Source organism: Anastrepha obliqua, chromosome 1, assembly GCF_027943255.1.
Source record: "Anastrepha obliqua isolate idAnaObli1 chromosome 1, idAnaObli1_1.0, whole genome shotgun sequence".
Lineage (NCBI taxonomy): Eukaryota > Metazoa > Arthropoda > Insecta > Diptera > Tephritidae > Anastrepha > Anastrepha obliqua.
The window spans coordinates 149,363,211-149,939,926 of record NC_072892.1 but is presented as its reverse complement, the minus strand read 5'-3'; the positions used below and the strand labels follow the sequence as shown (position 1 = coordinate 149,939,926).

Genomic DNA, 576,716 nt, shown 5'->3' with positions numbered 1-576,716 from the left:
ACTGAGGAATTTCACACAACTTTGTTGCATCATTTTTTTGCGTGATTTAAAGACTTTAAATTGTCTCGCCACGCAATGTTTACCATCTAAAGAATATAAAGAAAAAATAATGAAAGGATTGAGTCTTCCAAAATTTTATTCGAAATCCGGTTTTATTGAAAATAAAAAAAAGGCTCCGTTTAGGAAATAGTGTACAGAATTCTAAGGAGTAATGTCCGGGAGGATGGTTCCATGTGTAGAAGTCCACGCAAGTGGGGAAAGTTACTGATCGCCATTCACTTGGGAGTGGCCAGGACGATTCTTCTACATATGGTTCAAGCAGCTCACAACGTCCGGGATTAGCTCACGTATCCTCTGGTTAGCTTTCGAACACCCGTTCGGGAGTGAGCTAAAGTGAGAAGGCGAAGCATCCCAGCATAGCTAGTTGTGCGCTGGGTTTGGGACCCGCCACTTAAAAATCCCCCCCCCAATGAAAACAGCAACAAAGCCTCGGATGAGAACTTCCAACACTGATGACGACCCCTGCAAACGAAATAAGGAATACGATTTGAGGGCATGCACCTGGAATGTCCGGTCCCTTAATGGGGAAGGTGCCCCTGCCCGGCTGGTTGATGTCCTCGTAAGAGCAAAGGCTGACATCACTGCCATCCAAGAGATGCGATGGACGGGGCAAGGCAAGAAAACCATAGGACCTTGCGACGTCTACTACAGCTGCCATGTAAAGGAGCGCAAATTCGGTGTCGGATTTGTTGTGGGAGAGAGACTTCGTCGCCAAGTACTGTCGTTCACTCCGGTGGACGAGCGTCTCGCAATAATCCGCATCAAAGCACGTTTTTTTAACATATCGCTAATTTGCGCCCACGCCCCGACGGAAGAGAAGGACGATGCGACCAAAGATTCCTTCTATGAGCGCTTGGAGCGTTCGTATGAGCACTGCCCCCGCCACGACATAAAAATCGTGATTGGCGACTTCAACGCCAGGGTGGGCAAGGAAGGAATTTTTGGTCCCACAGTCGGAAAATTCAGCCTGCACAACGAAACATCCGGTAACGGACAGAGGCTGATCGACTTCGCCGGGGCCCGAAACATGGTAGTCTGCAGCACCAGATTCCAGCATAAAAAAATCCACCAAGCTACCTGGCTGTCCCCTGATCGAAAAACGCGAAACCAGATCGATCATGTTGTGATAGATGGAAGACACGCTTCTAGTGTATTAGATGTACGTACGATCCGAGGACCCAACATTGACTCGGATCATTACCTTGTTGCAGCCAAACTGCGCACACGCCTCTGTGCAGCAAAAAACGTACATCTACCTACGCAAAGAATGTTCGACATCGAAAAGCTGCAATCACAACAGACAGCCAGAAGATTCGCCACTCGACTCTCACTCCTGCTCTCAGAGAGCACTTCCCAACAAACCGGTATGCACGAGCAATGGAGCAACATTTCTCGTTCCCTACGTACCGCCGCCGAAGAAGAAATCGGATTCCGGCGAGCCCGAAAAAACAATTGGTACGACGAGGAATGTCATGCTGCCGCAGAAAGAAAGGATGCCGCCTATAGAGCTACGTTGCGATCGGGCGCAACGCGAGCCATGTGGGATCGCTACAGAGAGCTGAAAAAGGAAGAGAGACGTATTATCCGAAAGAAGAAACGAGAGGCCGAAATACGTGAGTGCGAAGAGCTTGAGATGCTGGCCAACAGGAACAACGCCCGAAAATTCTACCAGAAAGTTCGGCGGCTTACAGAAGGTTTCAAGACCGGGGCGTTTTCCTGTAAGAACAAAGACGGCGATCTGGTGACTGACGTACAGAGCAATCTTAAATTATGGAGGGAACACTTCTCGAACCTGTTACACAGTGACAGCTGCGCATGTCCTAGAGAATGTGAAGATCCCGATACCCCAATCGATGACGACGGAATTGTAGTTCCGTTACCCGACCATGACGAGGTGAGAATAGCAATATCACGGCTACAGAACAACAAAGCCGCGGGCGCCGACGGACTGCCGGCTGAGCTATTCAAACATGGCGGCGAGGAGCTGGTAAGGTGCATGCATCAGCTCCTATGCAAAATATGGTCGGATGAAAGCATGCCTGCCGATTGGAATTTAAGTGTGCTCTGCCCAATCCATAAGAAGGGCGATCCTGCAATTTGTGCCAATTACCGCGGGATTAGTCTTCTAAATATCGCCTATAAGGTTCTAGCGAGCGTATTGTGTGAAAGGCTGAAGCCCACCGTCAACCAACTGATTGGACCTTATCAGTGTGGCTTTAGACCTCGAAGGTCTACCATCGACCAAATATTCTCAATACGCCAAATCTTGGAAAAGACCCATGAAAGGAGAATCGACACACACCACCTTTTCGTCGACTTCAAAGCTGCATTCGACAGTACGGAAAGGAGTTACCTGTATGCCGCGATGTCTGAATTTGGTATCCCCGCAAAACTAATACGGCTATGTAAGATGACGTTGCTCAACACCAGCAGCGCCGTCAGAATTGGGAAGGACCTCTCCGAGCCGTTTGATACCAAACGAGGTTTCAGACAGGGTGACTCGCTGTCGTGTGACTTCTTTAACCTGATGTTGGAGAGCATCGTACGAGCTGCAGAACTTAATCGCTCAGGTACAATATTTTATAAGAGCGTACAATTGTTGGCGTATGCCGATGATATCGATATCATCGGCCTTAACAACCGCGCTGTTAGTTCTGCCTTCTCCAAACTGGATAAAGAGGCAAAGCGAATGGGTTTGGTGGTGAACGAGGACAAAACGAAGTACCTCCTGTCTTCAAACAAACAGTCGGCGCACTCGCGTATCGGCACCCACGTCACTGTAGACAGTTATAAGTTCGAGGTTGTAAAGGACTTCGTTTATTTAGGAACCAGCATTAACACCGATAACAATGTCAGCCTTGAAATCCAACGTAGAATCTCTCTTGCCAACAGGTGCTACTTTGGACTAAGTAGGCAATTGAGCAGTAAAGTCCTCTCTCGACGAACAAAACTAACACTCTACAAGACTCTCATCATGCCCGTCCTGACGTATGGCGCAGAAGCTTGGACGATGTCAACATCCGATGAAGCGACGCTTGGAGTGTTCGAGAGAAAGATTCTGCGTAAGATTTTTGGACCTTTGCACGTTGGCAACGGCGAATATCGTAGACGATGGAACGATGAGCTGTATGAGCTTTACGACGACATAGACATAGCGCAGCGAATAAAGATCCAGCGGCTACGTTGGCTGGGTCATGTCGTCCGAATGGATACAAACGCTCCGGCTTTGAAAGTATTCGATGCGGTACCAGCTGGTGGTAGTAGAGGAAGAGGAAGGCCTCCTCTGCGTTGGAAAGATCAGGTGGAGAAGGACTTGGCTTCACTTGGTGTGTCCAATTGGCGCCGGTTAGCACGAGAAAGAAACGACTGGCGCGCTTTGTTAAACTCGGCCAAAATCGCGTAAGCGGTTATCGCGCCAATTAAGAAGAAGAAGAATGTCCGCTGGAAGGTGCACTGGCTACACTCAGTAGTTGGGCTGCCAGTTGCGGTCTCAGAGTCAACTCTGACAAAACCGAGTTGAAGCTATTCACCAGGAAATACAAACGTCCGCCTTTTAAGCTTCCAAGACTAAATAATCAGTGTCTTACACTCGCATCGGAAGTCAGGTATCTTTGTGTAATACTTGACCCCAAGCACCACTGGAAGCTGTACATAGACTGTCGAGTTAAGAAGGTCAGTATAGCCTTCTACGCCTGTAAGTCTATGTTCGGCAAAAAATGGCGTCTCAAGCCACGTGTCGTACTTTGCATGTACAACTTAGTGGTTCTGCCTAGTTTGGTGGGTAGTTCTTCATAAGGGATACAACACCTCTAAACTAGAGAGAGTGCAGAGAACTGCATGTGTGGGCATCACTGGTGCTTGTAGAACATGTCCCACTGCTGCGCTCAACGTTATTCTGCACTTACTTCCTGTGGATCCGCAGGTTAAATCCATTGCTGCTAAGAGCGCTATTAGGTTGAAGGAGCTTGACCTCTGGAGACAACTTCCTGTAGGACATAATAGCATCTTGAAGCAGATCTCCCCTTCCTGCTCTGCCCTTGGCACTGATCTCTCCATCCGCAAACTGGGATTTGAGGGTTGTGCTAGGGCTATCTTTCCGAGCAGACAAGACTGGAAGGAGGGGAGAGTTGGTGCAGATATAGGTACCTCCATCTTCACTGACAGATCCAAGATGGAACCTGGAGGGGGAGCGGGGGTTTTCTCTAAATCAGGAAGCATTTCGGTCTCCTTTGAACTGCCGGAAACGAGCAGCGTTTTTCAAGCCAAGTTCTTCGCGATCCTCCAAGCATGCAAAATGCTTCGGGATCGCTGTTGGGAGGGAGACACAATTTTTCCGATAGCCATGCTGCGATCAAGGCCCTGACGTCGCCGTATTGCAGCTCTCTTCTGGTGAACTCCTGTAAGGAGGAACTCAAAGATCTCGATCGAGCAGGAAACAGCTCCCTTATCTGGGTTCCTGAGCACAGGAATATAAAGGGAAATGAAATTGCCGACGAGCTTGCCAGAAAGGGGTCCACAGAACCGGTTTCAGTTGGCCTCCTCTCAGACATCGGTGTCCGTTTGTCCGTTATTAAAGCAAAACTGCACAATTTCTTTCTAAAAAAACGCAAGACAGATTGAGGTCTGTCTCATCGTGTGCTATTTCGAAAACGACAGAAACATAACGCTTAAGGTGATGGGAATTCCCCGCCATTCAATTTCCAAACTCATTGCGGTGTTCAGTTGGTCACTGGGTGATCGGTACTCATGCGGAGAGGCTTGGAATTCCGTACAACCCCTATTGCAGAAGCTGTGAGGATCCTGCAGAGAAAGAGACTGTTGAACACTTTCTCTGCAAATGTCCGGCTTTGGCGGCTAGGCGCTTAAGATCCCTTAGCATGTCCTCTGGGGATGACTTGAAGAAATTCTCCAGCCTAGATCCCTTTTTTCTACTTCACTACATCAACAGCACTGTATGACTGTAGAAGGTTTTCTCATCCCAAAAGTTGTTCTTTGCACAGGTAATGGTCCAAATTATGGTATCAAAACGGCACGTGCTATAAGTGCTACTTGAAGTGTGCCTATGGCACTCTTGCCGATTTACCTACCTACCTACCTAATGTCCGCTGAACAACAGTTTTAAATTTTGCGCCTAAATTATTTGAAAGAGGTCAAATTTTAAACTTATTATGAAAATGGCCAATCTTTAAGAACAACATATTTTGAAATTCGTGATTATTTGGTGCGAATAAACTCCCTGGTTCTGTTGAGGATAGAGGAAAGACGCAGCTACACTAACGGACCAAAACATTCTGTTGAGAAAATTGTTGCTGTAATGCAAAGTGTTGCTGAACAACCTTTAACGTTGATATCCAATATTTCGACCTTCTCAACAAATAGGCATTCATGAATTGGCTATTTGACGGATTTTATCTGTAAGTACTGAAATAATCTAAATTATTTTAAAATAACATCTAGACGCATTTTGCGAAAGGCCCTTTATATTAACCCTCTAACTCGGAAATAAAATACCTTTAAGGTTGAAGTGCCGACCATTTGCCTTTCTTATCTACGGTTTTATTAGGATGAAAGGCGTGAACTTTTTTTTTGCAATTTCGTGCACATTCAGGAAAAGTTAAAGACGGTTTCGTCGAAAAGTGAGAGAGGGCCATTCTCAAGTTCTTGGCCAGGAGAACCGTTTGCTCACAGTCGTGAAATTTCGTTGGCAATTCCAATTTATTTCACGTGAACATTCGACAGCAAAAGTACAAAAGTAAATAAATCGAAATAGGAAAATTTAAAATAAAGAAATTTTCATTATTGGAAGAAACTTCTTGTGTAGCGGGTGCCGAATTGAGGCAATAAAAATAACTTTTTTCTCTAATTAGATTCTTGGATATTTTCATTATTTATACATTCCTGCATTAAACCCAAAAATTAAGGTTATAAAGCAAAAGGCTTATCACGTTTAAAGCAAGCTTGTTTTTTAGGAAGATTTTTAAAATTTTTGTTGAATTTCAATTTGAACACAATTTTTAAACTCAATGAACTGCCACTTTTCACGAATAGCAAATACAATTTAAACATTTAAATTTAAGGAGTTAGGGTTAGTCACAGGCCCACAAAAATGATGACTTTCAATAACTTCTTTTTGCTGGTCAATTGCTTTCTTTTACAAAAATATAAACATAGATTTAATGTATATTATCATATTTCGACTTGACTTAAGCAAATTTTCAAAAAAAAAATTTATAATTGTAAAAGTTATCGCTGTTTGTGTGAAGCCCGTTGCTCCAGAAGTCCCTTGCGGTGATCATCACAAGTCCTTGGAGATTCATCTAAAATCAATCGGACAAGATAAATTAGTTGTATTAATTGATAATCTTATGCCTGATCGAAGCTGTTGACAATACGGCGACCTCAGGAAATATTTTTCAGATTTTCGAGAAAAAACTGTTTGAAAAATTCGAAATTTTGAAAAAAAAAAAATCTTTCGATCAGGCACGAGTTTTTTATGTTTTTCAAAAGCAGAATAAATTTTATTGAAATCTATCAAGCGGTGTTTAAGTTACAGTGATCACCAGTTCGAAAGACATAGTTCTGAGAAAAACGCATTTAAACGCTTTGCGAACGATCCGGAGACCCGAGCGCCCTTTGCTAATTGTCGAATAACTCCAAAAGTATTTGTCGAATTTACTTCAAATTTTCACACAGTAATTTTAAGATATTATACTTTAAGAAAATGCAAAAACAATGGCAGCTTCTTGAAAATTCTGAATACCTCGAATCTTTAAAAATATGTTGCTAGCATTGGTTGGCAACATGTTGTGAGCTTTTCCACAGACTGAGCAGCGTACAACCTTGTCGTGAAATACTTATGAAATTTCACCCATAGTTCACGGCCAAGAACTTTATATGGACTTTGACGGCTATTTCATGCGCAATGGGAACAGAGTACTATGCTTTGCTCTTACAGTGATATTTGCCCGAACGAACTGCTTTGACTTTAATATATAAGAATATGCGAACATTCTTTAAAGTAACCGGAAGGGAACTTAAACCTAGAATTGTAACTAAGGTAGGACCTTATTTTCTTACTGACTGCAATAGCAGAAAGGGGTTGATTGGGTAACTGCAACTGTAGCCGCTATGTCATAGTTGAGCTCTCGACTTCCATTACTTTCGCGCAGGAACACTTCTTCGTCGTACACTTCTTCCAAAATATGGTTTTGTTTAAAGTTTTATGCTAGGAAACAGATATACTTCAGGCTACTAAATTTAACTGTCAATTGAAATGGTTCTCTAACAGAGTGATATTCATCAAAATTCTCTGGAATATATTTGTCAAAGTAGGTACTTACTATCGTCAAGTAAATTAATTTCTTTTGAAGCTCTAGAATTCTAGCAGGCAGTAGAGATTTATGATGACTATTTTTTTTCTTTTAGTATTGTTAGCAGCTGTGATGAACATTGTGAGAAACATCTTTGATCTAGAAATTCGCGTATGCTCACTTATAACGTTGCGTCCTCTCAGTAAAGTACATTTCGGGAACATCTGTGTTCGAATATGACAATGCCGAAAAACTGAACGCCCAACTAGTAATCAAGTGACCCTTTGACACTATAGACCTTTTGTTGCTGTGGCAGTTTTAAGCTAAGAACTATTTGAATCGGCGAGGGCGCTAAGTGCTGCTATCGAGGCTAGCTGGAAAAGGGAAAGAGGTGTAAGTTCGGTGTGTTTAAGAGTGAGTTTTGGTTTCACTTCTGCATAATTAAATATTTTAACATCCATAATAACTACGAAGGGTGCTTTTTATTTGGCAGGATTTGGCAACCCTGGTGTTGCAATCTGGCAACTGACAGCTGCATCGCAATGTTTGACATCTTTCAGCTTTTACGTACTCAGAACGTTTTGAAATACCAGCGCTATTTGTGTTGTTTACAGTAACGTAAAGGATTCATCTCGTTCCAAAAATGGAATTAAGTCGTGAACATTTTCGTGCGATTATTTTTTACAAATTTCGACGTGGATTAACTCAGCAACATTGCATGGATGAACTTAATTCATTTTTTGGCGATGTAGCTCCATCAAGGACCAGTGTTTATCGATGGTAAGGTGAATTCAATCGTGGTCGTAGTTCACTCCAAGACGAATTTCGTGAAGTTCGTCCAAAATCAGTTGTTGTTCCAAAAACCATTGATGCTGTGCGCGAACTGATATTGCAAGATCGTCATGTGACCTATCGTGAGATTGAGACAATCTTAGCCATTAGTGGGACCAGCATACAAATGCTCAAAAAATACGATCGCGGGGCTTCGAAACACGTCTATGACATCGTGAAAGGTGATGAATCATGGATTTACGCGTATGAGTCCGAAAGTAAACGGCAGTCGACTGTATGGTTGTTTCAAGATGAGCCAAATCCAACAAAAGTTGTTCGCGCACGAAGCACTTCCAAGCAAAGGGTCGCCTGTTTTTTCGGAAAAACTGGACTTGTCGCAACCGTACCACTAGAACAACGCAGAACAGTAAATTCTGAGTGGTACACAACCATTTGTTTGCCAGTTGTCTTCCAAGAAATTAGGAAAACCAATCGCCAAAGACGGATCACTCTTCACCAGGACAATGCGAGCTCTCACACATCGGCTCAAACAACTGCATTTTTGAGCACCCAAAACATCGAATTAATGGGTCATCCACCGTATAGTCCTGACTTGGCACCGAATGACTACTTTTTATTCCCGTACGTAAAAACCAAACTGAGAGGTGAACGTTTTTCGACACCTGAAGAAGCGGTTGCGGCATTCAGAAAGCATGTTTTGGAGGTACCTCATTCAGAGTGGCAAAAGTGCTTCGACAATTGGTTCAAACGCATGCAAAAGTGTATAGATCTTCATGGAGAATATTTTGAAAAACAATAAAGTGATTTTCGATGATTAAAATTTGTTTTTGTTTTCTAATCCCGACATATAAAAGGCACCCCTCGCAAAACGTAATCTTTCTAGTACAAGCTTTTTCATTGGTTTTCTAACTTTAGGCTTCCGTCTTCGAAGCAGAGGCAGCTGCCATCAAGGAAACAGTCGATGGACCATTTACAAGTCGAATACCCTTTGAGGGAGATAAATATTTATTCTCATAGCTCACTGAAGGTGCGATTCCATAGGTTCAAGGCGTGCCTGATATCATTTTTGGTCTCATCCGTATACTTCGCAATAATATGGCCACCAAACCACAGTACCTATGCTAGAAACTGAATAGCCGATAAACCGGCAAGGTAGGTCACACTTGAGATTGTCTCTCTGTGCACAATGAGAATGAGAGTTCTTGCGGTTTCTTGGCCAGTTGGATCTCGTATCAACTCTTGAAGTGCTGGGCGAAAACCTTGACCATCAGCGTTGCTAGTGCCGCCTGGTTTCATGCTGATCAGGTGCATTCAAGAAATTTGCTGGCGATAACGAAGCTGCGTTTCTCGTTTTACTTAAGCGGACCATATCCGAAGGGAGTACTTGCAATAAGACTCTTCATAAGGTGAAATTATCTCACAGATTCTTCAGAAGATGTTCTGATTTCGGAAGACATAAACTTAGACATTTTGTTTCTCACTTACTGACTCAACCTGAGGAGCTCTCAGCGACTTTCTGATTAGCGTGTGGCGTTTTCTTTTCCACAATTTCAAATTATTCATTTTATGTGTTTTATCTCTATACTTTATTTTTCCTTTCTCTTGTTGCTTCATAATGATGTCACCATGAACGGTCTTTCTCAACTGCGGAAGTTTGTCTCTCCTTGCTTTGTCATCTGACCTAACTTAAAGATTATCTCACGCGACAACCCGATTTGTGCTATATAAAATCGAATATTTTCTGTACCATGTGGTAGATCACATCTGTAAGTATTTACTCGCCTTTTTCGATTTGCCTACAGGGTTGGAAATTCATGGCTGTACGGTGAAGACAATGTGGCGGAATTCGCCCTCTCAGTCTAGTGCTTGGCCGCAGGGTAATTTGGTGGCATGGTGGATGGGTTGACCGCTGCGTTGGCTACTCTGCGGTTGTCCGCTATTTACTGGTTGCCGATTTCCATTTCAACCTCACACAATACAGGTGCTTCTGAGATTTCTCTCTGCTATTTTTGGGTGTTGATGTGCGGCTTGTAGCAAATGCCTACCAAACAAATCTAAACGCTGCATTGCCTACATACCCTTACTCACATTACTGCTTCTTCTTCTCCTCTATTTCCGTGTGTGTATGTGTGTGTATACGAGTAATGTAGCGGTGTCCACTCAATTTTTGCTATTTCTATCAATTTTTAAAATTGCTGCGTTTTAAAAGCACTTTGTTGTTGTGAATTCAGCAAAGTTCTGCTAGAACTTGTAAATTTTTTTCTCTACCTTTTCGCATTTCAGCCTTTTTGCCATTCTCCAGAGCTTTGCCAAGCCTGCCGATAGAAGCCGTGGTGCTGTATGTGAGTGGCAAAATTTGTAGGTGCTTTCGTTAAATGAAAATTTTCGCAGACATTCTGCCGCAGCTTGCCGCTTTTGGTTCGTACCAAGGTGTAGTACCGTCAATACAAATTGAATTTTAAGTTTTTTTCCGGTTTTCAATTTGCGGCGTCAATGTGTGATGCGCACATTCACTTTGGTCAGATTCGCTGAGGTGTAACGGTAGAATTTAAAGGGCTCCCGCGGGAGTGCTGAATTGGGCAGGGAAATTGCTATTTTTCCATACCTGAATTGCCCGGTAGCCCACGTGCAATTTATGACTTGAATTAGGCTAATGTATTGGCAATGCTGCTTTGCTTCGGTTGATTGCTGGAATTTGAGCGTGAATTTTCCGCGCCACGCTTATTATTATTCGCTGCAACAGTGAATTGATTTCGATGTTAAAATTAAATCGATGAGACGATGCTTTGGTGCTCGTACTGAGTGTTAATTTAGAGAATTTGTGGAGTAAAAAATGTGATGGGTGGCAGAGATTTGTAATCTGATGTGGGTGTTCATAATTTATTTGAGAATGGTCGTTAAAGTGTGGAGGTCGTGAAGGTAGTGAAGGCGACGTGATTTAAAATTAAGGCAAACTAAAGAATGAAAGAAAGTATGAAACTTATAATTTTTAAATAAATTTTTATCAAATATTCCAAATTTTTTGCTTCTCTGCATTATCTATAGGTACTAAAACACAGACTGTAGGTTCGAGTGAAAGAAGAAAGTGATAGAGAGTTTTTTCTAATACCGGTCGCCCCTCGCCAGACAATGGCAAACGTCCGAGTGTATTTCTACCATGAAAAGGCTCCTCATAAAAAAAAATTTGCTGTTCGGAGTCGGCTTAAAACTGTAGGTAGAACAACATCAAGACGCACATACCTTACAGAAGTGTACGCATAGGGAAGAAAACGATACACCGATGTTTTTGAAAACATTTTGTTAAAAAACATCGATATTTACCATCGATGTTTAGAATGTCAAAACATCGATACATCGATGTTAGTTTGAGCGATGTTTTTACGTCGATGTTTTTTACTTTTGCTTATTTTTATACTGGTTTTTAGGAAACTTATTTTTTAAAGAGATATTAACTTTTTTCATCAAGTGCTTTTCGCTTTTGTAGGTGAGTTTTTGTGTGAAGAAAACGGTGAGCTGACTAAACTAAACTGATATCGATTTTCAAGAAAGCATGTTTTGAAATTGTAGATGCAGGGTTATATAAAGTTTACTTCAAACTTTTACAACCCTATTTTTATGCAAAGGTTTATCACACTTTACTTCTTATTTGATCACTTTTTTTTTATTCTGTTACTGACAATTTGCTGGTGGAATCTGCGATTGGAAATACATATAATTGAAGTTAGTAAGTACAAACAAAATGGTTTTCATAGTATACAGTGGGATTTTTAGAACTTATGAAAGAACTGGTTCCACTCTATAGAGTTCCCAGCAGGGAGACAGTTAAATTGCGCGTGGATGAAAAATATGAAGCGTTGTCATGTGCTTTTAAAGAATATATTCGTAAAAGTGACTTTTATTGTCTAACTTATGATATATGGACAGAGCAAATGAAAAACGAGTCGTTCATGGGAGTAACAATTCATTTTTTAGACAATTTGCATCTGTTAAGTGGAACTTTAGGCCTTATTGAGCTTCGCGAAAGTCACACAGCTGCTTATTTAGGAGAAAAGTTGTCGCGACTTTTTATAGAGTGGAACGTGGTCACAGATACAGTTTCTGCTTGCATAACAGATAACGACAGTACAATGATGAAAATGAATCGGAATTTATTCGGCGACAATAAAATAATACCTTGTTTCGCACATACTATAAATTTGGTTGTCACTCAAGCCATTGACAAGTCTACGGAAGTGTCATCATTGATTAGTAAGGTGCGCGACATTGCTACACTTTAAGGATGCTTTGGCAAAAAGCAAAACAGTTTTTTATTTGAACAACTTCATAAGAGATGGAAAGAATAACTCGATTACGTCAGATTCTTCAGATGATTGCGAAAAAGAAGAAAAGAATTTTGATATTTGGAAACACCATAAAAATTTGGCGCACCAAAATATAAAATCCAAACATTCCAATGTCTCTGCAATTGCTAGAACGGAGGTTGAAGTGCAAATGTATCTAGGATCAGCTGTTGCACCTATTAACCAAAATCCAATTGCAATGTGGGACGACTAGAAAAGTGTATTTCCTTGTCTATATAAACAAGCTTCAAAATATTTACCCATTTTGGCCACTTCAGTTCCCAGTGAGCGACTTTTTTCTAAGGCAGGAGCGACAATCACGCAGCAACGAAACCGTTTGATAGGAAAACGACTATCACAATTATTGTTTTTAAACTCAGTTCTGAATAAATAACTTGTACTTACAGTATGTAAAAAACCGCATTTAATTAGGTGGGTAAGATGAATCTACAAAAAAAAAAAAGAAAAGATTCCGTAGGTTTCTTTTAGGGAGTATAAAAAACATCGATGTTTCGATACATCGATGTTTTAGTGCCCGATGTTTATCACATCGATGTTTTTTACAGAAACATCGATACATCGAACCATCGATGTTTTATATAACGATGTTTGCATCCCTATGTACGCGACAATTATTTACTTTCTTGTTTCTAAGTTAACATACAAATTTTCTGCATTGACTTATTTCTAGCGTTTGAATTGAATTTAGTATTGGAGTAAAGAGTATATGTGAGTTTAGAGTATATTTTTGTGCTCCAATTTAACCAGTTATGTTTTTGCCCTTTTCCACTGAATCTACCAAAAATACCCATCTACTTGGTAGTTATTATTATTATTACTGGCGTGTCCTAGTCGCTTGGTGGGTTTTAATGGTGATTCTTCCAGAATCCAACTAGCGCTTCCGCACCATTTTGTTGCCACATCCTCGTTACCAACTTGTTTACCAGTTATTTACGGCAAGACTTTATCCAGTCTGTGCGGTTTAAGAACCTCATTAGGTTGTTGATATCTAAGCCAGACAGTTGTTCGAGACTCTCGAACAGCGGTCTGGCCAGGGTGAACATTCTGTCCTTCTATAGGGTAGGGCATTCACAGAGGAAGTGGAAGATTGTTTCCTTTATCTCCGGTTGTTTACAACTATGACAGTATGTGTTGTGAGAGATGCCCATTTTGTCTGCTTGTTCTCCGACAGACCAAAAGCCAGTTATGACTGCCGTTAGTCTCCAGGCGTCCCGTCGTTTCATGTTTATCAATGTCGACGATTGTTGGAGGTTGTAGGTGGCCCATAATGTCCTGCTGATTTTGCATTTCCTCTGCTCTCTCCATCTACAATCCGCGATTCGAAGGTATTTTAGGGATATTGCATATTTGACCGCAACTAATGGTGTGAATACCGATTCTGCAAGAGCGTTATTCATGGCAAATCCTCTTCTTGCCAGTTCATTTGCTTTTTCGTTACCTTCTATGTTCCGATGTCCCGGCACCCAGATTAAGGTAACTTTATGGTTTACACTCAAGGTGGTGAAGCTATTCCTACTTTGTTCCACCACCATAGAGTTTGTAGTAGCTGATTCCAGTGCCTGGATTGCAGCTTGGCTATCTGAAAGAATAGCGATGTTGCCTTTAAAAGAGAAATCAGCGATTACTAGCCTACAAGCTTCCCCAATTGCCAGTACTTCCGCCTGGAAGATACTGCTGGTATTAGGGAGACGCACAGATTTTTCAATTCCAAGTCTATGTGAATATATACCAGGTCCAACGCCACAATCCGTTTCAGAACCATCTGTATAGACTGTAGTGTCGAAGTTGTTTTATTGAGAATCCCTTATTCCATTCCTGCTTAGCTGGAAAGAGAGTGCCAAAATTCCTATTGAATGTTACCGTCGGGACGATGTAGTTAGCCCTCACCGAGGTTAACTGAGTTTGTCGCAATAGGACACTGGCATGACCATATGTTGTTTCTTTCCAGCGACCCGCTTCATTTAACCTAAATGCACTCATGGTTGCCGTCTTCTTAATATGTAGGTCTATTGGAATAACGTGTGTCAGTGCATTGAGAGCCTCTCTAGGACTTGATCTGATTGCACCGACCGTTATTGCACAGGCTGATCTTTGTATTCTACCTAGTAATTTGGTATTGTATACCTCACTAGAGCTTTCCACCAAACTACCGAACCATACGATAAAATTGGTCGTATAACCGCCTTGTAAAGGGTGGTTAAGTTTCAAGGGCCGGTTTTGATTTTGAACAAAATACAATTTTTTTACGAAATTATTGTCATTTATATTTATTGTGATAATATTGGTATGATTCAATGAGGTATAAAATAAAATATTGGCCACATGGCGGCCGCGGCCTCGGCGGCCCACCTCCATCCGATGGTCCAAATTTTGAATGACGCTGAGGCATAATTGAGGTTCTATGCCGTTAATGTGCCGAATTATCTCATCCTTTAGCTCTTGAATTGTTGCTGGCTTTTCGACGTACCCCTTTTCTTTAAAATAACCCCAAAGAAAGAAGTGCAACGGTGTCGTTGACGTTTATGTGTGGTTCACATTCAACATCGGCCCTTGAAATTTAACCACCCTTTACAACTATTATGTATGCTTAGGTTGAAGACCCCATCTTCTTCCAAGCATACGTTTACAAGCATATAAAGCAATTTCTGCCTTCCTTACCCGTTCTTCAACATTTAATTTCCAGCTTAGTTTGGAGTCCAGAATTACTCCTAAGTACTTTGCGCTGGGTGATAGTGAGAGAGTTTGTCCGTTAAAATTTGGTAGGGTAGAGATTGGTACCTTATATCTGGTGATAAAGAGCATGAGTTCTGCTCCACGCGGGTTTAAACTTAGGCCACAGCCTGTGGCCCAAGAGTTAAGCTCGCTTAATACCCTTTGAATGATCCCATTGATCGTATTAGGACACAGTCTTAACGCCATTAGCACCACACTATCAGCGCACGCCATCGCTTTTACCCCACCTCTATTAAGTTTTATTAAGATTTTGCTAATCACACATAACCAAAGAAGTGGAGATAATACTCCCCGCTGTGGAGTACCCCTATGGACTCTCTTAGTTATGTTGATATAACCCATGTTAGCTTTGATGATCCTGGTTTCTAGCATAGAGATGATCCAATTGCTGATACAATTTTCCACCCCTAAGTGTATTAACGTGTCCTACTTAAATATAATTTAGCGTTAAAAAAGTTTTATTTTGTCGTTCGATTAATTCCGGCGGATTTTCATACTTTCGAAAAATAAGCATAAGTCCGCTTAGCCTTGCCTAGGCGATAATTTACATCAGCCGAGGTATCACCCCCTTCAGGCGTAAGAACGCTGCCTAGGTACTCAAATACCTCCACTTCATCAAGAGTGTCGTTATCGATGTAGAAAGGCTGCATATTTTGATGTTTGCCATGCCTTGCATTTCGTTGTGGCTAGCGGACAACAAACCTGTGACATCCGCATAAGCTAAGATCCCAAGCTTTTCATTTGTATACCACGTTTGGCGAAATTACAACATTAGGAGATCATGTGTGTGTAGTTTGACTACAAGGAAAAGTCCAAAATAAAAAAAACTGAGCTAGACTAGACTGAGCTAGAAACGACAGGAGCTTTCTCAGATAACTTCGAGTTCATTTATTCAAACTAGTCCCATCTGGCCTCGATACACTGTTTCGCGCGATCTAAAAGCTTTTCGAAAGATTGTTCCAGGTCATTAGCCGGAATCCGAAATATCCTTCAGGATGTCGGTACAAGCCTTTTAGATGGCCTCTACGGACGTAAAACGTTTTCTTTTCACAACCAAATGCAATTTTCGCAATAGGTAGAAGTCGCAAGTAGCCATATCAGCGATTTCTAGTCAAAGCATCAGTCACAAGAGTGGATCGATGAGATAGTGCATTATCATGCAATAAACGCCAGCTTCCTCTTTCGCGGTATTCAGGGCGAATTCGGCGAACGCGTTGTAACAAACGCTTCAAAATGCCAAGATGGAAAATAGCATTGCCGGTTTTGCTCCTTGGCATCGTAAAAACAAATTAGCATCGACTTGATCTTTGACTCCTCCAATCGGGATTTTTTGGGTGGTGGCTAATCTGGGGCCTTCCATTTGCCACTTTGACGCTTAGTTTCAGGTTAAAGTTGGAAACTCCACGTTTCGTTACCAGTTACAATGTTGTAAAGGAAGTTCTCGTCTTTCCCGCCTCTTTCGAATGTTGAATTCTGAGCAATTTTTGGTTCTCAGTTAACTTGTGCGGAATGGAGCGTACACAGACCTTTCGTAAGCCCAACTGATCAGTTAAAATGCGATAAATGTTGTTGTGATGTTTTGGGGATATTCAACTCCGATTCCATGAATTTCAATGATGATTTCGGTTTATTTTTGACACAATTTACGAACAATTTCGATGGAGTTTTCGGTGATTACTGATTTTGGGCCGCCCGTATATCCATTGTTATTTATGTCCTCACAACCATCTCTGAAACGTGTAAACCACTCATGAGCTCTGGCACGATATAGACAATCATCGCCATAAACATTTTTCATCAATTCAAATGTTTCGGTGATGAAAGGTCGCATGAAATTTACTTTATTTTCTCGAAAGCGCTGTAAATGTTGTTGAGAAAGTCGTATTCGAATGTGTTTCCGTTCCGAATACGGTACCCATTGCAAGCACAGCTTTCTGAAACCCAATACTTCCATTAAAATATCGCTGACCTGCCCAGTGAGATGCCTAGGGCTTACACTAAATCTCTTTAAGTCACTCGATGATTTTCCAATACGATTTCATGTATTTTTTCAATGATTTCTGGTGTCGCTCGCTAAATGTAAGCTCGCTAAATGTAAGCTTTGAATAAGCAGAAGCGAGAACTCAGCGGCACGTACGAGTTTGTTACAAAAATATAAATATAAATTGTGCACAAAATTGCCTAAGACCCGATCTGAGTGCCACCTATCGAGTCCAATTATGAAGCTTAATCATCTAGTGATCCACTCAAATCCACTTAAAAAATTTCTTTCAAATCGGTCCAGCCATTAAGGGGAGCTCAATTTCATACGCATTATTTATTTTGTACGCAATAAGTGGCACTGTTTTTGGGTGATGAAGACTCGTTCATCCATAGAGTGGACTACTTTACATCTAATGATGACAGGCCCCTCCATTTGTGGAACAACATCAAGACGCACACCACAAAAAAGGGAGGAGGAGCACGGCCAAACACCTAACAGAAGTGTACGCGCCAATTATTTATTTATTTTTTAATGATAACAGAAAGCACGTGTGTAGAAGGCTTGTGGCTTTATAAAAAAATATTTGTTACAAAATAAATGCTCATTAGTTGTTTGTAACTATTTCCACAAATTTCGCCTTTATTTTAGATTTCAGGGTGTATATTTCGACCTGCTGCAAAGATCACGCTAATTTCTCTTTCAAAGTTTATGCATATAGTTCATGCAGATAAATGGCATCGAAGCAGATAGATAACGGTGCAAAACAAATAAGTTTGCAAGCCACAAAGTATTATGAAGAACATATCGTCCTCTTAGTATTAAAATAGCCTATAAATTTTTTGATGTTTTGAGAAAATGAATTTCAAACTTTTTGTCGAAAGTAGCTCTCACTCAAATCTCGTTATGTCTGTAAATATTTATTATTTTTTGACTGACGTTTTGACCCACTTTGTGGAAATAGAATTTGACAAAATTTTGACCACATATAAAATTGACGATGGAGAATCCAAAAATTCAATAAAAAAATAATAGCCTATGAGCACAGCGTAATATAATCACCGGTCGTCTTCGTCTAGCTCGTCTAACGGTAGGCCCACGAAACTAGCTGTTTCGACGGGTTGGGTCCAGAGTTTAACCTGCTACGGTATCCAGAACGTAATTGTGCCAAGGTTACGTAATTGTGACAAGGGACTCTCGGGGAAGTTAAAACTCTTCGTCTACGATTGGTGTGGTGGTTGGACTCCGATAACGGCATTCGTGGGTCGGGAGCTTAAGAAGGTGGTGAGAGTCTCCTGATGAATGTCGTTTATGGCCTGTCTGTACACTGTCCGCTCCAGTAGCTGTCTGTCTGTTTTGTCTAGGATCTTGTCCGCGTAGTTGATGAAATGCCTCCTGATGTGCCTGGGAGGTGGTTCGGGCTCAAGTAGGTGTCTGCATGGGTGAGGCTTGCGGTAACACTCTAGCAGAAACTGCTTACTGAGTAATTTGTTATGCTCCTTAACAGGCAGCATAAGGGCCTCATCTTGTAGGTGTTGTATCAGTGACATCATAAGACATCCTGTCGCGGTGCTTAATGCAGTGTTTTGGCAGGTCTGAAGCTTCGTCCACTGCGAATCACTGGTTCCAGTTACTGCTATAACAACAACCACAAAAACAACAATGAAGAACATACAAATAGTTTAAAAAAAAGAAACGATCTGCTTTTTGTATGTAAGAAAATTACTAATTTTTACATCCAATACTTAAACCGAAAAGTGAATCTCCATATGCAGCTCAAATGTATTCCTCAAAAATTTAAGATATTGAGCCTCTATCCAATTCGTAACTTTACCAAGAAGTGGTTAAAGTGAATTTTTTTTTGTCCATCAAAAATTCTGTATTTCCCACCATCGGCATCCCTTTGTGTCGTTGCCAAGCCAAGGCTTTGACCAGCCAACAGTGTTGATTTTTGCACCTCTCTTTTCCGTTACTGCACTTACCACAATATGATGAGGAAGCACCATACGGTCAAACATATTGCCAGCCACTGCTAGGGGTGGCAAAAAATCGTTCTGTTCGCACAGGTTGCACGTAGCGGCCATGCGGTCGACCAGCGTGGAAACTTTTTTTTTGGACTCGTACGTGAATAAGTTAGCTTGCACTTTGGTAAATTTTTGTATTACTTTTAGAAATGGAATTTATGTTATTGCCAGCGGACGGCTATTATACGTGAATATGTACGGGCGCATATATGGAGCGACGGCCTCTGTTGCTGCTGAGCCTACCCTCTGCCGTGCACTGACCACTCAGAGCAGCGAATAGTTTTGAAAGTCGAATGTAAAGCGTTTTGCTGAGTACATTTTATGCCAAATTGCGAGTATCTCGTTGCTGTTTTTATTTTTATGAGCAATTTTATTTTATTTTTATTATTTTACGGTGAAATAATTTAAAAACCAAGTTGCATATGTGTTGGAGTGTTTGGTTTGGTCTGACCATTAGTGCTGGTTGCTAAAGAAGAATAAATAAATAAAGAAACCTGATGGGCACTTTTACTTTAATTTGATTGTGGCTCGTGGTTTTTGATCTTAACGATGCGCTTTCAAGAGATTTTTTTTGCCAATGTGAATTCAAATGTAAATTTACTCCCACACATGCAACTAAATGTGTATGAATATCCAGTAGGTAGCCTTTATAGCTGACAAGCCTAGAGCCAAAAAGTTATTGTCTCATTGTTATAAAAAATTCAATGAGCTAAATACAAACAATAAAAATACAAATTGTACAAATTCATTTCGAAAAAACCGACAAGCGAGGAGTTTTCGCACAAACCTGGATTGGGCCACAAGGCAAAATAATATTAGATAGCGAGAAAATGGAAATAACCGACAATTTTAGTGTTTTCCAAGTGCTCGAGAACTTAAAATGATAATACAAATTGAGGAGTTTGGGCTAGAAATACTCTGAATTTGTAAAAAAGTCATCCCAGTACCCTTCTATGCTTGAAATTTATTATGTATCGGGTGATTTTTAAGAACTTGGGCTCGGAGAAATACTCTGAATCCGTGAAGGAGTCTTCGGAGTGCGTGTTTTTTTAAAAGCTTGTTTACACATTTATTTAAAATGCCTACACAAAACAGAAAATTTTTTGGATTGAATTTTTTGTATTATAATCTGGTGGATATATATAATTGGCGCGTACACCCCTCTGGGTGTTTGACCGAGCTCCTCTTTCTATTTGTGGTATGCGTTTTGATTTTGTTGAACAAATGGAGGGACCTACAGTTTCAAGCCGACTTCGAACGGCAGATATTTTATATAAGGAGCTTTTTCATGATGTTGGCCAATAGGAACAAAATACTACCGAAAATACTACCAGAAAGTTCGGCGGCTTACAGAAGGTTTTAAGACCGGGGCGTTTTCCTTTAAGAACAAAGACGGCGATCTGGTGACTGACATCCAGCGCATTCATAAATTATGAAGGGAGCCATCTCGAACCGGTTAAATAGTGATAGCTGTGCATGTCACAGAGAATGTGAAGATCCCGATACCCCAATTATTGACGACGGAATTGTCGTTCCGCTACCCGACCATGACTAGGTGAGAATAGCGATAACGCGGCTAAAGAAGAATAAAGTCGCGGGCGCCGACGGACTACCGGCTGAGCTATTCAAACATGGCGGCGAGGAGCTCGTAAGGTGCATGCAACAGCTTCTATGCAAAATATGGTCGGATGAAAGCATGCCTACCGATTGGAATTTAAGTGTGCTCTGCCCATTCCATAAGAAGGGCGATCCTGCAATCTGTGCCAATTACCGTGGGATTAGTCTTCTAAATAACGCCTATAAGGTTCTAGCGAATGTATTGTGTGAAAGGCTGAAGCCCATCATCAGCCAGCTGATTGGACCTTATCAGTGGGGCTTTAGACCTGGAAAGTCTACCGTCGACCAAATATTCACAATACGCCAAATCTTGGAAAAGACCCATGAAAGGAGAATCGACACACGCCATATTTGCGTCGGTTTGAAAAGAAGTTGCCTACATGCCGCGATGTCTGAATTTGGTATCCGCACAAAACTAATACGGCTATGAAAGCTTACGTTGCTCAACACCAGCAGCGCCGACGGAATTGGAAAGGACCTCTCCGAGCCGTTTGATGCCAAATGGGGTTTTAGGCAGGGTGACTCGCTGTCGAATGACTTCTTTAACTGATGTTGTAGAGGATCGTACGAGCAGCAGAACTTAATCGATCAGGCACAATTTTTTCTAGGAGCATACAACTGTCTCCGTGTGCCGATGATATTGACATAATTGGCCTTAACAACCGCGCTGTTAGTTCTGCCTTCTCCAAACTGGATAAAGAGGCAAAGCGAATGGATCTGGTGGTGAACGAGGACAAAACAAAGTACCTCCTGTCATCAAACAAACAGTCGGCGCACTCGCATATCGGCACCCACGTCACTGTTGACAGTTATGATTTCAAGGTTGTAAAAGACATCGTTTATTTAGGAACCAGCATTAATACCGATAACAATGTCAGTCTAGAAATCAAACGTAGGATCTCGTTTGCCAACAAGTAGCACTTTGGACTAAGTAGGTCATTGAGTAGAAAAGTCCTCTCTCGACGAAAACAACTACTACTCTATAAGACTCTCATCATGCCTGTATTGTCATCGTATGGAGCAGAAGCGTGGACGATGATTACATCCGATGAAGCAACGCTTGGATCGTTTGAGAGAAAGATTCTGCGCAAGACTTTTGGACCTTTGCACGTTGGCAAAGGCGAATATCGCAGACGATGGAACGATGAGCTGTATGAGTTTTACGACGACATAGACATAGCGCAGCGCATAAAGATCCAGTGGATGTGGTGGCTGGGTCATGTCGTCCGGATGGATACAAACGCTCCGGCTCTGAAAGTTCTCGATGCGGTACCAGCTGGTGGTAGCAGAGGAAGAGGAAGGCCTCCTCTGCGTTGGAAAGATAAGGTGGAGAAGGAATTGGCTTCACTTGGTGTGTTCAACTGGCGCCGGTTAGCACGAGAAAGGAACGACTGGTGCGCTTTGTTGAATTCAAATTTTAGAAGCAAAATAAGCTTTTTCGTGGCACTCCACATTACACTCGTATGTTTGCCATTGACTGACCCAGGGCATTAGTCATGAAATAATAGAAAATTTGTTTTTTGTTTTTTGTGTGATAGAGCCGCTTCTTGACACGCATTGGCAGACTGCCATGGGAAACTCCCGTGAGAGGGTTCAATAAAAACTCGTGTTAGAAATGAAGACTCCAGTTTTTGAATTTTATTTTTTCAACACAGTCCCCTTTTAGTAGCGCCCAACGCTCCGACCATTGTTTAACTCCTCCAAAAAATAGAATTTGTCGAACTGTCCAAAATTTCTGTCTTGGTGATGACTTCCTCGTTTGAACTAAATGTTTGTCCCGCGAGCCATTTCTTCATGTTAGGGAACAAGAAAAAGTTGCAGGAAGCTAGATAGGGTGAATATGGGGGCTGCTGCTGCAATTCATAACGCGATTAGTGCCATTTGGCGGCGACAACTCCGCATGAATAGTACGTTATCGTGCTGAAACAGCACCTTCTTTTTGACCAAATACGGCCATGTCTCCTTCATATGTTTGTGGGAGCGGTCCAATAACTCACTGTAGTATTGCGCAGTGATCGTTCTTCCTTTTAGTAAAAAGATCCAGGAGGATGAGGCCGTTCGCATCTCAGAAAATCATCGCCATGATCTTTCCGGCCGATGGGACTTTCTTCGCCCTCTTTGGAGCAGTTTCACCGGAAGAAATCCATTGTTCTGATTGTTTTGATTTTTGTTTAGTTTCTGGTGAGTAATGATGAATCCAAGTTTCATCAACGGTGATAGCTCGACGCAAACCTTCCTTCAGACCTCGCCGCACGCGGCTGTTATTGCATGGGAGCAATCGCGACTCCCATCTGGCCGGCAAGTCTTTAATTGCCAACTTATTATGTAAAATTTTAATTGCCGTTCTGGTCGACACAACTATGGCCTCTGTTACTTCGCGAATTTTTGTTTATCGAGCAGCGAGAATATTGTAGTGGACTTTTCGAATAATTTTCTCGGTAACCACGTCTGTCGGGCGGCCTGGTCGCTCTTCATCAAATACGGATGTTTGTTTAAATTCTTTGAACCAATATCTAACTTTGGTCATAGATGACGAAGCATCCCCATAGACAGCATTCAACTTTGCATTTATCTCCTCGCATTTTTTCCCTTCCAAAAACAAAAAGCGAATTACCGAACGATACGGCTCTTTTTCCATCTTAGCGAAAATCACGAACTCCGTCTTACTTGAATAGCTGCCAAACCCAAGCAAATTTATCAATCAGTCTGAAATTTGTTTGGCTGTCGCTTGATAGATGGCAGCACACGATGCTAACACCAACTTCCCTCAGGAACGCCTTCTTTCATTAAATGCGGGTACTTTTTGAACCGCCCTTATATTTCTGCCATGAAAGAGCTGCTCTCAGGAAGAGGAAGAACTCGGCCAAACACCCAAGAAAGTGTGTAAGTGCCATTTATATATAAAAGTATGTGAATATTTTATAATAAAAGCTCGGAAAATGTTTTGTACAAGGTGAAGTCCAAAATAATCAAGGCTGGCGTCATGAAAATGTTTTTGATGTTTTGGCGCCATCTTTTTAATGAGTTAGTGCGTTGGAAATTACATCCCTAACTAACTTCCAGGTAAACCTTGGTGACATTTGGTTCACTGAAAGCAAAGTTATTGCATCTAAAGTGTCAGTATGTGTGTGTCAACGGTACAAAAATGAGTTTTGAACAAAGAGCTAATATCAAATTTTGTTTTAAAATCGGTGAAACATTTACCGAAACATTTGAATTGATGAATAAAGTTTGTGGGGATTATCGTCTATCTCGTGCCAGAGTTCATGAGTGGTTTACACGTTTCAGAGATGGTTCTGAGGACATAAATGACAATGAACATACGGGCAGCCCAAAATCAGTAATCATTGAAAACTACAGGGTTGGCCATATTAAACTGACCCATTGAGTAACCCTATAACTTTTTACTGTAATTTGAAATCTAAGGTTTACGTCAACAAGCCAAAGACACTAGGCGCACTTAAGGCCAATATCCGACGGGAAATAGCCGCCATATCGGCCGAGACGCTGGCCAAAACTATGGAAAACGCCGAAAAACGGGCACATTACGCTATACGAGCTAAGGGCGACCAGTTGCGCGATATCATATTCAAAAAGTGATGTGAACGAATCTCCTTGAACTAAATTAAATGTTTTTCACAATGAAACACAAAAAAATGTTTCTTTTTCCATATTTTTTTAATAATCACATGGGTCAGTTTAAGATGGCCAACCCTGTACATATCCAAATACGTGCTAAGGGCGACCACTTGCGCGATATCATATTCAAAAAGTGATGTAAACGAATCTCCTTGAACTAAATTAAATGTTTTTCACAATGAAACACAAAAAAATGTTTCTTTTTCCATATTTTTTTAATAATCACATGGGTCAGTTTAATATGGCCAACCCTGTACATCAAAATTGTTCGTAAATTTATCAAAAATTACCCGAAATCATAATTCAAATTCATGGAATCGTCTCCAAAACATCGATTTATCGCGTTTTTATAATTTGGGCTTACGAAATGTCTGTGCACGTTTCATTCCGCACAAGTTAACCGAGGACCAAAAATTGCTCAGAATTCAACATTCGAAAGGCGAAATTAAAGAGTCGGAAAAGACGAGAATATCCTTTACAACATTGAAACTGGTGATGAAACGTAGTGTTTCCAACATGAACGTCAAACTAAGCGTCAAAGTGCCGAATGGAAGGCCTCAGACGAGCCACCCCCCAAAAAATCGCGTTTAGAGAAGTCAAAAATCACGCCGATGCTCATTTGTTTTTACGATTCCAAGGGAATTGTCCACGAGAAATTCGTGCCAAGGGGCCAAACCGTCAATGCAATTTTCTATCTTGGCGCTGTGAAGCGTTTGTTACATCGCATTCGTCGAATTCGCCCTGAATACCGCGAAGGAGGAAGCTGGCGTTTATTGCATGATAATGCACCATCTCATTGATTCACTCACGTGACTGATTTTTGACTAGAAATCGCTCCTTGTGACTTCAAACTATTCGGAAAATTATATTTGGCCGTGAAAGGAATACGTTTGGCGTCCGCGAATGCCATCCAAAAAACTTGTACCGACATCCTGAAGGACATTTCGGATTCCGGTCAATGACTTAGAACACTTTTTCGAAAAGCTTTTAGATCGCGCAAAACAGTGTATCGATGGCAGAGGGGATTATTTTAAATAAATAAACTCGAAGTTATTAGAAAAAGGGTCGTGTCGTTTCTATTTTAGCTCAGTCTTGTTTATTTTGGACTTCACCTTGTTATCTGTGGCCCTTTACGTTTTACTTTTCAGGCTAAGTTAGAGAGTGTCATTGATGTCCTATGTCCCAGGATATAGGTGACATAAAAACTTTTGAACTTTTTGGCTATATTGCTGCTCTTCTTATGCTTATGTTGACCAATCCCAATGTTGCGCCAAAGAATAATTAATTCGTTTTCACGCATTATATCTCCATCGATTGGTATTTGCCATTTATTTCAGTGTTCCACATTAATGCGTAGAAAAACGCTTTTTCTCAACCAATGGTACAATGTGTAGCGAATCAATAGACAATTTTGTTGGCTACCATTGTTGTATTTATATTAAACTAAAGCTTACTGGTTCTATCCTTACTTTTCTTACTTGTAAATGGTGCAGTTTCGTTTATATTTTTTTAAAGATGCAATTCATATTTTGTAGGTCGATGGTACTCCTAATGCCTTCTAGTTGCTTTTTCTCTTTCGCCGAATTTTTTAAATGTATGCATTTAATTACTCTAGATATGTATTTAATGAGTTCCCATTTCTCTGAATATTTCACTTTGGTAATTGACACTGAGGTGTTAGGTGATTTTAACGCACGAATCGGCAAGGAGGAAAACTTCAGACGTGTTGGGGGCCCACACTCCCGTCATAATGTGGTGTCATGCAATGGAGAAAGGCTCTGTCAGTTCGCAACTAGCACGAATATGTATCTAAGTAGTACTCATTTCCCGCACAAGAACATTCACAAAGGAACTTGGACAATCCCTGGAACCTCCTTATCCAATCAAATTGACCTTGTTTTAATATCGAGACGGTGGAAATCCTCAATAACAGACATTCACTCATGCCGCAGTGCAAATATTGATAGCGATCATTTTCTAGTAAAAATAAAATTTAATTATCGCATAACCATGCACAAGCAAGAAAAAGGTTTAACGAGACCAAAATGGAACACAGGGCAACTTGCACACCCTACAGACGCCAAAATATTTTAAAACTTATTTCTGCACCACTATGAGCCGCACGCCCAACATGAAAATATCGATGCAGAGTGGGAGAATATAAAACTATCTCTTACTAACGCCGCCACTGAAAGCATAGGAAAGCTGACTAAAACAGAAAACAATAAATGGTTCGACGCTGAATGCGCCCAGGCAATAGTTAAGAAAAATGAAGCTCGGCAAAGAATGCGAAGAAGGCCCACCAGAGCAAGTAAAGAGGCATACAAAGCCGAGAGAATTGTCGCCACTAAATTATGCCGCGCCAAGAGAAAGCAGTCGCAAAAGAGGGAACTTGGAGAACTCGTGACGGATTATCACACCAAAGACATTAGAAAATTTTACAAGCGTGTCAAACAACAAACAAAAGACTTTCTGCCTCGTCTTAACATCTGTAAGGATAAAAACGGAGTTATATTATCTGAAGAAAGTAGCGTTATCGAGCGGTGGAAAGAGTTCTTTTCAGATCTATATAACCCCGTCACTGCAAGCGCATCATCTCTCATAAACTTTACGACCGATAATAATGCGGCGGAGCCGGAACCAACTTTGATGGAACTTGATAAAGCTATTACTAAGAGACTAAGAGCCCGCGACGCCCAGACCTTCGTTAAATTATAAAAGTTGGAAATTTTTCTATATACGTCTCCTATACAGGTATAAGCAAACCCAGATTATTAAACCTGGGTCGCGGTGGCTTTGGCAGGTAACAGGCAGTAAAGGTGAGTAAAATTGAGTCTCAAATTTGTAATAGTATAAAGCTTAGTTTTTATACATTTCAACTTACAATCATATCAGAAACTGCCTCGTCCATTGGCGGACACTTAGGGCGGTAACAACCCCTCCCCAGACACCCTAACATTCTAGTTATTTATAAATCTACTTTCGTCATAGTATAAAATCTAATTTTTATATATGTTATTCAGAGATCTATAAAAATAATGTTTTCACAATCCCCAGACAGTTTCGATGGTTCCCCTATCTTCCCAGACATAATGAAGTCCACTCCAGGCGTGAGCGCGATGAATATATATGTACGTTGGCGCGAGTGAAATAGTGCGATCTGTTCTCTAAATTTATCAAGAAAATTCATTATATACATTTATAACAGATAAAAAAAGTAAATTTTTAAAGGAGAACGCAGAAAAATTTTCATATTAACAAATTATTAAATCAACAATACAATAATGCGATTTTTATTGAGTCAAGTGGAGATCTACGAAAGTTGTAAATATCAATCGAAAATTTTTTCTAGTATTGTGCAGAAAAAAATACGAAAAATCGACAGCTGATGGTAAAATTCTAGAAGTTTAAAGTTAAGAAGATAAATTTGTATGCATGTTAGTTTTACTGTAAGGAGAGAGAATAATTTAGATCGTAATTGAACCAATCGAAAAAGATTTCAATTATATTTATAATTATAGCCATTACAATACAAAGTAAAAATATAATGTGTCAAACATTATTATTAAATCAAAAAAAATATTTAATCAACTTCATCGTCCTCGTCGGTATCTCGATTATCTTCATCACCGCTACTCCATTCTGCGGATTTGTCCTCATGAATGTCATCGTCTTCATCAGCTTCTGTAATAATTAAAGCAAGTTAGAATAATTATGAATCGTTGATAATTTCTTCATAAACAGTGAACATTATAACATACCTGACAAAGTTTGTAGAGAATCACTGACATAAGTAGGTAGCTGATCTCCTTCAAACCATTTAAAATGGTATTGATCATTTTCCAGTACCCAGCCATTATTTTCAGGTTTATGTGAAGTAGGTTTTCTTAAGTGAGCATTGTTCCAAATCGTACAAATATAATTAGCTCGTAAAAAATGCTGTAGTAGCTCATTTTCACAAGGTGGTAAACTGCTAGCATCAAAGTTTCTCAATTTTTTTCGATTGAAAGCCTCATTAATGTCGGAAACTTTGTATGAGTCTATAAACATCTGAACTCTTATGACGAGAACACTTTATGCTTTTTTTCCGCTTCTGATTACACCCACCGAGAAGAGTTGAATAAAAGTCCATTAAGGGTGGTATAGAGACTTCTCCTGTTATCAAAAGTTGCGCTGTTATATTTTTAGAAGTTAATTTATTTTTTTCAATTTTCAGAATTAGTTTCCTTAAAAGTAATGTGGACTTCTGTAAAATATTTTCTGTGTGTAATCTGTCAATCATCTATTGATTGTAAATATTTAGGTGCGACAATTTTTTTATTTCGAATAGTAAAAAATTTTATATCTTCAGAATATAATATACTTTCATAATTTTTTCTTCGAGATGGTGTGCTGTGAAAACGAAGTTCATTTCAACGGAATTATCTTGATAAATTTTTTCCAATGACTCTTTATACAGTTCATGTACATAAATATATTAAAAAATAACATCGTCCCTTTTTAATAATATCTTCTTCGATAATGCTGCCAATTTCGTCAAAAACTTGTCTGTGATACTCTCGATTGTAATGCCAATGACTTTTACTAGATGATTTTTTTTTAGACGACACATCATTGTTAAAATGAACTCGACAATCAGTATGATAATATATTTTTGGAGCAGAGTAATTATTCAATGTAGTTGAAAACTCGTTATATTCTTCTAAACCTTCAATGTTAGAAAAAATACTACCTTTAAATTGGTTTGTTTCAGCAGCATGAAGTGGAAGCATTTTTGAGCGCACTTTCTTCTTCTGTTTATTACAAAATAGACAAACAATCGGAGAGTCATTACTACTGACAACATTTTCGGGTTGAGTATTTACGTCCTCAATTACATTGTTTACTTCAGTAACATCTGGTGTACTAATGTCACCATTTTTTTGATAACTTGTCGATTGTAAGACCTCTGATTCACTAGCTAAAGTCGATTGTGAAATTGTTTAAGGTTCTGTATGTTGAGGCGGTAAATGAGATTGTTCTGTGGAGGTTGAAGGCTGGAGCTTTATCAATTCAGAATATAAATTTTGTTCTGATGATGTTGGAGATTTTGTTGCGAGTTCGGTAGTGAACTCAGGTACTATCGGTGTATCTGGAGATAAATTGTCTGCACTAATCGACTCTTTGTTTACTCTTTTTTTCTTTTTTAAATCTGCAGGCTCCGAATTGTAGTACTGTTTATTAACGCCTGTGAATGTTTTATGGCATTCCCGGTGATAACCTCCATCTGTATATTCATCAGGCAAAATAACATTCGCATATTTAAGGTTGTGTGTTTTTCTGACTTTCAAAACAGTTCGGCACTTCTTTAATGTCTCTTCAGAAAGCAATATTAATTTCCCCTCACTTTTCTTACAAATAAAACAACTTAATTTGTTTTTTTCCGGTTCCTCCGTTTCCATGACAACACTTTATCACAACTAGACCACTTATTTTATAATAAATTTTGCAAATAAATTATTAAACGCTTGCTGTACGTAGAACAGTTCACACTACATAATATACAATACGGAGTATTATACAGAATATAAGACAGCTGATGCGCAGAAAAAGATCGCCGTAGACCAATCGCGCTATTTCACTCGCGCCAACGTACATATATATTCATCGCGCTCACGCCTGGAGTGGACTTCATTATGTCTGGGAAGATAGGGGAACCATCGAAACTGTCTGGGGATTGTGAAAACATTATTTTTATAGATCTCTGAATAACATATATAAAAATTAGATTTTATACTATGACGAAAGTAGATTTATAAATAACTAGAATGTTAGGGTGTCTGGGGAGGGGTTGTTACCGCCCTAAGTGTCCGCCAATGGACGAGGCAGTTTCTGATATGATTGTAAGTTGAAATGTATAAAAACTAAGCTTTATACTATTACAAATTTGAGACTCAATTTTACTCACCTTTACTGCCTGTTACCTGCCAAAGCCACCGCGACCCAGGTTTAATAATCTGGGTTTGCTTATACCTGTATAGGAGACGTATATAGAAAAATTTCCAACTTTTATAATTTAACGAAGGTCTGGGCGTCGCGGGCTCTCACTCTATAATATGAGTAACAATACGGCTCCTGGGGAAGATGGCATTCCCATAGAGCTGCTGAAGTACCTCGACAACAACGGACGTCAAGTTCTGCTACACCTCTTTTTAAGAATATGGCACCGAGGCAGCATTCCGGAAGCATGGCGTGTAGGGTTGGTAACTCCTATTCACAAAAAGAGAGACAAATTAAGCTGTGAAAACTACACTCTCCTAGATTCCACATATAAAATCTTTTCTCGAATCCGCGCATCCCGGCTAACCGCGGAAGCAGAAAAAATCTTGGGCGAATACCAAGGCGGATTTCGCCCAGGTCGATCAACAACATATAATATCAAATCTTTATGTTAAAGCAAAATCTTGAAAATCTTTAAATGCTATGAATGCAACTAAGACGTACACATCCTGTTTGTCGATTTCTAACAAGCCTTAGATAGTATCCTCTGAGACAAAATCCCAGAAACGCTCTCCAACTTGGGTATCAGCGACAAACTTATTCAGCTGGTCATGGCAACATTAACTAACACCACTGGAAAAGTAGTTGTACAACCAGCAGTCTCAAAGCCTTTCGAAATCTCCTGTGGCGTAAAACAAGGCAACGCGCTTTCCACATCTTTATTTAATCTCCTTCTTCACTATGCGATAAAAAACGAAGTGAAGTTTGGAAACCTTTTTAGTCGCTCAGGAATAACAATCACGTATGCGGATGATATCGCAATAGTGGTAAGGAACAAAAGATATCTCATTGAAACCTTCTGTAATATTGAATTTCGTGCAAAATCAGTAGGCCTCAGAATAAATGAAGGCAAAACTAAATATCTGAAGGCCTCCCGCGGCGAAGAAAGACGAAGTCCAGAAAATATCCAAATCGGGCCATTAACCTTTGAAGGTGTTCAACACTTCAAATATTTGGGAGTGTTAATAAAAAATGACAACAGTAGTTACGGCACAATAAAAATAAATAAATAATTGGCGCGTACACTTCTGTTAGGTGTTTGGCCGAGCTCCTCCTCCTATTTGTGGTGTGCGTCTTGGTGTTGTTCCACAAATGGAGGGACCTACAGTTACAAGCCGACTCCGAACGGCAGATATTTTTATGAGGAGCTTTTTCATGGCAGAAATACACTCGGAGATTTGCCATTGCCTGCCGAGGGGCGACCGCTATTAGAAAAATGTTTTTATTAATTTTGCTTTCACCGAGATTCGAACCAACGACCTCTCAGTGAACTCCGAATGGTGATCACGCACCAACCCATTCGGCTACGGCGGCCGACACAATACAAGACACAATACAAGACAGAATAATGGCAGCAAACAAAGCATATTACGCCCACACAAAATTGTTGAAGGCCAAACTGCTCACACGTGAATGTAAACTCCGCCTCTACCAGTCAATAATACTACCGGTGCTGTCCTACGGCTGCGAGTGCTGGACATTGACAAGCAAAGACGAAAGTAGCTTAAGAGTTTTCGAACGAAAAGTATTCCGAAGGGTGTTTGGCCCCATACGCTGCAACGATGGAACGTACCGAATGCGCTACAACGATGAGTTGCTAAACTTATGCCAGGGAGAAGACGTCGTGAAATAAATCCCAAAGGATTAGGGCGCATTAGGGCGGGTCGATTTAAAAATCGCTCATTGCTCTGTAAAAATCGTATTGTAGGGATCAAAATAAGAAACTTTGCCGAAGGAACCATACCTCTAAAACGAACTCTGATGTCCCCCAATTTGGGTCGAACGAAAAATCCCACTTTGACCCATTTAGAGTGCTCCAATCGAGTCCAAATGTATGACCGACCCCCCCTAACTTTGGACGGTCGATCCACCCATGCCAGTGGCACACGCCCTGGAACTCCCTTGGGGGTTCCCCATACAATCATTTCAAAATATCACCATTTTCGGCCTTTACATGAGAAAAGAAACTAAAAAGTTCGACCCAAATTGGGGGACATTAGAATTCGTTTTAGAGGTATGGTTCCTTCGGCAAAGTTTCTTATTTTGATCCCTAGAATATGATTTTCACAGAGCAAGGGGCGATTTTTTTGCCTCTCCACAAAAGGCACTAAAAGTTCGACCCAAATTGGGGGACATCAGAATTCGTTTTAGAGGTATGGTTCCTTCGGCAAAGTTTCTTATTTTGATCCCTAGAATATGATTTTCACAGAGCAACGGGCAATTTTTTTTCCTCCCCACAAATCGACCCGGCCTAGTGCGCATGGAAGACAGCCGCCCTCGAAAATCTTTTTTATCAACGAATTGTCTAATGACCCGAGCCCGAGGACGTCCAAGGTTAACCTGGCTTGACCAAGCCATAGTCGACCTGAAAAAGCTACGAGTTAGGAGCTGGAGATCTGTTGCTTTGAACAGTGCAGATTGGAAGAGGATTGTGGATGAAGCTAAAGCTCACCCTGAGCCGTAATCGCTATTTGATGATGATGATGAATTGACAGTGAGATCGTTGATTTTTATTTTAAATTCATTCGGCATATTCGGACTTCTCTCGAAGATAAATACTTACTTATTTTAAACACAGACACACCAATGAATTGAAATATGAACGTAGGAGTGTGCAGTGCAATGCAAAGAAAATTAAAAATACAAGCAAATAATTCCTTTAGTATTCACATCAGGCAGCCATGCTCAAGAATTTTCATTAAATCGTCGCAGTATTTGTTTCAGGGTTCTTTGTATGCGTGCAATGCAATGTACAGTCAGCCCACTACTAACCAACTACAAGTGGTAATCTGTGAAGGAGAGAAGCTAAGAATTATAGAGTTAGATGAGAGCAATTATAAGTATTCAAATGTTTATATGTGCGTGTGAAAATTTAATCTTCTAGTTAATTTGGCTAACTTTAATTTTAATTTAAAGGCAATTTTAATCAACTACTTTTAATTGATGCCTATTTGAATTGCTTTTGAATGGCCATGGTACCGAAAAAGTTACATTTTTTTAGCTATCTTTTATTGTTATTATTATTAAAGCTTTTTTTAATTTTAGCAGATTCTGAGGCTTACCGCCCCATAATTTATGTGGATGCACGGCAATACCAAAGCGATGTAGCATTTTTCTGCCTAGTGCTGGATATTCAGAAAAATGTGTTGTGAATTTTCAGGGGAAGGCCTCAGTGAGACCAATTTTGTGCAAATGACATTCTCAGGCTGCAATGGCCTGCATAATAATTAGTTAAAAGGCTTAAGACAACTCTAATGAGCGAAAGTAGCCTATCAGAAACTCCTCTGCTCAGGAATTGTTTCATTAGTTGCTGTGCGATAGAATTTCGCTAGTGTTCAACAAATTTTTTTTTCTGCCATTTTCTGCGAAATTCGCTAATGTGGCCTGTGCCTCTCTTTTTAGCTAGATAATCAGCCATTTCCATTTCCTCATATCTCTCATGTCCAGGAACCCAATCTAAAAATAGTGTGTTGAAGTTCTCTCGCATGTTCAGAAGGTCCTTGCAGTCATTTATCATTTTTGCGGTTGATAGAAGGGCTTTCAAAACCACCGGACTATCTGAAAATGAATAAATGTGGGTTCCTCACATTTTCCTATGCAGACTTGGCGTATATTAGACGTATAAGAAAGAGTCTTTCACAAGTGACGCCTCGATGTGAGTAGTGAATAATTCCTAGAAGGTACCTTTTTATTTCATCTTTGATATTTGTCAAAATTATTGAAACTTATTATGAAAATGGCCGATCCTTAAAAACTACATATCGCAAAATTCGTAATTGCTTTTGTGAAAATAATCACCGGAATGAGTCGACAATTTCAAGGAACTGATTGTGTAGATTTTGTGAGATTGCATTATATTTGGCGGGGAAATCACAACCAGCGATTGTTCGTGATTTCGAGCACCTTAAAATAAATAAAGTTTTTGCTTATCGCACCATTTCTCGTTACAATGATACTGATAACATATCGAAACGTCATGGAGGTGGTTATCAAAAGACTACAACGTCACGACAAATGGTTCAAATAGTGAAGAAGCGACTGGAGCGAAGTCCCCGACGAAGTGCCAATCAAATGGCGAAAGTACAGAAAATATCTCACCGTAGCATCCGCCGCATACTGAAAAATGATCTCAAAGTCAAGCCTTACAAGATCCAAAAGGCCCATGATCTCACATCAAAGCCGCAACAAGTCAGACAGTCAGACTTGAAAAAGCGAAGGAGTTGCTTCGCTTGGCCGAAAGCGGTCAATTTCCGAACTTTGTGTTTTCTGACCAGAAAATTTTTCAAATTGAGCAACTTGTAAATTGTCAAAACGACAAGATTTATTTGGTCGACCGTTTATACGAGAATTTGAGTCATCGATTGGCCACCAGGAGGCAACACCCGCCACAGGTAATAGTTTGGGCCGCTTTAACCGCAGATGGGCGCTCTGTAATCTTTTCATCGGGTCTGGCGTCAAGGTAAATACGAAATATTACCGAGAAAGTATTCTGGAGGTCGCCCTGAAGTCGTGGGCAGACAATCATTTCGGTGGCAGACCATGGACGTGGCAATAGAACTCTGCACCGTCTCACAAAGCTCGAGTGAACCAAGCCAAGAATGGCTAAAAAACAACGTTCCGAACTTCATAACGCCCACACAATGGAGTGATAATCTTATTATATAAAATTGTAGCTAAAAACTTGTAATAATATAATAGTTTTGTGTCTGCAGTTTGCTCGATGGCCGACACTTCGACCTAATCGATATTCTGTGTCCCACTACATGGTTTAGAAGTATTTAGTTAATACAAGTCCTATTAACTGGCACTACAACTACATGAAATATACTATAATAGGTTCTATTTAAACTAGGTGCTGCTTGCCGAAGGTCGGCAATTGGTTGAAAGCAATTTTTTTTCAGTAAATTTTCACCTTTGCGGAAAAGTTTCAGAGTATCTGCAACAGGAGCATTCTTCATTTCATTTGGATGCATTTGATCTCGATGGTAGTGGTGTAGTCTTGTCTTTGCCCAGGCAATATAGTTGCGCAAGATATGCTCTGTGATTTCATCGTTCTCCATTCAAAGTCCACACTCTGTCCCAATCCCAATGTGAGAGATGGTATTTTAAGTCTAATTAACACATGTTATGAGTTGCCAATGTAGGTGAGACGTCTTACAAATCTTTAGGTTTGGCGGAGATCTCGCGCCGACATCGCCCGTAGCGAGTTCATCAGCAATTTCATTACCTTTTACTCCACAGTGATCCGGAACCCAGCGAAGTACAGTTCTGTTTGTTGCACTAAGTCAGATTAGGTTGTTAATGCATTCGTACATCAGTTTCGACTCCATAGTCAAGCTAGCGCTTTTAATGCAGCTTGACCATGCTATGTATGCACACTTGTTGCCTCTCATATGATTTCTTCTCGCACATATTGAATTCGCTTCAATTTCAACGTGAAAGACGCTAGATTCCCCCATTGGCTCGAAGATTTTCGTGTTTTGGTCTCGCACCGACTCCTGTATTTGCTTTCGAGTTGTTTGTAAACTATTTCCAACTTCAGGGATCGACCCAAAGAGCTTTGAATTCCCATTCATCGCGGTCTGTGATTAGAATTTCAAATTTACAGTAGAGAAACGCATTTTGGAATTATATAGTCTGTTAATGATATTCTGATGTGGTGATCGAACTCAAAGAATTATTGTGACACAATTTATTTAAATCAAACCGTAACAATTTTTTTTATGGTGATGACTTAAAAATAGACTGGTTGAAGTAGAATTAATTTTTTGGTAAAAAAGAAATAACACAATAATTGCAAATGATGTCGGAGTAAAGGCCAAAAACGAATTTCGAACGAATTTGTTACTGTGGCGAATAGTCACAGTGACGAATCTAAAATTAAAAAAAAAATTAACAATAATCTACTTTTATGTTACATTATTGCATTTTTCGAAAGATCAAATATGGCAATACATGGAATATGACCCCTTTCATATAGCTGCGTTGGCTGTCTTCGCAGTAGATTACCCTCTTAACCCAGTTTTCCAAGACCTTGGTGTTGGTTTCTGGCTTTATCTCATAAGTGGCATTCTCAATATACGCCTTAAGAGCCTAAATCGTTAATGCATAATTCGCATTACATCGGTTCTTAAGAATCCTAGAAGATCCTAACGGACTCAAGTCACAGCTTGGAGGCGGACAATTGACATTGCCGAGGCGGGTGGCAAAACGATTATCAAACTTGGTGTGCGAAAGATCGATTGTGGCATTGTGGTGTTCATGAGGAGCCATTCTACATTTTGCTGATCTCTCTTGAAGCCTTTTCTTATTACCTCTCGGGTCACCTCCTAACAACACATTCGATTACACAAGATGTTCCTTTATCGCCTCACCCATACTAATGTTAAGCTCGAACTCAGCTAAGAATATCTCTTTTCTAAAATCAGTTTTGGTCAAAGTTTGGTATTGTTTGGTCCAATTGTAGTCAAGTCAAAAGTATTTGGTATTTTTGTCAAAAATGACAAAAGCATTCCAAATAACAAATGAAGAGTTTCCGCGTACCATGACCCTTCTAAGTATGATTTCTCTCCTGGTATGACTCCGATATAACTGTCTTTTTTTTCCTTTGTCGGGACAGACAAGTCCAGCACTCAGACACAATTAAATCCACTGTACTGCACTCGGGTTCTCTTTTTAATTTTCTTTAAATCTACTTGACCTCCGAAGAAATGAGGGTCCAATGAGGGTCACTTCTTAACTGCCTTCTCGATCCATTTATTTATTTTTTTACTATTTTCTGGTCATACTCTTCTTGCCACTTGCCTTCATGCGCTAAATGTAATCAAAGAAGTTATATTGAGAAAAACGTGCTCGTAAAAACCGTCTGTCGTTCGGAGTTGTCTGCAAACTGTAGGTGCCTCCATTTGTGAAACAACATCAAGATGCACTCTACAAATAGGAGGAAAAGCTCGGTCAAATCCCCAAAAAGGGTGTACAAATGATCTAAGCTCCAAGCCGACTGCGAACGGCAGATAAAGATATGAGGAGCTTTTTCATGGCAGAATTAGACTCGGAGGTTTGCCTTTGCCTGCCGAAGGCGATCGCTATTAGAAAAAACTTTTTCTTCATTTTGGTCTTTCACCGAGATTCGAACCTACGTTCTCTCTGAATTCCGAATAGTAGTCACACACCAACCTATTCGGCTACGGCGGTTGCCATATTCACGTAATTCGTCCTGCCATAAGTTCTGTTACAATTGAAGTCCATTTTTTGCGTATTTAGAAGTTTTAGCATAGATTTTGGCGTTCTGCTTATTGAAGACTCCTTCAACAGTGAAAATGTTCTCATATATGAAAATAATATTTTCATGGCCGTTAACCGCGTACCACCGAAGAAGCTGCTTGCATCTGTCGAGTCTAATTTTCTTCAAGCGCGTTGTGAAAATTTTACCAGTCGAGCGACGGAAGGCTTTAATGTCGATATCATCTCTAATTTATCTTAACATGGATCTAGTCGATACATTCATTTCCCTGGACATGATGAGAAATCCTCTTACTGCGAATTCTTTCACAAACGGGTTTTATGGCTGAACTGCTTTGAACGACGCGAGGACAACCACTTCTTTTTCTGTCTGTCTCTTCAGTCGTGTGGGAAAAACGATTGACCGTGCGGTAAACAAAAATTCTCGAAATATTAAGTTTTTTCCCTGCAATGGGATTCTCTTTAGCTGCCCACTCCATTGTTAACAAGCGAAATTTGCCATGCAACTGCGTATAATTTATGAGTAGACAATACATGCGAACAGAAGCAAAAATAACGGAATGCATTATAAAATTTGTCACAGAATTTATGGCAAGATCAAGTATATAAATATATTTAAACTTACTGCCTTAATGTGGTGTACCCGACCCCTGGTTTCAAGTTTACATTCCGTTGTACTAGAACTAAATGCATAAATTTTTAACTTCCTTTCGTTCCGGAAAAAAGAATAAAACCTCGAGACTGGTGAGTCTTTTAGTTTGAACCTTGCTCTCCCAAATGGCCCAAAGTGAATAATCCATGGGATTCGTGTCTGGTGAATTTTAAAGCCATTGTGTGCACGTTATGAAGTTCGGAAAGTTGTTTGTTAGCCGTTCTTGGTTCACTCGAGCTTTGTGAGACGGTGTCGAGTCCTGTTGAAACGTCCATGGACTCCCACCGAAATGTTTGTCTGCCCACGACTTCAGGGCGACCTCCAGAATACTTTCCCGGTAATATTTCGCATTTACCTTGTCGCCAGACTCGATGAAAATATTAGAGAGCGCCCATCTGCGATTAAAGCGGCCCAAACTATTACCTGTGGCGGGTTGACGCAAATTCTCGTATAAACGGTCGATCAAATAAATCTTGTCGTTTTGAGAATTTACGAGTTGCTCAGTTTGAAAAATTTTCTGGTCAGAAAACACAAAGTTCGGATATTGACCGCTTTCGGCCAAGCGAAGCAACTCCTTCGCTCTCTCAAGTCTGACTTGTTGCTACTTTGGTGTGAGATCATGGGCCTTTTGGATCTTGTAAGGCTTGACTTTGAGATCATTTTTCAGTATGCGGCGGATGCTACGGTCAGATATTTTCAGTTATTTCGCCATTTGATTGGTACTTGGTCGGGGACAGTCGCTTCTTCACTTTTTGAACCATTTGTCGTAACGTTGCAGTCTTTTGATGACCACCTCCATGACGTTTCACGAAGGTACCAGAATAATTGTAACGAGTAATGGTGCATCGCATCAGCTGCGCGAGCGGTCTGAAGTTGGTTACACTAAGAGTGCCGGACCCCGTAGTGATTCGTCGAGAAATATCGAAAGAAGAACTTGCAAAATACTAAGTTTTTTAGCTATTTCCTAGTTACATTGTATAAGTTTATCCTTAAACGAAACATTTTTATTTAGCACTTTGAGCAATTTTCTTAAGACTAAACATACTTCAGTTTCGGCTGTATTTGCGCAATCACTTTTCTGAACACTCTAACACTGTCTGCCAAGCCTACTTCCTCAAACTAATACGCCCTAAAGACAACTTTACCTGTCCGAATTTGTATGCCCTCGCCACTAAAATTCAATGTAAGCTGTATGAAGTATGCCTCGCATTCTAGATATGTTAAATTTGGTTGAAGTGGAAGCACTGAGTTCTCTTCCCCAACAATTATAGAAAAACAATTTCTGCCAGTTTTACTGGAAGGCAAGAAAAATGTGCAGAGTAAGAAATGAAGAAAAGTGCAATGCGAAATAAATTAAATTAAGAAATTTCTATCATAGCTTCGTACATGCTTTAGAGCACAAACGTACACACACACATACCTTATCCTTTGTCCTCAAGGTCTACGCATAGCGGTTGATTGTTCATTGCCATTGCATTGCACAGCTCCTTTCTACGCTTCCTTCAAACTTTTTTCCATTCGCTGATTTTGAAGCTAATAAGAATTACGTTTCGTAAACCCGCAACTCCGAAATATCTGGCAATTTTCACAGCTCAATGCGCTTTATAAAAGACACACCCTTGCCTTTGTCGCCTGAAGATATGCAATGCGTTTGTGCATTTTGGATTATTATTTGCAGGATATTTTCTTGCAGCAAACTGACGCATACTCACACATACATAGTTATGTACGGGTCTATGTACATATGGATGTATAAATGCGTGCGTGCAGTGACTCCAGTGGGTGCTGGAATTGTGAAAATGAAATCACAATAACATTTTTTACAGTTAGTTAAGTTTGCTTTGCTGCTTTTGTCGTTACTTTGCGAAAAGTAATGCATGTTTGCGCACACACACACATGTGCTATATACGCTCATACATTCATAAGAAAGGAGTAAAATATCCTCTTCCTTCTTTAAGATTTTGCCCATCTAAGAAAAATGCGTGCCCGCGAGTATTGTCGCTGACGTTTGGTGCTGTTGATTGGCGGCGAAATCGAAACATTTGCCGACCTGATGCCTTACCGAATTCCGTCACCTGATGTAATTGCAATGGTATATTAGTCAATAGTTCCAAGCTCAATAGTCATGCAACAGCGACCCATAGCTTTGCCAATAGCTGAGTGCACTTCTACCGAGGAAAAGCTTCTCATAGATATGGCGTATAGTGACTGTACGTCTTTTGATTAATAGGAGAACGTGTTGGCATATATTTTAAGTAGCTTACATCAGAATCCATTGCTAGATCAAAGTTTTTCTTTCAATTTGTGGTTTGTTTCCTGATGTTGCCCTCAAAATGGAGGCACCCACGGACGGCTGATAATTTTTATGAGCCGATTTTTCATGGTAGAAATGCACTTGGAGGGCTGTCATTGCTAAGATGCAAATGCAAATCCTTATGTAGAATCTACCAAGCACTCGATTCATGAATGCCTAATTATTGAGAGCGTCGAGAGAGCGTTGTTGTTGGATGTAAATTGTTCGCGAATTGGTTCTTTGGACATGAATGGTTTTCCACGCGCAATCATCTTTATTGATGAAGCTCATTTCGAACTGGATAGATTTGCCAACAAACTAAATTGACGCCTCTAGGAAAAAATGCAGTACTTGGTGTGGTTTTTGGGCTGGTGAAATAATTGGCCTGTTTTTCTTCGTATATGAAAAGGAAAGAGGTGTTACTGTCAGTAGCCCTCATTATGTTGGTCTTATTGCCGCGGGGTTTAACGGGTGGTTTGACCCCCATATCATGTGGAAGCTCCATATGGAGATTGGCTAGCCATCCATCAACTATACGACGAAATTGGTGGCCATCCAATCACCATGCGGAGATCACCGAACCGACGAAGATCCCTTGTTATTCCTAAATCCCCGTTATGCCATTACTTTCTCTCCTTAGCGGAAGACTAGCCGCAGACAGTGTGTGTAGCAACACATCTATTGAGTACCCGCAGACATCCATCACGAAATTGTAGATGAGCACTGTTCACATTCAATTCGAATAAGAAAACGACATATTGAATCCTTTAAATACGGTATAAAATGACATCGCTGCGGACATGAAAACACGGATAGGCAGGAGATGGAATAATCGAGATAAATACATGCGATTCGTTCTAGCCCTGTCCGGAAAAGGAAGCAGAACTATCGTAGGTATGCGACAGGCCACAATTTGCTAGCGGCATAGGCATACAAGATAGGAATTACAAACAATGATATATATATATATATAATTGGCGCGTACACCCTTTTTGGGTGTTTGGCTGAGCTCCTCCTTCTACTTGTGGTGTGCGCCTCGATATTGTTCCACAAATGGAGGGACCTACAGTTTCAAGCCGACTCCGAACGGCAAATATTATTATGAGGAGCTTTTCTATGGCAGAAATACACTCGGAGGTTTGCCATTTCCTGCCGAGGGGCGACCGCTATTAGAAAAAACTTTTTTTTAATTTTGATCTTTCACCGAGATTCGAACCGCCGTTTTCTCTGTGAATTTCGAATGGTAGTCACGCACCAACCCATTCGGCTACGGCGGCCGCCCTTACGAACAATGATAGCTGCAGATTTTTCATTGAACTGGAAGAGAGGGAAACTCTTGAACACCTTCTATGTGCTTACCCTGCATTAGTTAGAACCCGAATGAAATGTTTAGGAGCTGTACAATGTGAGAGGTTAGAATGTCTCTTGGGGCTAGAGCTTCAGAGCTTACTTAGATTCGCAAAAGATTTTAAAGTCAAGTCTCTTTGAAAAGCAATCAGTTCCATTTCTGTCACAGCAATGTCTTCGCCACAGTTGTTCATAACACAAGTTGCAAACTGTTGTAGGTATATCAATGTCCATGAAGGGTGAAACAACAAATTGCGTCACTAAAGCAATTTTATGAAATCCTTGAAACGATTTTTGAAGTTTTCCTTCAAGTTAGAAACTATTTCCATATGATATTTACTTTCATAGGGATCTAATAGATTTTTGGATATCTTTTCGGAAAGAATAGGAAAATGCTTAGTATCGCGGTTTTTTAGGTTTTGTTCCCAAAATTCAAGTTTTGTAATAAATGCATTTATATCACAAATCATTTGCGCTAATTCTTTATCCCTGCCTTGAAGCTGCAAGTTAAGCTCATTTAATTTCTCTGTAATGTCAACAAGAAAACCAAAATCTCTGAGCCAAGTCGAATTTTTCAGTTCAGGAATCGGTTCATCGCGTTCTTTGAAAAAGTGGAGTATAGCAGGCAGGACATCATTGAAACGTTTGAGCACTCGTCCTCTGCTTAACCATCGCACTTCAGAGTGAAGAAGTAGCCCTCCGTATTGACAGTCAATTTCATCAGCCAAGGTTTTAAATAATCTTCTTTGTAAAGCTTGAGCTCTAATCTTGTTCACAATTTTCACCACTAGTTTCATAACGTTGTTCAAGTTTAGAAAATTTCCACATAATGCTTGCTGATGTATAATACAGTGGTAACTAAGAAATTGTGGAAAACTTTCATCCTTATGACATAGCGCCACGAGCCCCTTATCACAACCCACCATAGGTGGAGCACCGTCAGTTGTCAGGCCTACCATTTTTTATATAGAGGGTTTCTCAGAAGAGATGAGATTTTTTAAATGAGAAAACAGCTCTAGCCCAGTAGTATGTCCTTTGAGTGGAATAAACTTCAAAAGATCTTCTTTAATTGTAAAATCACTAAAGGCCATCCTGACAAATATGGCCATCTGTGAGGTGTCAACTACATCTGTTGATTCATCCAGTTGCAGTGAAAAATAAATACAGTTATCTAAGTCACTTCTTAACTGTAAAAAAATATCATTGCTCATTACTTCTACTCGCCTCATCACTGTATTAGCAGAAAGTTGCATAGATTTTATAGCAGACACTATTTCGTCTTTATTTCTAAAGTTGGCGAATAAAGAATCTGCAGCTTCCAAAAATGCTTGTTTTATGATTTCCCCGTCTTCATAAGGTTTTTTCTTTTGTGCAATTATCTGGGAAACACGATAAGATGCTTCAGTTGCAGCCTTATTTTTGTCGATTGTTTTCAAAAATATTGACTGTTGTCCAATTAACTGGATTTTTAAATGTTTCAGTTTTTCTTTTCTGGTGGCAGAATTTAACGGGAATGCCTTCTCAACATTCGAATGTACAGTTTTATGATGCCTCTCAATATTTCCTTTTTTAGGAACTGACACAGATGTATTACATAACAAACAAACACTTTTGCCTTTAACTTCTGTGAAGAAGTATTGTTCTTCCCATTCCGAATGGAAATGGTATGTCTTCGCCTTCTTACTCCTGCTTGCCATAATGTTTCGAACTCTAACCCAACCGCTGCATGCAGAACGTTGATAATGCCGTTCAGTGTTAAACTGAGCGCAATGTCGACGTGCATTGCATATATATAAAGCCAAAAAATTCTCGAAGACGCTAATCGGTTCCAGCCGATCCTAGAACGGAGACGCGACTTCGCGTCGTGTTTGTCGGCGCGAAATCGCTTACCGCAGTGTTGCCGCTGTTTATCTATTTATTATGAAAATTTCTGAAATTTGCTAATACTGGTATGATTTTCAGACTTTTGGATTTTTTGCAACGTGAGCAGCGCGAGCTACCAGAATTGCCTTTGCGAGCTACCGGTAGCTCGCGATCGACGGGTTGGCGACCACTGCTCTATCTGGTACCACTAAGGACCTGTAGGTCTATGTGTGGGCTTTCAGCCAGCCTGGTCAACGTAACCTAACCTAACCTACTGTCAATAGTCTTCGCTATAGATAACTGATTGAGGATGTTTTGTGGACCGATTGAGGGGATAGGCACATTCGATATTTTTTTCCATCAAGATGTAGCCACAAGTCACACAACATGGAAAACCATAGAATTATTGCGATATATAAGCATTCCGGTCAACTTCTTCTTCTCTTATTAATTGGTGCGATAACCGCTTACGCGATTTTGGCTGAGTTCAGCAAAGCGCGCCAGTCGTTTCTTTCTCGCCAGTTAGACACACCAAGTGAAGCCAAGTCCTTCTCTACCTGATCTTTCCAACGCAGAGAAGGCCTTCTTCTTCCTCTGCTACAACCAGCTGGTACCGCATCGAATACTTTCAGAGCCGGATCGTTTGTATCCATTCGGACGACATGACCCAGCCATTGTAGCCGCTGGATCTTTATTCGCTGCGCTATGTCTATGTAAAGCTTATATAGCTCATCGTTCCATCGCCTGAAAGAAAAATCTTAGTTTTCTGTAAAAGGAACTGTCGTTTGCTTAAAAACTAAAATGGACACATTTTTATTACTTCTCTTCCTTGTTTAAACATTAAAATAAAGATACATACATTTTTTTTTAAGTTTGCAATACCAAGTACAAATTGTACATGAATCATTTTTGTGTCTCCGTATATGGGTTTGTTGCATTTAGCGCATACCATTTCTGACAGTCGTCTTATATTAGAGGGACAATAAGAACAATATCTTTTTTTTTTATTATTTTCATAATACTCTCTTCGAATTAGCGGCTTCTGATTTCTGGACTGTTAAGTTTATGGCAATATATTACATAAGAATTTATGAGGGCTATGTTGAGCATTCCGTAAAATACTGCCATAGGTTAGTTTTTCTAGAGCACGGCATTGTTGAACACATATGATCGAGCGTGTCGACTCCTCCTTCGTAATATAAAATCATGTCGGGCTATCCAATACTTTCAATCTTTTTCATTACAGGATGAGAGCATGAACTCCATTTTAGACGGCTTTGGTTTATATGACAAAAGCGTCATAGTCCCCACAAAAGTCAATTTGTATGGTTCTTTAAGTAAGCTCTTTGCCAAAGGAACTGTCGTAAACCAATTGTCACGAGTAATATTGCGAGAAGTACCATTTATTGGTTTTGATAATTATTTGACATAATATTGTGCCAAAGGGACACTATCGGTTTTATAAGTTGATTTGCCTAAATATGGAATGGCATTGAACATATATTTTATAGCACTGTCGCAAATCATTACGATTTTTATTCTATATTTGCTCGGCTTATTGAGAATGCACATCTTAAATGGACATCGCCCACGAAAACCCAGCAACTGCTCATCAATTGTAGTGTGCGATCCCGGTGGTACCACTTTTGCATTGTTGAATGAATATATCCCAAGCTTTCCTGACAGGCACATATCTATCATTTGGTCGAAGAGAAGGTCGCAACGCTTTGTCATCCATTCACAGGCATTGAACCCAAAAATTAACCCTATCACGACTCATTGCCGTAGTGTACCGTGTTCCAGTAAAGGTATTGTTAAATACTTCTTCGATTGATAGACGGTTATCTTTTAACGCCGTTGTTAAAGCAAGTATCCCAATCAGAGCGCGAACTTCATGTACATTTGTGTCTCTAAAAGTTGCTTTTGTCATGTTGTCTTTACGATTCAGGGATATTTCCGCATTCGTCCATTTCATAATTTCAATAATAATATCGTCAATAAAAGAGGCATTGAAACAGGAAAGGGGCTCAATCAGTGATTTAGTAGGACCTCTCGGCGTTCGAACAATATATTATATGTCGAAGAAACTCTGCCAGCGTCTTTACCTTTCGATGTAGTCCAGCAGTATTTATATTTGCTTCTAATATTAGGCTGAGAGAACGTTAGTATGCGTGAAGATGGAACACAATTTGTATATGCTGAAGGTTGATCCTCAAATAAAGCTGTGTTTATATCAGGTTGTTGAATATCGATATCCTCATCTTCTATATCGCTATGAACACCATCCTCAAACACTATATTTTCAGTTTCACTATTATTATGAGGTGAATCTGAATCTTCCACCATGACGTTCCAATGAACTTGTTGAAGCAGTGAAGGAGAGCGTTGCCCAGGAGCCAACAGCGTCGTATCGCCGTCGCGCTCAGCATTTTGGCGTCAGTGAAACCATAATACGGCGCATTTTAAAGGGTGATTTAAATTTCTTTCCGTATAAAGTGCAATTGACAGACCATTCACGTCGCTTGGAATATGACCAAACAGTCACTCAAAAGGTTAGCACTGAGCCCAATTTTTGGAACCAAATTCTAATGACTGACGAAGCACATTTTAACCACTCTGGCAGCGTGAATAAACAAAGTTGCCGCATTTGGAGAACTGAGAATCCACACGAGATCCAAGAAACGACATTGCATGACCGGAAAGTAACTGTTTGGGCCGGTATTTGCGATAAAACAGTCATTGGGACATATTTTCCCCGAGAAAACAAAACGGTCGATGAAAACTGATATCGATGGATGTTGGTTCAAGACGGTGCGCCATGCCTGCGAATGCCACAATTGAATATATGCAACGAAAATTCCCGGGGCGTCTAGTGTGAAAAAGAGGTGACATCGACTGACCCCCCAGATCACCTGACTCAACCCCCGGACTTCTTTTTGTGGGATTATCTGAAAAGTAAGGTACACGCCACGGCCGCCGTAGGCGAATGGGTTGGTGCGTGATTACCATTCGGAATTCACAGAGAGGTCGTTGGATCGAATCTCGGTGAAAGCAAAATTAATAAAAACATTTTTCTAATAGCGGTCGCCCCTCGGCAGGCAATGGCAAACCTCCGAGTGTATTTCTGCTATGAAAAAGGTCCCCATAAAAATATCTGCCGTTCGGAGTCGGCTTGAAACTGTAGGTCCCTCAATTTGTGGAACAACATCAAGACGCACACCACAAATAGGAGGAGGAGCTCGGCCAAACACCTAACAGAAGTGTACGCGCCAATTATTTATTTTTTTTTTAAGGTACACGCCAACAAGCCGCAGACTATTGACCAGCTTAAGGCAAACACTCGTGCCTAAATCGACGCTATAAAACCAGAAATGCTTGACAAGGTGATGACAAACGCAGAAAAAAGATCGCAGTTTGTGATTGCTAATAAAGGTGGCCACTTGGTAGATATTGCATTCCAATAATAGTTTTAATAAGTTGTAATATAACCAAACCAAATTAAAATACCTCATTTACATAAATCAGTTTTTTTTTGCAAAGTTATTCAATGTTTTCATACCAACATAAAAGATGGTCCACCCTGAATTTCTTATGTTTTGACTATAGTGGAAATCACATTCTAAAATATAGAGCAGATGGAAAGTCTTACACAGATATACAAAATATTCCCTAATGTTCAGCAAAAATTATTTCAAATGCAATGAAATTTGTGGAAAAGCCGAAAAATGTGCAGGAAAACGCAAAATTCGCTGCAAGATGCTCGCAGAATTGTAAGGTTGTCGAGAGAAAATCACACGAAGTCAGCCATACAAATTGAAAAAGAGGCGAACTTAAATGTTTCTGACAGGAAGACTCCGGCAAGCTGGATAAGCAGCTCGCAGTCCATGAAAAAAAGCCACTCCTGATACCAAAACATAAGGCAAAACGTTTGGAATTCACAAGAAAACATTCAAGTTAGACAGCTGCCTCGTGGCGCAATATTTTATGGACTGACGAATCTGAAATAGTTTTGTGTTTGGACACGGATGCACGACAATATGTAAGACGTCCACCTGGTACCGAAAATCAGCCACACTACACTCTAAAAACAATTAAACATGGATGTTTCTCATATTATGGCGCAGGCCTCATAGTCAAAAGTAATGGCATAATGAACACCAGTATTTATGTGGAAATATTGCAGAATTCGGCCACATAGTATTGCCGAGAGGAAATGCCAATAAGAAGGGTCTACGAACAGGATAATGATTCTAAACACACGAGTCGGAGGGACAAGAATTAGTTCCGCGCAAACAAAATTGAGGTTATGAAATGCACAGCTCAGTTCTTGAACCTCAATCCCATAGAAAATCTGTAGGAGGCTTAAAAAGAGCTGTACACTATGCCAAATCGAGTAACAATGAAGACTTTGCGATGTGAGCAATTGGTTGACCCAATGCTACTGTAATAAAAAATTTGGGAAATAAAACTAAATACTAGTTTTAACTTTGTATCTGCAGAATTTTTCGAAGCAGTTTTTCTTTAATTTTTTATAAACTTGATCAGAATGCTTTACTTGTGTGATAAATGCTTTTATACTCGTAATGTTGGCCCTGAATTTTAATCTTTTGTTATGGGGGTGCTGATGGTGGTGGTGGAGGTGCTGTCTGAGTGACACAGGCCAAACCACAAAAGATGTCATTTTGATACACCACGTGTAGAACCACTGCTATTTATTAGTCGAAACATCTTGATTTGAATATGAATTTATCTATGTCGCCGATTTTCTTGCCTGCAATTTCTTTCAAATTAACCAGCGAGAATTCCCCCAGCACTCTATGTCGCAGAGCACTCAGACTTGGGCACTTAGACAGATAGTTAAAGACTGTTTCCTTAGATTCTGCTTGACTGCAGCTTACGCATCTATCTATCGGACACCCCATCTTCCAGGTATGGTCTCCCAAAGGCCATTGGCTACTTATTGTTGATGCAATTATGAATATGTCTGCTCGTGGATTTCTTGACAACTCGCCAGTTCTGGACTTGTTGAAATTGGGGCACGTTAGTCCATTAGTCAATGGCCTGCTTCTGGAATAGCGAGAAGATTTTCATCTCTCTACCACTTCGAATTCGTTATTGTATGCGCTTTGTCTTACCAGTTCATGAGCTTTCTCAATTCCTTCTATGTTCCTATGGCCAGATAGGTGCCCACATGAGAATGATGTCTGTCGTGCGCGCTAAACCTTTAAGTTGTTCTGTGCATTGCCTGACGGTTTTTTAATTGGTTATAGGTGATTTAAAAGCTAAAATGGATGCTTCTTTTTTTATTTCCGATAGTCGTTGTGGTTGGTTTCTAATTGTCCTGCCAGATTCCCTTATCCCGAGAGCTTCGGCTTAAGAAATACTATTCTAAGGCGAAAAGACTTGGAAGTTTCGAAGTCTTTCGAATATACGCCAGTTCCGCTGCCCATTCCATCTTAGATCTGTCAGTGTAAATTCAAATCCAGTGTAATTCAAATCCCATTCCTTTCGCGTGGGGTTCTTTACCTTAAACTATAATCTAAAGTCTAGGGTAGCGGTGGTAAAATCTGATGAGTTGCCAGTAAGCCTTTGGCTGTCTAAGATGAATGCATTCGAAAAACAACCTTCTTTCATTCTTAAGGCGATATTCGTTGCTGTTAGTCATATTATAGTTGGAAGTCTATTGGTAGCAGGTAGAGGATGATGTGTGCAGTTAAAAATGTTAATGTAAACCACACCTAAACGTCAAGTTCTTTTTTGCATTTCATTTGACATTTTTCAATTTCAAAATAACCCAATTTGAACGATGGAAAGATACACAATCGAGTAACGCGTTAAAGTTATACAGGCTTATTTTGAAAACGGGCGTTCAAATCAAAATGCATATCGCGCACTTCGTGAATTTTTCGGTCAATTTAAACGTCCAAATGTGCGTACAATCGGAAAACTTGTGCAAAAGTTTGAGCAAACTGGGTCTGTAGGAGATGTGAAAACACCAGTGCATGCTCGTACAGCTCGTACTGCAGAAAATATTGCTGCTGTTCACGATAGTGTGGTTGAAGAGCCGTCCACCTCAACTCGTCGTCGTGCCCAACAATTGCACCTCTCACGCTCGTATTTTTTCCAAAATGAAATCGTGAGATGATAACAAACTTTTTATGGCCCGATGTGGACGATATATGGATGTGGACGATATATGGTTTCAACCGGACGGTGCCACTTGTCACACAGCTAACGAAACTATGGCTCTTTTGCGCGAAAAATGTGATGGCCGAATAATCTCACGTCGCGGCGATGTCAATCATGGTATTTGACACCGTTGGACTTCTTTCTATGAGGTTATTTGAAAGAAAGGGTGTACGTCGATAAGCCAGCAACAATTCAAGAGCTAAATGATGAGATAATTCGGCACATTAATGGCATAGAACCTCAATTATGCCTCAGCGTCAGCGAAAAGGTGGACCATCGGATGGAGGTGTGGTGCCGAGATCGCGGCGGCCATTTGGCCAATATTTTGATTTGTGCGTAATTGAGCTGTACCAGTATTATTATAATGAAGAGAAATAACTGTAATTTTCTAAAAAATTGTATTATATTCAAAATCAATACCGGGCTTTGAAACTTAACCACCCTTTATATCATAGATTAAGATTTTTGAAAAAATCCGAAATTTAGTTAGTACGCTATTGTTGTGGTCGCAACTGTATATATAATACATATTAGGCCGGGTCGATTTGTGGGGAGGCAAAAACATCGCCCATTGCTCTGTGAAAATCATATTTTAGGGATCAAAATAAGAAACTTTGCCGAAGGAACCATACCTCTAAAACGAATTCTGATGTCCCCCAATTTGGGTCGAACTTTTAGTGTCTTTTCTCATGTAAAGGCCAAAAATGGTGATATTTTGAAGTGATTGTATGGGGAATCCCCCAGGGGAGTTCCAGGGCGTGTGCCACTGGCATGGGTGGATCGGTCGTCCAAAGTTAGTGGGGATCGGTCACATAATTGGACTCGATTGGAGCACTCTAAATGGGTCAGAGTGGGATTTTTCGTTCGAGAAATGTCTTTCGAGATTTGTAAGTTGAGTAGTCTACTTATACATGCATTAATATATGTATATATGTGTGCATGTATGTATGTATGAAAGTACAATTGCAAGCAATTTGTCTGATGCAAATGAAACTGTTTTCCAAGAGAGCGAAATGGAAGTGTTATAATAGAATTGGTTATATGTACCGAATCTTTTGTGCGAGAAAAAAAATTCGAACAAAAATATTTAAACAAAAGTCTACGAAAATTCTAATAAAAATATTTAAACAAAAGTCATCCCATGTGAACATAAATTTGTTATGGAGAACATGCAATTAAATTTAAAGATATTTCCAGATAAATTCTCACATTTCTATTAAGCAGATGGGCCAGCATCGATTCAAAAACAATAAAGTATTTTCCGACAATTTCACTGGCAAATCTGAAAAGTTGTGTTGGCTAAATAGAATGACAAAGTAAAAAATAAAAAAAGGTGTAGGAAGAAAGTCCGTATTATAACTTTGCTTGAAATGCAAACAAAACGCAGGAACCTTTACTGCACACACTGAGGCAACAGTTGGGCCAATAACCCTCATCATGCTTTATTAAATTGAATGAAAATTTTGAGAATGAAAAAATGACAAAAACAAAGAGGAAGAAGATGAAGAGGGCAAGATGACAGTTGCAAAATATGGCAGCAGAAAAAGATGGTGAATCTTGCACACTTACAAACATACACACAGTTGTGAGTTTGTTGAATGGGGAATATGAAATGAGCAGCTAGCCGCGGATAGAGGAGGGTTAAATTTCATGTACATAGTTGGTTAAGCAAGCGTGGGGGGCGACTGGAAGCTTTTGTGTTGTGCGCAAAACTTAACAAATCAATTCATTGAAGCAGTGCAGGGGAAGGGGGTACAAACAAGATAATGCAATTCTTTCACATTCTTGGTTCATTCTTGTTTCAATGCTTGCATCCCCAGAGTATTTGCACGGTCGAGTGTTCGTTTCAGTTTTATGACCGAGTAATGATGCGAGCCATTATAACTGTTACTTTTTCTAATATTTTATAAAATAATAAAAAAAATAGCCACGCCGATGTGAAAGTTTTTTTTTTGTTTTTTGCTTTCATTCTCGTTATACCCTGGTACACTACAGCACAGAGTATTGTAGCTTTGGTCAAATGGCTGAAATTCTACTCTGGCACTCCACAAGTAGTACTTAAACATTGTTTTGAATCCTCCAATAGGCAGATATCTACAGTCTGCCAGAGCTGTTGATGTAATGGAAAAGATTGATGGGACTTAGGTTGACGCTCTGCGCCAGGGCTGTCAAAGAAAGGAGCACCCCAATGAAAATTTTGAGAATGAAAAAATGACAAAAACAAAGAGGAAGAAGATGAAGAGGGCAAGATGACAGTTGCAAAATATGGCAGCAGAAAAAGATGGTGAATCTTGCACACTTACAAACATACACACAGTTGTGAGTTTGTTGAATGGGGAATATGAAATGAGCAGCTAGCCGCGGATAGAGGAGGGTTAAATTTCATGTACATAGTTGGTTAAGCAAGCGTGGGGGGCGACTGGAAGCTTTTGTGTTGTGCGCAAAACTTAACAAATCAATTCATTGAAGCAGTGCAGGGGAAGGGGGTACAAACAAGATAATGCAATTCTTTCACATTCTTGGTTCATTCTTGTTTCAATGCTTGCATCCCCAGAGTATTTGCACGGTCGAGTGTTCGTTTCAGTTTTATGACCGAGTAATGATGCGAGCCATTATAACTGTTACTTTTTCTAATATTTTATAAAATAATAAAAAAAATAGCCACGCCGATGTGAAAGTTTTTTTTTTGTTTTTTGCTTTCATTCTCGTTATACCCTGGTACACTACAGCACAGAGTATTGTAGCTTTGGTCAAATGGCTGAAATTCTACTCTGGCACTCCACAAGTAGTACTTAAACATTGTTTTGAATCCTCCAATAGGCAGATATCTACAGTCTGCCAGAGCTGTTGATGTAATGGAAAAGATTGATGGGACTTAGGTTGACGCTCTGCGCCAGGGCTGTCAAAGAAAGGAGCACCCCAAGCCCTTAACTGGACATTCGCAGAGAAAGTGCTTAACAGTTTTCTTCTCTGAGAGGTCCCCACAGCTTCTGCAATGGTAACTAAATGGTAAACCTTGCTTTTCCGCGTTTGTACCGACCGTCCAATGACTGATGAATACAGCTTCGAATTTGGAAATTGATTGGCGGCAAATCCTGAGAACTTTCTAAGTCCTCTATCTACATATTATATTAGGCGTTTTTGAAATAGCATGTGAAGAAATGGAGCTCCGTCTCTTTGCTTAGAAATAGGTTGTACAATTCATCTTTAACAACAGTCACGGCGATGCCGATGACCGAGTTAGTGGTAAAAAAATCAATAGGCCGACCGGTTCAAAGCAATAGGCCGACCGGTTCTAAACTATGCTGCGCCTGTCTGGTCGCCTGGAACTAGTGATACGCAGTGGACGAAGCTCCAGACCTGTCAAAATACTGCTATTAGGACCGCGACAGGATGTCTCCTGATGTCCCCAATCCAACACCTGCACGACGAGGCTCACATGCTCCTTGTAAAGGAGCACAACAAAATGCTCGGCAAGCAGTTTCTGCTAGGGTGTTACCGCAGGCCTCACCCATGCAGACACCTGCTTGTGCCTGAGCCACCTCCCAGGCACATCAGGAGACATCTCCTTAATTACATGGACGAGATCCAGGAAAAAACTGACAGACCACTCCAGGATCAGACAGTGTACAGACAGGTCATAAACGAAATTCATCGGGAGACCCTTACCACCTTCTTAAGCTCCCGACCCCCGAATGCCGTTATCGGAGTCCAACCACCACCTATCGCAGACGAAGAGCTCCAGCTTCCCCGAGAGTCCCGCGTAACTTTGGCACAATTACGTTCTGGATACTGTAGCAAGTTAAACTCCTACCTATCCAGAATCGACCCCGACATACCAAACATATGTCCGGCATGTGAAGGCACCCCGCACGACACTAACCACCTTTTCACATGCCCTATAAAACCCACTGATCTAACACCTCTCTCCCTCTGGACCCAACCCGTCGAAACAGCTAGTTTCCTGGGCCTACCGTTAGATGAGCTAGACGAAGACGACCGGTAACTACACTACACTGACAGGGCGAAGATACTGCTACAACAACAACAACAACCGAGTTAGTGGTCTCGGAGACCAATTCTGTCCACTCCCTTCTAGCAAGCTCATCAGCAATTTCATTTACCTCTAAGTTCCCATATCCTGGAACCCAGATCAGAGAAATGTTACCTGCACTCCTAATACATAGATTTGATCTTCTCTTTACAGGAGTTGACTAGCTTAGATGTGCACCCTGGCGCCGTCAGAACCTTGATCGCGGTTTGCGTATCGGAAAAAATGTTAATATTTCCCTCGCTCCCACGTTTCTAAGCATTTTGCATGCCTGTAGAATCGCAAAGAATTCTGCCTGAAATCACTAGCAGTATTCGGCAATTTGAAGGAAAAAGTAACAGCTTAATGGAGTCGAGATGTGGGCATACATGCGAATGGCGATCTTCTTGATAAAGTTACTGTTGTCAAATTTGGTGCCAGCACTTATTTTGTTTTGAAATTTAATCAATGAATTCGTTCAAATTTTAGATTCATGATTCTTTGTTCGCCAAACGTTCCAATTTATGGTCTTCATGTTGATTCTGCAGTGTCCACAATTCAGCGGTAAATTTGGAGCAAAGAGTAACACTCACTGCCAACGGCGATTGATATGCAATGATGATAATACACTTTCCGTGATCTAGGATGGCTGGTAGAAAGATTTGGTTTGAATAGGATGGCGTTTCTTGCCATACTGCGAGGGAAGCTTTGAATTTATTGGCCACGAAAGATTGTGTGACCTGAATTTAGATCTCTAGTCCATAGAGAGCAACCGCAGATGTTTGAAACCTAATTGAAATTGAGCTCTATTTGCGAAGATGTCACCCAGAACTGGTTGAGAAGGAAAAGTTCTAAATCTGTTCTCAAGTCTGTGTGTTTGTTTTTTAGAAAAATCTCGGTAAGTATATCACTCTGGATATATGCATAGTTGGTATTAAAATTCAAACAATAATAACGATTTCATAAGATTTATTTTCAACAAATTTATTAAAATTTATTAAAATTTTGTATGGAAGAAACACGATTATTTAACAATTTTGGTAAGACACAACTAGGATAAAGTTCAACGTATGGTACTTATATTGGGTAGTCGAAAAAGTCTTTTCGTATTTTGTCAATAGATGTCGTTGGAGTCATCCCTTTCCAGTGCTACCAGTCACATTGTGTCATATCATATGGTGTTAGAAAGGTGACATTTTAAGCTTCATTTAACCAAAAAAAAAAAAAAATTAGATTCGGAGAAGTTGAAAAAAAGTTATAGTTGCTCAAAAATGAGTGAAAATAATGAAGAAATTCGCTATATTTTGAAATTTTTGTATGAAAACAGGAAGAATGCCACGCAAGCCACCAATGAAATTTGTGAAGTTTACGGAGTCGATGCTGCATCAGTTCGTGTAGCACAACAATGGTTCGCTCGCTTCCGTTCTGGAAATTTCGATGTGAAAGATGCACCTCGCTCCGGTCGACCTATCGTTGAAAAAGTCGATAAAATTATGGAAAATATTGACCAGGACCGTCACGTAAGTTGACATGATATCGCCAAGGCACTAAACATTCATCAGCAAATGGTTTTGAACCATTTAAAAAAGGCTGGTTACAAAAAGAAGCTCGATGTTTGTGTACCACATGAATTGTCTGTGAAAAATTTAATGGACCGAATAAACATCTGCAATTCTTTGCTGAAACGAAATGAAGTCGAACCGTTTCTGAAGCGAATGGTAACAGGAGACGAAAAGTGGATCAAATACGACAATAATGTGCGAAAAAGATCGTGGTGCAAGGGTGGTGAAGCCCAACAAATGGTCGCAAAGCCAGAATTGACGCCTCGAAAGGTTATGCTGTGTGTTTGGTGGGATTGGAAAGGAATCATCCACTATGAGCTGCTCCAGCCTGCTCGAACGATTGATTCTACACTTTACTGTCAACAACTGATGAGATTAAAGCAAGAACGGCCAGAACTGATGAGCAGAAAGGGCGTCGTCTTCCATCAGGACAACGCTAGGCCACTCACATCTCTGATGACTCGGCAAAAACTGGGAGAGCTTGGCTGGGAAGTTTTGATGCATCCACCATATAGCCCTGACCTTGCACCATCCGACTACCATTTGTTTCGGTCAATGCAGAACTCCCTTAATCCAGTAAAGTTGGCTTCAAGAGAAGTCTGTGAAAATTACTTGTCGCAGTTTTTCGCCGAGAAACTACAAAAGTTTTACACTGATGGAATAATGTCTCAAGAAGAAAAATGGCAAAAGGTGGTCGACCAAAATGGTACATATTTGGTTTAATAAAGTTCATTATAAATATAAAAAAATGAGTTGAAGTTGGATTAGAAATACGAAAAGACTTTTTCGACTACCAATATGTATTAGCGACGCTCCGAGAACTATACCTGCTAATGCTCTGAACACTCTTTTTTCCTCACTTCGCCTAGACTTCAGATTGATTGGAAAATAAAATGCAGATAAACCTGCTGCTCGGCTCGCCGCAACTAATGGTGATTTAGGCGTGATTTAGGTTTTGGACACTCGGCCATAGCTCTCGGTCTGGGTCGAACAAATACTGTCGACTCCTGTCTGGATAAACCATATTTTAATAGGTTATTTAGTACAGGAATTCCAGCTAGACGTGAGTGTGCTAACAATAAACCGGGTCGGGAAAGCTCTTTACGGGTTTTTACTGATGGCTCAAAGCGTTACGATAAAGTTGGCTTGGGCGTCTACTGTAAGCAGCCAAAAGTAAATAAGTCGACTCGTGCTGCTAATCGCTGTAGCGTAATTCCGGCTGAAATCCTCGCCATTAAAGACTTAGCTGTCTGGTTAGGCAAAAATGTGACCACCTATAGATAAACCTATATTTCTTCTGATAGCCACACGGTGACTAAATCTCTTGGTGGAGTTGTCATTAATTTCATAATTGATTTCCGAGCAAGCTCTTAACGATCTTCCGCATGCACTTGTTATGGGTGCAAGGAATTGTAAGGAAGACGAATTATCGAGGCGGGGCACAGCCGCTCGCCTCCCCTCCCTGAAGGTATACCCCTCTCAAGCTACAAATTGCGTAATGCAAGTAATGTTGGCACTTCAGCCAACACAAAATGGATTGCTAGTCTGACATATAAAGCTACAAAAATAATTTGGCCAAAATAATACGTCCTGCGCTCAAAGGCCCATCTCAATCTGTCAAGGAAAAATGTCTGTTAGTTGCTTTAATCACAGGCCGCTCCTTCCTAGGTCGGGATGCTGAAACATTGAATGTACCTCATTTTAACTATTGCAGAAGCTGGCAGAATCAGGAGGAGGTAGGGGCTGCCAGAGATCTTCTGTGCCATTGTCCTCCGTGACATGCAAGTAGGCTCGTCGTTCTTGAATGATACTGATGACCTAAGGGAAGTAAGTGTCAGCAAGATCCATCGTGGGTTTGCACTTAAAACGAAAGCGATTTAACGAGGAGTAGCAGGTAAACTGCTACTATGGTATCACACTGAGTAGGTAATGACCTAAGTAAGTTGGTTTAAATACCGAATGCCACTTCTACCTAAGAAGTTGTGACGTCACGTGCTATTAAGTAAAAGTGTGCATATCAAAAACCACTCCCACTGTTCAACCATTTGTTTGCGATACCTTAACGAAACTTGGTGTAAATGACACTCCTAGTCCAGATATAGTTGATAATCAGCATGGAAAAAAATCAATAATTGCTATTGACATTTTCCATAAAACGAAAATTTTAAAAAATTTAGAAATATGTGGGAGGAGCGTGGCATCACCCAGTTTAGTGGCAAAAAAAAATGTGTATATAAAGCTATCTCTTTTTAATTTAATATTTTTTGTTTAAAAAAAATCTTCACGCTGTAAATATTAACCCCACTTACGATATGTTTATGCCTAAAAACATGCGCCGGGTATATAAAGTACAGTTTCACCCGAATTGCAAACTTTTTTATTACCAACACTAAACTTATATAAGTGAGTTGAGTGCGTGCCAAAGATGAAAACTGTTAAGCCTAATGGGGTCAGTTGTGCCCTTTTAATGGAACAGGTTAATAAAATTTGCGACCTTCTTAGTTGGCAGATGCAAATTTGAATTTATGCTTTTATGAGCTTTGACAAGTGAAATTAATGTGATGCAAAGTAAATGCCCGAACACTGAGACAGTGAAACATAAATACCTACACCTAAACACACAAACACTTATACATATACATATGCTTACACACTTACAAAGCTACCTCGGGTTTCTTTTCTTGTTGAAGGAATCGAACGGTTTCGAGATAGGGCTGTGGTTTATTTATGCAAACTTTCGTTGGTGATCGCTGGAGCGGGTTGGCCGGAAGATTTGTGTGCCATGAGAAAATCAAGAAACTTGCAAGATAAAGTTAAATAAAAACTTTATCATGCAAATTGGCAAAACGACGGAATGTTTGTATGGTCAAAAGTACCCAGCTGGAAATTTCTTTCTGTATTCTATCATACTTATGCTTTTCTCGATGTAGGTGCTGAAATTTCGGTAGGCGACTACTTTAAAGTTGTCCTTTTTTTAGCTTGTTACCAGTATTTTGAGCGAGAAAGGATTTTTGGGCTTTATTCTTATTATTATTTTTTCCATTATTATTCTACTTGATTAGTGTGATTTTGACCGCGTTTTAAAAAGCGCTCTAGCCATTTCTTTCTTGTGCGAACCAGCGCTATTTGGAAACACCAAGTGAAGTCAAGTCCTTCTCCAGCTGATCTTTCCAACGCCGATTAGGCTGTCCTTTTCCTCTGCTACCACCAGCTGGTACCGCATCGAATACTTTCAGAGCCGTTTGTATCCATTCCGCAGACATGGCCTAGCCAACGAAGCCGCTGGATTTTTATTCGCTGCGCTATGTCTATGTCGTCGTAAAGCTCATACAGCTCATCGTTCCATCGCCTACGATACTTGCCGTCACCAACATGCAAAGGTCCAAAAATCTCCCACAGAATCTTTCTTTCAAACACTCTGTGAACAAAATATACCTCTTTAGCCGCAATATTTACGCCGCACAAACCCACCACAGGGTATGCCTTTCTTCTTCTGCTTAATTGGCGCGATAACCGCTTACCGAATTTAACAAAGCGTGCCAGTCGTTTCTTTCTCATGCTAACCGGCGTCAGTTGGACACACCAAGTGAAACCAAGTCCTTCTTCGCCTGATCTTCCCGACGCAGAAAATACCTTCCTTTTTCTTTGCTACCAGCTGGTACCACATCGAATACTTTCACAGCCGCAGCGTTTGTATCCATTCGGACGATATAACCCAACCAACGTAGCTGCTGTATCTTTCGCCATTGCCAACGTGCAAAGGTCCAAAAATCCTACACAGAATCTTTCTCTCAAACACTCCAAGCGTCGCTTCATCGAATGTTGTCATCGTCAAAGCTTCTGTGTCATACGTTAGGACGGGCGTGATGAGAGCCTTGTAGAGTGTTAGTTTTGTTCGACAAGAGAGGACTTTACTACTCAGTTGCCTACTTAGTCCAAAGTAATATAGCACTTGCTGGCAAGAGAGATTCTACTTTGGATTTCAAGGCTGTTATCGGTGTTAATGCTGGTTCCTAAATAAACGAGGTCTTTTACAACCTCGAAATTATAATATAACTGTCAACAGTGACGTGGGTGCCGATACGCGAGTGCGCCAACTGTTTATTTGATGACAGGAGGTACTTCGGTTTGTCCTCGTTCACCACCAGACCCATGCCTTTGAAATGACAAAATTATTATGTTTGATGAATGAAAAATATTTATCAAAAATAATGCGGAGTTCTTAAATTCCTAAAGGGATTGGAAGTCACCTCCAGAGAAGCTGTACTGAGATTTTAATAAATGGCGTGATTTTTAAAAAGAAAAAATGGACGCATTTTTTAAATATTTTGTGAAAAATGTGTTCTCAAGCACCAATAATATAATTCAAATGGTTCGGATTGGAGTTTCATCATATCTGCAGTATTCTTAACAACTGAATAAATTTTCAGATCGTTGGCGTATAATAGAAAGTTGAGCCGAAGGTGTTTACACTAGTGCTCCATTTAAATGTAAAGTATTGGATCTCCTCTACTTTTCTTATATATAATAATAATAATAATAATAATAATAATAATAATAATAATAATAATAATAAAAAAAAAAAAAAAAAATAATAATAAAATATATGTCTGAAGGAAACAGTGAACCCAGATGAAAACTGTAAACAAAAATGTGCAGAGGAATCCAATATGATTCGGGTGTGACAACCCCGCACTCCTCAGTTTACCATTGGTATGGGCTAACCACCCACCAATGTGAAAAATTGTTCCTGGTAATAAAAATGTAGCCTCGGACGAGCGTCGTCAGGGTCGAGGACGACGCGGGAACACATTGCTCGACCAAGATGCCGAAACGAACCCGAACTCCACGGATAACCGCGAACAACAACAAGCTGGAAGTGTTTTGCATTCTGAAGAAGCAACCACCAAAGCTGGAAAACCACGACAACGTATGACTTGGACACGAGAAATGAATATAAATGTCATGCGATGTTATTACAAAAGCACCAACATAGAAACAAATAAAACTGGATACCGTGAAGATTTGCATAGATTATTCGTTGAAATATACCCTAAATATGCAAACATAACCCAACAGAGAGTAGTAGACCAGAAACGCACTATTGTAACAAACAATCGTCTAACAGCTGTAGAACTGCAAAATATAAAAGAGGAAATTGCAAAAGAATTACAAAGTGGCAATCAGGATAACAACAACAACTCAGCAATAGAATCACAACTGGAAACCAATAACCCAAATAATACTGCACAACACAGTGAACATATAGAAATTCAAAACAATAACCCAAATGATAATAATACCCCAACTCTACAAACTACTTTAATAAACAATAACAACTGTAACAATAATAAAAATAACAACGAAGAAAATATAGCAATAAATAAATATGAGAAAGAATTACAAGAACAATTAATAAAGTGGCAAGACATTGAACCCGAAAATAGATACCAACTACCAAAACTCAAATTTAATAGAAATACCAAGCACCTTATTTCCAATATAAACTCTGTGCTGGAACATCATGCATTAAACCTACAAACCATATCAGAAACACATCTACTGATATATGCTGCAGCCACAGTAATCATATTAAATAACAATCAAAAAATTTATACCGATAAGAATATCAAGAACAAAAAACTCAACAATAAACCGAAATGGGAAATTAGACTGGAAAACAAAATCAACGCGCTCAGAAAAAACATAGGTAGACTAACGCAATATATATCAGGTTCACGATCAAAAAAACTTATCACCAACATTAAGCACATTATAGCAAATCGCAACGAAAATACATGCGAAGCAATGGACAAAATGAAACAACAACTCTCAGTGTATGCAAAGAGACTGAAACGATATAAAAAATCAAATGATAGACACACACATAATAATCAATTCAACAATAATCAAAGACAATTTTTCAAGAATTTGACACGAGACAATAGCATTGACATGATACCTCCCTGCAAGGACCAGATAGAAGACTTTTGGAAATCCATCTGGTCGCACTCAAAGACAATAGAAGAAGATGCTTTCTGGATTAAAACAGAAAAGCAAAACCATTTACATATACCACAACAAATAGACCACTCAATAACCACAACTCAGCTTACAAATATTATCAAACAAACTCATAACTGGAAAGCACCCGGAACCGACCATATTCACAATTTCTGGTACAAACAGTTTACAGCACTTCATAGCACATTGACAATACAAATAAACTATATTTTAAGTAAACCAGAGGAGTTACCGAAATTTCTCACACATGGAAAAACATTTATAATACCTAAAAACTCAGATACCCAAAATCCAAAAAACTACAGACCTATAACTTGTTTACCGACTCTATATAAAATTATAACATCAGTAATAGCCACAAAAATAGAGAAACATATCAAGCAACACAACATACTTACAGAAGAACAAAAAGGATGCAGGAAGCATAGTCAAGGGTGTAAAGAGCAACTTATTATTGATAGTGTAATAATGAAACAAACCGAAAAGTCTCAAAGAAATCTTGTAACATGTTATATCGATTATAAAAAAGCATTTGACTCAATACCCCACGTATGGTTACAAAAAGTCCTTGAAATATATAAAATTGACCTACAAATACAAAACTTCCTTAAAAGGGCAATGCAATCTTGGAGAACTACGATTTATCTCAATAACGGAATGAATAAAATTAAAACAAACGAAATAAAAATAAACACAGGTATCTTTCAAGGCGATTCTTTAAGTGCGCTTTGGTTTTGTCTGGGATTAAACCCCATCTCAAATGCATTAAATAACACGCAGTATGGTTTGCAAATAAAACACAGTAAGCAAACACTACACAAAATAAATCATTTACTATACATGGACGACATAAAAATGTATACACCTAATTTAACACAAATGCAAAGTATTCTGAGAATAGTTGAAAAAACCACGGCAAACATTGGAATGGAATTCGGAATTGAAAAATGCAAACTTGTACACATAGAACGAGGAAAATTAACGCTTCAACAACAAAACGAGACACTGGATGGTGAAATCCTCAGTAATATGAAAGCTGACGAAACATACAAATACCTCGGTTTTGAACAAAATACGAAAATTAACCACGGGGTGATTAAAAATCAATTAAAAAATGCATATAGGCACAGGCTCAAACTTATACTTAAAACCCAGCTAAACGCACTTAATACATTTAAAGCCGTAAACACATTCGCGATACCCATATTATCATATTCATTCGGAATTATTAAATGGACAGATACGGATCTCGAAAGTCTCAATAGATTAACAAGAACAACTCTAACAAAACATCGCTACCTGCACCCGAATTCGTGTACAGAGCGGATCACAATCAAACGGAAGGAAGGTGGAAGAGGACTTATTGATATACATGCATTACACAATACACAAATAAAAAATCTAAGAGAATACTTTCACAACCAACAAACACAACTACACAAAGCAATAGCCAAGGCAGATGATGATTTCACCCCACTAAACTTAAAACAGGAAAACATCACCACACAAATAATAACAACTGAGTCAAAGAAACAAACGTGGAAACAAAAACCAATACATGGAAAACATATCAACATAATGCTTAATAGTAGAATAAACACAGAACTCTCCTACAAATGGTTAACACAAGGTCGTCTGTTTCCGGAAACTGAAGGGTTTCTGCTAGCAATTCAAGACGGAGTAATCGCAACGAAGAACTACAGGAAATACATCCTCAAAGAGCGCTTAGATTCCGATATTTGCAGAAAATGCTATCAGCAAAAAGAGACTATAGAACACATCGTAAGTGGATGCTCAATACTTGCAGGAACCGATTACACTGAGAGACACAATATAGCAGCCAAAATAATCCATCAACAACTGGCCATCAAATATAAGTTAACAAACAACACCGATGAACCTTACTACAAATATGTACCTCAAAACGTAATGGAAAACGAAGAAATAAAGCTTTACTGGGACAGAGCGATCCTTACGGATTTAACAGTTACAAGCAATAGACCAGACATCACACTTATAAACAAAAAACAAAAAGAAACATATCTGATTGATATTGCAGTCCCTAATGACAATAATTTAATCCAAAAAGAACAAGAAAAAATTTCTAAATATACTCCAATCGCAATTGAAATAAAACAACTATGGAAGCAACGAAAAGTTAATATAGTACCAATAATAATATCTGCAACTGGCTTAACCGCAAATACTTTTACAAACCACATAAAAACAATAGAACTAGAACAAAACATCCACCATACAATTCAAAGAGCGATAATCATGCAAACGACACGGATAACTCGAAAATTTTTAAACCAAAACTAACAAAATATATAAAAGTGCCGACACGACTTGCGGTCCGAAACTGCCGTTGTGCTCGGTGAAAATGGACCCCGCCTCGCGCGGTATGCGGGGGGGAGAGTGGCGTGGATAATAATAATAATAATAATAATAATAACTTTGTAAATTTCTGGTACAAAAAGTTCACCTCAACACACCATCACCTAGCACTAGCAATTAATAAAATAATAGACCAACCACAAACCCTACCAGAATTTCTTACAATAGGCAAAACATACATCAAACCAAAAAATAATGAAACCACCAACCCGTCCAACTATAGACCAATAACATGCCTACCTACACTATATAAAATAATCACCTCCACAATTTCCTCGAAAATAGAAACTCATCTAACACAACAAAACGTCATAACTGATGAACAAAAAGGATGCAAAAAAAACAGTCAGGGCTGCAAGGAGCAACTTATAATTGATACAACAATTATGAAACAAGCCACATCAAAACAACGGAACCTACATTCATGCTACATAGACTACCAGAAAGCTTTCGACTCCGTGCCACATAGCTGGTTAATCAAAGTGCTTCAAATATACAAAATACACCCAAAACTAATAAACTTTCTACAAAACACAATGAATAAATGGAAAACACAAATAAATCTAATAACATCTTCAGAAACAATAACAACAGAACAAATAGACATAAAAAAAGGAATCTTCCAAGGTGACTCTCTAAGTGCTCTTTGGTTTTGCCTCTGTCTGAATCCTCTTTCCAACACCCTCAACAACACAAGATATGGATACAATATAATACACGAAAAGACTACAAAACACACGATAAACCATCTTCTATACATGGACGACATCAAACTATACGCCTCCACACAAACACACTTAAAGGCACTTTTAAAAATAACAGAACAAATAACAAACGATATAAAAATGAGCTTTGGCATCAGTAAATGTAAAGCACAACACATAGAGAAAGGAAAATGGACTGACGCACTGACTGAAACGTTAAACGATCAACTCCTTGAAAACATGGAAGAACATGAAACGTACAAGTATCTTGGATTCCAACAAAGTACAAAAATAGACCACACCTCTATTAAAAACCACCTTTCACTGCAATACAAAAAACGCCTTAACCAGATACTTAAAACACAACTAAATTCCAAAAACCTCTGTAAAGCAATCAACACCTATGCCATACCAATACTCACTTACTCCTTTGGAATAATAAACTGGACCAAAACTGACATTGACAACCTGGAAAGAACAACGAGAAGACAACTTACCAAACATAGAAAACTTCACCCCAACTCATGCACACAAAGACTTACAATACCAAGACTACAAGGAGGAAGGGGATTGATTGATATCCAAAACCTTCACAATAGCCAAATCTCAACATTAAGACAATTTTTCCACACCCACACATCTGATCTACACAAAGCAATAGTCCTTGCAGATAAGCACTACACCCCACTAAACCTACAAAACACTGAAATAACAATCACCCAAACAACTGTTGACGAAAAGAAAACTATGTGGGCACAGAAACAGTTACACGGAAAACACTTACATCTTATGGAAGACCCAAATATTGACAAAATAAATAGCTACACTTGGCTTCAGAGAGGAGAGCTTCATCCTGAAACGGAAGGGTTTATAATTGCCGTTCAAGACCAAGTAATTCTCACCAAAAACTATCAAAAATACATAATCAAAGACCCAAGTATAACTAACGACAAATGTCGAAGATGCCAAATACACCCAGAAACAATAGACCACATAACCGCAGGATGTCAAATTTTAGCAGGCACAGAATATACACTTAGACACAACATAGTTGCAAAAATAATACATCAAGAAATAGCCAATAAACAACATTTACAAGAAAACAAAGATCCATATTACAAATATATCCCTTCAAACATCTTAGACAATGAAGAACATACCCTTTACTGGGACACTACAATACACACCGATAAAACTATAACAAGCAATAGACCGGATATTACTTTAATAAATAAAATAAACAAAATAACATACTTCATAGAAATCAGCACCCCAAATGATACCAACATACACAGAAAATATGTAGAAAAAATTGAAAAATATAGTGAACTAACGCAAGAAATAAAACGAATATGGAAACAAAAAACTGTAAAAACAATTCCATTTGTGATTTCAGCAACTGGAATACTCCACAAAACATTTATTAAAAACTTAAAAGAACTCAACATCAACCCAATTATACATCATAAGATACAAAAAGCAGTCATTTTAAAAACATGCAACATTATTAGAAAAACATTGACATGAATAAATAAACACTGACATAAATATTAATAAAATAATACAAAACATAACACGAAAAAAAAAAAAAGTGCCGACACGACTTGCAGCACGAAACTGCCGTCATGCTCGGTGAAAATGGACCCCGCCTCGCGCGGTATGCGGGGGGGAGAGTGGCGTGGGAAGAAATAATAATAATAATAATAGAAAGTTGGCGAATGAAAAGCAAGAACCAGTGCCACTCATGAGCAGAATAAACAGCAATGGTCCCTGAATGCCACTTTTCGGTACGCCAGAAGTTGTGAAAAAAGATACAGATTGAACATCATCGAGTATGACAACGCACCGCCTTCGACGCAAATAGAATTTAAGCCATTGCAGAAAAGTAGAGTGAAGACCCAGCCAAGCGAACATGTTGAGCGAAATCAAAATCATAACTTTGTCGACTGTGACTTTAGAAAAGTCGGTGCAAATGTAATCACCCAGAAGAGAATGCTGAGGTGCAATACTCACTAATGGCAGCCAGAGTTGTGAGTTTAGAACGACCCAAATTGAACGAAAACAAATGAAACTGCGAAACATATTTTAACTTTGATGACGCATTCAAGGAGTTTAGATACATTAGTGCGCCGCGAGAGAGGTCTATAACTACATATATCGCATTGATTCCTTTGAATATAGGAGTTATGGAAGGAGGAGATACGAGTTTCAAAGCATCAGCGAATTATCCAGAAGAAAATGTCTTCTTGAAGTTTATTTTCAACGGAGCAGCGGGGTGGGGCAATTTAAAAAAAATACCCGAAAGGCCAGCAAAGTCAGTTTGGGAGGATTTTTGAGATTCCAGTTATTATATCATTAATTGAGAGGAAAAGTGATCCAAAACGTAAATTTGTTGTGGCAAACATTGTCATCGTAAACATAGTTCGATTTAAAAAAATCAGCAAGTAAGTTAGCAGCGTCATATTTCGCTAATGATGCTCTAAAGAAAACAGCGATTAACGAGTGGTAGGAACGCTTCAGAAGAGATCGTGAGTTAATCGAGGATGAGGAACGTAGTGGCCCGTTGTTGACATCGAAAACTGATGGAAACATCAATAAAGTGAAAGAGAAGTTGAACAATAGCCGCAAATAAAGTGCTGACAGAACACTTGAATATGTTTATGGATCCGATAAGGATTGCTGCAAAGTTGGCTCCAAAGGACTTGAATTGTATGCAAAAAGGATAAAGGATCCAAGCAAATTTGCGGCACTCGCTGTTGGCCCTGATCTCATGCTGTTGCTGAAAAGAAAGAAGCAGCCAAAAAGAAGGAATCAGATTTTAAAGAAGCCGATGACATGGGTCTCGGCCGCTTCGAAACTAAAGGGTCAACAGTAACAAGGCCAAGGCTGAAGCCCATCCAACATTAATCTATTGCGCCGTTACTGGAGAGGAGACAAGGGCTTATGAGTACGACATGCAGTCCAGACATTAGGATCGGGAGTGTGGAGAGCTACGAATGAACCAATACCAAAGAAACCAAGTAATTTTCAGCCAAAAAACAAAGCAATGCTCGCTGGTTTTATGGAGTACAGCTGAACTGTGCACCACGAATTTTTGCAGTAGGTCAAGCAGTTAATAAGGACTATTGTTTAGGCGTTGTGAGACATTTAGGTAAAGCGATTCGCCAGAAAAAAAGGATTTGTAGGAAAAAAAATCATGGATTTAGCACCATGAAAACGCACAGGAACGAAATGAATCCAAACATCTCCTCATATGGCTCACTGTGATTTTTTTCTATTTCAAGTCAATAAATCAAACCGACAAACGCATTTTAACAACTGAAAGGAAATATTGGAAAAATTCAAGATGTCTGTAATGACTTTACGGAAAAAATGGAGTTCCACAAATGTACCGAGAGCTCAATCAAACGCTTGTATAAGTGCTTTGCAGTTGATGGGTATTAAATTGAAGGCGATAATGCGAGAATATCACTTTTGAGGAATAAATTTGTATTTGGTAATTTCGTAATATATTCCGGGAACTTTTTGATGAGAGTGACATGTTTTAAAAACTAAAGACTGAGCCATCATGGTACGGACCACTTCAATTTCACTTTTAAAAGTGCTACGGATGAATCAATAAGGTTTGAGAAATTATAACTTTATTGGCGCCAAAACTGTTGAGAAAACGGTCGTTAATGTCACGCTCTTTACAATTACAATTTCGACAATTTCATGCTGTTTTTATAAGTTTACCTGCATTCTTAAATGGCAAATGGAAGTTTTTTTTTTCGAACTCCATTTATTCCGTACAATCTGTCATAACAATAACAATAAGTACTATTTTTAGCTACAATTTAAATAAGAATAGCTTAGAGTAAGAATTCCCAGTGGTATTCGTTACTTAATAATGAACAACATATAACATTTATAGTATACAGTTTTACAACTTTTGCATTTACGTACATTACGTTTTAAATCTTTGCTGAGTAGCTTATCTTGGAAAGGTTATTTGCTCGGTTATTCGGATGAGTGGCAAGTCGGTTGTTGTATCTCTGGCTGAGGTTGTTTATTTCTTCGAAAACTGTCGTAACTTTTAGGTCACGGTGCAATATCTCGTTTCGTACAAACCATGGCGCATTGGCTCACATGCGGAGCACCTTTGACTGAAATCTTTTCATGATTTCTAGATTTGATTTTGCTGCTGAGCCCCATAATTGAACGCCATACGTCCATATCGGTTTCAGAATGGATTTGTAGATAAGCATCTTATTGTCTAGTGTAGCCGATTAACCAGTGTAGTGATCGCAATTTCAGTCCAAGTTGCTTTCGCTTTAAAAATATATGCGATCGCCAAGTAAGACGCCGGACTAATAGAATACCTAAATATTTAGCATTATCTGTTTGAGATATTGGAACGCTGTTAAGAGATACGGCAGGACATGAGCCATTTCGAAGAGTGAATGTTATCTGCGCCGATTTGCTTTCGTTAGCTTTTATGCGCCATTTTTTCATCGAGTCGCTAACACTGTTAAGGTTTTCTTGTAGGTAATCAGAAGCAATATAGGGAAGGTTACTCCGGGCCATGACGACAGTATCATCTGCATACGTGGCTGTATATGTGTTCTTTGATAGTGGAAGATCTGCCGTGAGGAAAGTATACAAGACGGTTCCTAGAACACTTCCTTGTGGTACACCTGCTCTAATTGCGTGAATGTTAGTGGTTTCGTTGCTTACTTTAACAAGAAAATGCCTATTTCGCAAGTATGATTTTATAAGCATATAACAGTTGTGCGGTAAACCCTGCTTAAGCTTGTATAGCAGGCCTTCATGCCAGACTTTATCGAAGGCTTGCGTTATATCTAAAAATGCCGCTGTACAGTATTGCTTCCTCTCAAGTGCTTGTCTAGCGAAATCATACACCCAATTAACTTGCTCTATGGTGGTGTGATGCTTACGAAAACTAAATTGGTGGGCTGGAATGAGATTTCTTTGCGCAATTATTGGATTTATCCTTTTTAAAAGCAGCTTTTCGAAGAGCTTGGAGGCAACAGGCAATAGACTTATTGGCCTGTAATTGGATACCACGCTCGGGGTCTTCCCTGGCTTTTGTATAAGGATGATTTCAGCAACTTTCCACTGAGTTGGGAAATACTCTTGTTGGATCATCGCGTTAAATATAATGGTGAGGAATTTGTATCCACATTTGGGCAGTTCTTTTAAAACCTTACTAGTTATTAAATCGTAACCTGGCGCCTTTTTGGTTTTAAGAGTTTTGGTTGCTGCGTATTTAACTTCTTTCCAGGTAAATCGTACAGTCAGAATATCCATTTGAACCGGAGCTGAGAGAAATTCGTTAACTTCTGAGTCTACCTCCGCACTTTGACTCGGAAATGGTTGGAAAACATTTGATAGATGTTTGGCAAACTCTATTGCTTTTTGTTTATCAGTTTTTGCCCAATCTCCATTACACGTTTTTATCGCTGCGTTGTGAGGCGTTGGTTGTGAGATCTTTATCGTTGCCTTACAGAGTGAGTAGCCAGTAGCTTCCGTAGGTGACAAGTTGGATAAGTGTTCATGCAGTTCTGAGTTTTTTGCGTCTCCTATAGTGTTTTTTAATTGTTTTCTGAGTTTATTTAGTTTTTTTTATCGTTCCTGTTTCTGGTGCTTTGCGATATGCGCCGAAGCTTGCGTTTTTCTGATATTAAAATTTTTACGTGATCGTTAATGTGCGCTTCAGCGTGAGTGTGCTTAATTTGCGGCGTAGCGGTCCACGCAGCTCTTTGAATGCAGTTGTTGAAAATCTCAACGGCCGTGTCCAGATCAGAGTTGGATTTTAGTGGAATATTTAGGCACAGTGTATCTTCGACTAGTTCTTTAAAGTATTCCCAGTTGGTCATTTTATTGTGTAGCTTTGGTGTCATTTCCTTTTTTTGAAAACAAGAGTTTATTGTTAACAGCAAAGGTGAGTGGTCTGATGAGAGATCTAGACATGTGCCTATGGAGACCTGATTTTTAGATACACCTTTGCATATGCAAAAATCTATAAGATCCAGTGTTTTATTTGGGTCATGGAAATGGAAGTTGTATCGAAGATTTTCACTGGCATTCCTTGATTCGCGCTTCTCATCACAAGAGCAGACTCTTTCTGAGAGTCCTCCGTGACAGAAATCTCACATGACAAAATGGGCGTTCGCCATAAGTAAATAAGAAACATTTTAACAATTGAACTTACCAATGAAACACGCAGGTTTTTAGACTACATTTTGGGGCAGCCCATCAAGTTACAGATCTTTGCCCACCAACCGAGAAGACGAAAAATAGCACCTAATAGGCGATTATACTGAAAAAAAGCGTTTGGCTTTCATTTTTAATATTTCATGTCTGCCAAGTGTGTCAACCGCATCCACAACTATTAATAGCCGATATGCCAGACACAAGCACACTTGGCACCCGCGACCGATTGAAGTAAATAAAAAAAAATTAAACAATTTAATTTAAGATTTTGTATCCAAGTACTGTGTAAATAATTCAAATGGATGTGCCGCTAGCAAATCATTTTGTCCGGGCAGCATCACTGACAACAGCAGCAGAAGGAGCAACGATAGCTGAAGTAACGCTAGCTTAAAGCGCTTCCTTGTTGCATTTGCAGTTGCAGCTACATTCGCGCTGAGAAATTGGAAGGTGGACTACGCTCCAGTTGGATGAGACCTCGTTATCCAATGCTTGCTGCTATGGCCTGCCAACTGTAGTTGTCAGCGGTTGTGCTGTTGCGCTGCTACCAACTGACGCTGCTGCCAACTGCCGCGCGCTCTGTTTGACTTTTATAAACTTTTAACGACTTTTGCTTGTGGATCAGTGCTCACAAAGCCATTGCCAATGTGCCAGAGAGGAGTGTTGGAAACTTTATTTGTTTCACCGTCCGCTTGCTATTTATTTTTCTTGTCAACCTGTTTTTTCCTAATATTTTTCCTTTTTCATAGTTTATGAATTTTCTTTCTTCACATTTTTTTTTCGTCTTTTTCTGCACAATTTCATCTTGCGGCGGCATCATCATCGTCATCCTGTGCTTTGGTGGGCATCTATTTTCTTAGTTGGTTCCCATTCTCTCCGAACTGCGCACTGCCTCCACTAGGCATAGCTATTGGTCATTCAATTCTTGCTTACCCTTCGCCTGTTGCGACAACTGTGCGCCGCTAAGGAGTTTGCAACTTCTCAACAACGCCGGCCTCGGTATTATCGATGACATCGCGGCAAAGTTGTTTGGCTGTGAATGCTGTTAGGATTGGCCATGAGAAATGGTGGCGTTGTAGGAGCTTGAGTGCTTTTGGTTGCTCACATTTCACCGAAGCGTTGCGGCACTGTGATGTGTATGGGTATCGGTGGAGAGGTTACAACGTCAGAGACTTGGATAAAGTTTTAATGTTCTTGTGTTTGATCAAGTTAATTTAGCAGGAAATTATAATTGTTTTAAGTTTTCATGTGATTTTTCCCCGGACATTTGAAGTTTTTCTGATGACGGGCAATAAGTCGAATCATCGTCGAAGTAATTTCTTTGCTTGTCGCTCGTAATAGTTATAATGGGCTCAATTGGGTAGATGTACCGTCACCCGCAAATACATTTCCCCACAAGCATTGCTAACTTATACATATACATTTATTTCTATTTTTGTTTGGTACTACTGCAAGGAGTTGATCATAGAATGAACTCCGAAGCTTTGTGTAAAGTATAGTTTATGTAAAAATTGCCTGAAAGCTCTAGTTAAGATGAAATTCGCCGTACAAGGGTGACTTTTTATATTTTGCGCCCAATAATGAAATCACAGTAAAAAAATAATAAATATGGCTATTCAGTTTTCAAAATATTCCCTTTCTGCGTTAGCTTGAATTAATTTTCAAATGACTTTTGGCACGCAGAAGTAGATATCTCAGAAATGAGCTGTTTATGGGCTTCAGCAGTTCCTTCACGCGTTGAAAAACGTTGAACACACGTCTTATTTTTGATGTTCGGGGCTGTAAGGTAGATGACCCATTAATTGGATCTTTTGAGTGCTCAAAAACTGTCTTGTGTGAGCCGATACGTTGGAGCTCGCATTGCCTTGGTGAAAGTTGATTTGTCTTCGGCGTTTGGTTTTTCTTAGTTCTCCGAAAAGTTCTGCTAAGCCAGTGGTTTCGTACCACTTATAATTGACTATTTTAAATTTCTTTAGTGGTAAACTAGCGAATGGACCAAATTTCGCGAAAAAACAGCTTGCAATTTGAGGTCTTTCTTCCGCGAACAACTTTTGTTGGATTAAGCTCGTCTTAGAAGACCCGTACTGTGAATTGCTGTTTTGCCTCCGTCTCATGTGCATAGATCTAAGACTCGTTGATGTCATAGGCGTGATTACAGCGGATTTACACCAATAGACCTTCTTTTGGGAAATTGTCAAATTATGCGGTATTCAACGAGAACAAATCTTTTTGTCGACCAAAGGTTTATACAATATAGAATGTATGCTGATCCCACATATTCCCTAGGACGTCCCTATCTCGTGATATGCCTCATGACCATCTTATGTTATCAATTGACGTACAGCATCACTTGTTTCTGGCACAAATACCGGTTTTTGACGGACTTCACAAAATCCATTCTGCAAGGATCAATGGCTACTTTGGAGCTCATTGTACTAGCGTTTCACAGTTCTAAATATGGTGCTTCAACACCAAAAGTCAAGAAAAGTTGATCAACGCACTCCTCTCTCGATAGTCCACATCGTAATAAATCATCGCACGAAAATTTTCACGAGTTAATTTCATATTTTGGGCGAGATGAATTTTTCAACCCACAGAAAAAAAAATAACTAAAACTCGTTAATGAAAGTGTCATCTGTAAATTTGTGCTAAAAAATATCAAACTTTCCGATAAAAGTATCGAGCTACAGCTCCTGGCACGTAGTGTTCCAAAGGCGAAAAATATAAAAGGCAATCCTCATAATCATATTTAGTAAGACCAAATTCAGCAATTGAAGAGAAACCAGAGTAGTGGTTGCCGTACTGGAATTGGTTGGTTAATTTCTGTCATGAAAAAGCACCTCATAAAAATTTTTTGTCGATCAGAAGGAGCACAAAACCGTACACCCCTCCATTTTTGGAATGAATGTGAATGAAGGAATGTAAAATGTTGGTTGGAGTACTGACAGGACATGGTTTAACTCCATATCACGAACCCTAAATGGGATTAAAACACCTCTTTTGCCCCTGCCCTACCCTAAGCAGAACTCGTTACAACTGCCAAGGATCGGTATACTTTTCATTTATGAAAGGTATTGCTGACTACATGGCGGCCGCCGTAGCCGAATGGGTTGGTGCGTGACTACCATTCAGAATTCAGTGAGGAACGTAGTTTAGAATCTCGGTGAAAGACCAAAATGAAGAAAAAGTTTTTTTCTAATAGCGGTCGCACCTCGGCAGGCAATGGCACATCTCCGAGTGTATTTCTGCCATGAAAAACTTCCTCATAAAAATATCTGCTGTTCGGAGTCGGCTTGAAACTGTAGGTCCTTCCACTTTTGGAATAACATTAAGACGCACGCCCCAAATAGGAGGAGGAGCTCGGCCAAACACCCACAAAGGGAGTACGTGCCAATTATATATATATATATATATATATATTGCTGACTGTTTATTAAAACCTGCCAACAAGATACGCATCACGAACTTATGGTCTATGTGAGATCTCTTCAGTTCAAACAGATATATCTAATCGAACATATGGTATGTTTTCCAATAAATATGCCACAGCGATGCGTGCTCCATTTGGAATAAGGAAATAATGAACTCCGCGATTTGGCAAGTACATGCGAAAACAATGTTGGACGTCAGCGTAAAGAGGAATATCACGAGATAGCAGAAACCTGCAAGACCAAGATGATGATCAGGCACGCGGGTTGTAGTGGAGGAGCAAATCAGGATTCCACCACTCCACTTGGTAAGGCTCATAGTTATTTAATGCCAGCCAGCACGAGTTGGACAAAACGCTTAAGTGGAAATACATAGTGCTGATGAGGCAGAAGAATAATAACATGGACGCAGGTAAGTAGGTATGTTAGATTATAAAAGAAAAACTACAAATCTTAAAAGAAGAAAACCATATATAGCCATCCAGTGCTTTTGCTGTAGTGGAGGAGAGAAATGAGATCTAGGTTAGAGAGCTGACTTAGGCTATCTCCGGAAGGCACACTAAGAAAACTCAAGCGCTTAGCCGTCAGACCCGGACATTTGCGAACACTCTCTCTCTCTGCCGGATCTAAGCTCCAAGTATGAGTTACGATCAGTTAGTAACCGGTGACCACTGCTAGGAGTGTGCGAATTGAATGGCGTGGGTTCCCCGGCAGCACAAGCGTCCTGCCACTGTAGTACTGAGGTCAAAGTGTTTTTAAGATAGCACACGATAAGAAAGAACTTCATCTGTCTTACGCTCTTTTAAGAGAAAAATTGTGCAGTTTCCCTTTAACAATGGAGAACGTAGGTTCGAATCTCGGAGATTGACCAAAATGAAGAAGACCTCGGCGGACGGTTCCATATGTAGAAGTCCACTCAAGTGGGGAAAGTTACTGATCGCCATTCACTTGGGAGCGGCCAGGACGATTCTTCTGCATATCGTTCAAACAACTCACAACGTTCGGGATTAGCCCAAGTATCCTCTGGGTAGCTTCCGAACATCGGAACACGAAAATATTTATGTCTCCCTCCTAACAGCGAGATCTAAGATCTGTGCGTAAAAAACCCTACTAGCTTACGGCAGTTTAAAGGATACTGAAATATTGGCTGATTTAGAGAAAAACCCTGCTTGGTGCAGACGGGAGTCTAGCTTGCTTGGAAATTTGCGGATGGTGAGATCTGTCTCATAATGCTACCATGTCCTGCAAGAGATTGCCTTCAGCGGCCAACCTCTTTCAACCTAATAGCGCTCTGAGCAGGAATGGATTGAACTTGAAGATCAACGGGAAATAAGTAGAGAATGAAGTTAAGGGCAGCAGTGGGGCATGTTCAACACGCCCAGTGATGCCAATATACGCAGTCCTTAAAAGATCTCCATATTGAACTGATCAGTTTCTTGCGTAATGCCATTAATATGCACAGAATGAATTCAAAGACTAAACATTGACCCAACAATGCAAAGTTCATCGGCTTTCTACACCTGCACTCCTGTGTACATATTTGCGTGAATTTGAGAAATGAAAACCAAGGTCACTAAAATGAAATGAACGTGCAACGAAACCATTGCTTCTATTTTTACTTAACCAATTTCCGGCCACGCTAAAAAGCAGACTCACTGCTGAACCACGACAGGGTAGCCAGCACCGATTACATACAAATACACAGACATGCGTAACGTTGCAGTGATACAAATGACTCGGTGTGCCAAATATCACTATTTTGTAAGCTCTAACTGGAGTGGCCATGCGGCGCGTCGTTGGCAACCAACATAAATGGCAACAGTGTTGATGTTTTAAATATTTGCTTTACGCACTCTGCAATAAATGTCTGCTTCGCCGATTTCTAACGAGAGTTCTGCAACTGAGTTAAATGAAGCGGCTGTGCTTTGATCTGCATGACAGCGACCACAAAGCGAGGAGTTGGTCACTGCTCCAAATGACCGGTCGGTCCAAACTGTCAATATTGGCAAATGGTGTACTCGGCGTTGTGGTGTTGCCGTGGTGACACCAAATGCTTTTGACTACTAAATATGTGTCGAAATCAACGAACTACAATTACTTAGTATGTCAGCTGAATGTCAATATGAAGGTGTTGATGGTGTTTGTTGACTGGCGCACGATAATGTGTACAATGGCCACTTATGTATGTGTGTGTATGTGTGTGCGCAGGTTCCTGTTTGTTTGCCGCAGGACGTGAATGGGTCTTTAGTAAATCTAGAACCGTGACTAGTTCGTGCTACTCCTCTTTCCATAAATACTCTATGCCTTATGAAGCGTGAATTGTGTTGTCTGGGTTTCTTTTTCGTCCCTTTTTCGACGGTTCTGAACTAGTGAAGTTTTCAGTATATTACACCTATGTATTAGAAATTAAAGCGTAGCTTAGGTTTTTTTTTGTTTTTGTTTTTGAAACATTATAAATAAATATATACATATTATTAAACCTAGTTATACAGGGTGGGCCATATAGCGTTTGCTTTTTGAACCACCTATTTTTTTGAGAATGGTTACACAAATGACATGTCAAATGTGTTCATAATTTACTTAAAGGTTTGACATTTACGAAATGGGACGCTATACGCTTGAACAAAATTGGAAAATATTGAAACCCTATTTCCAAAGTGGTGAGTCTTCTTCTTCTTTTCTGATGAAGCTCATCTTCACATCGGTGGCTACGTCAATAAGCAAAATTGTCGGATTTAGGGCTCAGAAAATCACACGTTACTTTAGAGAAGGAAATGCATCCACAACGAGTCACTGTTTGGTGCGGTTTTTGGTCTGGCGGCATCATCGCGCCATCTTTTTCGAAAATGAGCGAGGAGCCGCGGTTACAGTAAATGGCGAGCGTTACCGTGACATGCTCAACGAATTTTTGTTTCCAAAAATTAAAGAGGATGACATGGACGACATTTGGTTTCAACAGGACGGTGCAACTTGTCACACTGCCAAAGTTACACTCGAACTTTTGGCTACCGTTTTTGAAAACCGAATAATCAGCCGAAATTCCGATATCAATAGGCCGCCTTGGAGCTGTGATTTAAGCCCGTTGGACTATTTTTGTGGGGAGTCGTTAAGGACAAATGCTATGCGAACCATCCAAAGGCGATTGATGCTTTAAAACACGAAATCGAAGTTGTCATTCATGAAATTGGAGCCCAAACAATCGAAAATGTGCTTAAAAATTGGGTTGATCGAATGGCCTACTGTAAAGCCAGTCGTGGCAGTCATTTGAACGAGATTATTTTTCATTCATAAATGACAATGTTCAATCTTTAAAATAAAAAAAAAAGTTTGAAAAAATATTGATACGTTTTTTTTTTTTATAACCGATTCAAAAAGCAAATTTTACATGGCCCACCCTATATAACTAAAAAGCCATTTTAGTTTGTGAATTTATGAATCTACGTATTAATAACCACTAGGTCCAGTGGTTTGGTCCTCTTCAGCCTCCTAGTATATATTGCTTCATCGCAAAGAGATGAGGCTTCAGCATTGATGTGTTGCTCAATCCTATTGGAATGCTTGACAGCGTAGAGGTTTATCATTTCATTGACTGTATGTAATTCTAGGTCTCTATGTAGGTCGTCCTTCCGTATATACAAGGGGGCTTTTACGATGTCCCGGATTACGTAGTTTTGAAAACGTTGAATGATTTCTACATTACTTTTTGCGGTGCATCCCCACAGTTGAACCCCATAAGTCCACACTGGCCTAAGGATTTGCGTATAAATTAACAATGTATGCGTAATTTAGACGTTCTGCCGATAAGCCAGTACAAGTTTTTATATTTTAAATTGAGTTCAGCGGCTTTGGATTTGACATGTTCCTTCCACCTGAGCTTAGTGTCTAATGTCATGCCCAAGTACTTTGCTGTACAAGCATACGGAACGTTTGCGGAAAATATGTATTTGAATGGGTTTGTAGATAACCTTTTTGTTTGCAAAGTTTATGTTTACCGATTTAGTGTCGTTAAGTTTAATATTCCACAAACTAGTCCAGTTTGTTATTACAGTAATCGATTCCTGTAGCTTAGCAGTAGATTCATCCACGTTTTCGCCAACAACGAGGACGCACGTACGAGCGGTGCCTTTTATATTTCGGGATTAGAGAACAAACACAAATTTTAATCATCGAAAATCACTTTATTGTTTTTCAAAATATTCTCCATGACGATCTATACACTTTTGCATGCGTTTAAACCAATTGTCGAAGCACTTTTGCCACTCTGAATGAGGTACCTCCAAAACATGCATTCTGAATGCCGCAACCGCTTCTTCTGGTGTAGAAAAACGTTGATCTCTCAGTTTGTTTTTTACGTACGGGACTAAAAAGAAGTCATTCGGTGCCAAGTCAGGACTATACGGCGAATGACCCATTAATTCGATGTTTTAGGTGCTCAAAAATGCAGTTGTTTGAGCCGATGTGTGAGAGCTCGCATTGTCCTGGTGAAGAGTGATCCGTCTTTGGCGATTGGTTTTCCTAATTTCTTGGAAGACAACTGGCAAACAAATGGTTGTGTACCACTCAGAATTCACTGTTCTGCGTTGTTCTAGTGGTACGGTTGCGACATGTCCAGTTTTTCTGAAAAAACAGGCGACCATTTGCTTGGAAGTGCTTCGTGCGCGAACAACTTTTGTTGGATTTGGCTCATCTTGAAACACCCATACAGTCGACTACTGTTTACTTTCGGGCTCATACGCGTAAATCCATGATTCATCACCTGTCACGATGTCATAGACGTGTTTCGAAGCCCCGCGCTCGTATTTTTTGAGCATTTCCTTCGACCAATCGACACGAGCCTTTCTTTGACCGATTGACAAATTGTGTGGGATCCAACGCGAACAAATGTTTTTGACAGTTAAATGTTTATGCAATATTGAATGTATGCTGGTCACACTAATGCCTAAGATTGTCTCAATCTCACGATAGGTCCCATGACGATCTTGCAATATCAGTTCGCGCACAGCATCAATGGTTTTCGGAACAACAACTGATTTTGGACGACCTCCACGAAATTCGTCTTGGAGTGAACTACGACCACGATTGAATTCACCATACCATCGATAAACACTGGTCCTTGATGGAGCTTCATCGCCAAAAAATGAATTAAGTTCATCCATGCAATGTTGCTGAGTTAATCCACGTCGAAAGTTGTAAAAAATAATCGCACGAAAATGTTCACGATTTGATTCCATTTTTGGACCGAGATGAATCTTTTAAGTTACTGTAAACAACACAAATAGCGCTGGTATTTCAAAACGTTCTGAGTACGTAAAAGTCAAAAAATGTCAAACTTTGCGATACAGCTGTCACTTGCCAGATTGCAACACCAGGGTTGCCAAATCCTGCCAAATAAAAGGTGCCCCTCGTATCGTCCGCAAACGTCGCTATTTTGAAGGATTTAGGAACAGGCAAATCGGAAGTATGCAACAAGTACAATACAGGTCCAAGTATGCTGCCTTGCAGAACTTGAGTTTTCTAAGACTGGTATATGCCTGTCCATGTTTTACGCGAAAATGTCGATCTTCAATATAAGAAGTCAATAATTCGGTAAATTGCATCGGAAGTAACGTCTTAAGTTTATAGATCAGCCCCTCATGCCAGACTTTATCAAAAGCCTGAGCTACATCTAGGAAAATCGCAGAGTTAATGTTATTTTTTTCCAGAGACTCTTCTATTGTGTGAACTATTCGATGAACTTGGTCTATCGTCGAGTGTTTTTCTCTGAAGCCAAATTGATGTGTTGGAATTAGTTGCTTGAGTGAAATTATTTCTTTTAGGCGCAAGACAAATAGTTTCTCGAAAAGTTTTCCCAGGTAGCTTAGGTGTCGCTACCGCAATAGTCGGTAGTCATTGGCTCATATTCATACTATTCCGGATATGCTTTCTTCGATTTCCCAGATATTTTGAGTTGGATATTTTGATAATTGACTTTTAAAGAGAGGCTAGAGAAATCTCCAAACTTTCAGTTTACGTCATTAGCCTACATTTTGTGGAAACTGTGAGAAGAGAGAGTATAAGAATACTAACAGATGCAGAATCTGACACTTAATTTTGCCTGCTTATTTTTGTCCGATCTGCTCACAGATTTGGAAATTTGTATTAAAAAAGAACAACTCAGGCGTGTGGTCCCTTAACTTGCTTGGATAAGGGCTTCCACGTGTTTTTTTTGGCAGCATGAGAACTATCGATATTGACAACTATGGTTTGACAATCGGAAATGGCAAACTGAGTTGACATTTCTATTCAGTAAGGTTTGAAAAGTATTTATGAATCATTTGATGCCAGAAGAACGCTTCCAAATTGTACTAAAAACCTACTTTGAAATAAAATAAATCTTTTGGTGAAGTGCAAAGAGCTTTGACGACATCATCGGTCCTCATTACATTCGAAATGAGAAAGAAGCTGAAAGAAGAATTTACGGGGAATCGACAGCACTATTGAGGCATGTTAATTGAATTTTTGTTTCCGAAAATTAATCAGCTAAACATCAACGCCATTTTGTTCTAACAAGACGGTGTAGCATCCCTTACAGCGCGCTTAACAATCGATTTATTGTAATATTCAAGCCACCATTGATGAAATACGGCCAGATTTATCGGAAAAGTAGGCGAAAATTTAACTGATTGAATGGACCCTGTAGCACGTAGCCATATGCTGTATATCACATTCGAAAAAAAAATGTCATGAAATTATTTACCAGATTACCTATAATAAAAAAAACAATCATTCCACCAATATTTCTATTTTGTATTAATATTTTCGGTTTTCAAGCTTTTAATAAAACACCCGTTATATATGGGTATATTGTGTGAATTTTCTGAATTGTGAACCGTTAACATTTAAATACATACATATACACAATCGAATTATTATTTTCATATAAAGGGTGATTTTTTAAGAGCTATAGGAAAGTTTAACAAAAAAGCACACATCAAATTCAGAAAAATGCATGAAATTTTTATTTAAATCGATAGTACAGTCCATATAATTTCATGTTTGAAGATTATTTCATGCAAATGTTGACCGCAACTACGCTTCCAATGGTCTATCCGCTTAGTCCAATCTTAGCATACTCTTTCCAATGTTTCGGCCGGTATCTCACATATAAATGTTTTAATGTTGTCTTCCAATGCGTTAGTTGAAGCAGGCTTATCTGATTAGACAAGAGCTTTAACAAAGCCCCACAAAAAATAATCTAAAGGCGTTATATCGTACGATCTGGGTGTCCAATTGACAGATCCCGAACGTGAAATAAATGTTCACCGAACTCGCCTCTCAACAAGTTATTTACCATTGTTACGCGTGCTGTGTTGCATGTGGCATGTGGCACCGTCTTGCTGAAACCACTTGTCATGCAAGTCAAGCTCTTGCATTTTGGGCAAAAAAAAAGTTGGATATCATTTCACGGTAGCGCTCACCATTCACAGTTACGTTACGATTCGCAGCATCTTTGAAGAATTCCGGCCAATGATACCTCCAGCCCATAAATCGTACCTAGCTGTGACCTTTTCTGGATACATTGGTAGCTCTAGCTCTTGTAATTCTTCTGGCTGATCTTCACTCCAAAATCGACAATTCTGCTTATTTACGTACCCATTGATCCAAAAATGAGCTTCGTCGCAGAACATAATTTTTTGATAAAAAAGTTGATCTTCGGCCAACTTTCCAAGAGCCCATATTTCAAAAATTCTGCGTTGCGGTAGGTCATTCGGCTTCAATTCTTGCACCAGCTGTATTTTGAAAGGCTTCACACCTAAATCCTTTCGCAAAATTTTACACCTTGTTGAGTAACAGAGGCCCAATTGCTGCGAACGGCGACGAATCGATAAATGATGGTCATCATTAGCACTGGCCGATGAAGATGCGAAATTTTCTTCAGTTCGCACTCTGCGTAAGCGTGTTGGTGGTTTGATGTCGAATAATGTAAATTTGGTTCTAAATTTAGTCACAATAGCTCGATTAGCCGCTTCAGTGGATCGATTAAACTGACCATAAAATGGAGGAAACGCGAGTTAAGTATCCTTAAGGCTCTTTTCAATAAAAAAATAATACTTTATTTACGGAGCTTAAGCTCTTTATTCTTTCAGTTTATTATTATTACTAACTGCAATTTTTTTAAATGCAATTTATTATATATTTGTTGACTAATTAAAGTGCTTATTCTACTTTACATATTAAGTTGGTTCCTAAAAATGCTTATTGCTTACCTAAGGTCTCTAGTTACAATTTGTCAACGACAAATAGTTCATTGGCCTTTGTTAGTTTTAAGAGTGTGTCGATTGCACAACTTTAGTTGGGTAATCGACCTTTTATTATTTTTGCCAATTAATATTTAGTTTTGGTGAAGTCGGAGCTGCCTCTGACGTAACTCGCGCGATAAACTTTCTTAACCGAACACGCATTTTTATAATAAAAAACAATGATTTGCAAGCGTTGTTCGTTTGTAAGACGATTCATGCTTAAATTATAGACCAAACTGAAGATGTTTGACAGTGAAACAAAATACAAAACGTGCGTCAGCTGTTTAAACCAACTGTTTAAAAAGATAATAGCTAAAAAATCACCCTTTATAATTGGCGCGTATTTTCATACTTTCCGTAAATATTTTATTTTGCTTATTTCGCACTACCCCTTCCGAAATTCTGCAGAATTATTTCGTTGACAGTTCAGTTCCGTTGTAATGCATGACCCAGAGCTACTTTATATGAACTGGTCGGGGGCCGTCTGTTTATCTTATCTGATATGACGTGCCATAATCTATCTAAACTCGATGCACTATTTTACTTTCCAATGCAGTAACTCAGCCCACTAAAGATTCTTTCATCTGACTTCAATGCTGCCAGACAAATTTGCCATGCACTAACGCCCGTATTTATATACTTTGTCTCAACTCCTAGCGCGCTTCATATAGGACAAACAACTTGCTATTTATTCGCAAGTCGCTCAGTTGTTCCCAATTTAAAAGAGTTGTTCAAAGACTTGTAAATTCATACCTCGTACAACGCTGACACATTTATTTTCGGTTCAACTGCTAAGCTGCTCTTAGATATCTGTACCACATAGATATAAGTGTACAAGTGTATGTGTGTATGCGAATTATCAACAAAATCCCCGGTTGTTGCAATTACAAATAATTTATGCTGGTACTTATTTTCAATGCGTACACGCCAAGGCCGAGGGCTTTAAATTGTTGTCTGTGCTGGTGTAAGTTTCACTTTTGGCAGGTTAAACGTTGATGGCGAATTACAAAATGTGCGCGCAATTCGTTTTCGTAAATCATTTGCGTATGTCAATGACAACACCGCAACATTTAATTTCTTTTTTCTCATTTCTGAATAATAAAAGGATTAAAATGAACCCCAAATTGTTGTCCCTCGCCGGCTGCTGCGTTAGTAAATACTAATATTAATTGTGTGTATGTATGTGTAGGCGTGTTTGTGTTTGTCGCAATGCGGAAGCGATCGCGCGTTTTGCCAGCTAAAGGGTAGCTGGTGCAGGCGTTGACGCCACAGGGAGGAGCAGCATCTGCGACAGTTGTGGCGACCGTTCCCCTGTGAGCAATGAATGTGTAATCAGGACAGTGAAATGCGTGCATTGCCTCTGTGACCAAATCGTCAACAATGCTTGTGGCATTATTTGTGTGTGTGTCTATGTATTTGTGTGGCCATGTATGGCTATGTTCGGTGTTCGGTGGGGGCATGGGAAAGTTGGCACGCGAAAATTATGTGAAATTGTCAAGCATGATTATTTCCGTTTAAATTACGATTTACCAACGTTTATCAGAACACACAGCACATACCAATACACACGCAATAGGATAATTGTGTCACAAAAATTGTATGTATAGCATATTTGTATGTATGTGTGTGTGTAGTACTCACACGTATCATAGCTGTGATTCAACCAACCACTTGACTGTATCTAAACTAGTCCAAAATGGATGCGAGTGCCATATGGGCTTTTGCTTCTAACGCAATCAATTTTTGCTTCATCTCCAGTAATGTTGTGTAATAAACACTTATCGCTGAATATTAGTATCACAGACTATTCGAAAAACAATTAAAACAATAGTGAGACCTATTTCTGCATATGGCTCGGAGTGTAGTCCGTGGCAGCGCTCGAGCCTTTCAGAACCTCTCAGAGTCTTTGAGCGAAAGATTCTCAGGACGATATAAGGTCCCAAGATAAGCGAAAGAGGTGATTATATAATACGAATCAACGAAGATTTACTCCAATTTATGCATGGCGAGGACATTGTCAAATTCATCAAAGCGCAAAGGCTAAGTTTGACTGGACATGTTCTAAGAATGGAAGACGCGCGTGACCAAAAACTAGTAATGCAGCACACACCTATGATAACGAGAAGTAAAGGTCGCCCGTGTAGGCGAGTATTGAACTGCATAGAAGAAGCCCTGCGAACGCTGGAAATATCTAGTAAGAGATGGACATACCTGGAGGACTATCGTAGAGAAGGCTAAAATCTACCCCCGATTGTAACGCTAAATGAGGATGGTGATGAGTATTCGAAAGCCTTTGTTAAAGTTAGTCATAAAATACCTCTTAAATAATGGAAATCATTTGGATTGGATGCTAGCACGCTTAAATGGCTTGTATCCTATTGGGCTGATTGGGGTCTGAAAGCATATATCAAACACTGGGCGCACAATATTATCAACATACCCACTTTGACTTATGGAGTATGCAGTGCAGACAGAAGCAAATATTTATTCTAGGCTGAAATACTGTCGTTTGGTTTTTAATTTTCTGATACAACTGAGCCGCGTTACACTTTGTATTTAATTCTATTTCCTTAATTTTATTTTTGATGGATCCTTTTTTCTTTTTATTTATAACTTTTCTAGCTACCGATCTTTTTGAAACATATTCCGCTCGCGCTCTGCGGGTGCTGCTCGTTATTAAGTGCGCCAGCTTTCATTTTTGGCGCTAATAAGCTCTTTACATTCATCATCAAACCATTCTTTTTTGGATTGTTTCGGTAAGTAGCCAAGCACCTCCTTGGCGGAGCTAGATATGCTCTTTGCTACCGCTTTCCATTCCTCTACAGCATGATTTGGACTAAGTTCATCCAATTGCGCACTCAACGTAGATTGGAAGCTGATTTTAGTTTCTTTATCTGAATAAAGCTTTTCTAAATTATATTTTTCTCTCTTGAAGTTATTTTTAGACGCAACAACTGCCAAACGCTAAATTTTTATTAAATAATGGTCAAATATTTGCATGGACAATCTTTTACTACCACATCTGAGTTAACGTAAGTAATTCATAGAAAAAAAATTGCTACACCTCTACGTTAGCGTTATATTTTAATTAAAAAAATGTTTACCTCTAGTCTTTTTATAAATTAGCTGTTCACATTTTAGTATTTTCTTAGGTAAACTTCCAATTATAAGTAAATAATGGCAAGTTCAAAAAATATGACCACAGAAGATATTACCAAACTATTAATGGAAGATGATGAGGCTTACGATGATGAAATTTATGATGATGAAAGCGAATTTGATGACGAGGTCGTCAATACAAGTTTTTGCCCTGAAATATGCAGTGATGGTGACTCAAATTCAGAAACGGATAACGATGAAGAAATGGGAACATCTTTTACAGAAGAAGTCGACAATTTGGCATCTGAAGGTGCTTTTTACGGAAAAAATCGTTTTAAATGGTCGGCACAAGAACCCCAGCGTTTTAGTAGGACTCCCTTGCATAATATCATAAGATTACCAACTTCAGTGGGTGCTTCACATAGCCAAGATGAGCCGAAAATGTTTTCCAATATTGGTCTCGGATTTTTGATGAAGATATCGAGAATATAATCATTAAACACATCAACCGTAAATTAGCAGCAAAATTTGAGTCTACGAATGCAATTGAATTGAGGGCATTTTTAGGTCTATTACTTTATTCTGCTTTTTTTAAATCTAATAGAGAATCCACAGAACTTATTTTTGCAACTGATGGAACAGGCAGAGACATATTCAGGGCTTCTATGTCTAAGCTTCGATTTCTCACCATACTTTCGTGCTTACTCTTTAATAATTCTTCTAATCGAAAAGAAAGGCTTTTCAATAAATTTATTGAGAATTGTAAAAAGAATTACTCCATTGGTGCTCACGCTCGTATCGACGATATGTTAGTGCCATTTCGAGGCAGATGTAAGTTTAAAGTTTATATGCCACAGAAACCCGCAAAATATGGTATAAGAATAATGGCTTTAACAGATGCTCGCACACACTATCTTTCAAATGTCTACATTTATTATGGAAAAAACTCAGATGGTATAAACCTTACAAATTCCGAAAAAAACTTGCAGTGCCTACTCAATCGGTATTAAGATTACGAGTATGCAATTCTATAGAAGGAAGTAACAGAAATATAACTGCAGACAATTGGTTCTCATCAATTCAATTAGTAAACATATTAAAAGAACGAAAATTTACTTATTTGGGTACTCTAAGAAAAAATAAAAAAGAAATTCCTGCAGAATTTTTACCATACAAAAGTAGACCAGTCGAAAGTTCTATGTATGGGTTTACAAAAGATATTACACTTTTATCTTATGTTCCAAGAAAAAATCGTTCAGTGATTTTAGTTTCTTCGATGCATCATCACAAAGCAATTGATCCAAAACAAATAAGCCAGAAATGTTTGCCGATTACAACAACACGAAAGGTGGAGTCGATGAGCTCGATAAGAAGTGTTCTATTTACTCGAGTAGTCGTCGTACACGACGTTGGCCTTTAGCTGTATTTTACAGGCTGGTAGATATAAGTGCAGTTAATGCATATATTTTGAATCAATCTTCTCGTAATTTCCGTGAAATTTCTAGAGATAATTTTTTAAAAGATCTTGCTAGAAACTTGATTGTTCCACATTTACAAAGACGAGAACACAACAAAAGGTTAACTCGCTCTTTACGGGATATTATTCATGCAATATTGGGTTCTGATTCTCTTCCAGAGCCTGTAATTACATTAAAGGAAAGACCTAAGTCGAGCAAACTATGTTACATTTGTCCTAATAAATTAAAAAGAAAAACAATACACACGTGCCTAGAAAGTAAAAAACCAATGTATATGGGTTGTAGCAAAAGCTTGTGTATTAACTGTACTAATACTGAATATGACGAGTGACATAAAAATGTAACCAATACAGTCATTGTTATTTTTGTTATTGTATTGAAGACTCGAAGCGTGTATTATTTTATAAAAATGTTTATATATTGGGCTGTGAAAAAAATGCCATTTAATTTATCCTTACCTTTTTTTTTTACTTTTTTATAAACTTTTTAAGAGTGCCTCTATATTTTCGTTGTGTAAAAACGGCTGTTGAAATCAAATAAATATTTTTTACTGAACAACAAAAACTTTTGTATTTTTCTTTTAAATTACAGTAGCTGAAATTAATTTAGATCGGCATATATAGTTATTTACCGATTTTAATATAAAAATTTATATTTTATTAAAATAAATAAAATGGTGTAAAATTTACTACCACCTCTGCATATACTTTGAAAAATTTCACCTCATCAGTTCAAGGTTAACATACTGGAGCCAGCGATTTTATTGCACTCTTTAGAAAGCAAATCGTAAAAGGCACCTTTTTTTCATTTTTTTTTGCAGCTTCACTTGGAGCGTATATTGAATATATTGTCACCGCTTGGAATTTGCCTTTCAATTTAAGGAAACATAGTCTATCAGTAACGGGCTGAAAGAAAATTAGACTCTTTCTTATTTTCTTGCTGACATAAAAACCAACTCCGTTTGCTCCGTTTTTTCGCTTCCGCTAAAAAACAACGAATAGTCTCGCTTTTGTATTTCTCCGAAATTTTTCCATCGAATTTTTTCCGAAGCTACCACATCAAAACTGTATCGCATTATTTCGTCAGCCATTTTTCCAGGTTGCAACATAGTGCGTACATTCCATGAACTGAATTTTACATCGTTGTCCCTTAAATGTTGCGTGGGTCGTCTACAGATGGGGTTGTACTTTATCCGAGGCTTTTGTGAAGGTTTCATGACTTATTGTTTTTTACGTGAAATGGGGGTGTCAGCCCTAAGTCATATATTAAAGGGATAGTGGCCATATATGCTTCCAGGATCAAAGAAGCACGTATGCTAAAAGAAAACACGCACGGTAATGCATCAGTTCTATAATCTGTGGAAAAATTGCAAGACGCATCGAAAACAGATTAACTGGTTTCCAAAATAGATCTTAACAAAGACTATAAAATACGACAAAAATGATTGGCAAGCCACAGTTTCCATATTTATAAGTATACTGACGGCTCTAAGATGAACAATGGCACTTGATCGGGAATGTACTCCGAAAAAGTATCACTAGACTACCAAACCGGTGTAGCGTCTTCCAAGCTGAGATCTACGCTATAGGCAAAGAAACAAAAACGATAAGACTAATTGACTTACCTTCAGCAAGCCTTACCATTTTTATTGATAGTCAAGCCCCGATCAAGACACCGGCCTCAATGCTCACCATTTCAAGATGTGCTAAAGAATGCAGGAGGTCACGCTCGCATATCCAGCAACAGAACACCACACTTTGTTGAGTTCCCGCCCATTCTGTTGGAGAGGGAAATGAAAGAACAGATGAGTGTGTAAAGAAAGGCTCTGAGAGTGACCCTCAGTGAGTGGTAGAAGATATTACCATTTCTCTAAACGAACTATAGACTGCGATTGACTTGAGCGTAATCGCGGAAATGAATAAAAGGTGGTATCTGACTACTAATTGCAGGGTCTCCACAGCGTTCCAAAACTGAAACTTGGGCAAAATGTCTGCTTGCACTCAACAAATGAACTGCCAGCGTCCTCACAGCTGTTATAACGGATCACTGCACTATTGGTACTTTAGCAAGTAAAATGGGTGTACCTAACATTAACTTCTGCAGGAATTGTGGAGATGAAGAAGAAATTGAGTCGGTATAAAACCTTCTCCGTGAATGCCCTGCACTTCCAAAAAGCCGTGCCAAATATTTAGGCGATTGCTTCTTTGAAGACCTGGAAAATCAACAAAACATATCACTGGAGAGATCAGTTCTTAGTCTGCTTGATTGACACGATAACCGCTTAAGCGATTTTGCTCGAGTTTAATACAGCACGCCAGTCGTTTTTTTCGCGTACTAGCCGCCGCCAGTTGGAAACACCAAGTGAAAACAAATCATTCTCCACCTGCTCTTCTCAACGCAGAATATACCTTATTTTTCCTTTGTTGCCACCAGCTGGTACCGCATCGAATACTTTCAGAACCGGAGCTTTTGAATTCATTCCGAAGACATGACCCATCCAACGAAGCCGTTGGATCTTAATTCGTCGCGCTATTTCTATGTCGTCATAAAGCTCATACAGTTGATTTTTCCATCACCTACGCTACTCGCGATAATCAACGCGCAAAGGTCCACAAATCTTACGCATAATCTTTCCCTCAAACACTTCAAGGGATGCCTCATCGCCCCATACGTAAAGACGGGCACGATGAGAGCCTCGTGGAGTGTTGTTTTTGTTCGTCGAGAGAGGACTTTACTACTCATTTGCCTACTTAGTCCACAGTAGCACCTGTTGCAAGAGAGCTTTTCCGTTTGATTTCTAGGCTGACATTATTATCGTTATTAATGCTGGTTCCTAAATATACATCCTCGAAATCGTCACTGTCAACAGTGACGTGGGTGCCGATATGCGAGTGGGCCGACTGTTTGTTTAGTGACAGGCGCTACTTTGTGTTGTCCTCTTTCACCACCAGACCCATTCACTTTGCTTCTTTATCCAGTTTGGTAAAGGCAGAACTAACAAGGCGGTTATTAAGGGCGATGATGTCAATATTTCCTTGAAACCTTCTTAAAAAGATCTGAATGGTTCAAGCCACTTAGTTAGGTGATGTAAATCAAATGCAGGTATCAGAGTATGCCTTAGGATACCGAATATCTTGCCTTATACAGGCAACCTGGGTAACCTAACCTACTGGGCTAATAGCACGCAATTCGTCCGCATAAATAAAATTATATCTGAGGTGTTTAAAGCCACTTTTGGTCTATCTTAAGGCAGGCACCTGGGGCCGTTACGCAGTTCTGAAAAGTTGCGGCTCAACTGCATTAAAAAAGAGTAGATAACAGGTGTGTTTTTTCTGGATTCTAAGTTATAATTGTGTGCAGATTTTCAAGCTTTGGTTCTACAGATACTGGTTCAGAACTAGTCTCAAATGAATGCACGAAATGTGGTAGTCTCAATAAAATGACCACTTTCGTATTAAACAGGTGCTAACATTTCGTGGTGATTGAGCACATGGCGGTGGCGGCCACTAGATTAGATCGTTTCGCTTTAGCAGGAGATTGTCCAATTCACTGCAGGGACTATATATGCACACATACACGCAAATATATTATGCCATATGTAAATGCATGCATGTATGTCTAATTATTTGCCAACGAGTGTATAATTTCCCAAGGTATACTCGTATTTGCCTGTGTGTGTGCGTGTGCGTGTACAGTGCGTTGGTATAAATTATTCTTTTGCCATTATAAATTTTGTATGAAACCGCAAAATGGCGTTGTTAATATTATCTATGCGGTCGCGTTGGTGGCATCACTCGCGCTGGTGCTGACTGTCAAGTGCTAATGTCGGTTTCGTTGTTGATGTATGCATGCACTCCAGCACTTATGTAGGCTCATACATACACATTTGCATGCCCTGCCGCTGGCACCGACAATGCGCTTCATTGGCTTATCAAAGATTTCGCTTAACACCAATACTGCTTTCGGCGAATTAGTTGTCGGGTTCACATCCTAAAAAGCAATTTGTGTCAATTATGGGCGTTTTGGATTGAGTTTCCATCTCGCGATTTAACTGCGCAGACGACATATTTGGGCGAATAAATTTAAGGCCGAAATTGAAATAAATTTTGGTGTTAATTCGAAATTAGTTGAAGTAGAAAAGGACAAAGTGAACAAAATAATTTTGTTAAAATTAAAGTGAACTGTTCTCTGACACAGTGTGCAATAATAATTAAAAATTGATACTCATTACAATGTTTCGCATATTTTAGTGAAGTGTAATGTGACACCTACCAACTGGTGCTGTTTTGTTTCAGCTTTGGCACTAATATTTGCCGAGAATACCCAATTAAATAATCGTTTAATCGAAATATAAAACTTAAATTTAATATAATACCAAAACATTAAGGTTAGGTTAGGTAAGTCTGGTTGGCAACAAGCCCCGCATAGACCTTTTGGTCCCTAGCGATACCAGATGGAGACCGACCTCTACGAATACCGAAAGTAGACTTCATGTAGGATGTCAGCACTTTTGACGAATCTAAACAGAGCTGGGAGATCCGCTATTGAGACGTCCTCCAGATCCTCAAACAATGGGGCTCCCAGGCATTTTAGACGCATTTTTAATAATACCGGACAAACGCACATAAATTATGACCTTTTAGCATACCTATGATAGTTCTGCAGTCCTTTCAGTCAGATTAGTCCACCTAGCTTCCACTCGCCTTTTCATGTAGTCGTCTATTTCATTGTACAAGGTGGCGCAAAAGTAACCTTGCGATGTTTTTTGGCTATAATTAAAAAAAAAAATAAAAAACCTTAATTCTTCTTGTGGATTATTGTTAGCCATGATTTTCCATCACTTTAGCCAAAACTTCCGGCGATAGGTCCTCACATTCTTGACGGATATTGTCTTTAAGAGCTGCAAGAGTCTGAGGCTTGTTGACATAAGCCCACGACTTCAAAAAGCCCCACAAAAAGAAGTCTGGAGCGGTCAAATCAGGCGATTTTGCTGGCCAGTGCAAATCGCCAAAACGGGAGATTAGGCGCCCGGGAAATGCATTATTCAGTATATCGTTTGTGGCACGTGCCGTGTGTGCCGTTGGACCGTCCTGTTGGAACCACATGTTTTCCAATCCCAATTCATCAAGTTGCGGCAAAAAGAACTCGTTGATCATTGCTCTGTAGCGCTCACCATTCACAGTAATCGTTTGGCCCGCGACGTCTTCGAAGAAAAAAGGTCCGATGACTCCTCCAGCGAAAACAACACACCATACAGTGACTTTGAGCGGGTGTAATGACTCTTAGTGGGTTACACGCGGATTTTCAGTGCCCCAGAAGCGTAAATTTTGCTTATTACGTCCCCGATGATGGAAATGGGCCTCATCACTCATGATTATTTTTGATTTTTTGATCTTCCTCTTGGTGGTGATTAAGGATGGCTTGAGCGTATGTTAGACGCGATTGGCGGTCAGCAGCTAATAGCTGATGCATCGTCTGGACTTTATACGGAAACATCTTCAAATCTTGTACCAAAATTCGCTGTAAAGACCGTCGACTGATACCCATTTGCGTGGCACGTCGTCTGGTCGATGTCGACGGCGCTTCCATGACATCCTCGGCTACAGCAGCAATATTCTCTGCAGAACGGCTACTCCGGGGTCTGCCACGCCTGGCAGCATCTCGTGTTGTGCCAGTCTCTTCGAGGCGAGCGGCTAAACGTCGCAGTGTTTCACCAGTAGGCGTTGGACGGCGAGGAAATCTGGGACGAAATTCAGGTTGTGCCAAAGTCACCGACCGATTATGGGTCAAATAAATAGTTAGCAATATTCCGCGTTCTGGAGCAGTGTAGCGTAACATTGTTTATTAACGTGTATTTCGCATGTGTTTACTACACAAATGTCAAAACAGAACTGACATTAAGGGCCAATCGCAAAATTTACAGCATTTTCTGATAGGAAGATTACTTTAGCGCCACCTATTATATAGTATTTAGCGGTTTTCGTGTGTCGTTCTCTTTTTCAAAAGGTAGTCTAACAGAACTTTTTGCTATCTCACCTACAATTTCGTTCCCCATAATGCCTTTGTGACCAGGTACCCAGTAGATATGTAGCCTACTGTTCGCGGCTAGCCTTTCTATGGCCTCCCTGCTCCGTTGAACATTTTTGGACTTAATTCAATATAAGCTTTTATTGCTGTTTGACTGTCCACGTAATAATTGTTGAGTTCTTCTTGTTCTAGTGTTCTCTTTTAAATTTTTTTTCTCTTGATCGAATGACCGTCCCATAACATATTATTAACTGTTTTTACCTTTTTCTTATAAAAGGACCACTCCCATAAGCGGACATATTTTTCAGTTTCCTAGGTGCCCGCTTAAGGAAAAGTACACTGTATATACCACCTTGATCAAAAAGTTCCCGGGGTACATTCAGGAATTTCAAAAGACAAGTTTAGTCCTCAAAAGTGATATTATCACCTTCAAAGTACTCTCCATCAACTGCAATGCGAATGCGAACGAGATGGTTCCACGTAGTGATTTTTTGACTCGTTTAAACTGAAAAAAATGGGCAGGATCCATTTCAGATGAATCCGATGGCTATAGGTTGATATTCTTTTCGTTCTTGGTCAAAAATTCACGAGTTGGTTGCCCACAAAACCTTTCTTTTTTAGCAATGTGCCTCACGTAAAGGTGCCAGTATGTAACAGGGGTAATACCCCGACTTTCACCTTTCCAAGCACGGAAAGCTTTAGAGGATGGGCGGAAGTAATAGATGTGACATTACTGTCTGAAAATACTTCAGTGAGGGTAGAAAATTGGAGAGTCTCAAGCAAAAAGTCCTTTTCGGACCACAGCTGGATCCTCTACCACCTGGATCTTGAGGTAGATCCACCCTTACCATATCGAAACCCACTTAGAACAAATTGGAAACGGTTCAAAAATGTAGTAGGGAATAGGATAGGAAGGATTCCGATCCATCAAATCACTCTCGCAGAAAACATTGAGAGTAGGGTCACAACATTGGAAAAGACATTCAGTAGAGCCTACAAAACGTCATGTCCAATTAAATATAGCAAAAAATCCTATCCTCCTTGGTGGAGCAATGAGCTCTCAAAATTAAGGGAAGAAGCCAGATCAAATTTCAATCTCAGCTACTCAACAGGTAATTGGCAGTTGTATAGAGAAAGTCGGAGACAATACAAGAAGGCAATCAGGGCCGCCAAGAAAGAGAGCTGGAGAGATTTCTGTTCTTCTATCGAATCTACCAGAGATTCTGCGAGACTTAGCCGTATTCTGTCCAAGGATCATTCAATGGCTTCTTGGGTCAAGAGGCCGGATGGCACTTGGACTTCTACGGCGGAAGAGTCTCTAGAACTTCTTTTAGATACACATTTTCCGGGATGTAGCACCCATGACAGTGATGCTGGGAGAATCCGGCGGAGCCGATATGACCCACAGCATCTTGTCGATGTAATAGTTACGAAAGAGAAGGTTGCATGGGCAATCAAATCATTCTCACCTTTCAAATCTCCAGGCCCTGATGGGATCTTTCCTAAGATGTTACAGGAAACTCTTGATAGTATTCTACCATGGCTAATGGAAATTTTCAAAGCATGGCTAAATCTAGGTTATATTCCAAACAGCTGGAAACTTGTTAGGGTCGTCTTCATACCAAAGGCAGGCAGAAGAGGACATGAATCAGCGAAGGACTTTAGGCCGATCAGTTTGTCGTCCTTCCTTGTTAAAACTTTGGAACGGCTTTTAGATATGCACATTAGAAGTTCGCTGGAGAGCTTTAGTATATCAACTGCACAACATGCTTACCTCAAAGGCAAATCGACGGAGACAGCGCTTCACGAGGTAATCCGAACAATAGAGGGGTCTCTAGTAAACAAACAGTATACGATGGCAGCTTTTCTTGACATAGAGGGCGCATTTAATAACGTTACCACGAATGCTATCCAACGGGCGTTAATAGACTTAGGGGTGGAAAATTGTATCACCAATTGGATCATCTCTATGCTAGAAACCAGGATCATTAGAGCTAATATGGGTAACATCAACATAACTAAGAGAGTCCACAGGGGTACTCCACAAGGGGGAGTACTATCTCCACTTCTTTGGTTATGTGTGATTAGCAAAATCCTAATAAAACTTAATAGAGGAGGGGTAAAAGCGGTGGCGTACGCTGATGATGTGGTGCTAATGGCGTCAGGACTGTGTCCTAATACGATCAGTGGGATCATTCAAAGGGCGTTGGGCGAGCTTAATTCTTGGGCAACAGGCTGTGGCTTAAGTTTAAACCCGCGTAAAACAGAACTCATGCTCTTTACCACCAGATACAAGGTACCAAGCTTTACCCTACCAAATATTAATGGACAAACCCTCTCACTTTCACGCAGTGCAAAGTACTTAGGGGTAATTTTGGACTCCAAACTTAGCTGGAAATTAAACGTCGAAGAACGGGTAAGGAAAGCTGAAATTGCTCTATATGCCTGTAGACGTATGCTTGGAAGAAGATGGGGTCTTCAACCTAAGCATGCATTATGGTTGTACAAGGCGGTTATACGACCAATTTTATCGTATGGTTCGGTAGTTTGGTGGAAAGCTCTAGGGAGAGATTACAACATCAAATTACTCGGCAGAATACAAAGATCAGCCTGTGCAATAACGGTCGGCGCAATCAGATCATGTCCTAGGGAGGCTCTGAACGCACTGACACACGTTATTCCAATAGACCTACATATTAAGAAGACGGCAACCATGAGTGCATTTAGGTTAAACGAAGCGGGCCGCTGGAAAGAAAACACTTATGGTCATGCCAGTCTACTATTGCGGCAAACTCAGTTAACCTCGGTGAGAACTGACTACATCGTCCCGACGGTAACATTCAATAGGAATTTTGCCACTCTCTTTCCATCTAAGGAAGAGTGGAATAAGGGATTCTCATTAAACAACTTCGACACTACAGTCTATACAGATGGTTCTAAAATGGATTGTGGTGTTGGAGCTGGTATATATTCTCATAGACTTAAAATTGAAAAATCTGTGCGCCTCCCCAATACCTGCAGTGTCTTCCAGGCGGAAGTACTGGCAATTGGGGAAGCTTGTAGGCTACTAATCACAGACTTCTCTTTTAAGAGCAATATCGCTATTCTCTCGGATAGCCAAGCTGCAATCCAGGCACTGGATTCAGCGACTACAACCTCAATGGTGGTGGAACAAAGTAGGAATAGCCTTTCCACCTTGAGCGAAAAACATAATGTTACCTTAATCTGGGTCTCAGGACATCGGAATATTGAAGGTAACGAAAAAGCAGATGAACTGGCAAGAGGGGGATCTGCCATGAATAACGCTCTTGCAGAACCGGTATTCACACCATTAGGTGCAGTCAAGAGTACAATTTCCCTAAAATACCTCCGAATGGCGGAGTGTAGATGGAGGGGCCAGACGAAATGCAAAATCAGCAGAACGTTATGGCCCACCTACAACCTTAAACAATCATCAATATTGTTAAACATGAAACGACGGGATGCCTGGAGACTAACGGCAGTCATAACTGGCTTTTGGTCTGTCGGAGAACAGGCAGCCAAAATGGGCATCCCTCACAACACATACTGTCACAGTTGCAAACAACCGGAGAAAAAGGAAACAATCTTCCATTTCCTCTGTGAATGCCCTGCCCTATGGAAGGACAGAATGTTAACCCTGGGCAAACCACTGTTCGAGGAGCTCGAACAACTGTCTGGCTTAGATGTCAACAACCTAATAAGGTTCCTAAACCGCACAGACTGGGTATAGTCATGCCGTAAATAACAAGTTGGTAACGAGGATGTGGCAACAAAATGGTGCAGAAGCGCTAGTTGGATTCAGGATGAATCACCACTCTAACCAACCAACCAACCAAAGGTGCCGTGCACTCATCGTGCCCATCCTAATGCATGACGCAGAAGCTTGGACAATAATAATATTCGATGAGGCATCCTTTGGAGTGTTTAAGAGAAAGATTCTGTGGTGGAATTTTGGACTTTTGCACGTTAGTGACGGCGAGTATCGTAGACGATGGAACAATGAGCAGCTTATAAAGATCCAGCGGCTTCGTTGGCTGGGTCATGTCGTCCGAATGAATTCCAACGCTCCGGTTCTGAAAGTATTCGATGTGGTATCAGCTGGTTGTAGCAGAGGAAGAGGATGGCCTCCTCTGTGTTGGTAAGATCAGCTGGAGAAGAGCTTGGTTTCACTTGGTGTTTCCAATTAGCGCTGGTTCATACAAGAAAGAAATGACTAGCGCGCTTGTTAAACTCGGCCAAAATCGTTTAAGTGGTTACCGCGCCAACTAAAAAGAAGAGAAACATATCATAACGCCCAAATAATAGTTCCTCTGTCTTTTATCTGTCCCTCCGGCGAAAATGTGTGGTGTACAATAAAGTTGCAGTACTTAATCCCGTAAGCATCGCCTTCTTTTTTGACCGAACAGCGTACTTGTTTTGGTATTGGTTAATTCGGAGCTCTCAACGCACCTGCCTGAGGTCCGAATTACGAGACGAACTCACAAATCTACCTCTCGTCTGCGGAAATGATGAGTTAGATGGATGTTGGTTCGGATTCCTCCTTGGAAATCATGTCATTGGCGACATCAACGCGGTACTGTTGTTGCAATTCAGGTCCATTGGGGCCAACCACGCAATAACACGGCACAAACTCAAATCATTAACTACAATCCACTTCCACTTTATTGATGTTTTCATCAGTTTACGGTGTCGACGGCCTACTACTTACTACGTTTACCATCCTTGATGGCATCACGATCACTTCCATTAATCTCACTCGTAAGGCTGATTTCTTTATAATATCATTACCGAGACAGTTTCCCAACATTTCTAAGATTTTCGCACCATTGGATCCATTTTTAACGCTAAGTTTAATACAAACTCGTTGTTACAAATTCGGATCTACTTTAAAAATCGAAAACACGCGCAGATGTGGATTTATTCACGACGGCGTAACTTAAACAAATGTTAAGCAAGGGCGATAAAATCTTGGTAGGAAAGTTAGCCTCCTATGTGGCAACCTGACAAAAAGAAAAAAAAAAAAACAGAACTCAAATCAGTTGACTCAGAGCGTCAATTCGGGAAATTTTTTATCAAGGTGATATATTTATTTTTATTTATTTATTTTTTTGACGTTTAAAAAACTGCGATAAATTCTGCCACTTCAGACCTGAGCTGCGGTATCAGTTTGAAAGCTCTCTCAACGGTTGCGTAAGTTGTTTTTCGTTCAACCTGATGGCGTGCGTTTTTTATGAGGTAATTGCTGAAGGTAATAGAGGAAAATATTTTGAAGCTGGGTTATAATTATTGCATGAGCTAAGTGAGAAACTCACTGTTATTACGTATCGGCAGTCTCTTTTTTAGATATGCCTCGGTGGCCTAGGATGGCTGTTTGCGGATGCTGTTGTTGATGTTGCTGTAGTGATCTTTAAGGGGGGTTTATAAGGTCAAAAAAATCAATTTTTTTTTTTCGTTTTAAGCGATTCCTAATATATTTCAGAATATTCACTCAAAGTTACAGAGCCTAATTCTCAATATTTTCGTAGATACAAAGCCAAAGGTAGGCGAGCGTTAGGTAGTTACGCTGTGACCGGACAGCTATAGTACAAACTTTATCTTCTTTTCTTGACTTTTCATTTTTATGATTTCTTTGAATTGGCGTACATGAATGAAAAAAAACTAATGAACCTTTTGAAATGAATCGTAGCTTGTTCCCTTCAGTATTGAATTCTCTTCTATTTGAACTAACAAAATAGATAAAAAAAATTTGTTCAAGATTTTTACTACTGTGGGCAAAAAGTAAGGGGAATTTGGTTGTAAAATGAAAAATCTTTATTTATTCTTGTAAATCAATTTCATCCCCTTCAAAATAATCCCCTCTCGATGAAATTCACTTATACCAACGATTTTTCCAATCCCCGAAACATGCCAAATAGTTCATTACCGGTTTAGCCATCAGCACCTTCTTCGATTCAGCTTTTATCTCCTCAATCGACTCGAAATGCGTTCCCCGGAGTGGTCTCTTGAGTTTTCGGAATAGCCAGAAATCACACGGAGCCAAATCAGGCGAACACGGTGGGTGCGGAACGATATGCGTGGAATTTTTGGCGAAATGGTCACGAAGAACGAGTGCAGTGTGAGACGGTGCATTATCGTGATGCAAAAACCAAGAGTTGTTGGCCCATAATTCTGGTCTTTTTAGACGAATTGCTTCACGTAACCGACGCATAACGCTCAAATAATATTCCTTATTAACAGTTTGCCCAGGTGGAAGGAATTCATAGTGCACTACACCACGAAACTCGAAAAAAACTGTCATCATTACTTTTATTTTTGAACGACTTTGACGTGCTCTTTTAGCACGATATTCGCTTGATTGGTCGGTTGTTTCAGAGTCGTAAGCATAAATCCAAGTCTCTTCTCCCGTAATGATGCATTTGAGCTTGTCCTGATAGTCTGAAAGCATTGTTTCACACACATCAACGCGACGACTTTTTTCCAAGAAATTCAGAGTTTTCGGTACCAAACGAGATTTGACTTTTCGTAGGCCCAAATGGTCTTTAAAAATGGTTTTCACAGATCCTTCTGATATTCCGATCATATCAGTAAGGTCATTAACAGTCAACCGACGATTTTTGAGCACTAACTCCTTCACTTTATTGACGTGTTGGTCATCTGTTGACATCGATGGTCGTCCGGAGCGCTCCAAGTCATCAATATGTTCTCGACCCTCTTTAAAGTCTTTGTACCACTTATAAACATTTTTCTGCGACATGGTCGAATCACCAAATGCCTTCTGCAACATGCTAAACGTTTCCGCAGCCGAAATTTCATTCCGCAAACAAAATTTGATGGCACTTCTCTGCTCAATCAAATCAGACATTGTAAAAATCGAAAAATGCACTCTTGGTCGTTTGGTAAACACAAGCGTAAATATATTACTGATAATGACATTCACATGAAAGTTGGCCCAGATATTATTAATAGTGCTGCCAACTCATGAAAAGAATAACTAGAGCGAAATTTTAATCCCGCAAAGTTTGACAAATAAATTCATCTTACTTTTGGCCCACAGTAGAATACCAAGTTGAAGTGAATTTTTTTTTTAGAAAGGCATTTTTTTCTTTAAAACCTCCAAAAAGTTGAAATTTTGGAATTTCTCTCAGTTTTCTTAGTTTATCTAGAATAAATAATCATGATAATTAGAAATCCATTTGAATTTTTTGCTTTAGATATTAATTACGAGCTGTATCTTGTACACCAGTTGGAAACTCCAGCGTTGAAGTGCTCTACTAATTTCTATGTTAAACAGTTTTTTCAACTTATTTTAACCAGTACAAAATTTTTTTATATTTTTTAAATGTTCATTAAAAGATAGAAAAAACTTTGCAGTGCTAAATTAATTTTTTCCTTAAAAAAAAAAATAGCAAAGAGATGCAATTTTTAGACCTCATAAACCAGGCTCCCCCCTTAAGTGGTCAATGGCGCCAGTGCCAAAATAAGAGTCTGACTAAAAAATTGCGACGTGTTCGGATTAAACGAAGCATGAGCAACTAAACTTGAAAAGGCATTGACAAGTAACTATATTCCTTATGGAAGTAGAAGTATTCACTTCCTAGCTATCGTTTCCACGACAGTCGGTTCTACGTTACCGAAGCGACCCAGATTTATATCCGGCCAAGGACTATTACTCCAGCAGCATTCCCCGTATGTAAGCATGGGGAATGTTTATGCAGCTACAACAACTTTCTAGCTATTGAGATGTGTAATCGAAAAACTTGTTTTTTACTAGCTATTTGTGAACCTTAGCAGAATCAATTAAAAAACCAGTTCATGGGACTATTCCAGCTAAGTTTTCACATTTTTTATATACTCTTATTCTTATTATAAGCTTGAATATATAAAAATATGTACTCAAATTTTCTCAAAAAATACTAAACTTTTTATGTGATTAAATACAGAACGAACTAAGATAGCAAAAGCTATCACCAAATATTCTAAAATCAAACAAATTGATGTTTATAAATAATCATTCTAAATCAAATAATCAAATAATCTAAAAATTAGAAATTTGAAATGTTCTTAACTACTACTCTTTAATTGGAATAATGATATCGACTGAAAAAAAGTTAAAAATTCAAGCACTTTCTACGCATGGTAAAACTTTCTCACCACCATATGACAGTGCGACGATGGCTGCCTACCATTTTACAATTCTCAGTACAAGAATTATTCAAATTGGATAAAATAAATAAATTAAATAAACACGAAGACCTCAACTGACAGGTCGAACAGATCCAACTGACCAGAACATGAAAATCTACTAGACTGTTGGCAATTTAGCAAAAGAAACTTATTTCACCTGTCTGCCGATCAACGATTTAATGCCAAGAGCAGCAGTCACTGCATTTTAGCATAGCCAGCGGGAGCAAAGACATGAAGCCTTTGAGCGCTGAGCTGTACACGATGTGCATGTAGAGAGGCGAAGTGAAAGCTAAGAGCATGAAGGGAAAAGCACCCGACGATAAGCCAAGAACTTAACACGAAAATTCTAGTTGATAATTTGTTTGATTATTTCCGCAAACCAACAAATTTGCAGGCAGTCATATGCCAATGTTCGGTGGCAACAAACCGTCAAGTAATTTAATAAATAAATAAAGCAATGCGCTGCAGAAGAACGAAAGGAATCGAAGGCGTGAAATAGCTGAAATATTTATTTTTGGCTTGTACTGAATAGGCTTACATACATACATACATATATAAGTATATGGTCATACATACTAGCCGCCTTGGTTGGCGTTTCTTTCTTTGCCAAAAAAGTCAATCCATTTGAGCTGCCTCTTGGCAGTCTATATCTTGAAGCCACAAGTCTCTTTGGGTTCATTCATTCAAGGCACTTATATACAAATACTTATATGAGTATATAGTTGACGCATATACTGTATACGAGGTGTGTTTCAAAAATATGGCGATCGGGAAACAGCCGTCACTATAAAAAATAATATATGATTACAAAGCCGTTATATTGACCAATTCGTATGCTTACAGTTTCCACTATGTGACATATTTGGTTTACTTTTGACATAAGCAAACTTTTGACAAAAAATGAAAAAAAATATGGAGTCACGGTAAATGCGTCACTTCCAAAATTTCTGCGCTGGCTTTCTTATGACTTGGGGACTTTCTTATGACTTGACGACTTTTAGCTACCAAGGCAGATGAACGAAGAAAGCTACCTAGAGGTCTTGGATAATGCTTTAATAAATTTTTCCAAATAATTTCACGGTGAGCCTTGGACGTATCAACAGGATAATGCACCAATCCACAGTGCTAAGCGTACATAGGTATTTTTGCGCCGAGAAACAAATATTCTTGTGTTGAGTGACTCGCAGTTAGTCCAGACCGAAATCCATTAGAGAACCTCTGTAGTATTCTTTCCGAGCAAGTTTATAAAAGCGGGCGCCATTTTAATTGCCTGTTGCACCTTGATAAAGTTATTCAGAGGGAGTGTGCAAAATTCGCCCTCAGTGTCCTTCAGTAACTCGTAAATTCGATGTCAGGATGACAAGTATCAGTTACAATTAAATACTTTTGTCCATGTATCCATTTCCATTTACATCCTCGACTCTGTAGTCTAACGGGTAGACGGGTACTCTAAAAGTTGTAAATACTTGGGCTAAAACATGTGATTAAAGCCTTAATGCGTCCAAAAGGGAACTAGTATTGTTCACAAGAAACTATGCATAATACGATACGGTTCTTTCAATCGGCGATAGTGCTAGATACCTTGGCTTCATCCTAGATAAGAAGCGTAACGTTAAAGATAGAGTTAAGAAGGCTCATCTTTTCCATGTGCTGTGCCCATAGAAAGTGGCCCGTCATCAGTCCAACCAGCCTACTACAATCCCTTTTGCTTAGTGACAGGATGAACTGCGCCAGACGGTCGGACATGACGGGTAACATCAGTCGGTCGGACATGACATGACCATCTGCAGCCTCTCTCAGTCTGCCAAGCTCGCTTGTGGGCTAGTGTAACCCGTTTGCTAACTGCGGTTTTGATGGCCGCAGAAGGGAGTGGCAGAACGGGCTCTGGGCCAAAAAAGTTCGCCTTAGAGCCCAGTCTGGCTAAAGAGTCAGAGATCTCGTTTCCCGCGATACCCCCGTGTCCCAGGACCCATGTTAGCATCAGGCTATTAGGTCCACCGACATAGTTCAGCCTGGATTTATAGGACTCGACTACCCTTGAAGTGGGTGGGGGGCTGTCTAAGTCCATGAGCGCAGTTTGCCTGTCGCTGCAGACACATAGTGGATCTACCTCTCCATCGGTTTCCCGCAACAAAGTTCATAGCTTCTTGAACAACATACATCTCCGCTTGAAACACAGATGCGTAAATTCCAAGAGCAAAGTACAGTTTTGTCCCGCTGGATTCCAAGTAGACCCCAGAGCCGGAGCCGTGCTCGGTCCTGGAGCCATCCGTGAAAATGCGAAAACGGTATTTACCGGGCTCATTTTCTGAGTTTGACGAGAATTGAGCCTCTGGCAGCGCCACACTGTATCTCTTGTCAAGCACGACTCTGGATGGCATGGAGTCAAGGGGCATGGCAAGGACCGTTGGATCGAAGTCCATGCCTGCTCTGTTGTCCAGGTGCCGCACCAATTCCCATTGTGTTCCAGCCTGCAAATGGCCTTCAAGGCCTCTCCTTGGGTGAAAACATCAAGTGGTGGTAGACTAATCAGAGCATCTAATGGCGGGCCTGAAGTAATCGGAAAATCTCCAACGCAACAGATGGTCACAGTGCGTTGTAGTCTCGATAAGAACCTCCTGACTCCCACGAGAGAGAGTCTACTCATCGAGACCACTGATGCATAGGTGATAATAGGTCTTATCATATCCGTATAGATCCGTAGGACTTTGCTAGGAGAAAGACCTCACGTTTTTTTCAAAAACTCCCTTGCACTGCCAGAAAGCTGTCAGTGCTTTGGATGTGTTTGTTTCAAAGTGTGATTTCCATAGGAGCTTACTATCGAGGATTACTCTAAGATATTTAATTTCCTTGGATAGCTGGATTGCGACTCCACCATCAAGCTTCCTCCTTCTAGTGAAGAGAACAATACCAGTCTTGGTGGGATTTGCTGATAGCCCATTCGCAGAGTGCCAAGTGTCAATTATATCTAGTGTTTTATGCACTTTTCTACAGATGTTCATAAGCGAAGAGCCTCTAACCAATTAGGCAACATCGTCCGCATAGGCTTGTACGTAGACTCCCGAGTCGTTTAAGGAGGTGAGCAGAGGATCTATCAGCATACACCAGAGCAATGGAGACAGCACACCACCTTGGGGGTAACCTCTATTAACCGCGGATGACACCAGCAGATCTTCCTCTGCTCGTACCGAGAGGATTCTTTGAGCTAGGATCGAACCAATTCAAGTCTAGCACCCGGTCTACGCCGTGCCTACTGGCAGTCGTGCGAGACTTTTCAGCATGAAAGAAGTCATGGGTCTAAAGTTTTTGGAGCTGGTGTAGTCGTCTCTTCCAACCTTCAGAATGAAGGTGACCCTCACCATTCTCCAAGAGCGTCGTATGTGGGCCAGTGCCAGGCATGCAGAGAAGATTTTCTTCAAAGCTGCTGTCACTTACTCTGCGCCTTCCTTCAGCATGGCAGGATATATGCCATCTGGTCCGCGCGACTTGTAGCCGCCAAAAGATTTGATGGCAAATCGTTTCGCGGCCTCATTCATCACAGATCTGGCAACGTACCAGTCATACGAAGAAGCTGTAGCAGCTCCGACAACCGCTTCTATCAATAAGGGCTGTTGCCGGCTGACGCTTATCTGATTACCAGGAAAGTGAGATTCCATCAGCAAGCTGAATGTCTCACTTTTCCGCTCCATGAAGGAGCCATCAGATTTCCTAAGTGACCCCAGCTTTGCAATTGCATCCCTTTTCAGGATCCTTTGACCCTTACGTTTCCTTGTAGTAGGCTTCTTGTAAGAAACATGTGTATTTGGGAATCTAAGTAAGCTCTGAAGCTCTAGCCCCGAGAAACGTTCTAACCTCTCATATTGTAGAGCTCCTATGCATTTCATTCGAGTTCTAGCTAATGCAGGGCAAGAACATAGAAGGTGTTCAAGAGTTTCCCTCTTTTCCAGTTCATTGCACAACCTGCAGCTATCATTTCTTGTAATTCCCATCTTGTATTCATGTGCCGCTAACAAATTGTGGCCTGTTAGTATACCGTCGATAGTTCTGCTTTCTTTTTTGCCGAAAAAAGTCGATCCGAGATGAATGAGTTCAAAGTTTCAGGTACAGGAGTGCACGGCCGATCTCTACCTAGTTCATGGGCTGTAGAACCTATAATATTGAGAGTGACTGCATGAAAATTTCACAGTATATTCTTAAGATACTATAGCTTTGAAATAACGAAACAGCGGAAAAACAAAACCTCGATTTTTTGAAATTTCTAGACCACCGGGTCCACTTAAAGTGGAGTCTATGCCACAAGATTGTTCACTGTCTTTATATAGTTATTCAAAATCCAATCATGACCTACAGAGTTCTAGTCTGGTGGTGAACTCTTGAAAAGATAGCTTCGATCAAGCAGCTAGACAATAATCAATGAGCAGCGAGCATTAGCGGGATTCGGAGAACAATACTTGACGTTAAATGCCATGTTGCATTTACTAACGATTGACTTGTTTTGTAAACAATCAACCATTAAAGCGGCACGAAGATTGGGTAAATCAGCTATGCTTAAAACAATTAGAAAAGGGGCATTCGCGTATTCGCAGGCTGTTTCTTTACATTCCGGGTACCACCGACTTTTAGAACTCGATGGATTTACACCCTGATATGCCATTATCAAATTTTCTTCTAGAGAGAACTGGGAAAATGGTTTAATATATTATGAAAATGGAGTCAATCAACGATGAAGTGGGAAACGATATCTATAGGCATCAGCTTACTTCTCCGCTTACGTGATCATTGCAGCGTCTTCCAAGCTGAAGTGTTGATAATTAAATGAAGCCTTTAAGCGCTAAATAAAGACGCAATTACAGTCAGAAAGATCTATGTAAGCTCTAAAATCGTTTCAATCATGGAAACACACTTCCGAAACAGTGGTAGAGTGTTATGAATAATTAACAATGCTCGCAAGTCTCTTTTATAGCTCTACTTTAGGTGCCGAGCCAGAGTAACAGTCAGGGTAACTGTAAGGTGGATGAGTTAGCTGGACTGGGCGCTACACCCCAAATTACTCAAACCAAAGTTGATACACCTCTGCTCTTGGCAAAATGTTAGCTGCTAATAGATATATACGCCTTAAATATTGCCAACAACCGCTGGAGACGGCTACATATCTGTAGCATTAGTAGACAGACATGGCCAGAATGGAATATGTGTCGCACTGAGAGTCTACTTAAATTCAATAGGAAAGACTTAGGAGTATTAGTAAGAGTCCTATCTGGGCTCTATATTATAGAAAGGCATGCAGTAGAGTTAGGGCACCTTACTTTGAATTTTGCGGGTGCATGGCCTGGTGTAGAAAAAAGTTGAATTTGCTCAGAATCGCTGTTCTGGACAGCATCGCGGCTGCTGTATATATAATTAGCTATGTAATTAGCTGTAAAATTAGCTAAAGTAACTAGATTTATGAAGTTCAAAATTCACCAAGGGGAGTAAGGATGGGATAGTTTCGGTGGTATCACAAAAGTCCTCTAATTGGCCTAGGTGAGTCGTAAGACAGCGACTTCACCTAACCTACCTAACCTACGCCTTTGAAAATTTTTACATTTCTCCAACAAAAGGCTGAAATAAGTCCTTTAATATGCTTTATTCTTACGTCTTGTTTTTTCCTCTTTTCCTCCAAAAGCTAAACAGATTTAACCTCTGATTATTTTATTACAAAAAAATTTATTTTAAAATAGAAAAGGTTACAAATGGCGATATCGTTGGCTTTTTAAATATACAAATTTTTGTTCAGCGTCTCATAAAGTTTTCGCTTCACATAGCACCGATATCGCCACTTGTAACCTTTTCTTATTCTCCTAGTTGAGGTTTCACGTGACGCTTGAGGCCCAAGTGAATATGTCCTGGGCGGTCGGAAGGCCAAGGTAGGTGTTCTCGCAAAACTGACGGTGATTCACTAAGTGTACTCTTGATCGTTGGACTCATTTATGTAGTGTTAGAGGAAGATTATTGTGAAGTTCATTAAAAAAAATATGTTCATCACTTAGTCTGCCTTTGCTTTAACTTTGACGGAACTTAATTGCCATACCTCGTGTACACAATTCAAAAAGGAAAACAATCATGACAACAACAAGAACTGGCAATTGGGCAATTTAAGCAGAGACAAAATGAAAATTTTAAGGCTAAAAATATAGAGCAAGTGCCACGGCACAAAGTCCGCAGGGGGAGAATACATACATATGTTTATGTTAAATTCACTGAAAAAACAAAAACAAAACAAAAAGTACTTTTTACCTTTTCACTGCATTATAGCACAACAAATATATAATTCGTGCATCACCCAGCTAAGATCTGAGAGGAGGCGAACTCAAAGCAAAGCGAATGAGAAATCGAGGACGAACAGATTTACAAGGATACAAAACAAAATTGTATTGCTCAGCAAATAAAATAAATTTAAACGGAAACACCACCGAGAAAAACCCTAAATAAACAGCAGAAGCAACAACAACAATGCAAACAGCAAAGCAACCAAACAATTTACTAACATAGAGATGGACAGAGTACAACTGCAAGTATGTATGTGTGTGTGTAGTAGGGGTGAAGCTGAGTTTCAAAGAATGAAGCGCTGTGCAGTTGAGAAGCAACAAACCACGACTGCACTCTACACCTCCAGTTAGTGCGTGTGTAGGTGTGTGAGCGAGCATATGGGGTATGTGTGAGCGGACAAGTCGAAGCAGGAGCACCGTGGCCGTTGAGTGGGTTGCCATTGCACATGCATCTACCCCGCCTTCACAACGCGCCCCTCGTGGTGCACAATTCGCATACGTTGCAGTCGGCACTCAGTGATGTGTGTATTTTTCGGTGAACTGCAATTCGTACGAGTACGTCATGGCTGAGCTGGACACCGTTACCTTTCTCTTTTGCTGAATGAGGCAGAGAGGAAAAAAGATGAAGCAAAAATAATGCTGCAATACAGGCGGGTGAAAAAAAAATATTGTAAAAAAATAAAGAAAAAAATTGTGAAAAAAAAAGAAAAAACTTGTGAAAATATAAAAAAGGGAAATATGCAAACGGTAGTTAATTCAAAAGTTCCGATGCTACGAATTTCATCGTGAAGTGTTGCAATGTTACACGCCATGCACGCACACATAGACACATATGGTATATAACACACATATTTTAATACAGAAAAGTTCGGACAGAGGCGGTTGAGCAATAAAAACGACTAGAAGTGGCAGCTACAGTTTCTGTGCACTTAATTATGAGCGCTTGGAGAAATGAATAGGAAGAGCAGAAAATGAAATAAATAATAGAAAATGTGCTTAAATATCTCGAAGATACTTACATTTGACTACGCTAAGTGGCGCAGCATCATGCGTCTTACAAAAGGTCGGAAAAATTATTTAAAGGGCTGTATTTTTGTTCCCAGGCTGTTGTTAAAGGAGAATTGCACACTTTGACCCGAGTACAATAAACACAGGACGCGCAAAGTTCTGGGGACTCCACGTCATTCAAATTCTAAGCTCTTAGCTGTGTTTACCGTTCACTGGATAATCGCCATACGCGCAGAAAAGCTACCATCGTTGCAGAAGCTGTGGCAAATTTAGACTGTAGAGCACTCTCTCTGCAAATGCCCCTGTTTTGGAACCAGATGATTAATGTCCTGGATGATCCTTTCTTCGACAGCCTGTGGCAGTACTCCAACTTAAATCCGATCAACTTTCTCAGTTGCATCAACAAATCTGGTTGGGATCTGCCCATTGGATGTTTGATAATGGTATCAAAACGGCGCTTTAATCCTACTAGGAGAGTGCCCGACTGGTACTTCAAAAATTTCCAAATGCTGTTTCCGTAGCTGTTCTGGGTTCTGGGATTTAAGCAACAACATTAATTCAATGTTCAGCCTTTTAATGTTCTACCAGGGCGACATTTCTTGGCTATCAAGCCGCCTTAATGCTGAAGTGTAATTTTCTTCTAGTAGATAACGGGATCGATTACCTGAGCCTGGAATTTGCTGGTCCACAATTGAATAGCGCCTGTGAAATCTTTTAATAAGGTATATTTATAAAAACACCCAACGATTGTGACTTCTTGAACAGATACTGTACTTTGTATTTCAGGGGAAAGGAGGTGACGAGGGCTAGTCGTTTTAAATTCGAAAGAACCTGAGTATAAAATAAACGAAAAATGCAACACACACACACACACATATATTACGTGTGTATATAAAACGGAAACAAGTGTAGCGTTTGCCGCGCATTCAGCAAGCACCAGGTAATTTCAAATGGAATGTTACGTATACGCCATGTGGCCGGGCGCGCGCATGGCAGAGTCACACACCGTCACGGATGTGGATAAGGATACGAGTTGTTAATGCCCGCGGGTACGCTTAGTTACTTGCTATTTGCTTTTATCTATTCCATGGTGTTTTCGTGTATGTGTGTGTGTACGTTTTTTTTCTGCTGCCACGCTCAGCACTCTTTCGGCCATTGAATGCAGCAATAGAACACTCAGCTGGCAGTTGTTTTTTGTTGAACAATTTTTCTTCATTGGATAGCTCAAGTAGCATTGGATAGCAGTAGCAGCGGCCACAAGCGTTTTTGTAATGCAGCAGCGGAAGACGACTTGCTGGTGAGATTGGGGCTCGTCGCTAGCGACTGGGTCAACAGTCAGCACTTGCAAAATAGTGAATGCATGTTTGTGTGTATGTGAGCTTCTGCTCGTGCAGCTAGTGAAACATAAATATTAACAACATGCAACAAATAACAACTTGCGACAACGCGAAAAAGCAAACAAAAAAATCATATCGCAGCAACAACAACGGCAACAATAAAATGCCGCTGAAGTAAAAGAAAAGAAAACAAAACGCTTACCATAAATTTGGCCACAATCCAATGCATGCACGACTTCTTACACATCTTTGGCAAGTTTGAAGTTTTCCACATCAAGCAGCAAGTTGCATGTTGAGTGCGACTCAGGCGTCGCATGCGACCGCGCGCCTCCCTCAAGTCATTGGCCAACTTCAACTGTTTGCCGACCACTGTTACACATGTTGCACAATTGTAATCGGGATGTTTTTTGTTGAAGCGCTAAGCAAATATGATAAAATGCGCTCGCCTTCAACTGTTGATGGTACCCTACACCCTCTAACCATTCCGCTGTGCACCGGCAATGCAGCACTTCACGTTGAGTGAGTGATTACTTTGTACATTTGAAATTTACGAGTATCGCAGCGACTGAAGCAATGCAGCGAGTACTCGACTTGCGAGCAGAGCTTGCAGTTGTTGTGGCAATAGTACTGATTGCGTTTTGCGCTCTACCACCCATCCTCGCCTTCTGGTCTACGTCAGCTGCTCGAAAACTTTGTTGCAAACAAGATGGTTGTATTGCCTTTGTAGTTTCTAGGAAGTGTTGTTTTTGTTGATTTTGGTTTTTTGTGAGCTTCTTTGCTCCAACTATAAAGCACTGTTGCACAGCATTGGCAAGCAGTTTTTCACCCACATAAATATATTTATGGACAAGTGAGTGTGCACATACATTTATAATATATGGTGTAAGCACAAGTGGATGGTGGGGTTTCGAATTCTTTATTTAACACAAATTTTGCGCTGCATTTATGAGCGTAGATAATCGTTGCTCCTTGAAAGCATGTGCATGTGCATATGTATGTATGTTGAAACGCTAGTGGTTTTGCACTGACACAGTTGTTGCACTAAGTGGTCATTTGGGGTTCAATTTACGTCAGCATAAGTTTGTGTCAGCAGTCAAGCCAGCAAGAGAATGTTGAAAATTTTCCAAATTAGTTATGCAAGCAAACTAAATTAATCTGATGGTAAACGAGCACGAACGCTTGTTTATTTAACCTTGAACCCCAACCACATTAATTTAAACTTTTCCGAGCTTGAGTGCTCGGCAGCTTGTAATACAAGGATATAAAGCTTACATATTTACGTCAAAAATAAGCAGTTATTAGAAATCCGTCATGCAAGTAACAGCAGCTGATTATGAAATTCTACAGGAGAACTAGAATTAGAATTTTATTTTATTTCACCCATTTAAATATATGAAAAACAACAAGATAACAGCACTAGCTCAAGGTCATCGGCTGGTTGTTACACGTAATTGATAATCGGAAAGTACAAGAATTGCTTTTAGCTAACATTTCGGCTGGAATACCGGCTATTTCCTCACGGATGTTGTTCTTGAGCTCTTCTATGGTCTTTGGCTTATTAATATAAACCTTTGATTTTAAATATCCCCACAAGAAGAAGTCAAGTGGCGTTAAATCGGGCAAACACGGTGGCCAGTCAAAATCGCCATTTTTCGACATCAAACGACGAGGAAACAATTTCTTCAAAGAATCGATTGTGCTGCGAGTTGTGTGTGGTGGAGCGCCGTCTTGTTGAAACCAGAACTGCCTCATACGCTTTCGACGAATAATTGGCATCACAAAAGTGGTTGATGCTTTCCATTTCAATTCAACCGGGCTATTCGGGTCATGTTCTTCGATTTCGATGTAACTCAAATATGTTGCTCTCTGGTCAAAATAATGAGACACGTATTTTTTTGTTCGCCCGAAAAAATTGTTTCTCAAGAGTTATCGGCAATTTTGTTTTTCGGCTCAAACTCGATTTTTTTTAATTATGTAAGAAAATTTTTTTTTTAAATGCCCATAACTTAGTTAAAAATGAACCGATTTTAATAATTCTGGGTTCAAAATGATCGTAATTATTTACACGAGCGACTTCATGTGAAAACAATTGCAAAAAAGTAGTTGAAAATTTTTTATTTAGCAAAAAAGAAAAAAAATTTAAATTTTTTCGAAATTCAATATTTCAAAAAGTGTATTTTGTTTTTTTTTATAACTTTTTCCAAATCAAAAGAACATCTCAAACTTTAATTGAGCTGAATGCCTAGTAGCTAAAATGCGTTGTTTTTGAGTAATGAATTTTTGAGTAAAAAACCTGTTTCGCACTTTTTGTTTTTTGCAAAATAAAACATTTTCAACTTCTTTTTTGCAATTGTTTCTGCATGAAGTCGCTTGTGTAAGTAATTACGATTATTTTGAACCCAGAATCTTTGAAATCGGCTTATTTTTGACTAAGTTATGAGTAATTAAAAAAAAATTTCTTATATAGATTCTTTCCATTTCAATTCAAAAGGGCTATTCAGGACATGTTCTTCGATTTCGATGTAACTCAAATATGTTGCTCCCTGGTCAAAATAATGAGAGACGTATTTTTTTGTTCGTCCGAAAATTTTTTTTTTCAAGCTTTATCGGCAATTTTGTTTTTCGGCTCAAAATCGATTTTTTTTTTAATAATATAAGAAACATTTTTTTTAAATGCTCATAACTTAGTCAAAAATGAACCGATTTTAATAATTTTGGGTTCAAAATCATCGTCATTACTTATACGAGCGATTTCATGTAGAAACAGTTGCATAAAGGTAGTTGAAAATTTTTTATTTTGCAAAAAACAAAAAGTGCGAAACAGGTTTTTTACTCAAAAATTCATTACTCAAAAACAACGCATTTTAGCTACTAGGCATTCAGCTCAATTAAAGTTTGAGATGTTCTTTTGATTTGGAAAAAGTTATAAAAAAAAAACAAAATACACTTTTTGAAATATTGAATTTCGAAAAAATTTAAATTTTTTTTCTTTTTTGCTAAATAAAAAATTTTCAACTACTTTTTTGCAATTGTTTCCACATGAAGTCGCTCGTGTAAGTAATTACGATCATTTTGAACCCAGAATTATTAAGATCGGTTCATTTTTGACAAAGTTATGGGCATTCAAAAAAAATTTTTTTTTATATAATTAAAAAAAAATCGAGTTTGAGCCGAAAAACAAAATTGCCGATAACTCTTGAAAAAAATTTTTTTCGGGCGAACAAAAAAATACGTGTCTCATTATTTTGACCAGAGAGCAACATATTTGAGTTACAGCGAAATCGAAGAACATGACGCGAATAGCCCGGTTGAATTGAAATGGAAAGCATCGGTTATCATATCGCGATAACGCTCCTGATTGACGGTAACAGCTTGACCATCTTCATTTTCGAAGAAAAACGGCCCAATAATCGGTTTCGCACTAACGTCGCACCAAACAGTGACTTTTTCGTCGTAAAGAGGCACCCCTTGAATTTTTTGAGGATTTTCAGTGGCGTAAATATGGCAATTTTGCTTGTTTACCGTCCCATTCAATAAGAAATCGGCCTCATCGGACATGATGATTTTGTTCCAAAAAATTCTAATCGACGAGGCTTGTCCGCAAGCAACAATCTTTGCGTCAATTGAATCTTATACGGGAATAAATGCAAATCAATGCAGATAATTCCTTGTAAAGTGGTCGGACCAATGCCCAACTGCTGAGAACGGTGATTTTGGGATGTCCTTGGCGACGTCTCAACAGTGGCCCGTACAAGAGCAATATTCTCATCCGATCGCCTTGGTCGGTTTTGATTTGGCCTCTTTGGATTAGAAAGAGCATCACCAGTCGAAAACCTTTTGAAAGAACGTTTAATGGTGTTTTTAGAAGGCGCACTTTTCACATTATTTATTGTAATTTTTTATACGCACGTTGAGTTTTCAGAATTGACTTCTTTTGTTGAATGTAAACTTCAACAATTTGGGAGCGCTTGCGTGGCATGTACTGTTCCATGGTAAAAATCTGCTTGGTCTTGGCTTCCAACGCGGTATGTCCATAAGCGATCTGACGTTTTTGTCAAAAGATGAAGGGTTGACAGATGGATCCGTCGAATATGGGCAACCCTATAAATATGTGGATGCTTTGTAAAATGAAAACATATGTGTTCGCTGGTTCGGCTCTATCCAAAAAAACGAGAACGAAAATTATTTTATTGTATGAGCTCAAAAGTCACTGCTTATCTAGATGATCTAGCAATTGCCGTTAAATCACCCTATGGATATTCTGCGCTCTAACATGACCACACTTAAAAGCTAGACTGAGAGCAGGGGACTCGGCATAAGCCCCAAGAAACTCAAATAATTCTCTTCCCAAGGAAACATAGGCTCGCTATAATCTCCCCGCTCATTTTGAAGGGTGTGGAGTAGGCCGGGTCGATTTGTGGGGAGGCAAAAAAATCGCCCATTGATCTGTGAAAATTATATTCTAGGGATCAAAATAAGAAACTTTGCCGAAGGAACCATACCTCTAAAACGAATTCTTATGTCCCGCAATTTGCATGAATAGTCACAAAACAAGAAGTAGACTATCATACTCCTAGATTCCCCTTCGACAAGCTCTTCAAGACGAGTATACCGTCAAGAAAGGAGTGGCCGACACCAAGGCCATAGAGAAGGGGAGAACTAAATTTTTATACAGATGGTTCCAAGCTAGACGATAAGGTTGGCTATGGAGTTTTCTCGAAGGAGTTAGAACTGGAGCTATTCGTTCGACTACCAGACTACTACAGTGTCTATCAGAGAGAGGTTTTAGCTGTAAAAGAAGTGACTACATATCTAAATTTGCATGCCGTAACAAAAACGACTACAAATATATTCTCGGATAGCCAGGCGACCATTGAATCAATGAATGCGGCTATACTAAGATCAAAGGTTGCACAGGAATGCCGAGCAGCCTTAAATAATATTAGCGTTGTATTCAGGGTCAGCCTTATTTGAGTTCCCGGGCACAGAGATATTGAGGGAAACTGTAGAGCTGATGAGCTAGCCAGAAAACGTACTGCTCTTCAACTGTTCAATGATAAAAGTACCATTGAATACCCATGGCCAGGAGTAAATTAATAATAAAAAACCAGATTATACAAGAGGCCAATAAGTCATCGAGAAATGAAGATACAAGTCTAACAGCTAGGCTACTATGGCCGCAAATAAACAAGAAAAGAACAAAGGAGTTGCTTACCTCTCAAGAGATGATATCTCGAAGGTCGTGGCTTGTGTGTCCAGTCATTGGCTATTTGGCAGGCTTTCCTCGAGACTAGGAGTTTTCTCCCATACATATTGCAAAAGTTGTAGAGATGAGGAAGGAGAAGAAACAGTTAAGCACTTCCTTTGCAATTATTCAGCCCTAGCTAAAGTCAGATCAAGTTGTCTAGGTAAATACGTTTTCAATTCTCTTACTGAGCTGTCTGGCGTGAAGATGGGATCAATTTAACGTTTCATAAGAGCCACAAAATGGTACCACGAAGGAAAGTAAATAGGGTTACCGTGCAGCACATTGGTATCACAAAGGACCTGAAAGGTCTAAGTGAGTTGCTCGTACAGACCGACTCCACCATAATCTAACCTAAGCTAAAAGAACGAAGTAAAAGAATGAGGGGTTGAACGCGAATAGAAAAGTCACACAGGGTTCCATTTTAGCGTTCAGTGTTTTTTACGTGAGTTCCTACTGGCGACAGCTTAAACCCACGGTACCCAAAGGCACACGGATCAAAATCAATAATCAATGATCAGGACCCAAACAATATTTGATAACAATTGGCAGTGTGGCATGGACACACTAACCGCCTTGGTAGGGCTCGAGGCCTACCCATGCCTCTGCCGTTCTGTAGGTCCCGGCACTTGGTTACAATGCAACTCTACATCGAGCCAAAAGGCTCTACCCGCGCTTTAGGTCTCAACCACAGCCACCACGAACAGGTCAGAGCGAACTCTGAGGGCTCCTGTTCCCCGTGGTACCGAGTTATGATCTCCGGTAAGACATCTGGCCCGAAGACACTGCCAGTTGAGCACCCATACTACTCAGGCACTGGTAAACCTAGATTTTAGTCGCCTTTTACGACAGGCATATCTAACCTCGGGCATATTCTAACCCCTGCACCGCTGGGGGAGGGGGGTTCCATTTTAGAATACGATATTAAGATTGTAATAAGTTAGTCTGGATGTGGTGTCTGCACAGTATTCCTCTCCTCGATACAGGATGCCGCGATGAACGCTGATTTTAACCAGTCAATAGAGATGTTCACCTTGCTGTCGTTGATGCTGACAGTGAAGTATGTATTTGGGATGACGTTCTAACCCCTTTTACGGTTATTTGTAAGGTGGCAGTAATGGTGGTTGAACAGAAAGATCTCGAATAAAAACTTGGTCGTAAGTCATAAGATCAGTGTACTTTTTGTTTTGTTTTGTGTGCCAAGTAGACTGGGCGAATACTTCTCATAACATGTCGAAGATGTGTTACCATTTGCGTTTAGCTGGTCGGTCGACTGCCATCTACTTATATAAAGAATTCCATTGGTAAGCTTTAGGTTGTTCTAAAAACTAATTCAGCCGGGGATGCGCCAATGTCCATCTTGAATGAACACCGAAATCTTAATAAAATAAGCAGTAAAAAGATTCGGCATTATATTGCCGAATTTAGTGTCTGATGCCTTCGCTCGAACATGCTAAAGGCTTTTGCTATTATCGGAGCCGTGCTGTCTGGTACTGCTATTACATCTGGTCATCGAGTGAACCGACCAATTACGGGGAGACAGTAGCGCTTACCGTTAGATATATGTAAGTACGAAAAACGACATTTTAAGGGTGACACGCTATGTCGTACGATTTTGTTACGTTGGCACTGGATGGACTGCTTTGAAAACAGGCGGCTATCCCGTTGTATACCAGACCAAACGAAATGCTCGGCCATGAACTTTGACGTAATTCGCATACCTGGGTGCCAAATGTTGTGTGTTCCTCGCATTACTGCCTGTCTTAACTATTTTGTTATAAAAGGTCGTATGCTGCCAGTTGAGCTCTCACATTAAATTCTCTTCGAGTCCGAAGGTAGAACATAGCATGTTAGTTTAAGTGAATGATTTACTTTACCATTTAAGTAGGATTTAAGCTCATCATCGTTGGTTTGGTCCTCGGCTAAATCATAGTAATTAATCGGCTCCACTGTTGTGGATTCCATACGGGATAGAAGGTCTGCTGAAATGTTTTGTTGACCAGGAACATGCCGAATGCCCGTCGCAATTTGCACGATGAAGTCTAATTGACGAGCTTAAGAGGCTTTTTCCAGGCGTTGCTGAAGAGCAGAAATGAATGACTTATGGTCGGTCTATATGTGACAATTTCGACCTTCTACTATAAAACGAAAATGCCACATTGCACCGAACATAAGCAATAAGTTTTCTATGTGCAAAAAGTTCTCTATGTGCTGTATCGTTGTTCAGCTTTTGAAAATGATCCTTGCAAGAAACTTAAAGGTTGGAGCGTGTTGTTTACAACCTGGTGTAGAACAGCCCCGCTAGCATTGTCCGAAGCGTCAAGCCATAAAGTAGGTGTCGCATTAGGTAAAGGAAGAGCAATCAAGCTGCACTTCGCCAGGTTTCCCTTGCATGCTTCGAAATGACAAATGTTTTCATCAGATCAAGCTCTCGGCGAATATCTTTAACAGCGGTGCTTGATGGAACAGCGCAGACAGTAACAAGAGCGGTTGTAAAATTTAACCATAGCGAGAAAATGTTTCAGTTCTTTTGCTATAGTAGGCAGACTTAATTGTGTAATTGCCGCTGTACGACTTAGAATCGGTGTTATACCATTTCTTTTGATAAGATTCCCAAAGAATTCAAGTTTTAGTACGCCAAGAACTGACTTTGCGACGTTTATGGTGAGTTTGTGCTAAACGCAGGTTTTTATGATGCTCCTCTTTAGAACCTGAAGCTACACAGATTTCATCCAAATAAAGGAAAATGTTATCAATACCATGCAAAACCTCGTTTAAGACTCTTTGAAACGTTTGCGCGAGCCAAAGGTCATGTGTGTAAATTCGTATAAGCGGAATGATGTTGTAATGGCTGTCGTACAAACGTTCTCTGGGTGAATCCGGATCTGGTGGAGGGCTTTCAGCAAATCGATTTTCGAAGAGATGACTTTATTTTCCTAGTTAGAAGTATTTGGGTAACGTCGTGCAGGAATGACCTCATGACCTCCAAAACCCGTCAGCTCTTCGGACCATATGCAGCGGGTTTGTCTAATTACTGCTGGACGGTCTACATATTCCCAGTTTCATCAAGAGCTTCAGCTCGCGCGGCGGCCAGTTTTTCTGAAGAAAGACGGTCGAGAAAAAACTGGTTGATTCGTAGTGATGAAGCGGTGAGCAACTGTAGGTTTGCAATGGTTTAGACAGTCTGTTTTGACATAATTATCCTTTTCAAACAGAAATGTTTTGATAGCTGCGATTTTCTTTACAACATCGTCTTCGTGGTTACTTTTCACCTCCGTCTATTTTTTCCTCTTTTATATCTATTACTGTCTGTTCCTTAAAGATATTGTGAATTAAGTTATAGATATTTGTATGCGAATGACCTAAGATATTTTTTTTTCATAAAATTTCAAAATAAAAACTTTTTCTCAAATAATTTTTTTTCAAAAGTATTTTCTCTTTAAGAAATTCAAATAAACGAAGATATTTCGCTTCGAAGACTTGTTCCCCAAATTGTGAATATTGTCAAAATGTACATTTTTTCAGTTTACTTTTATATGGCTTAACTTTATTATATTCAAGCCAACCAATAAACTAGTCTTTAGAAGAACTGACGATAATATCCACAATACTTGAATCACTTGACATCGAATTGCTAATAATTTAAATGGCCTCCGGCTTCGCTCCGGCTTAAATGGACAATCGGTACCTGCGGCATTATTCCGGCAATAGCGTCTCGATATCAAGCATGTTCAAAGTAGTTGGCTTCTTAGCGTAGACTAGGTACTCAGCCACAGAGGAAAAAATCGAGTGGTTTCAATTCGCATGAACGCGACAACCATTTGTTGAGCGTTTGCCGTGATTTGACCCTGCCCTTGAGTTTCTCCTTCACAATTTTGAGCATTGCACCACTTCTACAGCATGTAGCGTCATCTTGTGGAAACCTTAGCTAGGATACAGCTAAGTTTTCAAGATTTGATAACAAAAAGTCGGCTAACATCACTCTATATCGAGAAGTATTAACGGTAACGGGCTTTTCTTTCTCACCTCGAAAGACATAAGAGATGCCACTATTGCCATAAACCGCACCAAACATTGAATCTTATCCAGTAATCTTAATCCAGTAATCGAAATTTTGCTTGTTAACATAGCTACTGAGCCAAAAATAAGCATCACTCGAGAGCAACCGCCCACACGTCGAAAATTCACGCCGCGTATTTACAACTAAGCCGGGATTTCGAAAATATTTCTAAATAATTTCCGTATTTTCGGGAAGTGCTTGCAAAAAGCGATGCATTATGAAATTTAAGGCCTTACCGCACATTTTGACAGCTCGATGTCCATGGTAACTTTGACGCCTGCATGGTAAACGCATATACTATAATTTCTATCTGATCATACTTTTAACTTTTTTTTGAAGTGAAAACTTCTTTAGAATCGTTGGGAGTGATTTGAGACTCGATGAAACGAAAAAGCGACACTACCAAGCGTTATATGTTGATATACGTATATGTGTGTGGCTGCGTACTGCTGAGCCACGCTAGTATAGTGAGTATTGTAGTATGTATACTACACTGCCTATTACTTGCTTTGGTGTTTAGTTCAAGCGTCATACGTATGTATGTATGCTAGTACGTATGTGTGCGCGCCTGCGTATTACGGAGCCACGGTAGGCGAGAAAGCATTATGTATACCTATACTACACTACCTAATACTTGCTTAGACCAAGCGTCCTACGAATGTTTGTGTGTATGTTAGTACGTCTGTGTAATATACGCGTTACGATGCGTGTGCTCTATTGCGTCCGTATTTTTATATTCGTAAATATTTTCATTTTTAAATATTTACCGCAATTGCAGGCGGTGTTGCAATATACCACAATCAAAATGACGGTGCTCGTATTGTAACTCCACAGATAGATCTGAATGCACAGCAACTAGAATCACTGTCTGTTCAGCTCTCTAAAGTGGGAGAAATATGTGCATGCGAAACCAGATTGAGCAATGGAAAAACAGTTTTAATTGTGGCAATTTATATTTCACCGAATCAATCAATAAATAGCATCACGGAATTCATTCACGAAAATTTAATAAAGTATACACCAGAAGTATCGCAGATACTTAGAAAAGATTACAATAAAGTTCCAATGATTTTAAGTGGCGATTTTAACGTAAATTTTGCATTGGACACAGCGGTTCCTTTAATTGACTTTCTCAATCCAACATTCAATTTAAAAATGTGTAACAATCGCACTGAATCGACAACACGATCAAAAACAACCATTGACGCGGTATTTCAAAGATATGTTGACAACATCGAAACCAAAGCATTTGTATCATATTTTAGCTATCATAAGCCACTCGTATCATTTGTTGAAATTGAAAACATTGAGGATGAATAATAATAAAATGAAGAAAATAAAATATGAACTCTATAGCAATATTATAATGAACCTATAATTATCCCGCTCCTAATGCTGCTTTCGTCTCATTCTCTCTCAGTTTGTTTTACGGAAGGTTTCACTTCTATTGCGTCTAACCGTTAGACTAATATTTTTTTTCTAACTAAATGCGATAATACGACAGTTTTGAGTAAATTCGAAAATCTGGCTAATACTAAGACTTAACGATGCATTTCAAAGAGCCGTTTTTGCATAAACTAATCTCGCTCTTCTGGGGCAGAACTGTGTAATGGCTGTGTGAATATGTACATAGCCACATTAGGTTAGGTTAGGGTTTTGTGGCAGTCGGTTTAGAGTAGCCACTCACTTAGGTCATGTAGGTCCGTTGTGATACCACTGTGTAACATGGAACCTCAGTATTTATTTATCATGGCACCAGTTCTGAAGCGCAGGATAGGTTTTATCGCAATACCGAATAGTTTCGTGAGAGAGTCAAGATGGTACTTTCCTAACAACCATGCTTTATTACTAACCAAGGCTAGACAATTACAGAGGAAGTGTTCTACTGCTTCTTCCTCTTTCTCGTCTCTACAACTTCTGCAGTATTCACGCGAAAATATTTCTAGCCGGCCATCAGGATGTTTTCTCTTGAAAGGTTAAGCAATTCTCCTCATCTTTTCTTATCTATTTGCGGAAAACTAGCTGGTTCTGACATAACAATTTGCTTATCTGCATAACCTATTGGCTTCCTTGAGAATATGATTTTTTATCCTTAATTTGAAAATTGCCTTAGGAATTCTAATATTGCCTCTGTTTTCAAGCAGTAGAAGATTTGTACTCTTTCTGGCTAGCTCATCGGCCTTGCGATTTCTGTCAATATCTCTGGGTCCCATAGCCCATATAAGACTGAACTTGAAGACGGTGCTATCTGCCGGGCATTCCTGAGTAACCGTTGATCTTAGTATAATTGCCTCCATTGATTTGATGTTCCCCTGATCAGCCCACTATTCTCTGTTCAGTTACTTACAGAGTTGCCATGTGAAAGGTCAGAATATCCATAAGCGTGTTGGGATACCAGTCGTTAACAGCGATTGCCAAATCGTCGGCATAAGCAGTGACTCATTTCCAGGAACCGGAGAAGGGAGTGTAAAGCCGTTCCTGTAGATCTGCCTTTTATATAGACGTATTGTGCCGGGTGAATCTGCTGATTGGTTTAACGCACCGTAAATATTCATCGACAGTCCTTTGCAGAATTTTCAGGGGGAAGGACGTAAGACTGATAGGCCTGAAGTCTTTACGATTAGTGTGTAAGGTCCTGTCTGCCTCAAGTTTCCCTCCAATTTAGCGTATAGCGCACATAGCTACATTATTATAATTATTATTGTGAAGGGATTTAGCACTGCGACCTGAAAGGTATTATATATCGCTCCTCGTTCATAAATTAAGAGTATCACTCTAAACCTAACTTCCTCAATAAATTTAATTACTTCTCCTATATTTGTTTGCGTTTTATTTCTTGCTCTGGTAAAATATATTTTCCCTTATGTTTGTCCTGCTTATGCATCAGTGGTGAACATGAGGGCAGCACATGTTGGCAGTATCATCTTCCTCGCTACAGAGCCATGCAGAATCCATTACATGTACATGTACAAAGTGACAAAACTCAAAATTTTTCACAATTAATATTTTATGGCTTTAGAATTTCTACTAGTCGGAAAAAGATCAACTCGGTTTTTGTTGTGAACTTCTGACAAACTAATGTTGCTTGTCTTCATGCCATTCTATATGACACCATGTTGAAATTTTTATTTCATATTTTCTGCCAAAGAAATATGTCTCTTTTGAATTACAAGTGTGATATGCTCGTATTTGTGTATGCAAAAAATAAATAAAAATAAACGTAATTTAATGCATGCCGGATTGATTGTTTGTGTTTAGGTATTCCATAAATAATGGATTTCCATTTCCTGTGCGACCGCACTGATTTACCTCGTCAAGTGTGACGGTTATCATATTATGCAATGCACTCATTCCTACAGTGTGTTAGGGAGGAGGGTTGAGGAACTCTGATACAAATTTAATTTCAGTAAGCGAGTTTCCACATTTATCATAAATAAAATAGTACGAGTTTTTCCTGCGTAATTACTCCCTTGATGTTTTGTTTTTCTTTATATGTACAGCTCGCGCCAAATGATTGGGCATCAAGAATTCTAAAAATCGATTTTTTTTTATATTTCGATAGTATAGGCTTTTAAGAATATACTGTAACCTTTTTGGAAGAATATTCCCAGTACTTTCGATTCTACTGAGTCAGTTTCGTCAAGCATCAATGGAAAATATCCCCTCTCAAAACTTAAAACTGAATTATCTCAAAACTATTTTTTTCTCCTGGGGTTGTTCAAAAAAAAAAATGTTCAGCCGAATCGTCTGAAACTTTAATACAGGGTGGCGCACGAATCGTGCTACAAAAACAAAACGTAATAACTTTTTTTCTGTGTGAGTAATCGGCTTTTTTTTTTTATTTTGCAGATTAGTATTTAGATTTACAAAAAATGGAGGCTTGGGATACCGAAAAGAGGATTTGGATAGTGCAGCGGTACCATGCTTTGCAGTCCATCATTTCCGTCCAAAGGGAATTTAGGCGGGAGTTTGGCGGCACTCCCCCGAGCAGATGGACCATTATGAGGCTGGTGAACATGTTTGCTGAATCTGGAAGCATCGCACGCAGACCGTACCTAGAGTTTCGACTCGTAACTTGTCGGCGCAAATTGGAGTTAGCAGACGGTCATTGCAGCGGATAGTTCATGATGACTTAAACTTGTTTCCGTACAAAGTTCAAATCACAAGCAAATTAAACCCTCTGGATTTGCCTATTCGCCTGGAATTTTGCCAAAAAATTATTGAAATGGCCGAAGAAGACAACAACTTCAGAAATTGTTTGTTTATGTCTGATGAGGCCCATTTTGATCTAAACGGCAATGTAAACAAGCAAAATTGCCGTATATGGAGTCAATCAAATCCGCAAATACTCCATGAGATGGAACTGCACCCAGAACGAGTCACAGTGTGGTGCGCAGTTTCATCAAGGTGCATTGTCGGGCCATACTTCTTCGAAGAAAACGGTGTAACAGCGACTGTAAATGGGGACCGTTATTTAAACATGTTGAAGGAGTTTTTTTATCCAGAACTGCGGCGAAGACGTATCCCTTTTAACAGCATTTGGTTCCAGCAAGATGGAGCAACTGCACATATAGCCAGACCGGTTATGGAGGAGTTCCAACGAAAATTTAGAAATAAATTGATATCCAGAAATTCCACTTTCCGCTGGCCCCCAAGGTCACCTGACCTCACTGCACCAGATTTTTTTTTATGGGGTTATCTCAAACAAGGGGTGTATAAAGCAAAACCAAGTAATTTGACTGAATTGAAGCAGTCCATCACAACAATAATTGAGGCGATCCCGACTTCAACCCTTCAGTGCGCAATGAACAATTTTCTCATCAGGTGTCGCATATGCGTGAATGAGCATGGAGGTCATTTACGTTCTATTATTTTCAAAACTAATTAGTTACATAAAATAAAATTGAATTATCTATACAATAAAAAAACAAAAAGTTAAATACATTGATTAGAAAAAAAGTTATTACGTTTTGTTTTTGTAGCACGATTCGTGCGCCATCCTGTATGTTGTCACAACATTCACATCATCAATGGCTATCGCCCGTACTAGAATCATATTATTATAATATTTCAGTTATTTTTTTTTTTTTTTAACTTAAAAAACTCGATTTTTAGAGGGTCAAATTCAATTCCATTTTGTCAAATTTTATTTTTTTTATTCTAGTACGGGATATATTGTATTTACAGTCAAACTGGTTAATAATTTTTTTGGTTTTTATGCCTAAGATGAAAAGGAGAGCCAAAATGGGCAGCACCGTTCAGGTCTAATTTTTCGAGAGGGCCAATTCCCGCGCCATTTGTTAAATTATAACAAACACATTTTTTTTTCATAAATTAAACCCGTTAAAAATTTAAATATCGTTATATAATACATTTTTTTTAGTGTAAAAAAATTGCTGAAAATACCACTCTTAAATTAAGGCTTATCAGATTGGAGGTACTTTTTCCATTGACAGATCATGCACGACTACTGGAAAACTATTGTAAATAATAATTTTTTCGTATTTATTGACATTTCATCATGGAAAGACTGAGTAACGTTCACAAATCATACAATTTTATTACGAAAATCGATACTCTGTGAGAAGAGTTCATCGCGCGCTCAGGCCAACTTGTGGTGTTTAGCGATGAGGCCCATTTTTTGCTTAGTGGCTACATATTTAAGCAAACTTGTCGTATTTGGGTTAAAAAACAGCCCGCAGTCATTCAAAACTAGCTCTTATTTGTGGAGATGTGTAAAGCAAAGGCGGCCTCGGTAGTCTAGCGTAAGTGCACTAGCCTGGCATCCCAGACGTTGTGGGTTCGAATCCCACGGAAAGCACGGTCCTTGCACTTTTCCGAACTTACCTACTTTCCTAGTTTCTATAAAAAAAAACAAATAATAATAATAATAATTTTCCTCATTCCTCAACCCCAAAACAAAGAAAAACACACAGTTAAACATTGCAATAGTGACGCCAGCAAGAGGAAGCGGGCAATCGCGGCAATAGCTCAGACACACCAAATTTAGCGAAGTCCTCAACCATCTGTGTGATCCTTCTGCCAGAAAAAATGTGACACAGAGATGGCGCTTCAAGCAGCAAGAAGGCGTTGTTCCTAAGCAACGTCAGGTGGGCATTCGCACTACTTAGGACTGGTAGCGGCAGGCTAATCACCTACCCTGTCAGAAATCAAATAGATTAAAGAAACCAACGCAAGACTGAGTCTTGTCGAGGCCCTATGCTCCCGAGTGGAGTGCACAAGGAAAAAAGAATGTGTAAAGTCTAAATGCTTTGCGGACAAACCAGTTTTGATTGAGGAATTGGAAGCCAATAGTGCTAAAGTTATTTATGAGATACCGACCGCAGTCCTCCTGCGAGTTCGAGCAATTCAAAATTGGTGTTTACTGAAGGCAAATGTTATGAATAGTTTTACACAAAAATAATAAAGATTTCCCAGTTAATTTGAATTTTCGTTGTTTTATAGGGTGGGTCATGTAAAATTTGCTTTTTGAATTGGCTATAAAAAAAAATAATCAATATTTTTTCAAACTTGTTTTTTATTTTGAAGATTGAACATTGTCATTTATGAATGAAAAATAATATCGTTCAAATGACTGCCATGACTGTCTTTAAAAAAGGCCATTCGATCAACCCACTTTTTAAGCACATTTTCGATTATTTGGGCTCCAATTTCATGAGTAGCAACTTCGATTTCGTGTTTTAAAGGATCAATCGCATCAAAAAAAATGGCCCGATGATGCCGCCAGACCAAAAACTGCAACATCAACAGTGACTCGTTGGGGATGCCTTTGCTTCTCTACAGTAACGTGTGGATTTGCTGAGCCTCAAATCCGACAATTTTGCTTATTGACGTAGCCACCGATGTGAAAATGAGCTTCATCAGAAAAGAAGAAGAAGACTTACCACTTTGGAAATAGGTTTTCAATTTTTCCCAATTTTGTTCAAGCGTATAGCGTCCCATTTCGTAAATGTCAAACCTTTAAGTAAATTATGAACACATTTGAAATGTCATTTGTGTTACCATTCTCAAAAAAATAGGTGGTTCAAAAAGCAAACGCAATTTTGCGTGGTGGTCTATTAGACGGCAAGCCTAGGCAGCGTAAAATAAATAGCATGTGGGCTTAAATGGAGTGGATAAATATTACCATTTTTGTTTCTATATGAGTTATATAATTAGGGGTGTTGAATGAAAAAAAAAAAATCATTTTTATAAAACAGTACAGAAGGTGTGACCATACACCAGTTTTGACAATTTTTTATTTTTACTTTTTTTTGCTTGCTTTGTTTTTTGTTTCAGTGATTGGTATTTATTTTTATTCTAACAAAAATCTTCTTTTTAGACCCATCGCTACACTACCTGTTTTGTTCAAGGTACTTGAGGGCTTATGTATACTCAGATAAATTATTTTCTGAGTCGAAATTTGCTGGTCAATCGGTACCAAACTGGTTTCGATTCCGAAAGATTTGGTGGCTCCTAAAACACTCAGGCTAAAAAAGCCCATTGTATTTATTTACAGCTCTGGAAAAGGGTAGATAGTCAAGGAGGGAAAGAGAAAAGTATCAGAGAAAGAGATAGGAAAGAATAGAGACAGAGATATAGGTAGACATTAGACTCAACATTGATATCCACCGCGATTATGCAATTTTTTCAGGTTTTCCTTTACTTTTTTACGCTACTACCAAATAAAATTTATTTTTCATTGATTTTTATTTGTGAAGAAATAATTCGTAAATTAATCATCCGTTACATAGTGGTATGATATGTATTTTAAGGTGACAAACAAGGGCTCTTTGTTAGTTTTATGTTTGAAGAGGCCCGTTGTGTGCTACATCGTGCAAAAATTAAGACAAACTCCGAAACATCCTTCAGTTTTTCTACGAGCAAAGTGCAAAAGCGATGCAGTGAGCCAAAGACATGTGCGCTGTTTAAAGGCCAAAAACAGTATCGAGTGTGAAAGCAAAGCGGTGGCTCTAATGAAAATAAGATACGCTCTGGTAGGACAATCTTCAAAAATATTGCTATACTGATGAAAATCGCGTAATCAAACCGACATCTGAGCATTTGTTGCAGATTATCCCGAAAACCCTTTGGAACTATTTGCTTAATTACAACTGCTCTTTAGTTGATTTCATCACTGAAACAAAGCGAAATATTGTTGAGAACTTTTTACTTCACCTAATTGTTTTGTTGACTGTTTATCTTTAAGTTCTTCTATCATTCGCACGTCCTTCGGTCTCGAATTGCATTAATTTCGCTACTGGCGTCTGTTGTATAACGCACTCCCTCAACAACTCCGCTCCATTTCGTTCTCTCCTCAAAAACATAGACTCCTAACAATGGCTCTCTATCATGTGATGCACCCTTTTATTGACTCAAACAAATCGAGCAGCTAATGCTTCGGAGTGCACTAACCGCAGCAGCCACAATCCGAGTAAATGGATGTGGCAGGAACAAAGTCGCTATTGGCGGTGTTTTTGGCGCCAGGAATAGCACGGGCAAAAAAATAAGATGCACCGGAAACAGGGTGCGCTCAATGCTCATCAGAGCCAGACGTTTTTATGGTGCATGAATTCAGAAATGTGTTAGTCATTACTCAAAATGCTATGCCATCCTATGTGTGGATGAAACGTTCGGGTGCAAAGAGGAGCAGGAGCGTCTTTGAAGATAGCGCTAACAGCTCCCAACGACGCAGTGATTGCACGCTGTTCTAATGCAATATGAAATTTACCTAAGAATGGTGGGATTCGTGGAGCGCATGTGTGAGTGTATGTAGCTAACTGTATGATACATTACCGTTGCGTTCTGTTCTCCTCTGGCGTGGGAAATTTATGTTTGCGCAGGCAGTGGAGCGTCTTGCAATGCATCGATGCCAGGAATCGGCGAGGTCAGCGGATGCTGAGCAAATGGCGGACAATAATGTGGTTCGGTGCCATTATTAGGGTTCGCTATAGCTGCACTTGCACTTGCATCAGCAGGGGCCATAGCTATGATGGACGGAATGAGCATAAAATGGTGGCGTCAATGTGGCGAGAAAATCATTGTTTGCTTCCTTGTGGCGAGTGAAATACATCAAAAGTGCATGAGTTTGCAGAAAAGATGGTGATAGAAGATAGCAGATAGGAGGACAATGGGGTAAATGATAATTACCCTTTACAGTTTCAAAATATGATGACGAACTTTTTTGATTTTGAGGTGTTTTGTAGAGTAATTGGGAAATACTGTAGGGTAAGACTCCGTCAGAAAATATGAGATTTGCAAGTGGTCTTTCGATTTCTTTGAAACTTTGGGAAATATTAGTTCTAGGTAAGATACATTCGAGCCTAAAAGGATTTTGAAAAATTTTCAAAATTGAGTCATCTACGCCATGTTGAAAATCGGGACCGTGTTTTTTTCAAAAATCAATATTTCTTGAACCGTTGGATGGATTTCAATGCAATTTACAGACAATATAGAAACAAATAAGTAGTTTAAATTAGTATTATGTTAAAAAAAAAATTTCGAAATTTTGACCAAAAAAAAGTCAAAAACATTTTTTGAATCAATTTTTAGTTGATTTGGCCAGTTTTTTAGGTTTTCTGTTATACACGTAACGATTCCTTATGATTTAACCTTTATTTTGAAAAAACAAATTTTATGGTGTCTATAATAGTTCTCGAGATATTGCAATTTTAGTGGAAGCGCGCACCGTGAAGTTCGCGGTTACGCAGCGCGGGAGTAGAAAAACGCGCACAGACCTGCAGCAGTCTGCTCCAGTCACTTCATACAGGAACACATAACGCAGCGCGAACCGTGCGTGCGCGCTTCCACTAAAATCGCAATATCTCGAGAACTATTATAGACACCATAAATTTTTTTTTTTTTAAATACAGGTTAAATCATAAGGAATCGTTACGTGTATAACAGAAAATCTAAAAAACTGGCCAAATCAACTAAAAATTGATTCAAAAAATGTTTTTGACTTTTTTTTGGTCAAAATTTCGAAATTTTTTTTTTAACATAATACTAATTTAAACTACTTATTTGTTTCTATATTGTCTGTAAATTGCATTGAAATCCATCCAACGGTTCAAGAAATATTGATTTTTGAAAAAAACACGGTCCCGATTTTCAACATGGCGTAGATGACTCAATTTTGAAAATTTTTCAAAATCCTTTTAGGCTCGAATGTATCTTACCTAGAACTAATATTTCCCAAAGTTTCAAAGAAATCGAAAGACCACTTGCAAATCTCATATTTTCTGACGGAGTCTTACCCTGTACTTAAAAATTATTGAACACTTTGCTTATATTACGGTACGAATAAACATTATGCTTCATCTTGATTGCCGTGATAACCGCTCACGCGATTTTGGCCGGTTTAATAAAGCGCGCCAGTCCTTTCTCGGGCTAACCGTTGCCAGTTGGACACACCAAGTGAAGCCAAATTCTTCTCCACCTGATCTTTCCAACGTAGTGGAGGCCTTCCTCTTCTTCTGCTACCACCAGCTGGTACCGCATCGAATACTTTCAGAACCGCAGCATGTGTATCCATTCAGAGCGTGGTTCCATATATAAAAGTTCACACAAATGGGCAAAGTAACTGATTGCCATTCACTTGCGAGTGGCCAGGATGATTGTTCTGCATATGATCCAAGCAGCTCACAACTTCCGAACTTAGCCCAAGCATCCTTTATGTAGCTTCCGAAACACCCGTTCGAGAGTGAGTTAATGTGAGAAGGCGAAACAGCCCAGGATAGCTGGTTGTGCACCGGACTTGGGATTCGCCCACATAACTCACATTTTACGTACCGAAAAAGCTCGCGTTGTAGAAGAACTTGCCGATTGTACGCCATTCTTTGGGATCGTCATCTTTGAAGAAACTTTAAACACAACGCTTTAACCTTCAGCCAAGTAAGGGCTAATTAGTGGAGGAATCTTTTGGGTGATAATCTCTATGAATGAGCCGTAAAGCAGTTAAAGTCGTAACGGATATTCATATAAAAATCTCCTTTTGCGCAAATATTTGTTCATAACTTCAAGAGTTTTGTGATATTTTTGCTGAGAGAATTCCTCAAATGAGCTAATGCCATCATCACGAAAAAGCACAGTTTCAAATCTACTACAGCAAGCCAGCCAGCGGTAAAGCCAACTGATTGCATATTTATGTACATTTTATTTTCATTTTATTTCAATACCTTTTCGCTTAAGTGCTTCACAGCACATGGATCGATCTCCTTTTTGAACTGAACTTTTATTGATTGAAACATCAGCAGAAATGGAACAATCAATTGACCGTCTAGGTCACTTCTATATTACTCCTTTGGATTAACTTTTATATGGCTCAAGACATTGGCGAATGAAAATAAACCAGGCATGATGGAGTACTTGAGAACCATTCTTAAGCGGGGGTTTTACCGAGTTTAGAGCGATTATGCTGTACCAAGCATGCAAGGTTATAACGATCTGTTACTTATGAGCCCGAAATTACTTTCTTAACACTTAATGGCATAACAATTTGTACCTTTCAGTGCAGGTTTTGTGTTTTCTGTGTGGACAGTGCAAAAGCATTTGGTACAGTTTTGCATAAAAGATTTTTGTATAATCTTCAAAAAATTTTTCCACACAACTATTATGAAATTTTGAAGAGCTTCATTAGTGGTCGAAAATTTGATATACGATTTGAAGACGAATATTCCTATATCTTACCAATGACAGCTGGAGTTTCGTAAGGCAGTGCACTAACACCTCTTTTATATCTAATGTACACCGCAGATGAGTTGACAATAAATAAAAATTTGCTATCAAGATGATACGCAGATGCTACTGGCATCAAAAGTGACGAAAAACTGTAAACTTGCACACTTCAAAAACTAATGAACAATGGAATTAAATGGTTTGACAAATGAGGTATAGAAATTAATAAAGACAAAACTATATAAATAAATAAATATATACAAATGAGAAGTGATCAAAGTAACAGGTGGCGCTAAAGTAATCCTCCTATCAGAAAATGTTATACATTTTGCGATTGTCCCCTAATGTCAGTTCTTTTTTGACATTTGCGTAGTAAACACATGCGAAATACACATTAATAAACAATCTTACGCTACACTGCTCCAGAACGCGGAATATTGCTGACTATTTATTTGACCAATAATCGGTCGGTGACTTTGGCACAACGTGAATTTCGTCGCAGATTTCCTCGCCGTCCAACGCCTACTGGTGAAACACTGCGACGTTTAGCCGCTCGCCTCGAAGAGACTGGCACAACACGAGATGCTGCCAGGCGTGACAGACCCCGGAGTAGCCGTTCTGCAGAGAATATTGCTGCTGTAGCCGAGGATGTCATGGAAGCGCCGTCGACATCGACCAGACGACGTGCCACGCAAATGGGTATCAGTCGACGGTCTTTACAGCGAATTTTGGTACAAGATTTGAAGATATTTCCGTACAAAGTCCAGACGGTGCATCCGCTGTTAGCTGCTGACCGCCAATCGCGTCTAACATACACTCAAGCCATCCTTTTTCATCAAAAATAATCATGAGTGATGAGGCCCATTTCCATCTTAGCGAGTACGTAAATAATCAAAATTTACGCTTCTGGGGCACTGAAAATCCGCGTGTAACCCACGAAGAGCTCAAAGTCACTGTATGGTGTGCTGTTTTCGCTGGAGGAGTCATCGGACCTTTTTTCTTCGAAGACGTCTCGGGCCAAACGGTTACTGTGAATGCTGAGCGCTACAGAGCAATGATCAACGAGTTCTTTTTGTCGCAACTTGATGAATTGGGATTGGAAAACATGTGGTTCCAACAAGACGGTGCAACGGCACATACTGCACGTGCCACAACCGATATGCAGAAGGATGCATTTCCCGGGCGCCTAATCTCCCGTTTTGGCGATTTGCACTGGCCAGCAAGATCGCCTGATTTGACCGCTCCAGACTTCTTTTTGTGGGGCTTTTTGAAGTCACGGGTTTAAGTCAACAAGCCTTAGACTCTTGCAGCTCTTAAAAATAATATCCGTCAAGAATGTGAGGACCTATCGCCGGAAGTTTTGAAAAGGGCTCAAATGGCAATCAATTGTGGCGGCGGCCATTTATATGACATCATATTCTCGACTTGATGTAAAAAAAATTAAAAGACCAAATAAAAATAATCCACAAGAAGAATCAAAGTTGTTCATTTTTTTTTTAAATTACAGCCAAAAAACATCGCAAGGTTACTTTTGCGCCACCTTGTACATATAGGCCAACGTTTAGTCCAGTCCTCAAAGCACCTTTTCAGCGCATTCGAAGAGATATTCTTCAGCTCCTTCAGCGAATTCTCCCTAGTGGCCTCTATCGACTCAAAGTCGCGTTCGCGGCGTGGAAATTTAAGTTTTGGGGAAAAAGTCACAGGGCGCTAAATCCGGTGGTTGTTTGATGATGTTTGTCGAGTTTTTGGTCACAAAAGTGATCGCAATATGAGACTTGTGAGATGGTGCGTTATCATTGTGCAAGAGTTTTCTTTCCACAAATTGGGCCGTTTCCTACGCACATTCTTTCTCAAACGTCGCATAACTTCCAAATAATTTTATCTATTTACCGTAAAACCATTTGGAATGAATGCCGAGTGCACAACACTATGATAAACAAAGAAAACGAGTAGCATGACTTTCACTTTTGACCGACTTTGATGTGGCTTTTTTGGGTTTCGACTCATGTGGATAGCCTCACTCCGCCGCCTGTTGACCGGTTTGAATGTCAAACTCATATACCCACGTCTCATCCCATGTTATGATAGGCCAGATAAATGTTGGGTCCGAATTCACTTGCTCAAGCATGTCTTCAGCCATCTTCTTCCGATGAATTTTTTGAAAGAAATTCAACTCTCTTGGAACGACTCGCGCAGCCATGCGTCTCATGCCCAATTGATGGTGTAAGATGTTGCGAATTGATTTGTGAGACTCGCGAAGATCACGAGCTACCTCCCTGATGGTTTTTCAACTTTGTCATTGTCATTTTCTTGACTTTTTTGACGTTTTCATTCGTTGAAAACGTTGATGGGCGACAAGATCGGGGCAAATCTTCCACGACTTCTCGGCCCTCTGCAAATATACTACTCATAGACCCGTGTTTTTGAAAAAGCACACTCGCCATATGCTTTTTGCCACATTTTCAATGACTCGGCACACGAAATTCCGTTCAAAACCCAAAATTTAAGACAAATACTTTATTCGGTATTTTTCTCCATAGTGAAAATCGCAGAGCGCTCCTGCGGTTGACCATTAAATGCCAAAAAAAAGCGAATTGACAGATCACGCTCAAACTCTGCGACACTATAGAGGACAGTTGTACCCATGATTCAATTATTAAAGGTTTGCTCACTAGTGACATTCGACTTTTGACATTCCTTTGCGAAAGGTTGTTTTAAAAAGGTGAATAAAGTGGAAAATATTAAATCCTTTTTGGTAAAAATGTTAGCAAAAAAATATTTTCTTACTTAGAAGCTAAGTAACTGCGAACGGGTTAAAAAATAAATTTTAATTAATATTTGAAAGTATAGAATGGTACAAATAGAAGTTATTAGCGGAAATTGTCAAGTCTAATATTAAAACAAGAAATTATTAGTGATAGCTGCGCATGTCACAGAGAATGTGAAGATCCCGATACCCCAATCGTGGGCGACGGAATTGACGTTCCGCTATCCGACCATGACGAGGTGAGAATAGCGATAACGCGGCTAAAGAACAATAAAGCCGCGGGCGCCGACGGATTGCCGGCTGAGCTATTCAAACATGGCGGCGAGGAGCTGGTAAGGTGCATGCATCAGCTAATATGCAAAATATGGTCGGATGAAAGCATGCCTGCCGATTGGAATTTAAGTGTGCTCTGCCCAATCCATAAGAAGGGCGATCCTGCAATTTGTGTCAATTACCACGGGATTAGTCTACTAAATATCGCCTTTAAGGTTCTAGCGCTGTCGTGTGACTTCTTTAACCTGATGTTGGAGAGCATCGTACGAGTCGCAGAACTTAATCGCTCAGGCGCAATATTTTATAAGAGCGTACAATTGCTGGCGTATGCCGATGACATCGATATCATCGGCCTTAACAACCGCGCTGTTAGTTCTGCCTTCTCCAAGCTGGATAAAGAGGCAAAGCGAATGTATCCGGTGGTAAACGAGGACAAAACGAAGTACCTCCTGTCATCAAACAAACAGTCGGCGCACTCGCGTATCGGCACCCACGTCACTGTAGACAGTTATAATTTTGAGGTTGTAAAAGACTTCGTCTATTTAGGAACCAGCATTAACACCGATAACAATGTCAGCCTTGAAATCCAACGTAGAATTTCTCTTGCCAACAAGTGCTACTTTGGACTAAGTAGGCAATAATTCGTCCCTCGACGAACAAAACTAACACTCTACAAGACTCTCATCATGCCTGTCCTAACGTATGGGGCAGAAGCGTGGACGATGATAACATCCGATGAAGCGACGCTTGGAGTGTTTGAGAGAAAGATTCTGCGCAAGATTTTTGGACCTTTGCACGTTGTCAACGGCGAATATCGCAGACGATGGAACGATGAGCTGTATGAGCTTACCGACGACATAGACATAGCGCAGCGAATAAAGATCCAGCGGCTACGTTGGCTGGGTCATGTCGTCCGAATGGACACAAACCCTCCGGCACTGGAAGTATTCGATGCGGTACCAGCTGGTGGTAGTAGAGGAAGAGGAAGGCCTCCTCTGCGTTGGAGAGATCAGGTGGAGAAGGACTTGGCTTCACTTGGTGTGTCCAATTGGCGCCGGTTAGCACGAGAAAGAAACGACTTCTTTTTTTTTTTTTTTTTTTTTTTTTTTTTTTTTTTTTTTTTTTTTTTTTTTTTTTTATATCTCCCTTTATTTATTACAGTCTGTTATGTATTAACAATATGTAATTTTTGTACAATTAGGGTGTATTAAGTGCTTTTACCAATGTAAGAAGAATCTGTTATTATTATTATTGTTTTTTGTGATTACACTGTAAATCTTACAGTTAGATCAGTCGGTGTGAGTCGCTTTAATCTTCGTTTGGTATTTTCTGCCGGTGCTATTTTACGCATTTCTTCGTTTTGGTGGACTGACAGTCGCTGTATATGCTTAGTGCTACATTTTGTGATTGTTTCTTGGATAGTATCTACATTTAATTCACGATGTATGGCTTCATTGGGAAGTAACCAACCAGCATTTGTTATATTTCGTAATATTTTGGATTGTGTTCGCTGTATGAGCTGAATATTTGTGTTTTTAGCCGTTCCCCATATTTCTATTCCGTATTTCCAGATAGGAGTAATAATTGTTTTGTATATAGTCACCTTATTATACAGTGATAGTTTTGATGCTCGTCCTATTAGCCAACTTAATTGCCGGTACTTATTCTTGATTTGATTTCTTTTGTTAATGATATGCTGCTTCCATGTTAGTTTTTCGTCAATAGTTATTCCAAGATATTTTGCTGCTGGGCAGATTTTTATTTTGTTGTTTTTTAGGGTTAGATTATATTTTGATGTCTTTTTGTTTGTGTATATAACTTGGATAGTTTTGTCTTTATTAACTTCTATACCCCATTCGTCAAACCAATTTACTGTATTGTTTATTAATTTTTGAAGTGTAAAGGTCGCCAGTTTTTCGTCATTGTTTGATGCCATTAATACAGTATCATCCGCGAACGTTGCTATCATTGTATTATCTGTTGTCGGAGTTGGCACATCTGCGGTGTATATTAGATATAAGAGAGGACCTAATACACTGCCTTGTGGTACTCCAGCTGTCATTGGTAGAATATCGGAATACTTGTCTTCATATCTTATATAAAATTTTCGATCAGTTATGTAGCTCTTCAAAAGTTCAAAGTAGTTTTGTGGAAAGATTCGTTTGAGCTTATGCAAAAGTCCTTTATGCCAAACTTTATCAAAGGCTTTTGCAATGTCTAGGTATACAGCTACACAATATTTTTTGTCATTCATATCGTTAAGTATTTTGTTAGTAACCCTGTGGATTTGTTGGACTGTTGAGTGTTGCCGTCTAAATCCGAATTGATGGCTTGGTATCACTTTTTTTGCTGTCAAAATTGGTTCTAGTCGGTCGAACAATATTTTTTCAAACACTTTTGAAAGGATTGGCAATAGGCTGATGGGTCGATATGAGGCAGTTTTGGTGGCATCTTTTCCTGGTTTGGGTATGGCGGTAATTTGAGCAATTTTCCATAGTCGTGAGAAGTATTTAGTCTCTAACATGCAATTGAATATATTTCTTATGAATTGCAATGCTGTTTCAGGTAACTTTTTTAAAATTTTTCCATTTATTAAATCATATCCTGGAGCTTTTTTATCGCTTAGCTGTTTTATTTGATTTTTAATTTCGCTTATGGTGGTCTTTTTTGTTTTGATTTGCGGAACGTTTGTTATGTTGTCAGATTTAATGTTAATGTTTTGATTATCCATTTCGCTTGTAAATGTGTCTAAGAAGTGTCTGGCTAGGGTGTCGGCTTTTTCTTTGCTTGTTTTTGCCCATGAAACGACTGGCGCGCTTTGTTAAACTCGGCCAAAATCGCGTAAGCGGTTATCGCGCCAATTAAGAAGAAGAAGAATTTTTAAATTTAAAACCGATCGCGGAGTTGTGAAATTTCGCCAATATGAAACTGTTTTGTTTAAAATAGATAAATGATTGGCACGTATAGGTGTTTGGCCGAGATTCTCCTCCTATTTGTAACGCGCGTCTTTATGTTATTCCATAAATGAAAGGACCTATAGTTTTATGTGGAGCTTTTTCATGCTAGTACTGTGCTTTGCTAAGCCTCCTCTGGACACTTCATCCATCCATGGGAAGGTGGGCTCATTGGAAAGAAGTTCCGTCAATCCCAACTTTTTTATAATGAGGTCTGAAATGTTATCGATCGCGTCGGGACTATCCAATCATTCTCCCTGCCGTAACTCTTTGGGAAATGCTAGCTCTTTGCAAAACATGAATTCCGTCTAAATCGCCACATCAAAATAAATAAAGCTTTGTAAATTCTCCACTCATCGATCTCGGATTGCGTCAATTACTCTTTTATGTTCTGACTTAAGCGGTATGTATTCCATGTCATACTACCATAGTCCTGAACATACCGATGAAAACTCTTTAGCGAGTTGTTGCTCGTAAGCAGACCATATTGAAAATGAAATGTTTTTTCTATAAATTTTACACTTCCTCTAGCAACCCAGTCCTTGCTAAGGAAGCCGATTTGTCAAGAAAGAACGAGAAAGCAGCTTACTGAGCAAACTTTTTTCCTTGAATCAAGAGTTGTACCAACGTTCCAGAAAAAAAAAATTTTTAATGAATAATTCCCGATATTGTTTTGACAGAATATATAAAACAAAAAAGCTAAAATTTAAATATAAATATTATATTATATATTTGTAGAAGTCTTGTTAATAATTGGCACTCAAGTTTATTTTTAATTTTTTAATTTTTTATTCTTTTAATTTTTTTTATTTATTGAATCTTTCTTGTATAAGAAACTAAAAGGACGAGTTTCCTCCGATTTCTCATAGTTGGGAGCCAGACTTTTAGAAGTCTGGTTAATGACTGCCAAAGTAAGTAGTAAATGACTGAACAAGTTTTTTCTAGAAGCGCTCACTATTTGGCGGGCCATGACAAACTTCCCACTTGCTATTCTATACTAACTATCTTCCATTCAAAGGTTTCGTAAAACTGCAAATCCTTTTACTTATTTATAGGGTAAGAGCAAGATGCACAACATAAATTGGAAGCGGAGCTCGGACATGGAGCTAGCAAAGGATTTATGTGGCAATTATATTTACATTTAAAATATTTGAAATTGCCTTGTTTTCTATGAGAGTTTCGTATTGTACTTTTTAACTGTAAATTTAGAGGCGTTAAATATGCTTTTGGCTTCTCTATTTGAAGTGCCGTGTGATCTATGCGTTACACCATCCACCGCAAGACGAGTAAGGAGGAAGAATAAGCGTATCGTGTCAAGTTAGACCGATAGCTGTGCATACTCAGTCCAATGATTTATAGAGGCGCTGTACTTTGCATTGTAATTAATAGTAAAAACGCTTAAATGTCTGCTAAACTTAATTTACAGCACCACATTAACAAGACAGTCGCGCCAAGTAATGTAAGCTAAGCACAAATACATTCATACCTACACAGATACGCGTAATGAGCAAGGATACGCCCGGCAAACGGTGACCGACGGAGGACTCATGATTAGTATAATAAACATGCAGAACAGTAAATTGGAATATTCCATTGCGATCAACAATGCAAGGAGTTCAGAATGCTGCCATTGAAAGCAAAGAGCCATAAAAGAACAGGAAATGGAACAGCAAAAAGTTGGCACCTTGAGTAAGCGTCAGCGTGATGTTTTAGGGAGTTGGCGCACAATTATTTGTGGCATTCACTTTAGCAGGGCTGTACTTGTGGAAAAGAAGTGAAGAGTGACGCATGCAACAGTAACTAAAACCGATTTATGGCGGCATGGTTAGTCATCATGTGGCGGTAGGAACGCATTAAGAGCCACGGCAACACCAACAAATGGCAGCTGGAGCAGTTGCGGTGGCCGAACGAAGAGGATGAGTGGCAAAGGAATGGCAGTAGTGGCAGTCATGGCACGAGTTATTCAAATAAACTGACGGCGCCACCACCGCGCTAGCTGTATGTGGCAGCAACGCCACACACTTAACTGCCGCGCCAAACAAAGCCAATGAGCAGATTTTTCTGCTACATATCATTGACGAAGAAAAACTCTAAGCTGCATGTAAACCGAATGCTAAAGCGAAGAACGGAAAAGTGCAAACAGTAAACGGAAAAATGCAAACTGTAAACTGTAAGCTGCAAACTGCAAATGTGAACCGTTTTGCATATTGTTGTTGAATATTTTTTATGCTAACATGCAGCATTGCGCTAAAACGGTGCCACTTGCTGCCACATGGTGGCGAGGTCATGGAGCATCCATTAATCAGAACAATTAACGATGATGCCATACCATTGCTGCCGCTGCCACTGGCGTTGGAGTTGCAGGTGTGTGGGGCGTGCAAGAGCTTTGCAGTTCAGCAGTTCGGCAGTTTGGGCGCGTGCAGCGTGGCATGGCACGTCTCGAGTGCATATTTCACAGTCAGTTCGTGTGGCAAGAGTTCGTGCCAACTTGTTAATTAAATTATGCGTTTGTAGTGTGGCCAATGTGATAAGTGTGTAGGGGGGCTGTGTTGTTGCATGTGTAAACATGAAATGCAGCGAAAACGCCATAAAAAGCGAATGGCATACAAAAAACCGAAACGCAAATAAATTTCTAAGTTGCACTCCAAAAGTCAAGCGTTCGCATTTGCAACTGCAGTTAACCTCAAAATGCTGTTAAAAGTGCTTTAAACATAAACACAACAATAACAATAAAAGAATGCAAACACAACAAACAAATGAGGAATACAGACCACGAAATTGGTAAGCGAAAAGGGCAAAAAGTGCATAGCTTGCAGTTATTTATTTAACATAGTTTTTCTTTCTGGTTACGCTTTTTTCTGAAAATGTCGATTATTTTCCAAGGATAAGTGTACAGTATGACTTGCAGTGGCAGGAATAATTGAATGCAAATTGCAGATGGGTAGCGGGAGTGGGTATTGTTAAATGTGTGAATGCCGTCGGAATATAAATATATGCATAGTGAATTCGTGCTAACATCAACTACTTTTGCGAGTTTGTTCAAATCTACAAAAGATGGGAAAAATTAAACAAATAAAAATATTTCTAGATGAATGGTCGTATATAATTTTTATTTAATTTTTTACAATATTAATGTTAAATTAATTAATTAAATTGAAATATGAAACAGAAATTTGAAAAAGGCGAGCCAAGAAACATCGAGAAATTGGTAACTCCTCAGTAACACTCAGGCTAAAAAGCCCATTGTACTGAAAGTTCTGAAAAGTAAAAAGGTAGATTAGATTAGATTTGTTGGGGGCTGGACAAGTCTAAGCACTCAGTCAGTAGACAATTGTACTACACACGGATAGATATCAGTAGAAAGAATTGAGATAGGAAAGATAAAAAAGGTGGATGGTAAAAACGGACTAATTAGTTGAGGTCACTCTTTCACAAATCTCTTGGATTCAGAGGAAGAGTATGAACTTCGTCCAAACTCAGTGTATCGCAACCCAATATCCTAAGTCTGATTCTGGAAAACACAGGAGAGCTACAGAGAAAATGGTCTGCAGTGTCGTCATTCTCAAGACAGGATAGGCATATCGGGCTGTCTACGACCTCCATGGTAGCCATATGTTGACCACAGACGTTGTGCCCTGTGACTACACCCAGCAGTACTTTCAGGTCCTTTCTGCTGAGTTTTAGGAGAAAGGTCGCTGTTTTCCTGTCTGGTTCTTTCACAAAGCACTTGGCTACTCTGCACGAGTTCAACTTAGACCAACGACCTCTGTGGGTAGACCTCATGAAGTCGTCAATCCATAGTTGAATCGATGCGGAATTGACATATAGAACGGGTTCAGGGCCTAGTGGCATACTTGCATAGCCTTCATTTCCCAATTTATCAGCTAACTCGTTCCTTGCAATGCCACATTGTCCAGGCAACTAAATAAGACTAACATTGTTGAGTTTTGTAACACTGTCCAGTTTTGTCTTACATTCACCGTGGTTATCTGTCCTGTGAAATAGGAGTACTTAGTGTCTTCGTCTAAGTACCATCCAGATCCGCTTCCAACACTAGTTTTGGATCCGTCGGTGTAGAAAGTGGCCTGATATCCTGTTAATAGGTTCTCTGGACTTAACCATTGATCTCTATCTGGGATCAAAACTTCATACTTCCTACCGAATCTAACGAAAGACACCCGACTGTTCACCGGCATCGAGAACAGTGTGCACCGCTCCGACATGTGGTGGTATATCTGACAGTGGCCAGTGCTTACTTCATTTCCCCAGACTCCGTTTAACTTGAGCCTGTACGCTGCCTTCATTGCTTCCTTTCGAATTTGAATTTGCATGTTCAGAATGGCATTAAGGGCATCACAAGATGTCATACTCATGGCACCGGTGATACACAAGCATACACTTCTTTGAAGCCTGTTTAGGGGTTTTACTCTGGAATTAACCCTTGTGGTTTTCTACCATACTTCAGAGGCGTATGCAATAATGGTTCTAATCAGGGTGATGTACAGCCAGTGTACTATCGCCGGTCTTAGGCCCCATGTCTTGCGAAAGGTTATCTTACACTACCAGAAGACGTTTAGTGTTCGAGAGACCTTCTGCTCGACGTGCTTCTTCCAGGTAAGTTTACTATCTAGTATTGCTCCTAGTGAAAAGGTAGAGAGTCAAGGAGGAAAGGAGAGAAGTGACAGAGGGAAATTGATAGGATTGAAAAGAGACAGAGACACAAATAGCTCGTCCTGTGAGAATTTTCCGGATTCTTTGGCAAATTAGAAAATATCCTCTAGTCTGAGAGAACGAATTTTACTCATTCTCAATACATCGGAACCAAAAATACGTGGCCTTGATGTAGCAAAGGCAGGATACTCACAGAGAAAATGCTCAATGCTATCCGCCTCCTCTAAACAAGACAGGCAAGCTGGTCATATCATATGCTCACCCCAATGCTTGGGTTCTGCAATAATACTGATCATCAACCAAACGTCTTTCCTCCCAAGTTTTAATAGAAAATTTGACGGTTTTCCCTACAGGATTGTCACAAAACCCTTTCCAGCACGGCAGCGTCCTAGACTGGACCATCGCTCTTTATGTAAATTGCACACATAATCGCTGATCCAATTCACGATTCCTGTAGAACTGATTTTGATTATTGGCTCTGATCTGCGTAGGATAACCGTTGATCCGCCATTAACCAATTCATCCGCATTCATCCTCGAACACCGCGGTATCTTGGAACCCATATAAGTAGAAGCTTATTTCGTCCTGCAACAGAATTAAACTTCTTCTTACATTCTTGAACAATCTTCGAGGCTTGATTTGCATTCTCCATACACTTCTAGTTTAAAGTTATATTGGAATTATTTCATTTTGATGTAGAAAATGTAACATTTCTCACAGTTTGCAACAAAGGAATATTAGAAACTCTTTTAGTAACATTTTGATGCAGCACTCTGTGGAAGGAAAATCTACGCCAATATGCTCAGAAAACGAATACTTTCTCTCAGAGTTCGGGAAATCAGAGCATTTGAAGAAAAATTAATTCTAACTATCACTAACCAGAAAATATTATGGCTTCCTAAGCTTCACTTTGAAATTTATCATCAAATTCAAAGCGAAAGTGAGCGAGGGAATATTCCTTCTACATACTATCCAGTGGCTTCCGGTTAATGATAAGGCATCGACTCTTCGTGAATGGAATTGGATCAATGAAACGCAAATAATGCAAAACATAACGGCCAAAGGCTTTCTGGGCATGTTCAAGTCTTATATACTAAAATGACGAGCATAATAAATACGGCCAAATAAAGACGGCGTATGCCAGCTTTGAACGCACAAGAGAAGTAGATAATAGCTGTAGAGTAACGGATCAACAAACGGATCCGAACTAAAATTTGAAATCAAAGAATGTACAGAATATAACTTTGCGATGATGTAATTTAAATGTCAACAGCAAATGTAGAAACAATTTTTTCTAATAGCGGTTACGCCCTGGTGGGCATGGAAAACCTTCGAGTGTATTTCTGCCATGAAGAGGCTCCTCATGAAAAACCATCTACCATTCGGAGGCGACATAAAACTTTAGGTCGCTCCATTTAAGGAATAATATCAGGATACACACCAGATAGTAGAAGGAGCTCGGCCAAGCCCAAAGCAACTGGTACAAGCGACAATTATATAAATTAAATAATTAAATATCTCGATGAATATTCGCATGGTACACCGAGAAAGGTGAAGGAGCAGGTGTCTGGCAGCAATCAATGCTCTCAAATCTTTTCATATCTTAGAGCAGAACAAAGGTATGTATCCTATGGGTTTCAGGGCACATAGCAATTTCTGGGAATGAAATGTCAGATAAATAAGTTGAGGAAGGGCGACCTGACTGTTTATAAGCCCAAAGATATTTTGTAGCCTAGAAAAGGGTAACTTGTCCTCTCTTATTTAGAAAGTATAGAAAAGACAAAAAAGGAAGAATCGACCGAGTTTATCGCAATAAAAGTCAATGATAATTAGCTTCAACCTAAACCGATTTAAAGATTATATGGAATTAAATAAGAATAATTGTAGAATCGTAGATTGAATCATCATCTAACTAACCTGGGAATATACTCCAATGGAACTGAAAGGCTCTGTACAGAGGAAAATGAAACTACCAAACGTGTGCGAACAACAACAAAAAGCGAAATAAGAACTGAGTTAACAACTACTATATTTGGCAGGTAATTGGGTAAGTAGTTACACTAACACATAAGCAAATGACAAAGTGATAAGGTACACATGAAGCGTTTTCTTCCTCTGTTCCGGTCTAGTAAATGCACGCATCTGTATTAATGCAATGCTTCAATTGATAGGCAGGCACCGAATGATTTGATTGAACAACAGGTGCGGCAAGGCAGATGCAACAACAAAAACAAAAATAAGCATCAATGAAGAATATACACATATGCTCTTAGTGGTAGTGCTTGATGGGAGTACTATTAGCGCCATATTGAAATTCCATTAAACCACAGTTTCAGCGTATGGGAGAACCGTAGGTAGATGGGCTTCAATCTAAAAACAAAAGAGAAACAAAAATCAGAGTAGAAAAGTGTCCCAATATTAATTCTCTGTCTGCACAAAAGTCAGCAGCTAACAATACAATGGACACCAACAATAGCAACACATTGCCAATCTGTCTGAAAGTACAGAGAGAAGTAAGAGGGCTTTTCAAAAGTGGCGCCTAGATGTCAGTAATGAATAATTCCTAGACGGTACATTTTTTTTATGACATCTTTGAATGTTTTCAAGTATTATTATTATGCGACAACATTTCGCCAAATATCATAATCTTCCGAATGAGTCGACAATTCAAAGGTAGGTGAAAAAATTACCAGTTATAGAAACAGTATTGTTTTGTATTGAAGAGACGAAGGCTACAGTGCAAGCTTTAATGATCGCAAATGTCTGGTTTGGCTCCTCTCGTGCGACTCCACCTTTCCTCGTAACACTTGCCACTTGTGCGTTTAGATTATTCGTTGGCATTTTAAAATAATGTCAAGGCAAAGTATTTCGCTGACAGCTATTAATATGAGGCTATTGCTATAGTTATAGCCGCGAACTCCTTCTTATTATTTATTTTCTCGCTGCAGTTATTTTGGGCTCACTTACTATCAAAACCTTTGACCGCTCTCCGAGGTTCTCTAAATATATTTTGGAGTATTCCAAGAATCATTTTTTTACTGAGTTTTTGTCCGATTTTTGTCACGGATATAAATATTACACAACAGGTGTGACTATTATACGAGGTGTGTTCAAAAAGTATCGCGAATTTTGAATTTTCGCAGGTTATGTATATTCGAATTTTGATTTTTTTCTGGTGATACGAGGGGTGCCTTTTATATTTCGGGATTAGAGAACAAAAACAAATTCTAATCATCGAAAATCACTTTATTGTTTTTCAAAATATTCACCGTGAAGCTCTATACAATTTTGCATGCGTTTGAACCAATTGTCGAAGCACTTTTGCCACTCTGAATGAGATACCTCCAAAACATGCATTCTGAATGCCGCAACCGCTTCTTCAGTTGTCGAAAAACGTTGACCTCTCAGTTTGTTTTTTACGTACGGGAATAAAAAGAAGTCATTCGGTGCTAAGTCAGGACTATACGGCGGATGACCCATTAATTCTATGTTTTGGGGGGTCAAAAATGCAGTTGTTTGAGCCGATGTGTGAGAGCTCGCATTGTCCTAGTGAAGAGTGATCCGTCTTTGGCGATTGGTTTTCCTAATTTCTTGGAAGACAACTGACAAACAAATGGTTGTGTACGAGTACCACTCAGAATTTACTGTTCTGCGTTGTTCTAGTGGTATGGTTGCGACATGTCCAGTTTTTCCGAAAAAACAGGCGACCATTTGCTTGGAAGTGCTTCGTGCGCGAACAACTTTTGTTGGATTTGGCTCATCTTGAAACACCCATACAGTCGACTGCTATTTACTTTCGGACTCATACGCGTAAATCCATGATTCATCACCTGTCACGATGTCATAGACGTGTTTCGAAGCCCCGCGATCGTATTTTTTGAGCATTTCCTTCGACCAATCGACACGAGCCTTTTTTTGAGCGATTGACAAATTGTGTGGAATCCAAGGCGAAAATATTTTTTTGACAGTCAAATGTTTATGCAATATTGAATGTATGCTGGCCCCACTAATGCCTAAGATTGTCTAAATCTCACGATAGGTCACATGACGATCTTGCAATATCAGTTCGCGCACAGCATCAATGGTTTTCGGAACAACAACTGATTTTGGACGACCTTCACGAAATTCGTCTTGGAGTGAACTACGACCACGATTGAATTCACCATACTATCGATAAACACTGGTCCTTGATGGAGCTTGATCGCCAAAAAATGAATTTAGTTCATCCATGCAATGTTGTTGAGTTAATCCATGTCGAAAGTTGTAAAAAATAATCGCTCGAAAAGCTACTTTGGACCAAAGGAAGGTTTATCGGTGAGAAAATGTGAACGACGAAGAGCGTGCCGGACGGCCGAGCACTTCAACAACAGAAAAAACGACCAACAGACCCATCGCCATATCACCATTAGAGCGGTTGCTGAGGACCTAAACATATCGATTGGCTCGTGCCAATCGATTTTTTTCAATGATTTGGGCATGAGACCGGTCGCCGCAAAACTCGTACCAAAACTGCTCAATTTCGACCAAAAGCAGCATCGCATGAACATTGCTTATGAGATGTTGGACTCTGCCGCAACGACCCAAATTTGCTCCAGAGGGTCATAACTGGTTACGAATAGTGGGTTTATGGTTATGACGTAGAAACCAAAGCTCAATCATCTCAATGGAAGCTACCGCACGAACCAAGACCGAAAAAATCGCCTCAAGTTCGGTCAAATATAAAAGTTTTGCTTACCGTTTTGTTCGTTGCAGGAGCCTTGTGCATCATGAGTTCTTGCCGCAGAGTAAAACGGTAAATAAAGAATATTATCTGCAAGTTATGCGAAATTTACGCGAAGTAATCCACCAGAAGCGGCCGCCGTAGCCGAATGGGTTGGTACGTGATTACCATTCGGAATTCACAGAGAGGTCGTTGGTTCGAATCTCGGTGAAAGCAAAATTAGTAGAAACATTTTTCTAATAGCGGTCACCCCTCGGTAGGCAATGGCAAACCTCCGAGTGTATTTCTGCTATGAAAAAGCTCCTCATAAAAATATCTGCCGTTCGGAGACGGCTTGAAACTGTAGGTCCCTCCATTTGTGGAACAACATCAAAACGCACACCACAAATAGGAGGAGGAGCTCGGCCAAACACCAAACAGAAGTGTACGCGCCAATTATTTATTTATTTTTTTTTTAATCTACCAGAAACGCCCGGATTTGTGCAAGAACAAAAATTGGCTCTTGCATCACGATAGCGCCCCTGCCCTCACATCGTTGCTTGTGTGGCCGACTTTTTGGCCAAAAACAACACGCTAATGAAGCCACAGCCACCGTATTCCCCAGATCTGGCCCTCTGTGACTTTTTCTTATTCCTGAAACTGAAGAGGCCCATGAAAGGTCGACGCTACTCTACGACTGACGAGATAAAGACGTCATCGAAGGAGAAGCTGAACCAGATAAAAAAAAAATGATTTTTTGAAGTGCTTCAAAGACTGGAAAAAACGTGGGCATAATATCTGATGGGGATTACTTTGAAGGGGACAAAATAGATATTAATGAATAAATAAATAATTTTTGAAAAAACACAAAATTCGCGATACATTTGAACACACCTCGTATATTCAAACTGATATTGTTAAACATTTTTATGTTGATTATATCACTATTTACTTATTATAACCATCAATGTGCACCCACACTTCCTCCTAAATCAGTGCTGAAGTCTTAATCTGTATGGGTACGGCTTTTTCTTTCACAGCATAAAAGCACTTAAATCAAAAATAAAAAATTGACGGCGACTGGAGACTATAGCTACACGAATTCTTCTATAAAAGCGAAAGCTACTGCATTTGAAGGAGCAGGTTCCATGTTGAACAATTGCTTGAAGCTCGCTTTTGCCACTTTAGTAACTCTTCCAGAGCAGAGTCAGTTTCACTATATGAAAGATATTCATCGTTGCTTAAATTTTTAACATTATTATATATTAGCGATTATACAAATTATTTTCGAACTAAAATTTGTCTAACCCTGTATGTGCATTTTAGTAATTCAAATTATGAACTGAAAAAAAAAAAACTATAAGAGGCATGATTGTGAGCGAGCAATGCAGAAATACGTGTTGCTATTCGTAATTGAAATTCTGTAATCCTTTTGCCTCTTTTCTGCATAACTCGAAGGTGTAAATAAGAATGCTTTTGAAATTGTCATTTTTTCTTACTCTTGTGGAGTTAAATTTTTTGCTTATGCGGATTACTAAATCTTCTGCGAAATTCGCAATAGTTTGCTGCTTATTGTATACTCTGTTTATTCGCTAGCAATGTTGCCATATTGGAGTTTGCTACTGAATTGGTTGAATTTTTCCCTAGTAGCTTAGAATTTCGGTAGATTTTACCAAATATCAAGAAGTCCAAGTGTAGTTGGCATTTTGGCAATTAACTGGAGACTGGTGCTGGTATAATCGAACTGTGTATGCATTAAACTACAGCAGCTATCATAAGTTCAGCATGAAATCTTTTCATTCGGATACGGTACCTACCCTTTCATTCTGCAAAACTGTACATTGGAGCTCTTTTTCTAAAGGCTGATTAGATTGGAGGTACTTTTTCCAATAGGGTTTGTTTAACAGATCATGAAAGATTACTGGAAAACTAACATAGCATAATTTTTTCAGTACTCATTGACATTTTATCATGGAAAGAGTTACGTCTCAACAACATTTACAAATCGTATTACGAAGATCGATGCTCTGTGAAAAGTGTTCATCGCGCGTTCAGGCCAACTTATGGTTTTCAGCGATGAGGCCCATTTTTGCCTTAATCGCTACGTCAATAATAGCCGTATTTGAGCGGAAGAGCACCGAGGTCATTCAATAACAGCCGCTTGGAGCGGTCTATGGGCTGGAGGAATCATCGGCTTATATTTTTTCAAAGACGTGGCTGGCGCCAATGTAACAGTGAATGGCTAACGCTATCGCGTGATAATAAAGCACTTGCTGATGCCAGATGTTCACAACAGTTGGTTCCAACAAGACCTGGCTATTTGCCATATAGCCCGTGAAGTGGATTTACTGCGTCGTTCGCTGTCATTTCGTTCAGAAATTTATCACTCGTATCGGAACAGTGGACTGACCACCAAGATCGTTTGGACTTTTATTTGTGGGTGCATCTAAAGTCTAAATGCTTTGTGGATAACTCAGCTCCTATTGGGGCACTGGAAGTCAACATTACTAAAGTTATTCTCGAAATACTGACCGAAGTCCTCCTGCGAGTCATTCAAAATTTGTGTTTACGGATGGCGTAATTGCGGCGCAGTTCCGGCAAATATTTGAAATAAATTATCTTTAAGGAATTAATGTCATAAATGGTTCTACACAGAAATAATAGAGATTGGCCAATCCATTTGAATTTTCGTTGTTTTATTTCAATTTAAAATCGGATACCTCTAAATTGATCACCCCTTAGTTTCCAGGGGAAAAATTTTATATGAAACAATAACGAAACAAAATTTCGTGAACATTTTCATCAAATTAGGAACAAACACAACCCCAAATTATAATTTACTGCAAGAACTACCCAAGAATGTATATTTAATGTTTTGACTAGTCTGAGCTTTGATTGATTTGGATTATTGAGGGTAAATCTTAGTAATAGTCAACACCACTACTTTCATGTCGATGCTGGACTCAATGAAATAAGAAGAAAAACTAGTCGAATTGTGAACTAGCAATATATTGGAAACAACCATCGAACTTAACAGGGTTCCACCTCAATCTCAATCTCAATCTCAATCTCAATCTCAATCTCAATCTCAATCTCAATCTCAATCTCTATCTCTATCTCTATCTCTATCTCTATCTATATCTCTATTTCTTACTCTATTTTCCTTTTTCCTTTTACTTTGGCATTATAATTAATATTTGGTGCAAACTTGGTATGAACTTGTGGATTTTGATTTTACTCCCAATACGCCATCCTTCGTGAGAATTAAATACTTTTAGCTTTTTAAAGCAAACATTTTACACTGGATTTCTGCAGTAAAACCTATGCTCCCGTGTAGGTATGTGTATATATGTATGAGTAATTAAGTTGATAGTTGCTTATTCCCTATTACCACTATTCCTCTCTTTTCCAAGCTCTGGTCGCTCATCTGCAATTCTCTTAAATAAGGACAAGCAAGTGTTTGTCTGCATCGGAGTTATGATTCATTTATGTGGCCAACCAGCTATTGCAGAGGACTTTCTTTCACATGCGCCAGTATTTGCTTCTGCAAATGTGTATGTGTATGTGTGTATGTGTACGTGCGCATACAACCGGGAGTAAATGCTAATCTCTGTCGCAGTCGTATCCGTTTCCGTTTCATTTTTCCACTAAATCGTAAGGAAAACACATTTAGTATGAATGAATTGACAGAATAAAATTAAATAAAGTCAAACAGTTGGAAGGATAAAACAAAGGCAAATAAAAAATATGAATAGACACACAAGTAAATGGTCAGTGATAGAATAAAATGCAAATATGCGGCATAAGCAAGGAGTAGCTGGAATGTGTAGCAAGGAGGTCACGGCTGGATAATAAGTTAGCTATTGAGAGTGGTCATCCGTCAGTCTAGCTGACACTCCCCTTTCTCCCTACGTCCCAGCTGTCTGCCCAAAGGCTAAGCACTGCAAAGTGGAGTAGTTGGCTTGCAGTGGAGTGCATTGACAGCAATGACTTTACTGCCACTTCAACAGACAGCATCCTGACAACGTCTGCATAGACAACAGTTCGGTTGGCAGGCAGGCAGCGTTTGACTATCATAATACTCATCTCATTCAGCAGCTGAGCGCTGTCGTATATTTTTCTTGTAATATGCGGATCTGCATTAATTGTGGCCAGCACAAAAATATAATCGTAAAATGGATTTCCAGAGAACAATTGGTCGTTGCATATTTATGAAACTTTGGCAGCACGTTGTGCGCTAGTGTGTGTGAGTGCGTAGCTGTGCAAACGGGATAACGGGATATGTAGGATAAGTACCTGAAGTGTGCTAGGAATTGCAGCTGCTTTTTGCTCCTCTATTTTTTTTTCAGAGTTCTTGTGTATTTCACAATATGAAATACCAACCGACAGCTGATGGCTTATGATAAGTGCATTTGCCAGTTGTTGTGTAGTTGTTTGAAGTGGTTGGCCGACTACAAAGTTTGGTTATCGAGTGAGGTTCAGCTTTTTGCTTTTGATTTTGCTTTATTTTCCTTTTTTGTTGTTAGCATTGCACTGCTAAGCCAACTGAGCCCCAATCTGTGTTTGTTATGGCCGTCAGTTGCGTTGGACGGCGCAAATTGTGTGGATTATTATTAAATCTCAAACGAAGCTTTGGTTCACGGTTTTTAATGTGGCTGTGACTGTTAATATCGAAGCGAAGTAGGTTGATTGCGCATACGAAAGTTTTTAATCCCATATTTATATTGGTGAACATTTCAACGGATATATCAAAAAAAAAAAAACAAGAAACAAATATTGTACGCGTTTTAAGAGTAAATGACCTCCGGCAGGTACTGAAAGAATAATCATTGCGTTAAAGAAGCAGAACTTAAAGAGAAGCCAAGCAGCATGTCGAAACTGGGGATATATCAAATTGTTACTGAAATTATTCAAGCTTAGTTGTACATCCCAAACTATCTTCTAAAACTCTTTGTTTCTCATGAAAAATTATTATGCAGACCGACATAGTACGCCGGCTCGAGAAGCACTTGAAGGTTTCTAATGAAACTCAGTGGAATTTTGTGTAGGTCATAATAAGCGTAGGTTCGAGTCTCGGTGAAACACCAAAATTAAGAATAAGTGTGTGTGTGTCTGAGTGAGTGCAGCTCCGTCTTCTGGATCACTTTTTTTAGATTTAGATTAAGTTTTATTGGAGGTTTACAATTCGACCTCATGGTTTTTTGTGCCCTCTACTGATCTCAGTACTTCACCCATGCCCAGTTCCCTTATTAACCTTTAACTACTGAGGTGAAATATTTGGACGTAGTTACTGAGGTGGGGGTAAATTTTACCCCTTTATAATCTATAAATAATTTTTGTGAACGAAACATTTTTTTAAACTATTTGTTTTTAATTGGAATACTAAAACATATTTGTAAATGAATAGAGTAATAAATTTAAAGAAAACGAACTTTTAGTTTAACAAAACAAGGACTTTATTTCATAGTCACTTTTCTTAAAACTAAAAAAAAACAGTTAGTTAAAAAAAAATTGTAAGAAAAAATTCAAAACTAGATAAAGGCACTTTTCACAGCCAAATTTATGACATTAGAATCACAAAAAAGAAAACAAACAAAAATTATGTTAAAAAAAAAAAACTGCAGATCAATCTTTTTGGAGGATTTTTACTCATCAAATTCCTTATTTGCACACTTCACGCATACGCGTTTACTGCATCCCATACACATAGGCTTAGTACAAAACAAACAAACATGTGGAGTCTTCCGCTTCAACCTACTAGGGCAAATGTAGCATAACTTTTTCGCAGTTGTGGCCGGCTCTACTAGAGGGGAAGCTACGGAGTTTCGTCCTAAGATCCTACTTATATTGTCTCGAATTAACCTGGGTAGTCGAGGATTATGCTGTCGCCTTTGCAAATGTGGTAAAATCAATTGCCGGCCTAGATTTTTCAAAAAGTCTGCCCTCGATTTATCATCAAACTCAGCGCAAGATTGATATATAACGTAAGCATTTGCTGCACTTATATCCAGTAGTCTATAAAAAATTGCGAGTGGCCAGCGTCGCGTACGTCGAGTGGTTGAATATATGGAGCATTTCTTATCAAGTTCATCAACTCCCCCTTTTGTGTTATTATAGTCTGCTATTATTGCCGGCTTTCCACTTTGGATATCGCTTTCTTCCCTGTGATGCATAGAAGATAACAAAAGAAGAGCTTTGTTTTTGTGAGGCACATATGATAAAATGGTAACTTCTTTAGTAAAACCGTACAAACAAGATCCAATCGGTCTGTTTTTATTTGGCTGAAATTCGGGAGGTATTTCCCTTTTATTTTTCTTTAATGTACCCAAGTACGTAAGCTGTTTTTTTTAATTCTTTTATAACCTGCATTGAGGAAAACCAATTATCAGCAGTAATATTTCTGTTACTTCCTTCTTTAATTTTAGTTAGCCTTAATACGGCTTGTGTTGGTACTGATAGCCTTTTTTCTTCAGTTGTGAGACCATTTCCGTCAGAATTTTTGCCATGGTATATATAAGCATTTGCAAGGTACTGTGTGCGAGCATCTGTTAACGCCATTATTTTGATGCCATATTTTGCAGGCTTTTTTGGCATATACATTTTAAATCTGCACCTACCGCGAAACGGCACTAACATTTCATCGATGCATCCATGGGTACCAATTGTATAATTTTTTCGGCAGTTTTCTATAAACTTATTGAACAGTTCTGAAATGGCAGCCAATGGATCCGTTAATAATCGTTCCTTTCTGTCTGTGGAGTCATCAAATCGTAAGCAGCTAAAGATGCATAGGAATCGTTCCTCCGACATTGTGGACCTGAAAATTTGTCTGCCTGTTCCATCTGTTGCAAATTGAAAACGGACGAATATATCAAAACACCGAAAAATGCTCGCAACTCAATAATATCCAAACATTTCGCTTCACTTCTTTGAGACTTATCGAACTTAGCCTTTAGTTTGGTATTTGTGTGTTGAAGAATTAGGTTCTCTATATTTCTATCGAAAAATCTTGACCAAAACCCAATTATTCCATCTTCAAGGTTTTGCTGCAATGCTTTTTGCAAGCGCACGATGTTATGTAGTGGAGTTTTACTGCACCGTGCTGGCTCTTTTGCTAACCACTTTTACCCATTTTTTCCATAAAAATATTTGGTTACTCCTATTGACTCAATTGCGTCTTCTCCATCTCCATGTTCATTAGCATTGTCAATTTCTTTAGCAACATCTTCTTCGGAAACATCACATTCACTTCCTTCTTCATCTTCAATGCTCATTATATCATCTGTAGCAATCTGTAGCAGCAATCTGGCTATCGCTAAGTCATTTAATTTGCTTGAATTTGACATAACCTAATAAAATAAGTTGCAATAAATCGTAGGAGTAGTCACAATGATTGCACGAAAAACTAACGCGAAGCCTGAGAAGTGGTATTTTATTTTCTATTAAATACTTACGCTTAGTCTGATGTGGTGGTAAAATAATTTCTATTAAAAAAATACGTAACCCCGGACGAGTGGTAATTTTGACACCAGCACTGGTATATCTCCGCTTATACAATAGCCCCGACTGTAGAAACACAACTGAATAATAATCATAGGATGACGAGAAGATACCAAGAGAATGAAATTGATAGCGCTCAACTGCAGAGAGTGAGAGAGAAAACAAACTACGAGGTGTAAAATTTACCACCAACTCAGTAGTTAAAGGTTAAACTCAACATAGAGCCGGGTTGGGCTGAGCGTATGTGCCTTTTTTCTGGTTTCAAATGGCCGAGATGTCTTAACCTTCTTTGCACTATAGTGCTGCATTCAATGAGAAGGTGAATTGGAGTCTCTTAGAATTGGTTGTAGTAACGAAAAGATTCAGTGGACCATATCCCGATCCTGTGCAGATGACTACGCGGTCTGCAGTGGCCTGTGAGAATGCTCGTTAGCACACTCAGTTTATCCTTGGGGAGGGTCATTAGTCTTTAAAACCTCTTTTGGTTGTAAGGATTTCGTGTCATAGCCTCATAGTTTAGTGTCAGCTAATATCCTTAGCCTTAGCTTTTCCCTCCTAAGTTTCGTGCTGATGGTGTGACGTCCCATAACAAAGAAGAAGCTCGAGTCTGATTAATGACTAGGCCGCAATGCGTCGTCTACTTCGTTCCCAGTTATATAGCTGTATTCTGCGACCCAAATTAGCTGGATGCGATTGTGCGTTCCAAACAGATTCAGTTTCTCGACACACTCAAGGACCAGTGAGGACTTAATCTCACCGGATGGCAATGCCTTAAATGCCTCCTGACGACCGCTCAGAATGTTAATTCGCTCATTCCAGAAGCTTCTGTCTAAGTTAATCTCTGCACATATCGCGCGCATCTCCCCTTGAAAGATGCTTGGAAAACTACACATCGGCACGCAACACTTGGCTCTGGTGCCATATATTATAGCGCCTATGCCTTCTGGTGTCTTCGAGCCATCTGTGTCCCAGTGCACAGTTTTTTGTAGTTGTCTACATTCTGTGATAAATTGTGCTGCTCCCATGCTGATAATGATATTACTCTACCTCATAGAAGAGGATATAATCACTTATATTTTCTAAGTGACTTCAACTTAGCTAAGGTACGTTGGTCAGAAGTCCGCTCAACTTTTGGTTTTACTCCAATGAAGAGCCTTTCTAATTGATAGCTTTTTAAGCCTTAATATAATACAAGGTAATAAGTACGCTAATAAATTGGATAGAACTCTTGATCTTATATTTGCGAAATTGTCATTGGTTTGAAAATTTATAATCTAAATCTAGAGGTACTGTTATAAGTCCTTAGTTTTATTGCGTACTACTATATATACTATTAATTTAAACAAATAAATAAATGAATGAAACTTTAAAGTGCTAAAGAAAACACAAATCACATTGCTTTTGCTCGCTGCAATCACTTCCATTAGAAGAAATATGCGCATCTACTTGCTTGATAGAAAAATAAATTTTATGCTATTTGAGAACTCACTGTCTTCAAAAAACTACCAAATCTCTTCTGGTGAACTCCTGTAAGGAGGAACCCAAACGTCTCGAACGTGCAGGAAACATATCCCTTATCTGGGTTCCTGGGCACAGGAATATAGAGGTAAATGAAATTGCCGATGAGTTTGCCAGGAAGGGGTCGACAGAACCGGTTTCAGCTGTCCCCTTCTGAGACATCGGTGTCCCCTTGTCCGTTGTTAAAAGGAACCTACACAATTTCTTTCTAAAAAAAGCGCAAGACAAATGGAGGTCTGTCTCATCGTGTGCTATTTCGAAAACGACAGAAACAGAACGCTTAAGGTGATGGGAGTCCCCCACCATTCAATTTACAAACTCATTGCGGTGTTCACAGGTCACTGGGTGATCGGTGCTTATGCGGAGAGGCTTGGAATTCCGTGCAACCCCTATTGCAGAAGCTGTGAGGGACTTGCAGAGAAAGAGACTGTTGAACACTTTCTCTGCAAATATCCGGCTCTGGTGGCTAGGCGCTTCAGATTCCTTAGCATGCCCTTTGGGGAGGACTTGAAGAAATTCTCCAGCCTAGAGCCCTTTTCATCATCATCAACAGCACTGGATGACTGTAGAAGGTTTTCTCTCTTCCCTAAATCTTTTCACAGGTAATGGTCCACATTATGGTATCAAAACGGCACGTAAGTGCTACTTGAAGTGGACCTGGGCTACTCTTACCATTTTACCTACCTACCTATTTCCAATATTTGCTTTTCAATTTGCTATAGGCGCCTTATACTGCTGGTTTACAATGCGCCTTTATGAGAAATGGTTTTCACGTACGCAAGGTGGTGCAAAATTAATCATGATATTTGTTTTTGAATAGCGTTTTTATTATTTAAAAAAGAAAAAACTATTGGCCATAAGCTTTAGGTGTATCTCTAGTCTGTGGGATATATATGTAAGTAGTAACATGAAAATACAAAGTAAAATACGACAAAATGAAATGAAGAGTTACTTTCAACTGTTATCTTTAAGCCACTCTGTCTTCCTCTTCTCTATAAGGTTTTGCAGCCAACGATTGAATAAGTGAGTTAAATGAAATTAAATGAACATTTAAACACAACTGCACATTATTTTTATAAAAGCTTTTTCACGGCAACACACAAATTGCCGGCTGCCGTGCCTTTGCTTTTGCATTTGTATTTTTATATTTTTAATATTTTGTGGTGGTAGTGAGTTGTAGTCTCTCTAACTGAAGGCATCAACGCGGTCGACTATCTCTGTCTTAAATTATTTTAAATTGTTGATTCGCCAAATAAAATGTTTTAGTTGCGCGCGCTTTAACTTTGTACCCTTCTAAAGGAGTGTTTTCGTCCACAGACTACAAGAGTAATTTCTTTTAAATTAAAAAAAAAATCCTAATAATATTAGTTTTTAAAGGTCATAGAAAAGATGATATTTATGCTTTAAAATTATACATTTTTTTTAAGATTATGAATTTTATTAAAGTTATACATTTTTCTTTAATTACGTATTTTATTAAATTATGATGTTTTCCTTAATTATAAATTTTATTAAAACTATGAATTTTTTGTCAATTAGGCAATTTATTAAAATTATGAACCAGATCGCTGTCTAATATTTATCTCGCTGTACCGGCAATCGCTTGAATAGTTTCAAAAATTACTCATACGCCATGCCCTCCACTACTAGAAATGAACGTCTTGCCTCGTCTATAAAAACATAATTGATGTAATACTCCATTTTTTCTGCTCGTTAACATAAGCAGGGTTTCGACTATCTATTTGAAAATATTACATTTTCATTGAAATGCTACCTTTTGTGTAAGTAGGGCAGAGACAATGCCAAATACGTGCATACAAATTACTCAGACGCTCTGTTATCGGTCGTAGATGAAAATAAAAGCAAAATTGCATACGAAAAAAAGGCCTGATCAGCCTTGTCATCATCATTTGCATTTTGCTCCGTCTAATCGCATCAGAGCATTGCGCCAGCACCCCGGGTTTGGCTTGTCCCTCCTTGACTGCTTACTCTGGGGTCCCTAATCAATTGATTTCCTAAGCACAATTGCTTCAAACCAACAAATCATTTGCAAAATAAATACCCACTCCGCGTGCCAAATTGCATCCACTGTGCGACAAGTGCATCACTGTGTTGTGTTGTCCAATTGAAGTTAACGAGCGACAACAACGAAATCTCCAACCAACAACGACCGGCACACAAAGGCTTAGCTGTGCATGCGCATATAAGAATAAATAAAAATACGTAAAATATTAAAGCACAAATAGAATTGACAGCAGTGAAGTGAGGAGGTAAAGTGCAGGCGAAAATCATAAAATCCGATTTACTTGGATTTGTGTTTGGTCTTTTAGTCTCATTTGCCTGCATTTGCCTCAACAGTCGCCGCCAACTACTGCGCTGTTGCCCTGTCTGTAGTGCACGTGCGGGCGTTTGTGCCTGCACTTGTGCCTGCTGCTGGCCGTTCGACGCTTGACAACTTTTCATTGTTGTGTGTTTTTTTCTTGTCTTTTATTTCGTTTTTTTTTTTTCATTTTGTATTACATGCATATATCCAATTTGATTTTTTGTCCATTCAGTCAACTGAATTTCCTCACAAATACACTTATTCGTTTCTTTTATTTTCCTGTGGTATTTTACAGTGATTTTTCATGTAAGCATTCATGTTTGCCTCCGTTCCGATCGTCAACTTGGCCCGTCAGTCAGCATGCATAAGACCCGGCGCACTCGTACTCGCCTGTCAATCTAACTGTTTGACTGTCCGTATGCCCGTTTGCTCGGCTTGCACTACTTGCAACATTGATTCTAGTTATGTTTTTCTGCTTGATTCTTTGCAAACTCTTTGTTGATTCATTCGTATTTTCTTTGCTACTTTTTCAATTGTGCCTCACATCCCCAGACCCATGTCTCATGGGGCATTTCGCTTTTCAACTACTCCGTTGCGCTGCTGATCTGTCGTTGTGTAGCATTCTAATTTTTTTGTTGCTCATTTCAATTTGACGATATCCACTTGTGTAGCGTCTGCTTGTTGCTCTTCGACCGTTCGTCTAACCAATTTCTTCTTCGGTCCGCTCCCACCTACTTAGATACTTGAGTGGCACGTAGTCAACATGTTTATGTTGTTGTTGTGAATCCAATGCTGATGTGTTGTTATGTAGTTTTGATTATAAAATTTTTCTATATATTTGTTGTAATTTGTCCATGCACTTTATAGCATTCGTTCGACATTTGGAATTTCCTGCTTAGTCAGTTGTGCTGCGCTAGCGGTCGTCTGTCCATAAGTCTGAAGCATCACTGTCTTTTTTGTTTTTTTTTTTAATGTGTGTGTATTTTTGTTGTTACGGTTGATTTATGTCATTGTTTGTCCCTCAATGCTTAGTTTGTTTAGCGCTCTTCCTTCCATGCAAAGGTCATTCTTTACATCGTCTACACTTCCTTTGGCATATCTCGCGGGATGTGCTCCTGCGCGGCCACTTTCCTCTTTGAAGTATTTAGTTAGAATTATTCCCACGCTCAGTGCTCGTCAACTGGCCAATGGACACCAGCAGACCTTCGATGTTTATATATTTATATACTGGAATGTACATTAGTTCGGTTACGCTGGCCTCTCGTAAGAGTTTTGAAGTAAAAAGATTGCCGGTTGAAGTCAGTTGCCAGGTTGTGTCAAAAGTATTCGACTTTATTTAAGTAGTGCAAGTATTAGCACAAAACGTTAGAGTTAAAAGTGAAAAGTAAAAGGAGGGCTCTGATTTGCCTTCATATGCTGCAGGATACGAGCACCAGAACTAAACTTCGGAAGAGAAGCAATTGTTTTAAATATGAATATTTTAATCAAGCCATTTAATGCACCCGGTGCCTATAGACTGCCATTTTTTCACATTAATCATACATCTGTCTTACTGACAATAAGTGTATTTTTTAATAATTAGATAGGAAGATTGTAACGGGTGATGTTTTAGCTACTATCTTTTTAAAAAGTTGGTTCAAACAGCTGACGCACGTTTCGTGTTTTGTTTGACTGTCAAACATCTTCAGTTTGGTCTATAATTTAACCATGAATCGTCTTACAAACGAACAACGCTTGCAAATTATTGAATTTTATTATAAAAATGCGTGTTCTATTCAGAGAGTTTATCCCGCGCTTCTTCCATTTTATGGTCAGTTTAATCGACCCACTGAAACGGCTCTTCGAGCTATTGTGACTAAATTTAGTACCAAATTTACATTATTGGACATCAAACCACGAAATCACCAACACGCTTACGTAGAGTGCGAACTGAAGAAAATATCGCAGCTGTATCGGCCAGTGTTAATGATGACCATCAATTCATCAATTATCGATTCGTCGCCGTTCACAGCAATTGGGCCTCTATTACTCAACAACGTGGAAAATTTTGCGAAAGGATTTAGGTGTGAAGCTTTTCAAAATACAGCTGGTGCAAGAATTGAAGCGGAACCACCTACCGCAACGCAGAATTTTTGGTGAATGGGCTCCTGGAAAGTAGGCCGAAGATTCACTTTTTTATCGAAAAATTGTGTTCAGCGACGAAGCTCATTTTTGGATCAATGGGTACGTAAATAAGCACAATTGTCGATTTTAGAGTGAAGTTCAGCCAGAAGTATTGTAAGAGCTACCAATGTATCCAGAAAAGATCACAGTTTGGTGCGGTTTATGGGCTGGAGGTATCATTGGCCGGAATTCTTCAAAGATGCTGCGAATCGTAACGTAACTGTGAATGGTGAGCGCTACCGTGAAATGATATCCAACTTTTTTTGCCCAAAATACAAGAGCTTGATTTGCATGACATGTGGTTTCAGCAGGACGGTGCCATATGCCACACAGCACGCGTAACAATGGACTTTTTGAGAGACGAGTTCGATGAACATTTTATTTCACGTTCGGGACCTGTCAATTAGCCACCCAGATCGTGCGATATAACGCCTTTAGATTATTTTTTGTGGGGCTTTGTTAAAGCTCTTGTCTAGTCAGACAAGCCTCCTTCAATTAACGCATTGGAAGACAACATTAAAACATTTATATGTGAGATACCGGCCGAAACATTGGAAAGAGTATGCCAAAATTGGACTAAGCGGATGGACCATTTGAAGCGCAGTCGCGGTCAACATTTGCATGAAATAATCTTCAAATATTAAATTATATGGACTGTACTATCGATTTAAATAAAAATTTCATGCATTTTTCTAAATTTTACGTGTGTTTTTTTGACAAACTTTCCTATAGCTCTTAAAAAATCACCGTTTAAATATATTTCATCATGGACAGTGAAAAGCCGAACGCAGTTTGAGATAGACAACAATTTCATTTTACACAGAACCATACAAGAATATTTAATTTCATTTAATAGGTCAATTGGTCGGGTCCCCTTCAGACGTCGTACAGTTTTTCTTCAATTTGCGAGAGCGTATTGACTTTTTTGCTTTTCTGCTGGTTTATTTCGTTAAAATGATAATGAAAATGAAATGCTGATATCGTTTTTATTTCCGATTCGATTGATGATGTTTTAAACGTTTTATGTATGTGATCACTTTTATACTTGTTGGACCCTATTACGTAAGATTTTTGATAGTTGTCGTTGAATTTTGTTTATGTGAGCTCCTTTTGCCGTGCCACACATTTGAAATCCGAAGGTCCAATTTTGTTGAATGACCGCCTTGTATACATAGTAATAGTTTGTTGGGAATGCTGAGCTTCGAATTATTACCTACCTACTAGCCAATGTAATTGTCGAAATTTTTCGTTTATTTCTTATATTTTCTGTTTGATGTGATATTTCGAGGTTAATTTTAAGTTCCGATAGATTCCAGATATTTTGCAGATGCTCCAATTATTATATTTTCATTGTTGAGCTTAACCGACGCAGCAGATAGCTTTGATCTTGTCGAAAATATTACTTGCACAGATTTGTCTTTCTTTATTTTTAAACTAAATTTATCAAACTACTTCTTCACATTGAAGGTGTAGATCTGTAGTTTTGTTGTTGCGATTGAGAAACTATTCTCAGATGACTATAAAATTGTGTCGTCTGCAAATGTTGCTATAGTTGACTTAGTCTCGTCTGAAAGTGGCAAGCCAGAGGTAAAGAAGCCATACTCGTATAGCAGTGGCCCCAGAGCGCTGCCTTGAGTAGCTCCGGCTGCTATTGGATGTATATATTTATAAATATTTGTCATTATATTTACTGTAGAAGGAACGCTCAGTAAGGTAGCTTTTGATAACATTGACATCGAAAAAAAATATTCATGCTTCAAAGGTTGTGTTCTTCATCTGGTGGGATCAGAAGGGTGTCATCTCTTATGAACTCCTTAAACCAACTGAAACCATCACTAGCGATCGTTACCGACTGTCGCTAATGCGTTTGAATCGAGTTCTCAAAGAAAAGCGGCCGGAATGGTACGGTAGACATGACAAACTGATGTTGCTGCATGACAACGCCAGGCAATACGTTGCTCAATCGGTCCAAAAATATTTAGATGGACTGAATTGGGAAATAATGCTCCACCCGCCGTATTCCACAGACATTGCACCTTCGAATTACCATCTGTTCGGATCAATGCAGTCAGCCTTTATTGGAGAGTGGTTTACTTCTTACAAGAGCATCGTAAACTGGCTCAATGAATGGATGAAGCCAATAGAGCTCGAACTTTTCGTCATGCTGCCTGAAAGATGGAGTAAAGTTATAGCTTCCAATGGCACTTACTTCATGTAATATAATGTAGTATTTAATTGCTTCAATAATTCGTAACTTTGGCTAAGGAAATACCGAAACTTATTTCCATGTCATTAAGAGACTTTCGTGGCAAACTTTGTCAAAATCTTTTGCGTCGTCCAAAAACACAGCATCGTTTACTTTCCATATCAGAAGTTTTTTCTATGTAACTCGATATATTTCTTGGATAGTTGAATGTTTTTCCGAAAACTGAATTAGTGATCCAAATGGAAGCGTATAAATAGTCATCTACAGCAGAGCAAATTATTCCCAGTGTCAAACGGCTGTCCTGATGGTGCGGTTCGAATACTCGTAGATAGACAAAACAATTTTCTTTAAATCATGCAGTGGGTATGTATTTGGTAAAATTGTTGTGTTGTATTTGTTGGAACCAAAGTTACGATGTTAACCACGCCATTCCAGATCGCACCCTAAAGATGCTAACATGAAAGGGTTAGAAACCTGAATGCTTTTCATCATTCATAGGTATTTCATTCGCCTAAGTGAAATAATTTCCATAGCAAATGTCGTCTAAGAATTTAGAAAATGCGAATATTTCAAAAGAAGAGCCTCGTAATGTAGATACAAATATCCGTAGGCGCCATGCATTAGAAACCCTTGGCAGCTGCTGTGCGTGTAATTTGATGCTGTGCGCATCATCTCGCTACAAATTTTTGTGTTTGTAGGTGTCTGCAATTAGGTAATTGTGTAAGTACCCAGAGTTTGTCCAAAGCACTACCACATTATTGTGAAACTATTTGTTTATACTCATATTTTTGAGTAAATAAATTACTTGTTTAGCCTATCTGTTATTGGCCACTGTGGGTCATTTCTTCAGTCCGTTTAACTTTCTGCCAATTGTTGCACATCGGTTAGTAAGAGTTTATCTGTTTCATCTTTTTTTTATAGGAATCGTTGAGATTTTGCTGCACCATTTCGGCTGGCTACGTCAACAACTATGAAGAGCTCCAAAGTACAGCTGTGCATCGAGTGTGCAATAATTTAATAAGCTTAGATAGCATTCATAATATGAACTGTGGAATACAGATTTCGGGTTTGAATTTCCAAAAAAATGTCTATAATTTTTCCATGACGGTATTGCGGAATTTCTACAAAAAAATCGGGGGTTAACCTCAAATCCCCCCTCGGATGCGCATCTGGTACCTAGTGTTAATGATTATATGATATTTAATTTCTGGGGCAAAAGCATACCCATTTGCAGGACCTTTGTATTATGCGGCGTGTTAGTGGAATGAATTTTAAGCTTCTGAGCATTGATTCTGAGTCTTATTCTAGAACATTCACTCCTGTCGGTGCTAGCAGGACAATTGTGAAGGTATCAAATCATGGATAGCTCTTTTATAAATTTCATATTTTTTGTAATATATAATTTGTAAAATTTGAATAATTTGTAATTTTTTTGAATATACTAATTATTTTTTAAGAGCTATAGGAAGGTTTTTCAAAAAAACACACGTAAAATTTAGAAAATTTAATAAAATTTTTATTTAAATCCATAGTACAGTCCATATAATTTAATGTTTCAAGATTATTTCATGCAAATATTGATCGCGGCTGCGCTTCAAATGGTCATCGGCTTAGTCCAATTTTGGCATACTCTTTCCAATGTTTCGGCCGGTATCTCACATATAAATGCTTTAATGGTGTTTTAATTGAAGCAGACTTGTTTGAATAGACATGAGCTCTAACATAGCCCCACCAAAAATAATGTAAAGGCGTTATATCGCACGATCTGGGTGGCCAATTGACAGGTCCCGAACGAGAAATAAAATGTTCACCGAACTCGCCTCTCAACAAGTCCATTGTTACGCGTCCTGTGTGCATGTGGCACCGTCTTGCTGAAACCACATGTCATGCAAGTCAAGCTCTTGCATTTTGGGCAAAAAAAGTTGGATATCATTTCACGGTAACGCTCACCATTCACAGTTACGTTACGATTCGCAGCATCTTTGAAGAAGTGCGGTCCAATGATACCTCCAGGCCATAAACCGCACCAAACTGTGACCTTTTCTGGATATGTTGGTAGCTCTTGCAATTCTTCTGGCTGATCTTCATTCCGAAATCGACAATTCTGCTTATTCACGTACCCATTGATCCAAAAATGAGCTTCGTCGCTGAACACAATTTTTCGATAAAAAAAGTGTATCTTCGGCCAACTTTCCAAGAGCCCATTCACCAAAAATTCTGCGTTGCAGTAGGTTGTTCGGCTTGAATTCTTACACCAGCTGTATTTTGAAAGGCTTCACACCTAAATTCTTTCGCAAAACTTTCCACGTTGTTGAGTAACAGAGGCCCAATTGTTCACCGCTTTGTTCTGTGATTGCACGCATAACTCTGTCAAAGGCAATGCGCTGTTCTAGAATCAACTGTGGAAGATTTGTTCTAACGAATGCCCCCAGTTCGTCAGAATCATAGTGTGTTTCTCGTTGCAAATCACGATCGAAAAGGTTGTTTGCAGGTCGGTTTGAAGCAAGCATGTCCAGGTGCACCAGTGTCTTGTTAGCGATTGTCAAAAATATGTCATATTCCTTTCCTCTGTGTAAAAATACATGGTCATACTAATTTTTATGACAATCGGTTGAACGGGGCAGAAGTTGCTACTCTGCAGCGCCGCCTGATGGTGAGTGGCATCAATGAACATATTCTACACACCTTCTCCGTGGAAAAGTAGATACATGTACCAATTTGTATAATAATCGGTCCAATAGTTTTTGAGTTCATCGATGACATACAGACAAACATTCATTTTTCTATACAGGGGGGCCATATATCGTTTGCTTTTTGAACCACCTATTTTTTTGAGAATGGTAACACAAATGACATATCAAATGTGTTCATAATTTATTTAAAGGTTTGACATTTACGAAATGGGACGCTATACCTTTGAACAAAATTGGGATATATTGAAAACCTATTTCCAAAGTGGTGAGTCTTCTTCTTCATCTTTTGTGATGAAGCTCATTTTCACATCGGTGGCTACGTCAATAAGCAAAATTGTCGGATTTGGGGCTCGGAAAATCCACACGTTACTGTAGAGAAGCAAATGCATCCACAAAGAGTCACTGCTTGGTGCGGTTTTTGGTCTGGCGGCATCATCGGGCCATTTTTTTTTCGAAAATGAACGAGGAGCCGCGGTTATAGTAAATGGCGAGCGTTATCGTGCCATGCTCAACGAGTTGTTTCCAAAAATTTAAGAGGATGACATGGGCGACATTTGGTTTCAACAGGACGGTGCAACTTGTCACACTGCCAAAGTTACACTCGAACTTTTGGCTACCGTTTTTGAAAACCGAATAATCAGCCGAAATTCCGATATCAATTAGCCGCCTCGGAGCTGTGATTTAAGCCCGTTTGACTATTTTTTGTGGGGAGCCGTTAAGGACAAATGCTATGCGAACCATCCAGAGACGATTGATGTTTAAAACACGAAATCGAAGTTGCCATTCATGAAATTGGAGCCCAAACAATCGAAAATATGCTTAAAAATTGAGTTGATCGAATGACCAACTGTAAAGCTAGTCGTGGCAGTCATTTGAGCGATATTATTTTTCATTCATAAATGACAATGTTCAATCTTCAAAATAAAAAAAAAGTCTGAAAAAATATTGCTTAATTTTTTTTTTTAAAGCCGATTCAAAAAGCAAATTTTACATGGCCCACCCTATATAAAGAAGAAGGTTTGTTTTATTTAAGAGGTTTTCAAACAAAAAAATATTTTTTCGATTGCCCAATTTTCATTTATTTATAAAGTGAAAGATATTTTCACGTACCACCTTCATTGATGTGTTCATATAGGTATTAAATTTGATCAAGCAAAAATTAAATAAATTATGATTTGTCATATATGGTTAATATTGACTTCATCTTTGACAAAAAAAGGACTGAGCCTGCTCCCCCTGCTCCTCGCTATATACTTGATTTGCCGACAAAATCCTTAAATTAGAGGAGCATGCAAAATTACATGCATACAAATGTTTACATCAACTGGTTTACATTGTCATTAAGAACAGAAACGTGGCAGAAATATTGCTCCGAGCATTGTTGGTTATTTGCATCAGTGACAGTGACTGCCATATGATCAGCCAAACGGTTGTCACTGTTCATTTTATCCTCTATTGTCTGCTGCTATTTTAGTTGTAAATTTTCCTACTATGTATATAGCCTAGATTTCATTACTGACATTCTTACAGTCAGATTGGATGACATTTAGACAAGTAAATGACGAGGCATGATATCCTTGGCTGCCGCACTACATTTGCTGTTGCTGCTTGCTGCTGTTATCAAATACGCTTTGTTTTCACTACAGATTGCATGAGTACTTGATGCAACTCCCATAATGCTTCATTGTTTTTGCAAGCTGTGTCAATTCGCCTTCTTTAATCGGACGCATTACCATAGACGCATTTTAATTAGGCAGTTGCAAAGGAAAATAGTTTCAAGTAGCTTATAAAGACTAGGCAGGGCGTTACTACATGAGTCAATCTGTGCTGTATGAATTAATCGAATGAAAAAGAAGTAAAAGTGCCACCTATAATACGATTCGATTTCATGGTGTTTAAATTGTCTAACCTCTGATTAATTCATAGCTAAGCTATGCATTGCTAGTGGTACTTCACTATTGTCTAAACACTTTCGCGGTAAAAATTGTTTACTTAACCTTGCAACTCTGAAAAGTACACAAAATACAAAAAATACACTTTCATGGTGGATCGTGGCATCAGTGACTCAACAGTGGAATTCCACTTTTTATATCTACATAGTTTGTGAAAGATTTGTAATTTATTCAAAATACTCGATAAAAAAGCTAGGCCGTTCGGAGTCAGCATAAAGCTATAGGTTCCACCATATATCGGAAAACGTCAAGATGCATCTCACAAATAGGAGGAGGAGTTCGGCCAAACACCTAATAAAGAGCGTAAGCCCCAATTAGTAATAGAGTAGTCATAGAAGATTAGTTGGCGACAGCAGTGCATCGCAGGCGATGGGACGATGAGCTGTATGAGCTTTACGACGACATAGACATAGGGCAGCGAATAAAGATCCAGCGGCTACATTGGCTTAGTCATGTCGACCGAAGGGATACAAACGCTCCGGTTCTGAAAGTATTCGATGCGGTACCAGCTGGTGGTATCAAAGGAAGAGGAATGCGTAGGAAAGATCAGATGGAGAAGGACTTGGCTTCACTTGGTGTGTCGAACTGGTGACGGTTAGCACGACAAAGGAACGACTGGTGCGCTTTGTAAAACTCGTCCCAAATCGCGTAAACGGTTATCGCGCCAATTAGGAAGAAGAAGAAGATGTTATAAACTTGTTAACGAAAAGGTTTTAACGATTGAAATCGCGTTTTCTAATCCACTCTGTCCAAGTCAAATTAAAATGTATTTTAACACAAGTAGAGATCTTTATTTTATTTATTTAAGATAAGATAAGAGTTTATTAAGTAGAAAAACGTTACAATACTTATGTTATCGCACAATTTACAGAATATGATTTAAATCTTAGTTCTACATCATTATATTTGTATATTTATCACAGGTTTGGTTTTTTAAATGATTTTTTCTTTTTTTCGAAGGAAAAAACTACTATGAAAAACCTCCGCTATACATCTTACAAGCTAGAGTTAATCTATATGCATTTAAGTCTATGAACAACATTGGTAATGGTCTCTGCGTGGCCTCGGCTAGCCAGTATAACCTAACCTAACCTATGAACAACAGATTATTACAGATTACTCACACAAATTAAATTAGATGATATACAAGATTTCAAAAGGTTAAGGAAACCATCATTCGACAAAGAAAAATCAAGCTCGATAAGAAGTGAAATCTGGTTGAACTCATTAACTCTTTCCGTCTCGGTGGTTAGCGTTGCAAACCACTTATTTTTTATTTTTTTTACGACGGTTGGCGACATCTATGTTTTTAATTTTGCACGAATATTGATTATTGCTTCCTTTTAAGTGAAGAGGGCGCTAATAGCTAGAAATACACCCACCACGTGTTGAGAAAATTTAAAGTAAAAATCCGTGGCCGCGCGTTTTTGTGAAAGCGAGAAGTAAAAATTCATAATAAATTCAATAACGCAATTTATGGTTTGATTTTCGTGCAAATTCAGTTCTTGTGGTGTGTTTGATACACAGTGGTTGCTTTCTCGCTTAAATTTCGATTATTTTACGAATATTTTTTATAATCAGTGGTGGTTAGCAACAATAACCACCGTGACGTAAGTATTCCTAGAATTTGCTTTTTATACGGTCACTATGAGTGGGACTTTCTTTGGTATTTACAATATTTTAGGCAATTATTTCAATAATGAAACGATCATTGACGCAAAGGGAAATTGAAGAATGTTTGTATGAGAATTTACCTTCAGGACTTGAAAGTGAAGCCAGTTCCGATGAGGATGAAAATCTAGACACGCCTGAGTGGCCAGTGTCAAAATCGATATTGGATGTGTGTGGGACAGATGTACAGAATATCCATGAAGAGCTATTCGACGACGAGGAGTCAGAATAATATTGATAGCTCTACGACCTTGCAGCCTCCTAAATGGAAAAGGACCTTCTCTATGGATATACCTGGCGATATACCTCAAGATGTGGAACAAGTCACTCGCAGGGAACGTGATGAAAGTGCAGTTAGGATCGATTGCCCTCTGGCTGTAAAGAAATACAACAGCAATATGAACTTCGTTGAAAAATTCGATCAATTAAAAGCGTGTTACTCCATCGACCGAAAATCCCAAAAGTAGTGGCACCGAATTTTTTTTCATTTCTTGGATTGCTGCGTTATCAATAGCTATATAGCTTACAAAGAGCTTCTGATTAACAGACCTCATTTGGATGAGTTGACATTGAAGGACTTTCGCCGCTCAATTTATCAGGGGCTGTTAGCACCTTGCTACGTAAACAAGCGAGCTCCAGGAAGTTCCGCGTTCAGCAATGAATCAAGCCCAAGATCTCCTGTACCAGTTGCTATAAAACGGTATTAGCCTAGCGTGCCTGCTGAAATCCACCATGAGAGTAATCGACACCAACCGCTTAGAGGCACACCTAGAAGATGCACCTTTTGCAGTACCAAAAGCGTCCCTGTCCGCACAGTATGGCAATGCAGAACATGCCACGTCCCACTTTGCCTCCGAAAAGGAGACATGTTTTTCAGATTTTCACAAGAAATAATTATTTGTAAATTTATTACCAAATTTTGTATTATCTTTTTTCTAAAAATAAATAAAAAAGTGAAGTAATTGAGTGAATTAGTTTTAATAAATTTTTGTACCCTTCAGTCATGGTGGTTACTGGTGGTGACCACATTGTTTCTCAAAAACCTAACTGTAAATATTTTTTTTTTTTTTTGCATTCGTTACTTGTATTCCGTATTCACCAATTAACAACAAAAAATAAATTTTTTATGTCTCAGTAAAGAGCGTGACGGAAAGAGTTAAGAGTGAGAACAATTGTTGCGTTTCGGGTATAATTTGTTTTGTTGTTATTTCCGTAAAAAGGTTAGGAATTTCGAAGTTCTCTAATGTTCCAATAAAGTTTATACTTTCCAGATGGGCAGCACAGTTAAAATCTCCGTTTATAATGTCATATAAAAAAAGTTGAGGAGATAACGGATTTTCTACTTTCTAGAAGTTTGAAATTTAACCCTCGAGAACACGCGCTATGAGCATTTTGCTCAAGCAATTTTTCATTTCACGAAATTTTTATGTTCTATGAAATTCTGGCACTAATTGTGGTGAGTACCTTCGCTAGTAGTTGTGCTTCGTACTTTGACGAGCATTTCTTTCGATTAGTGCACGATCGGACGTGTAGGCAGACGGTTGATTTTTGAGAGCGGCATTTTGCTCATTGCGCGAGAAACAATGTAAGTATTTTTTGATTTATCTTTTTTGTTGAAAACCTCGGGTTGTGAAAAGGGTTGCTGCCCCAATTTTGAATAGTGGCAGAAACATTACCACGGATAATTATTTTACTTCAATACCTTTAGCAGATGAACTATACAAACAATATAGAAACGACCATTGTGGGTACAATAAGAAAAAATAAAAAGGAAATTCCACCTCAATTTATTTCAGCAAAAGGAAGGCCGCAACCACATACAATGACTGCATTTGCCGAAAATAAGGTTCTTGTCTCTTACGTTCCAGTGAAAAAAACGAAAAAAGTTGTACTTATGCTATCATCACTTCATGCCGATGGTCAAGCTAATGATGAAACATCTGAGAACAAACCCGAAGTAATATCCTTTTACAACCAGACGAAAGGGGGTGTAGACACTGTTGATCAAATGAAAGGCACATATTCAGTTTCCAGGTTAACCTGCAGGTGGCCAATGCGCCTCTTTTTCACGCTTATTGACATTACTGGCATAAACGCACAAATTATTTACAAATCAAATACAGGCAATTTAACCCAGAGGAGGACGTTTCTAAAGGAAATTGCCCTGGAGCTAATAAAGCCACATATTTCTAATCGGCAGGCCATAAAAACTTTACCTCGTGATTTAAGAAATACTATGGATAGCATTGTACCAGCAAAAGAACCTGAAAGCCAACACCTACAACCTGGCTTTTGCGAGCTTTGCCCCAGGAGTAAAAACAGACGTTTGAAAAAAGACTGCACTTTATGTGGAAAATTACTTTGCACGGAACACGTTAAGTATATGTGCCCATCTTGCTTCGAAAGCAACGTAAATGTCAATCTTACCGAAGACTGATTTTTGTCTTTTATTTATTTATTTTGTTACAAGGAGTTTCTTTTGTTAATATACTAAAGTATGAATGTAAAATTTTTGGTTATGTCTTGATTGAATGAATTTATATAATTTTACAGTGTGAATTTCTTAAATAAACACATAATTGCAAAAAAATGACTTGGTATTATAACTGTATTAAAAATGAAATGTTTAAAAATCGTAATCCATTAAAAAGTTACATTCTTACATGAAGTGAGCAAAATGCTCATGCGCGAGAATCCGTGCTATCTTACGAGGCGCGTGTTCTCGAGGGTTAAAAGAAGTAAATGGACATTATCGGAGGGTAGAGGTACAGGAAATCGTAAAGACCGCAAAACAAGCTCAAGGAAAACCGTTTGAGTTTTCTCAGTCCTACTGATTGACTGCATATAGTGATATACTCAAGTTGCGAACGCACAAAATAGGTGTGAATCAATTTCAATGTGTATGGGTACGAGAATTCCGAGCTATTCCGCCGATTTAAACCAGACATCGCATACGATTTCGAAATGATAAAGTGATTGGTGATAACTGAATGTAAATTTCGTAACAAAAATAACACCGAGGTTTGATCAACAGTGTGCAGGACATGGCTGGCAATACTATGTTATAGGAGCTTTCAAAAATGAAACGCGATTTTGAGTAAGTGACATGAAAGCATTTTTTAATATTTAAGCAGAAGTGAGGTCTAGAGCAGACCACGAATAAATATTTTCAATATCGGCTTGGAGACCCAACATATCATCTGCAAAATTTACTAACGAGTAAGTTTTCAGGTTTCATCATTGTTGAACAGAAACTTTGCATATGAAAAACAAGCAAAATAGTGCTCTGAGCGACGCCGCACATTACACGGGAGGTTTCAGATGGTACACTGTCAATAGAGACAGATTAGATTAGATTTGTGAAGGGCTGGACAAGTCCAAACACTCAGTCAGTAGACCATTGTACTACACTCGGATAGATATCAGTGGAAAGACTAGAGATAGGAAAGATAAAAAAAGGTGGATTGTAAAAACGGATAAATTAGTTGAGGTCAAATCTCTTGGATTCAGAGGATGAGTATGAACTTTGTCCATACTCAGTATATCGCAACCCAATATGCCAAGTCTGATTCTGAAAAATGCAGGATAGCTCCAGAGAAAATGCTCTGCAGTGTCGTCATTCTCAAGACAGAATAGGCATATCGGGCTGTCTACAACCTCCATGGTAGGCATATGCTGACCACAGACGTTGTGCCCTGTGACTACACCCCCCAGTACTTTCAGGTCCTTTCTGCTGAGTTTTAGGAGAAAGGTCGCTGTTTTCCTGTTTGGTTCTTTCACAAAGCACTTGGCTACTCTGCACGAGTTCAACTCAGACCAACGATCTCTGTGGGTAGACCTCATGAAGTCCTCAATCCATAGTTGAATCGATGCGGAATTGACACCTAGAAAGGGTTCAGGGCCTAGTGGCATACTTGCAGAGTCTCCATTTGCCAATTTATCAGCTAACTCGTTCACTGCAATACCACAATGTCCAGGTATCCAAATAAGACTAAATTTTTTGTGTTTTGCAGCACTGTTCAGTTTTGTCTTAGATTCACCGACTAACTTCGAATAGAGACAACACGTCATCGATTGCGCCAAAAATGCGCTAAAAGAAAAACTGTTTTTAGAGAGGATAACAATAGAAATAAATATAAAAAAAAATTGGAAATTATTTATCTGTACTTAAACTTTAGAAAAAAAAATTATTTTAATTTTTCTTTACAAAATTTAGGATATAAAAATGCACATGACCCAAAGTATATGTATATAATTGGTGCATACACCCTTTTTGGATGATGGGCCGAGCTCCTCTTCCTAATTTGTAGTGTGCGACTTGATGTTGTTCCACAGTTTCAAGATGACTCCGAACGGCAGATATTTTTTTATGAGGAGCTTCTTCATAGCAGAAATACAATCGGAGGTTTTCCATTGCCTGCCGAGTGGCGACCGGTATTAGAGAAAACTTTTCATTAATTTTGATCTTTCACCGAGATTCGAACCTCTAAATTTCGAATGGTAGTCACGCACCAACCCATTCGGCTACGGCGGCCGCAAACCCAAAGTACAATGAGAAAACCGTTGCTCTACGGGCTGCATCATTTCTCTTTGAAATGTTGATGGATTTGTAAAAAGTAAAAAAATTCTTGTGAAATAAAGTTGTAGTTATAGTCTGTCCAGCCAGATTTTTGAATTGCGAAAAATTTTGTAATTTACGGCATTAAAAAAAAAGTATGTGTTTTACGTCATAAATGTCACACTTTAATTATGTTTTTAAAATGTTTTAATAAAAATTGCCAAAATCAAATTGGAAAATAAATTTTTTAATGCAGCCTACTGTTTGCGGCTAGCCTTTCTATAGCCTTCCTGCTCCGTTGAAGATTTTCGGAATTAATAAGGTATGAGCTTATTGCTTTTATTGCTGCTTGGCTTTGCATGTATATATTAATTGTTGAGTTCTTTCTTGTTCTAGTGTAGGCTAGCTCCGCGGCTTTCCCCACAGCAAAAACTTCCGCTTGGAAAATACTGCTGTGGTCTGGCAGCTTGACAGGCTGCTTTATACCTAGTTTTGAGATCAATAGGTGGCATGCTGAGTATCATTTCCAGCGCCGCCGTTGGAGTGATTTTCATTGCTCCTGTTATGCACAGAGCAGCGAATCGATGAATCCTTTTCAGTGGCGTTAAGTATGTTAGTTTTCTTGTCGCAGTCCACCATGCCAAGACCCCATCCAGAAATATCGGTCTGCCGTGTAGCACCAGTGCATCAGAGAGGGTTATAGACCCCAAGTAACACCCAGCATTCTTTTACATGCGTACAACGCATTACTGTCCTTTTTCACCCTTTCCTCAACATTGAGCTTCCACAGCAATTTGCTGTTCATGATCTATGAGAAGTAGTTCGTTGTTGCCTAGCTTCGGAAGGTTCCACGCTGGCACTTCGTACCTCCTGGTAACCTTGTAGACCAACTTTGGCTCGAAATTGAATCTGGAACTGCCTCATATGATTTTATGTGTGTGTGAGCACACCAGCATATTTTTAATAGTAGTAGTTCTCATTTCAGACTCTGTAGTTCTCAATTGGGACATAATTGACTCTTCTCAGGACGCGTGTTGCTGATTGCTTTCACTATTAACCATCCACTGCAATGCTTTTTTTGTGGTTATTGTTTTTGAATTTCGTTTTCCAATTAAATTAATATTTAATTTATTTGAAGCAGTTACGCCTTCGTCGTTTATTTGGAAGTACGTTACGTCTTAAGGGGACAGATACCTGTAAACGGCCATATTTTCCCTGATTTTCATTAATATTATTTAAAACGAAGAAGCCAATCAAAAATTGGCACACAGTTTATTTATGCGTTAAAATAATATAAATTTTTTTTTTATATTAATCATTTGAAATGGCGAATGTACACTCAATTCTTCCAGGAAGGTCGGAACGGGGCTTCTCAACCGGCGGGCGTTGTAGTATCGGCGTCAGTAACCTGAATACAAAAAACCATCATTTTTTTTATTAATGTCATAACTTCTATATGAATTAAAGAAAAATGGGGAAAAAAAATTCGCGGAATAAAATACTTCAAAAAAAAAAAAAATTAATTTTGGGGCGAATTTTCGCGAGTTTTTTCGAAGCAAAAAGGGTTTTTTCGAAAAATTTTCGAATTGTAAATTCACTTAGAAAGTAATATCATAAACAAGATGTGTGCATCAGGGAGATCAGTCAATAAATTTTCGAGTTATCGTGTACGCCAATTCGAAAAATATAGTTTTGAGAAAAACCCGTCTAAAGTTTGAATACAACGTAAATATACCTCTCCCAACGCTTGAACGCAAAGAAAAGAGTCGTCACGGTTGACGATCTATAAAATAAGAAATACTTAAATTTACGTTCTACAATTTTTTAACATATTCTTAAAGGATTATATTAACACGTTGGCTGCCAAGTCGCACGTTTTCATGCGACACCTAAATGTTACCCTGAGGCCACGTCACACATTTTTGCACATTTTAATATGGAATTTTACATAGAATTTGGATTCTCTGGCCTGTGGTGAACACTTTGGTGTATTTCCCATGGCCGTTGTGTATTTTTAATGGTATTTTTTTTTGGATAATAAAAAAGTTGTAAATTAAGATTTGTCTTTTTATTAATTCTTTTAAAAATTAATTCATTTATGAACAATACAAATAAAAAAAAAATATATATGTATGTAAATTCAAATGGAAATCAGTAGAAAAACAATAAATTTAAAATTAAAAATTCAATTTTTTAATGGAGATGAGTGCAAAAATTAATTTTCTGGTGGGAATATTTAGGAAAACATTCTACACATAGTTGCGGTTTATTGGACAATAGGTGATGGTCCTTTTCAAGCTCTTTCTGGCTGTTACTCTATCAGCAGATTTTTTTGACATGGCATAGCATAATACACAAGCACGCCTTATTGATTTTCCGTTGTCGTCCTTTCTTTTTTCTATAAAATGTTTTCCTTTTGTTATGGGTTCTGGAGACATGAAGTCCAACAAAGCATTTGCCGGAACTTGGTTATTGAAATTTGTTTGTTATATATTATAAAGGCATTTACGACAGACATTCCTAGTAATAGTTTAAAAGCCACTTTGCGGTACCACTTAACACCTCTTCTGAGAGTGGTGGCGTAGGCGGTCATTTGATCGGTTATATCAACACCTAATTTGGCTTTGTTGTAATCAATAACAGCAAGAGGTTTTTCAAAAGCTCGTTGCCTTCGCTTCCTGGTGGAAAACTAAGTAAAATAAACCAAAAATATCAAATACAACTCAAAAACTACAAAAAGTTACTGTCGCACATTTTCGTGGGACGTGGCCCACAACATGTTTTATGATCTCCCAGGCCATGTCGCATGAAAATGTGCGACACAAAAAAACCATTATAACTGCAAAATTAGCGACCAAAATAAAGCCGCGAGTAGACAAAATTTATTTTTAGGCACTAAGAAACAAAAAAGAACATAAATAAGTTGTTGGCCTCAGGTGACCAAAATTGTTAAATGACACTGCTACTGAACGATCGAAATTCTAAAAAGGCTTTGGCAGCCAACATTTTATGAAAAAAAAAAAAAGTTTTTTTGTTTTCGAAATTTTATAGGTATCTGTCCCCTTAAGAGCTACACATATTTACTGTGTGTATGTGTGTGAGAAGCAGAATATATGTATGAGTATGTGTGAGCATTTATAATTGAGGCTTAAGTGAAAAATTATCTCGGTTAATTCTTATGTTGTTCACCCTTCAATTCCAACACAAACGAAATGTTGCATCATTTGTATTGCATAAAATTATTTCATTTCAAACGACAGAACTCACTCTTCAGATACAAATTCCTGATTTGCGCAACCCTGCTTATTACTCTTGTCCATCACACCCCTATCATACCCCCATCAACCCCAGCTGTATTTGTTAAAGTTGCTGTCATATCTGTTGGTCTTAGCTGTCACTCACCTGTAGCTTTATGGCTCACGGCACTGGAGTTGGTTTGGACCACTAATGTTGAGGCGCTCAATTTCGTGTCCGTTTCGTTTAGTCTCCACTTTTTGTTGTTGCTTTTATTGCTGTTGTTACCGTTGTAGTGGCAGAGGATGAGGTGCAGGCACTTATAAAAAAGTTATTATTTTTTTTCCTGATGCTTTCATTTTGCGGGGCTGTTTACACTGTTTTCAGATTTACACTCCCCGTGGGAAATATGTCAAGTTAACAAGCACCAACACAGTGCCGACAGCGGGCAAAGCAACAGTAACAAGCAAAAAGGAAAGAGGAAAACAAATAGTAAAAATAAGCAAAAGCAAAGAAAATCTTAAGCAAATATGAAAGGTCACTTTGTGTACAACAATAACTACAGCAAAACGAGGCCAATATGACAGCCTATTAAGAGTGCTGCTATTGTGAATGTGTGAATGTGTAGGTGTGTGTCGCATAATTACATAAATACACGATTGATGTTTTTTGTTCGATATTTCTTATCTTTTGCCTGACACTTTGAGGTTTGTGTGCGGGTGATGCGAAACATGACTGACCACGACGGCCGGCAGCCTATTATTTTGCCGTAAGTGGGCATATACCAGCTGTGAGTCGAAGTGCCTTTCTACGCCAGCTAATTTGTGCAATGCGTTTGTTGCGTGCTGCACGCAACATTTGCAAATTAACTACCAGATGAGGTAGCAATTTCGTGATACTCATAAGTTACAAATGAACCGATTCATTTCCCAAAAAGTGGCAGACAAAGGCATACATAAATGAGGCATAATTGATTTTAGTTAGCCCATAGTTGGGGATATTCTAGCCACGTGCGCCAGTTTGCTTTCATTTAAATGCTATTTCTTATGTAAAATTTGCCGCTGAATCCATGAGTCTGATACTAAGGGGGTATTCTGGTCTAGACGCCTTAATTTTAGGTATTTTTAAAACTAAGATAAAAAAATGAAACACATTTTTACTATTCATTTTTGTATGGTTTTTATTACTATTGGAGAAGTATAAAAAAAAAATTAATAAAAAAAATAAAAATAAAAAAATCGTGCAATTACAGGCCGGCGGAGTGGGAGCTACATAAAAAACGGTGCTCATTTGTTGATTAATGATTCCAACCCTTGTAGTGGTCTAAAACAAACACATTTAAAAAAATCTTCATTAGTTAGGATGTCGCTATCGAATTACGCCAAATCAAAGAAAAAAAATTCACAACTTGGCGCCAACTTCAAAAAAAAAAAAAATTTTTTACCCTTTTTTTTCCATTTCATATTTTTTAAAAATACTTCAAACTTAAATTTTTCAAAATCCGAGGCAGGCGCGATAGACAGTGGTGGTTAAATATCCAGGGCCAATGTTGAATGTGAACCACTCCTAAACGTCAAGCTTTTTTTACATTTCGTTTGACATTTTTTTAATTTCGGACTTATTCAATTTGAACCATTGAAAGACACACAATCGAGCAACGCGTCAAAGTTATACAGGGTTATTATGAAAACGGGCGTTCAAATCAAAATGCTTATCGCGCACTTCATCTTCAGTGATGAGGCACATTTTCACCTCAGTGGATTCGTCAGTAAGCAGAATTGCCGCATTTGGGCGAATGATAATGCAAGAGTGATTGCCGAAAAACCAATGCACCTACAAAGAGTGACTGTTTGATGCGGTTTATGGGCCGGCGGCATGATTAGGCCGTATTTTTTCCAAAATGATAACGAACTTTTTATGGCCCGAATTGGAAGATATGGATGTGGACGATATGTGGTTTCAACAAGACGGTGCCACTTGTCACACAGCTAACGGAACAATGGCTCCTTTGCGCGAAATATTTGATGGTCGAATAATCTCACGTCGCGGTGATGTCAATTGGCCGCCAAGATCATGTGATTTGTCAACGTTGGACTTCTTTCTTTGGGGTTACTTGAAAGAAAAGGTGTATATCGATAAGCCAGCTACAATTCAAGAGCTAAAGGATGATATAATTCGGCACATTAATGGCATAGAACCTCAATTATGCCTCAGCGTCATCGAAAATTTGGACCATCGGATGGAGGTGTGCCGCCGAGGCCGATATTTTGTAACATACGTAATTGAGCTGTACCAATATTATCATAATAAAGAAACAAAAATCTATTTTATTTAAAATCAATAAAGGCTCTTGAAACTTAACCACCCTTTATAAAAAAAAAATTCTTAAAAACTCCAAGCCGATTGGTCGAGTAGAACTTGAAATATGATGACGACCATCTCAAAAAAAGTAGTTTTGAGAAAATCGCATTTGAATTTTGAGCAACAATTCCAATAGAATAACTTAGATCATAATATTTACTACTCTCTCTGAATTAATCGCCGATATATTTCCAGGAATATATTATGGAAGTATAAAGTATATATATACATATATATATATGTATAGAATAAATAAAGGTTGTGTGGGATACAAAAGATTTTCTGGAAAGAACGAGTCCTCAGGTCGGTCGGTAACATCTGCCGTTCATTGTGCGATTCGCTCCACTCGCCCAGCTTAGACGACACGTCACAAAATCCGCTGTATCTCCGAAAATAATTCGAATTTTGAAAAATCGTTTGAAGGTCTAAACTTTGAAAAGATGCAAAATAAATCGATTTTTTCAGATTTCTAGGCCAGAGTACCTCCTTAATAAAGTAGCACCATTTTCCAGATATGGCAAGATTTGCGTATAAATATTTATCATCTTTCATTGTAATTATACTACTGTGGGCAAAAAGTAAGGTTAATTTGGTTGTAAAATGTAAATTGTAGTCTTTATTTATTCTTGTAAATCAATTTCATCCCTTTCAAAACAATCCCCTCTCGATGAAATACACTTATGCCAACGATATTTCCAATCCCCTAAACATGCCAAATAGTCCATTTCCAGTATAGCCATCAGCACCTTCTTCGATTCAGCTTTTATCTCCACAATCGACTCGAAACGCGTTCCCCGGAGTGGCCTCTTGAGTTTTGGGAATAGCCAGAAGTCACACGGAGCCAAATCAGGCGAATACGGTGGTTGCGGAACGATATGCGTGGAATTTTTGGCGAAATGGTCACGAAGAACGAGTGCAGTGTGAGACGGTGCATTATCGTGATGCAAAAACCAAGAGTGGTTGGCCCATAATTCTGGTCTTTTTAGACGAGTTGCTTCACGTAAACAACGCATAAATAATAATAACGCTCAAATAATATTCCTTATTAACAGTTTGGCCAGGAGGAAGGAATTCATAGTGCACCACATCACGAAAATCGAAAAAAACTGTCATCATGAGCTTTATTTTTGTACGACTTTGACGTGCTCTTTTCGGTCTGGCCTCGCCTTTAGCACGATATTCGCTTGATTGGTGGGTTGTTTCAGGGTCGTAAGCATAAATCCAAGTCTCATCTCCCGTAATGATGCATTTGAGCTTGTCCTGATAGTCTGAAAGCATTGTTTCACACACATCAACGCGACGACTTTTTTCCAAGAAATTGAGAGTTTTCGGTACCAAACGAGATTTGACTTTTCGTAGGCCCAAATGTTCTTTCAAAATGGTTTTCACAGATCCTTCTGATATTCCGATCATATCAGTAAGGTCTTTAACAGTCAACCGACGATTTTTGAGCACTAACTCCTTCACTTTATTGACGTGTTGGTCATCTGTTGACGTCGATGGTCGTCCGGAGCGCTCCAAGTCATCAACACGTTCTCGACCCTCTTTGAAGTCTTTGTACCACTTATAAACATTTTTCTGCGGCATGGTCGAATCACCAAATTCCTTCTGCAACATGCTAAACGTTTCCGCAGCCGAAATTTCATTTCGCAAACAAAATTTGATGGCACTTCTCTGCTCAATCAAAACAGACATTGTAAAAATCGAAAAATGCACTCTTGGTCGTTTGGTAAACACAAGCGTAAATATATTACTGATAATGACATTCACATGAAAGTTGGCCCAGATGTTATTAACAGTGCTGCCAACTCATGAAAAAAATAACTAGAGCCAAATTTTAATCCCGCGAAGTTTGACAAATAAATTCACCTTACTTTTTGCCCACAGTAGTAGTTGTAAGAGGCTCAGCAGGACACAAGCAGTTCTTCAGCAAGATGGCCGAGAGGCCATACGAGTCAGTTTTCGATGTAGGCTTGAGCTTCATAATTCCCTTGACGACATCCGTGACAGATAGGCACAATGTCCCAAAATTAAGGGGTGAAAAACTCTATATTAGAGGGCAAACTAGTTAGAATCAAAGTCTAAGTCCGGTTCAAAATTAAAGCAAAAAAAGTCAGCAAATAAATTGGCAGATTCTATGGCAGAATTTGCATATTTACATTATAAAAAATATTGTTCAAACCACCAACGCGCTTACGTAGAGTGCGAACTGAAGAAAATATTGAAGCTGTATCGGCCAGTGTTAATGATGACCATCAATTCATCAATTATCGATTCGTCGCCGCTCGCAGAAACGTGTAAAATTTTGCGAAAGGATTAAGGTGTGAAGCCTTTCAAAATACAGCTGGGGCAAGAATTGAAGCCGAACGACCTACCGCAACGCAGAATTTTTGGTGAATGGGCTCTTGGAAAGTTGGCCGAAGATCCACTTTTTTATCGAAAAATTTGTGTTCAGCCACGAAGCTCATTTTTGGATCATTGGGTACGTAAATTTTGGAGTGAAGATCAGCCAGAAGAATTGTAAGAGCTACCAATGTATCCAAAAAAGGTCATAGTTTGGTGCGGTTTATAGGCTGGAGGTATCATTGGACCGTACAGGGTTGCCCGTATTCGATGGACCCATCTGGCAATCCTGTATCTTTTGACAGAGACGTCAGATCGCTTAATGACATACCGCGTTGGAGGCGTCAGTCCAAGCAGATTTTTACCATGGAACAGTACACGCCACGCAAGCGCTCCCAAATTGTTGAAATTTACATTCAACAAAAGAAGTCAAAAGAAGAAGAACAAAATCATCATGTCCGATTAGGCTCATTTCTTATTAAATGGGACGGTAAACAAGCAAAATTGCCATGTTTACGCCACTGAAAATCCTCAAAAAATTCAAGGGATGCCTCTTTACGACGAAAGAGTCACTGTTTGGTGCGCCGTTAGTGCGAAAACTATTTTAGGGCCGTTTTTCTTCGAAAATGAAGATGGTCAAGCTGTTACCGTCAATCGGGAGCGTTATCGCGATATGATAACCGCTTTTGTGATGCCAATTATTCGTCGAAAGCGTATGAGGCAGTTCTGGTTTCAACAAGACGGTGCTCCACCACACACAGCTCGCACCACAATTGATTTTTTGAAGAAATTGTTTCCTCGTCGTTTGATGTCGAAAAATGGCGATTTTGACTGGCCACCGCGTTTGCCCGATTTAACGCCACCTGACTTCTTCTTGTGGGGATATTTAAAATCAAAGGTTTATATTAAGAAGCCAAAGACCATAGAAGAGCTCAAGAACAGCATCCGTGAGGAAATAGCCGCTATTCCAGCCGAAATGTTAGCTAAAACTATGGCAAATGCTGCAAAACGGGGCCAATACGCCGTACAGGCTCAAGGCGGCCACTTGAGAGATATCATATTCAAAAACTGATGTGAACAAATCTACTTGAACCAAATAAAATGATTATTATCGTCAACATCAAAAAAATTGTGTTTTTCATTGATTTAATAAAAACACATGGGTCCGTCGAATATGGGCAACTCGATACTTCTTCAAAGATGTGAATGGTGAGCGCTACCGTGAAATGATATCTTACTTTTTTTTTTGCCCAAAATGCAAGAGCTTGACTTGCATGACATGTGGTTTCAGCAAGACGGTGCCACATGCCGACCAGCGCGCGTAACAAAGGACTTTTTGAGAGACGAGTTCGGTGAACATTTTATTTCACGTTCGGGACCTGTCAATTGGCCACCCAGATCGTGCGATATAACGCCTTTAGATTATTTTTTGTGGGGCTATGTTAAAGCTCATGTCTAATCAGACAAGCCTGCTTCAATTAACGCATTGGAAGACAACATTAAAGCATTTATATGTGAGATACCGGCCGAAACATTGGAAAGAGTATGCCAAAATTGGACTAAGCGGATGGACCATTTGAAGCGCAGTCGCGGTCAACATTTGCATGAAATAATCTTCAAACATTAAATTATATGATATCATTTCATTTCATTTCATTTATTGCCCAAAATCATTTTAACATAGGAGTTTACAAAGTTATGATAAAATTAGATTATTTACCATTATCCTAACATACATTTGTATTTATCTAGGAGTTTAAAACTTATTTTTCTTTTGATTATACAATAGGTTATCATTATTATTTGGAATGCCTTTTTTTTATATGGACTCTACTATCGATTTAAATAAAAATTTCATGCATTTTTCTGAATTTTACGTGTTTTTTTTTTGAAAAACTTTCCACTAGCTCTTAAAAATCACCCTTATGATAAAGAGTCTTATGATAAATAGAAATGTGCTTCAAACACAGCTCAGAAACCTTAGTCTTAAAAAAATGAAAGCCAGAGGCAACATAATTGTCATGGAAGGCATTGTCCCAGTCAATACTTAATAAAATTTCGTTAAAAATTGAGAAGTCGCATGAGTTGTAGTTGAGTTTGATGGTAGGCTCATCGGATACTTCAGAAGATTCATAAAATTCCAACTCAAGAGAGAGAGGAACATGATGATTATTGGTTAAAGATATGGCAGCAATGCCTTCCGACAAAGTGTAGTGGATGTTATTTGAAATAAACACTAGATCTAGGATTCTATTAAGGCTATTATAAAATCCATTAATTTGTGATAAATCAATGCTTTTGGTCATCAAAATTCTTGAATAGATTTACGCCAATAAAAAGTAATACGAACAAATTCCTATTATTAAATGAAATTTTTAAAATGCGGCACGAAAAATATTCATTAGTCAAGGCAACACACCTATGTAATATCACGTTAAATAAATTGGGGCAGGCGCATTGTAATTTTTTACAGCATACTCTCAGGCGGCGGAAATCGTTGAAAAGAAGAGAAGCAGGACGGCTGTCTCTTTTATATGTAGATATACCCCGAGCCAGATGCTGTGTCATGTGTAGCTGTATTGGCAGAGAAGCCGTGGTGGGCATAGACTAAGGAAGATCATGAAATACAAAGCACAAAAAAAATATATTAATTTTGAAAAATTTTGTTGTGTTTTATTTATTAAAGCAAAAGGTCATCTTATTGGTCCCCCTGTAGCATACAAAAGTGATACTTTTTCAATTTACTTACTAAAACAATTTAATTTCCTCACTATATGAAATAATTTGCATTTTCCACCAAGATTCTTAGACACGCCAATGCGCCTAAAAATATACCGCATAATTTATGAACTCTGGCAAACTCACGTACACCTGCACACCACTACACACACACACTCACACACATACCACCGAGCAAATATCTTTGAAAATTTCACATCGACAGCGTGCTTTGAGGAGTGTGCTTATGGTAACGGTGGTTTGTAAGAATTTTAGTTGCAACACCACAATATTAAGCATGTTTCCGTGAGTGCGTGAGTGTGTGTGTATGTGGGCAGCTGTTGTAGGTGCCACTAAAAATACATGCCTTAATGGGTGAACTTGTGGTTGCAGCAACAAGCGCAGCAATGGGCAAACAAACGCAAAATGAGGCGATGTCTGTGTAACAATGGCAAAAACTAAATAGAAAGTGGTGCATCGAACAACGGAAGTGAGAACTTGAAGAGTCAAGCAAGTGGCCTGAGTTCTGCTCCACGTTGCACACAAGCGCTTGTGGAAAGCGCATGCAGCTGAGTACAGAGGGCTGCAACAGCAATGTAAACAATAATAATATCGTTGTTACGCTCTCCACACTACAGCTGGGCATTACGACGCTGCGGTTTGGCGTCTAATACTTTCGTCTACGGAAAAAACCAGCCATTCTGTTGGCCATTTAGCCGCTTCAGTGACGGGGCACGTATCCTACGCCCAGATGTGCGCCGCTGCGTATGTGAGGATATCTCTATTTTAAATATATGCGCATGTATGTGTTTATGTATGTATGTGTGTGTGTGCTGTTCCACATTGCAAATATTCTATATGGATAATATACTTGTGTGCGCGTGTGTACGTGTGTGTGCGTATGAGGTTTGTTCAAAGCGCCGCTGTTCAACCGAGTCTGCTTTACCCCGGCCTGCGTGTGTGTTGCGTCTTTAATCTTGGCTTATTTTTTGAATAATAAATTGCATATGTAAATATGATGTTATGTGTCCTCGCTTCTGACATTTCGCGCTCCCCCATGAGTGCCAGCATTTTCGCTCTTTCCAGCTAAAAGTGTGCATGTTACGGTCGTTGCGGCATGGTTTTGCGAGCCGTAGTTAGGACCCGCATTGTGGTACATGCAACCAAGGACCTTAAATAAACAATGCAAGTATTGTTGTGCAACATGCACTCAAGCATCAGCAAACAACACACACACAAATATGCGCACGCCCACATACACATACATGCATATATGTGTGTGAGATCTGCAAACTTGGCGCATAAATGTTACGAAGCGGCCGAGGCGATGCTACATGGCGGCGGGCACAAGGCACATTCGCCACTTTGCAGCGCCACCACTGTCTCCTGCCCCCGCTGTCACCTCAATGTGGTCCAGGCTTTCAAATATATTTTAAACAAAATTTCAAGTATTTAGCAGCAAAATAGTAAGGCAGTGGTGGGGCTGCAACAAGCCATATCGATGCCACACTTCATACACAAATAAAATGCAACCCAATGGGGCAGCTGAGTTGTACTACATAACTGCACAGAGCTGTGAAACAACACATACTGCGCCTGTGTGTACTATATATGATAAGTATTTGATTTAGAAATATCAAATATATGCACGTGTTTGTGTATTTAGGTATTTACAGTCGTGGAAGGGTTTCCACGAGGCTTGAACGAGCAGTTTACACAGTTTAAAAGTTAAATTTATGTTTCCACTCAGAAAGCCGCCAGAAGTTGAAGTAAATAACGGTGTAGAATTGAGTATTCTCTGGGTTTGCCAAAGTGCTGACAAGTAGACCGCGTACAGCTGTGGCAAAATGAAAGTACGAGTAAAAGTAACAACATTTGCCCGCTATCCGGGCCAGCGTAGATGTCGTTCATGTGCAATTTCAAGGCACACTGTGTATTTTAATGAACCGCGATGTTTAGTTTTTAAACAATTACGTTCGTGGAATGGAATCAGGATATGTTTAAGTGATATCGTCGTCAGCCCCGTTTGTGAACTCCACTTTGACACTTCAATTGGTTCAACACATTTTCCACGAAGTGGAATGCGAAAAAGCCACACCGCTTTGCGGAACGATATAGCCTTGTATTTGTCAAAATAAAACGTGGGCTGATAGGTTCCGAGCCTAACAAAGATAATACTTTTTTTTTTGGTCAAAATTAACTTTATTCATCAATGTAATTTTCATCAACAACAACACAATCGTTCCAGCGCCGCTCTAACATTCCAAAACCACTTTTGTAAAGGGTGGTTACATGTTAAGGGCCGATGTTGAATATAAACCAAACCTAAACGTCAAACTCTTTTTTGCATTTTATTTGATATTTTTCAATTCCAGATCAACTCAATTTGAATCATGGAAAGATAAATAATCGAGTAACGCGTTAAAGTTATTCAGGCTTATTATGAAAACGGGCGTTCAAATCAAAATGCATATCGCGCACTTCATGATTTTTTCGGTCAATTTAATCATCCAAATGTGCGTACAATCGGAAAACTTGTGCAAAAGTTTTAGCAAACCGGGTCTGTAGGAGATTCGAAAACACCAGTGGCTGTTCGTACAGCTCGTACTGCAGAAACTATTGCTGCTGTTCGTGATAGTAGGGTTGAAGAGCCGTCCACCTCAACTCGTCGTCGGGCCCAACAATTGCACCTCTCACGCTCGTCGTTGAGGAACATTATCCATAAAGACTTGCATTTACACGCTTACGAGGAGCAACTGACTCAAGAACTAAAGCCTCCTGACCATTTCAAGCGTCGCCAATGGTCAGAATGGTGGCAGGATGTGGCAACAGTGAATGACAAATTTCCGAAGAAAATCATTTTCAGTGATGAGGCACATTTTCACCTCAGTGGATTCGTCAATAAGCAGAATTGCCACATTTGGGCGAATGATAATCCAAAAGTGATTGCCGAAGCACCAATGCCCCCACAAAGAGTGACTGTTTGGTGCGGTTTATGGGCCGGCGGCATCATTGGGCCATATTTTTTGCACAATGAGGGGGTCAGGCAGTTACTGTGAATAGTGTTTGCTATCGTGAGATGATAACGAACTTTTTATGGCCCGAATTGGAAGATATGGAAATGGAGGATATGTGGTTTCAACAAGACGGTGCCGCTTGTCACACAGCTAACGAAACAATGGCTCTTTTGCGCGAAAAATTTGATGGCCGAATAATCTCACGTCGCGGCGATGTCGATTGGCCGCCAAGATCATGTGATTTGACACCGTTGGACTTCTTTCTTTGAGATAAATTTGATAAAAGGTGTACGTCAATAAGCCAGCAACAATTCAAGAGCTTAAGGATGAGATAATTCGGCACATTAATGGCATAGAACCTCAATTATGCCTCAGCGTCATCGAAAATTTGCACCATCGGATGGAGGTGTGCCGCCGAGGCCGATATTTTGTTTCGTACGTAATTGAGCTATACCAATATTATCATAATAAAGAGAAATGACAATAGTTTCCTAAAAAAATTGTATATTATTCAAAATCAACACTGGCCCTTGAAGCTTAAGCACCCTTTAGAATGATTTATCTTTTGCCTCAAAACAGACATTACTTTCAGAGACAAAATCTTCATTCGAGCGAAATTTCTTACCGGCGAGCATTTTTTTTTTTAGATTTGCGAACAGACAGAAGACGCTGGGAGCCAAATCTGGTCAATGGGAGCAATTCGAAGTTGAATTCATATAGATTTGCCGTTGTTTAGATTGACTTGTGATTCACTTATTTTGTTCAGTGAGCAAACGAGGCACCCACTTTGAGTAAAGCTTTCTAATAGTGAAATGTTCATGAAGCATACGGCCAACTCATTCTTTAGATATCTTTGCTGATATGATTCTTTGTCAGCTGACTCACGCAACTGCGCTTTTCGATCATTCAGCTCGATTTTGTGGATTTGTGTGATATTTTCTGGTGTTACCGCTGCATTTGGAAAGGGTGTCCACTGCGTTGTGTATCATAGGAGTCTCATTGTCTCTACGATTATGTTTGTAGCCAGCGAATTGTTTTATTGTTTTTGATGGAGCGGAGTGCTACTTTTCAAGCCATTGCTTCCCTTCAGAACGGTACTTTTCCCCATCAAAATGCAGTGTAAAATTAAAACACGAAATTCCTTTTAAACCTTTGCTTTGAAAATAACAAAAGTAGCTCCACTCTCGGCAAAATAACTCCCAAACTAATGAATGGAATATCACGAAATTTTAATAGCTGTCTATTCTTAAGGTTAGCACGAACTGGAAAAGAGGTGAACCCGACTAAAATTACAGTGAGGCATGCCGAAGAATCAGTTAGGCCCGAATTAGGCAGGCCTTACTGAGGCACGCCTCACTATTACCTTACCAGGCCCACGTTAGGCAAGGCAAAGATTGACATGCCAGAACAATACCAAATTTGGTTGTAGTCACGAAAATCTGTGGCAGTGTCTCACTTAGGCATAAATTGGAATCTCTAACTGATTTGTAGAAGGGCATCCGGAGTATTACTGAAGATCGGTTTTCCAAATCTGCGCCTAATAAGGGAGATATGTGCGATTTCGATAACTTTAATGAACAGTTGAAGACGAATGAAAATTATTAAAACAAAATTGTAAAAACTGTTTATTTCTTGATTATTTATCATTGCGAATTCAACTTATAATCACGTTTTTGCAGGTGCGCAAACTTACGTCAGTAGTTTATCCTAATCAAGCCATGATTAAAAGTACTGTATCAATGATGCGTTTGGCAATGTCACGTGACGTGGCTCATCTGTACAATTTAAAAAAACCTAATGAAAAAAAAAAAATTTATCGATACTCAGTTTTATAAAGTCATAAAGGGTATGTTTAATATTGCCGAAACGAAATTAATGGACGATTTAAATTAAATAAATTAGTAATTATTTTTGTATTACAGGAGTATTTGTTAAAAAAATTTCAAAATGTAATGTCGCGCCGCTGCCTAACAAATTAATTGATGAAAGTATTTCATCAGTACTAAACCACTGCGGTGATTGGGATGGTGGGCGGCTGGAAAGAAACAAGAAGATGAACCTAAAAAAAATCTTCAAGAAGTTCCCGTTGATAGCAACGCAAATAAAACTGACCAATAACTAAACAATAATTGCAAGTTATCATTAACTGATCATTATCATTAACCCTAGAAGGACATTCATATTTTTAGTACACTAAAGACATTCTTCGTCGAAACGACGACCACTCTTTTTAAGCTTTCTTCAGATTGCACCTACACCCAAAAAGAATAAAATATAAATGCAGTATTTTACTCTAAATATTTATTTAATAGTTTTAATGCTTGTTTATTTAGTTTAATATAATATAAAACTTAAAATTAAAAATATTCATATTCAATAAAAAAATTTTTTTTTTCTCATAGCCAAACATGTTGACAAACTTCAACAAAAAAGTAATATTAATCAAATTAAAATCCATTAATACTTTAAAAAGGTACATTTTATGCTTAAAACTAAAAATAGAACTCTGTTTTATAGGTCTTTAACTTTATTTTGCACATGAGGCACAGAGATCAATTTTATGCTCCCCACACAAGCTTTTTTGACACTTGGCGCATGAAGATTTGGCCATTCGACGTTTGGATGATGGACAAATCGTGCAAATCTTTCTTTTTTTGCTTGCTGATACCTCTCCACTGTTTTTTGCCTTCTCATGATGTTGAACTAGTCCGCTTTGTATATTTTGTCGAGCTGCCGTTTTAAAAGTTACCACATTAGGTCTTTTATATAAGTGTTTTTGAATGAGAGCAGAGTGTAAACCTTTCATAAATTTTCTGCGACTAAGTGGTTTCTGTCCCAATTGGAACATATTATGGGTGTATACAACATAACTATTTATATAAGCCATATTGAGTATGACAAAAAATACTGCCATTGGTCAGTGGTTGGTGTTTCGAGCGCAACTCATTACGTTGCACATTTGGTCGAAGGTGTCTACACCACCTTTTGTTGAGTTATAGAACTCGATCATATGTGGCATCTTTGTCATGCTATTTACAGTTCCAAATTTCATTGCATGAGGACAACAAGTAAAATATTTGTAATATGTTTGTAATATATTTGTAATATGTAATATGTAATATGTTTTTTGAGAAAGTAATTATATCAGACTCTTCAAGCAACACATTCAACGGCACATCATCTTCATTCGAAACTATTAAGTCATCGTCTTCACCAAGAAACTATTCAATTTCCTTGTCACTTAAAAAGGCTTGTTTTGTCATGTCGAATTGAATTATATAAAAGTTTTTAAGACAAAAAAAAATCCTGAAAGCGATATATTATTTTGTTGCAAAACTCACACAAAAGACATTCTTCGTCGTTTCGACGACGCAAATTTTTTAAAACGGTACTTACAAGCAACTAGCACAGATGAACGGACGCTCACAACTAAAGCTCAGCAACGACTAAAGCTGTACGAAAAATAAAAGAAAAACAATGAACGGAAATTGTGATAAGCAGTTAAATGCAATCGAGCGTCGTCGAAACGACGAAGAATGTCCGTCTAGGGTTAATTATTTATCATTAACTTTTTGTTTTTTTCTGAATTTCATATACTAAAGTTGGTATGTCTAAACCTAAATTTAAAAAGTATGATATAAATTTTATTTCAATTTTATTTTAAGAAAAAATTATAAGATTTGAAAATTTTGAAAATTGTTCATATTTTCAATTGGCTATGTTTCCTATGACTAAGTTGTTCTTGTTTGAACTAGTAATAGCCTTAGCTCTTAAATAAATTAACTTTCATTATTTAAATGTAATCTTCTGGTGTACGTATAAAATTATCATCCGATTAGTTTTTGAAATCGGTGTATCTTGAGTCTAAACCTTATTCTACAACGTCTTGGAGTCCAGGTATGGTTCCATGCCACAACATAAATAAGAAGTTGGATTTGAGGCATATTATCTTTAACCTAATTAGAGAGCCGAATTTGGACCACATTAGGTTTTGGTTATCACCGCTAAGTGTGGCTTCCGAACTACTGCCTAATCAGGAAGCCAAATTAGACACGAATACTCAACTGCGTTACTTTCGGGACTTGGGCCTAGTTTGGCTGCCTTATGGGGCGCAAATTTGAAATGCGGTCTGCCTTATTTGCGCCTAATCACCGCCTTACCAAAATTTCTAGTCGGGAATGTAATAAAACTAGTGCCATCTACGCTTTAGGCTCTGGACTGTTTAGCCCATGTATTAGTAAGGGGCATATTTTGGGGACCAAACAAGGCATAGTCAAGACTAGATTTTATTAGATTGATTTAATTGCTTTAATTGTTATTGCTCTGCTTTCAGTACAGTTTTAACCATGCAGCGGTACACAGACGCATAATGCGCAAAAATCGTATAATTTAACTTTGAAAATAACCCTTCGATTATTTTAACTCAGTGTCGTTAGTAATGAGGCAAATTTCACTTCCAACGGAGGGTTAAATAAACAAAATTGTGAATATTGGGGCACTGACATAAATTTTGAATCGCTTATTGCTGAAGTCATTGTTTAGAGTAGTGTGTGTGCTACAAAGTTTATTGAGGATTGTCAATGGTTACCGGTTCTTGATGCAATCAGCCATTCATCGATAAAAGCAGCCGGAAAGTAGTTCCAGTAGGATGGCGCAACGTGCCAGGCGGCGTAACAGGCACGGAATTTACGCAGGAAACGAGCGCTGCCTTTTAACAGGGTCGTCATTGTAACATTACGTGTGATGATTCGATGTTTTTATATATATTAAAATTTCATACTTTTCACTTACGAGCTTTGTTTCGATTCTCAGGGAGTTGAAAAATTCACTTAGACCAAAAGATCGCATCAACTCGTGAAAATGTTTATCGTTGTTGATCATAGAGCATTTATCAACTTGACCTTAGTCACTGTGAAACGCTAGTACAACGAGCTTCAACGTGGTCATCGATCCTTGTAGGATGAATTTTCCGAAGTCTATTCAAAAACAGTTGTTGTACTACAAACCAATGCTGCTGTGCATCAATTGATAACGCAAGATCGCCATGTGCTATATCGCGAGATAGTGACATCATTGAGAATTAGTGGAACCAGCATACATTCAATGATGCATGCACATTCTTCGAAGATTTGTTTTCGTTGGATACCGCATAATTTGACTATTGCCCAAAGAGGGCCTCTTTTCGATTGGTATAAAGAAATGTCGAAGAAATTCGGCCGTGGTAGTTTAAAGCACTTTTATGATATTGCAACAAGTCACGACTCTTAGATCTGAGCTGGACGCAAAACAGCAATCGACAGTATAGGTGTTCCAAGACGTGCTTCATTCCATAAAAGTTGTTCACGAAAGCAGCACGTCTCAGTAAGTGGACATCTGTTTTTTCGGATAATTTAGTCAAATCGCTACTTCAGCACTAAAGAAACTTAAGACGGTCAATTTTGAGTGATTCAAAACCATTTTTTTTTGCCCAATGGTTTTTGGAGAATTAAGGTAAACCAAGCACCGAAGACGATCCATCCTTCACCAAGCCAATGCGAGCTCTCACGTATCAATTCTCACAAGAGAATTTTTGGGCACTCAACAGATCGAATTAATCGGTCATCCGAGTTACAGTCCTGAATTGGGCACGAAATGATTCCTTTTGGTTCCCGAGAATCGAAAAAAAAATAGGAGGTCATCGTTTTTCTAAGCCTAAATAAGCCTAAATAAGCTGTCGTTTTTCTAAGCCAATTAAGCAGAAGAGAAAGAAGCTGTTGAAGTTTTAAAACAACTCCTTGTGGAAGGTCTTTTTTTTTGTTTTTTGGAGATATCCACTTCTGGGTGGGAAAAGTGCTTTGACAATTGGTTCAAGCGAATGCAGAAGTGTATTCAGCATTGCATTTCAGGGAGAATACTTTGAAAAACAATGAAGGTATTTCATTACTATTTTACTATGTCTTCATTATTGGGCGCCTATACTAAGGGCAAGCCTCGCAATGCTTTTTCGGCAGCTGATCTCCGGAAATGGCGATTTAAACTGTATCGCCCGATTTAACAGTGCAGCAGTGCAGCATTTTTGCTTGCAAGGGTGCTAAAGCCAAGAGAGAACACTAAACCACAAACACTTGACTCAAACACTTAAAGACTTATATGTGCGAAAAAAATCTACGCTATAACCCCAGATATGCTCCAAAATGTTATGAAAAATGTGGCAAAGAGAGCCAAAATGTGCGTCATTGGCTGGCTGGTTGGTAGCTTCTCGCTACCAACTTTTTTAATGATTATTAAAGCATGACTATATCCAGTCTCAGGCATTTTTTTAAGCAGTAAAAGATCATGGCGAGTAGTGCATAAAGTGGAACGATGAGTCTGACCAGCTTTTAAATGGCGAAAATGTTATACGTTTCATCAAAGCGATGAAGATGGTTGCGTCATATAACGAGAATGGACGGTACAAAAGCGCAGAAGAAAATTGTACGAACCAGAGCGTTCAACACTAGAGTAAGAGGAAGACCGAGAAGAAAATGGACAGAATGGAACTAGAGGCGAACATCAATAAACTTGGGATAATGAGAATTGGAAAAAAAAGCAAGGTTTCGAGATGTATGGAGGTTCCACGTACAGCAGACCAAAGCTCACAAAGAGCTGTAGTGCCAAAAGATGACGATGAAGATGTCGAGTTTGAGCGGTTTATTTATTCTGTTATTTATTAAGCCAATGAATATAATAGATTCTTATGGACTAAGTGGACATATTTTAAGGTTAATAGGCAATAAAAAAAAGAGGTTGTCTGTAAAGTCGGTTTACTGACGATAGTTTAACGTGACAACGTCATAAGAAAATACTGATGTAAGGGTTGCAATTTTCAAAACAAAATTTTAATTTTATTTGTTTGATAGATATTTTGTATGGATATAGAGGAGGAGATAAATGGTAAATGATAATAACATTTATCAAATTCATGAGAAATAACATTTATCAAATTCATGAAAGATATCTTCAATTTCGATTGTGCATCAGACGTTAATAAGTCAACAACACTAAGAGGCACCATCATCGATTTGACTTTTTCAAGACACATTACATTCGAAACTCCCCCTTTCATTTCCTACTTTTCCTATCATCGTCCTATTCTCAACAGAGAAATGGTTCACTACCATGCACACAGGAAGAAGGCATATGCAAATACAAGTATGTGAATTTATATACATATGCGCATATACATACATATATATGCTCACTCAAGTAGGACAGAGCCAGATGTCGAACATTGCCGAACGCGGGGGCGAATTGTGCTCTTTGTTGTTCATTCCGCGCTCTCGCTTGCAGTTCAAGCACATTAGCTTACATTTGCTTGCGTACGGAATAGATTCATATATTTGATATGTCCATATGACTTGTATGCATCTTTACATATAGATTTGTTCTTTTTGAAAATTGCGCGAAATTGTATATGTATATGCATGTTTATATACATATATTAGTATACAACATATCTTATAAGGTATATGGTAAATATTACCATACATTTTTCCTTCATATATAATAAAAAAATTAATAATAATAACATTAAAACAACAGGTATTATTAACAAACTTGGTTTTATTTAAAATTCTTCAAGTAAATCAAATTAATAATAATCAATAAGAAGGCATATGCAAATACAAATACGTGAATTTATATATGTACATATGCGCATATACATACATATATACGCTCACTTAAGTAGGAGAGAGCAAGATGTCGAACGTTGCCGTTCGTTTGCTTTGTTTGCTTTGTCGTTCGTTCCGCGCTTTCGCTTGCAGTTCATTCAAGGTAACGACAATGAGCAAGGTAACGGCAAATAAGCAAGATAACTACAAATGAGCAAGGTAACGACAAATGAGCAAGGTAACGACACATTTTTTCGTGCGTGCAGCCGGCTAAATCGAATTATAAGACGTTATCACGTCAAAAAATAAAGTGCAATTAAACTATTTATAATAAATTTCAAAGATTTTAATAGGTGATCTTTTGAAGATGAAAAATCTATCTCAACAAATTTAGGGAATTTATTAAACACAATTAAGGTTCTAGAAATAGGAGCATTCTGAGCATAGAGGGATTTTGAAAGAACATCAACAGCATAGAAGAACTCCGACCTACGCAGAGCTCTGGCCGGAATATTAAAGAAAATCCTCTCAAGAAGCACCGGACAGTCAACAGGACGATTAAGTCGAAAATTATAGCTAAAGATAGGATTATTCTCCAGCTATGCAATGATTTTAAGTTAATCAATAAGCATCGCGCTTCATATGTAGGGATAGGATCTGAAAAGCGTAAATGACGCAACGCGAAATGTAAGAAAACTTTCTGGAGTCGCTCAATTCTTGCAGCCCCACACATGTAATACGGAAACCAAATGAAAGATGCATACTAAAGTTTGAAACACACGCACGTCGTATACAAAAGCTTTAGCGTATAAGGGTCCGAGAAATCGGAGCTAGGACGCCTAATGAAAGCAAACATGGCGTAAGATTTGGCAATAATTAAATTTATATGACCCAGCCTCAAGTAAATCTTGTTCAAAATTTACTCAAATGAAGAAAATCATTACCATTCAAACAGAAAACAAATGTTCACTTCGCTAGGCATTGAATATACACTAAATGCAAATTCCTTCCCCTTTCGACCCTTTATCAACCACATTCGTAACAAGCAACCAGACAATTCAAGATACCAACAATAAAAATATCAATATAAATATCCAGAGAAACAATAGTAACGAAAACAATACCACACAAATAACAACTCCCAAAACTCTCCCAACTCTCAACACAACATTAAACGATACGAACAAAGAAACAAAAGAAAATGAAACAAACCCACTGAACATACATAACTCAAAAAACCATCAAATTATTTCGCATCTCAACAACTCATCCGCATTCTTCCCCACCTTACCATTAGATCAAAGCATAACTGAATAGAATATGAAAATTCTTCAATGGAATTTAAAATACTTATTTAATAATTACCCAGATCTCAATTTACTAATAAATGAATTTTCACCACACATTATTGCACCAGAAGAAACTCAACAAACAAAAAAGCCTATACTCACCACAAATATCTAGGATATTTCCACAACTTACGCCAAAATAGCACCAGCAAAAAAGGAATTGCTATTTTTATAAAGAAAACGGTAAACCACAGACTTATTTCGGTAGATTCAAACATCGCTGTGTTAGCTGTTGAACTGCACATAGGTTTCAAAATTTCTGTAGCTAACGGGTGATCAATCATGAGGTGCTTTTTTCAATAGTTAAAAAAAAAACAAAAATGTAAATTATGTTCAAAACCTTTATTTATCATTTGAAAGGACATTCTTTGACATTTACTTTTTGAATATGACTTCATTCAAATGTTGGCCGCAACTACGCTTGAGGTGGTCCATTCTGAAGGTCCAATTTTCAATCACTCGTTCGAGCATTTCGACTGGTATGTCGTGAATAACACGCGTAATGTTGGCTTCCACAGCTTCAATCGTAGCTGGTTTATCAGTATAGACCTTGGACTTCACGAATCCCCAAAGAAAAAAGTCCAAAGGTGTGATATCACACGATCTTGGTGGCCAACTCACAGGTCCTAAACGTGAAATCAGCTGCTCTCCGAAATGACTTCTCAATAAAGTCATTGTTTCACGAGCTGTATGGCAAGTGGCTCCGTCTTGTTGAAACCAAATGTCGTAGAGATCATTAGATTCAATTTCAGGTAGCAAAAAGTCCGATATCATGGTACGGTAGCGAGCACCATTCACAGTTACGTTGCGGCCATCATCATTTTTGAAAAAATTTGGACCGATGATTCCACCAGCCCATAAACCACACCAGACCGTTGTTTTCTCTGGGTGTAAAGGTAGCTCTTGAACCTGTTCTGGTTGCTCTTCATACCAAATACGGCAATTTTGCTTATTGACGTAACCATTGAGCCAGAAATGCGCCTCATCGCTGAACAAAATTTTGCTCGAAAACAGCGGATCTTCTTCAATCTTTTCAAGAGCCCAATCAGCAAAACGGTGACGTGCAGGAAGGTCATTTGGCTTTAGTTCTTGTACGAGTTGTATTTTGTATGCTTTTAAATGAAGATCCTTCCGTAAAATTGACCAAGTTGTTCCATACGACAGTCCAAGTTGCTGAGAACGGTGCCGAATCGATTCATCGTGGTTTTCACGTACACTCTCTGCTACTGCCGCTATATTCTCAATGCTTCTTGCTGGACGTGGTCTATTCGGTCGAGAATTATCCACCAATGAATACTCGGATTCAAATTTGTTGATGGTATGTCGAATAGTGTTTAAGGCAGGCCGATTATGTTGACCATAATGCGGTCTAAGCGCACGAAAAACATTTGTCACAGAACGCTGATTTTCATTATACAGTTGAACAATTTGTAGACGTTGTTGCGGTGTGAGTCTTTCCATGATGAAATGCCAAACGCTGTTCAACAAATTCATGATGACAGTTTGCCACAACTCGCGCGCGATCTGTAAAAAATACGCAAATGAAAAAAACTCCTCTTAATTGATCACCCGTTATTTGCTATATTCCTCCAAATCAAACTTTTACTAGCAAAGAAATTATGGATATTATCAACTCTCTACCCACCCCAACAATTATCTTAGGCAATTTTTATGCGTGGAGTCCACTTTGGGTATCTCCTTGCACTAATTGCAGAGGCCAAGAAATCGAAGTTGTAATACTCGCCAAAAACTTAGTTGTCCTTAACGACAAATCTCCAACTAATTTTTCGACGCATGGTAAATTTACGCACGTAGATATTGCCATCTCTTCTGCACCCATAGCTCCGAAACTCTCCTCTCTCACATTAGACGACCACTTTCCAATAGTAATCACATTGTCTACGCCTACCTTTTACGCTGTAAAACCAAAATCGAAATTTATTACTGATAAGGCAGACTGGCCAAAGTATTGTTCATTAGCTAGTTACCTATCTAAATCAAAACCAAGAATCAGCAATATAAATTCAAAAGCAGCCGCATTAAAGAAAGTTATACGATCCGCAGCTCATATAGTTATACCTCAAACATACACAAGAAAATTTGTTACTAAACTTCTTTACTGGCCTAACTTGTTATCAGTATTAAGAAATGCGAAACATACTCTCTGGGCCCTATGCAAACGCAATAGAAGCAAAGAAAATTTAATAGACTAAATATAAAAAAGCCAATACCAAGTTTAGAAAAGAGCTAAAGTCGGCAAAAGCATAGTCGTTTCATAAACTCACTGCAGAAATAAAACCCACTTCAAGTCCAAAAAAAATTTGGGCCGACATCAAAGCCCTTTCTGGGGGTCACAATCATAATAATATTACATTTCTTCATTCACCAAAAGGTCCTATATAGAACTCCGTCGACATTGCGGAACAATTTGCATTCGAGTGGGCAAAAAGTTAGGTGAATTTGGTTGTAAAATGAAAACTCTTTTTTTATTCTTGTAAATCAATTTCATTCCCTTCAAAATAATCCCCTCTCGATGAAGTACACTTATGCCAACGATTTTCCCAATTTCCGAAACATGCCAAATAGTCCATTTCCGGTATAGCCATCAGCACCTTCTTCGATTCAGCTTTTATCTCCGCAATCGACTCGAAACGCGTTCCCCGGAGTGGTCTCTTGAGTTTTGGGAATAGCCAGAAGTCACACGGAGCCAAATCAGGTAAATACGCTAGTTGCGGAACGATATGCGTGGAATTTTTGGCGAAATGGTCAGAAAAAGGAGTGCAGTGTGAGACGGTGCATTATCGTGATGCAAAAACCAGGAGTTGTTGGCCCATAATTCTGGTCTTTTTAGACGAATTGCTTCACGTAAACGACGCATAATGCTCAAATAATATTCCTTATTAACAGTTTGGTGGAAGGAATTCATAGTGCATCACACCACGAAAATCGAAAAAAACTGTCATCATGACCTTTATTTTTGAACGACTTTGACGTGCTCTTTTCGGTCTGGCCTCGCCTTTAGCACGATATTCGCTTGATTGGTCGGTTGTTTCAGGGTCGTAAGCATAAATCCAAGTCTCATCTCCCGTAATGATGCATTTGAGCTTGTCCTGATAGTCTGAAAGCATTGTTTCACACACATCAACGCGACGACTTTTTTCCAAGAAATTGAGAGTTTTCGGTACCAAACGAGATTTGACTTTACGTAGGCCCAAATGGTCTTTCAAAATGGTTTTCACAGATCCTTCTGATATTCCGATCATATCAGTAAGGCCATTAGCAGTCAACCGCGATTTTTGAGCACTAACTCCTTCACTTTATTGACGTGTTGGTCATCTGTTGACGTCGATGGTCGTCCGGAGCGCTCCAAGTCATCAACACGTTCTCGACCCTCGTTGAAGTCTTTGTACCACTTATGAAAATTTTTCTGCGACATGATCGAATCACCAAATGCCTTCTGCATGCTAAACGTTTCCGCAGCCGAAATTTCATTATGCAAACAAAATTTGATGGCACTTCTCTGCTCAATCAAATCAGACATTGTAAAAATCGAAAAATGCACTCTTGGTCGTTTGGTAAACACAAGCGTAAATATATTACTGATAATGACATTCACATGAAAGTTGGCCCAGATGTTATTAACAGTGCTGCTAACTCATGAAAAATATAACTAGAGCCAAATTTTAATCCCGCGAAGTTTGACAAATAAATTCACCTTACTTTTTGCCCACAGTAGTAGATCTCAAAACTCACAGTTTCACCCCAAATTCATTGAGTTATCAAATAAAACCATTGTCGAAGAATACCATAATCCTACTCCATGCCCTAATGCACGCCTTCTTTAGTCTCTGATTACAATGGAAGAATTTGATTCCACAATCATCACAATGATGGGGAAAACCCCTGGTTCCGATAAAATTGCTTACCCTCTACTAAAAAACCTTCCATTTTCCATAAAAGAAAGGCTTGTAAGTTTATTCAACAACATATATAACCAAGGTATCTTCCCCCAAGACAGGAAAAAAGCGATAATTATTCCTATGCCTAAACATAATAAATCCAATACTTGTATTTCAAATTTTAGACCCATATCACTGGTACCTTGCGCATCGAAAGTGCTAGAAAAAATCATCTCCAACAGAATCATATGGTGTGCAAAGCAAAGAGAACTGATAAGTCCCCACCAGTTTTCATTTCAAAAGGGTCTCGTGGTTATTGACCCATTTCTTTATTTCGAGCATTGTGCAACACAAACACTGTCCGAAAAAAACCACTTGTCTGTATTAAGCTTGGATTTCGAGAAAGCCTTCAACAGAATTGGTAACAGCATCGTTTTACGGGAACTAAAAAGATGACAAGTTGGAAACAAAGCCTATAATATTGTGAAAGCCTTTCTTTTGAATCGCAAATTTGAAATTTCGATAAACAATTACACTCCCAATACCCATCCAATGTACATTGGCATGCCACAAGGTTCACCACTTTCTACAACACTGTTTATTATAGCATTCAATGAACTTAGCTCTTTAACCCATTTTCTACCGCCGTTGCGTTTTCGCAACAGCAACTTTGAACCTTTGTGGCTACAGTAAAAAAAATATATCTCTAAAATGTTATATTTTATATTGTAATTTGGACTTTTGACTTTATAATTATGCTCTAAGATTTTTTGTGTGCCGATTTGTTCCAAATCATAACAAGTGTAGAAAAAAGTGTGTAAAATAATAACTTTTTCATAAAACTGTTTGAGAACTAAAAATAGTTTTTTTTTACGTTTTCTACTAGTTTCTTAAAAATAAGATATGAAATAATAACATTATCATACCAGCTGCTAATGCAGCTGAAGTTTTCTTGCAAAAAAAAACTCTTAAAAACAGGTGTTGCGAAAACGCAACGCTGATTGAAACGACTCATATGACTTGAACGTTTTGATGACATTATTTTTGGCGGGAAAATTGATGTTTATGTCATTTTCATATGGCAATTTGTACCATAAGTGCTATTAATTTTATTTGTGCAAGTAAAAATACATTTAGAAGTATTTCGTTGAAAGCTTTTATCGTTTTGGTAAGACTAATGTGCTTTTGATATTTTTTGTCAAAATTTTGTACGCTTACTTAATTCTTTATTGAAGAGTAATGGATCGTCGACGTTTTTTAACCATTGGGGAAATAGAATCCTACATAAATACTTCGAGCAGTGAGGATGAAGGCGAAGTAGTTTCAGCTAAACGAATGAAAATTGTTAAGCCTATTTCGAAAAAAATGACTTCTGTCGTATATATTATATTCCACCAGCTGATGTTGATGCTGTAAGTGACGAAGAACTTATTGACGATAATAAGATGATAACAGAGGTACCAGCTATGACGGATGTTTGTGGAGAGTTGGAGGTCGAACATGAATCAGATGTGGAAGATTTTGCGTCGCCGCCGTCGTACTTAGTTGGAAAACCTGATGATGGGCCATCCTGTTCTGCAAAAACAGTATCTAGTTGTCAGCAGAAAAAGATTTCGGTACACCAAACTGGAAAAAAACCAAACGAATTGATTTTAAATTTTGACCCCCTGACGAATCAGGTGTGGAATCTTTAAAAAGCAATATTGTTGATTCTATGAGTGAGTCTGCATATTTTATTCCTATGATAATTTTTGGCTCATAAAATTTTTCTTTCAGGTGGCAAAACACCATTTGAATTGTTTCTGCAGTTCTTCGACGAAGAAATAATGGAAATGCTGGTCGTGAATACAAATATGTATGCTCACCAAAATAATATCGTAGTGGATATTAGCAAACAACAGATATATTGTTTCATCGGAATTTTGATACTAAGTGGTTATCATAAAGTTGAACATTATTGGAGTACACAGCAAACACTTGTTATACCTATAGTAAAGCAAGCTTTATCATGTAATAACTTCCAGTTGATCAAAAGAATATTTCATCTAATGGACAATTATGGCATTGATGCCACAGATAGATCTGCCAAAGTTCGTCCACTTATTGATGCACTGAATCGTAAGTACATGTAGTTTGGAGTTTTTGAAACGTTTCTGTCAATTGATGAACAAATGATACCATATTTTGGTCGACATTCGTGCAAAATGATTATTCGTAACAAACCAATTCGATTTGGTTTCAAGTATTGGGCTCTTTGTTCAGACAGCGGTTATTTATACTCGTATGCAGTAGCACCATATGGAGGATCGAGTGTACCTTATGACAAGAATGTAGGGTTAGGCGCTTCTGTTGTTCTATCATTGTTAGAAAACGTTCGAAATGCAGATAACCATGCCATATATTTTGATAATTTTTTTTCGTCATACTATTTGTTTTGTTTGTTGAGTGAAAAACGTTTCAGAGCAACAGGAACAGTAAGATCAAATTGTCTTAGAGGTGCAGAGAAATTGCTAAGCACTGGAAAAAAACTGAATAAACACCAATACGACTACTGCTCCGAGATAAAAAATAAATTATTTGTTGCTCATTGGCAAGATTATGCAGAAGTAACAGTCATTTCTAATTTCAAGTCTGTCGACCCACTAGCTGTCTCACAACGTTGGTGCAAAGCCGAGAAGAAAAAAGTATTTGTTGAACAACCTGGACTTATTCATGACTACAATCAACACATGGGAGAGGTAGACCTACATGATAATGCCGTAACTAACTATCGCATTGGTATTCGTGGAAAAAAATGGTAGTGGCCGTTATGGTCTAATTCAGTCAACAGGTAGTACCACTGTTAACGCATGGAAAGTTCATTGCCTGATTTGTAAGGCAGAAGGAACTCGCCATATGTCTCAAATTTTTTTTAAAACTGAAATTGCAGAATCTTTACTTCTATATTGTGAAGAAGTTTCTGACGAAATAAGTGATTCATCAGACATCGAAGAAGAAGAGAGACCAGTCCATTTACCTCGCATAAATGTTCGTGATCATGCCGTATGGAAACCTCCAGGCAACAAACGTAAAAGATGTACTATGTGTCACTCGCAAACTGTTTATGAATGTAAAAAATGTAATTTGAGATTACATCCAAATTGTTTTGATGAATACCATACAGATTTACCAAATAAGAAAAAATAATGTTTTTTTTTTAAATATTGCAAAACTATTACATTATAATCTTGACAAAACACAACTATATTAATAAAGAGAATTCAGAAAAATACCCAACTACAACTCTGCGTAAGTTATATTATTTCTATGAATAAGATCACAGCGTTTCAACCGGCGTTGCGTTTTCGCAAAAGTCTGTCCTGGTGCATCCGGAAGACCTATCGGTCCGAAAATTGCACCAAATGTAGATCATCTGATTTATGCTGACGATGTCGTCTTATTTCCTGCAGTTAAAGATCTTTGCCAAGTTAAACCCACCTTCATAAATATCTTAAACGACATCTATGTATGGTCAAAAACGTCAGGAACTTATATCTCCGCAGAAAAAAGTTCAACTTTTCACGCTTGTAGAAAACACAAATGTTCCTTCCCAACCCTATCAATATCTAACACACAAATGCCTCATACTAACACGCTTAGAATACTTGGTCTAATTTTTGATAAAAAACTAACTTATAAGAACCACTGTAAATACATTAGAATAAGTTTAATATCCAGACTTAACATTGTAAAGTAGATTACATCTAAACACAGTTATACTCATATGTCGACTCTTGTAAATATAACAAAGGCACTGATGTTATCAAATATTGACTTTGGACAGGTGATCTACGAACACTGCGCTAAGAAACATCTTGCACTGATCCAAACTCTTTATCACACAGCAGTTGGAAGAAGCATTCGAGCCTTTCCCACTTCACCTCTCAAAGTGGTGTTATCCGAAGCAGGCCCGCCCAGCATTCAAGACAGAATATTACACAATACTATGTTGCTTATACTCAGCAAGACAAAAGCAAAATTTGGCAAAAAACCCGTCAGTGATCATGCAATGCTTAATGCTCACCAAGCATCTCAACATAATATCGGTACCAAACCTCATCAACCATCACTCTCATCCTCAGTGGCTGAGCCTTAAGGCTTCATTTATATGCAATATGTTCAAATACCAAAAAAATAACACTAACAACAACTAATACATACAAATATTTAACGAACACGCTGAGCCTTACAAGTCAGAGGGGGAATTTATATATACCGACGGCTCCAAATCAGATACCCACACCACGTTTGCAGCGACCAGAATACCACCATAAAAGTTGGTGCTTTGCCACAGTACTGCTCTATTTACACAACAGAGGCAGCGGCACTGCATGAAGCGGTTTCCTTCGTCTCGCGATCAGATAAAAAATGTATAATTTGCACAGACAGTAAATCTGTAATAGAGGCTCTCCTAAGCCCGAGGAATAATTCAATCCTCATAGACAATATTCGCGATATCCTATGTCACTGCAAAAGCACAAAAAAACTTATGGGGGGCCGGGTCACGTTGGTATCCGAGGCAATCACCTAGCAGACGAGCGGGCTGAAGAAGCAGGCAGAGAACCACTGGAACTGTTTACGTATATTACAACGAAAGATATTCGTAAGCACGTGGCAAAATACTTCGCTGCTAAACATAATACAGAGTGGAGAAACTACCAACACCATTACAAAGAACTTAACGCTATTGGTTTGAAGCCTAACTATGCAGAGATTTAAGAACGTTTACTCGCCTTAGAATAGGCCACACTTTAAAAACACATTGCCACCTTTTAAATGGTTCCGACAGTCCGAACTGCTCACAGTTAGATGATGTCCTGGCTTGGACTAATTCAGAAAAATTTTATTCGGGAATCTTCAACCATCCAACCTTCTCAAAGCTACTACCTCTAAAAACATCAGTGCCCTTAAAAAATTTCTTAAACTATACAGGGCCGTCGAGGTAAATCCGGAAAACATTTCGAAAGCTCTGGAGCAGTAGCGTTAAGTCTAAAACCGCTGATAAAGGGACATATTTTTTAGTGTATTGTTTCCTGATTGACATTGGAGTGCCGGAGTAAGTGCTAGTGAAACGATGAGTCGAGAGCAGGACAGAAGAGCTGCGATACTAGAGTCACTTTGCGCCGGAAAAAGCCCTAAAGAGATAATTGAGTGATTTGGCTACAAAAAAACGCAACCCTGGATGGACCGCGTGAATATGTGTTTCAGCAGGACTCCGCACCTGCTCACAAGGCAAAGAAGACTCAGGCTTGGCTCCAGAGCAACCTACCCTACCACGGGTCACCAGATTTTTGTCCACCTTCAAGCCCAGACTGCAATCCTCTTTATTATTACGTTTGGGGCACAGTTGAAACAAAAGTTAACGCGAAGCCTCATAACACTAAGGACGCTCTGAAGACAACCATCGAGGAAGTGATGACCACAATGGACAAAGAGGAGGTAGCTCGCGCATGTGGGCGCTTCAGGTAACGGCTGGAGCAGGTAATTGCACGAGATGGAGGTTACATTGAATAATTTTCAACTATGATATGTGTACTCACATTATACAAAGTTAAGTGCAAATAAAATTATTTTTGAGTAAATATCCAATAGTTTTGTTTTTAAGTTCAACATTCCGGATTTACCTCGACGGCCCTGTATATTACAGACATTTAGATATATTTGCATAGACATAAGGTATTTATTATAATATCAGTTTGTAAACCAATTTTGTATATAACATAAGCCGAAGGCCTTAGCAGCCAGTGCTTATTATCTCAGTGTGGCTGATGAATTTTGCTACATTAAGAAACTCAAATAACTTTTTTTTTAGTGTATGGAATTCATTTATTTTTTTTTTTCAAGTTGAAGGTCATTAAATTTTATTAAATGTAGCTTAACTAGTTTTAAAAATAATTGAATTTAAATGCCCCCCATGCTCGTTGACACAAGTGCGGCATCTTAGTAAAAAGTTGTTCATTGCTGCTTTGAGAGTTGCGACAGGAATAGCCGCAATTGTTGCCCGAATGGATTGTTTTAGTTCGTCCAAATTTGTTGGCTTTGTTTTATAAACTTCTTGTTTACATAAACCCCACAAGAAAAAGTCAGGTGCAGTAAGGTCAGGCGACCTGGGGGGCCAACGAAATTCGGAGTTTCTTGAAATCAGTTTATTGGGAAATTTTCGTCGCAACTCTGTCATAACAGTCTGGGCTATGTGAGACGTTGCCCCATCTTGTTGAAACCACACAGAGTTGAAAGGAATTCTCTTTCGGCGTAGTTCTGGATAGAAAAATTCTTTCAGCATTTTCAAATAACGGTCTCCAGTAACCGTAACGGTGTGACCATTTTCTTCAAAAAAATAAGGCCCGACAATACAGCGTGAAGAAACCGCACACCACACTGTCACGCGAAGAGGATGCAATTCCGTCTCGTGGAGTATCTCATCAGACATGAAAAGGCAGTTTAACATGTTTTGGTCTTCTTCCACCATTTGCAGGATCTTCTGGCAAAATTCCAAGCGAATCGGCAAGTCTGCTGCATTCAGTTTGTTAACCATTTGAATTTTGTAGGGAAATAAGTCTAAATCTTTGTGCAATATTGTTTGCAAAGACTGTCGGCTGACACCAAGTTGAGCAGATAAGCTTCTTGTTGAAATCCTTGGATTGCTTTGTATAGCTGCAGCTACAGCAGCGATCGTTTCCTCCGTCCGAACTGGTGGGTTTCGATGATAAGGCCTTCTTGCGACTGTTCCTTGCTCAGCAAAATTATTCACCAGTCTCATTATGGTCCATCTGCTCGGGGGATCGCCGCCAAGCATCCGCCTGTACTCTCTCGGTACCAAAACTACGAACTCCAGTGCGTGATAGCGGCGGACTATCCAAATTCTTGTTTGCGTGTCCCAGTTATCCATTTTAATAAATTTTAAAGATCAATCTGCAAATTAAAACAAAAATGGAAAAGATAACTTAAAAAGAAAAAAAGTTATTCAATTTTTTTTTGGTAGCGGCTTTCATCAGCCACCCTGTATTTATAGTTGGTTCTCTTGTAAATAAAATAAAATAAAAAATAAATTTATATGACTATTAAAAGTAAGCTTCGAATCAAATATTACACCCAAGTCTTTAATTTTACTTAAGAATCCTATTAAATAATTTGTTGACGTCTAAGCCAGACAGTTGTTGAAGATTCCCAAACAGTGATTTGCCATGGGTTGACATTCTCTCCTTCCATAAAGGAGGGCATTCAAAGAGGAAATGGAAATTTTTCTTTTTTTTGCTAGTTAATTACAAATGTGTCAGTGTGTGTTGTGAGGGATGCCCATTTTGGCTGCCTATTGCCCGATAGACACTGGAAATCATGACAATCTTCTCTGTATTTTTGATGGTCACTGAGGAATGTGGAAAGCTTTCAGTTTAAAAAGCAAATGTTTTACTTGAAAGAAGTCTGGTTTGTTTCAAAATTCGCAAAATTTAAGTTTTTAAGTGCAGCTTCCAATGCGTGGTCACGATGATAATTTGTTATGATTTCGTCCCCTGCACTCGGCAAAATATCTACGACGCGGTACCGAATTGTTTTTCACTGTTTTTCTTTTCTCGTTTTAATTATTAATTGTATTTCTCTTCCTCTTTTTTTGCTGTGGATGGCTGTGATGCTGCTGCTGTTTTCGGTGTTGCTACTGTTGCAAAAAGTTTTCACAGTCGAGTTGTTGCATAAACAGTGAGACAACTGTTATGGTTGGAGTGGCAATAACAGCGCGAAGAGTAGCAAAACCATTCACAGCATTTTCACATAATAAAAACAGCCGCAATACGAAGGAATTTATTGTACTGTTATAGCAGTAAGTTAGACATGTCAACAACACACGACACACATGAGCGGCGAACAACATGCAACAGCATGCATAATAGGCAGCACTAACACCAACACCCATATTTACCACATACACGCACAAGCTGAATAAACAAAGCAACTGCAAAAATATGCATTTTTTAAATAAAAACTTTATCCGGTTGGAGATCTGCACAATTTGATGCTGCAAGCAACCCGCACGCCCCCTCTACCGTTGCGTTACATCTTTATAGGTTTACAAGTTTGCATGTTGTTGTTTTAGTTGCAAATTAACATTTTGTGCTGTTAAAGCTTATTGTTGTTAGTGTTTGGAGGAGTACACAAAAATTTGGGAATTTGCTTGTAAAAATTTTTAGACAACTGAACAACTCAAAAATTGAGTAAATAACCAGTTAAATATGAAGGCAGGAAAAAATTTCGAAATTTTTCTTCAACAAAACAATGTAACAGGCAAGCTTAGTCAGCTCAAATGTTAGACGGTAGAGGCAGGAATACAAAAATGTAAATATAAGCACAAAAAGAACAATGAATTTCGCTAACATGCAGCCATCGTTAAACGCTGGTGAGCATGAAAAGTACATTCTGTCAAAGAAATTTCGGGAATGGTTCACTTAAAAGGTGTGGAATGTTGATACAAATCTTTTCTATAGTGTAACATAATTCAACGGATGAAAACGTCGACAAAGTCAAGCAAATAGTGCTGGAAAAACATCATCATTTAAGTTTGAGGGAAGTAGTTCGTGGCCTTAGCGTGTCTCACGAAACAATTCGCAACATTTTACACCATCAATTGGGCATGAGACGCGTGGCTGCGCGACTTGTTCGAAGAGAGTTGAATTTCTTTCAAAAAATGCATCGAAGGAAGATGGCTGAAGACATGCCTGAGCAAGTGAATTAGGACCCAACGTTTATCCAGTGCATCATTAGAGGTGATGAGACGTTGCAATATGAGTTTGACATGCAAACCAGTCAACAGGCGGCTGAGTGCGGCTATCCACATGAGCCGAAACCCAAAAATCACGTCAAAGTCGGTCAAAAGTGAAAGTCATGCTACTCGTTTTCCTTGGTTTTGTGCACTCGGCATTTATTCCAAATGGTTCTATGGTAAATAGAGAATATTATTTGGAAGTTATGTGACGTTTGAGAGAGAATGTGCGTAGGAAACGGCCCAATTTGTGGAAAGAAAACTCATGATAACGCACCGTCTCACAAATCTCATATTATGAACACTTTTTTGACGAATTGAGCCCCCTCTGACTTTTTTCCTCTCCCACAACTTAAATTGCGGAGAAGGAGGAATTAAGGAGAATTCGCTGAAGGAGCTGAAGAAGATATTTTCAAGCGCGTTTAAAAAGTGCTTTCATGACTGGACTAAACGTTGGCCTATGTGTATTGCTTCGAATGGAGCCTATTTTGAAGGCTTCAAAATAAATTTTGATTTAACAATTATTTTGCGTTTCATTGAACAATTTCGGGTACTTTTTTGACAGAATGTACGCCAAAGAGCTTCTACTTTTGGCATTTAGCCAAACCCAATAATACGAACAGAAATTCGTTAAGCAAAAAATTAAAACCAATTTGGCAAATACAAATCGTATCCATCAAATTGGCATCAAAATCATATTTTTCACAAATCGAGTAATGCTTTGTTTCGGCGCCAAATCGTAACACGCCATGTGGCAACGCCGCTGACAAGTAGCCCCATTCGCCGGTGGTTGAGCGCTGCATTTTTTATTGTTTCAATCCTCTTATTTATTTGTGTGTGTGTGCGTGTAATCCATGCCATGCAACGCTAAATCACATTTCGATTTTTATTTCGCCATAAATGTCCGACCATGCAACAAGCCCAACAACAACAATCGTATATATATAGCGGGTTTTACTATGTGTTTTGCTGCTTATGCTGCCGATGCTGGCGGCTTCATCGTCATGGTAATTGTATTCGCCATACTGTGGTCGCGTTTGTTGCCAATATTGCCAATAAAATTCTTGTGGTTTATATAAAATATGTTTACTGCCACCACAGCTCCTCACTCCTCGTCTCGCCATTGGCGCATATGTTTGGTTGTGTGTGTTGCGGTAGTAGTTATCGTTGCAATCGATGAATTGCCTTGATAAATTTTTAAGAATCTCTAAAAAAACGCACGCGCTCGCAAAAAATCACGGACGTTGCTGTAAGTCAATGGATCAACTAATAAACATACAGACAAAACACAGTCTCAAGTGGTTTACTGTTTTAATAAAATTCAGCTCTAAAATTATTAAGTGGCTTCAGTAAAAACTTTATAGAAAAGCTAGAAAGAACCGCAAAATAATTTCTATGTAAGTACGACGGCTGCCATACTCGAATGGGCTTGTGTGAGACTGCCATTTGGCAGAGCTCAATTTCGAAACCTACTGTGGACACAATAGGAACAAGTTGTTGCTACAGCTGTTACGTAGCTCGGTACACTTAAAAAAAAAGAGGTTGTCTGTAAAGTCGGTTTACTGACGATAGTTGAACGTGACAACGTCATAAGAAAATACTGATGGAATGGTTGCATTTTTCAAAAGAAAATTTTAATTTTATTTGTTTGATAGATATTTTGTATGGATATAGAGAAGGAGGTAAATGGAATTGCAATGGAATTGATCAAGTTACATTTATTTGTACGCATTAATATAATTACTCGTATGTCAGTTTTTTTTTTTTTACAATGTATTTAGCGGTTCTCCAAAATGAGTCGTCGTTAGAAACAATATAGAAAATTTTTTCATAAAATTCTTCGTTCAGAAAATCATTTACCAAATACTTGAATAAAATTTGTTGTTTCAATTTCTACTCGACTGTTAAAGTTTAATTTTTGATTTTATTATTTTCTAATAGTACATTTTGTTTTGACATTATTTCTTTCAGCATGTAAACTGAGCACTTTTTCTGTGAGTGTCCTGCCTTTGCTAGAGCACGGCTATGAGTATTGGGTTCCGATGTCATGAGAATGAGTAATATTCGTTATCTAAAACTGGAGGATATTTATAGATTTGCCAAAGAATCTCGAAAATTCTCACAGGACTAACTATCTCTATCTCTGTCTCTATTCTTTCCTATCTCTTTCTCTGATAATTTTCTCCTTCCCTCCTTGACTATCTACCCCCTTTTCAGAGCTTTATATACAATGGGCTCTTTAGCCTGCGTTTTTTAGGAGCCACCAAATCTCCTGGTTCTCCTTGGCTCGACCTTTTCAAATTTCAATTTGAAGTAAACTGAATAAAAGTTGTTGTTCAATTAGTTATTTAATTATTTTTGCAAATTTAATTGTAATTTGTTGTAAAAGGAGTTCTGTACATCAAATTCAGTAATGCTCTCTGTTTCTATTAATAAAACTTTGCTCACTTCCTAACCTGTTGCCGATTCGCGTTCAACTACTGAATACTATAAAATTTGAAATGTGCCAGTCAATGAATGGAATGATGCATTGTTACTCTCTCTTAATCTCTTTGCTGCTCATTTATTGCATATAAAAGCGATAGTTCGCATGTTCTTTGTTAATTTGTTTACACATTTTTAAGTGAGTAAAAGCGCACACTAATTTGGCTCTTGGAACAAAGTTCGTTACACACACAGGCATGTGTATGTGTGTATGTAGTTTTCCATAGGCTTTGAATTAGTCTTGTAATTATTGCATAGCAGCTGTCCGGACGCATCGCTTACTGAAGTAGGAGAGAGCCAGATGTCGAACGTTGCCGAACGCGGAGGCCGATTGTACCTCTTTGTTATTCGTTCCGCGCTCTCGCTTGCAGTTCAAGCCTAAAATGGAACGCCCCAGAGCAAGGTAACACCGCATTCTTTGGTGCGTGCAGCTGGCTCCATCGAATTATAAGACGTTGTCATGTCAAAAAGGTTTTAATTTTTTTTCGCACAAGACTCAATAATGGTAAAATCAGAGTCATTGTGCAAATAGCTATGTCCACTTACCAAAAATTGCATGTCAATTGATTCAGCTTGAATTTCCGTGATTTGAACAAGTTTCAGTAAATATACGACGGTTTTAATATTTCTGTTTTGACTGGTACACGAATCCGAATATGTTGGTTGGTTCGTTGGTTAGAGTGGTGATTCAGCCAGAATCCAACTAGCACTTCCGCACCATTTTGTTGCCACATCCTCGTTACCAAATTGTTTAACAGTTATTTGCAGCAGGACTATATCCAGTCTGTGCAGTTTAGGAACCTTATTAGGTTGTTGACGTCTAAGCCAGACAGTTGCTCGAGACTCTCGAACAGCGGTTTGCCCAGGGTTAACATTCTGTTCTTCCATAGTGCAGGGCATTCACAGAGGAAATGGAAGATTGTTTCTTTTTTCTCTGGTTGTTTACAACTGTCACAGTATGTGTTGTGAGGGATGCCCATTTTGGCGGCTTGTTCTCCGATAGACCATAGACTCCATATATGTTACTATATCTCGAAGTTTGTAGCGTAAGTCTTTATGTACTTTTTTAGGCAAGATACAATTTCTGGAGACCCATGAGTTCCCTCATTTCTGGCCAAACAAACATGTGGCTTATATTTTTATTGAATTCATGACATCCAAAATTATAAACATATAAATTTCGCTCATAATAAACTACGGATGTGGTCAACTTGGGAAAGGCTAAAGCTTTTTACAAGTCAAAAAAGAAAATACGAACAATTTTTCCGATGTTGACTTTCGATCGGCAGCCATTTGACTGCGAGCCCGTTCAACCTCTTGTAAGTGATTTTCCTTTTCAATTTTTGCCATCTTAATTCCCTCATAGTCGGAAGATTGAATTTTTATTTAAAAAGCATCACAAGTTTGACACGTATCCTTTGATGGTTGTTGAAAATGTAGATTAAATTTTGTAGAGAACACATTATAGTAGTATTTCTTTTTCACTGGTGCTACGTTTTCCTTTTCATACTCTGCGACGTATAGTTCATACATCTTCTTAATATTTAAGTAAGGATTTAAATATTGTCGTCTTGGATTATGAGCGCTGGTGTAGTGAATACTGTAGGCTGGAAATGACTTTATTATAAAGGGTGGTTAAGTTTCAAGGGCCGGTTTTGATTTTGAATCAAATACAATTTTTTTCAGAAATTATTATCATTTCTCTTTATTATGATAATACTGGTATAGCTCAATTATGCATGGAACAAAACGTCGGCCAAATGGCTGCCGCGGCCTCGGCGGCGCACCTCCATCCGATGGTCTAAATTGTCGATTACACTGAGGCATAATTGAGGTTCTATGCCGTTAATGTGTCGAATTATCTCATCCTTTAGCTCCTGAATTGTTGCTGGCTTATTGGCGTACAACTTTTCTTTCAAACCAAAAAGAAGTCCAACGGTGTCGTTGACGTTTAGGTGTGGTTCAAATTCAACATCGGCCCAGCTATTAGTCGTTAGATGTCGCTAGCAGTATTTTTAAACCTTCCCAAATGATTTGTTTTTTTCGTCTGTCATCTGTCAACAATATTCAGTTCATTGTTTGTTACGTTTCATACAACAATGCATTTTTGTCGCTCTTAAAAATGTCGAATTTCGTGGCTTCAAACTACGATTTGCGGACATCGAAAAACCACTTGTGAAATTCTGCTCTCCCGGTTCAAAAGGAAGTCTTTTTTGCCGCGAATCGTTACGGGTGATGAAAAATGAGTGTATTTCACCAATCCCAAGCGTAAACTAGCGTATGGTCCGCCCGGCAACAAGCCAAAAACAACGGCCAAACCAAATCGCTTTGGTCGCAAGGCAATGCTGTGTGTTTTCTGGGATCAGCGTGGTATGATTTGATACGAGCTATTAAAACCAGCTGAAACAGTTGACGGTGCACGCTACCAATGACAATTGGCCGATTTGAGCGCTTTTCGTACACCGAAAACGCCATGAATATGCCGATCGCCGTCACAAAGTAATTTTTCTTGATGACAATGCTCCGCCACATCGAACAAGAGCGACCCGGGAATTGGTGGAGACGTACGATTGGGCACCGCTGGTGCATGCGGCTTACTCACCAGACTTGGCGCCTTCCACTTATCATTTGTTTGCATCGATGGGTCACGCACTTTCCGAGAAGCGCTTCGATTCTCACGAAGAAGCCAGAAAATGGCTCGCTGGTTGGTTTGCGCCAAAAGACGGCCAATTTTTTGGCGCAGCATCCACAAATTGCCTGAGAGATGGGAAAAATGTGACGTATATCCTCCCGTTACTCACCTGATAAGTGTCTCTAATAATGGTAATATCAAGTCCCTCTTTTCGAAAGTAGATAATATGTAAACGAATGCGATCTTCGCTCTTTAGTTTCATTCGTAGGACGCCTTCTTTTTATTTCGTTAACTTTGATACAACCTCTTAAAATAAAATATTTTGGTCAAGTTGACTATGAAACTACAAAATTTTTTCATGGCAGCCTCTCCCTCATCTGAAATAACTTTTTAATTGCAATTTTGACGGCATCTGCAATGTATATCGACAAATATTTTTGAGGGTATTAATTTTCCTTCCATATTTCTGTATGCCAAACCTTTTATCCTGTTATGCTTTTGTAAATTTCGTATCCATTTAACAGAATTACGACTTCTTTTTAGTTGCCAAAAAAATTTGTCATTTAACGGTGCTAATATTTATTATTTAGGAAAGTTATTATAAATAAAAGGTGATTTTTTAAGAGCTATAGGAAAGTTTTTCAAAAAAGCCCACGTAAAATTCAGAAGTGTGCATGATTTTTGAAATTTTTATTTAAATCGATAGTACAGTCCATATAATTTAATGTTTGAAGATTATTTCATGCAAATGTTGACCGCGACTGCGCTTCAAATGGTCCATCCGCTTAGTTCAATTTTGGCATACTCTTTCCAATGTTTCGGCCGGTATCTCACATATAAATGCTTTAATGTTGTCTTCCAATGCGTTAATTGAAGCAGGCTTGTCTGAATGAGCATGAGCTTTAACATAGCCCCACAAAAAATAATCTAAATGCGTTATATCGCACGATCTGGGTGACCAATTGGCAGGTCCCGAACGTGGAATGAAATGTTCATCGAACTCGTCTCTCAACAAGTCCATTGTTACGCGTGCTGTGTGGCATGTGGCACCGTCTTGCTGAAAACACATGTCATGCAAGTCAAGCTCTTGCATTTTGGGCAAAAAAAAGTCGGATATCATTTCACGGTAGCGCTCACCATTTCCAGTTACGTTACGATTCGCAGAGTCTTTGAAGAAGTACGGTCCAATGATACCTCCAGCTCAAAACCGCACCAAACTGTGACCTTTTCAGGATACATTGGTAGCTCTTGCAATTCTTCTGGCTGATCTTCAATCCGAAATCGACAATTCTGCTTATTTACGTACCCATTGATCCAAAAATGAGCTTCGTCGCTGAACACGATTTTTCGATAAAAAAGTGGATCTTCGACCAACTTTCCAACTTTCTGCGTTGCGGTAGGTCGTTCGGCTTCAATTCTTGCACCAGCTGTATTTCGAAAGGCTTCACACTATATCCTTTCGCAAAATTTTCCACGTTGTTGAGTAACAGAGGCCCAATTGCTGCGAACGGCGACGAATCGATAATTGATTATCATCATTAACACTGGCCGATACAGCTGCGATATTTTCTTCAGTTCGCACTCTACGTAAGCGTGTTGGTGGTTTGATGTCCAATAATGTAAATTTGGTTCTAAATTTAGTCACAATAGCTCGAAGAGCCGTTTCAGTGGGTCGATTAAACTGACCATAAAATGGAAGAAGCGCGGGATAAACTTTCTGAATAGAACACGCATTTTTATAATAAAATTCAATAATTTGCAAACGTTGTTCGTTTGTAAGACGATTCATGGTTAAATTATAGACCAAACTGAAGATGTTTGACTGTGAAACCAAACACAAAATGTGCATCAGCTGTTTAAACCAACTGTTTAAAAAGATAATAGCTAAAAAATCACCCGTTGTAAAAAGTTTTGACTATGTCAAAGGCTTTGACACTTAATTTTATGATATTTTAAAAAGCGGAGTTAATCGATGTGTGCATAGAGCGGCTCACATGTATAAATACGTACTTACGATAATGGAAAGAATAATGAGATGGCGTCTATCATGGTGGTGTTTCTTTGCGCTCAGCGAATTTTACAATGAGTTACGTGGTTTTAGCTCCAGTACGGCCAGATTACCATCTTCGTAACTTAATTTAGCATTTTTCTGGTTAGTCTCGAAGTTTTAGTTTTTTCTTCATGACAGTTTTCTAGCCTGTTCAAATTAAGAGTAATGTTTATAATTTTGTAAAATATAATTTTTTTAAAAATAAGTTCAATAGTTCACTCAGTTTTATTTAGCTTTCCTTTTTTTAAAATCTGCAATTGCAGTTGTTGTTGTTGTTTGTGTTCTTCTGCTTTAGCAGTCAAATTTCTCTCTCGCTACTGCAGTGTTGCCTAGCTTTGGATATAAAAACGCACTAAAATGCCCATTTATAGAAAATAGAACACCAAATTTTTATTGAATTACTTAAGGAACTTTGTATGCGTGACAAATTGTCTTTAAAATGTGAGTTTTTTTTTAATAAATCTGTTATGGATATGTACAATTTAATTTATGAGTTGTTTTTTGTTAAGCGAAACTCTTTTGTTAAGGGAACGACTTATTTGCTATATTTTAGGTTATGCAACATACTCTTTTTATAAAGATGTCATTATGGTTTCTTTAGTATTTTCTGGTATTTCTTTGCTTATTTTTATATTACTATTAATACACCTCTTGATGCCCTATGTCCCACTAGGGGTTGATGGTCGGAAGAAACGATTACACCTCTATGGTTTTAATTCGCATTCAGTAAGTTCAAACGCTTTTGAAATGTGTAAAAAGGTTTTCAATCTTAAGAAGAGTTGAGAGAAAACGATTTAATATTCCTGCATAACCTCCATTTACCAAAAATTATATTTGCACTTTCGAATTATCAAATTTTGTAAGAGTCAACAAATTTTCAGTAGCACTAAAATCTTCTCAGAGTGACCTTTTCTAACCTTCTTTTGTTTAATAATATAGTTTTTTTCAACTTACAGTTTCGGTAGCTTTGAATTAAAAAAAAAAAAGAAACAAACACGAAACTTACAAATTTTCGCATTTTGGGTATAAAAAAGCACTAAATTTTTTGCGAAGAGCAAATGGTTGGCAACACTGCACAACTCGGCAAACGTGACGTCACGCACTCTTGATGGGCGCAATTTTCTTTCTATCATTCTTGAAGACTTAGAAAATTTACTTATGTTAGTAATATAAGTAGGTGAATCTGTCGGGACCTATTGAAACATTGCGTCTGATTTTATAGTGGACAATAAAACATGGTCTGATCACATGCCTATTATTTTAAAAATGCAATTGCCTGCAAGAAAATCAGCTTCAATATGCAAGACGAACTTGTTATCAAAAATTGTTTGGGATGAATTACGAGCAGAATTGTATAACAAGAAACTTATTAGCAACCTACAGAAAAAGAAAAATGTAAAAAAAGAGCTAGATCTTGAAGATTTAACTGAAATAATTAGAATAACAACTTCACAGAGGCGAAATAAAGAAAGATTAAGAAAAAAATCGGCATGGTTTACCTGGAAATGCCAGTCAGCTAGAAAGATATCATTAAAACGACTGAAAATTTATAACAAAACTTTGAGTGGAAGTGATAAAAAGAAATATATTCAGGCAAATAGAAAATACAAGAAACTATGTGAAGAGAGCAAGAAGAATTACTATGACAATCTTGAACTCAGAATAAATGAGGTTAATAACAGTAAGGATTGGTGGAAGATGGTCAACGTCCTTCGGTGTTCAGTTACAGAATCTTGTCTAGAGGTATCGCCAGCAATATTCATGCACTATTTTCAAGCATTGTTAAATCCAACTCGCTGTGCACCTGTATACAATATGTGGCAAATTTAGTAAGGGATGATTGTCTAGACAGACCAATCTCAATAGATGAAATCAGATTGATGTTACAAAAAACGAAAAGTGGAAAAGCTCCAGGCTCAGACAAGGTCCCATATACGTTTTTTAAAAATGCCGATGACCGGTTTCTTGTTGAGTTGGCAAACGTTTTTAATAGGCTATATAATATGGGCCAAGTATCTGAATGTTTCGAAATAAGTCTGATATATCCGCTCTTTAAAAAAGGCGATAGGAAATCTCCCTTCAATTATAGAGGTATCTCATTCATGAATTGTATTGCAAATATAATGATGGGCATTTTAAATGGTCTCAGGTTTCAGAAAGCGTCATTCAACCGTAGATAACATATATAACCTAGCAGCAATAGTCCATATTATGTTTAGGGAGAAGAAAAAAGTGTACGCGTTTTTTGTGGACTTTAAAGCCGCTTTTGATACTGTCCCTAGACAGCTATTGCTATACAAGCTTCGTGAAATAGGAATCTCCACCAAAATGGCAAACTTTATTGGAAGTTATTACAGAAATACATGTTCGATAGTAAAAGTAGAAGATGAAATGAGTGAAAAATTCAAAATATCGTCAGGAGTAAAGCAAGGATGCCTGCTTTCACCTTTGCTCTTTGCTCTTTACTTGAATGACCTGCATGACTGCCAGGAGGGGGGACTCTTTATAGATGAGCTAAATATCCGTTTGCTACTATATGCTGACCATATCGTCATATTGGCAGATGAGGTTAGTGCTCTTCAAAAAATGATAAACAACTTAGAAAAAAACTGCGAAAAGTGGAATATGCAAGTAAACTTATCTAAGTCAGCTATAATGATTTTTCGAAGAGGCGTTAGAATAGCAGAAGAAGAAAAGTGGTTTTTTCATGGCGAAGTTATACCAATAACGAAAGAATATAATTACTTGGGTGTAAAGCTAACATCAAAACTCAGTTTCAAGCAACATACATATAAAAAATAGAAATTTTCTAGCGAAAATAAATGCAACTTGGCGCACATTTCTTAGTAAAAATAAAATTAAGTTGTCGGCAAAATGGAAACTTTTTTTAGCGGTGACTAGAGCAATCCAGAGTTATGCTGCTAAGGTATGGGGAAACTCATTTCTTGAAGAAGTAGACAAAACTCAACTTTATTTTTTAAAAAGGGTACTTCATCTCCCGAGTAATATTCCATCTTATTGCATTCTCTTGGAGACAAATGCTCCAAGTTTTCATTTGTATACACTGCAGCTTCATTTAAAATATATATTCAAAACGTTATTTGAATATGATGATAATAGATTGCCTCATATACTATCAAAAAAGACTTAGAAAAATAGATATTTTGGGTTGAAGAAATTAGTAATCTGGCACAAAAGTTAAATATAACAGGTAACTGGGGCACTTCAAATGAAAGAGAGTGGAATAGAAATATAATTGCAATACTAGAAAAGCTTCATGATTCGGATATTCGAACTTTATGGGAAAAGCCCGATTATAAAGGTTGTCAGAAAAGTCTTGCGGTATTTCCGCAAGCTTGTCTTTGCAAGCGCGTAGTTCTAGTTGCATTCGTCGCATCGGTTCACGCTAGAGCTTTTTGGAAAGCTCTTTTCACGTGCTAACACGTGTTTGGTTAATTGTTGTTTGCTTTTAGTCATTCGTGAGTTATAGCGTCGCAAACATGGAGCAAAATAAAGAGAAAATACGGCATATTATACAGTACTACTACGATAAAGGCAAAAATGCATCTCATGCTGCCAATAAAATTTGTGTAGTTTATGGACCCGATACAGTTTCCATATCCACCGCACAACGATGGTTTCAACGTTTTCGTTCTGGTGCAGAGGTGATCGAAGATGCGCCACGGTCCGGAAGGCCTGTCGTCGAAAATTGCGATAAAATCGCTGAATTGATCGAAAGAGACCGGCATAGTAGTAGCCGTAGCATCGGCCAAGAGCTGGGCATGAGTCATCGAACCGTTATAAACCCTTTGAAGAAGCTTGGATTCAAAAAGAAGCTCGATGTATGGGTGCCACACGACTTGACGCAAAAAAACATTTTTGCCCGTGTGGATGCATGCGAATCGCTTCTGAATCGCAACAAAATCGACCCGTTTTTGAAGCGGATGGTGACTGGCGATGAAAAGTGGGTCACTTACGACAATGTGAAGCGCAAACGGTCGTGGTCGAAAAGCGGTGAAGCTGCCCAGACGGTGGCCAAGCCTGGATTGACGGCCAGGAAGGTTCTTCTGTGTGTTTGGTGGGATTGGCAGGGAATCATCCACTATGAGCTGCTCCCCTATGGCCAAACGCTCAATTCGGATCTGTACTGCCAACAACTGCACCGCTTGAATGCAGCACTCATGCAGAAGACGCCATCTTTGATCAACAGAGGCCGAATTGTCTTCCGTCAGGACAACGGGAAGTTCTTTTGCATCCACCGTATAGTCCGGATCTCGCACCAAGTGATTACCACCTATTTCTGTCCATGGTGAACGAGCTTGGTAGTCGGAAGTTGTCCACAAGAGAGTCCTGTGAAAATTGGCTCTCCGAGTTTTTTGACAATAGGGAAGCGAGCTTCTATAAGAGGGGCATCTCGTTGGGAACTCGTCATCGAACAAAACGGCGCATATTTGACTTAAATCGCATTATTATAACCAATTTTATGAACAATTGAAAATTCAATAAAAATACCGCAAAATTTTTTTGACAACATTAGACCATAACAACGGTAGAAGCTATTTAAAGGATAATACTGGAATCTATAAAATTATGTGGATTATGAAAGCCAGATGTGATTTAATATACCTACTTGGGAAGCCAAAGGGATTTAAATTGCACTTTATGTAACTTAAATGAATTAGAAGACATCACACATTTCTTAGGAAAATGCCCGATACTTAAAAGAATTCGTCAAAGATTTTTTGGAAAATATAGTTTAAACCGAGATGAAATCATAGAACTTTTAAATGGTATTGGCCCTTCTGGATATAATAACTTATTTAAGTTCATCATTGGTACTATAGAATACAGAAAATTAATTTGAAACGAATTCAATACATAGTACCATAGTAACATATGTGCCTAAAATGTAAGATTTTTTTTTTTCGACAAACGACCTAGTGTCAATGTCGTAGGTTCTAATGTTAATGATTAAAATGAAATGTAATGTGTATTTAAAAAAAAAGTCGAACAATAAATAATAATAATAATAATAATAATAATATATATACATACTTACACTTTTCAATTTCCTATTCCCAATAGTTGCCACACAAGTGAATAATGACAACAATTTCACTCATTAATTTACATTTATAATGATAATATCGACTTTATTTGTAGTTTTTAAAAATTTTACAAAATAAACAAATATTTAGTTGTATGTATGTATGTTAAGATTTTCTGCATATATGTTCACTTATAGTTTTACTTTTGGGGATTTTTCTCACAAATACATTTACTAGAATGCAAATTAATTATAAAATTAGCTGTAATTCATTTGCTTATCAAATAAAACACAAATCATATATTGAGATAAATACATATAAATACTCATACATACATATGTATACATGCGATTGTTACAATGAATTACAATTACATGTGGATGTGTAAATATATTAGAAGCGCATTTCGAAGTGCAGATGAGTGTGTATGTGTGTATGTGGGTGTATGGACATTTGTTGCTAGACAATGAGCAGCGTATAAATACTTTTAGCTTTACTTGCTGAGAAGAATTGTGTCTGTATGTTTGCTTTGTGTATTGGAAGTGGCTGTATGATTGTGGTAGTGATCGCTGTCTGTAGGAGAAGAGGAGGTGTGCTAGGTACAAGTGCATACATACCCACATAGGCATGTACGCATTTATGGTAGTTTAAGGCTTTCGTTTCATTAGTCATGTGATGAATATGATGCTGTGTGTATGTGGATGTGTGTGTGTGTGCTGATTTAATGCGAATTTGCATATGCATGCGTAAACTGTGTTTTGTCTGTAAATTTACATTAGTGAATGGCCTACTTAAGTAGCCAACAATTAGAGCGAATACTGATGCTATTATTTTTGTTGCTTTTTTGCCATGATAAAGAAATTCACCTAAAAAATCGCATCGGTTTTTGCTCTTTAATTCACATTGCTTTATTTTAGTGCCATGGATGTTGTATTGCATGCATGTATGTATGTGTGTACGTAGTTGTTGTCGTTTTTGTATCGTTAGTTCTTTACATGGCTTACATTTTGCGCTCACGCGCTCTTCCTATTTCCATCTGCTGCAAGTGTTTGCTTGCCAACTTAATGCTGCATGTGTTGGTATATGTGAATGTATGTATGTATGTATGCATGTATGTATGTGTGCATGCATGTACCTGAATGTGCACTCATACACTTGTACATCTTGGTTCTACAAGTTTGCCACACAACAGTAAATGCTTATACATCTGCTTAAAATTTAGTATGCGTCTATATATTAGTTGTGTATATGTATGAGTGAGTATGTGTGTGTGTGTGTGTGTGTGTGTGTGTGTGTGTGTAGTTTTCTATGAGGGATTATGATTAAGCTCCCATAAAATGTGGTTATCATAATTTTTCATTCGTTTCTTTTTCCTAAATTATTTAATGTATCTCAATTTCAATAGATTTTGCTTTTGTTTTTGTTAAATTTATTTTTTTTTTTGTTTTCTTTTGTTTTGTTTTTGCTTGAATCTCACATTGTATTGTAGATACATATTTTTTTAAATACATAATTAATTACTTGCAGTTTTTCAATTTTTCCATTTATGTTTTCATATTTCGTTCATTTAGTGTTTTTTTTTTCTGTATGCGAATGTTTTGTTAAATTGAATTTGTTTTTCATCATACCATACCTAGTAATTATAATAATATGTATGTATGCAATTATAAAGTACTGCTTGGCATTTCATTTACAAGTACAACAGGGTGTCATTTATCATAAACTGTATTTGTATTGGTATTTGTATTTGTAATATCTGAATTATTTGCATCAGCTGCATTGCGATTTGTGTTTGTAAAAATAGAAAACATTTTCAGTGCAGTATTGAAAAAATTGCGTGAATATTGAAAATTGGTTAACATTTGGAGAGCAGTGTTGTATATTTATGGCTCGCCTTGCCTTAGTTTTATTTTTCGTTATTATTCTAATTTTTTTTTTCTTTTTTGTATTAGAGTTGCATACGCTGCCTCGGTGAAAGCAAAGTCGAAACAGTAACACCCTGTACATATTACATAGATATACAGTTATATTTCCTATAATGAACATTTCAAGTTTGTCTTCGCGCACCCGCTTTGTTGCTTCCAAAACAGCCTTTACACTAAGCGACACATTTTTCTATTCATGATTTATATTGAATTTTTTCCCATAGTTTTGTGTTTTACATATATTAATACTTATATGTATATGTATATGTTAATTTATATATTTTTGGTGGTTTCAAACTGTTCACTTACTTTGTTGTTCACAAATTTATGGTGTACTTTAAGATTGTAAATTTCCATATCAAATAATAAAACGAGGTCCTTAGTACAACATTTATATATAAAACTAACCCATTACAGCATAGATGGCATTGCACTTTTGATACAATTTCATTTCCAAATGAAGTATTTTACTTCTTATTAAATTAAGTATATTTTAATCCATCAAATGTAAAAGTTTGGGGCTTATGCGGATGCAATAGCGATTGCACTAAGAGGGAAATTTCCCAATACACTTTGTGAAATCGCGCAAGATTTACTAAACAGAATTCAAAACTGATCAAAAGCAAATGGTCTAAGCGTGAACCTTAGTAAAACTGAACTCATCTTATTTACTAGGAAACACAGAATTCCAGAAATAACTCCTCCTCCGATGCTATCTGGTACGCAACACTGTTATTTAATGATAAAGCCCGCTACTCAGGTCTAACATTAGACATAAAACACAGATAGAAGTCAAATGTCGAAGATATGTAGAGTAAAAAGAGCGACCAAAGAACTTTACGCTTGCAAAAAGTTATTTGGGTTAAGTTGGAGTCAATGTACACCCTCGCGTAGTCCAACCGGAACTTTCTCTACTCATACTACATCAAGGGATTACATCAAGGGAAGCGTGGACGGGGGCTATACTTGGAGACGCGGTACGGCGAACTTGTTCACGGATGCGTCGAAGTTGGAAGGAAACGTTTTTGGGGGAGTATTTTTCGAGGAGCTCCCCATTAGCCTCAAATTCAGGTTACCGGACCACTGCAGTGTGTTCCAAGCAGAGGTAGCCGCAATCAAAGAAGCAGCTCATTGGCTAGTCACATGCAGCTGATTGGCTAGTCACTCACTCACAGTCAATAAAGCAAATATTTACTCCAACAGCCAAATTCAGTAATTAGGGTCCTCGGATCAATGATGGTGTATTCGAAACTAGCAAACGGCATACTTGGCTTCACTTTCGATTGCATCGAAATGCTTTGACATAAGCCCCATCTGGGTTCTGGGTCACAGTGACATTGCGGGAAACTGTGAGGCGGACGAGGGACATGTGAAGTGATCTCCCCGAGAAGTGAGATGATTGGAATCCCCTTGACCAACTGCGGGCTGCTCCTGGAAAGATGGGCTTTGCGCCAACTCAGCGAGTACTGGCTAAGTACACAAACTTGTAAGGTCGCGAAATCCTTTTGGAATCGGGAGAGCTTCTGAGGCTGACAAAATCTCAGCTCACAATCTTCGTAGGTTTTCTCACAGTACACTATGCACGAGGAGTGCATGCTGTGAGACTTGGAATCACCTCGAGTACTTTTTGCGCTGGATGTATAGGGAATGAGGTGGAATCATCTCAGCACCTTCTCCTTAGTTCCCCTGCTCTCGCGGGGCTAAGATTTGTGCATCTTGGCTCTTACTTCTTTGCTTCGTCTACTGATGTACATAGTAGGCCTTGACATTAAAAATCTGATGAACTTCTACAGCAGCATAAAGCGGTTGACGCAAACACCCCACCCACCCATCGTTCTTCCTCTACTTCACTTCCTTCACAATGGTATCAACAAGGACGAATTCGTTTTCTTCGTCCAAGTATGCGGGACGAACTGTCAAAGTAACGATAATGAGAAAAGAATAAAGCGTAACTGAAAAAACCCAGTGAACTAACAATGTGATTCGATTAAACTTTTGTAGTTTTTAAGAGAGTTAAATTAACTTTTGGCCTTCGATAAAGCATTATTTTCAAAAATAGTGAAAATTTGCATTACAAAATTGCGATAAAATAATATTTTTCTTAAAAAGTGAATATTTGGATGAAAAAATCGCGCGATTTTTTAGTCCAAATTTTCAACTGCGAGGCTTTCTTGCTTAAAAATATACATATGTACAACCATGGCCATATAAATAGCACATTCAGAGTTTGAAATCAAAGAGTTGAATATGTTTTTAATTAATTATTTTTTATTGGGAAAAAGCAACATAAAAAATAAAAAAAAAACTCATTTACTTCCACTTGAAAACAAAAAAATGGTCACAAAGAATTTCAGTTCTGATTTAATTTACGAGAAAGTTGATAACTCACGTAACCTCCTGGACAATAAATAGCACATACTAAATAAAAAATTCCAAATAAAAGCAAAAATAGTATACAAACCAGATATTTAAGTAATAATATTGTTTTGCCAGAGTAGTATTTTGTACTATATCCACCGTTTTTGATTACTTCTTCAAGCCGTCGCTTCATGCTTTCTACAAGCTTGTGGCATCTTTTTTTGGCATGGAGTACTAAACTCTTCAACTGCGACCCACAAATCATCAACATTTTTAAAATTTTTGTTAGCGATTTTGACCCCAACGTCATTCCACAAATTTTCTATAGGATTGAGATCAGGGCTCTGCGCCGGCCAATCCAGTATATCAATTTTTTCTATTCTGGAGCATATCCAGATACTGAAATTTATCCTTTTTACCAACCACCCGAACAATCGGCCCAACACCATGCCAGGAAAAAGCTCCCCAAACCATGATGCTTCCGCCGCCGTGTTTAATCGTCTTTTTTGTGCACCTAGGATTTAGTGCTTGATTTTTTGGACGACGCACAATAGTTTTCCCATCTGGTTTCATCCGATTTATTTTAGTTTTGTCGGTCCAAAGTACGTTTTTCCAAAACTGAATAGATTTATCTTTGTGGAATTTTGTAAAGGCAAGTCGGTGTTTGATATGTATTTTTGAGAGAAGTGGTTTTTTCTGTTTATGCGGCCAAACAGCTGGGATTCATTAAGTCGCCTTCCTACACGTTTTATGGACACTTGTAGACTAGATTCTTGGTTTGTTTCAAGCATTATTTGCCGTGCCGGGTTAAAAGGATCTGCTTTGCTCTTGCTTTTCTTTCCGTTTTTTTGCTTAGATAGAATGAATCTTTCTTAACTGAATTAAGAGCAGTATAAATCATTTTCCGAAAGCACATCATCATTTCAGCCATTTCCGCATAGCTTTTTCCGTTTTGACTCGTACGGTATATAAGAGCTCCTTTCTCCGGCGTGCAATGTTTTCCACTTCCCATTTTTAGTAATTATTATTTTATATATAATTAATAATTTTATTTAAGAAACTAAAAATTTTACTAAAAATCGCTGAAACAATATTAAAGTTTTACTCTCCGCTGCTTAAGTAAAAATGTGCTACTTTTGTGTCCACTTTAAAACAGCAATAAGCAGAAATAAAATAGAACGCAAAAAATTCCATCGAAAAAAAAACGGTAAATTCCTCGCATAAATGGAAGCTTAATAAAGGTAATAAATGTAAACAAACAAATTTTTTTGATCAAAGCAGAGTTCGTACTAAAATCTTAACTTAACGTATAAGGTTCTAATTTGTGCTATTTATCTGTCCACGGCTGTATATGTTACAAAAAACAAAAATAAACTTTTATAAAGTAAAATTTTTATAAATATAATAATTTTTCGCCAGGGTCACTTATACATTTTACGATAATACAACATTTTCATAAATAGTATGAATTATAAAACCTAAGTTAAATGCTTGCTGGGTTAACAACTGCTTTATACATTTCTCTTTAGCGATATTTCAGTACAAGATGCAAATACGTTCGTAAAAAACCGAATGTTTAAGCTTTTCCTGGAGGTTTTATATGGACCCTAGGAGATTGGAACTTTCATAGCTATAACGGTGTGAACTTGCTCTTTCTATTGGGCGTAGTGGGTGGTGCCACGCACCCCCCCCCTTCGCTCCCTCTCCACACATATCGTAGTAGTAATGGAATGTTTAGCCCAAAAAAGCTGACCACCAGATGCCGCAAAATACGCCACCTCCAGGAGGTGGAACACATAATAAGATCCACTCATTACTCTATAAAGTGGAAGAGTTGGAAGAGTTATGCTCTTTTTTGCATGAAGAAAATAAAGCCCTTAAAAGCGAATTGAATAATATAAAAATAAGAAATGAAAAATCAGTTGTGACCAACATCACTGACGTTGAATACCACACTGATGAAGAGGTATTTGAAAGAGAAATTGGAGTGGTTCACAATGTATTATATCTAAGAGAGCAAATAAGAAAAGAGAATTGGAATCATCGCCAAAAGCCAAGCCGCCATTACAACAAGGATAAGTTAAGTGCCTAGAGCTTCGAACACCGCGAATAATATTAACAAATGCTAAGATAAGCCGCCAACACACCTTCAGAAGTCTCTTAAAGTGACGATTTTTTTATTAAATTTAAGCCAAGGCAAATATATATACATATAAAATGCGCTTTCAAAATAGTAGCGTTTATAGAAAAGTTACTAAGCTTTTTGTGGATTTACTGTTACCATGGCATTCTTGCGAAAGCAAAAAAAAAGCAAGACAAATAAGAGTAGTGGCCAATGATCACACATCACTCTCGTCAGCCAGAAGATATTATCGCATACTTGAAAATTCAGAGTTTCATAGCTAAAGCCCCTAAACATTTTCACATTGCGCTTTGAACCAGATGAAGGCAATAAAAAGATTTATGAAATTAAAAAAAAAAATACTGAGCATCAACGTAAAAATTGAACAACTAAAGTCTTCGAAGCTAATCCCTCAATTCAAAACCTGCCAGAATTTTTTGCACACTAAAAAATACTTGGCTGCAAACCGCCAAAATGCGTTAAATACGCTGATAATTATGCAAGAATAGAATGCGAAAAGCCACATAAAGAACTACCAAAATGCTGTAATTGTGGACAAAACCATCCAGCTAACTACAGGGGCGTCAAGTTACCAAGGAGTTGTAAAAACCTCACTACAAAAGGCCAACGTCAAACGCAGAGAAGAGACTGGTGGCAAGCCAACTTCATTAACACGTCAAGCACCAATATTACCAAAAGTAGCAGCAGAACCAAGAGTGTCACAAAAGCGAATAGCAAACCTGGGCAAACCAACTGTTGCAGATGTTGTAGCTTATAAAGAAAATAAGATAGAGAATGATACAGGGTGGGCCATATAGCGTTTGCTTTTTGAACCACCTTTTTTTTGAGAATGGTAACACAAATTACATATCAAATGTGTTGATAATTTACTTAAAGGTTTGACATTTACGAAATGGGGAAATATTGAAAACCTATTTCCAAAGTGGTGAATCTTCTTCTTCTTCCGCGGTTACAGTAAATGGCGAGCGTTACCGTGACATGCTCAACGAGTTTTTGTTTCCAAAAATTCAAGAGGATGAAATGGACGACATTTGGTTTCAACAGGACGGTGCAACTTGTCACACTGCCAAAGTTACACTCGAACTTTCGGCTACCGTTTTTGAAATCCGAATAATCAGCCGAAAATCCGATATCAATTGGCCGCCTCGGAGCTGTGATTTAAGCCCGTTGGACTATTTTTTGTGGGAAGCCGTTAAGGACAAATGCTATGCGAACCATCCAAAGACGATTGATTCTTTAAAACACGAAATCGAAGTTGCCATTCATGAAATTGGAGCCCAAACAATCGAAAATGTGCTTAAAAATTGGGTTGATCGAATGGCCTACTGTAAAGCCAGTCGTAGAAGTCATTTGAACGATATTATTTTTCATTCATAAATGACAATGTTCAATCTTTAAAATAAAAAAATATTGATCAGTTTTTTTTATAGCCGATTCAAAACGCAAATTTTACATGCCCCACCCTATATATAATATTAGCGTAAATTTTGTTTAAATTGGACGAATTCTGAAAACTTAACCAGGTTCTACTTAACCGCATTGAAAAAATTCAGCGAATAATAAATGTTAAATAATAATATATAAATATGAGTTGATGGTTCTAGAGTCATATATTTTTCTTATCTGAAATCTAAATAGCGGCAATTTTTTCATATTTTGCAAAACCATTCAATGGGCACCTATTCAAGTCCTCCAAATTTGCGCAAAAGTGGAGAATGAATATTTTTTCGTTTATTGCAAATTATTTATATGACACAATAAATTTCTGTAAAAATTCTAGCGCTGCTATTACAGCTCCGACTCTTACAGCTCTTCGACTCCTTCAGATACACAGCTGCCACAACGGATCCTTCTACGGCCAACACTGTGGAATGCAATGCACGACGGGATTCTTAAGATTATGATGCCAGCAAAAGTAACTGTGGTGGGTTACGCAGATGATATTGCTCTAGTGGTAACTGATAAACGTAACGGCTGCTTGGAGCATGTGTGCACTGATGCCGTTGCGAGAATCCAAAGGTGGTTGAGCAACGCTAACCTAGAGCTAGCGGCGCAAAAAACTGAGCTGGTTCTTATCAGTAAATGTAGGCGGAGCGAGAGTCTCACTATATCGTTTGGAGGACATGACATGGAGGATCCCAAACATAGATAAAGTATTTTAGAGCACACGTCGATGAGAAGCTAACATTCAAGGAGCATCTGAAAATAACCAGTAACAAGGCAATGAGAGTGAATAACGCACTCATGCGTATGCTGCCAAACGTTGGAGAATCCCAAGAAAGTAGAAGAAAGATTCTTTGAATGGTTACTGACTCTATTCTCCTATACGCCGCCCCATTATGGTCAGGAGGACGAACGAGACGTTCGAAAGAGGTGCAGCAAGCTAACAGACTTAGCGCGCTCAGAGTAGCATGTGCGTACAGAACAGTATTTGATGATGCCATCTGCGTTATAGCGAGTAAAGTTCCAATCGATATACGAGCAGAAGAACTTAAGCGACTGTATCACTCACGGGGGCATGAACCAACATCTGAACATAAAATAACCGAGCGCCAACGTAAGATAGCAAAGTGGCAAAATAGATGGGATCACTCCCGTGAAGGACGATGGATCTATAAGTTAATCCCCAAACTAGATGAATGGATAAGCAGAAAGCACGGCGAAACGGATTACTATCTAACGCAAATCCTCAGCGGACATGGTGACGTTCTTGCGTACCTCCACCGTTTTAAACTAGCAGATAATTCAACCTACCCAGAGTGCCACAGCGAAAACGAGAGTGCAGAACACGTGACTTTTCTCTGCGCCAGATTTTATGAAGAGCGTTTCGAGCTCGCAAAAGTGCTTGGCGTCGTCCCTACACCGGAAAACCTTGTAACGCAAATACTGAACTCGAAAGAGAAATGGGAAGCTGTAAAACAGCTTGCAGCAAGAATATTAATAAAACTGCGAAACTTAGAATGGGAGCGCAAAGCGGAAGCAAAGCGAATGCGATCGATAAAGAACACCCAAGAGATGCCTAGATGCGTCACCCAAAGAAGTAATTTTGAAACAGATCTCCTGTGGGGATGGATGATTGTATTCACGAACAGACGACAAGGCACGAACGCGTGTGGTAAAGACCCAAACAGACGACATGCACGAACGCGTGAGGTAAAGCCTCAAGACGAACCCAAACAGATGACAAGTCGATATCGAGTAACGATATTGCAATTTACCGATGGCCCATTGGTGACAAATTAATGGAAGCTATCGATAGCGTATAAGCTCCTTACGCAATTAAGAGAAGAACCTGGACGTACATAGGTACCTGGAGTGTCTAAAAGGCATGAACACGGCTCCACCTTGATGAAATTGCTTTTAGCAGTCCCAGGGTGGAATCAGCCGAGATGGGAGGAATGTTATAGGGTTAGCATGCCACACATACCACTACTGGTGTGACGGCACCCTTGATGATGTTTCTGATATTTTCGATTTTAATCTCTTCCGCAAAAAACAAAAAAAAAAAAACAGATATACAGCTCTGGCAACACAATGAACTCTAGAGGTCGAAATGAGATCTTTTTACAGACCAGCCAGCCCTACCTTAGACCTGAGACCTATTACAGCTCCGGCAAATGACTTATGTATTGAGTTCTCAAGCATTTAATAGAATATAAATTAAAGTGTATCTTACGATTCTCCAGTGAGTGCAGTCCAGCGAAAATTGCATTTGTTTTTAAATAAAAGTACCGTACTAAAAAATTTTCAACTTTTATGGTATCTTTTACACTGATTTATGGCATTCGGTATACTTCGACATATTTTTGTTGCTTGATTTTTGTGTTTGGTTATTTTTTTGTTTTTGTTTTTATACCAATACGCGTACCAATACATATGAGCGCACATACATACCTTAGAATTAAATAAATTTTGAATTTCTAGATGCCTGATTTTAGGTTTTAAAATTATCTATATATGTATGTATATATGTACGTATTACATAGTTGCTTATAAGTTAAATAGCAAAAAGCTTAAAAATTTTCTATGTATGTATGGCCGCAAGCAATTATTAGTTACATAATATTTATTCACTTTAATTTTATTTGTAATTTTTAGCTGCTCTTAGCTGACAACTTTTTCTTTGCATCAAACTGTTAGTATGTTTTTCGTTTTCGCGCTGGGCCTTGGCCTTGAACTTGGCATTTGCTTCACCCAAAATGATAAAAAAAATGTTTAAAGTTTGCCAAACATAATTTTTTGTTTTTACTAAATTTCAATACTTGAATGTGCGATTGATTAATTTGATAGAGTATATTAATATGTACGATATATGTTAAATGCACATATCTACATACATATCTCTCTCTCTCTCTATATATATATATATAGTGAGTGCATTAGCCTATAAGCATATACATACATACGTTTGGTATCGTTTGTGTGTTTTTTTTTATTGGTTTTTATGTTTTTTGTTTTCTTAGTTTTTATTTTTTATTTTATTTTTAATTTTTTATTTTTATTTATAATTTTTTGTCTTTTATTCTTTCTTCTTCACTTTTTACTTTTAATTTGCACTAATATTAATTTAATTTAAATTTTTACTATTAAATTTACTCACAAATAATGTCTTCTCTTTCACTATTTCATTACGTACTACAGTTGAATGAATATTGAGTTGCCTTTTTGTTTGGCTGCGTGTGTGTGTGTATGTGTGTGTGTGCATTCCGTTTTCAAACAGCATCACACAAATGTGCATGCACCCATTTGTTTGTTGTTGTGTTTGGTACAATTCCGAATAGAACGAACGCATTTGCATTATTGCTATTCAACTCTCAGCCTAAACAAGGCGCCGCCAATCTTCGTTTGTTTTTGTTTTTGTGTTTGTTTTTTTTTTTGTTTGTTGTTTTTTTTTTGCTTTTTTTTCAATTAGCCTAAGAGTATGAGTTTAAGATAAAAATTCTCTTATTATTTACAGTTGAGGTTCTGTCTTTTTCACATCGATCACTCTCCATCCATCAAGCAGCGCAACGCATTTACAACAACTTTGGTTTTCATATTACAATAAATATTTTGAGAATACAAGCATAACAAATAATTTCAAATGATACCTCATCAAATGATATTCTCACACCTATACATTTGCATGTCGATAGTCTAGAAGTCTGTGACATTTTGCCTTCACTTACTCTCTCTCTCTTACAAAGAAACTGAGGCCATACATGAAATCCTTAGTTACTAAAATTATAAAAAAAGAAATATAGACTAGAGACGTTCGTGATGCGCGCTATTATCTAATTTTTTATGAATACAAATCAGTTCATCAATGGAAAAATTACAAACGTAAGCACTTGATAGGTAAATAAGATTATATAAATAATTTTTCCTTTAGCTTAAATATTAAACATATTTCTTACCAAATTTTAATGTTCATTACTTTATCCCCTTCGCATTCTACTCTGCTTTCCTTTGGCTTTATAAAAGTACTCTGTGATTGCATAATATCAACTTTGTCCTTTGAACGAAGTATTTAGTAAAATTTCTACTCAAGCGTCACTTGTTCAGACTCTACACCAGCTCAGCTCAGCTCTGCGGCCATATTTAGGCCCAAAAGCATTTGATGAGTTTTGCTAAAACTAAGGTCGTACATGAGAGGGTGGTGAGGCTTAATCGGAGTTTGTGGGTGGCGCCGCTACCGTAGAATGTGACACTCAGGTCGCGCATCTCATTGTCTGCAAGTAAATGAAAAAAAGAGCGATGGTAAAATTGGAAATAAGTGAAAGTAAAATTAATATAGAAAGCCCGAACGAAAGACGAAAGTCTGTAATACACATCATTTGTACAATAAGAAATTAAATGTATTATTTGTAAAAAATATTATTTAGAGTTAAAATTTCTTGCAATACTTATACAAGATGACGCAAAATTAATCATCCAATTTTGTTTTTATTTTATTTATTTTTTCTTTATTTAAGTCATTGTTAACAACCTCACTGACAGCATTTACTTTTCTTCATTCTTTTTCTTCTTCATTGGCCGAATTTAACAAAGCGCTCAAGTCGCTGGATCTCTATTCGCTGCATTATGCATTATTATGTCGATGTCGCCGTAAAGCTCATAATTCTCGTTGCTCCATCGCCTGCGATAATCGCCGTCGCCAACGTGCAAGGGTCCAACAATCTTTCGCAGCCTCTTTCCCTCAAATACACCAAGGGACGCCTTATCGGATGTTGTCATCGTGGAAGCTTCAGCGCCATACAGTAGGACGAGAAAAATGAAAGGCGTATAAAGTGTGAGTTTTGTTCGTCGAGAGAGGACGTTACTACTCAATTGCCTACTTAGTCCAAAGTAGCACTTGCTGGCAAGAGATATTCTACTTTGAATTTCAAGGCTGACATTGTTATCGGTGTTAATACTGGTTCCTAAATAAACGAAGTCTTTTACAACCTCGAAATTATAACTGTCAACAATGACGTGGGTGCCGATACGCGAGTGAGGTCGACTGTTTGTTTGATGACAAGAGGTACTTTGTTTTGTCCTCGTTCCCCACCAGACCCATTCTCTTTGCCTCTTTATCCAATTTGGAAAAGGCAGAACTAACCGCGCGGTAGTTTAGGCCGATGATGTCAATATCATCGGCATACGCCCGCAACTGTACGCCCTTATAAAACAGCATCAGGTTAAAGAAGTCAAACGACAGCGAGTCACCTTGTCTGAAACCTCTGTAATGCTATTGCTTATCGCATTAACGGCATCAGAAAATCTTCTCCAAATTCTAAGCGAACTCTAATAAAATACTCCCCACATTGTGGATAGCTAGTTAAAGGAGAGTGGACTGAATGTGAGTGCCACAAAAACCGAAATTGTGCTATTAAGTAACAAATATAAATTAAATGCTTTCTAGGTCCTCACACTAATTGGGGTGATGCTTACACTTGCTGCTGAGGTAAAGTTTTACTGGGTTATTCTAGACCATAAACTCAATTTCAACCGAAACATTTAAGACAGGTGAAAAAAGCGGTATTGGCCTTACTGTGGCAACACGGCTATAGGTTAGATTAGGTTAGGTTGGTATGGTTGCCCAGGGAGTGAGCACTCTTGGACGAAGAAAGATTCGTCCTTTGTGATATCATTATGAAGGAGGTGAGGTGAAAGGGAAAGACCGATGGGATGCAGGAAGAGGGCGGGGAGAGGTGGTTATGGGATGATTAGTATAAGAAGTAAAAGCCAAGATGCCTGGATTTTATCCGCGCCAGAGCAGGGCAGCTAAGGAGAAGATGCTGAGACGATTCCACCTCATTCCCCATACATCCAGCGCAAAAAGGACTCGAGGTGATTCCAAGTCTCACAGCATGCATTCCTCGCGCATTGTGTCCGGCTATAGGTAAAAAATGGGTTCTAAAACCTCGCATAGTATACTAGCTAAAGTATACTCTGATTATGAGACCCATCGACGTCTACGACGACCTCATCGTGGTTGGTCTCCTTGCCGCGGGGATGGGGCTTAAATGAAGGTTAAATTCCTTTCAGGAATTCAACCTGTCATGAACTAAGAGGGAAGCTCCGTATGGGGATTGGTCGAACACCCACACGCGAAACGGCGTGTGCGATGCTCGTCCAATCATCTATACGGAGAGTACCGTACCAACACATTCCCAAGTCAAGGTGTGCTTGGAATCGTGCCGAGGACTGAATGGTGCAGGGAATTAAAACATGTGCATCGCGAACGGAGTTTCCCTCTCGAATACCTGGCCGCCTTCGAGAGTAACTGTGGCCTTACCGCGGTAAGGGGCGCTGCCGCGGGGGACCCCATTATTTCCCCTAAATACTCGTGGGTTGTGGAGCTTGACACAGTCAGGCGAAGCAACCGTAAGAACCAGATGATATGAATACACAACAAAAAGAAAAAAACCAAAAATTCGTGCCGCGCTGCGACACAATACCATCCTCCGAAGAGGATACCCTGCTGGCCTCCAGCCAAGAAACGGCTGAGTCAGCAAAGAGTAAGGGAAGTACCAGCCATAGCACACCCTTACCAATCAAGCAACAACAACAACAAAAAGCTATACCACAAACATCGCAAAAGGCGGCAGACGGCACTCAGAGAGAGAGTCAGGCCGCACGAAAACACAAATCCGAGGGTGCCCTCATGAAATCTCGCTACACGAAGGCGAGGTTCATTCTAAGCAAGATTGCCAAAAATGAACTCGCTGGAGCGACTGACGAGCGCGACGCGGCTGACAAATTAAAATACCAGCAGGTGGTTAAGGAGTACGAAGACTTCTTATCCAAAAAACCCAAAGAGGACGACAACAAAAAAGGCGATGCGAAAAAGAGAAATAGGTCACAGGACGTGATCGATCAGGCACCGAAGAGACCTAAGGTGTCCAGCAGCATCGATGAAACGAAGCAACGACCGTTCAGTGAGGTGGTTAAGGATAACCTCCTCTATGCACTGATCGACGAAACCACAAACAGTGGCAAAGTGGTCCTGCAGAAGTGGGGGCAAGTGGAGGCCAAACTGTCCAAGCTCGTGCTAGACAAGCATGTGGTTGGAGCACAGGGCGGAACTCTCCCTTCCTTTGATTCTGCAGGAGTACTTCGCGGCTGTAGAGTGATCAAGTGCGACGACGACTGGTCAAGGGTTGTCCTAGAAAGGTGTGTTGTTGAGATCAACAGCACACTGGAAGGCTTAAAACTTAAGCTTATTCCGGCCAAGGACATCCCTTGCCCTCCTCGCGCTCGCATTTGGCTACCGGTGATGGACTTGAGCGGTGCAGAAGTGCTGAAATACCTGAAGTCGCACAACCCTGCGGTGCCGATGGACGACTGGGCAGTCGTGAAGGCAGAAAAAACCGCAAAAGAGCAGCATGTCATTCGTTCTGCAGATAAACGATGAGTGCCTGCCAATATTAAAACAACAAGACAACAAAATGCGGTTTGGTCTGAGAAAGGCCAAACTGAAAATTTTCAAAGCAGACAGCAATGAAAATGAGGAAGACCCAGATGAGGTCGACAACAACATTCAGCTAGAAAGGCTAGAAAAGCTGGACCTAGCTGAGGACAACAATAAACCCGATGCCTAGAGCCATACAGGTGAATCTGCAGCACTCGAAATGTGCTACAGAGAATCTGGATGTCTTCCTCAGGGAAGGGGACATCGACATCGGTTTCATACAGGAGCCCTGGGTCAGAGACAACGAGATTAAGGGGTTCCAAAACAACAAAAACATCAACGTATTCTACAACAAAGCTGACGGTAAGCCACGGTCATGCATAATCACTAAAAAACACTTAAAAGCTTTTCTGTGTTCTAATTTCAGTACTCCCGACTTAACGGTGGTGAAAGTGGAGCTGCAGAAATCGGCGATATACCTGGCATCGGTGTACATGCCACACGAGAAACCGGCGCCGCCAGACGAAGTGGCTCGTTTCCTGACAACATTAAGCAGCACAGACAAACTATTGATGGGCTGTGACGCAAACGCTAGAAATGAGCTCTGGGGCAGTTCAGAGACGAATGAAAGAGGTGAGTCACTCTTTGAATTCCTATTAAACACCAACCTAGACATATGTAATGTAGGGACCACCCCAACCTTCACTTTTCCGAGCTCGGCAAACTTTCCTGGCTGGGAAGAGGTCTTAGACGTTACCCTATGCACAAACAATAACTCCCAAATAGTCACAAATTGGAGGGTATCCGACAAGAGATCCTTCTCAGACCACAGCTGGATTCTCTTCGATATTAATCTCAAGCTGGAGAAACCTCTCCCATATAGAAATCCTAGAAGAACAAACTTGCACACATTCCGTAGAGTGACCCAGTCTAAACTTCAACACATAAATAAAACCATAACGTCAAGGGAAGACCTAGATGAGAAAGTAAGAGCTTTCGAAACTTCCCTGACGAAAGGACTTGAAGCCTCATGTCCCGCCACATATGGCAAAACAACCTATCCTACCTGGTGGAATGAAGATCTAAGTAAACTCAGAAAAATGACAAGAGAAATCTTCAATATCTGCTACAAACATAAATACTTCAAACCCTACAAAGACTGCCTTAGGGAATACAAGAAAGCAATCAAAGAGGCTCGGACAGAGGCTTGGAGAGATTTTTGTAGTTCCATAGAATCGACCAAAGATACGGCCAGACTAGGCAAGCTTTTATCCAAGGAACACTCCTGCCCTTCCTTCTTGAAGAAAGATAACGGAGAGTGGACAAAATCATCAGCCGACACTCTAGAACATCTGGTAAATACACACTTCCCAGGCAACACAGAATATATTGAGAACAATACTGACAGTGTTCAAACATCCAAACTATCACCCATTGTAATCAACCACATCGTATCCCAAGACAGAATATTATGGGCGATAAAAAACTTTGAACCATATAAGGCAGCCGGTCCAGATGGGATATTCCCAGCCATGCTGTGGAACACTCGAGAAACGACGATTCCTTGGCTGGAGGTCTTTTTCAGGAAAAGCCTTATGCTGGGGCACATACCAAAAAGCTGGAGGAGGGTTAAGGTAATCTTTATCCCTAAAGCTGGTAGACGCGGTCATGATACAGCGAAAGATTTCAGACCCATCAGCCTATCCTCCTTCATCCTCAAAACTCTTGAGCGATTGTTGGATGTATATCTCAGGGAAAAGATTACAGACTCAACGATCTCACCATCTCAACATGCCTATCTCAAAGGAAAGTCCACAGAGACAGCTCTTCATGAGGTTGTAAGTGCGATTGAGAGGAGCATAGAATACAAGCAATACTCACTAGTCGCTTTTCTCGACATAGAGGGGGCCTTCAACAATGTTACAACAAGATCTATAATTGAGGCTCTTAGCATGTTAGGCATAGACATAGGGCTCAACGAATGGATAGAGAACATGCTCAAAACTAGAATAATCATCGGTGAGGTAGGCAGCAGCACGATAAAACGCTCTGTCAACAGGGGAACCCCTCAGGGAGGAGTCTTATCCCCTCTACTGTGGTTACTAGTCGCCAACAACATCCTCACCAAATTTAACCAAACGGGAATTAAAGTGGTGGCGTACGCGGACGACATAGTGCTTATGGTTTCAGGAATGTTTCCAACCACAATCAGTGAGATTATGGAAGGAGCTCTGGTATTACTCAGCAATTGGGCCACGGACTGTGGTTTAAGCGTAAACCCGAGAAAAACTGAACTGATGCTATTCACCAAGAAAACCAAGGTGCCAAACTTTAATCTCCCAAAACTAAACGGCGTCAGCCTCACGCTAACCAAACAGGCAAAATACTTAGGGGTTATCCTGGACCCCAAACTCAGCTGGAAGTCCAACGTAGAGTACAGGGTAAAGAAAGCAAATATAGCACTTTACACGTGTAAGAGAATGTTGGGAAAAAAATGGGGTCTCCAACCAAAATTATCCAACTGGTCCTACACAGCCATTGTAAGGCCAATACTAACATATGCGGCACTGGTTTGGTGGCCTGCAACAGAAAGGAAATACAACAAAACTAAGCTGAACAAGATACAAAGAACAGCGTGTATCCTAACTACAGGAGCGCTTAGCACCAGTCCTACTGAAGCGCTCAATGTACTAACACATCTATTGCCACTAGATTTACACATTAAAACAATAGCTACTTGCAGCGCGGTGAGACTCAGAGACATAGGAAGCTGGACAACAAGGCCGTACGGTCACAGCAAGATCCTCCTACAGGGACCCCCCTCTCAAAAACGGATCAGACTACACAGTCCCCGACCTAAACTTCAAGAAAGGCTTTACGGTACGTTTCCCACCGAGAGCCGAGTGGAGCAAAGGAGAGGTGATTGGAAGATACGACATCGAAATTTATACCGATGGTTCTAAGATGAACTGTGGTGTGGGAGCTGGCTTCCATTCGGAGCCACTCAACCTATCTCAATCAATTCGTCTTCCTGATTATGCCAGCGTGTTCCAGGCAGAACTTTTAGCGATCAGAGAAGCATGCAAATCCCTAGAACTCTACAAGGTAGTTGGCGCAAGAGTAGCTATCTTCTCAGACAGTCAAGCAGCTATTAAGGCCTTAGACTCCAACTACATTTCATCAAAACTGGTCCTACAGTGTAGGGAGGAGCTAAAACTGCTCAGCCATTGGCTTGAAATTACACTGATATGGGTTCCTGGTCATAGGAACATACGAGGCAATGAGATAGCGGATGAGCTAGCAAGAAAGGGCTCTACACTAGACATAACAGAGGCGGTGGCAGTTTCCACCCCACTGAACACACTAAAAGCATCTATTGCTTCACACTATCATGCTTTAGCCGAAAGAAGATGGAAGCAAATACCTACATGTATCACAACAAAAAACACATGGCCGTCATATAAAATCCAAAGGACGAATGACCTGTTAGGATGCTCTCGGCCAAACATTTCACGTATCACTGCAACCCTTACAGGACACTGGAAAGTAGGGGATCATGCAGCCAGACTCAATCTACCCTTCAATCCTATCTGTAGAAGCTGTCAAGCGGAAGGGGCGAAGGAAAGTCTGTTCCACTATTTATGTGAATGTCCGGGACTAGCCAGGGCACGACTCCGATCCTTCGGTAAGCCTTTCCTAGAGCAAATTAAGGAGATCTCAGTCATCGAGATAAAGGATTTGCTCCTATACTTGGACCTCACTAAATGGATCTGACTTGGAAAAAAAAAAAAAAAAAAAAAAAAAACAACAGAAAACATCTCATCATTTCACGAGATAGTGGTATTAAAACGGTGCTGGTCACTAATTAGGAGCATTCTCAGCTAAGTAATGTTCAACCACCTCAACAACAACAACAACAACAACGTGTGATATAGGTATGTGGTATTCAAGGGCAAAATAGAAAGTGTACATCCACGCTTATCATGGAAGCGCTTCCTGCCCATCCCCAACCAAAGTTCTTAAGACTCCATTAGATCTTCTCCCAAGGCTAATTGCAATACATTCAGACTAAATGCATGCCAACTCAAGAGAGATTTGAGGAAAGATGTTAGGAGTGACATCCACTTAAAAGTGCTACATCTGAATTTTGTTCAGTTATCACTACGGTTATCGCACCGTACAGACTACAACGTCTTGCAAGCCGAGTTAATAGCGAATAAGAGAAGCTACACAGGACTAATTCGTCGTAACAAAATCGATCACTGCCTACTCTGTGAGTCAAGCTGCCGTAAAATCTCTACAGCGCAATAATCCTTCTTCCAAGGTAGCCATTTAATGTATAGTTATTTTTAATGACCTACCTATGCGGCGTACAATTAACGTTGCCTGAACACAGAAGTACTCCTACAAACTGCAGCGCGGATGAGCAGTGTAGAAGGGGACTGAATCGTAAGTCAATTAATTTTGTACAACATGCGAGCATCCTTTTATCAGCAAGGAGGCTCTGGATCAGGTCAACTTACATTGCGAAGCCAACAGTAAATGGACCATAGAGCCAACTTGTGGTATAACATGACAGATGTGGCATAGAAGGAATCAACTCAGAAGTAGGTCAATCATCAATCTATACCGCCGTTCTATTAGTACAGTGGTTGGTATACTCATCGGGCTGGTTGGTATACTCAACACTGCCAAATGGGAACGCATGGGAAACGTATGGGTTTTACTTCAAGTGACTTCTGTCACAGTTTCAGAAATGACGAGGAGGTAGGGAGCGTTGAACAATTCATCTGGGATTGTACCGCGCTTACCAGAACATACAGCTACTATATCAAGTAAACTTTTACTTTCTTGGATGTCTAAACCGGTAGCTATTAACAGTATTTTAACGCGTATCAGAGAATGCGAGAAGCGAAGTCGAAGTTTTTACCAAGGAATTAAAGAGCGCATTTGTGTCCAAGCTAGTGGTATCACTAGAGCTTCCAGGCCTAAGTGAGCCGAGAAGGCTTACTTATAAAAAGTGGCAGTCACGGAAATCTAACCGTTAAGGTAATATCACTCTGCTCAAGAAGTTCCAGCTCTAAGTTAACTGATTTAAGTGCTGTTGCCACATCTGTTATTAACACTCCTGCCAAATTTTATTGCCATTGCTTGACATTTGTAAAGGTTACGCCGCCTTGAGTACATCTACCTCTGCACGTGTTTTTGATTTTTTATAGTTTTGAAAATGGATTTGAATTTGCAAAAACGAGTTTGTATTAAATTTTGCATTAAAAATGGTTTCGACGGTGCGTCTTAAAAATGTTGGGAAACTGTTGCGGTAATGATACGCCCAAGAAAGCAACCATTTACGAGTAGCATGAACACTTCTGAAGAGATCATGAGTCCAACGAGGATGACAAACATAGTGGCAGGTCATCGACATTCGACATCGAAAACTGATGCAAGCATCAATAAAGCGAGAGAAAAGTGGATCAGTAAGTGCAAATTAACAATTAGAGAGCTGGCTGAACATTGCTTATGGATCCGTAAAGGATACTGTAGTTAAGAAATTGGCTCTGCGCCATATTGCTGTAAAAAAACTTAATTTTATGCAGAAAAGGCAGCGCGTTGATATCGCCAAAGTCATGATTTTATGGGCTGAGTCCGTCCCAAATGTTCATCAAACTCATCATCACTGGCGACAAGACGTGGGTTTATGAGTAGGGCACGCAATCCAAACATAAGGCGAGTGAGTGGACAGCTCCGAATGAACCAAGATCAAAAAAGAAAACGACGCTTACGGTATGAATTGCGAGAGTATTGCACACTACGAAGATCAGACAGTTAATAAGGATTATGATTTGATCGTTATGAGGCGTTTACATAAAGCAATTCGGGAAAAAAAGAAAGGATGTGTGTGGAAAACCACTCTCGAATTTTACGCCATGCTAACGCTCCGTCGGTACAGTGCCATATGTAATTATCCGTGAATTTTTGGGCAAGATTGACCATTTTGCCCAAATGAATCCAACCATCCAACCGCCATCGAATTCATCTGATATGGCTCGCTGCCATATTTTCTGTTCAAGTTGAAAAACCACTACGGGCAACCACTTCGGCGTTTTAACTGCCGAAAGGGAGTAGTGATGGCACTGATGGCTATACCGAAAATAGAGTTCCAGAAATATGGGACTGGGGACTGGCGTATAAAACGGTCATGCAAAAGGTGAAAGACCCTAGAGCACCGCAGCCCACATGCCCACAATTGCTGCAACAAATAATAGTGGCGCTCTTTCCTCCACAGGGGGAAACAAGCGACGAGGAATATGGCATAGATGCAATTCCAAACGTGCAACTGGTGACACCGAAAGAAGTGCTAAACATACTAAAATGTGTAAAAGACTGTAAGGCGCCTGGCCCAGATAGGGTTCCTAACATTGCACTTAAAACCGCTATACGGGCTAAACCCCAGATGTTTGCAAGCCTATACAGTGCTTCCCTAGCCAAAGGAACCTTCCCGAAGCGATGGAAATTGCAACGATTGGTACTTAAAACAGGCAAGCAACCTGACCAACCATCCGCATACAGACCTCTTTGTTGGACACAGTAGCGAACATTTTTGAACGCATCATATGCGATCGCCTGCAGGAGAGCTTAAAAAGCCCCAGCGTAGTCTCAGATAAACAGTTTGGCTTCCGATGACCAAGGTCAACCGTGGATGCTATCCGAATGGTCACAGACATAGCTCGAGAAGATATCAGCGTGGGAAGCTCCTCCATCAAATATTGCGCAGTCATCAAATTGGATGTAAGGAATGCTTTCAGCTTGGCAAAATGGTCTATCATACTGCTAGCCCTAAAACTTTTGAAGGTGCAATGTTATCTCTTGCGCATCATCAGAAGCTATTTCAGCAACCGTATTCTACAGTACGATACTGATAATGGTCCAAAAAAGCACGAAGTTACTGGTGGGGTCCCTCAGGGATCGATGCTGGGGCCAACTCTCTGGAACGTTATGTACCACGGGGTCTTAAAACTGAAACTTCCTGATAAGGTGGAGATCGTAGGATATGCAGATGATATTAAGCTGGTAGCTGTAGACAAGCGGTTAGATTAGCTGGAAGCAAAATGTAACGATGCACCAGCGAGAGTACAGCAATGGCTCGGTAATGCGGGATTGGAGCTGGCAGCCCAGAAAACAGAGGCCGTGCTTATAAGCGCGCGGAAGCAAGAAAGAATTATGAGGATCACTGTTGGCGGACACGAAATATTCTCACAGGAGGCAACTAAGATACCAGTGGATATTCATGTATATTGTATCGCCTCTATGGAGTAAAAGGAGTGAAATCGACGATAACAGTAAAGGCGGTGGAAAGAACTCGATCGATGGTCGAATGGCAAAGAAGATGGGATGAGTCAACCAAAGGCCGGGCAACTTACAAACACATACCGAACCTTGAAGAGTGGATGAATAGGAAGCATGGCGATATTACTTAACTTAGATATCCACCGGACACGGCTGTTTCCTTGAATATCTACACCGTTTCCAGCTGGCCGACAGCACTTTTTGCCCGATTTGCTCGAGTACAGTCGAGAGCGCAGAACATGTGGCCTTTTACTGCAGACGTTTCAGTGAAGAACGAGCAATGCTGGCGGAGGCATTCGAACACCCGCCATCCCACGCAAGATTTGTCCAGGATATGTGCTCGACCATCACTAAATGGGATGCCGCAAAAACGTTCGCGGCTACAGTCGTGACGAGGCTCAACTGCATAGACTGGAGACTGGAAACGACAGCAGCAGTTGCTACTGCAGCAACAACAGCGGCAGCAGCAGTAGAAGCCGAAATATAGCTAAGTATTCAATACCACTAAAAAATTAAATTAATTAGATAGCGAGACCAGCTAGACTATTTCTTATGTAATGTACTTAGTCCAGCTAAGTCATAATTCGACAGTTCTCAGGAGAAAAGGAAGAAAAAAAATTCAAAACAACCTTATAAATATAAAGCCTATTCGTTGATTACAAAGTTTTTGGTACCATTGCTAGCAGGTCGACAGTGGAGATGAACTGTTTTAGACAAACCGATGACAGATACAGACGCTTGAGCCAAACACTCACAACAGTACCAAACTGAAGGCAAGACAATATTTTGTGAGTATTGGACCGGACTATTGCATTTTCCTCCACAACCGCTTTCGAAGCCAGTGAGAGAAGTGAATACTATCGATGGCGTAAAATCTCCATACGCCCACAGGAGCGGAATCTGGACGCAGGAACCTGTTGTGTCAATAGACATAAACGCGGCTCCACCTGGGAGAAATGCTAATGCGATTCCAGGGTGGAAATCAAGCGAGCAGAAGGAATGTTATAGTGGTAGTGGGAGCATGCCCCACATACCATTGGTGTGACGGCACCTTTGGTGATGTTTCAGACATTTTGATTTACACCTCCAACAAAGTCCCAGAAATGTATCGAGAGCTGTATCAAATGCTGGGATAAGTACGGCGATACGTTGAAGGCGATAATATGACTTTTGAGGAATACATTTTGTTTTGAATTTTATGAATATATTCCCAGAACTTTTCTGCGCATCGAGTTCCAAAAACCACTATATTTAAAACCAGAAGCGTTAAGCCAGCAATATTTCTTACCAGTATTCATATTCGGCTTTTAGAAGCAGAATCTATTCTTTGGTAATCCAAATCTAGTAATATTCAGTATGGACACCATTCAGAGTGCACCACAGAAGTTTGTATTACAAATTATTTTCACCAATAAACATCTAAGTATATTCATATTTGTGCATACACATTCAAACCAAAATAGACATGCAGCAGAATGAAAATGCGTGCAAAGGAAAGTCAAGATAAAAAATAAAAAAAATAAAAGTAGATATTTATAACTTGGCAAATGGATTAGTAAGCCCACTAACTAAAGAAGAAATAATACGAAATGTTTCGCTTTTATGCTTTCCATGCCACGCAGAAATTTCCCAGAATTTGCAATTTTTCTCCTTCCTGTCATATGAACATACATGGATATACTTACATACATATGTACAAAAAACGTATGTATAAAAAAATATGTAGAAAAAAGGATTAAGTGAGAGAAAAAAAGGATGCAAGTTTGAAAAACTTTTTGAAACTGTGAAACTAACCTGACGAACCGTGATTTAGAAAAGATGATAGATCAATAAGTCCATCTGAAATAAGGGGACAAATTGCGTGAAATCAGTGAAGATGAAGAACAAAATCATGACAAAGGCATAGAACAGTGACATAAGGAAATAGAAAATTCTACAAGGTGAGTGTAGTGGTATAGGTAAGTGTGTGTGTGTAGAACTTTTTTGTTGTGTAACTAAATATAATTTAAGTTTTTTTTTTTCAAAATAATAAAACACATTACTATAGTACACCAGCAATTTACACACACACACATACATATATGCATATATCTACCTACACACATACACACTATTACATACTGTACTCCTACCTCTACATCTATGTACGAGGGGTGCCTTTTATATTTCGGGATTTGGCAACCCTGGTGTTGCAATCTGGCAACTGACAGCTGTATCGCAAAGTTTGACATTTTTTGACTTTTACGTACTCAGAACGTTTTGAAATACCAGCGCTATTTGTGTTGTTTACAGTAACTTAAAAGATTCATCTCGGTCCAAAAATGGAATTAAATCGTGAACATTTTCGTGCGATTATTTTTTACAACTTTCGACGTGGATTAACTCAGCAACATTGCATGGATGAACTTAATTCATTTTTTGGCGATGACCAGTGTTTATCGATGGTATGGTGAATTCAATCGTGGTCGTAGTTCACTCCAAGACGAATTTCGTGAAGGTCGTTCAAAATCAGTTTTTGTTCCGAAAACCATTGATGCTGTGCGCGAACTGATATTGCAAGATCGTCATGTGACCTATCGTGAGATTGAGACAATCTTAGGCATTAGTGGGACCAGCATACATTCAATATTACATAAATATTTGACTGTCAAAAAAATTTGTTCGTGTTGGATCCCACACAATTTGTCAATCGCTCAAAAAAAGGCTCGTGTCGATTGGTCGAAGGAAATGCTCAAAAAATACGATCGCGGGGCTTCGAAATACGTCTATGACATCGAGACAGGAGATGAATCATGGATTTATGCGTATGAGCCCGAAAGTAAACAGCAGTCGACTGTATGGGTGTTTCAAGATGAGCCAAATCCAACAAAAGTTGTTCGCGCACGAAGCAAGACTTCCAAGCAAATGGTCGTCTGTTTTTTCGGAAAAACTGGATATGCCGCAACCATACCACTAGAACAACGCAGAACAGTAAATTCTGAGTGGTACACAACCATTTGTTTGCCAGTTGTCTTCCAAGAAATTAGGAAAACCAATCGCCAAAGACGGATCACTCTTCACCAGGACAATGCGAGCTCTCACACATCGGCTCAAACAACTGCATTTTTGAGCACCCAAAACATCGAATTAATGGGTCATCCACCGTACAGTCCTGACTTGGCACCTGAAGAAGCGGTTGCGGCATTCAGAAAGCACGTTTTGGAGGTACCTCATTCAGAGTGGCAAAAGCGCTTCGACAATTGGCTCAAATGCATGCAAAAGTGTAAAGATCTTCATGGAGAATATTTTGAAAAATAATAAAGTGATTTTCGATGATTAAAATTTGTTTTTGTTCTCTAATCCCGACATATAAAAGGCACCCCTCGTAATCTCTGTGTTGCGATGCTATTATTACGTATTTATTATGAAGGTTCTAGTTAGTGTTTCTTGGAAGTGTATAAATGTGTATATGCAGCTAACCTAATACTTTTGCGAAAATTGGCACGTGTGCCTCCGCCAGTTTGTGTGCAGAAAGCACCAAGGAAACTGCTTTGTAAAAATACATGCCTGTGTGCGTGTGTGTGTATGCTCGTATGTGTGAGCTATACTATTATACAAGAATCGTTAACATTCTTTCAATGTTGTGAGTTGGGTTCACATGCTCGCTTTTATGCTTACACATTAGGGATGTCAATCCCGAGTTCTGCGTGTTTTTTAAGTAGCATAAATCACGAAAATATGGAGAGTGAATTTCGTCATAATTTGTAAATTATCGAAAGAAAAAGTTTTGCAAGAGTTAGGAAATGAATTTTACTGCAAGTTTTTTGTGTGTATTGGTGGAACGTAAAAAAAGTATCTAATACTAGCAAATTCATCTATGTTTAAAAGTGCATAAAAATACATTCATCTAGAGCAGGTATTCTCTATGGTGTGGCCATACTTTAGGCCAGAGGTTGGCAAAATTTACTCGTGCGAGCAGTACACTCAGCACACGATTTCTCAACCTCTTAAAATCAGTAATTGTTCTGACACCAACGACGTAACATAAGCAGCGCCTTTGCTGGTAAGTTTCTTATGCTAGAGTAGGCATAACGCATGGGCTGAAAATGCTCGAGCTCAGCACATATATGGCACTAGTTTTATTACATCGACCTCTTTTTCAGTGAGTATTAACCTTGAATAGACAGCTTTTCAAATTTCGTGATATTCTATTTTTTACAATAGTTTGGGAGTTATTGTGCCAAGAGTGACGCTACTTTTGTTATTTTCAAAGCAAAGGATTAAAAGGAATTTCGTGTTTTAATTTTATAGGATGCTGCTTCTGGATGGGAACAAATGCCTCTAAAGCAAAGCAATGACTTGGAAAGTGTTATGGCGACTCCGCTCCATCGGAAACAACATTTGAGCAACAGTTTGCTGACTTCAAACGTGGTTGTGGAGACACTGATGATGCTCATCGCAGCGGGCGTCCAAATGAGGCGGTAACGTCAGAAAACATCAAAAAAATCCACATAATCGTTTTAAACGGTCGAAAAGTGTTTGCTGACATCGCAAAGATATCAAAGGACAGGCTGGCTTTATATACGATGAACGCTTGACTATGAGAAAGCTCTGTTCAAAGTGGGTGGCGCGTTTGCTCACTGAGCAAAATAAGTGAATCACCAGTCAATCTAAGCCACGACAAAACTACATGAATTCGAATTGCTCCCACATCCACCGTATTCGCCAGATTTGGCTCCCATTGGCTACTGGGTATACGCAGACCTAAACCAAAAAATACTCGCCGATAAGAAATTACGCCCGAATTCAGAGGTTATCTCTGAAACTGTGACATATTTTGAGGCAAAAGATAAATCGTTCTACAAAGGTGGTATTGAAATGTCAGAGCGGCGCTGGAATGTTTGCATTGTTCTTGCTGAAAATTACGATGATGAAAAAAGCTAATTTTGAAAAAAAAACAAAAAAAAATGTTCCCTCTGTTAGGCCTGCGACTTTTCAGTCCATGTGTTACTCGAATATATAAATGAAATGATTTAAAAAAAATATATATATATATATTTTTTTTGTTCCCTCCACTCGGGAGCATAGCGCCTCGACAAGACTCAGTTTTGCGTTGGTTTCGTTAATTTATTGATATTTGATTTCTGACAGTGTGCCTTCAAAGTTGCTTGACTGTCTGAAAAGATAGCTATTCTTGCTTCAACTTCCTTGTAGAGTTTTAGGGATTTGCATGCTTCTCTGATCGCTAAAAGTTCTGCCTGGAACCCGCTGGCATAGTCAGGAAGACGAATTGACTGAGACAGGATAAGTGGCTCGAATGGAAGCCAGCTCCCACACCACAGTTCATCTTAGAACCGTCAGTGTAAATTTTAATATCGTATCTTCTAATCACCTTCCCTTTGCTTCACTCGGCTCTCGGTGGAAAACGTACCGTAAAGTCTTTCTTGAAGTTAAGGTCGGGACCTGTGTAGTCTGATCTGTTTTTGAGCAGCGAGGATGCCTGTAGGAGGATCTCGCTGTGTCCGTACGACCTTGTTGTTGTGGTTGAGGAATGAAAATTTTATTATTTTTTGTTTTCGTTTTTTTTTGTTTTAGAAACTAGGAAAGTAGGTAAGTTTGGAAAAGTGCGAGGACTGTGCTTTACGTGAGATTCGAACTCACAACCTCTGGGATGGCATGCAAGTGCACTGACGCTAGACTACCGAGGCCGCAGTAAAAAAATATATACATATTTTATAATTTCAAATGCGTTTGGAGATATGCAGTGCCTTTTGTGTGATTTTGAAATTCCAGTGGAAATAATAATCCTACGAAGTGAGATACATTCTTTTATAAGTATCGTTTTTGGTATTTTTTCACCTACATGCAGTGCGATTACTCTGTGCTCACCAACACACTCACAAAGCTAATTTTGCTGACCTCTACTTTAGGCTATAAATTCGGTCCTAGTAGTGGTATCGAGGCGATTTGTAGGAGATACCATTTTTTCCTGTTGGATGTGAGCTGCAAATCACTGTGCGGCATTGGCGAAACTTTTGATATACATACTGACTCAATGTAAATTCTCTGGTATTCTGAAATACCTCTACCAATTCCTTAAAATATCTAAAATACCCAGTTCTAAATGGATCAAAAATCGGTATGACAGAAGATAAAATATCAGAGTCTGAATTGGGATTTCATAGAAAATATACCATATACATAAGTACATATATGGAGGCTTCTGGGTGGGTAGGTTGGTGAAATGGTTGAAGTGCCAGTCTAGCACTCCCCAAGTAGCACTAAAGCGCCGTTTTGATACCATTATGAGACCTCCAACAGGCAGATATCTACAGCCAACCAGAGCTGTTGATATAATGGAGAAGATTGAAGGGACTTAGGTTGGCGCACTGCCCCAGGCTGTCGAAAAAAGGAACTCCTAGTGACCCTAGCCATCTAGCTGCCAATCCCGAACATTTACAGAGCAAATGTTCTGCAGATCCCTTCTCTAAAAGGTCCACACAGCTTCTGCAATGGGGGATAAAAGGTAACCCTAACTTTTCCGCGTGTGTGCCGAGCATCCAGTGACCGGTAAACACAGCTACGAGTTTGGAAATTGAATGGCGAGGAGTTCAAAGATCTTTCTGAGTCCTATGTATTTGTACCGGGGTCAAAGGGTTTTGGAAATAGCATATGAAGAAATGGAGCTCCATATTTTCTGCGCTTTCCTCAGAAATAATTCGTACAGTTTCCTTTTAACAACTGTCGGGGAGATGCCCTTGACCGGGTAGGAGGTCTCTGAGGCCAATTCAGTCCCCTTCCTGGCAAGCTCATCAGCAATTTCATTTCCCTCTATGTTCCTAAGTCCTGAAACCCAGATCAGAGAAATGTTACCTGCACACCCAAGAGATTAGATATCTTCCTTACAGAAGTTTACTGATTTCGTTCTGCACCATGGTGTCATCAGGCCCCTAATCGCGGCTTGACTATCGGAGAAAATGTTAATATCTCCCATGCTCACGCGCTGCCTAAACATTTTGCATGCCTGCAAGATCGCAAAGACTTCTGCTTGGAAAACACTAGCAGTGTTCGGCAGTTTAAAGGAGATAGATAAATTGGCTGATTTAGAGAAAACCCCTGCTCTGACTCCCGAGTCCATCTTGGAACCATCAGTGAAGACAGAGGTGCAAGCTTCGGTGCATATTTTCCCCTCGATCCAATTTTGCCTATTTGGAAAGATTGCTCTAACACGACCCTCAAACTCTAGTTGGCGGATAGGGAGATATGTTCGAAGTTTGGAAAAATACGGTGTTAACTGCCCGAAAATGCTACCATATCCCTTGAGAGATTGTCTCCAGAGATCAATCTCCTTTAACCTGATTCCAGTTGGAGCTGCGATGGAAATGACGGAAAAGTTGATGGGAAGTAAGTGCAATAGGACATTCAGGGCAGCACTGGGGTAAGTTTTACATCATCCGGTGATGCCAATGCATGCAGTCCTTTGAACCCTTCCCAGTTTCGTGATATTATAGCCACTCCGATGAGCTTCCCACCAAAGCAGGTATTCATATGTTATAATTGGCAAAACCACTGCGTTGTGCATCCACTTGTGGCTTGAGTCACCATTTTTTACCGAACATTAGATTTGCAGGAGTAAAAGGCTATAGTGGCCTACTTTACCCGATTTCCAATGTGTAGCTTCCAATGCAGTTTGTAGTCAAGTATCACTCCAAGATACCTAACTTCCGATGAGAGCGGGAGAACGTAAATATCACCAGCTCCGTATTGTCAGAGTTGATTCGGAGGCCACAAGTGGCAGCCCAGCAACTGAGTACAGCCAGCGACCCTTCCAAAATCTCAGCCGTGACTGAAGGAAACGGTCCCGTTACCATTAGGACCAAGTCATCGGCGTATGCTACTACCTTAACCCCACCCTTATTTAGCATTATCAGAACTTCGTCAATTACAACTAGCCAAAGTAGGGGCGAAAGGACACCTAGCAGCGGCGTCCCCCTGTGAACGAATCTCGTGACTTTAGCCCCTCTTGCGACCGCATTAATGTCCCTGCAGCCAAGCAGGGACGAGATCCAGAGACAGATAGGTATTTCCACCTCTAGTCTATCTAACGCAGTGATAATTGACATCGCCCTGATGTTATCCAAAGCCTGTGATCGTGATGAGCGAAAAAATGTCTGAGCGGATTTCACAATTCCGCTTCTAATGTGAAAAACATATCATATCAAAAAGTTGAACTCAAATGCGGAGCTTAAAATTTACAACAATTGTAATGATGATTAATAAGTAGCCCTAAAGAAGCACTTAAGCATTAAGAATATATGTTTTATGAATTTTATTTCATTAAAAAATCCCATAAACCTTCAATGAAGGCCCATACCTGCATTGCCCGCCGAAGTGGCACTCTTGAAAAATTGTATACGAGTAAAAAGCTCATACTTTGAATTCATATCAAGTTTAGAAAAATGATATCCAAAAACAAAGCACAATGCTTGTCTTAAAAGTGCAGTGTCAATCCCGAGACCAACAAATCCCATCTCCAATGTAGCGTACAGATGTGTGAATGCCTCTAATCTCCTTCTTTTTGCATTCACGCGTTTCTTAGATACAAATGCAAAATCTTGGCTTTGATACCTTAATAGATAAGTGCTTTGTGCTACATAATAACGTAAATATGAAAAGGTAATATGAAGATATGAGGCATGCCAAGGATTCTCTTAAGATGCCACATTACGATGCAGGATGCAGTGCGAAGTGTAATGAGTAATTAGGTTTGTGAAAGTAAAACGAAAAAAGCAAGCGAGTCTAAATTGCAAAACTCTCTGTATGGAAAATTATGTATGCTTTAATGCTAAAATGTGTATGTATGTATATACCACAGATGGAGAAATATGAAGTGCTATCGACGCACCTCACCAGCATTGAGCTTTGTAGGCAGTGTTAGATTTTCAGGCAATCGACTGTGACAAAAAATAAAGTTGACTATGAAAAGGTGACTTCATTTAAAATTTGTGGGCTTCTGAAAAACGAGTTGGCTGATCAGCTTATGAAGTGCTTTAATGCTCAGTCATACCATTTAAGCTATTAACTATTCAAAGAGTTGTAGCTGAAAGATGGCTCAAAGAAAGTTCAATTAAAATGTATAATTATTTTTTATAAAAAATCGTAATTTTTCGGCCTATGTCTGTTAAAAGAAATTGATTGCATCGGACCGTAGAAATTATTATCTGTATTTGAATGCTTCTGATTTTTAAAAGTCATTTTTAGAACAGTTGCCTCTTTGAGGTGGCTGCCAAAAATTCCCTATGGAGTCGCAAGCATAACAATTCACTCAGCCTGTGTTCTGCAAAGAATAAAATATTCGAGCGCAGTAAAACATTGAAGAGTAAAAGAGGGATGCAAAAATATTAAACTAAAGGTGCGTACAGTATTAGTGACATACCTGTATGACCTAACATACCTTCTCAAGACCATTATTTCATTCAACTGATCATTGACAGGAAGCCTTCAAGATCTACCTCTCTTTCTATCGTCGAGTTGTCCAAGAAGATCTCCGGCATGAATTCTATGTTATACGCAGAAGGCAGTTTATGTCGGACTTAACACGTGAACAGTGAGTTATCCAATTAAACCGCCTTCTAAAGAAAATTAAACACCCTGAAACGCCTGAGATGTTGTAGTTTTTTCTGACGAAAAATGTTTTGCCTAAAAACAAATCTGCACCGAAGCTTGCACACCTGTTGTTGTTGTTGTTGTAGCAGCATAAAAATTCCCCATACTTACATACGGGGAATTCTGCTGGAGTGACAGTCTTTGACCGAATATAAATTCGGGTGGTTTCGGTTACGTAGAACCGAGTGTCGTGGAAACTCTTGCACCTCTGTCTCCACTGACAGTTCCAAGATGGAATCGGGAGTTGGAGCGGTGGCTTTCTCTAGGTCAGCCAATTTATCTATCCCCTTTAAACTGCCAAACACTGTTAGTGTTTTTCAAGCAGAACTCTTTGCGATCTTGCAGGCATGCAAAATGCTTAAGGAACGCGGGAGCGTGGGCGATATTAAAGTTTTCTCCGATAGTCAAGCCGCGATCAAGGCTCTGACGACGCCGTGGTGCAGAACGAAATTAGTAAACTCCTGTAAGGAAGAGATGAAACTATTGGTTGTGCAGGTAACATTTCTCTGACCTCGGTTCCAGGACACAGGAACTTAGAGGGAAATGAAGTTTTTGATGAGCTTGTCAGGAAGGGGACTGAATTGGCCTCAGAGACCTCCTACCCGGGCATCGGCCTCCCCCTGACAGTTGTTAAAGGGGAACTGCATAAATTATTTCTCAGGAAAGCGCAGAAAAGATGGAGCTCCATTTCTTCATGTGCTATTTTGAAAACACTTTGGCCCCAATACTATACACGAAGGACTAAGAAAGTTCGTTGGACTCCTCGCCATTCAATTTCCAAACTCGTAGATGTGTTTAGCGGTCACTGGATGCTCGGCACACATGCGGAAAAGCTAGGGTTACCATTTAACCCCCATTGCAGAAGCTGTGGGGACATTTCAGAGAAGGAGACTGTTGAATACTTTCTGTGTAAACGTCCGGGCTTGACAGCTAGATGAAATAAGTCCCATCAATCTTCTCCATTACATCAGCAGCTCTGGCTGGCTGTAGATATTTTCCTGTTGGAGGTCTCATGGTCTCATAATGGTATCAAAACGGCTTTTTAATGCTACTTGGGGAGTACCAGACTGGCACTTCAACCATTTCACTTTCCTATCTACCTACCAAAAGACTAAGTGCAAAAATGACATATGGCTATGCTCCAATTCTACAAAGGCTCCCGTTGTCATGCACATTCAGTTTCTAGCCATTGTTATGGTGCAAGATCCCGAATAATCTATTGAAGATTATTCGTAGTTCTCTACGCGATCGCGTGCTCTCATACGAAACGCGAGAAGGATGCAGGACTAAAACAAATAACAGCAGATGCACCCCAAGGATCAATACTTGGACCCGAACTTCGGAATATAAGCTACGATGAAATCCTTTGAATAGCAATGCCTGAGGTTGTGCATTTAGTGGGATACGCAGTTCAAACACTGACGAAGTCAAAAGGAAGTTAAATCAGGTGATGATCCGAGTTGAGACATGGTTAGAAGACCATGGATTAAAGGTGGTCACAGCGAAAACAGTGCTAATACTTCTAACCAACAGACGTATCCCATTAGAAGTAGACATACAAGTACTCGATGCCACTTTATCGACAAAAAGTGTGGTCAAATACCTAGGAGTGCAATTAGACACAAAGCTAACTTACTGGCCGCACATAAACCATGCTGCCCAAGAGCTGCCAAAGTAAGCGGCGTGTTAAGTAAGCTCATGGCAAAACTTGGAGGTCCAACGCAGAACAAGCGAAAACTTTTAATGGACACGACGAACTCGATTCTCTTATACGGATGCAAAATATGGGCAGATTTGCTAAGTATGCAATGCCGGCGGAAAACTCTGCAATCTGTGCAACGCACCTGCGCTCTCAGAGTGGCTTCGTCATACAGAACAGTATCTGAAGCAGCGAATGGGAAGCAAAAATCTCAGGAATCCCAGTACCATGCTTATCGGATATTAGAGTTAAAACGCTCACACTTTAGCAGGCAAGATGGAACTCTGAACGGTACGGTAGATGGAGAGTGAGACTAATACCCGATCTAAAAAAGTGGGTGGAAAGAAAGCACGGTGAGATTAACCATTACCTCACATAGCTTTTGTCCGTATTTAAACCTGAAGAAATAATAGATAGATTAAGAAAAATGGAAAGCCGTCGCAAATTTAGTGGAGGATATTATCCGAAAAAAGAAGCGTAAAATGGAAAGTTATGCTCAAGAGCATTGAGCATAGGTTTCTCAAAACAGGCGACTCTGGACGCAGGGTGAGTAGTAAGCCGACTTGGCCCTCTACCTCGCAGCAATGTAGAAGCAGTGCTGGGGTGGAGGGAAAAATCCAAGAGGAGAGGAGAGATATCACTGGAATCACTACACAAGCAGTAGCGACGGTTACGATATGGTGCGAAGGAAAAAAAAGTGTTATGGGTTTAGGTGTTGTGAGCAACAAAGGACATGTCACGCCACTACACTACTTTTCTTCTAAAGGATTTCGAGTGAATTCTGCTGCATATATGGAGAAGTGATACATACACACATTACCAGAAAGACTCTGCTCCTTCACACAAAGCGATGGCGACACAAGATTGCATGACTATATATTTCCATAACCACAAAACACCGAACCTAGGGCGCCTAACTTCGTAGACCTCAATCATAAGGATTACTACGTATGGGCGGGCGTAGTTGAGCATCCTCATACCGCCATTCCTTCTCTGAAGGCTGCAATTAATACCGTTATGGTCAAGTTATGGTTTCACGTAGCGACCCACAACATTTGCATTCCGACCCATCTTTTTGGCAATTTGGCGATTTGAAAGCCCCTCTGAGACCATGACATTGATTTGCCCTTTTTCGTGATCTTTAAAGATCTTTGAGAAATTTTATTAATTTAATTCATTTAATAATTTAAACGATAAAAGCCTCTCAAAGAAGAAATTATGAATCTCTTCTCTTTACAGTTGTCAGTGCACTGAGAACTGTCACAGTTCCACAATCCACACCTCCATAGTTCATCTCTTAGCAGTTTTGCAGTAGTTTTATCTTCCATGAGTTGCTTAGAACATCTCCAATCTTCTCCTTTTCCCCTCAAAATGTGATTGCGATAATATATGTGTATGTATGTATGTATGTACATATAATACAAGCATCGCATTGCAACAATAAATGGAACATTGAACGAAGAACAGTCAGCGCGGTTAAGAATAGTAGAAAGAGCAGCTACAACCGCAGACATGCAATGACAGCTGGAATGTGCGCCGTGATGCGCGTGGGCAAAAAGAGCCGACGGTCGGTCGTTATTTTTAATGGCTACCTGACAAGTGATCACCTAAAAGACAAGCATGTGTGAGTGTGTGAGTGCGTGAATGAAAATACTCAAACGCTGAATACTTATTAACTGCATTTGCACAACTCGCGATACGCGACCCCCATCCATACACCACGCATCACTCACTTAAGAGCCTTCAAGTGCATACACGCGCATACAAGTACGCCTGTCTGTGGGTGCTGCAATCTTGTTCAATCTATCGCACTTTTGCAACATCGTCAACAGCAGCAACGCGGTAATGGTGTCAATGCTGTGCTAGTAGTAGGTGGGCGTGGGAGTGTTTATTAAAAAAGTGTCACAAGCGCTGTCAACTGTGCACTTCTTATCCTGGCTGCTTATCTTTTTCATTTCGATTGCAGAACAACTTCTCAAATGATGTATTTGATACTGACGTGTGCTTGTGGCAGATATATTGCTCCATATATCCACGTAAATGTGTATGTATGTACATGCATATGCATGTTTTGAGTCACGGTCACATATTGTGAATGATTGCTCGACACAGAAACACACATGCATACATACATACACGGGTATATACTCGTGAAGTCCTGAGTTGTGATTGAGCTCATCTATTTTGAGAACTGTAGCCTGCGTGAATCATGCAATTATTGGTGTTGGATTGAAATGAGATTAAGTTGTCAGTGTGTGTGTGTGTGTGTGTGGAGGAAGCGAGAATGTCACTTTAAATCTAGCGAAAGATGCGAAAATGCTAAATGCTCATTTGTCATTATTGACAAGGATTTTTAATTGGTAGCTTAACGTAGACACTTGTGCCAAGCACCTACAGTGGCACTCAATCAAAAATGGAAAAACAAGAATGATTAATTCGTTATGCGTTTCGCGTTGCGATAAAAGGTGACCAACAACTGAAGCAAAAAATATTTATTTGGCAGATAACTTCATGGTAAAATTGAAATTCAATAATAAATGTTCTCAGTATGAATTCGATAAATGACGTAATCGTTTGACTAAAGCAAATGTATGTAAACGAAGCTTGCCTGCCGGCCCTCAAATAGAGCAACGCCTCTAGATTTCATATCTGCAATCTGGGCAACGAGGTTAGCTAGGCGCCGCTGTCCGCCAATTTATGCTGGCCCAATCAGATTTTGCAAGCTCATTTAACGCGGTACTTCGGTGTGAAATGTTGGTGACATGGCCATACATTAGGCCGGGTCGATTTGTGGGGAGGCAAAAAAATCGCCCATTGCTCTGCGAAATTATTATTCTAGGGATCAAAATAACAAACTTTGCCGAAGGAACCACACCTCTAAAACGAATTCTGATGTCCCCCAATTTGGGTCGAACTTTTTAGTTTCTTTTCTATAACTCACTTAAATTAATTTTTTCATTTACATACATATGTTCTGATCAAATAAATTTCTTAAGAGAAAAAATAGATATTATTATAAATAAATAAAAATAAAGAAAAAACATAGCCATTTAGCTGATTTTTTCATGTAACGGCCAAAAATGGTGATATTTTGAAATGATTGTATGGGGAACCCCCCAGGGGAGTTCCAGGGGGTGTGCCACTGGCATGGGTGGATCGGCTGTCCAAAGTTAGTGGGGGTCGGTTATACATTTGGATTCGATTGGAGCACTCTAAATGGGTCAAAGTGGGATTTTTCGTTCGACCCAAATTGGGGGACATCAGAATTCGTTTCAGACGTATGGTTGCTCCGGTAAAGTTTCTTATTTAGATCCCTAGAATACGATTTTCACAGATCAATGAGAGGAATTATCGCTCATCGAATTGAATTATATAAAAGTTTTTAAGACAAAAAAAAATCCTAAAAGCGGTATATTATTTTATTGCAAAAGTCACACACAAGATATTCTTCGTCGTTTCGACGACGGTACTTACAAGCAACTAGCACAGATGAACGTACGCTCACAACTAAAGCTCAGCGACGTCTAAAGCTGTACGAAAAATTAAAGAAAAACAATGAATGGAAATAATGAGAAGCAGTTAAATGCAATCGAGCGTCGTCGAAACGACGAAGAATGTCCGTCTAGGGTTAGGAAAAATTTAAATTTAAGACCAGTTAAAAAAAAACGAAATAGTAAAGTTACCCACTGCATGTATGAACTAATATCAGATGGATATTATATCCATGAGGACGAGACGAGCAAAGCCATAAAAGCTCCTTATATGGATGATTATGCGCAATTTAAGGCGACCGAATGGCAGCTCTTTATATTTGATGTAAACAAAGTGAATTTTTGCAAGCTGAACACATTTCGCGGGTGTAAGCTTTTAGCTGGTAATTTGTCAAATTATTCCCATTGAACAGAAATGTGAAAACCCTGTATTTACTTGGAAGGGCTGATTTTGAAATTTATCAAAAATTGTATGCGTCAAAAAAAAACCACCAGTTATAGTATTTCCATTTCAATACACTGCCGTAGCATTCCTTTAGGCAAATGGATGCCGCTTTTGCAGCAAAAAGCTCCATTCGATATGCATTGGCGCGGCTCGAAAGAAATGGTCATGCAATGCTGTGCAATCGGCGTTCATTGCTTTCTCTGACTGAAATCAGCCAGATGACCAATTTTTGGCTAAGAGGGGATCTCTGTAGTTGTGGTTAGTTTTGGTTTTTTGTTTTTCTAGTCGCAATTGTGTCAATTCAAGCGTGATAGCGATATAGAAGTTTGACGTTTTAAATTTTTATATTCGATTTTGTAGGAATTTTATGCGCACATTTATATTCGTACGGTTGTATGAGTTTTATTATTGGTTGTATATTGTTGTTGCCGTGGTTACTATTGCTGTCCGTGGCCAAAAATATTATGCATTCAGTGAGCGTGCTTTTGCCTGCAGCCACATGGCTTGTTGCAAGTTCAAAAGGGCATCGCGTGATGACTTTTCACTTTTCACTTTTCACTTGCCACATGTCACATGTCACATATCACATACGCATGCTGAATGTTGTTGTTGATATGCACAAGCACTGTGGGGTGTTTGTTGCACAGGGACTAAAACCGTGCATGGCTGAAAATCGAAATTTTTTTTCTTCACTCAACTCTCAAAGTTATAGCCTTTGTAGGCACTCTACCTCGAATGCGGAGCATCGATAATTTTTCAGTCATTTTTTCAAACGCGTTTTTCCCGAAACGACTTCTTAAAAGTCGGTGCCAATCACAACTCCGAAACTATTCAACCGATTCTTTTCAAATTTGGCACACGTTTTCTAAATCAAAAATACCTCCCCCCCCCACTGTTTTTTTTATTTTTTTTTTAAGGTTGTTTTTCACTTACAAATATGGCGAAATTTTTCGCCAAAAATGCTCGTTTTACGTTTTTTTGCCACCAAAACTACAAAAATGAAAAAAAAAAAAATTTATTCATGTGGGGGGGAGCATTATGTCATACTTTAACTGAAAAATTCGACTTTTTTGGTTTCAGATGATTCTACGACGAATGCCGATTGGCACCGCAGAGCACCTCTCGAAAACGTATCTCCAAAAAAACTCTGTCATGGGCTTATTTGTCAATATTTTATTATTAATATTTTTTAAAAACTTATTGAAAAGATGTACAATAACATGCAACTGATTTTATTAAAGTATCTTAAGCCATATTTCTGTAAAAAATTCAAAAAAAAAGTGTTTTTTTTTTTAGCGCTAAACCCTACCACCCCCTTAATGCAAAAAAAAAAAAAACTTGTTCCAATACCAGCAGCTAAGTACCATCTGTAGCACCCGTATTCCGTAACAACAGTTATTCACTTGGCGAAACTGACTCAATTCTTAATCAATAGATATGCCATGACGTTATTAGGTCCGCTAATATATTTGCCTCTTATTTGCCATCCATCTCTCAAAACACTACCACTCCACGTCCATCCACATCGCCTCTAATCTCCTTTAATTTTTTTTTACACACTAGAAGAAAAATATTTCTGCGGCATTTATATGCTCCTCAGATTACCGCCAGAGTGTAGTGAATCCAGTAGGGGCTAACATACATTCGAGATATTTAAATATACATTCTCTTAGAGCCTGATAGTTATCTTTTCTTTGCTTGTGATCAACCTTATCACATGTTTTCATTCTTCTCATAGAAATGTTTTTTTTTTTTTTTTTTTTTTTTTTTTTTTTTTTTTTTTTTTTTTTTTTTTTTTTTTTTTTTTTTTTTTTTGTCGGGTCAACTAGCAAGTGAGCACTCAGACATTAATTGAGTCCATTGTACTACACTTGGCTTCCCTTTTAATTTAATTTTCTTTATATCTACCCGATCTCCGAAGAAATCTGAGTAGATCCTGTGGTGCCAAGGAGCCAGGATGGTCGCTTCTTAACACGTCAGTGCCAAAGACCTCAAACCTGATTCGAGCGAAGGCGGGGCAGACACAGAGGAAGTGGTCCACCGTCTCATCCTCCTCTTCACAACCTGTCTGAGATGCCCAACCTTTCCAGGTGCTTCACCACAGAAAGTGGCCCGTCATCAGTCCAACCAGCCGTCTGCACTCCCCTCTGCTTAATGACAGAAGGGTTTGCGACAGTCGATCGGACATGACAGGTAACATCAGCTTAGTCCATCTGCAGCCTCTCTCAGCCTGCCAAGCTCGCCAAAGAAGTTGACCTCAGAGCCCATCTTAGCTAAGGAGTCAGAGGTCTCGTTACCCACGATACCCACGTGTCCCGGGACCCTTGTTAGCATCAGGCTATTATGTCTACCGACACAGTTCAGCCTGGATTTACAGGACTTGACTACCCCTGATGTGGTTGGAGGGCTGTCTAAGGCCATAAGCGCAGCTTGGCTGTCGCTGTAGACACATATAGATCTTGAAACACAGATGCATGCATTCCAAGAGCAAAGTGCAGTTTTGTCCTGCTGGATTACACGTAGACCCCAGAGCCGGAGCCATGCTTGGTCCTGAAGCCATCCGTAAAGATGCGAAAACAGTGTTTGCCGTGCTCATTTTCTGAGTCTTCCCACAACTGAGCCTCTGCTAGCACTACACTGTATCTCTTTTCAAGTACGACTCTTGATGGCATCGAGTCAAGGGGCATGGCGAGAATCGTTGGATCGACATCCATGCATTCTCTGTGTTCCAATGCCGGACAGGGGCCGTACCAGTTCCCATTGTGTTTCAGCCTGCAGATGGGCTTGAAGGCTTCTCCTTGGATGAAAGCATCAAGTGGTAGTAAACCAATCAGAGCATCTAATGCAGGACCTGAAGTAGTCGGAAAAGCTCCGGTGTAACAGATGGCCACAGTGCGTTGTAAGGTCCTCCTAACTCCCACGAGAGAGAGTCTACTCATCCAGATCGCTGATGCATAAGTGACCTATTATCATAGGTCCTATCATAGCCGTGTAGATCCATAGGACCTTGCTAGGAGAAAGACCACACGTTTTCCCAAAGACACCTTTGCACTGCCAGAAAGCTATCAGTGCTTTGGATGTCTTTGTTTCAACGTGTGATTTCCATAGGAGCTTACTATCGAGGATTACTCCAAGTTATTTATTTTCCTTGGATAGCTGGATTCTGACTCCTTTTAGCTTAGGCAGAACGAGTCCATCAAGCTTCCTCCTTCTGGTGAAGAGGACAATACCAGTCTTGGTGGGGTTTTGCCAATAGCCCATTCGCACAGCACCAAGTGTCAATCCGATCCAGAGTTTTCTGCGCTTTCCTGCAGATGTTCATAAGCGAATGGCCTGTTACCAAACAATCAACATCGTCCGCATATGCTTGTGCGTAGACTCCCGAATCGTTTAAGGTGGTGATTAGAGGATCGATTACTATGCATCAGAGCAATAGAGACAGCACACCTCCTTGGGGGCAACATCCATTAACCCCGGATGACACCAGCAGATCTTCCTGTACTCGCACCGAACGATTCTTTGGGCCAGCATCGCACGAATCCAATTTACTAGCACCGGGTCTACGCCGTGCCTACTAGCAGAGCTATACATACTGTCAAAAGTGGCATTATCAAACGCCCCCTCTATGTCTAAAAAGATGCCCATAGCGTAGTCCCTCCTGTCGATGGCCAGTAATTTCATTAACCTCAGACGCGCAGGTCGAACATGTAGGGCAAACGTATTTACTTATATGACAAAAAAACGTATTCATTTTCGAAAAAGTAAGGTCAAATGACTCCATCGGACCATAAACCGCACCAAACAGTCACACGTTGAGGATAGAGAGGCTTTTCAACAATAACTCTTGGATTTCTTGAGCCCCAGATCCGACAATTTTCTTGTTGGCGATCACACCGAGGTGGAAATGGGCCTCATCACTCAAGATGATTTTCCGATGGAATTCCGGATAATTTTCAAGCATTTCATCGACCCAATCATTTGTTGATGGCCGGCCGGCTTGAGTTCTTGTGTTAACTGGACTTTATAAGCCTTATCACAGAAATCTGTATGCAAAATACGGTGTAACGACGTTTGCGGAATGCCTAATTCCAAAGAACGACGAGGAATGGACAAACCTGGGGTTTCTTCAACACTTTCGGCTACAACAGCAATACTTTCGGCTGGCCTTGAGCGGCGTGCATGGATTTTATTCTTCACATCACTAACTTGTCCCAACAGCTCGAATTTGTTCACCAATTTCTGTATTGCGGTCCGACAAGGTGCTTCACAATGACCCAAAACTGTTCGAGTTTCACGAACCGGCTCTGCCAAATTTTCATCATTTTTAAAAGTGTGTAGAGTGAAAAATTCTGGCAAAGGTTAATGACTAATATGAAAGTAAACATAATATTCCTGTCATCCGCTGTGGTTAAAAGCGATTTTGGTCTTTCTATAACTTTTTTATATTTAGCACACCTTAGGTTAGGTTAGGTTAGCTTGACCTGGCTGGCTGAAAGCCATCACATAGATAGATCTATTGATCGTTAGTGTTACCAGATGGAGCTAGACCCTTACGTTTCTTTGCAGTATACATCTTGTAATACGTCTGCGTCTTTTGCGAATCTAAGTAAACTTTGGAGCTCTATCCCCGAGAGGTACTCTAACTTCTCATATTGTAAAGCTCCTAAGCATGGTACCAAAATACCGCTCATCTTTTGGAGCATGGCTGGAAAAATTCCGTCTATGCCAGGCGATTTAAATGGGTCAAAAGTGATTAATGCCCATTCTACGGGGGGACTAGCTACGAGGATTTTCGCCAACCTAGCACATCCTTAAGTGTTGCCTATGTGAAAAGTTATCGGATCTGAATGGTTTATTTCCAGAGATGAAACCTTGATTTAGCTTTAGTTGAACAAGTCCTACTATATTTCCTAAAATAAAACACAGTGCGCGCTTTGCATAGGACACAATTTTTCCGAACGATGTGAAAATTTTATTTCTTGTGCAGTGAACTGTAAACATCCTGCACGCAATAGTAGGGTGGGAATTCGTACACGCAGTGCTCGATTCTTTGGTCACTTCTGTTTTTTGGCTGGTTTGCAAATCGTTAGACCTGCTGATGCTCAGGCGTGAATGTGTGGTGGTGGGAGAAGGAAGCTTGAATTGGCCGCTTTCTATTCGGGCTATTGAGGTGTTCGAGTGCAAAAAAAAAAAAAAAAAACACAAAACAAAAAAAACAGTAGCGCGTGAAAATTCACAAATTAATCGCGGGTTTTCTGATACAAAATTGCATTTTTCTATGACAAGTCCGCAGAGCAGCAGCAAAAGTAGAGTGCGGAACCTTTGAAAAACGCTTGGACGTGGTTGCGGATTTTAGCTTTTATAATTTGGCATTTTTGGCTAGAATTTTGTTCGGCATATGAAAATGCCTGTCTGAGGCAATGAAGGCGCATTGATTTCGACGCTGTTGCTGCTGTTTGATTGATTGTTCAATTGCCTTTTTTGATTTCGCACCGCGCATATGAATGCATGCATATGAATTTATGTATGTAAGTAAGAGTGAATACACCTATGTATGTGTGTATATTATACAATTGCGCGATTTGTTTTTGTGCAATTGAGGGCATGATAGAGAGTTTTATATTTCGTGCGCATAGGTGCATTTGCATTCAAACTGGCCAGAATTCAAGAATTTATGTACACATTTTTATGTGTGCGTATTTGTGCCAGTACATTTTTGTATACAAACGGGTAGGCGAAGTGGAACATTAGAGTTTAGCTTCTGCAACAGCTTTAAACTTTAAACAAGAAAAACCCTACCCTCAAATTTAAAATTGTTTTTGAGCTTTGCCTTAACTATACTTGAGTAAAAATGGTCTTCGACTTACGAAAAACATGTTTTTTTTTTAATTTTTTGTTTAATTTATAAAAACGCTCAAAATGAATTTGTATAAAATTTAGAGTAGGGTACCCTTACAAAAATGTAAGCTACTTATCCTTGAAGAAATCGTAAGGAAAGCAAACGAAAGCTGGCGTAATGAAGCCACCTGTAAAATCGCCCGTCAGTTGTGGCCGACTTTCGGTGCTAAACGCACAGAATCTTTGCTAAGCGAAAGAAAGCACAGTCTTAGCACATTGATTTCAGTCATAACGGGACATTGTCTAATAGGTAGGCACGCCCAAAGGATGGGTGTGCAAGTACATGACTTCTGTACAGGTAGAAGTTGTCTTGATGAGGAAGAGGAGGAGACAATCTTACACGTTCTGTGCCATTGTCCTGTTCTATCCAGACGGAGATTTGCTATTCTAGGCATACAATTTTGTAATGAATTGGAATACCTCGGATCTGCCGAAATAGGAGGTTTTCAAAAATTTTTGAAAAGCACACAGTGGCATCACAATGGGCTATGAGCCTGAGTGTTTCTCACAGGATAACCGCTTCAACCTAACCTAACTTAGGGTAGGCAATGGATTAAATAAGTTTCCAGGCAGTTAAGACCTTATATTTTCTTGGCTATCCAAAGCATCTTCTGATGGGATAGGTTTACAAAAAAAATTAATAATTTTTTTTTTATCCAAGAACTAGACCATCTTATTACAAAATCGGCCGCTTTATCGGTGTGCATCTAAGTTTTTACTACCAAAACGAACTAATAGTTTCACGAAAATCCATCCCCGACTGGTCACTTGTTTAACTATACTTGCAGTGACTCAATGGAGAAGTCGGACACCCAAGTGATATGGTTTTAAATAAAAAAATATATATTAAAAAGCAAATCTAATGCGTTTATGTGTCACATAAATTTCGCTCTGCAAGCGTATTTTTCAAAACTACAAAAAACATAAACAAACTTCAATTCATTCGTACAGAGAAAATGAAAACATAAAAACTTAACACTTAACTTGACAAATGAGCGTGACCACCTACGCCAGGTCGATCCCGGGGATCTCCGCATAAGGGACCTCAATTTGGAGATCCGACAACTGGTAGATCAACATAAGCAGACCAAATGGGTTGAGCATCTGAAGACCTGCAACCTAACCACTGGTGTGAGTAGGCTCTGATCCACCGTTAGGTCCCTGTCGAATCCGATGAAGCACAACGATAAGGTGGCTATCACCTTCAACGGTTGCCCTTCGTCGGACCCGAAGAGATGCGTGAGCTATTTCGTGCCTCCAGAAGGCTGCGCAAACTAGCAAGCGACAGTGCGCCACTTGCTTTCTGCTGTGATGAGGTTCAGGAGGCCATTAACAAATCAAAATCATCAAAAGCCATTGACCCTAACGGCCTGAACGCGCTGATGTTGAAGCACCTGGGACCTTTGGCAGTGGGATTTCTTACAAGGGTTCTCAATTTGTCCTTGGACACTCTCATCCTCCCTGACAAGTGGAAAGCAGGGAGAGGATCCGACTACTGAAACCTGGGAAACCCGCCAACCAAGGGGAATCTTATCGTCCGATAACTCTCCTTTCCACAGTAGTGAAGACACTTGAAGCCCTCATAGCACCACCACTGCACTCCCCGCCATAAACGCCCAGAGAGAGGACTGTCCGAGTAGCGTTGGACCTCAGGAAAGCTTCCGATACAGTCAGCCATTCCACGCTACTAGATGATATTTATCAGTCGACACTCCCGCCAGGACTGAAGAGGTGGTCCGCAAACTACCTGAGCGGTCGTCACCCGTCAGTGATTTTTCGAGACCAAATATCAAAGCAGAGGAAGATTAAGCAAGGTGCACCGCAGGGTTGTGTCTTTTCACCCTTGCTGTTCAACTTCTACATCTCAAAGTTCGCCCAACCACCAGATGGAGTCTCCCTGGTCTCATAAGCTGACGACTGCACGATAATGGCGTCGAGTAATGACATCGATCGTCTGTGCTCCAACTACCTCATCGACCTTTCTCGCTTTTTCACTCCGAGGATTCTCCAACTTTCCCCCGCTAAATACACGGCGACCCTCTTTACCACCTGGACAAAAGAGGTCAAACTGCCCGTCAAGGTAAAAGTCGATGACACACCAATTCCGACGGTAAACAACCACAAAATTTTAGGTGTAACCTTTGACAGTTTGCTCTCCTTTTCAGCGCACACAACCGCAATTGCCACTAAAGTCCAAAACCGCAACAAGGTCCACAAATCGCTTGCCGGCAGCGCTTGGGGCAAAGGCAAAGAACTGTTGCTATCGACATTTAAGGCAATTGGTGGGCCGGTTCTGAACTATGCAGCGCCTGTCTGGTCGCCTGGAACTAGTGACACGCAGTGGATAAAGCTACAGACATGCCAAAATACTACTATTCGGACAGCGACCGGTTGCCTCCTGATGTCCCCTATTCAACACCTACACGACGAGGCACAAATGCTCCCTGTAATGGAGCACAATAAACTGCTGAGCAAGTAGTTCCTGCTGGGGTGCTACCATAGATTTCACCCTTGCAGATACCTGCTCGGGCCAGAACCGCCTCCTAGGCACGTCAAGAGACACCTTTTAAACTATACCGACGAGATCCAGGACAAAACTGACAGATATTTAGACAGGACCAGACAGTATTTAGACAGTCAATAAACGACATTCACCGGGATACCGTCACCACCTTCTTAAGCTCCCGTCTTGTGAATACCGTAATCGCAGACCAACCACCACTTATTGCAGATAAAGAGCTCCAGCTTCCCCGTGAGACACGCGTAACACTGGCACAACTGGCACAAGTAGCAGGTTAAACTCCTACTTATCCAGAATTGACCCAGACACACCCAACATATGTTCAGCATGTGAAGGCACACCGCACGATATTAACCACCTTTTCACATGCCCCATCAAACCTACTCATCTAACACCCCTCTCCCTCTGGACCCAACCCGTCGAATCAGCATGCTTCCTGGGCCTAACTTTAGATGAGCCTGACGAAAACGACCGGTGATATACCCAACACTGGCGGGGCTTCTATTACTGTTAAAACAACAACATCAAGATGCGAAACTCTTTTTCTCGTGAGAGTGCTGGAAAATGTGCATGCTTCATAACATTCGACAGCAATGCCGCACCGTAAGGAACATTCAATGGGTATTTTTTTAAACAAAAAATGGGGTTTTCGGTTTCAGCAGCACTAGTGAAGTTAGTAGTTAGTGCACGATTACTCAGTATCAGAGCTACTTAGCATAAAAATAAGCACAAACAGTATAAAATTTATAAATAAGCAAAAAAAAACAGAATTTGATGTTTAAATGAAATTATTCAAACAAAATACAAAGTAATACCTATTACAATAATAAAGTATGGAACACAAAAAACATAAGTGTAAATAAATACATAAAATATTGCCATTTTATTATAATATAATATGCAAAGTGGATAATAAAAACAAAAATGTGTGAATTAGTTACAGCAGAGGCACTAAATATTATGCTTAACTTATTACCAATAGAACAATTCGGTAAGCAAACAGCTGCCAAAGCACAACAGCTGTCACGGGAATATAGAAGGAACTACAAGGCGGATGAACTTGCTCGAACCGGTACAATCCTCGATCTCCAACCGGATAAGACCCTTATAACAGGTGGCGCTAAAGTAATCCTCCTATCAGAAAATGCTATAAATTTTGCGATTGGCCCTTAATGTCAGTTCTGTTTTGACATTTGTGTAGTAAACACATGCGAAATACACGTTAATAAACAATGTTACGCTACACTGCTCCAGAACGAGGAATATTGCTGACTATTTATTTGACCAATAATCGGTCGGTGACTTTGGCACAACGTGAATTTCGTCGCAGATTTCCTTGTCTTCCAACGCCTACTGGTGAAACACTGCGACGTTGACCCGCTCACCTCGAAGAGACTGGCACAACACGAGATGCTGCCAGGCGGGCAGACCCCGGAGTAGCCGTTCTGCAGAGAATATTGCTGCTGTAGCCGAGGATGTCATGGAAGCGCCGTCGACATCGACCAGATGACGTGCCACGCAAATGGGTATCAGTCGACGGTCTTTACAGTGAATTTAGGTACAAGATTTGAAGATGTTTCCGTACAAAGTCCAGACGGTGCATCAATTGTTAGCTGCTGACCGCCAATCGCGTCTAACATACGCTCAAGCCATCCTTAATCACCACCAAGAGGAAGATGATTTTTCGTCAAAAATAATCATGAGTGATGAGGTTCATTTCCATCTTAGCGGGTACGTAAATAAGCAAAATTTACGCTTCTGTGGCACTGAAAATCCGCGTGTAACCCACGAAGAGCCATTACACCCGCTCAAAGTCACTGTATGGTGTGCTGTTTTCGCTGGAGGAGTCATCGGACCGTTTTTCTTCGAAGACGTCACAGGCCAAACGGTTACTGTGAATGGTGAGCGCTACAGAGCAATGATCAACAAGTTCTTTTTGTCGCAACTTGATGAATTGGGATTGAAAAACATGTGGTTCCAACAGGACGGTGCAACGGCACACACTGCACGTGCCACAACCGATATGCTGAAGGATGCATTTCCCGGGCGCCTAATCTCCCGTTTTGGCAATTTGCACTGGCCAGCAAGATCGCCTGATTTGACCGCTCCAGACTTCTTTTTGTGGGGCTTTTTGAAGTCGCGGGTTTATGTCAACAAGCCTCAGACTCTTGCATCTCTTAAAGACAATATCCGTCAAGAATGTGAGGACCTATCGCCGGAAGTTTTGGCCAAAGTGATGGAAAATGCCATAAAAAGGGCTCAAATGGCAATCAACTGTGGCGGCGGCCATTTACATGACATCATATTCTCGACTTGATGTAAAAAAACAATCCACAAGAACAATCAAAGTTTTTAATTTTTTTTTTTTAAATTACAGGCAAAAAACATCGCAAGGTTGCTTTTGCGCCACTTGTTAGTTAAGTGTGTTTGTAAAATATCTCAAACCGAAATTCATTTCCTCTACCCTCGCTTTTCAACCATAAAATATTTACATATATACAAATTTATAGACATAAACCAGCACACAGTTTTTAATAAAATAGCACGTACGCAAAATGTATTTATATATGCACCCAAGACGAATTAAAAGTAAAACCCCGCAAGGATATGAGAGACTTTGGAAAATTCTAAAAACTGACTTGAATTTAAATTATTACGTTTCAAGTGAATTCATCTAAGACAAATAATTAAAAAAATATTTCAATAGCGGCATTTTTCCATTAATCAAAAACAAACTGTTTTCGCCAGTTATTTTTGATGCCTTACTTCTGACAGTCCGCCATTTCAACTACATATCAGCTGTTCATCAGCCTATGAAGAGCGAATACTGCCCAGTCTTGAAACGAGCTCCTGTGTGCGCTCTCACACAAAATTAAAGAGTTAAAGGCTCTTCCCTCCCCAGAAAGACAGTGATAACTCAGCGGACAAATACGACTTAGAGCCGAGTATACCTTCGGTAACAACAGAAAAAATGCTAGGTACACTGAACCGTACTAAAGACAGAAAGGCCCCAGGGCCAGATGGGCAGCCTTTAAGACAGCTGTACATATAAAACCACACCTTTTCGAGAATTTGTACGAAACTAGTCTTAGAGAGGGAATTTTCCCAAATAGATGGAAGATTCAACGACTTGTGCTGCTCCTCAAACCAGGAAAGCAACCTGATGAACTATCAGCATCGGTCTGTATGCTCAATACGGTGGGAAAGGTATTCGAGTATATCATATGCGACCGGCTACAAGTCTATCTCGAATACCCATCTGGTCTATCGTACAATCAGTATGGCGAGGTCAACGGTAGATGCAATCAGGACTGTGACAGACATTGCGCACGAATCAATCAGTGGTGGGCACTTGCATATGAAGTACTGTGCTATCATCACACTGGACATCAAAAATGCATTCAACTCTGCAAAGTGGGGCAACATTTAAATGTCTCTCAAAGAACTAAGTGAGAATTCTGCAATACGGTACAGACTGTGGCCAAAAAACATACCAAATCACTGGCAAGGCTCCCCAAGGATCTGTCCTTGGTCCAATACTTTGGAATGCTATGTAGGACGGGGTTCTCAAATTAAAACTACCAGACGGTGCTACTATTCTAGGCTATGCAGATGATATTGCGCTTGTAGTTACGGGTAGACACATTGACCAGCTGGAGGCAAAAATCAGTGACGCAGCAGCAAGGGTGAGACCATGGTTGGTAAAATCCGGATTGGAATTGGCAGCCCAAAAAACCGAGGCGGTACTCAGCAGTGGGTAGAGAAAAAAGGAGGAAATAAAACTACGTATAGGCATCCATGAAATACTCTCTAAGGAATCGATTAAATACCTTGGCGTGATAATATACAGGCGACTTAGCTACAAGCAGCACCTATTTATGCTATCAATGCTTACACGAATGTTGCCTAATATGGGCGGCCCGCAAGGCAGCAGAAGACGTGCCTTGTCGACGGTTGTAGACTACATACCTAGTCTTCTACGCTGCCCCCCACAGGTACTTCGTCAAAGTGCAAAAAGGGTGGTTGTGGCTACAGCACGGTTCCGAGAGACGCAATAGGCGTTATTGCGGGCAAAGTACCAGCCAACATTCAGGCAAAGGAATTGAGCCGTCTCTATGGAAGGCGACGGGCTAAGCCGTCATTAGAAGAAAAAGCTGAAGAGAGACTACATTCGATAGAAGACTGGCAAAGTAGTTGGGATTCGTCGACTAACGGACGCTGGACTCATCAGCTTATCTCAAATATTAATCAATGGACGCCCAGGAAACACGGAGACATTGACTACTACCTCACTCCATGGTTGTTTTTTGGAGTACCTCCATCGATTTAATCTGGAGGACACCCCTTTCTGCCCAAGCTGCAACAACGCGATAAAAAGTGCGAAAAACGTATTCCTCTACTGCGACCGTTTCAGAGAGGAGCGCCTTACGCTTGAATCACTTCTGGGTGGTCAGCTGTGTCCGGAAAATATAATCACCAAGATGATCGCATCGAATGCTTGTTGGAATGCAGCAACAAGTTTTGCAACAATGATAGGGTTACATCTTCAACCCGCAGAGTGGCAACGCAACACGCAGCGAAGAATTCAGCAGCAGCTATTGACTGGAGGTAGACTGCCTACGAACTGACGACAAATCACAGACGCTTGAGCTAATTGCTTTAGATGGTATCAGACTACGACATGTCGGTAATACTTATGACACCTTTTCCGATGCTCCATTTGCTGCAGAGCCACTTATGAAGTGGAAGCAATAGATACTATCAATAGCGTATAACCTCCATACGCCCACGTAAGCCTGGACGCAGGTACCTGTTGTATCAATAGACATAAACGCGGCTCCACCTTGAGGAAATATTACCCCGGTTCCAGGGTGGAACTCAGCCGATAAGGAGGGTTGTTATAGTGTGCGACGGCACCTTTGATGATATTTCTGATATTTTGATTTTAACCTCCTTAAAATAAAAAAAAAAATAAAAATAAAAAATAAAAAAAAATAACTCCCTCCTCTTTCATACGCTCAGCGGCAGGAAGAAGTTTTAAACTTAAAACCTAACCACCGGAAACCCTGTCACAATAGATAGAATTAGCTAAGTCTAGTGTTGAAACTTTTCTTGCTAGCTCATCCTCTATCTCATTATCCCGTATGTTCCTATGACCGGGAACCAATATCAGAGTAATTTCAAGCCAATGACTAAGCAATTCTAGTTCCTCTCTACACTGTAAGACTAGTTTGGATGAAATGGAGTTGGAATCTAAGGCCTTGCTAGCTGCTTAACTGTCTGAGAAGATAGCTACTCTTACACCAACTTCCTTGTAGAGTTTTAGTGATTTGCATGCTTCTCTGATCGCTAAAAGTTCTGCCTGGAACACGCTGCCATAGCCAGGAAGTCGCATTGACTGAGATAGATTGAGTGGCTCCGAATGGAAGCCAGCTCCCACACCACAGTTCATCTTAGAATCGTCGGTATAGATTTCGATATCGTATCTTCCAAACACCTTCCCTTTGCTCCATTCGGCTCTCGGTGGGAAACATACCGTAAAGTCATTCTTGAAGTTAAGGTCGTGGACTGTGTAGTGCCTTCTATTTTTGAGCAGCGAGAGTCCCTGTAGATGGATCTTACTGTGACCATACGACCTTGTTGTCCAGCTTCCTATGGCTCTGAGTCTCACCGCGCTGCAAGTAGCGATTATTTTAATGTGTGGATCTAATGGTAGCAGATGAGTTAGTACCCGAACGTGAACGATTTGAAGTCTTACCTATTCAAAACAGCATAACTTTTTTGTGTGAAATTAGTTTTTATTGATTTCAAAGACAAAATTGTTCAAAACGATTACAATTCACTTTAGCTCGATATGACCACCTTTTGCTTTGACTATAGCCTTAAAACGGTCAAAACATGAGTTGCATGCTGCACGAATGTGATCTTGTGGTATTTTGGCTCATACTGGTATAATCGCTTTTTTCAGCACATCCATACTGGCATATTTTTTAGTCCTCACCTTGCTCTCCAAAATGGACCAGATGGAATATTCCATCGGATTGGAGTCTGGCGAATTCGAAAGCCATTGTGTGGACGAAATGAAGTGTGGAACATGATTTTTTAACCTTTCTTGGTTCACACGAGCTTTATGAGACGGTGCCGAGTCCTGTTGGAACGTCCACGGTCTACGACCGAAATGTTTGCGTGTCCACAGCTCTAAAGCAGCTTCTAAAACATTTTCCCGATAATAAGTCGCATTCCCTTTGACACCAGGCTCGATAAAAACGATTGGAGAGCGTTCATCAGCGGTCACTGCGACCCAAACCATTACTTGCGTTGGGAAATTGCTTCGAGTGGCCATACGCAGGCTCAAATTCTCGTATGAGCGTTCGGTCAAGTAAACACGATCGTTTTGAGTGTTCATGAACTGCTCAATTCGGAAATTTTTTTCATCAGAAAACACAATGTTAGGAAATTCGCCACGTTCGTGCAAGCGCAACAACTCCTTTGCTCTTTCGCACCGAACTTCGCACTTTTTTTTTGCTGGGGTGAAAGATCGTGTGCTTTTTGGAACTTGTAAGCCTTGACTTTGAGCTCATTTTTCAATATGCGTCGAATGCTGTCTTGCGATATTTTCAGTTCTTTGGCCATTTTTCTTCCACTTCGACGTGGATTTCGTTCAAGTCGAGCCTTCACTTTCCGAACCATTTCTGGTGTTGTTGCGGTTTTTTTTTGGCCCACCTCCATAGCGTTTTGCAATGCTACCAGTATCATTGTAATAATTTATAGTGCGATACACAAACATTTTATTCACTTTGAGGTGACTGAACTCACGAACAATGGCTGATTGTGATTTTCCAGCCAAATATAACGCAATCACACTATTACGTTTGAATTCCATCACAAAAAAAAAACTCAACAAAACTGAGACGCAAATGGTTTTGATGGCTTATAAACAATATATTGAACTGTCATTAGAACAATTTTGACGTTGATGTCATGCGCTGTTTTACAGATACAAGCAGTGTGAAGTTCACCCTGTAGATTAAGCGCTTCAGTCGGACTGGTGTTAAGCGCTCCTGTAGTTAAGATACACGCTGTTCTTTGTATCTTCTTCAGCTTAGTTTTGTTGTATTTCTTTTCTATTGCAGGCCACCAGACCAGTGCCGCATATGTTAGTATTGGCCTTACAATGGCTGTGTAGGACCAATTGGATAGTTTTGGTTGGATACCCCTTTTTTACCTAACATCCTCTTACACGTGTAAAGTGATATATTCGCTTGATTTGATCGGTGCCTTACGATATATCGATCAATACAGCCATCTACCGAGAAAGTAATAGATATATTTTTCCGCAAACTATTTGTATTTGTAGCTAAACTTTTGTACGTGCTAATTTAGACATAATATCCAGCGCCATTGACTTTTCAGATCTACTTGGACCATTAAAGTTTCATTGTTCCTTATAGAGTACTTCGCTCTTGTAATCCTTTTTAACTTGAAGTTCTCAGATCTAATTATCTTGATTTCGCTTCTCTTACAAGAGGTCTTGCAGAGTATAGTCAGTAAGGTAATTAATTACCATTGACTTAAATTAAGAAATACAGAACTCATTTAAATTAAGTATTTTCTGAAATAAATAAATTACCTCTATTTGCTAATTAGAATTTCTTTTAATACTTCGCAGTCCATCATTATCTTTAATAATCCGCATTGAAGTTAATTTAAAAATTTTTCTCCAGCCAACCAATTAAATAATATGAAGCGAATTTCAGCGATAATAAAAAACAATTTCATTCAATCCATTTTTACGTTTTCAGTGGGACATGTATATTATATGTACGCGTGTATGTGTGTATACGTGTGTCTGTGCACTCTCAAGTGTTGGTCCGACCGTCAAGACCCATTAATGGGACATCAACCGCCGTTGAAATGCCAACGACTGAAAGTAGCAATAATGTTAGTGGCAGCAACAACAGAAACAACAACAATCACCACAAGTGCAAAAATCTTCACAGTAAGCTACAACAAAGTCCAGCAAATTTCAGCTTGTCACATTAATAGAGAAAATTGTCCTACCGCATGACAATTGTCGGCAATGGCCACACAACGTCGCACAGTGGAGAAAATTGTGCACATGAATGGCTACACATAAATATCAAGTCAGTCCATAAGTTCATGCGTTTTTTTATAGGTGGTTTTAAAACTAATAAAAAAGATGTTTAAAGTATTCCTTAATCAATAATATAATATAGTTTCCTTCATTATTTACAATGTCTTCCCAACGTTTAGGCAAATTTTTAATTCCCTGCTCAAAAAATTGTTTGTCCTTGCAGCCAAAACACGCTTCGATATCCCTTTTTACAGCTTTTTTTGAGGAGTAGTTCTTGTTACTCATATGGGATTGAAGTTCACGGAAAAGGTGAGAATCACAAGGTGCAATATCCGGAGAGAATGGTGGATGCGGCATTAGCTCCCATTCGAGCTCGTTTAACTTGCTTAATGTTTGCCTTGCGGTATGAGGTTTTGCGTTGTCGTGGTGAAACAAAACTTTGCGTCTATTCACTAAAGACGGTCGATTTTTGTTAAATGCGTCATTCGGGTTTGATAGCTGATGGCAATAATAATCAGCAGTTATCGTCTGGTTTGGTTCCAGAAGTTCATAATAAACACTACCGGCCATATCCCACCAAATAGACAGGCGAATCTTCTTGGAGTGAAGGCCATATCTAGGTGTCGGTTCTGGTGCTTCATCTTTATCTAACCATTGGCGGACAGGATTATTGTTAAGGACTCATTTTTCAGCTCCAGTAACGATACGGTTCAAAAAACTTTCATTTTCAAGCCGTTGCAGCAGCTGAGAACACACATTCACTTTCTGCTGAAGGTTGGCGACGGAAAGTCTATGCGAAACCCATTTTCCAAGCTTTGAAACCTTTCCTAACTGAACCAGGTGTCTGTGAACTGTTCCATGCGATGAATTTATTCTCTGAGCTATCCGAATGCTTCTGCAGCGGGAATTTTATAACGAAAACAAAGCTTATGCAACTTCTTTCCTAAAAAAAAAAAACAGACTTTCATGAAATCGCAAAATTCACTTTTTGATCTTTGAATTGACATTTTGAAATTGCTGAACCCAACCTTAAAAACCACAGTGAAAATAATTCAGAAGGTCTTGCCAAGTGCAGACCGATAACCGGCTGAGCGAATTTGAAAGCATCAGCTGATTGGCTGATGTCGCGGGGGTCATGACTGTAGTTTGTCTATGAATAAATTGAGTTTGTAATGGTGATATATGAAAAAAAGAATCAACACAATTTTCGCTCACACTTTTTTGTCGCCAGAATTCGGCTGCTGAGTACCCGGCGACGTGGCAATCGAAATTACGCGCACAATTCTCTTTTCTACCACAGCAAAATGGCCTTGTTTTTTTTTTTTTTGGAGTTGCGAGAATTTGCAGTGCAATGGTTTAAGTCTTAAATTTTCGTGATTATTGTTAATTTACCCAATTTAATTTAGGTTTCTAGAATTTCAGCTGCTATCTGGTCAAAACTGGGGCTTTTATTCGTTTTCAGCTTAGAGATTTGAGAAATTATTTCCAAGCGCGCAAATGGTTCAATTTCGCAGGATTCTTGGAAAGCAGGAGATGGGATAATATCATTATATCACTTATTTCAAGGGGGTGAAATATAATTTGAAGGTGTAGCGCAAAAACTTCATGCCTTCCGAAACCGATTTTTGCTTCAACTGGAGAGTTATCAGCTTTTTTAACTGTAGAATTGCGGATGATTGGTTTCTTTAGGTTCGCTGTGATTTTCCAAAAAGAATAATCGCATTTCTTATCAGCTGAAAGGCGTTGTAAATTTGTGTTGGGTATTTTGGTTTTGTGTTCTTAGAATTTATGTTTGAGCAGCTTAGTTAATTTATAGAATGGTGGGATTCCTGTTGCTTGCCATGTTTTTCTTATTTAACTTTTTTTTTTTTTTTTGATGAGACACAGTATTTTATGTGAACAACTTTGTTGTATATATTTTCGCTGAAATGCTGGAGTACTCAACCAAGAAGATTTCGGTAACTGCTTAAAAGCAATGCCCGAATTTATGTGGTCGGGTAATTTAAATTTATAATTACATCTTACTTTCTTCTTTCTTATAATTTGGTACGTTAGTTAAGTTTAGTTTAGTTTATATTGGCTATTCAACGATTATTATTAGTGATTATGAATAATGAGATTTGTGTAACATTAACTTCTTAGTGCATTCTCTGGGCTTTGTCTATGTCGTCATAAAGCTCATACTGAATGGGCTGTGTCGTTCGATTGGATACAAACGCTCCGATTTTGAAAGTATTCGACGCTGGTGGTAGCAGACGAAGAGCAAGCCTCCTCTGCGTTGGAAGGATCAGGTGGAGAAGGACTTGGCTTCGCTTGATGTATTCAATTGGCGCCGGTTAGCTCGAGAAAGGAACTACTGGCGCGCTTTGTTAAATTCGGCCAAAATCGCGTAAGCGGTTATCGCGCCAATTAAGAAGAAGAACTTCTTAGTGTAACCCAATGCGTTAAAAATCTACAGGTGTGACAAATTGTGCTAGTCTGATTTCTCTTGAAATGTACAACTGTGGGCAAAAAGTAAGGTGAATTTATTTGTCAAACTTCGCAAGATGAAAATTTCGCTGTAGTTATTTTTTTATGAGTTGGCAGCAGTGTTAATAACATCTGGGCCAACTTTCATGTGAATGTCATTATCAGTAATATATTTACGCTGTGTTTACCAAACGACCAAGAGTGCATTTTTCGATTTTTACAATGTCTGATTTGATTGAGCAGAGAAGTGCCATCAAATTTTGTTTGTGGAATGAAATTTCGGCTGCGGAAACGTTTAGCATGTTGCAGAAGGCATTTGGTGATTCGACCATGTCGCAGAAAAATGTTTATAAGTGGTACAAAGACTTCAAAGAGGGTCGAGAACGTATTGATGACTTGGAGCGCTCCGGACGACCATCGACGTCAACAGATGACCAACACGTCAATAAAGTGAAGGAGTTAGTGCTCAAAAATCGTCGGTTGACTGTTAAAGACCTTACTGATATGATCGGAATATCAGAAGGATCTGTGAAAACCATTTTAAAAGACCATTTGGGCCTACGAAAAGTCAAATTTCGTTTTGTACCGAAAACTCTCAATTTCTTGGAAAAAAGTCGTGGCGATGATGTGTGTGAAACAATGCTTTCAGACTATCAGGACAAGCTCAAATGCATCATTACGGGAGATGAGACTTGGATTTATGCTTACGACCCTGAAACAACCGACCAATCAAGCGAATATCGTGCTAAAGGCGAGGCCAGACCTAAAAGAGGACGTCAAAGTCGTTCAAAAATAAAGGTCATGATGACAGTTTTTTTCGATTTTCGTGATGTGGTGCACTATGAATTCCTTCCACCTGGCCAAACTGTTAATAAGGAATATTATTTGAGCGTTATGCGTTGTTTACGTGAAGCAATTCGTCTAAAAAGACCAAAATTATGGGCCAACAACTCTTGGTTTTTGCATCACGATAATGTACCGTCTCACACTGCACTCGTTCTTCGTGACCATTTCGCCAAAAATTCCACGCACATCGTTCCGCAACCACCGTATTCGCCTGATTTGGCTCCGTGTGACTTCTGGCTATTCCCAAAACTCAAGAGACCACTACGGGGAACGCGTTTCGAGTCGATTAAGGAGATAAAAGCTGAATCGAAGAAGGTGCTGATGGCCATACCGGAAATGGACTATTTGGCATGTTTCGGGGATTGGAAAAATCGTTGGCATAAGTGTATTTCATCGAGAGGGGATTGTTTTGAAGGGAATGAAATTGATTTACAAGAACAAATAAAGATTTTTCATTTTACAACCAAATTCTCCTTACTTTTTGCCCACAGCAGTAGTTCGTGAAAACTGGGCTCTACTAGCTAAGTTAATAAAAAAAAATTAAAACCACTTTGGCTTATCAACCCTTTTGACTATCTCGACAAAATAATATTATCAGCGAACACCAGTGCTGACTGGGGTACTTAAAGGTATGAATTTGATTTGTTAAGCCCTAAGAAAAGTACCATGAAAATCTATGGGTTATTTATTACGCACAGCTGACAACTTATTATGTACAGTCATCATCAATTCCCCTACTTCCAAGTTCGTACATAGGCGCTCTATGTAATAAACTGCTAGGGGAATTCTTGTTGTTTAACTTGAAAGAAATTGCAAAAAAGAAAATAGACGACATAGAAAAATTCATACTGAAATCAAGAAAATGTGTGAGTAGTGGTTCTACAAGTGGTGTATCAAAATGGCATCTTTTGTGCTAATTTGGTCTGGTCACTGTGTCACTCAGACAACAACTCCATCACCAGCAGAAACGTATAGAAAGGTGAACGAAGTCAAACTCAAGATTCTGATAGTTTTGCCTGCAATTAAGAAGCACAGTAACAGAATTCTGTCATCCTGAAAGTAGCCGAATGGACAATCGAGAGAGATGGAGCGGGAAACAGATTGGAGCCTTCAGTCACAGTTAGGCTGCATTGAAGGCCCTGGAGAAGCGAAGCAAATCATAAAGATTGTATAAGAATGTAAGAAGAAGCTCAATTCTGTCGCAAGAAAAAACAGGCTTTTTACTCATATGGGTTCCAGGACACTCCGGTGTTCAATGAAACGAAATTGCTGATGAATTGGCCAACCGTGGATCAGCGGTTCCGCCACAAGGTCCAGAGCCAATAATCGGAATCAGTTCCACAGGAATCATGAATTGGATCAGCGTAAAGAGCGATGGTCCGGTCTAGAACGCTGCAGAACTGCAAAATGTTTTGCGACAAGTCCGAACAGAGAACTGTCAAACTTTCTACTAAAATTTCGAAGGAAAGATGTTCAGTTTATGGTTGGTATTATTACGGGATATAACCTATGGGGTCAGCATATGACCACCATTGGAATCATTGAGGGCCCAGTGTGCCTGTCATGCTTGGTGGAGGCGGATAGCACTGAGCACTTTCTCTTTGAGTGTCCTGCCTTTGCTAGAGCAACAAGACTACGAGTTTTAAGTTCCGACGTCATGAGAATGAGTAATATGCGTTCTCTAAAACTGAAGGATATTTACAGATTTGCCAAAAAATCTGGAAAATTCTGACAGGACTAACTATTTTTATCTCTGTCTCTATTCTTTCTTATCTCTTTCTCTGATACTTTTCTCCTTCCCTCGTTGACTATCTACCCCCTTTCCAGAGCTTTAAATACAATGCACTTTTTAGCCTGAGTGTTTTAGGAGCCACCAAATCTCCTTGTGCTCCTTGGCTCGAACTTTTCAAATTTCAATTTTAACAGAATCGGTCGAAATTTCAAATTTCTTGCAACTAAAAATGTATGGGAGCAGGCGTAGTAGCGGTCGAATATTATCTCTGATATCCTTATTTCTGTATCTGATAGTATTAAGTGAAATTCCATTTAATTGCATTTTTCTATTCCGAAATTCGTATGACGACCGCCCACTGTGCACCAGTGGCTGTTGCTGTTGTCGGTCGCTTCGGTGTTGTCACTGCCAATTTACAACTCAAATAAAGTTCTATTTTTCCCCATTAAATAACAAAGCAAATGTTTTCTTTTCTCTGTGTTTCTGTGCTCAGTTTTTTCTTAAGTGTTGCCCTCTTAGCCCGGCTCAGGCTTTTGTTGTGCCTTTGCTGTTATTACAACGTCTGCCCCAGAGGTGTATTGCTATTTGTTGCTGTTCTGCCGTTGACACTCGCACACCAGTGTATCGTGTTATTGTTGTTGCAAATGTTGATATCTTTGCTCGATTTGTTGTTGTCCTTTGCTGGTTTCTTACAAGCAACTTAACTTTTCGCTTTTAGTTAAGCAGAGTAATCAGAACGGCGGCTGGCAATGCACTCGGAAAAGAGGTAATGTAATGTACCTACTTTTTTATTCATAATTTAAGAATGGCAAGAAACGCAACAGAGTCCTGCCTGGTATTCAAACGCTGAAAAGGTGTGCGGAGCTACAAGCAGTTGCTGTCCTGCGCTCAGCTGCGTGTAGTTCGCGCACGCACGTATTCACGCACGTACACACGCTTACACGTATGTACACGAACGCATGCAGCACTCACACACACACACTTACATAGGTATGTACATGCAGAGACGCAAGGGAATAGAAATGTGTGCATAGAAAAAATATAAACAACCAGGAGTGCCTCTAGTGCCACTTTAGTCTCTCTCTTTCTCCCTCTCTCAGTTTGCTCGTTGTTTTTTCTTGTCTTACGAGTACAATATACCGCAGGGATAACAACTACTCCAGGCTAGCAAATTTTAAATTGAAAACTTTTACTTGCACCGAGTGCGAGTACATAAGCGTATTGCGAGCGAGACGCCAGTGGTAAAGAACAACATCAATAACCAGTATAACAACAGCAAAGAATAGTGAAAATGCTAGTAGAACTAATATTACAACAATAAATAGCAAAAGTTGTAAAAGTATATGAAAGTGACGCTGGACTTGCGAAACGAGGGAATAACAAGTAAGTAACAGTAACAGCAACAGGAACAGCAACAGAGTAGCAACAACAACGCCAACTACGAATCACAAGCAATGCTAACTGTGAGTAAGAAGCAGCATAGGAAAGTGGAAAAGATGTTTCACTATGCTGTGTTTTTTTTGTTTTTGCTTAAACTCATGTTGTTGTTGTCGTTGTTTGGCAACATTTCACCGGTGCTATAAGTGACTTTCGTCGACTTTAAAGAGTTTTCTTTAGAATATTTACACAACATTTGTAGAGTTTTTGTACCACTGCTGTATTTGCTGTATTTCGCGAAATAAAGGTCATGAAAGGAGCATAATATAATACGATCAAATAGCATTGTGCATCTAATATTTTTTCAACTTTTTGCTTCGTTAAAATTTGCGATTCAACGAATTGATATTTTCATATCGCATTTATGAGTTATTATCTATCGAACTTGAATTACGAAGCAGAAGGCAAAACAGAAAATTTAAGTACTATTTGTACATTCAATGGCAAAGCTTTCCGCACTGTGAGGCGTAATACTTTGGTATATATCATACAACAATTGAAGAATGTTTAAGCAAAGAGGATTTTTTCCTTACTAAACTGTTTTTACAGGAAAAGGGGAAAAACAGAAATCCCTACTTCCCAATATATGAATTCTTATTTTCACACAGGGTGGCTGAAAAGTATTAAAATCTGCAGCTTTAAAGTTAATGTAGAAGCGCCATACCATAGGTTAGGTTGCGTTATGGTGGTAGACGGTCCGTACGACCAACTCACTTCGACTTTAGACTCATTTAGACCTTACACTCACTTAGATCTTACAGGTCTGTATGACACGGAAACCTCATTAGTAGTAGAGTAACTTCGAGTATTGTGATATAGGTAATCCTTTTTCTGCTATTACTCCATAATTTCAAATTTTTATTAACTTATTTATTTTATTTATTAAAAGAGTAACAATTATAAATAACTATTCCACTTAAATAGCTAAAGCACTGGCTACTATGGCCTTCGGCTATTAGTATAATAAAAATGACAGCGTGTCTTATAGCCTTAACTTACATCTAGATACATAATCACAAATCTTATTTAAATTGCATAACGTTGTCTGTTTGAGGAGTTCCGATGGTTTGATGCTTGAGAAAAAGGATGTTCTGATATTTTGTAGGGAAGGACAAGTATCTATCAGATGAAGTGTAGTAAATTCGTTGGAGCCACAAAAAGGGCATGTAGGCTTCGGTGAACCGCTAAGCAGGTGGGCATGTGTCATGAGTGTGTGACCGATTCTCAGTCGAGTAAAGATTTTTGCTTGGTGACATAATGCAGATGGAGGGTAGATATTTTTTCCCCCAAAGGGGTTAAAGTTTTTATAAGGATGCTGATAAATGTTCCATTTAGTTGCTGCGTTATCTGCGGCAAGTTCTTTCGCTAGTATCTTTATGTCATTGCAAGTGATATAGTCAAATGTGTGTAGAGGTTCCTTATTCGCCTCTTTCGCTCTCTTGTCAGCTTTTTCGTTACCATTTATCCCAGAGTGCCCAGGAATCCACATAATTTTGATTGCACCTGTGTGTATTGAGATTATATTGCGGATTTTTGTTATCATCGGGGTGTCATTTGTGGGGTTTAAGATAGCTTCGATTGAGGATTTGCTATCGGTGCAAATTAAGTGCTTGCTACATTTCAGTATATTCATGTATTGTGTAGCTAATTTTGAATTTGGAGTATTCTATTTTCAGCCAACCGGCAGATTTTTCACTGAAATCAAAAATAGTCGAAAAGGGAGACTCCTACACGGATATACCCAGTGACTGTGATTATCACCCTCCCATTCTCTGCTTCGAAAGGAATTTCCTAATGAAAATCCCTTCTAGACTGGAATGGTTTGAAGAAGATTCAACACCCAACTCACCGGTTAAGATCTACACGGACGGGTCTAAAATGGACACCGGTGTAGGATCAGGGTTATTTTGCGAAGAGCTTTCTATTAGTAAATCCTTTAAACTGCCGGATCACTGTAGTATTTTTCAAGCGGAGATAAACGCTATTCATGTAGCCTTAAAATGGTTAGAGATGAACAGAATATCATCAACGGATATCTGCATTCTATCAGACAGCCGAGCTGCCCTACGAGCCCTGGATGCATTCCAAACAACATCAAGGAGTGTCTTACGTTGTCGCCAATCTCTACATGAAATGGCCAAGCAATATCGTATAATCTTTTACTGGGTTCCAGGCCACAGAGATATACCAGGGAACTGAAGGGCAGACCAATACCTCTCGCAACTTGTAAGCTTCTCATTAAGGATGCATTAATCAGTTCTGCAAATCAAAGATGGATTAGCGTTAATACCTGTGAAGTTGCTAGGCAAAAATGGCCAGGGCTAAATTTACGTCTGGCGAAGAGTATTATAAAACTGCATAGACTCCAAATCAGGACCTTAGTAGGGGCCCTCACAGGACATTGCCTCATAGGAAATCATGTAAGGAGATTAGGTGTTTACATGCATGATTTCTGTCGTAGCTGCAGAAATGAGGAGGAGTTGGAAACAATTCAAAACTTTTTTTGCATATGCCCAGCTCTAGCCAGAAGCAGGAACCTATTTTTAAAATCTTACTTCTTAACGAATATAGATAATCTATACATTTTAGGTGTCGACAACCTTACGCTTTGTCAAAAGCTCAGGATGGTTTAATATGGAGAGGGAAATGTAGCTCAGCCCCCGCGGTTCACAACGGACCCATTTCGTGGTCTAAGTGGCATCGTTGTCTCTATGTGCGATGCGGCTGCCAAACCTAACCTAATCTAAGTAAGTTTTGAGTAAGCCCCAATTTTCTAAGATGACTTAAAAGACTCGCATACAAAAATCGCTTGCCGTTTAGGGAGGCTTTTACTGTGTGCCCAAACTAAATCGCATTGTAGACACAATTGGCATGTTGGGTTTGCTTCGTCAATCTCAAATACCTAATTACAAAAAGCATATACCCTGCCATTACTAGGTGGAGCCTCTTTCCAGGGGTCTTCATCTGACCTCGGCAGCTGCTTTCTTCAGATTCGCTGAAAGAACTTGCCTATTTGGCTTTCTACGCTTTTTACCGCTACGGGATTTAAGTGGCTTATTCTTTTGCTTCTCCACATTTCTTATGATCTCCTCCAAAGATGCTTTGTATGGCGTTGTTGTTAATACCGTCGCAGCAGATTGTTTACCTCTGGAGCTAGTAGGCTGTTTTATATTCGGCGGTGGTGAGATCTCCCAATGTGTTATACTACTACTAGTACTGGCGATCGGTTCTTCTAAGTTTGCTTGCATAGAAGCTTCTTCTTGAAATCGATCTTCTCTTTCAGCGATGAAGTCGGCTTCTTGGAATATGTTTATCAAAAGGATAAATTCCAGTATACTTAAACCCATTTATTGCTATCTGAGCTGTTTGAACCTTAATATATGCTTTTGAGAACAACTCAACAACGTCGGATTAGGTTATTTTTGGCCTTCTTCTCTAATATGTCATCTTATTTCGTCATTATAATACGTTGCAAGTGGCCTCGTAAACGATTTATCGAGAGGTTGCATCTTGTGGGTACAATGCGGTGGTAAAAATATAATTACAACACCATTTAGACGAGCTTTGTCAAGAACCTCAATATTTCGCGTATGACTATAGTGGCCGTCTTAAATAAGCAGTACTGGGTTTTCTTTCGAAGGATTTTTGAACCGTAGGAAATGATCAAACCATTTAGTGAATATTGGTATATGTATCCAGCCGGATATATGGCAAGAAAAATCGGAGCCGGGAGAGGCATGTCTCATTAACAGTGTAGAAGGTTTTTTTCTGGGAAAAATAAAAAAGTGTGGAACAAAAGCTCCTCTTGCACTCATACAGTTCACTACGGTAATGAGTGATCCTCTTTCCGCTGACGTCATACATCCAATTTGCCTTTTTCCTTTCGCCGCCAAAATTTTTGACTGCTTACTTTGAACAATAGACAATCCGGTCTCGTGCACTTTCCATATTCGCGTTGGAGCGAAATTATACTTTTCGTACTCGTTCTCCAATAAGCTATAAAATTTGTTAACACTTTCCACATTAAATCCCTTAACCCTAGCCATTGAGGTTCCTGACGCACTTCGTAGGCTTATTTCAGACTTGTGCTTTTTTAGAAAGCCATATCACCAATCCTTACCCGCGCATTCCTTCATCAAAGAAAATGGGTTGTCAATATGGTTGCGCTTCGCTATTTGAAACGCAAGAGAACGGATATCACTGGAAATGAGGGCCCAAAACCGCGACTCCATATCCTTAACATACATTACTAATTCCATTTTTAAATCTGGGTTTAATACAGGTTTATGTCCAAATGGTGTGTTTAAAATATCGTCTATAGATCGGTCACTGCGAGCGGCTCATTGCAATATTGCAAATGGCACACAACATGTTTTTGAAGCCAAGCCCATCTTTTCTCCTCTCACAGCTGAAATGGCTTTCCTCACACTCTCGGCATCTTTCGCCTTTCTTGGGCATGATCTAATAAAATATAGCAAAGTATGATGCACCATTTTTTTGGTGCCAATGGGTTGTACGTTTTATGTAATATGGTATATCACATTAGGCGACAAAGGCTATATCACATGGTGTGCAGTACCGGCATGAACTCTGGTCATGGCAGATCCCCCTCTAGCCAGTTCATCGGCTTTTTCGTTACCTTCTAATTATGTTCCGGTATCCCGGGACGCAAATTAAGGTTACTTTATGGTTTTCACTCAAGGTGGTGAGGCTATTCCTACTTTGCTCCACCACTTCAAAGGTTGTTATAGCCGCGTCCAGTGCCTGGATTGCAGCTTGGCTATCCGAAAGAATAGCGATACTGCCCTTAAAAGAGAAATCCGTGATTAGTAGCCTACAAGCTTCCCCAATTGCCAGTACTTCCGCCTGGAAGATACTGCTGGTATTAGGGAGACGCACAGATTTTTCAATTTTAAGTCTATGAGAATATATACCAGCTCCAACACCACAATCCATTTTACTGCCATCTGTATAGACTGTAGTGTCGAAGTTGCTTAGAGAGAATCCCTTATTCCATTCTTTCTTAGATGGAAAGAGTGTGGCAAAATTCCTATTGGAAGTTACCATCGGGACGATGTAGTCAGTCCTCATCGAGATTAACTGAGCTTGTCGCAATAATAGACCAGCGTGACCATATTGAATAACGTGTCAGGGAAAACTCTTAGTCTGAAATGTTGGCCAAAAGTAGACCAAACTAAGACTCAGATAACACTTAACAAGGTATACAGAATAGCCTGTCTGAGCGTTACGAGAGCAATGCAAACCTGCCCCCCAGTGGCATCATTCCTAAAATCACTGGACTCGTTCTACTCTATCTTGTAGCCAAAGGGTCCGCAGTCAGTGCAGCTCTAAGGCTTCCTACTTCTACTCCATCTCAAAGAAGGCAAACTTATAGGACCTGTAAGAATTCTGGGTTTAATCCTGAACTCTCCGTACTTGACAGTCCACGACAAGATGGAAAGAAACTAGATTTCTCTAAGAAATTCAAAATGGTCATTAGTGACCGCTCAGCGTAGAGAAACAATGAAATATTCTTAAAACAGCGCACACAGGTGTAGTTTACTGATGGGTCCGAAATGGAGGGCGGTAGTGCTGGGGCTGGAACTGTCGGACCACATTTCAAAAAAGCAAACAGCAATGGGAAAAACCACTTCCATTTTCCAGGCGGAGGTCCACGCCTTAGAGCTGTGTGCCAGAGAATGTCTACCGAGAGGCACGCGCAGTGCCAATATTAACATTTTCGCTGACAGTCAAGCAGCTCTAAAATGGCTCGATAATTTCTCATTCCAATCAAGGTTGGTCTGGGAATCCTCAACACCTTAGCATCAAGAAACTCTGTTACCTTGATGTCGGTTCCGGGACATGAGGGATCAACAGCATCCAACTGTACGAATTATTTCTCAGGAATGCGATATTTACTGTGCTATTTCCAAAACCCTTTGGCTCCAGTACAAATACAGAGGACTCAGGAAGTCATTTGGACTCCTCGCCATTCGATTTCCAAACTCGTAGCTGTGTTGACCGGCCACTGCTCGATCGGCATACACGCGGAAATGCTAGGGTACTATTTAAGACTGTTGAGCACTTTCTCTGTGTATATCCGGGTTTGGCAGCTAGACGATTAAGGTCAGTGGGTGCAGTAGGCAGTGGGCCAACCTAAATCCCTTCAATCTTCTCCATTATATCAACAGCTCTGGTTGGCTGTAGATATCTGCCTATTGGAGGTCTCATAATGGCAACAAAACGGCGCTTTAGTGCTACTTCGGGAGTGCCAGACTGGCACTTCAACCATTTCACCTACCTGCGTCATTCCTTCTACCGAAATATTTACACTTTTTCAAAAGCAAATGTAACGCATACAAAATATATGTAAATGCGATTTTTGAAGCAGCCGGCAAATGCCATCAGCCTCTATTTGCCGAAGCGTTGATATCATTAGGCCAGCCTTCAGTCACGTTGACCATAAACTTCAGTTTAAGTAAATCTACATTTCATTTCGCAAAAACTAATCTACAAACGTGCATCCAGAGCAGAAACTATTATTGTGAAGCGAATAAGGAGAAAAGAGACATCAGGTGCAGTTTTAGCCTCATCCGCACAGCCCTTTTTGTCACTGACTACTCGCGTTTTTTCGCATTTATAGTGTACCGTACATATACCGTTATCGCTGCCCCGAGCTATTGTATTTTCACTGTCGCACTATTTCGCAAAATGCACGTATCCTTTATTAAATTTTCGCCGCATTCCTTTGGCGTCTGCCGCTTAGGCGATGCGTGTCTTTATTCATTGTGCGGCGCACGCACGTACTGTTGCACAATGGGAGGGCAAAATATGCTTATCCATGACGTTGGTAGTAAGCGCGCACGTGAATCTGTGTACATACACATATTATATGTATGTATATACAAATATATATGTATAAGTATGAGTGTGCGCTTCGAGCAAAGACAGGCGAAAGCGCCGCACAATAAAGTGTTTAGTGTAGTGAAGTGGCGGCCATTGCTATTCCATTTGGCAGCAACAACAGGCGGCAGCGGGTTGAGCGCCACTTTGCTGGCACACGCACACATATCTGTGGATATGTAGCTAAGCCGACACACTTTCATGCGTATTTCACAGCGTTTCACTCCGCAACCCAAGAGGGCATTTGCATTTAAGCGCATACCACTCACTTTGGCTTCCGCGCTCTACTCCACTCCGCGAGCCTTTCAAACCTTTTTTGCTATGGCACGTTGCCTTGCTTGCAACTTTTTCGCTGCAGTAATTTCGTATTCTATGCAAAAATAGCATTTTGCATTTAAATGATTTTCGCTTGTGCACTTAAATCTAAAAGTTTTTCGTTACTTCAACTTGGCACCTTTTTTGTGCGCGACTTTTTTGGGGAACGCGTGGAGAAGAAAAACCCACTTCAGTTGCTACCATTGTTGTTGTTCTTATTGTTGTTGTTGTTGTGTGGAGCATAGGTTCTAGCTAAGGAGTCTATTGCAGTTGGCCGCGCTTAACGGAGCACACACGTAATTGATTTTTCAACAGAAATAAAGTCAAATGTTATCTCATAACACAACCAAATACGCGCAAGTAGTGAAGGATATTCATACTTTTCAAACTAATGCGGCAAACTTTAACAAAAAAAAAAAAGAATGTTTTTATTAATCAGTTTATTCTTTTCGCTTTATAAATAAAAGTTAGGCGGGCAAAAAAAAAAAACAATTCATTGAAATCTTATAGCTATTCTGAATGCAATCCTCATATCTGATATCTGAGACGTTTCATATTGTTTCATAATAAGGCTGGTTTACCCTTCGACCGCATGAGAACGAATGGATGCGTGAGACTCCAAGAAGAAAGATGCCATCAACAGTGTCACGGAACGCAGATGCCAAACCAAGCTGCGGTGGCAAAGTCGATGAAATAATGAATCGGGTGGCAGATTGAGGGCGAAATTGAATTCATCAATAGGTATCTACAGGGTGGGCGTTGTAAAATTTGCTTTTTGAATCGGCTATAAAAAAAAAAAACTAGTGAATATTTTTTCAAACTTTTTATTTTTTATTTTGAAGATTGAACATTGTCATTTATGAATGAAAAATAAAATCGTTCAAATGACTGCCACGACTAGCTTTACAGTAGGCCATTCGATCAACTCAATTTTTAAGCACATTTTCGATTGTTTGGGCTCCAATTTCATGAATGGCAACTTCGATTTCGTGTTTTACAGCATCAATCGTCTCTGGATGGTTCGCATAGCATTTGTCCTTAACGGCTCCCCACAAAAAATAGTCCAACGGGCTTAAATCACAGCTCCGAGGCGGCCAATTGATATCCGATTTTCGGCTGATTATTCGGTTTTCAAAAACGGCAGCCAAAAGTTCGAGTGTAACTTTGGCAGTGTGACAAGTTGCACCGTCCTGTGGAAACCAAATGTCGTCCATGTCAGCCTCTTCAATTTTTGGAAACAACTCGTTGAGCATGTCCCGGTAACGCTCGCCATTTACTGTAACCGCGGCTCCTCGCTCATTTTCGAAAAAAAATGGCCCGATGATGCCGCCAGACCAAAAACCGCACCAAACAGTGACTCGTTGTGGATGTATTTGCTTCTCTACGTAACGTATGGATTTTCTGAGCCCCAAATCCGACAAATTTGCTTATTGACGTAGCCACCGATGTGAAAATCAGAAAAGAAGAAGAAGACTCACCACTTTGGAAATAGGTTTTCAATATTTTCCAATTTTGTTCAAGCGTATAGCGTCCCATTTCGTAAATGTCAAACCTTTAAGTAAATTATGAACACATTTGACATGCCATTTGTGTTACCATTCTCAAAAAAAATAGGTGGTTCAAAAAGCAAACGCTATATGGTCCACCCTGTACATGGATTCAAAGAAACTTCGGGTAAGTGCATTACGTCTTAACTAAGTAACTCTCGGGCCACTGCTACTTCCGGAGATACCTATATATTTTGGGCCAGGTAAGCGATTCCAAGTGCATATATTGCGAAACGCCGAGCGATGATGCTGAACACACGTCTTTTACATAGTTGCGGCAGATGGCTCGCGCAAAGAGATGCTCTGAGTAAGCAGATTGGCGACATCGCGCCGAGCAGAGTAATCAGCAAAATGCTCAAACTCAACACAGCTGCAACGCGATAAAGAAATACATCGAGGACGTACTACGGAACAAAATATAGAGCTCGACACGATGCAACAAAGCAAAGTCGTACAGACAGAGACACAAAAAGACGAGACCAGAGCCCGAAACTGGCTTCTGCTTGTTGGGCGCGATAACCGCTTAAGCGATTTTGGCCATATCTTTACTTACTTTGGACAAAAAATATGGAGTTTGTAATAACATTTTGAGCTTCGCAAACATACCAGAGGACTAACAAAAGTTCGGTAAGTCGATGGTATTTTTTGTTTTCTTGAAAAATTTTAGCACGCCATTAGTTGTGTTATAGTTTTACGATGTTTATTTTAAAACTTCGGAAAAGTCTCTTTTAACAGAGTCGAGAAAACGTAAAATAAGTGATGCAGTGGCCGTAGAAATTCCGTCATCGACGCAGCCAGAAATCCATTAATCAATACTTTATGGCTTTCCAAATTAGCTCAAGCCTGTGAAAACTTTCAGTGAGTTCCAAACTGCATATAAATTGAACACTCTTTCTCTGAAGACTATTTGTAAATGGTATCAGAGATTCCAAAACTCCACTTTTCTGTGGAGGACGAGCCTCAAGAAGAATGGCGAAAATCATTAACCGACGCAAAAAGTTTGGCCTTGTGAGCGAAAAATTGGCGTTGACCCACAATTGGCACTTGAAATACTGTAAATATAGTGAATTCAGCTTGAATATTATAGCAGTATTGCGAATAATGTATAATAATTTACAATACACACAGCAATCTGTTCGATGGGTCCACTGAATTCTCATTCAGCGGCAAATTTTGCTCAATATTTTTTAAGAAAATTCGAAAACCGATAGTCCAGCAACTTTAATGTGATCGAATAAGGTATTTTAATTTCATATTTACTTTTAATAGGTAATGAAGCTTGGTTTTTCAAGTAAGACTCGGAAACTAAAAAAAAAATTCTGTTGTATGGAGCCCGAAAGGAGCAAATCCATCAGTGAAAGCCAGACGGCAAATGTCAGCAACAAAAGTGATTATCTCGGTTTACTTCGCCAGTGCAAAGCAAATACTTGTCGCTATTCTGTTAGATTCTTCACAGAAAGTAACTATGAAATGATATACTGAAAACTGCTTACTAAAAGTGTTAAAGAATTTAGTGGAAAATTGGGAAAAAGGGGAACTACGTCGCAACTTCTTACACCACCGTAATGCGCTAGCTCACACTGCTGAAGTGATAAGTAACTGCATTGCGCTTTTTGGAATTGAAGAAATTCGTCCATCGCCATATTCTCCGGTAAAATGTAATTTTTGGTTATTTATAAAAATCATGAAAAATTTGGCGGCTACCGTTGCCGCTTGGGTTGGTGCGTGATTACTATTCGGAGTGCATAGGTTCGAATCTCCGTGTAGGAAAGAGCAAAATGATAGCAACAATATTTTCTAATAGCGGTCGCTTCTCGGCAGGCAATGGCAAACTTCCGGCTGTACTACTGTGGGCAAAAAGTAAGGTGAATTTGGTTGTAAAATGAAAAATCTTTATTTGTTCTTGTAAATCAATTTCATTCCCTTCAAAATAATCCCCTCTCGATGAAATACATTTATGCCAACGATTTTTCCAATCCCCGAAACATGCCAAATAGTCCATTTCCGGTATAGCCATCAGCACCTTCTTCGATTCAGCTTTTATCTCCTCAATCGACTTGAAACGCGTTCCCCGGAGTGGTCTCTTGAGTTTTGGGAATAGCCAGAAGTCACACGGAGCCAAATTAGGCGAATACGTTGGTTGCGGAACGATATGCGTGGAATTTTTGGCGAAATGGTCACGAAGAACGAGTGCAGTGTGAGACGGTGCATTATCGTGATGCAAAAACCAAGAGTTGTTCGCCCATAATTGTGGTCTTTTTAGACGAATGGCTTCAAATAATATTCCTTATTAACAGTTTGGCCAGGTGGACGAAATTCATAGTGCACCACACCACGAAAATCGAAAAAAACTGTCATCATGACCTTTATTTTTGAACGACTTTGACGTGCTCTTTTCGGTCTGGCCTCGCCTTTAGCACGATATTCGCTTGATGGGTCGGTTGTTTCAGGGTCGTAGGCATAAATCCAAGTCTCATCTCCCGTAATGATGCATTTGAGCTTGTCCTGATAGTCTGAAAGCATTGTTTTTTCCAAGAAATTGAGAGTTTTCGGTACCAAACGAGATTTGACTTTTCGTAGGCCCAAATGGTCATTCAAAATGGTTTTCACAGATCCTTTTGATATTCCGATCATATCAGTAAGGTCTTTAACAGTCCACCGACGATTTTTGAGCACTAACTCCTTCACTTTATTGACGTGTTGGTCATCTGTTGACGTCGATGGTCGTCCGGAGCGCTCCAAGTCATCAACACGTTCTCGACCCTCTTTGAAGTCTTTGTACCACTTATAAACATTTTTCTGCGACATGGTCGAATCACCAAATGCCTTCTGCAACATGCTAAACGTTTCTGTAGTCGAAATTTCATTCCGCAAACAAAATTTGATGGCACTTCTCTGCTCAATCAAATCAGACATTGTAAAAATCGAAAAATGCACTCTTGGTCGTTTGGTAAACACAAGCGTAAATATATTACTGATAATGACATTCACATGAAAGTTGACCCAGATGTTATTAACAGTGCGGTACTTTTTGCCCACAGTAGTATTTCTGCCATGAAAAAGCTCCTCATAAAAAATATCTGCCGTTCGGAGTCGGCTTGAAACTGTAGGTCCCTCCATTTGTGGAACAACATCAAGTCGCACACCACAAATAAGAGGAGGAGCTCGATCAAACAACTAAGTGAAGTGTACGCGCAAATTATTTACTTATTTGGTTTTATTTTAAAGAAAAAATACGAGGAAAAGTATTTAGTAGCAATGAAGAGATGCTGTTAATGCTGAAGTTAAATATCTGCAAAACCGCGATTTTGAGGACTGTTTTCAATAGTGAATTTACGTATTAAAAAATATATTGAAATTAATGTTGATTATGTCGAGAAGATAAAAAATAATGAAGATTAAAAATAAATAAACTAAATAAAAAATTTACAGATTAAAAAATCTGTTGCAATTAATATTGATTATGTGGACAAGATAAACAATAATGAAGAGTTCTTCACTTTAATTTTTCCAATTTTCCCTTTTTTTCAATTCAATTCAACGAACTTTTGTTAGTTCTGCCTGGTATTTAATGATTAGGCTTCTGGTGGAATTAAACTGGAATTGTTATGCCGCTGACTGAATCTTTTGTTATTTTTTCTAATTAAAATCTATCACCAGCTCTAATCCAATTAAGCTATACCTATTATGGCAGCTGTCAGAAGCTACTGAATTCTCTGTCAACCCTTTTTTGTTGCATGCGAGCTAAAATTTTTCAGATCACATAACGAACATGAAAATTTCTATGCGCACATACTCACACATGCATAAATGAATGAATTGGAATGGAAGACCAAAGAGAGCGCCGAATAGCAGCGGCAATTAGAATGAAAATCTGGGCTTTTTTAATGCAATTAGCGATATAAATACAACGAATTGAATAATAAACTGATATTAAATTAGTTTATGCCGCGTTGCTCGCAAACGCTAGCAAAAACATGTAAATGCATCTACGCTCGTGTGTTTCAGGTCACAAACAGTCATTAATGTTGCGCTCACATTTAAAATGTTGTTACTTATACGCCCCGTCGCACTGCAACCTACATAGCTGGCCTAGCACATAGCGAGAACAAACGACAGGGCTTTGAACGAACTAAACTAACAAACTAACAAAACCCAATCGCATTCTCTAGCGCATACATACACTCCAATGTACTTGCCGCAGGGGTTACTATTATTTTTGTTATTGTTGTGAATGGGAGTGGCGTATGGGTGTATGATACATGTGTGTGTGTTTGTGCGTGTTATTGGTTGTGTGCGCTGCAGTTACATTACAATGAACGTGCCAAAAATTGTTAATTTGCTCAGTTTAGCTTTAGCATAAACGCACACATGCACATGCACACACATACATGCATACATACGTAAAGGATTTTCAGCAAAGTACAGCAGCTATGCCTTACCTACTTTGCAAGTGTGAGTGAGTGCGTGCTGAAATGACAATTTCACAGATCCATAAATAGTTGCACAATGAATGGCAGAGCAACGTAATGGAACGTAATGGCAACAATACAACAATGCCATTAACATATGGACTTTCAACGAATTACATATAAACATGTTCGTGCTGCGAAGTATGCGTGTGTGTGTGTGTGTGTGTTATTTCTGAGAATATATTGAGACTCTGTTTGCCTGTCGCAAATCGGATGAATATTTAAGTGAAATCAAAATGAATGAATGCACCGCTCAAGGAGTTTCGTGTGGAGCAAAAGCAGGCATGCTTTCGCCCTACGTATGTATGAATGCATGTGAGCATGTATGCATATATGCCTTGGGTGTCTTGAGGCGGAGACGCACGCTATTATGTTGCCTCTTACACGTTGATACCGCCCGAAACTATCAAGCATTACGGCTTGAACGAAAATTCACTATTCTGCGCTCCGTCACTTTTCAGCAGAAGTCTTACATGTACGTACATATATATAGATCTGTGTGTGTGTGTGTGTGTGTGCACTCTGTATTATCTGTGCGTGCATAGCTAAGATAAATGCAATAATATTACCAGCGTTGACTGGCGCGTTTCCCTAGCCTGTAGCTATGCTCTCACAAGCACGTATAGTCACACACACACACACACACACCCACACCCATACATACTATGCATGCGAATTTGCAAATGCGCATTGTGTTTGCTGGAGTGCGTGTCTGATTATTGCAGAAATTTATTATTGTAATTTCATAGTAAAATTACAATAGATGAGTAAGTGCGTGCCATGCTTGCGCTGGTGTGAGTGTGTGGCGTGTGTTTGTCAGCTGCTTTGCATTCTAATATTTTAATGCATTTAAATTGGAATATTTCAAAAGGATTTGCTTTAAGCAACAATAGGAAAAAAGCAGCGTTTTGTCTAAGCAAGCACTTTTCATTTTTGGTCTTTGTATGCGTGTATGCGTATGTGTGTGTGTGTGCATTTTAAGGGCAATTACTTATAGGAATATACATAAAAATACAAAATGATACACTAAACCAAATTTTCCATAAACTTTTTTTTTGCTGCTGCTAGCAAAGCGACAGAACTGACATACACATACCTACATACGAGTACATAGTAAGCGTGTGAGTGAGTGAAAATAGTTCTACTTCAAAGGGCTTGCAAAAATGCAAATGTCGGATGAGAGATGCTAAGCAAGCGCACGCATACAGTTAACGTTGGAAGAAAGTTTCTTTTTATATTATCCATTTATATCTCGGAGTATATTTCAGCTATCAAAACGCTCCTCATAAACAAAAACCATCTGACGTTCGAAGTTGAATTTGCAGGTCCCTTCATTTGTGGAACAACATCAAGACGCGTACTCCGAATGAAAGCAGGAGGAACTGGGCCTAACTCTCAACAAAAAGTTGTAAGAGCATTAATGCATTTGCGATCAAACTTCATAGTTTCAAATATCTTGCTCGCATTTTGGTGAATTCTTTGTACAAAATACTCGTAATGATGGTTAATCTTTCTTGCCGCCGTAGCCGAATGGACTGGTGCGTGACTACCATTCGGAATTCAGAGAGAACGTAAGTTCGAATCTTGGTGAAACACCAAAATTAAGAAACATTTTTTCTAATAGCGGTTGCCCCTCGGCAGGCAATGGCAAACCTCCGAGTGTATTTCTGCATTATAAATCTCCGCCGCCACAAATAGGAGGAGGAGCTTCGGCCAAGCACCCAAAAAAGGTTGCACGCGCCAATTATATATATATATATATATATGTATATGGGTGATATATATATGGGTAGTAACCAGTAGCGGAAGAAATATATAAAGATATTATGTGTCTACTACCATATTTCCGTCTGGTGTTTCGGGAACGTTTGAAGAATCTTAAAAACTAGAAATGGTAGGTTGGGTTAGGTTGATCTGGCTGGCTGAAAGCCATACACCTATTGGCACTTTGTGGTACCAGATGGAGCTAGACCCTTATGTTTCCTTATAGTAGGTTTCTTGTAATAAGCCTGCGTCTATTGCGAATGTAAGTTAGCTCTGAAACCCGAGAGATATTCTAACATTATAGAGCTCCTAAACATTTCATTCGGGTGCTAGCTAATGCAGGGCAAGAACATAGAAGGTGTTCTAGAGTTTCCCCCCTCTTCTAGTTCATTGTAAAATCTGCTGTTATCGTTTTCTGGAATTCCCATCTTGTATGCGTGTGCCGCTACGAAATTGTGGCCTATCAGTATACCTATGACAGTTCTGCTTTTCTCTTTAGGCACGGCTAGTACGAATCTGGCGTATATGATCTCAGCGCTTTTGGCAATCTCTTCCACTATTTTGTTTCCCGCCATGCCTTACTGTCCGGGTACCCAATAGATGTGTAACCGTCTGACTACGGCTAGCTTCTCTATGGCTTCCCTAGTCCTAAGAATCTTTTTAGAAGAAATTTCATATGAGTTTATTGCCTTTATTGCTGCTTGACTGTCAAAGTATATATTTATGTTGGAGTTGCTCGATGTCTTTGGTAGTGCTATTTCTGCAGCCTTTCCTACTGCAAAGACTTCTGCTTGACAAATACTGCAGTAGTAGGTTGAGTATTCTTTGAAGTGCTGCCGTAGGAGTAGTTTTAATTGCCCCTGTCATGCAAAGTCCACCAAGGCGTTGAATAGGTGTTTTGTGTGTCATTTTTTTCAATGCACCCAGCGCACAACCAACTATGCTGGCGTGTTTCGCCTTTTCACGTTAGCTCACTCCCGAACGGGTGGGCTAATCCCGGGAGTTGTGAGCTGCTTGAACCATATGTAGAAGAATCGTCCTGGCCACTAACAACTGAATGGCGAACAGTAACTTTCACCACTTGCGTGAACTTCTACATATGGGATCATCCTTCTTAAATAAGGGTTTAGGTTGAAGAAAATAAGTTGCCCACAGAGATTCAAGCAGGTTTTCGGCCAAAATATTCAGGATTGACAATATCTATAGTCAAGTGTCAATAGTGCAGCTAAAGTTTAAGGAGAAGAAAAAGGTTTATACTTTTTGTTTGTTGATTTTAAAGCTGCCTTTGGCAAAGTACGCAGGAAACTGCTAATTTATAAATTACGTGGTATGGGGATATCTTCAAAATTTGTTAACTTCATTGAACAGGTATATCTAGAGACAATAAATATAATAGGGAAGATTATTCAGAGAATTGTGAAACGTTCTCTGCGCTAAGGCAAGGGTGTCTCCTGTCTACTTTACGTTTTGCGTTATACTTCAGAGTCTGGCATGAAGATTTGGGTGGTAGTTTGAAAGTTGATAATCTAAATATAAAAATATAATCTAAATATAAAATAAATACAATTCAAAAAATGATAAAAAAGCTAGCAGCTTACTCCGAAAAGTGAAATATAGCAGTTAACCTAGCCAAAGGAACAGTAAGGGATTTTCGGCGTGGGGGCAAACTATCGAAAAAAGAAATATGACAATATAAACCACAGAAAATTATTATATAAGCTAACTGGGGTTGTCTCTTACACCCAAAATGTGTTTCCATACTGATGAATTTATGCGACTGTGCTTTAGGAAGATCAGGTAAATAGATACCTATGAAATGAGACTTTCAGCTACTAGCCCATAGATGTCGCTAGGTGTATTTTTAAACCTTCCCTTCGTCTGCCATCTGTCAACAATATTCAGTTCATTGTTTGTTACGTTTCATATAACAATGCATTTTTGTCGCTCTTAAAAATGTCGAATTTCATGCCTTCAAACTACGATTTGCGGACATCATTGATCTTCTGTTATCAATTGAAGAATAACGCTTCTCAAACTCATCAAATGCTTATAGAAGCTTATGGTGAACATGCTCTAAGTAGAGCACAGTGCTTCAGGTGGTTTGAAAAACTCCGAAGTGGTGATTTTAGCGTGGAGAACGAGGACCGTGGCCGGCCACCGAAAAAGTTTGAGGACGCCGAATTGCAAGCACTGTTGGATGAAGATGATGCTCAAACGGAAGAAATGATGGCAGAGCAGTTGGGAGTGACCCAAAAAACCATTTCCAAACGAGAAAGACATGGGCTTGATTTTAAAGGTCGGAAGATGAGTACCGCATGAACTGACTGAAAGGCAGCAAGCGAACCGAAAAACCACTTGTGAAATGCTGGTTTTCCGCTTCAAAAGGAAGTCTTTTTTGCATCGAATCGTTACGGGTGATGAAAAATGGGTGTATTTCTACAATCCCAAGCAAATCCCAACCAAATCGCTTCGGCCGCAAAGCAATGCTGCGTGTTTTCTGGGATCAGCGTTTTATGATTTGGTACGAGGTATTAAAATCAGGTGAAACAGTTGATGACAATGCATCGCCACATCGAACAAGAGCGACCCGGAAATTGGTGGAGACGTACGATTAGGAACCGCTGGTGCATACGGCTTACTCACCAAACTTGGCGCCTTCCGATTATCATTTGCTTGCATCGATGGGCCACGCGCTTTCCGAGCAGCTCTTCAATTCTCACGAAGAAGCCAAAAAATGGCTCGATGATTGGTTTGCGGCCAAAGACGGCCAATGTTTTTGGCGCGGCATTCACAAATTGGCTGAGAGATGGGAAAAATGTGTCGCTAGCGATGGTTATTATTTTGAGGATGGAATTTGTAACCATTTTTTGTTAATAAACGTTTGAAATTAAAAAAAAAAATCTCATTTCATAGGTATCTTAAACCCAAAGTGGGTTTCCTGTGCATACTGATAACTTTATGCGACTGTGCTTTAGGAAGATCTAAGTCACTTGCAACTGGGAAAGTAATCCTTCATTTTTTTTTTTTTTTGAGAAAACTTAAATGTTTCGGATTGCAGTAAAACTTTGGAAATAAGAACGGCAAGAAGCGAATGTAAAACTCGTGTTATAATTATTATTTTCCATAATTATTTGAGTTTAAATATTTCCATTGGATTTATAATATGTTTGTGTGTATGTGTAAGTGTGCATGTGTAGCATTTTAATTACCAGCAGCTGGCAGTAGGTTTCTTAAAAACTAATTTATTATCCTACTCGATTATGCATGCACGGATTTCCATATTTAATTATGTGGCTTCGCATACTTGTATGTATGTGTAATGTGTGCATGTGTATTTGTGTGGTTTCATTAATTTAGGCATACTTTGTCAGGCAATTATTTTAGTAGTGATTAAATTCAATGGATTTTACGAATGGCACTTAAAATTTATTTGCCGAATTATACATAACAAAGTGTATTTAGTGTCATACAAATACACACAAATACATACATACATACGTATATACATTTACACATATGCGCAATACATAATAACGGGTGTCTATGCGAGTATCGCATTTCTATCATGCACACACACACGCACACACTTGCAATTATCTGATAATATTAAATGTTTTTATATTCAAATTCTCTCCACTTACCATTCGAAGATGTTGAGAAGAGGAAACTGTGCGTCAAATCACTCCAACCATAACGATTCCTGCAAATTCAAATAAGTACAATTAAAACCGAATTTAGGCATTACATATGTATTTGTGCTTCAGTTGTTTGGTTCTTACGGCGCATCTCGCCCACAATAGTTTGCAATTAATTAGAGAATGAAAATCTCACCTACAAAATTTCTAAGGACAAATGATTATTTGCGACAACCGCATCAATTGCGGTATGCAACCATATAGCATTTGGCATGTGGCATGTGTCATTTGTCCAAGAGCAAATTACAATATTTGCATATAATTTGAACGAATACCAAATACTGAATATCATTCAAAGGTATTTAGTTTTGTTATTGTTTGGCAAATAATAGTCTCATATTCATTTGTCGTAGAATTTTAATTTGACGGAACAACAATTATTCAAATATGCAACCCCCTCGAGGTAATTTCAGAGTTGCAAAGGAAACAAATAGAGAGAAATTAAATTTAATAGCAAGCCTAAGGGCTCTTCAATGTAGGTCAAAAGTTCGACGTATTTTTTTGTGTTTTTCAATGTCACGCTAAAGTCCCACTGTAACGAAATTTGTATGCCTCGACATATCGGAAACTGTTGACGACGCACTTCATGAAGGGTACGAGGGGTGCCTTTTTTATGTCGCAACCCTGGTGTTGCAATCTAGCAACTGACAGCTGTATCGCAAAGTTTGACATTTTTTGGCTTTTACGTACTCAGAACGTTTTGAAATACCAGCGCTATTTGTGTTGTTTACAGTAACTTAAAAGATTCATCTCGGTCCAAAAATGGAATTAAATCTCGAACATTTTCGTGCGATTATTTTTTACAACTTTCGGCGTGGATTAACTCAGCAACATTGCATGGATGAACTTAATTCTTTTTTTGGCGATGAAGCTCCATCAAGGACCAGTGTTTATCGATGGTATGGTGAATTCAATCGTGGTCGTAGTTCACTCCAAGACGAATCTCGTGAAGGTCGTCCAAAATCAGTTGTTATTCCGAATACCATTGAGGCTGTGCGCGAACTGATATTGCAAGATCATCATGTGACCTATCGTGAGATTGAAACAATCTTAGGCATTAGTGGGACCAGCATACATTCAATATTGCATAAACATTTGTCAATCGCTCAAAAAAAGGCTCGTGTCGATTGGTCGAAGGAAATGCTCAAACAATACGAGCGCGGGGCTTCGAAACACGTCTATGACATCGTGACAGGTGATGAATCATGGATTTATGCGTATGAGCCCGAAAGTAAACAGCAGTCGACTGTTTGGGTGTTTCAAGATGAGCCAAATCCACCAAAAGTTGTTCGCGCACGAAGCACTTCCAAGCAAATGGTCGCCTGTTTTTCGGAAAACTGGACATGTCGCAACCGTACCACTAGAACAACGCAGAACAGTCAATTCTGAGTGGTACACAACCATTTGTTTGCCAGTTGTCTTCCAAGAAATTAGGAAAACCAATCGCCAAAGACGGATCACTCTTCACCAGGAGAATGCGAGCTCTCACACATCGGCTCAAACAACTGCATTTTTGAGCACCCAAAACATCGAATTAATGGGTCATCCGCCGTATAGTCCTGACTTGGCACCGAATGACTTCTTTTTATTTCCGTACCTCATTCAGAGTGGCAAAAGTGCTTCGACAATTGGTTCAAACGCATGCAAAAGTGCATAGATCTTCATGGAGAATATTTTGAAAAACAATAAAGTTATTTTGGATGATTAAAATTTGTTTTTGTTCTCTAATCCCGACATATAAAAGGCACCCCTCGTATTAAGCACTACCTTTTACTTCTAAATGCTGCAAATTATTTACTCATGGCACAGCAACAAAAGAAACTCTCAGCCCAAGAGAAGCCAGCTGACTATGGACATTAACAATTTTCTAAATATGTAATTAATAGGGGGTGGCTTAATGGAATTGCAATTGACTTGGTAGCTAGCGCATATTACAGTGCGATGGCATTTCCGTGCTAGGATTCGTATGCAGCTTGTGGTAAGAACAGTTTAAGCTATGCTCATACCAAAGTGCCAATTAATAATTCGAATATGTGGAATTTTTGGTACAACATCAGGACGTACAGCACAACTAGGAGGAGAAGCTCGGCCTTAAAACCAATAAAAGGGTGTAAGTGCCAATTATATTTATATATATTTGTATATTAAATTGTGAAGGGAACACTTCTCGATTCTATAAAATAGTGATAACTGCGCATGTCATATAGATCCCGATACCCCAATCGTTGACGACGGAATTGTCGTTCCGCTACCAGACCATGACGAGGAGAGGACAGCGATAACGCGGCTGAGCTAATCAAACATGGTGGCGAGGAGCTGGTAAGGTGCATGCATCAGCTTCTATGCAAAATATGGAAAAATATGAAAGCATGCCGCCGATTGGAATTTAAGCGCGCTTTGCCCAATCCATAAGAAGGGCGATCCTGCAATATGTGCCAATTACCGTGTGATTGAATTGAAATTTGAAATTTGAAAAGGTCGAGCCAAGGAGCACCAGGAGATTTGGTGTCTCCTAAAACACTCAGGCTAAAGAGCCCATTGTATTTAAAGCTCTGGAAAGAGGGTAGATAGTCAACGAGGGAAGGAGAAAAGTATCAGAGAAAGAGATAGAAAATAATAGAGACAGAGATAGATATAATTAGTCCTGTGCGAATTTTCCAGATTCTTTGGCAAATCTGTAAATATCCTCCAGTTTTAGGAAACGAATATTACTCATTCTCATGACGTCGGAACTTAAAACTCGTAGCCTTGTTGCTCTAGCCAAGGCAGGACTCTCAAAGAGCAAGTGCTCAGTGCTATCCGCCTCCCCCAAGCATGACAGGCATACCGGGTCCTCGATGATTCCAATGATGGTCATATGCTGACCCCATAGGTTATGTCCTGTAATATTACCAACCATAAACTGAACATCTTTCTTTCTAAATTTTAGTAGAAAGTTTGACAGTTCTCTGTTCGGACTTGTCGCAAATCTTTTTGCAGTTCTGCAGCCTTCTAGACCGGACCATCGCTTTTTATGTAGATTGCCCACATAACCGCTGATCCAATTCTTGTTGCCTGCGGAACTGATTCCGATTATTGGCTCTGGCCCCTGTGGGGCACCGCTGATCCACGGTTGGCCAATTCGTCGGCAATTTTGTTTCCTTGAACACCGGAGTGTCCCGCAACCCATATAAGTACAAGCCTGTTTTGTCTTGCGACAGAATTGAGCTTCTTCTTGCATTCTTGAACAGTCTTTGAGGTTTGCTTCGCGTTATCTAGGGCTTTCAGTGCAGCCTGACTGTCACTGAAGACTCCAATCCGTTTTTCGCTCCATCTCCTCTCGATTATCCATTCGGCTACTTTTAGGACGGCACAAACTTCTGTTTGGGAAACAGTTGCCATTCCCCCCATAGCATAGTGATACTTATTACTATCGTTTAAGTACCATCCGGCTCCAGACGCTATTCCATTCTTGGACCCATCGGTAAAGAAAATATCCGTCAAACCTCCTTGCATGCATTCTGGATTGCTCCATTGCTCACGCAATGGAAATCTGACATAAAACTTCTTTTCAAATGAAACTGTGGGTATGAGGTCATCTTTAGGTTCCGAAAACAGTGGATACTGCTCCGACAGCAACTTAAAGATTTCTCTGCGTCCCGAAGTTCCATTTTCGTGCAAGAAACCATATTTATGGAGTCTACACATTGCTTTTATTGCTTCGTACCGTGAGATTAGTCTTCTAAATATCGTCTATAAGGCTCTAGCGAGCGTATTGTGTGAAAGGCTGAAGCCCACCGTCAACCAAATGACTGGACCTTATCAGTGTGGCTTTAGACCTGGAAAGTCTACTATCGACCAAATATTCACAATACGCCAAATCTTGAAAAAGACCCATGAAAGGAGAATCGGCACACACCATCTTTTCGTCGACTTCAAAGCTGCATTCGACAGTACGAAAAGGAGTTTCCTGTATCCCGCGATGTCTCAATTTGGTATCCCCGCAAAATTAATACGGCTATACGGATGATGTTGCTCACTACCAGCAGCGCCATCAGAATTAGTAAGGATCTCTCCGAGCCTTCTGATACCAAACGAGGTTTCAGACAGGGTGACTCGCTGTCGTGTGACTTCTTTAACCTGATGTTGGAGAGGATCGCTCGTACGATCTTAATTGCTCAGGCGCAGACCTTAATTGCTCAGGCACAATATTTTATAAGAGCGTACAATTGTTGGCCTATGCCGATGATATCGACATCATCGGCCTTAACAACCGCGCTGTTAGTTCTGCCTTCTGCAATCTGGATAAAGAGGCGAAGCGAATGGGTCTGGTGGAGAACGAGGTCAAAACGAAGTACCTCCAGTCTTCAAACAAACAGTCGGCGCACTCGCGTATCGGCTCCCACGTTACTGTACACAGTTATAATTTCGAGGTTGTAAAGGACTTCGTTTATTTAGGAACCAGCATTAACACCGATAACAATGTCAGTCTTGAAATCCAACGTAGAGTCTCTCTTGCCAACAAGTGGTACTTTGGACTAAGTAGGCAAATGAGTAGTAAAGTCCTCTCTCGATGAACAAAACTAACACTCTACATCATCTCATCATGCTCGTCCTAACATATGGCGCAGCAGCTTGGACGATGACAACATCCGATGAAGGGACGCTTGGAGCACCAGCTGGTGGTAACAGAAGAAGAGGAAAGTCGCCTCTGTGTTGGAAAGATCAGGTGGATAAGGACTTGGCTTCACTTGGTTCGTCCAATTGGCGCCGGTTAGCACGAGAAAGAAACGACTGGCGCACTTTGTTAAACTCGGTCAAAATCGCGTAAACGGTTATCGCGACAATTAAGAAGAAGATAGAAAGAGTTTTCCAATAACAGGTGTTAGGTGTCAAGCAAGAGAGATGATTAACAATTTTTTATAGCCGAAATTGGATGGTATGGATCTGGACAACGTTTGTTTTCAACAAGACGGCGCTACGTGCCACACAAGCAACGAAACCATTGATCTTTTACGGGAAAAGTTTCCGGACCGTGTTATCTCACGAAGAGGTGATCACAATTGGACACCGAGATCTTGTAATTTTACACCTTGTGACTTTTTTCTTTGGGGCCACGTGAAAGAGAAGGTATACACCAACAGCCCAGGGTCGATTCAAGACCTGAAAGATCGAACCACTTTGCAATTCGGTTATGGAAAATTTCATGAAAAGGTAAGCGCGGTCGTGGTGGTCATTTGCCTGTTAACGACATCCGTTCCGCTTTACAAATGAAATAAACATCCGATCCTTTATATTAAAAAATATTATTTTTCTTTAAATATCGAAATAACACCTCTTATTGGAAAACCCTTTATATATGAAATATCTGCAAGACATTTCGATAGACCTGCAGATTAGTTAGACAGCATTTGTCTTTTCCCTTTGCTCTGAATGAGCCAGCTATCCTTCTAAAATATAGCCAAAATGCCAAAATCTTTGTTGACATACATACATACATGCTACACCGGAGGTCATAATGTCTATTATAATGAAATCACAAACGTACGGATTTCAAAAAAATATGTGCATTTCATCTGATGCTGGGACATTTCAGTGTCAGCATCAGCTATGTGTGTATGTTACAAAAAGGTTGCGAATATGTTGTATGGATAGATACTTGGACAAATAGCATCTTTAAATCTTCGCTTTGTAATCTACTGCGAAAAATTCACGAATACTCATACCAGTTCTAAAGCAACACCTACACACACTTCGCCTGAAGTAGAAACAGGTTGACCTAAAATGCCAATAAAAACTGAAAGCGGCGATTTGTTGTCCATTAATAGTACATTAAAAATCCGCTTGAATTAAAATCCTAGCTGATCCTTTTTTCGAGATAGGTGGATTTTAGCATTTTCGAAAATTTTTTCATAATTAAGCGATATCTCTCCTCACCATCTAACGAGATAATATCCTGGCGCGTTTTTTTTTTATGTGGTATCCCCTGTAGGCCTAATCCACTTCAAAATTACTAACTTCTCACTATAAAATTAATGTAGGAATGAAATTAATAATAACTTGGGCATGTTTCTATAAATGCTGTGAAGAAAAAGTAACAACCGCTTTTTTTAAACGGCTGGAATATGAAGAATCATTTATTAAATTTATTTTGAATCTTTTCCAAAATTTTAAAAATTCTCTGTGAACAGATTCACCAGCCTGTTCTGACCACAAACCCAGACCATCGTTGTTTAATAATGACATGCCCTCTTTCAAGTGATCAAGAATAATATGCAGTTTTAGAGTCTGAGATGTTCCTGTACTTTCTAGATCTTTGCGAAGTTGTTTTAAGTTCTCATCTAAATCGGTAATATTTGCACGTTGCGTGGAGAAACAGTCATGTACAATTTTATTCATTGTACTAAAAGCAGCGACGTATGGCTGTAATTTCAAAGGACCAACATGCTCGCAAATTTCAGGATCAAGTAGTTTATCCGATTCTTGCAGAAGTTTTCGGCAGGCATTACCCTCAAAAATTTCACCCTGATAATTTTTTGCTACTAACTTCAATTTTGATGGCCAAAGCAGAGCCTTTTCACGCCCTACAGCAGGGACTATGCCGTTCCAGAATAGGTGGTTTGTAAATTCTTGTAAAAGATGAAGTTCAGGCAAAACACATTTCTGAAGAACGTACATGTTGATGTTATGTTCTTCTTCATCAATAAGGACATCTTCATTCTCCGATTCTTTTTCATAAAAAAAGAAAGGCATATTTATTGTACTGTGGCACTCCTTAGCATACTTTTTATCTTTGCCAAAACATTTAAATTTATTGTAATCATCATTTAAATTTTTGACTGTTTTCAAAATTTTATTATCTAAGTCAAATTCCATCAATTCTTCTTTATCGGCACCACCACGCAATTTTCCAAAACTTTGCAGTTCACCTAAAGTGATGAAACAGTAAGGGCAAGGATACGTTGCTGTTGCAGTTTGCTGTCCAGTAGTCGATTGGAATGTGTCTAACCCTTCAGTATTAAAAACAAATTCGTTTTCAATTTTTTTATTCAAAGTAACCCTCATTTTAGACCCTGTTGTATTTAATAAAATATCAGATGAAGCAGGACATTTACTGCAAATGTTCATGGACGTTCTCTTTTCAGCAGTACTATGTCTACTTGGGGAGGGAAGTTGAGCATTTGAAACAGCTCAATAAAGACCACAACTTTCATCTATTATAGTATGAAAAGTGCGTACATGACCATTGCCCTTAACTATTTTAGAGTGACCTTTGTAACGTGCCGTTAGACATATAAAACAATTACAATCATAAGTGGTTCTGGTTTCTTTTGCTAACTTCATGTCCTCGTAGTTAGGCATTGTTGGAAGTGGCCTCTTTGCATTACCCTTCTCTCGTGCCATTATAGTTTTTCGACAAGTACTACAAATGCTAATGGGAAATTTAGAATTGGACTCGTCAAAATTATCGTTGACATGCTTTTTAATTAAACCAGCAAGATTTTCAGTAATTAAAAATTCTGATCTTTGACAGTTGCCAAAAACGATTTTTTTACCACATGTTGCACATAATTTCAACCTATTTTCTTCGTGATCGCATTTATGATCTAAGTGAGTTGAAAGAATATTTTTTTCCATGATCTTGCAGACCATAAATAACGAAATTTCTGAAGAGATTACTTGTTACTGATGAACAAGGTACAAATGAAAATGAGCGGCTATGAAAAGAATAGGCTTCTATTTTCTGTTGCCGGAGTGCCCGGTATACAATGCGCTGCATAGCCGTGATTTTTTAAACTAATTTTATTTGATTAATCGAAATAGCGAGTTTAGTGCTTTATCACGTATGTATATGGACACACACACAAACACACACACTTGCACGCTTAAATAATAGCACCGCCAAGATACATTATCGCTTAATTATGAAAAAATTTTCGAAAATGCTAAACTGCACTTATCTCAAAAAAAGGATCAGCTAGGATTTTAATTCAAGCGGATTTTTAATGTACTATTAATGGACAACAAATCGCCGCTTTCAGTTTTTATTGGCATTTTAGGTCAACCTGTTTCTACTTCAGGCGAAGTGTGTACACTAAGCTACTAATAAGTTTTGCGGTTCGATAGGAGAGGGCGTTGCTACTGGCAAACAATTTTTTTTTCGTTATGTTGGTACACTTACGCTCATATGAAGACGTAAGTTTCATTTCACACTGTCACTTTATTCTTTGTATCCATTTTTCCTTAAATGATGAGGTCAGAACAGCTGTGGAAGCGCATTTTGCAGCCTTTTCTGATTCTCACTTCAGTGAGTGCCCCGATTTGCTCAGCATGTAACTGTCCACTGTTCATTATTCATATAATAGACTACTGCACCAAGTACATATAACAATGGCAGAAACAATATCTTTAACGGCAGGAAACCTTCCGAAAGCGATTTCTCCAGAAAATATTTTGAATATTTATGATTTTATATATCAAATTGGACTAATTTGTCTTTTATAATTTTGTTTATTAATTCCCTACACATAATAATTTTTATTCTAATTTTTTTTTATAAATAAGTAAAAAATCTATTAGTATTATAATATTTTAGGCCGATAGTCCTAGCTACTAGTGCCTTTCGTAATGTAATATAGTTATTTATAATTATATTTCTAATAAATAAATAAATAAAATAAAAATATTTTATGTTTATCTGGCTTATTTCGTACTTGTGCCTGTGGCTGCGCCTGTCTTAAGCATTTCCATCTAATTCAGCGAACACTCATTCAATCGCCTGCGGGAAGTATTTTGGAAATCTTGCGCTAAATCAACGCGCTACGCCAATGATGCCACTCAAGTGTGGCATGTAGAAATGTACTTGCTACTATTGTTATTGTTGTTATGTTGCTGTTATTGTTTATGTTGCTGTCATTGCACAGTACTGATATACGGAAATATCGGTCCTCCAGCATTGCAAATCGTCAATGCGTCAAGTAAATTCAGCTGAGTAAGAGTTACTACACTCAATATATGTGGAAGTATGTGTGTGTGTGCGAGTACAAGTATACATGTATGCATATACGAGTGCACTTTCGCTTTGTTTTACACAAGAATGGAATAAATTGCAAAACGTCGCGCGCGTAGCATGACGCCAACGACACTTACAGCGCTTCGAAAGAGCAACAGCGGCAGCTTCAAAGTCAGCAGAAAAAGTAGCAAAGTAATAGCAAAGCAGCTGTAAAACGACACGGAATACATTGAAAATGACAAATACAACAACAATGCCGGTAACGTAAACAGCAAAACATTGATTGCCGTAATGGGAAATTGAAAGAGTAGAATAGGTAATAAGAAATGGTGATAAGAAAACGAGAGCAATACCACGGCCCCCCTTACAGCCCACTACGGCATGTGAAACTAGTACAAGACATAAGAAGGTATCAATCTTTGCATGCAACTTTGCAGTAAATGCAACAGATGATGGAAAGAGCAAACAATTGCGCGCGTATGCCGTTGCTTGCCTCTCATTGGCAACACATCTCGCTTACCTCGCTTGCACGGTGGCCTCGTAGTGTTGGTCAGGATCCAGGCCGCGTATCATGTAGCTCATTCCTTGCGTGTAATGATGTGACAATGGCATCGCAGGCAGCACCACGTCGCGCCAATCGTTGCGACCCCAATGCATTACGTTGCCATAGCTGCTAAGACTGGAACCCAAACCGCTGCCGAGACGATGATTATGTTGGCTACCGAGCAGACCGCCGCCCACACTACTGACGCCACCGCCACCGCCACCATACATCTGTAGCAGCGTTGAAGAGGATGAACCCGAGAGTGTATCGATGGAGTTGTCGACCTCATGTCCTTGCGGTAACCTTCGGAAGGATAATTTGTACTCTTCGATGGGTGTGTGCGAGTCTACGGTCCAAGAGATGTTGTATCTACAAAGAAATGAAAAAGTAAAGAAAATGAGATGTTAATGGGAAGTGAAATAAAATATAAATTCCGCGAAAGTGCTATGTACATGTGTGTATGTATGTATATATCTATGTGTGTGTGTGTGTGTGTATAGCGATGTTGAGCACTCAAATGCTCTTGTATGTGCACAAACTTGCAATCAAGAATGTCAGTTTATATGTATATATATATATACACACACACACACATACATATGCATGCATTACACTGCAGTTGTTATTGTTGCTATTGCTATTATTTCCTATATAACAATGTCATTGTTGAGAAAGTGACTCAACGAGCTGGGCGAATGCGGCCAACAGTGAATTAATGAAGTGCGCTCGACTATTGGCGGAACGATAATGGCCGTCCAATGCCACAATAAAGATGCACAAGGGGCCAGGGTATTTGACTGCAGTATCAACATGTTGACGACGTTGCCAAGAAAGCCAGTTGTAGTGGCAGTCAGCAAAGTCAAGCGTCAATCCCGCCCCAAGGCAAGTGGTTGCTAAGTTGGGGATTTGGCGTCCAGATAAGGTGGCAGCGGCAGTGTAATGCCAATGTTTGCGTTCTTAAGAAGTTGAAGTGCGAAAACAATGGCAGCTGCAGGCGGCCACATGGCAGTGCATTGACTTTGTTGCAATAGTACGCAAAATGACTGTGGGCGATCAGACGCACACATCTGTGCATTTTCTGAGAACGTAAAACATTGCACTTGAATCGGCAAGTGCCCCTAAGGAGCAGCCACATGCACTTGGGAGGGCTGAGCATGCAAGGCAACTCTATGTATATGTGCAAAGAAGCTGAGCGCGTTTGTTGGTATTTCGATACTTTTGCATTTTTATTTTTGCTTCGTCACCAAGTTGTCCCTTAGACCCTGACCTTCGTTAGTAAAATTAAGTGGCATTTTATATAGCGAAATTTAATTGGAATTCTTTCTAATGCGTTGAAGCAAGCGAAATCGATTGATTTTATGCCCGACGTTAGACGGTTTACGAATACTTAATATCGCCTCTGCTTGATTTACTTAACCTTCAGATATAAATTTGTTTATTGCGCCCTAATAAGAAAGACTAATTTGCCAGAAACACGGATTATATGTTGTACACATACTTACAAACTGCTGGTACTTCAAGCGCATATGATTGAGAATGCAATCAACCAAGCATGCGATTTCCTTCACGCACTAAACTGACAAGGAGTTAACGAACTCATTAAATGTGTTGATAGCGCTAAAAAAGAGCTGAGTTGAAATTGTAAGTTGTATAGCTAAGGGTTATTGTTGTGCTTGTTCGCTGCTCGTATTGCAGTATTGATGGACTTTTATGCCACATAGTTGCACTAGAATTGCGATTTCCATTGTTGTTTGCTTTCTCTGTTTTTTGTTTATTCGTGTTCTTTTTTCTTTGACTGCTTCCTTGCAGCTTGCAGACAATGACACATCACACGCGCTCAACCATAAACGTCAACATTAAAATGCTCCACTGTTTTTTTATACGCCACTGACAAAGTTACTTATACGCCCTGTTGGGCAATATGCGGTTGGCTGCATCAGCCGCTTATTGTTACCATCGTTGGCGTTGTTGTCGTCTCCGTCATGGCATGTCATTGCCTTTGTCATTTTCACAATTTCAATGCGTTTGCGTGTGAAATGTGCAGTGTACTTTGCGATTTGCAAGGAATTTCATGGCAAGAGCACTCGCTGCGTTGATCATTAGTCTAGACGCTAGACAACTGGCTGTGTGGCTTTTGAGACAACAAAGTATTGAAGTCGGAAAAACGACGAAGTAATGATGTAGTATACTCGTATCTACGTATATGCGCCTATGTAGGTATGCACTAGCGACTTCTACGTTGTAAATTCGAAGTTGACTTCAAAGTAATTTTTTTCCGCGATATGGAAATTCGATATTTGTGAGTTACTTTTATACTATTTGTTCATTAATATGTTTGTGGAAATAAACTTCAGTATTTTCTCGGTAGATGACTGTAGTGAATGATATCGACAATGCAAGCCAGACCGCTGAAATTGTGAATGTTGCTTTCGAGCGGATACTCTAACAGCTAATTACGTGCAACTTTGGTTTCGTTGACTCCGTTCAGGCATTTCTAATGTTAAGGAAAATGTCGGTAATGTCGATAAAATCACAAAAATAGTCGAAGTTGGCCAGCATGTTAGTAGCCGTAGCATCGCCCAGGACCTAAAGATCGACCGTAAAACAGTTTTAAATCATTTGCGCAAAGCTGGATTTAAAAATAAACTCGTCATCAAAAAATATGGCAGACCAAATTTCCAGCTGCGAAGCCTAGGCCAAACGAAATGAAAGCGGCGCATTTCCCAAACGGGTGATTACTGGGGATGAGGAACGGGACACATACAACAATATTGTGCGAAAACTATAGTGGAAAAAGCGTGATGAAGCAGCTCAAACGGTGACCCAACCAGGACTAATGGCCAAGAAGGTTCTACTGTATATTTCATGGGACTTGAAATGAATCATTTGCTATGAGTGACTCCATATGGCGCAACACTAAATTCAGATCTCTACTATCAACTGAACCGTTTGAAGCTTGCTATGGACCAAGAACGGCCAGAATTGGCCAACAGAAGAAGCATTGCGTTCCACCAGGACAACGCAAGGCCACACACGTCTCGATTGGGAAGTTTTAATGCTTCCACCATATAGTCCGGACCTGGCACCTAGCGATTACCATATTTTTCTCTCATTACAAAACTTCTTGAGTGATGAGAAATCGATATCTTCTCCCTTCTTGGGTTACTTGCGCCACGTAGTAGGCTTATATATATAAAAGTCTTTGCAATGCTAATGCGCCAATTATAGAGCTGTGCTCTCTTGAGCGCCTTATACAAAAAATATATATTTTTTTTTTGGAATTTTTGTATTTTTTTCTAATGGAATTTTTGTATTTCTTCCAGTTAACTCTGGACATAAATAAATAAATAAATGTGCAGTAATTTGTAATGAGCTTTTTTATGCGTTGCCAGATGACTTTGGTTAAACAAATCACCAAGGCGTAGACTTCCTTAGTGGTTGCATATACCATCCGTTTAAAAAGTAACAAGAACTTTGAATTTTTGTAAGTTTAAATTTTTGTTTGTAAAAAAGATTTGAATGCTAAAGGTAGGCTATAAAATCTCCGCAGTACCGAAAATGAAATTTATGATTACTACAAAAAGTTTGAAGTGGGTGGTTTGAGAATACGTGAAGTAATTAATGAAAAAAAAAAACTACCAGAAAATCACCGAGCATCACGTAGAGAGAAGCGAACATTGCTGTCAATTTGCCTAAAGAATTTTTTCTATCTATACAACAGCCCTTTAAAAAGTCCATGCAAGGTCAGAAATATGGTACTACAGGCACATATCAAGGTTATGTTTAGCTCGTAGAGTCTCTTGGAAGAACACGTACCAAGTTTCAGCTAGATTGATTTATTTCGTCGTGTTTGGCAATTTGCTTGAACCAAGGAAGTCGAGTGGTTTTCCTTTTCCATTACGGCAGCTCACCAGCTCCCAACATCATTGGACTTTGCAAACGACCTTCGCATGAGCGAGTGATCCAAATATAAATTCTCCTAAAAATTATTAATGCTGAATATTTCGTATACATTTTCCGGTTCTTTTAACGTTTTTATAATTTATTTTAGATCTTTTATGATGCAATATATGTACTTTAAAAACAAAAATTTTTGGGAAAAAATTATATATTTTTGTTAAAATTTTTTATTGTGTTTTTTGTCTTGTGTTTGTCAGCAATATTTGGAAGTTCCAAAAGGTGTTTCTCATAACACTTCGAGTTATATTCAAACACTTATATCGAGCCGTTGATAAAAGTGTAAAATATTGCTAGCGCTAGCATAAACAATCGTGTATTCGGTATTTTCGACTGGTTTGCTGTCGAGCTATTTGAGTGTAACTCGAAAGCTATGGGAATCTCCTTATGAAAATTGCGCTAACTTATTATTTACTACAATTCTATTAATCTGCGGAGCCTCACAGACTAAAAATTATAAAAAAAATCTTAACGTTTTTCCAAAAATGACAAAAAAACACTTTTTCTCAAAAATTCTTAATTAAAAAAACTTTTTTCAGACCAACTTTTTTTAAAGAATATTAAATTAATTATTAAAATATTCAGCGTTAAGAAATTCTCAAAATTAAAAATTTTTTTTTAATTATTTGTTTAAGTTTTTTCGCCTACAAATTAGGCAATTTTTAGAAGAATTGGCGTCAATGTAGAGGAGACTTGGAATACTTGATATAGAATCACTGGACTACGAATTTCGGGAAAATATTTCATTTCGCCGCCCTTGTAGACTAATGGAACCGCACCCAACAGCCATTCAACAGACAAAAGGTGACCAATGCCCTTTCTGATACTCATCTTTGGTTATGTAGCATCATTTTTGACGTATTAACATCTTATAATTCGATGTAGCCGGCTGCACGCACCAAAAAATGCGTCGTTATTTTGCTCATGCGCTGTTATCTTGCTCATGCGCTGTTATCTTGCTCATGCGTCGTTATGTTATGTTATGTTATGTTATGTTATGTTATGTTATGTTATGTTATGTTATGTTATGTTATGTTATGTTATGTTATGTTATGTTATGTTATGTTATGTTATGTTATGTTATGTTATGTTATGTTATGTTATGTTATGTTATGTTATGTTATGTTATGTTATGTTATGTTATGTTATGTTATGTTATGTTATGTTATGTTATGTTATGTTATGTTATGTTATGTTATGTTATGTTATGTTATGTTATGTTATGTTATGTTATGTTATGTTATGTTATGTTATGTTATGTTATGTTATGTTATGTTATGTTATGTTATGTTATGTTATGTTATGTTATGTTATGTTATGTTATGTTATGTTATGTTATGTTATGTTATGTTATGTTATGTTATGTTATGTTATGTTATGTTATGTTATGTTATGTTATGTTATGTTATGTTATGTTATGTTATGTTATGTTATGTTATGTTATGTTATGTTATGTTATGTTATGTTACGTTATGTTATGTTATGTTATGTTATGTTATGTTATGTTATGTTATGTTATGTTATGTTATGTTATGTTATGTTATGTTATGTTATGTTATGTTATGTTATGTTATGTTATGTTATGTTATGTTATGTTATGTTATGTTATGTTATATTATATTGAAACTGTAGGTCCCTCCATTTGTGGAACAATATCAAAACGCACACCACAAATAGGAGGAGGAGCTCGGCCAAACACCCAAAAAGAGTGTACGCGCCAATTATATATATATAATATTTACCACATACCTTATAAAATATGTTGTATACTAATATATGTATATAAACATGCATACATACATACAATTTTCAAACAAAAGGAACAAATCTATATGTAAAGATGTATACAAATCATATGGACATATCAAATGTACGAATCTATTCTCTACAATATGATATGATAAGAAAAGTAAGAAATGAAAGGGAGTGTTTCGAGTGTAATGTGTCTTGAAAAAGTCAAATCGATGATGTTGCCTCTTAGTGTTGTTAACGGGTTGGGTACGTAATGCTGTATGATACAATATTCTGTTTACAAAATGCTGTATACAAAATTCTGTATTTCAAAATTCTGTAAAAAATATTCTGTATTGCCGAAATGCTGTATTGACGAAATTCTGTATTGACGAAATGCTGTAAGTAAATGATAAGAAATTCAACAAATTTTATAAAAAAAGTGCGCACTTTTTTTCTTCAGTTTCTATAGAATCCACCGTATTTTTGCGTAGAACTCCTTTTCGCGTAGGCGGCCTTCGGCCGCGCTTCAAAGAAATAACCCTCATCAGTCCAACTCCGGCTACGCAATCCACCGTATTTTTGCGTAGAACTCCTTTTTTCATTGACTTTTGTCAACTCAAAATTTTTTCAATACAGAATTTTGTTAATACAGAATTTCGTCAGTACAGAATTTCGTCAATACAGATTTTCGTCAATACATAATTTTGTCAATACAGCATTTTTTTAAGAGAGTACAGAATTTTGTTTTTACAGAATACAGAATTTTGTCACTGCAGAATTTTGTTACGCTAATTTACAGTATTTCGTACGAAAAGAATTTTGATATAAAGCATTTTGTAGGGATCCCGTTGTTAACTTATTAACGGCTGATGCACAATCGAAACTGTACATAACTTTCATGAATTTGATAAATGTTTCGTCATTTTTCACGTTTGTGTAAATGTAATTTGATCAATTCCATTGCGATTTCATTTACCTCCTTCCTTATATCCATATAAAATATCTATCAAACAAATAAAATTAAAATTTTCTTTTGAAAAATGCAACCATTTCATCACTATTTTCTTATGACGTTGTCACGTTGAACTATCTTCAGTAAACCGACTTTACAGACAACCTCTTTTTAACTCGCTGTGGATATGTAGCATCATTTTTCCAATTACGTACGAGAAAGGAATTATTAGCTTGAAGACCTTATAAAAATCATCTGCTATCTATTTGTAGGATACCATAAAATTAAAGAAGAAAATTGTACCAACGCCTAACTGTATGCAACAATTATCTATGTGTATATGTCTATACTCGTATGTGTATTCATAACTTCTTGAATTGACCTTTACTTTTGTACTACACTCAGTTTCTAATAATGAATATCAATACGCTTAGCAATACTCAATTAGTTTTATGTACACATAAATTTATTGGCCGTTATATTAAATGCGGAGAGCAAACAAGCCGCCTACTACTTGAAGATTTAAGCGATAAGTTTTCGTTCATTAAATAAAAGAGACATAAAAAGAGATAGCAAAAGTAAAAGCCGTAAACATATGCTAATTAATGGATAAGTGTTCGTATGCAACGTAAATGGAAAAACATTTCAGCCCAGGATACTTGTAATTAAAAGTTACTCATACGCCACCCAACAGCAGCTCTCAAGTGCACACAAATTGTGAGTAGGTGAAAGTGGTATATGGATAAATGCCGTATATGTCCATTAGGAAAAATTTGTGTGAAATAGTGGGCATTTCAGTTTACACCATACAAAAAATAAATTAAAAATGAAAAGTTGAATATTACAATTAAGGAAATGGAGGAACTTTTCTCACAATATTTATATACGTGAAATCTAATAAGTTATAAAAAATAGTCATGATAATTTTATCATGAGCGAACTCCCAAGGAGAAAGTACAGAATATTCTTTTCTTAATTAATTTTATTAATTTATAATAAATATTCGATACTAACACTAACACGAAGCGATCGTAGAACTATGATGGACGTGCTGACGGGACATAGCCCAGTAGCAGCGTATGCTTATGGGTAGATACCTATGAATGATACTTTTTTTTCAATTTTAAACGTTTATTAACAAAAAATGGTTACAAATTTAATCTTCAAAATAATAGCCATCGCTAACGACACAGTTTTCCCAATTTAGGGATGCCGCGGCAAAAAAATTGGCCGTCTTTGGCCGCAAACCAATCATCGAGCCATTTTTTGGCTTCTTCGTGAGAATTGAAGCGCTGCTCGGAAAGTGCGTGGCCCATCGTTGCAAACAAATGATAATCGCACCAGCGGTTCCCAATCGTATGTCTCCACCAATTCCCGGGTCACTCTTGTTCGACGTGGCGGTGCATTGTCATCAAGAAAAAATACTTCGTCACGCCGATCGGCATATTCTGGGCGTTTCCGGTGTATAGCGCTATTCAAATCGGCCAAATGTCGTTGATAGCGTGCACCGTCAACTGTTTCACCTGGTTTTAATAGCTCGTACCAAATCATACCACGCTGATCCCAGAAAACACACAGCATTGCCTTGCGGCCGAAGCGATTTGGTTTGGCTGTTGTTTTTGGCTTGTAGCCGGGCGTATCATGCGATCGCTTACGCTTGGGATTGTAGAAATACACCCATTTTTCATCACCTGTAACGATTCGATGCAAAAAAGACATCCTTTTGAACCGGGAGAGCAACATTTCACAAGTGGTTTTTCGGTTCTCTAGCTGCCTTTCAGTCAGTTCAACCGGCACCCATCTTCCGACCTTTAAAATCATGCCCATGTCTTTCAAACGTTTGAAAATGGTTTTTTGGGTCACTCCCAACTACTCTGACATGATTTCTTGCGTTTGACCATCATCTTCATCCAACATTGCTTGCAATTCGGCGTCCTCAAACTTTTTCGGTGGCCGGCCACGGTCCTCGTTCTCCACGCTAAAATCACCACTTCAGAATTTTTCAAACCACCTGAAGCACTGTGCTCTACTTAGAGCATATCCACCATAAGCTTTTATAATCATTTGATGAGCTTGAGAAGCGTTTTTCTTCAATTGATAACAGAAGATCAACGATGTCCGCAAATCGTAGTTTGAAGGCACGAAATTCGACATTTTTAAGAGCGACAAAAATGCATTGTTGTATGAAACGTAACAAACAATGAACTGAATATTTTTGACAGATGACAGACGAAAAAAAACAAGATTTTTGGGGATGGTTTAAAAATACATCTAGCGACATCTAGGGACTAATAGCTGAAAGGCTCATTTCATAGGTATCTACCTAAGATAAGAATTTCGGACGGCGAGGAATTCAGTTTGGGTAGCAGGTCTCAAAGTAAATATTTGTGTCCTGCAACGGGTATGGGGTAGACTAGTCATTCCTCAAATTCGAGTCGATTATAGCTATGCGAATCAAGAGTGAAATTTGGTTTATTTACGGTATATACGGCAAAGCAATAGTCACTTGAGGTCATCACAAATCTTGGCACAAGCAGAAAAAAAATTACGTTTTCCGCTTTCAGTACTGCTTAAGAGTAACTCTGAGACTCTAGTTTTTTTATTTCAAATATTGAAAGCCTTACTTTATTTTTGGTTTGTAAAATTCACATGCCCGTGAATAAACTCAAAGCAGCGCCGTCAGAACCCCAAGCTGTAGCTTTCGTATTACGCCATTGTCGTCATGTGTGAGTGCAGTGATTATTCGCGTTTCCTACTGAGCTTCGTTACTGCCAAACTTCGAGGAAGTGATTCGAAATTATCCAACTAATACCCAGTTGTACGTCATGAAGACTAATTCTGCAATGCTACTTTTACAGATTAGTCGCACAATTTTATGCAGGGCATGTTACCCAACCGTGTGTGTGTGTGTGTGTGAGTTTCCCCAGTATATGTAAGTACTTTGTGGAATCGACCGAACATCACAATATTGTCAATATGACGCGTTGCAGGCTGGCGCTTATGTAGCACATGGACGGAAGCAGGCTATTCGGCAAGAGCCAATCACAATTTGTGCCTATTCGTAAAAGTATGCCAATCAAAAAGTTCTAGAGCATTACGCAAGCATGAAAAATAAAAATGATTATTTACAATTGTGAAAAACCAAATTTGGCAGACAGCAAAGAAGGAGAAAAGTTCATATGGCGACTTTGACACAAAGGCAAACAACGAACGGGCAATGGCAAAGGTCGCCCGAAGATATACAAGAAATTAGAGAACAACTTCTGTATGTAAAGAGTTTGGCATGTATGCGAAAAAACTTGTATCTACATTTCATATACATAAATTATAATACAGGGTGGCTGATGAAAGCCGCTACCAAAAAAAAATTGAATAACTTTTTTTCTTTTTAAGTTATCTGTTCCATTTTTGTTTTAATTTGCAGATTGATCTTTAAAATTTATTAAAATGGATAACTGGGACACGCAAACAAGAATTTGGATAGTCCGCCGCTATCACGCACTGGAGTCCGTAGTTTTGGTACAGAGAGAGTACAGGCGGATGTTTCGCGGCGATCCCCCGAGCAGATGGACCATAGTGAGACTGGTGAATAATTTTGCTGAGCAAGGAACAGTCGCAAGAAGGCCTTATCATCGAAACCCACCAGTTCGGACGGAGGAAACGATCGCTGTTGTAGTTGCAGCTATACAAAGCAATCCAAGGGTTTCAACAAGAAGCTTATCTGCTCAACTTGGTGTCAGCCGACAGTCTTTGCAAACAATAATGCACAAAGATTTAGACTTATTTCCCTACAAAATTCAAATGGTTAACAAACTGAATGCAGCAGACTTGCCGATTCGCTTGGAATTTTGCCAGAAGATCCTGCAAATGGTGGAAGAAGACCAAAACATGTTAAACTGCCTTTTCATGTCTGATGAGGCCCATTTCGATTTAAACGGCAATGTGAACAAACAAAATTGTCGAATATGGAATTGTCGAATACTTCTAACCCACAGATACTCCACGAGACGGAATTGCATCCTCTTCGCGTGACAGTGTGGTGTGCGGTTTCTTCACGCTGTATTGTCGGGCCTTATTTTTTTGAAGAAAATGGTCACACCGTTACGGTTACTGGAGACCGTTATTTGAAAATGCTGAAAGAATTTTTCTATCCAGAACTACGCCGAAAGAGAATTCCTTTCAACTCTGTGTGGTTTCAACAAGATGGGGCAACGTCTCACATAGCCCAGACTGTTATGACAGAGTTGCGACGAAAATTTCCCAATAAACTGATTTCAAGAAACTCCGAATTTCGTTGGCGCCCCAGGTCGCCTGACCTTACTGCACCTGACTTTTTCTTGTGGGGTTTATGTAAACAAGAAGTTTATAAAACAAAGCCAACAAATTTGGATGAACTAAAACAATCCATTCGGGCAACAATTGCGGCTATTCCTGTCGCAACTCTCAAAGCAGCAATGAACAACTTTTTACTAAGATGCCGCACTTGTGTCAACGAGCATGGGGGGCATTTAAATTCAATTATTTTTAAAACTAGTTAAGCTACATTTAATAAAATTTAATGACCTTCAACTTGAAAAAAAAAATAAATGAATTCCATACACTAAAAAAAAAGTTATTTGAGTTTCTTAATGTAGCAAAATTCATCAGCCACCCTGTATTTAAGTACTTGTGAATGACAGTTGCACCAGTTCGCACAAATGCGGCAAAGAGCAGCACTGCACACATTTCCTTCCGTTGCCAATTTCTTTTTCTGTGACTGTGGCTTTTTTTGTTTCTGAAAATTTTCTGGTGTATATATAAGTGGGTATGTATGCTGGCGACTTCACTAATGCTTTGATATTTCCTATGAATTTAAAAATAAAAAATACATTTTTAACTCGTTCCTAAAACTCTTTGCATAGCAGCTACAAGCGGGGTACAACTCGCAAATATTCGCAAATAGTTGTTAGTGTATTCTTAGAAATTCTCTTACCTATATATTTTGCGTACATTTTTATAACAAAATTTGCTTAGAAAAATATACCAAGATCACAGTTATTAAAATTTTTCAAAAGCAAAGGTCGTGCCGCCTCTATAAAAACATTTTATTCTATCAAATACTTTTGAGTCTTTCATTAAACGCATCTCCATTTTATTAAGTTGCAACCGCTCAGAGCTCTGGCTTTACAACGCTTTCTCTTCTATTCTTCTACATTTTTTAATATACAAATGTAAGGTGTTTTTAAACATTTCCTACTACATCCGACGAGGCCAAAGCACGAACTATTTTGCCTTGCAAGTTTTCACATATCTTGACCAGAGCGTCTCCTAGTGGTTAAATTTTCAAGCAGAGGTCCATATGTGGCCGAGTGGGTTGATGCGTGACTACCTTTCGGAAGTAGGCAGATTTGAATCTCTGTGCATGAATGCTCAATTAATAGAAACAGCCTTTTTCTAATAGCGTTCACCCCTCGGTAGGCAACGGCAAACCACCGAATGTACAGGTATTTCTGCCATGGAAAAGCTCTTCATAGAAAGCCATCTGCTATTCGGAGGCTGCATAAAACTGCGAATCCTTCCATTTATGGAACAACAGCAAGACGCACGCCACAAATAGGATGAGCTCGTCTAAATAAGGAGTGTAAGTGCCAATTACATCAGGTATTTCAAGAGCGAGTTTGTTTTTAAATTGAAATTAAAAATATATTTTGAATCGGATTTATTATCCATTTCTTGCCTCAAATAGCAAGTGATTTGCAATTTAACCCTGGACGTGCATTCTTCTTTTTAGGCTTTTGAACTTTTTCAGCGTTTTTCCTACTCTAATTTTTAAGTTATAAAAGCAAAGAAATTATATGAATTTCTTTCAGTTTCGCTTAGAAATTAACTGAGCATAACAACAAAATCTACTGTGAATTTTATTTATTTACGGGGTCCAGGTTAATATGGATTTGAAATAGTAGATTTAAGAAACTAAATTTAATCTATAATGTGATTAGGAAGTTTTTATAATTATTTTGAAATACAGGGTGGCTGATGAATTTTGCTACATTAAGAAACTCAAATAACTTTTTTTTTAGTGTATGGAATTCATTTAATTTTTTTTTCAAGTTGAAGGTCATTAAATTTTATTAAATGTAGCTTAACTAGTTTTAAAAATAATTGAATTTAAATTCCCCCCATGCTCGTTGACACAAGTGCGGCATCTTAGTAAAAAGTTGTTCATTGCTGCTTTGAGAGTTACGACAGGAATAGCCGCAATTGTTGCCCGAATGGATTGTTTTAGTTCATCCAAATTTGTTGGCTTTGTTTTATAAACTTCTTGTTTACATAAACCCCACAAGAAAAAGTCAGGTGCAGTAAGGTCAGGCGACCTGGGGGGCCAACGAAATTCGGAGTTTCTTGAAATCAGTTTATTGGGAAATTTTCGTCGCAACTCTGTCATAACAGTCTGGGCTATGTGAGACGTTGCCCCATCTTGTTGAAACCACACAGAGTTGAAAGGAATTCTCTTTCGGCGTAGTTCTGGATAGAAAAATTCTTTCAGCATTTTCAAATAACGGTCTCCAGTAACCGTAACGGTGTGACCATTTTCTTCAAAAAAATAAGGCCCGACAATACAGCGTGAAGAAAACGCACACCACACTGTCACGCGAAGAGGATGCAATTCCGTCTCGTGGAGTATCTGTGGGTTAGAAGTACTCCATATTCGACAATTTTGTTTGTTCACATTGTCGTTTAAATCGAAATGGGCCTCATCAGACATGAAAAGGCAGTTTAACATGTTTTGGTCTTCTTCCACCATTTGCAGGATCTTCTGGCAAAATTCCAAGCGAATCGGCAAGTCTGCTGCATTCAGTTTGTTAACCATTTGAATTTTGTAGGGAAATAAATCTGAATCTTTGTGCATTATTGTTTGCAAAGACTGTCGGCTGACACCAAGTTGAGCAGATAAGCTTCTTGTTGAAACCCTTGGATTGCTTTGTATAGCTGCAGCTACAGCAGCGATCGTTTCCTCCGTCCGAACTGGTGGGTTTCGATGATAAGGCCTTCTTGCGACTGTTCCTTGCTCAGCAAAATTATTCACCAGTCTCATTATGGTCCATCTGCTCGGGGGATCGCCGCCAAACATCCGCCTGTACTCTCTCTGTACCAAAACTACGGACTCCAGTGCGTGATAGCGGCGGACTATCCAAATTCTTGTTTGCGTGTTCCAGTTATCCATTTTAATAAATTTTAAAGATCAATCTGCAAATTAAAACAAAAATGGAACAGATAACTTAAAAAGAAAAAAAGTTATTCAATTTTTTTTTGGTAGCGGCTTTCATCAGCCACCCTGTATTATTCTATTCTTTAACTAAACACAGATTTAAAACAGTTCTCTAACGAAAAACCCAACTTTTTATGGACTTTATGGCCCACCTACAACCTCAAGCAATCGTCGGCATTGATAAACATGAAACAACGGGACGCCTGTAGACTAATGGCAGTCATAACTGGCTTCTGGTCTATCGGAGGCCAAGCAGCCAAAAGGATATCCCTCACAACACATACTGTCATAGTCGTAAACAACCAGAGAAAAAGGAAACAATCTTCCTCTCCCTCTGTGAATGCCCGGCCCTATGGAAGGACAAAATGTTAACCCTGGGCAAACCGCTGTTCGAGAGTCTCGAGCAACTGTCTGGTTTAGACGTCAACAACCTAATAAGGTTCCTAAACCGCACAGACATCTAGTCTTGCTGTAAATAACTGTTAAATAAGTTGGTAACGAGGATGTGGCAAAAAATGGTACGGAAGCGCTAGTTGGATTCTGGATGAATCACCACTCTAACCAACCAACCAACTACGGCGGGACACTGGGTCCAACAATTGCTCACATCGCTGCTTCGGAATCTTCATTCATGCATCTTTAACAATTTCCCAAAACTGTTGGTTGTTACTCGCTTGGGCATTTTGCACAGCTTTTTTTAAGTGCTCTTACAGATTTTCTATAGGATTGAGGTTCGGGAACTGAGCTGGCCATTCCATTATCTCAATTTTATTTGCACGAAACCAATCCTTCGCCTTCCAACTCGTGTGCTTGGGGTCGTTATTTTGCTGTTAGCCCCATTTCTTTTTGGCATTTCTTCTCTGCAGTACGGCACCATAATATTCAGCATTATTTTCGCATAAATATTGGTGTACATTACACCATCAGTTTTGTGTATAAAGCCTGCGGCATAATATTAGAAACACTCCCATACCATTAATTTTGTGTTCCCCTGTTTAATGGTTCTTGGAGTGTAGTGTGGCTGATTTTCGGTGCCAGGTGGACGTCTGACAAACTGTCGTGCACCCGTGTCGCCACACACAACTATTATAGACTCGTGAGTGCATAAAATATAACGCCACAAGTCAGCTGTCCAACTCGTATGTTTTCTTGCAAATTCCAAAGGTTTGCCTTATGTTTTGGTGTCAGGAGTGGCTTTTATCGCGGACTGCCAGCTGCTTATCCAGTTTCCCGGAGTATTCAACGCACAGTCACATCAGAAACATTTAAATTCGCCTCTTTTTTAATTTGTATGGCTGACTTCATGTAATTTTCTCTCGACAACTTACAATTCTCCGATCATTTTGCTGGGAAGTTTTTCATTTTTCACCTCTTTTTTCCGACGTTTCCACAAATTTGATTGCATTTGAAATCAGTTGGGCTGAACATGAAATAATATTTTGTATTTCTGTGCAAGATCTTCCATACGCTCTTCAGAATATGCTTTCATTGTTTTGTGATGCAGTGTTTCGCTCGATCCACTTTAGTCAAAAAATAAGGAATATTTGCATGAGTCTCTCTCTCTCTCTCTCCTTGCCTTGTCCCTATTTGGGGTCGGCCCTCCTCGTTCTCTTGCGTCAGGTTCCTCTGCTCTGCGTCATCACATCATCAAGGTGCTGGTTATGCCTCTTTGTATCGTATTTAACCAGGCCGATTGTGGTATTCCTGTAGTTCTCCGCTCCAGTTTTAGTGGACTTGGTCTTGGTCTCTACGCATTACGCACCATCTTAGGCTGCCTTTTCATTGATTTTCTCCGAGATAGGTGCACTTTTTATACTTTCTCATAGCTTCGTGTTTTTCACTTTGTCCACGCACAGATTTCTGCTGGTCAGCGAAGCATTTCCATTTTCGCCACGTTCATCTACTTCTTGCGTTGCCCAACATTGCGACCGTCTACAGCCTTACTGGCCTCACACAGGTTTTATGTAGTTGCCTGATTTATTCTGACAACCCCTACATCTGTTAAGCCTTCGTAGATACTTGGTCTGGAAATTTTCTTTTGTATGATTTAAAGGAGAAAAATAAATGACTTCAAAATAGTAATAATTTTTAATAGGTTTTTTATGTAGATAAAATAAATTCGGAATAGGAATTATCAGGCACGAAAAATTAAATATTTCGAAAGTTTTGGATACAAGTGCCATTTGGTTGGCTACTCTTTTTTTAGCAGCGCATTTATTTTTGCTTATCAATGTGTAGTTTGGAGTATTAGCCAATGTGGGCCAGAAATAAAATTTATGGAATTATTTCGACGCCAGCACCACCCGGAAAGTATTACAATATTTTCATGGCCATAATGAAGGTCGTATTAAATTCGGTTCATCAGTGCTGGAGATTAAGCAAACAGATAAAAAGACTGACAGGCACTCAGACCAAGTTTTTTAAATCGTCTTATTATATAGTATTTGGTTACATAGCCTGCATTATTTTTTCATAATATTTTCAATACACAGACCCGACTGCCATGCAAGTGCACTTTTATATCAGTATAAATTACGCTTGTATGTGTGTGTGTTGCATGCGTAAGCCAAAGAACTGCTTTGCTATGCAAATCTAGTTTCAAATGCTTTCGGCCAAAAAACCAACAGCACATAGAGATACATACACGAGCTCCTCGCTGTGCAGTTCAGTGAGTTGACGATGCAGTAAAATTAACTTTGAAAAGCAACAAAATTCAACGACTGCAATAAAACTGTGAGCACCGACGCTGACTCGCATTTTTGCTAAATTTGTCGAGAATTTCGACTTTTTCCTTGTGTGTGCATGTAGGAAAATATCTGTGTAGTGGAGATCATAAAAGTGCATTGACTTAAAGAAAGAATAAAGTCACTGACAGCATTGCGCTTTTTGTTGTCAGTATTGTGCGCCATACGTGCGTAGTTAAATAATGAATTTAAGGAAAACGCGTAAATAAATACAAATAATAAGAAGAGTTTGAGGGAATCGAAATTTATTGAAACCACAAAAGTATAAGTGATTGGGAGAGCTTTGCGCGCAATTTGATTGAAATCGAAAAAACTATCTCTCTTTCTGACTTTTTAAAACTAAAAATGTTGGCTTTGGCTCTTGCGTTGCTTACCACTCGAAACTTTAAAAGTATGTTCTCAAATTAGTCTACCCGTTCACGTATGGCAGATAAGCTGCAAAATTCCCAATCAACAGTCAATACTGTTGGGAAGGGTTTATTTACATAGAATGTGATTTGGTGGAATATTTAGTGGTTTTAGTTTATTTACAGTCTGTGACGGAAAAAAGGATCCGATACTGATATCCATGCAGTATTAAAGATATGTACAGGGTTTGATAGAAAAATAATGAGCCTTTCCGCGCGGAGCGTCTGCCAAGCGATCAACCTAATCGGCTGGTGCGGGGGATATGATCGTTGGGCCTTCCGCTTCCACTAGAAACCGGTCCCAGTTCGCTGGCAACAGCGGTGAAGTCAACATCCCTCCGTGCGTGAAAGCTGTTTTAAAAGTGTGTTAGGATTTTGCAGTGGCGAAAATGCAGCGATCGTTGGAGCAACGTTACTCGATTAAATTTTGCGTAAAGCTAAACAAAACGAGTACCGAAACCATTGGGCTACTCAAGGAGGCTTACGGGGACCAATCTCTGTCCAGTGTCCAGGTAAAACGACGGCACAAGTCGTTCAAGGAAGGCCGGGCGGCCAAGGTCAAAACCATGCTGATCATCTTTTTCGACTCTCGAGGCATCGTCCACAAGGAGTTTGTACCTCCAGGAAGTACTGCACATGCGGCATTTTACAAAGAAGTGCTCCTTCGGCTCAAAAACCGCGTCGCTCGGGTCCGGCCCGACCTCGTCAACAATTGCACCCTTCATCACGACAATGCGCCGGCGCACACCGCCTTCCTCTGCACCTTTGCATTGGCCAAGATGGGGGTTCCGGTGCTTCCCTACCCTCCCTACAGCCCAGACCTGTCCCTGCCGGACTTTTTCTTGTTCCCGCGCCTGAAAAGAAAGCTGAATGGGAGGCGTTTCGACTCCATCGAGGCGATCCAAAAAACTGTGACAGCCGAACGATGAGTTTAAAAAATATTTCCTGCAGTGTTAGGACCGCTACCAACGGTGTATTGACGCTCAAGGGTTCTACTTTGAAGAATATTAGTTGTATAAGCCAAAAGGTTTAATAAAACTGCTTAAAAAAATAAGGCTCATTACTTCTCAATTAAACCCTGTATCTAATATTTTTTCACATGAACGAATGTATGATACCAAACTACGAGACGCGTTTACTCAATATGCCGTGTAGTCTTCATCGCTGTCGAGTATAGCCTGGCATCTTCTTCATGCTTTCACCTAGCGTATCTTCCTTCCGCCATTATGCGTTTCTATAGTTCCTCACACATTTTCAATAGTGTTGGCGTCTGGGGACTGCAAAGGCCTCCAATACTGCGACGCCATTTGCTTGTTTTGTTGTTTCTCAATGAGTTTTTTTGAGAGCGGTGGTTTTGATGATGTGAGACGGTAGGATATGATCGCCTGCTTACATCTACTCCCTTTTAGCAAGAAATGGGCCTGCTTGGCGTAGTCACAAAAAACGGTCCCGCTTTAAAAGTTGGACGCTCACTTCATCCTGCTTTTTTGCCATCACTCATTTCAAGCCGCGCTCGGAAAAGTCGTCAACATTTTTGAACACCTTATACCAAAATCTTTTGATTTTTTAATTACTTCTGCAGCCGTAAGATAATTCCGGCCACAAAACCGCATTGCTCAATGAGGATCTGTGTCAAACGCAAGAAGAGCTTGCTTCAGTATTAGGGTTAACCTCAAGCTCATTCAATCGAGTTCATTTCTGGAAAAATTATATGGATATTTAATGACTAATCCTTCTTCGTTGAAACTTTTGTACTCGTCAATGTATCTGCTCCATTTATGTATATTTATTTGTGAGTAGTGCTATTTTACTGACCTTATGATGTCATTTTTGTTAATAGTTTTTTGAGTGATGATAGGTGCTGTTGTAGCAAATTTTGCGGCTTCGTCAGCTAGTTCGTGTCCACGGATGTCAACATGACTTGGAATCCACATTATTCGTATCTTGGTAGGGTATTGAATTAATGCATTTCTGATCTTTTGAATAGTCTCGTTTTTGTGTTGTATGTTAAGCAGTGCTTTTATGGCAGATAATAAGTCAGAGAAAATCAGATGTTTTCCTTTGATTACTTTACACGTATTAACGGCTACTAGCAATGCTTGAGTCTCAGCGGTAAAGATAGAGCTGTTTTCATCAACACGAAAGAGTTTTTCAAGTCGGAGGTCGCTACTAATAATTAAAAACGAGGTAGCGTGCTCCGTTTTAGAACCGTCTGTATAAATTAGATTCCAGTTTTGCAATCTGAATTTGGAAACCACTTCCTTAAACGTTGTTATAAAGGCTTGTGGATTCGTTGTTGATTTTGGTAGGTGCATTAGGTCCGTGACTATAGAGTTTGTACTGAAATGCCAAGGGGGTTTTTGAGGCGAGTTTGCATGCCCTAATATTAATGCCATTTTTAATGATAGCACATATTGCTGGGGGAAATCGTAGGTCTCTTTTCCTTGTGGCCAATTGATTTATATTAGTGACCAACTGCTTATCCGTGTACAAAATAAGTTTTGGGATTTGTTTAGATGTGATCTCTTCGTATCTACTGATGATATCTGGGATGCCAGTCTCGGCATATATATTTTTTATAGGTGTAATGCGAAAAGCTCCTATGCTGTGTCTTGCTGCAGCATTGTAAACACCCTTGAGTTTATTGAGTGGTCTTTCCGAAGTGTTGCCGTACATAGCGAGACCATAATCAACTTTCGAAAGCACCAAAGCCTTTGTAATATTAATGACGCTATTAGGATGAGCGCTACTGTGGTATGATGTTAGACATTTAATGAGATTTATCCGATTAAATAATGATATTCTTAAGGCTTCTATGTGTGCCGACCACGTATACTTATTACTAAAGACTAATCCAAGTATCTTTAGTGACCTAACATATTCTATTCGCTTATTATCTATAACGACATCGCTTAATCTACAGATAGTCTTCTTACATACATGTAATAGTTTCGTTTTGGGAAATGATATCCGCGAACCAGAGTAATGGCACCAGTCCAAAATTTCTTGGAAAAGCGCCCTTAATCTGTTCTTGAATTCTTCCTCGCTCTTAATTTTTGCTAGCAGGTAAAAGTCATCTGCGTTTGATTATTTTGTTGATATGTTCTGTGCCAATTTGAAATAGTATGACTGACAATGGTGAGCCTTGAGGTATACCGTTTTCAAGTGGATAGGTTTTTGTATATATGCCGTTAATCCTAACACGGAACTTTCTGTTTGATAAGAATGAGTGAAAATACAGGGTGGCTGATGAAAGCCGCTACCAAAAAAAAATTGAATAACTTTTTTTCTTTTTAAGTTATCTGTTCCATTTTTGTTTTAATTTGCAGATTGATCTTTAAAATTTATTAAAATGGATAACTGGGACACGCAAACAAGAATTTGGATAGTCCGCCGCTATCACGCACTGGAGTCCGTAGTTTTGGTACAGAGAGAGTACGGGCGGATGTTTGGCGGCGATCCCCCGAGCAGATGGACCATAATGAGACTGGTGAATAATTTGCTGAGCAAGGAACAGTCGCAAGAAGGCCTTATCATCGAAACCCACCAGTTCGGACGGAGGAAACGATCGCTGCTGTAGCTGCAGCTATACAAAGCAATCCAAGGGTTTCAACAAGAAGCTTATCTGCTCAACTTGGTGTCAGCCGATAGTCTTTGCAAACAATAATGCACAAAGATTTAGACTTATTTCCCTACAAAATTCAAATGGTTAACAAACTGAACGCAGCAGACTTGCCGATTCGCTTGGAATTTTGCCAGAAGATCCTGCAAATGGTGGAAGAAGACCAAAACATGTTAAACTGCCTTTTCATGTCTGATGAGGCCCATTTCGATTTAAACGGCAATGTGAATAAACAAAATTGTCGAAAATGGAGTACTTCTAACCCACAGATACTCCACGAGACGGAATTGCATCCTCTTCGCGTGACAGTGTGGTGTGCGGTTTATTCACGCTGTATTGTCGGGCCTTATTTTTTTGAAGAAAATGGTCACACCGTTACGGTTACTGGAGACCGTTATTTGAAAATGATGAAAGAATTTTTCTATACAGAACTACGCCGAAAGAGAATTCCTTTCAACTCTGTGTGGTTTCAACAAGATGGGGCAACGCCTCACATAGCCCAGACTGTTATGACAGAGTTGCGACGAAAATTTCCCAATAAACTGATTTCAAGAAACTCCGAATTTCGTTGGCCCCACAGGTCGCCTGACCTTACTGCACCTGACTTTTTCTTGTGGGGTTTATGTAAACAAGAAGTTTATAAAACAAAGCCAACAAATTTGGATGAACTAAAACAATCCATTCGGGCAACAATTGCGGCTATTCCTGTCGCAACTCTCAAAGCAGCAATGAACAACTTTTTACTAAGATGCCGCACTTGTGTCAACGAGCATGGGGGGCATTTAAATTCAATTATTTTTAAAACTAGTTAAGCTACATTTAATAAAATGTAATGACCTTCAACTTGAAAAAAAATAAATGAATTCCATACACTAAAAAAAAAGTTATTTGAGTTTCTTAATGTAGCAAAATTCATCAGCCACCCTGTATCTGAGCAATTTTCGTCCTACTTTCCATTCCATCAGTTGATTGAGACTTGCATGCTTCCCAATACGGTCATATGCCCTTTCAAAATTGACTGATAAAATGGATATGTGGTGCCGCCTGGATAGGGATTGTGCAATCTGAAATCAATATGCAGAAGTGCATCTAACGTACTTTTCCCTGACTTAAATGCCATTTGATGCGGGCTTATCAGCTTTCTCTTAGATAAAAACCACGTCAGTCTTTTAGCTACAATCTTTTCGAGAATTTTTGCGGGGCACGACAGGAGGGAAATCGGCCTGTATCCGTTAACCTCTGTTTTAGGTTTGCCTGGCTTTAGAATGGGTAGAACTGTCGCTGTTTTCCATTCTTGTGGGATATGTCCTATCTGGAATATCTCATTATAAAGTTGAATGTACCTCTTTGGCAGTGTTGAGAGCAGAATGAAATTCTTTTAACTCTTAAATAATTGGCATTTACACTTTCCTATTTGTGGTGTGCGTCTTGAAATTGTTGCACAAATGGAGGAACCTATAATTTTAAGCCGACTCCGAACGGCAGATATTTTTTATAAGGAACTTTTTCATAGCAGAAAAACACGCGGAGGCTTGGCATTGCCTACCGATAGGCGACCGCTATAAGAACAACTTTTTCTACCATTGGAGGTTTCGTGCGCGGGTTTCGAACCCATGTACTTCGGCACGGTAGTTACGCTCCAACCCACTCTGCTACGGCGGCGTTAAAAATCTTGAATTTTTAAAAACCACATTTTATTTTGAATTGCACTTTGCGACTTTCTATCTTAATGACAGTTGGGATATGTAACTGGAAACTTTTATGGCAACACGTTTCCTCTTTGGAATTTTAATGAGTTTGTTAAGATTTGGATTACTTCAGTTGCATTCCCATTTGAGAAGTTCACAAACTTATATTCTTCTCTAATGTGTATTTTAAAGTACACACATACATACACATATGCACATACATAGAATTATATTTCAACTTTTTATGACCTACTTACCTGTCCTTGTACTGACTGATTGGCGGCGAGTTGAAGACGGCAACATTTGGTTTCCCGCTCAGTTGCAAAGTTTTTCGTGCTTTCCCAAGTTGATTTTCAGCCACACAAGAATAATTACCAAAGTCCTGGGGATGCACCTTCCGTATAATCAGTGTATGACGTGAGCCACGATTCTCCATGATGTGACGTTCGGTGGTGTCCAGCTGCATGGTGTCTTTGAACCAAAGGACCTACGGTGGGCGAACCAACAACAGTATTGGACGTATGTGACGCAATATGCCAACAGGTGCGTATATAATATGTGGCATGTAGCATGTGGCATGTGGCGAGGCAAGTGGGTTTTTGTGACAAACGTGTGAATTGATGCATATTTTGATTAAAATAGTGTGAAGCAGAGCAAAAATTATATTTTAATGAAGGGCATTGGAGTTGGATATCGTCAGAGTACACGCGGGAAGAAGCATTCGATGGGGATCATGTCAAATGAAAGCAGCAATTAAGCATAGACATGTGCGTGATTCGAGTGCGTGTGTGAGTGAGGGTGCGAGTGCCGCCGTGTGAAGGTGTTAAGTAAATAAACACATGCGAAGAAACAATAAACACAGGTGAAGGTTTAAGCGACAGTCGTGAAAGGCAAGCAGGAAGCAGTAAGCGGCAAGCCGCAAGTGGAGAGCGACGTTTGCGTTTTTTGTTTTTTTGTTTTTTTGTGTTTTTTTTTTGTTCCGCAGGAAGTGGGAGTAATCAAATTATAGCGATTTCCCCAGTGTACATAAATTCACAGAGAGTGCCCGAAAGTGAAGAGATAGCGGAAGATAAACAAAAAGCGATATGAGCCGAGCAAATGAAGAACCGGAAAATATGGGATCACCGAGCAACCGCAAACATGAAGCCAAACGGATGTCGCGTCATCAGTGTCCGCCGTCATATGAGTAGTGCCACAAAGTGGGCGTTTATCAGCAAACACACAAAGTGAGCAGCCAGCAGTAAGAGTGAGCGGCGGGCATTAAAGCATCGAAGCCGTGAGACGACAGCAGATAGGCAGCAGAAAGCACATCACGTTAAAGCACATCACGTATGCGGCCATCATGCGAATGTCAACAGGAATGTTGGGGGTGTGAGTTGCGTCGTGGCGGCCGGCAGGTAGGACGCAACCGGAAGGAAGCGCATACACACACACACACGCGCACATACAGTTAAACCGAAAAATATGCGGATATGAGCGTACAGATTGGAGGACAGTTGACGGGCGCGTGGAAGTGCGGATGGACAGGTGAACGCAGACAGACAGCCAGATAGGCGGACAGGTGGACAGACATAGCATAGCAGGCAGAGTAGTGTATGAAGTGTATGGCGTAGTGCCAGAAGTTGTGGCGGGATTATGAAAACAGCAGGTGTGCAAAATGTGGGACAAATAATTGGACAACGCGCGGAAGCAGATGACGGCAGGCAGGCAGGCAGACCAAAATAATGTATATGCACGCAGAAAAAACCATAAATAAGTGAGAAATAAGGCAACAAAAAAAGATTATAGAAACAGGCAGGAGTCCAAAAGCAAAAAACAAAAAAAAAGCACCAAAAAAAAAAACAAAGAATATTCATGTCAGTTGGAAAAATATGAAAATGCCATCGTGAAGTGAGAAATAGGAAAACAAAGCGGTGGCAGCGCATGAGTACGTGATCGTATTTGCGAGTGCATGTATGTATGTGTGATGCGTGGTGGTCCCAGTAGCGTGCGATGCAGCAGGCACGCATTCGTTGAAGACGTTACGTCAGGTGTGGGCCCGAGGGTTTAAATTCCATTAAAATTGTTATCATTTTGGGTTGCAGGCGTGTGTGCGCGCACACATACAGGACGGTGTGTGTGTGTGCGAGTGTGTGCAAACATTGTGCGCATTTTTGGCGTCACCCATCACCATTGTTGTCGTCGTTTTAGCCGTTTTTGTCGTTTTTTGTTATGTTTGTCATTTTTTGTTATTGTTGACATTGTTATGACGTTTATTCCATTTACGACGCGCGCGCCCAGGTAGACCAACAACATCAACATCAGCGCCAAGTACCAAAAAGCACAGCCAAATGTGACACAATCACGGCGAGTGAGATCCGCATTCACAGGATGTGCCATGTGCCCGGGCAGCAGCAGCCAGCACACCGACAGCCAGCAGTCAGCAGCCAGATGGGCAAAAGAGACCAGAACCAGCCAGCACCAGCCGTATGGTCGGCATAAACATGTTTGTTTGCCACATTTGCGCAGTCAGTCAGTACGTCATTTTGGTGTGTGTTTTTCATCAGCAGCGGCAAAGTTGAAGTTTTTCGTTATTTTTGACAAAATTATTTTATGCAAAAAATTGTTTACATTTTTGCGCATTGTTGGCATGTTGGCATTTGAAGTCGGCGAATATGGTCGTTGTTACAATTGTTGTTTAGCCGCACACACATACACCCATAAACAAGCGTTGACGTTTTGATAAACGGTCGAGGCGTAATGGAAACGCGCGAATTGTGTAAATTTCAAAAATATTTTATTTTTATTTGTTTAAGTGAGTTAATTTTGTATAGCGTTTTTGTTTTTCGTATCACAATTGCAGGCAACAGCAGTTGTTGTTGTCAGTTTGATTGATTTATATGGCGCACGTTTCATGAAAATAGAGAAAAAATACAAAACGTAGATTTTTAGTTAATAAATATTTCCATGTAAAATATCATACAAAGTCACATATAGAATATTTATTATGCTTCAGTGTGTATGTGTATGTATGTATGTATATATGTATTTATGAGCGTCAACATCCTTTGGAAATATAAAAATATAATCGGGTTGTTTTTACTAACGCAGAAGAAAAAAAATGGGTGTGTCGGGGTAATTCCGCGCAAAATTTTTTTAACTATACCGCAACAATCATCCTTAAATGACTCTTTTTGAATCAGAGACCGTCTCCCAAGCTGAGATCTACGCTAAAGATAATCCAGGAAAAACGATAAGACTAACAGACTTACCTCCGGCAAACCTTACCATTTTTGTCGATAGTCAAGCAGCAATCGAGGCACTGACGTCAACGCGCACCAATTCAAGATGTGTTTAAGAATGCAGGTGGTCGCTCTCGCTTATCCAGTAACACAACCCCACGCTTTTTTCGATTCCGGCCACTCCGGCAGTGGGGACAAATGAAAGAGCGTGCAAGGAAGGACTCTGAGCTTGACCTTCAGCGAGTGGTAGAGGTCATAAGCATTCCTCAAAATGAACTGTGCACTGGAATTGACTTGAGCGTCATCGCTGAAACCAATAGAAGTAGGTTTCTAACTGCTAACTGCAGGGTCTCCACAGCGTTGTGGCCAAAACTGAACCTTAACAAGACAAACTGCTTACTTGGATGCAACAGATCAACTACCAGCGTCCTCGGAAATGTTATAACGGGTCACTGCACTATTGGCACCATAGTTCAGAAGTATGAGTGTACCTCAAAACGGACTTCTGCAGGAGCTGTGGAGATGAAAAAGAAATTGAGTCAGCACAACAACTCCTCTGTGAATGTCGTGCACTTCCAAGAAGCTGTGCCAAATATCTTGGCGATTATTTCTGTGAAAACCTGGGAAACTCGCAAAACGTCTCACTGGAGGCCCTAGTTACCTTCTTAAAAAGATCTAAGTGATTTAAGCAACTTAGTTAGTGTATGGAAATCAAATGCAGGTATCACAATGGGCCTTAGGGCTACCGAGTGTCTTATCTTAGACAAGCAACCTGGCTTACCTAACCTACTTAGACGTCGAACTTTACCAATTACCTCTGTAACCCTGTTTCCGAATGCTGGCGGAGGAAAAGTATGTGCCAATCCAGCTTTTAGGTTTATTATGGGAATTGCAATTGGTTGAGTTACTACGCTGAGTAGAGGACACAAAAGCCAACGAGGTCGAAGTTATAAGTTTCACCATCCCACATATCCTGCAAAATTTGCAGCTACATTTAATCCACAGGAATCAAGTATTTGATCATTTGGACTCCCTAACAATCCTATGTTCCACTTCAAGCAGTTCCATCTATATATATAACAATTCAGCCGTTTTTCGCGTTGTGATGAACTTTACGGAGAATGGCTCAACCGATTTTAACCAAACTTTGCCACATTGAAGAGACACCTGTGGAGAAGGTTTGTGTTTTGAAATTTTAAGAATCGGATACCAGGGTCTCGGGAAATAGGCCAAAACGTGGGCCTGGCTAACTTTAGAATGTGTTTGTACAATATGGATATCAAATGGAAGCTGTTGATGAATGCTTTAGTACAAAGCATTTTTAATGCCGCTCCGTGTCTGGGGTCTCGAGATATAGGTCAAAACGTGGACCCGGGTAACCTTTGGTTGTGTATGTACAATATGGCTGTTGATAAGTGCTTTAATACGGGGTAATTTTCATACCTATTGATGACTAGGGTCCCGAAATATATGCCAAAACGTGGACCCGCCGAGTCTTTGCACCGAATTAAACCAACCTTACACACATTGTTAAGTAAGTATTGAAAATGGGTTTCGTAAAGTTTGGTTGTAATTCGGAACACCGGCAACGCGTACAGCGTTCTTTTGAACCAGCCATAATGTCATTTACTTTTTTAACGCTTTGGGCAGAACTGAACTGTCAAATTGTCAGTGTGAGTTACAATGTGAAAATATTTCTTTCTGATTTGGACGCCATAAAGAGAAGATGTAAGTGCAAAGTGTAAACATTTTTTGTGAATTTTTTTGGAGTGGATTTTGGAGCAGTGAATAATTTCTTACGAAATTTGAGAATTTAATGTGAACTCCGAATGTTCAAATGAAATCATGTTTTGTGGATTTATTTTTTCGGTTCATATGCGATAAGCTACGATACACCATGAGAGAGAAAAATGGTAAAAAAAAAATGAAAAAACAAAAGAAATTGTTAAAGGATGCAAAAGAAGAGCACGAAAAATACGTAACTTTGATGAAAAATTAATAGTCTTATCATGCAAATTGTCAACAATTTTCAGAAGAAAGGAGATGATTTAGGAAAATCACAACAAAATAAAATAATCCTGACCATGTGGACTTGGGCTTTTAAACACATATGCATCGAAAATATAACATACAAAATTGAAAAAAAAACGTGTTTTACAATCTCAGAATACCATAATTACAATCATGTTTATTACAGTACAAATGCCAAGACAATCACGTAATCATATTGGTCCTTCGACAAATAATAATAGGCGCATGAGAAATGCCCGGAATAACGCGACATCAGAAGAACGTCAAGAACAAAATGAAGTAGTCAAACGATTGATGAATAATGTTATCCAAGCAACTATTTTAATTGGCAAATTCAAGAATGAAGACGTTCTAATACCAAGAATTCCAATGGTTCCACCTGAATTGCCATTTGAATTCAAGTGTTTGCAACTGTCCATTCGTTTAGCATTTGCAATAACTATCAATAAATCACAAGGGCAAACTTTAGAAATATACGGGATGAATTTAGAAGAACCAGTATTCACCCATGGTCAACTATACGTTGGCTATTCACGTGTTAGGAAGCCAACAACATTATATAATAGGACTATGAATAAGTTCGTGCGGTTTTACAACAGATGGCGTAACTTGATTATTATTCCATCGATCCACATTTCCAAACATTCATTGGAGAGCTACTGTCGTAAGGCACAAACGTCAGTATAAGTTTTTTATTTGAAGCGTAAACAACAATATTTTTACCACACTTGAAAATGTCGAATTTCGTGCCAAATAATGTGTTTTTGCGGGGAATTTTTTAATATGAAGAAAAAAGCAGCCGAAAGTTTGTGGAAGTTTATGGTGAGCATGCTCTAGCTGAGCGAACGTGCCAGAAGTGGTTTGCACGCTTTAAAAGTGGTGATTTTGGCTTGGAAGACGAAGAACGCGAGGGTGCGCCGCCAAAGTTCATGGATACCGAATTGGAGGAATTGCTCGATCAAGATCCGGCTCAAACGCAAGAAGAGGTTGCAAAAACTTTGGGAGTTGATCAATCAACCATTTCCAAACGTTTAAAAGCCATGGGAATGATCCGAAAGGTAGGCCATTGGATGCCGTATGAATTGAAGCCAAGAGACGTTGAACGCCGTTTTATGGCATGCGAACAACTGCTTCAACGGCACAAAAGAAAGGGTTTTTTGCATCGAATTGTGACTGGCGATGAAAAGTGGGTCCATTACGACAATCCAAAACGTCGGGCAACGTATGGATACCCTAGCCATGCTTCAACATCGACGTCGGCGCAGAATATTCATGGCCTGAAGGTTATGCTGTGTATCTGGTGGGACCAGCTGGGTGTTGTGTATTATGAGCTACTGAAACCGAATGAAACGATTACGGGGGATGTCTACCGACGACAATTGATGCGTTTGAGCCGAGCACTGCGAGAAAAACGGCCGCAATACGCCGATAGACACGACAAAGTTATTTTGCAACATGACAATGCTCGGCCACATGTTGCACAAGTGGTCAAAACATACTTAGAAACGCTCAAATGGGATGTCCTACCCCACCCGCCGTATAGTCCAGACCTTGCGCCATCCGATTACTATCTCTTCCGATCGATGCAACATGGCCTGGCTGACCAGCACTTCCGTAATTACGATGAAGTCAAAAAATGGATCGATTCGTGGATTGCGGCAAAACCGACCGAATTTTTCACAAAGGGAATCCGTGAATTGCCAGAAAGATGGGAAAAAGTAGTAGTAAGCGATGGACAATACTTTGAATATTAAATTTGTAACCATTTTACGTCAATAAAGTTTCAAATTTCGAAAAAACCCGCACGAACTTATTCATAGTCCTATTATTTACTCAATAACAAGTAGAAAAACAAAAAATTTTGTTTATGCCAAAGCGCTTGAATAAAGAATAAAGAAATAAATAATATGAAAACCATATCTTTTCTGTTCTAAACCATATCTATTTTATTTTATTGTGACCAACGAAGCGGGCCGGGTTTGCTAGTAATACAATAATAAAGTCCAAATTACTAACATTTACTACATCATCTAAATATTAGGTTAGGTTAGGTTAGCCTGGTTGCCATTAAGCCACGCATAGACCTTTTGGTCCCTAACGATACCAGATGGAGACCGACCTGTATGAATACCGAAAGTAGACATCATGTAGGATATCAGCGCTTTTGGCGAATCTAAGCATTGCTGGGAGATCCGCTTTAGAGATGTCCTCTAGACCCTCAAAAAATGGGGCCCCAGGCATTCTAACGCGTTTTTAATAATAATAATATTCACCTAAACACAGCAAACATTTACTAGTGAATTTCAAAATCAAGTACTGCCAAACCGCAGTTCTCAAATTTGGTGCGTATCCTTACCGGGTATTGCCGATAGGTATCCATGCGGCGAGATTTAACGTTGCTTCAAGTACTTTCTGAATCAGCTGTCTGGAGGATGAGGTGGAATTAGCTAAGCACCTGCTCCTCAGCTGCCCTGCTCTCACTGGGCAAAGATTCAGACATCTTGGTTCTCACTTTTTTGCTACACCTGCGAATATAACAGGTGTACATATCACATACCTGGTGAATTTTATCAATCTCTCTATCTCTCTTCATCCGCCAGTTCGGTTCGTCTGTCTCTGTTATATTCTGAATTGCATTACAATGGACGAATTTGATTCATTATCCGAGCTCTTATACAAACAACCAGTTATAAGATTTATCTCATAGAGTAGCTCAGAATAAATTTGCTTAAAAATAAAAAAAGAAAGATACAGAAGGTGAAAATATTTACTTGGGATAGTGTCGGGGACATCGTTAGCTGATTTTAGTTTATCGATATATAGGCTTCCGACACTTTCACTAAGTAAAATTAAAATAAAATAAAGACTAAAGATATGAGAAGTTCGCTTCAAATCCGGTTCGTCATTCCATTCTTCAGCAAAAATCCCAGAAAATTTTGTAACCAATAGTAAGCAATGCGTAGGGCATCGAATGTCTTAGTATTGAAGTATCTTTCAATTCTAGTTAATGGCTTCACGCACATTAGCTGAGAACCACAACCATAGAGAAATTAAATTAACATTGCGCTTTCTTCCCTCCAAAAGTTTCTTTGACTGGCTCTGTGATTCACTCATGGCCAGCAAGGCTTTCACTGCATTTCGCTGTTCCCGCCTTACACCCGGTGATCTGCTTCGATGCTCATCTGTTCAAGAGAAAACTGCAAGTTTGCGGCCATTGAACGCCGAAGTAAGTGACTTTAAGATGTCTTAGTTAGCAGGTTCAACAGCTTTGCTGTTTGCGGGAAAGTCTCTGCGAGTTGATACCCAAATTAACTTAATAGGGAATTACTCAATCGCAATCGAATGGAAGACAGACTTTTACCGACTAATTTCGGAAAAATTGTAGCACTACCTTGGCATCAGTCAGCGCTTAACTTCACCAGTAATCCAGAAGCCAGGAGGATGGTTCCATGTGTAGAAGTACACGCAAGTGGGGAAAGTTACTGATCGCCATTCACTTGGGAGTGGCCAGGACGATTCTTCTGCATATGGTTCAAGCAGCTTACAACTCCCGGGATTAGCCCAAGTATCCTCTGGGTAGCTTCCGAACAAAGGTAGATTCAAGACCTCAAAGATGGAATTCGTGAGGCTATCGAGGACAGAGGCAGCCACTTTGCAGTTCGGTGATGGAAAATTTCAGGAAAAGGATATTCTCCTGTAAGCGTGGTCGTGATGGTGATTTGCCTGATGTTATTTTCCACTACTATGGGCATACCTACCTCTTTACAAATGAAATAAACATTCGACAATTTATATTGGGTAGTCGAAAAAGTCTTTTGTCAATAGATGCCGTTGGAGTCATCTATCTCCAGTGCTACCAATCACATTGTGTCATATCATATGGTGTTAGAAAGGTGACATTTTAGGCTTCATTTAACCAAAAAAAAATTAAATTCAGAGAAGTTGAAAAAAAGTTATAGCTGTTCAAAAATGAGTGAAAATAATGAAGAAATTCGCTATATTTTGAAATTTTTGTATAAAAAAGGGAAGAATGCCACGCAAGCCACCAATAAAATTTGTGAAGTTTACGGAGACGATGCTGTATCAGTTCGTGTAGCACAACAATGGTTCGCTCGCTTCCGTTCTGGAAATTTCGATGTGAAAGATGCACCTCGCTCCGGTCGACCTATCGTTGAAAAATTCGATGAAATTATGGAAAAGATTGACCAGGACCATCACATAAGCTGCCATTACATCGCCAAGGCACTAAACATTCATCACCAAACGGTTTTGAACCATTTAAAAAAGACTGGTTACAAAAAGAAGCTCGATGTTTGGGTACCACATGAATTGTCTGTGAAAAATTTAATGGACCGAATTAGCATCTGCGATTCTTTGCTGAAACGAAATGAAATCGAACCATTTCTGAAGCAAATGGTAACGGGAGACGAAAAGTGGATCAAATACGACAATAATGTGCGAAAAAGATCATGGTGCAAGGGTGGTGAAGCTCAACAAATGGTCGCAAAGCCAGGATTGGCGCCTCGAAAGGTTATGCTGAGTGTTTGGTGGGATTGAAAAGGAATCATCCACTATGAGCTGCTCCAGCCTGCTCGAACGATTGATTCTATACTTTACTGTCAACAACTGATGAGATTGAAGCAAGCAATCGAAAAAAACGGCCAGAACTGATCAGCAGAAAGGGCGTCGTTTTCCATCGGCCAACGCCAGGCCACACACATCTTTGATGAATTGGCAAAAACTGAGAGAGCTTGGCTGAGAAGTTTTGATACATCCACCATATAGCGCTGACCTTGCACCATCGGACTACCATTTGTTTCGGCCAATGCAGAACTCCCTTAATGGAGTAAAGTTGGCTTCAAGAGAAGCCTGTGAAAATTACTTGTCGCAGTTTTTCGCCGAGAAACTACAAAAGTTTTACACTGATGGAATAATGTCTCAAGAAGAAAAATGGCAAAAGGTGGTCGACCAAAATGGTACATATTTGGTTTAATAAAGTTCATTATAAATATAAAAAAAATGAGTTGAAGTTTGATTAGAAATACGAAAAGACTTTTTCGACTACCCAATATTAAAATATAGCATTTTTCTTTGAATATCAAAATAACACCTCTTATTGGAAAACTCTTTAGTATCAAATGATTACTAAATGTTCACCGAGCAATGCGAGCGAAAATGAAGCCTAAGTTGTTAAATATTTTGCAATACTAATATTTGTGACAACTCGCACTCCAGCTCTTTTGCCATCGAAGACTTCTCAAGTAAATTCGCCAGCCTAAGACTCCGTACAACATCATAATACATAAATCCAATACACCTAATTCCCTACTTATGGCTAAGTCAACAAAATCTTTTCACACTGAATCTATCGCCAATAAACTGCCCTCATTAATGCGCTGGCTGAGAATTTCTAAGATTGAGCAACTTCCAGAGAAAATCATTTAAGCGTTACCTGCCACTTAAACTTTGTTGGCAAGATTGATTTCCGGCCTCCCCAACTCCTTGCAAATGGCATGTAATAGGCAAGTCTGTGTGTACATATCTAAATATATGGTTGTGGCACGCGGTTGGCTGCTGAATTTTTCATACAATCGTATTCATCAATTTCTGCCTTTATCTAATCAATCTTCTACACTTGCCTAATTTTTCACATTTGGCGGAAGTCTTTGCATTTTCAGGCACTTCTTTGCTAAGTTTCTTTAGATAGAAAGTCAGAGATGTGTGCATGTTTGTGTGTGTGTGAATTAGAACTTTGAGCAGAATAAGCAATGTTGCACAAAAATGCTTTTCAATGCCTCCTGCCACAAGTACACGTATTACTACGCGGCATTAGAGCTGTTAAACAATGTCCGATAGTGCCGATAGTGGGTGTTATTTTATAGTATATCGATGGATTTTTGATTATCGATACCATTGCGGCAAATACGTTTAGTTTCCTTACCACTATTCACATCGATTTGAATGCATGCATCCGAAGTCAGAGATTAAATGATTTTCTAGCGGGAAGGCTAATGACGGCTGCCGTGCCAAATGGGTATCTGTGTGACTATTGGGGGGTGCAGAAGTTCGGCACTCGCTGTGGGCACAAAACTCTAAAATCTTAGAAACGTTTTTTCTAATATTGGGTGTTCCTCGGCAGATAACTTCAAACCACTGACTGTATTACTGCCATCGAAAAGATTCTCATAAAAACAACAAGAACTACTGAGATCGGCCAAACACGCAAAAGAGAATATAAGAGTGAATTTGAACAACTAATGTATTTAGTTTAAATCTATGACAGTACCTGGTCAATTCTTTGTCTGTTGGAACTCGCTAGAAAAAGTGGTATCGGTGAAGAAGTTGGAGAGGGTAAAAAGGTCTGCCCACATTGGAATCAGTGGTGGCATGCTGAATGCAGCATTCGTGGACATTGTAGGAAAAACTACCGCTGCATGCGCCGCAATCAGATTAAGGTGTTCGGGCCATAGGCTAGACTTAAGTTACGGACACTTTAGCATTCTTAAAAACTTTAAGTTCATCCCTATGGTGCTGGACCACTGTACACCCACGCTAGGTCCGAGCGAACCTTTTTCTACTCACATTCCCTCAAGGGATGAGTGAGCGGGGTGCAACATTTGGCGGCAAGGCATGGCAAACATGTCCACGGATGGCTCGAAATTGGACGGAAGGGTTGGTGGGGGATTATTCTGTAAGGAGCCTTCCATCAAACTTAACTGTAGGCTCCCGGACCATTGTAGTGTTTTCCAAGCGGAGGTATCCGCAATTAAGGAAGCAGCGAATTGGTTGCTTACCTCGGTAATTACCGTTAAGGAAGTAAATATTTACTCCGATAGCCAATCGGCAATTAGGGTCTTGTGCTCGCTGTTTGTGCTTTCGAGATTGGTCGGGGAATGTCTGGCTTCTCTCTCGATTGCATCCGAATACTTCGTCATCAGGCTCATTTGGGTTCGCGGGCACAGCGGCATAGAGGGAAACTGCTGGGCTGATGAGCTGGCTAGACAGGAAACTTGGGAGACGGTTTCGTCGCGAAATGAGAGAATTGGGGTTCCCCTGAGAACCTGTGGTCTGCTCCTGGAAAGATGGGCCTCGAGTCAACTCAGCGAGCGCTGGGCTAGTGCGTAAACGTGCAAGGTCGCGAGGCCCTTCTGGCCACGGGTAGATCGGGGACGCTCAAGGGAACTCCTAAGGCTAACAACGCCCCAGCTCTCGAATTTGGTGGGCATCCTTACCGGACATTGTCCGTTAGGTGTTCACGCCGTGAGACTTAGGATTGCCTGAAGTCCGTTCTGCCGAAACTGTCTGGAAGACTAGGTAGAATCATCTCAACACCTTCTTCTCAGCTGCCCTGCTCTCGTCTGGCAAAGACTTAGACATCTGGGCTCTCATATTTTCGCTACGCCTGCGGATATAGCCGGTGTAAATATCATAAATTTGGTGAAGTTCATCAGTAGCTTGTTGCGGCTAACTACGAACGCAAATCAGCCACCGTAGGCGTCGACGTAAAATCTATGGTCATCATCGTCTCTAATCACAAGGCTCCTTCTTCCTTCCCATCTCCTTTCTGCTCTCCCATGTATGGCATCTCAACGGACGAATTTCTTAATATTTGTCCAAGTGAGCCCTTAGCTAGGGCAGCCATTTAACCTAACCTAACCAGGCCATTGAAGTATGACCGGTAGCATTTTTTCTGAAAACTTCAAGTATCAGGTAAAATTTTCAATCTAATTTGGGTTTTTCCAAATAAAAAAAGGGTATTAAGGGGTTTTTAACCTGTTTTTAGATGTTTTTAAGAATTTCTCGTTAATTGGCCTGCTATGATTAGAAAAAGATCAGTTTTTTTGCTTATAAGTGAAAAGTTAAGTGTGCAAGTGCCGGTGCGAATTAATTCGATCTTGTGTGAAGAGCATAAAAAAACTAATTCAGATCGTCTGAAAAGTGAAAGAATTGAATAGTGAATATACATATATTTAAAATATAGCAGCAGTAAGTACAAAATATACATATCTTTTGAATTTGTCACGTGGATTATCCTTTTTTTGAATTTAACCAGTTTTTTTTAGAAAATGGGCCGAAAGTCGGAGTCGACATCGGGAAAAAAGCAAGAAATTGCAGTTCTTTTGAAAGCCAAGAACATGAGCTATGCAGACATAGCAAGAACCGTTGGAATACCCAAGGCGTCTGGGGTAAATGTTGCCAAAAAGTGGAAAAATACCAACCACGTTTTAGCGCTAACTTCAAACAATCGCCAAAATTGTCGCCGAGCACGCATCACCTCAACCAAGCAAGAACGCAAAATCGTCCAAACAGTTCTCTGGCACAGAAATGCTTCAAGTCGGATGATTTTAAGAGAGGTTCAGGAATCTGGAGTAAATATTTCGAAAGAGCGTTACGACGACGCTTATACGAAAATGCACTTTCTTGCAGACGACCAGCAAAAAAGGTAAAACTGACACCGTGTATGCGAAATCGGCGGAAACTTTGGGCCCAACTTCACAGAGGCTTCGACACGAAAAATTGGAAAAAAGTAAGTTAAAAAAAAAAAACATTTTTTTCCTTTGTCAAATAGCATTTTGTGAGTGTGTTTTTCTTCTTACAGATCATCTTCACCGATGAATGCCGATTGGAAGCGGTCACAAAAACAGCAGATTTTGTTCGCAGAAAAGCCGGAGAACGATATTCTGAAGATTGTGTGCTTCCGAGGACCAGACGGACCAGGTTCCCTAGATTTTGTTGAGGGAACAATGCGCTCTGTCCAGTACGTGGAGGTGCTGGAACACGTTTTGCTGCCATATTTAGAAACCTTGAAGTGTCCGAGAGACGAATACACCTTTATGCACGATGGAGCTCCATGTCACACATCCAGGATGAGCACGAATTGTCTGAATTCAATGGAAATAATGGTTTTGCCATGGGCTGGCAATTCACCGGACCTTAACCCATCGAAAATTGTTGGGCATACCTCAAATCGGCAGTATACCAGCGGAATAATACATCATCGACATTTTCGACATTATGAAGATTTTATTTAACATCAAAAACGACATTGGAAGTATTCCATTGATCATGACTAAGCGGAGAATGTCCAACCTTAAGGATAAGTTGAACAATAAGGATGATATAACACAAAGCGACGTCGCGGCAGAAGTGAATTATCATCAAAATGTTTTTCGCAAAAAAGTTAAGAAAACTTCAAATAAAGGACCGAAAATAAGTCAAATTAATCCGATGGGTTATTCGAAATTGCATCAAAAAATTATAAGTCTTGGATGACGAAAGTTATTATTCACTCAGCAAATTTATTTCATTTTATAAAAACGACATTTCATGCAATTTTAATGCGGAATTGAAGTTCATGCACAAATCTGAACCCAAAGTAATGCTCTACACCTACGGGTTTGTAGTCTGGTGGAGGGCTCTCGACAGTACTACGATTATGGAAATAGGCTTCAGGAAGTTCAATGTATGGCCCTCATAGGAATCAGCGGCGCTCTTAGAACCACATCCACTGATGCCTTGAATACTTTGTTTTTCTTTTCGTTTTGGTAAACAAAAGGCAGGTAATACTCTCGGCTTGACGCAACTTCTCAATGGCACGATTAAATGTTGGACACTCGGTCTGGGCCCAACTAATCCTGTTGACTATAGCTTGGTTGAAAAATTATTTTAATATATTATTTAATACAAAAACTACAGCCAAAAGTGAGAGGGTTGACAATAATGGGTTGAAAAAGTGGTGTAGGGTCCTTAACTGAAGGCTCAAAGCTTGACGATAAAGTTGGCTTTGGTGCCTACTGTAAGAATTTTGGTTCGTCTTCCTAATCACTGTAGCGTATTTCAGGCTGGAACTCTAGCCAGTAATGAGTTGGCTGTCTCGTTATGTAAACTAATGTGACTACCTTTAAAGAAATCAACATTTATGCTGATAGCCAAGCCATAATTAAATCTCATGGTGAAGTCGTCACTCATTCCGCTATTGCTCACAAATGCTGGACGTCTCTTAACGAGATGGCGGAATATTTCCGCATCCATTTGATAGAGGTGCGAGGTGCATAGTAACATACAAGCGGATTATAAGACAGTCAAATTAGTGAGAGAGGGTATTACCATTCGCATCCCTCTTGATATGGAGATTGTAGGTATACCCCTCTTAACCCACAAACAGCATGGTACAACTAGCTTTGTCAGTTTAGCCAACACGAGATGGGTTGATAGTCCGACATGTAATGCTACAAAAAGAATTTGGCCAAAATGGGACGTCAGGCGCTCAAATGCGCAACTTAGCGGTGAAGAAAAAAAGTCACTATGTTAGTTGCTTTGATCACAGGCCACTGTCTCCTAGGTACACATACTTAAAGATAAAAACTACCTCTTTTCGACTGTTGGTGAACCTGCAAGAATGAGTAGGAGGAAGAGTGTGTCAGATATCTCCTCTGTCACTGTGCCGCCTGGCATTCCACTAAGTTCAGATACTTGGGCTCATCGTTCATGAATGATACTGATGATCAATGAGTCTGCACTTAGAATAAAATGGTTTCACGAGGAGTAGCAGGTAAACCACTACCGTGGTATAACAATGAATCGGTAACGGTCTAGGTGAGTTGGTTTAAATACCGACTGCCACTTCCACCTACTTACCGTTTTCATTCTATACGTCCCAATATACGAGAAAAGTGTTTCAAAGCCTTGATTCAAGCCAAGTAGTCTTGCAGTGGACAGAGAAGTATGTCAGAAATAATTCTTGAGCAAAATTTCCATAAAAAGTACCAAAATATTAATTTCCTTGAAATCTAATGCCAACTATATCTTGAAATAAGCTGGAAACCTCTTTCCATTAATCTTGCGACTACAGCTGCTGAGGTGTGAGCTGGTGCATTGTCGTGATGGGAAAGGCCTTTTTTGAAAACCACTCGACTTCCACGATTCAAACAAAGGCCAAACACAATTATTATTATTTTTGTTATTAGGCTACTGCGCACTGCGGCCAAAAGAGATCTATTGTGCAAAGCTTGCTGAGGTACCTTGCAGTATAGTCTAAGTCGTCTTAAAAATTTTTAGCATTTTCTAGGCACGGCAATACCACCAAGGTGGTGTAGTCATTTTCTGTCCTCTCTACATTTACAAGGGATTTTCAGTGTCCATTTGAAGGAATCGAGAGATGATGGTCTCAGAGAGACCAATTTTGTTTAACTGGTATCTCAGGCTACATTGGCCTGTAAAGTAACCGGTTAAAAGTTTTAAGTCTACTCTGCTAAGTGAAAGTAGAATTTCGCCAGTGTTCAACGAGCTTCTTTTCCTCTAACCTCGTGAGAAGTTCATTGATGTGGCCCTTTGTAAGTCCACAGAAAGGATCAGTGCCAATTAGGCGCTTGTTTGACCTTCTCTTAGCTAGATGGTCCGCTATTTCATTTCCCACTTCTTGGCCAGGAACCCAACCTAAAATAATGTGTTGAAGCTCCCTAGCATATTGAGAAGGCTCACGCAGTCATGTATCAGGTCATTGAGGTAATATAATTGCAGTTGATAGAAAGGCTCGCAAAGCCGCCTGACGTATTTGAAAGTATGCAAATGTATATTCCTCTCATTTTTCTGCGGAGACATTCACTCACACATATCTCAAGGGCAGGCACTTCTGCCTGGAAGACCCATTGAAATCGATTTTTTGAATTTAGGACCGCCCTTGCACTACCAGCTTCTAATTTCGATTCATCAGTGTACAATATCTGGAATCCCGTTTTGAAGGTGATATAATAATTGTTTCAGGCCGCACGTTTCTTAATGAGGACTTGGAAGTTCCTGAAGAGAATGCGTTTGGGAGATAATGCAACTACCCAATAAAGAATAGGAGTATGCCGGTAGTCTTCTAGGATCTTTAAATGACCTTTCATATATCCACATTATAGAACTGAGATCTTCATCATCACCCATTATATTTATTTTATTTTTTATTTGGTAAAATTTTTTAATCGGGAAGCTCCTGGTATGGACATGTACTCCTCTACTTCTGTTTAATCTGAATGATTCTTCGGCAAGGCTGGTTTTACTGAGAATGACTCTCGCTAAAGGTTGAAGCCTAAAACCGCGCTAATTTGCCTTAGAAAAAAAAATTAATCAAATTTGATTGACCGAATATATAAAATTGTAATATTTATGAATGTAAATTCAAAATATTAATTGTGCTATTATTGGATAGTAGCGACACATCAACTATCGAAAACCATTGCTGGTGACAGGTATCGATAATTTCACAGCTCTACTCGGCACAGCTCCAACTGCAAAATCAATGTCTTTATCATTGACGACATGGAATGCCAGATCCGCGTTTGGCGACTGGCGACTAGTGACTGAATACTCAACACTAGCAACTAGCAGATGTATCATTACCGCTCAAAAACTTCAATGTAAGCGGGGTAGAAATTTTCTTGCATTTGTTATTGGCGCGAACGTGCGTTTGCTTCGAACAGTCTTTTGTATGTGAAACGTGGCGAATTGCTCATGAGACTTTCTTTACAACAAATGATAATAACACAGGAGTAGGAAAGTTGGAAGCTAACATAACTCCAACAACACCAAAAATAAGAAGGAAAAAAGTCAGAGCAACAGATTCACATGAAAAACTAAAGATGAACACGAAAAGCGAAAATGGAATGAGTAGAGCTAGAAAATTAGTATTGATGAGCAGCAAAGCGAAAAACACCAATCAGCACTAATCAGCAAAAAATAAACGGTACAAAGGAGGGTGATGGGAGATTTTAGGTTAATAAGTACTCGTATCATACTCCCCATACTCACCCACCCCGAAATGCCACAAACAAAAAAGTTGTACTATGGGGAAAAAAGTTATTGTTGGGTGTCGATATAGAAAAATTTGAGCGAATATGTACGCAGCAATGTGTGTGTGTGTGTGTGTTCATATACACTCATTCTTACGTATATATGCACGCATATGTATTACTTCTCCGTAAAGTTGTGACAACAAATTGGAAATGAGGTGTTGAGTAGCGGAAAGTGGGCTAGCGGCGCGTGTGAAGTGCGAAGGAAATATGAGAAATATAATATTAAGAAAGAGGGGGAAATGATGCATTTATGTATGTTGTATGTACTCGTACTTGTAAGCACCGGGTATCAGCGAAGCGTTCTGGTAAGCTGAGCGCTTAAGTAAAAAGTAAAGTTCGGTTGAGTTCAGTTCAGTGGCGTGCGCTCGAAAGGTGTGCGAGTAGTTTGCACGCTATTGGCATGGATATCGGTGCACTTGCTTACACACGCACACACACACATGCACACAAGTACAGTGCATTCATGGAACTTTCCATTGAGCACGTACTTCATTTAACTTCAATCAGGACACCAACGGGAAAACACTCACACACACACACATCCCACACTTACATGTCATATATTCGAACACTTATGCCCAGGTTGTGGATTGGTTTGGTGTGAAATAATTTTTCGTTTTCTCTAGAGCGTTGGGCTAAATTTTAAAGCCTTCAGTGCAGCGCTACGAACTAAGCTTTCATTTGTGAATTTCAAAATGAGTTTGGCAAAAGGATTTATGAGAATGGGGCATGGAGCTAAGTGATGCTAAGAATTTGTGTTTGGTTTTCATTTTACGACAAATTTTATAAAAATTTAGCAGGTCGATGGCGAAGAGGCGAATACTTGCTTTTAAAGTTTTAAAAATGAAAACACTGACAAATATACAATAATTTAATATTTCCAAAGAAATTTTTTAAAGCAATCATTTTTCCAAACGCGTTGTATTTCGTGTTCAAAACATTACGTGCTAAAATCGCAATCTTGCTTTTGAAAAAATTACTAGTGCGGCCTGTTATGCTTTATTATTATTGATCATTTATTAGAGGCTTCTTTGAAGAAGCCGAATGGATGACAAAGAAACATTTTTTTTTCAATAAGAAAAATCACCATTCAATACAGGGATAGACAGACATATGCCCAGCATACAATTATTAAAGGTAAAGAGGATTCCCTACAGCAGAAGTAGTTCACTATGGGTACCTTTCTCGACATGAACGGGATTTCAATAATGTCCTCCGTGACGCAATTACTAAATCTTTGCATAAACGGAGGGTCGGAGCCGACTTTATCTGGTTTATCTACAGAATGGTCGTGGTAGGGCCCCTCCTCTCTGATAACAGGTGGGTAGGCGCACTCCGCAAGACGGTGTTTTTTTCACTATTTCTTTGGGTTGACATTGTCAATGACTTGCTGAAGGAGCTGGTGAGAGTGAGATACAGGGTGGATGCCTACGCGGATGATGTAGCACTAATTGTTAGAGGAAAGTTTTTTAATGCCCGGTATGATTTCGTGGAGGCATATCGGAACGTAGTTATTAGATAGGCAGCGGATAGTGGCCTATCGCCGAATTCTCTTAAGACTGAGCTCGTCCTATTCACGAGGAATTACAAAATGTCCATCACTCAATGGGGGAGCTCCGTTGGTGCTTTCTGTCAAGGTGAAGTACCTACGGCTAATGATAATGATAGTAAGCTAACATGGAAGCCCAACATTGGGGTCAGGATAAGGAAGGCTTTGTATGATGCCAGGACTCTATTGGGAAAAGATGGAACCTCTCCCCTAAAGTTTTATTTTCGTTCCATATTACCAGTATAAAGCCCATTCTGTTAAATGCAGTCGTTGTCTGATGGAACTCACTGAAAAAGATGGCATCGGTGAAGAAGCTGGAGACAATCTAAACGTCAGCCCGCAGTGGAATCAGTAGGGCGCTTCGAACTACTCCTACTCTGGCGCTAAATGTAATGCTAAATGTGGTACCTGTAGGCATTGCAGGCCAAGCTGCAGCTACAAGTGCCGCAATCAGACTAAGAGGCTTGACCACAATTACGGATACCCAAGTATTCTTAGGAAGTTTGGGTTCTTTCCTTTGGCGACTGATCAATGCGCGCCCCTGCTTAGTCCGAGCGGAATATTCTCCATGCACAATCCTTCAAACGAAGAATGGGCGGTGTGCAGTATTTGGAGGCAGAGCCTGGTGAATCTGTTCACGAATGCCTCGAAATTGGATGGAAGGGTTGGTGGAGAAGTATTCCGCAAAGAGCTCCCCATCAGCCCCAAGTTTGCGTTCCTAGACCACTGCAGAGATAGGGGCAGTTAAAGAAGCGGCGGATTGGCTGCTTACTTGAGTAATAACTGCCGCGCAGATTACAATTTACTCCGACAGCCAAGCGGCAATCAGGGCTCTGGGTTCGATAATGTTGCATTCAAAACTGGTTGGGGTATGCCTGACTTGACTTTCGTGCGCATCCGAATTCTTCGATATTCGAATTCTTCGGTTCATTTGCGTAGCTGGTGTGGCATTACTGGAAACTGCGAGGCGGATGAGCTGACTAGACACGGGACCAGTGATATAATTACCCCGCGAAATGAGAGGATTGGCATCCCGCTGACTACCTGTTATCTGCTCCTAGAATGGTGGGTTTCGCTTCAACTCAGCGAGCGCTGCGTCCCAAACTTTTAAAGTGGCTAAATCTTTCCAGCCACGAGTGGATCGGAGGCGCTCGAGTGATCTCCTGAGATTAACAAAATCTCAGCACTCGAATTTCATGAGTGCTCTTAGAGGACATTGGCCGCAAAGTATATATCCTGTGGCATTCCTTCGAGGCCTTTTTGCGTTAGTTGTACGGAGGATGAGGAGGTATCATCTCAGCACCTCTTCTTTAGGTGCCCGGCATTCGCGTGGCTAAGTTTTAAGTATCTTGGCTCTCATGTCTTTACTACGCCTGCTGATATAACAGGCATTCATATTAAAAACCTGATGCCCTTTATCAATAGCACGAAGCGGCTAACACCACCCAGTCATCTTTCGACAGTCAGATTCGACAATTATGGTAGATTGGCCGAGCTGCTTCCCTAGTTTGTGGTATACTAAGTCATCAGGACTTAGGATCACCAGGATTCATCTACAAACGGATGGACCTATTACACCGACTTAATACAAAGAATGCCAGTGATGCCCGCGGTGGTTTTCCGTAATCTGTTGAAAAATGCGTTCCCTTGGAAAGCAGGAAAACTTCATTTCGAGTTGTAATAAATAGTGCAATGACAAGTCGGATTTTGATGTCTGCTTTGTATCAACTCAATATTAATCACCTCAATAAACTGAGTTACGCAGAGTCCTACACAAATACGAAAATAAATTTACGAAATTAAGTCCTATTCTGGTCAACACGTAAATTGCTTCTAAGGGCTTTTGTTGCACTGCAAAATAAACTAAGCAGGTGACTTCAAGATTTCCTGGAGCGAAAGGTAATCAGCAAACAAATACTCACATACAAACATAAACATATACACCCACACAACTTAAATATCGGTACTGAGTACAAAGTAAAGAAAAGTGGAACGCATTCGGAGCGAATGAAAAAAAAGAACAAAGTGTAAGGTCAAGGCTTGAAAAAAAAACGACATTTAGTGTGGGGGTAATTGCCGAATGAAGGAGGCTGTAGTATGAAAACATGAAAAGAAAAATACAAAGCGCAAAGTGAAAGTAGGTTTTTTTAAAGCTGATTAAGACTCTTTGGTGAAATTAAAGGAAAAAAAACATGAGCTCAGGCGTATATTTGTACGCATACATACATACATATGTATATGAAGACTACTACATGTAGTGGTACACGCAGACTGATTCGAATTCAGCTTATATAGTAAGTCAACGAACCAAAACCTGAAGACATGAAACCTGAAAACCTGAATAAATATATTTCAAATTTATCTCCAAGTGTTTCTTGTGGCAAATCTATAAAGTGAAAGCACTATTTTCAAACACTTAGACAGATAAGAGAAAAAAAATAGCTTTCGATATTAAGGTTTATAAGGCATAACTTTAATCATCCCATTAGGTTAGGTTAAATGGCTGCCCTAGTTTAGGGCACACTTGGACAAATATTGAAAATTCGTCCATTGTGATGCCATACAGGGGAGAAAAGAAAGGAGAAGGGAAGGAAGAAGGAGCCTTGGGATTAGAGACGATGATGACCATGCATTACGACGACGCCGACGGTAGCTGATTTGCGTTCGTAATTACCATAGCTGAAACAAGCTACTGATGAACTTCACCAAATTTGTGATATTTATACTCGCTATATCCACAGGTGTAGCAAAAAACTGAGATCCCAAATTTCTAAATCTTTGCCAGACAAGAGCAGAGCAGCTGAGAAGAAGGTGTTCAGATGATTCCACCTCGTCCACAAGACAGCTTCTGCGGAACGGACTTAAGGCAATCCCAAGTTTCACCGTATGGACACCTAATGGACAATGTCCGGTAAGGATACCCACCAAATTCGAGAGCTGGGGCTTTGTTAGCCTCAGGAGTTCCCTCGAGCGGTCCCGATCTACCCATGGCTAGAAGGATCTCGCGACGTTGTACGTTTGTGTACTAGCCCAGCGCTCGCTGAGTTAACTCGAGGTCCATCTTTCCAGGAGCAGACCACAGGTTCTGAAGGGAGCCGCAATCCTCTCATTTCGCGGCGAAATCGTCTCCAAAGTTCCAGCTCATCAGCCCAGCAGTTACCCTCTATGCCGCTGTGACCGGGAACCCAAATGAGCCTAATGCCGAAGTATTCGGATGCAATCCAGAGAGAGCCCAGACATTTCTCGACCAATCTCGAACGCATAAACAACGAGCCCAAGGCCCTAATTGCCGCTGGGCTATCGGAGTAAATATTTACTTCCTTAGCGGTAATTACCGAGGTAAGCTGAATTGGTTGCTTCTTTAAGTGCGGATACCTCCGCTTGGAAAACCCTACAGTGGTCCGGAAGCCTAAATTTAAGTTTGATGGGAGGCTCCTTACAGAATTCTCCCCCTCCAACCCTCCCGTCCAACTTCGAGCCATCCGTGAACATGTTTGCCATGTCTTGCCGCCAAATGTTGCACCCCGCTCACTCATGCCTTGAGGGAATATGAGTAGAAAAAGGTCCACTCAGACCTAGCGTGGGTGTACAGTGGTCCAGCACCATAGGGATGAACTCAAAGTTTTTAAGAATGCTAAAGTGTCCGTAACTTAAGTCTAGCCTATGGCCCGAACACCTTAGTCTGATTGCGGCGCGTGCAGCGGTAAATTTCCCTACAATGTCCACCTGTGCAGCATTCAGCATGCCACCACTGATTCCAGTGTGGGCAGACCTTTATTCCCTCTCCAACTTCTTAACTGATACCATCCTTTCGAGTTCCACCAGACAAGAACTCCGTATAGCAAGATTGGTTTTATAATCGTGTTATAAAGCCAAAAAGTGACTTTAGGCGAGAGGTCCCATTTTTTGTCGATAGCACCCCTGCAACCACTCAAGGCAACTGTTGCCTTCCTAATTCTCTCCTCACTCTTTGGCTTCCACGTAAGACCTCTGTCAAGGATAAGTCCCAGTTACTTCACCTTGTCAGAGAGCACCAATGGAGCGCCCGCTATTGGAAGACGAGCTCCTTCTTTCCAGCTCCTCCAGCAGACCGTAAAGTACGGCAATCCAGAGTAGTGGTGACAGAACACCGCCTTGCGGAGTGCCTCTGTTCACTTGCCGGCGGAGAGAAGTGTCGCCCTATTAGAGAATTTATAAGACATTTTACGTTCATCATATTTGACACTTGTGAACTAGACAGCCGCAGTACACAGACAAAGAAGCAATGGCGCGCGTAAAAGTCAAACTATGGATTTCCCCCACTCAAAATCATTAGCAAAAAAGTTATTCAAAAACAAAATTTGATGATTAATTTTGCGCCATCTTGTATAAGTGATTCTTGCAATTTCCGATTCCATAGAATAGAGTTGCGTTAATTATGTTATTGCGGAATAAAAGTTCTGTCTCTTTTGACACTTGCGAACTAGACAGATGCGGTATACAAACAGGGAAGCAACGATAAGAGGCACCATCTGCAGATATTACTTGGACTCGACGATTATCCAAAAAAAATATGGTCCAATTATTTCACTGCTTGAAAATGGAGACCAAACGGTCACTTTGTAGCTGGCTGTTAATGAGGAGTTTTTGCTATAGAACTTGTAGCCCGGAATATGCACTTCCTTGAGTGGGTCAAACCTTCACTTTGGGTTTTAGTGCTAACAAAATCTATGACGAAAACTTGCACACAAATCATTGGCTAGAAAAACGCTTCCATTACTAACCCGCGACCTCGGTAGTCTAGCGTAAGTGCACTAGAATGCCATCCCAGGAGTTGTGGGTTCGAATCCCATATAAAGCACGGCCCTCCCACTTTTCCAAATACAGAGTTGCCCATATTCGACGGACCCATCTGCCAACCCTGTATCTTTTGACAGAGATGTCAGAGATCAATGACATACCCCGTTAGAAGCGTCAGTCCAAGTAGATTTTTACCATGGAACAGTACACGCCACGCAAGCGCTCCCAAATTGTTGAAATTTACATTCAACAAAAGAAGTCAAGAGAAGAAGAACAAAATCATCATGTCCGATGAGGCTCATTTCTTATTGAATGGGACGGTAAACAAGCAAAATTGTCGTATTTACGCCACTGAAAATCCTCACGAAGTTCAAGAGGTACCTCTTTACGACGAAAAAGTCACTGTTTGGTGCGCCGTTAGTGCGAAAACGATTACTGGGCCGTTTTTTTTCGAAAATGAAGATGGCCAAGCTGTTACCGTCAATCAGGAGCATTATCGCGCCATGATAACCACTTTTCTTGATGCGTCGAGAGCGTATGAGGCAGTTCTGTTTTCAACAAGACGGCGCTCCACCACACACAGCTCCCACCACAATCGATTTTTTGAAGAAATTGTTTCCTCGTCGTTTGATGTCGAAAAATGGCGATTTGAGTGGCCACCGCGTTCGCCCGATTTAACGCCACCTGACTTCTTCTTGTGGGGATATTTAAAATCAAAGGTTTATATTAAGAAGCCAAAGACCATAGAAGAGCTCAAGAACAACATCCGTGAGGAAATAGCCGCTATTCCAGCCGAAATGTTAGCTAAAACTATGGAAAATGCTGCAAAACGGGCACAATACGCCGAAGAGGCTCAAGGCGGCCATTTAAGAGATATCATATTCAAAAAGTGATGTCAACAAATCTACTTCAACCATATAAAATGATTATTATCGGCAACATCAAAAAAATTGTGTTTTTCTTTGATAAAAAAAACCACATGGGTCCGTCGAATATGGGCAACTCTGTATACCTACTTTCCCAGTTTCTAAAAAAAATTCGTCCAATTCCATTCCTCATCCCCAGAAACTTATCTTTCCATCCTTATTTCCGCACAATAGTCTGCGCATTCTTTGCATTGGTGCTGCTAAAACAAGCAAAAAAACCAAGAAAACACACAGTTACACATTGCATCAGTGGCGCCAGCAAGAGGAAGTGGGCAATCGCGGTAATAGCGCAGACACACCAAATTTAGCGAAGTCCTCAACCATATGTGCTATCCTTCTGCCAGAAAAATGTGAAACACAGATGGCGCTCTAAACAGTTAGAAGACGTTGTTCCTAAGCAACGATAGGTGGGCGTTCCCACAACTTAGGACTGGTAGCGGCAAGCTAATCACCTAGCCTGTCAGAAAAAAAATTTAAAAATTAAAAAAACAAGAAACAGATTAAAGTAACCAACGCAAAACTGAGGCTTGTCGAGGCCCTCTGCTCCCGAGAGGAATGAATAAGGAAAAAAAAAAAACTAACCCGCGTTTTTCATCATTCCATTGTGGCATAGTGAGTAAAACAATCGCACGAATGCCGAAGTTAACGCGGGGAGGGCACCGCTCATACGCTCAGCAGTTAGGGAAAAACTTTAAATTTAACAATTAATTCTGCTATCGGACACCCTGTATATGCTATTTTATTAGATACACTAATAAAAAATCATATACTCCAGTCGTTATAACCACTACGGCTTCATGCAAACTTCGAACGCTCTCTCGCTGGCTTTCGACTCATGCCCAACATCATTGCTGCCCCTGGTAACTTTGGTTTGGTGGCAACCATTTAAAGCTGCCACCTCAATTTCCATTTGTGTGTGCGGTATTTATGTATGCTCATATAAGGTTGTGATGTGCGTGTGTATTGGTGTTGAAACTTTTACAAGATTTATACACTGATCCACAAATTGTTGAGTGCCTTTTTAGACTGTCGAGATTTCAGAGTTAGTTTACCGCAGTGTAAGTGTGTAAGTATCTAAATATATGTATATATACAAAGTATATCAGCGTGGGTGCAGGAAAATTCTGCTGCTTCAGTGAACCTCAAACTTACTTAAGATATGCATTCAAATTATCTGTACCATCTCATTGAGCGAATGACGAGGTGGTTTTTTGCATGTGTCGGAAAATGTGAAATAGGTCCATCAGAGATACGAATACATATATGTATGTGTGTGTATGTATGTATGTATTTATATGTATGTACAGTAAGTAAAATTATTCCTAAGAAAATTAATTGCTTTCGGATATGCAAATAAGGCAATACTTCAACTTAACTATTCAACTATTTAGCAAAAGTCAAAGCCAACTTTTGTAACAAAGGAAAAATATGATATATTTTTTACCAACTTTATGCCTCTATTTGGCAGCTGAGTCTGCCTATCCTTTGTGTTTTGTTGCTTTAAAAGGGATATACAATATATATATTCTCAATGAGTCGTATTCAAGAATTTTCATGTGCTCTTCGAACTTCTCATTATTATTTTTATTTTATTTTTTCATTAGAATGTAAAGAAGGCAAAAATGGTTTTTGAGCTCAGCCAGCTTCGAATGCGCCTGTGTGTGTGCCTGAAACATATGCCAAACGTAGAGTTAATAATTTGTTAGTGTATATATGTTTGCGTGCTTGCAACATATTCGTGAGTTGGGCTGTGAATCAAAGCCGTTAATTGCTACAATATTTAATAGCACTTTCCCATATTGCCGACACTTTAACTGAGTGACATTTCTTGTTAAGTGGATACGTTGTTGTTGGTAGGCAGTCATGCTTGTCACACTCGATGCATTTATGTGTAGCTGGGTGCGCAGACGACACCTTCAAGTGCTTTTGACACTCGACTCGTGATCTCCTGATCAACGAGATGCAAACAAAAGTTATTTATTTACATACGAGGGTTGATATTTTTATTTCTGACCTTAGGCACTTCTAGTGTTGCCGGGCGCCATTCATGTTTCCCTTAGAAAGTTAGACATATTTTACTATAAACACACTGAGAACGTTTCGTGTGGTCTGAGGCATATTAGTATTACTTACGGTGGCTTTAGAAATTAAATAATAAAACCAAAAAAATGCGATTAAATAGTGAATATTTTCGTGAGATTATACCTCACGATTTTAGACGTGTTCTAACCAAACAAGAATGCATCGATGAAGTAAAATAATCATACGGTGAGCAAGCAGCATCCTTTAGCACCGTACAAAGGTGGTACAACGAACTTTCTTGTGGTCACTGTTCGCTCACACCGATGAATTCCCTAAGGTTGCCCGAAATCAGTTTTTGCGTCAAAAATCAGTTTCTTCGTGTTTATTTATTGAAAATATCCCCCCAAAATTCTGGTCTCGATACATTGTTTTGCGCAATCCAAAAGCTTTTCGAAAGAGTGTTTCAGGTTATTGAAACACCCATTAATTACTCCTCTCCATGGAAATCTTTAATAAAAGGCGAAAGATTTATTCGACAACTGAAGAGAAGTCAAGGTACAAGCCTTTTGGATGGCCTCTATGGACTCAAAACGTTTTCTTTTCATGGCCAAATACAATTTTCCGAATAGGTAGAAGTCACAGGGAGCCACATCAGGCGATAACCGTGAGTGATTGATGGTTAAAATGCGATTTCTAGTCAAAAAATCCGTCACAAGAGTGGATCGATGAGATGGTGCATCATCATGCAATAAGCGTCAGCTTTCTTCTTCACTGTATTCAGGGCGAATTCGACGAATACTATGCAACAAATGCTTCAATCCGCCAAGATAGAAAATTGAATTGACGGTTTGGCCCGTTAGCACGAACTACTTGTGAACAATTCCCTTGAAATCGTTAAAAAAATTAGCATCGACTTGATTTTTGACTTCTCCAAACGCGATTTTTTGCATGGTCGCACGTCTGGGGCCTACCCTTTTGGATTTTGAGGCTAAGTTTGAGGTCTACCTATGTTGGAAACACCTCGTTTCATCACCCGTTACAATGTTGTAAAGGAAGTTTTCGTCTTTTTTCGCCTCTTTGATGAGATCTTTCGAATGTTGAATTCTGAGCAGTTTTTGGTCCTCAGTTAACTTGTGCGGAATGAAACGTGCACAGACCTTTCGTGAGCCCAAAATATCAGTTCAAATGCGATAAATCGATCTTTTGAAGATATTCAACTCCGAGTCCATGAGTTTTAACGATGATTTCGGTTAATTTTTGATAAATTTACGAACAATTTCGATAAAGTTTTCGGTGACTACTGATTTTGGGCAGCCCGTATGCCTATTGTCATTTACCATTTCTGTCCTCACAACGATCTCGGAAACGTGAAAACCACTCATGAAGTGTGGAACGAGATAGACAATCATCGCCATAAATTTTATTCATCAATTCAAATGCTTTGGTTAACGTTTCACCGATTTTAAAACAAAATTTCATATTAGCTCTTTGTTCGAAACTCATTTTGGTACCGATGACACAAACATACTGACACCTTCGATGTAATAACTTTGTTTCCACTGAACCGAATGTCACCAAGCTTTCAGTGCAAGCTGGGGATGAATGTAACATCTAACGCACTAACTCATTAAAAATATGGTGCCATCAAAAACATTTTTATGACGCCAGTCTTGTTTATTTTGGACTTCACCTGGTATATTGAAAAAATATAATGAAAACCATTTATTTCTTTAGGAAAGTCGTACTGCAAGAATTTCCAAAATTAACTCAAATGTGACCAAAGAAAGGATTATACATTCACTAAGCGAAAACCTGAAAATTTCTGCAGTCAATATTAGCAAATTATTTAAAAATTCGTAAATTGTGTACGTACACCCAATCACTATCAAAAATCTTCTGCATAACGCACCCGTCTAGAAAAAGAGCTCCTTCTTCCAAGGATTAATGTGAGTAAAGGAATGAATTTTGCTGTGGAATGCACTTCACAGCAATGTTATTTTCTCAGACGAGCCGAAATTTAACCTATTTGGGGCCAATGCCCGTAGTTTTTTCTGGAGAAGCGAAGATGCAGCGCTCAATCCGTCTAATGTGGTTGGTACTGTGACGCATGGTGGCGGGCTTGTCATGATTTGGGGAGCAATGACGGCTAACTGAGTGAGTTGGTTTTGTTTTATTGAAGGTACGATCGCTAAAATAAATTATCTAGAAATCTTGAAGGAATAATATTGCCAAAACTTTCGAAAAATTTCAATTACCGACAACGAGCCAAAGCATGCTGCGCTGATTGTCAGCGAATGGTTGCTTTAAACTAAAATAAAATGGTTGCAAAAAAAACTATGGCCCCATCCTTCCCAAAACCCAGACCTCAATCCCATTGTGAGCTTGTGGCCCAAAATTGAAAGATTATGGTGCAAGCAGCAGATTAGTGGCAAAAATTAATTAAAATCAGCCATTACAGAGATATTACAAAATATTTTAAGAGCTGTCACCAAAACTCCAGTAGAGTCCGAGCAACGGCATTTACAAGCAGGCATCATCATTATTCATTCGTCTCCGTTGCGGAGCAGAGGGCCAAAGTAAAATTTTTCCATTTTGTGTGATTCCCGAATATATTTTTCACTTGCTGCCAGGTCATTGCTTTGTCTACGGCTTTGTATTCCACTTCGATGCAGCGTCGCTAAGCACCTAAGCGTTTGCCTGCTGATTTCAGTGCCCCCTTTCCGTAGGGTATGGCCAAGCCATCTCTATTTAAGTTCTCTTATTTTAGTTGCCATTGATTTTTAATGGCATCGTCGATGCAATTCCATGTTAGATACCCAGTTGTCTGGCCACCAGATACGAACACTTGAATCTTCTGTACAATTCCTGCAGATAGGCACCATGTTTCACAGGCATAGAGCAGACCTGATTTAACATTTGAGTTCAAAATCCGTATTTTTGTTGTAATTTGCATTTGCTTGGACTGCTACACCGCATGAAGATTTGCAAATGCACATCTTGCTTTTTGCAACCTTGTAGATACATCCTTTTCGCATCCGTTTTCCGAAGTGAATTGGCTTCCAAGGTATTGAAAAACGTTTACATTTTCAATATTTTCCTCTCCGACATTGTAGAATGCATTCGTGTGTTTTGCGAAATGTTGGGTTTTCTTTGCATTGATTTTAAGTCCAGCGGCACTAGAGTGTTTTACGAGATCATTCAGCTTGCTTTGCATATCCGATTTGGGTTGAGAGAATAGAACGATGTAATCAGCAAAATCTAGGTCTTCGAGATGTTCCATTGAAATCGGTTGCCATAGCATTCCTTTTTTTCCCTGCATTGTCGATTTATTGATAGTTAGAAGCTCATCGATGACAACAAGGGAAAGAAGCGGCGACAGAATGCAGCCCTGTCTTACGCCAGCGTCGGTTTGGATAGCATCCGATAAGATTCCATCATGATAGATTCGGCACTCGAAGGCTTTGTATTGCGCCTTTATTAAGGCGACAATATTGTCAGAAACTCCTTTTCGTTGTAAGGTTTTAGTTCGATCAAAAGCTTTTTCATAATCAACGAAGACTAAGTATATCTCGTTGATTTGCTCGATGATGATGCGCAGAGTAGCTATATGATCGATGCATAATTTCTGACTGCGAAAGCCTGCTTGCTGGCGTCTTAAAGTAGCTTCGATTTTATCTTTTATTTTGTCTTTACACAGCACTTAAGCGTAACACATATAAACTTTATAACTCTGCAGTTATTACACAAAGTCAAATCTACTTTCTTTGCAACTTTAACTATGATACCTTGCATCTAATCTTTTCGAAATGATGCGTTATTCCAGTTTTTCACGAACAACCTATATAGCACTTCTGCTGAAAGTTCCGGGTTTGCTGTCAGCATTACTGATGTTATCTGGCCTATGCCGGGAGCCTTGTTAGGTTTCATTGCTACGATTGCTGCTTGGATTTCCCGATGGGTTGGCACTTCTGGCTTAACGCGTGATATACGTGGAACCTTATGGTAGGTTTTTGATCGGGTGCAGGGTTTAGGTTGAGAGAAGATTTAGGTGTTATTCATAGTATTCAACCCATCGCGTGAGTTGGTCTGGTCTGTCTGCTGGGATCTGTTCAGTTTTTGTTTGTTTTTTCCTTTAATTCTATATTTTCATTACTATCCCACTTTATGTTTGGGTTGTAAACTTAAGATATTGTTTTGTTGACTCAAAAACTTCCAAATTATATTAAAAAATACTGCATTAAATACTTAAAATCGGCTTTTGCTTTTTGAAAATTGATTAAACTGTTCTCGAGTTATAAAGAATTGCATTCAGAACAAACAATTGTCCCAGTTTATTTTTGATTCACTGTATGTTAGGTTATTGCTTAGCCTCTGGAGACAATTTCCTGTAGGATATAGTAGCATCTTGAATCAGATCTCGCCTTCCTTCTCTGCTTTTCGCACTGATCTCTCCATCCGTAAACTAGGATTTGAGGGTTGTGCTAGGGCTATCTTTCCGAGCAGGCAAGACTGGAAGGAGGGGAGAGTCGGCACGGATATAGGTACCTCTGTCTTCACTGACGGATCCAAGATGGAATCTGGAGTGAGAGCTGGGCTTTTTCTCTAAATCAGCCAGCATTTTGGGTCTCCTTTAAACTGCCGGAAACAAGCAGCGTTGTTCAAGCAGAGGGCTTTGCGATTCTGCAGGCATGAAAAATGCTTCTGAATCGCTGTTGGGAAGGAGACATTAATTTTTTTCCGATAGCCATGCTGCGATCAAGGCCCTATGGTAGCCATATTGCAGCTCTCTTCTGGTGAACTCTTGTAATGAGGAACTCCAATGTCTCGAACGTGCAGGAAACATTTCCCTTATCTGGGTTCCTGGGCACAGGAATATAAAGGGAAATGAAATTGCCGACGAACTTGTCAGAAAGGGGCCACAGAACCGGTTTCAGCTCTCCCCCTCTCAGACGTCGGTGTCCGTTTGTCCGTTGTTAAAGCAAAACTGCACAATTTCTTTCTAAAAAAGCGCAAGACAAATGGAGGTCTGTCTCATCGTGTGCTATTTCGAAAACGACGGAAACAGAACGCTTAAGGTGATGGGAGTCCCCCGTCATTCAATTTCCAAACTCATTGCGGTGTTCACAGGTCACTGGGTGATCAGTACTCATGCGGAGAGGCTTGGAATTCTGTACAACCCCTAATGCAGAAGCTGTGGGGATCCTGCAGAGAAAGAGACGGTGAAAATGTCCGGCTCTGGCGGCTAGGTGGCTAGGTGCTTGAGATTCCTTAGCGTGCCCTTTGGGTATGACTTGAAGAAATTCTCCAGCCTAGATCCCTTTTCTCTCCTTAACTACATCAACAGCACTGGCTGGCTGTAGAAGATTTTCTTTTCCCAAAAATTTTTCTTTGCATAGGTAATGGTCCACATTATGGTATCAAAATGGCACGTAAGTGCTACTTGAAGTGTGCGTGTGGAACTCTTGCCATTTTACCTACCATGTTAGGTTCTCGTTCAGACAAACCGGTAACCTGCTATGCTTTAAATATGAAACGCGAACTTCGTGGCGTGATAAAATATTTGCTGTTTCACGCTCACCCATATCAAATCTTCGATAATCCCCTGCATGGGTGTATCGAAACGCTTATTTGAATGAATGGCACAGGTCTTTTTAGCATTTTTTTGAGTTTCTCAACTTGTGTGTCGCTAGCCATGAAAAAATCGTTGGGCAGTATATAAAATGGAGCTCAACTATTGAGCTGTAAACCAGACTTTTACTTATTCAGAATTTGCATTATTTGCAGATTTTTTTCATAAGCTCATTTTCTTTCGCAATCTTATTAACTGTACATTCAAAGTGTTTTTCAAATTTTAACTTATTATCGATATAAATTCCCAGATATTTAATGAATTTTACTTCTTCAATTCTCTCATTTTTAATTAGTAAGCTGTGGTCCCCAAAGCAAAGCCCTAGAAAGAATCATAAACTTTGTTTTTGTCAATTTAGTTTAAGTTTATTGACTCACAAAAAAATAGATAGTCAAGATCTTCTTGCATTTTTGTTACTGCTCCATGCCGATTTCTATCGCTGACTGTTAACAGAGTATATCGTCAGCGAAGAGATTTATCTTGCAATATTCCAATGCTGTATTTATATCATTAATAGAAACATTGAAAAGTATGGAAGCTAGGACCGACTTCTGTGGTAAGCCGAGTCCTACTTTTCTTGACATAGACGAATCTACAAGCGTTTGTTGCTTCCGATCTGACTACGAAACCATTCAAGTTCAGTGTTCTCCACACCAATATATTCTAATTTTTTTAACATTATTCCCGAGTCAATCGTCTCGAAGGCTCTTTTAAGGTCAATAAATACCGCCACTATATTCATTTTGGAATTGAGGTCTTTCTTCCACGGCGATGGTTAATGGTTAATGGTAGTAAAGGGTTAAGGTATGGCCCTTTAGCACTGCGACCATATTGATCTATTGTGCACCCTATGCTGTCTATTGACTGTTAAGTATGCTTATGAATTGTACCAGCTCCTTCTGAGGGAGTGATTGAAGGTCTTCATCTGTAAGCATGAACTTGTTTAAAAACCTTTTCCTTCTATGCGTCAACCCCGGACATTCGATGATGAGATGTTCTATAGACTCTTCATCTTCGCAGCAAAATCTGCAGGTGCTGGTGTTAGTTATGCCTAATTTATGTAGGTGTTTGTTACAGGTGAAGTGACCCGTGAGGGCGCCTGTGAGAGTGCGAATGCTCTTTTTGTTTAACGTGAGGGCCATGTTAGCTCTTTTAGCGTTGAAACTTAGGAACTTTTTGGAGTGTCTAAGACCCTCTACGTTGTTCCAATGCTGATATATTAGAGTTTTGGCCCAGTATTTTACTTTTTGTTTTAGGCTGTTTTTGTTGAATCCGAACATGAGACTAGGTCCGATGAAGTTTACATCTGCCCCTTTTTTGGCTTGAAAGTCTGCCTTTTCGTTGCCGTCATATCCCTCATGTCCTGGCACCCAAATTAATGAGACATTGTTTTTGGATGCCAAATTATTGAGTGCCTTGTGGCATTCTAAGAGAGTTTTTGAGGTGTAGTTATAGCTATCTAAAGCTTTTAGAACTGATTGGATGTCCGAGAGTATTCTAATCTTTACTCTCTTGTGGTTTCTACGTTGCATGTTGTTTGCTGCTTCCATTTTTGCGTATAATTCCGCTTGGAAGATGGTGCTGTCCCTGGTGAGAGTGAATGATTTGTGGATGCTGGGCCCCACTACTCCTGCGCCTACACCATAAGGTGTTTTTGATCCATCAGTGTACCATTTTTGTGAATCCTCATTCATCCAATTTGGGTTTGTTTTCCACTCGATCCTCTCAGGAAAGGTAACTGTGTATCCTTTTGTAAAACAGAGGGTTGGGTCAATGTAGTTTGAAACTTGAGCAATGCTTATGGTGTTTTTGATTTTATTTAGGAGACTTAGGTGACCGGTGAGGTTGCCTAATTTGAAATTTTCTTTCATGTGTAGCATGAGTGCTTGCGTAGCTGCTTCCTCTTGGATTGCTGTATGAAGTGGTGGGAGATTAAGGAGTGCTTCCATGCCAGCTGTTGCGGTAGTTCTCATAGCCCAAGTGATGCATAGGCAAGCAAGCATTTGTACTTTTCCCAGTTTGGTTATCGCTGTTTGTTGGATAGATTTGCTCCACCATACCAGTGCCCCATACAGTATGATTGGTCTAACCGTTTGGGTGTATATCCAGAGGGCCATACTAGAGCTGAGGCCCCAGGATCTTCCCCGGCGATAGTACCAAGTTAGGCGCAGTTTCGCACGAATGTTTTGCCCTGAAACCGGATTGCTTCTTCATTGAAAATGTTATTGGACTCAATATAAAGTATTATTTGGTTTCTAATATGATTTTCCAATTAGGAAGGGTGTTTGTAGGCCTAAGATCCTCAGCTTTAATAGCATTTTTCACCTATTTTCCCGACACTATGGTGAAAGTTTTCCATTTCATAGGTACCGCACCTGATCTAAGACTATTTACTACTTACTACTATGGCATACTAGCCATAAAAATGGCCCATATATTCCACTGCATCCTTAATTACGCCCTCGCATAATAAGTTACTTGCACCTCTACTCTTTTCTCTTAAACTTCCCAGCAATATTAAGCACGGCGTCCGTGTCTATTTTATTACATTTAAACGCAGTTTGAAGCAATATCGTCATGTCGTATACCGTTCCAGCCCTGGACTTTATAACCATGAGCAGCAATAAGATTTTGCATGAGATCAACTTGGGGTGGAAAGGTTTAGTCACATTGGATCACTCACTCACATTTAAAAAAAACCACAGATTGCTTTGAAAATTGCTTCAAACGACTGCTTCAAATGTTTTGATTATCATGGCAAATGTTCAGAAAAACAATACAAATGTTTTCAGTCACCTAATATTTTTTTTTTTTTTTTTGTAATTTCAAATTTCCCTGTTTTTAGGCAAGCAATATAAATAGCAACCCTCGTAGGCGCATCCATACATGCGTATAAGTGTTTACTTATATGCTTATAAGTATGTTTGTATGTGCAGTGTTTAAGTGCTCGCCGCCAATTCATATGAACTCATTGACTATTCCCGTCAAAATCACAAGTTTAGATGCTGGTGGTGCGCTACGAATCACACAAAATAATAACACCTTTATTTCAGCCTCGTTTCTCTGCGAGAGCTTTATCAAACCCAATGGTAGACCTGCCAGCATGTAAGTCTGTCAGTCAATCAACCAATCAATCAACATACCAATCAGCCTACCAACAAACCAACCAACCATCCAGTCAGTCAACCAGCAGCCAACTCCGCTCAGTCCAGCTCAGCGCCACAAAGTTAAGAGTATTCATACAATTTTCATTTTGAATAGCTGCTCGAGTGTTTTCGAGTTGATTTACGTGCAAATCCATCAATTCATTAAAATATTAAAATAGCTCTGGTTTTATATACGTGTGCGTGTGTGTGTGTGTGTGTGTGTGTGTGTGGTATGTAAGTGTGACATGAGTGCTCTGCTCGAACGAGCGTGGCGATAAAAGCAAGGTTACAGATTGTGGTGCACTGCGGCTGGGCGGCAGTAGGAGGCTGAGCCTGTGGTGAACTTTAATCGTTTTGCTTATTCGCTGGCATTCTAATTTGAAAATTAATTTGCTAAGTAATTTGCGTCACACCTATGCTTCTTTGGAGGACAATTGTACATAGGACGAGAGCCGAGCGCATGGGCTGCGATTCGAAATGAGCTGTACGCAAATGCAAATTCAAATTGTGCTGTCAATCTCTCGTCAATGCATATGAAATCTGATGATGGTCTCCTTTGTTGGTGCGAATGTGTGTGTGTGTGGCGCATGCATAATTATCATCGCTGTTGTTGTTGTTCTTGCGATAGCTGACGATTTCAAGCACCTCCATGCAAATACATTATTTTGCCATCGTACGCTGATCCACACACAGACGTATGTATGCACTTGTGCCTGTATGCATGGCTGTGCTATGTATTTTTTTTAAATAAGCTTTCGAAAATATGTATTTCGTTTGGCAATTCATAGCGTTTAAAAAGCACATACATTGGTTGTAACGGTACATACTCACACGTGTTTCGGTGCAGGTTATGTAACAGCAGTAAACATACAGGTATTAAGCGCTGCAGCCGGATATCTGCTGTAAGTCATATTTTTCTCATAATCGCTGCAATGTCAACCACACCATGGAAAGAATTATATGCAAAACTAAACCCCCTTCCAGTAGATTTGGGTTGGTTGGTTGGTTTAAGGGTGACCCCGCATCGGAGTGCCACATTGACCACAAGTTGGGTCCGTTGTGTTGCCCTAGAGCTCATTATATTGTATGATTTCCCCACCAAACCAAGATTTTTATTATAGATTTTGGTCCAAAATATTGATTCGTTTCGAGAATTTAATGAGAGATTCGATTTTCAGGTCCGAGAGTACTGAAAGGTTGTCAATTGTTGGAGAGCCTAGAAGAGCGAGTCGACTTCTGGCTAGGCCGGGAGAACTGCACAGCAAATGCCTGCTCGATACCTCCTCATCTTCGTCCACGCAGTATCTGCACAGGTCGTTTTGAGGAACCCCGAGCCGACGTGCGTGAGTGCCCAAACGGCAGTGGCCGGTGATAAGAGATATTATATGCCTTAGTTCGTGTTTCGATAGACGTATAAGGGTTTTTGTCTGTTTCAGATTGTAGGATGGCCAGATTTTTCTGGTCGTAACGCAAGTAGTTTCCACTCGTCACCTCCGATCAGCAATGCTGTGAAATTCTCGATCTATGATCATTTTACATGTTGCGAGCGGAATGTGGATTGTGGGTAAGTTACTAACATTTGATTGCACAGCTCCAGCTCTTGCGAGCTTATCAGCTTTGCAGTTACCTTCGAATCCACTGTGGCCCGGTATCCAGATAACTTGGACAGAATTCTGAACACTTATCTCGTTAAGAGATAAGAGACAGGATCGAACCACATCTGAGTGGGTACAAAAGGAGCTGAGTGCTCGAACGGCCGCTTGACTGTCGGTGAAAAAGCGGATATCCTCTAGTGATATTCTATTTTCTAAGAGAGTTTTCGCAGCATACCAGATAGCGCATACTTCCGCTTGGAATACGCTACAGTAGTCGGGTAATCTAAATGATAGATTGATGTGAGGGGAATTGGAAAAGATTCCAAATCCCACATTGCCGTCTTGTTTTGAACCATCTGTATATATAATCAGAGGGCCATCGATTTCGGTAAGATTTGTCTTCCATTCTTCCCTGGTTGGGAGTGAACAGGAGAATAGCAAGGGTGGTGATGGAAGACTTACATGATAGTCTATGTCGGAAGAGATAACAGTGTTCCTGTTCAGTATTGCCGAATGGCCAAGAGACTTTTTCCATTTCGATATGGCATTCATGCGTGTCGCTGCTTTCGCTGCAATTGCTTTGCCAGCCAGATCGATAGGGAACAAGTGAAGCAACGTATTTAGAGCCTTAGTAAGTGTTGTACTTAGGCATCCTGTTATCAGGAGGCAGGCTGTTCTTTGGACTCGTTCAATTGTGGCTACTCTACACCGTTTTTCGATTGCTATCCACCATACAACCACACCGTAGAAGAGTATTGGTTTGATGATCGAGGTATATATCCAATAGATTCCAGTAGATCTGCAGGAAAAATATATCGCTAGCAGTGTGGCAATAAGATGCAACACTTTAACCCTCCGTTGAGCAAACGGCCCTGGTCAGACTTTTTCGACTTCTGCCGTGAATTTAATTAATGGTTCAAGGCCATTGCGACATTGAGGGTAACTGCAGAGCCGATGAGCTCGAGACCAAGCTGATTGATGTAAGCTACATATTTTTGAGAAAATTGTAAGAAAGGCAAACGAAGAATGGCTTAAAGAAACCATCTGCAGAATCGCCCGATCTTTGTGGCCTACTCTCAATGCTAAATGCACGGAATCTCTGCTAAGCCAAAATTTGCATACTGTTAGCACACTGATATCCATTATAACGGGGCACTACACAATAGCTTGACACGCCAAGAGGATGGTTGTGTAGACACAAAATCCATTTAGATGAGAAGGAGGAAGAGATGAGAAAGGGGAAGCGACGAAACACAGAAGCTGTTTAGATGAGGAAGAGGACGAGATGCGAAAGAGGAAGGAATCAAATTGTACCATCTGTGTCACTGCCCCCTCTATCCAGGCACAGATTTACCGTTTTACGTTCTTAATGAGTTGGTAGATCTGAGCTCGATGAAAATCAGGAACCTTGTAATAATTCTGAACGGTTCTCATAGATTTTAGAGATAAGAGCCAGTCCCTCACAAGGGGTCATGAGCCTGACTGTGTCTACGGTGGATAACCGCCTACAATCTTACCTAACCTAGTAATGTAGCATTCAATCTTGAATACATTATTTGGCTTGATTTTGATAGAGATGTCTTGATGCAGCAAAAGTCAAATGGCTAATATGGCAACAGATATGACTGAGTTGAAATAACTTCTATATTTTTTCACCGTAGCCGAATGGGTCGAAATTCAGAGAGCAACGTCGGTTCGAATCTCGGTGAAACACTAAAATGCAGAAAGAGTTTTTCTAATAGCGGTCGCTCCCCGGCAGGCAATGGCGAACCTCCGAGTATATTTCTGCCAACCTTTTCCTTCTATGCGTCAACCCCGGACATTCGATGATGAGATGTTCTATAGACTCTTCATCTTCGCAGCAAAATCTGCAGGTGCTGGTGTTAGTTATGCCTAATTTATGTAGGTGTTTGTTACAGGTGAAGTGACCCGTGAGGGCGCCTGTGAGAGTGCGAATGCTCTTTTTGTTTAACGTGAGGGCCATGTTAGCTCTTTTAGCGTTGAAACTTAGGAACTTTTTGGAGTGTCTAAGACCCTCTACGTTGTTCCAATGCTGATATATTAGAGTTTTGGCCCAGTATTTTACTTTTTGTTTTAGGCTGTTTTTGTTGAATCCGAACATGAGACTAGGTCCGATGAAGTTTACATCTGCCCCTTTTTTGGCTTGAAAGTCTGCCTTTTCGTTGCCGTCATATCCCTCATGTCCTGGCACCCAAATTAATGAGACATTGTTTTTGGATGCCAAATTATTGAGTGCCTTGTGGCATTCTAAGAGAGTTTTTGAGGTGTAGTTATAGCTATCTAAAGCTTTTAGAACTGATTGGATGTCCGAGAGTATTCTAATCTTTACTCTCTTGTGGTTTCTACGTTGCATGTTGTTTGCTGCTTCCATTTTTGCGTATAATTCCGCTTGGAAGATGGTGCTGTCCCTGGTGAGAGTGAATGATTTGTGGATGCTGGGCCCCACTACTCCTGCGCCTACACCATAAGGTGTTTTTGATCCATCAGTGTACCATTTTTGTGAATCCTCATTCATCCAATTTGGGTTTGTTTTCCACTCGATCCTCTCAGGAAAGGTAACTGTGTATCCTTTTGTAAAACAGAGGGTTGGGTCAATGTAGTTTGAAACTTGAGCAATGCTTATGGTGTTTTTGATTTTATTTAGGAGACTTAGGTGACCGGTGAGGTTGCCTAATTTGAAATTTTCTTTCATGTGTAGCATGAGTGCTTGCGTAGCTGCTTCCTCTTGGATTGCTGTATGAAGTGGTGGGAGATTAAGGAGTGCTTCCATGCCAGCTGTTGCGGTAGTTCTCATAGCCCAAGTGATGCATAGGCAAGCAAGCATTTGTACTTTTCCCAGTTTGGTTATCGCTGTTTGTTGGATAGATTTGCTCCACCATACCAGTGCCCCATACAGTATGATTGGTCTAACCGTTTGGGTGTATATCCAGAGGGCCATACTAGAGCTGAGGCCCCAGGATCTTCCCCGGCGATAGTACCAAGTTAGGCGCAGTTTCGCACGAATGTTTTGCCCTGAAACCGGATTGCTTCTTCATTGAAAATGTTATTGGACTCAATATAAAGTATTATTTGGTTTCTAATATGATTTTCCAATTAGGAAGGGTGTTTGTAGGCCTAAGATCCTCAGCTTTAATAGCATTTTTCACCTATTTTCCCGACACTATGGTGAAAGTTTTCCATTTCATAGGTACCGCACCTGATCTAAGACTATTTACTACTTACTACTATGGCATACTAGCCATAAAAATGGCCCATATATTCCACTGCATCCTTAATTACGCCCTCGCATAATAAGTTACTTGCACCTCTACTCTTTTCTCTTAAACTTCCCAGCAATATTAAGCACGGCGTCCGTGTCTATTTTATTACATTTAAACGCAGTTTGAAGCAATATCGTCATGTCGTATACCGTTCCAGCCCTGGACTTTATAACCATGAGCAGCAATAAGATTTTGCATGAGATCAACTTGGGGTGGAAAGGTTTAGTCACATTGGATCACTCACTCACATTTAAAAAAAACCACAGATTGCTTTGAAAATTGCTTCAAACGACTGCTTCAAATGTTTTGATTATCATGGCAAATGTTCAGAAAAACAATACAAATGTTTTCAGTCACCTAATATTTTTTTTTTTTTTTTTGTAATTTCAAATTTCCCTGTTTTTAGGCAAGCAATATAAATAGCAACCCTCGTAGGCGCATCCATACATGCGTATAAGTGTTTACTTATATGCTTATAAGTATGTTTGTATGTGCAGTGTTTAAGTGCTCGCCGCCAATTCATATGAACTCATTGACTATTCCCGTCAAAATCACAAGTTTAGATGCTGGTGGTGCGCTACGAATCACACAAAATAATAACACCTTTATTTCAGCCTCGTTTCTCTGCGAGAGCTTTATCAAACCCAATGGTAGACCTGCCAGCATGTAAGTCTGTCAGTCAATCAACCAATCAATCAACATACCAATCAGCCTACCAACAAACCAACCAACCATCCAGTCAGTCAACCAGCAGCCAACTCCGCTCAGTCCAGCTCAGCGCCACAAAGTTAAGAGTATTCATACAATTTTCATTTTGAATAGCTGCTCGAGTGTTTTCGAGTTGATTTACGTGCAAATCCATCAATTCATTAAAATATTAAAATAGCTCTGGTTTTATATACGTGTGCGTGTGTGTGTGTGTGTGTGTGTGTGTGTGGTATGTAAGTGTGACATGAGTGCTCTGCTCGAACGAGCGTGGCGATAAAAGCAAGGTTACAGATTGTGGTGCACTGCGGCTGGGCGGCAGTAGGAGGCTGAGCCTGTGGTGAACTTTAATCGTTTTGCTTATTCGCTGGCATTCTAATTTGAAAATTAATTTGCTAAGTAATTTGCGTCACACCTATGCTTCTTTGGAGGACAATTGTACATAGGACGAGAGCCGAGCGCATGGGCTGCGATTCGAAATGAGCTGTACGCAAATGCAAATTCAAATTGTGCTGTCAATCTCTCGTCAATGCATATGAAATCTGATGATGGTCTCCTTTGTTGGTGCGAATGTGTGTGTGTGTGGCGCATGCATAATTATCATCGCTGTTGTTGTTGTTCTTGCGATAGCTGACGATTTCAAGCACCTCCATGCAAATACATTATTTTGCCATCGTACGCTGATCCACACACAGACGTATGTATGCACTTGTGCCTGTATGCATGGCTGTGCTATGTATTTTTTTTAAATAAGCTTTCGAAAATATGTATTTCGTTTGGCAATTCATAGCGTTTAAAAAGCACATACATTGGTTGTAACGGTACATACTCACACGTGTTTCGGTGCAGGTTATGTAACAGCAGTAAACATACAGGTATTAAGCGCTGCAGCCGGATATCTGCTGTAAGTCATATTTTTCTCATAATCGCTGCAATGTCAACCACACCATGGAAAGAATTATATGCAAAACTAAACCCCCTTCCAGTAGATTTGGGTTGGTTGGTTGGTTTAAGGGTGACCCCGCATCGGAGTGCCACATTGACCACAAGTTGGGTCCGTTGTGTTGCCCTAGAGCTCATTATATTGTATGATTTCCCCACCAAACCAAGATTTTTATTATAGATTTTGGTCCAAAATATTGATTCGTTTCGAGAATTTAATGAGAGATTCGATTTTCAGGTCCGAGAGTACTGAAAGGTTGTCAATTGTTGGAGAGCCTAGAAGAGCGAGTCGACTTCTGGCTAGGCCGGGAGAACTGCACAGCAAATGCCTGCTCGATACCTCCTCATCTTCGTCCACGCAGTATCTGCACAGGTCGTTTTGAGGAACCCCGAGCCGACGTGCGTGAGTGCCCAAACGGCAGTGGCCGGTGATAAGAGATATTATATGCCTTAGTTCGTGTTTCGATAGACGTATAAGGGTTTTTGTCTGTTTCAGATTGTAGGATGGCCAGATTTTTCTGGTCGTAACGCAAGTAGTTTCCACTCGTCACCTCCGATCAGCAATGCTGTGAAATTCTCGATCTATGATCATTTTACATGTTGCGAGCGGAATGTGGATTGTGGGTAAGTTACTAACATTTGATTGCACAGCTCCAGCTCTTGCGAGCTTATCAGCTTTGCAGTTACCTTCGAATCCACTGTGGCCCGGTATCCAGATAACTTGGACAGAATTCTGAACACTTATCTCGTTAAGAGATAAGAGACAGGATCGAACCACATCTGAGTGGGTACAAAAGGAGCTGAGTGCTCGAACGGCCGCTTGACTGTCGGTGAAAAAGCGGATATCCTCTAGTGATATTCTATTTTCTAAGAGAGTTTTCGCAGCATACCAGATAGCGCATACTTCCGCTTGGAATACGCTACAGTAGTCGGGTAATCTAAATGATAGATTGATGTGAGGGGAATTGGAAAAGATTCCAAATCCCACATTGCCGTCTTGTTTTGAACCATCTGTATATATAATCAGAGGGCCATCGATTTCGGTAAGATTTGTCTTCCATTCTTCCCTGGTTGGGAGTGAACAGGAGAATAGCAAGGGTGGTGATGGAAGACTTACATGATAGTCTATGTCGGAAGAGATAACAGTGTTCCTGTTCAGTATTGCCGAATGGCCAAGAGACTTTTTCCATTTCGATATGGCATTCATGCGTGTCGCTGCTTTCGCTGCAATTGCTTTGCCAGCCAGATCGATAGGGAACAAGTGAAGCAACGTATTTAGAGCCTTAGTAAGTGTTGTACTTAGGCATCCTGTTATCAGGAGGCAGGCTGTTCTTTGGACTCGTTCAATTGTGGCTACTCTACACCGTTTTTCGATTGCTATCCACCATACAACCACACCGTAGAAGAGTATTGGTTTGATGATCGAGGTATATATCCAATAGATTCCAGTAGATCTGCAGGAAAAATATATCGCTAGCAGTGTGGCAATAAGATGCAACACTTTAACCCTCCGTTGAGCAAACGGCCCTGGTCAGACTTTTTCGACTTCTGCCGTGAATTTAATTAATGGTTCAAGGCCATTGCGACATTGAGGGTAACTGCAGAGCCGATGAGCTCGAGACCAAGCTGATTGATGTAAGCTACATATTTTTGAGAAAATTGTAAGAAAGGCAAACGAAGAATGGCTTAAAGAAACCATCTGCAGAATCGCCCGATCTTTGTGGCCTACTCTCAATGCTAAATGCACGGAATCTCTGCTAAGCCAAAATTTGCATACTGTTAGCACACTGATATCCATTATAACGGGGCACTACACAATAGCTTGACACGCCAAGAGGATGGTTGTGTAGACACAAAATCCATTTAGATGAGAAGGAGGAAGAGATGAGAAAGGGGAAGCGACGAAACACAGAAGCTGTTTAGATGAGGAAGAGGACGAGATGCGAAAGAGGAAGGAATCAAATTGTACCATCTGTGTCACTGCCCCCTCTATCCAGGCACAGATTTACCGTTTTACGTTCTTAATGAGTTGGTAGATCTGAGCTCGATGAAAATCAGGAACCTTGTAATAATTCTGAACGGTTCTCATAGATTTTAGAGATAAGAGCCAGTCCCTCACAAGGGGTCATGAGCCTGACTGTGTCTACGGTGGATAACCGCCTACAATCTTACCTAACCTAGTAATGTAGCATTCAATCTTGAATACATTATTTGGCTTGATTTTGATAGAGATGTCTTGATGCAGCAAAAGTCAAATGGCTAATATGGCAACAGATATGACTGAGTTGAAATAACTTCTATATTTTTTCACCGTAGCCGAATGGGTCGAAATTCAGAGAGCAACGTCGGTTCGAATCTCGGTGAAACACTAAAATGCAGAAAGAGTTTTTCTAATAGCGGTCGCTCCCCGGCAGGCAATGGCGAACCTCCGAGTATATTTCTGCCATGAAAAAGCTCCTCATAAAAATAAAAATAAAAAACATCGGCTTGAAACTGAAGGTGCCTCCATTTCAGGAACAATACCAAAACGCCCCCACAAATAGAAGGAGGAGCTCGGCCAAACACCAAAAAAGTTTGCAACTTTGAGAAAAATGTTGAACATTCCATTTCCATAAAAATTTCACACTTTGTATTCTGAATTTTTAGAAAATTTTCGGCTAAGCAGTTTCTTAGGTTATTTAATCCCAGTTTAACAAAGCCACAGCTATGTAAATTACTGTCATTTGGTTTTCATTCTGCTTTCTTTTAATGATTGAAATTTTATTTATCCGATAGGCGATGTGTGCCAATGATTGAAGGTGAATGTTCGGAAGCTTTCATTGCATCTGCAAGATTGCCACAAGCCAGTATTTTAGGCCTCTACCCGTCGTTCTGTTTATTAACGATTTTAGTACCTGCTTTTTGCTTGCCCATTTTTTTCTTTATGCTGATAATTTGAAAATATTTTCGGCGATTAGCAAAACTGAGGATGTTTCTACGCTGAAATTGGAAATTAAAGCGCTCATTCGCTTACAACATTAATATTGTTGCAACTTTTTCTTACTCAATATTAGCGGACCCTTATACCCTCAATTAATTTATTATTTCCTTTGTTTGCTAGATCATTGTATGCCACATTTATCTGGTCGCCTCGCCCCCCGAGTTTTCAATTGACAGAATTTAATAGAGAAGTTGTTCCTCAAATATGCTCTCAGGTCGTTAAAATTCTAATCAAACACTTTGTACAATTCCCGTTTGGTTTTAATTAAGTTACAGGGCCCGGCACGCGAAGTGTAACAACTTCAGACCGCTCGCGCACGGGCATCAGTTGTCTGTTAGTTGGCTAAATGACAGTTCAGAGTATTGCTAACTAGCGCGGGGAAGCATTTTGCCTAGAGTAAAAGCAAAAAAAGAAAACATGTAATGAATGAGAAAGTAATATCAAACGTAATAGTGCGATTGCATTATATTTGGCTGGAAAATCACAACCAGCAGCTCTTCGTGAGCTCGAGCACCTTAAGGTAAATAAATTTTTGGTTTATCGCACCATTACTCGTTACAACGATACTGGTACCATCGCGAGAAGTCATGGAGGTGGTCATCAAAATATTGCAACGTCACGTGAAATGGTTCAAGAAGTTAAGAAGCGACTTGAGCGAATTCCCCGACGAAGTGCCAATCAAATGGCGAAAGAACTGAAAATATCTGACCGTAGCATTCGCCACATACTGAAAAATGATATCAAAGTCAAGCCTTACAAGATCCAAACGGCGCATGATCTCACACCAAAGCAGCAACAAATCAGACTTGAGAGAGCGAAGGAGTTGCTTCTCTTGTCCGAAAGCAGTCAATTTCCAAACTTTGTGTTTTCTGACCAGAAAATTTTTCAAATTGAGCAATTCGTATACTCCAAAAACGATAAGGTTTATTTGACCGACCGTTCACACGAGAATTTGAGTCATCGATTGGCCACCAGGACGCAACACTCCTTTAGGTAATTGTTTTGGGCCAATGTAACCGCAGACGGGCCATCTCTAATCATTTTTATCGAGCCTGGCGTCAAGGTAAATACGAAATATCATCGAGAAAGTATTTTGGAGGTTGCTTTGAAGCCGTGGGCAGACAACTATTTCAGTGGCAGACCATGGACTTTTCAACAGGACTCGGCACCGTCTAACAAAGCCCGAGTGAACCAAGATCCGAGCTTCATAACGTCCACGCAATGGCTCTTAATTTCACCAGACGCGAATCTTATAGATTATTCTCCATTTTGGAGAGCAAGGCCCAAACTAAAAGATTCACCAGTCTCGAGGCGCTGAAAAAACCAACAGCTTGCGATTCGCTTCTGTACCGCGTCAAGGCCATAGTCAAGGCAAAAGGTGATCATATCGAGAAAGAGGAAATTGATTCTTAATTTTGTCTTATTTTCACACATTTTTTACTTTGAATTGAATAAAATTAATGTTCCACTTTACAGTTTGACTACCAGATCCTGTAATGTCTCTAGAAAGTAGAAGGTCTATACACTGCCTTTTGGATTTAGTGTAATTGCTCGCTCTTTAAGAGAATTCAATCAGATCTCGAGTCTTATTTCACTTGACCTTTTGGTGTCAAATTATGAATTAGTAATTCAAGCCCATATTAGCGCTTATGGGTGTGTAAAAACAATATCAGTTCTTAGGTTTATTTTTGAAATGCAATGAAAATGCTCGTTAACTGTTGATGAACATTTTTCGAATATTCGAAGTCCAGTAAAGAGTTTGAAAATAATTATTATAGAATGAAATATATTATTTATTTATAGTAGAATAATTAAATTAAAAAATTAATACATAAATAGCCAAAGTTTTTCAATGTGTTTCGGCTTTATAGTTAGTCTTTAGTTTTTGTTTATATATCTTCCATTCAACACTGGCTTTTAACTGATATTATCGTACGCTTGATTCTACTTACGAGTAAAACTACTAGGTATACATATGTGTGCGTGTGTGCACTTGTAGGTATATAAAAATATTTTGTTTCTCAGGGGAATGAATGCCGCGAAGCATTTGCATGACCTTTCACGCTATTTGCAATGCAATTTGGCGCTCAGGTAATTTACATAATTAACGGTAAAATAACACGCTCCCTAAGTTGCAATGTGTTTCACAATGCACACAAGGATATATGTATGTATGTATGTGTGTGTGTGTGTGTATGTGTGTATGTGTACAAATATATGTGTGCATGTTTACATTAGGATGGGAAAATATTACAAAAAAAATCGATGTCATGGAGGAAAAAAGTGAAGTGGGTTCAACCAGAAACAACCTCTATGTGCTATGCCACATTTTGAAAGTTTTTTGTTGGAATAAAAAAAAGCGTTCTAGAAAACAGAGCATTAAATATTTGCAGAAGTAATAGAAGTAACTTTCGTTTTGCCGCTTTTATACATATTTGTTTATTTTTTATTTTAATTTTAATTTTAATTCTAATTTTAATTTAATTTTAATTTTAATTTTTTTTTTTTAATTTTAATTTTTTTTTTTATTTTAATTCTAGTTTAAGTTTTAATTTTAATTTTAATTTTAATTTTAATTTTAATTTTAATTTTAATTTTAATTTTAATTTTAATTTTAATTTTAATTTTAATTTTAATTTTAATTTTAATTTTAATTTTAATTTTAATTTTAATTTTAATTTTAATTTTAATTTTAATTTTAATTTTAATTTAATTTTATTTTAATTTTTTTGTTTTGCTTGGTTTATTTGACTTTATCTGACTTTCATTCTCATAAGTTTACCAGAAGCCTTATAAAATGTAAAGCTTTTCTACCATCGCTTCCTTCGCCAGGTAGTATAGCCCAAATTTACTTCTCATGCCTACGAAACACTTCTCGCAACACTTCGTTCTATAGAGAAATGGAACGCACAAATGTCTTGTCCATGAGCGACATCAGCATAGCTGAAATGGACAACATTAAAAAAATTATACAATTAAATCACATGGGCGGCAACTGACAGTGGCAATCGCTTTCTAAGATATGCGGAAGATGTTGCAATCACAACAAGAAGAAAATTTGGGAAAACACTTTGCGACATTGCTCTCAAATTGATGACGAAATGGTGCGCTGCGGTGGTCCTAAACATAAATTCCCCTTTCACTAGGAAAAATAGTGCAATAAGAGAAAAATAAAAGTTTAATAAGAGAAATCACTCTGGGAGAGGTGGCTGTTGAAAAGGTCAAAAAATTTAAATACCTAAGCTTTATAATAGACGCCAAGTTGAAATGAGAAAGCATGCAGAAGCAACGCCTTCCAAAACAAACAAAGCAATGATCGTCGGGCAAGAGAGTCCTGAGCCTATAGACCGGAAATTCTGAATTGAATGTGTAAATACATACGATTGGCACTTACATATATTATTGTGTGTTTGGTCGAGCTCTTCTTCCACCGACAAATGAAGGGTCCTACAGTTTTATGCTGACTCCGAACTGCAAATGGGCTTTTATAAACAGTTTTTTGAAGGCAAAAATACACTTGGAGGTTTGCCTTTGCATGCCGAAAAAAAATTGTTAGAAAAAATTTGTTCTAACGCTTGGTGATTCATGCGCGGTGATTCGAACTCACACACTATGGAAGTCACGCTACCACCCGTTTGGCTCCGGAGGTCTACAGCTCGATGTATCCCATGATACAGAAAGCAAATTCTCACAAACTCGTGATGTGGTTGCAAGGACGCCAAGAACTGAAAAGAGATACAGTGTAGTGCTACCAGAGGCCAGTTGTGGGAAGACTCAGAAAATGAGCCCGACAAACACTGTTTCTGCATTTTTACGGATGGCTCCAGGACCGAGCATGGCTCCGGCTCTGGGATCTGGAATCCAGCGGGACGGAACTGCACTTTGCTCTTGGATTGCATGCATCTGTGTTTCGAGCGGAAGTGTAGGCAGTTCAAAAAGCGATGAACTTTGTTGTGGATAAACGATGGAGATGCAGATCTGTATGTGTCTGCAGCGACAGCCAAGCTGCGCGTATGGCCTTAAACAGCCCCCCAACCACATCAGGGGTAGCCAAGTCCTGTAAATCCAGACTGAACTATGTCGGTAGACATAATAGCCTGATGCTAACATGGGTCCCGCGACACGTGGATATCGTGGGTAAAGAAACCTCTGACTCCTTAGCTAAGATTGGCTCTGGGCCAAAAAAATTGGCCTCAGAGCCCATTTTGCCCCTGTCTTCTGTGGCCATCACAGCCACGGTTAGCAAATGGGTTACTACCACCCACAACGAGCTTGGCAGGCTGAGAGAAGCTGCAGATGGACATCTCAGACAGTGTACTCTGCCCAGCTTGGGAAGAGGAGGATGAGACGGCGGACACCACTTCCTTTGCGTCTGCCTCGCCTTCGCTCGAATCAGGTTTGAGGTCTTTGGCACTGATGTGTTAAGAAGCGACCATCTGGGGTCCTTGGCACCACAAGATCTACTCAGATTTCTTCGGAGATCGGGTAGATTTAAAGAAAATGAAAAGGGAGTCCAAGTGTAGTACAATGGACTTAATTAATGTCTGAGTGCTGCACTTGCTAGCTGTCCCGACGAAAAAAAAAAAAAAATAAGTGTTCGCTACTAAAAATGACATGGAAAGGTTTTGGTAAAGGAAAAGTTCTCTCATTAAGAAATATGGCAACTTTGAGTTTACAGCTTCCACTAGTTTAATTCCCTAGAGGTAGTATCGCAAATTTTCTAAACTTTCAAAAAGGCCCCAGATTGAACTCTCCTGAATTAACGTGACTAAAATGGCGTAAAAGCAAAACAAGTTTGGTCAGAGCTACAGAACACACTCAACAAAACCTCTAAATGGACCAGTAAGCGAAGATATATCACACTTATTTAGAATTATACCAACAAATACGGAGCACTAGAAAACATGCTGCTATACCAACACTGACTTTCTGAAGCTGTCACCTTTTTCCCCCTGCTTACTCTTTTGAGGAGCATAGGACCTCTTCAGGGCTCCTCCAACTTACGCGGTTAGATGCTATCGTTCTAGCATTGCCTCAGATTGTGTCTATGGAAAACAAGTCATGCAGAATGGATCTTTTCCAGGTGTTCTTTGGTCGGTCGTGAGTACTTTTTCTCTAAGGATTCCAATCTACGGCCATTTTCTGATGCTCTGGGCGATTTTGTAAAAGTGTGGCGCCTCCCTAACTCCATTTGCTGCATGGGCTCCCTAACTCTATTTAATGCATGTTAGCTGGCGTAAGATGGGCTCCTCGTTCGTTTGTCTCCAGAGTTCTCCCTTACTTAGTATTATGATGGGCCACAAGGTTTTGCATATCAGCCTCAGTCATTTGTTGGCGAATCATTGAAGTTTCTGCGTGATTGCTTGCGAAACAAGCCACGTTTCACTTCCTAAAAGCAGCTGCCACCTAGACGATGTAGGTTTCGATATTTCGAGCAAATGCGTGGGTAAAACGTTTTTAAAACAACAAACGCACGTCAAAACTAATTTACTTAACGAATTTTACAGTAAATAACCTGAGTGAATTTATTGTACCGTCCGAGGGGTTTGACTGATAAGGCTGTGGTAGAGTGTGAGTGTGATATCATCCACGAGAAGTGCAATAAAATATTCCCTCTATATGATATTATCTTCTGATTATTAATCTGGGAAGCACTGAAACTAAAAAATTAAATAAAAGCAAAAAACAGATGACGTTTTAAATTGTTTAGATACTTTGTCTTAATCAAGTCTTTGGCGGGCTGTCTATGAAAATAATACTATAAACCGGGTAAAAGTTTAGATATTTAAATAAAATTATAAAGCGACTATTTAAATGAGACCATAAGGCATTTGTAAGTTGCCACTCCAATACAGTCACTAAATAAACACATGATTTTATATATATGTTACTATGGTTCCATGAGTGAGCAAAGGGTCACAACAGTCTTTCTCTTTCCACTCTATGAGAAGCAATCTTCTTCAGCTCATTTCAGCTTTGGTTGGTTTTCTTCATCTCCATTTCTAAGCATCTCCCCCAGGTCAGCGAGAGTACGTCTCTTCGTCGGCTTCCTTGTGGATTCCTATCCATGGCAATGTGAGTGATGTTACTTAATTATCCTACAAAAACGAGTCCTATTTCCTTTTCAGGACCTCCGTTTGTATTGGAATTCGGTTCGTGCTACCCCGTAGGCTGCTGTTCGGTATGATGTTGGGCCAGAAAATGCGCAGCATTGTCCGTAGGCAGTGATTTACAAAGTCTTGCAGGCGATGCTTGGCTGTAACCGGAAAGTTACAAGTTTCACAGCCGCACAGTAGAACTAACTTGATGTTTGAATTGAAAATTTGTATCTTGGTGTTTCGCGTGATTATTGACAAGCACCAGATTTTTTTAAGGGAGCCGAGAGTCTGCTTGGTCTTTTATATGCGATTCTTAATATCTTCTTTTGAGTCACCATTTAAGGATAAGCCAGTCACAGTTAACAGTTAACAGTGCCGTCAATCTGAAATATTTATGTGCAGGTGGAATTTAAGCGCATTCCTTTGCTTATAATGCTGACTGCACTTGGGCGAAGCCCGGAAGTTTTGAGCTGCGTACGCGATTATCGCCCCAATCAAGAAAAAGACACATTTTCAATTGCCTTAATGCCAGTTTTTTTTTGATTTTGTATTTCGAGTTGTATAGTATTTACAAAAAATATATAACACACCCTAATGAGCCTCCATATATGCATTTCTCTTTTCACCTTTCAGCTTGTCGTTTTACTTGGCTTGGAAATTCGTTGAAATTGTTCTCATTTCAAAAGGGTGCTAAAAATATTTAAGCGAAATACACGCGATGGAATTGAAATCGCTTACCTTAAATTTTTTTTATATTTTCGGTTCTAATTTTTATGAATGCAGCACTCGCTAATATGAACGTATGCAAGTATTAGAAGCTATTCAATTTATTGAATTAAGTGTTAAATTTGCTTTAGAAAAACAGCAGAGCAACACGCAATAACAGAGTTAAGTAAGTAGTGGTAGTCCAATGGGAAAAGACCAGGGTGACTCATATGAAAAATTCTATAAACAAACATTCACATTTTTAACTATAAAATATACATAAAAGGGGAACAACGAATTTAAAGACAAAAACATTTAATTCAAATCAAATATTTTTGAAATTTTCATTCAACCAGCTTCATTCACTTCTTCAACTCGTCCAATTCTGGTGATTTTTTACACAAATTTGACTAGATGTTTTAGTGCCTGTTATGAACAGCATGCACCCCAATGCGTTATAGTACCGTACGGGGTTCCACAGGACAACATCTTTGGCCCCTTGCCATTCGTTGTTTTTATCAATGGCATACCGTCTTATTTTATTAGGTTAGGTCCCAATAGTTGCCACACACTTCCTAAGAGCATACAGGAGGTCCATTGTGATATAACTAATTGGGACTGGAGTTCCCGCTCTAATTCCCAATTTAGTGAAACCACTTCGTCTCTCGGATAAACCATAAAATACTGCCGATGGCTATTGACACCCTGGCCAGTAGAATAGGCTTACATCCCAATGACTTCTGCAGGATATGTGGAGATGAAGAAGAAATTGAATTGGTACGGCACCTACTCTGTGAGTGTCCTGCACTTCAAAAAAGTCGTGCCAAATGTCTTGGTGATTATTTCTTTAAAGAGCTAGGAAATGTGCAGAATATCTCATTGGAGTGATTAGTAATCTTCTTAAAAAGATCTAAGCGGTTTACGTAACTTAGTCAGGGAGTTGTAACGAGTTCTGCTTAGAGCAGGGTAGTGGGAAAGAAGACGTTCTAACGTACCCTTCTTGACATAAGTTACACGCGTCGTTCTGAACCAATCCCATTTTAGCTGCGTGATATGGCGTGAGACAATGTCCAGTCAGTACTCCAATTCCAAATATTTTACATCCCCTCCTTCAAAATGATAGAACAACGGTAGATGTTTTCATATTGCAAGTTCGTAGCACTATTTTGGCAATTCTGTGGGAGCTCAAGGTTTCACATATAGACTGTGCTTCCAGGGTAAGTTTCGTCTAGTTCCGTCTTCAGAACTGAGAGTGAGGGATATATGATCGGCGTACTCATCATAGGCAAACTCTTCACACATCATTAAGATCCAAGCTGACTTGGATAATGTCTGTTGTATCTTAGCAAGTGTCTTCATAGGGTTGGTGGTGAACGAGGACAAAACGAAGTACCTCCTGTCATCAAACAAAAAAAAAAAAAACAAAAAAACAATCGGCACACCCGCATCTCGGCATCCACGCCACTGTTGAGAGTTATGATTTCGTTTATTTAGGAAGCATCATTAACACCGATAACAACCTTGAAATCCCACGAAGAATCTCTCTTGCCAACAAGTGGTACTTTGGACTAAGTAGGCAACTGAGCAGTAAAGTCCTCTCTCGACGAACAAAAACAAGGCTCTCATCATGCCCGTACTAGCGTATGGCGCAGAGGCGTGGACGATGACAACATCCCATGAGGCGTCCCTTGGACTGCGCAGACGATGGAACAATGAGCTGTATGAGTTTTACGACGACATAGACATAGCGCAGCGCATAAAGATCCAGTAGCTACGGTGGCTGGGTCATGTCGCCTGGATGGACGCTCAAACGTTCCGGCTCTGAAAGTTTTCGATGCGGTACCAGCTGGTGGTAGCAGTGGAAAGGAAAGTCCTCCTCTGTGTTGGAAAGATCAGGTGGCGAAAGTCTTGCCCTCACTTGATGTGTCCAACTGCCACTGGTTAGCACGAGAAAGAAACGACTGGCGCGCCTTGTTAAACTCGTCCAAAATTGCGTAAGCGGTTATCGCGCAAATCAAGAAGAAGAAATAAGCACTCGACTGTGCGGTCTTCATGAGATAACTTGCTTAGGGGTGATCTTTGATTTGCATTTAATACTCATCTGAGGTACACCTGTTCTGAGTTGGATTCAGTGCTGGCTGTTTTTTATCGTTTTAGCTCCGATTTCATAGATTCTTTACTCTTAAGCTATTATTTGCGTTGCTTGTATGTGCCCAGCTGGAATATTTTTCTTTTTTCTCGAAACCTTATCACGAATGCCATATTACTAGAATCATATACTCGTACTAGGGTCCAAAAAACGTTTGTACGCTCTTTGAGTTTTACCATTCTACTCCCCTCATACAGAGCTAGCTCTGCTTAGCTGAAAACCTGTACCAAGCAGAATAACTATCCTTTATTTTTGACATTAAAATCATAAACAAATAATGGGTGCGTACACCTCTGTCAGGTGTTTGGCTGAGCTGCTCTTCCTATCCGTGGCATGCGTCTTGATGTTGTTCTACGAATGGAGAGTCCTACAGTTCTAAGTCGACAAGTGGTTTTTATGAGAAACTTTTTTATGACAGAAATCCACTGGGATGTTTACCATTGCCTGCCGAGGGGCGGCTGCTATTAGAAAACACTTTTTCTATTATTTGCTGTTCGATGCACGGAGATTTGAACCTACGCACTCCTAAATGGTAGTCGTTAACCAACCCATTCGGATATGATGGCCGTATTGACATTATTAGTGGTGTAATTGATTCAGAATATCTCCTCGAGCGCACTTGTTTTCATATTCCGAACAGGACCCTACATAATAGTGGTGTTTTTTTACACAGAGTGTGACCGAACTCTCTGTGTTTCTAGATTACTATTATATATTATGAATAAATAAATAAATAAAGTAATGGGTACATCAACACTCAATATAGAGACTGATTACTTCGTTAGTTGGTATACGACTGAGGCACAGGCTGAGAATTGACAATTCGCAGCAGATCGCCAAGCTAAGAATACCAGTTGCTAGCACTGAAAACTGAGGGAAGGCAAACTATGTATGTACTTCAGGTGCAAGGCGAATTGGTTGTACGGTACTCGTATATATGTAGTTCAGTATGAGCACGTTTGACTGCAGGGTATGGGTATTAGGACATGTATGCATATATGTAAATCTGTTGTGCTGCTGCCGAATGACGCAGTTCACCCATCGGGCACAACCAAATGCGGAAAGTAATGGACGACCCAGACTGCCGAATTGCACACCATTAACATCATAAAAATAAAATTTGCACTGGGAGTCAAGCGAATGAAAGAATTAAGTTTGTGCAATGAAACGAACGACTGAGTGAACGCAAATGTACAAATTGCATGCGGAAATGTTGTTTTCTGCACAATACCCTCTTTAGGCGTTGCCACGCCCAATAAGACCAAGCAAATATACTACGCCGGTGAACGAATAATGATAGTGAATTAAGGAAAAATGCAAAAAGAAGAGACGTACATAAAGATACACACACATACACACAAACTGCTAAAGACGAACATTTGCACCCGGTCAATAAAAAGCGTACCCGAATGATTCCCAGAAAAGCGCTAATAAAGTGAAAATGCCAAATGACGGCCAGCTTGACGTGCGCAGGTCGCATTACTCGTTTCGTCAGTACACAGCGTACATGCGGAATGTTGGGTGCATGGACATTTTCAGAGAACTACACATTTCCCGGGAGCATTGACGCATTCATATAATTTCGCCAATTGACATTTTTGGTTGCCACCCAGCGCAATTATTTTTCTCCACTTTCGTTATAGTTGGAGAATGGAGTATTTGCATTTATGTGTCTCATATGCAATGTTGTGTGTTTATGTATGTAGTTTCCACTGCATTCTTTTTCACATTTCATTTTGTGGCAATATTTGGTGTTTTTTGCGCGATTCTAAGCATTGACCGTAGACACGCTCGCAAATACTAATTTGAAAATGGTGATTTCCACGGAATAAAACAGAAAAAAAAAATTCAGCAAGCACTAATAAAAATGAGCGCAATAAAACAACCATTTATATGAGGTAAGTAGTCCGGCGCAATGACTTCCAATTTCACTATCACCAGCGCTCGCCACTGCAGTCACCGAGTGTAGATGCTTGCGTGGTTTTTAAGTTCACTTTTAAGACTAACCAATTTTACAGGGAAGGTGAGGAAAAGAAAGCATATTTTGTGTTGTATTTTATGTTTATATCGGGTGTACAACTAATTAATTTCGTATTTGTTACTAAGCTCATATCTATTTATGTAGTCAATATTTTGACACTGACAGCTATTCCATGTTAAAGCACGCCAAAAAATCAAGTGAATTTGATATGTCACAGTGAATATTAATAAACACACAAATTTTTTTTTTTACAGTCAAAATGACAAATTACGTTCCAACAAAACAGCATTTGCGGGGAGGTTGGCTGTTGTTCTTCAATTTAAAGAAAAGTGCAACAGAAGCACATCGTTTACTCTCAGAAGCTTATCCTGAATATGCGCCAGAGGTTAGAGTATGTCAACAGTGGTTTGGTGATTTTGACACAGCAGACAAAGAGCGATCAGGTTCATCAAAAATGTTTGAAGACGAAGAATTGGAGGCATTACTCGATGAAGATCCATGTCAAACTCAAGAAAAACTTGGAAAAACATGGAAAGTCACTCAACAAGCCATTTCTAAACGTTTAAAAGCAGCCGGACACATTCACAGACAAGGAAATTGGGTGCCACACGAATTGAAACCGAGAGACGTTGAGAGACGATTTTGCATGTCTGAAATGCTGCTTGATCGCCACAAAAAGAAATCGTTTTTGCATCGTACGAGTATTGTCACTGGCGATGAAAAGTGGATTCTTTACGACAACCCAAAGCGTAAAAGATCACATGTGAAGCCAGGTCAACCAGCCAAATCGACACCAAAGCCGAATATTCATGGTTTGAAGCTAATGCTCTGTATTTGGTGGGCTCAGAAGGGTGTGCTGTGCTATGAGCTGTTAAAATCGGGTCAGACGATCACGGGAGAGCTATACAGGCAACAATTGATATGTTTGAAGCAAGAAATAGCCGAAAAACGACTAGAATGGGTGACCAGGCACGAGAATTGATTTTCCATCATGACAATGCTCGGCCACATGTTGCAGTACCGGTCAAAAATTATTTGGAAAATGTCGGATGGGAAATTCTACCTCACCCGCCTTGTAGCCCAGACATAGCTCCTTCTGATCACCACTTGTTTCGGTCGATGCAGAATCACCTTTCTGGAATACGGTTCACCAGCGTTGAAGGTATTAAAAAATGACTTGATGACTTTCTCGGCGCAAAAGATGAGAAGTTTTTTTGGGATGGAGTCCATAAATTGCCTTAAAGATGGGAAAAAGTTGCGGCGTCCGATGGACAATATTTTGAATAAAATATTTTTTCACTGTTAAGTTTTTTTAACAAAAAAATACGAAATTAATTAGTTGTACAGCCATTAGTATTTTTGCGATTTTCTACTCTATTTTTGTTTTTTTTCTTCTTATTGAATTTTAAGTGAATTATACCTCAGGTTGCGTTTCTCCATGAACTATGCACACCAGCATGGCCTCGTGCCCTTCGCCAGAGAATACTATGGGACGCTCTACAGATATTTCCGGGGGATCTGCAAAAATAATGAGAGAAAAGAATGAGAATCTATACAAATGTACGCGGAAGTTGAAATTTTACAATTCAATGGTAAAAATAGATAATAATTTTTATTGGCGTAACGGTAAAGAATTTACTAAATTTGGTTGTGCCCACGAAGAAAAAAAATATTTCGTGGCGGTACTGGGTATAAAAGCAAATGATTTTTACCAGTTGAGATTATGTGAATTATATTATACAAAGTGGCGCAAAATTAATCATTCTATTTGAAATTTTAAAGTAAAACTTTGCAGCTGTGGTACACAAAAAGACAATGAAATAAAGATTTACAACACTCAAAATAATTTCTTTTATAATATTTTATTAAAAAAAAGTATTCAAAAAAAAATTGGATGATTAATTTGGCGCTACTTTGTATATATCAGGTCAGCACATAAGTTCGTGTATTTTTTAAAGGTGGTTTTAAAATTAATAAAAAAAGATGTTTAAAGTATTTATTAATCAATAAATTCCTTCACTATTTACAATGTCTTCCCAACCTGACCTGATATTTAGGTTAGGTTAGCCAGTTTGCTTGTCTAAGAGAAGACGCTCGTTGACCCTAAATTTCATTGTGATATCTGCATTTGATTTCCATCCCCTAACCAAGTTGCTTAAGCCACATAAATATTTTAAAGAAAGTAACGAGTCCCTCCAGTGCGGCAATTTGAAAATTTACTGAGTCTTCAAAGAAATAATCGCAAAGATATTTGGCACGACTTATTTGAAGTGCAGGACATTCACAGAGTAGGTGTCATACCGACTCGATTTCTTCTCCATCTCCACAACTCCTGCATAAGTCATTGTGAGGTAGATCCATTCTACTGGCTATAAGGACGCTGGTAGTTGATCTGTTGAATTCTTTAATTAGATCTCAGCTTGGATCTCAGCTGCACCGGTATGGGAGTCTAAAGGAGCAATTCAAGCATAATTGTTCCGAGTACACTCCCGATCCAGAGCCATTGCCATCTTTAAGCTGTCAGTATAAATGCGGAGGCCATTGTCACCTAATATTACTCAGGTCTGCTAATCATTTCAGTAGGGTATTCGTATTTTATAGTCTTTGTTCAGACCTAACTTAGGATAGTCTCTTTTCGATGCGCCTAGCAAGTGTTTCACAGATAGTTCACTATCCCTTCAGCATGTATGTATATCAATGGGTTGAGTGTATAGGACCACTTGCAGCGCCGCCTCAGGCGTTGATCGGAGCGCCCTTGTTTTTCCTACACAAGCTTAAGATAGAATTTTATCTGCACCGCCTCCCACCACACGTAAGCTTCATAAGTCAAAATGGACCTGATGATCGTATTGCACACCCAGTGGTTGAAGGATGGTTTCAGGCCCCATTTTTTGCCAAATGTCCACTTACAGATAAAAATGGCATTACATGCTTTCTTCGGCTTTTCCTTGGTGTTCCTTTTTTAAGAAAGCTTTGAGTTCAGAATTATGCCAAGATACTTGGCTGCGTTCGATAAGGTTAGTGTTACTCCATTTATAGACGGTAACTGAAAATTTTGAAAACTCGATACCTTATATATTCAAGTGAACAGAACTAGTTCGGTCTTGGCTCGGTTAGCCACTAGACCGTTCTCTTAGAGAGTTCCCTTAACGCTGATAGCTTGAGCGCGCTGACAGTTGAGCGAAACTTCCCTGTCATTAGGATGATTACATCGTCCCCATAAGGAACTATCTTGATTATTTTCTTGCTAATGGTTATAAGCTATTCATTTAAAACTAGGTTCCGAACTAACCGCGAAATAGGAATTAGATACAAACTATGTGATTATTCGAAATTAGCTGTCCCTTTCTTCTACTTTCAGCGCAATTTTTTCTTGTGCAGAATTTTTATTCTGTTGGATCATTTTTTCCGATGATCTGCGTATATAAACCGCGGTGTGGAGCTTTCAAAACTATTCATAGCTGTGCTGATTGTTTAAGTGTTCTGCGTTGTTGTTGTGAAGGTGTTCCGAAACGAAGAAAGGATTTGTCTCGCAACCGCTCTTGGTTTTTCTAATCAGATAAGGTGTCTTCTCATAATGCACTCACCATTCCATAGAATTTGGCGAAAAAACGATTTTGATGTAAAATTAGTTCCATAACCATCCTTTTAGGGGCCGTTCTGAGATAGTTTTTGCAATGGACTTGAATGAACCCAAATCTTGTTCTTCTAATACAGATTACATCTAACGTCTTCGTGCTTCCTTCGATAACATTTCGCTATGTCTGGTATCAGTTTGTGCGTCCAACGACCATCTTTTGAAAGGGCGTTGCTACCACTCTTTGGTTTTCTGCCTTTCTTTTTCTTTAATTGGACCAAACGGGAGTTCTTGCTCTAGATTATACAGTCTCTACAGATCTTTGACCGAGAGATCTATAGGGATGTTCCTCGATATGACGCAACTCTAAACGCGCTTAGTCTTATTTCTTTCAAATGCGATTTTTTCGCATTTGTCCAGATTGGCATCGCGTATGTAATCACGGATGTGGTGACAATTGAAAGCAGCAGTTGTTTATCTTCCCGAGGTCCTCCTATATTTGGCATAAGACCTGAGTCAATGATGATGCCTTGGTACTTGAAGTATGGCTGAGATCTTATGGAGTGCCCGCCTAACGTGATCACGATCTCATTGTTTGCTCTCCGTTTGCTTAGCAAGACTGTTTTCGTCTTCAGCACTGCAAGTTCCATTTGTGCTGCTATCTCTATCTCTATCTCTCTCTGTCTCTGTATATCTCTATCTCTCTCTGCCTCTGTCTCTATCTCTATCTCTATCTTGTTTTTTGTTTTTTTTGTGGAGGAGGGGCTGCATCAAAAGCTTATGGCCGAAGCCGTGGGGTGGGATTTTAACCCAACTAAACCCCCTGATGTCCTACGGTATGTCCTCCTAGAACTTCACCGTTAAGTAGTACGTCAGGAGCCCGTTGTGAGTATATTATTACTCAATCGTCTGTTATTGTTATTCTGTTCTGTACATTGTGTTAAGGAGCTCTTTCTAGGGACCTACGTGCATATTCGGCGTATTGAAGGTTCTTCATGATATTTGCGGCCACTACACATGTCATTTTCCAGTTCTTCGGTTTCGCACATATATGGGATACGATTTGTCTCACTTATGTTTTCACCAAACGGCCCCTCAAGCATACTTCGCTCATTAATGAAGCGCGGGCATAGGAACAAGATATGCCTCTCAGTTTCTTGTACTTCGGGGCACTGCGGGCAGTACGGGTGCTTTGAAGCAACCGTGTCCAGTCAGCAACTGCGTGATACAAAAATCAATTTATCCGTGTTTTTGCTCAATCCACCTCGCAATGTTTGGAATCAGTTCAAAGGTCCACCTACCTTTCTCGGATTGCTCCCATCGTATCTGCCATTCTTCAGTTATTCCCAGCCTTTCTTCTTTTTTAGTCACGTTCGACGGTTTCTGCCCAATGGTGTTATGTAACCTATACATCTCAACCGCGAGAAGGTTGGTATGAACCATTCCCGTTCTCACATGGATTTCGTCATCTGAGACAGTGCGTGGCTAATATGTGTTGGTGGTACGATGGTTTCGTCTCTGCTCAGATTGGTGCTGCATACAGAATCACTGAGCTCGTGACTGTTAACAGGAGTCTCCGTATACTTGCGCGAGGGATGCCAACATTACGCATTTGTCTAGCCAACGCGTGTTTTATTCTTACGGCTTTTTCACTGACTGACTGTAAATGCTTAAAGGTCATTTTCGAGTCAATGAGTACTCCCAGATATTTGATATATTACTGCGACCTTATATCATGGTCAGCTACCGTAATTACTAACTCTTCACCTACCCGTCGTGTTGTCAGTAATACGACTTCAGTTTTTTGAGCTGCAAGTTCTAACTTCACATTTTTAAGCCATCTTCTAATTCTTACAATTGCATCGTTGCATAACGCTTGCAACAGGTCCAGATGCGTACCTACAACCACCAACGCAATGTCGTCTGCGTATCTCTATCTCTATGTCTATCTCTTTTGAACCTTATCAATTTTTAAAGATGAGCCCATATAGAATGGATCCCAAATAATGCTGCAATATTCGAGGTTTGATCTCACAAGAGAAAAATACAAGAGAAAAATACAGCGTAGAAATATCCTTTAACTCCCTTGAATTCCTTATTACAAAGCCAAGCATAGATCTAGACTTGGCAATCATAAAGTCTATATGTTTGGAAAACGACATTTTCGATGTAAATATGTCTTTTTTTCGTAAATTTTTGTGAGAGTGGTGGTGCCCAACTTGTAATCGAAATCAATCGTAACTTTTCGTCTACTGAATGACATGTGCTGGCATTTACCAGCATTGAGAGGTAAGGAGTTATCATCACACCAAGCTTCCAATCTGGTTAAGTCTTCTTGAAGTCTTATGCAGTCAGTTAAGTTCTCTACCCGACTGTAAATTTTCAGGTCATCTGCATACATCAGACAACGTGATGTCTCGAAAACGTCTGGAATGTCATTAACAAACATTAAGAACAATAGTGGCCCAAGATGGCTACCTTGAGGTACGCCTGAAGTAACTTTGATGGCATCAGATCTCTATCTCTATCTCTATTTCTATCTCTATCTCTATCTCTATCTCTATCTCTATCTCTATCTCTATCTCTATCTCTATCTCTATCTCTATCTCTATCTCTATCTCTATCTCTATCTCTATCTCTATCTCTATCTCTATCTCTATCTCTATCTCTATCTCTATCTCTATCTCTATCTCTATCTCTATCTCTATCTCTATCTCTATCTCTATCTCTATCTCTATCTCTATCTCTATCTCTATCTCTATCTCTATCTCTATCTCTATCTCTATCTCTATCTCTATCTCTATCTCTATCTCTATCTCTATCTCTATCTCTATCTCTATCTCTATCTCTATCTCTATCTCTATCTCTATCTCTATCTCTATCTCTATCTCTATCTCTATCTCTATCTCTATCTCTTTCTCTATCTCTATCTCTTTCTCTATCTCTATCTCTATCTCTATCTCTATCTCTATCTCTATCTCTATCTCTATCTCTATCTCTATCTCTATCTCCATCTCCATCTCCATCTCCATCTTCATCTCTATCTCTATCTCTTTCTCAATCTCTATCTCTATCTCTATCTCTATCTCTATCTCTATGCTCTAACAAAAGCACTTCACCAAAGCGGTTAAGTCGTTCAAAATGCTTACCTGTTCGCTCGACTTAAGTGAGTTATGAGCATGAACGAGTTTGCTGTATGGATTTATTAATAAAAGTATAAAAGTGTCCAAATTACTTGAGTAGAATACCATAAGAGCTTTCAAATGCTTCTGAAAATCTTGTATTTCCAAAGATTAAATTTAAAGTCCAAAAAGGGTGCGTAAAATATGCACTTATGGCAGTGTAAATGGCTGCTCTTTGCGACTGTCATTCTGTGTATTCGATAATTAAGTTGAGCTGTACTGCTGAAGGTCTAATGGAGTATTAAAAAAAAAACAAAAAATATGCGTAAGCGCTTACCGACAGCAGATTCAAATAAATACGAACACTTTTCCATTTATACATGTCAGAGTGCAGCACCGCATGCCGGCCTGATGGACCACAGTTTCTCTTCCCCTTACACTACATATACTATATTATACTCGTACAATATTTATTAAAAGCAATTTTGTTTTGCTCTTCGGTTTCTTAACTTACACAGGACGTGCAGGACGACTTGACTGGATGCCGGTTGTCCAACACCATTGTTGGCTGTGCAAATATAGACGCCGCCCTTGTGCCGGTCCACGTTCTCGATTGACAGGATGTGTGAGTGTAGTTTCTCTTCGCCTGTTGGAGAAAATCGGCACACAAAATGTGAATGAAATAAATTTACTTTTGCGATGGAATAACTGAGTGATTGAATGGAGAGCGTGTACAAGGTGGAGGGGCAAAAAGGGGCAAACAGGAAGTGGTGGATATATTTATGCCAATATATACACATACAAACGATGTTGGAAGCAGGATATGGAAAAATAAGTGGTTAACAGAGTCAACTGCAAAAAATTAAAAATAAATATGAAGAAGTGACGAAAAGAAATAATAAAATGCATACTGGCGATATGAACAAAAATAATAATAAAAATAGCAAACGATTTCGGAGAATGTGAGTCAATAAAATTGAATGGAAATTTTAATTAAATAAATGGGTATAAGTGAGCTTTACATATAAATTTAAAAGTGAAAGTGGGACTTTAGAGCAGTGGCCATATTCCAGGTCTCTAAAGTTCGAGTTCTCTTTTAGGTTTCAAAGTAAATGCCTATTTCGAATGCGAACTCATTTATCAGCCTATTGAGGTGCATAGTACAAGGTCGGAAAATTTTGAATAATAAAGGGATTTTCAATAAGGGCGGGTAGATGTTGAAATGGAATAAAATGGCGTTTGCTGTGCGGCACGTAGCGCCGTCCTGCTGGAACCACATGTCGTCTAGGTCCATATGGTTCAATATGGGCGATAAGAAATTGGAAGGGCTACCACGTCTACCGAAAAATGGGCGCAATGGGCGCAATGCGCGCAACGTTTGCGTTAATGAACACTCATTTTGATAACAAAGTTGTATCATTTGAAAATGTTTCTCTATCGTGTAACTTGCCATGATGATTTGGCATAAACAACTGAATAATAAACAAAAGATTTGACAGATGTCACTAAAACAAAATGGCTACCACAGGGCGCCAAAATCGACTCGCACCAATTGAAAAACCCTATAAATATTATTTCGACATACCTCCCGTGTGCCTATTGACAGATGACGATTCATTGGGTGGAATTTGCAATTATGTTTAGGCATAATTCGGGCCTTAACTCAACAATTCTTGGCCGAATGAATCTTAAAATATTTCTGGCTTGTTCACACAAACTCTATCTTCGAAAAAGTTACACAGGAAATGGTCAAAAGGCTGCTCAACATTTTCCCGGGCATTTTTTATTGCCCAGATATTCCACTTTTCGTTTTTTGTTTGTTTCTTTTCCGTTCAAATGAAATTGGATTACATCTGAGAAGACATTTTTGCCGTTAAACAATTGGGTTTTCAAGTGTAAAATTGACGTTGACGTTGTCGATGTTCAAATGGCTTCAGCTTTTGCATCAACTGAATTTTGTATGCCAAAGGGTCACACATTTTTGTAAAAATTGCCAAAAGGTTTGCAGTGGTTCTCTTACACAAAAACTACATACAGATATTTTCTTCCAAAAAAATGTAACACAAAATAAATAAAAAATATTTATTAAGTATTAGAAATTATAAGGAGAATAATAAAAAAATACTAATTGTTTTTCCATAAATGGAGGGACCTGCAGTTTTGTGCAGTCTTCGAATGACAGAACTTTTTTCATGCCAGAAATAAAGTCGTTGATTTGCCATTTCCAGCTGAGGGGCGACCGCTATTAGAAAATACTTAAATAAAACTTGTTTGGGGAAATAAAAATAAATAGGCTCAAAATCGTGTTCGCTGAGGTGCGACCGATTTTAGAAACCACTTTTTTCTATCATTTGGCGAAATAAAAAACTAAATTAAAAATAAATAGTCTCGAAATTAGTTTTAGAGCGATGTTTCCCTGTAAATTTTTTGCGGAATGTCTAGTAGAATACCACTTTTTTCTATCATTTGGCGAAATAAAAAACAAAATTAAAAATAAAGAGTCTCGGAATTAGTTTTAGAGCGATGCTTCCCTGTACATTTTTTGTCCGGGATATGAAGTAGAATACTTCAGTCGGTTGTATTTTTTAATTCCAAATTGACTCACCCTAACCCACCTATTCATAAATGTTATTCTGCTCATATTTTATATGTAAGTTCACTACTGCCACACGAGATATGCGAAAGCTGTTAAGCATCACAAACGCTTCAAGTTTTTCACTTTTGTGGACATACCTAAATATTTCAGAATTTTTTAAAGAAAGAAAAATAATAAAGGAAAAATAAGATAAACACAAATAGAACTTTTGCTTAACATTGAGCAGGAAAGTTTCAAATAAAAATAAATGTAAAAATGTGAATAGTAAAATGCAAAATTAACAAGCAGGTGCGTGAGCAGGTGGTGCAAGAGGGAGGTCAGCAAAGGGAGAGAATATGCAAAGTATGTTTATTTCAAATGTTTTATAACTTATTCAAATCTTACCATTGGGCAATATATTATTCTTACGACTCCAAGTTACATTCGGCGTCGGATTACCGGAGGCCGAGCACTCAATACGCACCGAAGAGCCCTTTTTGACTTGCAAATGTCCGCCAGTGCTAATGTGATGGATCCTTGGTGGCACTGTGGTAGGCAGGCAACAGCAAACAGTAAACAGCAAAAGGCCAATTGTAAGAAAGTGCAAAAGAAAGAAAGGGAAAATAACATTAGAAATATGTAAAATAGGTATGTGTTAGCAAAAAGTATGTAGAGCAAAGCTGAACAGAGCAACAGGAGGACGTGGCGTATACGCAACGCCATTGCAACCAAGTCAAGTGCGAACGAAAAGGGACAGTCAAAGAGTGGCTGTGATACTAGAATTGGTGTTACTCAAGTCTAAGCACAATAGAATGTGCATTGTTTTTGCATTTGTTTGTGTATTTGCACTGTATGGGTATTTGCATTGATGTTTTCTGAAATTTCTATAATTGCTTGCGTCTCCCATCGACAGGAATTTAATTCAATGCTTCGGAATTTTCCGACGTAACAAAAGGTTTCATCTCAAACTCCTTCTGCTATAGCATTTCCGGCTAACCAGAATTCACCCCTTCTCCACATGTGCATGCTTAAGTGTAACTATCTGTTTGTGTGGGAAATTATTTTACAACTGTTTTCAAATTAAGTTTTAAGGGAAATGTAAGCCCCAATGCAGCAATTTAACAATTCCTAACATTTTATGTAAATCACTGATATTTTCCCAAAATCGGTGTACTTTTAGCTTTGGAAGGGTGCATAAATAAGAAGCAACACGGGCAATAAAGTACGCTTGGGATATTTGACCTATTTACCGCCCACAGGTGTGGTTTGTGGTAGGGAGTAAGCGTTTGTAATTATTATTCGCCTTTTATTTTAACCCGGAAAACTAGAATAATTTAGCAGACAAGTTGTAGAAGAGGCAGCCTAGCAACTTTTTTATTTCAGCAAGAAGCTGTTATATCTCGAAATACATGTAACTACATTTAAGTTTATTATGAAAGGTTAGGTGTGTGAAAAATCTTGCGCAAATGGACTCATTTCGATTGCCATTCACCCGGATATGGCTATGAATCATTGGTTTCTTTTTTTTTTGTTTTGACTTTCGAAGGCAGATACTTTGATGCGTTGGTACTTTTTTGGAATTTACACAAATTAGTATTATATAGGGTTTTCCAATAGCAGCGGTTATGAACGAATGGTTTGCGCTATCGAGAGATGACTAACGATTTTTTATGACCGGAATTGTATGGAAATGATCCGGACAACGTTTATTTTTCCACAAGACGGCGCTACGTGCCACACAAGCCACGAAACCATTGATATTTAACGGGCAAAGTTTCCGGACCGTGTTATCTTTCGAAGAGGTGATCACAATTGGCCACCGAGAACGAGAAGGTCTACGCCAACAGCCCAGGGTCGATTCAACAGCCCAGGGGAATTCGTGAGGCTATCGAGGAACATAGGGTAGCCACTTTGCAACTCGGTTACGGAAAATTTCATGAAGAGAATATTGTCCCTTAAGCGTGGTCGTAGAGGTCATTTGCTTGATGTTTGTTTCCACTATTAACGGCATACCTCCCTCTTTACAAAGGAAATAAACATCCGATCATTTATATTAAAAAATAGCATTTTTCTTTGAATATCAAAAAAACACCTCTTATTGGAGAACCCTTTAGTGTAGGAGTCAAACTTCAATTTGAGTATCAGCCGCCAGCACGTCAGATTTTCAAGGAAAGTGGGAGCAAAACACCCGAAAGCACGTTTTTACACCAGAGTGGACAATTTCGGGCTCATTAATGGTGTGCAATACATAAATTAAATAAATATCAGAAAAATCGTAAACTTCGGTGACCTTTAATATATTTATATAAAAATACCTAAAAAGAATGCAGGATGCTTGAAAAGTATAATTACACAATTTGTAACATCTTGTCTGCCAACTTCTCTGTTCGAATACGTAAAATCTGGGCAGCGGATTTGATCTGACTTTCCCTGATTCCTACTTTATAACCTAAGAACAGAAATTACTATCCACATAGCGCTGGCATCGCAATATTTGTTGATGTGAAAGTATTTGTTGTGCAGCCTATGTGTAGCAAAAAACGCACATCTACCTACGCAAAGAATGTTTAACTTCGAAAAGCTGCAATCACAACAGACAGCCAGAAGATTCGCCACTCGACTCTCACTCCTGCACTCAGACAGCACTGCCTAACAAAGCGGCATGCACGAGCAATGGAGCAACATTTCTCGTTCTCTACGTACCGTACCGTCGGATTCCAGCGAGCCCGAAAAAACAATTGGTACGACGAGGAATGTCATGCTGCCGCAGAAAGAAAAGATGCCGCCTATAGAGCCACGCTGTGATCAGGCGCAACGCGAGCCATGTGGGATCGCTACAGAGAGCTGAAAAAGGAAGAGAGACGTAATATCCGAAAGACGAAACGAGAGGCGGAAATACGAGAGTTCGAGGAGCTTGAGATACTGTCCAATTGTAGCAACGCCCGAAAATTTTACCAGAAAGTTCGGCGGCTTACAGAAGGTTTTAAGAGCAGGGCGTTTTCCCGTAAGAACAAAGACGGCGATCCGGTGACTGACTGCTCTTAAATTATGGAGGGAACACTTCTCAAACCTGTTAAACAGTGAAAGCTGCGCATGTCACCGAGAATGTGAAGATCCCGATACCCCAATCGACGACGACGGAATTGACGTTCCGCTACCCGACCATTACGAGGTGAGAACAGCGATAATTCGGCTAAAGAACAACAAAGCCGCGGGTGCTGACGGACTGCCGGCTGAGCTATTGAAACATGGCGGCGAGGAGCTGGTAAGGTGCATACATCAGCTCCTATGCAAAATATGGTCGGATGAAAGCATGCCTACCTATTGGAATTTAAGTGTGCTCTGCCCAATCCATAAGAAGGACGATCCTGCAATCTGTGCCACTTACCGCGGGATTAGTCTTCTAAATATCGCCAATAAGGTTCTAGCGAGCGTATTGTGTGAAAGGCTGAAGCCCACCGTCAACCAACTGATTGGACCTTATCAGTGTGGCTTTACACCTGGAAAGTCTACCATCGACCAAATATTCACAATACGCCAAATCTTGGAAAATACCCACGAAAGGAGAATCGACACACACCATCTTTTCGTCGATTTCAAAGCTGCATACGACAGTACGAAAAGGAGTTTCCTGTATCCCGCGATGTCTGAATTTGGTATCCCCGCAAAACTAATACGGCTATGCAAGATGACGTTGCTCAACACCAGCAGCGCCGTCAGAATTGGAAAGGACCTCTCCGAGCCGTTTGATACCAAACGAGGTTTCAGACAGGGTGACTCTCTGTCGTATGACTTCTTTAACCTGATGTTAGAGAGGATCGTACGAGCCGCAGAACTTCATCGCTCAGGCACAATATTTTATAAGAGCGTACAATTGTTGGCCTATGCCGATGACATCGATATCATCGGCCTTAGCAACCGCGCTGTTGGTTCAGCCTTCTCCAAACTGGATAAATAGGCAAAGTAAATGGGCCTGGTGGTGAACGAGGACAAACCGAAGTACCTGCTGTCTTCAAACAAACAGTCGGCGCACTCGCGTATCGGCACCCACGTCACTGTAGACAGTTATAATTTCGAGGTTGTAAAAGACTTCGTCTATTTAGGAACCAGCATTAACACCGATAACAATGTCAGCCTTGAAATCCAACGTAGAGTTTCTCTTGCCAACAACTTTGGGCTAAGTAGGCAACTGAGCAGTAAAGTCCTCTCTCAACGAATAAAACTAACACTCTACAAGACTCTCATCATGCCCGTACTAACGTATGGCGCAGAAGCTTGAACGATGACTACATCCGATGAAGCGACGCTTGGATCGTTTGAGAGAAAGATTCTGCGTAAGATTTTTGGACCTTTCCACGTTGGCAACGGCGAATATCGCAGGCGATGGAACGATGAACTGTATGAGCTTTACGACGACATAGAATAAAGATCGCAGCGAATAAAGATCCAGCGGCTGCGCTGGCTGGGTCATGTCGTCCGAATGGATAAAAACGCTCCGGCTTTGAAAGTATTCGATGATGTTCCAGCTGGTGGTAGCAAAGGAAGAGGAAGGCCTCCTCTGCGTTAGAAAGATCAGGTGGAGAAGGACTTGGCTTCACTTGGTGTGTCCAGTTGGCGCCGATTAGCATGAGAAAGAAACGACTGGCGCGCTTTGTTAAACTCGGCCAAAATCGCGTAAGCGGTGATCGCGCCAGTTAAGAAGAGGGAAAGTAATTGTTGAAAGTTCATATTTTTTTAAACCTACATACATTTGCTAGAGGAAAGCAAATGCTTTTTCAAAAAATATCCTGCTAGGTAATGCTCGGATGGAGAAACGCAATATTTGATGCCTTTTTTCTTGTTTGTTTTTTTCTTTTTTGTTTTTGGTCCTTCAATGAGAGATCACATTGAGAGATCGCTGCTTCTCGCCTTCAATTGCTGGCATTTTAAATACCAAAAGCAAAACACCAATTTTAAAGAGGCAATTTAGTATTGAATAAATGTGTATTTGTGAGCGCCAAATAGAAATTCTCTATAGAAAAATTTAACTGCATATACGAGCATGTATGTAGTAAAATGCGAACTTTGTGTCAAGTCACCAATACTTGTGCTACATAGAGAGTCGACTAAAAATTCATAACTTCCTACTGGGTAAATTTGAATTTTGCAATTTCGAGATTAACAGCAAGCGCTTGTGCGAGTGTGAGAGTATGTCATGCTGCTATGCAGTTCTACGCTGCTTATGACAACTGAAGTCTGGATGAATGATGATGCTCTGTGTATTGCGGTGGTTTTTCTCAATTTCATATAAACCTGCATACTCACCCAATGTGTATGTATGTACGTAATATATGTAAATATGTATGCAAGTGTATTCATATTTTACTTGATTAAAAATTTGCGTATACAAATGCAATCTCGCACAAACACATGCATGTACATAAATTACTTTTTAAGCACACCCGCATATATCTGTTTGTATGATAGCTACCCTGTAGGAAAAAATACAATATTAGTGGTAAATATTGTATAAATACCACCAGTTCTCCTATCAGCTCAATCAGTTCGTGCACTATCTGTTTTCCATGGTTTTCCATTCATCCATTAAAAGCGTAACCATAACGAATATTTTTTTCTTTCTTAGAATTAAATAAAACTTCTTTCAGACATAGTAATTGCCTAAACATTCAAAAATTGGTTGAAACTTGCACTAGCTATGAGTAAATCCTAAAAAAAATAAAACAAATTCTGCAAAAATTAATAAAGAAACGTTATGTCTAATTCTCTGGTAGGCAACATCCTATCGGAGGCCATAACAAGCGCCATGACTGATTTGGTTGTTGCCTTGTGAAAACTACGGAACAGGTGGTACTAGGCAGGTTCATAATTTCGCAGTTGGGTCCCTCAACGATACGCAGATCGGTCAGGAGGCGGTGTACTTTCACCCCTGCTGTGGATTCTGGCAATGCATCAATTGTTGAAGAATCTAGAGGAAAGGAGAATACACGTAATGGCCTACGCAGACGATGTTGCAATATGAGCGAGAGCGAAATTCTCAGATACACTCTGCAACATAATGTAAAATGCTTTGAACGATGTAAGCCGGTGGCTGTATCGAGAGGTCTTGGGGTAAATCCCAACAAAATAGATACACAGGACATCTATTCTACGCCCGCCTACCCTTGAAGCAGTCACACTGTCAATTGGGGAAGAGAGCTACCTAAAACTAGTATTAGATAGGAAGCTCTCGTAGAAACAAACGATTAATGATAGAGTAAAAAAAAACAGCAACTACACTCTATACATGCAAAAGAATTGTGGGGGCAAAATGGGGCCTAACCCCAAAAATAGTACACTGGCTATATACAGCAGTGGTATGGCCTATCATGACATACGGTGTCTTAGTCAGGTGGCCAACACTTGAGAAAAGACCAACAGTAAAATGTCTAGAAAGTAGTCAAAGGGGTGCTAGTCTCTACTTAAGCGGGGCACTAAAGACTACGCTCACGGCAGCGATGAATGTCATGCTGCACTTATTACCGAATCGGCACTTAGGTTAAGAGAATCTTCTAACTTAGCACCTTACAGGAGGGGTCACGCAAGAATACTAGACGAATACGCCTTCCTACATCAAACGACAGACTTTTGTAACTCACTAGTGTTGCATTTAAACACATCCTTTACCACAATTTTCCCAACGAGAGAAGATTGGGACAATGGGGTAATGGACAATAGAAGCTGAATCAGCATCTATACTCATGGTACCAAGCTAAATGATCAAGTAGGCGGAGGCTTTCACTCTGAAGGAATGAATGCCAACATCTCATTCCGGTTACCGGATCACTGTAGTTTTTTTCATGCTGAAATTTAGGCAAAGCGAACATACTTATACCTTTACCAACTTGTAAGATGCTTATAGACAAACACACGATCAGAGCTGCCAACAGGCTATGGTCTTAGTTCCTGAACTGTGCAACAAGTAGAATGACGTGGCCGCATTGGAACATGACCCGCCTAAACCGACTGTTGAATCTGAACAGGAGGGATATGAGAAATATTCTTGGGGTTCTAACAGAGCACCGTCTGATAGGTAGGCATTTCAGTAGATCAGGAGCCTCCTATAATGACTATTGCAGAAGCTGTAACGACATTGAAGAAGAAGAGACTATAGAACACTCTCTATGCGGGTGCGTGGCTCTGGATAGAAGAAGGTTCAATATTTTAGGAAAAGGTTCCCTGAATAACTTGGCAGCAGTAGCCAATATAAAAATAAATAAAAGTCTTGTAGATATATTATAGCCACAGCTTGGTTCAATGAGGACAATGCAGAGTGAGGAGAGGGGACAGCCCTGGTGATATCACAATGGGCCTACAGCAGGCTTAGGTGTGTCAGCCGACAACCACTATACCTACCTACCTACAGCCTGTCTAACAGAAACGAGACCGGTCAAATTCAAACTTAGAGTTCCGTTACACACAGACGAATCTTCCTTTCGGGTGAATAGTTGCTGACATTAGGCCCACTGTATTGCTGATAATCGACAACTTCAACTTCAACTGTTAAGCATCCAGTTAAGGTTCATGTTTGGGGCTGCTTCATCGGGAAAAGATTTGCCCGTTTATTTGAATTTACCGCCAATTTCAATGTAGTTTTGATAAATAAAGTTTACCAAAAAGTATTATTAATATTATTGGCGAAGATTTTTGCGATAACTAGGCAATCTGAGAATTTACAAGAAGCAACAAGCCCAAGCGTCGAAGCCCAAGTTGTGTAGAGTGAAAACAGCAAAATGGGATTGAAACCTTGGATTGGCCTTTACGGTCGCCCACTGCCGACCATAGGACGGGATAGTCGTCTGTTGCTTACAGCGCAAGGCCAACTTGCAAGATGGAAGGGACACTTTGCGTCAGTATCAAACCATATCTTGACCGATGAGGCTCCAACAATTGCTAACGGCTTAGTTCCGCTTAATAACACCACTCGAATAGGAGCCAATGCTCTCAGTGTCAACGAAGTAAAAGCCGCTATTAAATTATTACCGAACAACAAAGCAGCAGGGATCGATGGCATTCCTGCTGAAGTCTTCACGGCGCCCTCCGCTTTCGTTGCCGAATTGCTGCACTCTCTCATCAGCAAAGCCTGGGGTAACGAGAATTTTTCATCTGAATGGAATAATGGCGCCCGTGTTATTCCTCTTAGTAATAAGAGACATCCTCGAAGCAGACTTAAGCCCTCATCACAACTGCGGTCTTAAACTGAGGATGGCTAGCACGCTACGCACGATGCCTCCTTGCACATCGCCTAACCCAACTTAAGTAAATGGGTTCTGCGCTTTATTAAAATCAATTTTGACAAGTGGTGAAGGTGATAGGCCTGGCAAATAAAATGGATTGGTGCGTGGAGATTGCTAAAGTTACGCCGGGCGCAAACGAAATCTGGGGTAGTGTAAGAGGTGAGTCACTTCTTGATTTTATTACTACTAACAATATAATGGTAGTCCTGGATCTCTCGCTCACTAGCGAATAGCATTTCGTGTTGGCGGGTGGAGCTTCCTTGTCAGACCATCGGTATATTCGATTTGATCTAATAGGGGAAGTTGAAGATATCTTTCAGATCAGAAATGTTAGAAAGACCAATTGGTCGCTATATCAATTCCACTTGGAGCAATATATAGGGACTCAGAGCGGAAGAATCACTAACTCTCAATAATTTAATTTTGAAGTTAACAAACTGAAGAACCTAATAACGACAACAGTTGCGAACTGGTTACGCAGAAGTGTACCAGGAATACTTCTTGGTGGAGTAAGGAGTTGAAAGTTCGCCAGAGGAAAGCCCGTCAGCTCTTCAATAGCGCCAAGGCAACTGGAGACTGGAACTCTTATAGAAGGGCCTTAATGGCGTACAATAGGGAGCTGAGAAAATCCAAGAGAGACTCATGGAGGAAGCACTGTGAGGAGATCGAATCCCTACCAGTGGCTACAAGACTTCAAAAGTCACTCGGGAAAGATGAATTAAATGGGCTTTCTACTCTCAAGAAGGCTAACGGTAGTTTTAGGGAGAGCCTGGAAGAAACGGGACAGCTTTTGCTGGACACTCACTTTCCGGACTGTGTCAGTGCGGGTGAGGATAAATGTGGGCGTATGCTGCCCAATCAATAAAGCAAGAGGGGCATTCAGGATATAACACTCTACATAGCAAAAAAACCAACTGAGTTCCAATTTAAAGGAGTCTTTTTTTTTTTGTTTTTTGGTGTGTGAGGTAGGGTTCAAAATGTCTTCGCACTTACAGCGACCGCCGTCTACTGCGTCGTGTGGTTTGGCCACTAAAACGATCCCTCCTCTCCTTCTGGGGAGACACCCTTCCCGGAATTGCTTTCTATATTACTTCAGGAGGGCCCAGAACGGCATCCATAAAGGACCAATTCTATTCACCCACGTCTGGGTCCACGATATTTGTAGCCAACTTTCATGCTATAGGCTCGTCTTCTTGTGTCTCTATCTGGGCGGCTTCACTTTGTTGCGCTGGGTCGAGATGTATCTGTTTTTTCGTAGTCCGTTCTCGATGTTTTCAATTACCGCGTTCCAGCAGGCTCTTTAAGTCGAGTGTGCTGTTGATACTACTGTCTAAAGATTATATTCGAAATTTTCTTGCAAGCAAAAAAAAAAATGCCAAACAAGGAATTGGAACTTAATCGCAGACAAATTGATAATTAAACTACTGGATTATTCTAGTAAAAGGTAAACTAGTGGGATCTCTTCTATTCAATACCATTATCTGAACTGGAATGCTTCCATACTTGTTGGGATTTTCCCTACAGGGTGTACATCTATTTATTTGTATGTGTGTGTGCATTAGAGCTTATCTAACATTCACGACATGGAAATTGTTATATGCTTCAGAATATTTTCAGTTTCAATTTTCTGTATTAGACTTTCTTCTGGTTAGTCACATAACTGGTCGTACACACACCCACACACACACACACACACGCAAGCACAAATGCACGCTTAGCTGTTGTCCAGCAACTCTGTAAGTTTGTGCCCGGGGTCTGCAAGTTTGTCCCGCTCTCCCCTGTGGTTTTATGCAGTGCTTAGTTCTAAGTTTACTTCTCTCCAAGCTCTGATTTTCCGAAAGAATCAAAATTTATGGAGATAAAAGGAAAACTTGCACCACAATGCCAAACATGCCGCATGCCAGACAATGCGAAGTTTTGCGACAAAGCGGGAGAGAGAAAAGAATTTGGCTTTTTCTTCATGGTTACTTAAGAAAACAAAATTATGGAAATTTGCATTGGCTCGCTGATAATATAGTTTGCATGTGGTAGTTAGGGGATATTTTATTTGTACGAGAGTAATAGAGAAGTTATGTGAGTTAGGAAAGTGTGAATCGAATGGACTACATAAGAATTTAATAAAACTAAAAGTAGTGATAGAAAATAGAGGGTGGCACAAAATTAATCAACAATTTTGTTTTTAAATACATTTTTTAGTACACAAACAAACTATTCGGGAGATTACGCACAGGCATTTGCGGACAACGTTGCGAAGAGTCCCTTCGCTTTTGAATATCTGCAGGAAAGTGCAGAAAACTCTGGATCTGACTGACACTTGTTGCTGTGCGAATGGGCTATCGGCAAACCCCACTAAGACTGGTATTGTCCTCTTCACCAGAAGGAGGAAGCTTGATAGACCTATTCTGCCTAAGCTAAAAGGAGTCACAATCCAGCTATGCAAGGAAATTAAATATCTTGGAGTAATCCTCGATAGTAAGCTCCTGTGGAAATCACACGTTAAAACAAATACATCCAAAGCACTGACAGCTTTCTGGAAGTGCAAATGTGTCTTTGAGAAAACATGGGGCCTTTCTCCTAGCAAGGTCCTATGGATCTACACGGCTATGATAAGATCTATTATCACCTATGCTTCAGTGATCTGGATGAGTAGACGCTCTCTCGTGGGAGTTCGGAGGACCTTATCGATACGAGGGGTGCCTTTTATGTGTCGCGATTGGCAACCCTGGTGTTGCAATCTGCCAACTGACAGCTGTATCGCAAAGTTTGACATTTTTTGGCTTTTACGTACTCAGAACGTTTTAAAATACCAGCGCTATTTGTGTTGTTTACAGTAACTTAAAAGATTCATCTCGGTCCAAAAATGGAATTAAATCGTGAACATTTTCGTGCGATTATTTTTTACAACTTTCGACGTGGATTAACTCAGCAACATTGCATGGATGAACTTAATTCATTTTTTGGCGATGACCAGTGTTTATCGATGGTATGGTGAATTCAATCGTGGTCGTAGTTCACTCCAAGACGAATTTCGTGAAGGTCGTCCAAAATCAGTTGTTGTTCCGAAAACCATTGATGCTGTGCGTGAACTGATATTGCAAGATCGTCATGTGACCTATCGTGAGATTGAGACAATCTTAGGCATTAGTGGGACCAGCATACATTCAATATTGCATAAACATTTGACTGTCAAAAAAATTTGTTCGCGTTGGATCCCACACAATTTGTCATTCGCTCAAAAAAAGACTCGTGCCGATTGGTCGAAGGAAATGCTCAAAAAATACGATCGCGGGGCTTCGAAACACGTCTATGACATCGTGACAGGTGATGAATCATGGATTTACGCGTATGAGCCCGAAAGTAAACAGCAGTCGACTGTATGGGTGTTTCAAGATGAGCCAAATCCAACAAAAGTTGTTCGCGCACGAAGCACTTCCAAGCAAATGGTCGCCTGTTTTTTCGGAAAAACTGGACATGTCGCAACCGTACCACTAGAACAACGCAGAACAGTAAATTCTGAGTGGTACACAACCATTTGTTTGCCAGTTGTCTTCCAAGAAATTAGGAAAACCAATCGCCAAAGACGGATCACTCTTCACCAGGACAATGCGAGCTCTCACACATCGGCTCAAACAACTGCATTTTTGAGCACCAAAAACATCGAATTAATGGGTCATCCGCCGTATAGTCCTGACTTGGCACCGAATGACTTCCTTTTATTCCCGTACGTAAAACCCAAACTGAGAGGTCAACGTTTTTCGACACCTGAAGAAGCGGTTGCGGCATTCAGAATGCATATTTTGGAGGTACCTCATTCAGAGTGGCAAAAGAGCTTCGACAAATGGTTCAAACGCATGCAAAAGTATATAGATCTTTATGGAGAATATTTTGAAAAACAATAAAGTGATTTGTTGCACCGGAGCTTTTCCGACTACTTCAGGCCCGGCACGAGATGCTCAAGGCCATCTGCAGGCTGTCCGGCACTGGAAGACAGAGAAGGCATGGACGACGATCCGACGATTCTTTCCATGCCCCTTGACTCCATGCCATCCAGAGTCGTGCTTGACAAGAGATACAGTGTGGTGCTGCCAGAGGCCCAACTGTGGTCAAACTCTGAAAATGAGCCCGGCAAACACTGTTCTCGCATTTTCACGGATGGTTCCAGGACCGAGCACGGTTACGACTCTGGTGTCAATGTGGAATTAACTAGGGCAAAACTACACTTCGCTCTTGGAATGCATGCATCTGTGTTTTAAGCTGAGGTGAATGCTATTCAAGAAGAGATAAACTTTGTTGTGGAAAACAGATGGAGAGGCTGATCTATATGTGTCTGTAGCGACAGAACTTATGACTACTATAGAAAACAAATTTTGCACATTTAATTACTCTTAGTCCGAGCATAGGATGAAAGTAAAGGCTCTCAAATAATTTCTGTCAACCGCTAAACGTCTAATTTCGTTCCAGGTGGCAGTGGAGAATCTCTTATGGAAAATGGTGAGCCAATTTTGTCGTGGACGTCCTCTGCGCCGGCTTCCTTGTGGATTACATTACAAAGACATTACAAAGCCCTTTAGCAACATTGCCGTCTTCTCTATGGAGAGTATCCAATCCAGTTCAGTTTTCGTCTTTTAATTTCGTAAAAAAACGGAAAACTATAGGTGACTGAAAGAAGGTCAACATGGGGCATTGTTCGTGGCCAAAAAATACAGCACACAATCTTAAGGAAATTCTTGACGACCGCTTAACGTCGTCAGCTCCATCAAGTAATATCTGTTTAGTCAATGTTTACGCTTTCTTGGAACGGAATGGCTAAAAGTGGGAATCCCACATCGAAGGAATAATTTGTTGAATTTGTTGAAAAATCTTGTTAGGCATTTAACGATGATACATTTTTGGTACATATTGACCCCATCCTGCCTACGCATATGGCTTTTTGTGCGCCTTTTCAGGGATAACAAGCAAAAATAATAAAGACACGCGCATGTTTTTTACTATTGGTGCTAAATAATTGGATAATAATGAAAATAATGTAAAATAAAATTCTTCCTGCTGCGACATGGTTTTTAAGACCATTGGAAATTTCAGCTCATAACCAGCAAAACTCTTCATCGATGGATTTGAGACATTTTTTTGTACCCACATTTTCTTACTTGCGCAAATTACAGCAAATAAGGGAAATAAAATTTATGTTGCAATTTTTAATTACCAAAATTTCGGCAAATTTAAGTGTATTATTTTACACAATAACAAATTGTATGAAAACTGTTTTGCATAAATTATTATTGATAACAACAACAAGTGGAAAAGTACTAATTGAAAGAACGACGCGTTGCGAATCCATTCTCTGGTTGGCTGGCTGCGAGTCGGCGAACTGAATTAAGCCCCAACGGCAAATGAAAATCATAATTAAAATGAATTTCCAATTCATTTTGTAGAATGAAAAGCCAATTACCTTAAATCAAATTTGCATGCATGCAGTTGCATCCAGTATAAAGAGCAACAACACAACAGCACAACAGCAATAACGAAAACCATAAATAAAAAGCCACAATTTGCGTACAGTTTCAGCAGCAGCGGCCGACTGGTTGCCCAAATGCGCGTTATTTCTTCCCAAATTATTTGAATGTGCGTGTATGTGTACATGTGTGCATGTGGTGTGCAGTTGTGCATGTTCTGCGTTTGAGTATGCATGGGTTTATGGAAAAGTTCGACAACGCCTACGGCCATGCAACCTCCGCCTTTATGCCTTACACACATACGCACACGTTGCGTCGGCTGACAGCAATTACTCACAAATAATGAGCTGCCACAACAATATTTAACAAAACCAAAAAACAAAATGAACACGAATTTTCAAAAATATTTGCACTCGAAAAGTAGCTTCTTCTAATGATATACGCCATATTGTTGCTAGTTTTTTATTGAAACCCACATGCCCACACACAAAACCACATGCACATGGTCATGGAGTTTTATGCAAGGCCTGTAGGAAAGCAAACAGTGAAACAGTGCGACAAAAAATCTATTAGCTGGGCAGTTATGCACGAGAGTCGTTTGAAGAGTCCGTTCAGAGTCAGAGAGATAGCACTACTGGCGCATATCAACATTATGTTTCGTTAGTAGCTTCTCTTGGGCGAATACACACCAATTTTTAGCAAGATCGGTCTATTTCTTTGTATTTGGCATTCGTTTGAATCGAGAAAGTCATTCGTTTTCCCTTACCATCACTACAACGCACCAGCGCACGTCTCAGCAGTTGTGGTCTCAAAATTAATGGAAATATGGTTCCAACCCTTTTCGCTTCCCTCCCTATTCCCAGACTTTGCTCTCCCAGATCCCTCGGACTACTATTTGTTCCCCAATTTGTTCCCCCAAAAAAGATTTGATACAAACGAGGAGCTGATTGAAGAAAGAGCTAAAAAAAACTATTTTTAAAAATAACAAAAAAAAATTATTTGGAAAAATAATAAAGTTACTTGTAAAAATAATAAAAAAATTAATTTTAAAAATAAATTATTAGTAGAAATAACAAAATAAATATTTGCAAAGATAATAATAAAAAATTATTTGTGAAAATAATGAAAAAAGTATTTGGAAAAATAATAAAAACAAAATATTTAAAAAAAAAAATAAACAAACATATAGTAAAAAAAATATTTTAGAGAATATATAAAATTTTGACAATTTTTTTTTTTTATTATTTCGAAAATAATTTTTTTTATTATTTTTCCAAATGCTGTTTTTGATTAGTTATAAAAGTAAAAAAACAAAATTGAAATAAAAAAAAATGATTTAATTAATTTTTTTTTTATTATTTTTAAAAATGATGAAACGAAGTTATAATAGAAAAACAAATTATTTTTTTAATATTTCAAAAACATTTTTTCTTATTATTTCCCTAAATAATTTTTTGTTTTTATTATTTTGACAATTAACTTTTTTTAATATTTTTCCACTTCATTTTTTTATTATTTTTAAAAGTAATAATTAATTAAATATTAAATTTTAAAACAACTTCCTCAATGCACGGTATCTAGGTTTACTGAAATAATGAACGCCACATTCAAATTGCACCATATCTCAATATATTGGAAAACTGCTGAAATAATTATGTTTAATAAACCAGGGAAGCCAGCGCATGATGTCACATCTTATCGGCCTATCTCGCTCCTACCAATTATATCAAAACTGATGGAAAAGCTTTTAGCCAAACGTCTCAACATAATTATTAAGCAAAGAAATATAATACCAGTGCATCAATTTGGTTTTCGCACAAAACATTCTACCATCGATCAAGTGCACAGAATTACTCGCATCATTGAAAACGCCTTTGAGGAAAAAAGGTGTGCTCTGCTGTCTTTCTCGACGTGTCTAAAGCCTTTGACAAAGTTTGCCACATTGGGCTCCTCAACAAAATAAATGCGCTTCTACCAATACAATATTTTAATGTTCTAAAATCGTACTTATCCGATCGTTTTTTCCGAATAAAATACGAAGACACATATTCCGAACTTAAGGAAATTAAAGCTGGCGTCCCACAGGGCAGCGTGCTGGGGCCCATTCTTTATATTCTTTTTACGTGTGATCTACCTATTGACATAAATTGCTCCACAGCAACTTTTGCTGACGACACAGCCATCTTATCGGTAGGAGAAACTCAGATTGACTCAATCAAAAACCTTCAAATTTATTTAAATAAAATCTCCGAGTAGACCATTAAATGGCGCATAAAACTAAACGAAACAAAATCGGTTCATTTAGACTTCACACAGAAGAAAATCCAATATCTGCCACTACATATAAACGGCGTACAAATCCCGCATCACAACACCGCCAAATACTTAGGTATGACACTAGATACCAAGCTTAGATGGAATGCTCACGTTAAAAAGAAAAGAGAAGAGTTAGATATCAGATTTAGAAATATGTACTGGCTTATGGGCAACCAATCAGCCTTATCCCTATACAATAAAATTCTTTTATATAAGCAGGTGCTTAAACCAATTTGGACATATGGGATCCAGTTATGGGGCTGCTCAAGCTCAACCAACATAAAATCCATACAAAGATTCCAAAATAAGGTACTACGATGCGCTGTTAATGCACCTTGGTACGTCCGTAACACCGATATCGAACGCGACCTTGGCATCGAATCAGTTGCCACTTCGATCAACATCAACGCTAAGTCTCATATGGAAAGACTACGCCACCATGTAAATAGCGAAGCCTCAGCCCTAATTGACCCCGTTAAATGGAAAGAAAGGCTGAAACGAAAAAAACCGCACCAACTCACGCAGTAGCCCATTTCCCTGCAGTCCTGATGCAGAGTATCTTTAAATTTAGTTGTATTGTACAAAATTAAATCCAAATTGTTCGTTAGTTTATAATTTATTAACTAGTTACAATGTAAATAATAATAAAAAAAAAAAAAAAAAAAAAAAAATTATTTTTAAAAATGATGAAACGAAATTATAATAAAAAAAATATTTTTAAAAACATTTAAAATTTTGGCAATTATTTTTTTTATTATTTTCGAAAATAATTTTTTTTTATTATTTTTCCAAATACTTTTTTTTATTAGTTTAAAAAGTAATAAAACAAAATTGAAATGAAAAAAAAAAATTTTGATTAATTTTTTTTTTATTATTTTTAAAAATGATGAAACGAAGTTATAATAGAAAAAAAGATTATTTTTTTAATATTTGAAAAAACATTTTTTCCTATTATTTCCCTAAATAATTTTTTGTTTTTATTAGATAAATAATTTTTTTTTAATATTTTTCCATTTCTGTTTTTTATTATTTTTAAAAGTAATAATGAATTAAATTATTATTTTTTGATTATTTTTAAAAATGATGAAACGAAATTATAATAAAAAAAATATTTTTAAAAATATTTAAAATTTTGACAATTAATTTTGTTTTTATTATTTTCAAAAATAATTTTTTTTTTATTATTTTTCCTAACACTTTTTTCATTAGTTTTTATTACTTCGACAATTAATTTTTTTTTTCCAAAAAGAACTTTTTTTATTAGTTTTCCAATTCATTGTGTTATTATTTTTAAAAGTAAGAAAAAAATTGAAATAAAAAAAATTATTTTGTTAATTTTTTGTTTTTAATTATTTTTAAAAATGATGAAAAGAAATTGTAATGAAAAAAAATGTTTAAAATTTTGACAATTATGTTTTTCATTATTTTTGGAAATGATGAAACGAAGTTAAAATAAAAAAGAGTTAAAATTTAGACAATTAATTGTTTTTTATTATTTCGAAAAAAAAAACTTTTATTATATTCCCAAATACTTTTTTTATTAGTTTTAAAAGTAGTTAAACAAAGTTGTTATAAAAAGAATTATTTAAATTTTTTTTAATTATTTTTAAAAATGATTATACGAAATTATAATAGAAAAAAAGATTACTTTTTTAAATATTAAAAAAAAAAACATTTTTCTTATTATTTCTTTAAATAAGTTTTTGCTTTTATTATTTTTTTTTTAAACTAATTTTTTCTTATTTTTTTCCAATTCATTTATTTTTAAAAGTAATATAAAAAATTATTTAATATTGTATTATAATTAAAAAAAAATGTATATTTTTGTTTTGATATTTAAAAAAACATTTTTTCCTATTATTTCTCTAAATAAATTTTTTTTATTATATTTCTAAACGTTAAAAAAGTAGTTTATTATTATTTCTCTAAATAATTTTTGTATCATATTTAGAAAAATTAGTTTGTTTTTATTAATGTGACACTTAATATTTCTGTTATTGTTGCAATCGATTTTTTGTTTTATCATTTGTACAAATAATTTGTTTTATATTATTGTATTATAAAATATTATTTTTTATTATTTTTAAAAATAATTTCTCTTTTATTATTACAAAATTATTATTGTTTATTATTTTCAAAAGTACTTTTTTGTATTATACTTTACAGAATTATTATTTTTCATTATTAATTTAAAAATGTTTTTATTAGTATGATGCAATAATATAAAAAAAATTGATTTGGGAAAATGACAAAATAAAAATTTTTTTGTAATAGTAAAAGAAATATTCAGTGTCAAATTGATAAAAACCAAATAAAAAAATATTTTTAAAAATATTTAAATTTAATTTTTTGAATTCTTCTAATTTGTACAAAGAATTAATTTTTTATTATTTTTTTAAATATTTTTTTTAATTATTTAAAATTAATTATAAAAATTAATTTTATTATTTATCCAAAAAAAATTGTTATTACTTTTAAAAATAATTTTTTTGTTTCTTATTTTTCCAATAAATTTTGTACAAATAATTATAATTTATTATTATTATAATTTATTATTCTAATTTTTTTTTTTAAATAATAAATTTTTTTATTACTTCGACAATTAATTTTTTTTTTCCAAAAATAACTTTTTTTATTAGTTTTCCAATTCATTGTGTTATTATTTTTAAAAGTAAGAAAAAAATTGAAATAAAAAAAATTATTTTGTTAATTTTTTGTTTTTAATTATTTTTAAAAATGATGAAAAGAAATTGTAATGAAAAAAAATGTTTAAAATTTTGACAATTATGTTTTTCATTATTTTTGGAAATGATGAAACGAAGTTAAAATAGAAAAGAGTTAAAATTTAGACAATTAATTGTTTTTTATTATTTCGAAAAAAAAAACTTTTATTATATTCCCAAATACTTTTTTTATTAGTTTTAAAAGTAGTTAAACAAAGTTGTTATAAAAAGAATTATTTAATTTTTTTTAATTATTTTTAAAAATGATTATACGAAATTATAATAGAAAAAAAGATTACTTTTTTAAATATTAAAAAAAAAAAACATTTTTCTTATTATTTCTTTAAATAAGTTTTTGCTTTTATTATTTTTTTTTAAACTAATTTTTTCTTATTTTTTTCCAATTCATTTATTTTTAAAAGTAATATAAAAAATTATTTAATATTGTATTATAATTAAAAAAAAATGTATATTTTTGTTTTGATATTTAAAAAAACATTTTTTCCTATTATTTCTCTAAATAAATTTTTTTTATTATATTTCTAAACGTTAAAAAAGTAGTTTATTATTATTTCTCTAAATAATTTTTGTATCATATTTAGAAAAATTAGTTTGTTTTTATTAATGTGACACTTAATATTTCTGTTATTGTTGCAATCGATTTTTTGTTTTATCATTTGTACAAATAATTTGTTTTATATTATTGTATTATAAAATATTATTTTTTATTATTTTTAAAAATAATTTCTCTTTTATTATTACAAAATTATTATTGTTTATTATTTTCAAAAGTACTTTTTTGTATTATACTTTACAGAATTATTATTTTTCATTATTAATTTAAAAATGTTTTTATTAGTATGATGCAATAATATAAAAAAAATTGATTTGGGAAAATGACAAAATAAAAATTTTTTTGTAATAGTAAAAGAAATATTCAGTGTCAAATTGATAAAAACCAAATAAAAAAATATTTTTAAAAATATTTAAATTTAATTTTTTGAATTCTTCTAATTTGTACAAAGAATTAATTTTTTATTATTTTTTTAAATATTTTTTTTAATTATTTAAAATTAATTATAAAAATTAATTTTATTATTTATCCAAAAAAAATTGTTATTACTTTTAAAAATAATTTTTTTGTTTCTTATTTTTCCAATAAATTTTGTACAAATAATTATAATTTATTATTATTATAATTTATTATTCTAATTTTTTTTTTTAAATAGGTCTATGGATAAGTTCGTGCGGTTTTACAACAGATGCCGTAACTTGATTATTATTCCATCGATCCACATTTCCAAACATTCATTGGAGAGCTACTGTCGTAAGGCACAAACGTCAGTATAAGTTTTTTATTTGAAGCGTAAACAACAATATTTTTACCACACTTGAAAATGTCGAATTTCGTGCCAAATAATGTGTTTTTGCGGGGAATTCTTTAATATGAAGAAAAAAGCAGCCGAAAGTCATCGTATCTTGGTGGAAGTTTATGGTGAGCATGCTCTAGCTGAGCGAACGTGCCAGAAGTGGTTTGCACGCTTTAAAAGTGGTGATTTTGGCCGCGCCGCCAAAGTTCATGGATACCGAATTGGAGGAATTGCTCGATCAAGATCCGGCTCAAACGCAAGAAGAGGTTGCAAAAACTTTGGGAGTTGATCAATCAACCATTTCCAAACGTTTAAAAGCCATGGGAATGATCCGAAATTCAAATTTCGAAAAAAAAACCGCACGAACTTATTCATAATTAATTGAAATTAGTTTTCTTATTATTTTCCTTTTATTATGACAAAATACTTTTTTTATTATTTTTACAAATAATTTCTTTTATTATATTTATAATGCAAAATTTTTATTATTTATTGTATTTTTGCCAATAAGTTGTTTTTATTAAATTTTCAAATATTTTTTTTTATTGCAAATGTTATTATTATTTATCCAATTAATTTTTATTATTTTTAAAATAATTTGCGTTATTAGTTGACTTTTTTTACTATTTGTACTAATATTTTCTTTTATTATGTTTCTAAATATATTTTTCTATTATTTTCACGAATAGTCCTCTGTGTAATACTCAAAAACGGAATATATGCATATACTTATATAATATGTTAATGTAGTTCAAACTTGTGCCCCAATCTTTGCTTTTTTTAATAAAAATACTAGATTTCTAAAAAGTCCGTGGCTGTTTATTACTGGGGCCATTGACAATGTTCGGCTCATTTTGCCTTTAAAAATCGATGTTCTTTGGTTATATAAAAAAAAGTTGCGTCCAATGTTGGAATAGCAAATTTTGTTTCGTAAGGTCATGTCGCGTATTCGGCCCATTTATAAGTAGCAAGTTTTTCATTCACACCGTGCAATCTCGACTCGACGCTCGACAGAATCTGATAGTATTCGATATACTAAATTTTAGTTTCGCTCACAAAAGTAGCAGCCGCACCAAATTGTCTCATAGCCTCATTCTCCAAAGCACAATAGGAAAATAGTCTAACCATTTATAATTAAACAACATTCAGAAAGTTAAATGTATCGAGAATGAATCCACTGAGCAAAAATTGGAGGGAAAGGAATCTAAGCATAACTCACGAGATTGTGGGCAAAAAATTAAAGGAATAATAAAAAAACTTAATATTGCTCATGAACTCGGTTTGTTCGCACAGCAAATAATTGTTACGAATTATCACAACTTCTGTCAAATTGCATTCGGGGTGTCCCAGAAACCTGTTAGGAAGCGATAATAGAGAGAACCAAATGACATTTGATTTTGAAGCGAATTTCGTCAGCAAAAATTTTCAAGCAAGAAAATCAGGTTCTATATTATTTGTGGCCAGTCGAATAGTTGTCGATCCATCATTTTGGATTTCATATAAAAATACTAGAGACTACAATCACTGCTTTCCGAATCACTGAAGCCACATAGGTCGTTTCTTTACAGGTAAATGACTTTATCTACAAGCGCGAGACGTCTGAGTACAATGGAAGATTAAGTGACTTATTTTTTAATTGGCGTAGAATTTATCCCACTCAAGTTTCCAGTTGATGCATATTTGCATATTTGAGGACTACAACTTTTGCAACTTCGGAAAGCGACAACAAATTCCATTTCACGTTGCCAATGTCGAAGCTGAGCTGTAGAACAACTTTATACATACACGTTCACTTACTGGCTGACTGACAACTGACCGAAACGACAGGGTGTGGCATGCAATTATTGCAACATATGTCGTCATCAAATGATAACAACTCTGCAGTGATTTATAGTCTGTGGCTAAATGAGCGAATGAGAAAACATGCTCTGGCAGTTAATTTGACGCACAAGTACACTTACCGCCAGCAACAATAATAATAACAGCAACAACAAACATCAACAACAGCAGTAACAATGAAAATCACAATAATACTAGCAGTAACCTAAATCAAAAGTTTACGTCTTTTGTAAATCCTACATACGCACAAACATATAAGAGTTTACAGGATCCCTAAAAAAGGCGCCGAATGACATATTATGTGCATACACGTATGTATGTATGTTTGCTGCTTCACTGAAATGGGCCGCACGAACTACATCATTTTCAAACCAAACAACACACATACACCTACACACATGTACCAACATACTCGTAACTACATAAACATGTTGTAATGATGGTCCACTTGACACTCTGTGGATATTCTGACATAAATTAACAACAGCAATAAGCAAATTGCAGTAACCAGAGCGAAAAACGGTTGGAAACGAGAGTGTTTGGTTAAGTGCTTCGTAGGCTGAGCGAATGTGAAGCGAACGAGTGCACTCGCACTGTGGAGAGATGAGACTGTACGTAAAATAAAGGGCGACGGTGACTGCACAAGGCGACAGATGGTTCTTGTTTACGATAAATAACGGCAGTAATTAAAATTACACAAATACTTACATACTAAATGTTGTTAGTCCAGTATATTTCAGGAATTTTGAATTTACAAACAGAATGATAGGGAAAACGATTTCGGTCCAAATGGTGTAGGAAAAATTATAAGAAAAAGAGGGACTTATATGAAGAACTAGAAAATTGACATGCATTTGAGCATAGATATGTACATATGTATACACAGAAGTAAAGATCTACAGTCGGCGGCCATAGTAGCCGAATGGATTGGAGCGTGACTACTATTCGGAAATATGCAGGTTCAAATCTCCATACATAAAACATCAAATGATAGAAAAAATGTTTCTAACTGCGATCGCCCATAGACAGGGAATGAAAAATCTCCGAGTGTAAAAATATCTTCATAAAAAGTCATCTGCCGTTTGGAGTCGCCTTCTAGAACTTCAAGACGCACACCACAAATAGGAGGTGGAGTTCGGCCAAACACCTATCAGAAGTGTATAAGTATAAGTATAAGTATAAGTATAAGTATAAGTATAAGTATAAGTATAAGTATAAGTATAAGTATAAGTATAAGTATAAGTATAAGTATAAGTATAAGTATAAGTATAAGTATAAGTATAAGTATAAGTATAAGTATAAGTATAAGTATAAGTATAAGTATAAGTATAAGTATAAGTATAAGTATAAGTATAAGTATAAGTATAAGTATAAGTATAAGTATAAGTATAAGTATAAGTATAAGTATAAGTATAAGTATAGTTGAGTGAGGGCATTATCGTTAAGATCCCAAAAAAGGCGATTCGCAGATCTGCGACAGTTGGCGTGGGCTTGGAGTACTCCCCGTCAGTAAAAAAGGCCGTACGTTAAGAACAGGTGAGCTTTCGAGCTGGTTCCTCGTGTACTTTGTAAGACAAAACTTTGACGTTTGTCTAGAAACTCAACTGCAACTGTAAATATTTGGGGTACATCACTGAAATGTACATACATCAGAAATTTACATATTTTGGTAGCGAGGTAGGAGCTTTTGGTGGTACGGATGAAGATGTCAAATCTCGAATTGGTAAATCTATGTAGAGCCGCCCTTGGTATGCTGTCTTCTGTGTGGCGTAATAACAAAATCAGCGTTCACTTGCTGCTTTATGTTTGCTGTACATGGAACGTTACCAGACTTCAGGTTTTTATAATTCGCTGCCTGAGGAACATCTTTCGAATTTTTTTAGCCAAAAGATGTACCAAAAAAGCAGAAATGAAACCAGTCTAAATGCTCATAAAACGCCAAAACTGGAGATGGATTTGGTACACTCTACGCAAAAAACGATGAATGCATTGCACGAAACGCATTGAAGTTTAACCCTCTAACGAATGCTGGTCGCAAGCCTGGTAGACTAAAGGAAACTTGGAGGCGAACAGTTGAACGAGAAGCTGAAATAATCGGATAGAGCTGAAACCAATTGAACACCAGATGTTGTTTGAAACTGGATGGCTGATTGTCTTGAATCACACCAACAATGTTTCTACATACATATATCTTTGTTCAGAGTGCAATGTGTTAGCGATTAAAAATTTTTGTTGGGTTCTGTACTCTGGCTGTTAAAACGTAGGTTTGCGCAAGTAAGGAGAACAAATCATCGAAAAATATCTTTAATGATTTACGCTTGGAATTGGTGCAAGATCCCAATTTATATTCAGCTCTAGTTTGCTTCCCTTTTAGCCATGTAGTAAACAAGTCATGAAGCTCCCTCTGGTGGTTGGTCGATATACAGAACTTCAGCAGCTTTTTCTAGCATGACTACTGGCAGAGTAACCAAACCGCAAGGATAAAAAACATATCCCTACGGTAGCTCGGTCTAGGTAACGTAATGAATAAGGTTTTTCCCAGGATCAAGCGTTTATTTTAGCCTTCCAACCTTGACTGGATTGATACACTCTGCTTTTTGTCGTTTTGTCTTTTTAATTCCATGTATAGTACATCAAATTGCGTGGTCCTGGAAAAGCCGTGAAGAGAACTGAAGTTACTCTTTGAGGAAACATGATGCTGGCTTAAAGCGTTCTCCTACGGCAACTCTTGTCTTCACAGTGAGTGCATCGATAAACAAAATTTTTGAGGAATGCCTAATCGCGTCAGGCTCATATGGATACCAGAACCTCTGGGAGTACCTAAATATGAGGTGACTGATACATTGACTAGAAGGGATACGGCATTGCCAGTAAAATTACCAGAGCCATTCTTTTCCTTTGAACAACATACCATCAAAGATGAGCTTAAAAGCGAAGAGTTAAGGCTAAGAAATATAAGCTGGCACCAAACAATTAGGCTACGCCAGGTTAAGTTCTTATTGAGAGGGTACGATAAAAAGAAATTCAGGCTTTTCTTGCAACCTCACAGGTCAATAAAGATTACGCGCATCATAGGCTCAGGGTAAGGGTTTTTGCGATCAATCCCCGGAAACTCCAACCCACCTTTATCTCAGATGCGATGCTATAGCGAGAAGAAGGAATATACATCTCGGCTTGGCACGGCCTGAAGAAAGGCACATACACTTAGTCCAACCCAGCACCAACTTAGGTTTACTTACTGAACTGGGCTTGGATGCTGTATTGTGAAGAGTAGGAGGCACAAAATAGTTTTATGTTGAATTACAAACCTGCAGTTATTCTATTCTATTTTACTGCAACTCTTACGTTTTGGAAATGGCAGCAGAATAAACCAGCAAGATGCTTGAAACAAAAATAACGTCTCCCTTGTTCTACACTCTGGAAACATTACGACTTTTATTATTATTATTTTTTTTTAATTATGAAGAATATTTGACAACTTTTAATTGAATAAATAAACAATTTTTGTTGCTTCTCAAACAAAAAATATGAATTTTTCTTAGAGGTTTTCCTTTTTAGTTGAACAAAAGGCCTGATATTCGAGTGGAATCAGTGCGAGTACATCAAACATCAATATTAAATGTTTGAAGAAACTTTGAGACCACAATTTCTTACTGATTGTTGACTCGCTTCATCTGTGAGTAAAATGTGACTTAAATTGTTTTTGCTTTCGTTTTTGCATACAAAATTTCAGCAAATTTGCGGTCTTTGGCGTTGCCTCTCTGACTTGCTAAGTGCTTGAGTGATTTTCGCAGTAGTCACCAAAGCAGTAAACCATTAAATTTGATCAATTGGACTTTTTACTTCAGAACTTTTCTATATTGCCTGGCAAGTGCGCAGGGTTGGCGATTGTAGCTGGTGGGTGGCGATTTGGTGGGCGTCTTAGTGGCTGGCCTTTGTGACTTTTGCAACATCAAAAATGTCGCCTTCCATTTGGAAGTTGAGACAATCTTTCTGCAGCAAATATTCATAAAGTCGATTGAGACGAGTAAACTTTGGAAAATGAATGCATTTTATTATTGACAAAAGAAATTTACTCAACTACACTCGTCGCCAAACTTATCCAGTCGTCGTTCGGTCGACTATTTCACCAGAATCTCATGAGTGGCTGTTGTTTGTTGGAATTGGTTGATTGGCTGTTTGATTTTTTTTCTCGAGTTTTTGAGATGGTTTATTAAAATTTTTTCTCTTTTGTAGTAAGAAATTTATAAGTTTCTATTGAAAATGTGTCTTGGGCGCTTCAACTGCCACTTCAGTTCATTTGAAAATAAGGAAGCAATTGAATTGCAAGTACATACATAAATATGTCTGTGGGCATATACAGGGTGCCGAATTAACGTGTTTTATTGGTATTGTTGAAAATTGGCTTTACAAAGGCAATATCCAAATAAAAAATTCTAAAGCCTTGGGGATGATTTCTGGCTCTCAGTATTTGCACATGGATTGTGACTGGATTATTCGCGCTCAAAATATTGATGATCTGTATGACACAGAGTCGATTATGTATGCAACTTAAATAAAGAGCGATGGTTCGGTCTAGCGCGCTGCAGAACTGCAAAGTGTTTTGTGACAAGTCCGAACAGGAAACTGTCAAACGTTCCACTAAAACTTAGAAGGAAAGACGTTCAATGGTATCATTACAGGACATCACCTTTGGGGTCAGCATATGACCACCATTGGAATCATTGAGTACCCAATTTGCGTGTCTTGCTTGGAGAAGGCGGATAGCACTAGGCACTTTCTCTGTGAGTGTCCTGCCCTTGCTAGAGCAACAAGGCTACGAATTTTGGGTTCTGATGTCGTGAGAATGAGTAATATTCATTCTCTAAAACTGGAGGATATTTACAGATTTGCCAACGAATGCGGAAAATTCTCACAGTACTAACTATCTCTATGTCTGTCTCTATTCTTTTCTATCTCTTTCTCTGATACTTTTCTCCTTCCCTCCTTGATTATCTACTAGGGCGGGTCGATTTAAAAATCGCTCATTGCTCTGTGAAAATCGTATTCTAGGGATCAAAATAAGAAACTTTGCCGAAGGAACCAATTGGGGTCGAACGAAAAATCTCACTTTGACCCATTTAGAGTACTTCAATCGAGTCCAAATGTATGACCGACCCCCACTAACTTTCGACGGCCGACCCACCCATGCCAGTGGCACACCCTCTGGAACTCCCCTGGGGGGTTCCTCATACAATCATTTCAAAATATCACCATTTTTGGCCTTTACATGAGAAAAGAAACTAAAAAGTTCGACCCAAATTGAGGTACATCAGAATTCGTTTTAGAGGTATGGTTCCTTCGGCAAAGTTTCTTATTTTGATCCCTAGAATATGATTTTCACAGAGCAATGGGCGATTTTTTTGCCTCCCCACAAATCGACCCGGCCTACTATCTACCCTCTTTCCAGAGCTCTAAGTACAATGGGCTTTTTAGCCTGAGTGTTTTAGAAGCCACCAAATCTCTTGGAGCTCCTTGGCTCGATCATGCTATTATGCGTAACACTCAAAGTCCTCTGCCAAGGCATTCCTAACCGATTCAGCGAAAAGATTTATGGCACTTAAGGTAGACAACAAACTGTGTTTAGACCGAGAAAATTATGTGCTACATGCAAATTGCTACCTTTCGGATCATTGCTGAACAGATTGTCGAAATGCAGGAAGCTCTCTACTTCGTCTTTGTTGACTTTGAGAAGGCCGGTCAAAGGGTTACAGCATCAATATACAGTCATACCTCATACAGTCTCAATATACTGGTCTTCAATGTAGAGTGCTGTATGATGGTATGTTATCCGCATCAATTGAACCAGTTGCAGGAGTGAGGCAAGGCTGCATTCTAGCGCCCTGGCCGGCTTTACAGAAGCTTCCTCTGGACCCCAATCAGTATGGAAATCTAGATGATCTCGATTATATTGTTCACATTGTTTACTGTCACAATAACGGGGACACATCTACTTAGGGGCACATGACCAAAACTCTGCTGACGGCGGCGCTAATACTGACATTGAGTACAGAATAACGAAAGCTGGATCAGCCTTTGCTATGCTTAAAAGTCTATGGTATTCTAAGCAGAACAAATCTGTGGATTTTCAATTCGAATTTGAAGTCTGTGCTACTATAAGGCTGCGAAAAGTGATCCATAGCGGTTTCAAAAACAAGAAACCTCCAAACTTTTATAAACCGCTGTTTAAGAGCTACACTGCTCATATGGTGACCAGATAACAGGATTTCTAATGACGAGCTTCTTGCTCATAGCGAACAAAGGCCGTTTGAGATTGAAATACGCGACCGGAAGGGGAAATGTATAGGCCATACAATCCGTAAACCTGCTACTGACATCAGTAGAATGCCCTTAGACCGCAATCCGCATGGCTTTCGCCGAAGAGGACAGCCGAGAGGAACATGGAGACGAAACGTGTCTGCCGCATTCACATCTGATGACTCGCTCACTTAGCCGCAGATAAAGTCCAAAGCTGCAAATTGACCCTAATGCAATTTATTTGTATCGACATTTTCCGCTCCCAGCTGGCGCGATAGAAAATAATAACCATAATAATAATAATAATAATGCCATCATTACAAAACCCGCTTCAAATGTTTAATTTAATCCGTTGCCTACTCGACAATAATCGACCTTCCTATTCCCAGATATGACTATTTTTAATTTGCTCACATAACCGTTGATGTGAGAAAGCGCTTGGTTATAGGAAATTATTTTTTTAGCCTTCATTATAGCTACTTTAAAGTCCAAACTGAGACACGACCACGAAATACACAACAGTTTGCCTTCACTAGCTGAGAGAATTGGAGATTTTAGGTCAGAGCTTTTAAGCGATTTAGGCAAGTGCATGAACATTTTACTTCACCAAATAGATGACGAGTTGACCAAATCTATTGAGTTGCCATGTGTGACATGTGGCAGAAAATCTCTCTCAGTGATGAGACGAAAAGATGGTGTGGCTGAAAAAAACGAATACCGTATTGTGGTAATTCTGGGCGTCAAAAACGCAGCCAGACATAAACGCATTGAGGAGTACAATGTATCACCAGGTGTCTCTCAAGGCTCAATTTTAGGCCCACTGCTATGGTGCTAATGTACGACGGTGATCTAAGACTGAAATTGCCTCCTAGAACCAAAGACATTGGATTCGGGAATGACATCGCGGTGGTTATAGTGGCAAAACCTAAGAGGATCACCAGCAAATCAAAAAGTGAGATGAATGCGCAGTTGACGTTCATGCACTTGGAATTAGTTGAGCCCAAAACTGATGTGGTCGTAATAAGCAGCAGGAAGGCAGTCGCATTCATGAAGGTAAATATTGGAACTGAAAGTATCAATTCAAAGTACCCTATTGAATACTGGCGGGAGGATTCATAGTCTTTTAAACTTTAAAAGTCAACTCAAATATGAGTGCATCGAGAGTGCAGTCCTATCTCACACGAATAATACCAAATATCGGTGGCTAGGTAGTAGGTTTGTCAGCTCGGTTCTTTTGTGCGCCGCAGAGATCTGGACTGATGCATTGAACATAAATAGCGCAAGACAAATAATAGCCTTCAATCGACTGGGCGCTTTGCGGACTATCTGCGGCTTCCGTAAAATATTCGATAACGCTTCCATCTACATCGCCGGACTAATACCGATACACATTTTGGTAAATGAAATGCAGAGAGTACTACTGTGGGCAAAAAGTAAGGTGAATTTATTTGTCAAACTTCGCGGGAATAAAATTTCGCTCTAGTTATTTTTTCATGAGTTGGCAGCACTGTTAATCACATCTGGGCCAACTTTCATGTGAATGTCATTATCAGTAATATATTTACGCTTGTGTTTACCAAACGACCAAGAGTGCATTTTTCGATTTTTACAATGTCTGATTTGATTGAACAGAGAAGTGCCATCAAATTTTGTTTGCGGAATGAAATTTCGGCTGCGTAAACGTTTAGCATGTTGCAGAAGGCATTTGGTGATTCGCCCATGTCGCGAAATGCTTATAAGTGGTACAAAGACTTCAAAGAGGGTCGAGAAAGTGTTGATGACTTGGAGCGCTCCGGACGACCATCGACGTCAACATCAACAGATGACCAACACGTCAATAAAGTGAAGGAGTTAGTGCTCAAAAATCGTCGGTTGACTGTTAAAGACCTTACTGATATGATGGGAATATCAGAAGAATCTGTGGAAACCATTTTGAAAGACCATTTGGGCCTACGAAAAGTCAAACCTCATTTGGTACCGAAAACTCTCAATTTCTTGGAAAAAAGTCGTCGCGTTGATGTGTGTGAAACAATGCTTTCAGACTATCAGGACAAGCTCAAATGCATCATTAGGGAGATGAGACTTGGATTTATGCTTACGACCCTAAAACAACCGACCAATCAAGCGAATATCGTCCTAAAGGCGAGGCCAGACCGAAAAGAGCACGTCAAAGTCGTTCAAAAATAAAGGTCATGATGAGAGTTTTTTTCGATTTTCGTGGTGTGGTGCACTATGAACTCCTTCCAGCTGGCCAACCTGTTAATAAGGAATATTATTTGAGCGTTATGCGTCATTTAAGTGAAGCAATTTGTCTAAAAAGACCACAATTATGGGCCAACAACTCTTGGTTTTTGCATCACGATAATGCACCGTCTCACACTGCACTCCACGCATATCGTTCCGCAACCACCGTATTCGCCTGATTTGGCTCCGTGTGACTTCTGGCTATTCCCAAAACTCAAGAGACCACTCCGGGGAACGCGTTTCGAGTCGATTGAGGAGATAAAAGCTGAATCGAAGAAGGTGCTGATGGCTATACCGGAAATGGACTATTTGACATGCTTCGGGGATTGGAAAAATCGTTGGCATAAGTGTATTTCATCGAGAGGGGATTATTTTGAAGGGGATGAAATTGATTTACAAGAATAAATAAAGATTTTTCATTTTACAACCAAATTCACCTTACTTTTTGCCCACAGTAGTATATTTAAAGCTATACGAACCCGACACCAGAACAAGGCGCAAAGATATTGAAACAGAAAAAGGCGTCGCTCGCACTGGGAAGATCGGTGAAACAGATCACCTAAGGGTGGATGGACGCATGAGCGGAACCAGTGTTGAGTGACTGTGTGCAGTTATGTTAGCTTCTTTATGCTGCTGATAAAGTTCATCAGATTTCTTATATGGCCTTAATATACTATATCAGTAGGCGTGGGAAAAAAGTGAAAGCCAAGTTGCTTAAATCTTAGTTCCCCGAGAGCGGAGCTACTAAAAAAGAGGTGCTGAGCTGGATCTTCCATACAGAACTTGAAGTCAATCCAAGTCTTACGGTATGTATACCTCGCACATAATGCCCTGTGAGGGCAGCCACGTTCACGTTCGAGAGCTGAGATTTTGTTAGCCTCAGAAGATCGCTCGAACGCCTCCGATCCAAAGGGGGTCAGAAGGATTTCGCGACCATACAAGTTTGTGTACTTGGCCAGCGCTCGCTGAATTGACGCGAAGCCCATCGGTCCGGGAGTAGAGCGCAGATTGTCAATAGCATCTCGATCCTCTCCTTTGGCGGGGAAACTATCTCAGTTAGCCTTATGTCAAAGTATACGGATGCACTCGAAAGTGAAACCAGGCATTCCCTGACCAGTTTTGAATGCACCATAATTGAGCCCAGGGCCCTAACTGCCACTTGGCTAGTGGAGTAAATATTTACTTTCTTAACAGTTATTACGCAGGTGAGTAGCCAATCAGCTGCTTCTTTTATTGCGGTTACCTCTACTTGGAACACTCTGCAGTGGTCTGGTAACCTGAATTGGAGTCTGATGGGGAGCTCTCCGTGGAATACTGCGCCGCCAACCCTTCCGTTCAACTTCGGGCCGCCCGGTATAGCAATACTCATGCGAGTTTTCTCTTCACGGTCGTCATACTCGTACCAGAAAAAAAAAACAACATGCGGCCAGCAACAGAGGACGGAGGACTCTTCGTCACTTTTTGCGCGTAGCCATAGGCTGCGTTGACTGGTTCATTTTGGGCGCAATTCTTTTCCAGTAAACTTCAATAAGCTCCCAATATTTCTTAAGGCTGCTTAAGCGGAGAACATTGACCGGGAAGTGAGTTTTCCAAAGGGAAAGAGCAGTCCATGTAAGAATAGTAAAACATGCTATAATTCGAGAAGAAACTTGTTTTGTACCATCCTGTATATGTACATAATCGCGCACTCGTATGTATCATATATACTCGACCGTTACATGCCGTAATAGCACCGTAAAAAATGCTTTAAGCAATAATTAAATGTATAAATAGAGGACTGGCCCTTAAATGTTTTATATGATTACATTCTATGTATGTCTGTCTTGATGTTTCACTTTTCTGCGTTGAACTACGCTCTCCAGCATAATCATTTTCAAAGTCGCCCGTCCGCGTTTACTACATTTTCGCATTACCGAAACTTTTTTTCTTTTTTTTTTGCTCAGCGCCCACTCGTCCAAGTCGCGTGTCCAATGCTAGCAGTCACATCTTCGCCGGCCATCATTATACAATAATTTTATCTTTTTGTTATCTTCCTTTGTTTACTCTATTCACTTGTGTTGTAGCTGCCGTAGTTGTTGTTGCTTTTAGGTGGCCATTGTTGGCGAAAAATTCTTACGACACAAACTTTTGTTGCTCGCCAACATTATTTTTTCATCATCAGTGCACAAACTGAAAGTAATTTACGCTCCTCATAAAAAGTCCAACACAAAGCAAAAAGTACGTAAATATAGCGAAGGGAGGCGATGGCGCAGGAGAAGCACAAAATATGGCTGTGAAATTCATAGCCAGACGCAAGCACTCGGCACTCTAGTGGACATAGGAAGCTCCAACAATGTAATGGTTGTAGGATAGATTTCGGGCATTATGTTCGCCCAATTCGTGCGTCATGTCACTCACTCACTCACTCACTCGTTTGCTCGCTAGCTTTGTTCAGCATCCATAAAAAGTTGAAAACATTCGATATTCTCGCTGTATTTTTCTTTCATTTATGTACCATTTCGTTTTTATCTTTTTTTTTGTTTTGGTTTTTGTTTGCCTTTTTACGTAGTTTTCATGAGCTGGTGTGGTTATTCGCGCTATACTCAGACTTTGACAAAAAATATTATTATGTTGCTCAGTAGTTGTGTAAAAGTTCAATAAACATTATATTCATGGTCATTATGTGACACACACACGCGTACTAGCGTCAATACCGACACACACACACACACACACAGCTTGACGTTCGTACGACAATGTGACAACGAAAAAATGTTCAAAGTTTTCAATAAATACGAACTCAGATGTAGCCTGTCGCGCTCAGGGTGATCTTTTGTCTTTGGCCATGACAGAAGGACTTTTCGCTATTAAAGAGAAAGTCAGTATTTTTCACTCCATTAAGTGGGAATCATATTATATAACCCACGTGTATTCAAATAATTACCGTAATAAAATAGACAGAAACTTACGACAAACAGCTTTGCAAAAGAGCGCTCATTTTATAGTGCGATAAGTTTTGTGAGTAGTGCAGAAGAGAGAAGAGTTGTGCAGTTAGAGAATACATTCGCATATCTATAATAAATACTATTTTTTTATTTATTTTATATTTTATTATTTATATTTGTTGGTCTACAGAGGTTCTTAGAGACTACTAGCCCTTCTGTTACATTTCGGTCATTTCATGACCTTTTTTTGTTGAATTTCATTATATCTGCTAATATTAACAACATTTCACAATTTCCTTTCATGACTTTGTGTATTGACATAAATCCAATAGAAAAAGCATAAAAATAAATTATTTTGATTTAATAAACAGGTGGTAACATCAAAACATATGTGCGCGCACCTTCGGGTCATTCGGTGACCATCAGCTGTTTTACATATAAAGTGTATATTTCGCGCCTTTTTTGTGGTTAGGTTTTTGCTGCAAAAGCTTGTATTTGTTAAATTCTTATAAAAATGGAAAGATTCCAAACTTCTGTAAGTATTTTTATTATAATATTATATTTAATTTAAAACTTGGTTTAGAGGCCAAATCGTCTGACTCAAAGCCAAATAGAGCATATTATTGACAATGATGAGGATTTTGATGAGTGTAGTGAAGATGGGGATGAAGAATATACATATAGTGGAACAATTTGAATCAGAAGGATCCTCTGACGAATATTTAGATTCTGATAACGATGAAGATATAGTACCTGCATTGGAAAATGAAAGCAGTGTTCCTATGTATTATTGCAAGGATAGAGCTATTGAGTGGTCAATGGAACCAGTTGGGCACAATAGTGGCAGGGCCAGAATAGAAAATATAATCCACGGAAGACAGGGACTTACTGCATATGCAGTACATCGTATTTCTACTATCAAGGAATCATTCGATCAATGCTTTACGTACCAACTAAAGCAAATTATATTATAATACAATTCAGCAATATAGAGGGCGAAAACCAAATTGGAGCTGGATATAAAAAAATAATATAGATGAGATAGAACTCGATGCATATTTGGGTATTTTAATTTCAGCAGGTAGTTAAATCAATATAATTTTCCGTATTTATGGCTAAAATGAAGACATAAATGTAGTTTTTTACAGGAGTATATCGTTCACACGGAGAAAGTATTCGAAGCCTCTGGGATGAAGTACATGGGCGACCATTATTCCGTGCAACAATGTCACTTGGCAGGTTTCTTGAAATTAATCGTGTTTTGAGGTTCGATGACAGAGACAATCGAAGGGCTCAAGGAATGAACGACAAACTTGCTCCGATTCGCGATTTGTATCAGAAGTGGGTGGCTAATTTACCTCTACTTTTTGTTCCATACGAAAATATTACAGCAGACGAGCGTTTAATTCCTTTTAGGGGCATATGCCCCTTTTTAGCTTACTTGCCAAGTAAACCAATCAAATATGGAATGAAGGGTAGCTACGGACGTGCGTACAAAATTTTGCCTTAATTTCCAAATGTATTTAGGGAAGGAGTCAGCTTCCGCTCCACCGGAACGGAACCAAGGCCAGCGCGTTGTGTAGGATCTCGTTAGTGGGTATGAAGGGCGGAATATTACAACCGACAACTTTTTTACTACTCGGGAGTTATTGAAGAAAATAATTACTTTGGTAGGCACCGTAAGGAGTAATAAACGGTTTTTACCGGTTTGTGGTACTAAAGTGGAGTTAAGGAGTCTACCAGTGCTAAGCAGTCGACATTTCTTTAATGGATCAGTTACCCTTGTGCAATACATACCCAAAAAATATAAGATGGTGACTGTTTTAAGTACCTTGCACCATGATAAAAGCGTTATGGAAAACCATCCAAAAAAGTTGCCAGAAATCATCAATTTCTACAACTTTACAAAATCTGGAGTGGATACTATTGATCAACTTGTAGAAACATATACCGGCAAGAGACAAACTAATCGTTGGCCTGTAGAAATTTTTGCAAACATCGTAGATATCTCAGCGTTGAATGCCTTTGTATTATGGACAGAAATTAATCCTTCGTGGAATGCTGCAAAAACATATAAACGTAGACTTTTCCTCGAAAATCTTGGCTTAGACCTTGTTCATGGGGAAATTGAACGCAGAAAAACGCTACCAAGAACTCAACCGTCAGCAGATATTATACGCAAGCACTTCGGCAGGAACTGTTCCGAAAAAAATAAAACCTAGTCAGCGAGCCACCTGTGCAGTTTGCCATAGCTCAATTCATCGCAAAACGTACGAAAGCTGCACGGTTTGCAAAAAGAGGTTGTCTGTAACATAACATAACATAACATAACATAATATAACATAACATAACATAACATAACATAACATAACATTTCATTCTGTTCAAGCAAGGTAACGACGCATGAGCAAGATAACGGCCCAATTTTTTGGTGCGTGCAGCCGGCTACATAGAATTATTAGACGTTATTACGTCAAAAAATAATAATAACATTAAAACAACAGGTATTATTAACAAACTTGGTTTTATTTTAAATTCTTCAAGTAAATCAAATTAATAATAATCAATAAGAAGGCATATCCAAATACAAATACGTGAATTGATATACGTACATATGCGCATATACATACATATTATATGTACGCTCACTTAACTAGGAGAGAGCAAAATGTCGAACGTTGCCTTTCGTTTGCTTTGTCGTTCGTTCCGCGCTTTCGCTTACAGTTCATTCAAGGTAACGACAAATGAGCAAGGTAACGACACATTTTTTCGTGCGTGCAGCCGGCTAAATCGAATTATAAGACTTTATCACGTCAAAAACCTGTGTGTCCACAACATCGTTCAACGGTTTCGGTTTCAAAAACTTATTGTTTGGAGCACTCAAATTAAAAAAAATGTATCTAATGTATTTAAATATGTATATAACGGGTGATCAATCATGAGGTGCTTTTTTCAATAGTTAAAAAAAAAAAACAAAAATGTAAATTATGTTCAAAACCTTTATTTATCATTTGAAAGGACATTCTTTGACATTTACTTTTTGAATATGACTTCATTCAAATGTTGGCCGCAACTACGCTTAAGGTGGTCATTCTGAAGGTCCAATTTTCAATCACTCGTTCGAGCATTTCGACTGGTATGTCGTGAATAACACGCGTAATGTTGGCTTCCACAGCTTCAATCGTAGCTGGTTTATCAGCATAGACCTTGGACTTCACGAATCCCCAAAGAAAAAAGTCCAAAGGTGTGATATCACAAGATCTTGGTGGCCAACTCACAGGTCCTAAACGTGAAATCAGCTGCTCTCCGAAATGACTTCTCAATAAAGTCATTGTTTCACGAGCTGTATGGCACAGAACGCTGATTTTCATAATACAGTTGAACAATTTGTAGACGTTGTTGCAGTGTGAGTCTTTCCATGATGAAATGCCAAACGCTGTTCAACAAATCCACGATGACAGTTTGCCACAACTCGCGCGCGATCTGTAAAAAAACGCAAATGAAAAAAACTCCTCTTAATTGATCACCCGTTATAACAGCTTAATAATCAATAAAACTAATGAATTTTAAAAACTTCTATTAAAATTAAAAAATTTTTATACTGATATCTAAGCAAACCACAGGTAAGGTCATTTCGTGACCCGAATATCACATGTGTAAATTTTTTTGAATGTAACAGAAGGGCTAGACTAGTTAAACGTTTTAAATGAATTCCACTTGCAGTTAAATATTCAAATTTACAACTTAGTCGTAAGTATTGCATAGTCGGATGCATAGTCGGATTCTCATTCTAGAGCTAATTCGATTTATGTACAGCGACCGTAAAAAGCCTGTCTACCACAATTCACATTTAGGATAATGACAGTTTAACAATCGTAAATTTCATTGCAGTCTACTAAACCATTAAGGAATGTCTTTAATGTACCCTATGATCAAAAAGTACCGGGTATGTTTAATTTAAATGAACTGCGCACGTGAGAACCGGCCCATATTTTTTCTTATGTTGTTTTTCATTAGTGTCTGCCTGGCCAGCCGGAAATGTGGACAAACAATTCTTGGGTTTTGCATAACCCGCCGCACCGAGCTCAAATTGTGTTGGTTTAATCACCTAATATGACCCCGTGCGACTTCCTTTTGTTTCTCAAGTTGAAGTTACTACTTCGAAGACGGAGATTTCAGTCGATAGTTGAGATCTAAAAGAATGCAATGAAGGAGCTGAAGGCCATCCCTTCGTCGACCTACCAGGGGGGCATGGAGGACTGGGTTTAACGTTGGCACATGTGTGTTGCGTCAGACGGGTCATATTTTGAAGGAAATAAAATAAAGTTGCCTGAAAAACTCTGCTTTGTTTTATTTAGGTATTCCCGGTAATTTCTGGTCATAGGATATAAAAAAAATCAACTAAGTTCTGTAAGCTTAACAGTTTACGCCTCTCCAAATAATCAACACAACCATTTGGCCAATGAAATTTAGATGATGCAAGAAAAAAAATTTGATTCTTTGCTCTCTTTTTTACTTTATTTGAATTGGTTTCGTAGTTAGGATTCTTAATTATACACGGTGAAGTCCAAAATAAACAAGACTGGCGTCCAAATATTTTTGATGGCGCCATCTTTTAAGGGGACGCGGTGGTCTAGAAATTTCAAAAAATCGATATATATTATAGCTTTTACAGCCCATTATTTAGGTAGAGAGTGGTCCGCACGCTCCTGTACCTCAAACTTCAAACTCATTTTTCTTGAAACGACTTTTTTCGGCACGGCGGGGATGAAAACAAAAAAACTATTCAGCCGAATCACTTGAAATTTGGATATGTTGTTCACAACATGTATCGCTATCGTCGGAACTGGAATCATAATTTTATTTAAATAATTTCCTATTTTATAAACTAAAAAACTAGTAAAAAAACCCCGATTTTACGAACTTTTTTTTCAAAAGTGCGCCATTTTGTCAATTTTTCAATTTTTCATTTTTTCGATTTGTTCTAGTTCCGACTATAAGTGCACTCTTTCTGATTAAGGATCTTCTTGAATTTTGTGTTTCAGATAAGCAGAAGTCTCAAAATCATCTACGTCGTCCGGGTTCGATTTTTCGAGAGGATCATTTTCAGCGGCATTTTTATAATAAAAAATATTGTTTCAAAAGTAAAAAAAAAATTTTTTTGTATGCTCAATAAACTTACTAATAAGCTCGAAAAGTTGAAACATCGTTTTTTAAATTTTTAATGGCAAAAAAAAAGGTGAAAATAGGTGAAATTTTCGTGCTCTAGACCACCACATGACTTCCAGAGAAAGCTAGGAGAAAGCTAGTGATGAAACGTGATGTTTCCAACATGACAGACATGACAGGTAAAATCAGTTTAGTCCATCTATAGCCTCTCTCAGCCTGTCAAGCTCGCTTGTGGGTCGTAGTCACCCAATTGCTAACCCTGGCTTTGATGGCCGCAGAAGGGAGTGGCAAAACGGTTCTGGGCCAAAGAAGTTGGCCCAGAGCCCATCTTAGCTAAGGAGTCAGAGGTGTCGTTACCCACGATACCCACTTGTCTCGGGACCCATGTTAGCATCAGGCTGTTATATCTACCGACATAGTTCAGCCTGGATATACAGGACTCGACTAACCCCTGATGTGGTTGGGGGGGTCATAAGCGCAGATTGGCTGTCGCTGTAGACATATAAAGATCTGCCTCTCCATCGGTTTTACACAACAATGTTCATGACTTCTTGAACTGCATACATCTCCGCTTCAAACACAGATGCATGCATTCCAAGAGCAAAGAGCAGTTTTGTCCTGCTGGCTTCCCCGTAGAGTCCAGAACCGGAGCCATGCTGGATCCTGGAGTCATCCGTGAAAATGCGGAAACAGTGTTTGCCGGCCTCATTTTCTGAGTTTGACCACAACTGAGCCTTTGGCATCTCTACACTGTATCTATTTTCAAGTACGACTCTTGATGGCATGGATTCAAGGGGCTTGGAGAGAATCGTTGGATCGAAATACATGCCTTCTCTGTTTTCCAATGCCGGGCAGGGGCCGTACCTGTTCCCTTATCAGGCTACAGATGGCCTTCAAGACCTCTCCTTCGAAGAAAGCATCAAGTGGTAGTAAACCAATCAGAGCATTTAATACCGAGCCTGAAGTAGTCGGAAAAGCTCCGGTGCAACAGATGGCCACAGTGCGTTGTAAGGTCCCCCTGACTCCCACGTGAGATAGTCTACTCATCCAGATCACTGATGCATAGGTGACCTATTATCATAGGTCTTATCATAGCCCTGTAAATCCATAGGACCTTGCTAGGAGAAAGACCCCACGTTTTCCTAAAGACACCATTGCACTGCCAGAAAGCTGTCAGTGCTTTGGATGTCTTTGATTCAACGTGTGATTTCCAGAGGAGCTTACCTTCGAGAATTACTCCAAGATATTTAATTTCCTTGGATAGCTGGATTGTGACTCCTTTTAGCTTAGGCAGAACGAGTCCATCAAGCTTCCTGCTTCTGGTGAAGAGGACAATACCAGTCTTAGTGGGGATTGCCGACAGCCCATTCGCACAGCAACAAGTGTCAATCAGATCCAGAGTTTTCTGCACTTTCCTGCAGATGTTAATATGCAAAGGGCCTATTACCAAACAGGCAACATTGTCCGGTGGTCGTTTAAGGTGGTGAGTAGAGGATCGATTACGATGCACCAGAGCAATGGAGACAGCACACCGCCTTGGAGGCAACCTCTATTAACCCCGGATGACACCAGCAGATCCTCCTCTGCTCTCACCGAAACGATTCTTTGGGCCAGCATCGAACGAATCCAATTTACTAGAACCCGGTCTACTCCGTGCCTACTAGCAGAGCTACACATACTGTCAAAAGTGGTATTATCAAACGCCTCCTCTATGTCTAAAAAGATGCCCAAAGCGTAGTCCCTCCTGTCGATGGCCAGCTCTACCCTAGCAACAATGTTTTGCAGTGCCGACTCGCAGGATTTTCTACTTTGATAGGCATGCTGAAATGGAGACAGAGGGTGAGCCTTCAGCGATTTCTTAAGTATGCGCAATTCCACCAGTCGTTTGAGACTCTGCGCCTTCCTTCAGCATGGTAGGATATATGCCATCTGGTCCGGGCGACTTGTAGTCCCCAAAAGATTTGATGGCAAATCGAATGGCGGCCTAATTTATCGTAGATCTGGCAAAGTACCAGTCATGCCGAGAAGGTGAAGCATCTCTGGCAACTGCCTCTATCAATAAGGGCTGTTGCCGATTGACGCTTATCTAATTCCAGAAAAGTGAGATTCCATCAGCAAGCTGAGTGTCTTTGCCGCTCCGTGAAGGAGCCATCAGATCCACTCTTGTGAGTGATTTGTTTACTAAAAATCGCATTTTAACCATCAATCACTCACCGTATTTGCCTGATATGGCTCTCTGTGACTTTCACCTATTCAGAAAGTCGCATTTAGCCATGCAAGGAAAACGTTTTGCGTCCGTAGAGGCTTATACCGAGATCCTTGAGGACATTCGGGCTTCCGGTCAATGACCTGAAACACTCTTTCAAAAAGCTTTTAGGTCGCGCAAAACAGTGTATCGAGGCCGGAGGGGACTATTTTGAATAAATAAACAGAACAAAGCTCCTGCCTTTTCGATATTAGTTCAGTCTTGTTTATTTTGGACTTATTGTATGTATGCGTATGTAAGTAGTTTCAAGAAGATGTTTAGTGCATATATTTAGCGTGGATAATTGGCGGTTGCATCCGTTTTGGATCTTTGGCTGAGCTCCTCTTGCTTTTTGGCAAATAGTTTTTGTGAGGAGCTTTTTCATGGCGGAAATAAACTCGGAGGTTTGCCCTTGTCCGTGCATGAAGGAGATTCGAACCTACGAACTCACGAATGGTAGTTACGCATCAACCCGTGCGACCACCAATGTTACATCAATAAATATGATATATAACATGTATAGGGTGGCGCAAAATTAATCATCTTGTGTGCAAATGGCGGCGTATTTGACACTTGTGGACTAAACAGCCGCAGCATACAGACAGACAAGCAAAGGAGCGCGTGAAGGTCGAAATAAATTCGAAGTCATTTATAAAAAAGTACAGGGCTGTCGAGGTAAATCCGGAAAACATTTCGAAAGCTCTGGAGCAGTACTGTTTAGTCTAAAACCGCTGATAAAGGGACATATTTTTAGTGTATTGTTTCCTTGTTGACATTGGAGTGCCGGAGTAAGTGCTAGTGAAACGATGAGTCGAGAGCATGACAGAAGAGTTGCGATACTAGAGTCACTTCGCGCCGGAAAAAGCCCTAATTGAGTGGTTTGGTTACAAAAAAACGCAAGTTGTTAAACCCTGGATGGACCGCGTGGCTGCTGGAAGAGAATATGTGTTTCAGCAGGACTCCGCCGCACCTGCTCACAAGGCAAAGAATACTCAGGCTTGGCTCCAGAATAACCTACCCTTCCACTGGTCACCAGATTTTTGTCCACCTTCAAGCCCAGACTGCAATCCTCTTGATTATTACGTGTGGGGCACAGTTGAAGCAAAAGTTAACCCGAAGCCTCATAACACTAAGGACGCTCTGAAGACAACCATCGAGGAAATGATGACCACAATGGACAAAGAGGAGGTAGCTCGCGCATGTGGGCGCTTCAGGTCGCGGCTGGAGCAGGTAATTGCACGAGATGGAGGTTACATTGAATAATTTTCAACTATGATATGTGTACTCACATTATACAAAGTTAAGTGCAAATAAAATTATTTTTGAGTAAATATCCAATAGTTTTGTTTTTAAGTTCAACATTCCGGATTTACCTCGACGGCCCTGTAGATGATTAATTTTGCGCCACCTTGTATATGGGCACATATATTATTGCAGTCGAAAAAATGCTGGTCTCTTTTATTTAAAATTTATACTAAACAGGCACTCAACTCCTTTTCGGCACAGTTAAAGCAATGCAGCGTAAAAGTCTTTTGCAATTAAAATATTCTGTCACTTCATTTCATCACTTTAACGGTACGCGAAAGAGTTTCGCTAAAGCTTCAGGCTGAATGGCTAAAAGCAGCTGATAAATTCATTCGTCGACTTTTGCACAAAGCTGCCCCGGACAGAAGTCATTTGAATGTTGCATGCATTCAATGCTCGCAGCTACGCTGAGGCAATTGCAACGAATACTATTTATTTTATTCTTTCGTGTTTTGTTGTTTTTGTCAAGCTGCAAAAATATATTAAATTCAATTTCTGGTGGTGTGCAAGTGAAGGTAGTCTTACAGCTGCAGGCGGAAAATTTAACTGAGCTAAGTTGAGCTGAGTTGAAACTTGAGTAAATCGGAGCTATCGTTGCGCCGGTGATGAGTGAGCAACGCAACAAAAGCAACGCTTTACTGCAACAAATTTCAATGAGGGCGTTGAATTTTTACTACTTTTGTGCGTTGATTTTGTTGTTACTGCTGCTGCTACTGCTTCGAGTGGTGGCATTTGGTGCAGTTGCTTTCATTTTATCCAGATAAGCGAGTCGCACTTTAGAGATTTGAGATTTTTGCCTTCCTTTGGCCAAGTTTCCTGTAGTCAGTGCCATCGTAAGAAAAGAGAATGAAATCAAGCAGCAGCAACGCAATCCCTGGTGGACGCACCAAACATAAGCAAACGTACACAGAATCGTAAAAAGGAGGATATAAAAAAGTTCACAAGTAAATTTTATGTATGTAAGGATGGTTGAAAATAATAAAAGGGAAAATGCCTTCGGGAAATATATGCAAATTATTCATCAATTCTGATTAGAAGCTTTACAACAAAGACTTTGTCGACGACTGAGAATTCACGCTCACACACACACACAAGTGATGTATCTACACACAGCCACACACAGCCACACACAGTCACACACACACACACATTCAATATGACAAACGAACGTATTAACATGTATGGATTACTGCTCTTTTTCGCCTTAACCGTAAAATCCAAGTCAAACTCAACAAAGAAAAAGATGCATCCGAGATAAAACGATAAAGTGAAGCACAAAGTAAACAGTAAATGAAGAGGAGTTGAGGGACACTTTTCAGATGAACCCTTCGCTTTGATTTAGGTATTTTAAAGTGGGTTGTGGTGAGTCACTCCCATCGCGGCTGGCGACCACTTTAAATGCATATTTGCTCAGTTTATTGATTTAGCAATTTATGGTGGCAGTGTAGCCAGCACACAAGCACATAACCGCTTGTTGTCGAATTTTTATTGTACTGACTTTTTGTTGTATTGACTGTTGGCACATACTCATATCCGAGGGCAATAAGCCTTTAACCTTTGTTACGCAATGCGGTGCAGCACAGCATCGTAATTCCCAATCGATTTACCATATTCGGCTGTTTATTATGAGCTTTAAGGAATGCCCAGCACATTCGATCGCAGATACCTATAGATTCGCTTAAGCGTGTATGTGTATGAGTTTATCTAGAGCGAGCTATGTACGTGAAGCTACCCAGCAGAGAGTCGCACTCGTCAATAACTTGTGATTTTCTTCAGATTTCAGAAATACGATTAGTTTTTGTTCCCCTTTTAATTCTAATACGGTGGCATTAATTTTGTGATTTTTCTATTAACTCTATCCAAATTTGATTGGCAAAATTAATAAAAATATGTAGGTAATTGTAGTAAAGTCCTCTCCCGGTGACGAAACTCACCACCTACAAGGCTCTCATCATGCCCGTCCTAATGTATGGCGCGAAGCGTAGACGATGACAAATCCGATGAAGCGCTCTTGGGGTGGTTGAGAGAAAGATTCTGAGCAAGATTTTTGAACCTTTGCACGTTAGCAATGGCAAATATCGCAGGCGATGGAACGATGAACGAATAAAGATCCAGCGGCTACGTTGGCTGGGTCATGTCGTCCGAATGGACGCTCCGCCTCTGAAAGTATTCGATGCGGTACCAGCAGGTGGTAGCAAAGGAAGAGGAAGGCTTCCTCTAGAGAAGGACTTGGTTTCATTTGGTGTGTCCAACTCGCGCTGGTTAGCACGAGAAAGAAACGACTGACGTGCTTTGTTAAATTCGGCCAAAATCGCGTAAGCGGTTACCGCGCCAATTAAGAAGAAGAAGAATTGTCTCAAACCTGCTAAATAGTGACAACTGGTACCCCAATCGTTGACGACGGGATTGTCGTTCCGCTAGCCGACCATGACGAGGTGAGAATACCGAAACGCGGCTAAAGAACAAAAAAGCCGCGGGAATCGGCGGAGTGCCGGCTGAGCATTCCTGTGGATTGGAATTTAAGAGTGCTCTGTCCGAACCACAAGAAAGGTGATACCGCAATCTGTGCCAATTACCGCGGGATTAGTCTTCTAAATGTCGCCTATAAGGTTCTAGCGAGCGTATTGTGTGATAGGCTGAAGCCCACCGTCAACCAACTGATTGGACCTTATCAGTGTGGCTTCAGACCTGGAAAGTCTACCATCGACCAAATATTCACAATACGCCAAATCTTGGAAAGACCCATCAAAGGAGAACCGACACACACCATCTTTTCGTCAATTTCAAAGCTGCATTCGACAGTACGAAAAGGAGTTTCCTGTATCCCGCGATGTCTGAATTCGGTATCCCCGCAAAACTAATACGGCTATGCAAGATGACGTTGCTCAACACCAGCGGCGCCGTCAGAATTGGGAAGGACCTCTCCGATCCATTTGATACCAAACGAGGTTTCAGACAGGATGACTCGCTGTTGTGTGACTTCTTTAACCTGATGTTGGAGAGCATCGTACGAGCCGCAGAGCTTAATCGCTCAGGCACAATATCTTATTAGAGCGCACAATTTTTGGCGTATGCCGATGATATTGACATCAAAGCCGCGCTGGTAGTTGTGCCTTCTCCAAACTGGATAAAGAGGCCAAGCGAATGGGTCTGGTGGTGAAAGAGGACAAAACGAAGTACCTCCTGTCATCAAACAAACAGTCAGCGCACTCGCGTATCGACACCCACGTCACTGTTGATAGTTATGATTTCGAGGTTGTAAAAGCCTTCGTTTATTTAGGAACCAGCATTAACTCCGATAACAATGTCAGTCTTGAAATCCAACGGAGAACACCCCCTTCCAACAAGAGCTACTTTGGACTAAGTAGGCAATTGAGTAGTAGAGTCCTCTCTCGACGAACGAAAATAACACTTCTAAGGCTCTCATCATATTCGTCCTATTGTACGGCGCAGAAGCTTGGACGATGTCAACATCCGATGAAGCGACGCTTGGAGTGTTTGAGAGAAAGATTCAGAAGGCGATTTATAAAAATTTGCTAAGAATATCAAAGTGTTTTTCCGTTTCTTTAAGCGTGGCGGTGGTGGTGGAGGTGTTGGGAGAAGTGTTGTTTGAGTGACACAGCCCTGACCAAATTAGCACAAAAGATGGCATTTTGATACATCTCTTGTAGAACCACAACATTTCACTAGTCGAACCATCTTGATTTGTTTATGAATCGGCCTATCTCGTCTATTTTCTTTTCTGCAATTTCTTTCAAGTTGGCTATCGATAATTCCCCCAGCGCTCTATGTCGTAGAGCACCTGGACTTGGGTACCCACACAGAAAGTAAGACACTGTTTCTTAAGGTTCTTTTTGATTGCAGCTTCTGCATCTATCGTTGCGCGGCCACTCCATCTTCCTGGTATGGCCTCCCAAAGGTCAGTGACCGATTATTGTTGATGTAGTTTTTAATATGTCTGCTCGTGGCTTTCTTAACTACTCATCAGTTCCGGATTTGTTGAAATTGGGCCACGCGTATTAAGTTATTTTTGCAAGTATCCATGTTAGTCCATCTGTCAACGGCCTACTTTTGCAATAGCGAGAAGATCTCGAGGTTTTCGCACTCCTTGGATATAGCCTATTTCTATCGCTTCGGACTCTTTATAGGATATACGCTGCCATATTATCATCTTTCTCATTTCCTTAGGAACATATGGCCAGGTGCCCAGATGAAAGTGATGTCTGTCATGCGCGCTAAATCACTAAGTTTTTCTTTGCATTGTCTGACGATTTTTGAATTGGTTATACGTGACTTTAAAGCTAAGATGGCTGCTTGACTACCTGAAAACTTACATACTTACGATAGCTGTGTGTCTGATTTCTAATTATACTGCAAGCTTCTCTTATCCCGAGAGCCTCCGCTTGAAGGATACTATTCCAATTCCTCAGGCGAAAAGACTTGGAAGCTTCGAGGTCTTTCGAATATACACCTGCGCTGACCCGCAATCCATTTTGGATCCGTCAGCGTAAAGTGCAGTTGCATTTTCTTTCACTACTGAATTCAAATTCCATGGCTTGCGTGGGCAACTTTACCTTAAACTCTAATTTAAAGTCTAGGGTAGCGTTAGTAAAATCTGATTAGTTGCTAATAAGCCTTTAAATTGGTAAAGTAACACAATGACCAAAGCTGATGCCAGCACTCGAAAAACCACCTTCTTTGATTCTTAAGGCGGTTTTCGTTGCTGTTAGTTACAGTTGTAATTCTATTGGCAACCGGTAGAGCATGACATTAAGTATCTCTGCTGGACACGTTTTCATAGGTCGAGTTATTCCTGCGCAGGCTGATTGTTATACGCTTGTTAGCCACTTAACGTTGTAGTGTTTTTTTTTAAGGCAGGCTACCATCTTTGAAGGGAATGAAATAAAAATATTCTATGACTTGGCAGGCAGTGATCTACCAAGTTAAAAGTAAATCAATGATAAATTAAATTTATGATGAGAAGATGGTGGAAATATTAATAATTTTTAGATATGAGACAAATTTAATATATAGCAAGACATTTTTTTTTAGAAAAATGTAGCATGATACATAGCATGCTATTTTTTTTTCAATTTTTTTATATTGGGTTGGGGAAAAAGTAGTGTCGCATTTTGTTAATTGAGCGCAACATTTAAACATATCTTGCGTTGTACTTATTGCATCGGGTCACACTAAACGGCGATTTGAAGGCGACTATCTGTTCTACAAGTGCCTCTTTGACAGTGTTGTGATCGTACGTTTCAGTCTTAAGTTATAGCGTGTCAAAGATGGAGTGCACCAAGCAAAAAATTCGTCATATTTTACGTTTCTACGACCTTAGAGGAAAAAATGCAACGAAGGTGGCGGCAAAAATTTGTGAAGTTTATGGGCCTGATACTGTAACGATTCGCACAGCACAGCGTTGGTTCGATAGATTTCGTTCTGGTGTAGTAGATGTCGAAGATGCACCCCGTACTGGTAGGCCAATCGTGGTAGAGACTGATAAAATCGTTGAAATTATCCAAAGAGACCGGCATGTGAGCATTCGCTCGATTAGTCAGGAACTAAGTGTAGACCACAAAATCGTTTGGAACCATTTGCAGAAGATTGGATTCCAAAAAAAGCTGGATGTTTGGGTGCCACACGTGTTGACGCAAAAAAATTTCTTGGACCGAATTAACGCTTGCGATTCTCTGCTAAAACGAAACGAACTTGACCCATTTTTGAAGCGGATGGTGACTGGCGATGAAAAGTGGATCACGTACGACAACGCCAAGTGAAAAAGATCGCGGTCGAGAAGCAGCGAGCCGGCCCAAACCATCGCCTAGCCCGGGTTGACCGCCAGGAAGGTTTTGCTGTGTGTTTGGTGGGATTGGAAGGGAATTATCCACTATGAGCTGCTCAGCTATGGCCAGACCCTTAATTCGGTCCTCTGCTGTGAGCAAATTGACCGTTTGCAGCAGGCGATTGACCAGAAGCGGTCAGAATTGGTCAATAGGAATGGTGTTGTGTTCCACCAGGACAACGCTCGTCCTCACACATCTTTGATGACCCGTCAGAAGCTACGGGAGCTCGGATGGGATGTCCTATTGCACTCACCATATAGTCCGGACCTGGCACCAAGTGACTATCATCTCTTCCGGTCCATGCAAAACGCCCTGGGTGATACCAAGTTGGCCTCAAAAGAGGCTTGCGAAAACTGGTTGTCTGAGTTTTTTGCAAATAAGGAGGGGGGGTTTCATAAAAGAGGGATAATGAAGTTGCCTTCTAAATGGCAACAAGTTTGCGAACAAAACGAGGCATATTTGACTTGAATCGGATAATTTTAAGTACGTTAAATAAAGTGTTAAATTTCGATCACATATACGACATTTCCTTTTCCCCAACCCAATATATATCTCCACTTGTGAGTTAGTAGCACTTGACAGTAAGTAGCCCTTGAATTATTTCTTACGGGGTATTCGTACTAAAGTTCATTGACGCACAAGAATGGCGCTTGTAGGTATGCAACGAAATATTGGGCGCATCGAAGGATTTCATCCGAACCAGACACACTTTCCATCTACATACTTATGAGAATCCAGTTTATTAATGCTCATGTACGTCAACTCATTGATGAGGGCCAAAACTCTTATATGCAGATGGATAGCGTAATTTTCGCTTTTCTTCGATAACAAATATCGTTAGAAAATATTGTTGCCAACGTCTACTCCGAAGTGGTATTAAAATTAAGTGGCTGTCAATATTAGCTAGCCGCTGACTACCCAAGTACATCGTTGAGTTGGCAAAGTGCACAAATAAACAACTACAATGCCATGTGGGTAGTGGCCAACGCATCGAAAAGGAGGCGTTTCAGAATAAAATGGGATATAATCAGAAAAAAGTGCAGAATGCGATTTTATGTATTTTCGGAATTAAATTAATTAGCATGCGAATGCGCAAGAGACCGAGCATCGGAAAAATGTGGCATAGCAGTTACAAACAGAAAGTCAAAGCGCTTTTGGTGAAACATAGCCATGCAGATATACCTATACACGCACGTTGTTGGTTGTATGGTTTGGCATGCCACTAGAGATATTAACTAATTTACTATAGATTACATGGCCACATATGGATTTTCGGTGATAAACATAAATTATAAATCAGAAGCCTATAACCGAAAGAAAGTGATACATATTCAAATCTCTTATGTAGACAACTATAATCGGATTTCACTCAAATTATGCAACACTTTATTTATTTATCTATCTAAGATATGTGGGTGTACATGTAAGACTCATCTGGGCCCCCGGTCTCAGCGGCATAGCGAGAAACTCCTGGGGTGATAAGCTAGCTAGACAAGGGACACTACAGATGTTTCTAACGCAAAATTAGAGGATTGGAGAGAGAGAGAGAGACCTTTATTCTATTCCTGGCAAAATTGGCCTCGCGTGAACTCAGCGGGTGCTGAGTTAGTTAGCGCGCCAACATACAAAGTCGCAAGCTCATACACCTGGTGAATTTCATCAGTAGCTTGAAGGGGTTAATACGAACGTAATTAGCCACTGTTGGTCGTCATTCTCTAATCAAAAGCCCCTTCTTCATTTTTTACCTGTTTGCTTCTTTTCCCTCTGCAAACATCGGAGTGTTTTTCTACCATGAAAAAAGGTCCACTCATTGCAGCTTTAAAAGCTTCTGAAATGGAGTTCCAGAGCCTCCGAATAATCAGACTCTGATGTCAGCTTCTGAAATGGAGTTCCAGAGCCTCCGAATAATCAGACTCTGATGTTAGCTTCTGAAATGGAGTTGCAGAGCCTCTGAATAATCCAACTCTAATGTCTGCTCTTAAGAGACGAGCAAGCTGGTTTTCGCCCTCACCGAAGCTGTGTTGACCAAGCCAACACGCTTCGGATTATAATAGAATCCTGCTCCATTATGCTGTCCGTAGACTTTAAGAAGGCATTCGTCACTATCAAACGAAACGCAATATGGGGGGCAAGACTCTCTACGAGAACTCCGAACTGGCAGTGCTTCACAAAGGTGATATCAGCGAGCCATTTACTACCAATGGTCCTTGATGACGTCATGAGCTAACTGACCCTGCACAAAAAAGACATCTTATGGAGTTTCACCAGACCTCTTTTGGACCTGGACTTCACCGATGGCCTCCTATCTCACAAACTCTCAGACCTGCAGTCGAAGGCGGGCAAGCTAGTCGCGCCGGCACGCACTGACGGACTAGAGATCAACAACGCCAAGAACAAGCCCATGACAGTTAACCACAAAAACGTAAGGCAGACATTGGTTGACGGATGCTCGGTGGAATTCGTCGAAAGCTTCTGCTGCCTCGGCTTCATCATTGGCCGATTATTGGTGAAAAAATGACATATGACATAATTATTCCACTCGCATTTGGAGTATGACGGCCTCGGTAGTCTAGCGTAAATGCACTAGCCTGCCATCCCAGAGGTTTTGGATTCGAATCTCACGTAAGGCACGGTCCTCGCACTTTTCCAAACTTGCCTACATTCCTAGTTTCAACCCCAAAATTCTTACCCTTCCGTACAAAAAATCAGCGCAAAAACAAAGAAAAAGACAAAGTTACACATTGCAGCGCAGAGACACCAAATTTAGCGAAGTCCTCAACCATCTGTGTGATCCTTCTGACAGATAAATGTGAAACACAGATGGTGGTCTAAACAGTTAGAAGGCGTTGTTTGTAAACAACGATAGATCACCTACCCTGTCAGAAATCGAATAGATTAACGAAACCAACGCCCGACTGAGGCTTGTCGAGGCCTTATGCTCCCGCGTGGAGCGAACAAGGATAAAAAATATGCGGAGTATAGGGCTGCTTTGCTTGTCTGTTTCTATGTTCCATCTTCCGATAGGGTGTATAATTCTGTCCATTCTTGCACAAGCTTTGTTTTTTAAAGAAAACTTTGACAAGCCTAGAATATAAGCACTTTTGCTTCATTTATCATCATATTTCCTTCTATCCTCAAACTATTTGAAACCTATTCACTTGCACCGCTACACAAATCAGCTATAAGGACAAGTATTTGTCTATTTCACTGTTCTTGTGAGGCAATTAAAACTGAAAATAGCTAACGACGGCCTTCAACGAATCTCCTGACCCAGAATAGCATTTAATTAGCACCCAACAAACAGAAGCTTTGACAAGCAATGTCGATGCAAAATATGCAACTAATTAACTCAAAACTGGCAGCACTTTACAAACTGTTTATTGCCTTTGTGATGCTTCACTCACTCAATATACATACAATTTTTCCAGTACCGCCAAATCGAAAAATGCAATTTTCCAAACAAAAATCACAGAAAAAATCAGTGCTCCCACACACTCTCTCAAGTTCATTATCCTTGGCACAATTGCACTAATTGATAGGTTGAAAATTCGTTGTTCAATGGATGCTGAAATGGATTTGAGTTGCATCCACATGCAAATCACTCTTCTGGAAGAGAAAATTTATGTAGCGGCATAACGCGATGCATTCATGTGCAAGTCGCTTTCCAAAAATTGATTATCATATGAAAATGACATTCGCGGGCGGGGAAGACAGCGAAGCCAAACCAACCAACCGCCAGTACGCAGCTGCGGCAAAGCGCTCACTTGTTGACACACTTCCGGCACTTAATGTGAAAGATAGCGAGCGATGCATCACAAACAACAATAACAAATACAAAATTCGAAAATAAATAAACTCTCTAACCAAGCGCACGAAATACTCGTACTCTCATACAACAAAAATGAAATAGCAACGCCAAATTCATAACGCTTTCGGATTGCAACGCATGAATCCGACGGAAATTACCATCGAAATGGTTAACTTTAATTTGGCGCAAAATATCTGCGCACATACATACAGGCATACGAATATCGTTGATGCGTTGCTCTGTTCTGGTGTGCTCTATTAAGCACTGGTTGGATGGCAAGTAGTGATGTGATGTTTAGCAACATTCAAGCACTTACCCAAAATTTCAACAGTGTGCGTAATTTCCCGTGGCTCCATTGTGGCTATCTGACAGATGTAGTCGCCGGCATCCTGTGGCACAGCATCGCGAATTTGTAAATTGAATCGCTCGGCACGCGACACACGTGGATCCGGAGTTACTTTCACATTGCCGGCGGTTAGAATGGCGATGCCGCGCTTCCATGCGACCACATAGGGATCTAAAAAGAGAGCGAAACAAGTGAAATCTATTAATTTTGTATGTGCAAGGAAATATTTTAAAGCTTTTTGGATAAGTCAATTTTTATTAATTTGTTCTATATTGAAATAAAGTTATATATCTGGTGTTTTTTAGGAGGTTGAGCACTAACAATCATACTTTTTTTTCCTTGTTCACTCTTCTCGGGAGCACAGGGCCTCGACAATACTCAGTCTTGCGCTGGTTTCGTTAATCTATTTGATTTCTGGCAGGGCAGGTGATTAACCTGCCGCTACCAGTCCTAAATGCTGGAAATGCCCACCTCTCGTTGCTTAGAAACAACGCCTTCTTTACTGCTTGGAGCGCCATCTGTGCTTCACATTTTTCAGCCAGAAGGATCGCACAGATGGTTGAGTAGTTCGTTAAACTTCGTGTGTCTGCGCTATTACCGCGGTTGTCCGCTTTCTCTTCCTGGCGCCACTAATGCAATGTGTAACCGTTTCCTTTGCTTGTTTTCGCAGCCACAATGCAAGTAATGCGCTGACTATTGTGCGGGCGGGAGTAAGGATAGAATGGATAATTCATTGCTCTGTGAAAATCATATTCTAGGGATCAAAATAGGAAACTTTGCCGAAGGAACCATACCTCTAAAACGAATTTTGATGTGCCCCAATTTGGGTCGAACGAAAAATCCCACTTTGACCCATTTAGAGTGCTCCAATCGAGTCCAAATGTATGACCGACCCCCACTAACTTTGGACGGCCGATCCACCCATGCCAGTGGCACACCCCCTGGAACTCCCCTGGGGGGTTCCCCATACAATCATTTAAAAATATCACCATTTTTGGCCTTTACATGGGAAAAGAAACTAAACTCAAATTGGGGTACATCAGAATTGGGGTACATCAAAGTTTCTTATTTTGATCGCTAGAATATGATTTTCACAGATCAATGGGCGAATTTTTTGCCTCCCCACAAATCGACCCGGCCTAATGGATAAGGTTTTGGGTTTGAGAAATGAAATCTTTTTTTTTTTAGTTTCAGAAACGGAAAGTAGGTAAATTTAGAAAAGTGCGAGGACCGTGCTTTACGTGGGATTCGAACCCACAACCTCTGGGAGGGCAGACTAGTGCACTTACGTTAGACTACCGAGGCCACATCATAGTACAAAACAGAAATATTGTGGAATTGAATTTAGAATTTTTTTTTATGTGTAAGGATTTTCCCAAAGTGGATTCAAAGAAGTGGAACAACTATTGAGTTTTTTGAAAACCCTGAAAATTTCAAAATACAAATACGAATAATAAAACAAAACAGAAATATTTTAGTAATATATTTTATTTTCAATTTTTGACCACTTCTTATAAAAATCTGGCCGTATGGCGTGAGTAGTGGCTTGAATATTGCAATAAATCGATTGTTAAGCGCGCTGTAAGGGATGCTGCACCGTCTTGTTAGAACAAAATGACGTTGATGTTTAGTGATTACTTTTTGGAAACAAAAATCCAGTCAACATGGCTCGATAGCGCTCGCCATTCACTGTAAAGGCAGCTCCTTCATTATTCGAGAGACAGAATAAGTGTCGATGATGGCGCCAATGCCTTATGAACTTAGCGAACATTTTTTTTGTTTTTTTTTTCAAAGTAGATTTTCACAACTTGAAGGCGTGACTCTAACCTTAAAATATTCAGCATTGTTTGTGAAACCTTACTGAATAGCAATGTCCACTAAGTTTGCTATTCTCAGCTTCCGAACTATAGTTATTCCTCCTATTTGTGGCGTGCGTCTTGTTGTTGTTCCACAAATGGAGGGACCTACAGTTTCAAGCCGATTCCGAACGGCAGATATTTGTATGAGAAGCTTTTCCATGGCAGAAATACCCTCGGAGGTTTGCTATTGCCAGCCCAGGGGCAACCGCTATCAAAAAAAACTTTTTCTTTATTTTGGTCCTTCACCGAGATTCGAACCTACGTTCTTTCTGTGAACTCCGAATGATAGTCGCGCAACAACCCATTCGGCTATGGTGGACACGGCGGGAATGCTTGCAGTTCTATAGAAGTGACGATTTCGATATGGAAGTCAAAAAGAATCCCGGATAGTTAAAAAGTTCGATTTTACGGATGCTCAAATATGCTGGATGTTGGACGTAGATGCCTATAAGATGCATGAAGCACTTGCAAAGTATTGGTGAAAGCAGCTAATGATTCAGAAACAGGAAATTCGAAGTAAAGCTGAGAGAAATGGCTGATTTATATCTAGGATGGGCTGGTGTGTATCTGATTAAAAGTAAAGAGTAAATTCAATGGTAGGATGACTTTGGCCTGTTATATCGTAAGCTGATTAAATACGATGAAAATATCCCAGGGATTCCACATGGAATGGAAATAATGCAATTGACAAGAAAGCAACAGACAAAATACGACAAAACCTATGCGAAATGTGGCTTAAATTATTAGAGCCCACCTGAAAATACTGAAATAATCAGTTCTAGTCCACTCACAGAATACTTCACTTCGACCTAAGATCGATGCAACTTGGGTTTCATTCTCATATAGACTAAAAAATTGGTAAGGGAAAAGACTTTTCTTCAAACTTTGGGAAAAAGGAGAGCTTTTTCATTTCCATACCCAAGGATTGACTTTATATTTTGCGCCTTTGCAGCACTTCGTGTGATGAGCTGCAACTCGCAATTTTTATAGAAAAGTTTGATATTTTTCAGCTCATAGCATTTTCACATACGAGCTTTATTTGTCCTTTTTTCAGTGAGTTGAAAAATTCATCTCGCTTGAAAGATGGGATTGACTCGTGAAAATTTTCTAGCGGCGATCTTCGACATAGATTATCGAGACAAGAGGACATTAATCAATTCAATTCGACTTTTTTGAAGCACCACACTTATCTATCATATTAACGCTGCTAGCCAAACGCTGGTACTCTGAGTTCCAACGTGGTCGGTCCTTGTACGGTTATTGTGCCTGAAACAATCAATGCTGCACGTCAATTGATTACGCAAGATCATAAGCATCCTTGGGCATTAGTGAGACCAGCAGACATTCAGTATTGACAATCACCCAAAAAAGGACTTGTTGTAAAGCAATGTTGAAGAAATTCAGCAGCGGTGGTTTAAAGGACGTCTTTGATATCGTGATAGTTGACGAACCTTGGATAAACGCATATGAGCCGGAAACACAACATGGATGGTATTTGTTTCCTTCTTGGTTAAAAATTCACTGTGTTATGATACGTTTTCATGGTGCTGAATCGTTGAGTTATTTTCCCACAAATCCTTTTCTCACGATCTAACACGCGCCACTTCATTTCTTTGCTTTAAAAATCAAATTATTCACTGACTGATTCACAAACAAGTGACTTGCATATGCAGGTTTGCTTATTTTCTATGCTCATCTCTCTCAAATGTCAAATTCGCCTTAATGCGATTTGCGAATGGCGCTAGCTTTATATTCTCTACACTGTGTTTGCTTAAGGTTATTTATCATATTTTTCTGTGATGTCATTTAACTAAACTTTTATTAACCCTAGAAGGGTACTGTGAGTAAAATTTACTCACATAAGGAATAGATTTGTTCGTAAATCTGCAGGTTGGCCACACTGAAAGTCAAGCCACTAGCAGTGCTTGGCCCACTCTGTCATTAATCGGCTGCCGCAAGTATTGAATGGTGTTGTTTGATTTATCGCGCTTGTGGACAATTTAAAAAAAGTTAGTGAGTAAAATTTACTCATCGGTACCCTTTACGTACTAAATTGTGTGAGTCAAATTTATTTATCAGTAACTTAGTACGTGTCTAAAAAATATATTTTGTGCTGAATTATGACAATTATGTTTATGTTACCGTAAAGAAAACTACAGAGCATACAAATGGCAGGTCGCGGGCTATCAGAACAAAATATTTTGGATGCAATACTTGAACTAGAATCTGAGGAAGAAGACAATTTGGAGTTGGAGCTTTGTAACTTTGATGAGGATTCTTGGGACAGTGTTGCAGATCCGGAATATCAACCAGAACCGGAAGAATTAAATGATGTCGAAGAAAATTTGATACACGAAATCATAAATGCAGAAGAAGCTGAAAAGGAAGAAAGGGAGGAAACACCTGGAAGCAGCAAACGTAAAAAACAGAAACTTATTGAGGGGAGAAGAAATGAAAGATCAGCTGCCCAAGAATTTCGTGTAACAGAAGAGGTAATTACAATTATTACACCTAGTAACAACAATCTGATCGGAAAAGATGGAAATTTTAGTTGGAGTAAGGAACCTGTTGCTGCGCTAGGTCAAAAAACTCCCTCAAAAAATATTGTTCACATTCGCCCTGGCCCAACAGCAAATGCTAAAAATTCGTTGTGTCCTGCCAGCTGCTTCAAACTGTTTTTTACTCCAGACATATTGGAAGAGATTTTGGTTTATACAAATAAAGAAATAAACATTCAAAGGGAGAACTATACGATAAATCTCACGCGGTTTTGTCAAATTTGGAAATGGACGAACTTGAAGCATTTCTTGGTTTGTTAGTCTTGTCCGCTGCTCTCAAAGATAATCACTTGGCAACACATATAATGTTTGACACTACAAGGCAACCATGCCTGAGAGAAGGTTCAAATTTATCCTAAATTGTCTAAGGTTCGATGACAAAGAAACAAGAACTGCTAGAAGAGAAATAACCAAACTAGCTCCAGTTTGCAGAGCGAACTATAAGGCTGGAAGCTATATAACCATTGATGAGCAACTAGTTGGATTTAGAGGCAAATGCCCATTTAGGATGTATATTCCCTCTAAACCCAACAAGTATGGCATCAAAATTGTCATGTCTTGTGATAGCGGAACAAAGTATATGTTGGATGCCATTGTTTACCTTGGAAAAGGAAGTGTTCCACCTGCAATGACTGCTGGTGAATATTATGTTCTTGAACTGCTGAAAAATGTAAAGGGCACCAATCGAAATGTCACGATAGACAATTGGTTTACGTGTGTACTTTTCATTCAACGTCTCCGCCATGAATACAAAACAACAACTGTTGGCACAATAAAAAAAAATATACCACAATTGCCTATTGAAGCTACAGATATAAAGTTTCAAAAAACGAGCCGCATCCACTTCATTGTTTATATTTCATGAGGATTTGACAGCTGTATCATACAAGCCCAATAATAATAAACTTGTATTATTGGCGTCTAGTATGCACAGTACGGGTAGTATTCATGAGACCACTGGAAAACCAGAAATAGTGCATGTGTACAACTCAACAAAAGGAGGAGTTGACAGTTTTGACCAGATGTGCCAAAACATTAACCATGTCAGGAAAACCAGAAGGTGGCCTCTAGCATTTTTCCAAAATATGATGAACATAGCTGCAATAAACGCATACATCATTTACGCGCACAACATGTGTAGCCGTGGGAAAACCCCAGAATCCCGACTATAATTTTATGTTATCTCTACACAAGGAGTTAACGGAAGGATTTCAAAATAAAAGATTAGCAACTAATACAAACATGAACCTCGCGTTGAAAAAATCCATTCAGAATATTGTAGGCGCAAGCCAAGAGGCTTAGCTATTTGCGGTGAACATGCACAAAAAAAGTGTCCTGAATGTGCTTGAAAAACAATTTTTATGTATTCATAATGGTCAAAAATCAATAATAAAGTATTATTTTTGCTTATTTTACATATTATAATAAAAAATAACATTTATATTATATGCTGGCTTTAAATTTTTTTCATTTAAAACTACTATTTTACAAAATAAATTAGATAATAACGACAAAATTCTGAAGTGAGTAAAATTTACTCATCGGTACCTATAAGCGCCTACAATTTAACCGTACCCTTCTAGGGTTAAATATATTCCAGCACTACAAATTGGCTGCAATATATTTTGGGGTTGCTGATTGATTATTTAATTGAATATAAATTTATTTTATCTATCGACTTCGAAAAGCATGGCTTCTGAATCTGATCGAACCACAGACGATCGATTTTAGCCCATTGGTTTTGGCTGAAGCTCAACCCTTCTTCTTCTTCTTAATTGGCGCTATAACCGCTTACGCGATTTTGGCCAGGTTTAACAAAGCGCTCCAGTCGTTTCTCTCTCGTGCTAACCGGCATCAGTTGGAAACACCAACCTCTTCCTCTGCTACGACCAGCTGGTATTGCATCGAGTACTTTCAGAGCCGGAGCGTTTGTATCCACTCAGAAACTTTCACTCAAATAAGATAAAACGAGCACGACGAGAGCCATATAAAGTGTTAGTTTCGTTCGTCGAGAGAGGACTTTACTACTCAGTTGCATACTTAGTCCAAAGTAGCATTTGTTGGCAAGAAAGATTCTCCGTCGGATTTCAAGGCTGATAAAGTCTTTTACAAGGCTCAACAGTGATGTTAGTGCCGATACGCTAGAGAGGCCGACTGTTTATTTGATGACGGGAGGTTGTTGTTGTTGAAGTGGTTCAGTATTTCTACTCAAATAATTCTAATTAGCGACCAGCACCGTTTTACTACCACGGTTCTCGTTTTTATTATATTGAATGCGGTAGCGACTGCAACCACCTCTATTATTACTAGTGTCGAATCCTTTCTTGCTAGCTCATCCGCTATCTCATAACCCCGTATGTTCCTATGACCGGGAACCCATATCAGAGTCATTCAAGCCAATAACTAAGTAATTCTAGCTCCTATCTACACTGTCAGACTAGTTTGGATGAAATGTAGTTGGAGTCGAAGGCTTTGATAGCTGCTTGACTGTCTGAAAAGTTAGCTACTCTTGCACCAACTTCCTTGTAGAGTTTTAGTGATTTGCAGGCTTCTCTGATCGCTAACAGTTCTGCCCGGAACACGCTGGTATAGTCAGGCAGTCGAATTGACTGAGATAGATTGAGTGACGCCGAATGGAAGCCAGCTCACACACCACAGTTCATCTTAGAACCGTCGGTATAGATTTCGATGTCGTATCTTTTAATTACCTTTTCCTTGCTCCATTCGGCTCTCGGTGGAAAACGTACCGTAAAGGTCGGGGACTGTGTAGTCTGATCTGTTTTTGAGCAGCGAGGGTCCCTGTAGGAGGATCTTACTGTGACCGTACGACCTTGTTGTGCAGCTTCCTATCTCTCTGAGTTTCACCGCACTCCAAGTAGCGATTGTTTCTAGGTGAAAGTCTAATGGTAATAGATGTGTTATGACAGGAAGTACTACGTTTTGTCCTCTTCCACCACCAGACCCATTCGCTTTGCTTCCTTATCCAGTTTGGAAAAGGCAGCACTAACAGCGCCGTAGTTAAGGCCGATGATGTCAAAAAGAAGCATCTGTTCAAAGAAGCGAATCACCCTGTCTGAAACCTTGTTTGGTATCAAACGGCCCAGAGAGGTGCTTCTAGCTGGTATTGAACAACGTCATTTTGCACAGTCGTATCAGTTTTGCGGAAATACCAAATTCAGACATCGCGGCATATAAGTGTGGGCAACTCTTTTTCGTGCTGTTGAAAAATTTGGTGTGTATCGATTCTCATTTCATGTATACATTTCCAAGACTTGGCATATTGTGAATATCTGTTCAATTGTAGATTTTCCAGCCGGCTTACCGAAAAGTGCACACGGATCAGCATTTTTTAATGTGAAGATGATGGACTACCCTCTAATGTGAGTGCGTAGGTGGTGAATATGTAGATACGCAGGTTCTACTGCAAATCCTATGATTTGCACACAACTGCATTAGTGGTTTGGTACAATTGAGTAACCCCGTTAATTAGTAGTTTCACACTTACCGGAAACAGATTTTCACTTATCCATCGTGTTATCACCTCTCCTACTCCCCCAAATTGTTGCCTACACTCTTCGCCCAGTATATCCGGTTCAAGAACTCAATTACACTTCCACATGAAAACATCAATCAACAATTTTGCGATACAAAGGAATAAGTGCGGATGTTAATGGGCACAAAAACACTACAACACATCAACTCAACACATGCACACTTCAAAAAGGCTAAGGCACAGCTGAATGCGATTTAGCAAATATACACTTTATGTTGAGTGTGTGTTGAGCTGCGCTTGAAAAGCTTGTCAACACGTACGGATCGAACGTCAGCGCCTGCACGGAAATCGTAGATACAACAGACAGGCCGACAGACAACCGCAATAGAGCTCTGCTGACAAAGAAAGCCGCACATATGTACGTACCTACTATGCATATGCGCATGTCTATGTGTGCGCCTAGTACAGATGTACACACAGACTACTTAAGCATAGTATACTTAGAAGCTATACAATGAAGAATCGAGCCCACTCATACGCAAACCAATAAGCTTAGGGTATGCTTGTGGATGGATGGCACGGAACGCGTGTACTTTCGAATGTGTTTCTGTGGTTTGAATGCAACAACCCCAGCAAAAAAAGTCACCGAAATGGCAAGTGAACTGAGTTCTCCTACATCGCGTTTCCCATATACGAGTATTTTGTCAACTGGTGGCTGATTTTCGGCTATTCGAGATGCTGCCTGAGGCACATATCCGTTAATACATCGCCGCTCTTAATCAGTGGCTTCCTTTGCAATGCAGCAGGATACGGCTGTCAGAGAATGGAAAATGTCAAATAGGGAGTGGTGGCCTTAGTCGGCAGCGGTTGAAGTGGCCCGTGCATGCTGTTTGTTTCACAATCGTTGAACTCATTAATTCGTGCGTTTCCAATTCGACTAGTCAATGCCATTGACAACGCTATCTACCACAATAGCAGCAACAACACCAACAACAACAACAGCAACAGATGAATGGCATCAATAATACACGCATGCCTTTGACATTTCACTCGGTTGCGCACGCCGGATGCGGATACGGATGCGGATGAGAACGCGGATAAGAACAGCAAAGCGACGAATGTACTTCTATAGACCCAGGCAAGCAAAGCAAGTGGACGGACAAGACAGAAAGCAGAAAGCAGGGATTGAGTGTGTAAGGGTGATGTGTATTTTATTTGCTAATGATTCAAGTGGTTGGCGCTTAATGAATACACATACATACATACGTAGACTTACATTTAAGATCATGGATTTGTTCAAATCCTTAGAGGCGTGAGGCTATTGAGGACAAGCACTTGAAGTATTGTTTATATAATGATATTTCCTTTAAATATTTTCATTAATCCAAGGCTAGACCAAAATCAAAGTCAAGGAAAAAGTTAAAGTCAAAGCCTTTATTGGGTGCTGCTTCGAGTTGTGGTTTGCTTCTTGATGTTTTTCCAACAATTCTAAGTTGATTTCGAACGGCAAATGGTTTTACTTTTTTTTTATTAGGACCTTTTCCATGCTAGAGAAGATTTTGACATTTTGTGTCAATATTGAAGACAAAGTCGCAACCGAAATTAAAGACAAGACTCAATTGCTATTCACTAGACAGGGCTAGTTTACTGGGTCGGCAGCCCTTGGTCGGGAAAAACCCGAGTCATTCCGGTAACGTAGAAACGGCTGCCATTGGAATGTCGGGCAATGACATCGATGGTCTGTGCTCCAAAGTGAACAGCTTCTTCACCGACCGTTCTCACTTTTTCACTGCGAGGAATCTCCAACTTTCCCTCACTAAATCCACGGCGACCCTCTTTACCACCTGGCATAAGGAGGTCAGGCTGTCCCTTAAGGTAAAAGTCGATGACTCACCAATTCCTACTGTTAACAACCCCATAATCTTGGGAGTTATCTTGGACAGTTTGCTCTCCTTCTCTGCGTATACAACCGCTATTGCCACTAAAGTCCAAAACCGCAACAAGGTCCTCAAATCGCTTGCCGGCAGCACTTGGGTCAATGACAAAGAACTGTTGCTATTGACATTTAAGGCAATTGGTGGAACTAGTGACACGCAGTGGATAAAGCTACAGACATGCCAAAATACTGCCATTCGGACAGCGACCGGTTGCCTCCTGATGGCCCCGGTTCAAGACCTTCACGTAATGGAGTATAACAAACTGCTCAGCAAGCAGTTCCTGTTGGGATGTTACCGCAGGTTTCACCTCTGCAGACATCTGCTTGAGCCTGAGCCGCCTCCCAGGCACGTCAGGAAACATCTCTTAAACTACGCTGACGAAATCCATGAAAAAACTGACGGAAATCTACTGGACCTGACAGTGTTTAGACAGCCAATAAACGACATTCACCGGGAGACAGTCACTACCTTCTTAAGCTCCCGTCCAGAGAATACCGTAATCGGAGTCCAACCACCACCTACAGCAGATGAAGAGCTCCAGCTTCCTCGTGAGACACGCGTAACACTGGCACAATTACGTTCTGGATATTGTAGCAGGTTAAACTCCTACTTATCCAGAATCGACCCCAGCATACCAAACATGTGAAGGCACCCCGCACGACACTAACCACCTTTTCACATGCCCCATCAAACCCACTCATCTAACACCCCTCTCCCTCTGGACCCAACCCGTCGAAACAACATGTTTCCTGGGCCTACCTCTAGATGAGCTAGACGAAGACGACCGACACTAGCGGGGCTACTATTACTGTTAACAAACAAACAAACAAGACTCAATTGGAAATTCCAGTTCGAGTCATACTAAGCCTCGTTTGATGTATAGCTCTCCGGTAGGGATAAAATATCACTAGACTGGGGGTTGCAAAAGACTACTTGCATAGACATCACCGGAGGACGTAGAACTCAGTCTGCCCCAGGGCTGCCCGGAATGTCTTTTTGCACTTACTTCCCATCGACTTTTAGATTATTTCCATTGCTGTCCAAAGTGCAATCAGGTTAAAGAGGGTTGGCTTCTGGAGGCAGTGTCTCAATGGACATGGTAGCATTTTCGGGCAGTTAACATTCCATTTATCTGATCTTCGTACAAATCTCTCTATCCGCGGGGTAGTCAAGATTCGGGATAGTCAAGATTGGAACGAGGGGAAAATATGGTGCATAGTTGGTACCTCCGTCTTTACTAACGAAGCAGGGGTTTTCTCTAAATTAGCCAATTTATCTTTTTCCTTAAAACTGCCGAATACTGCAGGTGTTCTTCTGCCTCTTCGATGTTTAGGGAACGTGGAAGCGAGGGAGATATTAACATTTGTTCCGATAGTCAAGCCGCCATCAAGGCTCTGATGCAGATCCATGGTGCAGATTCAAATTGGTTAACTTCTGTTAGGAGGAGTTAAAATCTCTTTGGTGTGCAGGTAACATTTCTCTAACCTGGGTTCCAGGGCATAGGAACATAGAGAGAAATGAAATTACTATTGAGCTTGCGCGGAAGAGGAATAAATTGGTCTCATAGATCTCCCGCGCGGTCACCGACATCGCCCTGACTGTTGTTAAAAGAGAGTTGCACAAGTTATTTCTTAGAAAAGCGCAGAACAAATGGAGCTCCATTTCTTCGTGTGCTATATCGATAACCTTTTGGCCTCAGTACAATAGACTTAGGCCGCAAAAAGTGTTGGGTACCCCACACCATTCATTTTCCAACTCGTAGCTGTATTTACCGGTCATTGGACTATCGGCACACCACAGAAAAGCGAAGGCAGTTGGCTAACCTAAATCCCATCAATTCTCTCCAGTACATCAACGGCTCTGGCTCGCTGTAGATATCTTCCTGTTGGTGGTCTCATAAAGGTATCAAAACGGCGTCTTAGTGCTACTTGGCGAGGGTAAGACTAGTACTTCAACCATTTCCTCTAGCTAACTAACATACTAAGCTAAGATCAAAACCATAACCAAAACTGAAACTATGCTTTTCTGAGGTCACTATGCTACTTTCTTTCAAGACAGTTGGTCTGTTAAGTTTGTAGATGTCTTGAAGCTGTCCTATTATCGTCATCATCATTGTTTCCTAGAAGCCCTAACGGGACATAGGGCACCAACAATACCGACGCGCCATATCGGCCGATTACTGGATAACGCCTTCATCTGCTTTCAGCTTAACCCGAGATAAGCCGTCTAGCGATCCACTTGTCCAGGTTTCCCTTGGCCTGCCAGGCGCTCTTCCTCTGTGTTCTATTCAATTGTCTTCTTCGCTATGTTACCATCTTCTTTGCGTGAAGTGTGACCAATTTCTGTCTTCTAATCCAAATGTCTAGTAGCACCATGTTTGCCCTTTCGAGCAATTCGGGTGCAAAAACCTACTCGCAGGCTTCTAATAACACAAATGGAAGGTAAACGGCGTTGTATCTTGCGAGAGCAGGGAAACAATGTGTAGTAGCCGGAAGTAGTAGCTAATGAGAGGCGTGCATGATGGTTGAGGACAGATGGACTGGTAAGGCAAGTCCGTGAGAAAAGGATTCTGATGTCTTTGATCTTGGGCTGCTACTGCTTATTGATAATCCAGGCCGGATTGGCTCTTGAGACTGAGCTGGAGTCTTGAATGTAGTGGTTGAAGGAACCCGCGAAGGGTCAGCGGTAATGGCCTTTAGCCCGTTTAGGGTCACCAGTTGGTGCGCTTGGATGCCCCCAGAATAGGGAAGTAAGGTCGACCTCCCGCCATTCTGATTAAATTTATTGCTAAAGAAACATCAACAAAGTTTCAGATAAAGATTGGTATTCGTTGACGTCTTTTGGCTATCGAAAAAGGACACCGATAGGATTTTGGAATGTTATGACTCTTCTTGACGGTCGCATGCAGTGCAACCACAATGCCAGATACCTGTATCTTCAGCTGAAATACGTCTGCCCTACCAAACAGAAAGATAATGGGAGGCTGAGTAACCTCTTGCCCTTCTCTTTGCTGAATTCCTTTGACACTGCACACTTATGAATACACTTAAACATAAGCTGACTCACAAACTGACTGCAAAAGTGATTGACAATTCTAAATTCGTATTTCTTACTCGAAGCATAAATTATTCAACGTATGCACAAATACACAGCAAAAGTGAAAAATACAGAACCGCGACTTTTTTTGTTCTAAAACTCCTGCCATGCAAGTCGGGTTAAAGGCTCGAGTGACACTTGACTATTTGCTGCTTGACTTGTATAGCTAAATAAGTATATATATACGTATGTACGTATGTGTGTTTTGCCGTTGACTTGGCGCTTGCCAATAGCGAATAACAAGTGTCAATACGAATTAGGGAATGCCGAATGCAGACAAGCAGTGAAATGGGAAAATAGAAATGTTGATAATCTATTTAATTATAATTCAGCGCATGCAAATGAATTCATTGGGAATTTCATAACGACAATGCATCAATAATTTTATCGATTGACATTCTATGCGATGTTGTGCGTAAGCTTGTGGAGGGCGAAATTGTTGTAAAACTTCAAAATAATTTAAATACCTTTTGCTATACATAAATACTATTTTCCTCAGTGATGCTAACTAAAATTGACGACGACACTGTGTGACTATTTTATGGCAGCACAAGCCAGTCGGATCTTTATCAATATTTTCTGAAAGTGTGCCCATCTATCCAGGGAATGAAACGCCAAATGCCACAGAAGGTTTATTTCTAATAGCGGTCACGACTCGGCTGGCAAAGGCAAACCTCCGTGAGTATTTCCGCTATGAAAAAGCTTCTCATAAAAAACGATTTGTTGTTGGAAGCAGCATAAAACTGCGGGAAAAACTTAATTTTTCTATTTGTGAAACATCATCAAGACGCACACCACAGATAGGAAGAAAAGCTCGGATAGATGTATACAACTATCTAGTGATGAAGAACTCGATGGGTTTTTTTTGTAAATTCAGCTGCTAAAGTTTTTCTTCTGGACAGTTTCAGATCACGGCGTTCTATAAACTCCTGCTTTTCTTGGTCAGGCTCCAAAATAGAAATCATGGGAGAATTTCATCAACAGAAATAAAAATGTTAATGACAATGAAGCCAGAAAAGCAGAGCTTAAAATCTAACGATCCTTTTATATAATAGTTTGGGGAAAAAGAAATCCATTATTTTTGCTTAGAATTACGCAAATGGTTTCAAACTGTTTGATGGTCGATCTTTAGCTCCTAAGTCCTGCTATGACTACTTTACCGGTATGAACTTCGATTATTTCTTTTACTTTATCGATATTTCCGACATTGTCGAGATTTTCCTTAATATCAAATATGACTGAACGAAGTCGACTAAACCAAAATTGCCCGTAATTAGCTGTCACAGTAGCGGCACCATAAATCTTCTTCTTCTTAATTGGCGCTATAACCACTTACGCGATTTTGGCCGAGTTTAACAAAGCGCGCCATTCGTTTCTTTCTCGTGCCAACCGGCGCCAGTTGGACACACCAAGTGAAGCCAAGTCATTCTCCACCTGATCTTTCCAACGCAGAGGCTTTTCTCTTTCTCTGCTACCACCAGCTGGTACCGCATCGAATACTTTCTGAGCCGGAGCGTTTGTATCCATTCGGATGACATGACCCAGCCAACGTAGCTGCTGGATCTTTATTCGCTGCGCTATGTCTATGTCATCGTAAAGCTCATACAGCTCATTGTTCCATCGCCTGCAATATTCGCCGCTGCCAACGTGCAAAGGTTCAAAAATCTTGCGCAGAGTCTGTCTCTCAAATACTCCAAACGTCGCTTCATCGGATGTTGTCATCGTCGACGCTTCTGCGCCATACGTTAGGACGGGCTGATGAGAGTCTTCTAGAGTGTTAGTTTTGTTCGTCGAGAGAGTACTTTACTACTCAGTGGCCTACTTAGTCCAAAATAGCCCTTGTTGGCAAGAGAGATTCTACGTTTGGGAGGATGGTTCTATATGTAGAAGTCCACGAAAGTGGGGAAAGTTACTGATCGGCATTTACTTGGGAGTGGCCAGGACGATTTTTCTGCACATGGTTCGAGCAGCTCACAACTACCGGGATTAGCCCACGTATTCTCTGGGTAGCTTCCGAACACCCGTTCGGGAGTGAGCTAACGTGAGATGGCGAAGCATTCCAGGATAGCTGGTTGCGCGCTGGGTTTGAGACCCGCCACTTAAAAATCTCCCCCAATGAAAAGATATGCCAAGCGGCACCATAATTACCATTCACAATTTCAGCGGCCTGGCTTGCATTTTCGCCTTTCCAAAGAAATATTGTAAAATGTACCGAATTTTCTCTTTGTCGACTTTCATTGTTAACTCACAATACCCTGGAACTCACTACTGAATGGAACAAACAAAAATCACCACAACAATTTTTTTAACTTTAAAATGTTCTATCAATACTGTACGAGATATCAATCACTACAGCCATCTACCGAGAAAGTACTGGTTTCCTTTTTCTACAAACTAATTTATATAATTGGCGCTTACATCGTTTTTAGCTCTTTGGCCGAGCTTCTCCTCCTATTTGTGGTGTGCATCTTGGAGTTTTATCAAGCCAGAAAATTACAAAACTGACAAGAGGCAACTGCAGAAACATTTCCTTCACACGTGACGCTTTTTTGGCGAAATTCTTAAAAAATCTAGTATTTTTTTATAGTCATTAACGCTATAAATAATTGTAAGAAGTTACACAATAATAATTTATTGACAAAAGCAAACATAAAATATTTATAAATGTTTCCTCTTGTTGAAACACTTTCACCGCAAATTGTAGAAGGGTGAGGCCAACACACTTTCAGCATTCTCATGGCTGCTTCCTTTCCCCTTTTGACGTTCCCCATACGATTACTGTTTTTCACCCTATATTCTCATGCTCACTTGCATTCAGGCACAGGTACTGAGGGTGAGCAAATATAATTTGTTGGGCTTCTTTACATGTTGCTGTTGCTCGTGAGTGTGCATTCATACATTCAAATGTGGATTTGCAAATTTTAATAATCATCGCTTGGCATTGCAATCAGTATGAAAAATACTTAACTATTCAATATTCCATCAATGTATTGCCATTTCATAAGCTTTCTGTGCAAGGTTTCGACTGCTTCCAGTTCACAAAGGCAAAACAAAAATAAACAAAATATCGCTACTTATATGAGTGTGCAAGTACAGTATCTGTCCACTGACATATAAATGTTGAAAGTGCTATTAATTAAAATTTGCTATTATGAGAAGAACTTTTTGCCTTGACGCTACGAAGGCGCTTATTGTGGACTTGGTTTCATATATTAAAGCAAATTGGGATTACTGGAAAGTACTCTTATACAGGGTTGGCCATATTAAACTGACCCATGCGATTATTAAAAAAATATGGAAAAAGAAACATTTTTTTGTGTTTCATTGTGAAAAACATTTAATTTAGTTGAAGGAGATTCGTTTACATCACTTTTTGAATATGATATCGCGCAAGTGGTCGCCCTTAGCTCGTATAGCGTAATGTGCCCGTTTTTCGGCGTTTTCCATAGTTTTGGCCAGCGTCTCGGCCGATATGGCGGCTATTTCCCGTCGGATATTGGCCTTAAGTGCGCCTAGTGTCTTTGGCTTGTTGACGTAAACCTTAGATTTCAAATTACAGTAAAAAGTTATAGGGTTACTCAATGGGTCAGTTTAATATGGCCAACCCTGTAAATCCTGGTACTAAAAGCAATGCAGATAACCATCTTTTTATTTTTTAAAGAAAATTTTTAGTGAGAAAAATTGCCAATTATAAAAGGAGCAGAGACAGTAAAAAATGTAGCAGTGCTTAGGTTTCTTTCAAAAATGAAATGTTCACCATCAGTGATGATACGCAGGAGTTTGCTGGATGAAGGACGGGGGCAGCATAAAGTTTACCGGGAAATTCATCCTAGCTACTTAAGGGCATTACTAATTATGGTAATTTTACACAAAACAGTGAATTTTTAAAATCTGATTTGACAAGAAATAAATGCGCGCTGCATTATTTCGGTTCAACATTTTTACAGCTAACAAATAATGGAGAAATCTTCTTAAGCGATTTCTATGAGAAAACTCATCAAAAATTGATTACTTCGCAGTAGTTATTTTATGGAAATTTGGCATAGGAGCTGGCAAATTTTACCCCAATTTTAGATGAATGTCTGTGAAGCTACAAGGTGAAGTCCAATATAAACAAGACTGGCGTCATAGAAATGTTTCTGATGGCGCCATCTTTTTAATGAGTTAGTGCGTTAGAAGCTGCATCCCTAGATGACTTCCAGAGAAAACTCGGAGACATTCGATGCTGTTGCAGCGAAGTTATTGCGGCTAAAGGGTCAGTATGTTTGTGTCCTCGGTACAAAAATGAGTTTCGAACAAAGAGCCGTCCAAAATCAGTAGTCACCGAAAACTCCATCGAAATTGTTCGTAAATTTATCAAAAATGAACCAAAATCATCGTTGAAATTCAGGGAATCGGAGTTGAATATCTCCAAAATATCGAAATATCGCATTTTAGCTGATCATTTGGGCTAACGAAAGGTCTGTGCACGTTTCATTCCACACAAGTTAACTGAGGACGGAAAATTGCTCAGAATTCATTATTCGAACGACCTCATTAAAGAGGCGAGAAAAGGCGAGAGCTTCCTTTACAGCGTCAAAGTGCCGAATGGAAGGCAACAGATGAGCCACCACCCAAAAAATCGCGTTTGGAAAAGTAAAAAATCAATTCGATGCTCATTTGTTTTTACGATTCCAAGGGAATTATTCACAAGGAGTACATGCCAATGGGCCGGCGCTTTGAAGCATTTGTTGCATCGCATTCGTCGAATTCTACTAAATCTCATCGATCCACTCTTGTGACTGATTTTATGACTAGAAATCGCATTTTAACCATTAATCACTCACCGCATTTGCCTGATGTGGCTCCCTGTGACTTCTGCTTATTCGGAAAATTGCATTTGGCCATGAAAGCAAAATGTTTTGCGAAAAGCTTTTAGATTGCACAAAACAGTGTGTCGATGCCGGAGGAGACTATTTTGATTAAATAAACTCGAAGTTATCAGAACAAAGCTCCTGCCGTTTCTATTTTAGCTCATTCTTGTTTATTTTGGACTTCACATTGTATTATATATAAAGCTACTCAGTTAAGGGACTGAAATCACGATGATGCACTCCGAGGGAGAGGGAGAGAGAGAGGAAGAGTGAGAGCGAGAGCGAGAGGGAGATGGAAAGGAAGAGGGAGAGTGAGAGTGAGAGGGAGAGCAAGAGGAAGAGAGAGTTATGACACTCTTTTCCCATTCAGCAGCAAACTGATTACTTTAAAATTTCTTGAACAATTTTGTACCATTTGCCATCTCAAATATTTGCTTGCCGCTCATAATTCATTGGCCAGCTACTGTATATGCATGTAATCGCAGCAGAAAATTGTCTGGATGTGGGGCAGTTAGCGCATGAAAAAGATTACCTTATGCAAATATCCAATTATTTTATATTTGATTTGTGGTTTTCGTGGTTTGATTGAAATTAAATATGCAAAAGGTGATAAGGACAAAATCCGATATAACTGCATGCATAACTAATCAGATAAAAAAAGTATTAGATTTATAAGTACATTAGCACTTTGAGCTGAAGATATGAAAATTAATAAAAAAGAAAAAAAATAATAAATATTTACTACACGCATTGACATCAATTACTCAGGCTACTACTCGCTTAAAGTGCAACAATTGCTCAGTACATGCAGGGCTTTAACTGCAAGTGGAGCAGCTGGTGAGTGAGGGAGAGTGCGGTTTTGATATCTATCTAATTTCTTCTCCACATGCATCACACATCGTTTAATGAGGCATTCAATTACGCACTGCTCCAGTCATGAGAAGTAAAGTTACTATCCGGCCACAGGCCGTAAGTTGGCTAGCAGCATTAGAATTTGTTGTTGATAATACTGAACAGCTCTTGCAAATGCAAGTAAGTTAAATAATAGCAGTGATTATTTGTACGGGGTCTTTCAAGTTTCAGCTTCTTTGGTGAATGGCTTGAAGGGCTAAATGCATTGAAAATTAATAGCTGTTCATTTGTGTGTGCGCCGCAAAGGGTCTATAGTTTCTTAATGTTTTCCAAATACCGCCTGAGTGCACGCTTACAGTTGTCGGTTCTTGAGTGTGAAATTTTCGATGACATTTGGCCATAATAAGCACTTTTTGTCGTTAACTTCGAGGCGAATTTTATTTTTCAAAACTTCACTTTTCCTTCGAGCGCAACACAGGTTGCACGAATTGCTCGGTAGTATTGAAAGAGGCAATACTACGCATGCAAGGAATACCGAAAAAATTAGCTTCGCTAGTAAGTCTAAGCCGCGCTAAGACTTATTCCAAAGTGTTATTACAAGGCAAAGCGTCGGATTTATTCAGATTTGGAACAGTAGTAAAGCACAGAGATGCATTGTCTACGCTTGTGTTAAATTTGGTCCTAGATAATGTAATTAAGATGTTGATCCCTCAGCTAATATACTTTACTCAGCAAGAACACTTGGTCCGGTACGAGCGGAAAACGGTCTCTATCGCACGAGATATAATAAAGAGCTGGAGGAATTCCCAAAAGGTGACAATGTCGTGCCGTTTGTTAAATCGCAGCGCATTCAATGACAAGGACTCGTTTGCAGAATGCCAGATGAAAAAATACCTCGCAAATTTTGGAAGCACGCATGTGTGCCGAAAAGCGAAGAGGGCGACGGTGGAAGAGATGGTTAGACGATCTAAGGAGCATAGGAACGACCAACTACCGCACTACGGCTATGGACCGAGTTGCATGGAGAAAAACTGTGGAGGAAGCTGAAGCTCATACCCAGCTGTAGTGCTAAGCATGATGGTGAACCGCAAGAGCTGGTTGAATCTCTGGTGTGCCATTGAGTTCGATAGCCTCTGCTTATAACATTTTTAATGCGCGTCTTTCTGATGCAAGAGAATTTTTGAGGATGTAAATTTTGTTTTCGACTCAGGATTCTCCTTTTTTAATCACATAAGTTTCTTAAATCCATAATTCCATAATTGACAGTTATAATTTCGAAGTTGTAAAAGACTTCGTATATTTTGTCAGCAAGTGCTACTTTGGTCTAAGTAGGGAAATAAGTAGTAAAGTCCTCTCTCGACGAACAAAACTAACACTCTACAAGACGCTCATAATGCCCATCCTAAGGTATGGCGCAGAAGCTTGGACGATGACAACATCCGATGAAGCAACGCTTGGAGTGTTCGAGAGAAAGATTCTGCATAAAATTTTTGGACCTTTCCACGTTGGCAACGGCGAATATCGCAGGCGATGGAACGATGAGCTGTATGAGCTTTGTGGCGACATAGAATAAAGATCGCAGCGACTAAAGATCCAGCAGCTTCGTTGGCTGGGTAATATCGTCCGAAGGGATGCAAACGCTCCGGCCCTGAAAGTATTCGATGCGGTACCAGCTGGTGGTAGCAGAGGAAGAGGAAGGTCTCCTTTGCATTGGGAAAATCAAGTGGACAAGGACTTGACTTCACTTACGATGCCCAACTCCTTTGGAAAGATCAGGTGGAGAAGGACGTGGCTTCACTGGGTGTGTCCAACTGGCGACGGTTAGCACGAGAAAGAAACGACTGGTGCGCTTTGTTTAACTTGGCCAAGGTCACGTAAGCGGTTATCGCGCCAATTAGGAAGAAGAAGAATTTCATAATTCCAAGACCTGGTCCTGATTGGGTTTCTGTGACCTTATACGCGAGACTTTAAGGATTCTTATACAAAGAAAATCAATTCTCTGGTGCGGTTAAAGTTGAAGTACGCTTGGGTAATTTGGAATCCAATTTATACCATTTATTCTCAATGAATCGAAAGAGTTTAAGTCAGCTTTGTCCGGTTTGCCGTGCACTCGCTTCATTTTAACGAGCCGTCTTATAGAGCCCGTCGTTTGTTAATAAATTTGGAAACACTTTCTTTATGACTTACAATGCAGTCATAAGTATTTATCTAGGACATAGTCTCTGGTATCATTGATTGTCCAGATGTACTGGATCAGATAGGCATCAATATTCCCCAAAGGATTTTGCGTTTTCACTTTCCGCTGCATATTAAAATTTGAATATGCAACTATTTAAATTATGCACCCATTACTAGGTCTCCTAATAAAATGAATACAATTTTTGATAGGCTTGACTTTGATTAGTTTTCATCTCGATTTTGCCCTTCCTAGATTTTCCTTTTTATCTAAACTGTAATCTCAATACTTTCAAGTCTTATCTGGAAGTCGTTTTGTGTTTTTTCTGTCTGTAAGGCTTTGTAGCTATAAATTTAATGAATGAAATTGAATGAAGCATTTTAAAAGTGGCCATCAAACGTGACTTTGACCTGACAGCGGTCACTGCTAAAAACGAAATTCGTGCTTGAAAAACCCTGTAGTTAGGCAAAGGCGCCGTTTTGTTGGTCTGGAATGGAAGGTTATCATAACAAGTAATTACAGGCAACAGTAGATGTAAATTGTAAGTTGACGCCGGCAAACTTTCCTACATTGACGCCATATGTGCCTGGAAGGTGATGAGGTGGAATAAGGTTAGGACGAATCCTTTATTCCAACGTCTTAGTTTACCGCATATCACCTATTTCTTGTCCGTTTTGAATACATAAATATGCTGCTATGTGACTCGTTAGTTGTTGCTATCTGCTCAATTTACGAGAAATTGGAATCGATCGCCCACAATGTTGGCTGTTTAATCCCTCTAGGTCCCTCTAGGTATCCCTCTTAGGTATCTACAGACTGCAACTCCAATGAGCAGCTTATGCCTTTTGCTGTCGTTATTGTTGTTGTGGGCATCAATGGAGGCAAATGGAAGTTTACGAAAACTGTTTTCGACATTTAAATATTGTCTTTGAAATTCAGGTAGGAAACGGACGTACTTTAAATGCGTGTGGGTATTTTCGTTATTTATTTATATTGCATGAACAAATTTGTCGGCACTTTAGTGTTGTTATTGTTGTGGCTCTATCACAATTGCTGGTGCTTTTATTGTTGTTGTTGTTTGTGCTTGTAACCGGAAGCTGTTTAGCACACGTAATATATATGCACTCGCATGTTGCCCAACAAAGCACACATAAATCGATGTTGCAACAAATTGTAATGAAGCAGGAGCGACCGTAGTAGTAACAAGACAAGACAACTACAACAGTAGAGAAAAGTGAAATAATTTCGAAATTGGTCTAGCAAAAGTAAATGAAAACGATTCTAATACATACATGAAAGGCAAAACGCCTCAATTTCCGGATTAGCTGTTTTAATATAAACTCGTTCGCAGGGCATAGACAGGCACACATCCACGAGCACAAGCATGAAACACTTACTATGGAAGCTAAACACATGCATATACGAGCATACTTGTCTATACACATAAGTACATACAAAAATAGTTCGTCCTCAGTAATGTACAACAAAGCAAACAAAACCATTTCTGCTGCTGGGGAGAGACGAATTTGTGTGGATTCAAATTAACTCACCCATACTTTCAAATTTCTACAATAAAATAGAGATTAACTTTTCACTTCAGCCGCAACAAGACTTGGTTAATAAGAGTTCCTGGTCACTCGGTTTTTATCATTAAAAAATTTGAGATACGGAAAGTTATTCCTTGGAATTTCTATGCTAGCCGTTGACAGGTTAAAATACTGGATTATCTAAGAAGCACACAGCATCTAATATCAAAATCGCACGAACAAGGAGTAAAGCCACTGTAGACTTTCCAAACATAATTTTTTTTGTGTCAAGGATGCCTTCATACGTTAAGAAATTACGTGAAATTTGAAAAGGTCGAGCCAAGGAGCACCAGGAGATTTGGTGGCTTCTAAAACACTCAGGCTAAAAAGCCGATTGTATTTAGAGCTCTGGAAAGAGGGTAGATAGTCAAGGAGGGAAGGAGAAAAGTATCAGAGAAAGAGATAGGAAAGAATAGAGACAGAGATAGAGATAGTTAGTCCTGTGCGAATTTTCCAGATTCTTTGGCAAATCTGTAAATATCCTCCAGTTTTAGAGAACGAATATCACTCATTCTCACGACATCGGAACCCAAAAATCGTAGCCTTGTTGCTCTAGCAAAAACACGACACTCACTGAGAAATTGCTCAGTGCCATCCACCTCCTCCAAGCAAGACAAACACATTGGGTCCTCAATGTTGCCAATGGTGGTCATATGCTGACCCCATAGGTTGTGCCCTGTAATGATACCGACCATCAACCGAACGTCTTTCCTTCTAAGTTTTAGTAGTAAATTACATACTGAAGTGACTAAGTGGTCCTGGTGGTAGAGAATTTTTAAAACATCCATTTTTTGTTTCTTTTTTTAAATATTTCGCAAGTATAGACTCTTAAGAATATACTGTAAAATATTTGAAAGGATATTCCCAGTATTTTCGATTCTACAGCCGTTTTAGCAGGTAAAGTTAGATTGGTCAAGCGATCACTTTCAAAACTTTGAACTCAATTACCTCTAAACGGCCTCTGTAGTCTAGCGTAAGTGCACTAGTCTGCTATCCCGGAGGTAATGGACTCGAATCCCACGGTAAATCACGGTCCTCGTACTTTTCCAAACTTACCTACTTACCTACTTTCCTAGTTTCTAAACAAAAAAACAAAAAACAAAAAAATCCAATCCTTACTACCGCACAAAAGGAACATTTCCTTTATCTGGGTTCCTGGGCACAGGAATATAGAGGGAAATGAAACTGCCGATGAGTTTGCCAGAAAGGGGTCTGCAGAACCGGTTTCAGCTGTCCCCTTCTCAGACATCGGTGTCCCCTTGACCGTCGTTAAAGGGAAACTACACAATTTCTTTCTAGAAAAAGCGCAAGACAGATGGAGGTCCGTCTCATCGTGCGCTATTCCGAAAACTCTATGGCTTCAATACGACAGAAACAGAAAGCTTAAGGTGATGAGAATCCCCCACCATTCAATTTCCAAACTCATTGCGGTGTTCACTGGTCACTGGGTGATCGGTACTTATGCGGAGAAGTTTGGAATTCCGTGCAACCCCTTTTGCAGAAGCTGTGAGGATCCTGCAGAGAAAGAGACTGTGGAACGCTTTCTCTCCAAATGTCCAGCTCTGGCGGCTAGACGCTTAAGATTCCTTAGCGTGCCCTTTGTGGATGACTTTAAGAAAGTCGCCAGCCTAGATCACTTTTCTCTCCTCCACTACATCAACAGCACTGGATGGCTGTAGACGGTTTTTCTCTTCCCTAAATCTATTGATAGGTAGTGGTCCACATTATGGTATCAAAACGGCACGTAAGTGCTACTTGAAGTGTACCTACCTACCGCACAAAAAGTCAACGCATTACTTGCATTGTGGCTGCTAAAACAAACAAAAAACAACATCACTGGCGCCAGCAAGAGGAAGCGGGCAGTCGCGGTAATAGCGACACCAAAATTTAGCGAAGTCCTCAACCATCTATGCGATCCTTCTGACAGAAAAATGTGAAACACAGATGGCGCTCTAAACAGTTGGAAGGCGTTGTTCTTGAACAACGACAGGTGGTCATTCCCACTACTTAGGACTGATAGCGGCAGGCTAATAACCTACCCCGCCAGAAAACAAAATAGATTAACGAAACCAACGCAGGACTGAGTCTTGTCCAGACCCTATGTACCCGAGTGGAGTGAACAAGGAAAAAAAATCTCAAAACAACTTTTTGCAAAAAAAAAAAAAAAAACTATTGAGCGGAATTGTCTGAAATTTTAATATGTTGTTCAGAACATCAATGGCTATCGTCCGCACGAGAACCGTATTACTATTTCAATTATTTCGTTTTTGTTTTATTAAAAAACTGAAAAAACCCGACTTTTAAAGTGTACAATTTGTCAATTTTTTTTTATTCTAGTAAGTCACATAGCTAAAGTCATATTGATTAATAATTTTATTGGTTTTTGTGTTTAAGCTAAATAGACAACATCGTCCAGATCCAATTTCCAATCCGAGAGGGTCAATTTCAGCGCTACTTTTTAATTTATTAAAATCAAAAAAAAAAAAGTTTTCATGTTTGTATGTAAAGAAAAAGCCTAAAAAATGTAAATATCGTTTTCAATTTTTGTTTTTGTGAAAAAAAAATCCTGAAAATACCCTCAATTTTCGAGCTCTAGACCAACGGGAGCCCTTAAGAGGGAAAAAATGTTCATATACTCATATTTCGACTTATGGCACAGCCGTAGTCAACGAGTTTTTCTTCATACTTAATTTTTCAATCGACCCACTGCAGTGGCCTGACTCCCTAAAAGTGGTACGAGTGTCATGTGCCAACCTGATCAAAAAGTTGCCACAACAGCAGCCAGGTGACGCTTTAAGTCTATTGATTTGCGTTCTAATTTTTTAATAGGTTGACAGATCTGTATGTAATTTTTCTACAAAAATTATATCGCATTGCTTGACATTTCTAAAAGTTACGCCATTTTCGGTTAATCTATCATACCTCTGTGCGTATTCTCGATTTTTTACAGTTTTAAAAATAGGTTTGAATTAGCAACAACGAGTTTGTATTAAATTTTGCTTTATAAATGGATTCAATATTGCAAAAACCATACAAACGTTGGAAAACTGTTTCGCTAATGATACTCTAATGAAAACAACCCTTAACGAGTGGCACGGATGCTTCAGAAAGATCATGAGCCCATCCAAGATGACGAACGTAGTTACCGTCAACACCGAGAACTGATGAAAATATCAATAAAATGGAAGAAAAGTTGATCAGTAACCGCAAACTAACCATCAGAGAGCTAGCCGAGGACTTGAACATTGCTTATGGGTCCGTTCAGGACATTGTAGTACATGTATGATATTTCCAAGTTCATCTAAAGCTGTCGAAAAATTGGGCTAAAAACTTTTTGAAATAAACCAAAAAAACAGAACTGAGAAAAATTATAAATTTGAGAACATTTTCAATTGTTAGTTTCAAGTAGTGTTTTCGGCAGTAGGTTTTATGTACAATAAATTTAGTTCACTTTAGGAAGAACCTTAAATGTTTTGTTATTCTAAAATAAGCCTATTGAGTTTCAGAAGTCTCTGACTTGGATCAATGTTTTTCAACCTATAGGAAATTTTAGAAAATAAGTGAAGATGTTATCGATGTTGTTATAAGTAAATAAAAATAAAAGTAAAGACAAATTTTTAATTTATTGGGTTGGGGAAAAAGTAACGTCGTATTTTGTTAATTAAACATATCTTGTGTTGTACTTATTGCATTTGGTCACACTAAACGGCGATTTGAAGACGACAATCTGTTTTACAAGTGTCTCTTTGACAGTGTTGTGATCGTACGTTTCAGTCTTAAGTTATAGCTCGTCAAAGATGGACTCCACCCAGCAAGAAATTCGTCATATTTTACGTTTTTACTACCTTAGAGGTAAAAATGCAACGAAGGCGGCGGCAAAAATTTGTGAAGTTTATGGGCCTGATACTGTAACGATTCGCACAGCACAGCGTTGGTTCGATCGATTTCGTTCTGGTGTAGTAGATGTCGAAGATGCACCCCGTACTGGTAGGCCAATCGTTGTAGAGACTGATAAAATCGTTGAAATTATCCAAAGAGACCGCGATTAGTCAAGAACTAGGTGTAGATTACAAAACCGTTTGGCACCATTTGCAGAAGATTGGATTCCTGGATGTTTGGGTGCCACACGTGTTGACGCAAAAAAATCTCTCGGACCGAATCAACGCTTGCGACTCTCTGCTAAAACGGAACGAACTTGACCCATATTTGAAACGGATGGTGACTGGCGATGAAAAGTGGATCACGTACGACAACGCCAAGCAAAAAAGATCGTGGTCGAGAAGCGGCGAGCCGGCCCAAACCATCGCCAAGCCCGGGTTGACCGCCAGGAAGGTTTTACTGTGTGTTTGGTGGGATTGGAAGGGAATTATCCACTATGAGCTGCTAAACTATGGCCAGACCCTTAATTCGGTCCTCTACTGTGAGAAACTTGACCGATTGAAGCAGGCGATTGACCAGAAGCGGCCAGAATTGGTCAATAGGAATGGTGTTGTGTTGCACCAGGACAACGCTCGTCCTCACACATCTTTGATGACCCGCCAGAAGCTACGGAAGCTCGGATGGGATGTCCTATTGCACCCACCATATAGTCCGGACTTGGCACCAAGTGACTATCATCTCTTCCGGTCCATGCAAAACGCCCTGGGTGATACTAAGTTGGCCTCAAAAGAGGCTTGCGAAAACTGGTTGTCTGAGTTTTTTGCAAATAGGGAGGGGGGGTTTTATAAAGGGGGGATAATGAAGTTGCCTTCTAAATGGCAACAAGTTTGCGAACAAAACGGGGTATATTTGACTTGAATCGGATAATTCTAAGTACGTTAAATAAAGCGTCAAATTTCGATCACAAATACGACATTTCTTTTTCCACAACCTAATATATATCAGTTGCCCAATAAATTTTATTCAAAACCTTCACTAATTTTTCGGGAAATATTTTTTAATCAAACACCATATTTTGTTTAGCAAACATCAACTGGCTTATTAACGTGTTCCTGAACTTAAGAAAGTTATATCCCGAAATGAGTCCCGCGACTCCGGGATTACACCGAAAATATGCCGAATTGAATTCTGAAATTCCTGGATTACGCCAAAAATATCCTGAAATTAATCCCGAACTCTCGAGACTACACCGAAAATCTCCCGAAATCAATCCCGAAATCTCCGTTAATATTGGCCCTCTTAGTGCCTACCTACGAAACAATACATAAATAAGTGCTTGTGTAGTTAAAACTAAGCCTTTGCAGTCAAAAACTGAGCACACGACACACTCATACTCACGAATGCTCACACACATACATACATATGCATGAATGCACGCATGTACCTATATGCCTATTTGACAAAAGGAAACAGAGTAAAAGCATTTTCGCTCCGACAGACTGACTGACCAACCTTCATCTACATACATACATACATACATACATACATACATACATACATACATACTTGTCTATGCATCGCCGAAACAGCCACCCCCTTCACAGTGCAGCTCACTTAATGCCTCGCTAGCGTAAAGATTGTTTTTGTAAGTGAAGTGGTAGGCGAACGCTTGTCGGTCTAAGTAGGTGGATTGCTGGCGAGCTGAGTAAAGTGGCACCGCTATCAATGATCACAGTGGCTGTAATGGCCTTTGGTTGTCCTTTGCGTGCACACATACCAGCACGAAAACCAACAAAAGCAAAGTATGTAAGGAGTTACAGCAATGCCGGAGCAGTCAACTGAAATGAGTTTAGTTTTTCTGGAACACTGGACACTGCATACGGGTCTTGGGTTTGCAGAGCGAGTTCTTAGCAATGTTGCGGTTTCCTTTCAAGTTCTTAACTGACCCGTAAGATTTTTGTTTGGAACTATCCTGTTTTTTATTGTTTTCTTTGGCCAATGTAATGCCCAGTAGCTGCAGAAGTCAACTTTAATGCTTCCACTTTATGCATTTTCTCACATCTCTACTCAGCGCTACGTACATATGTAGATATGTGCTTATATAAATTTATTTGCATGTTCATTTGTGTGTGCTTGCGTGCGTGGGCGTGTGTGTGTGTGTGTGTGCAAGGACGCAATGGACATGCTATTTGTCTGAGTGCGAGAATTTATTACTTTTTTAGAAGGCCAATATTGCAGCAAATTCTACGAAAGATATATGACTTGCGGCTAAATGATTTACCAGAGTGGACACGAAGAATGGGAAGTGGTAGGCGGACATTGGCCCTAATGGATTTGCACTGTGTGGTTAACCTGGTATAAAGTTTTAAGAATCGTACACTCATAAGGCGGTTTATGTGTTTACATGCGGATGTGCGAGAAAGCTAAAGTAATGGTTTAAGTAAGACAAAAAAATACCGTTATTAAATTAGGGAACAATGCGCTGTAAGTAAAAAGAGCAAGAATGTTTTGGACATTTAACGTCTTGTCACATCTTGATATAAAAAAGTCCTTACGAAATTGCCTTATTTTTTCCGCAACTAAAGACATTTATGGCTAGTTTTTTTATAAATATTTTGAAAAGCACTGCTAAATATTCTTGAATGATTTTTGCTTTAATAGAAAGATATTCCATGCAAATTGAATTTAAATCAAGAATAAACTTCTAAGCTAAATTTTACGCCATATGGATTTCAGTGAGAAGATATAGGTTAGGTTAGGTAAGCCTGGTTGGCAACAAGCCGCACATAGACCTTTTAGTCCCTAGCGATACCAGATGGAGATCGACCTCTATGAATACCGAAATTAGACATAATGTAAGATGTCAGTGCTTTTGGCGAATCTAAGCAGAGCTGAGAGATCCGCTTTTGAGACGTCCTCCAGACCCTGAAACAATGGAGCTCCCAGGCATTTTAAACGCATTTTCAACAATGCCGGACAAACGCACAGAAGGTGCTCTAAAGTTTCCTCAACATTCTCTCTGAATTTGCTGCATTGGTCCATGTTAGCAATCCCTATCTTTTACGCAGCCAATAAATTATTACCTGTTAGCATACCTATGATAGTTCTGCAGTCCTTTCGCGAGAGCGTAACTACGAATCGAGTCAGTTTTTTGTTGTTAGTTCTATACATGACTTTTGCTGTTTTGCATGTGGTCAGTGTTAGTCCACCTAGCTTCCACTCGCCTTTTCATGTAGTCGTCCATTTCATTCTATACTGTATTTAGCGGTTTTGGTATGTCGTTTTCTTGTTCAAAAGGTAGTCTAACAGCACTTTTTGCTACCTCATCTACTATTTCGTTGCCCATAATGCCTTTGTGACCAGGTACCCAGTAGATATGCAGTATACTGTTTGCGGCTAGCCATAGAAAGCGCCTCTCTGCTCCGTCGGAAATTTTGGACTTAATACACTATGAGCTTATTGATTTTATAGTGTAAGCTAGCTCTGCGGCTTTGCCCACAGCAAAACCTTCCGCTAGGAAAATAATGCTGTGGTCTGGCAGCTTTATAGGCTGCCTTATCCCTAGTTTTGAGCAGTAAATACCTGCTCCCACTCTGTCTAAACTGAGAAGATATAAACTTTTGTAAAATTTTTTTGCATGCTTTTTTAAAGCGAGAAGATATAAAATGCCTTGTCAGGAGAAATAGATTTTACTAAAAAGCTAATTTAACCTTTCAACTGATAATCCTATTTACGAGAGTGAGGAGAAAAATTGTGGATGTGGTAGTGAAATTATATGCGCAACTAAGTTGTCGCTCTTTTTTTTTTTGATGAAAATACAACTTTATTCTAAAAATATGGTTACAAGTGAATCGTTGAAAGTATTACCCATCACCGGCTACTACTTTTCCCCATCTTTCCGGTAGATCTCGCCTACCGTCGCGGTAAAAATGTTCATCTTTTGAGGCTATCCACGGATCAATCCATTTTTTGATGCCTTCAAATGAATGGAACTGCTGGTCAGCTAGACCATGTGCCATCGATCGGAACAGGTGATAATCGGACGGCGCAATATCTGGAGATCTGGAAAATATGGCGTGGGGGTAGGATTTCCCGTTTCAGTTCATAATAAATAACATCAACTTGGACCCACCTACAGAGAATAACTTTCGCAGCGTGAATATTCGGCCGAGGCGACGTCGTAGAAACATGACTGGGCAGTCCCTATGCCCTTCTTTTCTTTGGATTGCTGTAATGAATCCATTTTTCGTCACCCGTCACGATGCGAGGAAGAAAACCCTTCCTTTTTTGCCGCTGGAGCAATTGTTTACAGGCTAAAAAACGAGGTTCAGCATCCCTTGGTTTTAACTCATAAGGAACCCAAATCCCCTGTTTCTGAATCATTCAAAGCATCATTCAAAGCATGTAATCGCTTGGAAATGGATTTGAGGGTAACTCCTAATACTGAAGCAAGCTCTTGTTGCATTTGACATGGATCCTCATTGAGCAATGCCTCCAATTCAGCGTCTTCTAAGGTTTTTGGCCTTCTTTCACGCGGACGGTCGTCAACATTAAAATCATCGTCTTTGAAGAGATGAAACCGATGTCGGCACGTTGTTTCACTTAAATCAGCATCTGCATAAACTTTTTGTAGCCCTCGATGCGCTCCAGCCGCCGTTTTCTTTCGAATGAAAGAGGAAAATGAACACTTACCGCAAATGACGATTATTCGGCACAAAATCAGACATTTTCACAAAACCAAAAGTATATGAAATCAAAATTGCGCATATTACTGGGTATGTGCAGAAAAAATAGGTGCAAAGTGGAAGACTAAAACTCCGATAGTTGGATGGCGTAGATCAGGGTTTCAATACCACTTTGGTGGAATGATTTATCGTTTGTTTCAAAATAGGCCTCAGTTTAAGCGATAATCTCTTCATTTTGGTGGTACTCACGGTGGGCGTCGATCCCTGTACCTACAATTAATTTCTCAGCACTTTTCTCCCACCTTTTTTTCTAACTTGGTATTGGGTATCGATACTTCTTTGCAGTATTTTCTATACGGCAACGCTGCAACTATCATTCCTTATAAATTCCTTCCATTTTGACTTGTCTTGCATAGCCTTTTTTTTTTGTCGAGCCATACTAGCAAGTACGGATCCCCTTTTTAATTTTCTTTAAATTTACTCGACCTCCGAAGAAATCTGAGTAGATCCTGTGGTGCCAAGGAGCCAAGGTGATCGCTTCTTAACACATCAGTGCCAAAGACCTTAAGCCTGATCCGATCGAAGGTGAGGCAAACGCACAGAAAGCGGTCCGCCGTCTCACCCTCCTTTCCACATGCTGGGCAGAGTGCACTGTCTGAGATGTCCACCTTTTCCATGTGCTTTGCCCACAGAAAGTGGCCCGTCATCAGTCCAACCAGCCTCCTACAGTCCCCTCTGCTTACTGGCAGGAGGAACTGCGACAGTCGGTCGGACATGACAGATAACATCAGTTTGGTGCATCTACTGCCTCTCTCAGCCTGCCAAGCTCGCTTATGGGTTAGAGTAACCCGTTTGCTAACCGTGGCTTTGATGGCTGCAGAAGGGAGTGGCAGAACGGGCTCCGAGCCAAAAAATTTGGCCTCAGAGTCCAAGGAAATTTTAATTTTCCGAACATTTTTCATATTTGCTTTTCTCACCACTTCTGGATGTGCAATTGATTTTGAAGGGTTGAAATTTTGTTATACCTCCAATATTTTCCGCTTGGTAAAATCTTAAAAAAATTGGACTCAAATAAACTTGCAACTTGTAAAATATTTTATAAAGGGTGACGTTCCTTACGAAAGATTTTTCTCCCATTCCACTCTTATTCTCAAACTCGATTTTTACGGATTAGAAGCTGTTAATTCTTAAGATCCAATCACTTTTAATTTCACTTGTTGTAATCCTTCCAGTCTAAATCGCATTACTTCTAAAATAAGTTGGTTTTCTGTGCTCTCAAACTCACTTGTCGCTAACTGTTTTGGAATTTTTAGGGCAACACTGTCTGCTTTGTTCTTAAAAAATGTTCCAGTTGGAACACAAAGCGTTCAAGAATTTACGGAACAAGTTTTATAAGAAATTTGTTCAGACCAACAGCCAGTCCTCCTACGAGAAATGCCTGCACTATATGAAGCAATTCAACTCTTTGGACAAGTCCGTTTATAGAAACTATACCGCTAATTTTGAATCAAGTAAACCAAATCATGTGGCGTATGCCGATGATATCGATATCATCGGCCTTAACAACCGCGCTGTTAGTTCTGCCTTCTCCAAGCTGGATAAAGAGGCAAAGCGAATGGGTTTGGTGGTGAACGAGGACAAAACGAAGTACCTCCTGTCTACAAACAAACAGTCGGCGCACTCGCGTATCGGCACCCACGTCACTGTAGACAGTTATAAATTCGAGGTTGTAAAGGACTTCGTTTATTTAGGAACCAGCATTAACACCGATAACAATGTCAGCCTTGAAATCCAACGTAGAATCTCTCTTGCCAACAAGTGCTACTTTGGACTAAGTAGGCAATTGAGCAGTAAAGTCCTCTCTCGACGAACAAAACTAACACTCTACAAGACTCTCATCATGCCCGTCCTGACGTATGGCGCAGAAGCTTGGACGATGTCAACATCCGATGAAGCGACGCTTGGAGTGTTCGAGAGAAAGATTCTGCGTAAGATTTTTGGACCTTTGCACGTTGGCAACGGCGAATATCGCAGACGATGGAACGATGAGCTGTATGAGCTTTACGACGACATAGACATAGCGCAGCGAATAAAGATCCAGCGGCTACGTTGGCTGGGTCATGTCGTCCGAATGGATACAAACGCTCCGGCTCTGAAAGTATTCGATGCGGTACCAGCTGGTGGTAGTAGAGGAAGAGGAAGGCCTCCTCTGCGTTGGAAAGATCAGGTGGAGAAGGACTTGGCTTCACTTGGTGTGTCTAATTGGCGCCGGTTAGCACGAGAAAGAAACGACTGGCGCGCTTTGTTAAACTCGGCCAAAATCGCGTAAGCGGTTATCGCGCCAATTAAGAAGAAGAAACCAAATCAAAGTAAGTAAGTATTCATTGACATTTCATCATGGAAAGACTCAGGCCTTACAAATCGTATAACTGTTTCACGAAAATCGATGCTCTCTGAAATGTGCCCACATCGCGCTCATGTTAGCTTATGGTGTTCAGCGATGAGACTAATTTTTGGCTTACTTGCTGTGTCAATAAGAAAATTGCCATATTTGCGCTGAAGAGCAAACCAAAGCCACTCAAAAACAGCCATTACATCCAATGAAAACAACCGCTTGTTGCGACTTATAGGCTGGAGGAATCATCGGCGCATATTTCTTCAAAGACGAGGCTGGCGCCAATGTAACAGTGAATGGCGAACGCTATCGCGCCAGGATAAACAAATTTTTGATGACGGATATTGAATCACGTGTTCTCCACAACATTCGGTTCCAACAAGATGGCGCCACTCGCCATACAGCCCGTGAAACAATAGATTTACTGTGTCGTCGTTTCGGTGAACAATTAATCACTCGTCTCGGACCGGTGGATTGGCCAACAAGTTCGTGTAATACCCCACTTTTGGACTTTTATTTGTGGGGGTATGCAAAGTCTAAATGCTTTGTGGGTAAACCAGCTTCAATTGAGCCATTGGAAGCCAACATTACTAAAATTATTCACGGAATACTGACCGAAGTCCGCCAGCGAGTCATTCAGAATTGATGTTTGTGGATGGCCGAACTACGGTATAGTTGCGGCCGCAATCCAAAGGGATTGTCTTTAAGAAATAAATTCCATGAATCGTTGAACTATAAGGAGTGCCAGGATATTTACTTACAAAATGGGCTGAGGTTAAGGTGGTATTTATTCCAAAGCTAGGGAAAAAACCCGAGCAATTGCCTAAATCATACAGACCAATTAGTCTCAGCTCATTTTTCCTTAAAACAATGGAAAAGATAATTGATTAGTATACTAGGGAAAACAATTCAGCTAACTTCCCACTGCATCGACTTCAATTTACCAATCAACAGGAAAATCCACTGAGACTGCAATACACAGCCTGGTAACAGTTATTGAAAAGGCTACTGAGTCCAAACAGATAGCCCTATGTGCATTTATTCACATATCAGGAGCTTTTGATAACACTTCCTATGAGGCAATCTATATTGCCCTATATCTAAAAGAGGTACCTGAACCCATCACTAGATGGATAATATTCATGTTGAAATCTAGGACGATCAGCACCGAACTAGGAGGAACAATCAAATCTATCAAAGCCACAAGAGGTTGCCCCCAAGGAGGCGTACTCTCTCCTCTTTTGTGGACTCTAGTCATAGATGAACTTCTCCACAAACTGAACAACCTAGGTTTTCACACTCAGGGTTACGCTGATGACCTAGTAGCTTATGTATTAGGCTGGCATGAGGAAACCATTTCGGATCGCATGCAGCAAACCCTTGCAATAATAAACAAATGGTGCACGGAAAAAGGGCTTTCCATTAACCCATCCAAAACAGCACTTGCACCGTTTACTAGGAGAAGGAACATAAATCTCAAATGTCCGATCCTTAATGGAACAAGACTTCAACTCTCGACAGAAGCGATCTATCTTGGCGTCAGTCTTGACAAAACGCTTACGTGGTATTCCCATATTGAGAGAGTTACTTCAAAAGCCACAAGGGCATTCTTTGCCTGCACAAGGCATTTTGGTAAGACATGGGGACTAAACCCTAGAATGACCTTCTGTTGCATGCATCCTTAGCATGGTGGCCCAAGGTCAAGCAAAGAAAAGCAGTAAACGAATTAAACAAACTGCATCGCTTGATATGTGTTGGTATTACAGCGGCTATGAAAACATGTCCTACTGATGCATTGGGTGTGCCCCTGAACATATCCCCGCTTCCAATCTTGATTGAAAGGGAAGCTCGCTCGAGTGTCTTAAGATTAAAAGGTATATCTTCACTTAAAAGTGGGGATATGAAAGGACATTTAAAGATTTAGAAGACTGCCCACATAGTCCGATTCTTCATAGGGATGATATACTAGCACCCAAACCAATACTCTTCAGGAACTTCCAAGTTAGAATTAATGAACGCACAGACTGGAGAATTAATTCTATCACTTTCAAACCTGGCTCTCAGCTATGGTTTACTGACGGGTCCGAACTGGAAAATGGTAGAACAGGGGCAGGAATCAATGGGTCTAAATTCAAAAAATCGATTCCAATGGGACTCTACCCAACAATATTCCAGGCAGAAATACATGCCATTGAAATATGTGAGAGAGAATGCCTTAGCAGAAAAATGAGAGGTACTCACATCTACATACTTTCAGATAGCCAATCGGCTCTAAAAGCCCTTCTATCAACAACTATCACCTCTAAATGGGTAAATGATTGCCTAAACCTTCTCAACACGTTAGGAAACCTCAACATAGTAACAATTGGCTGGATTTCGGGACATGAAGGACATGAGGGAAATGAAATGGCTGATGACCTTGCAAAACAAGGAGCAAATATGCAACTTACTGGTCCTGAGTCTTTCTGTGGATTCACAAAAAGCCACATCAATGAATTCCTTAGGAAATGGGAAGCAAGGAAATTTGCTGCACACTGGCTAAACTGTGCCGGTCAGCGTCAAGCCAAACTATACCTAAGTCCCAACAAAGGAATATCTGACAAACTACTCTCACTAAGCAGAGTAGATCTGCGTCTTTTAACAGGATATCTTACAGGTCACTGCAGCCTGAGGTATCATCTAAATAATATTGATCTATCTGAGACCAATGTCTGCAGCTTTTGCGAAATGGACATAGAAAGCTCAGAACATGTGCTCTGTGAATGTCCTGCGTTAGGCAGACAGAGACTTCATACCCTTGGTGGTATCGTAGTATCTCCATGCAATCTTTGTAACAATAAACCTAAAATTGTGCTAAAATTTGTAAAAAGCCTAAAACTCTAGTGCTACAAAAATAGGCCTTTCACAATAGATCAGCTCTGGTCGCAGTGCGTAATGGCCTTCTAATAATAATAATAATAAGTAGTGCTAATCAATTTGAATTTTCGTTTTTTTTTTTTTTCAATTTAAAATTCGATACCTTTAATTTTACTACGCTGTAGAAAAAGAGTGTTAATCCAATGCAACAATTTGGCTTTCGCAAAAATCACATAACAATCGACCAAATTCGTAGGGTTGTTGCAACCACAGACTGCGCAATAGAGGAAGATAAAGTCTACGCAGCGGTATTTACTCCACCTTCATATTATGGGAGAAACATCCACCTCCATTGTGTTCTTGGTATGCAACACGTCACAGACGTGGCGAAAAAGTGTGCCCTGGCCCACTGACAACATTTAAGTGCATATGCCACACTGCTCCAAACACTTGCTCCAGCAAAGTACTCATTGTCGGCCTGTAGTTTTACATATTTTTTCTGAGCTAAGATATGTTAATAAAATAAAAAAAAATAAAAAATTGGCTCGAACAAAACGGCGCAACTTGCCATAGAGCGCACTTAACAATCAATTTATTCCAATACTCAAGCCACTATTGATGTCATGCAGCCCAAATTGAACTGAAGAAATGGACCATCTTACTCGTAGCCGCGGCAGGATATCACATTCACAAATAATGAATGCCATAAAAGTAGATTAAATAAGAGCAAAACTCATTCCAACAATATTTCTGCTTTGTTTTATCATTTTAAGTTCTGAAGCCGTTAAAAAACTTCAAGAGATAGTTAATATTTTATGAGAGAGTTAACATTTTATGGGCCAAGTAATAAAATAGGGCTGCGCATAAATTGAAAAAGGTTATTTCCGCGAATCCGTCATTCCAACTACCAATTGTTAACCTGAGTCAAGAACCATAAATATCGCACACCCACACAACCCAACAAATTATTATCCCCCCAAAACACACACACACACACACACATACACACATACACACTTACATTCATTTATACACCATCAAACATTATCATCTGCTGTCAAGTATCTCTCATCGCGATGCAAGCTTTCTGCTCATTTTTTATATTCCAATAACGGATATGCAACCTTTTGCTGCTACTGTTGTTGTTGTTGTTAGCTCTGCTGATAACTCAGTTTGAGTGCATAAGCGATAAACGCGATAAACGTTATGTACTATGACTTCAATGCGGTATTCAAAGTGGGCCTTAAAAAAATCTATCAATTATTTTTATATTTTATTACAACCATAAACAGTGTAGCCAACGTCAGAGCTTGAAGTATTGAAGTGTCGATGCCTCGAGTGAACTGAAGTGTTGAAGCGTGCAGACTTTGTGGCGCATAAGCTTGACTGTGAATGATTTAATGTAGGCTTTTGAGTCAAGAACGTATTTATAATTCACCTATGGCACGTTATTCATGTAATGCGAGAGTCAGCATGTGAGTATAAAAAGCTGAGCAGGATAATCAAGTTGCACAGCCGAAACGCAATACGTATCTTCGTGAAACATCAAAGCCAAAAAGGTATGGAAAATAAGTCCAAAAAAAAAAACATATCGCCTTAACCTAAAAAGCTATTTACGCTCATATTGAAAGGCGTTAAATAAGCCAAATTACTTTTTCCCCTTCACTCTGGCGCACGCAGTGGAACAAAAAATAGCTTATCGCCACAATGTTAATATAAAGTGGAAATGAATATTATCTTTTAACAGGCAAATTTACTATAAAAGCCGAAAAGCAAGAAGGGAACGTAAGTATTCACATGCATACATACATATGAGATGGCTGCCGTCTTTACGCATGCATGTACACTCACACATACACACACACACACACTGTCATATGCATGTACTCGCACTCGTACAGCAAATAAATAACTGAAAAGCTTTTGATGCGCTCATTCTCTTTACTCTCACATCAATCACGTTCTTTACTACTTACCATGCAAGCGCAAGCACACACACATATACAACTTCATTGTGTTGTTGCTGGCATGTAGCTTTGTGTTGCCTTGAAGCACTTTGCATATGCTAATGATGTTCATATTCACAGTTAACCAGCGCCGTTCTGTGAGCAATTGACCAAACCTCATCTTCTCATCATCTCATCTCCTCCTCATCTTATCGTTCTAAGTTATCTCATTTACTTTATTCCCTATTATTCGCTCCATAGCCTTGAGCAGTGATTTTGAAGTTCAAACATCACAGACACAACCAATCGTAGAAGTGTTGGGAGATATCATGCAAGGGCATTCCTCAGCAACTCTAGTTTCTCTGAAAAGAGATGGGAATGAAGTTGCATGGCTCGTAATGGTCTCTCGTAGCACACTAAGTAAGATATTATTTAGGGGACAGCAACAAAGCCGCATCAGGGTAGCATAGGAGAGGGAAACTATGGACACTTGGACCACCATACACATACAAGTACAAGTACATACAAGTTTGATTGAAAAGTAATGAGCCTTATTTTTTTAAGCAGTTTTATTAAACCTTTTGGCTTATACAACTAATATTCTTCAAAATAGGACACTTGAGCGTCAATACACCGCTGGTAGCGATCCTTCCACTGCAAGAAACATTTTTTAAACTCATCGTTCGGCTGTCACAGTTTTCTGGATTGCCTCGATGGAGTCGAAACGCCTCCCATTCAGCTTTCTTTTCAGGCGCGGGAACAAGAAGAAGTCCGAAGGGGACAGGTCTGGGCTGTAGGGAGGGTGGGAAAGCACCGGAACCCCCATCTTGGCCAATGCAGAGGTGCAGAGGAAGGCGGTGTGCGCCGGCGCATTGTCGTGATGAAGGGTCCAATTGTTGACGAGGTCGGGCCGCACCCGGGCGACGCGGTTTTTCAGTCGAAGGAGCACTTCTTTGTAAAATGCCGGTCAATGTTCAAAAATTCACGAACCCGGTTCACATATTCATCTGTTTGCGTCGTCGAAGGCCTTCCAGATCGCTGTTCATCTTCGACGTCCTCCCGGCCTTCCTTGAACGACTTGTACCACCGTTTTACCTGGGCACTGAACAGAGATTGGTCCCCGTAAGCCTCCTTGAGTAGCCCAATGGTTTCGGTACTCGTTTTGTTTAGCTTTATGCAAAATTTGATCGAGTAACGTTGCTCCACGCTCGCTGCATTTTCGCCTCTGCAAAATCCTAACACACTTTTAAAACAGCTTTCACGCGCGAAGCGATGTTGACTGCACCGCTGTTGCCAGCGAACTGGGACCGGTTTCTAGTGGAAGCGGAAGGTCCAACGATCATATCCCCCGCACCAGCCGATTCGGTTGATCGCTTGGCAGACGCTCCGCGCGGGAAGGCTTATTACTTTTCAATCAAACCCTGTATGTCATGCACACGCACGCTATCGTAATTCTAAGATTTTAATAACTACATACGTTAAAGAAGACTGAATGTGTATAGGCCATAATTGAGTAAAAGAAGTATTGAGAGAATTAAATTTAATCTTCATCTTGTCCTCAAAGAACCTACGTTTTCTACCCTCATGTGTCGTTTTTTTTTTTTTAATTTTTAAAATCATTGCACGAAAATTTTCACGAGTAAATTTCATCTTTTGGGTGAGATGAATTTTTCAACTTACTGAAAAATGAACAACAAAAAAAAAGAACTCTTAAGTGGAAACGTATGTGAGTTGAAGCTAAATAGGACAAAACTTTTCGATACAAATAACAAATTGAAGCTCATCATACGTAGTGTTGTTGGCAAAGGTGCAAAGTACTAAAGGTAATTCAACTTTTCAGTCAGTTTTCAAGCTTACCTCAAGCTTACCTCTAATTTCAAAAACAAGTTTTTTAAAAGGGATACAGGGTGCACCATCTTTTATGTCGGTATGTAAACGCTGAATAACTTTGTCATTTACCAACCGATCGACTTTAACATACTTGTTTTCGATACGTCAATTCAGTACAATTTCAACCATGGATCGCTACATCGAAACAACGCGCTGAAATAGTGACGCTATACATTGAAAATAGTCGTTCTATTGTTCTAACTCAACGCGCATATCGCAAAAAGTATCGCGTCAAACAGGCGCCGTCTGACAATACTATTCGTCGTTTGGTGTCGAATTTTTTTGAGTACGGGACAGCAGGAGATCGTCAACATGCCCTTCAACAACGACCAAGACGTTCCAATGAATTTTTTGAAGCAGTGAGGGAGAGCGTTGCCCAGGAGCCAACAGTGTCGTATCGTCGTCGCGCTTAGCATTTTGGTGTCAGTGAAACCACAATGCGGCGCACTTTAAAGAATGATTCAAATTTGTTTCCATGCAAAGTGCAATTGTCAGACCATTCACATCGTTTGGACTACGGCCAAACAGTCGGTCGCATGGTTGACACTAAACCTTATTTTTGGAAGCAAATTTTAGTGACTGACGAGGCACATTTTAACCTCTCTGGCAGCGTGAATAAACAAAACTGCCGCATTTGGGGAACTGAGAATCCACACGAGATCCATGAAACGCCATTGCATGACCGGAAAGTAACTGTTTGGGCCGGCATTTGCGTCAAAACCGTCTTTGAGACATATTTTTACCGAGAAAACAAAACGGTCGATGAAAACCGATATCGATGGATGTTGGCTCATTATGTCTGCCCGCAAATGTGTAAGAAATGCTTAGACGGTTACTGATTTCAACAAGACGGTTCGCCATGCCTGCGAATGCAACAATTGAATTTCTGCAACGAAAATTCCCCGGGCGTCTAGTGTCAATAAGAGGCGACATCGACTGGCCCCCAGATCGCCTGACTTAACCACCCCGGACTTCCTTTGGTGGGGTTATCTGAAAAGTGAGGTTTACGCCAACAAGCCGCTGACTATTGACCAGCTTAAGGCAAACATTCGTGCCGAAATCGATGCTATAAAACCCGAAATGCTAGACAAGGTGACAAACGAAGAAAAAGGATCGCAGTTTGTGATAGCTTATGAAGGTGGCCAATTGATTGATATTGTATTCAAAAATATTGTTTTAATATATTGCAAATAACCAAACCAAATAAAAATACTTCACTTGTAAAGAGCAAGATTACGAGCTTTTGGAAAAAACCATTCTCCAACATGAATTTCAAGGCTGGAGTTTTGGTATTTTCTTTTCCTTTTAGACACAACGAAGGGACTATAGGAAATAGCACCTTTTAAAACTTCATCACCAAAACAACAGCTGATTGTGAAATTAAAGTGGTCCTAGATGCTAATTAATAGTTTAATCTTGCAGTTCAGAAAATAACACCACTCCAACAAAACATATTTCACTTACCTGAATATATTAAATGTTTCATCTAAATCTACTCATGAGACCAGATCTTTAATGGAAAATATAGTCATTATCTGAAAGAGTTCAACCTGCTGGACAACTTTGTATACAGAAAACGTGTTCTTAATTTTGAACCAAATATTAAAAAAATATAAAGGGTTTTCCAATAACAGGTGTTAGGTGTCAAACAGGAGAGATGTTTAACGATTTTTAAGGCCGGAATCGGATGGTATTGATCTGGACAACGTTTATTTTCAACAAGACGGCGCTACCTGCCACACAAGCAACGAAACCATTAATCTTTTACGGGAAAAGTTTACGGACCGTATTATCTCTCGAAGAGGTGATCACAATTGTCCACGGAGATCTTGTGATTTAACACCTTGTGACTTGTTTCTTTGGAGCCACGTGAAAGCGAAGGTCCACGCCAATCGCGCAGGGTCGATTCAAGACCTCAAAGATGGAACTCGTGCGGCTATCGAGGACGTAGGGTAGCCACTTTGCAATTCGGTTATGGAAAATTTCATGAAAAGGATATTCTCCTCTAAGCGTGGTCGTGATGGTCATTTGCCTGATGTTATTTTCCACTATTAACGATATACCTTCCTCTTTATAATGAAATAAACAGCCGATCATTTTTATTAAAAAATAGCATTTTTCTTTGAATATCAAAAACCCTTTATTAAAAAACTCTTTATAAAAATAAATTTCTCAGTTAAGAATTCAAACAGTCCTGAATGAACATGTATTGCTATCGTGTCGTTCTACACTTACAAATCTGGCTGTCTTCAGTGAGTATTGCATCTCGGTATTCTCTTCTGCTTGCGAAGTTGGTTTCGACAAAGTTTCCCATTTGATTTTGATCGACAAGCTCGCTTGCTTGCGTTTTCATTCTATTGCGTTGGCAACTAAGTAATAGCGGATTTTACTCATACTCGTAGATGGCTTTAATTGAATTTTTATGCTTGCAGACGTAGTGCAAACGTATTTGTTATTTGATAGTAGTTGGCAACTCAGCTCTCAATCAGTAAAAAAAGTTTTTTGATCGGTTGCGTAGTTTTCGTTTGGCGTTCGTTGAAAAATGGAAAATCAAAAGGCACATTTTCGTCCTGTTTTGCCTTTTATTTCCGCAAAAGGAAAACCGCATCGCAAGCTCATAAAAATTTATTTGCTGTTTATAGAGGCGAAGCCTTAAAAGAACGGCAGTGTCAAAATTGGTTTTGCCATATTTCGTTCTGGTGATTTTTTACTCAAAGATGAAAAACGCTCTAGCTGTCCAGTTGAAGTTATTGACGCTCTAATCAAAGCAATAATCGATTCGGATCGTCACAGTACAAGACATGAGATTGCAGAGAAGCTTCATGCATTGAAAATCCCTTAAAACAACTTGGCTGTGTTCAAAAACTCGATGTATGGCTTCCTCACGAACTGAAAGAAACGCATTTAACGCAACGCATTAACAGCTGCGATTTGCTAAAGAAACGTAATGAAAATTATACATTTTTAAAACAACTGATAACTGGCGATGAAAAATGGGTTATTTACAATAATATCAAGCGGAAAATATCGTTGAGTAGGCCAGGTGAACCAACTCAAACGATATCAAGACGATATATGGACGATATATGGTTTCAACAGAACGGTGCCATTTGTCACACAGCTAACGAAACAACGGCTCTTTTGCGCGAAAAATTTGATGGCCGAATAATCTCACGTCGCGGCGATGTCACATGGCCCCCAAGATCATGTGATCTGACACTGCTGGACTTCTTTCTTTGAGGTTATTTGAAAGAAAAGGTGTACGTTGCGAAGCCAGCAACAATTCAAGAGCTAAAGGATGAGATAATTCGGCACATTAACGGCATAGAACTTCAATTATGCTTCAGCGTCATCGAAAATTTGGACCATCGGATGGAGGTGTGCCGCCGAGACCACGGCTATTTCACCGATGTTTTATTCTACGCATAATTGAGCCATACCAGTATTAACATAGTAAAGAGAAATGACAATAGTTTTATAAAATCATTGTATTTTATTCAAAATCAACACCGGCCCTTAAAACTTAACCACCCCTTGTATATATAATTTATGAATAGTTGTTAAATAATCTGTAATAAATTAATGTTTCATAGAGTAAATAAGCAAAACAAATTAATAATTCAATAATTTCTCCCCCTCTACCCCCAATTTCACGCTTGAATTCCACATATACTATAACAACAATTTGAATGCATTTCCTTTTCAAGATTTATTTATTATTTACCTTAAGTTTGTTATCATAAGAAGATGCAGAAAATTTTATGGCTTCTTAATTGAAGCCTCTTAATTGCACTTACCTGTATTGGCAACTTCACACGGCAATCTTATTGTATCACCGGCAACGAATTTGAAAGTCTCCGAACGTGAAATAAACATTGGCTCATGTTTGCTCATTAGATTAGTTGACGCCAACACTGTGAATGGAAAGCAAAGAGAATGCAACAAATTAGTTAATAATGCAAAAGTGAATAACATAGCCATATATGTAAATTGAGTTGTAGTGCAATAAAGTACCGAAATGCCATCAATTCTAAAAACGCTACTATAAATTTTAATGCCTTATGCAAAACATAAACTCGTTTGATGGCAAAATCTTTCCAGCATTTGCTAATTTCGACCGTAAATTAACCAACACAAACACTTTCTATTTGCATTCAAATTGTGTTTACTGGTTACCACATCCGTGTCGCAAGTAAAGCCCAGAAGCCATAATCATTAGATTAAATTTTCATTTCGCTTTGTTTTTGTTATTTGTTTTGGCTCGTCATTTTGTATGGTTGCTTTGAGGTTTACTTCGTACAGCTGCAACAGACATACAAATTGTAAAGGGTCTTTTACGTCTCATTTTTGCCCTAATGCTTCGCTTGCAGTTGTCAACGTCAGTTGGGAGTTTTTTTTTTTTAACCTGAGCAATTTATTTTAGCGCTTACTGTTAATACTTACAATAAAAATTCGCTTTGACCCTAGGGCTGCTACTCTATTACGTTGGATGCAAATTAGTCCACGAAAAACTCTCGAGTGGTCAGTTTTATGAGCTCAGGTATGTAATTTTTTTAGCTGCATGCGAACTATCGATATTGATAGCTATGGTTTTTTAGCTGAGAATGGCAACTGTGTTTGCACCACTATTCCATAAGGTTTGGTAAGTCATCGTGAATAGCTTAAGGTAAGACCAACATTTCCAAATTGTAGAAATATACTTTGAAAACACAAATCAGTTCGCGAATTTCATAGTGTGCAGGCTCATCTCTCATCGGCCTTTGTTTCTTTCGGAACGAAGAAGAAGCTGCAGTTACAGTGTACGACAAGCGCTATCGAGCCATGCTGAGTGGACCTTTGTTTCCAAAAATTAATCAGGTAAACATCAACGATATTTGGTTCTTAACAAAAACACACCCGATATAATAATTTGCAAGTCGATCAGAATCACCGGACCTTAATCTATGAATTCTTTAGGAATTTTGTAAGTTCGGTGGTTCCATTGACTATGACGTCTTCAGTGGGTAGGTATGATGAACATAACAAGAGATATCTCGAGCTAATTAAAGTTGCGAGCTTCTAGTTAATATATCATACAAAATAAAGAAGTCCAAGAATAAACAAGACTGGCGTCATAAAAATGTTTTTAATCGTCATACAAATTCTTTTAAGTAAGTTAGTGCGTTGGAGGTTACGTCCCTAGCTGACTTCCAATATAAGCTTGGTGACACTCGGTGCAGTGGCAGCGAAGTTATTGCGGCTAAAGTGTCAGTATGTTTGTGTCATCGGTACAAAAATGAGTTGCGAACAAAGAGCTAATTTGAAATTTTGTTTTAAAATCGTTGAAACGTTAACCAAAACATTTGAATTGATGAAAAAAGTTAGTGGCGATGATTTTCTATCTCGCGCCAGAGTTCATGAGTGGTTTGCCCGTTTCAGAGACGGTTGTGAGGACATAACTGACAATGAAATCAGCGTTAAAACTCATGGACTAGGAGTTGAATATCTCCAAAACATCAATTTATCACATTTGAACTGATCATTTGGGCTTACGAAAGGTCTGTGCACGTTTCATTCCGCACAAGTCGACTGAGGACCAAAGCTTACTCAGAATTCAACATTCAAAAGACCTCATTAAAGAGGCGAGAAAAGACAATAACTGCCTTTAAAACATTGTAACTGGTGACGAAATATGGTGTTTCCAACATGAACCTGAAACTAAGCGCGAAAGTGCCGAAGGGTAGGTCCCAGACGAGCCACCACCCAAAAAATCGCCTTCGGAGAAGTCAAATATCAAGTAGATGCTCATTTGTTTTTACGATTCCAAGGGACTTGTAAACAAAGAGTTCGTGCCAATGGGCCAAACCCTCAATGCAGTTTTCTGCCTTGGCGTTTTAAAGCATTTATTGCAGCGCATTCGTCGAATTCACCCTGAATACCCCGAAGGCGGAAGCTGGCGTTTATTGCATGATAATGCAACATCTCAACGATCAACTCTTGTGACTGATTTTTGACTAGAAATCGTATTTTAACCATCAATCACTCACCGAATTCGTCTTCTATGGCTCCCTGTCCCTGTTCGGAAAATTGCATTTGGCCATGAAAGGAAAACGTTTGGCATCCGTAGATGCCATCCAGGAGGCTCATACCGACATCCTGCTGGACATTTCGGTCAATAACCTGAAACACTCTTTCGCAAAGCAGCAAAAAAAAAAAATAAATTATTGGCGCGTACACTTCTGTTAGGTGTTTGGCCGAGCTCCTCCTCCTATTTCTGGTGTGCGTCTTGATGTTGTTCCACAAATGGAGGGACCTACAGTTTCAAGCCGACTCCGAACGGCAGATATTTTTATGAGGAGCTTTTTCATGGCAGAAATACACTCGGAGGTTTGCCATTGCCTGCCGAGGGGCGACCGCTATTAGAAAAATGTTTTTATTAATTTTGCTTTCACCGAGATTCGAACCAACGACCTCTCTGTGAATTCCGAATGGTAATCACGCACCAACCCATTCGGCTACGGCGGCCGTCGCAAAGCTTTTAGATCGCAGAAAACAGTGTAACGAGGCCAGAGGGGACTATTTTGAGCACGAGAAAGAAACGATTGGTGCGCTTTGTTAAACTCATCCAAAATCACTGAAGTGATTACCGTTTACCCAAACAATCAAGAAGACGAAGAATTCTTGCAGGATGGATCTTTTGCAGGTAATCTGTGGCCGACCGTAACTTCTGTTTCCCTAAGGATTCCATCAAGGCGCACATCACAAATAAGGCAAGGAGCTTGGTCTATACTTAACTTACGAAGTTTATTCCAAAATTAGTGAATTTTGACCAAAAACAACGTCGCATGAGCATCGCTCAGGAATTGTTGAATGACGTCATTGGTGTTGCTTAAAAGGGTCATAACTGGTGACGAATTATGGGTGCATGGTTATGATCGCGAAACGAAAGCCCAATCGTCCTAATGGAAGAGTCCATGAGAGCCAATACCAAAAAAGCACGCCAAGTTCGATCAAATGTCAAGGATTTGCTCACTGTTTTCTTCCATTACCAAGACCCGGCACATCAGGAGTTCTTACCACACGGTTGTACGATAAATAGCGAGTATTAACTTGAAGTTATGGGTGGTTTGCATGAAGCAATACAAAAAAAAACGCCCGGTATTATAGAAAAGAAATGCATGGCTTTCGCTTTATAAAAATGGCCAAAGCAATACCGTTATCATGCCTCAGCCACCGTATTCACCAGATTTGGCCTGACTTTGGCGACTTTTTTCTGTCCCTAAGATTGAAGAGACCCATGAAGTTGCGGCGTTTTGCGACGATTGAGGAGCTAAAAACTGAATCTCTGAGAGAGCTCAAGGACATACCAAAAAGTGCATATCAGAACTGCTTCGAGGATTGAAAACAACGCTAGCACAAGTGTATTATATCTGAGGGGGACTACTTTAAAGGGGATAAATTAGAAATTGATGAAGAAATAAATAGTTTTTCTTTGAGAAAAAATTAAAATTCACTTTATTTTTTTCAAAGCTTCTCACTTCTCCTGAGATTACGTGATGGATGTTATGACACTCAATCAGGTTGGCAATAAGAGTTAAATCAAATGGGGGAGTAGCAGTTCATAGAGGACATTGGATCAATATTTCATACATATAATAAGTGCTCTAGGCCCTACAGCTCGCTGGTTGTACAATGAAATAGGCAAAAAATGATGAAAATGCATTAATGAACTAAGAATATATATATTTTTGGGTGTTTGAGCTAGACTCTTGTGGACTTTTTTGTCACAATTGAAAGTAGAGTGCGAATCTGCTAGGAATGATGCCCAGAAATATCGTTCCATATTGTTCCAATTGACCCACCCTAATTCAAATTTTTACATATCTACATTTATTTTGTATATTTCATCAAATACTTTGAGCATGAAATAGCAAAAATAATAAATCCTATTACAAAAGCTGCACTGCAAAATTGAAGCTTCCGTATATGTTTGTGTTAATAAATCTGCTACTTTGTAGGGCTGATTAATACTTTGCTTTTGTGCACAGAGAAGGCCGATTGTTCAGCAAAAATGCAGATGAGATACGTCTAATGAGAACTTCATAAATATTTATGAGCTACGGCAGCAAATTTATGATTTAGACACATGCATCCACACACACGTACACACCGACCTACGATGCATAAGTCCTGTACTCTGCATATGAGTAATGCGCAGCCTTAGAAGCAACAGCTGAGGAAGATCGTAGATTATCATAAAATGTGACGAATTTCATTTCCGTAAGTACTCGTATTATGCGCCTTCATTGGGGTCTTTCGAGTTTGAGTTAATTGTTCGGCAGGTCAGCTGTCAAGACAGAGTGCGAAGGCAGCTCTTAGCAATAAGGGTATGTTGAGAAGTCTTAGCATTGCTGTTTGCCATTGGGCACCGTCAACAAATTTCGATATCCAGTTACATTAAGAACGTTTTTTGGAGCTCGCTAGAACCTCGATTCTGCCTAATGCCAACGGAAATTTCAATTAAAAAATCAATACGGGTAAGATTTCAAAAATTATATTCCTAATTCATGAATAGCGAACCCTCTACTATACATATATGCCAATTAAAGTATAATGGACTCTCAAGACTCTATAAACTCTCTCTAAAATATGTTTGATTTTAATTTAAGAAACAAAATCACACTTGAAAACCCTGTGTATTGTGGACAAGTATATCTTTAAATGCGTCATAATTGCTTGTATGTAGATATCTACTAGGTTGTTCAATAACTTTTTCGATTCGATGAGAGAGGCCGCTGCTACTGGCCTAAATCTTTTTCTCAGTATATTGGTACCCTCATCATATGGACGAATGTGAAGTTTCATTTCAATCTGTCAATTTATTCTTTGTGTACGAGCCAGTTAGCTTTGACGTGTCACAAAATTTTCTACAATCAAAAAAATCAAGTATAGTGCAGTGATTGCATTTTTACTTTTGGAGAGTTTAAAAGCAAAGGAAATCTTCGATATTTGGAGAAAGTGTACATATAAGGACTTTTTGCATTCAATTGAAATTGAAATTTGAAAAAGGTCGCGCCAAGGAGCACAAGGAGATTTGGTGGCTCCTAAAACACTCAGGCTAAAAAGCCCATTGTATTCAAAGTTCTGGAAAGGAAAGTTCTGGAGGGAAGGAGAAAAGTATCAGAGAAAGAGATAGAAAAGAATAGAGACAGACATAGAGTGTTAAAGTCCTGTGCGAATTTTTCAGATTCTTTGGCAAATCTGTAAATATCCTCCAGTTTTAGAGAACGAATATTACTCATTCTTATGACATCGGAACCCAAAATTTATACCCTTATTGCTCTAGCAAAGGCAGAGCACTCACAGAGAAACTACAGAGAAACTCAGTGCTATCCGCCTCCTCCAATCACGACAGGTACAGTGGGTCCTCAGCGATTTCAATGGTGGTCATATGCTGACCCCACGGGTTGTGTCCATGAACCGAATGTTTTTCCATCCAAGTTTCAGTAGAATGTTTGTTCATGATTCCTGCGAAACTAATTCCGATTATTGATTCTGGTCCCTGTGGGGGAACCGCTGATCCACGGTTGGCCAATTCATCGGCAATTTCGTTTCCTTAAACACTGGAGTGTCCTGGAACCCATTTAAGTGCAAGCCTGCTTTGTCTTGCGACAGAATTAAGCTTCTTCTTTCATTCTTGAACAATCTTTGAGGTTTGCTTCACGTTATCCAGGGCCTTCAATGTAGTCTGACTGTCACTGAAGATCCCAATCTGTTCCCCGATCCATCTCTCGATTATCCATTCGGTTGTTTTCAGGATGGCAAAAACTTCTGTTTGGAAAACAGTTGCCATTTCCCTCATAGCAAAGTGATACTTATTACTACCGTTTAAGTACCTCCAGGTCCAAACTCCATTTCATTCTAGTACCCATTGGTAAAGAAAATATCCCACAAACCTCCCTGTATGCATTCTGAATTGCTCCATTGTTCACGCAATGAAAAATCTGGCATCAAATTTCCTTCCAAATGAAACAGTGGGTATCAGGTCGTCTTTAGCTGCCAAAAACAGTGGATAGCAACTTAAAGATTTTTCTGTGTCACGAAGTTCCGTCTTCATGCCAGAAACCATATTTATGGAGTCCACACATTGCTTTTATTGCTTCCTGTTGCATCTTAAGATCCAGGGGGAGCAAATCAAGCATAGCATTGAGGGCATCACCAGAGCTTGTACTCATGGCACCCGTGATGCATAAACATGCACTTCTTTGCAGCCTGAATAGTTCTCGGGTTGTGGACTTAACCATGCTCCGTCGCCACCAGACCACAGAAGCGTAAGTGATGATTGGTCTGATAAGTGTTGTGTATATCCATAGGACCACAGCTGGTTTCAGACCCCAGGTTTTACCAAAGGCTCTACGGCATTGCTGGAAAATCCTCAATGCGCGATTAACCTTCAGTGAAACGTGTGTCTCCCAAGTCAGGTTCTTATCCAAGATTATTCCTACATATTTAGCTTCATCGGAAAGACCAAGTGTCACACCTTTCAGTGTTGGAAGACTGAGTCCATCCAATTTCCGTTTTCTCGTAAACAAGACTATTGTTGTTTTGTTCGGATTAACGGAAAGACCTTGTCTCATGTACCAGTCATCGATTTCGTCCAGAATCCTCTGCACTTTCGTGCAAAGCCTCCTTAAGGATTTATCCGATGTTAGCGCACAGACAATCGTCCGCATATGCTTGGACATGAAATCCGAGTTCCTGCATCTCCGCTAGTATTGAGTCTACGACCAAGCACCACAACAGCGGAGAAAGAACACTCCCTTGGGTAATCACTATTCACACCAGCGGTTAACAGCCTCTCAGAGAGCATGGAATATATCCATTTTGCAATGGTTTTATTAACTCCGTGTCGTTCAGCAGAAGAAGATATCGAGCCGAAAGTGGCATTATCAAAAGCTCCCTCAATATACATGTACACGCCCATTGTGTATTCGTCCACTTCCACCCCGGCTTCAATCTTGCTGACAAGATCGTGTAAGGCTGATTCACATGATTTTCCACTCTGGTAAGCGTGTTGATTTCTACTAAGTGGACTTCTCGGCAATACCCCCACTCGAATATGTTTCTCCATTAATCGTTCTAGACTTTTCAACACGAACGATGTCAAACTGATTGGTCTAAAACGTTCGTCTTTTCCTGGTTTCGGAATAAATAATACTCTTACGCGTCGCCATTGGGATGGTATATAACCAAGTGCAAGACAGGCTGTGGAGATCCTTTTCAGGGCCTCTATCAGCCTGTCTCCTCCTTTTTTAAGCATTTCTGGATATATTCCGTCAGGTCCAGGGGACTTAAAGTTCTCAAAGGAAGGCAAGGAAAACCTTATCGATTCTTTTGTGACTATCCGACTAGGAATATATCAGCTGTACCTAGAGGTTCCACCGCTTCTACCGTTATTGTTTATGCTACTCTCTACTTCAGAGAGAGTTCTACTATCCGAAAAATGGGTAGAGGTTTTTGCATTCAATTAGTACAGTAAAATAATGGGTTCCTGAATTTAAACCTGGTCGTACAAGCCTTGAAGGCGACCCACGTCAAGGACGTCCAAAAATCGCAACAACTAGAAATCGTAGAAAAAATAACGGATATCATATTGGAAAATCGTCGTGTGACTGAAAGTGATGTGGTAGAACTCCTAGGCATCTCATTTTGTAGTGGAAGCAATATTTTTACTTAAGTATTGTATTACAGAAAGCTGTGTGCACGATGGGTGCCGCATTCGCTAACAAGAGAACAAAAAATCACTCGAACGCGACTTTCTCCGCAAACGTTTCAAGCGTTTTCGAAAGAATAAAGCGGATTTTGTGCATCGATTCAATACTGCGAATAAGACTTGGGTCTATTAGCATGATTTTGAATCAAAAGAAGAGGTTAAAGAGTGCTGTGAACCTGATTGTTCGGCTTCGAAACGAATTCGTCTCCAGAAATCGGTCACGAAGTCGCTAGCATCAGTTTTTTGGGACTCGAAAGGGAGTTTGTTTGTGGATTGCTTGCAAAGTGGTTGCTGTTGTTGTTGCAAACTGGTAGAGTAATAAATAAATTCTGACTACTACTGTGAGCTTTGAGACCAGCTGAAGTAAAAAAAGTTCTTGAAAAATAACCCCCTTTGCATAGGAAAACAATCATTTTTCATCAGGACAATGCAGCGTGGCACAAGAGCATATTGACAATGACTAAAAGCCTGGCGGCCGTCAACCATACCCGAATGGGTTGGTGCGTGATTATCATTCGGAACTCACAGAGAGATCGTTGGTTCGAATCTCGGTGAAACACCAAAATTAAGAAAAAGATGTTTCTAATAGCGGTCGCCCCTTGGCAGGCAATGACAAACGAGTGTATTTCTGCCATGAAAAAGCTGCTCATAAAAATATCTGCCGTTCGGAATCGGCTTGAAAATGTAGGTCTCTCCATTTGTGGAAGCGTATTTGGCAGCCCTTCCAGATGCTCACTTGAGGGATGGATTTCGCAAATTCGGATCTGATTGAATCAAGCCTATTCACATTCAGAGAGACTATACTGAATAACAAAATGTATTTCAAACCATAAAATTGGGTTTTTCTTATCGAATCGCAGAACTTATAGAACAACCTAGTATATCAGTTTGCTACAATACGAGACTTGTGTGTGTGAATAAAGTGTTCAGTACTTACAATGCGTAAATATAAATGAAAGCACTCCCGATTGTACATATGTATCCGGCCAAACACTTCACACCTACCAATGACAAGCCGAATTGATGTTAACTCCTGGGGCAACATTTTCGTTAGCGTGTGACATTAAAAAAATACATATGTACATAAATATAGTTTTAGCACACATATGTAAATGTGTAAATATATCAACTGTGACGCACATAGGTATACAACGAAAAAACAATAACAAGAAAGCCCAAAAGCCGACCTGCTAACTGGCCAACTGGCCATATCACATCCTTTGCACTGCAGTCTAATTATGGTCTGTCAGTTATTGCAAAATTCCCCATGAATATATTAATTTGTGATTTACTCCAACACTGCAGTGAAATGCTTGAGTGCATACACACACATATACATACATGCATGTACATATATGTATGAGTGCATATTTTCCACATTACTTGTATGATCTAATCTACATACATACATTCACATTATTTATGACGCTGTTAGGGTATTTTCAAAATAATAATGCCCGTAATTAATATTAGTATGAAATTCGACAGAAAAAAAAATTAAATTACTTATTTGGCATAGAAGGCCCATGACAGCACAAATATGCAGATGAAAGGCATAAAATGTATTATATAATATAAATGAATTGCACTTATACACGAACATATATACTAATAAAAGCATAGTTGTAGTATTAGAGCATCTATATAACTTCATATACACCTTTGACTGTGTTCACATTTATTTCAGTACTCTTCAGTTGCCAGGCAGTGCGTAATATCTGCGGTTCGTCATGTCGTATGAGTGACTTTTGTATGACTGGTGTAAGCAGCAAAGCCTATTGAACGGACGCTTAAAACACTTGTTGCTCGGGTCAGTATATTTGATTACAACATCAGATTTGACAGCATGCCGCATTTATGATATGTAGCCATGATATAGTGTGTGAAAATCTGTAACTACTATGTCCAATCAGATTGAATTGCTCGAATGGCAACTGGCATATTATTCCTGAGTGAACGATTGTGCATTACAAGTATGCTCAAGAAGTAGAGGTATCCAAAGTGGAGTGTGGAGTCGAATGGTATTTCTGTTCAAAATGTACCGGATTTTGTCAATAAAACGTCTCTACTATTCACTGGTATTTATAGAGTTCGAGGGGTAAGCAGGTTTCAATGCTAACTTTAAATCTAAAAATATTTTTCATTGCTCATAGGCGAAGTTTGGCATCGACTTAAGCTTCTTCCCGAAGTTACAATTGCTTCAAACCTCAAAGTGCTTGTAACACAAAAACGTCAAACTAGGACATGTTTAGACTTATAAGTGCACTATTTGCACTACAATAATAGAATTGTCCTCATTCATTTTGATCTTAACGGTATTAATTCCAGCCTTGAGAGAAGAAATTGTGTTATGGGGATGCGTATTAATTTCATGCTCAACTAGGCCCCATACATAGTAATCCAGGGGATTAAGGTCTGGCGAGTTAGTCGACCATAGGCTCTTTTTTCCTTGGTCTCTACGCGCTTACTGCGTTTCGAGTAGTTTTATTAATTTGTATTTTAGTGCAAATATTTTTATACATATGTATGTGCAGTATGACATTCAGATAGATTACAAATATTTTCGATTACATATTTTATAGTTTAACCAAGCCAATTGAAATAAAATGCCTGCAATTGGATACAAGCAGTTTATTACAATAGTTATTCTACTATATTACTATTAGGATTAAGTCATGAGGTAGGAATGTTTGAAGTATTGAAGTTTTTTAAATTATCAATACTTTTTTTGACAAAATCCTTTAATGATGTTAACAAACTAGGATACTTTGATATTTGTTTAATATTAAATGAGGTGCAATATGATGTGTACAGAATGTTTCGTGTCTCTGTCGTACATTGTGAAAGTCGGGCAAAAGATGATGGATACTCTGCACAGTGAGATACTTCCGCAAGCACCGTATTCGCCTGATATGGCTCCATGTGACTTTTTCCTGTTTCCCAAGCTCAAGTTGCCGCTCCGTGGAAAACATTTTGAGACAATTGAAGTCATAAAAGAGAATTCGAAGAACACACTCGAGCTTGACTTGTTTACAGTAGCACAGAAAACAAACTATGTGACATATCAAGCTGAAATTTGCCATGTAAGCTCATCACAGTCCTACCAAAAAACAAAAAATTTATTTTTGCCATATGTCATCCGCGGACCGTTTTATTGATAACGTCTCGTTCATATTTGAGTAGAAGGTTTTACTGAAGTCAAAAATGAAAATATTTAAATTGTGGCTTGATATTAATATCGAATTTTAATATCACATGTAAATAAATGTTTATTAAATAACATTTTCTGTAAGAAATTCGTAATACTTAATTTTTTCATTAGGCTATATTTAATTCCTTTAATAATATTATCTATTATTTGCATATTACTTGAACACACACGATGTTTCACATCTGCCAGGCGCCCCATGACGGCTCACATTTTTTTTTTTGCTTGCGTCGTTACTGGATCGTTTCAACTAAAGTGAAGTGCGGTAGGAATGCTTCAGATACTTTTTTTTTACTTATTTAACTCACAAACTTTTGGACGAAGCCCAGATCGTTCTTTAATACATATCTCAGAAAAAATCAGCGCTCCTACTAAAATGCCAAAATCAATGCAAATCCGTCAAAAGAAAGCGATAAAGGAACGCATTTCAATGAACCTAATCACAGCAAATATATTCAAGCGCAAAAAGTATCGTTAAGTTACCGTACTCAATAAGAGAATCGCTCATATGATTGCCAAAGCATCGTTCTTAAGTAATTTTCAACGGCTGTATGGTATGTTCAGCGATATGTGAATATGAATATTTTTCCTGTAGTTAGCTTCAATTATGGTTAATTAAATATTTTTATCCGGTAATTTTTAATTTCATAAAAAAATAATAATTATAAATCTGGCCAATGCTTAGATGAGATAGCTGAAAGTGCTACATATTTAACAAACTAAGTCCTGTCTGCCTAAAAATATGTTAAATTATATTAAAAATAAATCGTGTTAGTGCAGCTATAAATTCAATGAAAGTTTTAACATTTCACATAAGCCAATCGCCTTTAACGAAATGCATTAAAATGCCATAAATCCCATTAGAGCTAATCTCTTTAAGCCCATGTAACTATGACAGCTACTGTCAAATACATACTTACATCTGCATAAGCATATGCGCTTGAACACACACACACACACACACACACACACAAGTATGTAGCGTATGTAGGAATTTGCGCATGTGTGATGCATGGACACAAATAAAATACGTTTACATTAATTCACAGGAAAGACAAATAATTTATTTGCCATAATTTTTATCTATGCATTGAGTTTCAGGCGTTAACCTGCATTAAATTTTGCAGCAGTGAATTCGAATTTTTTCAAAGCTTTTCATATTCTCGTCTATTATGTAAGGGTATGCCTATGAAAATAATTTAATTTTTTTTTTTTTTGATTTTTGTAAATAACTAAACCAAGACTCGTCTAACTTCACAATGCAAAACGTAATTTGTTCTAAACAAAAATTTTTTGCAGCTATATCTGTTTACATGCTGTAACAGCAACAATAATTCAAAATATGTACAATAAAATTCACAGAGGCACAGAGGTACACTTGAAAAAAGATTATATTCAATCTGCAAATATTCAAATCAGTGATGGAAAAAGTGTATTCACAATCTCGGCACTTTACAGCCCACCTAAGCACAAAATCTCTTCAGAACAATACTTACAATTTTTTAATAGTCTCGGTAGTAGATTCAGAGAGGTCGTTGGTTCGAATCTCGGTGAAAGCAAAATTAATAAAAACATTTTTCTAATAGCGGTCGCCCCTCGGCAGGCAATGGCAAACCTCCGAGTGTATTTCTGCCATGAAAAAGCTCCTCATAAAAATATCTGCCATTCGGAATCGGCTTGAAACTGTAGGTCCCTCCATTTGTGGAACAACATCAAGACGCACACCACAAATAGGAGGAGGAGCTTGGCCAAACACCTAACGGAAGTGTACGCGCCAATTATTTATTTTTTTTTTTATCGTGGACACCAGGGCGCGTCAGTTTTTAATGACGTCATTGCATTAATATTACTAACAATTGTAATTTTTAATATTTTTTAATGAAAATTTGTGTCAGTATAGTTGAATATATGCTAAATAAATTATAATTTGTCCGAACCTCAAATAATCATCCCTACTTATAAAAAAATTAATGAAAATCACTTAGTTTTCTCGCGTTCACAGTGGTGTTCCCCCTTAATACTCTAAAAGTTTTGTAACATTGTAATTTTTATACTCTATTAGATAATTTCATCGCATTTATTTTTTTAATAAGATATCCGACATATGTCCACCGCGACCACGAGTAACATCGTCTATTCGATCAATCCAATTTTTAACTACTTTTTCCAAGAACTCTGTATACTAAAGCAAAACGAGCTCAATGAGCAAAAATGCGACGCCAACGATGCTCATTTGGCTTCAATTCTGGTACGAGGCTTCAATTCTGTTATAGGCACATAAGCCAGGAGCCTTACAGAAAATGTGCCACGTAGTCGAAGAACAAATACCAACAAATTGAGACGAATCGACAGTTCGGAGTCTTCCTCAATACTTCGCTCTATGAACTTCGCGAACTGATTTATTTATTTTTTCCTTTTTATTTTCAAAGTACATTTTCATTAATTCATTTTTTTTTTGTGGTGGGTGAGGAGGTTTTAAAATGCTTTCGCACTTACAGCGACCGTCGTCAACTGCGTCGAATGGTGTAGCCACTAAAACAGTTCCTCCTCCTCTTCTGGGGAGACTCCCTTCCCGGAACTACCTTGCATTACTTCGGGAAGGCCCAGAATGGTGTCCATTAAATGGACCCTCTACTATTCAAGCGCGCTGTTAGTTCTGCCTTCTCCAAACTGGATAAAGAGGCAAAGCGAATGGGTCTGGTGGTGAACGAGGACAAAACGAAGTACCTCCTGTCTTCAAACAAACAGTCGGCGCACTCGCGTATCGGCACCCACGTCACTGTTGACAGTTATAATTTTGAGGTTGTAAAAGACTTCGTATATTTAGGAACCAGCATTAACACCGATAACAATGTCAGCCTTGAAATCCAACGTAGAATCTCTCTTGCCAACAAGTGCTACTTGGGGCTATGTAGGCAACTGAGCAGTAAAGTCCTCTCTCGACGAACAAAACTAACACTCTACAAGGCTCTCTTCATGCCCGTCCTAACGTATGGCGCAGAAGCTTGGACGATGACAACATACGATGAAGCGACGCTTGGAGTGTTTGAGAGAAAGATTCTGCGCAAGACTTTTGGATCTTTGCACGTTGGCAGCGACGAATATCGCAGGCGATGGAACGATGAACTGTATGAGCTTTACGACGACATAGACATAGCGCAACGAATAAAGATCCAGCGTCTACGCTGGCTGGGTCATGTTGTCCAAATGGATGCAAACGCTCCGGCTCAGAAAGTATTCGATGCGGTACCAGCTGGTGGTAGCAGGGGAAGAGGAAGGCCTCCTCTGTGTTGGAAAGATCAGGTGAAGATGGACTTGGCATCACTTGGTGTGTCGAACTGGCGCCGGTTAGCACGAGAAATAAACGAGTGGCGCGCTTTGTTAAACTCGGCTAAAATCGAGTAAACGGTTATAGCGCCAATTAAGAAGAAGAAGACTGTTCACCCACGTCTGGGTCCACCATATTTGTAGCACGCTTCATGCTATAGGCTCGGCTTCTAATGTCTCTGTGCCGTCATACCAGTGGTATGTGTGGCATGGTCTCAGGTTCCTCTCACATGAGCATATGGATGTTATACGCTATCGAGGTTTCTTTTGCATCTGCAGCAAAGAAGATGTTGCGGTAAAAATTATACCGTCTTATGTCGTCGTGAGCAAGTGCCTCGAGCGTCTGTTATTTGTCATCAGTTCGTAGACAGTCCACCTCCTATCGAGGGCTGATTTGTTTTTCCCTGCGTTTTGCGCTGCCACTCAGCGTAATGCAGGTGCAAAACTTTTAACTGCGTTCCAACAGTCATGTGATGCACACATGTTATTGATTAAGCTGTTTGCGCTCAGCTGTTCGTCCAAGCCTAACTCAAGCTTTCGGCGTTCTTCGTTGAAGCGATTGCAGTAGAAGAACACATGCTCCGCGCTTTCTATTGTATTGTTGCATCTTGGACAGAACGAAGTTTCCTCAATGTGAAAACAATGGAGGTACTCAATATTTGGGTTAAATAGTAGTCTACGTCATCGTGCCTTCTGGTCACCTATTGGCTAATTTTGGGGGTCCAACGTCCGTTAACAGACGAGTTCCATCTGCTTTGCCTCTTTTCTAACAAATGCAGACGTTCTGCAGCTTTCGCTTCAGTTGTCGGCTTTACTCCTTGTCTGTCGTAAAGTTTTCCCATTTCTGCACAAGTATATCTATTGGGAGCTTTCCAACGATGACGCAAACCGCGTCGTCTGATACGATCCTGTATGCGCACGCGACTCTTAGTGCATTTCGCCGGTGCACTTGAGCTACTGGTCTAACAGGCGATGGCTTAGCTCCTGCCCATATAGGAGCAGCATATAAGAGGACTGAATCCACCACACTTGCCAGGAGATGCCTTCTGGCGCCTTGCGGTCCGCCTATGTTTGGAAGAATTCTTGTAAGAGCACCTTTGCCTGCCGCTGCTTTGGAATCACAGTTGCTGAGTGTTGCTTAAAGCAGAGTCGTGCATCTGCATCTACTTTATTGCCTCTTGCGACAGTATTTCATGGCCACCTATTCGCAATTTCATGCATTTTTTTTCTTCGCGCAGTTACGAGAACCGCCTCCGTTTTTTGTACGCCCAATTTCAGCCCGCTGCAGAAAGCCATAGTTGGACCCTAGCTGCTGCATCATTACACTTCCCCTGCAGGTGGTCTAGCTTCTTGTCCGTGACCACGAGAGCGATGTCATCGGCATAGCTTACCAGTGTTGCTTTATGCGGCAATTTTAACCTAAGTACTCTGTCGTACAAGGACTGATCCCTGAGGAACGCCACCAGTGACCTAATATATGTCTTTAGACCATTATCCGAATCATATCCAGGGACTTGGAGATTTCTTAGAGATAGCAAAATGTTTGACCACCTAGCCGAATTGAACGCATTTTTGACGACCAGCGTCCAACGTCCAACAACATCACGACTGGCATCGCAAATGGAAGAAGGAGCCCGACCCAACACCTACACAGAAATGTACTCGCGAATCATTTATTTGCTCTTTTATTTGTAATTACACGAGCCCAAGTGCAGTTTGGCCATTTTTGCAGAGGCGTACATTATTTTTGTATGAATGGGAATTGAAATTTGTAAATGAAGTTTTTGTAGTTAGTGCAAGAAATATTTACATTTCACGCGCTATTTCTTAAAACTATGAGTCATATATGAATTACAAGTTATTCCTAAATAATTAGCTCTGCTCTACATTTTTCACCTGGAAAACTGAAATTATAAACTACTCAAATGCGCACCGCCCACAGCATCACAAGAATGACCCTAAATTAGAATCCTTCAGAAAGCAGAAACCGCGGCCTGCCATAGAACATCTGCAAAAGATCCATCTTGCATGACTTAACTTATAAACAAAAGCTAGAACAATGCTAAGACGACAGCAACTGACTGCGTGCGTTGGAGAAGACTTGAAGCGGTCCTTTGGTCAACGGAATAATTAGGAGGATAAACAAGAAAGTGAATGTAAAAGTTTGCTTTCAACCAACTCAAAAAGTTACTCTAATTACAGCATTTGCAAATTTGCAATCGAATTATTAGCTTATTTTACTTGCTAAACCATTATAAGCCATTACAAATTTCATTATATTTCTATGCTGGTTAATTTCCACTTCAAAGACGCCTACGTTACATTGCCACGAGAAAATAGTTTGAATCGATCTCGATTCAAATCGTTTCGGTCAGCAAACCACAAATAGGCTTTCAATTGCTTAACTGAGCGCTGCTCATTGGCCTCAAGGCCAATTCCTTTAACGTGCCATGCCGGCAATTGCAAGCTCCTCAGACGCTTCACGTTAACTTAATTAAATTAATTGAATTGAATTAAACTTGTCCATCTAGTTTTCATTATCATCAAATTGACTTTAACTTGTAGGCAGGAATTTGTTGTCTTCTGAATCTCCTGCGTCATCGACATCGCCATCACCATATCCCCGCCTCGTTGTCTTGTTGAGAGCAACAGTTGCTCTGCATGCATAGCTCGAGTTGCTTTCACCAAGGATGTAGAAAAAAACCTCTTAATTTCATTTTCATCAATTAGTTTACATATTTCATAGAAATGTAATAAATCTTAAGTTCTGTACGAGTATGCAATTTATCGCCACAACCAGGCAAAACATTGGCAAGCGCATGGAGCACAAAAACATATGTATATGTATCTACGAAGACAAGTTATTCGATTTGTTGATTCGAGCCGCTTACTTGCGCCTGTGTCTTCCACACACACACACATACACGTGTGCATGTTTATGCGACTATGCATGTGAATGCTGCCTGTTTGGACTTGTATGCAAAAGCGATGCTCTCAACAATTCGTCCGACAAATTTCTGTAGCAATTCCGAATTGAATTTAATTTGTCATTGACTTGGCCAGTTTGTGTGGCGTATATGGATTATTTGCGAATACATTTGTATGTGTGTGTGTGCTATTTTCTTGGGCAATTTTGTATAAATTTATTGTGTACGATTTATTGGACATAAAGAAACTAGAGAATTGTGATTAGAGTTGTGTTTATTGATTGAGAGGTGTTCTAAACAGGGAATTTGTTAAATATCCTTGGGAAATTGTTCCGATTCGAAAGTGATTACGTTTAAATAATCGATTTAAAAAGACTGTACAGACAAACTCGTTTGTTTGTCCGGCGGCAATGCTGAGAAAAACGGTTTGTATACAATGAACTCCAAAAGTGTACTGTTTTATTTTGCATATAGGCTTGCTTATATACATACACACATACTTAATTCTAAAGGTTCTAATTCTAATTTGGTCCCCTTTAATCACCTAATGTTCAAGGTTGGTCCCGTTTAATCACCTGATGTTCAAGGTTGCGGGAATGCAATGCAGGGGCGGATCAAGTGATGCGGTCAAAAGGGCGCTCATAATATGACCAATCATGTGCAGGGGCGGATCAAAGGATGCGGTAAAAAAAGGCGCATATAATGTGACCAAACATCCCGGGCCCGTTGAAATGTATTTCAAGCAGGTAGTACAGCCATTTTATGACCCAGAATTGAAGACGTAGTAATGCCACCAGTGCTTTAGCACCTGCATGGTACTGCGTGATGTGTAAATGTCGAATATAGAGCTCCACGAAGTGGCATTTTCCTGGCAATATGATAGGGTGTTTCTGAAAATCTGCCAAATCTGCTAGCTCAAGACGCCCACCAACTAGTAGTAGACGAAAACCACCTTGAATCTGCAGAAACGGGTTGAGAAATTTAAGTGGCCCAGATATTGTTTTGTTTTGGTTGATCAGCCGTATTTCGTCAGCGAAGTGCTGTTGTTGCACATTCCAAACAATGCACCACAGCGCTTGCTTCAAATCTTGAGGCGATAGAGTTCCTTTGTCTAGGTGAGTTTCAAGCGGCCTGCTTGTTAATTGATGAAAACGAAATAGCCAGGCTACAACTCGTAAGCAATGAATGTATGTACTGTTTCTCTCAAGCACCTTCAAAATGTAGTTTTCTTCGATGACTGCTTTAAAAGCTGACTTACGTTTTTCTCGAGAAACTTCTTCCATATCGAGTTGTCCACATTGATTGCTGGGCCAGTTTTCGGGTTCAAGTTGTAGGAATGATGGTCCTGAAAACCAAATTGAATTGTTTAGTTCAAGTGCAGTACAGCCTCGTGACACGATATCAGCCGGGTTGCACTTTGTTGGGACATGCCGCCAACTTGCATCTGCTGTGAGATCTTGAATCTCTGACACTCGATTACCGACGAATGTTGATAGGGTAGCTGAGTGCAGTTCAAGCCAATGTAGCACAATTTGTGAATCAGTCCACAGAAACACAGTGGTGTTGGCGTTGAATAGAGGTTTTATTTTTGCTAGTAGACGTGCCAACAGCAAGGCGCCACATAATTCGAGTTTAGGTAACGATTGCTTCTTAATTGGAGCTACACGCGACTTGGCAGTCAAAAGGGTGACAGTAGGTTTGCCTTCTGTTGATTTCGAGCGAAGATAAATAGCACAGCCATAGGCTCGAATTGACGAGTCACAAAACCCATGAATTTGTAAGGAGTTGTTATTTGTTGATCCAGAATACCTTGGAACTGAGAGCGTACTCAGATGAGCTATGTCCTTGAGAAATCGTTCCCAAGCCGTTTGTAGGTTCTGCGGCACCGACTCGTCCCAATTCAGCTTCAAAATCCATATTTCTTGTAATATGATCTTTGCAGTAATAATAACCGGAGCGAGAAGTCCCAAAGGATCGAAAAGCGCTGATGCAATAGATAAGATTGATCTCTTAGTTCCACGTCCATTCACAGGTTGTTTCGACTGAAAAGAAAATAAGAAAATATCTCGTATTTGATCCCATTTTATACCTAAAGTGCTCGTTGTAAAACTTTCGTCGATATTTAATTCTTTCATGGTGTCATCTTCTCGAAATTTATGGTGATTTGAATGCCACTTCGCCAAGGGGAAACAACCACGCCTCAGTATCTCCGTGACTTCGTATTTGATTCGCGATAGCTCTGCCAGGGTATCGGCACCGCATAAAAGATCATCAACGTAGAATGACGTTTTAATTGTACTGGCACCGAGCGCATACTCCGATTCGTATGCATCAGCAATGTAGTTTAGGCTCTGTACAGCGAGATAAGGAGCGGACGCCGTACCATATGTTACCGTGTTTAACTGGTAAGTGCGTATTTCATCGTGGGGCGTACTTCTCCATAAGATGTATTGGAATTTGCGATCGTTTTTATCCACCAAAATTTGTCTATACATCTTTACGATATCAGCAGTAAGTGTGTAACGATATAATCGAAACCGTAGTAGCAAGATGTATAGATCGTTCTGCAGAGTAGGACCCACAGCAAGAATATCGTTGAGCGATCTTTGGGTTGTACTCTTGCAGGAAGCGTCGAATACTACCCTGAGTTTAGTTGTTGTGCTAGTTGGCTTCAGGACGTAATGATGAGGCACATAGTAATGTGGATTATCAAAATTCACATTTTCAACGATGCTCATATGCCCAAGGCGGGAATAGTCTTCCATAAATGCGATGTATCGTTGGTGAAGGTCAGGACAGCGCATTATACGCCGCTCCTGAGCAATAAATCTTCGAAGTGCAGTTGCGTACGACTGGCCAAGACAATGAGGGGCCTCTTTAAACGGTAGCTTGACAACAACTCTCCCCTCGATGTTTCTCTGCACGGTTTGCATGTAACTTTGTTCACAATTCCTTTGCTCAGTGGTCCACATGTCTGCCTTTGATGGTTCATCCAGCTTCCAGAGACGTTGCAAATTGGCATCCACTGATTCCTCAACCGAAAGTAGGCAAATTGATGATGAATTTTCTGTAGGTCGTTGATATCGGCCAGAGACGACCCAACCTAATAAAGTCTTCTGTAGTGACGGTAACCCAGGTGCTAACTTTATTTGCCCAATAGACAGGATGTCGAAAAAGATTTCTGTGCCGATGAGTAGGTCTACACGTGTTGGCTTGAAGAAATTTTCGTCGGCGAGTTCAATGTTAGCCGGCAAGTTCCAAGATGTGATATTAAATTCAGCCTCTGGCTGATAAGCGATCTGCGAGGTAACATGGAACGATAATGGTGTCTCATAGTCACACATTCGAGATTTGACAGTGGCTGATATCTTGTGTTTGATGTTTGTTACCGAGTCCCCAATGCTCTGGATTTCAGCGTGGTGCCTTTCCCTTGGGAGGCGTAATTTTCGGGAAAACTCCTCGGTAATAAAATTTACTTGGGAGCAGGAGTCGAGTAGCGCTCTACCCAATTGAAAACAGCCAGACGCATCTCGGATGAGTACCACTGCAGTTGCTAGTATGACTTGGTCTTGTGGCGATTTTTCTTGATGTGTGTGCGCAGCTGCAGTACTTACAGGTTGCGTTGGTTGCTCTAGTGATGATGTAGAAAGCGATGCTGACTGCATTTTGTTTGAAGTAGGAGCACGATGAAGTAGACTGTGATGAGAACGAGCACAATGTTTACATCTGAATGCGGACGAGCAATGTGCTAGTTGGTGTTTATTAGATAAACAATTTAGGCACAGACCTAACCTTTTAACCTCCTTGAAGCGGTCAGCAATCTCCATTTGCTTGAAGCGAGAGCAACTGCCAATCAAGTGGTCTGAATTAGAACATAATGCGCAAGAGCGATTTGTACATGAAAACGAATAGCCCTTACGTGGCGGCTTATTCCTGTTTTCCTGTTTGTAGCTGAATTTTCCAGAATCACCAAACGAGAGGGAGCCCGATGCTGACTCTAAAAACTGACAGCGTCGTTCAAGAACCTTTGCGCACTGTTCCCATGATGGTAGCGATGTGAAGTCTAACGACTCCTTCCACTTGTTTTGCGTTTCTTCATCAACCTTGTCCATTACAAGGTGAATGAGCAGTAAATGCGAAATGTTTTTATCAGAGCCGATTGACAACAGCGAACTATAAAGTGCAGACACGTTGTCGACCAAACTTTGTAACTGAGAAGCACCACCTTTTGCAGCAGAAGGCAGCTCGAATAACGACTTGATGGTTTCCATGAAGATGAGCGTGCTATTGTCGTAACGGGACTTTAATCTGTCTAATGCCTTTGAGTAGTTCTCGCTGGTGATTTGGAACGCCTTCACAGTCTCCAAGGCCTGCCCTTGTAAACAATTGAGGAGATGGTTGAACTTCTCAATATTAGACAGCGATGACTCATTTCCGATGACGTGCATGAATGATGCGATGAAATTTTTATATTCCGAGTACCTTCCACAGAATACGGGTAGCTTTAATGCTGGTATTTTTGAATGCGAAACAGGAATTGCTGCTGTTGATTCACGGAACGTTGAGTTGTGTTCATCTTCACCGAGCTGCATTTGGATGTTTGAACGGATGGTGACGTAGAGGTCTTCCAGGTCACCCCGACCATTGTCTTCTGGATCGAGTTTCTCGATTTGCGTTTGATAGCCCAATCCTTGCTTAAAATAGGAATCTAAAATTCCGAGTCGACACTTGAGTTCAATGGGCGAAAGTATTTTTCCAGTTTTACTTTCGCTTGTCTCCACTATTGTCCTTATGCGGGACATGTTTTTCCGGGTTAGTAAGCGCTGCTGCTTGACTTCTTCCAGCGACATGATTCACCAAATAAATTTTGCGAAAAGTATAGATGTATGATTTGCGAAATAACAAAACGATGAAAATGCTGAGCCGAAAAATATTTGGTGGTTGGTGAATCACTGCAGTAAAACTTAAGTTTTATGCCAAACAGCAAAAGTTGACAATAAACCACGGTTGCGAAAAATGTAATTGCTGAACCGATATTTATTCCGTTATCAGCGATTGCCACTAAAAATTAAGACACACTATATGTATGCCCCACGTTGGGCGCCAGAAAATGTACAGACAAACTCGTTTGTTTGTCCGGCGGCAATGCTGAGAAAAACGGTTTGTATACAATGAACTCCAAAAGTGTACTGTTTTATTTTGCATATAGGCTTGCTTATATACATACACACATACTTAATTCTAAAGGTTCTAATTCTAATTTGGTCCCCTTTAATCACCTAATGTTCAAGGTTGGTCCCGTTTAATCACCTGATGTTCAAGGTTGCGGGAATGCAATGCAGGGGCGGATCAAGTGATGCGGTCAAAAGGGCGCTCATAATATGACCAATCATGTGCAGGGGCGGATCAAAGGATGCGGTCAAAAAAGGCGCATATAATGTGACCAAACAAAGACTCCAGGGTATAATAGTGCTGAGCATAAAATGCGTTAGAGAAAATGTAAACCAGGATTTTAAATATTGTATGGAGGTCAGTAGGTAAACGAAGTTATAAGAGAAATGTGCAAATTGTATCAAAATAATATAAAGAAATTTAAGTTTGGCTCTCTAAGTAACTAGAGGTGGGCATTTCCACTACTTACGATTAACGAAACCAACGCAAGACAAGTCTTGTCGAAGCCCTATACCTCCGAGAGGAGTGAACAAGGAAGAAAAAAACTTTCCAAAGTCTATTTAATACTCTTTTACTATTAGAATTGAAGCATAGAGAGCTTTATAGAGCATCACTTGCCCTGATAAGTAAATGAAACCTGGTGCGCTATGATGGTCTGCTTCAGGTTGGATCATAACAAATCACTGGCGGGGTTTCCCAGGGATCTGTCCTTCAACCAACACTTTGGAATGTCATGCACGATGAGACTCTTCAACTAAAACTACCAGACGGTGTTATCGGATAGCGGATGACATGATCTGCAAGCGGATACAGATAGATAAATAGACCAGCTCGAAGTAAAACGCAATGACGCCGGCTGCGATTATGGTTGGTCAAAGCCGGTTTGGAGTTTGCAGCCCATAAACCCGAGGCGATATCCAACAGTACGCGGAGAATAAAGGAAGAAATAAAACTACGTACCAGCACCCATGAAACACTCTCTCACGAGGCGATTAATTATCTGGGCGTAATAATAGACAGGCGACTTAGCTACAAGCAGCACTCATCTGCGATAAGGGAAAGAGTTGATGCCATCAATGAAGCGCTAGGCTCTAATGACCACAAGGTAGCAGAAGACACCTCTTATCGACGGTTGTGACTACGTAGTAGTCCTTTATGCTGTCCATAAATGGGTCCGTGCCAAAACGCCGAGCATACAATACGCAGCACAGGTACTTCGCCGAAGTGCAATAAGGGTGGCAAGTGGACACAGAACGGTCTAAAGAGATGCAATTGGCGTTATGGCGTGGAAACTACCAGCTCACATTCAAGCAAAGAAATTGAGCCGTCTCTATGGCAGGCGAGAAGCTAAGCCGTCATTAGAAGAAAAATCTGCAGAGCAACTGCATTCGATTAAAGACTGGCAAAACATATGGGATTCGTCGACTAACGGACGCTGGACTCATAGGCTTATCTCAAATATTAATCAATGGACGCCCAGGAACACGGAGACTTTGACTACTATCGCACTCATTAAGTGGTCATGGTTGTTTTTTGGAGTATCTTTATCGGTTTAATCAGGAGGACACATCGTTCTGCCCAAACTGCAGCAACGCGATCGAAAGTGCGGAACACGTATTCTTCCACTGCCATCGTTTCAGAGAGGAACGCCTAACGCTTGAAGCACTTCTGGGTGCACACCTATGCCGGAATAATCTAAGCATCAAGATGATCGCATCAAATACTTGCCGGAAAGCAGTTAGTAATCTTGCAACAATGCTAGTGATCTACCTTCAACGCGCAGAGTGGCAAGGCAACATCAGCTTTCGACTGGAGGTGAACTGCCTACGAACTGACAACAAATCACAGATACCTGAACCAAACGCTCACAACGGTTTCAGACCACGAAATGTCGGCAAAAACCTACGAAATTCTTTTTGATGCTCCATTTGCTGCAGAAGTACTTATGAACAGAGCGGCCGCATTGGATACTGTGGGTAACGTATATTCTCCAGTACAACCTCCATAGGCCCATGTGAGAGAAGCTTGGACGCAGGAACCTGTTGTGTCCATAGCCGTAAACGCAGCTCCACCTTGATGATATTTCTGACATTTTAATTTTAACCTCCTTAAAAAAATACGGTTTTTCGATCAAGTCGTTCTTAGCGCCACCTAACATATTTCCCATAATAGTACTCACATCAATGTAGGCCCTATGCAAATTGACGTAACCCTCTCCAAAATTAGCCCAGAAAGACAGAAACAAAATGTGAATGGCCGAATTTAGGATTTGTGAATGAGCGGATCAGCATACACAGCTTATCACAAAGCCTTTATTACTTTAAAATCACATACAGATATTTACTTCAAGCATTCAGTTTCAGGATTCCGAATTGTTCATTTAAGAGTACTGTTTTCGAAAGATATTTGAGATATCTCCTGATGGAGATTTCTCACTTATACCTTACAGGTCCGTTGGGATAGCACTGTTCGGCACGGGAACTAAATGAGGTTCCTTCGTGGAAGGCCTAGAAAATGACACTAATATCACTTAGGACTGCCAGATTGCAGTAGTCTGGCAGTCAAACAGGTGGCTCAAGTCCTAATTCCTTCGAAAATACTCCATAGCCAACCTTATGGCCTTGGTGTCTACCACTCCCTTCTTGACGGTATACTCGACTTGAAGAGTCTGTCGAGGGTCAACCTTGAAATAAGGTAGTCCATTTCTTATTTGTGACTATTTAGAGTGTGCAAAAATAGAGGTGTGGCCAAACCGCCGATCTTTCCATACTTTTAAGTCTAAGCGCGGAGGCTGCTGCCACGTGTTCCCCTACAAGATTTAGTACAAGCAAATTGATTAACACTTCCAGCGCTTTCTTTGGAGTAGTCCTTAAAGCGCCACGGATGCATACAAAAGCTGTTTGGATCTTACTTATGGTATTAGCGTCACTCGACTTTCACTCCTGCTCTTAGAATGTACTGTCCATGAATCCGGCATGCACGAGTAGTGGAGCGAAGAAGAAATCGGATTCCGGTGAGCCCAAAAAAACAGTTGGTACTACGAGGAATGTGATGCTGTCGCGCAAAGAAAGGATGCTGCCTATAGAGCAATGCTGCTATCGGGCGCAACAAGACCCATGTGGGATTGCTACCGGGAGATGAAAAAGAAAGAGAGACGTAATATCCGAAAGAAGAAACGAGAAGGCAAAATACGCGAGTACGAAGAGCTTGATATCTTGGCTCAATCCCCGAAAATTTTACCAAAAAGCTATGTGCCTTACAGAAGCATTCAAGATCGCGGCTTTTTCCTGTAAGAACAAAGACGACGATCTGGTGACTGACATCCAGAACGTACTTAAATTATTAAGGACAAAACACTTCTTGAACTTGTTAACTAGTGACAGCTGCGCATGTCAGAGAGAATGTGAGGATCACGATACCCGAATTAACGACGGAACTATCGTTTCGCCACCCGACCATGACTAGGTGAGAATAGCGATAACGCGGCTAAAGAACAACAAAGTCGCGGGCGCCGACGGACTGCCGGCTAAGCTATTCAAACATGGCGGCGAGGAGCTGGTAAGGTGCATGCATCAGCTGCTTTGCAAAATATGGTCGGATGAAAGCATGCCTGCCGAATGGAATTTAAGTGTGCTCTGCCCAATCCATAAGAAGGCTGATCCTCCAATCTGTGCCAATTATCGCGGGATTTCTCTTCCACATATCGGCTATAAGGATCTAGCGAGCGTATTGTGTGAAAGGCTGAAGCCCACCTCAACGAATTGATTGGACCTTATCAGTGTGGCTTTAGACCTGAAAGTCAACCATCGACCAGATGTTTACAATACGCCAAGTCTTGGAAAAGACCAATGAAAGAGAAATTGACACACACCAGCTTTTCGTCGACTTCAAAGCTGCATTCGACAATACGAAGACGAGTTATCTGTACGCCGCGATGTCTGAATTTGGTATCCCCAAAAAACTAATACGGCTATGCAAAATGACGTTGCTCAACACCAGCAGCGCCGTCAGAATTGGAAAGGACCTCTTCGAGCCGTTTAATACCAAACGAGGTTTCAGACAGGGTGACTCGCTGCCGTGTGACTTGTTTAACCTGATGTTGGAGAGCATCGTACGAGTCGCAGCACATAATCGCTCAGGCACACTTTTTTGTAAGAGCATACAATTGTTGGCGTATGCCGATGATATTGGCATCGCGCTGTTAGTTCTGCTTTTTCCAAACTGGATAACGAAGCAAAGCGAATGCGGCTGGTTGTGAACAAGGACAAAACAAATAAAGAATTTTAAAAGTAAGGAGTTTGAAAAATCGATTAAATCTAGTAATATGGGTATCAAATGATTCGAAATACTCAGCCCTTAAATTTATTTAATTTAACTTTGTTGCGTTATTATTCCCACACTCTTCATTATTAGTGGGTAAACAATTTAGTGAGGGTCCTTCATTACACTTCAGTGTCCTTCAACAAAAAAAAAAGAAGTTTCAAAAGAACAGCTCAACTTCCTTCAATTCAAAGGCAGTCGTCACTTGCACGTTGTTGTTCGCACGCGCAATCAATTAATATCTATGACACTTAGTTTTCAATGCTTTCCTATCAATTCTTTACCGTCATTACCGTTCTCAATTCCTTTCATGCTTTTACTAAATTTCTTTTACTATTCGAGTGTTTTCCCATTTTTTTTCATTTAGCATTTTCTTGCTGGTATTTTGTCATTTTCTTCTCCATTCAATTCACACGCCAAATAGCATTGCAAAAACAATGACATCGACTGCTGTAACAACAACAACTATAACAGGCAGACGTTAATACATTTAAGCAAATGTGCCAACAGGGCAAAATGTTGTGTGCATGCTTTCCTGTCCAATTCTTCAATTACACGGCACTGGGCACCAGTCGTCGACATCTCCACGACATTTGTTTGAAATATTCGCATGCCATAGGCTGCCAGCAGCATGCCGTGTGGCTTGGACGCGCTGACCATCTTGGTTGCTGTTGGTTCTGCATACATACAAACATGCGACGATACGTCGACATTTGACATTGGCTTAGATTGGAAAAAGAAGCAAAATAACAACAACACGGCACGCACGCTAGATATTGCGACACACTTGGCACTCCATTGGTGTGTAGTAGTTGTACGTGTGTTGGTGTGCATGTGCGTGTGAAGTGGTCGAATTTGCAGGCTTTGCTCTGCTTGAATTGATTCGATTTCGCTGTGGGCGCATTAATGGAGTGTCAACGATGTTTTTATCATCGAAAATCGAACAAGTGTCCTCCTGGTAAAAAGGCTGTCGTTGTGCCGGCATAGCAATCATGAGTAGAGCGAAAAAAACGTAAGGCCATTGCAACGTGTGGCGGGGGGCAGGGAATGTGCGTACTTACCGGCGAGGCCAACGTCAACAAGCAAGTAAACTAAAGATTTACATAGCAGCGTTTTTGAAGATCTTTTTCCATACACTGCCAGTAGCGAACTCGAGTTCGAGAGAGGAGGGAGATCGCAGAGTAGGAGGTGGAATAAGTGGCAGCACGCCAGGCTGTTTCGTCGATACTTTAGAGGTTGGAAAAAGTGAGATTATTGCGTTTCCTCTATGGTTTGTTTATTCCGTTGTCACTGTTGTTGTCTTCACCTCTATTGATTTAAGCGTATCCCCTGTTACTATTTATTTTCTTTTTCCTTTCCCTTGTGCAGATTGCTTTTTTTTTGTAGTTTTTTTTTTTTTGTTTTTTAGATGCTGCTGTATAATCCATTTGGTGTATTCTGCTTTCTGCCATCATTTGCAGCCGCTTTTTTCTGCTTGTATATTTTCTTATCTAGCAAGTTTCGCTTTTGCGCCTAAGGATAAGCGTTAGCCTCTACATCTCCTTTATCCCTTTTTTGTGCGATGCCTTTTCGTGTTGCCTTTTTCTTTTATTTTCCTTCTGCAACCTTTGTTTTGCTTGTTGACGAGATAAAACTGTCAGCGCGTGTCTTTTTGCTGTCAATTGGTAATAATAATGAAATAATGTCAAATTAAGTACGAAAACGGAGGTCGACAATTTGTGGGCGCAGGCGAGATTACAGTCAAAAATAGATGCATGCGCTTACTATGCCACTCAATATACTTTGCTCAGAGTTTGAGAATGGATTTGTAACACTTGTAAGGGTCTGCAAAGAGAAGGCTTAATTATTGGGTGTACAAATTAATTTTGAATTTTTCTTTTATAATTTTTGAACTTAGAGAAGTTGGTACAATATAATTAATTTGAAAAACGGGCATTGCTTGAAGTTCGCATCCTAAAACAATTCTCTGTTTTGAGTCGATCAAAAAATCGACCGAATTTTTGGTTTCTTCGTAAGGAGTAAAGTGCTGCTCGACCAGGCCACGAGTCGTTGGCCGGAACAGATGGTACTTGGAAGGAAGCAAAGTCTGCTGAATACTGACTGTGCGGTTAGATATTTTATGCGAGAAACTTTTACAAAGTTTAGTGATGAATCTGAAATATGAAAATGAGCATCTGGGAAACTGTTTCAGTAATGTTTCAATATGCTGAAGAAAACAGCATTTGACGAGTGGCATGAATGCGTGAGAAGAGAACGTGAGTCTATCGAGAATGCCGTCGACACTTGAATTCCAAAGCTGATGCAGACATCTGATCTGGAAAGTAAAAGAAAAGTGGATCAATAACCGCAAATTAAACATTGACTTGAAAATTGACTATGGGTACCTTCAGGCCATTGTAGTTTTTGATTGGGGGTTGCGCCATGTTGCTACAAAGTTGGTCTCTAAGTTGGTTGGACCTGAATTTCATGCAAAAAAGGTACCGCGTTGATATCGCCAAAGACATGATTTCCAAGACTGCATCCAAATCAACATTCATCAAACGCATCAGTGCTGTATACGAGACGTGGATTTAAGAGTACAGCACGCGATCCAAACATCAAGCGGGTAAGTGGAGAGCTCCGAATGAACCGATACCAAAAAAAGTCACGTCATTTTCAGTCAAAAAAGCAAGCGAAGCTCAGAGTTTTTATGTATTACAAAGGTATTCTATACCACAAATATTTGCCAGTAGACCAGCCAGTTATAAAAAACTATTATTTGGGCATTATGAGACGTTTTCGTAAAGCAATTCACCAAAAAAACCAAACAGGGTTTGGGGGGTTCGTTTTTTTTTAATTGATTTATTGTTTTTTTTTTTGAGCGGCTTCGGTAGTCTAGCGTAAGTGCACTAACCTGCTATACCAGAGATTGTGGGTTCGAGTCCCACGTAAAGCACGGTCCTCGCACTTTTCTAAATTTACCTACTTTCCCTATTTCTCAAACCCAAAAAACTTATCCTTTACATCCTGTACATCCTTACTCCCGCACAATAGTCAGCGCATTATTTGCATTGTGGCTACTGAAACAAGCAAAAATAAATAAAAACACACAGTTACGCAATGTACCAGAGGCGCCAGCAAGAGTAAGCGGGCAGCCGCGGTAACAGCGCAGACACACCAAAAACTTAGCGAAGTCCTCAACCATCTGTGTGATCCTTTTGCCAGAAAAATGTGAAACACAGATGGCGCTCTAAGCAATTAGAAGGCGTTGTTCCTAATCAACGACAGGTGGACATTCTCACTACTTAAGACTGGTAGCGGCAGGCTAATCACCTACCCTGTCAGAAATCAAAAAAAAGATTAACGAAACCAACTCAAGACAAGTCTTTTCGAGGCCCTATGCTCCCGAGAGGAGTGAACAAGGAAAAAAAATTGTTTCTAAAATATAATACAATTATTCGTATCGGCTTCCAGACGTCCAACACTTATGTTAACACCTTGGTTGTCTTCCTGTGGGAGTTGTGGTGGTTTAATTTGACCTTTCATCACAAGCTTTCTCAACCGATTGTCGCCCATTATCTTCGCACACTGGTACCATTCTTTTCTTATCTTGCCTTTTCTTTGGTTTTCTATAGCCAACTACTAATTAAACTTATTCTCTTTGATGTAGTTGTATCCACTAGAGTTGCGAACCTTAGGAATATCTCGTATATGCAAACTTTGTTCTTTATGTTCATTGACTTGATTGTTTGCTTTGTTTTTCCATATAAAATCTAATATTTTCTTCCTGACCTTGCGATGAACGAATGGCCGTCGACCCTTCAACTTGTTTTCGTAGATTTTAGCACTGCGAAGTAAAGGGTTTTTCAATTGGCGCGGGTCGATTCTAGCGCCCTATGGCAGCCATTTTGTTTTGGCGACATCTGTCAAATCTTTCGTTTATTATTCAGTTGTTTATGCCAAATCATCATGGCAAGTTACACGATTGAACAGCACGTTCAAATGATAAAACTTTACTATCAAAATAAGTGTTCATTAACGCAAACGTTGCGCGCATTGCGCCCATTTTTCGGTAGACGCGGTGGCCCTTCCGATTTCTTATGGCCCATATTGAACCATATGGACCTAGACGACATGTGGTTCCAGCAGGACGGCGCTACATGCCACACAGCAAACGCCATTTTATTCCATTTCAACATTTAGCCGCCCTTATTGAAAAACCCTTTATTTTGGAGGCGCTCAGATCTAGAGATGTTCCTGAGAAGCTGACAATTTTAGTCAGAGTGCAGAATACCTAACAACGACGAGCTTTCAGGCAGCATCACAACCAGCGCCGCTGTTCGACAAGGATGCTTACTTTCACCGATCCTCTTTCTTATTGTTATTAATGATATCCTTCACAATTTCGTAGATGATAAGAAAAAAGGCATCTGCTGGAACTTCACCGAACATCTAGAAGACCTCGCTTATGCGGATGACATTTGCTTATTATCAGTAAATCCCTCTGACATGCGAGCTACACTCGACGCTCTCTGCACCGAGTTGGGTACATTTGGACTTAAAACCAAAATCGACAAAACGAAGTCGGTAAAACTGAATACAAAATGACAACAATTTTATGCTTCATGGCAAAGGAATTGAACAAGTTGAAGATTTTACCTACCTAGGCAGTGTAATATTAGCTGAAAATGGTGAGGCAAAGGATATCCTGGCCAGAATAAATAAAGCAACTGCGCCAAGTCATGAACTCATCACAAATATTCTTCAAAACAAAAATGAGACTCATCAAATCAAATGTCTTACCAGTACTGCTTTATGGATGCGAGATTGACCATCTAACCGGAAAAATTCAAAGTTTTGTAAACAGATATCTCCGGCGTATTCCCAAAGTGTGGTGGCTAAACGTCAACAGCAACAATGAGTTATAGAAATAGTGCAACTTGCAATCAATGGCCAACCATTTGGAATTACGAAAGTAGAAGTGGATACGCCATATATTGCGAAAATATGCAACGAAAGTCTGTCGAAAAGTTCTTGATTGGAGCTTCCAAGGAAACCGCAAGAGGAGCCGACCTAAGACTACATGAAAAAGATGGCTACAAAAAGAAGTCGATTACTGCGGGAAATCGTGCAACACACTAAAATTGCTTCCCAAAAGCAGGACTAGGGGGAAATGCTTTATTGAAGCACCTTGCGCCAATGGGAGGTAAAGAAAATGGTCACCTCTAGTTCGTATCAGCTCTAACCACACCTGAACGTCAACGACACCGTTGGACTTCTTTCTTTGGAGTTATTTGAAGAAAAGGTGTACGTCGATAAGCCAGCAACGATTCAAGAGCTAAAGAATGAGATAATTCGGCACATTAACGGCATAGAACCTCAATTATGCCTCAGCGTCATCGAAAATTTGGACCATCGGATGGAGGTGTGCCATTGAGGCAATTTTGCCGATATTTTGTTCCATACCTAATTGAGCCATACCACTATTATGATAATAAAGATAAATGATAATAATTTCCTAAAATAATTGTATTTTATTCAAAATCGATACCGGCCCTTTAAACTTAACCACCCTTCATTAAAATATGTGAAACATTTATTTCATTTTTTAATTATTTTTTCTTTTCATTTTCTTTGTCTCAATTCTGCTCAGCTGCAACAAACAATTTTAAAGTCTCGTTCTTTTCATTCCTCCAACTCTCGTCCAGCTACTTTAAAGCCAAGTTCGTATCAACTTCAACTCACTCGCCGTCATCGCCCCTTTTATTTGGCTTACGCACAACTTTGCACTTCACTTGATGAAAATAATTAAATTTCCCTTTATTACTCGCCAAACCAAAAGGCCTGAATCGAATTGCAGCCAAGCAGCCAACTACTCTCAGAAATATTCCACAAAAGATATTTTAAGAATTACAAAAAAAAAAGAAAAACGGAATTTCTTAATGAAAATATCACAGCAGCCAATGCAAACTTTACGCAAACATTTTGTTGACCCTTTCTTTTTATTACTTTCTAGAGCAAAGAATAGCACGTGCAAGAATAAAAGGGCAAAATAAAGTAACAGCTGAAAAAAGTGTAACGCTAATTCGTTATCGGGTTGCCTCTGCTATAAAAGAAGCGACAAGTAAACAATACATAGAAGATAACTAAATAAAGGGTTTCAAGAGAAAAGGGACAACAAAAAGTGCAGCAGTAAGTTGGTGATCCAGCCGAAATGACTAAATAAATGGATGAAAAAAAAAAAAAAAAAAAAAAAAAACAAAAAACAAACAAGGTGGCCGTACTGGTGGAATGTGGTTACTGGTCTACCTGGCGCACTTCGAGGACAAATAAGCCCAAAATTTATAATAAAACTTGTATGGGTGAAAACTAGGTAGTCGACAGGATACATTTGTGTCTTTGATAAAAACAAATAATGCAAAGAAAAAGAACGAAACAAAAAATTATAATTTCAAAAGAAAATTAAAAAGGGTCGCTTCTGAGCTCTTAAGCAAAATTCTAAACTAATCAGAACAAATATTGAACTTTTCCATGTTACACAATTCTCGTTCCCATCTGCAGATTTATATTCTACACAATCGGCGAGTTCGTTGCACTCGCTAAGTATACACCGATAGCGTCAACTTTTTCCGAAGCCACAGGCAACAAGTTTTCAAATAGTTTGCCTATAGAAAAACTTTCCTGAGACGTTTGCTTCCTTCTGCTAGTTTTTGTTCAATTAAATATTGGCTGTAGAAACGTGAGGTTGAATAAAGCTGTTATGAAGGAAGCATAACGGCAGAGAGCATGCAAACGTTTACGTCTACAGTAGGGAATATAAAAATACGCACGACAAAGGAATTGCAGATTTTGAAAAATTACATTCTTAGTTGGGAATGTTTTAATGATTTGCTGATTTTCAATGTCACTTGAAGGCTATTTGAAATGATTTATTAAAAGCGATTATTTGAAATAAATATTCGGTTTTTTCCTAATAGAGGATACAAATTTGGATATTTTTTATTTTCATTTTGTTTTTTTTGTTTGTTCACAGTCCCTTCGCAGGCTCGTCTAGCGAAAATAGTAAATCTCAAGCGCATTTACAGTTTTGCAGCTCATGTAGTGCTATTTCTATATTCCAAATTTTTTAAGGATCCGACTCAACTCTATTTTAAGGAGTGGCGATGGAAAAAATAAACGTACTTTAGAACTGTTTTCAGCGGTGTAATAATAACGAATCCAATTTTGTTTTTCTCTTTAAAAGTTTTATTATTTTTCATTCGCAATAGATATTAACTGTCATTTTTCGGCAATGTTGCCATCGATAATTCCGCTAATCTGCTTAAATTATGAGAATTAAGTCCAGTTGTCAATTCGCATTAGTTGTCGCCACCGCATGTCTAGGCTATAATGAAAATAGCTTTATTGTTGTTCAAAATATTCTGCTGTGAAGTCAATGTACTTCTGCATTCGGTCATCAAATGTAGCTCATCTCATATATGTTAGAAGAGCGAATAAAGAAGGGCAGAATAAAAAGGCTATTTTCATATTAATGAAACTTCTGAAATAGTTTCGATTATATTACTTATACAATCCAAAAATATGAGCAAAAAAAAAAAAAATTAAGGTGACGAATTTTGCCAAACATTTCTGTACGCTCGATGCCAGTCAAAATACCTCTTAATTTTAAATAATATTTACTTCTAACAGGAAATAAGATACTGATTATAAAGACCTGTAAAAGAAAAGTTATATCGTTACACGTCCCGGGCATGATATAATACCAATTGATAGAAAATTTTTTTTTCTAATCGCGGTCACTCCTCGGCAGATAATGGCAAACCTCCGATTGTACTTGTGCCGTGAAAAAGCTCATCATAAAAATGTACCTGCTATTCGTAGGCAGCGTAAAACCGTAGGTCTCCACACGCATTTGTGGGAAATATCAATGCGCACCCCACACATAGGAGGAGAAGCTCGACCAAATACCCAAAAAGGCTACACAAGTAACTGCTGGAGCGTAAGTACGATTATTGAATGAAGGATTGCAAGGTTTGTCTATCAGAATCAAAACTGTGAGAGTAACTTTAGGTGCTATGTCATGGGCGATTTCACAGACAGATGGCGAATGAAATGAAAACAAAATGTTTAAAGTGAGGTTTGTTGAACACGAGTGCAATCAGTTGTCCAGTAAGTTGTTGCTCAGGTGGCAACTAAGTAACATAGACAATGGCTGCTCATGTCGTCTATCACCAAAACAATCTCAGTTCTTGCGGACTTCTCTGATGAACATAACGCTGCCCTTTTATGTCGAAATATCAGCTGACTCCTTCAACATTTGCTGAGAGCCGGCTAACGGTCTGACGTTCGTTACACCTGCATTCTCTCCACCAACGATCCTTACGTTGGGGTTAGTTGTCCGATATTAAAGTAGAAAATGCATCGCCACTTCATTCGGTCATCACATATGTGGTTTTGACCGGTTCTTGCGAAAATCACTTCACTCCAATCAATCGACGTGCCATTGAAGTGTTACTTGGCCCAAATGAGTAGTTTATTACAAATTTCGTTTGCAAAAATTGCATACTAAGTGGCTAGACTAGCATCTAGAAATCTTCAATGAATAGTTTTCAGAGACATTTCGGTGTCGCCCTCTTCTTTGAGCTCTTTACTAAATTCTGAGTTTAATTGTGAGCAGCAAATTTTCTCCAGAGCTAAGTTTTCTAACGCGATTTTCTACTCATAAGCCTCGTACTTTCATAATCTTTCAAACACAAGAAAAAAAAAATTGGCGGTCGACTTGTCAATTCCAAATATTATTTTTCACACATCTGATAATTAGTCTCTATCTGCGCATCATCAAGATTTTACTTTTGTTACTTCCCTTCGCTTCGTTTAAGTACAAACCTCTTAAATGCAAGCTTACCCCCTGTCCCAAGTTTTATGCCTGCAACTGAGGTAAACTGCTAGGAGACGGGATGAAGATGTTTGAAAGCACTTCTACTCTGAAGTATATAACTTTTGTTGTTGCTCCTTTATAAGTACAGTCAAAGTCAAATGAAAGTTGTCCGCATATATTGACAAAATTTTAATATTTATTTATTTACTTTTTAATTTCAGTCCTGAGCTTTCTGTAGACTTACAAAGGGCCACATCAACCAACTTCTCAGGAGGTGGGAAGTTAAGAAGTTCGTTGAACACTGACGAAATTCTATCGATAAGCGACAAGTGAAACATTTCTTAACGCCGGAAGGAGGAATTTCTGATAAGCAGAGTAGACGTAAGACCTTTAACTGGTTACTTTGCAGGCCACTGTAGCCCGATACACCATTTAAACAAAGTTGGCCTCTCTGGGACCTTCATATGGCGATTCTGTGTGAAACGGATCCTGAAAATTCAAAACACATCCTTTGCAAACGTCCTGTGCTAGCCAAAAAACGGCTCACCCCTTGGTGGTATTGCCGTGCCTCCACATAAATTATTGAATAATAAACCGCAGAATATGCTAAATTTTTAACAACCCTTAATATACAGGGTGTCTCAGCATAATTTGCACAATATATTGTATCTCTTTTGATCGCAGAGCGCAGTAGCGTAATAATTAATCGGCAAATTTTCATCAACATTTCAAACTTTTTATTCAGAATTAAGAAAGAAAAAATTTGGTTATGCTCTTTTATACTTGTGGATCATTGAGTTTGAGTATAAAATTTAATAAAGTGCACGTTTTAAGTAGATCAAAAATCATACGGAGATTTGAGATTTTATTTTGCTAGCGATGGTGTGCATTTTTTCCATTTAACGCCTCCTCCACATTTTTTTATATGGAAGAAATCACCCAACACCGTCAGCTGAAAACATTTTCAAAAACCAACGCAATTTTTGAACGACTTGAAACTTTCACTTTCTTATAAAAAATTTGACGAACTACAAAACTGCATACTCGCAATTTTTTCGGATATTCTAATTAAAAGTTTACAATTTTAATAAATATTTACCAAATTTTTACAAATTTTATACAAAGTTCGAATCTTTACTTTACACGGTTTTTGTTGTAGCAATAACTAAATCTTATGGTGCACACTTTCTTTTGATGTTGACTATATGTAGTACGTATATATGTATGTACTTGTATATTGAAATTAACTATTATCAAAATTAACTGAGAGAGTTCAACAACTCATTGAACGTACAGCCAAAGTATTAGGCACCCCATTAGTTACTGAATTTTCGGTTTTAAAAAGTGAAGTAATGATCATTTATTAAAAAACCAGTACAAGTAAAAGTAATTCGTAATAAAAACACTAATATTTAGTAGTTCTAAAAGGACAAGGAGCATTGTCTTGCTAGTCAAATACATCTATCTCAATTAGTTTCGCCGAAAATGCGCGTTAACGAAGGCTTTTGCCTTCAGTATAGTTTCTAATACAGTGATGTACTTTTGACTGTCCATGCGATCCACGCAAATAAACATTTTGCCAACACTATCAGCAGCCATACAGCTCCATATCATAATGCTGCCTCGCCCATGCTTAACTATGGGTACCACGCAATCTGGATGGTATTCCTTGTCAACCGGTTGCCTTCCGAACGTCACACCAAGTTCCAAATACCGGTAGGAAAGGAAAAAATCGTTTTATAAGATGTGTATTATTTCCTCGAAATTGGACTAGCATAAGAAGCTTTGGTTGTTGATATTTGAAATCGATACCAACATTTTACGGAGAAAGATTGGTTGAATGTTCTATGACCTGACAAATCGGACTTCGAGTTATGCCTAGTTTGCATAGGCATAACTTTTTCCGATTTTTTTCTGAAATCCACGGGTTTTTTGGGTTTGTCATTCTTTTCAACCTACTTTCGTTGAATTATTTTTCTGGTTGTTCGAGCATCAACAGATTTTCCAATTTCTTTCGACTGGGCAGCTGCAAGAGATTCTTGATAGACTCGAGTATAAGTTTTCGATCTTCCTGTACACTAGTAAGGCGTTTTCCTCCACTTTTTGATTTATCCTGGTGGTATTTTGTCGCCAAAATCACATTTGACTGCGCACCGCAAATGTCACACCAAACTGGCGATTTCAACCTGAAGCTTCTCTTCTTCTTGACTTCTTCACTTAAAACTTGGATTCTTACTCCTTTGTTGTAACAAAGTTTACTTTATTTGAACATTTTAATCAAAATAAATTACTTATATCCGCTTGATAATTTTGCTCTACAGATTACGCACACATAAAATGCTAAAATATTTTAAGTATACCTTTAAAAAAGCTACTTTTCAGACTTTACACTTTTTCCATAACGCAATTTATTCTTGTAATCAAAGGCTTAACGTACTAGTGAAATATTTGCAAAAAGCAGCAGTCACTTTTGTAGCCACATTTGAAATGCCTCGTATTTTAGTTGGGCGCCTAATACTTTTGGCCAAGGCTGTATATCTGCCGCGTCGAGAGAAAGAATAAAATTATTTGCTATAGTCACCTTCCAATTCTATTCATTTGGTTGCGAAGTTATCTTTTTTAAGTAAATAGTGCATGAGAGCTTCGTGTTCATATGAATATTAATAATGTTACCGTAATACAATATTTTTTGCAAAAAGGAGTTTTCCAGGCAGAAATGCGCTCAATGGGTTGCCAATGATTGATGACTAAGAACCATCACACCAAGCAAAGCTTATTCAATGGACTTTGCTTCAATTGACTGCAACTGGTTATCACTTAAAAAACGATGAGGCCTAGGTTTCTTACGAAAATGTGCAGAAATGGACGTAGAGTACAAATCGTTTAAGAGATGGAAAGAAAGTATGTATGTATATTTAGCGATGCGGATTGTGTGAGGCCCTAATAAGCCAAGAAACCCAGTGACTAGAAGTCCAACTCACTCCTGCGTGCTGCATTCCGTTAAAAAGAAAACTTGAGTGATTTAATTAGAAACTTTGCAAAATCTATAACTTTGCTTGCTGCACTACTTTTTCATCCTCTGCCCAAAAGTTTACAACAAATTCATCGATTTTAGAGCGACTAAATTTTTAAAGCATCATTTTGTGATTATCAGACGATTTGCGGAACACTTTCGAGCATTAAAAAAGAAAAGCCTTCCAAAAGGCGAAACTTCAATTGAAAAATGAGAGGCAGCTTTAGTGGAAAAACAAAAAAAAAATTTACTGCGGCGAAGATGCAACTGCTAAGAATTTCAATGAATTATTCAATTGCATTGAACAGTGGCAAATGAAGGAAAATGAGAAATTACACGTCCGTTGCCGCGGCACCATTACGTTGGTCCCGCCAAAGTGCGAGTACGCGAATGCAGGCAAGTAAATATCTGTATGTATGTGTGTATGTATCTATGTATGTATGTATGTATGTATGTATGTATGTATGTGTGTAGCAACCGCTATTTGTCGCCGTTATCCGGTATTAACGAACGCGTTGATGACAGCAGCTGATTTGCGGCGCACGTCAATTGTGATAAAAGTTTCAAATTGGCCAAAGCCACGTCAATGCGGCAACGAGCGATAGCAATGGCAATGGCCATGGCAACGGCAATGGCTATGTCGATGGGTAGTGACAACTTTAAGTGAAACGTGACAATTTGCATAAGGAAGGCGGGTGATGAGCGGGCAAAGATCAGAACGGAAGTCGTGAAGGCGATTTTGCAATAGTTATCGTTTCTCAGCCACTCTAGTCTTCCGCTCTTAAACCATTCTGGTATTCGATTGCAAAAACAAAAAAAAAAAATAAAAAAAAAAACAAAAAAAAAAGAACAAAAATGATGAACGGCGGACGAAGTTTATGCAAGTGTGCTAAAGTGCTGGTCTATCGACTAAATATGTATCCATAGGTAAGTGGTGAGCACGAGATTTCTGAGATTTTCGGTTGTGATTTGCAAAGTGCGCTCAAGAGAAAACAAAAAAACAAAAGAACAAAAAAGCAAAGAAAAATGTGAAATAGGTTGAAAGGGTCGGTTGCGCACACTGCGCGTAATTGACGATTAAATTGGCCGTGTTGGACGTGAAGAAAAGTTGAAGTGATCTCCGATTACTCGCCGCAATGCAGTTTCATTTCTACTCCTATTTTTTACCATGAATTTTCAACAAAATGTTCGCGTAACTATTTCGCGCCCAAATTCGATTTGCCACTGAGTGAGTGAGAGGCTATCAAGTGAGATTTAGGCTCTCGTTGTACGTTTGTGTGCCCTCACGTCGACAAACCGATTCTTCCTTATGTTGCTGGCTGAAGTTTAGTGGGGATGCGTATATATTTGAGCGTGTAGATGCAGGTGTTTTACGAGAGTTCGCCTAATCGCGAAGAGTGAACGATTATGTTAGAACAGCAACAACAATAATACCAGTACTATGTAGCAATCGTATTTGAGTGCCTTCGTGCAAGTTTATGGATATTCAGTAAACGTGAGCGTACAAGAGAGTGTGGGTTGTGTGTGTAAGCATCACAAGCATTGGCGAGAATATTGCAATCAAGTGAATGACGTGCATCACTGACAAACCAAGAAATTAACAAACGCTGCCTTCGGTCGAACCGCGCTGCATTTCAGCGTTGCAAAAGCACTTACATATACAAGCACACTTGGCTTAGCCGCGTCAAGGACTGCCCGAAAAAGTGGTTAGTAAGAAATGACTGGTGCATGAGACAAGGTCTTTCCGTTCATCCGAACAAAATAACCATAGTCTGGTTTACGAGAAAACGGAAATTGAATGGACTCAGTCTTCCAACACTGAAAGGTGTGACACTTAGTCTTTCCGCTGAAGTTAAATATGTAGGAGTAATCTTGGATAAGAAGCTGACTTGGGAGATACACGTTTCACTGAAGGTTAATCGCGCATTGAGGATTTTTCAGCAATGCCGTAGAGCCTTTGGCAAAACCTGGGGTCTGAAGCCTGCTCTGGTCCTATGGAAATACACAGCACTTATCAGACCAATCATCACTTACGCTTCTGTGGTCTAGTGGCGACGGAGCATGGTTAAGTTCACAATCTGGGAACTATACAGGCTGCAAAGAAGTGTTTGTTTATGCATCACGGGTGTCATGAGTAAGACCTCTGGTGATGCCCTTAATTATATGCTTGATTTGCTCCCCCTGCATCTTAAGATGCAACAGATATTTTCTTTACCGTTGGGTCCAAGAATGAAATAGGGTCTGGAGCTGGATGGTATTGTACTTAAACGATAGTTGTAAGTATCACTATGCTATGGGGGAAATGGCAACTGTTTTCCAAACAGAACTTTTTGCCATCCTGAAAGTAACCGAATGGATAATCGAGAGGAGATGGAGCGGGAAACAGATTGGAGTATTCAGTGACAGTCAGACTGCATTGAAGGTCCTGGAGAATGTGAAGCAAACCTCAAAAATTGTTCAAGAATGTAAGAAGAAGCTCAATTCTGCCGCAAGACAAAATAGGTTTGTACTTATATGGGTTCCGGGACACTCCGGTGTTCAAGAAAATGAAATTGCCGACGAATTGGCCAACCGTGGATCACCGGTGCCCCCGCGAGGGCCCCAATAATCGGAATGATTTCCACTGGAGTCATGAATTCGATCAGCGACTATGTAGGCAATCTACACAAAGAGCGATGGTCCGGACTAGAACGCTGCAGAACTGCAAAGTGTTTTGTGATAAGTCCGAACAGAAAACTGTCAAACTTTCTTCTAAAACTTGGAAAGAAAGGCGTTCGGTTGATGGTCGGTATCATTACAGGACACAATCTATGGGGCCAGCATATGACCACCATTGGAATCATTGAGTACCCAATGTGCCTGTCATGCTTGGAGAAGGTGGATAGCACTGAGCAGTTTCTCTGTGGGTTTCCTGCCTTTGCTAGAGGACGGCTACGAGTTTTGTGTTCCGATGTCATGAGAATGATATTACTCATTCTCATTCTCATACTCGTTATCGTAGTTTTTGGATTATAAATTAGCTGCATACGTAAAACAAGGCTGAGGTCAAGACCATATGGACGTCTAAGCGAAATCATTTTTTTTTTCGGGTGTAATATACTTTTTCTATTTCTCGATGCAACAAAAACCAACGTCAGAGCGCTGAATTCTGCCTCCATGTATTTGTTGGCATGCCCTTCTTGAAAAAAGGGAAAAGCGAGCTCTAGAGAGAATACAGCTACCAGATGCAGTTACTTTCCGTACTAGATAAAATTTTAAATTTTTCAAAAAATATTTTTTTAGCACATTGGAATGAACTGCTTTGCTTTGGCTGTGGTATTCTATGTCAAAAGTGTACAAGTACCTCATGAATATTTCATTCGCAATCACACTGTTTTTCGCAAACTTTTGAGATTGTTTTAACAAGAGCCGTAAACTTGGATGCCTGCTGCTCTGCTGCTGCGTTACACAACGCCACGTAAAACACAAACACACATACGCGCGAAAATATCGCTTGAGCGCATTGCTTCAACTACTCGACCACGAAAATGCAGCTAAACCCTGCAGGGAAGACTTGAGTTACTGAAACAAGTTGCTGTCCATGAACTAGAATGGTTTCTTCATCAGTCGGGAACCACTTCGCTAGTGGCGTGCCGCAAGTGGTGATAAGTAAATTCAGAGAGCGATAGTCTCAACGTAGAGAAGTAAATGTAGGCAAGCGCTCTCCTTGTAAATCCTATTCGTATTATCGAAACAGCAATTGAAGGAGCAAGCTTTTGTTTTTTAAGCGTTCGCTCCTCGCAGGCACTCCGAGAGTGCTGCTATTATGAAAAATGCTCTCATAAAAAATCATCTGGTGCTCGGAAGCGGCATAAAATTGTAGGTCACTACACTACTTTCGTGGAAAAATAACAAGGTCACATATAAAAGGAAGAACTCGGCTTAATACCCAAATAAAAGACTTAAAGGAACCCGGTGATCCAGAAATTTCACAAATCGTTTTTTTTGTGTTTTCGATATTTCGAAAGTAGAGTATCTTAAGAATATACTGTGAAGTTTTCATGCGGAAATCCCCAATATTATAGCTTCTACAGCTCCTGTATCTAAAACTTTGAACTTATTTATCTCCGATCAACTTTTTTCGGCCTGGTGTTGTCAAAGAAAACACTATTCAGCCGAATCGTCTGTGAAATTTTAATATGTTGGATATCGCCCATACTGGAATCATATTATTTTTTCAATTATTTCTTTTATTTTATTAAAAAACTGAAAAAGTGCGATTTTTGGAGTGTCAAATTCAAAACCGCGCCATTTTGCCGATTTTTTTTCTATTCTAGTACGGGACATAGTCGTTGGTTAACATTTTTTTTGGTTTCTGTGCTTCAGATAATTTCAGATAAATAGAAGAGCCAAAATGGACAACACCTTCTAGGTTCAATTTTTCGGGATGGTGAACTTCTGCGCCATTTTAAAACTATTAAAATTAAGAAAATATTTTTTTTTTATTTTTATATGTAAAAGAAGTTAAACAAAAAGCCTAAAAAATTTAAATCTCGTTTTTCATTTTTTTTATTGTAAAAAAAAAATTGCTGAAAATACCCAAATTTTCGAGCTCTAGATCACCGGGGACTCTTAAGCGCCAATTATATATATATTATTGAATTAAATATATTTGATTTGAATTATTGAATAGTCTGAATTGCAGTTACTCCAGGAAAAATTCAAATAATGAAATTTGATTTTTTATTTTACTCGCCCTAATTTACTACCCCAACATCGCCGGCAGTGTGTACTACTTCATAGTTTTGTTTCTAATTGTTATAATTTCTAGAATTCAAAGTCAGTTTGGAACTATCAAAAAAGAGATGTAAAGAGTACTAGTTCCCATCTGTCCTATTTAGTACTAGTTGCACAGTATCGAAAAACAAATGCAGCGATGGACAACAGACACTTACTAAGACTTTATCGGCGTGTAGAATTCAGGAATAAATACAAAGCAGTCATGGTTCAAAATTCACTAGAATCGCACCAGTTCAGTAAGTATTGCTGCATTTACCTGCAGGGAGATTTCGCGTTTTGCACTGCTGGTGCCGCTAACCACCAACCAAGTATATCTAAATACATACATCGCAATTCTCCAAGTATCATAGATATGTAAATGCATACATACACGCGGCTTAGTGCTCTCACGGCTTGCCATGCCAATATGTGTAGGTCTATCCGCTTGTCCTTGCTGCATCGCTGAATCCTAGTTTTCATTTCGCCAATTTTGTGGTTGGTTTTGCTGCATATTTAACGGCTCATGCCCGAACAGAATGCCTGCAACTTCAAACGTGCCTCCGTTTACGTGTGTTTTTAAAATTCAGCTCAGCTCAACTTCCACCTTGACCGACCTCAAGCTCATTTTGTGGTTTTCGCTGCTCCTACTATCCCGTCAAGGTGATAGCCGTTTGCGCGAATAACCGAAAATTGTATGTTTTTAGCGAACTCTACCGCAAGCAATACGAATTAGCTGGTAATTTTTTTCTTCTCCTTTTTGTGTTGTAGCTGGCTGGTGCTTAACTGACCTGCAGCACGTTTCAAAATTTCACTCAATGCCAATCAAGTTTTGTATTGTGTTATATGAGATGGTTGCAAACGCGAATAATTATTATGGCGCAAATATTGAATGAATGCTTGGTGGTGGAGGGGACTAGGAACAGCTTTTATCATAATGAGTTTCCACCGCAACGCACCCAATTAGTTGTGCATAAATTTTTAGTTGGGAAGGTTTTAAAAATATTTGCTCAATTCTCAGTTAAATATTAAATGAAAGGTTGTAATTTATTTAAGAGGCTCATCACAAGATGGGTCGAAAAAATGTGGCATGTAATTGATTGCGTAATGGAAGTGCAGCTTTAAAGGTAAGAGCAGTCAGCAAAATAGCACAAGTTTTTTCAACCATCGAAATATTCGCCTGAAAATAAAGAAATACTAAACTTACTGTTGTTGTTGTTGTTGTTGTTGTGGATGAACTAACCTCATGGTCCTATCTCGGAGTACTAACATGAAAAGTCGAGCCGACTTTTGTTACTATAAACAGAGAGGAAGTGTTGGACCCGACATGCTTTCTAATCACATTAAAAGGTGGCGAGTTTCAAACGAAAATTCGCTCTCAGACCATCGGTATATCGAATTTCAAATCAACACTAGGTCTCCCCAAGTTAGTCAGCTCAGAAATATACGGAAAACTGACTGCGGAGTCTGCAATAACAAATTAAGAGCTTTACTGCCAAAAAGAGGACCCCCAAAAACCCCACTACTTTGGGGAGCTGGATAAGCTGGTTAATCAGGCAACTAAAGCAATGAACAGCTCCTTAGCAGCCAGCTGTCCGGTTGTCCGACCCAGAGGGAAGTTTAAACCACCTTGGTGGTTCAAGCGGCTAACCTCGCTACGAGAATCGCATAGAACACTATTTAATCTAGCCAAGGCCACGAGAAGGTCAGAGGACTAGCAAGCCTATAAAGCTGAATTAAAAAACTACTACACTCACTGCGCAGCGTGAATCCAAGCAACCTAGGCTACCTACAAGGTCAAGGGAATACATGGACTACGTCAAGTGAGGAATCCTTAGGTCTTCTCTTAAACACACACTTCCCAGGAAACAAGTCGGTGGAACAAAACCATTCCGCCAATAATGAAAGGCAATCCGACCTAGGAAATCTCTTAGATACAAATGCAAAAATCGAATAGGCTACTAACACTTTTGGTCCTTTTAAATCGCCAGAAATAGACGGCACCCTGCTGAACTGCAGCAATCACGGAACATAATACTACCGTTTATCAAAATTGTCATTAGAAATTGTCTTAACATGGGCTTGACTTAGCAATTGCCATTAAAGGCAAATATCCTAACACCCTTAAGGATATTTTGCGCTCTAACATGGCCACACTTAGAAGCTGGACTGAGAGCAGGGGTCTCGATATAAACCGCTCAAAAACTGAAATAATAATAATAAATAAATTCCTCGCTAATTTTTAGGGGTGTGGAGATTCCTTTGAAAGAGAATGTCAAGTACCTAGGACTCATATTAGGCAGGAAACACACGTGGATATCTAATACTCGTATTGAGGAAAGAGTAAAGAAGGCCAGCGTTGCATTATATACTTGCAACATTATATTAAATGGGGGACTAACACCTCGTGTTACTTATTGGCTATATACTTTGGTAGTTAGACCAATGTTAATATATGGAATACTTGAATAGTGGCCATCTGCTTAAAAAGCGAGTTACACTAAAATCATGAGTAAGGTCCAAAGAACAAGCGAAATGCTGGAAGTGCTAATTAATTTACCTGCACTAAATTTGGTAGGGAACACGTGGCCACCGCTGCCTCGGCGCTCAGATCCAAAAGTATGGCGCTATGGAAAGACCCGTGGTTTGGGCACGCTTCTATTTTGCATACTCTAAATAGTCACAAACAAGAAATAGACTACTCTGTTCTCAGACTCACCTTTGAAAGGCTCTTCAAGACGAGTATACCGTCAAGAACGGAGTGGCAGACACCAAGGCCATGGAGAAGGGGAGAATTAAATTTTTATACAGATGGTTCCACGCTAGACGATAAGGTTGGCTATGGAGTTTTCTCGAAGGAATTAGGACTGGAGCTATCCGTTCGACTACCAGACTACTGCACGAGCAAAAACGACTATAAATATATTATATTCTCGGATTGATAAGTGGCCACCAAATCAATGAATGCGGCTTTACTAAGATCGAAGATTGCACAGGAATGCCGGGCAGCTCTAAATGATATTAGTTACGTATACAAGGTCAGCCTTATTTGGGTTCCGAGACATAGAGATATTGACGGAAAACTGCTCATTGATAAAAGTGCCATTGGAATACCGATGGCCACGAGTAAATTAATAATAAAAAAAAAACATTATCCAAGAGGCCAATGGGTCATGGAGAAATGAAGATACATGTCTAACAGCTAGGCTACTATGGCCGCAAATAAACAAGAAAAGAACAAAAGGAATTGCTTAGTCTCTCAAGAGACAATATCTCGATGGTCGTGACTTGTTTAACCGGTCACTGGCTACTTGGCAGGCATTCCTCGGGACTAGGAGTAGTGTCCCATGAATATTACAGAAGTTGTAGAGATGAGGAAGAGGAAGAAGTGCTCGACTGCTTCCTTTGCAATTGTCCAGCCCTAGCTAAAATCAGAGCAGGTTGTCTAGGTAAATACTTTTTTAATTCTCTTACAGAACTGTCTGGCGTGTGGTTGGCATCAATACTACGTTTCATAAGAGCCACAAATTGGTTCCACGAAGGAAGATAAATGAGGTTCCCATGTAGCACAGTGGTATCTCAACGGACTTGTAAGGTCTAAGTGAGTTGGTCGTGCAGACCGACTACTACCATAACCTAACCTAACCTAACTTGAAAAGTGGGAACTGGTGGTCAAAGTAAATCTGTTCAAGAACTGAAAATTAGTCAGTAAGCCAATCAGATAAGGCTGATCTGAAAAGAAAGCTCAACGTCTGGGTGCCATACGAATTGATGTATCATAATTTTGCAACCGCACGTCTCTACTAAAAGATAACAAAGTTGACCCAATTTTGAAGCGGCTACTAACTGACAATGAAAAATTGTGCGCATACCAGAATAACAGCCGAAAAAAATACTGTGAAGGGGATGGAAATCATTCACTACGACCTGCCCTCATCGAACCAAATACTCAATTCGGACCTCTACTGTTAGCAACTCACCCAATTGCGGCAGGTGATGTAGCAAAAGTCGCAAGAATTTGCGAATGGGGAAGGTGATGTGTTCCATCAAGTTAAGAAAGAACACATACCACCTCAATCAATAAGTTCCCCGCATAAGCGCCAAGTAATGCTCTAAGTCAATTGATATAAGTTCTGTTTTTTATTTTTTATTTTATTAGGTTTCCATTGCTTGGTATTTGCAAAAGTTACAAAGCCTTGAGTAAATCTACCTCTGCACGAGTTTTCAATTTTTAAATTAATTTGAATTTGAAACTCGTTGTTGTTTGTATTAAAATTTACGTTAAAAAGTGATCCAAAGGCACGGCAATCTTAGAAATATTGAGAAGCTGTTTCGCTAATGATACGCTCAACAGAACAGCCCTTTACGAGTGGCATAAACACTTCAGAGTAGATAGTGAGTCCATTGAGGATGACGATCGAAGTGGCAGGCCAACTACATTCGGCATAGAAAACTGATGAAAACATCAATAAAGAAGAAGGAAAAAAAGTTGATCAATAACCGCAAGTTAACCATCAGAAAGCTGGTCCAAGTATCTGAACATTGCTTATGGGTCCGTTCAGGACATTATAGTTAATAATTTGCGTTTGCGTCATGTTGCTGCAAAGTTGCTGCCAAATCACTTGAATTTCGTGCAAAGGGCGTTTATATTGTCAAAAACAAGACTTCCAAAGCAGACCCAACTCACCATTCATTAAATGCATCATTACTGCAGACGAGACGTAGCTTCATGCGTCCGCAATCCAGACAGCAGGCGAGTGAGTGGTGAGCTCCGAATAGGTTAGGTTAGGTTAGCCAGGTTGCTTGTCTAAGACAAGACATCGAGACGCTCGGTGGCCCTAAGGTCCACTGTAATACCTGCATTTGATGTCAAAAGAAAACGGCTAATCAAAACTCATAATTGGGCATACCAAAACGTTTACGTGAAGCAGTGCGGAAAAAAAAGATTTGGTGGAAAAAAACTCATGAGCTCTGCACCACAATAACCCCCGCGCATAGTGTCCTCATTATCAGTGAGTTTTTGACCAAGAAAGAAACGAATACCATCTAGCAGCCATCAGATTCACCTGATATGGCTCGCTGTGACTTTTTTCTGTTTGAGCGCGTCAAAAACCCTCCGGGAACGCGTTTTAACAGCCGAAAGAAAGTAAGTGGAATAATTTAATATTGCGCTGATGGCTTAAGAAAAGAAGGGTTCGGGAGAGAGCTGGATCAAATACTGGGATAAGTGCATTTATGACGTGCCAGAAGATTCGAGAGTTCGTTTGTCAGGTTAAGTTGGATTAGCCAATAAGTCTAAATCTACACGCTGCGTTTATAACCTTTTGAATCATTAGCACAGTTTTCCAGATTGTACAAAACTCAGCTCAAGAGATATTTATGGAAATTAGCTGGTCAAGTTTTTTGCCAATAGAAATGAGACTTCCTCAATCGTCGATAAAGGAAATTGCTTTCAAAAGGGAGCAGAAGTTATCAGGTAGGTTGGATAGGCTTGGGCAATTTTTGATCTGATTTGGTCGTTGTTTAACTTTGCAGAACGATCATCATGCACAAGAGCAACTAAGCATTTGGTTGGGCGCTTCACGTAAATTGACCTCACAAGAAGTGGTTGGCTCCGTACTGCTCATGTGGCTAAGAAAATCGCTTCTGCAGCTAAGGACATCGGAGAATATCCAAAAACATTGACGATGAAACAATTCTTACAATTTGGCATCAGCAGACGTTTATCGCGTAGAATTTTGGGGATGGAGCCGAAAATGTTCGCTTGGAAAGTGCAGTCCATTTCATAGTCGGTATTTCCCGACTATGAAGCGATTTTCACTTATTTCTCTACTATATAATGGAAGCCAAATTAAACAATACTTTCATCGAACTAGGGAGGCACAAGTCATAGCATCATTATCTTCCGTAAAATAGGAACCGAACATCTGAAGAAAAAAGATCGTTGAAATTAGAAGCGAAGATGAGTAGGAGGACTGAAAAATAGATCTATGGAAATGAGAAATCAGCTCTTTCCATTTTTTTATGCGACGCTCCTTTTCAGATATACTGAGTAAGTTAGGAATCAAGCGCATTGGAAGACATTTTGCCAATAATATCAAGAAGTTGTCTGCGGATCAATGAATGACTTTTGAGGTGATGTTGTTGTTGTAGCAGTTTTCTAAACTCTGCCGCTGCAGTGTAGTCATCGACCGTCTTCTTCTACCTCATCTAACGACAGGCCCATAAAACGTGCTGGTTCGTCAGGCTGGACCCAGAGAGAGAGAGAGAGAGAGAGAGAGAGAGAGAGAGAGAGAGAGAGAGAGAGGGATGTTAGGTGAGCAGCCTTGATGGGACATGTGAATCGGGTTAGTGCCGTGCGGTATGCCTTCACATGCTGAACAAATATTGGATATGCCGAAATTGATTCTGCATAGGTTGGAGTTTAACCTGTTACAATATCCAAAACGTCATTGGGCTAAAGTTATGCGCATCTCGCGAGGCAGCTGAAGTTTTTCGTCTGCAATGGGCGGTGGTTGCACTCCGGTAACGGCATTTGGGGGTCGAGAGTTTAGAAAGGTGGTAAAGGTCTGTCGATGAATGTTGTTTAATGTCTGCCCATATACTGTCCGGTCCAGTTGTTGTAGTTGTGTTTTGTTCCGGATTCCATTAGTATAGTCAAAGAAATGCCTCCTTACATGCCTGAGGATCTAGCAAATGCCTGCAGAAGTTACGTTTTGCTATGCTCCTTAACCGGGAAACCTCATTGTGTAGGTGTTGCAAGGGGACAACATCAGAAAGTATGCCGCAGCTGTCCTGATTGCAGTATTTTAACCTATTTGGAGCTTTGTCCACTGCGCTTCACTGGTGCAAGGCGATTAGACGGGCCCTGAGTAATTCAAAATCGGTCGGCCAATTGCTTTAAATATCCTCAACAACATTTCGTCATCTTTGCTATCGGCAAGCGGTTTGCGCACCTTGTTGCGGTTTTGGACCTTAGGTTAGGTTAGGTTAAATGGCTGCCCTAGCTAAAGAGCTCACTTAGACAAATGTAATTCGTCCGTTGTGGTGCCATACATGGGAGAGGGGAAAGAAGATGGGAAGGAAGAAGGAGCTTTGGGGTTTGATACGATGATGACCATACATTTTACGACGGCGCCGACGGGGGCTGATTTGCGTTCGTAGTTGGCCGTAACAAGCTACTAATGAACTTCATCAACTTTATGGCATCTACACCGGCTATATCCGCAGGCGTAGCGAAAAAGTAAGAGCCCAGATATCTAAGTCTTTGCCAGACGAGAGCAGGGCAGCTGAGAAGAAGGTGTTGAGATGATTCCACCTCGTCCTCCAGACAGTTTCTGCAGAACGGACTTGAGGCAATCCCAAGTCTTACGGCGTGAACACCTAACGGACAGTGTCCTGTAAGGATGCCCACCAAATTTGAGAGCTGGGGTTTTGTTAGCCTTAGGAGTTCTCTTGAGCGTCCCCGATCTACCCGTGGCCAGAAGGATCTCGCGACCTTGCACGTTTGCGCAGTAGCCCAGCGCTCGCTGAGTTGTCTCGAGGCCCATCTTTCCAGGAGCAGACCACAGCTTCTCAGGGGAACCCCAATTCTCTCATTACGCGACGAAACCGTCTCCAAAGTTCCCTGTCTAGCCAGCTCATCAGCCCAGCAGTTTCCCTCTATGCCGCTGTGCCCGGGTACCCAAATGAGCCTGATGATGAAGTATTCGGATGCAATCGAGAGAGAAGCCAGACATTCTCCGACCAATCTCGAGCGCACAAACAGCGAGCCCAAGGCCCTAATTGCCGATTGGCTATCGGAGTAGATGTTTACTTCCTTAACGGTAATTACCGAATTGAGCAACCAGTCCACCGCTTCCTTAATTGCGAATACCTCCGCTTGGAAAACACTACAATGGTCCGGGAGCCTAAATTTAAGTTTGATGGGAGGCTCCTTGCAGAATACTCCCCCACCAACCCTTCCGTCCAACTTCGAGCCATCCGTGAACATGTTTGCCATGCCTTGCCGCCGAATGTTGCACCCCGCCCACTCATCCCTTGAGGGAATGTGGGTAGAAAAAGGTCCGCTCGGACCTAGCGTGGGTGTACAGTGGTCCAGCACCATAGGGATGAACTCAAAGTTTTTAAGAATACTAGAGTGTCCGTAACTTAAGTCTAGCCTATGGCCCGAACACCTTAACCTGATTGCGGCGCGTGCAGCGGTAGTTTTTCCTACAATGTCCACGGGCGCCACATTCAGCATAGCGTTAAGCGCTAGAGTAGGAGTGGTACGGAGAGCCCCACTGATTCCAATGAGGGCAGACCTTTGTACCTTCTCCAGCTTCTTAACTGATACCATCCTTTCTAGCGAGTTCCACCAGACAAGGACTCCGTATAGCAAGATTGGTTTTATAATCGTGTTATAAAGCCAAAAAGTGACTTTAGGCGAGAGGCCCCATCTTTTGCCGATAGCGCCCCTGCAACCATACAGGGCGACTGTTGTCTTTCTGATTCTCTCCTCAATGTTTGGCTTCCATGTAAGACCTCTGTCAAGGATGAGTCCCAGGTACTTCACCTTGTCAGAGAGCACCAACGGAGCGCCCGATATTGAGGGGAGAAGCACTCTTGGTACTTTGTATTTCCTCGTAAATAAGACGAGCTCCGTCTTCAGAGGATTAATCGATAGGCCGCATTTAGCGGTCCAATTTATAACTAGATTCAGATACCCCTGCATCAGTTCCATCAGAGTATCTAGAAACTTGCCTCTGACAATAAGTGCCACGTCATCCGCGTAGGCAATCACCTTACAGCCCCTCCCCTCCAGCTCCTCCAGCAGACCGTTAAGTACGGCAACCCAGAGTAGTGGCGAGAGAACACCCCCTTGCGGAGTGCCTCTGTTCACTTGCCGGCGGAGAGAGGTGTCACCCCATTCTGCCACGACCGTTCTATCGGTAAGCATCGTGTGGATAAGCCTTATAAGTTCGGTTCCGACTCCTAGTTTACCTAGCGACCTGGTGATTGCCTCCGGGAGGACATTATTAAAAGCCCCCTCAATGTCGAGGAAGGCACCCACAGTGAACTCCTTCTGGTGGAGGGACACCTCGATGTCCTTAACAATTGTATGCAAAGCAGACTCTACCGATCTGCCTTTACAGTAAGCATGTTGAGCGCACGATAAACGCCCCCGAGGAATTTCACTCCTTATGTGCAGATCAATCAGCCTCTCCAGGGTTTTCAAGAGGAACGAGGAGAGACTGATTGGTCTGAAATCCTTAGGAGATACATGTGAAATCTTACCTGCCTTGGGTATGAAAGTTACTCTCACATCCCTCCAAGATCTGGGTATATAGCCCCTATCTATGCAGCTCGCGTAGATAGGAAGAAGCCAATGACAAGATACCTCAGCAGATTTCTGCAGTTGAGCCGGTATAATGCCATCGGGCCCAGGTGACTTGAAGGGTTTGAAAGAGTCAATCGCCCAAGCCAGGCGTCGCTTATTCAGCCAGCGGCGGTGGGTGTGTGGAGTGCTATGCGTCCTATCCCAGCCGATATTAAGCGAGCCCGGATTTGTCGGAAAATGGGCGTCAAGGAGTAACCGTAGTGACTCCTCGCTGCTCATGGTCCAGCACCCCGAGCTGTCTTTCAGGTACCCCATAGGTGTGGAGTTCCTCGAGAGAATACGTCTGAATCTCGCGGACTCATGACAGCCCTCCACGCTTTCGCAGAATTTCCGCCATGAGTCTCGCTTCGCTTTCCTGATTTCGGACTTGTAAATACTTAGTCCTGCTTTGTACAGTTCCCATCCCGAGGGAGACTTAAGTCTTCTGGCTCTATTAAAGAGTCGCCTACATGAAGCCCTGATTTCCGAGAGCTCAGTTGTCCACCAGGGCGGCTTTTCCTTTTTGGGGGGCGGTCTTAGTGGACAAGCGCTCTCGAGGGCTCTGTTGCACGCAGCGGTGAAAGTCTCCACCAATACATCTATAAATTCTTCCGAGAGATCCGCGTTTTCTTGCGGCGCTTCCGGAAGGAAAACCTGCAGGTTTCTGCAGTATAGGTCCCAGTCCGTACTCCTAAGGTTCCTGTAGGAGGATCTATTCGGTTTTGCTTCATTCAGAGAAAACTGGATGTATCTGTGATCCGAAAAGGAATGAGCGCAGAGCACCCTCCAATCAGATATTCGATACCTTAGTGCAGAAGAGGCTAAGGTGAGGTCAAGCACCTCTTCCCTGACCGCCGTAATGAAGGTTGGGTCCTTACCTCTATTGCAAATAACTAAGTCTTCGCTTATAATAAAATCAAAAAGTGACTCACCTCTTGAGTTGATATCCGAACTTCCCCAGCAAGTATAATGGGAATTTGCATCGGTTCCGATAATGACGTCGATTTTCCTTCGCCTCGCCTCAGCTAGGGCCTCCCTTAGCAGCAACGGAGGTGGCTCCACCTCGTCATCGTGCGCCATATAGGCTGAGATCAGCCAGAGTCTCCCGGTGGTGCTCTCCAGGCTTATAGAGACAATGTCCTCATTGCTGAAATTAGGCAAAATGAATGCTTTTAGTTCTTTTCTGATGAGTATGCAGGATCTTGGTTTACCTGCACCACTGTGAGCCATCAGTAAATAGTTTTTTGTCCTGATTCCAGAGATGCCGCTACTGCTCAGCCACGGCTCCTGGATCAGGACTACGTCGACTCCACCTTGCTCCAGGTGGATTAGTAAGTTGGCGGAAGCTGCCTTAGAGTGCTGGAGATTTATTTGAAGAATCTTCATCTTCAATAATCTTCTCCAACATCCTGAGGTCAGCCTCCTCACTATCCGAGGCCAGAAGCCCCTCCTCCTCTGCCCTGTCGAACAGTTGCCCGATACTGAAGACTGACCCCGCTAAAGAGCGGGCGTCGTCAGCACTGCCCCCATCCGACATGACAGATTCCACATCCATCTCCACGGGAGCTTCCTCTACCGTGGGCCTATCCCCTCCCAGCATTACCGGAGTCGCAGAGACATCACCCCTGGCATCGGTCTGGTAAACCTTCATGGCTACCTTCTCGAAACCATAGGTGATGATCCCTTTAGTTTCGGCAAGAGGTCCGAGGGACTCTGCATTTAGCAGAATCAGCGCTTGCCGAAAGTGTCCCTCGGACTTCTCCACCTTGACTACCTTCCAGTTATGCGTGGGAAGATTCGGGTTGCAGTAACGGAGGATTTCCTCCATATCCTCTGGAGCAGAGGGCTCTGAGGGAAGCCAGACCCGGGCGCGTGGACGAAGAGGTAGGTCCTTTTTGTCTACAGCTTCCAGCTTGGCTCCCTTCCAGACCTCCCCCACCAGAGCTACTGCCGCCCTGTACATAGTAGCCGATCGCTCATCGGCACACACTATTCGCTTAAAGGTGCCGTGGTGCCACCCGGCACTCTCACAGCACGGTGGAGGTCCAGGGTTTTCCCTTACCACCTTCATAAAAACCGCAGAGATGGCCGATGCCACTATTTTCCACTCGTCCCTGGAAATGGCGCCATCTTCCCTGCTATTGTCGACCACCCCCAGAGTGATGGATCCCGCCTGCTTAGCGACTTCGCTAAAAGATTTCGGCGGACCGGCCCCAGTCCTCGGCTTCTTCGGCCGGAGAATTTCCTCCTCTTGAGAGCGTTGCCGCTTCACTGCCGATTCTACTGGCGGTGCTACCGCACACACCCTTTCCACTCGGCCTTTCTCTGCCCCACTAAGTACCATCCTGGCCCACTCAAGCGTCCTTAAATACTTCTCAGGTACCTGCGAAGCATTTTGGCCGCCGTAGCGTTCCAGGATTTTAGCGGCTATGCGTTGGTCAGAGAAGGCTTTCCTGCTCTGTCCTGGCTGCCGTTTAGGCCTAGCAAGGGACCCCTGAAAAGAAGCCCCGGAAACCCCCGGAAAACTTGGGGAAAACCCCTTGCTGGTACTGGCCATCCCCTCCAGTCCTACCTCACTACGGGTCGCAGGCGGTTCCGCAAGCGACCGTCTACCTACGTGAAGCGGGTTCCCGCTCACCCCCCCTGGGATGGTGCTCGAAGTCGATTCCGACTTCCTCCCAGAGCCCCAGCCTGAAAATGCTTTGAGCGTCGACTCCGACGCCCTTCCGCCCCTACTTGTTTTGCCCCCCTGGGCTGCCTCTCGGTTAGGGCTGGTTAGAGAAGGCGGTTCCGCCCCTCTTTCCTTAAGTGAGGAGACCTTGGGGTTCGGCTCCGAATCCCCACTGCCGCCTAAATTTTTAGGGTTTTTGTTATTAGTTTTGTTTTTGTTGTTGTTGTTGTTGTTGTTGTTGTTGTTGTTGTTCATGTTTAATTTTGTTGGGTCCCCACTCGGAGCCGCTATCCATAACTCGAAAGTGTAGTCGTCCTTAAATGATCCCACGGTTATCTGTGCCGAGGCAGGGAGGCCGTGCTAGGGTTGACGCATACCCTTATGAGGCATGCGTTCAGAGCCAGATCGGACGCAAAGCGGGAGTCCTCTCAACCGCACCTACACCACCAACCCAATGGCGACGAGTTAGGAACGTACTCCGAGGCCTGCCAGGGTTTTAACGGGACGGGGGCAGTCACGACATTTGCCCACCAGCCGTTTCGGCTGAGTTTCACCCCAGCGTACTCGGGTGGCAGAATGCCGCAACCACCAGCTCAGGAAACCAAGTTCAAGTTCAGAGAGTTTAGAAAATGCCAAAAGAATGCAGGGTCGTCACCGTTCAGGTTTAAGGCCGTTAAGGCCGCAGATCATTTGGCGTTACCCGGGGTGCACCACGCGGAGGCGATCTGCCCTACACCCCGGTTTTGGACCTTAGTAGCAACTGCGGTTGTGTGCGCTGTAAAGGAGAGCAAACTCTCAAAAGTGACGATCAATATTTTGGAGTTGTTAACAGTCGGTATCGGTGGGTCCTCGATTTTCACATTTAGCTGTAGTTTAGGTAGTAAAGAGGATAACCGTGGAGTTAGTGGTAGAAAGTTGGAGACTTCTCGCAGTGAAAAAGCAAGTAAGGCTGGCCAGAAGAAACGTTCTTTTTGGAACACAAGCCATCGATGTCATTGACCGACGCTATTATCGAACAATCATCAGCATAGGAGACTTAACTCCTTCTGGTAGTTGGCCGAGCTTCGAGATGTAGAAGTTGAACAGCAAGGGTAAAAGTACACCACCCTGCGGTACAGCTTGTATTATCCGCCTCTGTTTTAAGTTTTGATTTCGAAAGATGACTGGCGAATGCCTACCACTCAAACAGTTCGTGGACCAGCTCATCTGTGCCGGCGGGAGGGTCAACTGTAGAATATCCTCTAGTAGCGTGGAATGGCTGACTTGTGTCGAAAGCCTTCTTCAGGTCCAGCGCTACTGGGACAATTCTCTCTTTTGAGCAGATATTTTTGGTTGCTTGGAAATCACATACTTTAAGCATTTCCTCTGTCATTACAGACTGGTTTGGAGTTTTTTTTTTTTTTTTGTTTTTTTTTTTTTAAAGTTTGGCCTCTAAAGTTCTATACAAACGCCCAATAAAGTTTATTTCTCTACAGCAGAAATGTTCATTATAACCAAATTTAATGCAACTTCTTTGTCCAATAGCGTCAGACAGATTTCTGAACTCATTTCTTTACAAAACACAATCGTAATTAGCAAACCAATGGAGCTAATAACTCGAAATCGAACGCAGATGCTAATAACAGTCTAGGAACCTCAAAAGCATTTTTCCGGGACTCGTGCAGTTCAAGCGAGATCTTCTCTTTCCGATTAGATTACTAAAGTATGACAACCTTCAAATTAATACAAAAAGGATACAGCCTGCTTCAACCTCAGTTAACTAGACTTTGCTAAAAAAAAGTATTATGGCACATAAAAAAAAAAATAAGACATTCCGATGTCAGTTACATGTAACTCACATTTGTCATAGAAGAAAAATACATTCAACGCAAAAACTATGCGGGCGTTCATATTAATGATAATCTCGTCGAAGCAATAAAACTGTCCGCACTTACATACCCTCTCATACATACAAATATATCTACGTATCCACAACAACTACGTTCATTGCGATTTGCCGCACAATTTTCGATATGCTTGACCGGTTAGCTGGCTGGTTGGCTGCCTGACTGGTTGGCATGTGCACGCCTCGAGGAGTTGAAATCAAAGACCAACGACCGGAACGCCTGAAAATGACTCGAAAGCATTACCGATTTTATCATCGATGAACTCAGAGCTAAGCGAGCGAGGCAAGAAAAAAATCGCTTTTAACTTTAGTGCCTCTACATACAAGCGCGCTTTGTGGCATATGTACGTGCGTAGGTAGATCGACCGACGCTTTCTGTATGTGTGTGTGTGTGTAAGCGCCCGTGCCTACCAGTGATGATGCGAACCAGTGCCAGCTGTCAAGGGTAGCAAACGCAAAGTGGCGTGTGACATTTTTGAACTCGGGCACGACGACGTGTAACCAAATTGTAGTGGAGGTGAAGTAAAATTGGATGTAAAAAATAATGCCAAAAGCAAGTACGTGTATGAGAGTGTGGCATACATTTAGGCGCGCGCGTATGCATGTGTTCGGTGACTTTTAGCAGGCTACGCCGTAGGTTGTGTATCGCTTTGTTGTTACCATTTCGAGGGTGATAAGTGTTTTGTGTTGCGCGAACATGACACATGCTAACGTACGTATTTATGGTGTGATTTTAGGCGTTCTCCCCTTTGACACACACCTAATATATTAGCTACCTATGTTCGGGTACACGCTGAAAAAATTAACTCGAAAAAGTAAACGCTTGAAGGCGCAAAACGACAAGTTAATAAAAGAGCTGCCGCGCGCTGATGTGAATTTGAGCTTCACTTCAAATGACATCAAATGTCAGCGCATAAAAACGGATTCAGGAATTCAAGCACAAAATCAATCAAAGTGATACAGTTGATTTCCTTAAATTAAGTTAGTTTTTTTTGTATTTAATTTTTTATTCGGCACAAGGCACTTACTTATGTACGACAAGTTTCAGGTGTCGATATGTTTCAGATTTTTCTATTTATTAGAAATCTGTGGTATTAGCATATGACCTTTGTTATTCACACTTTTTACCTATTTGCCCCCAATTTTTTGCCCTCTGTTCACTTTTCCAATGCCTTTGACATTTTGCCTTTTACCTATTGCCCTTGACACTCTTCGCTTATTAACCACTGCTTCTGTCTTTTGTGTATTTGACTTTCACGGTTCTAAATTTACATGCAGACTCGTGCAATCACACGTGAGTTGTCGCGTTTTCAACTCTGTGCCATATGTTTGCTCACAAGCTCAGGCAAGTGCTTTGACTATTTGCTTTGTTATTTTTTTGTGTTTTTTTTTTGTTGTTTTCTGTACTAAAGGGATGGACGCATTCACACGGGACTTGTTTGAAGAAGTGGTCGGGATTCGGTTGTTGCTCTTACAAGGGCTATGTGAAACTTGTTCTTCAGGTTCATTACGCATTTGGTAGGTATATGGGGAGAAAATATTAAATTTCCAGTATCCTAAATATGAAATCTAAGTCTTTGAGGTTTTAAAATATGGCTATGAAACATATAGCTACATTCTTGTAGCTCTCGTTATTTCTTTGATCTCAAGCAATAATCAGCTACGTCAATTTGAACATGAATTGTAGAGGAGAGCCCAACAAGAAAAACACTTTCTGGAAATTTAAAGTGAACAAAATGAGGTAAAAAAACAAATACTTGAAAGTACTTTATTTCTTTCAATGTCTAGAAGTCTAGCGTAAGCGCACTAGCCTGCCATCCCAGATGTTGCGGGTTCAAATCCCGCGTAAACCATGATCCTCACACTTTTCCAAATTTACCTACTTTTCCTCTTTCTAAAAAATAAACAAAAAATTCTTCCACTTCCATTCTTCAACCGCAAAACCTAATCCATCCTTACTCCTGCAAAATAGTCTGTGCATTATTTGCACTGCGGCTGCTAAAACAGGTAAAAAAACAAAGAAAAACACACAGTTATACATTGCAACAGGGGCGCCAGCAAGAAAAAGCGGCCAATCGCGGTAATAGCGCAGACACACAAACAATTTAGCGAAGTCCTCTACCATCTGTGTGATCCTTCTGGCTGAAAAATGTGAAACACAGATGGCGCTCCAAGTAAGAAGGCGCTGTTCCTAAGCAACGGCAGGTAGGCATTCAAAGTACTTAGGACTGGTAGCGGCAGGCTAATCACCTACCCTGTCAGAAATCAAAATAGATTAATGAAACCAAGACTGAGTCTTATCGAGGCCCTATGCTCCCGAGATGAGTGAATAAGACAGACAAAAAAGTTAATTAAATGTAAGAATATCTTTTGAAAATCACATCACCAAGAAAACATTTCTGACATTAACTATACTATTTCAATTGGGTATGAAAATTTTGGAGAAAATTTCCCCTAAACTTATATAGGGACCGTAACGTAATGTTTTTTCTGTGTGTTTCATGTCAATGCTTCTTACCGTTTATGTGTTCATTGCTTAGTTGAAAGACGTGCCAGAGAGTTAAAGTGACTTCTTTAGTTGTGAAGACAAAGATTCACATCCGTGATTGCTTGCTTATGGAGTTTCACAAGGGCAGTAATGCAAGAGTCACTAACAAAAACATTTGCGATGTTTACCCAAGTGACTTAGACGAACGGCCAAAAGTGGTTTTCTAAGAGCAGATACGATAATTTCGCTATTTTCGACTCACATCGAACAAGAAGACTAAACACTTTAGATAATGACATATTAAGGGCAGTAGTGGAAGCCGATCCATGTCGGACAATCAAGAAATCATCAAATACTCTTAACTAATCTTGGTCGACCATCCAAGAACTTTTGCAACAAATTGGTAAAACAAACAACGCAGGTGTTTGGTTTCCGCGTAATTTATCTGAAGAGAATAGAGCTAATCGATCTAGGGCATGCAACTTATTACTGCAACGGTACAATACAGAACAGATGAAAAATGGGTCCTTATAATAAACCAAAACGCAAGCGGGAGTGACTCTCACCGAATGAATCGCCATAAAGGACTGCTAAGCCAGGTGTATAGCCGAAAAGGCGTTTTTTTCAAGGAATCATCCATGTTGAAACCATAACAACAACAACAGCTTGAACCTGAAGAAACTGTTAAGGGGTTATAAACAGTTTGAAAGCCGAGAAAAACGAATTTTCGAGAATTTTTTTCTGATGAAACTTTTAAATTTATTGATCTTAAAATTGGTACACTTATTATGTTGTCTTTTAACTGTATTTTAAGACTTAGTATTAGTACAAATATTTATTTGGAAAAGAGCTACAGCTGATCTCCGGGGGCTCCTCTCAAAAAAGACGTTTTGCGGTGACCACTATATCTCTGAACTGGATGCCCTAAAATTAAAACAACAAACTGATTTCGTTAAAGTAATGTTAAGTCTAGTAATTAATCGAAGTGATATGCAAAAAATGGCGGTTTCTCAAAAAAAAAAATCGATTTTTGACAAAAATTTCGGCCTTAAATTGTTTATACAAAAAAATATTTATCGGTGATAAAAAACATTCAATTAATTACTGAAAAATACATTTAAGAACCTTGTATTAAAATCTAGACTAATCGGTATAGCCGTTTTCGAGTAATGTTGGTCACAGACTTTGAAAACTCCAATTTGAGAAAAAAGCGTTTACAGTTTGCCTTTCACTTTCAAGCGTTTCACTGAAACGCCCTTTCAAATTTGCATGTAACTTCGAATATATTCACCAGAACGATATTAAACATTCTGTGTGTATTCTTAAATATATTTGCATTGAGACAAAAAAAAGCAAAATAAAAAATAAAAAATCGATTTTTTCAAAATTCTTACTGTATATAACCCCTCAATGCATACCTTTATTGTGGACAGACTAGACAGAGTACATGAATTAACTGAAAAGTTGATTGAAAAGTATCCAGCGATTATGAATAAAAAAATATCTCCTTTTGCAACACGATAATGCACGACTGCACTGCGCAAGGAAAACCCTTGGAAAAATTACTAGTTTTGCGTGGCAGATACTGCATCATCCATCATACTTGCCTGACATTGCGCCATCAGATCTCCATTTATGCCATTCATTGCAACATTTCTTAGCGTACAAAAAAATTGAAAATTTAGCTGATATAAAAAATGCCATCCCCAGATATTTTATTAAAAATATTCTCAAAGTCAAGGCCTTCAAAGCAACAACAAGTCAGACTTGAGAGAGCGAAGGAGTTGATTCGCTTGGCCGAAAGCGGTTAATTTCCGAACATTGTGTTTTCTGACGAGAAAATTTTTCAAATTGAGCAATTCGTAAACTCCCAAAACGATAGGGTTTATTTGACCGACCCCTCATACGAGATTTTGAGTCACCGATTGGCCACCAGCAGGGAGCACCCGCCACAGGTAATGGTGTGGACCCCTGTAACCAGAGATGGGCGCCCTCCAATCATTTTCATCGAGCCTGGCGTCAAGGTAAATGCGACATAGCGGGTGATTTTTTAGCTATTATCTTTTTAAACAGTTGGTTTAAACAGCTGACGCATGTTTCGTGTTTTGTTTCACTGCCAAGCATCTTCAGTTTGGTCTATAATTTAACCATGAATCATCTTACAAACGAACAACGCTTGCAAAGCATTGCATTTTATTATAAAAATGTGTGTGTTCTGTTAAGAAAGTTTATCGCGCGCTTTTTCCATTTTATCATCAGTTTAACCGACCTACTGAAGCGGCTATTCGAGCTATTGTGACTAAATTTAAAACCAAATTTACATTATTGGGCATCAAACCACCAAATCACCGACACGCTTACGTAGAGTGCGAACTGAAGAAAATAACGCAGCTGTATCGGCCAGTGTTAATGATGATAATCAATTATCGATTCGTCGCCATTCGCAGCAATTGGGCCTCTGTTACTCAACAACGTGGAACATTTTGCGAAATGATTTAGGCGTGAAGCCTTTCGAAATACAGCTGGTGCAAGAATTGAAACCGAACGACCTACCGCAACGCATAATTTTTGGTGAATGGGCTCTTGGAAAGTTGGCCGAAGATCAACTTTTTTATCGAAAAATTGTGTTCGGCGACGAATCTCATTTTTGGATCAATGGTTACGTAAATAAGCAGAATTGTCGATTTTGGAGTGAAGATCAGCCAGAAGAATTGCAAGAGCCACCAATGTATGCAGAAAAGGTCGCAGTTTGGTGCGGTTTATGGGCTGGAGGTATCATTGCACCGAACTTCTTCAAAGATGCTGCGAATCGTAATGTAATTGTGATTGGGGAGCGCTACCGTGAAATGATATCCAACTTTTTTTGCCCAAAATGCAAGAGCTTGACCTGCATTACATGTGGTTTCAGCGAGGCGGTGCCACATGCCACATAGCACGCGTAACAATGGACTTGTTGAGAGGCGAGTTCGGTGAACATTTGATTTCACGTTCGGGACCTGTCAATTGGCCACCCAGATCGTGCGATATAACGCCTTTAGATTATTTTTTATGAGGCTATGTTAAAGCTCATGTCCATTAAGACAAGCCTGCTTTAATTAACGCATTGGAAGACAACATTAAAGCATTTGTACAGCGTTTTTCAATAGGTGCGCTTCAACTTTTTTCCGATAGGGAGGGCGAACGGCGCAATATTTTTTATTTTTCGCTTGTCATTTGTAAACTTCATTAATATACATTTCATCATGGAACGCTACACACTTGAGCAACGATTGCAAATCGGGCAAATTTTTTTATGAAAATAATCGTGCAAATTTTTTACGAAAATTTATAAATTTTCCAAAAAATCATCTTCAGTGATGAAGCTCACTTTTGGCTCAATGGCTTTGTCAACAAGCAAAATATGCGTTACTGGGCAGAAAGCAATCCACACGTGATTCATGAGGCACCGTTGCATCCCGAAAAAATCACTGTTTGGTGCGGTTTACATGCCGGCGGCGTAATTGGCCCATATTTTTTCGTTGACGAGAACGATCGTCACGTTACTGTGAATGAAAATCGATACCGGGACATGATAACGGATTATTTTTGGCCGCAATTGAATGGTATGGACTTAGACGACATATGGTTTCAACAGGACGGGGCCACAGGCTACACAGCACACGCTACAATTGATTTGTTGAAGAGTAAGTTCGATGAGCGCATTATTTCCAGAAATGGACCGGTCGAATGGCCGCCGCGCTCGTTATTATTGGGAAAATATTCTGGAGATTGCTTTGAAGCCATTTGGACGTTCCAACAGGACTCGGCATCGTCTCACAAAGCTCGAGTGAACCAAGAAAGGCTAAAAAACAACATTCTGAACTTCATAACGCCCACAAAATGGCTCTGAAATTCACCAGAGACGAATCCGATAGTTACTCTCTTTGCACCATTTTGGACGACAGAAAAGTCCGACGTAAAAGTTTCACCAGTTTGAAGGCGCTGAAAATAGCCATTGTCCGCGATTGGGCCAAAATACCTGCCAGACACATTCGGGTAGCTTGCGATTCGTTTCTGGACCCTCTCAAGACCATAGTCAAGCCGAAAGGTGGTCATAACGAGCAAAAGTAAACTGATTCTTCATTTTGTATTATTTTCACTCATTTTTACTATAAATTGAATAAAAGTCATTTTCCAAAATGAATTTATTCCCTTTTTAATTGGTTACACTTCGAGTGGGGGAATCTGTACTATTATCCTAAAAGAGTATTTTTAGTTTTTCAAGACTATCAAAATTTTAATAGGAAATGAACACTATTTTTTTTTTTGCCCACCATTTCTGCTGGTTTTTCGTTTGTTGAGAAGCGAAAATTCTGTACTTATTACTTGGAATCATGTCAACTTTCTCTCAAGAAGGTAAAGTTTAGCATTTTATTCCATCTTCGGATTCATATCAACTAGTCCCGGTATTTTCGATTTTCAAATCACAACGAAATCCTGGGATGTGCATCCCCAGCACAAAGCTACGCGAACGTTTGCGGGCTTGATTGCTCGCATGTTTGTAGATGACAAATGTTTGAGAAATGTTTCTTCATGTTTGGCGAATTCAACCTTCTGTCACCGAACAAACATGGATATCCTTTCATTTCTTTGGTTGCTTTCGCTTTCACGCAAAATTCTTACTTTCGTTTGCTACCCTTTTTTCAGTGCGTCCAGCTTCTTTGGGCCTCCTTCGCTTGTTTGGGTGTTACTGAATTAATGTTCCAACTTTTATGCCTCTTTAAGATTTGTTTTTTTTTTTTTTATTTGTTTGTGCTTTATTCGCCTTGCCATTGCTCGATGCCATTTTTTATTCCTTGTGTAATTCACTTTTGATTTGCCGGAATTCCATTTTTAAAGTATTTTTAATGTGCAACGTGCCTCTAAATGTTGCCTATTGTTTGCTTAGTGTAGGGGGAGGTGTTGAAAATGTAAACTTGTTGGTGCGTTTTCATGCGGAGCCAGAGCTCGTTTCACTTTCCACTGTCACTCCGGCTTTTACCATTAATTTTGCTTGTTGGTTTTGCATGGATGCCTTTTTTTTGTTATTGCTTTCACTTTATTTTTACAACATTTTTTTTTTTCTTTATTTGCATTTGTTGCTGATTGTCTTGTTCGCAGCGTTCGTGTATCATTAAGAGTGTCACGTGAGCGCACAACGTGATTTCATTTAGATTCCGCGTCAGAGGTCTCACATTGGCTCTAATGTTTTCGACCTACTTACGTATTTATTTTGTTGTTGTTGTATATTTAAATTTGTTCTATGTACATCGCACAGTATTTCCATTTCACCCAGCAATGCTAGAGTTTTGGAATGGTATTCCGTTTTACATAAATTTTTAAATACTTGAAAAATTTTATTTGCGGTTGGTAAGACGTTGATTTTTTAATTAGAATGGATCCTTTAATAAAATTCTTCTACTTTTTTCTTGGTACTCCTCGATCAACCATTCTGTTTTAATTGCAAACCCAATGCTAAGCACCTAGTGGCATGCCACAAAGAAGACCCCTGATAGGCGCTTTCTCCTCCTCATTCTTGCAGCTTCTTCAATAGTCGAAATAAGGTACGTTCGCTAACATAAAGACGATACTGGCCGAAGCTACGGAGATACCATTTAGGTCCATATTGATACCAGATTAGAGTCTTTTTTTTCTTTAGCAAGAATATGCATCCATATTTGCATCCATTCATCCATATTCTTCCCAGTTCAGGGATAGATTCTACTCTTTCAAAACTTAGAGTACCCAGGTAGCATAGTCTAGTTCTCGAGAGAGCCAGACAGTCGCATAGAAGATGCTCCTGGGTTGCTCTTATACTCGGCTCATTACATTTCCTGCAAGCATAAATAAGAAATAAAAATCAAACAGCTATAAGAAACACAAAAAATTAAGAAAGAATTGATCCAGCTGTTGGAATAGCTGTCGGCAGCTGCAGCATACAAACAGGAGGGGAGGCCTAGATTCAATGGAGGGCCTAGATTCAATGGTGTGGAATCTGCTATTCAACACTGGATCGGCAGCTTATTAAACTGCGGATAGTGATGGGTGAATGGTGGTCCAGTAAAATAATGAAAAAGGCAAACAGAGGAACTTCACAAGGATTAGTACACTCCATTTTTTTATGGAACCAAGTGATAAATCAGATTCTCACCAAACTTGGGAATAGCGGACCAAAACTGACAATATATGTTGACAACTTGGCTGTTATCATCTCAGGTAGGTGCCCTGAAACGATGTGTGAAATAATCACAAGGACGCTCAGAGAAATCTACAAGTGGACGGAATTGGTCGGATTAGAAGTAAATGCAGATAAGGCAGACTTGGTACTCTTTACAAGGAAGACTCCAAACTGGTCAACTCCGAGGCTTGAAGGAGTTAAGTTGACAACAAAAGCATCGATTAAATACCATTATTGTTGTGGATGGTAAACTGTCATGGAGATGAAATGTGAAAGAAAGTGCAAAGAAAGCCTCAAATGACATGCACGCATGCAGATGATTGCACTTATCGTCTCTACTTACACATTGGATATACAAGGCGATTCTCAGACCAATAATGCTCTATAGTTCGGCGTGCGATAAAGTAACGTACTTTAAAAGATTGAAAAGCGGGGAAAGGATTGCAGAAATATGTGTAATCAGCGTAAATCTAAATCTTAGCACAACTCCAACAGCGGCAACATAAAGACTTCTCGATTGGCATCAAACTAGATTAGAAGTAAAAAACTCAGCCAAGAGATATGTTAGTTGTATGTTAGATTGACTGAACAATTCTCAGAAAAGGGTTTTGGTCACAGTAGCATGCAGAACATAAGCGGAAGGTCAGACTTCGTTACTCTACGAGTAAACTTTGGCCTGAGGGTTTAGACTCCGATTACCATGCGTGCACTCCATTTGCAGATGAATTCAAAATACGGAAGGAATAAGAGTTGCTATCTTCTGCCCGCAGTTTGATCTCCGAAGGTCATTTAGACTTTCTAATCACTGTAGTATATTTTAAGCTAATACATATAATATCTATGGTGTAACTAAAACAGCTGGAATGGCGTTTGAATTTACCAGCCTCGACACTCACACAAACATTTGCAAACCGCTCGTTTTTTACCGGTGACACCAACATTGCATCCCGTTTATTAATTGCGGTGACCTCAATGTGGTGCTATTGGAATGTCACTTGAAAATCCTTTGAAAGCATTACCTATATCATTAGTTAAGAGCGTCGTATTGCAGTTGTAACATAGGAAAAGGAGATGTAACATAGGAAAAGGAGAGAGAGAGCTATACTGTATAGATATCTTCGATACACTTTAGGCTATTTTTCCTGAGTTTTTCCTTGTGGTTGCTAATTTCTAGTGAGAAATAACACTGCCTACTTTTTGACGCTTCTTTGTTGGTGCAAATTTGTAGGAAATATTTCCTTGGTGCCTACTGTTTGCGGCGTTTTTTGGACCCAATTTATTTGCCGTTTTTTTTTTTTGGTGCCTACTTTTTGGCGCTTATTTCCGTTTCCTGGCTAGTGCTTGTGCGTACTATAAAGTGCTATCGATTCCGGCGTAGGATTTATTGGTATTGCCTTGCGGTAATTTGTGCCGTTGCTGTGGTCCTAGAATCGCTGCGTTTTTGCGGGTGATAAACGCTCGGAGGAGTGCACGTTGTTACCACGGTTTATGCCTGTAACCCATCTCCGTTTTTTGTAAATTTTGTCCATTTGTATTCTCTGCACATGTTGTGACTTTATTTAGATATATATTCTTTCTCTCTCTCATTCTTTTAAATCTGCCTGACCTCCAAAGAAATCTGAGTACACCTCGTGATACCAAGAAGCCGAGATGGTCTCTCCTTAATACATCAGTGCGAAAGACCTTAAGCCTGATTCCAACGAAAGTCCTACAGACGAACCGCCGTCTCATCCTCCTTTCCACTTACTGGGCAGAGTACTCAATCTGAGATGCCTACTCTTCCCTACTCCGCCCCCATAGAAAGTGGCGCGCCATCCGTCCAACCAGCTACCTACAGTCCTTTCTGCTTAATGACAGGAGGATCTGCGACAGTGAATCAGACATGACAGATAACATCAGGTTTGTACATCTGCAGCCTTTCTCAGCCTGCCACGCTCGCTTGTGGGTTGTAGTAAGCCGTTTGCTAACTGTGGATTTGATGACTGCAGAAGGTAGGGGCAGAACGGGCTCCATACCAAAGCAGTTGGCCTCAGAGCCCATCCCTGCTAAATAGTCAGAGATCTCCCTGCTCGCGATACCCAGGTGTCGCGGGACCCATGTTAGCATCAGGATATTCTGTATGTCTGTACCGACATAGTTTAGCATGAATTTACAGGACCCAACTTCCTCAACCCCTGAAGTGATTGGAGGTCTGTTAAGGCCACAAGCGCAGCTTGGCTGTCGCTGCAGACACATACAAATCTGCCTCTCCAGCTGCTTTCCACAACAATGTTCATTGCATGTTGAATAGCATACACCTCCGCTTGAAGCACAGAGCAAAGAGTAGTTTTACCCCGCTGGACTCCACGTAGACACCAGAATCGGAACCGTGCTCGGTCCTGGAGCCATGAGCCGTGAAAATGCGAAATAATACTTACCGAGCTCATATTCAAAGCTTGACCACACTTAAGCCTCTGTATCTCTTTTCAAATACGACTCCGAATGGCAGATATTTTTATGAGGAGCTTTTTCAAAACAGAAATACACTCGAAGGCTTGCCATTGCCTGTTGAGGGACGAACGCTATTAGAAAAATGTTTTTTCTTAATTTTGGTGTTTCATCGAGATTCGAACCTACGTTTTCTCTGCGAATTCCGAATGGTAGTCACGCACCAACCCAATGCCAATTATAGATTTAATGAAGAAAGAACAAATTTTATCCCGCCATGTAAGAATTATTCTTTTTATCATATATTTGAATGAAACTTTTGTTAATGTTAAACTGAATCTTCTTCGAATTTTTAATTAATAAGAATTTAACTGTTCAATAGAATACAAAATTAAATAAACAGCGAAATATGTAAATCTACTCATACTTTCCACTGTTGTTGTTGTAGTACACAGCTTTTACTGACACCTTTTGTCTCTTTCTCGCTATCACTCCTGCCACTACCAGTCATGTCTTCTTGGTCACGTGACCTGCTGTATTTTATTTGTCGGACGTGGCGTATACGTAACATCTAATTTTATTATAAGTATGCACATACATACATACATATATGCACCTAGTACGTATGCACAAGCATATCAGAATTGGAGTGTGTGCAGATTTTTCATACTACACTTTTTTATTTCAAATTTAAATTTTATTTTTATTTTTTCCAGCAAATCCCGCTACTTGTACACAGAGCCAAATGATTTTTATACATTTCCTTTACTGCTTTTGGGGTTATTGTTGTTGCGCCGCACCCAAGTGAAACAGATTGCGTATCAACATAAAGTTTGTTTGCATTTTCAAATACGCTGTATCGTTTTTGTTGTACTTTTATGACAAAAAAATTGAGTTGATTTCAAAGCACTGTGGCTTAGTTGGCTAAAAGAGGAAACTGGGAAATGCAAAGGGGCGAAGAGGGAAATGAAGTCCATGAGGCTTGTGAAATGAAGGATGAGCTCGGGATGACTGTAGGTGATACGTAATGTTTATTAAGTTGCCATTATTGCACGTTAAAATTGTGGGAGCGACTTTTAAATTTCGCTTACTGCCGCTCCTTATACGCGCAGATCTGCTAACTCGGTTAAAGGTGTAAAGTACTGGCGTGGAGTTTTAGCTTTTTTTCGTTTATATTACCTTGGATATAAAATTAAAAGCACTTTTTTATTATTTATTGCTAATGAATCTAAAATTCCATCAGAATAAATTTAATGAGCAATTTCGTAAACTGAAGCTCACTTCTATGCGCCTTTTACTCGATATTACACGCAGACGCGTAATAAAAGTTTGAAATTTGAAGTTTATAGGTAAATTAATTAATTGAATGGCGTATTTATGGTCGCTGATTGGATCATTCAGCGCGCAGTAATTTGGTAATGCATTGAAGCGATAAATTTACATTCCTATGAAGCGGAAACATTTTTATCATTTTCCCTTCGAAGCAAGAATATTCGAATGCCTTCAAGTGAATATTCAAAGCTACTAAGCTTTAAAGTATGACCTAAGTATAATTGGCCATACGCGGAGTCGTTGCCTTAGTACATCTCATATTTCTTATTGCTTTTATTCTATATACTTTTATATTTATGGCAGGCTGTAGGTGAGTCTACCATTCAAATATTTGCCCAATAGGAAAAACCTCTATTGTTGTACGAAAAATTGAAATAATATGGCAATATGGCAGATTTTATTAAGCCTATTATTTTGCAAGCATTATGAGGGTCTTCTGACTCTCTGTCGCACACCGACTACTACTACACAACTTTCACCTCTTCACACCACAACATAAATACTGTGCGCAAATGTCATGTGCCATCAATTTATCCATTGTAATATTCTAGAATATTGCTGAAGAATTTTAACAATAGCGGCCGAAAAAGGAAGTCAACAAACCTCAATGTGAAAAACATTTCCACTCACATGCAATTATGTATTTGTGAATGCACGTATCTAGGCGCAGGGTGGCACAAAAATACTTTTCAACTTTTAGTAAAAATGCTAAATATTTTTTTTTTTTTTTTTATTTAATTGAAATACACTCGGAGGTTTGCCATTTCCTGCCGAGGGACGAACGCTATTAGAAAAATGTTTTTCTTAATAATTTTGGTGTTTCACCGAGATTCGAACTAACGTTCTCTCTGGGAATTCCGAATGGTAGTCACGCACCAAAGCATTCGCCTACGGCGGCTTTATTGGTAGTGGAAAATATTACGAAACCTTGAATGTAAGCCGTACATATCTATCATATAAACGTAACAACCCTGCCACCATCTTTAACGCAGAAAGTCGTAGTCTCTCTTAGTATTTCCATTGCTTACATTATTTTGGAAAAACAAACCTCCGCTAGATCCGCTATCGAATACCGACTTGCAGATATTGAAAGCTCAGTAATTTTACAGCAAATGTATGAGCTTCCTTCCCAAATGATGCGCCGAATTTGTGCACATTATTTTATCCCATTACAATTAATGCTATATTTAAGTATATATAAGGACTATTAATTAGTTCGTGCGGTTTTTTTTCGAAATTTGAAACTTTATTGACGTAAAATGGTTACAAATTTAATATTCAAAGTATTGTCCATCGCTTACTACTACTTTTTCCCATCTTTCTGGCAATTCACGGATTCCCTTTGTGAAAAATTCGGTCGGTTTTGCCGCAATCCACGAATCGATCCATTTTTTGACTTCATCGTAATTACGGAAGTGCTGGTCAGCCAGGCCATGTTGCATCGATCGGAAGAGATAGTAATCGGATGGCGCAAGGTCTGGACTATACGGCGGGTGGGGTAGGACATCCCATTTGAGCGTTTCTAAGTATGTTTTGACCACTTGTGCAACATGTGGCCGAGCATTGTCATGTTGCAAAATAACTTTGTCGTGTCTATCGGCGTATTGCGGCCGTTTTTCTCGCAGTGCTCGGCTCAAACGCATCAATTGTCGTCGGTAGACATCCCCCGTAATCGTTTCATTCGGTTTCAGTAGCTCATAATACACAACACCCAGCTGGTCCCACCAGATACACAGCATAACCTTCAGGCCATGAATATTCTGCGCCGACGTCGATGTTGAAGCATGGCCAGGGTATCCATACGTTGCCCGACGTTTTGGATTGTCGTAATGGACCCACTTTTCATCGCCAGTCACAATTCGATGCAAAAAACCCTTTCTTTTGTGCCGTTGAAGCAGTTGTTCGCATGCCATAAAACGGCGTTCAACGTCTCTTGGCTTCAATTCATACGGCACCCAATGGCCTACCTTTCGGATCATTCCCATGGCTTTTAAACGTTTGGAAATGGTTGATTGATCAACTCCCAAAGTTTTTGCAACCTCTTCTTGCGTTTGAGCCGGATCTTGATCGAGCAATTCCTCCAATTCGGTATCCATGAACTTTGGCGGCGCACCCTCGCGTTCTTCGTCTTCCAAGCCAAAATCACCACTTTTAAAGCGTGCAAACCACTTCTGGCACGTTCGCTCAGCTAGAGCATGCTCACCATAAACTTCCACCAAGATACGATGACTTTCGGCTGCTTTTTTCTTCATATTAAAATAATGAAGAAGAATTCCCCGCAAAAACACATTATTTGGCACGAAATTCGACATTTTCAAGTGTGGTAAAAATACTGTTGTTTACGCTTCAAATAAAAAACTTATACTGACGTTTGTGCCTTACGACAGTAGCTCTCCAATGAATGTTTGGAAATGTGGATCGATGGAATAATAATCAAGTTACGCCATCTGTTGTAAAACCGCACGAACTAATTAATAGACCTATTATTTCCTATGGTTCCAGCGCAGGACTAAGGGTCACAACAAATTTCTTCCATTTTATTATATTCTTAGCTTCATTCCAGATTAGATAGCGCGCCTTTCCAAATCCAACAATCATCTCCAAGTGTTCGACGGTTTTCCTTGCCCACTTCTACTTTGGAGATTTCACACAATAGCAGCTTTTCTTAGGTGATCGCATTGTTTACGAAGAGCGGAGCCAATGCAACCCACTTCCTTTTGAAAATCTCAATGAGTACTGAGGTTTTCTGAGTTCTTCTCCACAGATCAGTATTCGACATTGTGTTTGCCCAGAAGATTTTCAGAATTTTGCCAAGGCATGGATTAGTGAAAACTTGCGGCGCGTTTATATCGGCCGCTCTTGCATTCCATTGGTATTAAAGATTCTCAGCTTTTTGCGTTGCGAAAAGTGTGATGCGTTTTAGACTGGTCTTAGGGAGGCAAATATTTCTTGACTTTCGTATCACGGTTTTTGATGTCTCCACTCGAGCCACCTGACAAGGAGATGATACTTCCCAGATAGCACAAATAGTGCACTTCCTGCAGCTGGGTACCCTCGATCAGCAAGCGACGCGTATTTTGAGCGTTAACGTCGCTACATACATATAAACATGCTTCTTTAGGCACGTGTGCGAACATTTAGGTATCCGCATTCAAATTGAGTATTTCACAATGAGATAAGCAAATAGCTAAGTGGATTGAGTTCAAAAAAGTGTGTCAATTGGCACCAGTATAACTAAGGCAAACTATTTAAAGACCCGATACATTATCGAAGGCAATAGCAAATCGGTGCCTCTAACGATTCCGTGCTCTTAATATGAACACCGAAGATGTGGCAATCGTCAAACCGGCAACCGTCAATCGTCAACCCTTCATAGTCAACTGTCCAAAATATGGAATATGTTCTGAAAGTCATGGAGCACGTCCAGTCGGACTACCATGAAGATATTTAATCCATTGCACAGAAACTAAATATTAGCCAGAAAACCGCTTGAAGTTAATGGGCTAAGAATGCTTGTGGCTAAGAATAGTTTTTAATGCTGAACTTCTTTCGCTCACTGATAGCTGCTCAATAAATCTTCTATTTAAAAGACTTAAATGGAACTGAATGTAACATACTCTCAGTAGAAAAGACGGCAATGTAGCCAAAATGGCTTTTCAATGTAATCCACCAGGAAGCCGGCATAGGGGGTGCCCAAGAAAAACAACGATACGCACAGTCCTAAATGAGAGCTCGAACGAAATTAGACATATAGCGGCTGACAGTAATCACAGGAGAGCGACTAGATGCGATAATACCCGTAAAGAGATGTTTTTTTGAAGTGAAACTTCTTTGCCGTCGATGGACGAGCGAGAATGGAGAGTAAAATTTGAAGGCCATGCAACGTTTTGGGCATTTTCGTTCCGCGAGAGAGACAAAAGATATAACGTAGAGGAAAAGGAGAGAGAGAGTGCTATAGCTTATATATATATATCTTAGATACACTTCAGGCTATTTTTTCTGAGTTTTTCCTTGTGGTTGCTAATTTCTAGTGAGAAATAACACTGCCTACTTTTTGGCGCTTGTTTGTTGGTGCAAATTTGTCTGAAATATATTTTTGGTGCCTACTCCTTGGCGTTATATTTCCTTGGTGCCTACTATTTGGGGCGTTTTTTGTCCCAATTTCTTTGCCGTTTTTTTTTGGTGCCTACTTTTTGGCGCTTATTTCCGTTTTCTGGCTAGTGCTTGTGCGTACTATAAAATGCTAACCATTTCGGCGTCGGATTTATTGGTATTGCCTTGCGGTGATTTGTGCCGTTGCTGCGGTCCTGGAGCCGCTGCGTTTGTGCGGGTGATAAACGCTCGGAGTAGTGCGCGTTGTCGCCACGGTTTGTGTCCCGCGTTTACCTACACCGGTCGACCCTTCTCCGTTTTTTGTAAATTTTGTCTATTTGTATTCTCTGCAAATGTTGCGAATTTATTTAGATATATATTCTTTCTCCTGTCATTCTCTCTCGGGTCTTTCCCTCTTTCTTTGTTTCTTTATTTCTTAATCAAGAAATAAACAACAAAAACAAAACACAAGAAAAAGCGTCAAGTATAGGTGTCACGAAAATGTATGAAAAATCCCCTTTTGGGTCTTTCATTGAAACGTAACGAGGACGACCGATTTTTGAAGAAGAAAGTAACAAGCCATGAAAAATGTTTAACAGACGAGAATGAGAGGGAGAAAATTATAGTCAAATCATAATCTTAGCTGGTTCAAACAAGAAGCTTTTTTTGCGAGTGTTTGCTGGGATTCGAGGGGAATCATCCCATATGACTGGCTCCTTTCATACCAAACACTCAATTCGGATTCCCACAGTCAACATTTGACCATACTGAAGCAAGCAATCGGCCAGAAGTGGCCGCAATTGACATACAGAAGGGTGTCATATTCCATCAAGATAACGCAAACCAGCGAGCACCTGAGAGAGCTTGAGTGGTAGGTTATATCGCAACAGCTGCATAGTTCAGAATTGGTAAGAAGCATTACCAACGTCTCAAATATTTGTAAATTTTTCCGGATTGTATAAAACTGACCCCCTGAGAGTCTTGAAGGACTGCTTAACCGCGGACAAATGAAATTCCAAGTAGATAAAAGTTATCGTATAAAATGATTTGATTTTTATGACAACAGTATAATTTTAACTGGGCTAAATTCATTGCCGAAAAAGTGAGAGAAAAAGATAGTCGAAATTTTTACTTTAACTACAATAATATTAAAATTTAGACGTGAAACACTAACTAATACAAACAAATTTTACAGATTTATAAGTTTTGCGAATGGCGTCGTACGTAAATAAAATTGGACATTTCTGAACCAGATAGCTGCAGAATACAAGCAGACCAGCAATGGAGCGCATAAAGTCAGAAAAAGGATTTCTATCACTCAAAACAGTTTTGGTTTTTAGTGAAATAGTTATTCTAAACCAAAATTGGATGATTAATTTTGCGCCTCCTTGTAGTTGTACATTGCATTCCACAAAGTTCATATTTTTTCCGACTTGACTCGAACTGGTGTTCACTTTTCTATTCTCAAACTGCCAACCGCTAAATACAGATGTCGCTACTCGCATCTTAACTAACAAAGTGGCAGGCAAATCCTACTAAAGAATGGACATGAAAAATCTAGTTAATTGTATCTAGTCATCACTTGCGTAAAACTAACTGTAATTAAAAACAAGTATGCATATGCATTGTGTTCGCCGTCATTATTAATTTGGCGTATTCACTTTTTGTAACTTTTACGTATGCCTAAAAAAAATGCGGTTCAGTGCGAGTTTGCGGAGAAAATTGCGCGCAAAATGCAAAAAATAGTTATTTGTCGCACACTGCCAAAGAAAAAATTTTAAGTTGTCCGAAAAGTACGGTAAAACCGTTTACTGAAACCTTGGTGGTGTAACGAAGTCCTGGAATTGAAAAAAAGAAAGTATTTGTGTCGCATTAAAAAGTCAAAGAATGGCTGTCATTGGTGTCACTACTTTGAAAGAATCTTACCTTTCACTTCGAGATGCTGCAAAGCAGGTCCATATGTCGAAAGGATACGTCCAAGAAGGGTGCGAAAGTGAAGACTTACGATCGTGCAAAAAGAATGCAGTACCCAATCGAAATGATAAACCAAATAAGCGTAATAAAACACGTGCGCGAAATTTATACAGTCAAGATATTCATAAATATGACTGGGTGGTTCTAAGATGAACTGTGGTGGGGGCTTCCATTCGGACCTATCTCAGTCAATTCGACTTCCTGACTATACCAGCGTGTTCCAGGCAGAACTTTTAGCGATCAGAGAAGCCTGCAAATCACTAAAACTCTACAAGAAAGTTGGTGCAGGAGTAGCTAACTTTTCAGACAGTCAAGTAACTATCAAGGCTTTCGACTTCAACTCCATTTCATCAACACTAGTCTTACAGTGTAGAGAGGAGCTAGAATTACTTAGTCATTGGCTTGAAATTACTCTGATATGGGTTCCCGGTCGTAGGAACATACGGGGTTATGAGATAGTGGATGAGCTAGCAAGAAAAAAATCGACACTAGAAATAGCAGAGGCCTTAGCCGAGAGAAGATGGAAGCATTTAACTACATGTATTACAACAAAAAAACACATGGGCGTCATACAAAATCCAAAGGACGAATCACTTATTAGGATGTTCTCGTCGAAACATATCACGCATCACTGCAACACTTACAAGTAATTGGAAAGTAGGGGATCATGCAGCCCGACTCAACCTCTCCTTCAATTCCATCTGCAGAGGCTGTCAAGCGGAATGGTGAGGGAAAGTCTTTTCCACTACTTATGTGAATGTCCAGGGCTAGCTAGGCACTACTCCGCTCCTTCGGTAAGCCATTTTTACAGAAAACTAATAAGATCTCAGACATTGATAAAGAATTTGCTACTATACTTGGACCTCACTAAATGGATGTGACTTAGAAACAAAAAAAAAAATACATCATCATACGTGGACAGTGGAAGTAAAACGGTGCTGGTCACTAATTAGGATTATTTCAGTGGAAATACTCAATTACTTCAAGAAGAACATGACTGGGTGGGTGTGGAGGGTATGGAGCATACGTCAAAGCCGACTTTAAACAGATCAGGACGCTGAGTTTTATATTGCAACGAAAAGAGTAGGAGTCCCAGAGTAGGTGCCTTTAAGCTAAGCATATTGGCCAAGTGCCCTTAAAAATATATGGTTTGCCAAGCCATCTGTCAGTGTGGTATGAAAAGCCAAACGCTCAATATCGCGAGCACTATGCATCAGGAAATTTATGAGGAGGGTATTGTTTACAAAATGGTCTGCTGCCATTTATTAAAGAAGATATGGCATCGGTTCTGCTCTGAGCCGAACTAGCATCGTACCAGCATTATACGTCCTGCTATGAACTGGTGTGAAAATCACGTGGCAAATATTCTTTAAAAGAACAACAACCCCCCAAACTGTTTACAATTCAGACCATTTGGAAAATATTGGACAATTGTTAAAAGAAAAATGCTAAAACTAAAAAAGGAAATTTAAAATGAGTTTAAAATGAATTGGCAGAGAGCAGCAGATACCGCAACAAAAACTCATGTCGTTCGCCTAATGAGAGAAGTCAAATCTAAATTACGCCATTTTGGTTATAACAAATAGAATTGATATGAGTTTTTGCTTAAAATGAAGAAAAAAAATTAAATAAATTTTTAATATAAAATAAATTCTTGTCTTGTATAACTTTGATATTATAACGATTTTCGCCCGATCAGTATTTTTCGTACTCATTCTTTAGTTTTGGATCAAGAATCCCTTCAACTGCTTGAGTTTTTCCCTGTAACAAGTTTAAAAGCCAGACACAGGAAAGCGAATGATATTAGAGTAAAACTTAAGTAACTGTAGTAAATTCTTTGGTTTTTCAACTGCTACAATAATACCCGTATGAGTATATATATTAAGGGTGGTTAAGTTTTAAGGGCCGCTATTGATTTTGAACAAAATACATTTTTCTAAAGAAATTATTGTAATTTCTCTTTACTATAATAATACTAGTATGGTTCAATTACGCATGGAACAAAATATCGGCCAAATAGACGCCGCGGCCTCGGCGGCACACCTCCATCCGATGGTCCAAATTTTCGATGACGCTCAGGTATAATTGAGGTTCTATGCCATTAATGTGCCGAATTATCTCAACCTTTAGCTCTTGAATTGTTGCTAGCTTATCTACGTACACCTTTTCTTTCAAATAACCTCGAAGAAAGAAGTCCAACGGTGTCAAATCACATGATCTTGGCGGACAATTGACATCGCCGCGACGTGAGATTATTTGGCCACCAATTTTTTTTCGTGCAAAAGAGCCATTGCTTCGCTAGCTGTGTGACAAGTGGCACCATCCTGTTAAAACCACATATCGTCCACATCCATATCTTCCGATTCCAGCCATACAAAGTTCGTTATCATCTCACGATAGTGAACACTATTCACAGTAACTGCCTGACCGGCCTCATTTTGGAAAAACTACGGCCCAATGATGCCGCCGGCCCATAAACTGCACCAAACAGTCACTCTTTGTGGGTGCATTGATTTTTCGGCAATCACTCTTGGATTATCATCGCCCAAATGCGGCAATTCTGCTTATTGACGAATCCACTGAGGTGAAAATGTGCCTGATCACTGAAGATGATTTTCTTCGAAAATTGGTCATTCACCGTTGCCATTTCCTGCCACCATTTTGAACATTGACGACGCTTGAAATGGTCAAAAGGCTTTAGTTCTTGACTCAATTGCACCTTCTAAGCGTGTACATGCAAGTCTTTATGCATAATGTTCATAAACGACGAGCGTGAGAGGTGCAATTGTTGGACACGACGACGAGTTGAGGTGGACGGCTCTTCAACCACACTATCGCGAACAACAGCAATAGTTTCTGCAGTACGAGCTGCACGAGCATGCATTTCACATCTCCTACAGACCCGGTTTGCTTAAACTTTTGCACAATTTTTCCGAGTCTACGCACATTTGGACGATTAAATTGACCAAAAAATTACGAAGTGCGCGATATGCATTTTGATTTGAACGCCTGTTTTCATAATAAGCCTGAACAACTTAAACGCGTTGCTCGATTGTGTATCTTTCCATGGTTCAAATTGAATTAGTCTAAAATTGAAAATTTTTTTAATGAGATAGAGAAAAAAACTTGACATTTAGGTGCAGTTCACATTCAATACCGGCCCTTGAAATTTAACCACCCTTTATATTTTCATGTGAATGTACCGCTTAATAGGCCTTAAAAACTGTGAAAACTACTCCACATTTTATTAATTCATTTTTAAGCGATAAAGCTGCTCTATAGCTCGATTCGAGCCACCCTACCATTCATGCATACAAATATATCTACACCCATACATACATACATAGATATGCATGTACAAAAGAAAATAAGAAATACACAGATGGAGTGCAGGCATCGCGCGAGGCTGTACAAATTGTGTTGGGCATTTGCGTCCCAGAACGGGAAAAGCTATAAATGAAATTTGCCAAAAGGACAAATGACAGGGCAATGTTCACAGCGCCAACAACAATAAGATTTCAATAATATTATGAGAACAATGAAATGTAAAAAAAATGGCATAGCTGACATGTAATGAAAAGGCAGATTATTGTATGTATTGTAATGTAAGCAGCGCAAAATGGCATGAAATAGCAGATATGTTTTTCCGTTGCATATTTATTTAGTAAAAAAAAAGACAAAGGCGGCCGCTCAGCCTAGCCTAGAGCTTTCGCACATAGCAACCATTCAATTAGTCTTAGGTTCGACACCTACTGTGATCAGGGAACTTCAAATGAAGGAAAAAGCCGGCCGTCCTTAAGAGGGCAATGGTTAACCTTCTACGGATTTAAAAGCTACAATCTGCAATAAAACAAAGTTGTTTTTTGTAAGATCAGTTGCCCCCCTGTGAAAGTAAAGAACTGTTGTTCCTTCCATTCTTAGGACAACACCAAGAGGCGCACTACAAAAGCACGGCCAAGCACCAGAAGAGGATGTGCCCGCCTGTGTATGAACAAAATATCAATAAGTAAAAAACAAAAATTACAAACGCGCGGAATGCTGCAGCGCGAGGCGAAGCGTGCGACGTAAAGCCCAACAGATTTTCATAATGAAATTGATTGCGCTGCATTAAGCGCCAATTCTACGCGTTCGCATCACATGTGTGCCACATATGGGCATTAGGGTGCATCGACCTGCTCAAAAAATTCAGCGGAATAATTTGCGTATTGTGCAATTTATTACATTTTAAGATTTTTGCCAAAATGTTTCCATAAAATATTAAAATTTAGGAGAGCTAGACCAATTTGAAAGTACCACCTCCTCACCTCATCTCACCACACCTCACATATTGAAGAGAAGGGTTTAAGCTGAACGCTCTGAACAAAATTCAAAAAAAAATTATCAACAGAATCAAAATAGCGATATTTTTCAAAAACCACGAAGTCAGAAAAAGCAACAAAAATTACATAATTTTTATTTTTTTTAAACAATTTTTAAGAGTTTTTATGAACATCTTGTAAGGTCAAACTCCTCTATCATTCACAATAATTAAATCATTAAAAACAAAAAAAAAAAAAAATTTTTGGCGATATTTCAAAACGGTGCAAAAATAAAAACTATTTAATTGCTTAAGGTGAACTTTTTTTAACTCTCTTGTCAACAAGTATTACTTTGGACTAAGTAGGAAATTGAGTAGTAAAGTTCTCTCTCGACTCTCACCATACCCGTCTTAACGTATGGCGCAGAAGCATGGACGATGAAAAATTAAGATAAGGCGCCCCTCGAAGTGTTTGAGAGAAAGATTCTGCGGACGATTTTTGGGTCTTGGCACATTTTGGAGGGTAGGTATCGCACGTGATGGCACGCTGAGCTGTATGAGAGTGACGACGACATAGACATAGCGCAGGGATAAAGACCCAGCGGCTTTGTTGGCTGGGTCATATCGTCCGAATGGCTATAAACGCTCCGGCTCTGAAAGTATTCGATGCGGTACCAGTTAGTGGTAGCAGAGGAAGAGGAAGGCCTCCTCTGCGTTGGAAAGATCAGGTGGAGAAGGACTTGGCTTCACTTGGTATGCGCAACAGGCGCCGGTTAAAACAAGAAAGAAACAACTGGCGCGCCTTACTTCGGCTAGAATCGCTTAAGCGGCTATCGTGCCAATTATGAAGAAGAAGAAGAGACCTTTTTTTATTTTTCGCCATAGTCTTCTTCAAGGCTTCTATACTTCGTCCAGCCCGGTTCTAGTTTGCTGGTCCCTTTCAAATAATAGAGTTCGTTCAATTCTGAAAAATAGACATTCATTTCTGCAATCACCTCCTCGTTTGAATAAAGTCGTTTCCCTGCCAGCTAATTCTTCGAATTGGGGAACAAATAGTAGTCCGCGGCATCCGAGGGAGCCAAGTCTGGAGAAAAGGGCGAATGTGAAACGAATTGAAACCTTGTTTCCATTTATAGCCATAACTGCGGACACGGGAGCTGGTGCGTCGTTGTGATGAAAAAGGAAAATTCCTCGACCTCCGCGATTCAAGCGGGTGTCCAACACAAAGAAATAGGCCGAAACTTGGTGTGCGTTCTTCCAAGAGAAACTACTAACTAAACACAATCTCGATGAGCGTCAGTAATGTCATCTTTGTGACTTTGCACGGACTTTTCAAAGAACCCTCGTATATGTATCTCACAATTTTCTCGAAATAATTTGGCTCAAGTCTTAAAATGTAATACATTTTATAATTCTGTTTGAAAACCTGCAACCTATTTTGGTGGGGCAGCCTAATGTGCACATATGTAGCACATTTACGTAGGCATGCCACACGCTCTTGGTCTCCAGAGTTATCAGCACCAAAAAACAAAAAAAAACAAAGCGAATATGGACGCGAATGTGGCAGACTAACTGACAATTATAGCAACTGCGCTGACGGATCGTGTTGTTGGGGATGCTGATGACAATTTGCGACCGACGATGGGCAACGATGACCGTCAATGCTGTACAAAGTGCGGGTCAAACGCGTTCACAGCCATCAACCAGCGGGAGTGATTTTGTGATTTGACCATAATTGACTGTCGCATTCACAAGACATCAATCATGTCGCCAGCTAAGACAAAATCAAAAAGGACACAGCAAATGGAAGCAGCACAAGAAATTTGTCAAATAGAAGGCAATGCAAGATAAAGGAGACAGAGCGGAAGTTGAAATAGGCGGATGTTAGGGGGCAAAATGGATCAAAAAGGTTAACAAATGAATTTTGACGATAAGAAAAAAGGAAATTGAAGGCAAATTGAAATCATCAAAATGATTTAGTGTTGTCATTTATGTGCAATGTTTTTGCTTGAGTTATAGTCGTTATTGTTGTAGCTGTCGCTGTGCATTTATGTGAGATATGGCGAATTGTTTTTATAGCATCCAGGAATTAATTTCTTTGCTTCGCTTAGCAATAAATGTGTCTATATATGTATGTATGTATGTATGTATGTGTGTTTGTATGTATGTATGTATATTTGTGTACGTGTGTTTCTAAGGACCATTTATTTTGGGTCACATTGTGCGAAATGCCTCAGCGCTTATAATTTATTAGTGCTTGGAATTTAATGATTAAATGCATTAATTAACAAGTACTTAAGGACTTAAGCTGATATAGTTTAAATATAAAATGTTTTCGCTTATTTCCTACTGGAG

The 576,716-nt window shown here is 39.6% G+C and overlaps 3 protein-coding genes and 1 pseudogene across 3 annotated transcripts; all 4 read right to left on the bottom strand.

Annotated features, from left to right (window-relative positions):
- Nucleotides 1-98,744: 98,744 nt before the first annotated feature.
- Nucleotides 98,745-117,452, bottom strand: LOC129237730 (uncharacterized). The gene is made up of 3 exons (XM_054872643.1): nt 117,360-117,452; nt 110,445-110,660; nt 98,745-98,810 (listed from the first exon to the last, which is right to left on the bottom strand). The coding sequence occupies exons 1-3, from the start codon at nt 117,450-117,452 to the stop codon at nt 98,745-98,747; spliced, it is 375 nt and encodes a 124-aa protein (XP_054728618.1).
- Nucleotides 117,453-232,293: 114,841 nt separating this feature from the next.
- On the bottom strand, nt 232,294-496,379 carry LOC129237721 (lachesin). Its single transcript, XM_054872631.1, has 11 exons — nt 496,334-496,379; nt 494,105-494,221; nt 450,217-450,417; nt 398,494-398,634; nt 396,028-396,159; nt 390,235-390,332; nt 332,497-332,726; nt 309,863-310,255; nt 300,297-300,355; nt 232,551-232,865; nt 232,294-232,371 (listed from the first exon to the last, which is right to left on the bottom strand). Exons 1-10 carry the CDS (start codon nt 496,377-496,379, stop codon nt 232,735-232,737), a joined length of 1,548 nt encoding a protein of 515 aa, XP_054728606.1. The 3' UTR covers nt 232,294-232,371; nt 232,551-232,734.
- On the bottom strand, nt 360,046-360,162 carry LOC129236620 (U5 spliceosomal RNA; annotated as a pseudogene).
- Nucleotides 496,380-512,632: 16,253 nt separating the features above from the next.
- Nucleotides 512,633-516,371, bottom strand: LOC129237712 (uncharacterized). Its single transcript, XM_054872618.1, has 5 exons — nt 515,441-516,371; nt 515,314-515,383; nt 514,998-515,247; nt 512,780-514,820; nt 512,633-512,652 (listed from the first exon to the last, which is right to left on the bottom strand). The coding sequence occupies exons 1-5, from the start codon at nt 516,369-516,371 to the stop codon at nt 512,633-512,635; spliced, it is 3,312 nt and encodes a 1,103-aa protein (XP_054728593.1).
- Between the last annotated feature and the right edge of the window lie 60,345 nt (nt 516,372-576,716).

Excerpts from the sequence above, each read along its gene's own strand:
- LOC129237730 (XM_054872643.1), bottom strand. The coding sequence starts at position 117,452 with ATGGAATCCACAACAGTGGAGCCGATTAATTACTATGATTTAGCCGAG. Across the intron at positions 110,661-117,359 it reads AATCCTACTTAAATGGTAAA|CGCTTCAACAAAAAACATCC; the intron begins GTAAATCATTCA and ends ATATTTGCTTAG. Across the intron at positions 98,811-110,444 it reads GGATTGTGGCCAAATTTATG|ATCACTACAGCAACATCAAC; the intron begins GTAAGCGTTTTG and ends CCCCCCTTAAAG.
- LOC129237721 (XM_054872631.1), bottom strand. The coding sequence starts at position 496,379 with ATGCAATTTTCCGAACAGGGACAGGGAGCCATAGAAGACGAATTCG. Across the intron at positions 494,222-496,333 it reads AGCCATAGAAGACGAATTCG|TGTTGGCGTCAACTAATCTA; the intron begins GTGAGTGATTGA and ends TTCCATTCACAG. Across the intron at positions 332,727-390,234 it reads ATGGAGAAACGCAACCTGAG|GTCCTTTGGTTCAAAGACAC; the intron begins GTATAATTCACT and ends CGCCCACCGTAG.
- LOC129237712 (XM_054872618.1), bottom strand. The coding sequence starts at position 516,371 with ATGTCGCTGGAAGAAGTCAAGCAGCAGCGCTTACTAACCCGGAAAAAC. Across the intron at positions 515,384-515,440 it reads AAACAGGAATAAGCCGCCAC|ACCACTTGATTGGCAGTTGC; the intron begins GTAAGGGCTATT and ends GTTCTAATTCAG. Across the intron at positions 514,821-514,997 it reads TACTCGACTCCTGCTCCCAA|ATCGCTTATCAGCCAGAGGC; the intron begins GTAAATTTTATT and ends GTTACCTCGCAG.